The following is a 576,716-nucleotide window of genomic DNA, read 5'->3' on the forward strand; positions in this document are numbered from 1 at the left end:
ATCCTGACTTTTAATCTTATAAAAAGTTCCTAAGGGCATTCTGGGTGTTGTCAAATGCTGTTTTCTTCAATTCTTCTCCAATTGTTGGTACCTTTGACTTCAGTCTAGGATTGAAAATTTGGGGGAAGACAAATACCCCATGTATCGGCTGCAGCATAGACTGTGTTGGCCTTTCAATGGTCGGGTACAGCTTCATCCAAGAAGCAATGGTTGGGCAACCTCAATATTCTAAGGGAATCACATTTATGGGCCAGATAGTTTAGGTTTTCTGCTGCCAATAAGTCAACCTCTGGTCTTCTGGACCCCTTGTTAAGTCTCCTTTAAGATGAATGAGATTAAAAGTCATCAGAATTTACCATTTGGTCTTTTTGTGTTATGGGAAATAGATAAACTATATTAACTTACAAAAAATACATTCCTAAATTTTCTATAACATTCCTCAATCTGGGATGAAAACCAACTTCCCAGGGTTGGTCTCATTCAACTCAGTCCTTCAAGGTCTCTCAAAATAAATTGTTTCACATTACTCTGGAAATAAAGTCACAACTCCCTAAAAGAATCTATAGAAACTTCATATTTTATCATCTTCTTATTCTCCAGCCTTTTAGCCAAATGGATCTACTCTCTCACCTGAGAGCCTACTGATCTCTTGGAGAAAAACCTTTCCCCCTGTACTCTTGTTCCGCCCTTTCCCCTTCCTTGCTACCTGGGTGCCATCAGGCCATCCACTGTGGAGCAGAGAGGTTAGTGACAAAGCTAGTCTGGTTTTACATCAGGCTCTGAAACTTACTACCCATATAAAGTTTGAGCAGGCTACATCACTATGTATTCTTGTTTACTATAAACTGGAAATAGATCTCCCTTAAATAGAATAGAATCTCCCTTAAATTCCCACATCCATAACCATCAAAGATACCACAGTGGAAAGTTTAGTTTACCAAGGAGGCAAAGATGAAAGCTACGCTATGTAATGTCCTGGTTTTTAACCTGCTGGTTAAAGGAATATCTTTTTCCATGCCAACTCAATATGGTAAATCTGGGATGATGTCCCCCTGCCCCTTTAACCAAGTCTTTCTTTAATAAACTCTGCAAGGCTTTTTTTTTTTTTTCTTCCAATGACAGAATCCTATCTCTGCTGTCAATCTGTTCCTATCTCAGCCTCACACTTGGTGATAAATATTCAGATGAACAAAACACATGGCCAAACACATTTGTCTGATCCAAATCTTTCACTACTGCTTTTAATATTATTGTGCACATGTGGGAGATACGGTAGGACCCACATTAAATCTTGTTCTCTTATCAGCTGAAATCATTTGATGCTAGTAAATCACTGTTTCTCAGGTCCTGAAATTATTGGGAGGCAATAGTATGAGAAGCTAGACTATGCCTGAACCTATATAAGAAACACAGGAGAAAGATGAAGTACTCAGCTTCTCTTCAGGATTCTTTTAGATACTGGAGAGTGAGGTTTGTATACATCAAACATCTGGGGACATTGACTGAATGTTTCCTTTGTCAGCCAGAGGTTTCTTGGTACAGTTCTGATTTCTCTAATCTCACTGTCTCTTTGGTCATGAAACAGCTAATCCATCTAATAACTACTCTTCCTTTCACTAAATTTTTTATTTGTTCTTACTTCTGTATTCCTAAGCTCCTGCCTGTTCCATTTAACTGAACTTCTTAAATAGTTTGGATACTGTAGTCCACGTGGAAGTGAGTAGAATCATATTAAATGGGTATGTCAAAGCATGGTGGTTAGTTGGTAGTTTTAATCCCATTAGCCATACTTCAGGGAACTTTGATTCTGAGGTCAAAGAGGCTTCTGAGCAACTTTCATGTCATTAGGTTAATTCTTTTTTCTTTGACCTAACAAGGTAAATCGGTAAAACTTTTCTCTGTGACCATAGCTGTGACAGGCATGTCTATTCACCCATACATTTAATTAATAGTCATACAGGTGTACTGTTTGCCAGGCACTGTGCAAGGGCAAGAAATATACTATTAACAAATGCATTGGTGTGGACTTGGAGGAATCAGGTGAGCAGATAATTACCATATCCTGCAGTTACAGGCTGGATACTATCCCTGAAAAATTTGTGTATTGAATCCCAAACCACTAATACTCAGAATGTACTTTTGTTGTTTTTGTGTTTATTTGAGATAGGGCCTGTAAAGCGGTGATTAAGTTAAGACGGGATCATTAGGGTAGGATTTAACTCAATCTGTCAGCTGTCCTCATAAGATGAGGGATTTTTGACATGGCAAAGAGACTGGGGACATACACACATGGAGATAAATACTATACAAGCCAAGGAGAGGTCTCAGAAAGAAGCAAACACCTTGATCTTGGACTTCCAACCTCCAGACTGTGAGAAAATAAATTTCTGTTGTTTAAGCCACTCGGTGAATGCCATTTTGTTATGATAAATCTAGAAAATTAATACAACTGTTGATAAGGATGTGGTCCTCTGTGAGCACAAACTAGATACCTGATCTAGTCGGGTTTGGAGATAGGATTTCAAGACAGACAGGAGAAGGGAATAGCTAAATGTCCAGGGCTATTATCCTAAGCAGCCTGTGTACTTTATAAAGGGATTTCCTATCAGGCTTGCAGCACAGCAGAGCATGCTCACATATAATGTGAATTCAACGGTATTTGCACTTCCAGCATTTGCAAGGGTCTTTGCAGTTAACATGCAAAAGCAGAAATATATGGAACAATAGTTTCCAATCTTTTAAACGGAGTGTCCAATTTTGTTTTAAACTGACATTATACACAGAGCTTCAATATTTAAAACAGATTTTTACAAACTCCCATTGAAGTGGATATTGAGGCCAACCGGTCGTGCTTTGCCTCTTAAAATAGTTGATGAGGCACCTCTGGATACACCAACGTTTAAAGGAAAGGTATTTAACAGACAGCACAGGGCAGAAAACTCTCCATGACAATAATAGAACTCGGCTTAATTGTAGACAGATATTGAACCTTCTTTCCAAAGAACAGACCAGCTTTCATGTCAGAAGTGGGTTTTTCTTAGATGTCTGACACACAGTAGGACAGGAGGGGTCCAACTAGCCTGGGCTGTAGAGAGGACTTGGAACAAAGAAAAAAAAGCAGGACCAGAACCATGGACTGTCCACTCTGTCACTGCCTGATTTTGCACTAGAATGTTCTTAGAAGAGTGAGTTTTGAGTAAAGTGTGAATGGAGGAAGACCTTCCCTTTGCACAAGGAAGTGGAGTGGCCATTCTAGTGGAGCAAAATGGGTGAGATGATCAAGAGTGGTTGAAGTGTGTGCAGAAACTATGGATTGGGATATAAATTAGCCTAGAGGTCATACATATGTAGATTTTGAGAGGAGACTTTGAACTACTGAGTAAATAAATAATCAATTAGTAGAGGCCCTCAAAACATAATTCCTAGGACATGAAAAATCCTCATTATCTATTTCCCCATATTTGGGGTCTTGGACATTTTCTTAACCTATGGAAGGTAGTTTCTTACCATCCTCTGAATTTTTGGTTTTGTCCTGGCCTTTACCTTTCGTGTGCCCTAATTCCAGATGGTCTATTCATTCTGGTACTAAGTCTCCATAAACCGTTCATGTGCAGATTCTAATTTGATTACCAATTAGTTGCCTTGGTCAACAGGTTTTCTGGACATCCTGTTTCCTTTTCCACTTGACTCTCTCATATTGGTTGATTTCTTAGGATGCTCACTTTTTCTCATTTCTGATTGGTGCATCCTTGAGGATTTGGGAATAGGGATTGCTGATATTGATGGTCAAGAGCAAGGATGTTCATGGGTCTTGGTACTAGGCAGTAGAAATTTAATGGGATGCACAGAAGAGTTAAAACTCTGTGCTTCTATCTGGTGTGGTCCTTTCTTCCTTTGAGCTTTCTCACTTTACATTCACAATGTCTTGTAAATTTGGTAGTCTATCTTCCGTGTACCCATGAGAGGCATACCTCTCTGGAAAGGTCTAGGAAAAGAACCCAAAAATAGGCTGGGAATATAGCTCAGAGGCCGAGGACTTGCCTAACATGTGTAAAACCCTGGGTTTGATCCCCAGAAATTACCCTCCCCCCAAAAAAACACCCCAAATATTCCTTTGTCTGATTTTGATGAGGACCTGGGTCTTTACTCGGCCTAAGAAGAAAATATGCCAGTTCAAGATGAACCTATGTTACTGATTGGGTCAAAACAACATCTATCAATAAAAAACATGCATCTATTTTAACGTTGTGTATTTCTCCCCATAAACTGGTTGTGATTAGGTGGTAAACCATTGATTGAGGTTCTTGGTTTCTGGCTTAATATCCTATCTACATTGCTAGCAAACTTTGCTACAGGCTTCAAGGAAGATAGACGAGTCAGATGGGTGTGTCATTGCGTGCAGGTTGATGTGAAAACGGGAAGAACCAACAAAGATGGGAGCCAGCTGATGCAGCTAAGATGGTGAAGGCCAACAGGAGGGCTGAGGTGGTAGGAATGGAGAGGGAGGAGAAGCTCATCCAGAAACTACTGTGAAGACCTTCCAAATTCCCAGGCAGATCCTCTGAGAATAGAAAATTTGAGGCAGAGTCTTGGCAGAGCTTGGTGATTGGGAAACCATGTACATGTTCTCCTGCTGCTCCAGCTTGGCAGTTGGCTTTCTGACTCAGTGGAGAGGTGATTACACACTGAAAACTTGGCTTCAGCTTGTCCCCTCCACAGACCCCTGGAACACTGCATTTAATCAGCGGGCTGGCCATCGAGGGTCACTTGACATTTTGAAAATGTGTTTTAGATACCTGGGCAAGTCTGTTGATGCATTCTTTCAGTTTCCCTACAGAGTTGTTCCAGCTCATGGCCAATGGGCCACACCAGGCATTGCCTCCACACATGGAATCACTTTGTTCAGGAGCCTGGGCCAGAGTGTGATGAGCTTGTCTCCATCCTGCTGTCTGACTCAGAGGTGTAGGAAACTGGAAACATCAGGACACTGTGGACTGTAAGCCCCAAATCAGATACACTGGGAGCTGCAAATCAGTGGGACAGGAACAAAGGGATTCAGTGTACAAGGGCAGCCGCTAGCACCAGAAAAATCATACAGAAGCTCAAGACTTTCTGTTTTTCCCATTATTCCCTGCAGAATGTCTGTAAAGAAGAAAAGCAGTTATTCCACTGGGTCAAAGTACATTGCTCTCAGGAGGATCATGCTTGGGATGGCTAGGACATAGTGCTTCTCTTTAGGGTCTGAGTCAAATAACACCCCCTTCTTATATCCATCTATGAGGACATCATTACTCTGTGAAATAAATTAAAAATGAACATAAATTTTTAAGAGAAATAAGCCTCAAAAATAGAGGGAGATAAGGGAATTAGGCCACATTTTTTTTTTCACAAATAGCATATTGGTTGAATGAATATAAAGCCATGAGTGTGTTTTCTTTCTTTTTAAACATTTATTTTTTAGTTGTAATTGGACACAATACCTTTATTTTGTTTATTTTTATGCGGTGCTGAGGATGGAACCCAGGGCCTCGCACATGCTAGGCAAGTGCTCTCCCGCTGAGCCCCCACCCCAGCCCCCTCTTTTTATTTTTAAGACATCTGGTAGAGTCGGTCCTCCTTCCCTACCACATCTTGCCAATGGTATCCTCTTCCTTCTCCTCCTTCATCTATTTTGTTACCTCCTATTCACTGGGGATAATAGAAACTCAAGACCCAGGGTGATCGCACTCTTCCTCAGAGTGGAAGACTCTTCAACTTGCAACTCTTTGTGTTTTTTTTTTTTTTTTGGATGGGGGTTACCAGGGATTTAACTCAGGGTCACTGAAACACTGAGTCACATCCCTAGCCCTATTTTTTTTTTTTTGTATTTTATTTAGAGACGGGGTCTTACTGAGTTGCTTAGTGCCTCGCTTTTTGCTGAGGCTGGCTCTGAACTCGCAATCCTCCTCCTGTCTCGGCCTCCCTAGCTGCTGGGATTACAAACGTGTGCCACCATGCTGCCTAACTTGCAACTCTATATCTCTAGTGCCTACATCATTTGTGGCATAGAAGAATGAAAAATGGTAATCTGTTGTATGATAATAATAGCTAACAAAAAGTACTGGGGCTGAGTTGGAAGTACGTCTTTTGATTCTGAAGTACAAAGCAGTATTATAAATATTCCCATTTTAAAGATGAGAAGACAGGTTGAGTGCAATTTAGAGCTGCTTAAGAAATGGAGGTCATTGTGAATTCAGATTATCCAACTCCAGATAATCTACAAATTGAACGTAATCTCTGTTAAAATCCCACAGCCTTTTCTGAAGAAATACAGGGTGATCCTAAATGTATGTGGAAATTCAAAGAGATAAGTATAGTCAATAATATTGAAAACAAAAAAGGGTGGAGGGAACTTTCTTATTATATAATATACTATAAAGCTACAGCAATAAATCTATAGTTAATTCATTTTGACAAAGGTCATTAACAAATCTGTTTCATTTGTGTCACTTACGCCATTGGGTACTGACGGCATACTAGGAGGAGTCACACAAATGAATGAATTGGAGCCAGAAATATGTATGATTTTTCAATGACAGCTAGACATCTATCACTATTAAGTAATTCTTTAATTGCCTCTAATTTGTTCCATCTCCAATTTTCCACAGGAACTATAAAAAATTGATCCCCATCCTTACCTCTGAAAGCCTTAGCATATGTTCCATTTCTCTCCAGTCCTTGGAGACTTACTGATCCATCACTCATCCTTACATTCTTGCTGCCCTTTGCTCCTGTTATTTTCTTTTTTAGTCAGGGTTTTCACTGCTGTGACCAAAAGGACCTGACCAGAACAATGGTAGAGGAGGAAACATTTATTTGGTGGCTTATGGTTTCAGTGGTCTTAGTCCATAGAGGGTCGGCTCCATTCCTCAGGGTTCGAGGTGAGGCAGAACAAGATGGCAGAATAGTGTGGCAGAGGGAATCATCTCACATGACAATCAGAGAGCGCAGAGAGAGAAACTCCATTCTCCATATACACGATATATACCCCATAGCCACGTTCCCAATGAACCACTAGCTCCCATTCAGCTAATCCTATCGGGGATCAATTAACTGATTAGGTTAAGGATATAGCCCAATCATTTCTCTTCCAAACCCTCTTGCATGGTCTCACATGTGAACTTTTGGGGGACACCGCATCTAAACCATAATGTGGACTGAATTATGTTCCCTCAAATTCACATGTTGAATCTCTACTCCCAATACGATAGTACCTGAAAATAGGATTTTAAAGGAGAAATCAGATTCAAAGAGTGTTTTAAGGGTGGGGCCCTAATCCAGTGACTGGAGTTCTTACAGAAGAGGAAGAGACACCAAGAATGTGGGCACATAGATGAAAGGCCAAGAGAAGACACAGTGAGAATGTGGGCATCTATAAGCCAAAGAGGGAGGACTCGGGAGAAACTAGATCTGCCAACACCTTGCTCTTGAACTGCCAGCCTCCAGAACTATGAGAGACAAATTTCTGTCACTTAAGCCACCCAGGCTCTGAAATTTTGTTATGGCATCCCCAGAAGACTAAGATGACACTTCTTATTCATTCGTGATAGCCTCCCCTCTGTTTTAGATTAAACTCTTCCCATATTCTCCAGAACCTTGCTCTATCAATTATTTCCCTCTTTCTTTATCTTTAATCATCCAATAGATTTTGGTTCTTTTATTAAATATGAAATCAATAGACCCATAGTTTTTTTTTAATCATCAGATATGCTCCCTTTATTTCACAGCGTTTGGAGGAAGGAACTCTCACTCTGTATTCTTACTGCAAATTTGGCATCTTGTGGCAGAGATTCATAGTAGCATTCTTTTTCATAATTATAGCATGGAGTTCAACTAAGAAGTTATTATTCTTGGTATTCCCTTGTAGGTATTAAGTTATGACCTGTGAGGTATAAGTGAAAGTGTTATGTGGGAACTTGTGAGAAATTCCCTTAAAGGGAAGCATGTGTCCTCCTCCTCTTTCTCCTTCCTGTCTGAAATGTGGGCTCTAACTTGCTTTGAGTAGGACTGTTTTTTCCCACTGTACCTTGTACAAACTTTTATTATAATGATCATAATGAATTATAACCGTTTATTTTCACATGTGAATTATCACTGGGCCATAAGCGTCTTTTCAGTTTTGTATTCATCGTGTTTATCAGTGAGTTTAGTACAAAGTAAGAATGTGAATAAATATGTGGATAGTTGAATGACTTCTATGGCTAGCTTTGATCATCATAGATCTTGGTCCTTTCTTTATCTAAACTCAGTCCTTCAGTTAGTCAGCTGTCCCTGTACTGGTGTGTGGGCATGTATTAGTTACGTTCTGTGCTGAGGTCAGTCGAGGATAAGAGGTGATCCCAGTCTGCTACTACTCTCTCTAGTAGAGGAGAAGCTATATGTGCCAAACAACCATAACATAAAGTAGAAAGTAAGAAGTGTCATAGGAGAGGTACAGAGAAAGACTGAGTTCAGAGAAGGAAGAGATGTCTTTTGCTTATGAAATCATGGATGACTATGGAGGGTTGGGCATTAAACAAGGCTTGAAGGTGGCTAAGAATTCTGTATGTCAAGGTGGAAAGGAGAATATTACATAGGTAGAAATAGGGGGAAAAGTGGATAATGGTAATGCTATTGCATGGAAAACTGGGAACATATATGGGAAGTTTTGGAAAATAAGCATTGCAAAAGTAAACTGGGACTCAGTATAGGGAAATCTTGGCTCACTTCTCGTAATGAGAGGGGCCACTAGCAGTTGGCCTTTTGGGAAAGCCAGGATGTCTCAGGTTTTGAGATCCTTCTGATACATAACCAGTTTTCAGCCTGTCTCTTTGATTTCAGTTGACCTAAACATGATTTTAAAACCTTAGCCTGTAGCATAGGAGAGATGGAGTGCTAGATTTTTTTTTTAGTGACATTAAATCTTTCTTTCAGACTCTTCAGAGGAGGTTAATCCATGTTTAGAAAGCAATAGATCAGACCCCCAGATTACTCATAGCTGAATTCCAATAGATGATTTTTTCAAGGCTGAATGATATTGGCAACAACACTCATCTCCAGTTGAGGTCCCACTCCAGTAGGAGACTTGAAGGATTTTGTAAAAGTGCCAATCTGAGAAGCTATGGTTCACAGTCACACTGTAATTAGAATGCTTGGATGTAAGCAGATGTTTCTGAAGAGGTTGCAGAGGAATTTCCTTACTCAGAAAATTGTACAATGTCATGGTTTTGCAGTCAGATGGACCAGAATCCAAATCTTAGCTCTGTTATCTCCACTATGGATGCTCTGCATCTCCCCAGTGTAGACACATATGTGGTCCAGGGGTGGTAGAAGACGAAGGAGGACTCAGAGGGAAGCAGAACCGCTGTGGGTCCCCCATTGCTCCACACCAAGAGGACCCAAAGGAGAGGGAAAAGATTCACCACTTTTCAGAGCAATGTGCCTCTGAAACAAGATCAATCTCTTTGAGCTTTAACTTCCTTCTCTGTGAAATGATAGCTTATAATTTGTAGTTCATGGTGTTCAGTGCAGTGTTTATCAAAGTATCTGTGGTAAAAATTTTTTTAAAATATCCACTTTGTTGAAGATAGTCACTTCAACAAATTGAAATAAATTACTAAATGAAAAAGGCAGGTACAATACAAGCTTCATTTAAATTTTGTTATTTTTTTATTGGTTGTTCAAAACATTACAAAGCTCTTGACATATCATATTTCATACATTAGATTGAAGTGGGTTATGAACTCCCAATTTTACCCCAAATGCAGATTGCAGAATCACGTCAGTTACACATCCACAATTTTACATAATGCCCTATTAGTAATTGTTGTATTCTGCTACCTTTCCTATCCCCTACTATCCCCCCTCCCCTCCCCTCCCATCTTCTCTCTCTACCCCATCTACTGTAATTCATTTCTCTCCTTGTTTATTTTCCCATTCCCCTCACAACCTCTTATATGTAATTTTGTATAACAATGAGGGTCTCCCTCCATTTCCATGCAATTTCCCCTTTCTCTCCCTTTCCCTCCCATCTCATGTCTCTGTTTAATGTTAATCTTTTCTTCCTGCTCTTCCTCCCTGCTCTGTTCTTAGTTGCTCTCATTATATCAAAGAAGACATTTGGTATTTGTTTTTTAGGGATTGGCTAGCTTCGCTAAGCATAATCTGCTCTAGTGCCATCCATTTCCCTGCAAATTCCATGATTTTGTCATTTTTTAGTGCTGCGTAATATTCCATGGTGTATAAATGCCACATTTTTTTATCCATTCATCTATTGAAGGGCATCTGGGTTGGTTCCACATCCATTCATCTATTGAAGGGCATCTGGGTTGGTTCCACAGTCTAGCTATTGTGAATTGTGCTGCTATGAACATCGATGTGGCAGTATCCCTGTAGCATGCTCTTTTAAGGTCTTCAGGGAATAGTCAGAGAAGGGCAATAGCAGGGTCAAATGGTGGTTCCATTCCCAGCTTTCCCAGGAATCTCCATACTGCTTTCCAAATTGGCCACACCAATTTGCAGTCCCACCAGCAGTGTAGAAGAGTACCCTTTTCCCCACATCCTCGCCAGCACTTGTTGTTGTTTGACTTCATAATGGCTGCCAATCTTACTGGAGTGAGATGGTATCTTAGGGTGGTTTTGATTTGCATTTCTCTGACTGCTAGAGATGGTGAGCATTTTTTCATGTACTTGTTGATTGATTGTATGTCCTGAGAAGTGTCTGTTCAGGTCCTTGGCCCATTTGTTGATTGGGTTATTTGTTATTGTCTAATTTTTTGAGTTCTTTGTATACTCTGGGTATTAGGGCTCTATCTGAAGTGTGAGGAGTAAAAGTTTGTTCCCATGATGTAGGCTCCCTATTTACCTCTCTTATTGTTTCTCTTGCTGAGAAAAAGCTTTTCAGTTTAAGTAAGTCACATTTGTTGATTCTTGTTATTAACTCTTGTGCTATGGGTGGCCTATTAAGGAATTTGGAGCCCGACCCCACAGTATGTAGATCGTAGCCAACTTTTTCTTCTATCAGACGCAGAGTCTCTGATTCGATATCAAGCTCCTTGATCCATTTGAGTTAATTTTTGTGCATGGCGAGAGGAGGTGATTCAATTTCATTTTGTTGCATATGGATTTCCAGTTTTCCCAACTCCATTTGTTGAAGATGCTATCCTTCCTCCATTGCATGCTTTTAGCCCCTTTATCAAATATAAGATAGTTGTAACTTTGTGGATTAGTCTCTGTGTCCTCTATTCTATACCATTGGTCCACCCACCTGTTTTGGTACCAGTACCATGCTGTTTTTGTCACTATTGCTCTGTAATATAGTTTGAAATCTGGTATTGCTATACCGCCTGATTCACACTTCCTGCTTAGCATTGCTTTTGCTATTCTGGGTCTTTTATTTTTCCATATGAATTTCATGATTGCTTTATCTATTTCTACAAGAAATGCCTTTGGGATTTTGATTGGCATTGCATTAAACCTATAGAGAACTTTTGGTAATATCGCCATTTTGATAATGTTAGTTCTGCCTATCCATGAACAGGGTATATTTTTCCATCTTCTAAGATATTCTTCTACTTCTCTCTTCAGGGTTCTGTAGTTTTCATTGTATAAATCTTTCACCTCTTTTGTTACGTTGATTCCCAAGTATTTTATTTTTTTTGAGGATATTGTGAATGGAATGTTTTTCCTCATTTCCGTTTCAGAAGTTTTGTCGCTGATATACAGAAATGCCTTTGATTTATGCATGTTGATTTTATATCGTGCCACTTTGCTGAATTCATTTATTAGTTCTAGTAGTTTCTTTGTAGACCCTTTTGGGTCTTCTAGGTATAGGATCATGTCGTCCGCAAATAGTGATAATTTAAGCTCTTCTTTTCCTATTTTTATGCCTTTAATTTCTTTCGTCTAATTGCTCTGGCCAGTGTTTGGAGAACTATATTGAATAGAAGTGGTGAGAGAGGGCATCCCTGTCTTGTTCCAGATTTTAGAGGGAATGCCTTCAACTTTTCTCCATTCAGAATGATGCTAGCCTGAGGCTTAGCATAGATAGCTCTTACAATGTCAAGGTAAGTTCCTGTTATCCCTAGTTTTTCTAATGTTTTGAACATAAAGGGATGCTGTACTTTGTTGAATGCTTTCTCTGCATCTATTGAGATGATCATATGGTTCTTATCTTTAAGTCTATTGATGTGGTGAATAACATTTATTGATTTCCGTATATTGAACCATCCTTGCATCCCAGGGATGAATCCTACTTGATCATGGTGCACAATTTTTTTGATGTGTTTTTGTATTCGATTTGCCAGAATTTTATTGAGGATTTTTGCATCTAGGTTCATTAGAGATATTGGTCTGTAGTTTTTTTTCTTTGAGGTGTCTTTGTCTGGTTTCGGAATCAGGGTGATGTTGGCCTCATAGAATGAATTTGGAAGAGCTCCCTCTTTTTCTATTTCCTGAAATAACTTGAAAAGTATTGGTATTAATTCTTCTTTAAAGGTTTTGTAAAACTCTGCTGTATACCCATCCGGTCCTGGGCTTTTCTTGGTTGGCAGTCTTTTGATTGCTTCTTCAATTTCATCCATTGATATTGGTCTGTTCAAATTGTGTGTATCCTCCTGACTCAGTCTGGGCAAATCATATGACTTAAGAAATTTATCGATGTCTTCACTGTCTTCTATTTTATTGGAATATAGGTTTTCAAAATAATTTCTAATTGTCTTCTGTATTTCTGTAGCATCTGTTGTGATATTGCCTTTTTCATCCCGTATGTTAGTAATTTGAGTTCTCTCTCTTCTTCTCTTCGTTAGCATGGCTAAAGGTCTGTCGATCTTATTTATTTTTTTGAAGAACCAACTTTTAGTTTTGTTAATTTTTTCAATAGTTTCTTTTGTTTCAATTTCATTGATTTCCGCTCTGATTTTAATTATTTCTTGCCTTCTGCTACATTTGCTGTTATTTTGCTCTTTTCTAGGGCTTTGAGATGAAGTGTGAGCTCATTTATTTGTTGGTTTTTTCTTTTTTTGAGGAATGACCTCCAGGCGATGAATTTCCCTCTTAAAACTGCTTTCATTGTGTCCCATAGATTCCGATATGTTGTGTCTGTATTTTCATTTATCTCTAAGAATTTCTTTATTTCCTCCTTTATGTCTTCTGTAACCCATTGGTCATTCAGTAACATATTGTTCATTTTCCATGTGATGTAGGATTTTTCCTTCCTTTTTATCATTGTTTTCCAGTTTCATTCCATTATGATCAGATAAAATGCATGGTATTATCTCCACCCCTTTATATTTACTGAGGGTTGCCCTATGGCATAATATATGGTCTATTTTTGAGAAGGATTCATGTGCTGCTGAGAAAAAAGTATATCCATTTGATGGTTGATATATTCTATATATGTCAGTTAAGTCTAGGTTATTGATTGTGGTATTGAGTTCTATAGTTTCTTTATTCAACTTTTGTTTGGAGGATCTGTCCAATGGTGAGAGAGGTGTGTTGAAGTCACCCATAATTATTGTGTTGTGGTCTATTTGATTCTTGAACTTGAGGAGAATTTGTTTTATGAATGTCGCGGCACCATTATTTGGTGCATAAATATTGATAATTGTTATGTCTTGTTGGTGAATGGTTCCTTTTAACAGTATATAATGTCCTTCCTTATCCCTTTTGATTAACTTAGTCTTGAAGTCGATTTTATTCGATATGAGGATGGCCACCCCTGCTTGCTTATGAGGACCGTGTGCGTGGTATATTTTTCCCCATCCTTTCACCTTCAGCCTGTGTATGTCTTTTCCAATCAGATGTGTCTCCTGGAGGCAGCATATTGTTGGATTTGTTTTTTTTTTAATCCATGATACCAGCCTATGTCGCTTTATTGGAGAGTTTAAGCCATTAACATTTAGAGTTACTATTGATATATGGTTTGTACTTCCAGCCATGTTTGATTATTTATCCTTTTTTAAAACAAAATTGTTTGTTTCTCCATGATTATCTTTCCCCTCGCCCTCTGTCTTTACCGAGGCACTTCCCACTGATGGTTCTGGTTATTGTTTTTCATTTCTTCCTCGTGTAGTGTTTTGCTCAAAATGCTTTGCAATGCTGGTTTTCTGGCTGCAAATTCTTTTAACTTTTGTTTATCATGAAAGATTTTCATTTTGTTGTCATACCTGAAGCTTAATTTTGCTGGATACAGAATTCTTGGTTGGCATCCATTGTCTTTCAGTGTTTGAAATACATTGTTCCATGACCTTCTTGCTTTCAGCGTCTGTGATGAAAAATCCGTTGTTAACCTAATTGGTTTACCCCTGAATGTAATCTGCCTCCTTTCTCTTGTAGCTTTTAATATTTTCTCTTTGTTCTGTATATTGGATATCTTCATAACAATGTGTCTTGGCGTTGGTCTACTGTGATTTTGTGTGCTCTGTGTCCTGTATGCATCTTCAATTTGTATATCTGTTTCCTTTTTTATTTCTGGAAAGTTTTCTGTAATTATTTCATCCAGCAGGTTACTCATTCCCTTGGTTTGAATCTCTGTACCTTCTTCTATCCCGATGACTCCTTAGTTTGGTTTTTTTATGTTATCCCATAACTCTTGGATGTTTTTCTCGTGATTTTTTACCAGCCTTTCTGAGTTGGCTAGACTCTTTTCAAGATGATATATTTTGTCTTCATTATCTGACGTTCTGGCTTCTACTTGCTCCACTCTGTTAGTGATACTCTCAATAGAGTTTTTAATTTGGTTTATCGTTTCCTTCATTTCTAGAATTATTGTTTGATTATTTTTTATAATCTCTATGTCCTGATAAAGATGCTTAACTTCTTCTTTTATCTGTTTATGTAATTCATTCTCAATGTGTTCTTTCGCTGCTTGAATTTGCTGTCTCGTATCCTCTTTAAGGTTCCATTCCATCTGTCTAAGGTGTTCCTTGAGTTCTTTATATGACCATTTTTCTGAAGACTCTAGGTCCTCCTGAATATTTAGGCTGTCCTGAATTGTTTGTACTCCTTTTCTTCCTTGCTTTTTCAAGCTGCTCATGTTACTTCTTGAAGAAAAAAAAAAACTAATAAATGCAGTCTTAGAGTTTGATCAACTTCTCTTCCAGTAGGTGGCGCTGTGCCCACCAGGCCAAGTTTCTCCTGTCAATATGCGGGAACCAATCACTGTGCAGCAGCTCCTCCTCCCAGACTGGGCAAGTCTCCAATCCTGAGTGCCTAGGGCCTCCTCTTGTGTCTAGTCACTTCCCCACTTTTCCTCTAGCCAGGCCCCTCTCACCGGTGCCGCTCACCACAATACTGGCTACTCGCCAGGTCTGCTGCTCCCGGGAGCCCTGTTTTCATGAACGACTGGGCACACTCTCCCTGTCTGCCATTCCCTCAGACCCTAAGTTTGTAGAGCTTGGGGCTGAGAATCCTCAGCGAATTTTACTTGCCCTCTGGTAGCCACGCCCCCGGTAGCTGGTGCACGAGACCTCAGTTGTCAGCACTGGTGGGAGCAGTAGCTGGGAGTTCCACGCCGCGTGTCCCGAGCCAGGTCTGATTCCCTCGGTCTGGCTATTGCGGTCACGGGAGAGCTGGGAGGGGCCCTTAAGGTCTCCCCGATGTGTGGAGAGGGCAGGCTAGGGGATTACACACCTGTAGCCGCAGGATTCAATGAAGTTATCTCCTCCGCCGCAGTCTGGTGACGTCAGTTCTCTGCCATGGTGGTATCTCTTGCAAATGGCGACAGTTCGTTTCCCTTTGCCGGGTGACCAATGCAATGGGTGGGTCCTTACTGTCTCTCCCAAGCCCCGTTTCAAACCTGTGGCCACTACCTATGAAGGCTCGGTTGCCATTACCTCCGTAGGATCAGAAGGGCTGACCAGTTGTTTCAGCCGGATGGATTAGTGCTGAGTCACAGCTGTTTGTCTGCGGGAAGCAGGCGAACGGGAGCTTGAATTCAGCCGATCTGGGCTCGGTGTGTGTTCTGAGAGGCCCAGACTGTTGGCCCCAGATCCACGTCAGCTCAGCATTGCCTAGTGATCCTGAGCAAACAGAATTTAGATTGTTTATGACTCCCTATGCCCACACAGCTGAAGAGGTCAGAGACTTGATCTCTCCGCGCCCGCCGCCATGTTGGAATCTAAATTTTGTTATTATTGGCTTTCACCAACATGGTTGTAGGTCCAGAGGAAAGGAGGAGTGATGGGGATAGGTTCTGGGGACAGCATCAGCCTCTGACAAGAGACTTCAGAGAAGGCCACTGCAGGTTATTTAGGCAAGGAAGAACAACTTCCTCACACAGAGAAGAATGAGTGTTTCTGGATGCTTCTGTGTCAAAAATTGATTTTTGAGCTTTCCAACTTCATCAACATCTGCACCCTTTTCTCCGTCCAAAATTTTAGGACCGTACTTATTTCCCAATCAGTGCCTTAGCTTGGACTTCAAAGTCCCCATGAGTTTGTGAATTTAATTTGTATTACAATTCAGCCACTCTGGATTAAAATTTGATTGAACTTTAGAAACCATGGCTCTGCCATTGTAAGAGTAAAGAATTTCTTTTGTGTCATCACTCAATGCACATCCCTTTTGCAAATCTTTAACTGGAAATAAAGCCCTGAGATTTTTATTTTCTGTCTTCAAGTTCTCCAGTACACTTAGAAGCAAGGAGCAAACAAGCAACCTCTTCATGCTTTCCATTTTCAATAAACTGATCTGGAGGAGTAAACCTAAACCCATGAATAGGAGCTACATCCCATGCGTTGTTCTCTGTTAACCAACTTAGGCTGCCATAACAAAATATGACTTAAATAACAAATTTCTTTTCTGAAAGGGGTGGAGCCTAGCAAGTCGGGTGGAGCTCGGTTTCTGGTGAGGGCACTCTTTCTGGTTTAGAGAGGGCTGCCTTCCTGACTCTGCTTTCATATGGTAGTTGTGGTGGAATGGAGATAAAAACAGATGTCTCTTCTCCTGAGGATGCTGATCCTATCATAGTAAGGTCACACTCTTGTGACCTCATTTAACCTTATTGACCTTATCTTCCTATGTGGTCACATTTAGGGTTAGGGTAAAAGATGAGTTTTGGGAGTCACAATTCTGTCCAGAGCAGTCTTTCACCATCTTTAACCATCTTCAATGAGGTGTCATGCAAGAAAAGCTAGGGCTCTTTGTCACAGAAGTGAACATGTGTCTGGCACAGGAGTTGTAGAACGTGAAAGATTCAGTGGGAGGTAGGACAATTGTGGGCTCTCTAATGTTCCACACCAACATGACGAGCTAATAGTGAAAAGGTATGTGACTTGAAATAGTTCCTACCACTCCTGCAGTGACCTTTTCAGTGTAAAAGTGACACGGCCACAGCTTCATTTCTACTTTCCAGATCTCATGCAAATGTCTCATGTGGCCCACAATTTGAACGGTACAGAGAAACAAAATGTAGTTCTAGCTTATCTAAACTGACACAGCAGAGAGAAAACACTGCTAGACTAGAAATGACAAGTTTTTAGTGGAGTGCCATGATCTCTTAGATGTTTTTAACCATTAGTCCTATACAAAGTGGAGTGTATCGCAGAGCAGGAGAGAGAAAGGAACTAGCTAGGAGTGGACAATGGTGGCCTTGCTTAGAATGGCTGTGGGGACGATAGTCATACTTTGATGGACTTAATATGCGGAGTTTGGAGAGTGACAAATTATCACTCCCAGGGTTTCGGTGTGAGTAACTGGATGAATGGTAGGACAATTAATAGAGCTGGAAAAAACCAGGGGAGAGGGGCGGAGTTATGGCTCAGTGGTCGAGCGTTTGCCTCACATGTATGAGGCACTGGATTCGATCCTCGGTGCCACATAAAAATAGATAAAATGAAGGTATTGTGTTCATCTACAACTAAAAAATATTAAAAAAAAAAAACGGGAGGAAAGGGGTTTCTGTAGGCATGCATGTATTTAGAGGGCAATAGATAATTCAATAAACAATTGGCTTAAGTAAGTAATAGTTTATTGGTCTAAAACAACTAGAAGTCCTGGGGTAACCATCTCAGGGCTTATAAAACGGTTCAACAGGGGCTGGGGCTGTGGCTCCAGAGTGCTCGCCTAGTACATGCGAGGTCTTGTGTTTGATCCTTAGCACATAAAAATAATTAAATAGAGGTATTATGTCCAACTAACTAAAAAATATTTTTAAAAATAAAATAAATAAAATGGTTCAACATTATCATAGAAGGTTCCAGGCTCTTCCAACCTCCCCTCCCTTCCTATCTACCTTCCTTCTCTATCCTTATTATGTAGGCTTTTGTCCTCAGAGTTGTCACAGCACTATTACAAAATGGATATTGTATCCCTATGCATATTCTAATCATGGAATGATGGGTTTGGGCAAAGGACAAAACAGACATGCCATCAATACTTACCTGTTTATTTTTGGTACCAGGGATTAAACCCAGGGACACTCAACCACTTAGCCACATTCCCCAGCCCCTTTTTATATTTTATTTAGAGGCAGGGTTTAACTAAGTTGCTGAGGTTGGCTTTGGACTTGTGATCCTCCTGCCTAAGCCTCCTGAGCCACTGGGATTAAAGGCATGTGCCAATGTGCCTGGACATTAAAAGTCCTAAGTCTGAGGAGTAAAGCAGGTTTATCGATTCAAGTACAGTGCATTTCCCCAAGTTCTAAGTGAGATATCACAATATATTGGGGGGGGGAATGTTTATAATTTAAGTTGTTCAAGCCAACCTTTTCCAAGGTATTTAAACTTGTTACTGAACTCTTAAGATCCTTTAAATGTACAGTGTTCATAGTAAATCTTTTATAGGAGGACATATTATACAGTACTTCTTAAACGCCTTTGACTCAAAGTACCTTTTGTTGGACTAGCGTTCTATACACTGTTCTTTGGTAAACTTAACTGAGAGCTTCACATATGGACGAGACACATTTTTCAGGGTTCTTTGAAGGATTTTTACTTAGGATCACATTATTCAATCCTAGGCCATGATTTGGCCTTCACTAGTTTAATATCTATCACAGGTGAGAGGTAGATTCACTAGAGACAAAGTCACTGTTGAGATGGCTGAGGAAACTTGTACTGAAGACGTCATTTGACCTGAAGCCTGAGGAGATAGAGAAAGGAGGGCATTTCTCCCACTAACAAGCTGTGATGTCTAAAGAAAGGTGCTTAAGTTATTTGTGTCCCAGGGCCCTATAAAATGAATAATAATACCACCTATTTCAAGGGCTGTTGTGATGTATACATATTTATATATGATCATAAATCTGTTACAGCTGTAAGGAAACACATTTCAGGTTCGGAAAAAAGTTGTAAAAAATTTTATTTAGAGTGACTTTATTGTGACATTGTTTTTTATAAAATAATTTTATAAAAGAGCCCATCAAGATATTATATAGAAAATACATACTAAGGTAATATATATACACTTCATAAAAATAGAATACATCTTGGCAATTGCTTACAGAGTCTGGTACCACCATGTACAGTGTATTGACGTTTAACGTGTTAATTTGAACATAGAAGATTAAAAAAATAAACCTGTCTTATTGGCATTTTAAAAAATTGTTTTCCTTGACAGAAAAGTTAAAAAAAAATTGTAAAAGTTACGGTAGCTAACTGGATCAAAATGTTAGAGCAAAGATCCGTGGCATTGACAATCAGCTGGGGACAAAGTAAATTTTTCTATTACCATAAGTTGTTCAGATGATTTAACAAATCAATAAAAATGATATCTTTATTTTGGATGTTCTGTCAAGGTAAGCACCATTTGGAGTTAAACTCTCTGGTAGTGGTACTATATTTGCAAAATGTGGTATTCCCCTCTCCTGCCTTAAATGAAAATAGTTGTCCTTTTATAAAGTATCAGTACTTGAAAAAAAAATTTTCATTATTTCATAAGATTTTATCAAAACACAGAGCAACTAGTTTATTCTGAAAATAGTCAAATGCTCAAAAATTGACTTAACTTTGAATTGTTTTTGTTTCATTTTGTTTTATAAACATCACTGCTATGTCCTGTTAAATATTCAGAATCATCTTTGGGAAGTAACTGCTCCAGTGTAATAAATAAAGAAAATAATAAGGGACTCCTCTAGACCTTACTAAAATATATGACCAGGGTGGGAGCATCAAAATACCTCAGCAGTATCAAGGAAGGCACACGAAACAGGAGAGCACCATTTTCAAGTTGCCAAGTTTGCAACTGTTGAGGCGAAGTTGACTGTAAGGAATAAAATGTGGTTTAACTGTGAGGAGGTTCTGGAGAGCTGCTTAGTATGGATAGGCAGAGACGGCTATATAAACGATGAATGTGGTCTGATATTCAATGGTCCCATTGGCACTGTAGGATAAAGCCCGAACCCTCATGCGGTAGGTCTCTGGCTCTCGAAGTGGCCGGGTGGTATACACCACCCCCTTCAGGTTTTCATCCCTTAAGGCAAAGGGAGCTGTCTGTTCCTCATCCACCATGAGGAAAGTTGTCCTGGGATGCATCACTCCATCCTGCGTGTATGCAACCAGCCGGATTAAATCTTGATTGGCAGCTATTCCAAATGGGAGGGAGACAAGTTTATACTCCAAGGCATAGGGGCTCAAGGCACATTCCAAATCATTGGGTGGACAGTTCTTGAGGCAGAACCTAAGGACAACAAACATGGAATATACAAAGTTATCTGGTTTGGGGGTAAGAAAGAGCATGAGCCAGGTGACTATGACAACATTTAGGCATTAAATGCAGAAGCCAGTAACACTGCAAGAGCAGTGAGGCTCACCCCATGCTCTGTGTTACTAAGTCATGCCAGATGGATACTCGACTCTAGGCCATAATCTCTTAGCCATCTCTCTGCTCCATTAAAAGCAAGAAGCGTTGGAGCTCTTGAAGTAAGCACAAATACCGTGTGTTGCATAGGGCCGCTGCAATCTATGCCATCACTTTTGGCTGCCAAGGTTCCCCAGAACGGTCCCCAGCATAAAAACACCATGTAACCAACGTCTAGAACTCTCCCTCTGCAAAGAGCATCTGGTGGGGCTCGTTGGCGACTGAACCAAGGTCTCATGGATACTCTACTGCTGAGATCCCCAGCTCCAAGTGTACATTTCTTTGAAATGAAAAGTCAGTTTTGAAAACAAAAGCATCTGTACATATATTGGAAACAAATACTTCTTAAAAGGAGGAATACAAGCTATTGTTAAAATTATAACATCTCTCCTAACACTGTTTGAAAGCTGAAATACGATACACTGATATTTGGCTTATTTTTCTAAAAATCCTGGCCCCAGGGGAGAACTTCCTTTGTAATTATCTTTCATAGTATTTAAGATAATTAAATTAAAAACCATATTTTCTTTTTCCAGAGCCCACACTGACTGCTTTTTAAGTCATGATGACTTTCAAATTGTTGCCAGAAATCGAGAGGGGGAGGGGAAAAAAAGCAGAGGACCATTGAAGAAGATATGGATTCTTTAGTCATAGTATTTCTAGACATTTCATAAGTCCATAATTCTAATTTTCTCCTTTCCTATTCCCATAAGACCAATTACAAATAGGTTTCTTTCTTTCTTTTTTTTTTTTTTGATGGATTCTGAGCAAACCACACTTAACCACGGTCCAGTAACTTGGTAGGCATGACCAAGAGTCAAACCGAGCGTGAGCCCCAATGAGTATCTGGCTTTAAGAACCTCTTCTCCTTAGTAGGCACCATCCAGAATGAACATTATCACTGTTTTCAAGCATCCTGTTACCTTGGTACCTAGTCTGGGCATAACATTTCCAAAAGAGGAGGGAGAACATAGAAGAACAGTTTATTTAGAACCCAGCAAAGACTGTCTGAGACAGCAGGAAGTGTCAGCAAGACAACAAGCATGGGCAGACTACTGACTCACCCTCGCTCATCTCCATCCTCCCATTGCCCCTCGAGTCATCCTAACCACAGACAAGGTACTGCTTGGAGTGCTCTACATGCTGAGAGCACTTAGAACTGAGGCTTCTCAAATGGAAACTGGGACATTTCCAAGAAAGGCTGGCTCTATCACCCCTACGATGCTCTCTGCAGAGGTAGAGTGCTAGATGTTGGTTACACGGTGTTTTTGTGCTGGGGACAGTGTTCTGGGGAACCTTGGCAGCCAAAAGTGATGGCATAGGTTGTGGTGGCCGCTGAGCTCACTTCTTGCCCATTCATGTCACCCCACAACCCCCTTGAGTTGGTGGAAAGTCTGAGTTAACATGGGCACAGACAGGGTGCAGACTGGAGAGAGAGGAAGGATTTTTCAGAAGCTTGTCTGGGGTGAGAGGGCCAGACATACCCAGAAATAGGATGCCGCTGGTAGTTGGGTGGGCAGGGCGTGTCGATGCACTGGTAGCTTCCCCTCATGTTGAAGCACATGCGATTGGGCCCACACTGCACATTCTGTTCCAGACACTCATCCACATCTAGGCAGAGCAAAGGAAAACACAGCATCAGCAACTGGGGGTCAGAGGCGGCCCAATGAGCTGCCATTGTGGATATCTGCAATATGGTGGCCTAACTTCTCATGAATTCAGTGTCATAACCTAAGTTTCAACCATGAAATAGTAATCATGTTCCCTGGTGGAGATTTCTGAAAAACACTTCAAAAAATAAGAGCTATAAAAGGAGAAGGGGGCACAGTCAGGCCCTGGTACTGCTGCTTAAGTGGCAGTACCAGCTCCTGGTCTCCTATTAAGAGCTCTCTGGTGTCTTTTATATTTGGAAAATAGAGTACACTTGAGTTTTGTAAAGCAAATAATATTTTAAATGCACTACAAACAAGCTAAAACATCTGAAGCACACTTGTGGATGCTTTTGCAAAGTAAAGAACCTTTAAAATGTGAGGGAACTTTCTCATATGTTTTGTAAGCTCAAATTGTTAAGTGGGAAGTAGGATAGTAGAAATAAAAGAAGTCAAGTTGTAAATTCTGGGGAGACTGTACAGATCTTGAAGAAAGAGACACAAGAATAAAAGGTCCAGGATGAAATGAATGACCCCCAAGCTATTCCAATTTGACTGAAGGGAGCACAGTCCACCTGAGTCTATCCTCACCTGGTGGCAGAGGAGGCTCATCGTACTCTAACAGTAATATGGGGGAAATATGCAAACAAACCATCTTTGTTTTCTGCACAGGTGTTAAGGAGAACCAATTAAAACACTAGAACTAAGGACAATTAAAACAGAACTTACAGAAACAGATACCGATTGGCCAGCACCTATTTCATGATAGAAGTGCAGTCAGGACGCACCTCTTGGGAGAACTGATTCGGGTTTATTTCATTGTACTTTTTCCCTCCTGCACACAGGATATAGGTTTATTCAATCACTTAAGGAGGTGGAATGCTCCTTACAAGTGCCTACATACAGCTATCTGACTTTGACTTTGGACTTAGCCAGGCATGCTGGTGCACACCTGTAATCCCAGCAACCTGGGGAAGCTGAGGCAGGAGGATTGAAGGTTCTATGCCAGCTTCAGCTGGCTCAACTTAGTGAGACCCTGTCTCCAAATACAAAATGAAAAAGGCTGAGGAGGTGGCTCAGTAGTAAAGCACCCTGGGTTCAATCCCCAGTACCAAAAAAAGAAAAACTTCCCCTCAGTTTTTCTAATTAGCCTCATTTAGCCCCCAATCACTCTCCTCACTGTTCTTAAACAAAAACGAAACAAAACCAAAAAACACTAAAACAAGAAAGGAAGGAGGTACTGGATGACTAAGTAATGACTCCTGTTATTATATAATTATAATGCACCAATAAAACAGAAGAAAGTTAAAAAACAAATCATACTTTTAAGTGTAGTGATGTTTAGTTTTTATTAAATATTTAAAGAATATTATAGAAATTAAACTATGGGCTTATAATTATTATGGCTATCAGAAACAAATCCCAAAATGAGCTGAAAAATTTCACACTGATAGATTTGGAAGATATGAATGCATTTAACCAAGTGTTTCTGGATACTTTCAAAAAATAATTTGATGAAAATACTTAAAATGTCAGAACAGTATGAAGTAAATAACATTTTTGATAAATATTATGGATTAGTTTTTATAAAACAAGGACAGATGAGAACTCACTTCAAATGCAAGGCCAATATAATGTTTCTAAATTTTTAGAATTACATTAGTGGTGCATAAAATTAGCATAAGTGTCTTTTAGTTTCTCTTCACCACTTCTTAGGCAAATCATAATTGGTTAAGCTTTGTATTTTGCTTTCATTTTATAGTATGGTGATTTCCACTTTTGACAAGAATTAATTTCCCTTTTCTTGAGAGTTCTATCACTAGTATAAAAAGCTTTAAAAAAATCCTGTCTAAATTAAAAGCTAGCTTTTGTTCTTCCTAAATGCTTGATTTTCTAACTACCCCCCAATGTAATTCTTTAAAGGCTTCTTCAAAAGGTATTGTTGTTTTCTTTCATATTTTTTAAATCCACAAAAATATGTAACCCATTTAAATTGCAAACATTTCAACTGACACCTGTTTCTGATTTGTTCACGGTATTTTTCACTCCATAGAGCAAACAAAAGCTGAAAAACTCTTAAGTTAATGAGTGACAAGGGCAACTTAAAAAAAAAATGGCCAAATTTAGGAAAACTCTCTTGAATGTGTTATGATCGTACTCTTATCTAAGAAGTTTTGCAGTTGGTTTGGTTATTTCAAATATCCAACAGTATTTGCCCCATTTTTCCCAGCTGTCTGGTGCACATATAGGAAGTGTAGTGAATTTGTTTTAGGATCCTGAGGATCACATAATCACTCTGAGAATTAATACTATTTATCTGTACAATGGGTATAAATGATTGCCTTGATGTATCTATACTATTGACTCAAATGAAGTAACAGTTGCTCTGGAAAAACACCACCCTGCAATATCAATGTTATTCTAGTACTTCACATCTCAGTAAAATATTCTGTATGAGGTCGACTCTTAGTAATATTTAGTGACTGATGAGTGGGAGCAAAGGTTATCGTTGAATTCGGGTTCCCTGTCAATCCAACAATCTTAACTGGGGACTGTCAGAGTGTAAGAGGGTAGGCTGGGATGGGAGCTGCTCATGGTAACTAAGTGAAGCCATTTCTCACCCTGGTCATAGTTCCAGAAACATGGGTTCCATGAGCATTTCTAGAAACTTTTTTTTTGTTAATACCAAATAGTCCCAATTTGCTTGCTACTGATAAAGTACTCTTCTGAAGATTTTACCTGTTATTCTTCACAAAGGAATAGTTTGTACATGACAGAAATAAAATTCATATTAAGACCTACATAATATTCACTTTTGTTTACAAAATCCAGGAAGTTTCTTAGAGATTTTTAAGTCATTTAAGATCTGAAGCAAGATAACTCCTTTTTAATCAATTGTAATACAATATACACCAAAGTACAGTTCTTGAACATTTTTGTGTAAAAAGGGAATTGCAGAGATTGATTTTTTTTCTATTACCACTTTACTTTGTTCCCAACTCTGTTATAGAACCTGTAAGCTAGTACTTTGATTTGATTACTGTCTTAAATTACACTGTTAAGATCTTCAAGATCTATTCATTTAAATTTAAACCTTTTGCATTTGCAGTACCAGCACATAACTGTCCCACATCATTTGTACCTATCATTAAATGGGTTATTTAATCCATTGCTCACTGATTGCTCTAAAAATAAGTCTAATGAGCAAAAAAAAAAAGTCATGCCCTACAGTAAATATGAGGTACTCGTCTCATTTTCCCCTTCCATTGTAGCTAACTATGGAAAAAGGTTTTAAAAATATAAAATGTGAACTGGCTTCAGCATTCTTGCTCCTTCAAGTAAAACCATACCAAAAATAATTCACAACTATTTCCCTTAACTGCTTTCTTATTGCTTCTCCCACTTGCAGAAGCAGTGCTGAAACATAAGTCTGACGCACGGGCATGGGGAAGGAGAATTATTCACAATACTTCTCGCATTCTGCTATGCTGGTTTTATGTGAAGTTGCAGCAGTGAGCACCCCAGCATTTCCTTACCTTGGCATGTCTTTCCATTGAGCATGAGCTGGTAACCAGGTGGGCAGATACACTGATAGCTTCCAATGGTATTTTTACACACATGCTGGCAGGTGTCTCTGTTCTGACATTCATCAATATCTGTTCAGAAAGAAAGCAGAGTGCATAACAGGTCAAACGGAAGCACAAGCTGTGATAGCCCTTGATAAAAAAGTTGGTGGCATACAAGAGAAATTTCTTGGTGATTTTATACTTCTGTGTTTAAGAATGCTCAGAGCTGTTTTACATCAATATGCGTTATATAAAAACATGACATACAATATACACTGTATTTTAAAATATGAAAATCTCTATTTTGTTTACAAGCATATATAAGCTGAAGACCCAAACTGGTCAGTTTTTTATTGGTTAAATAAGTTAGACTGAAATGAGAGAGGTGACAGATTTATATATGCTCCTAAACCACTAAAGAACTAAACTCTTCACAGCATGGTAGAATTTACCTAAAAGATAATTTGTCTTGAGATTAAATGGAAAATGGAGTTACTAGGTTTTATTTTAATTTGTAGCTCTCTCTCTGTATGACCTCCAACTGACACCAATGCATAGTTTTCCCATGTACAGATATAATCAAATGGGAATGTTTTTACTTTTGTCAGCTATTCATCAAACTTTTCATAAAATTGTCAAGCACAGGTGGCAAGTAGGCATGTGTAGTCACTCTACCTTCAGGAGGCCATTTAACATCTCAAGATCTCAGCTGGATCCTTAGCCAAGACCATCTACCCTACCTCCAAATTTGCTACATGGTTCATATGAAGAAAAGCAACTCATAAGCACAATAGAAAGGAGAGTGAGAATAGATGATAATGCAAAAGTAATTGAGATTTGCTTTCAGTATAAGGGATGTCTAAGATTTCTTGTCCTGACTATATTTTGCTTTGACTATTATTTCAATTTTCTCATAGTCCTTGAATATGCACTAACCAGCAGAGGGCTGAGAAAATGTCATGAAATGGTAACAGGTGTGCTGTAGGGGAGAACTAAAGTCAAAGTGAAGAGTGGGAGATGATTCAGAGGAAAAGGATCTGTTTACCTTGCATATTTTACACATGCTGAAAACACAACCACAATTATTTAAATTCTGTAAATGATAAATATTCATCAAACATTTGTCAATGTTTTCACACCATTTTAGTTATCAAAGCATTCATTTCATAACTTGTGTGAGCTCTTATTACTTTTTCCGTTTAAAATTTGCTTTAACCTAAAATTGCAAGAAAAATTTAAAATGTTGAACTCCAAGTGATTGATATAAAAACTCTCAACACAGGAAGGTTTCCCAAGCATGATATCTGCACTTAAAAGGAAGAATAAACATTAGATTGCTTCTAAGCTTGGAATCGATTCCTTCCAAAGCTAAATTTCAGCCTAACTCTAACAAGATTCCATAGTGTTAATGTGAATCTTTGGTAACTTGTCTATCCCAGATGGTTAATTAAAGGCATTTGGTGTTTATTGTAAGTGGCTCTTGTTACACAATTACAGAGCTGTCTGAAAATTTCTTTATTAGGCCCAATGATATAAAATACTCGCCATATTTTAAGAAATTTTCCAAACTTGGTCATTGCCCCCAAATAAATTTAAATATCCAGCAATTTGACTAGTTGTGAAAGCTTACTAGATATTTTTTTTTGTACTGGGGATCAAACCCAGGGGCACTTACCACTGAGACACATCTCTAGCCCTTTTTAATATTGTATTTAGAAACAGTCTCACTAAGTTGCTTAGGGCCTTGCTAATTGCTGAGGCTGGCTTTGAACTTGTGATCCTCTTACTTCAGCCTCCCGAGCCACTGGATTATAGGAATGCACCACTATACCCAGTTTTACTTTAGATTCTTAAAGACTGATCCTCACTCTGAAACAGTAGCGGGCTGCCTAAGGGAGATAATTCTGATATGCCATCATACAGGTGGAAAACATAAGACTCAACAATGATGAAATTGCAGTTAGTTATGAAAGAAAGAACTCAGAGAAACTTTCTTAATGATGTGCACCTTCAGATATATTAGAAGAAATCAGCTAGATGGTGTAGGATGTGTGTGGTTTAGTTAATCTATCTTAGCATAAACAAAGACTCTTAGGAGAGTGTCTGTAGAACAGAAAACAAGAGTCTGTCTGAAGCTAAGGCTGAGATGGTAATATGCTATGAAAACCCTTCAGCGAGAATGACTACTAGTGTGAGTGTGGGGGTGGGTACTGGGGGTGAACTCAAGGACACTTGACCACTGAGCCATATCCCCAGCCCTACTTTTTGTATTTTATTTAGAGACAGGGTCTCACTGAGATGCTGTTTTTGATGAGGCTGGCTTTGAACTCAAGATCCTCCTGCCTCAGCCTCCCAAGCTGCTAGGATTACAGGCATGGGCCACCACACCAAGCCAGAACACAAAATGCCAGATGTTGATTCTGGCAGTAAAAGAAAAGTGAAGAAATTTAACTTATGAACAGTTGGGTTAAAACTGTAGTAAGAAAAATGGCCAATAATCAGAATGGTTTGGAGTCCACATACTTTGCATTTTGTCCAACCTGACCAAATACAAAATTGCTGAGTATTAATAAATACATTAATGTTTGAAGCATAAATGGTGCTGCCCTCAGCTCTGGGAACTTAATCACAAGTTAGAATTCCATTAGAATAAGTCTTAGAAACATCATGATATCTAGACAGAAAAGCTTTGGAAAAATGTGAACCTAAAGAACAAAAGATAAAGTTTGAGTATTCAGAGGGTCCAACTGAGTAGAGGTTATATGAGAAGCAGGTCAACCACCTAAGGTTGACCAGGGAAGCATGTCTGAAGAGATAATGATGCAAGAACAGGGATTAGAGAAGGGGAAAGAAAATAAGTAGAAAACAAACAAAAACCAAAATTTGAAATTAGGAGGAAGAGAAATCCTTAAATGTTAATATTCTGTTAAATATTTATTTTAGAGAAGAAAAGTGTAGAACACTTAAAAGAATTGTAAGAAAATGAGACTGGCATAATGAGTTTTGGATTTTAACAGAATTTTTTTCCTCCTTGCTTTCTTTTCCTATTTAACACATATTGGGGCTAATTTCCCTTTGGTGCTTATCCACATGTAAACTGTGGATACTCAAAGAAAATTAAGTTAAACGAATGACAGATGGTAATGTTTCCAACTTAACTGAAAGCAAAGCCTCAATTCTTAAGTTGGAAATAACACTTCATTTTTGCAAACAAATGAAGATTATAGACTTGTGAGTTTAAATAAAGCTATCGAATGTACATATTTTAGAGCACTGGGAACAACTTAATTTTTTCCTGGTTTACATTATCTTTTCAGTGACATACAAACATACAAAATAATCTACAGTCAATGGGATATTGGTTGCTATATAGAACAATTGACTGAGTAGCTAAAACTGTCACTTTTAACCCAGCCATAATCTCATTATGTGGCACTACGTATACCTTATTTTAAAAAAATCACGTTCTGAATACACTGACATTTATTTCCATATAGCATTAAATTTAGTAACACTTTCAGTGGTGATCAAAAAGAGAAACTACCACAATAAACTATTAGAATGTACACATGAAAATATATCATTTATTTGATGAAAGTTTGTAATAGTTTTAGGTTCCAGAGTAAATGTCTCAAATCTGAGTCATCCCAGAGTTGAGATTAGATGTAGTTCAACACCCCCAAATAGTGACAGGTGCTGTACACATTCTTAGACGTTGGTCAGGAAGTGAGCCCATGAAAAGGAAATGCAATATGGCTGACATTTACCTACACATGTGTCATGGCTTGCCTCAGAGCCTTCAGGGCAAGGTTTCCTAATAGTCCTTCTAGTCCTGGAGAGAGATGTCCTGCTGTTTCTATACTCTGAGTAGGAGCTGTAGAGATGGGAGTACTGTCTGTAATGCTGTTGAGGTTGATAGTTGTTTCTCATTGGGGAGAACCGTGCGAGGCTAGAGCTACTGTACTGACTGCCATAGTGTGGCAGCCTCTCCAATCCAGCGCAAGATTTCCCGTCCCCTAATAAATGTTGTCCTGGGGGACAGGAACACTTGAAGCTGCCGGGGGTGTTGGAGCACTGATGTGCACAAGGTTTAGGCACCTGCTCACATTCGTTAATGTCTGCTCATGTGCATGATACATAGAAAAGAGAAAAAAAATTACACAAGACACAGGAATAAAGAATGAGTCTGTGAAACAAACTGAAGACATTGTTACCCTCCAAAGCCAGGAATGCTGGCACATCTCATCTACTGTGGGCTTTTGAGAAGGCTGTAGTCACTCCTTATGAATGTAGAGAAAGACTGACTGTCCCTGAGCATTGCTTTAGTTGTACAAGTTTTATGTAAACACTCATGTTGGAGCAGATGGCTCAGAAAACCTGATGCTAGTTCTGTGAATCCATCCTCTTTCTACTTCCAGACCTATGGACTGTTTTCAGCCTTGTGTCCTGGGCTGAAAAGAACAACTCTGATGTGGCATCAGTTTGGGCCAATATGGTATACATATTTACATGCAATGGCAAGAATCACGTTGTCACTTTAAGTCTTAGAAACACTAGACTCAGCTTTCTGAGTTCAATGAGGTAGGCTCATGCTACGTTGTTGAAAATTTGTATAGCTTCCTCTGGGAACAAAGATGCAAAAGGGTGTGGAATCCCAAAATAATACAGTTTTCATGAAACAACAGTTACTAAAAGGACTCAGTAGCAAATCTTTTCATTAAAACCTTTGCCCTCTTCTGATTTGTTCTCCACAGAGCAGACAGATGATCTTTTCCAAATTTAAATTGCATCACATTACTCGCCTGCTCAAGACTGTTTCCCATTGTACCTTTGGAAGAAGTTTAAGCTCTGGATTAGGGCCTTTTTACCCTCTGCCTAACTAGTTCCAACAGCATCTGAGGGACATTGCCCTGCTGACCCCTCTGTCTGGAATAAGCATGCTCAGATAGACCTCTGTCTGCCCCTTCATTTCATTTGGTCTCTCTCACAGGCTGCTAGTATCCTGTTCACAACCTAACCCAAGTCACTCTTTCCCCGTTTTATTTATCCTTAGAGTGCTTATCACAATCTGAAGTTGCATTACATATTTACTTTGTGATTCTTCTTTCTCCCCATGGAAGGTAAACCTGGTTTACCCTGCTTAATGTTATCTCACAACCTAGAACGTCACCCAGCACGAATGAGGTGCTCAATAACGTTTTGTTGAAATAAAAAAGGAATGAGCTTGACACAATGTGTCAAATCAAAGCCACAAATGGTAGAAACAAAAAGTATCATATAAGAAAATGTGGTCTTGAATGCACAGAAATCTGAGTTTAAACGCTAATGTAGATCCTAATTCTTTTGATGAAGGGAAGAATGAAATTATTCCCCAGTTTACAGTCATAATATTGATCACTAGTACCCCCAATTTTCCATATAATTACAAGTTTCAGATTCAGGAATATTGGCACAACTATAGACATTTACACTTTCTATAATTTTTGACATTTTTTAAATTAATAATCAAGCCAAGCATACTTTATCCAAAAGATTAAAAGGAAGGAAATGAAGACAGAATAATTCTGACATAAACTGACCAAGTCCATAACTTTTTTTGGTACTAGGGATTGAACTCAGGGGCACTTAACCATTGAGCCACATCCCCAGCCCTTTTCAATTTTTATTTTGAAACAGGACCTAAGTTGCTTGAGGTTGGCCTTGAACTTGTGATTCTCCTTCCTCAGACTCCCAAGTCTCTGAAATTACAGGAGCTTGACACAGCAACCAATTTTAAAAGCATAGTACAAATGGGGAAGCTAGTGTTTAAAAGCCTACAAATATTTTTTATTGCACTTACATATCTTTGTGGAATACAATTTGATATGTTTGTAATCAAGAAATGATCTGTCTTTTAGAGTAGTGTATGGTTACCGTCTTAGAGATACTTTCTATTATCTCCTTACTTTATATTTGATAACTATAATGTGCAGTTGGGAGAATTGAACAAGATACTTTTAGCACAAGGAATGGCACCTAGTAAATACTACATGTTTGGTAGATAAAATAATAATTGCCAATTCATTTAAATTGTGCATTAAATTCAAAATTTTCCTTCATACTGCATGATGCTCAAAATGCATCCATTTATGTAATATGTATGGTGTTCAAAATTCACTTAGGGTGAATATATTATCACTGAAATGTCAACATAAATTGAACTCACTATGAAGTCTCTGAAGAAGTGTCCAAATTATCTCATGAACTACTTAGACCAACTTATATACCATCTAGGTATAACAAGAGGGGAACATGTGAGGACGGAATGATCCTAAGCAGTTGGTCACTGTATCAGTAGCTTTATTAATCAACGAGTTTCCATTAACTTACCCATACAAGGTCTTCCAACTCCTTGCAAGCGATAGCCTCTTGGACACACACATCGGTAGCTGCCTCTCGTATTCTCACATATTTGGTTATATCTGCATTGATGGGTCCCATCTTTACATTCATCAATGTCTACAAACATGGAGGCAATAAAAAGTAATAACATTTCCTCTCTCAAAATCCAGCATCATTAAATTTGTAGAACTGCTCGAAGTTGCATCTTACCATAAGGTTAAGACCATATCAACCTTTGACTCAGAAAACCTGGGTTTAAGTCCCGGCTCTGCCTGTTATTACCTGGCCCTGATCTCTGGTAGGGAAGGAGTTTTATTCTCACCTTTGTTTTTTCTTTTGCTCCTTTTCTATACTTCCTCCTTCTGACCATTTTATTTATACTAGCGATTAGCATTTGTGCAGATTTCTGGCAACAGTACTACATCACTTCTATGGTACCACACCTCCAGATGCTAGCTGGACATCTTCATTTCCATGTCTTATCAGTAAATACAGCATGCCCCCTGTGTCTTAACCTTACTTCCTTATTTATGATAGCAACACTCCTGTGTTCCTAGTCATCGGGGCTCTAGTATCAGACTGTTTTAATTATTCTTTCAGTTGCCAAGGTTGGGTAATTCCATTTCTTTCAATCAAAACCATAAATATCCAGACTTCCATTCTCCCTGAGCTAGATTTTTGCTGTAGCTTCTTAAATAGATTTAAGACTTTTCAGCTCGTCTCATTCCTCATTATCTTAGACACACTTAAAGGGTCATTATTTCTAAAAATAATCACAGCGGCATGTCACTATACATGATACTGAGTTCTCTGCTACTATCATTGTTCTGAATCAAAACTAAGACATGTTGTAACTTTACTAAAGAATATTTCAGAATGGATTCTTTCTTAGAAAAACTACCATTTTTACAATGAGAAACTTGAAATTTCTCTGATTGTAAGACTTGTGCAAGGACAGATAGCTGTCTTGAACATTTTAACATGTCTAGCATTTTAATGGTCTACCCTTATGCCCAGATATTTCCCCTTGTACAGATTTTCTTGCTTTCTTTTCCCTGTCAACTTTATCAATTATTATGTCATTGAAGTCTACATTGAAATGTATCACTTCCATGACACCTTTGATGGTTATTCCTATTAGATATTGTCACTCTTCTGGGCATTTGTATGCCCTTTATTTTTATCTTTTATGTTGTCTTAAATTGTGTATCTTTTCCCCTTTTTTGGTGGAGGGAGTAGGTCAATTTAACCCCATAGACAGTTTATTTTTATAAATCCTGTAGTTTCTACCTCTGCTAACTTGGGTAGGCTGGTATAGAATAGGAATACAAAGAGCAAACTTAGGGAAAATATAATTTTGTTGTAAATACTGAGTTACCAGATGTCAAATCAATGACAACTAAATATTCTTAAATGTCAAATCAATGACCAGACAATAAATTATATTTTGAAGTTTTAATAAATCTCTATAAATGTAATTTTTTCTTAACCTTACTAAGAAGTTCTAAATATGTCTGCTAAATTTCATATTAGAAATATGAGATAATATAAATTCATGGAGACATCAAAAAATTTGTATTAACCAAATGTGTAATTGGAGGAGCACAAAATGGTCATTAGTCTGCATTTCCTGGCGTAGCCATGACATTGGGACCTCAGAGCTCAATCAATCTAGAAGTGAGAAGTTACTGAAAAAAGACTTCTTTGTTAGCTTGAATTGACTTTCCTCATTAGTCTTTAAAAGGGATCTCTTATTTGAACTATTGTTGTTTTTACAGATTTTGGTCACCAAAATATCCAGATACTCACCAATGCAGGTTCCATTTTCTGCCTTGGTCATTCCATTTGGACAAAGGTCAATGCATTTGTAGCTCCCTCGAGTGTTCTTACAATGCTGATCTGGTCTGCATACATTCTGTCTGCACTCGTTCACATCTTGATACAAGAACAAAGGCAACACAGATTGAGAAAATTATTTCTGCCATGTTTCCAGAGAAACCATTTCTTTGGGTTCTAAGGATATTATGAACACACACAATTGTCCTTTGCATTGTGTAAGCTTAAACTGCTTAAAATCCAACAAAGTATGTAACACATTGTAAAACAGAATGACAATAATAGACAACGTATTGCTTCACAGAGCTGGTAGCCATACCAACTGCTTTCTCTTCCTCGAAAAATAAAATTTTTATATATATAATATTCACTGAAAAATGTTTATGTATGTACATGTTATACTTTTACAAAAAAACTCAGTAGGGGAAATGTTAAAAAATGGTTATGTAATTAGGAAATTAAACATGTAAAAGGGCATTTGACTTCACTTTTTTTTTTGCATGGATTGCATGCTTGGTATCTTACATGTGAATCAGTGCCTAGATATAACATATGCATTTAGATCAGAATTAAGACGTTACAGAGCTATCATTGCTTTGAATTCAAAGCCCTTTTCTTACCCAAGCATTTTCTGCCTTTGAGCTGATACCCAGAGTCACATCCACAGTGGAAACTTCCTATGACATTGTAACAGCGCTGGTGACAGGGACTGGATTCTTGACATTCATTAATATCTATTAAACAAAACAAAATCTTCATGCTGTTAGGAAACCTGAGTTAATTATCCCAAGTGTTTAACATTTTAAAGTCTTCTCTAAAATGAATCTAATACATATGCTGTGGAATGCTCTGCTAAATAACTGCTACGATTAACTGCTGGAGAGGGGATCTCTCATTGACACTCCTTAAAGGTGGATACAGAACAATGTTGATGACACAATTCTCCACTTTACGTGTTTTGCCATATGGCTTCCATTCCTGTTTCTTGGAAGCTTTAGCCTGCAATGCTGCTGACAGACTGGGGAGAAGCCAGGGAAAAACAAGCAATGAGGTCTCTTGCAGTTGACTTTGTTCCCCATTCTTGATGCTCATAGTCTAACATAGATCTTTATCACCTGTGTTGGACTGATCACAGCAACATCTTTCCTTCTCTGCCATCATTGCCAAATTCTTCCCCAAACCACCTGGCTCCTAATGAAACATGGAGTGCAGGTGTGAAATCTCCAGACTCTTGAGCATTGGCCTGTACTTTGTACGGTCTCTCCTCCCCTCAAGCCCCAAAGGAAGGGAGACTATGCCCATTCAAGAAGTGTTCATGCATATAGACCAACAATCATTCCTTTTTCATCATTCTCACAAACCCATAGACGCAATCAAATCTCTTCCATCTCTGGGATCATGTGATCTCAAACACCTGTACCTTCTCTATTGTTTGATTTGAAACCTTTCCAAAGAATAATCATTATTTAGGCTCTTCCTGTCCACGTTTCACATTCCAAAACTCGAGATTACTGAGTGGCTCTTATTTTGTATGTTTGCTAATTGGGACCCGTTAATTTAACCTCTTAAAAGGCACAGAGTTAACTTGCGTAAGTGTGGCAACATGATCAGATACTTTTAAAACATTTCTCAGTTTAGTTTTTTTTCCTTTTTTCCCCTCTTGATTGGCCTCCTTGCCTGCCAAAGGCAAGCAACATTAACAATTTATTATGAATAACACCACCTCTCTTCCACGAGCATATATCTCTACCTAAATATATAAACCCATTCCCCTTTTCTTCAGTTGCCTGTTTCCAGTTACATGATCTTTTCTAAAAAAGTTATACCCTCTTTTCTACACCTGGGGTTTCTCATGCCTATACAATGATTCATGGTGCAGATGGATCACACTTTATTCTTTCTACTATTGATAGACTTTCAGTTTGGGATTTTTTTTTTTTTTTGGCCTCTGAAAAATCCTGGTAACAGCTTTATTCATAAAGTGCCCCAAACTATGATGCAATCAAGATGTCCTTCAGGAGGTGAATGCATAAATAAACCATGGTCCATTCATAAAATGGTACATTAATCAGTGCTGAAAGAAATGTGCTTTCAAGACAAGAAAAGATGTTACTTAGTGACAGAAGCCTTTGTGAAAAGGCTACATTCTGTATACATTTGAGTAACATTCTGGAGAAAGTAAAACTATGGAGACAATAAAAATATCAGTAATTGCCAGGGGTTGGAGGGAGGCTGGGAATGGATTTTTAGGGCAGTAAAACTACTCTGTATGACACTATAATGGTAGATATGTCATTACAAATTTGTACAACACCAGGTGTGAACTCTAAACTGCAGGCTCTAGATGATATGTTCGTGTATGTTCAATTACAAGAAACGTACCATTGTTGGTGGGATGCTTATAGTGGGAGAGAGGCCAGCAGGCATATGCAAACCCTGTACTTTCTGCTTAAATTTGCTTTGAAATTAAAACTTCTATGAAAAAATAAAGTCTATATAAAACTATACTTCCATAAATATTCTGGTCTGCATTTAGTCTTACACAATGGAGTTTTGCAAACCAAGATTCTATTAGAGTGTGTTGTACATGGTAACAAGCAGATGTTATTTCAAAACCACTGAGCTACAAACATGTAAAATAGCCGTGGAACACTGCATCTAAATAAGAGCTTTTCAAGAAGCTCAACTTACAAAACATGTATAGTGTGGTGCTGGTTTAAGTTCTCCAGAGGGACTAGAGTCTCCCCTGCTTGATGACTGACTCTTCATCATCTTCCCTGGAGTTTCCTAACAGAGTTTGAAGGATGCAAACAGGGGTCTAATTCTTACTAGCACGAAGATTTAAAAAAAAGCAGCCATTTTTATACCTTGACAACTCAGCCCATCTGTGGTTCTTCGAAAGCCAGTTCCACAGTGTACCACACAGCGATAGGATCCAATGGTGTTGTCGCAGTCCTGACCAGCTTGGCAGGCGTGTCCACCCAGGGCGCACTCATCGATATCTACAATGGAGGGATTCATTCATCGGAGGTGAGTTAAAGAAAACTTGACCCAAGAACCAGCTGTGAAATGGGGATAAAGTAAGCAATGAACGCAAAGAGCACTTGAGAAACAGAAAAGGGTAAGAAGACAACATCTTTTGGCTGAGTCATTTTAGGAGGTTAAATAGCTGTCAGGCCCAAAGCACGGCTGGTGTGAAATCTAATTGATACCAGTAAGGTCACTTATAAATCAGGTGGCTTTAAAAATATTCCTTTGCCTTTCTGAGGTCCCGAGTGAGTCACTCGGGCACTCCTGCTTTTGCATGCCCTCAGGAAGGTGCCTCAGCAGAAACCCTCTTTCTCAACCCAATGAAGACCTTTCTGTTTATCCCCAAGCTATAGGCAGCGGTAGTAGGAGAGAAGAGGACTGGTCCACATGCTCTTCCTATGCCAAAGATTCCTTGCCCGCGGCTTCAGTGTGTGTCTGAATACCTTGACACGTTCTTCCATCCGCCGCGATGGTGAGGCCTTTGGGGCAAGAGCAGTAGTAGGTTCCCATGGCATTGTGGCAGGTATGGGAGCAGGGGTTCCCTGCTGTACACTCATCTTCGTCTGAAAGAAGAAGAAATACAACCCAATCGGCATGCAGACCTGATTTTTTTAGGAGCGACAGCAGTCAGTGAAAACAGCTGCTTGCAGAAGTCAATGCACTGACCTGAATTTCATAAGAGAATGCTCGGAGTGCCACAAAATGGAATTATGGAACAAAAATGAATTTGAGGTCTACAAATTGTCTCCGGTAGTGAATATTTTACTTTCAAACAACAGTGATGTTACCTAAAATGTATTTACCATTTACTACCATCTAATTTTTTTTAAACCAGTTTTCACTTAATCTTCAGAGCATTTCTAGGAGAATGCTATTCTCATTTTGCATGACAAAACTGAAGGACAAACAGGTGATAGTGTGATATTGTGGAACTGGAATGTCCCCCAAAGGCTCCTGTGTTAAAAGGCTTCATCCTCAATGCAGCAAAGTTCACAGATGGTGTTTGGGGAAGTGATTGGATCATGAGAACTCTACGCTCATCGGTGGGTTAATCCATTGATGGGGGATTCACAATTTGGTGGCATTATTGGAAGATGGTGGAAACGTCAGGAGGGGGGCCTAACCTGTCCTTGAAGGGAATATCCTGTTCCTGGTTCATCTCTGTCTCTTCCCCTCCCTTCTCTCTCTCTGCTTCCCAGTCACCAGAACTGCTATGCTCCTCCATGCCCTCCCAGCCATGATATTTTGTCCAGAAACAATAGCTGGGAACTTCTGAAATTGTGAAGAAAAATAAATCTCTACTCATTTAAATTGATTTTCTTAGGCAACTTGCCTGAGGTCATGATTGGCAGAGCTGAAATTTGGGCAGTCTGAAGACCACCCTTTCACTGTTAGACTGGATTACATTGCCCATAAGTGGAAGAAAATAACTGAGTATACAAATTTGAGCTCCTTAAGTCATTTACAGAACTATTCATTTTTCTGAGACTCTCTTGTACTGGACTTGGTAGGATGAAGTTAGTGGCTATTCAAAGGTCCACAATCCTCCTGTATAGCACCACCTAGCAGTTCTAGGGTTTGGTGATGTCGTGTTGGATCATTCCATCGTGCACCCATGGCAACCAAGCCGCTAGGCGAAGTTTAGTGCTCTTTGCTCTCTCCACTTCTGTACTTGGTCACTTACTAGCCCTGACACAGTTGATTGTCGCCAACCTGCCAAAGCGTGGGATTTATAAAAAAAAAAAAAAATTTAAATTCAGATCTAGTCTGCCACCTGATGCTAAGTGATTCTAATTCTCTACATCTCAACTTCTTCACCTGTCAAATGGGACATTTATAGAACTGTTGTGATGATCAAAAACCTAGAAAAATGGTAGATGATGTCCACTAAATGATACGTATTAGTGACAATTTTATAAAATTAAAAATGCTTTATTTATTCCTACACTTACCAGCACAAAAAGGTCCAACTGAGTCTAAGGCGAATCCAGACGGGCACTGGTTACTGCGATCTCCTATGAAAGAGGAGAGCAAAGTTAACCAGTTTATTAGAATAGTAGCATCCATTTCCTTTACAGTCTCCCCTGGGAGATATGGCACCACTCCATCACATGACACAAATGCAACAGGTGGAAACAAGCAAGAAAGGAAAACTCGCCTTGTTTCCCAACCAAGAACTAAATGAATCACTGTGCAGAGACTGGCGCGTGGCTGCCGGAAACAGATTTTCTGTTTAGGTTGTTCATATCAGTCAAAAGAAAATGAAATGAAATCACTTTATCTCAAATTCTTTTTATTTATCATAACTGTGTACGCTATGCACAGCCCAGGCAAAGTGCTGTCTTCTAGTCATCACTACTCTGCTGTGTTTAGGAAGGAGGAAAGCTTGCAGTTTTCAAGCAACTTAAAGTAATCTGCACCAAGCCGGGCGTGGTGGCACACACCTATAATCGCAGAGGCAGAAGGTTTGCAAGTTGAAAGCAAGCCTCAACAATTTAGGGAGGCTCTAAGCAACTCAGTGAGACCCTGTCTCTAATAAAATACAAAAATAGGGCTAGAGATGTGGCTCAGTGGTCGAGAGTCGAGTGCCCTTAAGTTCAATCCCTGGTAACCCCCGCCCAAAGAAAAATCTGTGTCAGTGGAAAGAAGAACCTCATGAAGCAGCCCTCTCCTTTTGTGGATCTTTCGGGTGAAAACACTCAGTATGTGATGTTGTCCTTTCCTGTGGAGTTGAAGCAAGGGGAAACGAGGATACTGTTCTAGAACAGATTTAAGTTAGACATCAAGAGGAACAAGTAATAAGGAATCTCTTTCCTAAGAGGATGCAACTCCTCCTGAGTGTTCCCAGGGAGTGGGAATAGGATGGATGGAAAAGAAATGTCTAGAGCATGTGCTAAGTGACCATTGCGTGATTCACTGCTTTCTTTTAAACCTCACAATTCCCCTAGGGCCACGGTGCCCAATTTTCAGATGAAGAATTTGAGACTGAGGTCACATAAATTGCCTAAGATCAAAGAGCTAATAATGTACTGGAGCTAGACTTAGATGAATGTGCGACTTTCCACCACTGAATCAGGTGGTGATTATAATTTATGTTCCACTCATTTGTTTATTCACACATTCTTTAATCCAACTAGTATGCTATGTAGGGGATATAATTATAGAAAATAACATATCGTATAAACCTAGTAAGTTATTACCAGATAGTAACTTTAGATTTTTGGTCTCAATTGGGACAGACAATCTTTCATTTGGGAAGTTATGAGATACTTTGGTTGTCATGACAATAAAAGGATATTAAAATTCTGTGACTAGGAAGACCCTCGGCTGGTTTTACAATACTGAAATGTGTGGGATAGTATGGCAAGATTGTTAGGAAATGAGAAGGCTGTAATTGTCTAAGCTTTGAACATGTGTACCAAACATTTTTTCATGTGATTTGAATCTTTAATGTATTTTCCAGGAATGCAATTGTCACAGAAATTGATGTCTGATTATATTTTGTTTCATTAAAAATGTTACTGAGTGGCTTAAGGCCACCTCTATAATCCCCTGAAAAAAACTCTCAATCACAGTAGGATTGTACATATATAGGCTCAGGCATATGACTACCTCTTTGTCCAAAGATTTTCATATTAAAATATATACTAACTATGGATTATTTTCCTCTTGTTTCTTTTTATATTATAAAAATGTATAATAGTAAAAACTTCAAAAGGTATAGAATAAAATTCTCTAATCTGGTTACTTTGAAACAAACTACATTTGTAGGCATTCTGTGGTTTTTCTTTTCAGTCATTTTAATAAATACATATTTAAATTACATTAGGAGCTTGGAGTGTGGCTTAGTAGCAAATCTCTTGCATGGGTCCCTGGGTTCAATCCCCAATACAACAAAATATTTTAAAAAATAGATTTATAATTGCTTAGCTTTACTAATAAAAAATAGTTCCCTTAGTTCCACTCCTTATAAAAATTGGTAAGAAAGAGATATGATAACCTGTTTTTCAGCCAGTATAAAGGTTTTCTTATAATCACTCACCTGTAGGCAGTCTAGGTCTGGATCATACTATTCCCTGATTTTCAACTAAGTCACAAATATTCTCCTTTTCACTTGTTTACTCCATGTTGCCCTCAACAAAAAGTTGCTAAACAAGTGAATTAATGTTTCTTAAAAATTTCAAATGATTATTAAGGAAGTTATCCTACATCTATGCCATAACTTGCATATTTATAGTCTACTTCCAGGATGTTTATTGATTATTTTTCTATTACAAATAATAACAGATGGAACTTCCTAAGCATTCACCTTTGACAATTTTTGTATTTTTTTCTTAGCACAGAATCCTAGAATGAGTTTTCTGATTAAGTCACCAAGAATGCAAGCTCGCCCCCTGGTGGTCACTCAAAAACAAATTGCAGGTGCACAATTCTTGAAATTCAAAGGAACATTGTCAGCAAGGAATGGCTTGCATATGGGGGTAATTCAGAGACTTATTATCCAAGCATGTAAGAGGCCTTAAAATGCCCAGACCACCCAATGAGACCCTTAAAGATGCACAAAGGCCTCCATTCAGTCACAGCTTAGATAATGCAAGATAGCATACATGACTTTCTAAAAATCATTTTAATTCCTCTGGTCCCAGCTGGCATAAATTCTTTTATAACCAACATCTTTGCCAAGTTATATTTATATGGTATACTGAAAATAGTAGAAAAAGCAGTTAAATTAGAAACTCTGGCATAATTGAAAAAATATAGCCCTCAATTTCAGTGGCTCTTCTCTTGTCCAAATGGCCTACACATGTACCCAAGAGTAAAATGAGAGATCAGCGCTGCTGTGGGGCCATAGGTGTTAGTGGCCATGCTACTCACAAATCTGATTATCTGAAAAAAAAATGTGAACTCATATTTTCCAATGATTATGATCTCAAAACTTGACGAAGCAGTTCTGATAGATGGTGAAGAAGAAAATGGTTATGGGGACAGCTGATAAAAGCAAGAGTAACTTGTAAAGATGAATTTTGCTTTTTCTGTTATTTGGTTTTTTTTTCTTGCACTGTTATTTAAAATCTACTTGGCTGTGTTTTAGGAAAGTCAGCCCAAAGCAAAGCACACACAAGGTCAATATGAATGCTTTTAAGTGTACTCACGAAGCCTTGGTGCAAAGCTAAAGTTACGCAAACATTTTGTGTCTATAACTTAACCGCACACAAGCATCTCCCGGCCTCAAGACCCTACAGGATATGGAACACTAATTGCTGTTGGGGCTTTTATGACTGAAAAGGAAATCTTGGGGAATAAATGCATCAAAAAACCACCTATCAGAGAGTATTGCTTGGAAAATGGAAAGCAGTTCAAAAATTGTCAGCTCCAGGAACAAGAAGTGACAGTTGAAATTCTGATTATTGCTATAGAGTTTCTAAAACCTGCTTTTAATATATGGAAACTTTTTTGAATGGTGTTTTGAAGAAATAAGTTTAGATGTTTTAGGAATTTTAGAAGTTCCTAGACTAATAAAAGGTTGAGAACAATAACCAATGGACTTTATTCCTACATCTTCACCATGCAGTATGAAGGAGCACATTAGTAAACTGCATGCACTAGAACTTCAGTGGATTGGCTATACCACAGGTTTTACCTCCAACAAAACACAGATAACACACATGAAAAGCCTGATATCACCATGTAAGGTCAAAGCCTTCACATCTTCATTTTTAATGGCATTGATATAATTAGAACTAGGTGACATGGAGATATGGACTTTCCTTTAATCAAATTACCTTTGGAAATTGAAGCCTGAATCTTGAAACCCAATGTCTCTTCTAAGTGATTATAGTCAGATTCCACAGAGGATGCATGAAGGGTTTCTACCAAGAAAGGCATTCTTCCCTGTGCTTGATCGTAGAAAACGGTGTGGTTCCACATATAGGGGACACTGATGCCATCGAGGGTGAAGAGCCGTGTTGAGTAGGCATAGAGCTGTCCAGGGCCTGTCTGAATGTAATCCTCTGTGTAATCCTAAGTAGAATAATTTGAAGATCAATATGGCTCACAACATATTTTTTTCTTTAATGGATGCTACACACTAATTTTTATGCAACAATTAACTATTATCTTTGCCTGAAGAAAATTAAACAAATGGCTTAAACCAACATAGGAGTGATCTTGATCCTGATAAGCAGGGTCATAAAAACTGAATTTCTAAGGCTTGTCCACGATTTTAAACAGAGACCAGATAATCATTTATAACCTCGGTGGTTTACACGTTTACTCTCCAAAGTGAATAAGAAAAAGGACACAAGTTCTCTGCTCTCCCTATAGGTATCGACCCAGACTCTAATAAACAGTGGAGAAAATTTGTCATTTACCTTCACGTTGACTTCTGCAGGTGACTGAAGTTGCAGGACATAGCCACTCACCACGATGTCCAGAAGCAAAGCACCATCGGAATCCAAGCCCCGGGCAATATGAGTCATCCGCAAGATTTCTCCTGGGAATTACAATGCATCCATTCTTACAGCACAATACATATGGCTTGTGTAAGCACAGAGCAGATTTACCTAACAGAACAGTTCAGCTGTGTTGCTGGGGTTCAAACTTGAATCAACCAATAGAATAAACCTGGCACTTGGCTTCCCAATTGAAAAGTCAGATTTCCTGAATGGAGTTTCTCCTAAAAATTTCTATGTAGCAAAAATAAAGCGTAATGATAATGGGCAATAGCAAAGCACTTGTATGAAATGGACCGCCTGTGAGATGGGCTGGCAGCTTCACCAGGCTGAAAGGCAAAGACCACAAGTCTGGTGTAGGGCTTCTTTCCAGTACTTCAGAGAGTAGGAAGATGGTATCTTAAGCAGATGGCCACGGAAAGACCCACTTGTCTTTTGGGATGATTAAATGCTTATTAAAGAGACCATCCTCCCCCCTTTCCTCTTAAAGGTCGTTGTTACTGAGGCTGACCAACCTTGGAGAGGCTATATAAAAATTATAATACTGTTTGAGAACCCCTCGCCTCTTATAGATCTCATGCTAATATTTATTCACACAAAAATACAAAATTGCATTTATATTATTTATGATGAGATTGCATCAAAAACTTAATGACTGTGGAAACATGCATTTTTCTTAACCACCATCTTTATGGCCATCATTTTTTATAGTAATGGATTACTGAGTTCAGTTGACACTAACCAGTTGCAAATTCCACTTGGGTTTCTCTTTTGAAGACTGCGTTGGTGAGGGTAAAGCCATTGACTGCTTCTCCTATTTCCTTTGCTGTTGTCCAATAAATGGGATTTAGAATAGAAACTATCTTTCTCATTGCTGGACCTAAAGAAAAAAGATAAAGCAAAATATTTACTGTTAATTATTATTATTTTCATAGTAGGTTATTCACAAGGATGAATACTAAACAAGGCTGAATAACAAAAAACATGTCCAGTTCTTCACCAATGAAATAGGGTTTTAAAAGCCCTCTATTATGCTATTGATTTAGTGGTAGCAAAATCCAGAAATTATATAAATATCTTAGAGTAGTTTTAATTTCATTTCTAATTGCTAGAGATGATGAGCATTTTTTTTGTATATTTGTTGGTTGATTGTATATCCTCTTCTGACAAGTGTCTGTTCAGGTCCTTGGCCCATTTATTGATTGGATTATTATTATTTTTTTGGTGCTTATCTTATTGAGCTCTTTATATATCCCAGAGATTAGCGCTCTATCTGATGTGTGAGGGGTAAAAATTTGTTCCCAGGATGTAGGCTCCCTATTCATCTCACAGATTGTTTCTTTTGCTGAGAAAAAAAATGTTTTAGTTTGAATTCATCCCATTTGTTGATTCTTGGTTTTAATTCTTCTGCTGTAGGCATTTTATTATACCATCTCACTCCAGTAATAATGGCAGCCATTATGAAGACAAACAACAAGTGCTGGTGAGGATGCAGGGAAAAAGGTACACTTATACACTGCTGGTGGGACTGCAAATTGGTGCAGCCAATTTGGAAAGCTGCATGGAGATTCCTTGGAAAGCTGGGAACGGAACCACCATTTGACCCAGCTATTCCTCTTCTCGGACTATAATCAAAGGACCTAAAAACAACGTACTTCAGGGTCACAGCCACATCAATGTTTAGCTATTGTGAATTCTGCTACTATAAACTGTGGAGCCAACCTAGATGTCCTTCAGTGGATGAATGGATAAAAAAAAAAAAAAGTGGCATTTATACACAATGGAATAGGACTCAGCACTAAAAAATAATAAGATCATGGCATTTGCAGGGAAATAGATGGCATTAGAGCAGATTATGCTAAGTGAAGTCAGCCAATCCCCCAAAAAACAAATGTCCTCTCTAAGGGGGGGTGACTTCAAATGGGGTAGGGAGGAAGAGGGTGGGAGAAGGGGAATTGCATGGATGGTGGAAGGAGATCCTCATTGTTGTACAAAATACATGTAGGAAGATGTGAATTTGGTGTCAACATATCTTGTATACAGAGATAATGATAAATTGTGGTATAAAAGTGTATTAAGAATTGTAATGCAAAAAATAATGAGAGCTCATAAAAATTTTTTTACAGAAACAGTTAAGAGAAAAAATGTGAATAAAGCAATGAAAAATTAAAAAAAATAAAACCGATAAAGAAGTATATGAAAGACTTACCAAGACTACGGGGCACATTGCTAATTGTGGCTTGTATTATTCTAGTATTAGATTTGGGGCTGTCAGTTATTGTGGCATTAAGGAAAGCAATTCCAAATTCAACATCATTAATATTTCCAATAACACTTCCTCTGGCGCGCTGGGGCCCACCTAATGGGGGAATTAAAAACATTCCTGGATTAAGGAAGCAATTTCACAAACATGACATGGGAGGAAAGAAAGCCAATGCTCAGAGATGCTACAAATTTTCTCAAACTTCAAAGAGGTCGTATGACATCTGAATTCAAAAGTGGAATGAATAAGCTTTAAAACATTCTACTTGGGCTGGGACTGTGGCTCAGTGGCAGAGTGCTTGCCTCACATGTGTGAGGCACTGAGTTCAATCCTCAGCACCACATAAAAATGAATGAAGTATATTAAAAAATTCTTTTTTCACGTAACACCCATTGTCCCCCATAAATCTAGGGTCTTTTCAATCTATGTACATCACAGTATTTCCGAAGCCAAAGAAAATCAACACCCAGTCCAACAAGCAAAATAAAGTGTGTGTTTGCTAATTATGACAATCAGTTTACTAAGAAGGTCGTGCACAAAAATAACATAATACACGTTAACTCTTCTCATCCTTTCTACATCCTCTAAGGTAGCTTTAAATAGCTACAGTTTGCAGATTCTAGAAAAAAAAAAGTTCAGAGACATCAAGTAACTTTCCCATTATTACAAAGCTGTACAATAAGGATTCAAACACATTATCTACTTGGCCTTAAAACCTATTGTTTTTCATGTCTTCTTTCTGTTGTTCAACAAAATTATTGATTACTGGAACAAAATAGATGATTAATGGATGCTTTGACAAGACAGGAAACAGTGGAAAAAAACTGGTAATGAAGTTCATAAATATTCATTATATGATGTCTATTACCTGAATACATTTTAAAGCCACCACTAGGTATTTTATATACTGTTATCTCAATAAAATGCTGTTCAACTCCACTTTGAGAAATACAATCAAATTAGGCATTTGATTCTTAGTGACAGAAAACATTTCTTTTTGTTGATTCAGTCTTCACATTCAGAAATTCCTTTGTTCAACAAGTATTGAAGGCAAAAATGTAAAGAAAGAAAAGGATGCTTGCTTCCATAGAGCTTATGTATGAAAAGGGGAGATGGATGTACATTGGAATTCCATAAATAAACGTGAAGTGGAAATGTACTGTGTTCATGGTATCTACGACTCTGGGAGGTCTGAGAAGGTAGATCTTAACCAGGACAGGAGAAGGACATGTGTGACCCTTTGAGAGGAGAGGGGCCAGTTGGAACCTGGTAGGCCAACTTGGATCTTGTCCTCGGTCCTATCCAACTGGAATGACAGGGAAGTAGGTGTCACATGGGCCTAGTTCTCTAGTCCCACCGAGAAACTTGAGTCCCTACACTCAACAGTTGTCTTCTAGTTCTTACCCCCTAGATGGGTCCATGAAACTTCTGCTGGACTCTGTAGCCCCGACTGTGCACCAGTCCAGATTTCCCTGTTCCCTGAGCCACAAAATACTTCACCCCAAACCAGACTGTTGTCATGTCTCAGAAGGGAGCCTCCAAATCCACCTGATATGCAGAGCAGCTGACAGGTGGACACTCGTTCTCTTAGCTTGCCCAGGTCCTACCAATCTTTTCACGTGAACCATGCTCACTCTGCCAATTGGGCTTTCTTGATTTTTCAGGGACCTTTTATTTCTAAAGCAAACTTAACAGAACTTTACTCTCCTTCACCATTTGACTTGTCAAGCTCAGGACTCTCATTTGGCCTGTGCAAACTGGAGCCTTTTATAACGAAGCCTGGAAGGCAGCAGTCAGAGGCTAAAACCCAGCCACAAGCACTTCTAGGGGGAAAGCACACTGTTTTTCTACTTACTCCTTTCAGACTTGGCTCTGTTTTGTAAACTGCGGGGCTCAGAGTGGCACCTGCTTCTGATTTTCACAAAATGTGCTGCCAATGGCCCCACCCAAATCCAACCTAGTTACTTACCTGGACATGCTTGTGTATTGCATCTGGACACCTGAGTAGCATCTCCTGGACAGGAACGGCCACCCTTAGATGGCATTGGACTGTCACACAGCCGGTTCCGAGTCTTTTCACCTCCTCCACAGGAGGCAGAACAGTGGCTCCAGCTCTGCCAGTTTCCCCAATTTCCATCCACTGGGAGCAAGAACAGAATGGTTAACAGTAACAAAGGGGTATTAAAATCTACACCTGGTTTTTCCTCCCATTTAACTTTTATTTTAATGATGGGGCTGTGACAATGAGCACTAAACAAAATGCTTCCCTCCTTCCACTGTCAGGAGTGGAGAAGCTCACCAGGACACATGTCCGTGCTGCATCTCTGGATCTGTGTGTCTGGCCCCACACACGCTCTTCCTCCATTGGAGGGACGCGGGTTATCGCAGGTGCGGAACCTCCGCGTCTGCCCTCCGTCACACGTCCGGCTGCACGTTCCCCAGCCACTCCAAGGACTCCAGTTACCATGGGCTACAACATGGAATAATGTGACAAAAACAGAGCTCTAAAAATGAGAAGCATTAAACAATGACATTCATCCACAACATGTGGAAAGATCTCTAGGAAACACAAATGCATAAATCTATGAATGGGCAACTTCCAAAGGCAGATGGGGTGGCTGTTGCTTTGTCTAGAAATGGGGTATATCCTCTAGTGATTTTGCAATTCCATTTAACATCTATTTACTGTATGTTGTACTTAAAATACCCCAGGAACTAGAAAGGCAGAAATGAGACAGGGTCTTGCTCTTGGTGTGCTCAGGCTGTAATATTCAGGGAACTGTAACCACACAACATCCCGACATCCTAAACCAAAGGCTAAAGGACCAAGTGACACGTATTGTAATTCAGAGGGATTCAGGTCATCATGAAGCTTTAAGAAAGTATAATGTTGACTCACTGTTTCCAACACTCACTTGGACAAGGGTCACTATTGCAAAAATCACTCTGGATATCACTCCCTTCACATTTGCTTCCTCCGTACTGGGGGACAGGGTCAGAGCAGTCCCTTGTTCTCTGTCTGGCACCTCCTCCACAGGACACGGTACAGGCACTCCAGCTGGACCAACTTGTCCACTTGCCATCGACTGCATCGAGAGAAAAACACAAGAGTTTGGTTCCCACCCAAACAGGATAGGGCTAAAAAGGAGATGAGGTTAAACCCTGGGCATGTTAGGTTGAGGGATGCCCTTGTGGGCACAGTCCAAATGGAATAGATTATCACTGGCACACGACCTAGAGAAGATGATGTTAGTTAACTGAAGGTATGAACAGTGTATTTCTCTTACTTGGACAGTGTCTTTCATTGCAAACTTGCATCTGTGTTTCTGCTCCATTGCAGTAGGATCCACCAAACGATGGTGGTGGGTCATTACAAAGCCTCATTCTTGTCTGGGTACCTTTTCCACAGCTTTCGCTGCATGCACTCCAAGGCTGCCAAGCACTCCACACTCCATGAACTACAAAAACCCCAAGAGACAGAGTTTCAAGTCGTGGAACCATGTTTGTTAACAACAAAACAAAAACACAAACAGGCACTGGGGTTGTGGCTCAGCAGTAGAGTGCTCGCCTAACACGTGCGAGGCACTGGGTTTGAACCTCAGTACCAAATAAAAAATAAAAATTTTTAAAATAAATATTTTAAAAATTTAGAGAAACCTAAGAAAACAAAACTATACAAATAAGTAGATTCTGGAATGAACTGATTAGCTCATAATCTAAAATATCGGAAACTGAACCAAAGGAAACATTACAGATGATATTATTTTCTCCTTCTGCTTAGATTTTCAGAGGAATTTGTATCTAAGGAAATTCAGAAGGCCTACCTCATGCCAAAATAAATGCTTAAGATTATCCAAATGTGGATATTTTATTAAAATTAAATTTAATCACAGTACCATATATTAACACAAACCGAGTGTTGAAACCCTAGCTAAGTATTTGTCTACTCTTGGTGCTCTAGGGGAAACAGAATAAAGTAGAAGCTTAGAAACAAGTGTGTGTAACAGATCTAAATGTGGTTCTAGATACTATGAGTATTTCAGCAGTGATAATCTGGACCCCCAGACTGTGACACTACATCTTTAAGCCTGATACAGCTTTGTTCCTACACATGTACTGGGAGCATTCAATGTGTAGTGTGAACTGTTGGAACTCTTTTGAAAACTTTTCTCCATTACATAATGTTCATGAATTAAAAGTTATGAATAACACACTCACCTGCTTCCTAACAACAGAAAAAAAAATCTGACCAGTAGTTTCCAAGAAGTAATATTAAGGCTTTCCTTTTGGTAACTAACATATGACAGCATCTGACCACAAGGACAGGAGCAATTGTGTTTCCTACCAGGTGCACAGGCTGAGAATCAGCACTACGGCTTCTTGTATGGAGAAGTCAGCATCAGGTCATGTTTTAGCTTAAGAAACTTTCTAGATATGGAGGTTTTAAAGTGTTTTCTTTGGTCATCCATTTAACCAAGATATGAACCAGAATAGGGTCATTAAGGTCTGCACCTAAATAACCTCTGAACACAACCTGTGAGACACCAAAATAATAAAGTGAAAATGAAGTAATGAGATCATTATTTATCTGCTTTGTTTTCTAAATATTTTAAAATGTATCTTTTATAACTGATTTTAAAAAAAAAATAAGACAAAAAAGTAGGTTTTTTATGTGGTGCTAAGGATAGAACCCAGTGTCACACATGTGCTTGGCAAGCACTCTGCCACTGAGCCACAACTCCAGCCCTAATTAACTGATTTTTTGATTAGTTGACTATTTATGCTTTGTAGAACCATGCAAACACAGACACAGAATTCTATTTTAGTCAAGATTTTGCACTAAGAAACTATTGACAAAATATAAAAGGAAAGAAGAAAAAAGTCTTTAAATAGGTGCAGATGTTATTTGAAATTACTTCTGTATTAAGTCAGATTGTAGATGCTCATAACAGTTATATGTCCACTATAATTTCAAAAATTCTACAGTTCTAATTATTGCACCATATTCTATTTTCAAGGCTGTTGGTTAACCAAAGCTCAAACCTCTGGCAATATAAAAGCATAGATGGACTTCTTTATTGGATTATAGATGAATGACATTTATCACTTAGTATCTGTTGGGTTCCTACTACACATAACTAGATGTTTTCACATGAGGACCTTCATGTCCTTTATTTTTTATTTTTATAAAGTACAGGAAGCCCTAAACAGAACTGACATTCATGACGCAAAATGTGATAGGGTTGAAATGTTTCTTTTAGAGGAATGGAATGATAAAAAAGAAATCAAAGGCATGAAAGATCATGATATCTGGATGATATTGAAAAAAGAAAAACAACGAACCAATAAGATACAACTACAGAGGAAGTACTATATGAGAAAAATGCAAAATATAATAACTGAACTTGTTGCTCCATTTGGTTGTAATTCTGATTATAGAAGATCACTTGATCCCAGAGCTGGGAGCTAGGACTGTGGGGGAGACATCCAGGGTCTGAGGATCTGCTCTGCTCTTTCTGGCTGTACAACTGCACACAAGTGACTTGGCCTCAGTGTGCCTAGTTCCATCATCTGCAATATGTGGACTATAAAAGAGCTTACCTTATTAGGGGCAGGGTGAGAAATGACGAGTTTATAGAGGAAAAGTGATTGGAAAGTATAGGATATAAAGTAAGAACTGTGTGAGTTATAAGCTATTTTGATTGTCACTCAAAGCTCTTCATACTTTTCATGAAGACACTTAAAAATGCTCATTCTTTAATAAATCTGTAACTATATGCATATATAATATCTCATCACTATAAATATATAAAATGCAATCATTTGCAAATGGTGAAGTCTGCCCACCTCAGATGATATCTTTTTTTTTTTTTTTTTTGGAGAGAGGATTGGCAACTTAAAAATATTGTACTCTTAACTGGGAGAAAAACATACAAGTTTGAAATATCTACTTGCACCCAGAATGAAAGAAGTACTCCAAGAATCATGGGGACATCCATCTCAAAAGAACACTCAACCTAGCCTGAAGAGGTTTGCCTCCACTAAGTGAACCCAGGATATTTTGAGCCACCACGAAAAACAATGGTAATAGTGATGATAAACCATTAAATGATACCTGAGTATCACTACTGAATTATACAAGTCCCTACTGATATAATCAAGAAATAAAGAAATAACAAGGACAAAGTTATTTACAATGCAGAATCAATAACAGATGCAGAAGACATGATGGAGTTAGAAAATTGTTGTTTGAAGAGATCACAGAAATGATGATTCAAATCAGAATCATCATATGAATGCTAGAACTGGTGGTGAAATCATGTATATATGATCTCAAAGTTCCCTAAAGCGTACTTTTTAGTTATAAAGGTAAAAGTTGTGACTATATAGCAGCAGGTACCACCTTGAACAAGGAGCAAAGCCAGTCAGGGTGAACTGACGACATATGCTTTCTGAAAGGAGGACACAAAACCACTTCTATGGTGTCCTTACCAAAATGTAGTCATGAGGAATTATCAGACAAATGCAAGTTAAAACTGTTCTATAAAATGATGAGCCTAACCCCTGGTATGGTGGTGCATACCTGCAATCCCAGCTACTCAAGAGGCTGAAGTAGAAGGATGGGAAATCTGACATCACTTTGAGCAACTTGGGCAATTTAAAATTTTATTTCAAAAAGGGCTAGGTATATAGCTCAGTGATAGAGCCATTGCCTAGCATGCATGAGGTCCTGAGTTCAATCCCTAGTACTGCATCATCGTCCTCCTCCTCATCATCATATGATTGGCTTGTACACTTCAAAATTACCAAGGTCATGAAACACAATGAGAGATAGGAATTGTTCCAGTTAAAAAAAAGACTAAAGAGACAAGACAAATATGTCAGTGTGATCCTGGATTGGATCTTGGAGTAGAAACAAGAAGAAAAGAGTGATGAGGAATTTGCTGGAACAATTGGCAATATTAGAATGTGTACTATTCTAATATTGGATATTGGGAAGAGATAATGATATTAAATAATATTCTTGCATCTGTGTTACATTTACCAATTTTGATAACTTTACTAAGCCTATGAAAGAGAACAGGGTTATTTTAGGAAAACACAAATAATCAGTGAATCTGGGTAAGAGTAACATAGTAGTTCTTTATGCTATTGTTTCAGCTTTCCTTTAAGTTTGACATAGTTGAAAATAAATTCACACTAAAAGCAAACCTCTTATGTGCCTAAGATTTTTACATCCATTCCCCCCCCCCTCGCCCCCGCACCCAGCAAATGAGAAGATAGTCTTAGGCTATCTGTGCATTGGTGAGAAGGGGAAGCTACTCAATCCCAAGAGAAAAAGCTGACCTGTATTTTAGCATATTTACAAATATCGTTTAGTTTTTCATTATATAGTTATGGCTGAAAAAGAGTATAAAAATTTCTCTAATCAGGTATTTCTGGCTCTTTTTACTTTATAACATAAAGCTATTATATTTCGAGTTTTCATTCTTTAAGACCAAAACAAATCCTTGGCTTTTGGTTCATTTTGTTTAAGATTTCAGGACAGTGTTTCATTTTTAAAATCTAACAGAAGTTCTCAACTGCAAACAAAAATGCCCAGGATCCCAGAAAACAGGCTTGTGAATCAAATCAACTTCTGTTCATATCCTTGATTGACTTTCTTTCCCCACATTAGAGTTGTACGTAATGGTGGGTGATTCACTTTTTACTAGCTTTGTAACCTTAACAAATTACTTAACATTACTTTTTGAGTCTTTCCTTATTGTCAAAATAGAATGCAGTACCCAACATGCTGGATACCTGTCTCCTTTGGATTAGTCCACATCCCTTTGACTGTCCTAGCTACGGCGTATTTCTCCATTGTGATCCCTCACTTCAACTCCTTGAGTTTGTTCATGATACTTTCAGTATTTGAATGATACCGTCTATCTATAGTTCTAATTCTAGCAATTAGAACAGTACCTGAACACAGAGCAGGTGCTCAGCAAATACATATTGACTAGATGAATGAAAGAAGGAATAGCCTCCCCTGTATTCCATGTGATTTCTCTGCGGCAGCCGGACAAGGTGGAGGGCCACGTCACCAAGCTGCTTATCAGAATATCCTTCTGAACTCAGTTGAGTTCATACATAAGCATGTAACAAAACCAGTCACAAACAGGCTTCTTCCTCCGAGGCTGATATGAATTCTGAGAGACTGAGGAACTCTTTCTCTGAGACTTTAGATCCAAAACTATGAGCCAGTAGCTGCCAACAGTCATTTTTTTCCCCACCCATGGAAACAGTGTTTTGGAGAATAAAGCTAAAGAGAGGAAAGCAGAGAGGAGAGATGGAAAACCCACTAATAAAACCATTAGCCAAGTCCTTGCATTCAATCATCCCTGAAAGAAGAGTTTTCTCCTGAAGTTAGTTTGATTTCTGTCACTTCAATCAGAAAGAGCCCTGAAATACCAAGTCAATAACAACCTGCACAAAAAGTACCTAGCTTGGGCCTATCATGTTCCGAGTATTAGTGAATGGGAGTTACTAGAATTTTACCCCTCACCAATGGTGTGTTTCTGAGGAAGGCTTTGACCTCTCTAGGCTCACTATTCTCACCTCAACTGGATAGTTGGAATAGATGCTACCCGAAGTCCTCATCAGCTCTAAGGTTTTATGACTTTGTAAATATTTAAGTTTTCTCTACATGGTTAAAAAGTACTCTGCAGTGAAGAGCCTTTTTCACGTTCCATTAAATCAGATATTTTACTTAACATTGATTAATGTCCTTCACAGGTTTATCCATGAACCAGAACCAAGAACAGAGAGCATAAATTTGTTCTCAAGGGTGAAGGTCATAACATCTTTGCACAAAAAGGAGACTGTAATGCTTTTATAGAAATTCAAATGTAAGAGTTTTGGATATCCTAATATTACTGATGGATTATTACCTGGGCAAGGCTTAATGTTGCACATAATTGTTTCCACAGCATTCCCCTCACATGGACGCCCACCGTGCTGAGCTGATGGGTTATTGCAAGTTCTGGTCCTCGTTCGGTTGCCTCGTCCACAGTTCTTTGTGCATTCTTCCCAGAGACTCCATTCTGACCAGTGACCATCCACTGCACAAAGGTGAACCATTAAGCCATGAGTTACATTTCAATTATTATACTGAGGTAGTCTACAGGCAAAGAATGGAAGGCGTATCTATTAAGCACATGCCTATCAACCGAAGGCAGAACTGTACCTGGACATGGCCTATTTTGACAATTTCGCATTTCTGAATCTGACCCTTGGCACGACTTCCCACCATTGGCTGGAAGGGGGTTGTTGCAGAGTCGACTCCTCTTCTGGATGCCTTTTCCACAGGTGACACTGCAGGATCTCCAGGCAGACCATGGGGAAAATCCACCATGAACTGCAAGCAAAACATTGAACTTTGTCTCAGCGTTTTTACATCCAGAATTGTAAATCAGACTTCAGTTAAGTTGTATACTGGGTGCAGATCTGAATCTATGATTGTTGAAGAATGGCTTATGGAAGCTTTACTTTAAGGTAAAGCTAATATCTAGGAGAGAAGAACTTCAGTTTATTAGCATTCTCTCTCAGGTCTGAGCTGCTGGAAGTTAGAGACCATGACGTTTATATACTGTTTACCTTTTGAGTATGTATCATTCTAAAATATATAATCAATATTGATTTCTGATAATTTATTTGACTAAATTTTGAATAAAAAATTTAGTTTGGGATTTTTTTCGAATCATTCACTTGGCATTTTGAAATAATCTGTATAGTTTTATTCTCTTCAGTCTTAAACTGTAATGTGATTTTGTTCTATGCCCATCTAGAAATGTCTTACCATTAAAGAGATTCAGACCAAGATGCATGATAATTTTTATGATTTGAGTTGCTGCAGGTACTGTTTAATATGAATATCCCCCTAGTCACACTCACCCTGGACTATGATAGGCACTCTGACAAGCACAGAACCCATTAAGTTACGAGCGACACATTCATATTCAGAAGTATCTTCTTTCTGAGCGGCTGCAATATGTAATGAGTTGTTGGGCAACACACGAATTCGGTCATCCCAGGGGATGGTGTGCCCTTGTCTGGACCATGTAACAGTTGGATGAGGTTCTCCAGTTGCCTGACAATCCAATGTGACTTTGCCACCGGCATTAATAATCGTTTCCACTGGTTCAAGAGTAATAACAGGAGGACCTGTGTAAAGTACATACCGTTAACATTTCTTCATAGACAACATGGTAACATTATTATGAAAAAAATTAGGCTGATTCATTGATAAAACACTGTTGCTTCCCAAGCCTAAGATTATAGGTTTAACTGACAATCATAAAAATTCTCAAACTCCTTTTTTTTTTTTTTTTTAAGTGTCAAGAATTTAAAATCCTCCAGGGGGTTAGCCTAGAGCATGGCCTCTTCAGTGATGCTTTCTAATTCAACTTTTGCTTCGATTCCTCACTACTCTGTCTCTGTCCTTAAAATTTGTGCCTACTTTAGAAGGTTGCTGTTAGAATCCATTAAGATGACTAAGCATAAATTTTAAACTAGTAAGCACACAGTAATCATAGTTACTATTGCTGTTGTTGTCTATGCCTTACATGAATATTCATGTCTCTCCTTCAGTTGTTTTTCAGGTAGAGTACTTATTAACTCAATCTTCATCACCAGTCATTGTTCGTTTGTTCAATAAACGTGAATAGAGAGCTTACTATTTTCTAGGCATTGTGCTAGGTGCTGAGAATACAGAGTTAACAATTATTATTTCTAGCTCAAGGAGTTTATATCCCACTAATAAGACAGATAAGTAACTAATCATTTACCAGTATTATAGTATACTATAGAATATATGCTAATATGGGAGCATAAACCACAGTAACAATATGTCAAACCAAAGCTTTCCATTGGACATGGAAAGGAAAAGGAAGAGATGTTGAAAATTAAGAATTGATGACTCTAGGGTATTGATTTGGACAACAGGGTGTCTGTTTAGACAATTCAATAGATTACAGAAATGTGTTGGGGGCAGTTAGGGGTAAATGATGACTAGATCCATCCAGGACTGTTGAGGTTGAGATGTCTGTGAGACATTCATCTAGAGATGCCAGGATGGCAGGTGGATATTCACATCTAAACCTCAGAATAGAGATGTGGGAAAGGATTATAGATTTGTGAGTCTTTCATGAGTAGTTTCAGAAGATTGTCTAGCATGATTAAAAAGAGGGCCAAACAGGGGCTGGAGATGTGGCTCAAGCGGTAGCACGCTCGCCTGGCATGCGTGCGGCCCGGGTTCGATCCTCAGCACCACATACAAATGAAGATGTTGTGTCTGCCGAAAACTGAAAAATAAATATTAAAAAAATTCTCTCTCCCTCTCTCTTAAAAAAAAAAAAAAAAAAAAAAAGAGGGCCAAACAAAGAAACCATTGCAACTCAGCGAGACCCTGTCTCTAAATAAAATACAAAATAGGGCTGGGGATATGACTCAGTGGTTAGTGCCCCCGAGTTCAATCCCTGGTGTGGGGGGAAGCCCAATTATGTGGGAGAGGAAGACACAACATGAAGATAGATTTAGACAATCAGGAGACTAGAAAGGATGATCCACCTGGAGAATAGTAGCATACAAGGTTTCAGACAGTGGTTAAGACCAAAGTCGTCTTTTAGGTTGAGAAGTGTTATCTGTAATGAACAGAACTTAACAACAAAACAGAAGTACAATGTTGTTTGATATGATGTTAATATGCTGAAAAGGGATAACTGATATGTGTTTTATAAAAATAATTCCCTCACATGAAGTTGGGACTCTCAGCCATGAGTCCTATAGTGCATTATATGTATACATGCCCCACATCATTCCAGTCATGTGCCCTTAACGGATGATTACGTTAACCTCACTCTACAAAGTTTTAGGACCAATAATTTTATTTCCCTTCTAGTATTTAGATTAGATTATGACTTTGCACAACTGCTATTGAATAATGTAAATACCTCAAATTTGTCACCCAACACTAAGTGACTACAAAATGACTAAATAAGTTCATCTGTTCATATTACTATAGCCAAAGAAAGTACCAAATAAAACTCAGCATCCTCATTTAGATACCATATTTGAGCATTTCTAATTGTTCCATAAAGCAATCAATTGACATAGAAATAAAATTCCACATGTACATCTTTCAAGGTTACAATAATTCCATCATTCACATGATTATCAATCAAATACGAGCATTTTATCCAAATGAACACATTGCTTCTGGTGGTTCAATCTTAATTTGAGCTGAATTGTATTTGTGGCTTTGTGATATGCTCCATTTGTTTTCAATCAGTACAGAGATGAGCTGATCTAACTCAGCCTTACTGGGTCAGTGGAGCACCCATCCAGCGGGAACTAATTGTGTTGTACCCTATTTACATTCACCCCACAAAGAGCCAAAGAGCCAAGGGAAGCCAGGGGAACGACATTTATATGGAAAATGTGGCCTATTATATTCTTGTTGTGGTGACTCATAATTTACATCAGCATATTAACATTGCTGGAAAGATGTACAGAAAAGAAACCTGGTATGTCTAAGCAAGGCAGGGCACACAGTAGTGTTCTTTATGTATTTAATAAATAAATAGACTTTTAAAAAGCCATTTTTTCCCCCTCAGGCTAATTTGACCATGGAATGCTCTCCAATAACACACCATGAGATTATCATTTGACATATATGTCCTTTAGTTAAACATTGCCTTAGATATCTGTTAAATACCTATGATGGACTCGAGTCTTACAGAACTAGTTTGGCCAACAGCCGTTATGAAATACCAGTCTAGAGAATCTCTCACAAGTGAATGAAGAGAATATAAATTCAATCTGTTAAATACTGAGTCTATCTACAAAATAAGTTGGTTTGCTTAAATTCCCAGTCCAATGATTTTGTCCTCAGGTCACCTCTCGGTATGGTTCTGTAGACTGTGCGGTGGGCCCCTGGAAACTTTCATGGTTTTCTAATTATGAAATCTCCATTTTTTGATTGCTTTCACTACAGGGCTCCATGAAGAGCATATGGATTCCACCCAGAGCACAGTTATTTCATGGAAGATGATGGCAACCCACCAGGAGCACTTCTGAGCTCATTTACGTTAGTCTCTAGTTTTAATATTTTTTAAAGTGCTATCTTTGTAAGCATGCTATAAGAATTGTGGTGAACCACAGGAAGGGTACTCCACTGAATCTGTTGTAAAAAGGGCTGTGCCACCAGTCAATGCATTTTATACTGTGTATGTTAGGTAAAGTAAGAACAGCATCTGGGAAAAAGTAGATCAGTTTATGTTCAATGACAATAGCAGGATTGTCAGGAGAAATCTAAGGTAGGCACACTGAGCTAGAGCAAATGGACTTGCTGTAAAATTAAAGAAAAGGAACACTCTTCATTAGGCAACCTTTCTTTGAGTATGAATTAGGGTTTAATTAAGCAGCTTACTTTGCAGAGTCAGACTCATGCTGCGCTCTACCACCCCAGCTTCATTGGTAGCTACACATGTATAGTCACCAGCATCTTCATTCTATGGAAATAAGCAGTATTTTCATAAAAAATGTGAGCCTACAGAAAAGCGCAAGTCACTTTTTCACCACAATGCTAGTTTATTTGAAATTTCATTTTTGATAAAGCATTTTAATGGAAATAGAAACATCTACATATTTTTAAACTCACAATTAGGCCTAAACAGAGAGGGATAAAAAGGGAAATGGGTGGAGGTATAGCCTAACAGCCTGTTGTCAATCTCCAAGAATTATGACTGGTAGGAAATCAAAGCAAAAGTAACATTATTTTATAACCACTATTTAAAAATGTCTTACTAACTCAAAGTGTCATTTTTATTCTTATGAATACCTTAAAAAGCATTAAAGTAATTGGTGCATAGCAACAAATAAAGAGTACTTTATAATGGAGGTTGTTAACAATATATTAAGTAAGGTCTCCGTCTAGGGAGTTTGAAATTTAGGAGACAAAGCAAAGCAAAACACACAAAACTAATCTACTTAAAGAAATAAATTATAGCATGGAAGCCACAAATTACACATATGTGGTATAGAAAATAAGTAAAATTCATATAGTGTTTATTTTCTGTACCACACATGTTTTTAATTAGAGGTTTCAATGTACTATCCAAATAGAAGTTTCTAGTAGGTAGCTGGAAACAGAACATGGAAGAGTTTCAGGATGGAAGATACATATTTAAGAATCTGAGGCTGGGGTTGTGGCTCAGTGGTAGAGCACTTGTCTTGCATGTGGGAGGGCTCAATCCTCAGCATCACAAAAAACATAAAAATGAATGAAATAAAGCTATATAAAGACGTTACCTCTCTTTAAGAATCTGAAGTTGTATGGTAATCAAATTAGTATTCATATTAACATTGGTATTAGAAGAAATATACAGAATTCAGAAATAGTAATATTTGGATAAAGGAAAAGGGGAGAAAATACAAATGAAAAAGACAGATTTCTTAGTGTGACATCAACTCCAAGTACAAATAATCTCTCATGGTGAAGTAAAAGCAAGCAAAATAAAGTCTGAGGATGAGCCACTGGAACAGGTGATTAGTTAATGTATTTTAATTATTATTTCGATCAATTAAACAAGCGAAGCATCTAAAACGGGTTCATAAAACATGAGTTAACAAATTAACCATATGTATTCTAGTTAAGGAGTTTTTCAAGGAAATACCTCACTTTAGGGTCACTTGGCCTCCAAATTAGAACAATACCGCAAATACACTCATTTCCCTAATTGCTGAAGTTTTGGGAAAGCCTGATATAGTTGTCAGTTTATTATCAACATCTACCCTATAACGTACTTGTAACTATTTGTAGCTCTTCCATTTCCTTGCTCTAAAACAGACGTGCATGTATTTACTTGAAAGGACTGAAAAATATCACAAATATTGTCTCAGTTTTTTAAAAAGAATCCAGCTGATGAATGGATAAAGTGAATGTGAGCACATAGACAATGGAATGCTATTCAGACATTAATAAAAAGGATGTCATCTTGTTATCTGTGACCACGTGGAGAGAACTACAGATATTATCTTAAGCCAGACACAGAAACAAGTGCTGGTTGATCTCACTCATACGTGGAATATAAAAAGTTGATCTTATAGAAGTTGAGAATAGACTGGTGCTGAGCAGAGGATGGGGAGATTAGGGCAGACAGAGGGCTGCAGGAAGGTTGATCACTGGGTACTAAGTTAGAGTTAGATGGGAGCAAGGACTTCCGCTGTGCTAGTGCACAGCAGTGTTTCCATATATAACATAGTGTATGTTTCCAAAAGCTAGAAAAAATGATTTTGAATGTTTTAACCATAAGAAATGTGAAGTGTTTGGAGAGGTCAAAATGTTTAATCTGATTTAAACATTACATAATGTATATATCAAAACATCTTATGGTGTCCCACTATATGTACGTTATTGTTTTTATCTACCAAAGATCAATTTCAAAAAATTAAAGGTAAAAATGCAAAAGAGAATTCAGTGGTTCAGATTTTATGAGTTACATAGGAATGAAAGAGAAACACTTCTCATCTGTGTTACTTACACAGGAGAACTGGCTGTAGAACTTTAAGTGTGCAACAGTTTCCCTGTAACTTACCACAGTGCCGTAGATGGCCAGGGAGCCGTTGCCTAGCTGTTGGATTCGGTGGCTACCTGCAATATCCACCCCCTTTCTACTCCACTGGATGGTTGGGGCAGGGTCTCCCTTCACCTCACAATTCAGGATCGCATTCCCGCCAAGAGGTTCAATCCAGTTAGAAGGGTAGTCACCTTTGAAGACTGGAGGTTCTGGAAAACATCATCGAACAGGCTCAGACTCAAAGTAGGTGCTGATAATTTCTTTGTGAGTATTGACCCATTTAGGAGGATAATTTAGTAAACTGGGGGAAAAGTCACTTAAAAACTTCTTGGGTTTTCCATGCTCAACACCAGATCATTTTGTCAATTCTAATATTCTCAGGGGGTGATTCCACTGTGCGGAATGATTTCTTTATTTCTTTCCCAAGTGATGTATGCAGATTTTTCTCATGAATTTGCACATCTGAGAAATTGAACTGAATGGGTTAATAAACTGAAGCTATATTGTATTACTACATAAGAGGGAAACAAAACAGAAACCATTCATTACAGATCAAGTGTAAATAAAAAACGGAGTGCTTTTCCCTACCTTTCACATAAACAAATCCGATCGCCTTCACAAAACCCACGCTGTTCTCTGCGGTGCACACGTAAGTGCCCGAATCCTCTTTTGACACCTTTTCAATAACAAGTTCACTGTGTCCATCGCCTCTGTCAGTGTGGGCTGAGGGGAACAAGTCAGGAAACAACACAAATGTTTCTCAGAAACCTCGGAAAAGGTTCACGACCGCTCAGTATTTTGCAGGTTAGATTTATGAGTCGGTCAGCAGCGAACCAGAGAGACCTCATCATGGCACTGGGCAAGAGAGGCCTTTCCACAGATCTCTCCCTCTGGGCTATTTACTGTGTCTATAGACACTCATTTGAAAAACAGCCAGAGGAACAGGAAAAGTGAATGAAAACAAACATTTTTTTTTTTAAAAAAATTATTTTAGATTAAAGTCAACCTTTCATCTCAGTGTGTTGCTTAAAACTGGCTCAACATCTCTCTGGGTTTCAAAACGTCTTTCATTCAGAAATATGGCGTTTTCCATCTCATTCCACTAACACTTTTCCTCCCAAACAATTTCATCAGAACATGAAAAACCTTTTCAATTACAAGTCAACTGACTTGGCAAGTCAGAGGGGAAATCATGAAAATATATGCTAGTTAGGTAATAACCACAACATGAACCGATTTGTAATAAATTTAAACGTTGTATTATTAAGTCATAATGGTGATGACATAAATATTTACAAAGGCGGTTATAATATTTGGAAGAGAATGTAAGTTAATAACACATGCTAATCTTTTTTTTTTTTTTTTCCTCAGAAGCAAATGTTATTCTTTAATAATGAAAATCAACCGTGGAGAAGCACTCTCTCACATCAGCAAATGCAAGGAAGAGTAACTAAAAAAAGACATTTTACTTCAAACCACTTATAACCAGGTACCTATGTCAGAATTACCTCTGAAGGTTACAAAAAACATTTAGGTCCAGGCCTCACTTTTGGAGAAGATTGCAGTGGAGAAGGGGGTGGGGGCGGAGGTCAGGACTCTTATTTTCATTTTCTTTCTTTATTTTTTGTGGTGCTGGGGATAGAACCAGGCCTTGTGCATGCGGATCAAGCCGTCCACTGAGATACACACTCAGCCCTGGACCTGTGTATTTTTACAAAACTCTTCAGGGAGGTACTGGGGAACAAAATTGACCAAATTATGCTACGTGAACATGAGAATATGTCACAATGTTTTCTACTTTTATGTGTAATTATAACGTACCAATTAAAAATAATTTTAAAAAATGCATTTATTTGAAGAAAAGGCTCTTCAGGTGACTCTGCTGCTTCCTTCTGGTTGAGTTACTGTATTTAGCTTAACTAGGCCTCTTGGGGTTTTTTGACCATTGCTTAGGGGTGTAGGTGCCTGTCTTGCAGATCTTGCAGATTATCCAGAAACAGTAAAGAGCTTGGCTTCTGACTTTTTTGGAGTCTGTCTCAGGTCTTTTTTTTTTTTCCCCCTCATGAAGTTACTTTCTCCTTTTTTCATTTTTGGCTTCTTTCTTGGGTCTTCACCTTGCGTCTCAGGCTCTGTAACTTCTGGGGTCTCTGCAGCTGACAAGGTCTTTCTCTTTTTGCCATAACGTGTGCCTGGGACCAGGACTCTTTTCAGAGTAGAGATTTCCAGTGGCATGTTTTTGCATCTCGACATTTTCTCATCTGGTATTTCCTCACTGGTACCAGTTATGAATTTCACCTTCAGATTTACCTGGCATTTGGAATTGGGTTTTACTGCACCAGTGTTTCTCTCGGGTCCTTGGCTGGAGAACCATCCATTTTACACACTATGTTAGGACTGCTGAAGGCTTCTTCCTCTGTTGCCTAGACTTTGGTTTTTCTTCTTCCACTTGGGCTTTTCATGATTCTTCTCCTCTTTCTTTTTTCTTCACCTCCTTTCCTTGAGACTACAGAAGGGGAAGCGACTTCTTGGCTTTCACACACAGGAGTTTTAAGCTTTCTCACTTCTCTGCCATGTTTTGTGACATTAATGATATTTTTCAACCATGTGCTGAATCTGCCTTCTGGTGTGACCCATGGGTACAGTACCACAAGAACCACTTTCAAAGACGTTTAAGACAATTCCACCAATGGTGGGTGCCGTTGATCACTTTTGGGAAAATCTTGGCTGGAATGTTTATAGGTACTGGAACTTTCTTCCTCCGATAGAAATATTTCCCTTTGTATGAAGATGAAAGCCACTTAATTCTTTCGTCAGTGAGGAAGAAAAGGAGGAAGTCAAAACTTCCCTCCAGGCAGAGCTTGGCTTTCCCGGCTTTCGAGTCCATTTTTAAAGTTCATGAAGGAATAATCCAAGAGATGGTTTTAATTTCATGCTTGTTCAAAAGCTTTCTATAGAAACATTCTGTCTGTTGAGTAGATATGAGTTCATCCTTGGTACTTACCAACAGATTTCTGAAAATCTGATCAGATACCAATACTTTCTTAGTTCTTCTGGAATTTCCCATGATACCACCATGATTTCCTTTTAAAAGCAATCATTTTTTTTTTTTTTTTTGGACTTGCAATGTGCCAAGGGAGCTCACGTTGCCTTTCTAACCCAAACTTTGTTTAGTGGCTTCTTTGTGTCTGGGTCTGCTGGAGTGGAAGTGGAGGTTGCAGGGGTAGCTGAGGCCCAGGGTGGGGAGAGGCCGAGGCCTCCATCTGGCTCTCACCTCCTGCAGATGCATGCATGGAACCTACTTGCTGGTTCCTCCAGTGCACACGTACATAAACATGTTAGTTTTAAAACAACAAGTACTAAATCAGATTCTAAAGCAGCCAATATCTAATTTATGTTGAGTATGTTTACTTTGCATGCTTTCCCCCATTTACTTTTTAAAATTTCATGATATTGAATATTAAGTGGAAAATAAACTTTAAAACTCCATGTAGCTAATTAGTAGTATGCCTTCAGAAAACAGTACTGATGATTTAGACATGGTTTTTCTTTAGCAAGAAATGCTATTGCTATTAATTAAGATAATATAGTTGATGAATTCCAGTCATTAAAGAAAATCTTAACAGCAGAGAAAACCCTCAAGCTTCTTCTTATTTTTCTAGCGAGACACTTAGCCAATGCTAACAGTGGGATAGGACAACTTGTCATTACTGATGATCTCTTAACACGGATGACAAAGCCCAATGAGTACACATCTGTCTTCCCAGGAAGGAGTGCTGCTGGGTCCCGTGCATTAGCTGAATATGTAGTGAAAATAAACAGTGACTAAGAATTTTCTACACAACCATCTACACTATAATGGAGATTGGTTCATATGAAGAGAAACAGAGTTTTCTGTGAGATGAGGTGAATCTTTAGGATTCCAACAGTAACCACCTTAATCCATTTATCAATGAGGGAGGTCCAGCAGCTGCCTTTACATAAAATATTGTCTTCTCATGGGGATGGAGATTATTTCTGAGGTGAAAAAATATACTCAGAACATGCAATATATAGTCCTGTGATCAACTGATCCTTTCGTAAGAATCAACAGTGCATACATACTGAGTCGAGGGCAAAATCCAAACAGAGGCACACATGTTACTGAATTTAAAGCGATCAGCCTTTCCTTTGGAACTTTTAGGCAATTCCCAGAACTAAAGGAAACAGAGACTGGTCTGAACTTCTCTACAGGTACATTTATTCACTTCTGAAAAAATCAAATCACCAACCTGGAATAATATTGGTATTGAAGGTCCATGTTAGTTTGGGTAATGGAATACCAGTTGCTTTACAGCTTAGTTGGAGCCGTTCCCCTTTATTTAATGACACATCTCCAGGAAGTTCCGTAAAAGTGGGAAGAACATGTACGGTCAGGCTGACAGTGTGCATATCTTCACCGGCAGCATTGTTAGCAACACAGGTATAGATGCCAGAATCTTCCGGCTAAAATTAAAAAAATTCACAGTGCTTAAGATTTTATAATCTTACATCATCTTACATAAAATCCATAAAATTACAATGCTTGTTCCTCCAGAGAGCACTCTTATATAAAGGCAATTTAAATTTCCATCTTTTAGTCTTAACCATCAGGTGAGTTTTCCCATAGCACAATTTAAACTGTATAAGGAGTTTAAACATAATCTCAACCCTTACAGAACTATAACAATCGTTTTATAGCAATAAGATTTATAGAAGATTTAAGAAGACTTTACTAAACATCAAGTATAGAAAACATCAAGTTTATTACTCACCAAGAGTATTGCTGTTCTGTCAAGTACAAATAAAGAACAGGTAATCTCAATGGTATCAACAAGATACCAAAGACTTTCCAAATTATCATAATTAAAAATGGTAAGAATGAGGGCATTATTACCTACAGTTCTGAAGTTTCCCTTGCTAAGTGGAAGGGCCAGCTCTCTTCGCTCATGCCACTGGACGGATTGGCAGCATCCCATAAAACTCTGACTCCCTTGCTTGAAACCACCTCTTTACCTGGTTTCTAGGGCACCACTCTCCCCAGGTTCCCAGCTACTCCTTCTCCATGTAGTTTTGCTGTCTTCCCCTAAATATCAACCTCTTAATGTTGGCACATGAGGAGGCTCAGTCTTTGGTCTGCTTTTCTTGTCTAACTGCTCAATTCCTTGGTGATTTCATCCAGTGTCATGGCTTTAAATACCACCCATATGCAGATGACTGCCAGCAACTCCAGCTCAGGTCTTATCTCCAAACTCCAGTTACAATGACCTCATTCCAACTCTCTGAATGTCTAGTTGATACTTGATGGCTACAGGTGACACCGGAGGGGAGGAGGGGAAATGGGGAGCTTAGTTTTGGACACAGACTCTCAAGTCCCCTTGCCTGTTCCCATGGCACCTGTAGGTGTCACCCTCTCAATTGATGACTATTTCTTCCTCCAATTGCTGATGCCTCTCAGATATTTGAGCTATTCTCTAGTTTTTCTTTCCAAACCTTATAGGTAACCCATTAGGAGATGCTAGCTACAGAGCGTATGCAGCATATCACTTTTTATTGCTTCTCTGCTGTTCTGAGTCCTGTCATTTCTCATCTGCCTCCAGACTGGCTTCTTAATAGTTCTTCCTGCTTCTATCCTGTCCTCTAGACTATCCACTGTCATTACAACAGCCACTGCAGTCTCTGGAAACACCAGTCATGTAATATTGCTCAAAACCTGCAATGGAGTCCGACTTTTACTGAGTAAAAGGCAAAATCGACCCACTGACCTACCATACTCTACATGATCTGGCCTCCATTTTCCTCCGACTTCTCTTTTCACTCTCTTTGTGTTCACTGGTCTCTTCTCTCTCAAATTTACTTGGTGTGTTCCCACTTAAGTTCTTTGCCCTAACTATTTTCCCTGTGTGGTGTGCTCCTTCTGTGGATATTTACTTGACTAAGTCACTTCCTTCAGGTTTTGCTCAAATGTCACCTTCTCAAGGGACTTACCCTGACTGTCCTACTTAAAACTGTAATCTGCTGCACCAACTCCTGCAACCTTGATCCCACTCTTATTTTCATAATCCCTTTTTTTCAGGCATTGTACACATTATTTATTATTTTCATTATGGTTTTTATCATCTATTTTCTCCTTCTAGAAATAAGCTCCATGAGGACAAGCTGCTTCAATTCTTTTGTTCTCTGATGTATCCCAGTGTCTGGATCAGTGCTGGCTGCAGAGATGGGGCTGTGTATTTTTAATGGTTGAACTAATGATTCAATGCATCTGGATGTATTAAAAAACTTATGACAGATGTTTCCCTTTTTTTTAAATCCAAAAATAAAATTTTGTTTGGAATCAAAGCACCAGAGAATTTGAAATGTAAAGTTTATAATTATTCATTTATAAATGCAAACCCAATTTGATTTTTACTTAAAGGCAAACAAGAACAAATCATATTCCCTGTAAGTCCCTCCCCACCACTCCACGCACTGTCTTAAGCTCTCAGGTTGTGACAGCTCAAGTTTAAAAATCAAGATTTTTATGGAAATGAAGTATTTAGAAATCTGGATCATACATATATTATTTTATATTATTATAGACTTTTACATATTATTTATGTATCTCACTTGGTATTTATAAGGTACCATATTGTTGGTACTCTTTAAATGGTGCATGAGTCATTGCTATATTAAACTCTAATTATTTTAGCTGTCTCATTAAATAATTAGAAATTATTTAATCATTTAATTCCTTAAGGTCTAGAAGACTGATAGAGGGGCCTCATTCATGGGCATGGGGGTAATGCCCACCAGGCAGATTTAGCCATTTAAATAAATAAGCAAAAAGATTTATGTCTATTTTATCAATTCTAAAATTTACATTTTTAACTTTGAAATCTCTGAAATTGGGATGCAATGTAAACATCAATGGTCTGCTGTGGTTTACTTATCACTGCATTATTTCTTTCTTAGTGGCGCATAAAGTATTGGTGCATCTCACAGTTGGTGGAAACAAATTTTAATAAACACAATGTCTGCTGGCAGAGCTGATGGGAGTAGTGCCTGATGACCCAGCCGGGCACTGGCACTAGGTGTGGTCACCCAGGGTATGGATAATTGGTTGAGATTATACTCTAAATTAAATAGGATCCATTTTATCATTGTAATCTTTTCAAATTTAACTCTACCCCAACTTTGTAATGAAATTTAGACATTTTTAAGGTTCAGGAGAAAAACAAGATGTGTACAAAGGCTCAGAAATTGACTTACAGTTTAAACATGTCCAGTATTTGGTGTCAAGTCTTGATTCTCTCAAACCATGTGAGATAATTTTTTAAGCAGTCATGCATGTGTACCTACATATAGATTTCTCTTCAAGTGGGCTACCACTATAAAACTGAGGTGTTCCAAATACTGACTATTTACAGATCTGAAGAAGTACCAGCTGAAGATATTTAAAAACCTCAGTGTGCATAGGTCCTTAAAATTTTAGTTATTAAAAAGGGTTATATAAAAACCTAAAATGAAAAAGCAAAACACTACTTTCCAGATTTGCTTTACAGTATCTCAGATACTCTTGTATCTTCTTTCTTCTTATCATTCCCAGACATGGTTACAAGTACAGGCTATAGCACAGAATTTTTTCTGATAAACATAGATTTCAATAAAATAATTTTAGGAGAGCACTATGAGTTCTGATTGTCTATTATATCCCATTACAGGGATTTAAATAAAACATGTGTATGATAAGTCTTACAACCTGAATTTATGAGTATTTTCTTTCATTATTAAAGAATATACTTCCAAACTAAATAACCAAAAGAAGGTGCATTTACCATCTGGCATAATGTATCTACTTACGTGTTTTAAACTTACCACAGCATTTTCCAAAATGAGTTCTCCATATGGTTCAGCCGTGTATTTTCCTAACAAGTTACCTAAAAGAACATTGTCTTTTTTCCAGTTAATTGCTGGTGTGGGGATTCCATCAGCCACACATGGAAGAATGGCTTGTGAATTCTCATTGACTGTGTAGTGCACTTCTGTACTTCGGATCCTGGGTGGTACTGTGAAGAGTCATCCAGGAAGTTGAGTTCAATGTCTTTATTCACATTGAAAATTAACACGCAAAAGACTGGTTTGAAGATAATTTTGCTAGATATATTAATATTTTCACAGGATTTAAATGGATTATTAAGATCTTCATTTACTTGCTATAAAATCAATGAATATTTTTGATGCAAGCAAGAATTCTAATGTATTCGAGTTTATTGAACATATTTACATTTCAATGTCTGAGCAAATGTGTTGGAAATCTTTATCTTTTATGCGCCATTTTCAATCTTCCATACTTTGTTTTACTTTAATCCAAAAAGCAGAAGAAACCAACAGAAAGACTTCTATGGCTATATAATTGCTGGCTTTGCTCTCAGGTATGGAGAGAATGAATCAATAACAGTCACTACAAAATACTATAATGCACTCAATATTGAATATCACAAAATGATGTGGAAAATATTTTTTGCAGTACTTCACATATTTTACAACAAATTCAAGTAAAATATGATCAGGAAATTTAATCTACTTTTTACACTGCCACAGAGGAAACTTTTATATTGATTTTATAACTCCATACATTGTAATGCCAAATACTTTCTATGATCAAATGCAAACCACCTGAAATTTAGGCAATATAAAGATGAATTGATTATTTTAGTGACAAAGAAATATGAAATACCTTAGTAGATTCAGACCTAAGATATTTACTGCTAAAAGAAAGACCTAAAAAATGAAAAGTTAAAATATATTTTGTTTTCAGATGATTAATTTTGGAATTATTCAAACATATTTGTGAGAAATGGACCATGTTAATGGATTTTTTAAAAAGTGAGAGACAACAGTTGGAAACTGCTGTATAAACTTTAATATTTCATCCTTTATTTTTCTATGATTTTCATATGAGTAAATATATGTACATATGGGAATGATTATGCCTAAACATTAAAATAATTTGGAAAACAAAAATCTGTTTACTGAATGGTGCATCATATTAACTCATTTTTTATTAATTTACCTTGGTTTTCTTGGAGTTGCTATTTATTTTTCTTTTGCAGGGGATTATAGAGATATAGTATTAGCACACATATTTCAGTTCTTTATTTTTAAAAATAAAAAAATTAAGGCTATGAGTTCATAGCTGATTTTTAGATTTGGCTACAAACTGTCCATTTTTTTAAAAAAATATTTTTTTAGTTGTAGATGGACACAACATCTTCGTTTATTTTTATGTGGTGCTGAGGATTGAACCCAGGGCCTCATGCATACGATGCAAGTGTTCCAGCACTGAGATACAATCCCAGCCCAAACTGCACATTTTAATATGCAACATTCTCATTTTTATTATTTTATAAGTAATCTGAAAAGAAAAACATGCCCTTTAAAGTACTTGTTAGCTGGAAGGAAGGTTTTTTAAGTAGCCTGGGGTTGGAGCTTTGACATTAAAAGTTCATTACAAATTTCTAGCTTTACTGCATTGTGGGTAGGAATTGTGGTCTAATATTTTCAAAACTTAATAACAATTTCTTTGTTGTGTAGTATATGGGCTATTTTGGTGCATTTTCTATAAATAGTTGAAAACAGAGTATTACTTATTTAAAGGTAAAGAAATAATGTATCTATATATTTCAGTTATGTTAACTAAAATCAAGGATGTTATTTGAAAAACTCATAAATGATGATGTTAATGCTGGCTGAATTATCTACTCAACTAAAAAGAAATCCACTCAAAACTATAACTATGAATTTGTAGTAAATTCAAATATACATAAAAATAAGTTTTACATATTTTTGGAAAAAACTAAAAACCAGAAGCTACTCATTAAAATAAGTTACCTCTGAAAAATAGTAGTTGAAAACAGGTTAATTTGCTATTGTTTCCTACTACTCTCACAATAAGGATTCTATCTTTAGTCTTAAATATACTATAGAAACTAAAATATTTCAGCTGCTGACTTTTAGATTTTAGTTAGCTATACAAAAGGGAAAAAAGGATAGTTTTTCTGTTACAAAAATAGACAAATATTTTGCTATTTTAAAATAATGAATCCAGAAAAAAAAAACAAAGTCAATGTTAGAATTATTTATAGCAAACTATTCTCAGAAAAAAAAATAATGAATCCAGTACATTCCCAGTTTCCATTGGGTTCAAACTATTTACAATGTTTGATATGTTTAATCACCATATATAGTCATATGGTGATTAGTTTTTAGCCAACATGACTGGAACCTTCAAGAAGTGAAGCAGAAGATTCATAAGAACACAAATGGCCCTCTTATAAGCCAAGGACAGATCCCAGTTATCACAATGTGAAGGGATTATTGGCAGCACATTATTTTTTCCAACAATATTAGTAATAATCTCTTTCACATGTGTATGTTCACACAAAGGTAAATATAGCCACAGAAAAAAACATTTTCAGGGCAAGTGCACCTTCCCACCCCGTGCATACACTTTGGATTTCTGATTTTACATGGGTTTGATTTCCATATTTACCCTGGTGGTCTTTTCTCTTGCCATGATAATGCAGCAGACTGAAATACCCCACGTTAAACCACCTACCATGGACGGTGAGCTTGGTGCTCATGCTGCTGGATCCTGCCACATTCGCTGCCATGCACATATATTGACCAGTGTCACCGGGCTGAGCAAATGCTATTTGCAGAGCTCCAAAGCTGAGCATGCGCTGGCGGATGGATTCCACAATTGCGTGCCCATCTTTATGCCACGTGATGTCGGGTGGTGGGAAGCCATCAGCCTCACACAGCAGCGTGATGGGCTTGTCCACAGCAATGACATATTCCTTTGGCTGAGTGTTAATGACTGGAGGAACTAGAAGACGAAAAGATTCAAACTTTGTCTTAAAAGCCTGAGTGTTCAAATTACATACTACAGTACTGATCTAGCCCAGCCAAGTAACACTGATGAATAACAAAATTCTAAGTTCACCACATCCACAAGAAAGGAGCACTACAGTTTGTTTTGTTTTGAACTTTAAATTCATCGAGTATATTTCGGAAAATTATCTGTATGAACTTAACAAAGAAAGGTAAGTGACAGCTGATTTTGGAAGAGGAGATAAACATGTATTCATGAAGGTTTGTATGTCTAGAAAATTTAGACTGTGTCAACAAAAGTATTTTCTTTAGCATATAAATTATGTAATTCACTTTAGGTATTTAAACTTTCAAAATAGAACTCTGAGTTTTGGGAAATATTGTACTACTCAAAGACCCTTTTAGTTATGCAATTTCTACTGAGCTTGGCAGGATGTCTTAAACATCACGGCAATATTTAATAAAGTGTTATTTGAATGAATGAAAAATGAGTAGATAATGGAAAATAATTATATAAGTAAAGTTATTTACACTAGAAACCAATGAAAAGGCTTATGTTAAGGATTCTCCCCTCCAAGTGTTTACAAGAGGCTGACCACCACTTGGGTATGGGCCTGTATGTTCTAACAACTGTTAAAGTATCCACCAAAAAAGACATCTGAAATAATTATGAATATCCACATTAAGTTATTTATAGCAACCAAAATGTGTAGTTAAATTTGTGCTTACCATTATATACTGTACCTGCAAGGAGAGTCTCTATTTCAGAATTTTTTCAGGCCTCTAGAGCACATGATAATCTCTGGTTGCTTTTGGAATGCTTACTTTTCATTACTTAATGTTTTTTCTCTCAATTACTCTTATATCAATAATTTTAATCATTTACTGAAGAAAAAACTCAAATCTGAAACCATTCTTTTGTATGATCTCTTCACTGATGAAATAAATGAATGCTTTTGGGTCCTCATCCTACTTGAATTCAATTGCATTTAACAAACTGTCGGCTCTCTTCTTGACATACTGTCATCTCTCAACCTCTGTCTAGTTCTCCTCTGACATCTCTGTCCTCTCCTTTTTGTGTGTGTTTACTGGCTATTTTTATATTTCATTTTAATATGGGCTCTCTACATTGTGTAGTCTGGCCATCAACTTGCAACACTCCTGTCTCAATCTCCTTAGTAGCTGGGATTAAGGTGTGTGTGTGTGTGTGTGTGTGTGTGTGTGTGCGTGCGCGCGCGCGCGCGCGCCCACACGCCCGTGCCCTCCTTTGTATTCTCTTCTCCTTTATCAGAATTCTATACAGTGCACTATTCCCTGACTTTGTCTTTAGCAATCTTTTTCTATCCACATTTACTTTTCCTAGGTGATCACAACCAGTTTCCTGGGCTTAACATGAATTCCAAATACTTACTTTACACCATACATCTCTCATGAGCCTATATATATATATATACACACACACACACACACACTCAACTGTCTCAACTGTCTACTTGACATCTCCACTAGGATTTTTAATAGTTTCCTACATTTACATGATTAGACAGAAACCACCATTTCCTTCTCCCAAAACTAGTTCTTCCCTTTGCATTCTCTTGTGGCACTATCATCTATTCATTAGCTCAAACCTGAAGCCCAAGAAACATCATTAATTTTTCTCTTTTGCTAACCTCCAATTCATCAGCAATCCTCACTATTACACCTCCAACAAGAGCTTAAATCCATCACCATAATACCTTATCTAGACAAATCTATCCATTCTTCTATCTCCAGTCTTGTCCTTTGTCTAAACTATCATCTACGTAGCAATAGAAGGTCTTTCTAAAACCAAGTCAGAATCCTGGCTGTGGCCCTATAAGACTCCCATTGTACAGACTGAAATCTCACTTCCCTTGGGACCATCGAACCTTTCATGCCCTGGCCCTGCCTGTTTGGTTGATCTCCTCCATCTTTTGCCTGCCTTCCCATTGTGTTCCCTGTCTGGCCACACTGGCATGTTTTCTCTCTCTGCCCTGCTTTGGGCTCATTACATGGACACTCTGTCAACCTGCCCAGGCTCATCCTAGCTCACTGCTCAGATGTCAGCTTAAGTGTTTCCCATGCTACACCCCAAAGAAGCCTTGTAAACACTAATCAACATCATCAGGTAGCTCCATTATTCATCATCTCTACATAGTATATATCAGAGTTTATCATTATTTCATTTTAGTAATATATTAGTTTTCTTCTCCATTAAAATAAAAACACCATAAGAGAAAGAACATGCCTGTAACGCTTAATGTGTTTCCACTTTTTGAGACTGAATAAATATTAATACAAAGAAACTGAATTTGCAATCTGCCGGAAAGTGGGCTTGACTATATTCATTAGTTACCATAAGAAAGTTGCGCTACAAGAAAATTCAGACTCTACAAATTCAAATTCAGTACCTGGAAAGCTCTTTCCAAATCACTTCATATTCACAAAAGGAGTACATGCAAGATAAATAAATTATATCAAGAAAATGTCAGTTAAATGTGCAAACATAAAAGCCCTGCTTTTTATGAATAATTTTTCCATCAAGTTAGTTTAATGGCAGTTTTTAAAAAATATATTTTACAATTCAGTGTTTCAAAGTATAACCAAATGTGTAGGGTGAAAAAAATAGTTTTAAAACCACAACATATAATCTACCATGAGACACAGTACAGTTGTCCCCTCAACTCCCAACCTGCAGGAGATACCTGAAAATCAAGAGTGGTACTGTTGTGCTCATTCTGTTTTCCCCATACACACATCCCTGTGAAAAGTTTAACTCCTAAATTAGGAATTCATAATAAAATGGGACAGTTAAAACAATATACTGTAATAAAAGTTACATAAATGTGGTTTCTCTCATAATAACTTACTGCTCTTTACCTTTTCACTTAATGGCTTCTCTTTGGCATATCTGAATAGCCATTATCATTAATGTTGTGCTTTGGGACCATTATTAAGAACTTGAACATAAGCACCGTGATATTGTGAGAGATGGCTGGTAACTGAGATGGCTACCACGTGACTACTACCTGGGTAGTGTGCATGGCATGGTTATGCTGGACAGAGGGATGATTTAAGTCCCAGGTGAGATTTTTATCATACTACTCAGAAGAAAGTGCAATAAAACTTATGGATTATTCACTTTCAGTTTTCACTTAATATTGTCAGACCATAGTTGACTGTGGATAAAACTAAAATCATGGAAAGCAAAATCACAGTTCATGAAGTGATTACTGTACCCAGTGAAGTCTGATAGAAGTTAAAATTATGATGAACACCTTTGTGTTCTTACACAAACAATGTGAAAAAAAATGCAAAACTTCAAACTTTCTTCTTCATAAAATATGAAATCCAACAGGAAAATGCAAACCAAGAATGTTGAGAGCCATAGGTGAAAGGCTATGACATTTGGTATATGTTGCTACAAACATCTCTGAAGACAGAGACGAACGAGTCAGGTACCTTGGACATTTAACTTGATTTTCCCCAAGGCCGTGCCGGCTGGGTTCTGGGCCACACACATGTAAGTGCCAGCATCCTCACGAACAGCTCTGGAGATCTGCAAGCTGCCACTAGGGAGAACTGCATGGCTTTTGCCTGTATCATAGTTAACAAAAGAAAAGTGACATGAATTTTCATTTTGAAAAAACATACTACCAAAGGCCAAATGTTCTCTCTGATAAGTGGAGAGATCAAAAATGGGGAGGGGGGAAGCATGGGGAAAATGGAGGAACTTTGGGCAAAAGGGAGGGAGGATGGAGAGAGTGCAGGAGGGAAGTAAGGTACATGGAAGACTGCACATAAGGTGTGACACTACATCACCAGAGAAATGAAAAGTTGTGCTGCATTGTGTACAATGAATCAAAATGCATTTTGTTGTCATATATATCTAATTAAAATAAATTTAAAAAAATTGGGCTGGGGATGTGGCTCAGTGGTTGAGTGCCCCTGAGTTCAATCCCCAGGATCCAAAAAAAGAAAGAAACAACAAACTATAAAGCCCATATTCTACATGAAGCATTAAACCTGGAGTTGGTAGGACAAATAAATACTATGGACCCTGTATTCATGTATTTTTAAATTAAAATGAGCATAAATACAAATATATGTAAGTACTTGTATTTGTATTTCCAATTTTTAAAGAAACAACAACTTACTGACTTCTGAATTATAGACACTGGATGTGTCCTGATTTTCCTGATAGAAACAGTGGTAGTACCTGCTGTGATCACATTGATGCCTTCCTTCTGCCAAGTAACGAAAGGAGTAGGTGTCCCTGTTGCTTCACATGGTAGCAAAATGGGGTTGTTTAGAATGACATCTAGTTCACTTGGCTGGGGCTGAATGATTGGAGGCTCTAAAAAACCAATCAGCAAAATGAACAGCACTAGTCAGTGGCAGAAATGTCACCATGGTGATGAGCTGAAGTATGCCCAAATCTATCATTCCTAAGTACTGATTTCATTGAGTAATAGAAAAGTAAAGATCGGCCACATTTTGGGGGCTAGCTATGATACAGTTTGCATTAGAAGAACTCCATTGGAAGACTAGAAGCTGAAACATATTATAAATGTCTAGTAAGAAAATAATTTGGGGTTGTTCTGTGTCATTTGTTATCTGTATGTCTTTTTAAAATCTATTGAAAAACATCTTCCAGGCTTTCGCATACCAAGATATTGCTGTGGTTTATAGTTCTACATAGTACCATCTTCCAAGAATAAACATAAATTAAAAATTGCAAAGCAAACAAATAGACAAATAGACCCTCAAACCCAGCAAGCATTTTTCTTTTTGGTGCTGAGATCAGATCTAGGGCTTTGCACATGCTATCAAGAGCTCCACCACTGAGCTACACCTCAGCCCACCCAGCATCTCTTAGTGAGTAAATAACCTTCCATACCTTGGACACGAAGGGTCACATGTCGGTGTGCAGAACCAGCTGCATTCCTAGCAACACAAGTGTATCTTCCCGCATGATTTAATTGGGTGGAAAATATTTCAATTGCTCCTAAGTAGGAAAAAGTTTTAACGTATAGTGTATCTTTGTTCTTCTAGTTCAAAAAATTGTCTCTCCCCTCCACATCTAGCATAGTGGTCTGGGCTTATATTCATACCTATCCCCTGAAGTGTCTAGAATAGTTCTTTTTTTATTATTATTAACAACTTTATTGAGGCATACTTTACATCAGAGCCACCAATTTAAATGCACAATTTGATGATTTTTATTACATTTACAGAATTTTGTTAACTATCAATATCACTTTAGAACATTTCCATCCCCCCCAAATGAATCCTGATATTTATTTATAGTCACTCTCTGCTCCAGCCCCAACCCTAGACCACTAAGAATCCATTTTATGCTTTTACAGATTGTCTTTTCTTAACACTTTATTTAAGTGGAATTCTATACCAGGTGATCTTTTATGTTTGCCTGTTTTCACTGTGAACATGAAGTTTTTGAGGTTCATAAGTTGTAGCATGTAGCGATATTTTGTTAAGTTTCATTGCTTGATATGGGCATACCACATTTTGTTTATCCATCCACTAGTTAATGAACATTGTAATTGTTTTTTTAAATTTTTTTAAACTGTCAACAGACCTTTATTTTACTTATTTATATGCAGTGCTGAGAATTGAACCCAGTGCCTCACACGTGCTAGGCAAGCATTCTACCATTGAGCTACAACCCCAGCCCTTGTAATTGTTTTTTGACTACTGTGCATGAAGCTGTATGAAGATCTGTATCCATGTTTTTGTGTAGACAAATGGTTTTATATCTCTTGGGTAGACATCTAGGAATGGAGTTTCTAGGTTTATGGTAACTATGTTTCACATTAAGAAAGTTCTAAACTGTTCTCTTAGCATAGTACTTGGTGATTATGCTGGAGGGTAATGAGCTTCTATTTTATGATTTGAATTGCTACCAATGTATATAGGTTTCTGAGACAGCTAAAAAATATTTTGCCATAAAAGTAAAGTTGCAGCCTGAGATGCGACAGCTACCACCACTATCAAAAATAGTAAATTACAGGACTTAGCATCCAACCTTTCCTGTCCTGAATTCTAAAAACCTTGAAAGCTAGAACCCTAATTTTTAGTCTCTGAAACTTATTAAAGTACATAGCCTGTGTTAGGGACTCAATGTTTAAACAAAAAATTTTTAAAAAATTTGTAGTTGTAGCTGTACTCACTACCTTTATTTTGTTTATTTAATTTTTTATGTGGTGATGGGGATCAAACCCAGTGCCTCATGCATGCAAGGCAAGCGCTCTACCACTGAGCCACAACCCCACTCCTAAAAAACATTTTTATTTACTTTACAAGTAAGGAGAAGATTGGCTAAATATTGGGTTAAGCATACATGCCCATATATACTAGTGAGCAGGCTTATTATATTCAGATTAATTGAAGTATTAATTTTTCCCTGGACCTCTTTTTCCTAGCTCCCCTTCCTATTTGAGCTGTATTTTTCTAGAAGCATCAGTTTAGCAAATGTAGGCAGATTTAATATTTTATTCTGTGGCAACAAAAGTACAGGGAAGTCCACCCAGAAATAATTAATCCAATTGACAGATGTGAAATCACTGAGCTTGGTCCTACCTGAGGACAGAATTCGATAGCCATCTCCCCTGGGAAGCAGTCTAATACCATTTTTGGTCCAGTGAATTGAGGGAAGTGGAACTCCCGAAGCTGTGCAGGTTATTACTGCTGGGGCCTGTCTGGTTACCAGGAATTCTGTAGGCTCATCAGCTATGGAAGGTGGAACTAGAACAATAACAACAGAAAGAAAGAAAACCACACAGTTCCAACCCTCACACATTTCTAAAACCTATTTATCTCCACCCTGGTCCTTCTGCTCTGAAAGTGAATTTAGATAAGTAGAGAAGGAAGCCCTTTTGTGAAGGAGTAGAACGATGACGTGAAACCATCCTAATAACTTCCTATCCATTTGCTAGGCTCGTCCTACCTTGGACAGTGAGGTCCACGGTCCTCTGGTCTGCCCCGGCATCGTTTGTCACTGTACACTCGTAGGTTGCAGTGTCATCCACAGAAGGGGAAATGATTACTAGTGAACCCGAAGAGAGCAGCCTAGAAGAGAGATTTTAAGGCATGAGATCCTGTGCATCAGTTTCTATATAGTTCTCCAATTGTTCCCCATGGTACTGTGTTGCTCATGGAAGGAAACACAACTCCTCCTTCATGTTAAAATGAGCATCATTTATTTGATTCATGCTTTGTGTATTTAAGTTTAATTATATATGGCAAGGAGTCTCAAACATGATATTGATGGGAAGCAGTTGGCTGGAAGGATTGCCTGAAGAGGGAAGCTTGGATTTTCTGAATTCATATATCATGATTGACCTTGGTCTCCAAGGAGAAATACAATATAAGGAGCACATTGATGACACTATTTATTGAGCACTGACTATATTCCTGGCCCAATCTGAAATGCACTACATAATTATTTATAAATTTCACAATAACTTTGCAGATTGGTATTATATTATTTCTACTGCAAATGTGTAACTACAGATCTGTCTCATTCTTTTCTGTACTTCACATGTCTCTTTACATATGATGGCTATCTTGGACATGAATAATACATACAAAGTGTGTAATGTGTGTGTTAATGCAAACACAAACCTCCCATACAGTGTATGTACACACACACACACAATACAGCATGCATATACATGTATGGTGCCTGTGTGTGTGTGTATATTATATATATATATATATATATATATATATATATATGCATTGTGATATATACACACACATATAACACATAGCATGTATGTCTATATATCTCAGTAGTCTTTTTCTTAACCTCAAATTAAAACTAAAACAATACAGATCACTTCAAATTTTTTAGAGGTTTAGTAAATACACATACATGTTTTAAGTCTAATTGGCTATTTTTATGTCTTTTTCTTTCTTTCTTTCTTTTTTTTTTGGTACTAGGGATCGAACCCAGGGGCATTTAACCACTGAACCAGCCTTTTTAGTTTTTATTTTGAGACAGAATCTTGCTAAGTTGTGTAGGGCCTTGCTAAGTTGCTGAAGATGGCCTTGAACTAGTGATCCTTCTGCCACAGCCTCCCAAGTCACTGGGACTACAGGCGAGTGCCACCATTTTCATATTTCAAACTGTCCACTGATAGAATATAAGTTATGTGCTTTAATGGAAACATATTTTATGTACTTAATCCATTTTCTATGAGATGGACACTTAAAGTCACTAAATGCACCTGCCTAAATAGAGACAAATAGAGATGACAGAATTTCAGTAAATTAGAAATGACTTCTGTCAAAGTAGACCTACAAGAACATTTGTTTTTGGCACTATAGTGAACCCTTTGACAGGATAACTGCCTTATTAGCTCAAGTGAGATAAAAGAAATGATGCTTACCTAAGCCACCAGAAAATCCCAGTGATTTAAAATTTAGCCTTTAAAAAAACATATTGCCATATTACAAGTTATGTCAGTAAAGCTGGAAAAATGCAAAAAAATTGGAGAAAATGCTGTTTTTTTTTTCCTCCCCACTCAAGCTGCCAAATATCTAAATTGTATTTTAAGGTATAAAATTTGATTTTTATTCTAGAGCTTGTATTTACTTTTACAGAGTATTTTTCTTTTATATTAAATGGTGCTTGTATCCTTTGTCTTTATAAAATTTCAAAAGGTGTTAAATAAGTAAATCGGGATTAAAAATCTAATCCTATAGACCTTGCTGACAGTCATCCACAGGGTTTGTATACAGAAAAGTTGCATCTTTAATTCAGAAAAAGATTCAGTTGTGAAATTAGTTCCACATTAAGGTAAAATATTTTCTACATATCAGCTTTCTTCAAACTTTATGTGTTTATTATGCCCCCATTTAAAGAGTTAAAATGTTAGTTCTTTTTAAAAAATTATGTTTCTAACTGGTAGGTATGGAACTAGAACAATAACAACAGAAGGAAAGAAAACCACACAGTTCCAACCCTCACACATTTCTAAAACCTATTTATCTCCACCCTGGTCCTTCTGCTCTGAAAGTGAATTTAGGTAAGTAGAGAAGGAAGCCCTTTTGTGAAGGAGTAGAACGATTATTTTACCACATTTGTTAAGTGAAATAAGTCAGGCACAGGAAGAAAATCCTGCATGTTCTCCTTTACATGTGGAAGATAAAAAAAAGTTGATCACATAGAAGTAGAAAATAAAATAATGGTTACCAGAGCCTGGGGAAGAGTCGGGAAGGCAGGTACAGAGAAGATGTTTAATGGATACAGAAGTGTCGTTTGAAAGGAGGAATATGGCTGACAACAATTAATTGATTATTTCAAAAAAGCTAGAAGAGAAGATTTTGAATGTCCTCAATACAAAGAAATGACATATGTCTGAAGTGATAGATAGGCCAGTTACCCTGATCTGATCATCATCCATTGTATATATGGATCGAAATGTCACATTGTACCCTATAAATGCGTACAATTACTGTGTGTCAATTAAATATAAAACATTAAAATAAGTTATCCTTACCTGTATGAATTCTGATTTTGGTCCACATTAAGAACATGCCCATTTTTCCTCCAATTGATTGATGGTTTTGGTATTCCAGTCGCCTCACAAGCCAGAGTAACTTGGACATTTACTGTTACAGTTACGTTGGTAGGACCCGGAGCAATGGATGGAGGAACTAAAACAATGTCACCAAATAAAAACAAAACATTTGCAACAAGTAGTAACCATTCAGTTCTACTGAACTTAAATTAGTCATTAGTAACTTGTCTCACAGTTACAAACAAGGCTCTGTTAATTTAAATAGTTTTGTGCTGACATTAGCCACAGTGAGGAGAAAACATGCACCTTGACTATTCATAATACAAAGTGATATGCATAAAAAGTTTTTGGTGGCAAGGTCTTCATGAGCTCAATAGAACAGGTTAGCAAAAAAGCATTTGACCCAAAGTCTGGATGTTGTATATCAACCCATATTTACCATGGACCTGTAAATCTATGCGCCTACGGTCCGTTCCAGCAGCATTGGTAGCCATACACAAATATCGCCCCGTGTCGGTGACATGTGCTGATTGAATGTGAAGGAAGCCATTTTCCAATATGGAGTATCTATAAGAAAGACCACAAGTAAGGTCTTCCAATTTAGCCTTTTTTGATTATTTACATTTTGACAGAGGACAGTTTTGACAATGGTGATGTCCATTTTCAGTCTTTGTTTTCTGTTTCTGATGACATATTTATAATAACCTTGGTGGCAGAAAAGAATACCATACAAAGACACATAGCATATGGGTTTGGGTTTGTGAATGGACTGTAGTCATAAAGCAGACATGAGTTAGGAATTTGAAAATACTAAATTTTTATTCTTATATTAGGATAAAAAGACTAATTCTGAACATAATAAGACCAAAATATGCATGAGAAGATTTAAAGATGTATATTTCAGTTCTTACAGAACTCTTCCTTTCCAGAGCTGTTACCTTGCATGATTCCCAGCTAGAACAGCTCCATCCTTTCTCCATGTTATCCTCGGGGTTGGCACACCTTCAGCGGAGCATTCCAGAACAGTTGACTTATTTAAGAGAATGACGAGATTCTGGGAGCCACCCTTGATGTTTGGAGGGACTGAACAAGAGAGACACATGAGAAGATTCAGTTGAACTGAAAACTATACTAAGAGTCTGAGATGGAATATGAGCCTTGCGTCAACGCTAATCTGGGTTAGTATAGGTAGAACCGAGGTTTAATTCCTGAAAAATAAAGAATAGATGGGGAGGAGGATTTTAAAATCCCTGATATGGAGTATAAAATCTGGCTTTCTGGGAGAGAGAACTGAACAAAAATCAGCTCTAGTCTGGTGCAAATTAAAGATGATATTTCTTATTTCTCTTTGGCCAAATAATGGTCCGAGAATGTTAACACTAGAACAACTTCATTTTAAATGAAGAACAGAAAGTGGGCTGTTTTAATGAAAAGCACATCTGTGGTTAATCTTGCAAGTCTCAGAACATGTATTTTATTAATCATTGAGTTCATGTGGGAATAGAAATCCTGAATTTTAATTTTAGCATTAGAGATATTACTTGTGTGGGTCACCAGATATGCTGTCAAGTCCGTATATTAAAAGTCCAATGGGACTGTTTTGGGGAAAAGCCTAAATTATCTAGCCGAATTTTGGCAAGTTTTGCTATTTAAGTATCACATTGAAGAAAATTACAGTAGTATGGCAGTATTTAAGAAAATTATAGTCCTTGTACATATATTGTATACTCTCAAGCCACCATCAATAACAGTGAATAAAATGATGAGCCATTTGTCATCCAGAGGTTCAGTGTATGGACACCCTCAATGATTCTGACCTGAATGATGCAAAACATCTGGATCTGCTAACAACTGGATGTCTACACATTATCTTTTAAGATGGAGTAATGTAGCTCTAATTATGTTTTTCTGAAACTAAGTTAATTTGCAATATACCCCTAATACAAGTACCACATGTTGTCTTTTTCAAAATAAATAACATAACCACAAGGATTCAGTTAGTATGCTAAAACAAACAAAAACAAAAAACAAAAAACAAACAAAAAACCCCAATCATCTCTTTGAAAGGCCTGAGGTTAAATTTTTAAATTGTGAAACAGTGAATAATGTTTCACTTACCATTCACAGTGAGAATAAATTCTCTTGTGGTCTTTCCTGCAATGTTGCTGGCCACACAGGTATAATTGGCAGTGTCACCTAGGTCTGCATTGTTAATTTGCAAGTATCTCCCTCCAGATAGGATTCGCACTCGAGGTGTTGCCTGGATTCAGCAAGAAAAATTTATCATTAAAATGTCAGGAAAAGACATTTTAGTTGAGCCTCCCAGAGCTCTCAAGCTTGTGTTTTTTTTTTTTTTTTTAAACTGGAATCACTAGTTGTGAGGATGACTTAAACCTAGTGACAGTTTTACCATGTGGGGACATCCTGCCCTGAATCTAAGATAAAGCAAGCAGAGTTGAGATTCAGAGAATGGACACACATGCTTTGATATGTACTTGAAGACTTCTATGAAGCTCTCCTTCTCCTGTTATCTTCAATCTCTCTCTTTTAGCAAGTAACTATGTACAAATCTCTATTTAAAGAAGAGTCCAGGGTTGGGGTTGTAGCTCAGTGGTAGAGCACTTGCCTAGCATGTGTGAGGCACTGGGTTAAAGTCTTGGCACCACATTAAAGTAATAATAATAATAAAAAATTATTGTACCCATCTGCAACTAAAACTATTTAAAAAATATTCTACACTCCCTTCTACTTCCTTTCCCTCCGCTGACTCCTCAAACAATGGTAACTTGCTTCCTACTTCAATCCCTCTGTTGCAGAACCACTGTCCATATCTCGAGTCACCTCTGTGTTGCCAAAGTCAATGGACACAATGTTATTTAGATATTATGTGTCTTTTCTTAACTGCTTCCTCTTTGGTTGGCTTTCATGACACAGTGTCTCCTGCTTTGGATCCCAGGCTCACTGAATCCCCTTCATTTCTCTTCTTTCTTTGCTCACCTTGTAATTGTCAGTACTGTTGAAGGCTTTGTTCTCATTTCACAGTCCAACCGCATACAAACAGAACTTCCCCAACAGGTTATACCAAGAGGACCACCACATCAAAGATATTTTATTTTAAGGAAATATGGAATATTACATCACATTTTTTGGTTGAAATATGAACACATATTTTTAATGATTTCTGAAATTTCCTTGGATTGTAGATAAGTAAATAAAGCTCAAAATGACTAAACCTGAACTCATCATTTTTTTTTTCTCACTAATGGGCTTACCCTTTCCCAGTACTGACATCACTTGGTTCTATCTGGAATCCGTGTGGACTTCTCCATCATCAATACTCATCAAGTCCTGCCCTTAACTTCCAATGGTCTGGGGTGAAATGCACACATGGGAGATGGGACTATGGAGGCTAAGTCAGACCACGAAGGACCTCGTGAGTTAAGCTTAACTAGAATCCCGAGAACCATAGGGAACCATCAGATTTTAATAAAGGTTTATTTCAGCTGTACCAACTAGCCTGCAGTCCCTGGAACAGAAACATTCATTCCTTTTGTAGTTAGGACTTTAGATGCACCATTGCCCGTGATTGGAACCTCTTCTTTCTACCCCAGTACATATCTGTTCTTTGAAAGTAAATTGCCCATTTCTAAGAGGCTGCCCTGTGCTCTTCCTTACCCTTCGGCCTGGGTTATGTGTTTCTCCTCTCTTGCTTCTAGTCCTCCAACATATAATTCATCACTAGTATCCACTCTATAATCTTTGATTTACCTCTTTGTCTTTTCAGACAGTCTGTGATCTCCTTGAAGGTCAACACTACTGTCAGTGTCAATCTTAGTGCCTAGCATTATAGTAGGCACACAATAAAGAAAGACAGTTGGGTTCAGTGACATGCAGCATGTCTCAGTGTATAAATAACTCTCAGAACGAAAGCTCTACATGTGGTTTGGTAGTGGTGAAAGTCATTATGCATTAGATTTGGGAGGACATAAAATCTTTTTATAATTAACTGCTGGCAACACAGTGTAAAACAATAGGTTATGCTAACAGGATGAGTAAGAACAATGAAAAGGAAGAAAAAAATGGTAAGTAACTCCTGGGATGCAGACAATCAGAGGATTTAGAGTCAAAGGTTTTAGCCAGTTCTAAAAGGCACTGAGGATCCTGGGCTGTGATGCTCTTGAGAGCAGACAGACATCACCTAGGTGGGAAACCTTAGAGAATGTGTAACTATGTTGTTCAAGGATTCTAGTGCAAGTCATCTGGTATCTAGGGGTGTAGATCTTGGGGATCCAGGTTGAGATCAGGAAAATCCAGTAACTGTTTCACCCTAGACACTTGGCAAGATAGATTATTTCTTTTGAGATTGATGGTTTCTTCCTTATCAGGTAAACAAATAGCAGAGTTTTTCAAATGGGCTCCAGGAGATATATGCACGGGTTAATTTTCAGAGTGCCATGAATCTTTCTTTCTTTTGATCCATAATAAACTATTAAGCAAAGACTAAGAAGGCATCTGTGCTGGCCTTAGCAATGTTGAGTACTTGGTAGTGATGTTATTTGGTTTTGACTATCTAGTAAAGACTCCACAGCTTTTGAATGAATCTGTAGAGTTTAGTGAAAGATTTACCTGTAACTTCTCTCTGTTTTTGAGCCACATAATCACAGGTGGGGGTACTGCATCTGATTTGCATTCCAGTGTTACTTGTCTGTTCGGTAACACGGTGAAATCCTGCGGCTCATCAGTTCCAGCAATATTAGGGGGTACTGGGAATAGGAACAACGCATCAAAGGCTTTCAATAAACAAGATGTAAAATGATCTATCAGTAGCCAATAAATGTTAGTTTTGCTATATGAAATAAGAGGCATAAATTTAAAACATTATTCTTTGAATTTACAGTGCAGATAATTAACAATGGGATTGTTTTAATCTTAGGTAAACCTTTTGCTTAGATTGAGCAATGAATCCTTAAAACAATTACATAAATGATAGAATAAGTAATATAATCATATTGTTGTTACCATGTGACAAAGAAACTGAAGCACCAAGGGATCCCTTTGCCAGGTTCTAGATTTTCTTTGAACATTAGATCTAATATTATCAAATCAGGAACTGCCCATCATAACAAAAATGCATAAACTTTCCTTGATATACAGAGATATGTTTATGAGACTCTTATGGACAGAATTTATATGTCAATTAATGGCAGGTCTCATTTGTGTCTGGGGATGGGAGGAGAAACTTAAATCTCAGAGTGTTCGAGCTATCATTTAGGCTATGAAATGAAACAAAGGCCTTCTGTTTAGTTTCAAACAATCTGCCTCGAGGAAAGTAAATTCAATTTTGATATAAGAGTAGTTTTGGAGAGAGGCTCATTGACACAAATATTCTAGAAAGTAATTAGGTAAATAAGTTTCAAAATCCTTAAAAGCATGTGTGTTTGTGTGTGTGTAAACAGATGCATGTGTATGTGTGTGTGTGTGTGTGTGTGTGTGTGTAACCAAGCAAGTGTATTTACAGAAATTTCTCAAAATAAAAGAAATGGGCTAAGACTGTTGTCCCTGTTGATGAAAATAGTCTGTTTAAATATTTAAAAATAGAATATAAAATAGGACACTATGCAATCACTGAAAATGATGCCATAATATATTTATTAACATAGGTGCATGTCAATCATATCATTAGTTGACATAAAAAGCAACTCAAATACTGTATTCTGAATCATCACATTTGTCTTTAAAGAGACTGGGCCTTGGTACATTGCCTAGGCTGACCTGGAATGCCTGGCCATCCTCCTGTCCCTTCCTCCACAGAGTTGTAACAGGTGCGAACCTGGTTCAGATTATACTTTGTAACAAACATTTACCAGCAAAAACATTGTATCTTTGTATGGTGAGATGATGGATGATTATTTTTCATTATAATTTATATTCTATTACTTTAAATCAATGATATGAATTATTTGTGCAGGAACAAGACAAATAAGTCAAAAGCCCCATTGAACTACCCCAAAAGAGCACGTAGTCATTCAAATAAAAAAATCAGATTTGCAAAATATGTATTCCTTCATTTATAAACATATTTTAGTATGTGCTATAGAGTTGACCCACATTGTATAGTCTGGCTTCTAGTTAGGTGTGTATATAAAACATGGACTTTTCTTTGCCAAATTTACCATGAACTCTCACTAAATATTCTTTATCATCATCTCCTGCAGGACTTGATGCTAAACACGTGTATCTTCCAGTATCTTCCACCTACAAAACCCAAATAAGCAAATTATAAAATGTTCACATGTGGCTTTGGTGATGAGAAAAATATAAACTAGAATGAATGTAGCCATCACCATACAAAGCAAAACACAATTTTTAAGAAAGCACAAGTATTAAAACAAACTATCTAACACAATTAGTGTTCTGAAACCGAGCACTGGTTGGTATTTCCATTATACGTAAACCTGTGTTTTAATGGGTTTCATTATTTGATCTAAAAATATCAGGAAAGAAAGGCATATATTAGACCTAGCACCATACAGCTGTTGAAGAAATAAATATTCACTGGCTTAAACTGCAGACTGAAAAGTTCAATTGCAGTCTTACTGAAGAAAATTAAATGTTATATTAAGTCATCAGATCAATAAAATATGAGGTTATTAAAATCAAACACATTAATGTCACATCTTAACTCTACCTTTGATATATAATGATGAAATAAAATGGTGATATTAAATTATTTGGTTGTATCTGGGGTCAGACTGACAGCACAATTTATTCTTTTTAAAATTTTTTTTAGTTGTTGATGGACCTTGATTTTATTCATTTATTAATATGCAGTGCTGAGAATTGAATTGAACCCAGTGCCTCACACATGTGAGGCAAGCGCTCTACCACTGAGCCACAATCCCAGCCCCCCAATATTCTTATCTGACTAAAACCACAATCATTTCTTTAAAAATCCCCAAGCATGGTCTCCACTACAAGTTAGTCTTGATTCATATGCTTGATAACATATGTGAAGAATATGTTAGAAAACAGATGTGCTACTACTGTAAAGAATGTATTTTGTAAAATTAGGAAAGTCCTGGAATCATTTATTTTACTGCTTGAACATTCCTAGGACACTAGGATTTTAAAAGTTCTTGTATTCAAAATGGATACCATAGGTCCCAGAAAACTTTCTGGTAGGCTATAAAAACTCTTCAGAAAAAATTTAAGACTGGGATGTTTGAAAACAAAATACTTAAAGACATTTTAGAAGAACAATTATCACACAACATTTTGATTAAGAATTAAAAACTAATGTTCTATATCCTGGAGAAGAATTTTGGAATCTCTCATCACATTTTTAAAACCTTTAAAAGTAATTCTTCCCTACTAACCATTCACCCCATTGATGTTGTCCCCATCATTGTCTTGACTTGGCCAATCCCGAGTCGTCATTAGTGGCTACTCTTCAATTTGCCTCTTCCAGAAAATACTTCCTGACCACTTTTTCCTTTCTGGATTCCCACAGTCATTATTTATAATGACAGTTCCTAAGGTGTGTTCTGCTAACAGGGAGTTTGAAAAAGGCAGATGTCTTTAGAGTAACATTTTGCAGAGTTGTTGACATGCACTACACCTCACAAGGGGGGAGAACACAGTATACAATTCTCTAAACCAACTGGGTCATAGATTGGGTCCTCCTCCCCTTGGAATAATACACCACAGACCTGCTTTTCACAGACAATATTTTAGGAAATTCTTGTCTCACACAATTTGGAATTTGCAAAGCATCCATTATGTACTAGGCATAACTATGTTGCAAAGAAACACACCAAAAGACAAAGGTCAGCTAAATAAGACAGACATTGCTCTAACAGAGGTATGTACAAAATGGTATGAAAACACAAAGGAGCAAAGGCATCAAGATCAGTCTTGGGACTTGATCATCTTTAACTTTCCCCTTCAACGCCATCTTGAATGGTTCTCTTATTGTTTCATATCTAATTCTACTGTATGCAATTTTACTTTCATTAGAGGGAGAACTTTTAAGGGTTTTGATTCAGTAAGTAGTTTGAAAGTTTAACCTGATTTTTTTTCCCTCTCTGAGTTACTGCAATGTGAATGGAGAGAAGAGCATGGAATGGAAGGCATGTGCACCACGATGCTAGGAATGCACTGTGCTGAGGTCCGCTGGTTTGGTTTTTGAAGTCTACCCAGGACTAAGACCCAGCTCCGCCACTGAGAAACAGTGAGTACTTGCGAGAGAAATACTTAACCTCTCTGTGCCTTATTCTGGATTCATAGAATGGTGATGAAGACACTGCCTCACAGAGTTGTCAGGAGTGTGAGGGCTTTGATACAGAGTCCTCGGCTGAATATAGTATTTCTCTTTAATATATTCACATTTCAGATAAATTTCCTTAAATGCAAACTAAAAGAACCAGGCAATTTGTTTGAAGCCTCACATGAATGCATGTTGGATTGCTTTCTGCTGGTTAGGTAAAGAGTGATATGGCAAATGTTAAGGGCTTTAGGAAACATATGAATGGAACCATGAAAACAAGAAAAGCTAATAAGAAGGTATGTTGTTTTCGTTAGTGTTTAATTTTAGATACCTCTTGTCTTCCTTTAAGTCATGTTTACCCAATCATGTCTATCATAGAAGCAATCCACCTTTGGTAAAATTGCAGTGTGATGTATGCAGATGTAAAGACGCAATTTATTTCAACAATTCTTGTATATTATCAAGTAAGAAGTTTAACCTAGGATAAACACAACTGTATGAACTTTGATGCTTACCTGAGCACTAGAGATCTGAAGAACTGTTCCCCCTCCAAGAGTTTGCATCTGGTCTGTCTGTAGAAGGGGCCGGCCATCTTTCATCCAGGTAATTTTAGGGGCAGGAATTCCAGAAGCATTGCAGGCAAGTTCAAGTGGATTATTAACAATTATTGATATCTCCTCAGGTTTTCCAGATCCATTAATGTGAGGTGGCTCTATTTAAAAAGAATAAAAAATAATAACAAACTCCCGAACTACTGCTGATTAGAAAAACTTGGAAATCTGACTTAAATTTATGTTTATATAATATGAATTGATTAGGACACATAAATTGAAGTGATCATTCGTAGATGTTAGTAACCAAAATGCATTCTCACTGACACTATTTCAAAAGGAATGGATCATACTCATGAGACATCATGAAGGAAACATAGCTCATTACAAGTTAGTTATATAGAACTCAGTTAATTAGGTCAGTCTTACTTCATTGTAAAGATTTGAAAGCAATAAAAACTAAACCATTAAAAAAAAACATTTAAATAGCAAAAAGATCAGTAGAATAGAAGGGAAGGTAGGAGGGAAGGAAAAGGAGGAAATACTAGGGACCAAATTAGAGCAAATTATATCCCATGATTTTATAATTAATTTCAAAATGAATACTAATGTTATGTATAACTAAAAAGAATAAAAAACCAAAAATGATAAAAACTAAATCCATTTTGTATCTCTTTTCTGGAGAAGTATTTAAACCTATTAAAGTGTTTTTGTACCTTTTAAACACTGATTGATTCTGCAAAAGCAAAAAGTGAATGTTATGCAATTTTGCTATTGTGTTTCTGATGTAGAATTTTGAGAGGAAATAATGACTTAAAGGATGAAAAATAGCTACATTTGGAGAAGATTATTTCTGCACAGAACACATTTGTTGAGTCTGGACAGGAGTAATACTCTCTTTTGTTGCTTCTACAATTACCTTCTTCAAGAGAAGGTTAAAGAATCCAAACACTGGGGGAACACATTAAGGTTCCTTAGGCCAATTACTCCTAAGTTTAGTCCCTTTAAAACAGGCTCCCCTACAGGAGAGACAGTAGAACAAATTGGGCATTATTTCCCTATGATCACATGTGAATACACAACCCATGTAATTCCACATCATGTACAACCAGAAGGATGGGAAGTTGTACTCCATATATGTATAACATGTCAAAATACATTCTACTGTCATGTATAGCTAATAAGAACAACAACACAAAAACGGGCTCCCCTCACAATGATCATTCAAGTGTTCAATGAAACTTGCACATTTCAAGGTTTTAGCTTACTATTTCACAGAGCAGCCCAAGTAGCTGTTGGACAGCTCTAAAAGCTAGCCGGGGCTTTTGTTTGTTTGTTTTTGTTATAAATCAGGCACATAGTTTAGAAGAGTGAGTCACAGCACAGGATCTGAAGTCAGATTGAGTTTGAATTCCAGCATCCACAGCAAGTGTCCAAAAGGGGGATAGCAACTTATTTACCTAACAGGACAGTTAGGATTCAGTGAGATAAACTATACATTTCTTTTATGCTTCTGTATGCATTTTATTCTGCAACTTAAGGTCTTTTTTTTTTTTTATATCACTACTACAATCTCTAGTAAAGTTTGTTGGCATTGCCCTTAAAATGTGCTTCCTTAACATTTGTTACTCTTCATTTTCTTTTCTGGAAAAAGATAATGCATTGAATCTGTTCTTTTTCATATTGTTATTAAGAAGTCAGCTTTTCTTAATCACTGTCCCGCATGACCTCTTCTATGCATGTTATCTACTGCTGTCAAAATATATTTTCTTAAATTCAGCTTATGATTGATCTAAGATCTTCTGATATCAAGATTTTAATCATTCCATGTTGCTCATGGAATAAAAAAAAAAAAAAACCTCATCATGGCTTCTAAAGTTTCTACCACAACATGGTTTTAATCTATTTTTATAACATTATCTACTTTTAATATACTTATCTGTGACCTAGACTTCAAGTTAGGGCACTTCTCTCCTTCAACAAGCCCAGACTTTCCTTTGTCCTCATAGTCCCACCTAACTTAGCATGTGGATATACCATTCAAAGTTGTATGAATGTCATAAAATTCATTTGCAGAAACCACAAGTTCTTTCTTGATTCTCTCTGCTAAATGTAAATCCCTAGCATGTTGTTTATACCACTCAAAGATCCTCATCTGATTCTCCATTTTATAACAGCCAATTTTTTGTTCTTTTTTTACTTATTGATTATTAACTGCATATCAGTCACTGTGGACACAAAGATTAATTAGGCATGGCCTTCTCCTCAAAAGTTTCTAATTTGAAACAGCAGCAACAGTAACAGCAACATGGTCCCAACTGGTTCAAACCAGTCTGCAGGTTTTGTATGTGTCAAGTGATTGTGACTATTTTAATTGATGTTTGGACTATATGTCTTATACTTGGGGCAGAGTAGAAATTGTCTGTTGTTTGCATATGAGGTGTACCCCAAGGATCCTGTGTCAATGCAGGAATATTCAAAGTTGAAATGATTAGGACAGCTATAACCTAATCAGTATATTCTAGTTTGAATGGACTAAGTGGGTGGTAACTGTAGGTAGGTGGACAGTGGCTGGAGAAGGTGGGTCACTGGGTGTGTGGCATAGAATGGTTCATCTAACCCATGGTTCCTTCTCTGCTCCCTCTCTCAGCTGCAAGGAGTGGAGCAGTGATCCTCCACCATGCCCTTACTGTGGTGTTCTGCTTCACCGTGGGCCCAGAGCAATGGATGATGAGTCCAGCTGTGGACTGAACCTCTGAAACTGAGCCAAAATAAACTTTTCCTCCTGTAAGCTGTTCTTATCAAATATCTGGGTCACAGGTATGACAGCCTGACTAATATATTGCCCACTTGTGAAAGACTCCAGAATTTCCAGCTTAGAGCTCTGGTTTGAGATCTAGATTCACAAATGAAATAATCAGATAAACATCTTCATTTGAATATTTAAATAGCACTTCAAATTTGACATGTATTCAGGTTGATGCTGTGGTCTTACTCCTCAAAACAAGTTGTTTCCCAGCGTTCCCTGCATCTCTGTGATGCATCTACCAATCATTTAGTCACATAATCCAGAACTAAGAGTCACCCTTGACACCTTCTTCTGCATCTCTCCCCATGCCCAAATCCATAACCAAGTCTTAATACTTCTATCTGCAATTATTTCCAGAACATGTCGTTTTCTTACATTTTCCTCACTTCAATCTGAGCTATGATACCATCTACTTGAACTGATGTCTCTTTCTTCCTGTTTGTAGGTGCCTGAACAATGTCATTTACCTTTTTCTTTCTTATTAACAGACTTCAAATTTGTTGGGGCTGGCAATGTACTAAAAAATCACATGCCCTAGCCTCCTTAACTAATAGAAGATGGAATGGTATATAAAGATCCTGACTAATGAGATGTAAGTCAGTGTTTCTGTAGGTCTTCTAAGACTGGAAAGGGGCAACTCTTTAGAGATAGGTCCTTCCTATTTTTCCTGCTGTTATTGTTGCATCTAAAGTGCTACTGAGTTATGTGAGGGTTGAGCAGGCATTGCATGCTTATTGACTGATCATGATGCGAAGGCCAAGAGAACTGCAAATATCTCCATTGCTGCATCAATACAAGGGCCTACTTCTGACATCTCACTCATTGAGAAAAACAAAAGTCCTCTGTTCAAGTGTTGAGGAAGCCCAACACTTGTGCCTATAGTTAGGCTTCCTCACTGAGACTTCTGGCCAGCGATGTTTTTAGTATTTAGTCAAGGTCATAAACGTCCTGATTCGGCATATGTGCTGAAGGCCATAAAAATCTGCTTGTGAACATCAGCTTATTTAAATAACCTGTTGGCACTGTACCTTTTTTGTTTGGCCTGCATATAAAAAAGGTTTATGGAAAGACTCAGGGCTGCTGCCACCTCCAGATAAAACACGTCTCTCAACTGTGACTGCATCTTCTTTCACTTGCCAGGATCTTGAATCTGTGAGCCAGGATCTTGAATGTGTGTGCCAGGGTCTGAACCCCTGCAGGACATCAAGCTACTATATTTAGACTCTCACAGCCAAACACAATTCCTAACAATACACTGGTGTCTCAGAATCCATTCTTGCTGTGCTCCAAAGAGATTTCTACTTTGCAGACAGAGTGCTCTTTTCAAGCTATAGATCTACTCATGTTTTCCATTTGGTAGAATTTCAATGATTCTCCTTGCTATAGGATAAAGACCAAACTTCTTAATGTGTTGGTCAAGACCCTATCACACCTCCCTGGCTTGGTTTTGTATAATTCCCCCTATTGTCTTCAGTGTTCTAACCACATTTCAGAACTGTTAATATACCATGACAACTCCCACCACGTGCACAGAATTGAGAACAAGAAAGAACGTTTGTACTTTGAGCAGGAGCACTGCTTCACGTGAACATCATTTTGGGGTTGAACGGAATTCATTTTCAATAGATGCTGGAAATGATGAAACTTCTCATATTTCTGCTGAGCCAATTTTCAAATCTGTTTTAAGAAAGTATTATCCTTATAAACTCTTCAACTGGAAGGCTGTTTGTTGTTTGCTACTCCAACAATATCATGGTCATTTTTCTTCTTATTTGCTTCATCCAGAGACTAGCTAATCTCTGATTCTGCTTATGGATTCCTGAACTCCTAGAGGAAAATTCTCTTTCTTCACTGTCCAGGCCTGGCATTTATAGCCCTGGATGAAGACAACAATTTCTTCAACTTGTTGTTCATTGTCACCAGAGGGAGCTTTTGGAAATGAAATCTGGCTGGAACCTATCTCTGCTTAAGATTCTTCTTGCTTTTTAATGAGGTCTGAACTCCATAAAATGTTCTCAAGGCCTTTCAGAGTTTGGCTTCTGCTAATATATATTTCCAGAATTGTCTTTCTTTCTTTCACATTCAGTTTACATGAACCCAGACTGACAACTCCCATCTGTCACCTCTAGGTGAGAAATGTAGGCAATGATCTCTAACTCTTCACTCACCTCTAAAATCCCACCTTTCAGGGCTCAGATTCACCCTTAAGATCTAATATGGAGCTTACCATCCTGCAGAATGTTATTTTAACTATATGATCCTCATCACACTCAAAAGTAACTCCTTGCTCAAGGTCTGTGTTCCTCCCAGGTACAGCAATTTGAGAGCTGAGATCTCATATTTCTTATTCTATAATGCATTCAAATACCTGCCACACAGTATGTCACATAGTAGGGATTCACAATTTTATTTGTTCAACAATGACAAGAGACATGCCTGGCACATAATGTGTATCCAATAATTCATACTTAGTATGTGAGTAATGAAGTACAAGATCATGTATGTCATCTATTATAACTCATATTCTGTGAACTGATGTACAGTACAGGGAGTTGTTTCTCACCCTTACCCCCCACCTCCCAGATGCACATTTTCTTCTATCTTTTGTTGCTAAATATTCTGGAGAACTCCTTCCATTAAGACTCTTCATTCTCTGAAAGTCCTAGCTATAACCAGTTTCTCTCACTTTGTTTATTCAGATATTGTTCTTTCTTCCTCTATAGCTAAAACTCCCATTAATTCAACTCAAAAGTATCTAGTTTAGTTCAATTCAATCCAACATATATGTATGAGGAGCCTCTGATGTGTCAGAATGTCATGCAAAGCACTGGGGACATAGTAGTAAGATGGGTGGTGCTTCATACAGCTTAACTAGGGATAAAGCACACTTTAAAGTTACATAAATCACTCAATTTTAATAGGTGCTCTGAGAAAGACTACAGAGCACACTGAAAACAAAGGCTAGCCCCTCCTAACTCAGATTTTTACCAAAATTCACTTTGCTGTTCTCCATCGGGAAAATTTTTGTGCTACGTAAGGAGCCTGGCATTTCCCCTACATCACAGTGAAAAAACAAAACTCCAAAAGTCTTGATTATTGAAATAACTCATTTTCATTTATCTTTCTTTCTCTTCTTTTTTTTTTTATTGTTGGTCGTTCAAAACATTACATAGTTCTTAATACATCATATTTCACAGTTTGATTCAAGTGGGTTATGAACTCCCAATTTTACCCCGTATACAGATTGCTGTATCACATCAGTTTCCCTTCCATTGATTGACAAATTGCCTTTCTAGTGTCTGATGTATTCTGCTGTCTGTCCTATTCTCTACTATCCCCCCTCCCCTCCCCTCCCCTTTTCTCTCTCTACCCCTTCTACTGTAAATCATTTCTTCCATTTGTATTATCTTGTCTTACCCCTCCTTTCCTCTTATATGTCATTTTGTATAACCCTGAGGATCGCCTTCCATTTCCATGCGGTTTCCCTTCTCCCTCCCTTTCCCTCCCACCCCTCATCCCTGTTTAATGTAAATCTTCTTCTCAAACTTTCGTCCCTACCCTGTCCTTGTTTACTCCCCTTATATCAAAGGGGTCATTTGGTATTTATTTTTTAAAGATTGACTAGCTTCACTTAGCATAATCTGCTCTAATGCCATCCATTTCCCTCCAAATTCTATGATTTTGTAATTTCTTAATGCAGAGTAATACTCCATTGTGTATAAATGCCACATTTTTTTTATCCATTCATCTATTGAAGGGCATCTAGGCTGATTCCACAATCTTGCTATCGTGAATTGTGCTGCTATGAACATCGATGTAGCAGTGTCCCTGTAGCATGCTCTTATTAGGTCTTTGGGGAATAGACTGAGAAGGGGAATAGCTGGGTCAAATGGTGGTTCCATTCCCAGATTTCCAAGAAATCTCCATACTGCTTTCCAAATTGGCTGCACCAATTTGCAGTCCCACCAGCAATGAACAAGAGTGCCCTTTTCCCCGCATCCTCTCCAACACTTATTGTTGTTTGACTTTCTAATGGCTGCCAATCTTACTGGGGTGAGATGGTATCTTAGGGTAGTTTTGATTTGCATTTCTCTGACTGCTAGCGATGGTGAGCATTTTTTCATGTACTTATTGATTGATTGCATGTCCTCCTCTGAGAAGTGTCTGTTCAGGTCCTTGGCCCATTTATTGATTGGGTTATTTGTTATCTTATTGTCTAATTTTTTGAGTTCTTTGTATATTCTGGTTATTAGGGCTCTATCTGAAGTGTGTGGAGTAGATATTTGTTCCCAGGATGTAGGCTCCCTGTTTATCTCTCTTATTGTTTCTTTTGCTGAGAAAAAACTTTTTAGTTTGAGTAAGTCCCATTTGTTGATTCTAGTTGTTAACTTTTGCGCTATGGGTGTCCTATTGAGGAATTTGGAGCCTGATCCCACAGTATGTAGATCATACCCTACTTTTTCTTCTATCAGATGCCGTGTCTCTGATTTAATATCAAGCTCCTTGATCCATTTTGAGTTAACTTTTGTGCATGGCGAGAGATAGGGATTCAGATTCATTTTGATGCAAATGGATTTCCAGTTTTCCCAGCACCATTTGTTGAAGATGCTATCCTTCCTCCATTGCATGCTTTTAGACCCTTTATCAAATATAAGATAGTTGTAGTTTTGTGGGTTGGTTACTGTGTCCTCTATTCTGTACCATTGGTCCACCCGCCTGTTTTGGTACCAGTACCATGCTGTTTTAGTTACTATTGCTCTGCAGTATAGTTTGAAGTCTGGTATTGCTATACCGCCCGATTCACACTTCCTGCTTAGCATTGTTTTTGCTATTCTGGGTCTTTTATTATTCCATATGAATTTCATGATTCTTTTATCTATTTCTACAAGAAATGCTGCTGGGATTTTGATTGGCATTGCATTAAACTTATAGAGAACTTTTGGTAATATCGCCATCTTGATGATGTTGGTTCTGCCTATCCATGAGCAGGGTATATTTTTCCATCTTCTAAGGTCTTCTTCTATATCTTTCTTTAGGGTTCTGTAATTTTCATTGTATAAATCTTTCACCTCTTTTGTTAGGTTGATTCCCAAGTATTTTATTTTTGGGGGGGATATTGTGAATGGAGTAGTTGTCCTCATTTCTGTTTCAGAGGATTTGTCGCTGATATACAGGAATGCCTTTGATTTATGCGTGTTGATCTTATATCCTGCCACTTTGCTGAATTCATTTATTAGCTCTAATAGCTTTTTTGTAGACCCTTTTGGGTCTGCTAGGTATAGAATCATATCATCTGCAAATAGTGATAATTTAAGTTCTTCTTTTCCTATTTTTATGCCTTTAATTTCTTTTGTCTGTCTAATTGCTCTGGCCAGTGTTTCGAGGACTATGTTGAACAGAAGTGGTGAGAGAGGGCATCCCTGTCTTGTACCAGATCTTAGAGGGAATGCCTTCAATTTTTCTCCATTCAGAATGATGCTGGCCTGTGGCTTATCATAGATTGCTTTTACAATGTTGAGGTATGATCCTGTTATCCCTAATTTTTCTAGCGTTTTGAACATAAAGGGATGCTGTACTTTGTCGAATGCTTTTTCTGCATCTATTGAGATGATCATATGGTTCTTATTTTTAAGTCTATTGATGTGGTGAATAACATTTATTGATTTCCGTATATTAAACCAGCCTTGCATCCCAGGGATGAATCCTACTTGATCATGATGTATAATTTTTTTGATATGTATTTGAATCCGATTCGCCAGAATTTTATTGAGGATTTTTGCGTCAAGGTTCATTAGAGATATTGGTCTGTAGTTTTCCTTCTTTGAAGTGTCTTTGTCTGGTTTCGGAATCAGGGTGATGTTGGCCTCGTAGAATGAATTTGGAAGTTCTCCCTCTTTTTCTATTTCCTGAAATAGCTTGAAAAGTATTGGTGTTAGTTCCTTTTTAAAGGTTTTGTAAAACTCCGCTGTATACCCATCGGGTCCTGGGCTTTTCTTAGTTGGTAGTCTTTTGATGGTTTCTTCTATTTCCTCTATTGTTATTGGTCTGTTTAGGTTGTCTATATCCTCCTGGCTCAATCTGGGCAGATCATAGGACTCAAGGAATTTATCTATGCCTTCACTATCTTCTATTTTATTGGAGTATAAGGATTCAAAGTAATTTCTGATTATCTTCTGTATTTCTGAAGTGTCTGTTGTGATATTGCCTTTTTCATCCCATATGCTAGTAATTTGGGTTCTCTCTCTTCTTCTCTTCGTTAGCATGGCTAAGGGTCTGTCAATTTTATTTATTTTTTCAAAGAACCAGCTTTTGGTTTTGTCAATTTTTTCAATTGTTTCTTTTGTTTCAATTTCATTAATTTCAGCTCTGATTTTAATTATTTCTTGCCTTCTACTTCTTTTGTTGTTGTTTTGCTCTTCTTTTTCTAGGATTTTGAGATGAAGTATGAGATCATTTATTTGTTGGTTTTTTCTTTTTTTGAGGAATGAACTCCAAGCAATGAATTTTCCTCTTAGAACTGCTTTCAATGTGTCCCATAGATTCTGATATGTTGTGTCTGTGTTTTCATTTAACTCTAGGAATTTTTTAATTTCCTCCTTGATGTCTTCTAAAACCCATTGATCACTCAGCAACCTATTGTTCATTCTCCAGGTGATGCTTGATTTTTCCTTTCTTCTTTTATCATTGATTTTCAGTTTCATTCCATTATGATCAGATAAGATGCATGGTATTATCTCTACCCCTTTGTATTGTCTAAGAGTTGCCCTGTGACATAGTATATGGTCTATTTTTGAGAAGGTTCCATGTGCTGCTGAGAAAAAAGTGAAGCTACTTGATGTTGGGTGGTATAGTCTATATATGTCAATTAAGTCTAGGTTGTTAATTGTGTTATTGAGTTCTATAGTTTCCTTATTTAACTTTTGTTTGGAAGATCTGTCCAGTGGTGAGAGAGGTGTGTTGAAGTCTCCCATGATTATTGTATGGTGGTCTATTAGACTCTTGAACTTGAGAAGAGTTTGCTTGATGAACACAGTTGCACCATTATTTGGGGCATATATATTTATGATTGTTATGTCTTGTTGGTGTATGGTTCCCTTGAGCAGTATAAAGTGTCCTTCTATATCCCTTTTGATTAGCTTTGGCTTGAAATCTATTTTATTAGATATGAGTATGGACACTCCTGCTTGTTTCCGCGGTCCATATGAGTGATATGATTTTTCCCAACCTTTCACCTTCAGTCTATGTATATCTTTTCCTATCAAATGCATCTCCTGTAGACAGCATATTGTTGGGTCTTGTTTTTTGATCCATTCTACTAGCCTGTGTCTCTTAATTGGTGAGTTTAAGCCATTAACATTTAGGGTTATTATTGAGATATGGTTTGTTCTTCTATCCATATTTGTTTATTGATGTTACTAAACCTGATTTGTTATCCTCTTTGACTACTTTCCCCCCTTTACTGTCCTACCTCCCATTGTTGGTTTTCAATGTTATTTTCCATTTCCTCTTCCTGTAATGTTTTGCCAAGGATTTTTTGAAGAGATGGTTTTCTAGCTGCGAATTCTTTTAACTTTTGTTTATCGTGGAAGGTTTTAATTTCATCTTCTAACCTGAAGCTTAATTTCGCCGGATACACGATTCTTGGTTGGAGCCCATTGTCTTTCAGTGTTTGAAATATGTTATTCCAGGATCTTCTAGCTTTCAGAGTCTGTGTTGAGAGATCAGCTGTTATCCTGATTGGTTTACCCCTAAATGTAATCTGCTTTCTTTCTCTTGCAGCTTTTAAAATTCTCTCCTTATTCTGTATGTTGGACATCGTCATTATAATGTGTCTAGGTGTGGATCTCTTATGATTTTGCACATTCGGCGTCCTGTAGGCTTCTAGGATTTGGGATTCTGTCTCATTCTTCAATTCTGGGAAGTTTTCTCGTATTATTTCACTGAATAGACTGTTTATTCCTTTGGAATGGAGCTCTGTGCCTTCCTGTATCCCAATGACTCTTAAATTTGGTCTTTTGATATTGTCCCATAATTCTTGGATGTTCTGCTCATGGTTTCTTAGCAGACTTGCTGAGCTGTCTATGTTCTTTTCCAGTTGAAATACTTTGTCTTCATTGTCTGATGTTCTCTCTTCTAAGTGATCTACTCTGCTGGTAGTATTCTCAATTGAGTTTTTAAGTTGGTTTATTGTTTCCTGCATTTCTAGAATTTCTATTTGTTTGTTTTTTATTACCTCTATCTCCCTGTGAAATTGATCTTTTACTTCCTGGATTTGTTTGTTAATGTGATCTTTCATTGTCTGATTTTGCTGTCTCATGTCTTCCTTGAGACTCCAGATCATCTGAAGCATATATATTCTGAACTCTTTATCTGATATTCCATCTGTTGCAGCTATTACCTCTTCTAAAGTTGAGTTGACCTGCATTGCTTGTGGTCCTTTCTTTCCTTGTCTTTTCATACTGCTCGCGTTTCTTTCTGCTTGGTGCAACTGTTGTGTTTTTGAAATTTACCCCCTATTTATTTATGTTGCTCTTGTATAGTTGAAAAGTCTCCCTTGCAGGTGCGGGCGGTGGCTGTGCCCCTACTCCAATTGGGGTGACGTGTCTACCACGCTGGCGTCTCTCTGGGCCTGTTCCGGGAGTGGAAGGCGGCTCTGCTCTGTCCCTATTCCAATTGGGGTGTCGTGACTACCATGCTGGCAGGTCGCTGGGCCTGTTCCGGGCGTGGGCGGTGGGCTTGGCTGGCGGGATTCCACTTATGGCAGTCCCTAACCTCCCTGCTTGCTAATTAATGGCTTCTCTGAGGCGCCACGCCTTCTGTAGCTGCGGGGCAGGCCGCGCGAATCAGTTGGCCTGGATCTCCGGGGTCCTGCTGCTGGCTGTTTTGATGTTGCAAGCTGTTGGAGAGTGGTGGTGTATCCTTCAGCTTTCCCGGATGGTGGCCGCTGACTGCCTGGATGGAGTGTCCGCTGTGGGGGATGGGACGGGACTGTACTGCTTCCTTCCCCTTCTGAAATCCCGTACTCGGCCCAAGGGTCCGTGTGGGCTTGGCTGGCGGGATTCCACCTAATGGCAGTCCCTAACCTCCCTGCTTGCTAATTAATGGCTTCACTGAGGCGCCACGTCTTCTGTAGCCGCGGGGCTGGCCGCTCGAATCAGTTGGCCTGGATCTCCCGGGTCCTGCTGCTGGCTGTTGGGATCCCTGGCACTCTATCACTTTGATTTTTTCTGCTTGCCCCTCCCCCAGCGCTGGCTAGCCAGGTTTCGTTTTGGCTGCTACTGGGAGAAGGGGTTGGAGTTCAGGTGTCTCTAGTTTCCCCCTAGTCTTTATGGAGGCTCAGCTTGATACTCCCTCTCCCGGCAAGCCTAGGAGAGATTTTATGCGAATTCCCGCTGTCTGGGGGGTGAGCTGAATGACACCAACCTGTTTTGATGTTGCACTCTGAAGGAGAGTGGCGGTGTATCCTTCAGCTTTACCGGATGGTGGCCGCTGACTGCCTCGGTGGAGTGTCCGCTGTGGGGGATGGGACTGTACCGCTTCCTTCCCCTTCTGAGATCCCGTGCTCGGCCCAAGGGTCCGTGTGGGCTTGGCTGGCGGGATTCCACCTAATGGCAGTCCCTAACCTCCCTGCTTGCTAATTAATGGCTTCACTGAGGCGCCACGCCTTCTGTAGCCACAGGGCAGGCCGCGCGAATCAGTTGGCCTGGATCTCCCGGGTCCTGCTGCAGGCTGTTGCGATCCCTGGCACTCTATCCCTTTCTTTCTCTTCTAAGGTCCAATCTTACTTAAAGGAAAAGTGGCTTTTCTGCTGTTTGTTTTCACGTGAAATGTTGGAATACATACTCTAAATGTTTACCTTAAATGCGCACAAGAGCATATTTGAAATGATTGTTCCATCAATAATCTACATATTGGATCATTTAAGACTGTTTGAATAACATGATATAAATAGTATCCTTTCTCATCAAAATTGTATTATTAAATATGCTTTTAGTTCTTGGAAAAAGTTAAAAAGTTATCTCTTTTAACTGGCTATAAGATTTTTTTTTTCATTCACTAAACTTTTATGAGTAGGAGTTTTCATCTTTTCATACAGATGACAAATAGATACAACTGAAATTTAACATGGTTTAGATGAGAGTAACTGTAGGTAAATGACATAGTAGAAATAAACATAGAATTAAGTTTTTACAAATTTTGTCCCAGAGCAAATGATTCTAAGATTCTACCTCCTGAGACTTAATGGCCACTGACCTCATAACCATCCTATATTTATCGGAACGTTTGCATACCTAGGACCTTCAGGTTGAAGTGCTTTCTGACTTCTCCAGCATCATTGGAGGCAATGCAGGTGTAGGTTCCTGAATCTCCAGTCTCTGCCTTGATAAGCTGGAGGACCATTCCTTGAGTGCTGATGCTTAGATGGGCATCAAGCCCCAGAGGCCGTCCATCTCTGAGCCAGGACACACTGGGGCTTGGGGTCCCGTCTGTAAAGCATGTCATAGAGGTAGAACTGCCTTTGACAATGGTGATTTCCTCTGTCCCCATGGCGTTGTCCATATTTGGTGGTACTAGACAGAAAATAAAATAGGTGAAATTTATGTATTTATTATAATTTGAGATAAACTAAAATAAGGACACAAACTATTCTATACTGTATCTGTGGTCCATGAAAATAAGTACTTTAAAATAGCATATAATAGGTTTGACATTACTACAAAAACATCCATTAGGTAAGCTAATTATTAATGTTCCAAATATTAGCAGTGAAACCTCAAAATTGATTTCTTGTAGAATATACAGTGTGTTTTTTTTTTTTTTTTTTTTTTTTTTTTTGTGCTGAGGATTGAACCCAGGGCCTTCTGCATGTGAGGCAAGCACTCTACCAACTGAGCTATATCCCCAGTCCATACCATCAGGGTGTTTTAAGTTTTAGTGATTTCATAACTTTTCGCTTGATTTCTTTTTTTTCCTTTGGTAGTGGGCACTGAACCTAGGGATGCTTAACCACTGCGCCACATATCCAGCCTTTTTTGTTTTTTTTGAAACAGGGTCTCACTATGTAGCTTAGGGCCTTGCTAAGTGGCTAAGGCTGGCTTTGAACTTGTGATCCTCCTGTTTCAGCCTCCTGAGGTTTCATTTCTTTAATTTGTTATAATGTTTGAAATACTTCCAATAGTACATTTCTACTCTTTATGCAAAACAATGACATCAAATTCAGATTAAGTTTTATATAAAACAACATAAGCTATAGTAATCAGTTGCTTAACTGTTCTGAGATGTTCCTGGGGAATTAAAAACATTTAGATCAGCAGTGTTTCAGAAATGGAAGGTTTTGAGCCCCTTATGGATGCAAATAGAATACATACATGCACATGAATCTATTCATTTTAAATAATCTAAATTGCTAATATTATTAGAAAATAGATTTGACTTTGTCTGAAAGACAGGTTTTGTGTCTGGATTGAAATGCTATTTTAAAAATTTTAGATTTTGTTTAATGCCAAATGCCAGGTCAGAAGAGTACTTTGACCGTCAGTATGAATACAGAGCCCTTGAGAGAAAATGATCTTCCCTAGTCAGCAGTATGCTTTTCCACCAATTATTTAATTTTTAGTTGTGGATGGACTCATACATTTATTTTTAAATTTATTTTTATGTGGTGCTGAGGATCAAACTCGGTGCCTCATGCATGCTAGGCAAGCGCTCTACCACTGAGTCACAAACCCAGCCCTCACCAATTTTTTTTCTTTTTTTGTCCTGGGGATTGAACTCAAGGGTACTCAACCACCGAACCACATCCCCAGCCCTATTTTGTATTTTATTTAGAGACAGGGTCTCACTGAGTTGCTTTGCGCCTTGCCATTGCTGAGGCTGGCTTTGAACTCGTGATCCTCCTGCCTCAGCCTTTGGAGCCGATGGAATTACAGGCATTTGCCACCGCACGCGGCTTCACCAATTATTTTTCATAGAGGAAACCCAGATCTCTAAATCTGGCAAGAGTCAATTTTTAAAGATAGCCTGTTGATGAAAACTGGACATGGAGTAAAGCAGTAGGGTCAGTTCTGTGACACACCGAACACTTGGAGGCTGTAGTGCTTGTTGTCCACCCCAGCTCTGTTGGAGGCCACACAAGTGTACATGGCAACATCAGACACCTGAGCTCTCACAATCCTGAAAAACAATTCGACCCAACATTTCATAATGTGATCTCATTGGACACATACCAGTAAAATAATTATGACTTACAAATAAATTTCAGAAGGAGATTTATATGTTGAGAAATGTTACTTATGAAGCCTATATCCCATCCATCACAAAATACAGATCCCTCAAATGCAACTGACTCTACACAGGTAATATGCAGTAACAATAAATCACTGAAAATAGAACACATTTTGAGGAGCGAATATTTTTCAAGCACATATTAATAGGAAATGATAATACATGAAAATCATGTGATTAGGCACGTTCCTACCTCTGGCCACATATTATTTTAGTTAAAGCAGTAGTTTTGGCCATTGTGTATATGATAATAAGTCATCTATGAAAGACTCATTTTATCCAAGCCATTTCAATATTATATTTTTGTCTCTCCCCTACTAAAAATAGACTGGAAGGGGAAAAAATAAGCAACACTAAAAGCTTAGGAAAAAGTGTTTCTTAAACACTGTTTAGATGAGGAAACAATCAGTTTTTTTTTTTTTTTTTTTTTAATATGCTTCGGCAGTCTCAGGCAATAAGACAGGTTTACCTGATAACGTGCCCTGCAGACAACAACCGAATATGGGAGGAGAGAGGCAGAGGAAGTCCATTCTTGAGCCAGTTTATTTGAGGCGGGGGTGTCCCTGTGGCTCTGCATTCAATATTTATTGAAGTATCCACCAAAGCCATCAGTTTCTCTGCTTCTTCTTTATTACCTCTAATTTTAGGTGGAACTATGTGATGCAGAAAGTAATTAAGAGAGGGAGCAGCATTAGTTCAAATCACTTCCACTACAGTTGCCCACAGTTTTGCTTTGTATCCCAAAAGGAAATAGTAGTGTCATTAGATTTAAAGTTAAATGCTCCAGACACCTGTGGCCTACGAATAGCCTCTTAAGGTAGCGCAATCAAGAAGGGGTGATAGTTCACACTTACCATAGACATTCAAGTTAAATATCCGGTCTTCTTCTCCAGCAGGATTAGTAGCCACACAAGTGTATTTCCCCATGTCGGATGTGAGAGCTCCATAAATGTTTAATGTGCTGCCATTTGCAGTCACCCTATAGAAAAGGTCAAATAGAGGCACTGAGATAATTAATCTGGGTTTATGATCTGGAGCAATCTTTCCAGATTACAGGTTCTTTTAAAAAATCACCATAAAATTTCTTCATTTTCGATATAATAGTTCAAATTAATTTCACTAAGTACATGGAAGCCTATTAAAGTCAAAGCTAGAGAAACTGATGGAGATTCAGGCCACCAACGAAAATCACACAGTAATAGATCTCCTATTCACCAATCTCCTTATGAGAGGAAAAAAAAAAGGAACAAAATTGGGCTATGAACTTCTATATCCAAATTACAGGCAGAGACATCTTCTTCCAAGTTAGAAAATTTTATCTTTAGTTATCAGTGTAAAGTTTGAATGAAATGAAAACCACAAAAAAATTCTGGTGTGAAAATTGAAGACAGTAGATGAGAAACTGAAGAAATCACACATCAAAAAAATCTAACTACAAAAATCTTAAGACCTTACAGAGGGTGAGGAGACTAGGATGATATAATTAAAGCAGGGCAACTCAAGATTATGTCTGAATATATTTAGCAAAAACTTTCCTACATATTAAAATTTTTCTTTTGAAGTACATCATAGTAAGTAATAGAGACAGATAATCAAAGATATCTAAATTAACATTATTGCATTATTTGTTCTCTCCACACATCATTAATTACCAAAACAAAACTCCTTTTGTTTTAGGAAGAGGTAAAATTGTTTTCTACAGTTATTTCAACAATAGTAATTTCATTAGAATATCCCAGTGTTGAAAGGAAATAATCCATTTTATTATGTTATTAAATGTCATATTTTAATATCAATATTGAGAATTATAATGTCTTTATCTGGACATGGTTGTATTTTCTTTTGTCAAAATGAAATGTTAAAATCCCATGAGTTTAGGCATGTTAGTAAACAGAAAGAGCAAGCTTCCATTATCAAAACAAAGAAATAAGTTGACTTTGAGAAAATTACTTTGTTAAATTCTTCCACTTAAAAGTTCATACATATTGTGGGGTAGTGAACAAATTGTCAACAAAGTAAATGTAAATGTAAGCAAACTTAGGATGTTAATATAAGAGATAGACACTGAATTCCTATGTATGATATTATATAAGATTTTTAGGTCCCACCAAGTATCTAGTAGTTGGCCTAGAATGTGGTCAAAATCAGCTTATCTAATAAAGATTATTAAATACTTGTAAATTATTTAGAAATGTTCACATAAGAGCAATAAAATATAAAATATTTCTCTAAAATTTAATTATTTAGCAATTTCTCCAAATGTAAGGGAAAAGTATCTTAATTTTAATATCAAATGAATACAAAGGAAATTACTCTTATCTGCCATTAAATTAAATTTATTCAATTCATTGACTAGAAAATATACTCCAAATATTTAAATTTAAAATATTGGCTCAAAACAATACGTTTTATAGTACATTTAATTAATGCCTACTCAGGCATATAATTATTCTGTATATGTGTGTAATAGGAATTTGTGATTAAGGCATCTTGCAGAGTGTGGAATTCTGCATTGTTGTTTTGAAGGAATTGTCTATTGAAAGTAGCAGGACACCCTTACCACACTATCATTCCATCTCTTTGTGGCAAGAAAACTGACAACTGTCAACCAAAGAATAAGATTTGGACAAACCATTGTAAGGAATAAACTGGATTATGATGTTGTTATATATTTACTCAAAATGAACCAAGCAATGGTATATATGAAGTTTGATGGTTTGAGGACCCCAAATACCTATGATTATTGATGAATCTTTTATGAGAGAAAATGGGCTTGACTTAACAGGAAAAAAGTAATTATCTTAGAATGTGGACTTTGGTATGGGCATTCTGAGATCAGAGAAATAAAATCAAGAATAGTTCAATAGTTAACTAACATTTTGAGGAATGAGTACCTGAGGATATTTTATAACACAGTCAATGGATAATGGCTTCCCTCCCTCCCTCCCACCCTCTTGCTACCTCCCTCCTTCCCTCCCCCTCTCTCTCTCTCTCTCTCTCTCTCTCTCTCTCATACACACACACCAATACCCACACATTTTTGAGTGTTCTCTAAAGAGAATTTGTGTCTAATACTCCAAATATTTATCTTTTCTTTTTATACATATCATGATAGCCAGATTCCAATGAGATGGTATTTGGTATTATTATAGGAAATTTGAAGCATTAGGCATTGTAGAAGACTTTATGATTTATAATGCAGAGATTCATCTTAAACATACCGGGTTCTTTCTGTTTCACTGTTAATTATGGTCTTTCCATCTCTAAGCCACTGGATAAATGGGGTGGGAACACCATTTGCATTGCAGACCAGCTCGATATTTTCCCCAAGAAGGACACTGACTTCACTTGGAATTTCAGCACCAGCAATACTTGGAGGAACTAAGAAGTATTTAGGATTTTTGTTAACAAGGCACAAGAATGCAAATTCTAATGAAAGTGGCAGAATCATAGAACATACCATTTTTAAAATATTTTATTTCATTTTTCAGTTGCCAATGGACCTTTACTTATATGCAGTGCTGAGAACTGAACACAGTGTCTCCCACATGCTAGGCATGCACTCAATCACTGAGCAACAACCCCAGCTCTGAACATGCCAGTTTTAATTAATATATTCTTCCTAGATTAAAATCAACTATTGTTATCTTCATTAACTACTTTTAAATGAGAAAGGTAATTGAATCAAAACTCTTCAATATTCCTGGTATACCTGTAAATCAATATAATTATTTAATTATGGAGGCTGGTAACAGATCTGTCTCATGGTGCCCTTCTAGGTAAACATAATCATTCATAGATTAAATCCTCAATGGATAGTTCCTCAAAGAATAGAATTAATATAACTCAGAAGAATCCGTTTTTTCAAACATTGGCACAAAGGTCTATGGGAAGTATATAACTTATTTCTTTCTCCAATATCTAGTCTAAATAATATTTATCTGGATAATGGATAGACTTATTATAGTCTTCAGAATCCAATAGCTTCAGTGCTATCCAATCATGTTTGCACTTTAATGGTTTGGTCAAGATAACGTGAAATAAAGAGAAAGAAACATCTTTAAATCCCTATCCTATACAATTATAGTTAAAGGGATGTGTGGGCAGCAGCTCACAGGCACTCCCAGGAACCAATTTTTCACGTCCTCTCTTATCTGCATTCAGTAATGTCATGTGGGAAACTGGAAGAGGGCTTGGTGGGCATATGTCCTCCAAGAAACTGGCAAATAAATGATCGTATACAAACCAGATCTTTATCCTTAAAGCATCAATTGTTACACATTTACTAATCCATCACTTCAGTCTTTCCAAATATTATCCTAGCCATGCAGATGATAAAAACAATATCAAATCTACATATCTAAACCAAGAATATTAAAGAAGTCAATAAGAATGTTAATAAGAGACTTTCTATAATTAATGTGTAATATATGCCAAGCACTAGACCTAGGCCCTGTATACAAACATTATCTCTAGTCTTAAGACATTCTAAATCATAGAAAAATTCTGGTAAAATGTTTGGTCATATCACATAACGTATGATTGGTATCTATATATTGTTAATGCATAAATGAAATTTTTTATTTATGAACTGTATCTTATTTACACAAGTAAGAACAGATTTACAGACTTGACATCCAAATAAGTTATGCCAGTTTTAAATAAATAAGTATAATTCAACATAATACATATAATAGGAAGGTAATAATTTATTAAAAGTGAAAAAATAAACTTCCTAAGTTCCACTATTCTGTTTTCTCTCATTTACTTCCATTTTCATGAAAAGAGAATTTTATTGATAAATGTGGAACTGACAACCGACAGTATTTTTGGTGATTTAAAGACACGTTGAGTCAATTGCTAATGATCCCTTTAAATGCAGATTATTTTGTTGTATAAATTGAATATAACAAATAAACTGAACATAAATCAGGTGTACATGACATACCTTGAATCAAAAGAATGTAATTCTTCTGTGCCTTCCCCTCTACATTTGATGCAATGCATGTGTAGTTTCCACTGTCTGAACGCTGAGATCGAGCAATTTGGAGTTTGCTACCTCCAGATAAAATGTGAACTTCCAGTGAGTCAGAAGTTTCTACAGGGAGAAACCAAGAAAAACAAAATTAAAGAAACTTCTATATTTGACATCTCTACAATTCACCACCAAATACCTTGATTTATGTACTAAACGTATTTCTTAAAATTTTGTTTTACTTTTGTACTTTTATTTTAAAAAGGAAAAGCAAGAAAAAAATCTCTTTACAAAACGAATGACCATTTTACAATGAGTCTATTTTATAAATTCATATGTCAATACATTAGACTTATATGATGCACAGTTCTGGCATAATGTTGAAAGTGTGCTAGCCTTTTTATCTAGCAATTAAAGTCAAAAGAAAACAACCACAAAAATGCACAAAGGTGTTACCTATGGGCTTGTGGTTCTTTAACCATACTATGGTGGGAGGTGGAATCCCAGTGGCATCACATGTCAAGGTCACCGGATTGCTGATCGTTTCCACGATCACTTCTTTTTCAGGCCCTTCTATACTGGGTGGCACTATAAAAAGACAGAAGAAAATCATGTGTCCTCATTAAGCTAATTTAGGACATTTCTTTCATTTGCATATCTGGGGGGAAAAAGAGTTGTATTAGAGGCAGATGCTCACCATATACATTGAGGTGGAAATTTTTATCATCCCGTCCTGCTACATTTATAGCTTTACATACATACTGGCCTGTGTCAGAAACCTAAAAGAAAAAGATACTATTGTATGTGCTCCATTAAGTTATAGATGACCAATCACACTGTTTGAGTGTAGATTAAATCATCAGTCATCTTTATGCTCAAATGCCCCACTTCTAATCAGCCTCTGCAATCCTGATACTTCTTTTAAAAAATGAAAATAAGATCAATGACATTGACTATGTATTTTTTAATAAATACTTTTTTTGGCTGTAGTAAAGGGAACATGTGACTTCCAATGATCTCTTCCGCAACCCCACCAGGGAGTCTTAACCCTCAAACAAGAATAAAAGATGAACCTCAGCCTTCTTGATGTGCAGCATTTGTCCATCAGTTAAAATTTGAATGTGAGTGGACTCTGTTATCATCCGCCCGCTCTTATACCAGGTGATGACTGGAGGTGGGACAGCATTTGACTCGCACTCCAAGGACACTGAAGTTCCTTCTCTTACATTAACTATGGAGACAGACTCGCTGCCGTGATCCTTAATGCTTGGGGGAACTGAGGGGAGTAAATAAGAACAGAAGAATTATTATTTTTTTCATCAAATTGCTCAGATAGAAGTAGTGAATAATAGTTTTTAAATAAAATAATATTAACAGAGTGAAAACAAACCATAAACAGTCAGGGAAACCTTTTTCTTGCTTTCACCAGCTTGACTGATAGCTATACAAGTGTATTCTCCACCATCAGATACCTTGGCCCGAATAATCTGTAGAGTTCGACCCCCTGTGGGCAGATACAATGTAAATTGAAGAACAGAGGTTGTTCTAATAATCATCAATAAGATAAATGGTAAAATACATCATTTTCCTTAATAAAATTATTTTGAATCATTTCATTTATTAAAATGAAATAATTGAATCAGTTTTCCTTGATCCTTTCTTTTTTATCAATTTTAGTTTCTTATAAAGTAAGGGACTCAAAATTTTTCTCTTTAGTAAACAGACGTGGAAAGGAAAACTATTTGATAGGTCCTAGTGAGAAAATACTAATTGTACTATAGCTAAAATACTTAAAATGGTTGAGGATTTAAATTGTCCCCAGTGCAGAAATAACTGCAATAAATAGATTATCTGTCTGTCCATCTATCTTTGTTTCTTTCTCTCTAATCTGACTGTATTATTTTCTATTATCTATCTATGTATTTATCTACCTACCTATCTACCTACCTATCTATTCATCCTCAAGAAGTGTTGGGATTGATTAAAAACAACCAGTGGTTAATAAAATGAAAGTACTATTTACCATCTACACTCAGAATTACTAAGCTGTTCTGTTCTTAAATTCCATAGTTTGTTAGAGGAGACCTTGTTTTTCTACATTTTCACTGAGTTCATGAAACTCTTTATAATCTTACCCTAATGGTCTCGAATGGGTAAGAGAGGCATTTTCTGTGAACAAATAAATGGAGCAAGATAAAAGTTTAGAAAGAGACCAAGTCAAAATGCCATTTGTATTAAAATAGAGGAAAATGAGAAAGTTTTTCCCACCTTAAAAAGAATAAAAAATTCCTTACCAGGGACAATGAGAGCATTTGTGTTTGGCTTGATAGGCTGTTCATTTTTGAGCCAACTTAGATCAGGAGGTGGAAAGCCAGAGACCTCACAGGTCAGAGCAATGAAATTGTTCACCACCACGGTGAGATTTTCAGGGTTGGGGCCAATGACACTCGGAGGAACTGTAAAAGCATATATATTAAAATGAAACCTGATGTCAGAAATGCATATTCCAATTTATTCCATGTTAGCCCAACCACTGTGCTCTGTGAAGGCACTGAGTTAATGCTTCTGTAGGTTATCCAGCTGACTTTACTAGAATTTCTCAGTGCCTTCATCAAGCTTGGGTATATCAGGTTTATTTTTTTCAAACTGAAAGAAAGAACCAGAATTTTCTAATTAAGAATATTCTATATTTATTTGTAAAACATAGATGGCAATTCCTAAGATGGTTTTGTCAAAGTACAAATAAAGACCTTATGGTATTTTTTTTAAAGTTCATTTGAGTAATCTTTTTAAAAATACTATAGCCTACTTAATGCTTTTCTCTTCTTGTGATAGCAACAATAGAGTATAAATTTAATTTTAGGGTATCTATTTATCAATAAATCACATAATATTTTTTATAGTGAAAAATCAATGTAACTTTTAAGATAAGCAAAAATTTTAAAAATGAATAATGTTTATTGTTCAAACCCCCAAATTTAAAAAAAATCAGTTCAGATAAAAGATGGAATAAAACAGAATAATATGTACATATGGAATAACTGATGCTTTATAACAGATGGAAAACACAGAATCATACATTTGAATGGTTTCCTGTGAAGAGGAGCAAGAAGGGGGTGTAAAAATGAATGAATGGATAGGTTAGCAAATAAAAATAAAAATGGATCTTAGATCAATGAAACATGAGACATGAATTAAAGTATGAAACTAATAAAACATTTGATTACATGCACAGTTATATGAAGACTGAGGTCTTTAAATAACATCAAAAACATCAAAGAGAAAAATCACTTCTTAAAATGTTATGCAAGTTTTTATTTTTTACCCAGTAATCAATTATGATTTTAATTCATTAATGTATCAAATATTTATTGAATGTTTGCTGTATTCACACTTAGTGTTAGACAGTACAATGTGGAACAGGTAGTAATTTGGTAATAATGGGGTTAATAATTTGATGGTAATGACACTAAACTAAAAGTAACATAACATTTTTTGAATAGCTGTGTTGCATTGAACACTGTTTTAAACACTTAAAACACTTCATCCCATTGAATCCTCACACACCTTGTATGTTAGATATAGTTCTTATCCTTATATTATGAATGAAAAAGTTGAGTCAGAGGTTGGCATCTTGTTAAAGATTTACAGGTGGTTACTGGAAGAGATAGGTTTGGAAGGTAAGCAGTATGGCTCTACAGCTCTCATTCTTAGCCACTGTTTTGTGCTGCCTGGTAATCATAAATACGATGAGTGTCAATCAGAAGATCAGGGCAATAACAGGGAAGTAACCTAGTTTGGCAATCAGGAGGAGAAAGGGACATTTATGAAGATACTTAAAATATCATCAGGAATAAGTAAAAGAAAATGAGCATGTTTTCCAGAATGAAGGCAGAGTACATACAATGATCCAAATGGGGGAAAGACCAAGGCACCCAGAAGTCTAGTAAGAACAGAGTTTGAAGAGCAAGGTAGGGATGGGAATGCACAACATTAAAGGCCTAAGCAAAGATCAGATCTTCCAGGGTTTCCTGCACATCATCAAGAATGCTGAAACATAGCCCAAGGAATGGGAAGCAGAAAAATGGTATAGACAAAATAATAATTTAAAGTTATCAATCTTAAAATGAACCCAGCTATTATGTAAAACCATAATGCACTAATAAAAGCATTAAAAAATAAAAACATAAAAAAACCTCACCACATCAATCTTGCAACAGTTGAGACAACTGATTAGAAGGCTGCAGGTACCCAGAAATGCCAGTTGGGATACTACCATTATAACATCTACAAAACATTATGTCAGTGAGTTGAGGATAGTGTTAGAAATATTTATGAAAGTGAGCACACCCCAGAACACTTTGCAGTAGATGATCAGAACTCATTGTGGCAAGGCTTAAAAGGAGTGAAAGTTGGCAGGGATGACATCATTATTGCCGTTTCAACTAGGGACAGATGTAGTACCTTTCTTGAGACATGGCTCTCTGGAAGAAGAAAACATTTTTGTGGAAGTTTATGAGTTTCATTTTAGGGTCACTTTTAGACATTTATGTCAATAAGAAGAAGATATTTGAACAAAAGGCTTGAGAGTTTTTGAGAGGGCTCTGGCCGAAGATAAAATCTGAAAACTGTTTTTCATATAGAAACTGAAGCCTGGGGGTGCTCAAAACCTCCTAGGAAAAAGAGCAGGCACAGAACAGTGCCCAGGAGTTGGAGAACTAAAGTGCAATGATTGGGTAGAGGGGAAGGAACTGGCCAAGGCCACTGGGAACAAGAGGTTGGAAAGGAAGATATAAACAAGGGTGTGGATGTCTCAGAAGCCCAAGGAGAATTTATGAGAAAGACAATGGCCAAAAATGTCAGAAGGTCAGAAGGGAGAAAGATGCAGCTAGGAGAGGGACTGTTGGACTTTTTAATACAAAGCCAGTGATCAGGTTCAGCGGAGTTCTGAAGGTGAAACATGGAAGGCCGGGTGGGAAGCGGCAGCAGGGGTGAGGAAATGGAGCCATTCCATATACACAGCCATTAAGGAAGCTTGAAATAGGGGAGAGAGTGAGGGATGCAGCTGGAGAGAAATAGGTCTAAGAGAGTCCTTTAGTTCTTAAGATGGAAGAGACAATTAAATTTATGTATTCTTTGGAAGGAGCTGGCAAAGAGTGAGAATTTCACTATTTAAGAGAAAGAGAAGAGATGGTGATGTTTTAGAATGCCATGGGCAGCATCTAGAGTCAGATTAATCTTTGGCACTTGGAAGGTGAGCACACAAGAGAAGCCAGCATAGGCATAGAGGGAGATGTGGTATCGTTTTTAAGTGAAAATAATTTAAATTATTTTCCCCCGATACATTTTTCAATATTTAAGTTGTAGGTTCCTGACTTCAGTCAGGAATTCAAGATGTCATTAACAGTGAAAGAATAAACACTTCTGACTCCAAACATTGACTTCCACTTAAATCTTGGCCTCCCTTTAGGTGTTTCATCTGCATATTAACAAGAGGCGGAGAATGTGAAGGGAAGAGAATAAATGAGAAGCATTTGACTACAGACACTATACCAGGTTTAGGAAAACCAAGGCGAGTAGGACATGGCCATTTGCCTAGAGTAAGTAGAAGGTGTTGGGATAGCGGCAAAGATACAGATATAGAAGTATAACACAGGGCAACCTATACAGCTGCTATCTTTGGGGTATTTACAAGATGCTTTTGATCACACAGGAAGAGAAATACAGCCTGGAAGAACTGGAAATATAATCAACATTTTTATTTTTCAATATTTATTCTACTGCACTTTACAGATTAGAAAGTGTACTTTTATAGAAATTATATTTGCTTAATTAATTCACTTGGAATTAGTAACACATGTGCTTCTGTTTTGGTCAGATTTACTCATTAAAAAAAAAAAACCCGATGTGATTCTGCAATCTGTATACAGGGTAAAAATGGGAGTTCATAACCCACTTGAATCAAATGTATGAAATATGTGAAGAACTATGTAATATTTTGAACAACCAATAATAAAAATTAAAAAAAAGCCCTCAAAGATATTTATTAAGCACCTACCCTGTGCAAAGCACTGGAAATAAAAGACAAGTGTTTCACAGACAGCAAACTTTGGTTGGTATTAATACTCCTTATATATCACAGTAAATTATTAAGTACCTATAATGTGTATTCCCTGTGCTAAACACTGGAAATACAAAGACAAATGTTTCACAAACAGCAAACTTTGGTAGGTATTAGTACTCACTATATATCACAGTTAAAAAAAGAAAATCCATCATGCTAAAGAAAAGTGTTTTGAAGAGAATTTTTTTCATGAAAATGTCAGGTATTTACAAATGAGCTAAAATTATAAATATATGCAAATACTTATATATGTCATTATATTATACATAATTATATATACTGATAATATATCATAACATATTCATAATATATAACTCATGCAAAGGGAATCTTTTATAATGATTTTATCATTTCTAATTTAATGAAAGCAGCTGCATCTCATGAACATAAAATTATTCTTTTTTGGTAGACAATGCCTTTTTTTTAGAAAAAATATATAATTTTTATATATGTATACTTATGGATTTCATATATATGTGTGTGTATATATATTTATTTATATATATGGAGTTTTTAGCATATATGAGAATTTAAGTCTTACAAATGAATTAGGTGTGGTGGTGATTTTTAAGGAATTAATTTAACGCCAAAAAGTGATTTTTCTTCTCTCCAGGAAGGATGTTAGGTATAACAATATAAATTCAATATAAATTCTGCAGTTGAGGACCAAAACTGGTTCCAATCAGGCCTAGTAGAAACGTTTTTATGATAGAAAATCTATATTTGTTTCTACCTGCACTAAAGTTGCAGTATTTCAGATTTCAAATTTTTATTTTACTTTCACCTATGAAGAGTAATTGCTTTCTCTTGAGGGACTGAAAAATATAAAAACGGCCTTCATAGAAGTTTTGTACTTTATAAATCCTACTAGCTACAGTAGGAAGAAGAAAGGAGATTGAATGAATGCCAGCTCCACATATTGATCAAGTTAACTACAGGAAATAAGTTATATAATGCAGAATGTGGCTTCCTTGCCTTTTCAAGCATCCCTAACAGATGGTTTTAGAACTGGGCTCTTACCATGAACATTGAGGTTAAAATATTTTTTGGCACTTCCAGCGGTGTTCCCAGCCACACACACATACCTGCCGATGTCTGTTATTTGAGTATTTAGAATCTAAGGAGAAAAAGAAGAAGTCACTACTAGAATTTAAATGAAGCAACTTGTAACATTTGTCATTTAAAAGAATATACGTTATATATTCTATCGAGTTAATATCAGATGTACATAAGAAAATGAATTTTTTTGTGCATACTGATGCTGATGATGGCTTTTTGGTCATTCTTTAGAGTTGTCCCACCACTGTGTGATGGAGCCATGACTGGCTTGCTGGACGCTGTGATCAAGTGTAGCAGAATCAGCCCAGTTACTGCATTTGAGGCTCTGAATATGTGTAAGAGCTCAGACAAGACGGTTACAGCCATGGCGTCAATCCACAACTCTGTGCAGACACTTGAGTAAGCCCAGACGACACCAGAAACATCACATAGGCAACGAGCAGACCATGGGCTAAATAAATGCTTATTTCAAATCATTAAGTTTTGGAGTGGTTTGTTTTACACAGCAATAGTTAGTTAATATAGCAGTATATTTTATTTATTGTAGTATGCAGAAATTTCTATGAATCCATCTATGTATCTTTTGGCTTTAGACACAAAAACATTTAAACATTTTGGCAGAGGATGTGTGATAATAAAGTAGAAATATTCATGATACTTAGATAATAATTTGAGAATGGCAGGTAGTGAGCCTTTTTGCATGAAGAACTCTGTTATATCTGACTACTGTGTGTTGGATATGCTGATAGTTATGCTTAGATTCTTGGAGGTCAGTACATTGTTGTTTATTATACTCAAACTATAACCTAAAGCATATATTTACAAAATAATTGTTATTTCTATACATGCTTAACTTTCTTTAAGGACACTTGAGTAGAAAAACATAGAAACACCCATTAATAAACAACAATCCAGTATATTCATGTGGTTTCCATTATTACTTGTTAATAAGGACACATTTTAATATATAGTGAATGTTACACCACATAGAATTTTATCACCAGGAAATATGTAACAGAAAGGATGACAGTAATGAGTTTTTTTTTTAATTGTGGCTTTTAACACAAAGACTATATCATGTACACGTAGAAACAGTTTCTAGAAAAATTCATATCAAATTGTTAACAATGGTGATTTCTGACAGTGGGAATAAAATGGGAAAGAAGAATTTTAGTTGGATATTCTTGAAGTTCTTTACACATACAGCACTTATAAACTAATAAAATTATTTTTAAAAATCCGAGGCAATTATTACAATGTACAAAATCAAAAGAGTGTTTTGAAATGAGATTTTTACTTTTACCTGTAGAATTCTGCCATTAGATAGAAATTTATGATGATCATCTTCTAGCAAGGGCTGTCCATCTTTTTGCCAGGAATTCCTGGGTGCTGGGCTGCCGCTGGATGAACACTCCAACAGGGCACTCTTGTTCACCAGCACAGTGACCTCTTCAGGGAGATCACGATTTGCTCCCTTGATAACTGGTGGCACTAACAAATGATTGCAACGAAGATATTGACAGGCAACAAGGGCTTTTCTAAATTATTTGAGTTCTCTAACAGCTTTAAACAATAATTACTGCTGAGGATGGGGCAAAAGGAACACTTAAGCCTTGCTGGTGGGACTTCAAATTAGCATAACCCTTTGGGAAGCAGTATAAATATTCCTCAAAAGACCAGGAATGGAACCACCATATGACTCAGTCCTCTCACTCCTTGGTATTTATCCAAAAGAACTAAAATCAACATACTATAGTGATGCATGCATACCAATGCTTATTGCAGCACAATCCACAATATCCAAATTATGGAACCAATCTATACACCCATCAATAGAGGAATGGATAAAGAAAATGTGGTATATATATACACAATGGAGTTCTACTTAAAACCACAAGGAAGATGAAATTATGTCATTTGAGGGTAAATGGATGGAATGGGAGAATAGCATGCTAAGTGAAATAAACCAGACTCTGAAGATGGAGGGAAGAATGTTTTCTCTTACATGTGAAAGCGCGAGAGGAAAAAAGGAATTAAAAAAAAAAAGGGAAAGGGGGATCTTGTGAAAATAGAAGGGAGATCAGCGGAGTAGAAGTGGAGGAGGAGAGGGAAAGAGGAACAACTAGAGAATGACATTGACCGAATTACACTAGAAGCATGTATGGCTATTTCACAGTGCATTCCAATTTTATATATAACTATAATACATCAATTAAGAAATAGGTAAATAGGAGGAATATTAATAGATTAGAGGAAGGGATCAGGTGAGTGAGGTGGCAAAGGAGGTGGATAGTACTTGTGATTGAAATGAGAAAACTATGTTATATGCACTTATGAAAACATCAAAATGAGCCGCAGTATAATGTGTAACTACAAAGCACTAAAAAAAAAAAAAAAGCTTGATATGATAACAGAGAAGCAAATCTTGAAGGAGAAACCACAATCCTCAAGGAATGTGGATGGTGACAATAGTATTTGGGTTTGGGTTACTCACATCCCTGTCTTAGCTATGCTGGGCTAAATCCTCTAACAGTATCATTCCCACTTAGCTCAGTTTGAGATCTTTCCCAAAACATCTTGTCTTGCTTTTCTCTTAGCTTCTCCCACTATGCCTTCTGGGATTTCAGGCATACATATAAGAAGCATCTGTATAAATCAATATTTAAGATTAATTATAGCTTTTAAAGTGTATTTGAAAAGTTCATATTTGGTCTTACTTATAAGGGATACATCTGGACTGTTCAAAGTCTGTTTTTCAGCTTCAACAAGAGTCGGATCAGCATTAGCATCACCAGCAGCTTAGTTAGAAACACAAATTCTTGGGCCCCAACCAGACTTCCTCAATAGGCATCTCTAAGAATTCATTTTTAGTAAGCTCTCCAAGGTGATCCTTAAGCACTCTAGAGTTGAGAAGTTTTGTTCTAGATTTCCGAACATATTCATTCTCATTTAAAAGAGAATACCATAGAATTACATGCCAGTATGAAAAATCATATTACTCAGAGAATTTTTCAAAAATTGAAATGTTAATTGAACTAGGAATATATGTGTCAGCTGCTTTTATAAACATAAATATTTATTTTCAAAGCGAATAATCATTCTTTTGTTTTAAAAGTTTAGTCCTTTTTTTGTTTCACTCTGATAAAATATACCATCTTGGTTAGCCATCAGTGAAGATGGCCATGTTTAATGTACATGTAGCCTTGTGGTATTTGGGTCTCCAACAATTAAACTGAAATTCTGTAAATAAAGTAATCAGTGCCACTAAGCACATAACAGAATCTTAACATTATGTTGCATGAATACGTCCACACTGATGGTTATTATTTTTACTGATGCTGGCTCTACTGTTTCCTCAGTGCCTAGCACAGTGCCTGCCACATGGAGACCAGCAGGCATTTCATGTCAAATCAATTTTGAATTTTAGTATTTTCTCTCTTCTATCCTTTTCAGGCTTTCTTTATAAACTGCTCTTTGCACTGAAAACAAAGTCAAAAAAAAAAAAAAAAAGAAAAGAAAGGTCAAATCTTGTTGACCTTTTTAAAACCACAGAAGCCAGACATGACAGCTCTGCTCTGAGATTCATGAGTGAATAATTTCTCTCTCTCCCTTTCTCTTTGTTTAAGCCATTTTGTTATTTGATATCCCAGGAGGACTGACTAATGTACTCTCAATTTGTATAGAAGACAATTCATTCCTTGGACGAGCTCTCAGTTTCTGATTATCTTATAGTCTCCAGAGTGCTTAGGGTAACATCTTGCAAACATTAGTTCCTGAAAAAATTGTTTTGAGTGAAAGAATTCATAAGAAACAAAAGAAAACAAACTCACAGAGTACACGGACGTCATACTGCAGCGAATCTTCTCCAGCTTCATTCATAGCCACGCATGTGTATCTCCCAGCATCTTCAACTTTAGCCCGGGGAATCTGCAACACTCGCCCTCCTAAAAACACCGCAGTATGTTTTACTGTTCTAAATCTCAGGGTGAACACAGCTCATAAATAGAGATATGATTAATTTTTCACACGTAATGACTTCCTTGCATTTTCTTTTAAGGTTCCTACTTCAATCATCCACTTTTAATTTCAGATACCAACCATCTTCTTAACAAATACTACATTATCAAAAGTGATACAATATTGAAATATGAATCAGATCTCCTGAGAAATAAACAGCGACCTTGTACTTTTATAAAATATGAATATTTTAAATGATGCTTATTGCTTCCTACAAGTATTCATTTGAGAAAGTAATATTTGGGGATGTGAAAGTATAAAGTGAACTATTATTACATATGAGTATGTGCAATATTATGCATACAATATTGAAAGAATAGCTAGCTGTATATTTAGACTTATCATGTTGAGAATTTACACTAGGATAAAAGTTGCAATAATTATATAAAAACTTTCATCTATGCCCACTAGTTATTTATACTCTGCTTTATTTTTTGTTGTATACATTTTATCTTTTTCTAAAGCATTTGAGAGTAAGCCGGAGGCATCATAATCTGTATTTCACAATAAGGGTAGTTCCTTACATAACACTAGCACAATAATCAAAAGTAGTAAGATTAAAATGAATACAAACTACTCTCGAATTCATATTCTATATTCAAATTTCATTAGTATTGCAACATTTGGAATAAATTTTCAGCCATTTTTTTCCGCAGACCCACTTGCAACTTAGGATCCCATATTACGTATAGTTGTCATACCTATTTAGCCTACTTTCATTTAAAAAAAATTTTCAAGATATTCTTTTACTTAACTGAGGTCAAATTCACATATATTTATTTAGTGTACTGACCTTAAGTGTATGATGTGATGAGTTCTGACATGTCCCGATATTTTGAAAAGCTTTCAAAATATTATTCCACAACACTCTTAACATCTTTTCCATCAACAAACCATGTAATGACTAAAATATTTGAAATTATCTTAACCATTTATTTATGGTAAGTGCATTTAATAAATTGAATAGTAACTATTTGCAAATATGCATCAGAATTTAGATTAGTAATATACAGAAACCAAACATTATCTCAATGTACTAATAGAGAAAAGGAGGCACGAAGAAGCCCAAGGACTTTTGTAAGTTGGTAGAATGATCCTGTAGTAGATTCAAAAATTTACAGAAGTGTTCTATGCTATTGTCAAATTCTCAAGCTAGACAGTCCCAGATTGAAGTATATGTACACCGGTGGCACTCAGGGGACTGTCAGTTAAATTACATGAACAGAGAGTCTAATTCATTTGTTTAGTAAAAGAGAAGAGACATATTTGGCATGGACTTATACCTTTACTTTGTTCATAGAAATCTTTACCTACCTGGTAAAATCAATACTCTGTCACCTGAGGTCAGAGGACGGCCATCTTTGTACCAGGTCAGTGTAGGAGGAGGAGCAGCATTTGTCTCACAGTAGAGGGAAATGGGATTATTGATGATCACATCTTTGGCTTCACCATTCCTGCCGGTATCTAGCATGTTTCCAATTTCCCAGAGTTTCTGAAAACTTGGAGGAACTATGGAGGAAATGAATTAAGTTTTGGTTATGTGTGAACTGTCACTTGTCAATTCATTAAGCAAAGATTTCGACCGTATTTTGACGAGAATGATTTGTAAATGTAATAAGTTAGGCAACATAAAAATATTTTCAAGTACTTGGGCACCTCCCAATGCACTTAGCCACACAAAGAAGTGGAGAAATTCAGAGTTGGTTCACATATGAAAGAACAAGAAATATGAGGCTCAGAAGGCTACTCTAGTGCTCTGCTCTCCCTATAAAGAGCTCTGGCACTTGTACAACAAAGGGACCCATTCTTAGGAGTAGCAGGGCTAAGGAATACGATCATAGCAGGATGTTTTCATGCTTTTCTGGAAATAAGTTTGAACTTTCTTGAAGGCAATTTGCCTGTACATAAAAAGCATTAAAAAAGTATATGACATCTAATCTAAAATTTCCACTTTTCGAAGTTTATGAAAAATCAAAAATGTGCAAAAGTTGTATGGATACTGATATTCAATCTAGTGTTATTTGTGATTAATGAAAACTTGGAAATAACCCAGATGTTCAACAATGGGAATCTGGTTAAATAAATATCTGGATGATAAACTGATGAAAACAGGCAGAGTTCTTCAAAATCATGTTCCAGGCTAAAGAGTGTAGCACGGGTAGTAGAGGGCATGTTTAGCATGCATAAGTTCCTAAGTTCCTTTCCCAGCACAGAAAACAAAACAAATCCATATAGAGTAGTAATTTCCAGAATGTCAATGTCAACCACAATCAGAGCAGGCATCATTTCTCAATCATTTTAATGACAGCTTACAAATGAGTGAATACTCATTTGGTATTCACTGCAATTCTACAAGGCATACATTTTAGAAGTGAGAAATGGGGGCCTACAATATTTAGGTAACTTGTCCACTTAGCTGTAATTACCACCTAATTCAAAGTCTAACTAGTGTGAATTTTGCTCTTTATTGCTTTTCTGTCTTTTATGTAAATGCCATTTTAAAAATGTCATGAAGAAATGTTAGAGAAATGTTAATGTAATAGAGAGGTCTGTATTATGTGATCCAAATCTATAAATGAAGTATACATTTAAACAAATAACAGAAGAAAGACATAATAACAGAAGTCATTCTGAGAGATGAAATTATGTCTTTCTCCCTTAATTTCAAAATTTCAATAATGATTTTATGTTACTATCAACAGAAATAAAACTATTTAAAATAAACCATGCCAAATCTCTATTGCATTGTTTTGACAGATAATGTAAATTAAGCTTTATACAATAAACATATTAGTGTTACCTTGAATATTCACATCAAAATCCAACTCGTCTTCACCTGCTAGGTTAGATGCTACGCAAGTGTATCTTCCAGTGTCTGATATTTGAGCTTCTTTTATTTGAAGCGTGTGTCCATTTGTAGCAATATTAATATGATCGTCTGATTTCAGCGGCTGTGATCCAATTATAATAATGTTAACATTAGGTACTCTCATAAATCCTCTAAGACACCATGCAGTTCATCACTTAATAATCTCAGTTTCAAGTTCTTACTCTTTGACTACCACCACCTAACTTTAATTCGCTTTCGGAAGTATCCCAGCTCCAATAATTTTTGACCTCCTAGGAGAACCTTGCAATCTTTCACGCTGCTCATCCTAAATCTGCACTCTCCTGTTAGCCAGAAAAGGTCTACCACGATAATCACTCTTTGTATAACCCTTCAACTCTCTTGTCCCTTCTCCCTTTATTTCGGTCCACTGGAAAAACTAACTCTGATGAAGACTAGTCTCTGTCCTTTCTGGGACTCCCCTGGTCTCCTCAAAGGTCGTTCCTCCACTATCTGTGTCCTCTCTCACTTGCATCATCATCGATTTATTCATTCCTCTGAAGAGTTTCAATATTGAAAAAAATTCTCTTTCGCTGCAACCTACTCCTACATTTTCAATGGCCCTTGATAGTCAACTAATTTTAAAATGTTTTCCTCACTTGCCGTCTCCAATTTCTTTCCTTTCACCTTTTCTTGAATCTGATCCAATCAATTTTTTGTCATCTCTACTAGACCAAAAAGACTTGCCAAGGTCACCAGTGACGTCCACATTGCTAGATTTATTGGCCAATTCAAAGTCTTTATTTAACCTGCTCAGCAGTATTTGACATGGCTTGACCCATCTTCATTTTGAAATACTTTCTCCCTCTTATCTTTTGAGACGCAACACTTCCTACTCCTCAACCTCCAAACATCGGAGTATTCCAGAGCTAAATCTCTGCATTTCTTCTCCTTCTCTCCAATCTCACTCTCCTAATGATGTCATTCAAAATCCTGGGCTCATCTCTTTCCTTCACACTCCATATCCTGCTACCACTGTGGCCCAAGCACCACCTACCTTCTGGACCACTGTAATACCTTCAGAGCTGGACTGCAACTACAGAAACCAATGCAACCTTTTTGAAACCTTAAGTCTGCCCTAGCATGTCTCATCTTATCAGTCCTTCTGTGTTCACTCTTTCCCCTTAGGCATTCTCACAGGACATGGGCACACTGGCACAGGAGGCAGGAGACCTGGCACCTCGCTGTTCTTTGGATCACATCTTCTGTGTTTGGTTACTGCACTGCAGTCCAAATGTCTCAGGGCCTTTGTTCTGGCTACACACTCTACTTTGGAATATTTCTTCTCTGAAATCTTATGTCTGCTCCCTTCATTGTCTTTGGGTATTTGCTTAAAGGCCACCTTATCACAGAGGCCACCTTATCACAGAGGCCTTATCACAGTTTTAAAGGATCACAGTTCCCACACTTGGTATCTTCTCCTTGACTGAGTTTTCTCCATGACACCTACCCTTGCTGACACATTCTGTGTTTTACTGGTTTGTTTAGTTTTTGCCTCCTCAAACTTATATAGAGATTTTTTTTAATCTATTTCTTTTAAAAGAAAATCCCCTTCACCTAAAACCATGTCTGAAAAAAATACCTGCTTAATAAACAATTTGGGATGCAATGAATCATTATTAACCTTATAACACATGAAAAGCATAGTTTAAGTTTTCTATGTTAAAATAAAAACTTCAGAACCTGCATAAATAAAAGTCAAAGATTCTTTCAGAATTTATTGTGGTTACTACTGCAAATGCAAATATTTCTCATGTTTTTTTTTTTTCCTTTCAAAAACAATGCTTCAGCTGGGCACAGTAGTGCACACCTCCAATCTAGTGGCTTGGGAGGCTGAGGAGGAGGATCTCAAGTTCAAAGCCAGCCTCAGCAAAAATCAACATGCAAAGCAACTCAGTGAGACCTTGTCTCTAAATAAAATACAGAATAGGGCTGGGGATGTGGCTCAGTAGTCAAGTGCCCCTGAATTTAATCCCTGGTACCCCAAAACAAACCACCACCACCAATAACAACAAAAACAATGCTTCACAAGCAGCATTGCTTGTCTGAAGAAAGAAATAACAAAGTAGAAACAGTACTTCTTATTCAGATTGTAGGGAACAAATCCCAAGTCATGAAAACTTTAGCAGTTTAATGCATCATACATAATTTGATCAATTCCAGAGTCAGAATTTGAAATTGTAATTTAACTATAATGAAGTTAAAAAAACCTTTATTTCTACTATAATTCTAGTCTTTATCCCATTTTTCTGTGTGTGTATATGTGTTTGTGTATGAGCGTACAGGTGTGGGAACTAAAAGGGATGAGAAAGCTTAATAAATAATTTAAAAATATTAACACCACTTTGAAGTAGAAAGGAATTGTTTCCAAGTAAACTTATATAGAATTGGTATTATACCATGGAGTATGTATGTAGTCAGAAAAGAAACTATAAACAGAACATGGTGGGGGTTCTATAGTTTTCCTTTTGCAATGGCTTCCAGATGAAACTTGCTTATATGAGATGATTTCCCCCCCCCCCCTGGCTGCCAGTATTGTAAAATTCATCTGGGATCTGAGAAAATAAAGCTTAATCTTTCCTGCATCTTAAATCATGACTATGACCTGAAGTACACGTGGAATTTAACTGACCATTTGGTTGATTATGTGTAAAACAGAATAAACAGCAGCCTAGCTATTTCACATCTGTATTAAGAATTGTTAACAGCAGCTAAATGTCTATTTTGGCCCAAGAACGCCAGCACATGTCTTTATAACATGCATGGATGAATGTAAATAGGGTGTGTGGCCTGAGAGAGAGCACAGAACTGAATGATCTGCTTTTTATATAATCCTTCTCATTGCCCCCAGGTAACTGTATTGGGTCCTTCCTCAGTTCTTTTAGCCTACTTTTTCCTTATCTTGGAATATTAAAAATGTTATCTTTCATAAAAGAGTTAAAGATGTTCAGAGAACGTTCTGAATACATTCTGTATTCCCGTTATACCCATTATTCCAACCTGACTTAGCACCACATATGCATTTTTTCCCTAGAAAGTTTACTTTGTGAAGCCACAGAACAGAAACACGTTCCTGAACTTCTCCAGTGTGGGGCTGGGGACAGGTTTTCAGTCAACTGAAATGTACACAAAACAATCCTGCAGGCTTTCTAGTGAGGGTATAATACCAACATTGTTGAGCATGAATTTTGTTCATTTGTATTTTTTTTTTTTTTTTTTTTTTTAGTTCTTGGCAGTTTTAGATTTTGGAAGAATGGGGTTTTCTAGTTTTAAGGTCACAATGATTCTCTGAGTTGCTTATGCTCCACCCCCTTTTAAATTGACTCATTTACTCTTTAAGAAATCATCAGCAAATAAAAATAGTTGTGACTGGCCTGTCCGTCCTTGTACCAGCTGAGGGAGGCGGAGGGGATTGCATATGCTTCGCATTCCAAGGTCAGGGTGTTGTTTACTTTGATCTTTACTTCCTTAGGGGAAAGACCTGGTCCCAAAAGGTCCCCTTTATTGATTATGGGAGGAACTGCATGAAATGAATATGAAAGAATTAAATGTTGGTACTTTTATAAATACACAGAATACCAAGAAATCAGGATGAGGCTCACTTACCAAGAAACCAAAAGAATGACAAAGGCATTTCCTATGCTGCCCTTTCACTCACTCAGGACCTGTGTTATCATCTTATCAAACGGTAGTAGCTTTCAGATACCAAATGCCAAGGAAAGTATCCTTCTCCCTTTGTCATAAAACTGCCAAAGAGGCTAATGTCCTTTATAGAACAGCTAGTTTCATTGGATCCAGGTCCATAGACACTGTCCAAGCACGCCCCATAAAATGCATTTTATTGTTCATTTAGGTACCAAGTCAAAGAACAAATGACCATCAGAAAAACACTTTCTTTGTAAAAACAGGAAGAAAATCCTGAAATGTGGATCCTATTAATGGCAGTATTAGCTTTCCCTTGTATTTATAGGTCAATGTACATTGCAATAGGCCCAAATCACGGATGATCTCATCTTGGGCTATGAATTAAGTCATGTGCGCTTAAATAAAAGCTCTGCACATGGAATTACTATAACTCAGCCCAGAGAGTAGGTCAGAAGGAAAAATAGAGAAATTTAAGGAAGTGTCACAGACAAGGTCTTCAACAAGAAGGTAGTGAGCTAATTGAGGGGGCTCTTCACATCTTTAAGCAATTGAGGTCATGGGCACAATGCTTAGTTCAACTTCCATCCTTAATGAAGCAAGCTGGATAAACAAGAGTCATTAGTGATCAGTATAAATAATGATGAACCCATAATGAAAAACAGGATGGAGAAAGCTAGAAAAGTTAGAAAGATATGGATCTGTTCTTTTGGAACTTACTGTAGACCTTCACTTCATAGTGCTTTATCATTTCCCCAGCCTCATTAGTGGCCACGCAAGAGTATCTTCCAGCATTTTCCTCCTGTGCATTGAGGATCTGCAGAGTTCTACCTCCTTAAAAAAAAAAAAAAAAAAAAAAAAAAAACATGAAATGTTAAAGAATCCCTGACATCACAGTGGCAAAGTATGCAGGATTTTAGTTCTTATTGTTAACACATTTCTTCCTAAACAAGCCAGTTGTCTGGTAGACATTTGAGAACAAACTGCAATGCAGATGGACACTGAATGGTGGGTAAGGACAGTCACCAAGTCCCCCAGTGGTCCTCTGTGGTGGTGACTCTCATGCCCCTTCTGACACTCCCATTCCTCTGGACATCACTCAAGCTGAATCCTTATTTCACTCTCCTCAAAAAATAGGTTTCTGCCTTGATCTTCTTTCTCTCATTTATCCGGCCTCTTCTTAGAGATGAATGGTGCTAAAGTACAATTTTTATTATGGCCCCTTCCTCCCTAAAAGTCTTCAATGGTTTTCAACTATGTAAAGGATCAAGTCAAACTTTCGATTCCAGGCATTCAGAACATGGCTCCCACCTTCCTCCCTGACCTTACTGTTGCCCTTCTCTCCCAGCACAAGTACATGCAACGTCTCCCTTCAAGTGAAGGGTGAGAAGGCTGCTTACTGCTTGCAGATGGCCAGACTGGTCTTGTTTCCAACCTTTCTCACACTAGTCATCCAGATGGATCTAAAACTCCCAACTCCCTGCCAATTAAGTAAATTCTAGAACTTTCTCTGAAGTTGGGTTCATGTTCTGACTAAGTAATAAAGTTGGCCCTCGGTAACCATTTCTGCCCATGGTAACCATTTCTTCTTTTGAATTTTTACAAAACTTCACTATCCCATTTTTCACACCCCTTACTATTCATAGCCCATAATTAATAATAGAATGATATCATTAGTTGTTTTTCACACTTATTATCTCTTTTCTACATAAAACTGTAAATTTCTTAAAGCCAGTGCTTCTACTTTTAATTATTTCTTTTTAAAAATTTTAAAAATTTGTTTTAATTATTATATATGATAATAGAATGCATTTATGCACTTTGATATACATAGATGGAATATAATTTCTCATTTTTCTGAGTGTACATGTTGCAGAATCATATTGGTCATGTAGTCACATATGTACATACAGTAATAATAATGTCTGTTTCATTCTACTATCTTTCCTATCCCTGCATCCCCTCCCTTCCTCTCCCATCACTTCCCTCTACCTAATCTAACACAACACTATTCTTCCCTAGTACCCCCTCCATCTAATTGTGAATTAGCATCCACATATTAGAGAAAACATTTGGCCTTTGGTTTTATGGGATTGGATTATTTCTCTTAGAATGCTATTCTCCAACTCCAACAATTTACTAGCAAATGCCATACTTTGAGTCTTCTTTAAAGCTGAATATATATACCACATTTTCTTTGTCCATTAATCTATTGAGGAACCCCTAGGTTGGTTCCATAGTCTAGCTATTGTGAATTGATCTGCTATAAACATTTTTTGTGGCTGCGTCACTATAGTATACTGATTTGAAGTCCTTAAGTTCTTTTTAATTATTTCTGTTTTCATGTGTGTGTGTATATGCATATTTTCAGGTATTAAATATGAATAATTAAACTCTCATAATCTAAATATAAACTCTGCTTGAAGGTTCAATTCAATATAGAAATGAATTTCTACCCTTTCTGGCGTTCCACATTACAATACAGATTAGCAATTAATTATGTTATGCCATTTATCTTTTTTTTTTGGTAGTTTTCTGATATTTCAGACAGTAATTTTCAGTACTTTAGATTATAAGATACATTACAATCTAAGAAAAAATTATAAATTAAAATATCAATACAACATAACACAACCAACAACACAGGCACTTGAATAAAAATTGACAATTCTCCTTTTCTACAGTAGTAGATGACACAAATGCACTCTGGGCATCTGAGGTTAATTAATTACCTGGAAGAATACGAATATTTCGGCTGGATTCTAAAGGAGCTCTGTCCTTAAACCAGGTGATGGTAGCTGGAGGATATGAATATGCTTCACAGACCAGGGACGTGGGGCTGTTGAGGATGACAATGACGTCTTCAGGGCTGCCGTTGCTATCTACACCAGCAATTGTAGGAGATACTGAAAAAGATTAAAAATTTGATTAGAGAAAGGTATTTGGAAACTTCTCTATTTTTGTATTTCTAAATTGCCATTGCACTTATTTATGGAATGCTGTTTTGCAACAGTTAGAAATATAATTATTGTTCTTGTTTGATGCAAAAAGCAGCAAGATGCCTCAAAAAGCTCACAGGGTAAAGAAGGAGATGACACAAAGAAAAAGACTACATTGCATAAAGCCCTCAGGATGAGGGGAATGTTGGTGCCAGGCAAGTGGGGGTCCAGGCTGAGGGGCATGGTGTGCAGTCTGTTCAGAGGAGGCTCCTGGAGGAGTTTTGGAGTGAGTCTTAAAGAGTCGTGGTAGTTAGCCGGTGACAGAAGGGACACCAGGAGCATACTGGAGCAGAGTAGCAGTAAACAATGTGGACAAGCAGGGGAGTGGTTCAATATGGAAGCCAGGATAACAGAGACAGATGCCTTTGCTTCATCAGATGAAGAGAGGCGAGAGGGTGACTTGGAGCTCTGAAAGAGGGTGTAAAGAGGAAGGACCGACTAGAGCAAGAGCAGGACATTATTTGGCAGGACTTGATGATAGAATCTGGAGACTATTAAAAATTGAAGCCAAGGACAACTTTCAATTTCTTGCTTGGGAAGCTCGTTGAAATGCAGCAAAAGAACTTACGAAGAAAAACACTGAACGATTTGCTCCCATAAGAGGGGAAGGTGATTTTTTTTTTTTTCTGATTCTGAATACCTTGAATTTTAAGTGCCTATATTCCAGGTAGAAATTCCAATAAGCAATTCTATACCAGAATCTGAAACTTGTGAGAAAGATCTAGTTTGTAGATATGGAATTTAAAAGTGACCAGTCTACAGGAGATAACAATTAAATATCAGGGAATTAATTTAATTACTTGAAGAGACTATGTAGATTAAAAATAGTTATGAAGCAAGAACAGATTTCTAGGGGTCCCAATGTTGAAGCAACAGATCAAGCAAGAGGGAGGCTAGGAGAGAACACTGCTATGGAAAAAGGGATCAATCCTGAACAAACATCAAGTTCAAGACTGAGAAGTATTTCTTGGACCCAGTAATGAGGTAGATCTTGCTGGAGCAGTGTCAGAAGTGGAGTAGTCAGAAGACTGTTTTTGGTGAGACAGCACACACAAGTGCGTGGAAATGGAAGAAAGAGTAGAAGGTAAAGCTGCACATTCAGACAGGCAGTGGGAGTGAGCGACTTACCAAAGAAGGTGGAAAGACAGAGGATCAATATCTAAGTGCACACAGTAAATGTGAACAAGGAGGATAACTCCTCTTTTGGAAAAAGAAAGGCCAAAGGCACTGGGTTTATGGCTCTGTGGGTTGCAACCATACACACTCAAGTAGTCACACTCACTAAGTGGATGGAGGAAGACTCTGATTCCCATGATTCAGGCTTCACTGAATGAGGGAGAAGGACCAGGAAATGGGTTAGAAATCAGAGAAGAGTTGGGTTTGTGGAAAGGTGGTATAAGGAGTGGGCAAGAATTTGGATACCTAGATTAAGAATTCTTCATGGAGATGGGCTCAAAGGAGCTCATGTCTCTGGAAAGAATCAAATTTCAACTTTAGTCAGCAGCTGAAAAGAGTTTTAAATCAGGTGCTTAGGGAGGACAGTGGACAAGATTTGGAGATGGGTCATGACTGGGATGTGCATCCATTGAGGGATGAATAAGGCACAGAACTTAAAAGTTCTAAGAAAGATGATGAGCTATAGGAGAGGTGGCAATACAAGGCTGGGCATTTGCCTTTTATGTACTGACTGGATACGCAGAGATTGCAGGTCTATTAGGACATAACTTGCTTAGAAATTGTGATTGATATTTATCTCTGTAGTTTAGTATATGATATTATAGAAGGTTGTGTTCTATATGAAAGGTTCCTATGTATGGAGTATATATATACTTCCAAAATAGTGTAGATATTAACTACAAAAACAAATAACTACAAAAATTTGTTTATTCATATATTAGTAGAAAGTTTTTGATGATAGTAGTCAAATATAACACATTTAGGTGGTGCATTTTAGATTTCAAAAAATGAGCAGAAAATAAGAATCTACTTATATGTCTTTTCTGAGACATAAGCAAAATATTGATGCTTCAGGAACCAAAATGTACCAATATACAGTTATTTCATCCCATATAGGCCACAAAGACCATCATGTGGAGAATTTCCAACAATGGCAGAGTCCCAACAAAGAATGGACAGAGTTCTGGAGGTTGAGACAGGTTCATTGCTTAGCTGCTTTTGTTTGACAAGCATAACTTTATTCTTTACCACTATCTATCTTGTTCATAATTACCCCTTGCACACAGTAGGCATTCTGTTCTGATGAAAGAATTTATGAATTATTAAGGAAAAACAGTAGATGTGCATGATCATTGGTGCTCTTTACACAATGGAATTCTATAATGGAAACGGTAAGTAAGCAGTGGGAGAAGAGATTTCAGCCCTTAGTTACTTCCGATTCTTCAAGATCGGAGGCAAAGATTATACTTACCAAACACATTAAGACTAAAAGTTTTGCTCTTATCACCAGCTGTATTGGAAGCCAAACATGTGTATCTTCCAGTGTGTGACACCTGGGCATTAGTAATTTGCAGAAAACGGCCACCAGACATAATGTGATGGGCCTCATCCTCTTGGAGAAGCTGTCCGTCTTTGTGCCATGTGACCTCTGGCACTGGATTTCCTGAAAGAAAGAGCCAGTTCTGAGAGCTGTCTAATCACACACCTACAAATGATGAAAGGTCTGTCCACTCACTGGCTTTCTTACATATTCCACTTCTAAAACAATGTAGGAACCATTCATTCTAAAATAAATTTGCAAACTAACCTTTTTGACTTTTTTTTTGTGATGCTGGGGACCAAACCCAGGGCCTTGTGCCTGGGAGGGAAGCACTCTACATACTGAGCTATATCCCCAGCCCTGCAAACCAACCTTTTGAATGATATAATTAAATAAAATAATTAAATATTATATAATTAAAAATGATAATGCTCTGACTACAACTATACACAGATTTGAAATCATTTTCATATGTAGGTTAGTTTTCATCTATAAGTGAACTGATTCTAAATTGATATTTGTATTTAAACTAATATGCTTTAGTTCTTATAATTATTTTCACAGAAGCTATACTTTAGAAAGAATGGATCATGCATTTTTATTAAAATATTACTCATGAATACTTTATATAAATTAAAAATATTTCATATTTTGAGCAAAAGCTGTGGAAAAGTAAAATCATATGTATTTCAACTTGTTTTGAGTTATATGAGGATTCTTAGAGATACATATTAATTCTGCCTTTAATGTTTACTGAGCATAAAGGAAATAAAAAATATTTTATTACATCAGCTCCTTGAGCCCATCTCCATGAAGAAATATTGAGTTTAAAATTGTTCAATTTTTGTTTTTGAAAATTTAAAACCATGAAAGTAAATTATGTACGAAAGACAATGAGAAAGATATATTGAAGGTGGAAACCTTCAGCAGAGAATGCTGTAAAATTTGGGCAACTATTCTCTATGCAACAGTTGTTAATTAACACAATGTTTCTAGGAAAAAATAACAGGTTGGGTAATAACAGTGTATGTCACATTCTTTATATCTGCCTTTCTTAAAATAGATAAATTTGTTACTTGAATTTATTACTCATACCAAGCATATAAACAAAGAGATAAGAAACTCATTAACACTTCCTCAAAACATTGCCTTTCCATAAAATGTTATGGGCTATTCTCTCTATTCCCTTAAAACTGCAAGGCTATCTACAATAAAAAAAAAAAAAAAAAAAAAGATGGGCTTAAAAAGTCCTCTTAGAGATTGTTTTTTTTTTTTATTATATGCAACAAGTCAACTGGATGGTAAAGATAGTCCAGTTGGTTTTCTAATTATTTTATTTTATTTTTCTAGTCTCTATTCTCCTGGTAATATGTGAACATGTTAACAAAATGTGACAGCTTTGTTCTTGGTTAATTCCCACCTTCAAATAAAGCAATCCTTCCACCAATGAAATGGAATTTAGAAAACAGGAAAAATAAAGGAAGGCAAAAATGTAGGGAAAGAAATAAAATCAGAGGAGGTAGGTAGAAAACACCTACAAATAAGTAGAAATAGAATGATGTTAATAATAAAGAATAATTTATTGAATGAAAAGAAAAGACAAGGGTCCACCTTCCCTCCTCCTTTTCTTCTTTCAAGAATTTCTACACAATTTGAGAGGTTTCCAGTTTCTTCCTTCATTTCTACTTGTTATCTTAGACTAGAATTCAATTTCAAACATCTATTACAGTATCTAGGCTTTTTCTCTGCTAATTAAGGTAAGTGGTAAGGCAGTGAGGATCGGCCAATTGGGGGAATGCTTAAGTCCGACAGCTGAACCCCTTACCTGTCACTTCACAAGTCAGTGTGACACTCTGCTTCTCTTTGACTTTCACATCTTCCAATGTATTTTCACCTACAATATGAGGTGGTTCTAAAAAATTGACAAAGAAATAGGTTACAACTCTAACAGGAGATCTGTTCTTTTATAGATATTTGTGTTTACTAAGCTGTAAACTCCAAAACTAATCTCCAATTTCTCATCCAATATTTCATTACAATTTCAAAATACTGTTTTGATCAATTTTAGTTTCAATATGTATCATTAAGTTTATGTCATGAAAGCAATTATACTGAATTTTACTGCAATGAAAATAAAATTTGGATAAAAAATTGTCAACAAATCAATGCATAAAGACATAGATTTTTCTTTCTATAATTCTAATAATCACTCACATTAAACAAGCCACTCTGTCTCAGAATGTGGTGGAACTATTGTGAATGGACAAGACATGGACATTTAGCCATTTTCATCAGACTCATGGTTTCCAAACAATCCTAACATTGGATTCTTGCCAAAAATCATAGTCCAGGGGTCAAGGGACACATAGGTTTGAGAACAAGCTGTAAATAAATTTTAACTCTGCTTCTAAAATGTAATTAAGTCAATTATTTTTTTCTAGATACTGAAAATTTCACAAGTACCTAATATTTGAAGTACAAAGATTTTTCTTTCTTCACCAGCTGCATTCCTTACAACACAAGTATACTGGCCAGCATCTTCTAGTCTGGTCTGCATCAGCCGTAGCATCCTGCCTCCTAGAGGAACAAACCACCGGATGACATAGCTGCAAATATAATGCCAGGTGACCACAAGCCAGAAAGAGCATTTAACAGAGAAAGTGATGTTTGAATATACTCTTAAAAGGTAACTGATTTTAACAGATGACTTCAGAGATGCCTTTGTAAGTGGAGCATGAATGAGGATGTAAAGAAGGTGATACTGGTATTGGAAGCAAAACAGGTGGAGAAAATGGTAACATGAGGATTAGATAGAATTTGGCCAGATTCTGTAGGCTCTTGAATGCTATTCTAAGGAATTTAGACTTTATTGTGCTCAGTAAAGGGTATGGAAGTACATACCACAAAACAAGGTCATGATTTGATTTGTGCATTCAAAAGACAGCCAGGACAGGAATATTTAGGAAAAGAGTCTCAGTTTGCTGTAGAACACATAAAATGGGAATTTCAGAAAGAGGACTAGATCAGCTACCCAGATTTGGATGACAACAATATATAGCATGTGTGAGGCACTGGGTTTGATCCTCAGCACCACATAAAAATAAATAAAGGAATTGTATCCAGCTACAACTTAAAACATTAAAAAACAATATACGAGGGTCAGGTAAAACCATGAAGATAGACTATCAGCTTTCAATTGAGTTTCATGGAAATCTGGAATTATTTATTTCCAAGTGTCACCTCACACACTGCTACAATGCTACTTCAGTTTTTATACTGTGAACTTCTATGTAGCATTTTGTTCACAGAAATATTCTTCATCCAAGAAATGCATGAAGACTGAGAGTAAGACTCTCATATGCTGAAGGGTATACTCTGGCTGGAAATCCCTCTTAAGGACAAAGGTGAAGGAGCCAATGAAACACATTGAGAGTAGAGTCCTGCAAAGCATGGGAAGAAAGTCCAAGAAAAAACAGTAAGCTGTTTCTTAGATCTTGTAATAATTTCCTAGCTAGTATATTACTTTCTGCTTAGTACCCTGAATTGGGATGAAAAAAATTATAATGGTTAAATAAAAAATGTTCATGTAAATATTCACCTGGCTCTGGTTCAGCAGTTTCCATCTGCTTTCAGTTTATAGAAACACAACTTGCTGATGTTGAGTTTTTCCAATGAGCCATTTTCCCACCCTCAACCCTAAGCAGAGTAGTAGTACTCTGTTTATAGAAAGCCGATTATCTCAATTCAGTCTTGAATTTCTTTTTCTTTCTTCTTCTTCTTCTCTCTTTTTTTGTGGTACTAGAGATTGAATCCAGGAGTGCTTAACCACTGAGTCACATCCATAGTGCTTTTCATATTTATTCTGAGACAGGGTCTCCCTAAAGTTGCTTAGGGCCTCACTAAGTTGTCTTTGAACTTGTGATCCTCCTGCCTCAGCCTCCTGAGTTGCTGGGATTACAGGTGTGTACCACTGCACCTGGCTTAAATTTCTCATAGAAATTATGTAAACATGTTTTTTTTTTTATAAAAACATATCAGTGAAGAAAGGATTCACATCCTCACTGTTACTTTAGATTAGTGAGGCCATATCTTGGCTCCAGTTGAGAGATATTGAAGCAATACAATTTTTATGAGTCATTGCTGACTCTATAAACCTCAACTTCACAAGTCTTATGACCTTTCTTTTTTCTTTGTTTTGTGGACCTCTCACTTAATCCAGTGAAAAACAAAAATAAGCCTGACAGTAAGTTGTAATTATATGAAGATGTTTCTTGCACCTATTAAATTTTTATAGAAGCTATCTGCAGATAACTTGATAACAATGATAGGGCCTTCCCCAAGGACTACTTTTAGAAAAGCTGGACTTAGAGATTTAGGACTGATTTTAATGAAATAGAAGTGTGCAGCAGACCAAGCAAGTCACATGTCACTCATCTGATTCTCATTCATCAATTGCACAAGATGCACATTCAGACTATAAAACTGAATGACTCTTTTGGCAGCATCACAAGGTGAAATACTTTTATGTGTTTGCTCAGGGCTCTCCAGCTGCTAGTCAAGCAAAACAAAACAAAATACAGCCCCAACACCACTCCTGTTAATTTATAATGAGTCAGAGGACATAACTTTATGTTGCCATTTTTATTTGTAGGAGCTCTGATGTAGTTATCCTATTTAGTATGGTTTTACTTTCTCAGCAATTAAAACTTTTTTTAAAAAACAAAAAATATGAGGATGATTTTAAGATATAGAGACAACATGTTCCGAATTTTGGTAACCCAATTTTAGTAAAATCTTTGCCATTGCTATGTGCTTTCCAAGGTCAGCAGAGACTGGGAGTCCTATGAAATGGAAGCATCATAGTAAGATTACAGGAAATTTCTCAGGACAGGGAGACTACAGACCTTTTACCAGGCTGTCCTTGGCAATAAGAATCAAAAGGCACTGGACTCAAACCACAGAAGCAAGCACTGTGTTAGCTACTTTATATATACCAACTCACTTCATCTTTATAAAAAAAAACCTAAGATATAAGTACTATTAATATTTACACTTTACAAGTGATGAAACTAAAGTTAACAAAGTTAAGTAAGTTGCCAGAGATCATAAACAGAGGAAGTATTACGGACCAAAAAAAATGTGGTTAACAACAATGAACATTCCTCACCAAGTTCCTATCATTTACAGACAGATGAGGAAGAAAGAGAGGGGCCTTACGCTATCCAGACCTAATTCCAACACTAGGAACAACGTCTTCTATGGTGAAAATTTGAACTTCATTTGAATAGTTAGGGCAGGGAGCTTACTACCACTGGGGATAGCTCATCTTGACTTTAAACCAGCTAAATATTATTTTTTAGATTTTTTATAGTCAGACTTAAATCTGTTTCTAGGATCTTCCAGACCTTGACATTACTTTTAACCTCTGGAACTAGACAGACCCACATACTCCCCTTTACATCTTGGCTTTTCAAATATTTAAGTTGGATTTTTCACTGGGGTATAAAATACACCAGATGGTTTATTTTTCTAGGATTGATACAATGAGACATAGTAATCATTTTGTAATCAATTACCATCATGGTTACCCTTCTAAAATATTATCAGTAGATCCTTCTCCTGGTCTTTCTGATAAGCTCTGCTATAAGTCTACAGAAAAATTATTCTTACATTCCTTATTAAGGAAAAAAACCAATATATTAAAGTGGCAAAATTTGCACTTGTTTTCTTGGTAACCATATTACACTGTTAATTCATACTGAATAACTAAGACAATTTGAATATTTTTTACTCTTAAGGATTCTAACGCTAAATATGCACTAACAAAAAATAATTCTAAAGCTGTATCTCACCATAATTTTCACAACTGTTTTTGAATGTCAGGGCAGGAGTTTATTTAACCTTCATCTTGCTGGGTTTAAATAAAATGTTCCAGCATGAGGTGTGTCTGAATTTGGATGCCTCCATTCAACATATTAGGAATTTTTCTATATATCTAAGCTTTTTATGAAACACAAACTTGGCAGAATTATCTTCTTTGTCTGCATCCAAGCCATTATATAAAAAGGTCAAGCATAGATTCTGGGGCTTGCCTCACGAAACCTCTCTCCAAGCTTAGATTGATCCATAGAGGATAAGCCTTGCAGGCTTTCCTGAATAATTATATGCAGAACAAGTCAAAATAATAATAAAGTCTTAACTCACAGAAAACTCTCCCATCCTAGAAATACAAACATCATTCAGATAGCCACACAGAAGTTGCAACTTGGTTCCAGGGATATATTATATAACATGAGTCACCGGAGTCACTGAATTTGACTTTGCCACTTTCTATTTTTCACTTTTCATATTTGCTGGTAATCATTGCAGCATGGATGCTTTGATATCCCTGTGGTTTGAGTACTAAGAAAAATTTTAAATGGCTCTGATACAGCCTCCTATGTCCTTTTAACTATTCTTCTTAATATGATTAGGAGATATTGTAAGCAGCAGCTAGATTAAAAAGAAAAATAATTTTAAAAGAAAAAGAAAATAATAGAAACACTGAAAAGGAAACCAAAGTAGAAACTGCAGCCAGATGAAGCCAAACAGATGATCAGACTACCGGAATTCCTACTACCTGAGAGAATCCTCACGGAACTGCCGAGGCTGACGGGCCACCCGTCTTTAAGCCACGTTATTGAAGGCAGCGGAATTCCTGAAGCCTCACACATCAGGGACACGGAGTTCTTTTCGACCACACTGACATTTTCAGGTGTCCCGTGGTTTCCTATGATGCTTGGAGGAACTGAAAGGCACAGAAAAAAAATTAACCTAACAAAAAAAGATTTATTTAAGATTCACTCATTTCTCTTTTACATTCTGATTCCTTTGGCTGCAAAGTACAAGATATTAATACTGAGCCTTGAGTATGTCTCAAGTTATAAGACTTGTGTCTATGAAATTTACCACTATTTCTATAGATTTTAAAAAAAATAAGCTTCAAATTATATGTATCCAAATGGTTGTCACTGAAACTAATGGCTCATTAATTAGTATCTTAAAATTGACATCCACACCACTCATGCCCAATTGGTTATGAATCAGTATGCTCCAAGGAACCTGTGTTTATATGCCTCATTGAGACAAGCCCATGTGGAAAGCACAATTAAGGGATCTTACTTGGGATGGCACTGAACCAAAAGCACTTGTAGAAGATAATTTTCCACTTTACTATGTGCTTTCCTAAAAGAATTACCCAATATGTGGTTACTTCAGCAGAGTAAGTAACAGGAGATCAGGCATAGAACACATGGTAAGACTGATCTCAGAAAGTGGGATGCATGTAGAAAAGGAGGGACTGTAAGACTTTCAACATACAATCCCACCCAGGAGGCTGGATCACAGCAGCCAGGGAAGAGACCTGTCGAACCACTTTCTACTTACCGTGAACACTCAAGTCATATTTTCTGTCAGTCATTCCTGCTATATTCACACCAACACACACGTAACGGCCCGTGTCAGATACATGAGCATTCTTCAGCTGAAGGATGCGACCTCCTTGCAATATTTCTACTCCCCTTCCCTTGGCCAAGGGGCGGCCATCCTTCATCCAGGCCACGGTTGGCTGAGGAACACCCTGCACCTCACACTCTAGGGAAACACTCTTCCCTCGAGTCACGATCACTTCGGTAGGGTGGCTACCACTGTCAGTTACGGTTGGTCGAACTGGAGGAAAAAAGAGAAAACAAGATAGGAAATGTTTGGCTCAGGTCTCACATAGGGAATTTTCATCAACCAAAGTTAAATACACTTTTTACATCAAGATATTAACGATCAAAAAAAGGCTCAGGATTAATAGACATGGCACTATTATATTGAGAGGCAGAATTCTTCTGTGATGTTCACAAGGTATCTAAAATAAAGTAAGAAAAGAGCGCTGTTTGGTAACTTCCTGTCATTGAGGAAATTCTACAAATATTTGAACTTATTACTGGCGCTCTACTGTGGTCTTCCTGGTACTAATTTTTAAGTTGATATGGCAGTCTAGGATTCGACCCAATGTCTGTTACCAACTCCTTTCTTCCATTCGAAAAGCTGAGACTGTCACTCTTCCAAAACTGATGTGGCTACATGAGTCAATTCAGGTCAATAATATCCAGATGGAGGTCTGCTAGGGGCCTGGGGGAGTCTTTGCTATCCTGATATAAGAAAGATACCACACTTTTCCCTTTTGCCTTCAATGTGGGCTTGATACTACAACCACAGAAACCATCTTAAAACCACAAAGGAGGGACCAGGAGGATCCCGCTGACTACCTTCAGTGACTAAAGGCCAACCTTAGACTTCTCACTAGGTGAGAAAGTAAACCTCCACTTGTCCAAACCACTGATAGCCAGTTATTCTGTTGCTTTACATCTAAATTACCCCAATTGATACTGATTCTAAGAACAAAAATTAGACCAACTCTCATACATAAGTACACGGAAAGAAAAGTGGGCCAGTGTCTGTAATCCTATGTCCTAGTGACAGTTCTTCCACACATAACCCATGTGGCCTTGGTCAGCCTCAGAAGTCTCTGGGTTTAAATGTCCACAAATACAAAGTGAAGGCAAGAGTTATGTCTTATATCACAGCTCGGGTAGAAATTAAATGAAATGATGTAAATATTTGAAAGAACTCCAAAATCACATCTCATTCTTTAAAATTCAATACTTGCATGTACTGTAAATATACCCAAGAGCATAATTCCCACTCTTGCCCCTTACTTTCCCACTATTCCATCTCCATCCAGGAAATAGTCTTTCACTGGTTGGTGAGCAGAGGCAGAGGAGACAGCTATATTTAAATTTGTGGGTCACAAGACATACATAACCATACCACTTTGAATGAATGTTAAATATATGAAGAAGTTAATGGAAAGAAAGAATGGAAAGCTTTAAAAGAAGATTGTTCCCAAAGCTTGGCTAATCAACAACTTACTGTAAACTTGCAGACTGTATTCTTTCTTTGTGGTTCCAGCAACATTGGAAGCCACACACGTATAGAGCCCTGCATCAGACTTTTCAGCAATTGAGATCTGTAACTGTCTGCCTCCAGATAAGATTCTCACTCGCCCCACAGAGTCAGCCAGCACTAGAGAGCCTGCCAAAAAAAAAAAAAAAAAAAAAGATCTGAGGCAAAAAATAAAGGCTTTTGTTTACATACTCTGATAAGTGTATATAGTTATTTATTTACTTCCTAATGCAAGTACCTAAAAGGCAGATAACCGAGTAAAAAAAAACCCTGCCCTGGTGTGCACAATGAAGGAGGAATATAAATGAACTAAAAATTGGGGGTTGGGGAAATAGCTCAGTTGGTAGAGTGCTTGCCTAGCATGTACAAAGCCCTGGGTTCGATCCCCAGCACCACCAAAAAACAAAAACCACTAAATGAACTAAAATTTTAGATGATCTGTCTGATACCTACTGGGCACAAATAAGAATTTGTTGATGACTCAGTTGAAAATCTGCCGAACTGCAGAATTCAATCTCAATACACATTGCAAAACTGTTGTAAATGCAGTAGAAATGTGTGACTTAGAAATAATTTTAAAAATCTATTTAAGAAGAAAATATAGTTCTTTGAAAAACAAATTCTGGATAATTATAGATGCCCATAAAACATTTTATTAAAAAGGAGTCAGTTAATGCATAAAACTGATTTTTTCCTCCTCTAGGGAGCAGTTTGTCTTAAAAAAATGAAGATTTTTCAGGAAGTGTGGAAATATCAAAACTTAATATAAATCAATGTTGCTATCTAATAGTATACAAATGCTAGAAAAGTTTGTTTATAAATTGACATGTTTGTTAAACAAGATATTCATTTTTTATTTATATTTAATTTTAGAAATTTCCAGGAGGAAAACCGACCTTTCTTCTTCCAAATGAGATTTGGGGGTGGAATTCCACTCGATTCACACAACAGACTAATGAGATTCCCTTCAATGACTGTAAGTTGGGAAAGTTCATCAGAACCATAGATATTTGGTGGTACTGAAAGGAAAAAAAATACTTTTTGTATACTTTTCATATTATATAGTATTTCACTAACACTTTACATGTAACAAGAAAAATTTCCATCCACATGACATAAGTAAATAATTAGCACATGAGGTTGACATAGTAAACCATATTAAAAGCCACCTGTAAGATGTAGAATAAATATATAACAGCAGACTTTCCTCTTTTTTACAGATAAAATTTAATTATCAAAATATTCAGAATGGCATAAAAAGAAGCAAATCTATTTAAAATATTTAGATACCTTGCATCAAAAAGCTAAGGCATGGATCAAGTTTAAAATTTAACCCGGTCATTGGTGCCCAGCCAACTTTGATGTCTCAGGTGCCGAACAAAATCAGAAAACATTTGGCCTCTAACACACAGTAAAGAACAGAGGTGAGGGGCTTCATTCAAGTAGTGGACATGTTACCTATTCTAGACTGCCTGGCCTGCCTCACTTACTCATCTCTGGCATCTTCTGGAACCTTCAAAGAGAATCCTGACTGCTCAGGCTTCTCTCAGAAGCTACAGTCTGCAGCTGCTGATGAGCTTTCCCTAGGATACTTCTTTGGCTGTGGAATGATCAGGAGGTTGATGCTGGTTCTTCCCAGCTCCAGGGAGGTGAGGAGTGGGAGAACACGCCTCAACCCACAGCATAGAGTCCAGTTATTATTCAACTACCCCATGTAAGAGCCTCTATTCCTTGAAGGCTCATGCCACCAATTCATTTCTCTTTATCTCACCTCTGTGAACCCATCAATCTTCTATCCAACAATTTGGTACTGTATTTTTCACTTTGTCTTCATACCAAGTCCTGCCATCAGTCTATGGACTGAACCTCAAGATAAATTCTAGCTCATGACTTCACCAATTTAAAAGTTAAAAAAAAGAGTCAAAATCCAGAGGGTTTAATAGATCATAAATGAATTTAAAGCAGTATTTAAAATAAAGGTGATGATGCTGGAAATGGGAGCTGTAATGAACAATTAGCAGACAGCCACAGCAAAGGCAAAAGTCATGATTATTCATAAGAACATCCTTAATTAGTAAAACATAGTAAAATTTGAAGTGAAAACAGCCTTTCTTTTTTCTTTTCTTTTTCTCTTTTTTTTTTTTTTTGGTACCAGGGATTGAACTCAGGGGCACTCAACCACTGAGCCACATCTCCAGCCCTATTTTTTTGTATTTTATTTAGAGACAGGGTCTCACTGAGATGCTTAGCACCTTGCTTTTTGTTGAGGCTGGCTTTGAATTTATAATCCTCCTGTCTCAGCCTCCTGAGCCGCTGGGATTACAGGTATGCACGTGTTGTCTCCCCTCTCACATGTATAGTTCCCATGCACCATTTGGCCTTTTGATTTATCTTCACTTGGCCAACCCACCACCAGTGTCTGGAGGAGGCCTACACATCACAAGGCTCTGGTTGTGGAAGATAAAGGACACACTGGGCAGGAGAGAAGAGCCCTGTTACAGCAAAGTCACGACTGATACCATGAGGCCCTGGGCATCCATCTACTGTGGCTCCCAAATTAGTTCTTTAAGCTGATACTCAAGACTGCTCAGTGTCTCTAAGTGCCCTGGTGATTACCCATCTTTGTATTATAATTGAGTTTAGTTACATGGATGAATGTGTCATTTTAAGAACTGACACAGTGAATAAAAACTTTAAATTTCCAGATGTGTCATTAGCTTCACAGGGGCTGACTGTACTTACCCCAAATATTGACATTATAGTTTTTCTCAGTTTTTCCAGCGACATTTGTTGCTTCGCAAGTGTAACGACCCGTGTCTTGAACCTGAGCATCTTCAATCTAAAAACAAAACCACTCTCTGAAGTCACAAGTGCTGTTTCATAGTTGAGGGTTTCCTATTACTGGCTCTTTGTGGTCTCTTATTTTTAATTTTTATTCTGAAGATGTTCAAGCAATAAAAAAGGTGAGAGAAACATAAAATGAACAGCTAAACTCCCCTCCCCCAGATTCAACAGATTTTATTTAGTTATAGAGTCCTAAAATTCTGACTTGTTTTATGTTGATTTATGTTGAAAGTCTAGAAAGACTTGTTAAATACAATTTAGATAAAAACACCAAAATTTTTAAAAAAAATCACAATTTCTGGTAAACTCAGGGTTTTAAAATACACAATCCTTATCTATTCAGGACAGTGTTCAGTAAGTTAATACTTTTATTATTGCCTTATTATATATGTATTTTCTCCATTGGGTTTGGGGGTGGAATATGAGTAGAACAGAGAGGAGAAGTTAAACATTTTTGAGCACCTAGTGTATACCATACTAAGTAAATGGTTGGATTCTACCTGGGTCCAGGTGTGCAAGAGTAGTACTGGGTTGTGCACAGGTAAGATGGTCTCTGCTGACCCACTATGCTTGGCTTCTGTCCAGGTTTTCCTTCTAGGCTCCTCCCCATGCCTCTCAATGGAACCTGCACACCCCAGGTGTCTGGCCCAGCTCCGTGGTGGTGGAGATCAATAGAACTTCTCTATTCACTCAGATTGGCATTCAAACAGTTGTCTCCCTGTCAATCAGCCAGAGCTAAGGCTTGAGAATTTTACTACCTGCCTTCTAGGATGCTGGGCTCTGCCTCCAGGCAGGAATAGTGCTTTTTCTTCTTCTTTCCTTGCTGCCCTGTAGCCCACTGGCTAATCCCTCTTTCATTCATCAGTGATTCTGGTCTGGGCTTTCTCATCTACTCCATTATTACAGGATCCTAATTCCCAAGGTCCCCCTTTCTTCTCCTCTAGCCTTCTCCTTTGTGCTCCTGCCCTCTTACCCATGCGGCTGTCCTTCAGGGTAAGCTGGTCACCTTACCGCCCTTCCCACACGCTGATTTTTCCAGACTGTTTACCAGTAACGATTGAGCTCCCTCCACCAAGAGGCTGTGTGTAGCTTGTAGCTGTACTCCCTGTGTTCAGATCAAAGTTCTGCCTCTTGGTAAGGACCAGATTACTTAGTTATCCTTTGAATTTCTTGGTTGGGTCATTGGAAGTCTTATTTATAAGCATTCAGTGGGGTTACGAATATTTAGACTTTTTGGCCTCTTAAATTCTAACGTGTCGGGCTGCTTTCAGCGACGGCTCTTATTTCACTCAAATGAACCTTTTCAACATCATTTCCATATATTCATCACTTGGTAAAATTCTTAGTATCATTCAATTAATGTGCTCACTTTCCTTAATTAAGAGTCTTGTTCTGTTTATCCTTAAAAAATTAGGCAGTCTTCGAAGACTCTTCCGGGCAACCTGAGTATCATCTTTTACTATCCCTCCCCACATATTCTAACTGTCTCATCCATTTGGTAATCGACTGAGACTTATTGTAGTTACTGCATTTTTGAACTGAACTTCTAGTTAACTTTTCATAGATTTATGTGAAATTATTAAGATATCGAGGACATTAAATGAGTTCTATTGTTTGCATCCATATCCAGAGCACCCAGAATGGGTGTTGGGCGAGTGGTTGAATGACTGAATATGGGACAGTCCTTACAATATTCCCAGATGTTTTCCTAGAAGCATGTTTTGAGATGGCTTCTGTCTACAAGTATGGAAAGATAATTAAGTATTTAAATCTCATTAAGCATAAAATTTGAAAACATTGCCAACCTCACCGAGAAGCGTTTCTAGAATTTTATAAGATGAAATCAGAACACGTGTAAAAGATAGGCAAGCTTAACAGGGGTAACACCCGCACCATGAGCTGAGGAGTAATGTATGATGGAAGGAATTTACAGCCTTACCTTTAACACACTCCCATTTTCAGAGATACCGAGGCCTGGTTTCTTCAGCAAAGGGCGGCCATCTTTTAACCATGTCAGAGTCGGTGGGGGGACAGCATCACTTTGACAAAACAACTCTAAGGCTTGGCTAATGAGGACAGAGACATTCTGTTCTTCTCCCATAATATTGGGTGGAACTAAGTGGAAGATGAGATTTCCCTCAGCATAACACAGGCCAGCCCACTGTTTATTTATCATCAAGACATACACTGAATAACTTTCCTGGTTCTTTTAAGATGGAGATTCTAAAATCGCCTCTTTGCATCGTTTGGTTCAGAATCAAGTGTTAATAAGTCACTGATTAATATACTCCTGTCCAACAGAAATCATCCCGACCATCTTTTCACTTGAAATTTTTTTTAGAACTAAAAGTTCTCAACAAGAGCACATTTAAGAAACTTCTAGAACGAGATGTGACTGCCTAAGGTTTTCAAAGTGATAACTCACTCATGAAACATTTTGGAAATAACAAATTAAAGCAAATATACTTTCAGTATGTAGTCACATGTTTTTGCAGAAGAAATGAATTTCATAGTCACAGAAGCTCAAAAATTAAAAATTGGAAGAGAACAGAGGTTACCTAGTCTCACCCCAGAGCATACAAAACATTAAAGGAGTGACAGATAATAGCTTAGGCAAAATAAAATGACTAATTGATGGCAAAGAATCTTCTGATATGAAGTTCTTTTTTGTTTTCCATGATGCCTTGCCATCTTTCTATGGAACAAAGACCATGGGGGATAAGTGACACAATAAAGAACAAACTAAATCAGTGACAGCTGTAAAATATGCAGTTACATAAAAGGAGAAGATGAGTTAAAATTTTAATGAGATTAAAATTAGAATTCTCTGGCTATATGGCTTGTCAGAAGCTGAAATATATTCTTGGAGAAATTTAAAGAATCTCCTTCCTTTGAGTATACTAAAATGTAAACAATCATTTGTCTCAGATGGTGTATTTTATCTTTCTTTTTTGGTACTGGGGATTGAACCCAGGAGTGTTTAACCACTGAGCAACATCCCCAGCTTATTTTTGTATTTTATTTTATTTTATTAGAAAGAGGGTCTCACCGAGTTGCTTAGAGCCTCACTAAGTTGTTGAGGCTGGCTTTTAACTTGCAATCCTCCTGCCCCAGCCTTCTAAATTGCTGGGATTACAGGAGTGTGCCACCGCACCCAGCCTCAGATGGTTTTATATAGCTCTGTCAAGAAAGGGAAAGTGGGCTCCATAATCTATAAAGGACCCTTTCAAACCTGTATGTAAAATCAACTGGAAAAGAGAAATGAATGATGAAATCAGAACTGTCATAAAGGGACACATCCCAAAAAATCACAGAGGGGAATTTCCTTGACCATTTCTCATTATATCCCATAACCACCTAGGGTTGTAGAAAACTTATTATATTTGTAGTAGTTGTTGAATTTGTTTTGTTTTTGTTTTTTGTTTTCATAAGAAAAGCTAAGTTGCATTCAAATGAATACTGAGGGTCTTTCCAAATGTTTTGGTAGAAATGAGATTTTTGTGGACTATTTTTTATAGTCCATTAGCCACAGTTCCATGCTTAATACTCCACCATGTGGCCAGATGACAAGGAATCCAATCAAATGTGACTAGCAGCATTTGCGTTTCCGCAACCACGAGGCTTCTCTGCTACCCTGTCTGCTTCAGTGGGAAAGGTCTGTGGAACAAAGGGTGTGTTTGTGTCCAGTTTCTGGGCGCAGGCTTGTGTTAAACCCAAAGCAATGGACATTAAAGGAAGAAACACCCTGCACGGTGGCTGAAACAGGCCACAGAGCATTTGTGTGATGCTCCTACTGCTAAAGTTCATAGTGCACAACAGAGGTCCAGCTCTCAAAGTTATCCATGGGACAACAGTGGGATTGTTTTGATATGCAACACACTAGCTAGAAGGTATGTGACTAGTCTGTTCAAGATAAAGATCCCTGCCTGGCACCTGCCTGTGATCTCAGTGGCTCAGGAGGCTGAGACAGGAGGATCGCAAATTCAAAGCCAGCCTTAGCAATTTAGCAAGGGCTTAAGAAATCTAGTGAGATTGAGACCCCGTCTCCAAATAAAATACAAAAAAGGGTTGGGGATGTGGCTCAGTGGTTTTGTGCCCCTGAGTTCAATTCCCAATAGTCCTCACACCACCCCCCAAAAGATTAAGACTGTTATTAAAATTGTATGATAAGTATAATTAATGTCACTTTCAAAGATATCATGAAAATGGTTATATTCACAAGCTTCAGCACTGGAAAGCCTGAGTAGAACAGCCTAGAAATAATTTTGGGTCAAGTTTGGTTTTATTGGATAAAAAAAAAGTATCATGAGCTGTATAAAATAGTTTATCTTTCATTATTTGTAGAATTTATAGAAGAGCATGATTTCCTCATGACCACAGAAGTGAAACACAGAAACAATCCAAGACGACAAAATTCTGATTTATTTCTAAATATTGTTCCTTCAATTACTCTTCTTTACAGCTAAGTAAGTTGATTCAAATATAAAAAGGAACCAGATTTTTAAAACTGCAAAAAAATGCAAAAATAATGGAGCATTCATTTAAGAAACTTAAAGCAAATCTAATTACAGTTGAGCACATATATATTACTGAAACACACCTATTTTTTTCCTGTCCTGGTTTTCATTTCCAACTTTTTATTTAGTCTGAGATGAAAACAAGTCTTCTGCTTCCTTAGCTGTTTTCTCTCTTTTGTGCTGGGGTTATGCTGCTTAGGAAAGAGCATGCTCTGAACTTGTAACTCTTTCTACACATTATACCTACCAAATATAACTACCAAAGTCAGAATTGCCACCAGGCTACACTTCCTGAGATGCTGAGCGCTGTGAGCACCATAAGAAGGTTTTCTGAGCTTAGGTTTAAAGAAGAGGTGCTTCAAGAATACACATATTAAAAAAAAATCAATTCTCTTATTTCACTATCTTATCATTTATAGCCAGGAAGAAATTCTTTAAATAAGTATTCTTGCATTTATAGGAAACTATTTTATACACTGTGTATTTCTCCTACCATGCCCATACTCTACAACATAAATCTAAGGGGAATTACCAGTGGAGATTAACATTCACTAGGATCCAAGTAGACTCAAGATTGCTGAGAATGCTAATATAAGAATAAAATGTATAGAAAGAATGCTAATGGAACATAGGTTGGAAACTATCAAAATCTATCTTAATTTTATAGTTCTTTTAATTATTTTATTTTTATACCAGAGAAAAGATCCTTGTTTTTAGTCCAAGGAGATGGGATACAAGTACCTTAGAAACTGATAAAGAATAGTGATGAATGTTTCTATTAATTCTTGGGAAATAACAGTTCTTCACCATCTCCCAGGCCCACCCTTGACATTAGCCAGGGCAGAAATGGAAGAAGTTGAACCTAGATTTTCACTGTTGACTAAGACCCAATGAAAACTGCTGTGAAGCCGCCTAATGACTGAAGGAGCTGTTATGTCACATACTTAGCCTGATGATCTTTCTCGTCAGGCTAAGTATGTGACAGACTGCCTTTCTAAAATCTCTCTCTCTCAAGATATTTTAGAAAGGCAGTCTCCTAGTTTTAAGAAAGCATAACAGTGACCCTATTCAGTGAATGAATTAGAATCGCTGGGATTGGATATTACAAACCTGTTACCTAAAATACACCAGCAAATCCAGGGGCTGGAGGCAGACCCATGTCAACTATAGTAGCAATAGGAAAAAAGACAATGCAGAGTCCTTTGGTAGTATACCCATGCCTCCTAGGATTTTTTGTATTAAACAAATATATGGTATCAATGTTGAAAGAATAGACTTTTTTTTTTTACCAAAAATATATGTGATTAATTATTTTTGATACATTTGTTTTTGTCAAATTTACAAAGAAAACTCCATATGATCCTCATGATCTGGATATATATGTATTCTGGATGTGTGTGTGTGTGTGTGTGTGTGTGTGTGTGTGTGTGTGTTTCCAATAAAAATGAGTTATTTGGAAGGAAGCAGGAGTTTAGACCTGTATCAAGCAGATACTCCACAATGGGCCACAGAAACAATTTCATTATTCCATGAACCAAGGAATACAATGCATATAAGACACTGAATGAAGTCTGCAACAGATGTGGAATGACAGGCATCATCAATGAATGGAGGTCCTTCTGGGGGACTTCTGTTGTGACGAAACCAGGTATTACCTTCTCTACCACATGACAACATTGTGGGTACGAAAACCACTTGAATTTTGTCTACATGTAAATCTGGTTTAACTTTGGCTTCCCAAATAGCTTTGAATTTATGGACATAGTATTGGTCACAAAATACAGTGACTGCAAATATCATTTAAAATAATAAAATAATGACTGTGTAGAATAGATGATGAGAACTACTGGAGCAGGTATTTGCTTTAGTGAGAAGATTATGTCTTCCCAATTGCAGAACTGATATCCACAGTCCTGTTCCTCAAAGCACTCTATAAAACCACACCCTCCAGGATGAATGTGCATATTGCAATATCCCAGAACTTTAAAAGGGATAAATAAAAGTGTAAAGCAGAAAGAGTCCATCAGGTAGTATAGTTCCTCTGTTCATCGTTTTTTATATTTATATTTAACAACTTCCCTGACAAACTCAAGACCCAAACACATCTACACAGAGCAGAAATAATTAGTAGCAGGTCTCACCATGTACTCTGAGGTCAATGTCTCTTTGCTTCTCCCCAGCAGCATTCACTGCCACACAGGTGTATCTCCCTGTATCACTTATTTGTGCTCTGGTCAATGCTAAGATTCGACCCCCAGAGAGAACCTGCCAATGAAAAGAAAGCTAAATCATCAACATGCCCCATGAGAATGGTAGGTGTACTTTCCCTCTTGTTTTCTAAGGCTGATGAATGGGCATTTGCCACTAGGAGAATTTTCACTTGGACATTTTAAAGTGGGCAATAGAATCCCCTGCTCATCTTCTCAGTGGAAGACTGTGAGAGACGAGAACCAAACTGGGTAATCATCATTGAAAGCAGGTCAATGTACAGCATAAAGAACAAGTCAAAGTCCATTCATAATTGAGAGAGAGAGACAGACACACACACACACACACACACACACACACACACACAGGGAACAAAGAGAAGTGGAAATAAGAGGAGCTAAGTCTCCTTATTTTTCTTTTAGAAATAAGCAAAAAGTTATGGTCAAGAACAAAGTCATAGCCCAAACTCTCTTCTTTGTCCTTTTATCCCATGGATCAATGGTTCCCTTAAATAGTGACATTAACTCATGATCTTCTAATGATTCCAAATTCTAAAAGGTTAGATATTTTTAAATATCAGAAGAAATGAGGGTTAGGAGAACTAAGTTCTCTGCTAGGCAAAATAAAATTAGACACAGGCATACCTCAGAGATGTTTTGGGTTTGGTTCTATTGCAATAAAGCAAATATTGTAATAAAGCAAGTCATACAAATTTTTTGGTTCCCCCGTGTATATAAAAGTTATGTTCACACTGTCCTGTGGTCTATTATGTGAAATAGCAGTAAGCCCAAAACACAGTGTGTGTGTGTGTGTGTGTGTGTGTGTCTTACTTAAAAATACTTCATTGGTTAAGAAAAAATGCAATGATCATCTGCACTGTTGGAAGAAATGGTGCTGATTGGCTCAATGCATGGTTGACAAAAAAATCTTAATCTGTACAAATTGCAATATCTGTAAAGGAAAACAGAGTGAAGCACAAATGAAGAAATGCTTGTGTGTGTTTCTGCGTTTTTAACATTGAGTTAATAAAATAATGCACTTAATTTTTTTTCTGAGACTCAAAGTGTTTCTCATGTTTCCATTCTAAGTTTTCTACTTCTATTCTTTGATGTTTTTATACAAGTATACATATTCTATTTGGTTCTCAGATTCATTATTATTTCTAGATATTTAGGTACAAACTCTACTAGAAAATTCCTGTTTTTATTGTTGATGAACAATCACTGTGGTAGGAGTAAGAATTGGGGACAGATAGAAAAGAATAGGTATATTAAAAAATGGGTAAAATATAATACTTATATGTGAGGCAGGGGAACTCTTGGAAATACTAAGCTTTCAACAGATTGCTTAGATATCCCAATTGTGTGTCCATGGTATTTATGGGTGCTTATGTGTAATTTCTTAAAATAACATTTGTTAATTCTTTTTCCCTAAATCTCTTCAACAGCTTCACATGTTTGTATTTCCTGTATTGAATACATGGGTGGTAGATTTATCTAAGTAAATGAAAGAGGCTACCTGGATTCCATCAGCAAAACTGGAGACAGGGCTCCCATCTTTCAACCAGGTCAGACTTGGGGCAGGTATCCCTCTGGATTCACATTCCAGCCTCACCAGATTGTTAACCACCACCGCCACCATATTATTACTACCAGAAATTGATGGGGGAACTGAAAAAATAAAAGTCAAGTACGTTAACAAACCCAGGGTATGTCATGAGAAAAGAATGAAAACCATACACAATACCCATACTAATGTCTTCTTATGGGTTGATTTTTTTAAAATTTTGCTTTGTTTGAATGTTTGTTTTTGGTAAGTTCTTCCTCATCTGTTATTTGAAAGAGAATCACAGTCATCCTGTGAGATAAATAGGGCAAGTATCAATAACTCCATTTTACAGATGAAGAAAAGGAAGTTTCATTCGTTTGTTTGGCAACTCAGTTTTTAATGATAGAGTGGCTTTCTATTTCTATCTCCAGATGTGTGTGTGTGTGTGTGTGTGCGCGTGCGTGCATCCACTATCCTGTGTTAACTGCCAACTCCTCTTGAAAAGCCTTATTAGAGACGATAACTTGGAAACATTTAATACTAACGATTCTGTTAGAACATCAGTGACTAGTTCAATAATTCATTTAAAACAAGTTGAGCAGCATGTGAAAATTGAGCATTTTAATAGGCACCAGGATTAAGAATGTTTATTGGTTTTAGAACACTGGGTCCTTAAATAGAAAAGAAAATAACACACTTCATGAAATATTTTCTCTAGAATTTTACAGAATGCTTCCTTTGCCTTGGATGAATCCAGGAGAGGCAGTACTTACCATGAACTTGTAGACTGTAAAATAATTCTGTAGCTCCAGCAGAGTTGATGGCCACACATTTATATATGCCAGCATCTGAGATCTGGGCACTTTCAATATTGATGATTTGCCCTCTATTCAAGAAAGTGATACTGGGAGAGCCTGAGAGTAGGTGGTTATCTTTGTACCAGGTAATAACTGAAAGGGGAAGGGCAGAAAAGGTCTATGTCAATTAAAAAAAAATTCAATATACTAAGTTGGAACTTAATTGAAGTAGCTACACTTGCTTGACTTTAATCTTATTGTTTGAGCTTCATCTATTTAAATAAACATTTTTTAGGGTTGATTTTTAAGAGAATGTTAGGAAAAACATCAAATTTCAAGATGGGTTCTGAAATGTTAACAAGAAGATATTCTTTATATTGCCTCTAATATATCAATATTGTTTCAAAGTTTAAACCTGTTGTATTTCTTTTTATTGTGTATTTCCTATAAAGTTTTGTCTAAACATCTAATCAAAATCACAAGTCATACACACTATTGGCTTCAAAATTTTATAGTACTATTGATCCAAATGAAGAACCTATCCATGATGGGAATGTATACAAAACAAAACCAGAGTCTCATGAGAATGACTGTGATTAAGAATCAATTTGGTCAAGCTTTGTTAATATAGTTTTAAAAATTAAAAATATACTTTTCAACGTGAATGTACATAAAACTCAATTGTGGTTTTTGTGGCCACAATATGGACAAGACAATTTACAAATTTCTACATTAAGTGGATCAATTATTTGATGCAACTAAAAGCAATGAAATTCAAAAATATCATTCATATGACATTCTTACTAGTGTTTTACTCTTGAAACATATTCTATAGCCTTTTTATTAGTAATCAGAAATTAGTCCATTACATTCATAAACAATTTCAGTCAATCCCAGAAATCTTAAAATGTTAATAAATTACAGTGTTCAAAAGTCAACCTACCAGGCGAGGGATTCCCAGAAGCCTCACACTCCAGCTGTATGGGGTTGTCCACCACCACTGTCTCATTGAGCATCTTCCCTGCGTCTTCCAGGCTGGGTGGTTCTACAAGAGGTCCAATCGGGTAATTGGTATCAGTGGGCTGTTTACACTGAATTGCTTACTCTGCAAATTATAATTTTATTTCTTCCTTTCTTTCTCTCATATATACACTGACATTGAAAATAAAATAAAATATACTATTAAGTAGAACTGAAGAACAGGATAGAAAAAAAATCTTCATAGATTTTCTGGATCATTATTTTCCAATAAGAAAATCCTTAGGATTGTAGATTAGGAGTGTAGTCAAAGAACATTAAATGAATACTTTCAAAATTCCGATTAATCTGTCTGGTCTGATGGTGAATTATCTTTAGCTATACTCAATCTACTTCATTTGAACTCTTCCAATAGAGAAGAAATAAATAGGTCTCAAAATATCTGACTTTATCTTGGCTAATACTATCTTAGATCATTTCAGAAAAAAAATGTTGGAATGATATTTTGGGTTTATTTTTTTAGCAGGCTTTTCTCTGACAAAATTAAAACAGGAAAAAAATGCTTCCAATTTTAAACAATTGCTAATAATGGTGCTCTGTTATTTAGTGTAGTTGGAAAACAGGAAAGTGGAAAGTCTATCAGACAAAGGTACAAGGAGTAACAACCTGGACCATCATTGGGGGGTATTTTCAACAGTGTCTCAAGGAGTGTGGGAAGGATACCAGAATGAGAAACTTACAAGAACCTAAAGGTTTTGTCTGCTTGGAAATGATCTCATAGATAAAAATTAGCATTTGAAGTTTGCAGAAAAAATACATTTTAAAGATTTGCTAAATTTAAGTCATTTGATGCACTAGAGATTACCCATCCATGTATAATCAATCAATTAATCCATTAATCTACAAAAAAAAACAGAAAAGAAAGGAAACAAACACATCAGAAAATGATTAGAATTAAATAAGGTGTTGGGAAAAAATGAAATACATAAATCAATAGTATAGATGTGAATGAATTCATCTCCTTATTTAATATACCTTTGAAAATCTTTTTAAAATTAAGATTTTTAAAACTCTGATGTGTTAACAATTTTTTAATTAAAAAATCCAAGTGGGTAAAAAGCACAAAAAGAATTTTGATGAAAAATCCAACAAAGATACATCCAGACGACAATTTGACATCAATTTCTGACAAATTGGTAGACAAAAGAAAAATTTTAAAAATGATAAAGCAATATGCTTTACATTGGTTCAAATGTTGCAATTCATGAATAATCCTTTTTAATGGCAATGTTTTATGCATTGAATAACAAAGTAAAAATTGTTAAAAAGCAAGGAAAATTAGTTCAATATGCCTGTCTCAGAAATTGAATAATGAAACAACTAAAGTCACAAAGGATTTGAAAAATAAAACTTACCATTCAGATTGTGTATGCATGTTTGTGTGTATCTGTTATTACCAAAGAGATTATATATTCTTTTCAAATGCCAATGGAATATTCAAAATAGACTATTATACCACAAAAATATCAGCATTTTACAATCACATAAAGATATAATGAAGGAATAGAAATCAATAACAAAAGTATAAAGCTATATACATAGGACACATCCTCACTAAAGATAAAATGAAAATAAAAATAAAGGTATAAGTTTAAAAAAACAAACTGGAGTGAAATTGATTGATATTATAGGATTTCACCAAAGCAGTACAGTATGTACAGAAAATCCTAAACCCTAATTAACATTTTAAAAATGACTAAATTTTTAAAATAAGTGTTTAAGTATTCAACCCAGAATCTAGAAAAAGACTAATAAACCAAAAGAGGCTATCAATAAAGAAATAATAAAAATATAAGCAAAACACAAGACCAAAGAAAACAAACAAAAGCACAATAAGATTCAAAGTTGTTTTTTTGACAAGATTAAAATGAAGTCTGTCCTCAGAGGTAGATATTTGTGCAGGTCAGATCTCTTATCTGACAGTTGTTCCTGAAGACACAGCCCACAAATCCACCCTCCTTCACGCCTGCATATTCCTCTTGTATACATTTAATTCCGTATATTAACCCTTCCTGTTTAAGTGCCTAAAATGTTTCTGTTTTATACACTGAATTTTGATCACCAAAACAGTATCTAAGGACAAATAAATCTTTAAATATGGCTGGCTGACTTTTCCACCTGCAAAGGGAGAAATAACCAGCCTGTGGCACATTCTTTCAAAACAGTTATTTAAAAACTCACTTGAAGCCTCTGGGGTGAAGTGCTCGGTTGGCGGCTTTCACAGACACAGCTGTGAAATGAGACATTATGGTGGGAAAAAGAAATACAAGATCTACAGAGGGGGTTCGCTATTTCTCACGTGAGAACTTAAAGAATAAAAGACTGAATTTCAGAAAGAATGGCAGAGTAAGGTCTTGAAACATCCGCTCTTCTATTAAGGAAGCAAGATCACTTGAAAAAAAAATTGTTAAAATTATCTTTTTCACCAATCCAAGAAGTTGCTTATTCAAGGAAAAAGAAAACAGCTAAACCCCACTAAGAATAGTATGCCTCTGTATAGTTTAACTCACCCCATGCCCATCCAAAGTTGCCCTAGCCCAGCCAAAGTTGAAAACAAATGGTTTCATAATCACAGTGTGTGTGTGTGTGTGTGTGTGTGTGTGTGTGTGTGTGTGTGTAAGCAGTCTACCTGATACTGGATAGAACAGAATAGGATTGGGGCTACTTAAAAGCACCATTCTAAGTGAACTGTTATAATTTGAGCTATTTAGTCCTCTCTTTAAAAATCTTCATTTGCAGGATTTGCCTTTATTTAATCAGATTCAAGAGTTCTCTCAGCACAAACAACCTCTTACTGGAGGATATTTTAAAGTCCATAAAAACGAACTTTATGGAATTTTGGGGAAGCCACCAATAATTAGTTTCTATTGCTGCTATTATAAATTACCCCAAACTTGGAAGCTTAAACAATAAAACTTAAAAGTTTTGTAGGTCCATAGTCCAATAAAACCTCATTGGGTTAAAATCAAGGTGTCAGCTGAGTTTCTTTTTGGAGTTTCTAGAAGAGAACCAGTTTCCTTGCCTTTTCCAACTTCCACAGGCCATTTGCGTTCCTTGACTTGTGGTCACTTTCTTCATCTTCAAATCTAGTCTGTGGTGGGGAGTCTTAAGGGACATATCACTCTGATATTCTGCCTCCCTCTTCCACATTTAAGGATGCTTATGATTATTACATTGGGTTCATCAAGATATTTAGGGGTAATCTCTCTACTTTAAGGCCAGCTGACTAACAATCTTAATTTCACTGGCTACTTTAAATTCTTTGAAGATGCAGCCTAACGTATATTATCAGGTTCCAGGTTTAGGATGCTTATATTCTCCCCAATCACTAAATAAACAAGAAGCAACAACAAAGACCAGCAGCAACAATAACAGTAAAAAGCATGGCAAAACGGGAAGTTGTGACTGGGAATTGACACCTTATGTATGTTACTTACAATTTCTGCTTTTCAATAAAAACAAAAATAACACACATAAAGGAAGAAGTGAACATGACATACACAGAAAAAGAAGAATAGAAACTGTCCATCAGGAAGCTTAGGTATTAGGGTATTAGACTATTAGACTAAGACTTTAAATCAGCTATTTTAAATATGTTTCACCAAATTACATAAACCATGACTAAAGAACTCAATGAAATTATGAGAATAATGTCTCACTAGAGTACAAATCAAAAGACGGAATTATTAAAAAATCATTTAAAAAAAGAAGCCAAATAGAAATCTTGGACTCAATACCATATCTGATCAGGAAGAAAGCAGAATCAATGACTTAATTTATTTTCTTGTTACTGGAGATTTAACCCAGGGGCACTTTACCACCATGCCATATCCTCAGCCCTTTTTCTCTTTTTTATTTTAAGACAGTGTCTTCCTAAGTTGCTTAGTGCCTCGTAAGTTACTGAGGCTGGTCTTGAACTTGTGATCCTTCTGTTTCAGCCTTCTGAGTTGCTGGGATTATAGTCATGCCCTACCATGTTCAGCAGAATTGGTGAATTTAAAGATAGTTCAGTTGAGAATATCTAATTTCAGAAGCAGCCAGGAAAAAGAATCAAGAAAAGTGACAGTTTCTTTGAGACTTGGGACACCATCAAGTGTAATGGGGATTCTGAAGAAGAGAAGACACAGAAAGGTGCAGAAACAAAAGATAAATAATAGTTGAAATTTTCCTAAACTTGAAAAAAGATATTAACCCACATATTAATAAGTTAAATTCCCAGTTGGAAAAACTTAAAAAAAAATAAAATCCACACTAAGATATTAGAATCAAACTGTTCAAAACCAAAGATGAAGAAAATCTTAAAAGTAGCAAGAGAGAAGTGACTTATAATGTACAAGGACACTCAATAAGGACCTCACCAAAAAACATGAAAGAAAATGACCATCAAATAAGAATTCTATACCCAGCAAATCTATCCTTTAAAAATCAATAAAGAATAAGTTAACACTTTCCTAGAAAGACAAAATGTTGAAAGTATTCATTGGTAGCTCATGTCCTATAAGAAATACCAAAGGGTGTTTGTCAGGCTGAACGAAGCAATAAGTAACATATGAAGAGATAAGGAACACTGAAAGGTGGAACTACACCAACAAGTATAAAAGGCAGTAAAAATTTTTTGCTTTTTTCTCTTATTGATTTAAATGACAATGTCATAAATCAATAATTATAAATTTACTTTTTTCTCTTATTGATTTAAATGACAATGTCATAAATCAATAATTATAAATTTGTGGTGATGAACAGATGATGAAAAAAGAATTTGCATAACAATAAGAGGACAAAAGGAGGAAAAGGAGCCAAATTTTTATATATTACTAAAACTTTATATTAATTGAAACCTACATTATTATTTACAAAGATGTTAATTCTGTTCCTTAGAATAACCACTAAAAATATATTAAAAAATAGTAAAGAAAAGAGGCAAATTAAATGGTACACACCAATATGCCTATTTACCATAAAAAGATAGCAATGATGGAACAGAAAAACAAGTAAATGGCATAAGACATAAAAATACCCAACAAATTACAGACCCAATCCTATCATATCAACAACTATACTGAGTATAAATGGATTAAATACTCCAATCAAAGGGCAGAAACTGGAATAATGGATTAAAAAAAAAACATGATCCAATTTTATGTTGTGTACAAGAGAAACATTTCAGATTCAGACACAAATGCTTGAAAGCAAAAGGATGGAAAAGATACATAATATAAATAGTAACCAAAAAGGAAATAAAGAGACTATACTAAACAAAAATATGCTTCAAGAGAAGTAGGACGTTTTTTAATGTCACAAAGAGTCTATTCATCAAGGAAGCATTATAAACGTAACTGTATGTAACAACAGAGTCCCAGCATAAATAGAATGAAAAATAACAGACTCAAAGAGAAAAACAGACAAGTTGACAATAAAAGTTGGAGACTTCAATATTCAACTTTCAGTAAAAACTTGTCTATGGCATGAGAAATTATCAACAGAATGAAGAGATGGCAGACAGGAAAAGTACTTAGGAACAATTGATCCAATATGGCATTGATTTCCAAAATATATAAAGAACTCAAACCACTCAACAGTAAAAAGTAAATAAATAAAACCAATCCGATTTTAATAACAGGCAAAACAAACAAACAAATGGCCCAATCAATAAATGGGCTAAGGAATTAAACAGACACTTCACAGAAAAAGAAATACAACTGATCAACAAACACATTAAAAAATGTTCATCATCTCTAGCAATTAGAGAAATGCAAATTAAAGCTACCAAGATTTCATCTCTATTTAGAATGGCAATTGTTAAAAATATAAGCAATAGTAAGTGTGGGTGATGATGTGGGGGAAAAGGTGAACTCATATATGGCTGGTGGGACTTCAAATTGGGACAACCATTATGGAAAGCAGTATGGAGATTCCTCAGAAAACTTGGAATGGGACAACCATTTGATGCACCTGTCCCACTCCTTGGTTCATACCCAAAGGACTTAAAATCAGCATACTACAGTAATGCAGCCACATCAATGTTTATAGCAGCTCAATTCACAATAGCAAAACTATGGAACCAATGTAGATGCCCTTCGACAGGTGAATGGATAAAGAAAATGTGGTACCTATACCCAATGGAATATTACTCAGCCTTAAAGAACAATGAAATTATGGCTTTTGCAGGTAAATGGATGGAATTAGAGAATATCATGCTAAGTAAAATAAGCCAATCCCAATAAACCAAAGCCAGAATGTTTTCTCTGATAAGCAGATGCTAATCCTTACTGGGGCAGGGGATAAGGAAGAATGAAGGAACTCTGGATTATGTAGAGGGGAGTGAAGGAAGGGGATGGGAAGGTTGGTAGAATGAGACAGACATTACTGCCCTATATACATGTATGGTTACACTACTGGTGTGACTCTGCACCATGTAAAGCCAGAGGAATGAGAAGTTGTGCTCCATTTGTGTACCTTGTGTCAAAATGCATTCTACTGTCATGTATAACTAATTAGAACAAATTTTAACAAAGCAAAAAAAGAAGGCAAATGTCCTGAATATACATTGCTCAGAAGAGGCTATAAAACTGGTCAACAATTATATGAAAAATGCCTAACATCAGAAAAATGCAAATCAAAATGACAATAAAATATAGTTTTACTCCAGTTAGAATGGCTATTATCAGAAAAACATATGCTGGAGAGCATGCAGAGAAAGCAGAACTCTCAAACACTGTTGGTGGGAATGTAAATTCATACAGACATTTTGGATACAGTATGGAGATTTCTCAAAAACTAGAACTAGAGCTACACTATGATACAGCAATCCCACTACTTGGTATGTATCCAAAGGAAATAAAATCAATATGTTGAAGAATCACCTGCACTTGCAATGTTTATTGTAGTAGCTCACAATAAGAATGATGAGGCATCAGTGTTGGTTTCCATTGATGGATTAATGGATAAAGAAAATGTGGTATATATACACAATAGAATATTATTCAACATTAAGTAGAATGAAATTCTGTCATTTGCAGCAACACAGATTGAACTGGGAGACATTATATTAAGTAAAACAAGTCAGGCACAGAAAGACAAATCCTGAATGTCCTATGTTGCTAGTGGGACTGCAAATTGGTACAACCACTCTGGAAAGCAGGGAGATTCCCTAGAAAACTTGAAGTAGAACTGCCATTTGACCCAGTTATCCCACTCCTCAGTATATACCCAGAAGACTTAAAATCAGCATGGTATACTAACACAGTCACATCAATGTTTGTAGCAGCTCAATTCACAATAGCAAAATTATGGAACCAACCTAGATGCCCTTCAATAGATGAATGGATAAAGAAAATGCGGTACATGTACACAATGGAATATTACTCAGCATTTAAATATGACTTTATGATTTTGCTGGTAAATGGATGGATCTGGAAACTATCATGCTAACTGAAATAAGCCAGTCCCCCAAAATTAAAGGTTGAATGTTCTCTCTGATATGTGGATGCTAAAACACAATAAGGAGGGTAGGGAGGGAAGAATCGAATTTGATTGGATTAGACAAAGGGAAATGAAGGGAAGGGAGTGGGGATAGGAAAAAGATAGTAGAGTGAATCAGACACAACTTTCCTATGTTCATATATGAATACACCACCAGTGAAACTCCACATCATATACAACCCCAAGAATGGGATCCTAATTAGAATAAGTTGTACTCCATGTATGTATAATATGTCAAGTTACACTCTACTGTCATGTATATCTAAAAAGAACAAAATATAAATTAAAAAATTTTTAAAAATACTGCATGTCCTCACTTACATATAGAAGCTAAAAAGTGGATCTCAAAGAAGCAGGGAACAGATGAGTGGATATCAGAGCCTGAGAATGTAAGGAGGGATGGATGGAGAGAGAATAGGCAGTGGGTACAGAGTTGCAGCTGGATAGAAAGAGAAACTTCTAATGGTCTATGGCACAGCAGGATAACCGTGGTTGGCAACAATTAAATATTTCAAAATAGTTAATAGGGAGGATTTCAAATGATCCCAGCTCAACGAAATAATATGCATGAAGTGAAAGACACACCAGTTGCCTTGATTTGATCACAAAATATTGTATACATGTATTGAAATGTCACACTGTACTCCACGAATGTTAAATTGCCATGTGTCAATTAAAAATTAATTTAAAAACTCAAAATTTTTGCTTCAAAAAGAAATAAAAAATGTGGCATCTATACACAATGGAATATTACTCAGCACTAAAAAAGAATAAGATAGTGGCATTTGCAGGGATATGGATGGCATTAGAGCAGATTATGCTAAGTGAGGTTAGCCAATCCAAAAAAAAAATGCCAAATGTCTTCTCTGATATAAGGGGGTTGATTCAAAATGGGGAAGAGAGGAAGAGCATGGGAAGAAAATTACACCTACATAGGGAAGAGGGGTGGGAGGGAAAAGGAGGGAGAAAGGGAATTGCATGGATGGTGGAAGGAGACCCTTATTGTTATACAAAATACATGTATGAAGATGTGAGGAAAAAAAGAATAGTGTTACAAAAGCCTGTGATGTTTCATTGCTTCAAGTGCCAGCCAGAGAATTTCAGTGCAAGTTCATACACTAAATACGAGAAAAACCTGATTTTCAGACAATAAGTAAATACCATATAAATTCCATCATTCCCTTCTAGCCTTTAAAGTGGATAGTTTTGAATATGGAAGAAATTAGAAATGATTCTAGACAAATCATTAGTTAGGTAACAACATCTTATATTAACAATAAGATGTCTGTGTTCTCCAGGCATAAGAGCAAATTCCATTCAATTTACTGTTTTGGTTTGGTTTTTCCTTCTTCTAAAACCTGCATGAGCATATCATGCCAAAACCACAATACCTTTTTCTTGGTGCATTATGTGCTAGATTCTGCCTATTCCTTTAATCAGTCAGAACTGACTTTCAAATTGAATGGAATTAATATATAATTGACCTGAGTGGTTTTAGTTGAGTTAGTCCTCCCTACTCACCAAAACTATGAAACAGTGAGGAATAAATTCATCCATACCAATATATGTAATAGTATAATACAGTAGAGTCCTGAACTGAACTTATTCATTGAAAAATAAAAACAAAGTTCCCCAAGTCTCCTTTAGGCCACAAGTGAGCTATTAAACAAAACAGAAATGACAGAAAAACGTTTTTTGAGTGGGTGTTAGCAGATGTTAGCCAAGCAAATACTTTAAAAAAAAAAAATAAAAATAAGGGGTGCTTTACTAACGTTTTTACCAGACAACTAATACAGACCCAGGAGGGTTCTTGGCCAACAGTAAAGGCAGCATCGCTTTAGATATATTTGTTAAAATTGTGCAGTGAGAAGGGCTAGGAGCCAAACATATGTTTTGCCAAAGTAGTCCTTATGCTACCATTTACAGATGTTAACTGGGGGCCAGGCACCAGCTAAGATTTTCAGGCATAGTCTTCCATTTGATCTTCAAACAACCCCCATGACTATGAGGTATTATCATTATCCTTCCCGACATACAGATCTGAGGACTCCAAGTTTTTAGCAAGCTAATATCTGCGCTTAACAGCTTGCAGGCATTAATCGACAATGTAGGAATCAAATTTGAAGTGCCTCTTCGTAACAACGTTCTACTTCTTCTGGATATTTCACCTTGGTTGATTTTTTTCCCCTAGGAAATAATTATGTGCAGATGAAATGAATGCTTGAGTTATTAGATCCCCAAATAATCATTTGTTTGTGGAAACATCTGTTTCATTTGGCAAATATTTGAGGTTTCAGATATAATTTCATAGTTTGGTTTAGAGAATAAAAACTTCCAGAATTATGAAACTTTGATGATCAAAAAAAAAAAAAGACCACCTACTGAGGGCTCCTGCCTTTTATAATAGACGGAGCTCCTCCTTGGAAATTCCGTGAGAATGTTCCTCTCCTCATGATCGGAACTTGGTCTTTTAGTCCTGGAGACAATAAGTCCTCTTACTTTGGCTGTTGGAAACATTTTTGCTATGATTGAGAAGAATGGCAGCATCTAAGATCTTTTGGGAAGAAAGGAAAATATTAAAGAATTGGAATGCTGAGTATTTTAGGATTGAAAAATTTTGGAGGACAACTGTAATAAATGGCTATTTGTTGAATGCGTTACTCACCAATAAAGATTGAGATTAAAACAAACCCTAACTTCAAAAGTAACTATAGGGGTGGTTAAATAAGCCAATAACTGAAGTACATTAAGTGATGATTGCTTGCCAATAGATTTGCCAATGCCTTTTTAAATATATATAGTACCAGAACGGTATATAATACTTCTGAAGTGTTCAGAAATAAAGAGTATTAGAGGGCTAGTTTCTCTCCTATTCCTCATATTGTATCTTTTGTTACTGACTTCTATGATTGATTAGCCCTTTTAGGACACTGAATTATCATATCTACAGTAATTGCCAAAATCCAAATAATGCTCAAATATTTCAATGTATGCTGTCTTTAATTCAAGCTTTTACAGCTTTGTTTTATGTAGTTTTTTATATTGTATTAACATGGCCTTTAAGTCTCCAAAGTCTTTTCAAAGTCTTTCATTAACCACTTTCTTATGACATCTCCAATTATCACTGAAGTTATTAATATAAGTTTGAAGAGAATATAGAGTCAGGTTTGGAGCTGCATACATCCAATGTGACAAGGCTGTCATTAATGCCATAAGAGATTCGAGCTGTTGGTACCAATTCCAGCCACATGCAAAGAGTCAGCTGCTTCCTCCAGGTCCATTATGATTAATAGTAGAAGCTCACTTTATCACTTATTCTCCTTAAGGGAGATAAACTGTTATCCAGATGGATTAGATCATATTAGATGAAATGCTTTAAACTACTACTCTATTTTACCCCTATTCCATGATTGACGGGTATCAAAAATTGTTCTATATCTGCCATCCGATTTGGCAAATTTTAATAAACCTTTTCAATGACTAACCTTCTGTTTCTCTTTCTTTTCACATTAATCCAGATGTTTTCCAGTCTTCTCCCCATCTCTTTGATGATTTTCCATGTAGACATGTACCCTAAGTACAACTCCTGCCAACTGACATTTTGTTAGGTTTACAAACTTGTGTTTCTTAGGTTATCCATCCTGCTTTTTCTTTTCTGTTGTTGCCCTTTATTTGATTTCTTTCATGGAACTCTGGTTTTCAGTCATCCTTAACTACACCAGCAAACCCCTAGACCAGTCTTTAGTGTCTGACCCAAAAGCTCTTTAAATATTAGTGTGGAGACCATCTGCATCAGAGATGTTCAGGATATCTGGACTTAGGCTCCAGAGACTTTTTAAAAAAATTTTTTTGTAGTTGTAGATGGACAGAATGCCTTTATTTTATTTAATTCTTTTTATGTGGTGCTAGGATCGAACCCAGTTCCTCACACATGCCAGGCAAACACTCTGCCACTGAGCTACAGCCTCAGCTCCAAGAAACTATGTTTTGAATATGCAAAGAGAACAGAGGAGCCTTGGTGTACAGAACTGGGATACAGAACAGAAAGCCCACCTCCCAGCACACTCTTAGAAGAGGAAGTCTGAGTAGATGGTGGAGGGAGCTGTCAAAGAGCACTAGGAAGACAGAGGTGGCCTTATGAGAAACAAGGTCAATTCAAGGAAACAAGAGACAGCAGCATCAGCCTGTCCTCAACCCCCAAGCATGGTGAGCCAGTTCCAAAATGATTACATTCAGCTATTATCCTTCAAATTAATAACTCATGAAAGAATAAAGGTCCTCTCCAGGAACATGCTTTATGCATGCGTTAGCCAGCTTTTCCCCACTGTGACCAAAATAACTGACAAACAAGTTAGAGGAGGAAAGACTTATGTTGATTGATGGTTTTAGAGGTCTCATTTTGTGGTCCTCCAACTTGAAGAAAGATCCCAGTTGATGGGCATGGTGGAGGAAAGCGGCTTAGCCCATGGCAGTCAGGAAGCAGAGTGATAGGAACCAGGGAACAGAGAAGCCCTTCCAGGGCACACCCCAGTGACCTGCTTCCTCCAATTAGATCTCAACTCCCAGCAGTCCATTCAGTTATCAGTGGATTAATCCATCAATGGATTAATTCCCTGATTAGCTCAAATCCCTCATCATCCAATTCTTGCCTAAAAGCCCCACCTCTCTACCTTTCTGCATGGGGGACATGCCTATGAAACATAAGCTTTTGGGGGAACATTCCAGATTCAAACCAAAACAGTTTGTAAATATTCTTAAACTAGGTGTTACTATTTAGGAACATGGGGAAAGAGTAAATTGATTTACTGGAAACATTTACAGAGCTGATGATTTGAATCTTTTAACTGGCTGATTAAAAAATATGTAAAGAAGCAAACTATTCAATATCTAGATAAATTTTTTCATTTACTTACTATTCTTCATTCAAATGTACTCTTTAATTTGGTACTTTTTTAAAACTACCTACATGTACCTGGAATTTAGTTAGGCACTGGAACACTATACTAGGTTAAACTCCTCAGTAAATGTGGAATGAATGTATGAATGAGTGGATGAATGACCAAAGGAATAGATAGAATGTAGAATATGTCATTACATGACTGAGGGAAAACTAATGCTATGTACATGGAGATCTTGAATAGGTTTCTGCAAGTACCCTTATTGAACTGGTTAAGCCCAAGCCTTCGATTCTCGACCTTCTCTGATAAACCTCTAGAGAAATAAATCTCATATTCAAGGTCATGTAGCCTTTCAAGTTTGCTATGAAGTTGCAATATTAATGTGTGTTCCATGGCCACCCAGACTTCTTATTAAAGTACACAGGAGAATCTGAGCCAAGGTCAGCTTTCCTTTACAAAATACCTCTTCTAAACAGGCAAGAAAATTGCAGAGAAGACTGAATGTACAACTTAGCAACTTTTTGTCTTTTGCAACAATTTTTTTTTTGCAGAAAATTATCAGCTAAAGGAATACAGATCATTTAAAATACAGGATTTGTATTTGTGTGCTCCTGTGCATTCTATTTGATGACCTGAAAACTGAAGATTTTAATATGAGCAATTATAATTACAATAAACTATCTAGCTTTTTCATGCAGGCTAAAATAAACACTTGTTTCTTTTATATTGTAATTCAATAAAAATGAGCCCACCATGTTTCTAAAAGCCGTAAAAAGATTCTTTTATTGAGACGTGGAAATTACATTACCATGCACATGCAATTGAGTGTGCTGTTGTGTTTCTCCAGCTGCATTGGTAGCCACACATGTGTATCTGCCAGCATCTTCCAACAGGGCTTTGGCAATCTGCAGAACTCGGCCAGAAGACTGTATCTAATTGGAAGCAAAAAGCATGGCAGCATTTTATACTTTGTGCTTAGACTGGAGAACATTCACCAAGATAGAAAAATTCATTAAAGTTACAGTATCTAATTATATTCTCATGTCACTATCCTAATTATTTCTTGAGATATTAGAACCAGATCACTTCATTATGCATAAGAAAATAGGGTGATTTGATTGCAAGCTTGTTGTTATTCATTGGAAATCACAAAATAAAATAACCTAAGGCTAGCTTGCTGGTATAGTCATAAAACTCCACTAAATAAAGGCCTTTCACACTGAATTATGATAAAAATTTAAGCCATTTAGAATACATGGCCACATCCATATAACACTTCATAAATATTTTTAAAACAACAAACTTTTTTGATTAAATTGTCATGGGGGGGCCAAGAGAAACAATAAAAATCATAAAATACGAATAACAGAAATGCAGATAAATTCTTTGAATTTTCTTCTTTCCTTCTTAGACCCATTGAAACTGGCCTCCACCATTTTGAAACTGGTGATTCAGAGGTTATTCCATGGAACTGATTATGCTGAGGCAATCAGTAATTTCCAATCACATTATCCATTACTCTATGTCCTAGGTGTATACTCTCCCACCATCAGCCTACTCCTTGAAACTCTATACTCTAGGTTTTAAAGATATAGTATTCCCTGTTGTTATTATCTGACTTTTTAGGAGACTACTTTATAGAATAGACTTCCTCTTGATGTCTCATTAGCCAGACACTTTAGTTGTCTGGTAGTTTTCACCCAATCCCATGGCATCAGTAAAAATCCCTATGTGGACTTCCTAAATTTATAGCTTTAGCTTCAACTTCTCTCTTGAGCTCCAATTGGTTTCAGTTATCTACTGAACAGGTTAATATCAAATTAAACTTATCTAGAATTAAAGTCATAAATCCTTTCCTTTTATTTCTGAAATCTACTTCTCATTGCATTTTCCCCATCTTGCTTAGTGGCACCCACTATTTTTCCAGTCATCTGTTTTTTTGGAGCTCACTTTAACTCCTATTAATTATACCACTGCATGCTTTTCAGATCCTGTTTTCCATTTCCACAGCCACTGTGGGATTATAATGGCTTCCTAACTGATGTTGCAGTGTCTCCAGCCTCCCCAATTTTTAATCTATCCTGCACACTTGCCAGAATAATTTGTTTAAGATGGAAATTTGATCCTTTTACCAGTCTCCCTTCAAACCTCATTCATGGCTCCCCACCTTTCCCAGAATGAAATATGAACTCCTCATAAGCCCTCCAGGCTCACCACATTCTGATCCCAAATGATCTCTCCAAACTGCCATATAAACTCCCACTTAACCTGTTTTCCAGCCATACTGTACTAAACTTGTTAAGCAACATTTGTAAATTTATATTCTGGAATATTGCACATGGACTTTACATGCAATAAGTTTTTAAGATTGTGATTTAAGTTGATCCTCTCTCCCTTTGCTTCCTACTTTTAGTCTTTCCTTGAATTAACTCATCTGTCTCATAGTTCAAATATCATCAATGTACCAATATTCCAATCAGAGCCCTCTGTTGAGCTTCAATATCTTAATATATTGATCCACTGACATTTCCACTAGTTTATCTCAAAATCACTAACCCCAAAAGTCTAAAACTCAAATCACAATTTTTTTCCCCTTAGACTTATCCTTCTCCAGAGTATCTAATCTCATTAGATGGCGACATTATCCTTACAATTAAGTAGGTCAGATTCCGAGGACACTTCCTTGACACATACTCCTTCACCTTTCATAAACAACCCCAGTCATTTAACCTATAAATATGTCTCAGATCTATCCAAGTATCTTCATCTCCATGGCTAGCATATCAGCTCAAATTTCTCCAATTGGTTATACATATGTACTCTTGGCTCTTCTAATTTATTCTTTGGCAGGAATCCAGATAACTATAGTCATGCTCTGCAAAACAGTGTGTTGGTGAGTAACTGACCACAGACATGATGGTAGACACCATCTAGCCTAGTTGCGTATTATGCTATATACATCTAATGTTTGTGTAAGGACTGACTATGATGTTTGTACAATGATGAAATTACCTATGGATGTATTTCTCAGAATGTATCTCTGTTTATAAGCAACATTTAACTCTATTTAAAATATGCACCTGATCACATCCCTTCTCTCTTAAAACTCTTTGAAGGCCCTCCACTGCCTTAAGGTAAAAATAGAATATTTACCCTATATATATGCTGTCTGCCAGCTGTCAGTCTCATGCAATAACACTCTCCCTTGCCTCTCTTCAGCCCACTGGCTTACTTTCCAGCCCTCAAGAGGTGTCACACTCTCCTTTATTTGTGCATATTTTCTCTTTAATAAACAGTTCTTTCCCATTAATTCATCCATTTAACTCCAAAATATTCTTCAGACCTCTGCTTGGTTTCCTTGTTATATGTTCTTACATCTCTCTATACTGTCTTCAAATAGCTCATTATGATATGTGATTCACTTTTGCATATGATTACGTGATAAATGTCCATCTCCAGATAAACAGTTACATACTTACACTATGTTCTAAAACTACATGCTAGCACAAAGGTGTGAGATTAGTTCCATTGGATTTTGAATAGAAATAATAACTGAACATGTACCTATTACTTTTACAAGGAAAATAAACTCAAGATATCTCATATTGAAAACTTACAAGCAAATCTCAAACCCCACAGTCAATTAACAGGATCCTAATAGCGAAGTCTGTTAATTCTGATTTTTAAATGCATCATTTATTCATATTTGATATCTATCATAATTTTTTAATTACCTACTAATTCAATGTACTGAGACACAGTTATATGTCAGACTATAATCAATATCAAGGACACAAAAATAAATTTATATATCACAAAGACTAATGGAGTCTCTGCCCTCTTGTAGCTCATAAGCTATTTTTTAAAGATTTTTTCCCACTATTTTATTTGTTTATTTTTATGTGATGCTGAGGATCGAACCCAGTGCATCACACCTGCTAAGCAAGTGTTCTACCACTGAGCTATACAGCCCCAGCCCACATAAACTAGTTTTTAAAAATGTTTTTCAAGACATCTGTTTCTTACGGTTATATATGTTTGACTTTACCTTAACCTTAGTCTATGGTGAACATATTGGAGTATATGGGCTTATTATTAATGAACGTTATTTATCCAGGAGATGCCATATTTTGTTTTTATTTATTATTATTATTATTATTATTTTGGTTTTGGGGATTGAACCTGGTGACACTTAACCACTGAGCCACATTCCCAGCCCTTTTTAAATTTTTTTTATTTTGAGACAAGGTCTCACTAATTGCTTAGGGCCTCACTAATTTGCTAAAGCTAGCTTTGAACTCTCAATCCTCCTGCCTCAGCCTCCTGAGCTGCTGGGATTATAGGCGTGCACCACTACACCAGGCAAGATACCAGTTTTTTACAGCTAACTCAGGCACAAATCAAAATAAAAAAAAATACCAAGCCAATCTGTGTTAAAATCTGTATCATTATTATTTGTTATCAAGGTTATTAAATCCTTTATTTAATTCCATTCAAAAAATTATAAGGAAGGGCTGGAATTGTAGGTCAGTGGTAGAGTCCTTGCCTAGCTTGTATGAGGCACTGGGTTTAATCCTCAACACCACAAATAAAGAAATAAAAATATTTTTAAAAAATTATAAGGAAATATATAGTTTTAATATATTGTCTGCAAAGTCCATAAAATCTATAATTAATAAAGAATACTGTGATTGCCCTGAGATGATCGATACAGCTTTCTCAATTTGGGTCCTGTAACATTTATACTTACTTTGAGATTTCCTTGGGCAGTGTTCACAGGCTGGTCATCTTTTAACCAAGTAATGGATGGATGTGGGATGCCATTGGCTATGCACTGCAAGGTGACAGGTTTGCTTTTCACCACGGCTCTCTCAGGAGGGCCTGAGGACTTGATTGTTGGAGGAACTAGATGGAAGAAAGGAAGGGCAGAAAGAATGAAAAACCACCACCAGGAGATGGTCAAACACTTAAGATGAACAAACCTGAAACTTTAACACTAAGAAAAAAATTCTAATTTCAACAAACAATGAAGTCATTTCATGATGCATTTTATTGATAATTTTAGCAATATTAGATATTACTTTTTCCTAACTATGGATTTCAGATTTTTCAAAGAACAAATAAAACATATATGTGTTACTGCAGTAATGTACATTTGGCTTATAAGTTTTGGTGTCTTTTCCCAATCAATAATGACCTTCCTTTTCTCTAGAACTGTCTTATTAAATCAAAGTGGGATCTGAGCATTATTTACACATGACTCTGCCCAGGCAAGACTGATTGAACCTGGGTTGGTAACTTGCTCTAAGCTGGATCTGCCACATTTTCTCTCAAAAAATTGGAAGTGAGACTGACAAACAAGATTATCTACACTTCAGCATGGGACATTGGGCTAAAAACAAAGAAAGAAAAAAAACAAGAAGTCTGCAGAGAGAGGGAAGGATGAAGTTGACATTCAAAGACACTTCTTCCTGTAGCTTCCAAATGTCTCTGTAGTTTCTGGTTCTAGATCCTTCTCAAGTTCTTCTGTCAAGTAAGACACATGATACCGTGGCAGAGAGTTGTTTCTATCATTAAATTAATGGTTATAATATCAACATGACAGTTCTGTGAATGCATTTATGTGCCCTAGATCCTGCAGTTATACCCTTAGCCTCCACTCCGGAAAGTCTTCCCAATCACTCCTGCTTAGGCTAAACCCTTAAATGCTGACATGACACCTTTAGTTGCAAGTTGCTATCTGCCTCTTGTAACTTCTTCAGTCTCACTTCTGGGACCCCGACATGCTATGTAGACTATACCTCCTAATATTTAAATTCTGCTGAAACTTGTTCACATGATACCTATTGTTCAGTAAACTGATTCAAAATCTTCCATGAATTCAAATTGACATCTTTCATCATACTTCTGTTACGGTTTAGATGTGAAATGTCCTACAAAAGCTCACATGTGAGACAATGCAAAAAGGTTTGGAGGAGAAATGATTGGATCGTATCCTTAACCTAATCAGTGAATTACTTTCCTGACTGGGATTAACAGTGGTAACTGAAGTGGTAGGGTGCGGCTTTGGTGTACATATTTGTATCTGGCAAGTGCATATTAGTATCTGAGCTCTCTCTTCTCTGCTTCCTGATCACCATGTGAGCTGCTTCCCTCTGCCACACTCTTCTGCCATGATGTCCTGCCTCACCTTGATCCTGGAGGAATGGAGTCAGCTTATTATGTACTGAGACCTCTGAAACCAGAAGCCCTCAAATAAGCTTTTATTCCCTAAAATTGTTCTGGTCAGATCCTTTTAGTCACAGCAGCAACAAAGCTGATTTAAACAACTTTCCACAACTCAGGATTTAATCCAGATTTCCAAGCCACAATCTGAATTAGATAATGACATAATGCTGGTTAGTTTAAAATGGAATACTTCTGTCCCTTCTTCAACATACCATGAACAGTGACTTCAAATTCCTTCCTGTGGTTTCCAGCAGTGTTTGTCGCCACACACTGATAGAGGCCGGTGTCCGACACTTGAGCCTGAGCAATGATCAGTTTGCGTCCATTTAGTAAAATCTTGAATCCATCCCTTTCATCAATTAGCTGACCATCCTTCAGCCACCTAGAAAAAATAGCAAAAAGAAGTCTGAATTTATTAGAGAGTTTCCAGAAAGTGTGTGTGTGCGCGCACACACACGTGTATGTGCTTAGTATTTTGTTTATTCTCTATCATGAATTTGCCTAATTTCCTAATCATTCACTCTTTTTTAAAAATATTTTTTTAGTAGTAGATGGACACAATATATATTTTTTACTTATTTTTATGTGGTGCTGAGGATTGAACCCAGTGCCTCATACATGCAAGGCAGGTACTCTACCCTTGAGCTACAACCCCAGCCCCTAATCATGCCCTCTTAAAAATAAAAAGTGTACCGTACATAGAAGAATAAAAGAAACCTGGTTTAAACAAAGTTGAAGTTTATAGGAACCCAGTAAATATGTGTTGAGTTCTTTGTTTTTCTCCTAATTTTAAGTTACAGAAAGATGAAATGTCCCTAAATAATACTCATTTTAATACTTAAATAACACTAACCAGAAATATTTAAACTATCTTAAAACATCTGTAGATAAAACACTGAAATAATATCTTTTTATTTTACATTTTTTATGAGTCCTAACTTTCCATTTAGTTTTGTAATCATGTGTGAACCATCTCATTCCCTTAGTTGACTGACTGTTCCAATGCATGTCCTATCACACTTTGGAAACAAAAGTTAGGTGTTTAGTAAGTGCTTTGTGAAAGAAGAAATGAGAAAAAAATGATAAATATATGCCTGTTAACATCCTCTGGTTTTTTTTAATGTTTCTGGTATTCTTTTTATTTATCAAACATTTCAGTGTCTTAGGGAGGTCAGACATTAATACTACTTAATAGTTGTCTCTCTCCACCGAAACTATAATTTCTAAGATCCTATAAAGGAATTTCCCCAGGCTGAAGTGCCCTTTGAATATCAAGTAAAAGTTACCTTGTATATGGAGTACATCTTAAGAGGGATATAAAGAATGTAATTTTATACTTCCTCTTTTTAATGACACAGTCTTTCAGGACAGCTGTAAAACACATCAAAAAGTGGGAGGTATTTAGAAGACATACCAAACCCCTTACATGATAGTTGGTGGGGGAGAGCCTGTCACTTGACAATCCAGTTCCAACAAGTTATTAACCATCACAATGAAGTAAGACGTTTCATCTCCACCTTCTACAGCTGGTGGCACTAGAAAACAACAGAGACAAGCAAGGATGTAATGTGAAGACATATGCCCAAGAAAAAAACCACTGTCACATCCACAACACTATGTAGAAGTTTAGAAGGTTGATAACTATCATAGCAATTTGATACATGAGGGGTATTTGAGATGTATTGTAAGTACATTTTATAGCAAACACTTGCCAAGATCACTGAATGTACTTACAACACAATATGGATTTTTCTCTAACTGGTATCTTGGTGCTACTGATGCCATGTGAATATAAAGTCAATTCTTATTTTAAACTGCTTATTTTCATAAAAACAAGAGAAGAGAATTTCCCCATATTGGGCCAACTATTTAAAAAAAAAAAAACCCTTCAATCTGTAATTAAAGACAGACTCTAGGTTGCAAGATGACTTCCCAAGGTCCAGAGACTTTTTCCTGTTGTCTAGCACAGTGCTCACAAGAAAACAGTGTCTTGGCTCACCATGATCAGATATTGTCATAGATGTAAGAATGAAAAGTATACCAATCAAAGTTAGTGGAAGACTTATACGAGTTTCTTGATCATGGGACTCTGGTGACAGATCTACCTCTGGGTAGTGTGCAGCCTAGCCTTGAACAAACATCTAGACCTTATCTTAGACTATTTTACTACTGCACAAAAAAAAGGTCTTTAATAAACTAATCAGGTTTATGCTGTGAACCTGAGGATCCAGGCAGAGGCATCCTTATTTACCTAAGACGTCAACTTCGTATTTGATTTCCTTTTCTCCTGCCACACTGGTAGCCACACATACATACTGTCCCCGATCAACTTCTAGGGCACTTGTGATTTCGAGTTTCTTCCCACCAGCTTCTATGCGGACGTTGTCACTGGCTTTCACAGGCACACCGTCTTTTAACCAAGTGAGAACTGGAGCAGGGTTGCCGGCAGCTTTACACTCCAATGTCAATGAATGAGCAATAACAACTTGCTTCGTCAATGGTGTGGCTGAGTCACCTTCAATCACTGGAGGAACTAGGTAGAAAAATAGAAATCCTTCAGGTAAGTCTTTGTGTAATCATAAAATACATTCTAATGAAATAAAGGGGAGATTTTTTTCTCACATAGTGGGACCACAGTAACTACCTCCCTCTAAACTGTTGAAGGAAGAACTTCTTGGCTCAGCTCATCTGCAACTACTTTAATTCTTCTGGAATACTCTGTACAGTCAAGGTTTATAAAGGACAAATAGTGAAGAATGATCTTAGTCCTAACAACTATTCCATAAAAACAAATGATCTAGATGCTCCAAGTCCCATGGACCTAGGTTGTTTGAATGAATGTACCACTTCTTGCTCATCTTAGCACTGATAAATATTTTTTTTCAAAATAACACATTCTTCCAAAGTCTATCCATACACATTGAAAAAAACCAAACCCACCAAGACTTTATTAGTGTCCAAATTTGATGTCAGCATATTAAAAGCATAGGTAGAAAGGTAACAAATTAAAGGATGTATTTTTCCTTACCATAGACATCTACACGGAATGATTTCTCAGCAGTTCCAGCAACATTAGTTGCACGGCATGTATATATTGATGAATCAGAGACTTGTGCTCGAGGAATATGAAGAAATTGTCCTTTGTCGATATAAAGTGCTTGGGAGCTGGACATGACTAGCTGTCCATCCTTGTACCAAGTAACAGTGGGCAGTGGAAGTCCCCGTGGTTCACACTCCAATTTAATTATGCTGTTGACCAATGCTGATACTTCTGTGGTAACATTCCCTCCTTTGATAGTAGGTGGAACTACAAAAGATTTTAGGATAAAAATAAATCTTCTAAGATCAGCATCTGCAATGACATCCTAAATGCTAACTATGCTCAAATAGCCAGTTTAAAGTAAATACAAATTTAAGACGGGAAGTGTGAATTATTTACTGGTAACCAGTTGACAGTCTTGTCACAACAGTCTCTATTTCTCTCATTTTGGGTGTTAGATTTCAGTAAAACAGTAAGTCACAGATTCAATTTCAGGAGCTTATTTAAGTCCAATAGATCATATTAGAGTAACTAAGCAAGCTTATATTTAACAAACAGCAAAACAAAATAATGTAGATACAATATGAAATTGATCATGGGAGCAAACAATGTCAGATGTGGCACAACTGCATGACCTCTCCCATGACATAAGGTCTAAGTGGTTTGTTTTGAGCTACAATCCATTCATTCAACTGCACTCATCCAATTGGCTACACGTGTGTTTCCCATAACCCAGCAACCTCATTCCTAGCCTGACACCAAATGAAGACTGTGCTTTTAGAAAAATACCTCAAATAGTTGCTTTATCTCTACTACATGTTCTTAATATGGTAGTTCCAGGATTGTGCTATAATTGCAGCAATTTTAAAGAAATCAAATGGCATGCGCCTAACTATGAGTATCTTAGCATAATTTTAATAAAGTTTTAAATATTAGTAGGATAGTTTTCTTATGGTGAGACAAGGGTTGTGGGCATTGAGAGACCAGAGGAACAGCTCCATGCTCATCATGCCACATCAACAGCACAGCTATCAACATGGCTTATCACTGATGATGTTAACCTTGGTATCCCAGTGAAGGCAGTATGGTCAGATTTATCCATCATAAACTTAATCCTTTTCCCCAGTGTTCTGAAGGGGGTCAATAGTTCCAGCCCTTACAAACCAGGTGGAGACTTCAGTTCTCATGTCTTATTAAGGGAATATTTACAGAAATTATTTGGAATTCTGTATAGGAGACATGTTTACTGAATTGTTTATTTATATCAATATGAACTCAAAGAAGGTTATTCTCTACTATGGGATATAATCCAATACTACATTTATTTATCCAGCTTTGGCCATTAAAAGTTTGTTTAGTTGGTTGCTATGCCCCATTGACATACACATATCATTGTTTTTAACATTTTTGAAAACTTATGATCCTACTATATGCTTCAGGCTCATTGTGTGTACTCCCTTCCCCAGCCCTAGAATGATCCATTTCTCCTTCAGTGGAGAAGGATGTTAGAAAGTAAGATCTGAATGCTGATTGGTACACCTTAATATTTTCTGGCAATCAGCAAGCTCACACACATTTTTTCCTCACACAATTTAAGTCATGATATATTACACTTTGACAATGAGATCATTTTCTTTTTTATTTATTTGTTTATTTATTTTTGCAGTTGTAGATGGACAGCATTCCTTTACTTTTTTTGGTTATTTTTATGTGGTGCTGAGGATGGAACCCAGTGTCTCACATGTGGAAGGCAAGCGCTCTGCCACTGAGCTACAGCCCTAGCCTGTGAGATTATTTTCTATAATGTGGTTTACTATAAAGTTCATGGGCCAGTCAACTATGACCCCCGTAGGTAAGGAGATGCCAAGTTAAGAATAATTTTCACATTTTTAATGGTTTGTGAAAAAAAATCAAAAGACTAACAATACCTTTGACAGGTAAAACTAATAAGAAATTCAAATTTCAATGTCCAAAAATAAAGTGTTATTGAAATACAGTCACACTCATACTCTCCATGGCTACTTTGCTCAACAATTGCAACAAAAACCCATGTGGTGTTCTCATTGCTTCTGCTGCTACTCAGCTTATGAAAAATGTCAGTGACACAGTTATAACCTCACAGCATTCCAAGTGCAATGCATATCACTATGCTGTGCTATTTTATTACCAATGCATATCCTCATGTCAAAACAAGAATGGAATAGAATAGTGGGCTTCAACTACTGCATTGAGGCACACCACACAGTGTGGACTATTTTGTTATCAACTTAAATGGCACAGCATTGTATTTGTTTTGAAATAGCATTATGGCTGTTCTAAAAGAATAAATATGAGTAGACTAAGCAGTCATCAGAGTATTCACAATTCAAAGGAAAGCAACCACTTATCAGAAAATGCAAAGTGGAATGTCTCATCATAGCAGAATTTCTTCACAAAAATAAAGTCAAATATAACGGTATAGCCAGAGTAAGTTTCTAAGTGGCTTATCTGTTAGCGAAGCAGAGAAAGCCGTCTACCAATGCCAACTTAACTAAATCAAATATGACTGTGGCAGTTAAAGAAACATATCGAGAGAAAATCAATTTATTAAAGATTATCAGCCTTTCAGTGAGAAGAACTGAAGAGCTGAGAATGCTGGGAACAATAGTCTTTTTTTTTTTTCTGAAGAGAATTCTTGACTTTTGATGAGCAAACAGATATTACTGATAGTACTATGTTGTTCCTGTTTGAGAGGTCACTGCCAAGTTACAAGAAAGTGAAAAATGAGCCTTTCAGAATGGTCTGTGTGGAAAAACTATTGACAAAAATATTTTTAGAGAAGTTGGGGAAATGTTAATTCATTACATAATCTGGAGTGGACTCTGCTAAAGTTTTTCACAACTAATGGTGGTAAAAATATGAGTGTATGAAAAATGGCTTCGGGAAATCTAAGAAGCCTATTAAAATGCAGGGTGTCAAAAGTCTGTTTATTCATTGTGTCATTTATCAGAAAGCACTTCGTGCAAATAATAATGTGTTCATTAACCAGGAGTGTTGATGGTGTAGTTTAATTGCTCTCATCAAGTACAACATCACGAGTTCCCTGACCTTCATCGGAAGGAAAACTGAATGTCCCAGCTTACCTGACCATCGCACTGCTACGCTTTGGTAGTAGTAATATTTTACTGTGATTTTGAGCTCAGGGCTGAGGCTGAATTATTTCTAAATAAGAAGAATTCTTAAACATTATTATTGAACACCAAATTGTTTCAGAAATTGGTTTTGCTGTGAACTTTATATTTCTAAATGAATTCAACCTAAAATCACAAACATAGTACTTAATGTCCTACGACAGCAGTCATAAAGTTGTTTTAATCACAAGTCATATCAAACAAAGAATGACATCTTGATGTCCCTACAGATTTACAGTCATTGTATTTTCTGAGCTCAAACCACTGTTTTCGAAAGGTTTGATGCAAATGCAAAAAAAAAAAAGTTTCCATGTTCAAAATTCATCAATTTTTGAATCCAATCTTCAAATGGAATGGACCAACTGGTTGTATAATGACACATGGAAAGACAAACATCGAGAGATGAATATAATAGAATTCTATAATGTCTTCCAAGCAATGAATATGCTCAATTAAAATCATATGCTTGTGAATTGATATCAGTATTAGGCAGTACCTATCTGTGTGAAAAGACATTTTCAAAGATGAAATAGATAAAATTTCATTACAGATCCCATTAAAAGATGAATTCCAACTAAGTGAAATGTTAACCCCTCACACACAAAAATAATTCCATTCCTCTCTTGGGTAGAGCTGTATTAAAAAGCATAATTTTAAAAAATATCAATAAGATGGAATTTTTTCAATAAACAATTTTGTAGAAATTTGTTTGTCTTATTATACAAGTTATCTGTAATCCTTGATTTTGTCTCATGGTCTGTTGAACCTAAAATATTTACTATCTTGCTCTTTTAAAAAAGATTTGCCAAATTCTGCTACAAAAAATTAATAACATTTGGAAATGCTAAGAAAGTGCATTTTATTCAGGCTTTAAACTGTTTGATTTGAGACTATTTATGTCCTATGCTAATCTATAAATCCATGTTAAATTTTTGGTGGAAATTGCCTAAAGCAGCTGCATAGCCTAATTAGTTGGATGATACAGTAAGGAAATCAACATAGGTTCAGCCAGGTGCAACAGTGCATGACTGTAATACCAGAATCTCTCAGGGACTGAAGCAGGAGGATCTTAAGTTCAAGGTCAGCCTCAGCACCTTAGTGAAACTCTCAGCAACTTTTTAAAACCCTGTCACAAAATAGAAAGAACTGGGGATGTATCTCAGTCACAAAGCACCCCTGGATTCAATTTGCAGAACCAAAAAAAGAAGGAAAAGAACACAGATTCAGACAAATCCCTATATTTCCTGAATGTTTTTAAAATGAAATTCATTTATACCAAGTAGTATCTATTTTAATAGTTTATGTTTATGAAATTGAGAAAAATTACTCAGAGAACCTTTGCAATGAATACTAGAACAACATACCACCCACTTCTTAAATTGCCAAATAAATATTTCACTTCCTGTTTCATTATAACTTATATTTGCCAGAGAACTGTACTTTTATTTGAGGGAGTATGGTACAGATAAAGGTTATGAATACACTGCATAATAATGGGCCCATGTATACACTCAAAGACTTTTAAACAATTTAGGGAAGCTCTCAAATCTCTGAAACCTATTCATGGACCTCAGGTTAAGAAGCCTTGCCTTGAACTACAAGTTGTTAATTTGCACAGCCTCCTCATTAACTATTAAAAGCTTTTTAAGTTCTTCCGTTTTCTACAACTTTATCCCCTTTTTATGTTTTCTCCTTCATCTCTTATTTTTCCTCTTATTTTCTTTCCTTCTTCAAACATAATGTTTATTTCTACCTGGAAGGTGCACTAACCCATCTGCTTATCTTCATACCAGAGCATAAATAAGGAAAATAAATGAATAATTTTAGTGTGAAGCATACACACAATCTGAAATCTACATACATATTCCTCAGTTAGCCAAAACATGGCCTCTGTTTCATTTTTCCCCCTCATTTCTAGAATAAAGGTATTTACACAGACGAAATGAACTTAAGATTACCCACTTGGAGGTGCAAGAGAGCTTGCTAGAAAAGAAATGGCATTATTTCCTGAAATTAAAACTCCAAACTTCACAAGAAAACAATGCCTTTCATCTCAGACAATCCAAGAAGCCCTTTCTGGGCGCCTGAGGGCATCACACAGACTGAACCAGAGCATCTGAAATAAAGAACCCAAGCCCCATAGAAACAGGAGTCTTACTGAATCACTAGAGTGCATTCAGCACAGACGATGGGGACATCACAACTGTGTAGAGAAGACTACTCAATGGCTCGGAAAAGACTGGACCTGTTCTTTAGACGTCTCGGTCTTCCGCAGCAATAACTTGGACGTTTGTATAGATATGCTTTCAAGTGACCCTTTGTTTTTGTTTTTGTTTTTTTTTTTTTTTTTTAAGAGATAGACGTCTTTTCATGACTGATTTCTTCCATAAGTTTCTATTTATAGACATAAATTATTTAAAAACCTGAACTTAAAATAGTTTATTTCAAGAGAGCTATTCAAACTTTACATAAAGACACTAGCATTTAAAAAGGGAGATTAGGAATGCAGTTAAAACATATAGAAACCAAGCTAGACAATACATGTTTTAAGACGATGCAATCACTAAATTAACAAAATAATTGAATAATATATATTGAGCTCTTACCATGAGCCCAGTAATCCATGTATAAGGTATCTAGTATTTTATCCTCACAATAACATTACTATGTATGCACTATTATTATCCCCATTATATGGCCAAAGAAACTGAAGGGCTGAGGAAATTTATCTCAAGCAACAAAACTAGTAAATGGCAGACACTGGATCTAACCACAAGTCAGTCTGTCTCAGAGGCCCAAGTCCTTATTAACTATTCAGCAAGTGCAAGCCAACAGAAATACAATGCACACCAAATGTATGATTTCAAGTTTTCTAGTAGCCACATTAAAAGTAGAAAAGGAAACTAAGGAAATTAATTTAAATAATTTTAACTTTAATAAAATATTTTACTTTGTTCAATGTATCTAAAATATGATTTCAGTACATAATCAATGCAGAATGATTAAGGAGATATCTTTTTTTTCCATATGAGGTCTCTGACATCTGGCGCAAATCATATACTTACAGCACATTTCAATTTGGACTAGTCACTGAATAGCCACCTATGGCTAACGACTACCACATTGGACACTGGGCTACTAGACCATTCATGCATTTAGCCAATATTGCTTGAGATAATTTGTATACTAGAAATGAAAATAAGGAGCATGCAAAACAAAGGCATGTTTTGATAACATTTGGCTTCCTTGGAGCTAATAAGTAAACAAATTCATTTTTAAGCAACTTCCCAACAGTAAGTTCAGTTAAGAGAATGAAAGAATATAATATAATAGAGAGCTATTAGGTGACTGCTCTGGATTGGGAAGATCCGGTGAGGAGGTGACATCCTGAAAAAAATCTAAACCACGCCTACGTGTCATACACTATGGAAAGGGAGAAGACAGAACAGTGAGGTGAGCTCCGAAAAGCACTATTGGTCTTCATAAGAACCGAAATGACATTGACAGTCACCTTTCTCAAAAGATGTTGAAAATTTTAGTGAAAATGAGAGCTATTTCTGGTGGAGACACGGCTGGGAGAAAACAGTAGCACAAACATATGGCTTTTAAAATATTACCAGGTGGTCAGGATGAAGGCCAAATAAAACTGAAAATAAAACAATTTAATTATTTGCATACTGCCAGCTTCACTGCATTTCATATAGCCCTACAACTTTTGAAGTTTTTCTACCCCTTCAAGGAAACAGGCCTCTGATCTACGTATATCCCAGCCAGAGAGGAAATTCTCAACCTCATGAGTGACAGCACATAAAAAAATCACTGAACCACTTGAATAAACCCACACTTAATGATAAAATGCATTAAAAATGGATGTGACATTCCAGCCTGAGATACATGAAGACAGGCTCTTTCTTCTCTAAAAGGAGGGAGCATGCCCAAGTATCCCATATGGGAAAGAGGAGCAGTGAACGGTAGCGTAAACCTGTTCACCAGTTTACAATGAAGGTTGATGATCACAAAATCATGAGAAAAGCCACACTTACTATAGATATTCAGCTTTATATCCTTGGCTTGCTTGCCAGCTGCATTAGACACAACACACTGGTAGCGTCCCTTGTCACTTCTTCGTGCATTCTTCACCCGTAAAATTTGTCCTCTGTCTAAAAGTTCAACATTGGGATCTCCCAAAAACAATGGCCTAGAAAAAATATAACTTTATTCCATGGGTCTATTTTATTTTCCCAGACTTCTTTCCCTTATTAATGACAATGAAAATCATTAAAATAGTTCAAGGTTAAAAATGTAAATCAAAGTTGACTGTAAAAATACAATAATGTGATTAGTATTCCTACACAGAAGAATGAAATGATTAAACCACTTTACTAAAGCAAGTTAGATAATTATCACTTTGAGATAAAAAGCTTTCCCATTTCAAATTTAGATTTTTTTTGGATAATATTATTAGAATTCAAATAGAGTTTTTATTTATTTCATTCATTCACACATTCTTATTTGTTCTTTATGTTTATTATTATTTTTTAGTTTGCCTTGCCAATAGTTCTGCCATCATCTTGATAGTATATTACTTAAATTTATGACAGTTTTATTGCTAATTATATAAAATTTAAACAAAATAATGTAAGCATCATGAGAAAAATTTTTGCACTATCACCCCAATGTGAGTCTTCTTTCTAATGTCTTACCACTTATTTTTCTTCCACATGTTTTTTGAAACATTTTCATACCTAAATATATTTCCAAAGAAATCTGAAGTTTAAATGCATACATGGTATTATGCTTTTGTTCTTTTGTTCTTTTTCACTCTATCACATTCGTTATGGAGATACTGAAAAGTCCAGTGTTTCATAACATTGACTCTGCCATGAGTTATCAACCTGTTCCCCGAATGTTGGGCTTTAGTCAGTTTTCACTTTCTGCCATCACAGTGTTGAATGAATATTATTCAAAGAGCTTTCCTGTGGACATGAATGACTGTTTTCCTCTCCTGGGTACTGAAGGTATAATTACTCCCTCACAGCACATTACCATTGCAATTTTAATAGATATCAACAAACTACCTTTCAAGGTACTAATCAACATTCTGTCATCAGAATACTTTATGCTAATCGCCCTCTCTAGCTAATGCTAGAGAGAGCGATTAGCATAAAGCCTTTTTTGTGTCAATAATGACTTTTGGAAAACAAAATTATATTTCATTTATATTCATCAGATTATTGAGGGTGAGAATCTTTCAACAGGATTAGTGCCTAACTACATATTTAATTGCCTGTTCATACCCCCATAGGTTTCTCTATGTTGCTGTTTGTCTTTCTTGCCGATTTATAGAAAATATGAATACAATCCTTTATTTCAGGTAGTGTAAATCTTAACTTTTTGATACTGAGCTTTAGTACAATAATGCTCTCAGTGTAATAATCCATAAACTACAACCACATTGTGCGAAATAACCTTCCAGACCAACATGGATCATTTCAGTCCAGGCAAAGCCCTGGAGACATGCAGTCTGGGAAATGTGATTGGTTTTCTTTGGTTCCTTTTGACTCAGATATAGAACAAGCTTAGGTATCAGTCTTGCTCTCATAAGAACTTTTTCCTATTTAATAACTCAATCCCACGCAAAGGAAAAAAACTATCTCTGCATTTGAATCTTGCATTTTTCACTGTTAGTCTTCAGACAGAGGATGTTTAGTGTACAATAAATTTAAGTTCCTCGATGTTTCTAAAAGAAAGTCCCAACATTTATAAAGAGCTATATAAGAATAAAAGACATTACAAGACTTTAAGACTGTTTTTTTGAGCAACACTGGTTTTTCTTCATACTCATTTAATAATATTCCATATGAGAAAGTAATTAAGAGGGAAAAAATCCACACACATTTACACGTGTTTTCTATCCATTGGACCCTTGCAACAAAACCCTTGCAACAAGTAGAGAAAAAGATACTCACTTGCCATCTTTGAACCAGTGGATAACAGGAAAGGGAGTACCTCTGACCTGGCATTCAATGGTGGTGTTGTGGTTGAGGACAACTGAGACTTCATTTGGGGAACTGGCATCTATTATGGTGGGTGGAACTTGAACAAAAACATTTTATCATGAAAATCTATTATTTAGCACAAAGAACTGGGGAAATGAAGCAGATAATCAATGATTTCTACAGTATTTCAACAAGACCTCAATCCCTTTTCTCATTACACCTGTGTACCCAACTGTTAAATTCAAATATAGGAGTATATTCATGAAATATCTGCTAAAGGACAATTATAAGAATCATAATGGTATAGGGTTTATTTAAGGGAATATTAAATTTATGTGAAGGAGGAGCTCAGAATGTGAACCATGACACTCATAATATGCTATTGCTAAGTATTTTAGATAATGAATGGCATAATCAATATATCAATCTAATTTTTAAATTCTACATGTCATATGGTCATGTCTACCTTTGTCTCTTTTAAAGGACTCTAGGTATGAGATATAGCATGAAAAAAATGCTATGCTAGTTTTTATTCTTGGAATGATGAAACCTATTAAAGAGCTCCTGTACATTTCTCTCACTACCCAATCCTCCCCTGTGCACTATGCTAAGGTGGTGTTCATATACAGAAAGTGACCAGCCACTAAAAGGGTTTCAGTAGGGAAAGAGTGTGATGTGATCAGATGTGTGTTTTCAAACCACACTGGCTGCTGAGTGAAGAATGGATTAGGGTGGTAAAGAGTGGATGCAGGGAAGCAGTTAGGGGGCTATTTATTATATTAATTAACCTTATAAATGAATTATGTTGTCACAGTGGAATGGTAAGCCAACAGATAACATAGAATTAGGAAGCAGACATGACAAGACATAGGAAGATTTCATGAGTTGGGGAGAGGATAGTATGAAGGATGAGTCCATGGTTCTGGAAGAGGTAAGTAGATGGATGGATGGATGGGATGTGCAGGTCACCATGAGGGGACTCTGAAGACAACCAGAACAGAGGTTCACCGGGAACTTTCTGTTTGATAAACCACTAACACGTTCAATGATATATAACTAAGAAGTTCAGGTCAAGATACCATGGAGAAGTCTGGGCATCTATCCTTAAATGGAGAGAAACCTGAGCTGAAAGTAAAAGTTTGGGAGTCAGCACCCAGATGAAACTCAAAGTCAAGGGTGGAAATGAACACGGAGAGAAATAATGCCAGTGTGAACAGTGATAAGAGTTACTTAATCTGTTTATATAGCCTATCCTTACATATAAGGATGGTAACTTGGAGGGAAAATGCAATGTGCTTCAGGCTTTGAAGCAACTAAGGAGAGGAATCATTTTCATGTGCAGTTTATGAATACTAACGTTTTTATGAGTGCTTTTAAAGCAGTATCATTTCTAGGTCTCACTTCTACTAGAGACTCAGAAATTCTATGTCCATTTTGATGAGCAAAACATGGGAAAAGGAGAAAATAATTTTACCACCAAGTGAATTTTAAATATGAAATATAATTTTAGAAACTATAATTATAAAATTTATGATTGCCATTAAAATATTTTATATCCTAATTTATAACAGTGGCTACCCACTCTCAAAATTCTTTTTCCAATCTCAGCATTCTTTCCCTGCTCTCAGATTTCTCTTCCCTGAATTACAGGCAGGAATGATTGAGTTGCAAGAACAGTTAGAATGCAGAGAAAATGGATTTGCCACCTTCTTCAGTTCAAGGGCCGCCTAGCAGCTTCTACAGACATTCTCAGAATGAGAACATATGTCACACTCTGTGTCACATAGCTACTTACACAAATCACTACTTCTCTATAATTAGTTCCCAGGCAAGCATTTCCTGCTCATCTACCTGCAGAAATTGGTAAAAGTAATAATTTCCTATTTTGGACAAGCTAGTACCCTTTGGGTGTATGTGATACTTTGGGGTATATGACTCGAAGGTATCTCTGTATTCTAAGTAATACAACTTTCTGTATCATATAGTATCAGTTAAAATTAAAGACAAAAATAATGATCAAATGAAACAAATGGGATTTCTTCTATCAATTCATTTTTTTTTCTCTTTACTTTGTTATATAGTTAGCTCCGCACAATGTCAAAAGTGCATCTGGATCATAATATTTCAAGAAATGTTTTCCTTACCTAGTACATCAATATTGAAGTACTTCTGAGAAGTGCCTGCAATATTAATCGCTTTGCAGGAATATTGTCCTGCATCTTCTGCAGTGGCTTTGAAGAGCTTTAGCATCTTCCCATTGTTCACGATCTGAACAGTGCTGCTTTCCGTCACCTTTAAGGGCCAAAATGGTCAGTGCTATTTCCAATTCTAATAGAAATGCATAATTAGCAACTGAAGTAAAATGTTAATATTACTATTAGTAAATCCACATCTGAATCATTTATTTCAGGCAGAGAGACAAGAAATTACACACATTTGGATGCCTCTATTTACCTGGACATCATCTTTATACCACGTAATGATGGGTGATGGAGTACCTTCCACTTCACAAAGGAGACTGGTCAGCTGGTTTACCAACACTGACACGTTTATTAAGTGTTCTCTGTCTTTAATTAATGGAGGAACTGCAAGAAGAGAGGAGTCATAGCAGATTTTTATAATAAGTGTCATTTTATTATATTATACCTATATTATAAAGTTCTTTAGAAAGCAAATTTTGAGATGGTTGATGGCTAGAAAAGCTAGTCAGAATTAAGCATTTGTTTCTTATAAAATGAAAGTTTTGATTAATATAGTTATAAATGTAAACTTTAATTGAAAAATTTGATTTATTATTTCAGGTTTTTGAATTCAGGATGAAATTCAGGATAAATTTAAGGAAGAACCTGTATATTTCAAATAACACTGAAAATGCAAGGGTTTTAACTTAGGTTACATGAACCTTACTACTGATGGAAGTGAATATTGCTCAGTATCTATGAAAGCCAATATTCATCAAATTTGAAAATATACAAACCTTTTTACTCATGCAATGTGGCATCTATATAAAATTTTTACTGGAAGGGTTACTACTAATAGGAAGCAACTGGTGACAACTTCAATACTCATCTTTACAGAGAAAGGTTAAACAAATCATTGTGTATCCACACTGTGGGGTGCCATACCTAAGAGTTATGAATATTTCATAATTGCAAAGATAGATTGTTTACATATACTAGGTACAGAATAACAGGTATAATGTTCTACTCTGTGTGTACTTTTTAAAATTATTAGTTTTTTAGTTGTAGTTGGACACAACACCTTTATTTCGCTTATTTTTTTATGTGGTCCTGAGGATCTAACCCAGGGTCTCGCACGTGCGAGGCAAGTGCTCTACCACTGAGCCATAACCCCAGCCCCTGTGTGTACTTTTTATAAGTAAAAAGATAAAATATTATACATTCATATTTCCTTATGTAATGATTAAAATGTCTCCAAGAAGTTAAACACACACACAAAACTGGTAACTTTTCTTTACCTCTGGAGAGGCTAAGTGGATGGATCAGCTCAGGGCCCAAAGAATTTTACTATATGTGTCTTTTTCTTCCATTTGAATTTCAAATGATGAAAAGTCACAATAAAGAATTATGTGAAATTTTAAATCAAAGACTGCAATCAGATCACCAGTTTTTTGTTTGATGACACATCTGTTCACATCAATGCTAAATAATACTACATTGAAGAAATAATTCAAACATACAACAAATGAAAATGGCCACAGACTTATTTATATGATCTTAAATTAATATTGTTATCCATATTTACCATGAACTTTGAGGGTGTATTTTCTTTCTGTGGTTCCGGCTTCATTGACTGCCACACAGATGTATTCTCCATTGTCATATGGTGTAACTGAAGCGATAACCAACAATGTGCCATCCTCCAAGATGGAAACACCAGGCTCTTTGCCAGTCAGCTCTCTACCATTACGTAACCATTTGATGGTCGGTTTAGGAGTCCCTTCAAAAGAATTTTTTTTTTTTTTTACAAAAGTTAGAAATAATTATTAAATATATCAAGAATGACACCTTTTGTTATGACTATAACTTGTGCCATTAGGTCCTATGTTACTTTCAAGGTATTTCTCCTGGCATGGATACTCGAAGAGGTTATGGTGGTTCATGTAGCTGATCAGCCTTGAGGTCTGTGGTTCCTAGTGTAAAATTTGATGGAAGCTATTTTTATCAAAACACTCAGATGATAGTAAGCAAAGCATTTTCTTGGTGAGTTCACAGTGACCAGTGTTGGGGGTACTGTAGTGATCATATTGACTAGCTATGGGGAGAATTTCAGAGTGAAATGAGACACAGCAAAAATATGTGACATGAAGATTGCCAAAGCAAACAGACAGCATAAAGGATACACAGAAATGGTATCCTTTAGGTCTAATATTGTAGGTGGGAGGAAGTTCTACTATCCATATGAATCTTCTGGAGATATCATCTGTTAAACAAAGAGAGTAGCTCAATTCTTAAAAAGAAGGCTGAGAAAGCAGTGAGCAAAATTGCTTTTCCTAGAATTATTTATGACCAACAGAGTGAATGGAAGTGATGTGCTTGTGGGTAAAAATGACAAAACTATGTTAGAATGTGTACTAGAGCAAAAAGGAATATTGGAAACCAATGTGATTCTGTATTAAGAACGTATTTATTTAACAAGGTGCAGGCACTCTTCTGAACACTTCAAAATTTATTTAATTCTCATAAAATTAAAAGAAAACACATCCAATAAAATCAATATGATTCAATATAATATTGTTAACAATCTTATATTAAAGGTAATAAACCCTTAAAAGATGAACTCAATCCTGTATAAATGTACACATACACAAAATGGGAGAAATACACAGAAAGTGTCACTGAGGCTAGACTCAAATTGAGTTAAAGTCTTATAACTCTATGAAAGTTGAATTTATGAAAAAAAATAAAGCAAAAGATTGACCTCTTTAATTGTGCTTATCATAAAATGTTGACTGATGAGAAAAGGAAGATAAAACAGATGGACTCCAGGCATCTGTCCTGGTTTTTGAGGAAAAAAGGACCTATAATCATTTCCTTTCCTCCCACTCATCCCTTTACGGACCTCAATCAGACTTCTTAGGTAATATTTGTTAAATTAACAAACAAGAAGGGAGAAGCATTATCAAGATGAAATGTGCACTCTATCTCCGAGTATTAGGTACCTTTTGCAGGACACGGGAATGCAATGCGTTGACTGGCCAGTCTTTCTTGGAATGGAATGTTAAAGGGAGGCTCTAGATCTTCCATTGTCGGTGGTTCTGGTGGAAAAAGGAATGAATGGGTTACCACAGGCTTTCCTTGGGCAATTTCAAACTCTCAAGGCATCATCGACCACCTGTATTGATGGCTGCTTTATTTCTTGATTCTTCTTTTAAATACGATTCATCTTTCCAGCTGACAGGTCTTTCTACCTAGATGTGATCCGGGGATCTAAAACTTTGGAGTTTCCCAAAGAAAATGCACTATTTCATGCTTCTCATGATCCTGGGATGATTCTCTTATTCCCTCAGTGAAGGCATTACAGTCATTTTTCTGTCTTTCTCCCTTACTCCTGACCTCCACATCGATTCAATCACAGGGTACCACATATGTTCACGTATCTGTATATTCTTTTGTATGCTCGAGATCCTGCTTACTTCAAGCCCTTCAAACCCGAGTCCATATATCATGTATAGACTCCGAATTCTACATGGCCCCCAGAATACTCTCCTAATAACACAAATTTCATTGTTGGCTTTTCTAATGATAATCATTACTAGTACTCATTTTTAAAAAATTTCTTATTTTATTTATTCTAATTAGTTATATATATGACAGCAGAATGCAATTCAACTCATATTACAAATAGAGCACAATGTTTCATGTCTCTGGTTGAACACAAAGTAGAATCACACCATTCATGTTTTCATACATGTGCTTAGAATAATGATGTCTGTCTCATTCCACCATCTTTACTACCCTCATCTATCCTCTATCCCTCTCCCTCCCCTTTGCCCTATCTAAAGTTCATCTATTCTCCCCATGGCCCCCATTATGAATCAGCATCCTTATATCAGAGAAGTCATTCAGCATTTGGTTTTATGGGATTGGCTAAATTCACTTATTGTATACCCAAAGGACTTAAAAACAGCATACTGCAAGGACACAGCACAATTCATAATAGCTAAACTGTGGAAGCAACCTAGATGGTAGATGAATTAATAAAGAAACTGTGGTATATATACACAATGGAATATTACTCAGCATTAAAAGAGAATAAAATCATGACATTTGCAGGTAAATGGACGGAGTTGGAGAATACAATAATAAGTGAATTGAGCCAATCCCATAAAACTAGTACTCATTTTGTCTATAGGATATTTCAGACCTGCTCTTTCTCCAATGTGCCAACCAGTACATCCTCTCTTCTCTTTCTAAACAGTCTCCACATCTTCTCATTGATTTCATGAAGAAATTCTGCAGTTACTCTTGAGACACCCATCTTTTTCACTCCCCACAGCCCATGTCTCATTGTGCCTGAGGAGTTCCTTTCCTCTTTAATTTTTTAGACCACTACCTTTTTTACCCCAGTCCAAATACCACCATCTTTTGCCTGAACTACTGCAAGAGTCTGTTATAGCCATTTTCCCTTACATTTACTATCCAAACCGTTTTCCTACAAAATAATGATCTTTTAAAATTCCAAGTCAGGTACACAACTTTCCCAGTTACAACCCCTCCAAGTCTTTTCTCAGCATCTAGAATTAAGCTTATGCTCACCCATCTGGGTTCCTAGGTAAAAGATGAGCTGACACATGACTTTGCCCCCAGCTTCCTCTCAAGCTACTTAGTACTCAGTCTGGAATGCAGCCCTCTGGCCTTAATCGAGACTTGATCCCAGTCTCTCTAAAATTTCACACATTCTCCTCCTTACATCTATGTTCACATGGAAGGTTCTTTTTACCTTCTTCCAGAAGGCTGCCTCCTCATTTCTACCCACTCCCCAGGGAAGCCTTCTCTGATTTGTCTTTCCATTAATAGCTCATAGAGCTTCTTCTAGCATTTCATGATGGCACTGGCCAGCCTGCAATTAAATACTTAGGAGATATGTGAAAAGATTATATAAACATCTACCTTTTTTCATTAGACTATAAGCATTAGCATTCAATACCATTTGTTGAATGAATGAATGATTGAATGAATGAATTGGACATGTTCTCCATTAGTAGTCCTAGTCACCCATTCAAAAATAATTGCAGTGTGCCATGTACTAAGTATTATGTAACTGTGCTAAGTACTATCCTGGCTTATCTTTTCCTTTTGTCTTTACCCTGGAATACAATGTGATAGGAATGCTCTTCCCCTAATTCCCACATGGCTGGTTCCATCTAGTTAATAAAATCTCACTGTAAATATCACTTGGTAAGAGAAGCACCTCCTGACAATTCACAATACCATCCTAATTCTGCGTGCTGCATTTTTCTTGATTTGTAGTTCTTGTTTCTTCATTTACTTGCTTCCTGTCTATTCACACTAGAATGGCTCATGAAAGCAAGGATTTTGCCTTTATCTCTACTGTTTCACCACTGCCTAGAACATGACAAACTCCTGGCAGAAGTTCAATAAATATTTATTGCTTGAAAGAATAAATGTGAATATTTAGAACCTCAAAATAAGACCAACATTAATAGGAGAGCAGTATACCTCAATTTTCTGGGGCCTGGTTTCAAATTTATCCCGTCAAGGGGAGGTGCAATCCTATTTTAACTCTGCCTACAATTTCTTCCAAACTAAGGAGTGGGTAGGACATTATCTAGAAATATTTTCATTACATATGTCATCCACAGCAACTTCATTTTCAAAAGTAACATTTGATGCAGGTTTAGTAAGTATGTTACATTTCCTTCTGGAACGGTTCTCCTTTCAAAGAGTCACCAAAGTTATATGGAAATCAATCTAAAGTGATCAAAGACTATTCAAGAATATTACATTCTGTGTAGACTCAGAATTTTCCTTTACTCCCCAATCCCACCACACATATATTGTCCCATGTCCCCAAATTACCTTGGACATGTAGGATTATCTCTGCTTCATCACTGCCTGCAATGTTGGTAGCAACACATGTATACGTGCCAGCATCTGAGGGTACAGCTTGGTTGATGCTTAACATTCCATCGGGATTGTTAATGTGCCGCACACCATCAGCCAGCATGGTACTACCACCTTTAAACCAGGTGATCACAGGAAGAGGTGACCCTTGAGCATTACATGGAATATCCACCCTTTGACCAACTTGGACCTTCATGTGTTTAGGGCCATTCTGTATCTTTGGAGAAACTGGAAACAATAATTGAGAGTTAATAATCCAACTCTTTAAAAATCCTTTCCTTTTCTAACCCTCAATGAGAGCCTCTTAGCAAGATGTAGCATGAAAAAGAGGAGTCATTCAAGATTTGGATGACTTACTAGGTGTGTGATCTAGGGTAAGTCAACAAACTAATCAAGGCCTGTTTTTTTTTTTTTAATAATCCAGGCAAAATGACAGTACATTATAAGAATTGTAGGAAATAATAAACACAAAATTCTTAATGCCAGACTTGAGGAATGGTAAGCATTTAAAGTGTTAAGTTTCCTTTAATGTATAAATAATTTGAGGTTTTAAATCCTCCATGGCAAAGTAGAGAATTTCTATTTAAAAAAGTAAAGTAAAACAATAAAAAAAGAAAGTAAAACAGAAAGCATTTCTGTCTATGTGCTCAGTTTTTGTTCTCTTTGTTGAAGAACAGAAAGAAGAACTCTCAAATAGCACTTTCTTAATTTTGAAGAAGAAAAATCACACAGAACCTTTACCATTTCCCTTTATCCACCTACCTTTAGAAATTTAAATGGGGTAGTCTATCAAAACTCTGGGGTAAAATTCTTGGTTTCCACATACATGCATTATGTGGAATCAGCTGAGTCTCAATGATCTAATTACAATTCATGTACCATTCATCCCTAGAAAGTCCTATTCTTCTGTCCTTTTAAATATTTAACGAACACTTTCTAAAACTGCCACTCAAAACAACCTTTTAAGTTTGATAGTATTACTATCATCATTTTATGAGAGAAGAACTAAAGAGAGGTTACATAATATGCCTCATGCCCTACAGCTAGTAAATGACAGCTTGTCATCTGATGTTAAATGCCAAGGTCAACAGGGCACTACTATAGCACACTGATCTGAGAGCAAAATCAGGTTAATGCTGCCTGAGACAATTTCTTCTGACATCTGAACACCTGGAGTCTATACTGTGCCTGGCATAGTATGTGCATGCAGTGTGCTGAATCATCAAATGACTGGTCTGTGATACTGTGCAGAAGAGAGTTGGGAAGTAGACAGTAACAGGAAGCAGAACATTTTCAGTTGCAGGGCTCTTTAAATATTGAAATGACCACTTAAAAACTATTAAATTCTTCCTTGAGAATCCAGCTAGCTTCTCCCAGTTTAATCATGTTTTCTGCTTTATATCAACAAAGTCTTAAATGACCATGGACATCTAGAAAAATGGAGAACCAAATATTTAATGCAACTCATTTGCAAAAAGGAAAAAGAGGGAGGTCATTTATGGATAGTAGATAAACTTTCTGGAGTAAATGAAAGAAAATGATAAGTCTCGTATTTTAGAAAATGTTTCTTAATCACTCTCCATACAACCTGCAGGTTAATGATCAAACGAACTGGGATATGGGTTTTCCTGTGTTCCGTCCACAAGTTATCTTAGGACTTTAAGACTCACCATGGACACTTAGTTTAACAGCCTGCGTCACATTTCCAGCAATATTTGTTGCAACACAAAGATACATGCCACTATCAGAAATGCGTGTCTCAGTGATCTTCATAGAACCAGAAGGGAGGAACGTGTGTCTGAAAAGATAAACCACATGTGAGACGCTGGCACATGTGAATTCCAATAACCCCAGGCAGCCACACTTCACTGTGGAATACTCTGCAAGCAATTCCATTCTTCCAAGCACTATAGAATGCTATCTAGATGCTACAAAAGATGCAAATCTCATAATTACCTAGTGTGATGTTTTTGCAAACCAAAACCATTTTTGTTTTCTTGTATCTAACCTAATTGTCTAAAGTTATCAAATAATTGTACATCTTTCCGCTTTCGTAAATTGCAGCTAAACAAAATGATTTTTGTATATTTTCATAGATTTTGAATTTATCTTGAACATTATTTTTTACGATACTTCACAAAATAGTGTGTTAAAATAAAAGTTTAAAAAGTACATATATTTTCATGTGTACTTTGAATAGATTCTTCCTATCAAATAATGACATAGTGGCTAAACAAGGTCTACATCTAAAAATGTTAATATGATAACATTAATGTAATGTTAAAGTAATTGCACATAATTATATATACATTGTACATACATGAAAACACTTTGGGGAGAGTAAAGAGGTTAGATAGACTTAGGTAATATCAAAATTCCTTATAAAGCTCAAATGAAGCATGCTACTGATCCAGGAATGCAGAATTGGATAAATAGTTAAGGACAGAGACCTCTAAACAGACTTAGGCATCATGAGGACAGAGAACTTAATATACAGTGTCAGAGGTAATATTTTAAAAGGTAAAGAAAAGTCTGATTATTCAAAATGTCATGGGGCAATTGCCTTTCTACATGGAAAAAAACAAATAAAATTAAAACACTACCTAATACCAAAACCAAAAAATTCATATAAAGTCCAAAATGTGAAAACTGAAACAAAAAAATGGGAATAAAGCGTAAGAGATTATGATTACAATCTTTCTGAAGACACAAAAAGTACAAATCTAAATAAAAAATACATTAATACATTGTTTCTTAAATATTTAAAACTTCTGTATAATTAAAGACACCATACCTAAATAAACATAAAACCTTAGCAATAAACTGAGAGAAGATATTCGCAACCCATAACAATACACAAAAGATTATAACTAAGAATACCAAATTTCTACATTCAATAAGAAAAACACAAGTCATAAGAAAACTGTGCAGCCAATTTAAAGAAGGAATTCACAGATAACACAAACGGCCAACAAGCAGGTACTAGTGTTCATAGCTCACTTGAAGCCATCTCATGAAAATTAAAACTGTAAGATGCATTTCACACCCATCTGCTGGCAAAAATATTGAAGTCAGTCAATGCCAAGCATTCATTAGAAAGTGAAAACGGACCTCTCTGTTCTGCTCAAGGAAAGGAAAATCAAGACTGCCCCTTTGGAGAGCAATTTAGCAGAGTCTGCGAAGCTGGAAATAGGGATGGTTTTGACCAAAAATGTAGTTGTAAGTATAGGTCCTAAAAAACTCATGCATGTGTATACAAAGAGACAGATAAAAAGGTATGTTTGTAAAAAGAAAAAAAGAATAAACAATCCATAACCTCTATGAGTGGGGGAATGGATAAATAAATGTAGAATATGCATATACAGTTAAAACCAATAAACCAGCTCTAAATGAATAATAGTGGATAAATGTTGACATAACCGAGCAAGTCATAAAATAATAATATATTCTATGCAACAGTGGTAAATTGAAAACAGGCACACACAAAAAAATTTAACAACACAGAAACAGTTTTCTGTACTGCTTAAGGATATGAGGTATGTCTGCCCCAGGTAGAAAGAAAAGAAATTCTTATTGGGGAAGAGAACAGAACTTCAACTTTAATATTGCATTTTTTAAGTTAAAAAATATTTACTAAAGATTATTTTTCAGAGTGAAAAGTGTAGCTCTATGGTAGAATGCTTGCATGTACAAGGCCTGTGTGCAATCCTCAGCATCACAAAAGTTTATTGTTTTCAAAGAAACAGTAAAATTAAAAAGTATATAAACTATTCATTTTTTTTCTTACCAGTGGTCTACATCCAAAAATGTTATATGATAAAGTGGTAAAGGAAACTAACATGAATTCATACCTTGATAATTCTATGTCATGTGTCTGACAAATGATAGAGACTAATTCTTATTCCACCAGTGACTTACGTCATGATATTGAATTTAAAAGGAAATTGAGACCCAGAGACAGAGGATGTGAAATGTACATGATTTTACATAATCCCCTCAATCCCCATTGTGTAGACAGGATATAAGAGGCTCAGAAAGACCCCTTAAAAAATTGCCAAAAATTTCGAGCAAGCTTTAAGTGGTAGAGGTAAGTTTAAAGTCACTCCCGGATGGCAACGAAGGTGCTATTCTTAAAGCTCTGACATGCTTTCTGTCATGTCACTCTAGCCTATCAAATAAGGGTTTAGTCAAGAAGATTTACAAAACCATCTAATCAAAGTCAAATCCTAGAGTCATGGTGCCTGATACTTTCTCACTCCTGTGGAACTGGCAAAATTCTGTGCTCTACACACTTTGGGCTGACAGGGATCTACAACAAATCTTAATAACTACCTTGTAAAATGTACCAGCAGGAAATTATGGCAAAGCCGAGTCTTAGCATTTTCTTCCATTAAAGAGCAATTTAGAGGGCTGACACAAGTGTAGATCTTAAGTTACATTTAAAAACAAAAAAAACTATTATTTTTCCTTTTAACTGTCCATACAGGATTGTGCTCAGGCTATATCCTTTTGCCAGGTGTTTAAGACCAAGTTGGTCAAAACTGACCTTGTTCCTATCTACTCTTAAGAGTCAGCTGAGATCCCTCAGAGATCACTCTTGGGGACTGGGGTGAAGCTTCTTGGCTCCTTTAGCTTTCCTCTACATGGTTGCTATCTACAAGGTTGGGTCAGGGTCCTGCTGACCATAGGTGGCTTCTCTTGGAAGCGTCAGGGACATTTCCCTCTCCAATGACCCTCCTCTTTGCTGAATGTGCGCTGTTTGCCTTCCTGTTCTCTAGGGTTGTGGTTGCAAGCTGGGTCCTTGTCCCCAGTGCCAGTCCAATACTGAGGACCCAGTTTTGAGAAAAAGGAAAAGAAGGTTTATTGCTTTGCTACCAAAGGAGAAACACAGAGGACTCCTTTCCCAGAGGCTGAGATTCTGTTAATCAGCAGGAACAGGTACCTATGTTTTCTATAGTCTCAGATGTAGATGTGAATTAAATGTAAATTTTTTTTTTTTTTTTTTTTTTTTTTTTAGACATTTGACAACTTCAACAGGCATAGCTATCTTCCCCAAACCTTTGTTTCTACGTGTTGTGATTTCCCACATCTCTTACCTTGGGGAGAATGGTGAGATGAGCTGGGCCTCCTTGGCCCAGGTAATTGTGGGTGGGGGCAAACTCTTCACCTCGCATGGAAGAGTCACCTCCTCCCCTGCAAGGACTGAGATCTCAACAGGCTTATCCTGGGACAGTCCTCGTTGGTCTCCAAACACTCTGGGCCTTACTAAAATAAACACACGTTAGGGAAGGGACACCTTACATTGCAAAGAAAGAATATTTTAATTGACATTAAAACATGAACTACTAATGTTCTTAAGTAATTTATTTTTTAAAAAATGTCATTTATTCCCAAGTTTCAGGGCATATCTAAAACTTTCCATTAATACTTCCATGGTGAGAGCTGAAAGGAAAATGAGGAGCAAGCCGAAATGTCCGTTTAGAGGCTTCCCTCTGTAAAAGTGACCTGTCCTAGCAGAGCATCACCCAAGACACAGCTGGGCTTTGCCAGAAGTTTTAACTAAGTGCTGTTACTGAAGAGGGTTGTGTGTAATATGCATGCTTCTTGGGAGAACACCATGACATTTCCCCCCAAAGACTATATAATTACATTCCTTAAAATCAGAACCTAAGTAGAGGTGATTCTGGATGGCAGAAGCAATGCTTTTGTTGTAAAAAATAATAATAATAATAATAATAATAATAATAAAAAAGAACTGCGGGAAGCGGTTTGCTCTGGGGTATGGCCGCCTGGTATTGGTGCTCAGGAAAGAACCCAGAGGGTTGGCCCAGGTGGAGTGTCAAGGGACGTCTGGGCCAGACCTCTCACCATAGACAGTCAGCTGCACCTTCCTCTTGGCATAACCAGCTGCATTGGTGGCCGTGCAGATGTACTCTCCGCTCTCCTCGCCACTCGGTGACACCACATACAGACTTCCATCAGCCCCTGCAGAAAACTTAGCGCTGCCGGCTGAAATCAGCTCTCCTTTCTATAAACACAACAAAGAGCCAGAGTTTTAAAAAGATACTGAAGGAGTGACTTCATGTCTGGAAGACAAAGAGAGAAAGAAAAACATCTCCAAGGGCGGGTGGGGGGGAACTAGAATTGAAAAATGCTAACTAAAAGAGTTATTTTTATGAAAAAGAAGACCAAAGAACTAAAGGTGGTATTTCTCCATACCAAACCATGGCCTTTTATTCCAGAGCTACTTAAAAAGGGACAGAATAACAGTAGTCAGAAGGGATCGTAGCAGAGCTCTGCCAGGCTCCGTTCTGAATATTTATATAATTTAACTATTCCAAAACTCACAACCACCTTACCAGAAGGAACTAGCTCAACCCCCATTTTTACAGTTCAACATAATAAAGCACAAGGAGAGGGGAGTGGAAAAACTTGCCCAAGATCACAAATCAAGTCAGTGGTAGAGCTGGGATTGGAATCCCAGGAGCCAGTCTTTGGAGCCCAAATTCTTAACATTGGTGTTTGGCCCCAGCACAAAGGCCATCTGGGAAGATTTCATTTTTGCATTTTCCTTAAAATGCGTCAAATTTCTGCTTGGTGCCAGACACTGTGCCAGTTGGGAATCAGCGTTGCCATTGTATATTTGTGCACAGGATACGAAAATGTTAACCTTCTAGTTTACGTATAAATGTTAACAAAAACTTCTCCATATTTTGGATTTCTACATGGATACAACTGGATGGTAGGCAAAGCACCTGGGTTGTCATTCTAACTGTGCAAATGTCACATTTCATTATGATATCATTATTTGATGCCTTTTTGTATCTGCCAGATTCAAATTATATCTGCCAGATCCTTCTGAGATGCATCTACATTGTTACATGGAGGGTCCTTAGCACATTGAAGCATATCAGCCCAGCCACAGAGAAAACCAGCTTAGCGAAGCCCTGTATCAGCTTCTTTCCTCAGTCTCATTCCCTCACTCCCCTCCAGGGATCAGTTTCCAACAGAACTTCACATTCTGCTCTTAAGGAAATACCAACAGATGTACTGTTTACCTTGGACCAGACGATAGTGGGTTTGGGAATTCCACTTGCTTTGCATGGTAAGGTTACAGGAATGCCTTCGATTGTACTGAGGATCTGCTGCCCATGCTGAATGGTTGGCAGAACTGAAAAGGAAAGGGAGATTCGGAATCTGAGCACCTGTTCTTCCTTTTGATGTCACATCTTTAAAACTGAACATTATCAGTTTATATTTAACATTTAGAAACTGAGCAATGATTTAATATTTCCTGATAAGGAGAGTGCTCAACAAAGAAAATACAAGAATTATGATCTCAGCAAGTTTAATACAAACTTAAAATCAAGTATTAAGTGATGTCTAATACTCTGACCTTCCTAACAAAAATAAAAGAGAACTGGAGAAAGATCATTTTTTCTTGGAAGCCCAAGATAAAATTACACCCAAAGAGTTATACATTCAACAAATATCTTTGATCACTGCCCATTATCCATTAAGCTGAAGTGAGCTGATAAAATCACCTCCAGAGAAATTGGCTGTTTCTCTACCATATTAATTATCTGTCTATCCACAAGAGTCACCTAGTGGGTTACTAAATTTAACCTCAGTGGAAAAGAATTCATTTCCTTAAAAGGTTCAACAGGAAAACTTGAGAGACCTTAGAAGTTTACATTTAAAACTCTAAAATACAGGATGATAAAGTCAGTATTTTTCAGTAAAAAGAACAGCACACCTTTGTCTTTAGAAAGCAACTGAAGAATTAGCATTACGAGAGTAGAAGGAAAAGGAAAAGGAAGAATGTTAATCACTCCCTCTTGGGTGAATGAACAATTCATCAGAACCAACTTGTTCATACAGAAGTGATCCATACCCAGTGTTCTGAAAACAATGATTTTTCTTAAAGAAGCTTCTATGCTAGCTATATCCCAGATACTTCCTTTGCATCTTCTGGGAAGATGTGAGTGGCACTGCTCCCTGGAGCTCAGTCACTCAGTGTCTTTTGCTTCAAATCAAAATTTTCCAGATCTGTCACGCTACCCTAGAATAGAGCTTTGCTAGAACAGGAGGTACCAGAGACTCAGAGACTTCAGTGTAAAAAGTCCTTGGAAGGATTAAGTTAGCTATACTATTATTCATATTTTCCTATGGCTGGGATTATTCTTTAGATAATTTCTTCTTCAAGAACTGGCAATAAAACTTCAGCCCTGAAAAAGAATGCCAGGCGACTCACTAAAGCAAGAAACTTAATTTCCAGAATCATGATGGAATATTCAACTTTCAAACATACTGTCAATTTGGGGCAATGTGGAGTAAGCCATTATTTTAACTCCATAATCAATTTGACAATAAAAATGAAAAGTAGCAAATTTAGGCCAGTCTTGAAATCTGATGACATATGGGTATGGAAGAAGCTTCTTTCCAGATTGTCAATCTACATAAAACAATATGACAATTAAGCTGTTTTGTCATTTTACTTTGCATTTATGTTTGCATCCACCCATTCATTCTTTTAAGAATTAGTCTAGAACCATGAACATTCTTCAGAGTGGAGAGGTGGAATGATGGAAGAAAGCACTGCTAATGAACATAAACGTGGTATGAAGAAGCTGCTGCGGTGTACCACATCCATTGGCTAAATGATTACAAGGTTTAGTGGATGCCAAGGAGATGGGTTGATTTTTCAACCTCGTGGACTAAATTAGTAGCCCATTTGGACCACAATAGATGAACAACTGCTATGAAATGAATTCTAAACTTTAAATTATTAAAATTTCTTGCATCATGATAAACCACATGGTTGATCTGTACATCTTCTCACCTCTCTGATCTAGCAGAACTCATACTATCACTCTTTCACTCAAGTGACATTTGGCTTCTGAATCCTTCTCAACACAATATTCTTGGCAATCACTAAGAAGCTAAAGGGAGATGATATGAGGGCGTTCTTACACTAAATTCTTATACTAACCCATAAGCACCCTCCAGGAAATCTATGGTCTGTTCTTTAAAAATGGTTACAAAACATCTCATCTGCCATTATACGTTTACCCTTTTAAGTCACTTTAATATTTCTTCAAATAATATTTCTTCAAGAACATCTCAGGTGAGGTTAGTGGATAGTTGTATAAAACTGAGAGAGAAGGAGAGAAACAGTCATAAAAAAGAAGATGTTCTGCATGCACTGAAAATTTCAGACCAAACAAAACTTGGAAACTACTGGATTCGAGAATTTGTTTTAAATAAAGACTGAGTCAACTACTGAAATTAAGTATCTGTGCAACTTTCTTCCCCATGATATTCAGCCTTGTTTACAAATCTATTTTAATACTACCTTTTTAATTTTTTTCAAGAAAAGCACTGTGGTAAAGTTTTCAAAGAAAATATGCAAAAAAAGTCATAGTAATTTCTTACACGATTAAGTAGTCCTTTATTTACTGGGATTTAAAACAACTGGCAATTGCTAGTCATGGATGGGAAAAGGCTGCCTCTGGATATTCTTATTTGTGACCTTTGTTCTTTAACATGCAAGAAGATTGTTTGGTGTATATGAGGTGACCTTTAGAAAAGCTTAGGTCATCTCTAGCTCAAACACAAAGGGGTCATTAGGAAGGACATGCTTGTTGCACAACTGCCCCCACCCCAAATAGGCAATCTGCATGTAAAACACATTCAGTTTGCCTGAAATTAAGATGCATTTTTAAGCACAATTCTTTAAGAGCTCAGCTCACTTTTATCAATTAAGCAAACCACTTACAAAAGCCCTTGGCCAGAGTCAGCTGATGACTCCCAAGAATGTCATTTTGTGTACACAAGAGAGGAAAATCTGGAAATAGCATTAACAATGTAGATATTGTTTAAGAAATATAAAATAACAACTAAGAGAGATATCTACTTCTTGTAATTAAAGGCACAGAATTATTTGAGTTATTTGATTAAAACATATGAGCCCAGCTTTGCACAAAGTATGAAAATGATTACATGGGGTCTGTCTCTCTTACCATGCACAACCACAGAGGTGGTCTTATTATTGGCTCCGGCAATGTTACTGGCCACACAAGTATATTCGCCTCCGTCTTGAAGTCGGACTCTTTCAATATGGAGGCTCCCATCGCTGCGCACACTGATGTAAGGATTTTGGACCAGCTTAAAGGGATACAAAAAATCATGTTTAATTTACAAAGGAAGGATTTGTCTGAGCCCAAACCATATCTGCTCTTTTTTTTCCCAATTGGGTTATTAAATATTTTATAAAACACAATATTTCAGTACCATTAATTTAAAAATAAGGAACATAAAAATGTTCCTGAGAGTGTATCAATTGCATTTAATCTTCATTTGCCTCCAAAACCTTGTCAGCTGAGGCATGAAAATATTATTGGAGAGTGGGTAACATAGGAATATTATTGGAGAATGGATAACACAGTAATTATGCCAGAGAAGGCCATGTTTTCAGTTAAGAATTATTACCTCTGTATCTGTACATTTAGCAAATTGCACACAGGATATATTAGTACTCAACTAGAATCATCCTATGAGGGCATTTATGTATAAGTGAAATATACTAACTTTTCTCAAGTTTTCAAGCAAATATGAACAGTTTTACAACTATTTCCATGAAATGAATTCATTTCTAATAAGTACTGGAAGGAGAAAGTGGGTCTCAATACCCTAGAAATGTGAGGGAAAATGCTGTAAACTTGATTAACATGTATTGCCAAAGTTAGCATGTTCACAGAAGAAAAGTTGTGGATTTGTATGAAATGTCTACATCCTATCAGATTCAAAAATTATACACAAAAAATGATACACTGCAGGTCTACATTCTTAACTAGTTCATGATAATGTTTGAAGTTAATCATAAGAAAGATTACTATGTAAAATGAAAGAATTTTATGGGAATTTTACATTTTAAAACATATTCCAAAGAAGGGTGTAAAATATTTAAGTGCTATGAAAATGATATGAACTTCCATTTTTACATATTCTAAAAGGAATTTATTAGTGACACTGAACTTAATGTAAAATTATAAAATCACACCATTGATTATTTCTTCAATTTCTTAATCCCCAAATAATGAATGATAGAAACATGTTAACTATAATGAAATGTTTTGGTACACTTATAAAACATTTTTGCATATTTAGTCGATATTTCAGTAGTTGGAATACATTACTCCTTATTCAAGAAAATTACAACTATAATTGCACACATTTAAAATGCTCTTACCATGGCCGAATTCTTAATCCACCGACGCTCTGGAATGGGATTTCCGGCCAGCAGGGTACAAGGCAAAGTAAGCTGCTGTCCTTCAATAACATTGGCCACAGAGGGGCTGATTCCGATAAGAGGAGCAACTATGTCAGAGAGAGTACAGGCGTTTTCAACTTCATTGCACTCAAAGAAGGGCAAACTACTTTATGGGCCCAAATGACCTCTAGTTAAGCTATAAAAATTTGAGTTTTCAGGAACAACATTCTTAAATGAAAATAAGCATTGATTTCAATAAGAAAATTGAGATCAATTCCTTCTAAGCGAGGGAATGGCAAATGGATAGGTAATTTTACAGAAGTAAAGAAAATCAAATGTGCATGTCTGCTGCCAGAAATGTCATGGCAAGAGACCTGCAGTGTGTCTAGCAGACAGACGGAGAGTGACAAAAGCAGTTGTGAAGGGAAAAGTGGAATCATCAGAATGATTTTTGATAAATATTTATCCCAAAATTGAGACTAGACTGGAAGGAGGGGGAACAATCAGGAGGCTGTTACAATCCCTCGAGTATATACAACAGTGGACTCTCCAAGATGGAATAGAAAAGAGATCCTGGAAATGTGTCCTTTCTTAGAAACCAACGAATAAGTTTAATGTAAATCAGAACAAAATCCCTAAGTGATTTTAATTGGAAAATTCAGGTATATGCAGACAAATGAAGAAGGACATGGATAAAAATTTATAAAAGGTTATTCATGAGAGCTGGGGTCCTGGTACAGAGGAAGAGTGTTTGCCTGGCACGTGTGAGGCACTGGGTTCAATTCTCAGCACTGCATATAGATAAATAAAATAAAGGTCCATTGGCAACTAAAAAGAAATATTTTTAAAAAGGTTATTAATGAGAAAATACAATGCAATATTGAGGAACAAAATAATTATACAGATAAAGGAATACAAACTCAGTGTATAATCAAATAGGTATTATTTTAAATCAATAAATGATATTGAGTCAAATGTCTGACCACTGGAAATAAACTACATTCTATTCTTACTTCACATCATACACACACATAATTCTTCATGGACTAGAATGATAAAACAGATAACCAGAAAAGGTGTGTGTGTCTGTGTGTGTGTGTGTGCGCGCGCGCGCGCTTTCTCACAATTAGCCTTAAATCAATTTATTTAAATTGACCTTCATTTCTTGAAATGGAAAATGAGGAGTTTGGAACAATAAGGTTACTTGCCAGTCTCACATTCTATGAAATGGAGTACAGGATAAAATTTTAGTCTAGTAATCAGGTCTTTCTCTAGTTAAAAATAAATAAATAAATAAAAGTGGCATAGGTGAAAGATGATGCAGTGAAGGAAGTCAATTAATTTATCTTACCAAGCCCTGTCACTGTTATCGTTGCCCGCGACTGGATCTTTCCAAACTGGTTTTCAGCCTCACAAATATAGGTTCCTTTATCACTTGCCCATAAGTCTGAAAAGAAGAACTCATTTATTCACTCAATACCATCTCGGAAGCCTTAATTGTGTGACAGGCACAGTGCTGAGACCTATGGCTGAGAAGTATGGTACTGTAATCCATAGTTCCCATTGTGAGGGAGGATAGAGAGTGGAATCAGCAATCATCCCTCAGTGTGAAAATGCTTAAAGAGGTTGAAACAATGAGCCATGGAAACACAGAGACAGGAGTGACTGCATGTGGGAGATGTAGAGAAAGATTCACATCAACGGTCATATCTGAGCTACACCCCAAAGAGTGGATGGAACAGAGAAAGGACAGTCCAAACCACATGCAAAAGCATGGTTTGAAAAATCAAGGTCTGCTCAAAGAATGGAATGCTGCACCACCAACTGGACCCTACAGCAACACCAACTGGGGGCCAATTGGAAAGGTTGCAGGGGAGATTGTTTTAGTTGGACCAGTTATTAGCAGAGTCTACTTGCATTTGGTAGAGTAAAACTAGAAAGGCAAAACATGGGGCATATTCACAAAAAGAACAATTACCCCAATCCCACAGGAATTTTAAAGGTCCAACCAGAAATTCATGGATTTTGTCTTATAATTACATGAACCGGACTCTGTTTAAGCAGAAGAAAAAACTTCAGTGAAAATTGTTCACCATTGAAGAAATTCACTTTTCCATCTTGAAGTCTGGGAGTCACTCATCCCCTGTAAGGGTCTGCATTTGGGCTGTTGAATTTGTGGTGATGGTATGTAAGCATGTACATCACTCGGACATTGTCAGGGTATATGTAACTGACATACATATTACTTTAATATGGGTTACTTTTACTTACTTTTCTTTTGTATTAAATGTTGAATATTAAAATAATTTTCATTATGTAGGTAGAATACATAATTTTTTTTCAAGATAATAAAATTTGTTACAAAACACTTGGAATTAATGACAATATTGGGGACAATCAGGGTGGGGACTACTTAGCTTCAGGTTGCTGGGTGGTTCAGAGACTGAAGCTGAAACCTTATAGAGTATGGTTCTTATTTTGTGAGCAATAGGGAAGACTTTAAACAGGTTATGATTATAATCTTGTAAATATTCTAATCAAAACAAGTAGAGCTTAATTAATTGATGAGATAGAAACATACTTATTTTTAGAAAATATATTTCCTTTAACCTACTTAAGATAAAGAGAGCTCCTGTTCTTAGTTGGCTGATGGAGCTAACGGAAAAAGGTCTTGAAAAAATTGGCATGTTGTCCAGTCTTCGCCATTTGATCCTTGGTTCGGGATAACCCTGAACATAACAGGGTAATGTCACATTTGAGCCAATTTCCGTAGACACATCGCCAGGTTCTTGTATGAAAACTGGAGGTGCTGGAAGTTATTAAAAACAAACAAAAAAGTCATTATTACAGTATGTATGAACAGTAAATAGAAACTTTATTCAGTTGTCAATACACTGAATTTCAATCAAATCATCATTTATAAAATATTGTAAATTTACCCTTTAATCAATCCTTTCTAATATAAAAATAGCCTTGATATTTGATATAAAAATTTGCTTTATAACTGAATGGAGATAACCAGAAGTTCAACGATTTCCTTAAAGCAATTGATGATATAGAGAATTGAAACCCAGATCACTTTAAATAAAGAGAATCTTTCATTTTAGGACTTTGTTTTCAATTTTATGTTGCCTAAACTTGAAGACTTTCTTGTAAATAAATGGGCCATGTAATATTTTTAATACTTTCCAAAATTTACTCCTTCTTACTGAATTAATGAATTTGATTTATATCAGAGGTTTTCTTTATGAATCACTATCTGACAAGCTAATGGTATTTACTCCTAAATTACATTCTTATCCCATATCATATTCTTGCTCCTCATATCTCATATGCTCGAGTTAGAGAAATCTGAGAATCAGTAATACAAATCAAGGTCACAGAACAGATAAAGGCAAAATAGAGAATGCTAAACATCTTAAAGTTGAGAAATAATTCAGAAATTATAAAATTATTGATAAAAGGCTGCAGTTATCTGCATAATCCAGCTAACTGCAGAAGCTGAGAGGAAGAGACAGAAATACATCGGAGGCACACCTTGTAAAACAGAGAATGCAAAACACACCCCACCACTGGCAAGAACAAAGAGATGAGGCTTTCAACTTGTGAATAATGTCTAGAGGCATCAGGCAAAGAGAAATACAAGGAGCCCGACTGCAAGCAATAGAAGAAACCTGTTCAGGAGGATTCTAAGAAGTCCTCTAGGGATGGCTCCTGAAAAAGTCAAGGTGAAATCCTGGATAGAAATTATGGTAACCATCACTTTCAGAGCCAGGAGTTTTGTTAAGTGATTGAATGGATTATTTCATTCAATCTTCAAGATATCTCTGTTGGGTTTTCCTATTACTAATAGTAAAAGGTTTTCCACTAATTTTAGAGATGAAGGAATTGAACTGAGTTAATTGACCAAGTGTCACATGGAGTTGAATGATGGAGACAGGATTAAAAACCAATTCCAACTTCTGAACCACAATCCTTTGTCATTTCATCAGCCTCCCCTCCACTAGGGGTTCTAGTAACTGCTCAGAGTCATTCTGTTTCATGAAAATGACTGTAGTGATCCCTCCTTTCCTTCTTACGGGACTTCTGGGTCATGGATGTACATCTGTCTCCCAAGCAACACTAGTGCTTTTTCAGCCTATGTAAAAGGACCTCCTCTAACTCCACAACCAAATCCTACCTCCTGGGCAATCAGCACTTCTTATTCTCCTCCAAACAGACTGACCTTTCTGGTACTGGTACCTATTTAATTATCACCCCCCCCCCAAATGCTGTTGATCTCCAACTACTGAAATATCAACCACCTTTAATCCAGTCCAGAAGGACTCTCCTCTGTGATGCCATCTCTTACCATGGACATGATTTCTTCCTCAAGTTCCAGACAACTTGCTCTCTACTCTTCTCATAGCATCTGCCATATTTAGCCTATTAGACTGTATGTTTGTCTTTTCCCTAGAAAGTTGATATTTGCCACCATATTCTATCTTTATCAACAACTATCATAGTACTGTGGACATTATACCTGGCTACTAGATATTTGTGAATGAATTACTGAATCAGTATGAAAAAAAACTTAAGTAATAATCCAGTCTCTGTGTGTGTATGCATGTGAACATTTTATCTATCTATCTATCTATCTATATATATATATATATATATATGAAACAAACTTGACCCAGTACATATGAACTCTCATTTTTTGAAGGAAACACGACAATTTCAGAAGGCTTCTTGCTTATTTATCTATTGAATTTAAACAAATTTCAATTAAATACGACAACTAAGATATTTTATAAAAAGTGGTATATCTGACTTTAGATTTTTCTTAATCTACATATTTAGGAATTTGACTTATATAAATAGGCAAAATTCAAACATGGTTTATGAAGTAGCTCTTTGCTTGCTCATTCCAACTTTCTAATACTTAGTCAATTTATTGTTGAGTAGGGACTTTTCTCTAAAATATGAATGCTAAAGTCTAAAGGTCTCAAGATGTGTTAGGGTTGGAGATCAAGCAGGTAAATATAGTGAGGGACATAAAATAAGTTCCAAAATAGCAAAAAATAAAATATGCAGAAGCCTGGGATCAACCATGTACTTGGGGGAAAGCCCAGTTTACTGACACATTAGAACATTGGCATTGGAGAAAAGGGAGGTAAGCTAGAATGTTCCAAAATAAGGGGAAAAAACCTGGAGTAAAAAAGGATCTGCAAGGATCGAGTTGTGCCACAAAACTCAGTCAATATGGAGAAATCTTCCATTTTGAAGCAGCTTTGGGAACAGCATCAGGTACAAGATAAGCCCAAGCACGAGGTGAGGGAATTCGCGCACTGGTGTCAGAAAACAAGTCAAAGGAGAAGACCAGGCACTGGGTAAGCCCCAGAGATAGCATCAATGATGAGCAAGCCTCAAAAATGAAGCAACCCCTGACTCGGCCAAGAAGCCTCTTCATTACTTCCCACTCCTGGGGGTGGCCAACATGGCCTCCAGCGAGTTATGTTGGAGGAATGGCAGACAGATTAATGAACAGCAGGAAGAAGAGAAGAACTGAGAGCCCTATGGTAGGTGGGGATTATCCAGAGGAGGCCATGTTGCTCATGGGGTTCAGAACCCACTCAGGGGTTTCCAATGCCAGTTCCACTATTGCTCAGTCTGTCAGCTTAGAAAAATCATTTTACCTTCCCCAATTTAAGTTTCCCCAAAAGGGGGAATAATAACATTTCCTATCTCATGTTGTTAAGGAGAGAATCTTTATTAACCATTTAGCACATAATAATCATCTAAGTATAAACTATCATTAATTATAATATTGAGTAATTAATTTATTAAATCTTAGTTCTGAAGTTTACTGTATCTGTTGTTTCCATTTATTGTCTTCAGATAGTCTGCTAGGATAATGTGCAATCCTCTGTGGTCCCCAAAATATGTATATGCCTGCTCCTTTAGATCTGCACAGGGGTAATGCCACAGAAGAGCTCATGGTCACTCAGAGACGGCTGTGTTCACACAGTACATTGAAAATATAAAAATCCAAAATGGATTGGTCATCTTGCTCTAAAAGTTATTCCTTAAAATGATTCTAGTTCCCTTAGAGACAATTAAATAGATATTCCCTCTACAGTGACTCTGGAATTATATCAGTCTGAGATTTTCTTTCCTAAAATGACTAGAGACATTGTTTTTCTTCTACCATACCACAAAACACGAAACCACAGTCTAAGCCTCAAACCCTGTGTGGTGTGGAATGCTAGAAATCAAACCGCTGACAGGCCAACTTCTCATCTGATGTAGTCAATCCTCCATCCTTCCAAATGACTTCACAAGGCACAGCCTCATCTCACAAAGGCCAAAAAGCAGTGCTAACCTCCCCTATCGACCTGCTGTGTCCATAACTTAAAGCCATGATACTAAGAAATAAGAAAGGGTTGACTTCTCATAAGAAGCTAGAACTTAATAATATTAAACAGTTTTTATTATTTTTTTTATCTAATATTGTTGATGTGAGGTAACAGGCCTACAAAAACAATCCAAAAGCCCAAATAGCTACATGATATGGATAAAAACATGTTTTTCTTCTTAAGTCACACACTACTTAAATTTATGCCCAATAGTTTTGGAATTCTATTGAATAATTTTATGCACCACTAAGCTTCACACTAGCTTTCCTCAAGCCCTTTCTAAAAAGAAGTCAAGTTGAAACAGTGACTTTCATATTAAAAGCCCAATGCTTAATCTGAATTACTATGCCACCATCACCTAGGCATTTCTATACTCTGACTCAAAGAATCCAAATGACCACTTCTTTACTGATGAAGTTAATATTCATGCATATATGCTGCCCAGGCAGCTTCAGCAGCAATGACTGCTATGAGACACAACATGGATGAGGATACTTCATCTCATCTTTATAATTCACCTATGAGGTAGGTACTATTTATCTCCTTATTTTATACATAAGGAAAGACAAGCAGATGACCCATTCTCTTTTCAGAGTTTTTGTTTTGTTTTGTTTTTTGTTTTTTTTAAATAATAGGGATCGAACCCCAGGATTAACCATTGAGCAACATTCCTGCCCCCTCTCAGTCTTTTTTTTTTTTTTTTCTTTTGAGACAGGGTCATTCTAAATTGCTTAGGGGCTCACTAAGTTGCCGAGGCTGGCTTTGAACTTGCATTCTCCTGCCTCAGCCTTCTGAGTAGCTGAATTACAAGCATGCTCCATTCTCTTAACCACTATATGAACTGTGAGAGAAGTTTTGTAGGTAGTGTGTTTGCCTTTTGAAACCACAGTGGTTGCTACTGTTAGAGTTTATGTGGTTCTTGGCAAGTATATCCTCAATTTCCTGAATATGTAACAATGCCCCTTAGGAGCAGACAAGATATAATCAACCTCTGTAAGATATAATGAGAAGGACTTAATGGTGAGTAAGGAAAGAGTTAAGGCAAAAAGAGAAACATGAATGTTTCTCTTTAGTACTAAGTTATTGGGCAATTGCTAGCAACGGTCAAGGTTACAGTAAGCAAATAACTAAGTTTATGCTAGTGGTTCTATCAGGGTAATTACTGGGATAAAATTTGAGAAGTCTATTGTTTTAGAAAGGATCAAGGACACTGAGGATCTTGTATATGAGTAAAGATAAAACACAGTTCAGTTCAGTTTACAGAATGAAGCATAAATATGAAATATCGGTCGGGACATTTCCTAACTCAATACAAGCTGCCCAGCACAGGCAGCCCAGTCCCTGACATGGTGGATCACTACACAATGGAGAGAACTTGGGAAATCTAGAAGGTGAAAAATGACCAAGAAGGCAGTAAGTAAGAGGCAAGTGTAAGATTCCCAGACCCTCTGTAAACTTTGAAGAGAATAAGGATGCTATCATCTTTTTATTGGGAATAATAACTGAGGCTGTTTGTCCATTCTTCTAGAAAACTATAAAAATAAAATGTTTGGTATATATGAAATATTTTACAGGAAGGAGGGATAAGTGGAACTAGACAATGTTGAAATGCTGCAATCAGTGTATTTCTTGGAATTCCAATCTTGTTTCTAAGGTATTTCTCTCATTAATCCCAGAGGTTAGTCATATTAAAACATACGTTGCAGTGCCCTGGACAGATCCTACGGTGGCCTTTGTAGTCATTTCCAACTTTGTCAATTCTTCCCCAAGAGCATAATCACCAAGAATGAAGAGTGTTCATTCACCAGACAGCCAAGGGATCAGGGTATCATAAAAATTCCCAGGAGGACAAACTTTAGTTTGCATGAGGTAAAATATCAAGCATCGGGGGCCTTAATTTTCATTTAAAAACTTAAGATATTAGAACTAAATGTTTTTTAATGCACTTTCTTATGTTTAAAAAACAGTTTTGGCATGAAAATCATTATATATTGAATAATTGAACATATAATTTTAAGAAATGTTATATTTTATAAGTTTTAAGAGATACAAATGCTTTATTATCTGTGAAAATTAAGCTGCCAGGTTCTTTTCTATGTAAAACAAGTTCTGTTTTATTTCAAATTTTACCATACTGTGTAGAATTTTTTTTTAAAAAAATGTGCAACAGACAAAGGAGGAGGAAGAAACAAACTTCTTGAGTAACTCAAAGATAGTTGTCATGCACCACATTATAATGATTGACAATTATTTGTAGTCAGTACTTTTTTTAATACACTGGGGGCTAATTGCCAGCGAATTAAAAAATAATAAGGTAAAGGACCATCTGCTACCTTTCTGTCATCAACATTTCCAAATTATGGTCCAGGGCCAAAGCCTAATTTCTGGCCTCCAGATGTTAATACTTAGGAATCTGATGGCAGAATGGATGACTTCTGATAGGAAAATGATATACTAGAATCTGGAATCTCTGAAGTCAGGTAACTTGAGTTCAAATATCCAGGCTCAGCTTCTCCCTAGCTCTGTTAGCCTGATCAAGATGCTTACTCTCCCAAGTTTCAGTGTCCTTAATCTATATAATATACAAAGACATAATTATGGCGTCTTCCTCTTAGGGTTTTTGTGAGAGTTCAACAGAATGAAGCATAAAATGTTCTCGCTACAATGAATACAACATAGAAAGACCAAGTGGATGCCAACTACCATTGCTCCATCAATAATCTGAAAGGCTTGCTCCAATTTAGCCATTCTGACAAATGTTTCTACCAAATTGTTTAAAACTTATTGAATATAACTTCAAAACAGGGCTGGGGATGTGGCTCAAGCGGTAGCGCGCTCGCCTGGCATGCGTGCGGCCCGGGTTCGATCCTCAGCACCACATACCAACAAAGATGTTGTGTCCGCCAATAACTAATAAATAAATAAATATTAAAAAAAAAAAATAAATAACTTCAAAACAAATTTGTCTATCAGATCCAGATGCTTACAGCCAACATCCAGGGTTATTTTGCCAGTTGCTCTTCCAGCATCATTGATGGCTACACATGTATAATCACCAGCATCCAGATCTTGTGTTTCTTGAATCTTCAAAAGTCCCAAGAGAGGATCAATCATGAGGAATGTTGAGGGCCTCAACTCAAGATCTCCTAAGTCAAAACAAAGGGGAGAACATTAAACACTGGAGTACTTACCTAGTTTACTCAGCTATTGGTTTGACTTCAAAACTTCTGAATAAAGTTGATTGCAGAATTTCTAAATGCAAAATGCAAGTTGGTTTGCACACCATAGACACTTCCTAGAGTCTAAAATCAGGCCCTGAAATGAACGGTGTACAAATATTTTTTACTACTTATATCTGTATATGTATCTAAATAAGAATGAACTGTTGGACATGCTGGGGAACTGCCAAGTGCTGGCACCTGTGACAGTAAGAAGGGAACAAGACAATGAAGGTTGGAAGAGGTTTCCACCATCTTTGTGGCAGGATGCAATTCAGCTACCCAGGAAACACCTTGAGAGACTACAGGTATCTTAGTTCAGCTAAGGCACAGGTTTTTGTTTTGCTGAGTGCTATCAGTTAGATTTTGTCTTTGAGAAGCATGAGCCGCTGAGAAAATTCTAAGGACGGCTGGGGAGGAAGGAACCACAGCTGGATGGAGAGGTTAGGGAAAAGCTTCTGGGAGAAAAGAAAGAATGGATGAAAAAGATCAGTCAGAAAGTATTCACTTTGATATTTTCAAAATATCTCTTTGGATTTTTGGTAACTTTTCTTGATGTGAAATAGTTGAAAAAAATAGCATAAAAAGAATAAAAATTTAATTTTTCTTTGGAAAAAAAAGAGAAAAAGATCAGTGGGGTTTTGTTATCTTAATCTCCCCAAGATACCTCAACTAAAATCTGTAGTATTCATTAAAAATCTTGATGTGGGAGATATAGGGGTTGGAGAGTAAAGGCAGGGATCTAATGTGTGGGAGGCAGAACTACATATTGAATTAGAGCTCAGTATCAAAAGAAGATGGACCAAGAAACCAGTTATTTCTGGGTTATGCCATGCACCATATGCCATTTGCCCCTGTAGTCCCTTAAAATCCCCAGGAACCTCTCCTCTTTGAAGTCAAACAATGATTCAACTAAATTATAATTTAGGCTAAACTTCTTATGATTCCCTTCTTCCAGGAGGTCTCCTCTCCAAAGAATGAAATTAATCAGAACAACTAGCATCATAAAAGAGTACATGGTACTAGATATTTATGGCCAGCCCAATGTCTACATCTTCTTTGTTTTGTAAAGAATGACATAAAACATGTGAGGACCCTAAAAACATCCAGAAGGTTTGAGGGCCCTTGATCTTAGGGTTTCATGGCATTCCCAGATGTCATGTCTGAAAAGGTACCATTCAAAATGTCACAAACCAGCCATGGGCCCTGGGTCCAAAAACCATAGAAATAACTCTTCTGTGCAGAAAAGAACAAAGAGGTTCATAGGAATAACTGTTTGCAAAGAGTACCCAGGAGCTAGTAATTCTCTAGCACACTGCAAAACAGCACCAATCAACAGACTCAGGACAAGAAACAGCCAATTCTCTCCTTGTTTATAAAATTGTCGGAGGAGGGGAGGTCAAAGGAGCTCTAAATTAAAAAAAAAAAAATTGCATTAGCAACCAACCATCAGTGCCAAAAACGAAGTATTTTCCAGCATTCCAGTATTTAAAACCCCCAATCATCCTTTTAAGTTTGCTACTACATACCACTAGAGAATGATAGAAGAAACTAAAGCTGTGTCTGTGTGCCTCTGGGAAATTTTCATAAATAAAAGCAGATGATGTTGACATAAACTTTCCTCCCACCAAAGAAGGATGCAACGTGACCCTGCTATTCATTAAGTATTAAAATGTTTGGACTAAACACATTTAGGCTTTTGGAATTTACTTTTCCCCTATATTTCTGAGGACATAACTTTTATTAGGGGATGAAAATAAAGACCTATTGTTAGTGGCCCTTTTTCAAAATAAAAATGTTTAAAGAATACTAGTCATGAATCATGCTAAGTGAAGTAAGTCAATCCCCCAAAAGCCAAAGGCCGAATATTCTGATATGTGGATGCAATGCTGACCCACAATTGGTGGGGGCGTGGGGGCAGGGGGTTCAACAGATGGACAGGGTGGAATGGAGGGGGGATGGGAATGGGAAAGATAGAATGAATCAGACATAACTTTCATACATGTTCATACATGAATACATGACCAGTGTAGCTCCACATCATGTACAACCACAAGAATGGGAAGTTATACTCCATGTATGTATGATATGTCAAAATACACTCTACTGTTATGTATAACTAAAAAGAACAAATAAAATTTTTTTAAAAGTAAATAAAATTTAAAAATACTAGTCATGAAACAAAAAATATAAATTGGAAAACACTAATTAAGTTTGAATTTGATACTCTCCTTTCTTGATCTCCACTGAAAAAATAGTTACTGAAAAAATAATTATAGAATTATTAAGATGCCATAAATATAAAACATTTCAAATGGAAATTAAATAGGAATTATTAAGTTTAAACATTAAATAAGACTGAAGAATGTTAGATACATCTAAAATTGTATAAATGTTCCTGATAATCTGTTGTAAAATTTAACAGTCCTTACTACTGAGAAAGATTCTCTTTCAGCTAGATTTAAATTCACCCCTGGCCTCTGTGAGTATAACGACTAACAGAGAGGTCATTTTCCCCAGCACAAGAGCCATTCAAATAGTATATGATTAAGTAGTTTTCAAATATGTGTATCTCAAGACCCCTAAGTCACTCTTAAAAATTATTGGGAATGCCAATCAACTGTTGCTAATATGGATTATACTTATTTACATTTTAATATTTTAGAAATTGAACTTAGACATTTAAAAACATATGTATTAACTTATTTTATAATAAATCCATGATATTTTAATATTGCAAATGTATTTATGAAAAAATAATATTTTCCAAAACAAGAGAAAATTAGTAAGCACAATGGCACTGTTTCACTTTTTTGCAAAAGTTTCCATAAAGTCTAAGGTCTAGTGAAATAGAAGACAGCTGAGTGCTCATATTTGCTTCTGCATTCCCTTTATTGGATATCACACCACTCGGCCTCCAGAACCTCCACCATGCACTCTAAAGACAATGGGTTGAAAAAGACAAATAACATCCTAACATTATCATAAAAATAGTTCTGATCTTGAGGATCCCTTGAAAACATTATGAGGAACCCCTACAGATTTCTAACTACATTTTAAGGATTACCAATTTGGATAAATAAATCTAATTTTAAAGATATTTTTACCACAAATGACGTTTTATTTGATTTTAATTGTATCCCTGATTCTCATTTGTGCAGTGAATTGCCTGCCTGAATCAGGGAGGATACACTGGCTTGATCCCGAAGCTCAGGGAAGCTCTGTTGATGGTTAATAAGCATTGGGAACTTGTCTTCCAATACGATCCATCAGTATTCTAAGGCCCATATGCTAACTCTGTTGGCTCATAACTTGGGCAGGGAAATGGATTTATTTACTGGACTAATGTATCTAAGGCTGAGAGAAAAAACTAATCGGTGAATTCCAGAACTTTCCATGTGGTAGCTGCCTGGCTCCCTACCTCCTCCTTTAGTTTCCAAGCTATTTGTGGGAACATAACAGACATGAAAACAAGTTTTCCAGGACAGTAGCCCTATTTGGGGAGAATAAAAGACTTTCTGTGTGATTCTACTCTATACAGGCAGAGAAATCGGCACATCCTATTAACTGTGTTGCATTCTTATTTTCATCATAAAACTACTGAATCACATTTAAAATTCTGTCTCCCTAACAAATTTTCTAGTTCTGCTTAATTATAATAGGAACTTGAAATTGATATTTATTTCACTTGATAATTCAAAGATTTAAGTATTTTAAATAAATAAAATTAGTTTATGTTAATTTAAATAAGCCTGATTAAGGAGCCAATTCAGAAATGTCTTCTTATCAGGTACAACATAAAGACGACTAATCTTTTAACATAGAAAATAATGAAAATGGCATTATTTCCTGATTTCCCCACTCACTTTGTTTTATATTATTTTAAAAATATTTGTTTTCCACATAAAGCCTTTCTTTTTCACCTCATGTTCCCCAAGAGTTTGAACCCGAGGTGAATTCATAATTTTGTGATTATGACATCAACCTGTTGCTATGGGAATGTCTATGATTTAACAAACAGAATCACAACAATAGTGCTTTGTACTATTTAGCATTTTTCATTTGAAGATTAAAAAATATTTTGCAAACAGCATCTCAATAATCCTAGCAACCTTCCTGTTAGGGTGTTTGCAGGATTTTTTTTTTCTTCCTTTTCTCATGAATTGGAGAACTGAGACAGAAGCAGAAGCAAAGGTTTTTACACAGTTATCTACTGTCAGCATCTGAACCTGGACCAGGATCCAAGTGTCTTCTCACTAAGGCCAAGCGTCACATTATTGCTCTGTCATTATACAACCACAGAGATATAAGCTTTAAGTTACAAATGCAAACAGATAGTTTCTTTACTTGATATAAGCATCTATGATGCACGATGATGCTGAACAATGCATTCTTTTGTCTTTGAATTCTCTATAAACCTCAACTTGTGTCTTTAGGTGAGCACTTTATACAAACCATCCTTGATAATCCAGAAAAACTCATTAGTAGTAGGAGCTAGCATCTCTAAGAAAAATGAACTAAAATCAGAGAAGCTATTTTAAATATTAACTGAATATTCTTGGACGGTTTTCTACAGGAAACAATCCTAAACTAACAAAGAGAATGTTCAGCTGGATTAGCAAAGGCAGACTTTTCCTGCTTTGATTTTCACAGTCCTGTAATCCATACCAGATGTCAAATCCTGAAATTCAGAGTTCAAAATTGTGAACTATTGTCTCTAGTGAGATCATAAACACATTTTATGGGGCTGCTATGTCACACACCAAAACAAATTTTTAACAAATCATTTTTTTAAAAAAAGAAAACAAAACTAAGTGAACCAGACATGAACATGCTTAAGAAATGTACCTTTGAACCACTTAACTTGAGGTGGAGGCACACCGGAGGTTTTGCATTCCATAACTGTTGTATCCCCAAGGGCAACCAAGAGCTCACTCTGAACTACAATCAACTTTGGGGCTTCTGGAAAAAAGAAAAAACAAGCATTCAAATAGTCAACATTTAGCCCAATACCACATGGACCTTGCTTACGTTTGCTACATGAAATCAATTAATAAATGAACAGTGTTTAAGTGCATGTGGTAATTTCAATGTTAACAAGCAGAAAGAAATTTTTCTAAGGCATGAACATACAGATGTGCATTTTGAAAAGATTGTTTATTAAGGTAAAAAAGGATATTAGATAAAATAATACTTAAAACATAAAATAATTATTATAAAATTCAGTCCAAAAATTCAGGAAATTATTTGAAAGTTCTTTATGGAAAAAAAATAGTATATAAAAAAAGAAAAGGCTTGGAAAGCCAAATACATATTACAGCAATAATACTAAAGGGACAGAGGAATAGTTGCAATAAAAATAAGGTCAAAAGAGGAACGATGATAAGACTGATGTGGTTCAAGTAAGACCTGAAGATAATACAGTTGCAGATGAATTTATTAATAACGTTTTCTATGCAATTGTCAGGATAGTTATGTCTGATTACAGATATAGGAGGACTCGCATCCAAGACTAAAGTTTGCATCTGTAAATACAGTCTCTCAGTTTAGACTCTACTTTTTCCTGTGATGCTTATATATAGATGTTGTGTAATATTCTTTACATTTCTGTCCTTAGGTTTGTTTGTTTCACTCTGTTGACAAAAGTGCTAGATCACGCACACATTTTCTCTTAACCAGACAGGTTAGGATTTCCATACTTCAACTGACAAGAGTTTTAAATACAAGTAAGAATTCACACTCAAATAACATGTCACTCCTCTGCTAGAAAACTTTCAGCGATTCCCACTGTCTCCATAATTCCATAGTTTGGCTTTCAAAAATCATACACTGGTGCTCAGCTTTCATTGTAACCTTAGCATCCATCACCCTTCCTCTCAGATCTACACTGGCAATCCAAACAGAACCTACTATCTGTCTTCCTGCTTTTGCTGTTTTCCCTTTCTGAAATGCCCTTTGCCACAGTTCTTCAAATCCCACTGATTCTTCCAGACTGGGCTTAAATCCTGTCTCCTTTGAGAAATCTTTGCAAATTCCCCAGTCGGAATTACTCTCCCCCCTGCCAACCTCCCACAGTGGCACTTGTCTAATTTGTTATATTTCTTTCTGTATCCACTCCTATCATGCACGCTCTTGAAAGGCAAGATACTGTGGCATTCCTTTATTTTACACTCCAGGCATCAGCACAGCATTTTTGCATACTCTAGATGCTTAATCTGTTAAAAACAAAATGTGTTGAATATTTTGATTTCTAGGCGAATGAATTAAAATCTGTTTCTGCAATATAGAATTTCATGTCAGTCACTTATTCTATATTCCTATGTGTTTATTCCTTTTCCACCCAGATGTTTTGTGACCATTTCTAAACCTGAGCCCACCGTCCTTTACAAACTTAACATGTACCTTCCTCATTTCTATATATAAACGAGATCACCTCTTTCCAGGCCCTCAGGTTCAAGACTTAGGACACTTTTGACACTTATAACATCCCTTTGCTCTGCCAGTTTTACTATCTTACTATGAATGAAGTGGAGGGAGAGAGGGAATCGGTGGATATGTGGTTGTTCATTATTCAAGTTTATAGCCTGATACTGAGCATATGATGCTTGTATCTTTTATTTAATTATAATGACCTAATAGAAATATTCTAACAAATAATTGTCACAAGTATATCTTTAATAAATGTGTCAGTTTGGAGGGAAGAAATTATAGAATAAAAGTGAAAATAATATGATACACTTTCTTTTGGGGGAGGTACGCCAGGGAATGAACCCAGGGGTGTTTAACCACTGAGCCACATCCCCAACACTTTGTATTTTTTTTATTTTTGAGACAGGGTCTCACTAAGTTGGCTTAGTGACTCACTAAATTGCTGAGGCTGGCTTTGAACTTATGATTTCTCCTGCCTCAGCCTCCCAAATCGTTGAGATTATAAGTGTGCACCATCACACCTGGCTCACAGTTTTGAATATAAGTAGAATATTAAAAAATGGAAGTTGAGATAAGCTAGAAAGGATATGGAATTTACTATTTGAAAGTGACACAGTGCCAAGAATAAGTGAATTGTGGAAGAACAGAATTCTGTAGACAATCTGGAACTCTCATAATCTGGAAGCTCCTTTAATTTTTGTTGATTAATAAAGTTATTCGTCTCTTGAACTTTTAACCTGAACTAATTATCATATTTTCTTTAATCAGTATGTGACATGAATAATAAATTATAATGCTAGATATAACTTATTCCTAATATTAATTTTCAGGAATGTACTTTTACATTGTTTGAAAAGATATTCATCTTATTTTAATTGCCTTTTAAACCGATTATACTTGCCAATGTATCTGAGAGTGGAAGTTTGTTTATCTGTTCCCGCTGAATTACTTGCCAGGCAACCATAAATCCCTGCATCTTTAGAAACTGCATTTTTAATAAATAAGGTACCTTCTGAGGTCATCCTATATCTGTGAATAAAAAGCAAAGAGAAAATAAAATTGAAAATACCATAATAGTAGAATCAAAATACTACAGCACCTCCCTGTCAAATATTTTAAAATATTTTAGAGTTATATTTTGGTGCTATTTACAAAAATGATTAACATCATCATTTCACAAGCAGAGAAATCGTACTATCATTACTACTAGTACTACTACTACTACTACTAATAATAATAATAAATATTTTAGAGTTATGTTTTGGTGCTATTTGTAGAAATGATTAACATTGTCATTTCACAAGCAGCGATGTTGTACTATAACTACTACTACTACTACTACTACTACTATTACTACTAATAGCACATAATATACTGGCCATGTGCCAAGGATTGCTCCAGGAGCGTTACAATTATTAACATCATTTTCAATTATTCTCACAACCCAGTGGGTTAGGCAATTTTAGTGTCTCCATTTTACAAATGAGCAAAGAAGTTACATAACTTGGCCAAAGTCAAGATGTGTCATTCAACAAAGGTACTGGAATTTGTACCCAGGCAATTTTGCTTGTTGTGATGAATTACCATGCTCAATGGTTCCTGAAAAGGAAAACCTGAGAGATTCAATACATCCTGTCACTCAGGCAGTGTGCATGATGAGTCTAGGAATGGAATACGGCTCAGCTTGCTGGATCATACCTACTCCACCTCAAGCCAAACCCAGATTAATGAAAGCCCACAGCTGGAAACTGTTGCTTATGTTCCACACACTTATTACCTTACGAGCATGAAAGGATCCAATGTCTTTAAGAAGTGCCTAGGAGAATAAAATGGCTCTCAATGCAGTATGGCAAAAGTGGCAGTAGTTACCAAGAAAGCCTGCACACACTGTAATAGAGCTTCTTTTGTGTTCTGTGCACCACTCCCCACTAAAACCCAGAATAACTCCTTAAATAGATCTGTTAAAACTATGATACATTCCCCCACAGAAATTTTATTATCCCCTTTCAATGGCTCGTGTTAAACCAAGTGCTATGTGTACAATTTAAAGTATTGGAAAGCACTTGTTCTAGCTATTGAATTAAAGGCTTAATAATCTCAAACTCTATAAAATTATTGTTTGTATTGTATTTTGACGTTTCCAAGTCTGTTCAGAAAATGTAAAAGCTGTGGATTTTCATTAAACCTCCTTTAATATTAGGGATTTGGTTAGATTCTCTCAGTTCAGAAATTTCATCAACTTTTCTCATTCAATAAAAACAAGGAACATGATACAAACCCAGTACCTGTGTGAACCCACAATAAACATATCGTTAACGGTCCAGGCGATGTTTGGTTTTGGATAACCTGTTGCAGAACACATGATGGAGACCTCAGACCCTCCTGTGAAAGACTGGTTCTTGGGCATCACAGTAACTCTGGGAGGCTCTGCAAGTAAAACAGAAACTTATGTAGTGAAATGCCCATCTATCTTGATGTTAGGAGCTTTCACCATCAGCAGATTCTGAAGGCTTCTCAACCACCTGTCTACTCCATTACCTGTTTTATATTTACATGGCTTGGCTGTAAGAACTAATCTTCAAAGAAAGTAGTACTAAATTCTCTGAATGTGCATACTTTTCACTTGATAAAATAAATGACAATAAACTTGTTTTCATATTGCCTGAAACAGATTCCATGGGTATTAACATACATAATGAATTTATTCAATACTATCTGGTTTTCCTGCACAATTATTATGCACCACACATGGATACACTGATGAACCAGAGAGACATACTGTGTGCTTTTTACTGAATTGGACTGTTAACTATAAATGAAATTGAGAAATTCAGTTAGCTGCTTAGATCTGGATATATTTATGATACCTCTTTAGTAGAAGTCAGTCTGCAAATTGTGGCTCACTTTCACTAAGAACCCTCAGTCTAAGGACTCCCTATACATTTGAAAGAGATGGAAGTGGCATTCCTATGGTGCAGCAGCTACTCAACTCAAGAACCTAATTAGTGCCTAATTGCTAGCAGCTCACAATCACCCCTTCTCTTTTTTTCCCTGTTTACATAGCATTTTTCAAATTATGATCTTGTCTTTGAAGTGAATGTTTGATGGATTTTTTCCTTCCTGTGGATTTGGTTGATAGCCTCATTATTCTACAGATTCTTCTGGGTGAACATGGGGCTAGAAAAATGCATGAGGTCAAGGGCAGACTGGCTATGGCCAGCAAGTTCACATTGTGATTCCATCTGGAGTCCATCAGTTCTGAGATGTTCAAGGACTGACTGCATGCAGTAGGGGTGGTACAGACGGTCTGCATGGGATAAGAGAAAATGGACAATTCTTTTATCTTTCAAATTTACTGAATACCCACATTTTGAATAAGTCCCACCTTCCTAAAATAAAATGTTTCTCATGTCGAGTTCAAGTTGACATGAGATTGCTGCAGAGATTCAGGCAGCTTTCAGGATTTTTTTTTTTTTTTAATCTCAACTTGGTGCCTTCTAATGGAGTCTGCCAGAAGTGGCCTGGCATCTCTCCCAGCAAGAATCCCACTGGTAGGCTCTGTAGTTCAGATATCAAAGTGAAAATAAATGTCAGTTACCCAAACCAGGATGCAGAGAGCTAAGAGGTTATTGAAGAAATAAAGCCTGGATATAGGGCGCTGCTCAGGGTCATGAAATAAATCTGTGAGCAACACACAGATGGGATGACTTCATCCTACAGAAGGTGAGAACTTTACCCTTGCCCTGGAAGGACCTCCTGCTGATGATAAGAAAACCAGAAAGGACAAGAACAAACACAGAAAGGCAAAACTGGATTCCCACCAAATAAGAGTTGAATAAAGATGGTCAAAATGAATCATCCTTTACTTAATAATGTTCCTACAGAAGTAGTAGATCTTACTATTTTAACTGTTAACTTTTTAATCCATAGGGAAAAAATTAATTTCTCATTTAAATAAAGTAAACTTAATTGGGCACGAACGTGAAACTGAGGAATCCATAGTTTAATTTCATCAATGAAATGACATCATTTGCCCTCAAACAAACCAAATCACATTTCCTGATTGTTAAATGATAAACTTTTTTTTAATGGGGGAAAAGTAGTATTAAAGCCATAGCTAGAAGTCCAAAGTCCAAGTTGAAGCTTTGGGAAAAATAATCAAAATTTTACTTGAGGTTTTCTATCTCATTTCACAATCACCACCATCATCACCATTATCACCACCACCACCACTGTCCACCATTGACACCATGGTCCTCACAACAGCTGGCTTTTTATGAGCAAGCTGGAACATAGGAACATGGCCTTCTGGGGTAAGGAGGCATTTTTTAATTTTTATTTTTAAATTCTAACAGAAACAAAATGCATAAGTTTTTATGACTTCTCACTAGAGATTTAAAATAGTTATACATAAATATGTAAGACATTAACAATAAAAAGAAACACTTTTAAGACTTGTTTTCCTGTACTACTAGTGGTAGGGTTGACAAAATAAATTATAACTGGTCATGAAAACAGGCATCACTCTCTCTACCTACCAAGATTAGGAAAGGAGAAAAACCTCATCTCTCTTGGAAACTGCTAACATGATCTTCACATTTGCAGACACATCTCCTGTCAGCCCAGAGTGACCTGCTGCTTTTAAGCTTCTGGTAGGAAATTCTTCAAGAAGAGACCTAATGACTTTCTCTTTAAGGTGATTTAACTGTTGCTGACAGATTCACCAGATAATGCTAATACTTTTAACCTAAGCCAATAACTTACAATATTTTTCATCACTGAAGTATTTAGAGTACATAGGCAAATTTTTGTATTTTCATTTTTCCACTCAACAAATATTTACGAAGTTCCTACTATTTTCAGTCCTCAGGGATTTCATAGGATACTAAGTCAAAAGTACATTGTATAAAACTGAGGACTGGATCTCTTCCTCATAGTTATAACTTACTTAAAGAAGGGGGACTCAATTTCTTAAGTGCCTATCATATGCCAGGGGGCTAACCCGAGAACCATCATTTATTTTCCACAATAATCCTATGAAGTAAAGTATTGTTACCATTTTACAGATTAAAAAACACAACTAAGAATGGAAAAATGATTTTCCAATGTCATGCAAAAGTAGAGCTACGAGTCAAACTCGGGCCTTGCTGGCTCGCTTATGTCAATAATAATAATAATAATAATCCTGTTCACAATGGGTTAGCTACATTAATATACATAAAACACCTAGAACAATTCCTGACATTTATTAGGCACTGTGTAACTCTTGCTTTTATTATCAATATTACATTATTTGGTGAAGAATGACAAATAAACAATACAGTATTCCAAATCCATCTATGCCTATATGTTACCTCAATGTTTACAAAGGAAAATTGATCACCACTATCCTTATATTTGCATATTCTATTTAGAATACACACGTATTTATAAATAATACTTACTATATCTTACTTAATTCTCCAGAAATTTTAGGATACTCAGGATTTATTAGAAAATTCGATAAAATAGATAAAATTTCATGTTTTACTGACAGGGAAAAAATATGCTGATGCCTCTATCATTTGGCACATGTTTTTAAAAGTTATGATGATACAAACAGCATGTGGTTGTGATAATACAAATTTCATACTTAGTGAAGTAATTCTGGTCATTAGAGACTGATTTCATCAATCATCTTGAGAAATATTTCCTTTTTTTACTGCAGTATTCTCTCTGGTGGCAGACTAATTAATCACAGACATCCACCCTTTCCTGATACCATAGAAAACAAATTAATAATCTAGTGTTCATACAGAAATAACATTCAGGAGAAAAGAAGGCTCTGTCTAATCTGGCCCTTTGATTTCCATGTGGCAGCATGTGATTAGGAAGGGGACATCAGCTGCGTGCTGACACGTTCAGACTGAACCAGGACTCCTCCGGAAAACAGGACCTTCAGAGGGTGCACCTCATAAGGGAACTGCTTTCCATTGTCACAAAGGGGAAACTGTCTGTTTTAAACAAAAATTGAAACTCACACCACACTATGGGGTTGGGGTTGGGGCTCAATGGTAGAGCGCTTGCCTAGCATGTGTGAGGCCCCGGGTTCGATCCTCAGCACCCCGTAAAAATAAATAAAGGTATTGTGTCCAACTACAACTAAAAAATAAATATTAAAAAAAATTCATTGCCACCTTAAAAGAGACCAACTGCTTTAGTCTATTTTGTAAAATATTGCCACACTCACATGATATAATTTCTAAATTGGGGTGAGCCCATTTAAGCAATACTTTCACATAATAACTCTACAAATGTTTCTTGAGATTCACCAGATTCTGTCATATAAAGAATGGTTTGAAATGGAAGCAGTAATAATGATGGCATGTGTTACAACAAAAAAATGAAAGGATTTACATAATGAAATCTAAAACTGCTGTTGTGACTCCAGTAACCCACTGAAGTTAGCATGGAAACGTGAAAGATAAAATCGGTGATCCACATGACCATCGTTAAATCCTACGTTCAACCAAACCTCCAATTTATTCCCATTTCTGAAAACATGATTGATTTGTGATGTTCCCCAGTAGATTTTTCTCTGTGGGCAACACATGCCCTGAAAATGCTAAATGATCTAACATCAAGCAATGCTACCCAAGAAAATGGAAGATGACTAGAATATAATTACTGAAACCAATTTCTATTAAATTGCAGTCAGTAAAATGTGTTTTATAGAATTTCTGACCTTTCTTCTAAATAGTTTTATTTTCCTTCAAAAGGTTACATAATGACTATTGTTGAGCTTGCCGAGAATCATAATTAGTAGCTACATCCCATTCTATTTAGATGTTTAGCCACTGATTCAGGTCAATTTGTTTATTTAAAACACACTGGCACTTTTTTTTTCCAATGCATTACTTCCATTTCTGATTGGGGAGGTGACTCTCCCTAGTTCTGATGCCGACTTTCACACAGGAAACCTGCACAATGAAAATGACAAAATCTCTCCAAGAACAATTTACAGTGCACAGATGTGCTTGTTCACTTAACTTTGCCTTAATTTTCAGTGAAAATAAATGGCAATGGGATATATTTTAACATTTTAAAGTTTTCCTCTGTCTACTAGACAGTAGGTCAGGGATTTCTTCCCAAGAGGAAAGAATGACACTAAAAACAATCAACCAAACACACCAAACAAAAACAGAAATCAGTTGCCTGAGGAAGGAGATATGGGACCAAATGCAATATTTCCAAATGATATCCCATCAATGGAAATATGAAGACCTGGTTACAATCTCTCCAAAATGGTAGTGACTCCTGAATGACAACAATCCAAGTGAATTAATCAATGTGACAGATGCAGTGAGTTTCACAAAACTTCTCTTACTATTCTACCTTAACTATTTTTACCTTTCTTCTTTCTCCAAAAAAGACTGGACCTGTACTGTGCAATACAGCAACCACAAATATAGCCACCTAAGTCTATTTAAATTCAAATTCAAACTATCTAAAACTAGATCATATGTCAAAGTGAAATCCTTAGGTCACTAGTTATATTTTAAGTGCTCAATTGCCATGTGTAGCTAGTGTCTACCCTTGAGCACAGTGCAGATAGAAAATATTTCCATCATTGTAGAAAGTCTGATTGGACAGCCCTGGGCTAGAGAGACAAGTACCAATTCTGAGGGAAAATTGCTAATTCCTTAATTTACCAGTAGGTGGTGCATTGACAACAAAACACACAGGAAAAGAGCTAGACCAAAAAATCCATCTTGACAGTTATAAGCTCAATTTGCTGCAAAATTCCACATCCAATGTGGTTATGAAACTCAGCTGGTAAAAGAAGGGCAATACTTTGAGAGATATACAGTGGTAAATTATATATTCCATTTTAATCTTAGAATCTTGATACAAGATTTTTTTCAAAATCTATGATTTATAATTTCCAATTAAGTTGTGAAGCTGTCAATGTAGGAGATGCTTGCTACCTTATATATAATTTAAGTAATTATTAATAATTGTTTATAGGTTAACATTTATTCCACTTAATATTATTTTTTATTTCCTTAACAAAACAAACTAAGTGAATTCAAGGATTTTTTAATTAGTAAAAAAAAAAAAAAAAAAAAATGGGTTAAGACCAAAAAAAGATGGATAAGAAGGACAAAATTTAAGAAGTTTTACTCTCACTTAGAAAATCTTCAACTAAATGATAACTAGCATTGATTATCACAAAGTCTTTTCTTTAACTCGCTCCGCTTTATAACAATTTCCTAAAATCATAGCATTTCCAAATAGGAGAGAAAGGTCAAAGCTTAGATTAATTCCCATTTGGCTGAGAGAGAGAGTTGCGAATCATAATTAACTTTATCACTTCATGGCCTATTAGAAGACTACACTGACTTTTGACATATCTCCTGACCCAGACTCAATTGTGGCAACATCTTTTGACTGAGACTGTTGGTTTGACCCCTGGCACTGCAAAAACAACAACAAAAAAATTGGTTACAGTATTTTAAAAAGGGTTTGAGCACAATATGCAAGAATCACAGAACCAAAAATTTATGACAGTAGGGCCATATAGAACTTCTTGAAGGAAATTTTTAAAAATCTGAGTTAACTGATGTTGCTGGACAAATTCATTTGCTACCCTAGATTCTGGTCAGGGAAGCAAGCACAGGGTGGCTGGGAGAACACCCGTCTTGGGAGTCCAGTCTGAGACTCACAACTGCCATCCTCTGTCATCCAGCTGTCACTCTCATGCTTCCCCATTCCGACCTCATCTGCGACTTTCACCCTTCCTCTTTATTCCTGCTGTCACACCACTCTGTCACCTTCTCTCCCTTCTTTGTCCAGCCTCAAGCCCACAGAGCACTGCTGCATTATTTTGTCATTTTGCTGAATCAATCCTGCAAAACCCACAAACAAATATTTTCCTCCAATTGTAATGAAAAGGCTACCAGAGAGAGCAGGGAACAGAAAATCCAACAGCATGGGGATGGTCTCCCTACTCCGCTGGGTCCTCCACGCTCAGTAAGCCCACACCTCATTCCTCCCTGGCTTTGCACGTGTAGTTTTCTCCACCTGGAAAAGCATTCCTCACCTCAGCCTGGCACAGGCTGAGTCACCCTCTGTGGATACTTCAGTCACCCTCTCCTCCATGAAGTCTCTTCCAATCTCATCACTCTGAGACAGAATTAAAGGCTCTGGAACGTGGTGATATAGCTCTCACCACACTGTGCTGCATAAATTCACTTTATCTCTGTATTTCTTTTATTAAGTTATGGGCTTTTTGAAGACAATGATACTATTCCCTTCTCATTTGCCTCAGTAAGGACCACAATGCCTGAGCTTTAATTTTGGGGTAAATTAATGAATGAGGAATAACTGTATAAACAAATAACACACCAGCTCTAACCCTTTCCAGCAAAGATTTTTAATCAAGGCACTTCAGCTGTTATAGATTGGTTTCATTATTATGAAAAAAAAAAAGTGTACCTTCTAAACAGAATGATGGAGGTAGTGCCTTGGAGCACGGCATAAAGGGAGAAACTGTCATGATAACTAGCTACCAGATTCGCATGTTCATGAACCACATGTTCCTAACCTCATCTCTCTCTTCAGATACAAATAAATATTCCTGTTTTGTATCATTTAACTCTAATTGAGTTCTTATTTGTAACAAATATCACACCCCTTCCTCACGTGTAAAATTGCAAGTTATCTGTTATTTCTTATTTTATGTATATAATCTATAGAAAGAAAACTTATTTTTCAGTTGGAAAATTAATGTATAAAAATAATAATCCAAAAAAATAATATTTTGGGGGAAATCTGAATAGAGTACTACTTATTGTATAACATAAATATATATTTAGTACATGACATAAATCTTGTTCGTAGTTGCAAAAGTTCCTACATCCACACACCATACTTCTCACTTGTCTTCCCACAGACACAGGCTGCATGCAGGCACTAAAGACAAAACAGAACAAAATTCGGGGCCCTGTCTTGATAGAGCTTACAGGCTCTTATTTTTTTCTCTGTGTGCTTGTTCCAGTAGCATGTTTACAGCTCTCTCCCCCCTTGGGAGCTCCCCTTAAGAGCGGCTCTACCATAACTTAAGTCAAAGGATTCACCAAATTGTCACAAGACACCTGGTTCATTATGAGGCATCAGAGGAGTAAGAGGGACAGAGAATTATAACCTGGCAGTCATTTCTCCAAGCAGTCATTACACACAATGCTGCAATTTCAGAGTTTTTAAAAAGATCTCCATGACATAGGAGATAGATGTGCCTTTTCTATATATATATATATATATATATATATATATATATATATATATATATATATATATTTTGTGCTCTCATCCTTCCATCCATACTTGTGAACACTTTGTTTTTCTCCACCCCCTTCCCCACACTTCTTCACTTTCCTCTGACTGCCTGTGCTTTATACCTACCTATGAATGGCATATATAGGCGTTTCTGAATAGAATGCAGAAAAATGAAGCCACGTCCCATGGTGGAGTCCTTAGATAGGATGTGGGTTTGGCCACTTGCTGGTTTTGCAACCTGGGGCAAGTCACTAATCCCTAACTAACGATTAACCACTAACTCTACTTCCTTAGGAAAAAATATAGATGCCAATATATTCGATCTTTTTCCCATTTCCTGGTGGAGTTCCTAAAATTCCTGGAATCTCCCAAGTGATAATTGTCATTTTTCATATGCTAAGGAATGACTGGAAGCTGGGGACTCCTAGAGAGCCACAGGATGTGGGCTGGTCACAAGAAAGACCAAGGCATGATGACAGGAGTGGAACTTTCAGCACCAACCCCTGACCCCCAGGGTGGAGAGGAGGGCTAGAAATAGGTAGTGGTCAATGGTTTGATCAATCGTGCCTACATAATGGAACCTCTATAAAAACCTATCCTGTCAGGGTTCAGACAGCTTCTCGGTTTATGAACCCAAGGAGGTGCTGGGAAAGCAGAATACCTGGAGAGGCACAGAAGCTCCAGTTTGGCCCACCTCCTCTATGCTTGGCCTAGCATCCCTTCCTCTTACCTATTTCTGAGTTGTACTTGTAAGAGGAACAAAGCACACCGTCTCCCCTCCACTCACATCCCACTCAGCACCACTCAACAGGGGTGCATTTCCACACACATGGGGCAATTCTCCTGTGGACATTAGCTGGGTGTCCTTTCATTCAGTCCAACTGCCACACTATAAAGGCTCAGTCCCCCAAGACTGACCCCCACTTCAGATGCCAGCTGGTTGTCAACCATACTTCAGACAGACCAGCTATAGATGGAGGGATAACACCACCCCTCCTCCTCTTAGATGAATCCACCAGTACCGCTCAGAGCGCTCAGGGAAGCACTTGACCTACATACAGCTGGCACCCCAAAATCCACAGGGACAGGAGCTTGTGCTGTGCACCTCTTCATCTGGTTGTTTCAGGACTCTTCAATAATAAAATGGTTAATGAAGAGTATTATTTTATCCTTTATAATAAACTGGTCATTGTAAGTAAAGCACATTCTTGAGTTCTGTGAGCCATTCTAGCAAATTATTAAACCCTGAAGAGGTAGTCCTGGGATCCTCCGATTTTACTTATCCTCTGGTTGGTCAGAAGTACAGCAGGGGTAGAACTTGTGCTTGGCATCTGAAGTGAGCCCTTGACCTGTGGGATCTAATGCTAACTTGAGGCGGTGTCAGAACTGAGTTGATACACACCTAACTGGTGTTCAGAGAGTAGGAAATTCCATTGTTGGTATGGGGGAAAAAATCTACACATTTGGCATCAGAAGTGCTGTGAGTGGAAATAGATTTTAGCAGAGAATAACACAATTTGTGAGGTTTAGATGACATAATATATGCCATGGACACCCATTTTTCAAATGTTAGTAGCTTTCTCTGAAAAACTTAGTGATTGAAACGTTTGCTGACTCCTCATCTGCTCTCTCTCCCCCTGCGGACACTGTCTTGTGAAAGGACATATCTATGCCCCAGCTACTACATTCCAGCATTGAACCTCCCCAACATCTGGATGTCCTTCCTGGTATTTCTCTTAAAATCATCAAGTTTGGCTAATACACATTTTCACATGGTCCATTTTTTTTGACGAAAATTAAAATGTTCATGGTTTATAGCTTCTTTATAATGATTTTCTTATATGCTTGAAATATTAAGTCATCCACATCCCTTTCTTTTTATAATCTAAATAAGTCTAATTTAACTTCTCCTTGTAAGTTCTATTTTAAGACATTTTAATGTCTTCTAAGTTTTAGGAAGATATAATTCCTTCCATCTACAATTAAAGTGTTTTAACATCTTTATAGAACTTGAATGCTTTGGATGAAAGGCAAAAGAAAATGAAACAGATGATAGTCATTTGTACATTTTACTGCACAGAATTGGAATGTATTGTAAGAGAAACTTGCCCTTAACCATGGAGACTGCATGTGGTGGATAAATTGAGTGAGTGCTAAACTCTTCTTACAAGAAAACCTAATTTATTTATCAATTGAAATTATGCAAATGTACAATTCCTTTTGTTAGACTTCACTCTGGTTCAGAAAAGATTTAAAGCATCATGCTCTGTAATTCATTGCTACAATATTTCAGATGCTTAAGCTTTCAATTAGGAATTTTTGTACTGTCAAATGTTCTAACTTGACACTTTACATCATAACACATTTTAGTTTACAAACAACTCTCAATGGTTTTAAGTACCAAAGAGATTTTTTAAATACATAAAATAACTTCTGACATTGTATAGATATGAGATGAACTTCTCAAATAAGTTGTCCAGTTACAAATAATCTTATCTGAAAACCAAATGAAGTCATCGTCTCAACTCTAAGCGATGTCAGGTAAATTCCATGAATCTCATACTCTTAAAAAAAAAAAAAAAGTGTTCAGAGAAGAAAAATACATGGGCTTTCAAAGCACGTTTCTAGAAGACTAGTTATTTGAGGATAATAAAATTAATATGAGCCAAGCTTCTCAAAAGTGAAGCTTTATTAGAGTAAGTTCTTCCCACATCATGAGTGGTCCACAAGTGTGATACAATATTCTTTGGGGGAAGGGGCTGTGTTTAAACAAACATGAAAGAAAAAGGTCAACAAGAATGTGTTTTTTTTTCCCTGCATATTTGAGAACAGCAATGCAGAGGGCTCATTAGCACTCAGAAATAAAAGTGACAACCTGTACAAATAAGTTAAACGAGGTCTATTTCCCAAAGCGAATCAGAAGAAGAAACTCAGCCAAGGGAGTGTTTTTCTTTTTCTTAGAGTGAACTGCATCATAAAAAATTTAAAATCAAGGTATCAAAAGCTAGCATACAATATGAAATTGCCAGCATACTGGTATACCTACGTGGACGACTGTGCCTACAAATAAATCTTAGAAAGAATTACCTTTTCTAAGATCAATTTTTTTTAGAACTAAACATTTCTATATTTAAGGAATAGCATAGTAGATCCTTATTTTGTATTCTTTATTCCCATACAACAGATAAGAGATATTTCTTCTGATAGATTGATATTGACCTAACCCAAGTTTTTAAATCTTACTGCTTTTCTTTTGAGAGGCATTATTATATTCTTAGTTATTTATTTTAAGTTATCTTTTATCCTCTTAATTATTTTAAATAAAAAAGGAATAAAACATCCCAATATGGATAGAAAACACATAAAGCCATTCAAAATTCAATTTCCCAATAAAATTAATATGAACATTAAAAACATTTATTTACGCCAAGTTTTAAAATAATCCGTTCCTATGAAATAATTTCTTTCAAGTACAGGAAAGCATGAATAAAAATGTCACTTAAAATTTCACAACCCCCAAAGAATGATATTCACATTTTACAGACATGAATCCTTTTTCCCCCTAAGCACAGCAGTGGTCAGCTGGCTTCTATTTGGTTGTTTGTATAGCTGAACTTCTGAGTTAGTGATAAATCCTGCTTGAGGGAAATCCCTTTCCTGAGGAATTTCCTTTGTCTAATTATGTTATTATCTTCATAGTGAGGAATTCGAATAATGAAATGAACATGTCACTCATTCGCATTCTCCTGTACTCATTAAGATGGCTGATTTGAACAGCCGGGTTCTGAGGTCAGTTACCATTCAAGTCTTCTCCATGAATTGGTAATGAGCCTGACACTACTTACTGAGGGAAAATCACCAGCATTTTATACCCTCACCTTCCCAATTTTGATTTCTTTCCTTAAAAAAAAAAAATCTATTTCAGGCATTTAACTGTCTTCTTCAATAAGTCATTTTAAGAAATGATGTGTTTGATATTTTCCATAAACTCTTAAATATTTGAAAATGTTCTTTGATTGTTTTTGGTAAAAAGACAATTTAATTAGATCATAAATGCTTGGATCTTCCAAAACTACATGTATCTTTCCCATTATTGAGCAAGTTAGGGTTATCAATTGCAAACACCATAAAACAGTGCCAACTAACTTAAGCAGGAAAAAAAATCATCGGAAGTATATATTTTTGAAGTACAAAATCAAGAGGAAACTGGGTAGCACACTAAAACCAAGAGATGCTAGGCAGCTGAGGACACAGCCAATGTCAGTCTGTGACTGATGGTCAAGGGCCACTTGGCCACAAGCTTCTGCTGCTGCTACTGGACTCTGCATTCCATGATACTGCCAAATGCAAGACATCCGAGTAGCTAAGTGTTATGGGACCTACTAGGGGATGGGGAAAGGAATCATCTGATCTCACGTGTTTTCTCCTTCCCACCAAGACAAACAATATTTCCTCCTAAAATCAGGGCAAATACTTTGTCCCTAAAGAACAAAATATGACAAATAAACTGCAATTATCTTCTAGCTTTTAATATATTTGAGAGGACTGACATCAGTATGATTTTCTCCCTTTGTTTACAATATATTGATTTAATTTGTATATTTGTGGAGGTTTTTCTTCATACTAGCGATATAAAATTTCAGTCAGGCTATATCTAGATGAAGTTCTGTCTTCCTTGGACTTGATTTATGTATCCTGCCTAATTTTTTTCCCCAGGACAATTTTCTTCAATTATATCTTTGATTATTTCTTTTGCTTAAGTTCTCTTTAGTTTTGAAACACCCATTAATATTAAAGTCATATATATATAAAGAGTTCTCTATATATATTCTGGATATTGTTTTAGGTCCTTGTTTCCCCCTTTGGTAACAGGGATTAAACTCAGGAGTACTTAACTCTGAGCCATATTCCCCATCCTTTTTATAAATTTTTTGATACAGGGTGTTGCTAAGTTGCTTAGGGACTTGCTAAATTGCTGAGGCTGGTAGTCCTCCTGCCTCAGCTTCCTGAGTCACTGGGATTATAGGTGTGCACCATGAGCAAAGTCCATTTTTATTTATTATTATTTTTATTCTTTCTTTCCTTCTACTAACTTGAGGTTTGGTTTGTTCTTGCTTTGCTATTTTTTTTTGAGGTAGATTATTAAGTTGTTTATTTGAGATCACTACCTTTTGATGTATGCATTTGTGGCATCCGTTAGTTCTGCTTTTGCTGTCCCACAGATTTTGATGTATTATGTTATTATCATGTTCATTTATTTCTAGAAATTTTCTTATTTGCCTTTTAATTTCTTCAATTACCCATTGATCACAGGAGAATGTTATTCAATTTCCAGGTATTTGTGTACTTTCCATTCTTCTTAATTTATAGCTTTATTCATTTTTGTTTTAAATTTGAGGTTTTATTTGTGACTTAACATATGATCTAACCTGGAGAATATCCATGTGCTGATGAGAAGAATGTGTACTCCACTGCCATTGGGTGAAAAGTTCCATAATGCCTATTAGGTCCCTTTGCTTTAGAGTATGATTCAACTCAGATGTTCCTTTGTTGAGTTTCTGTCTGGATAATTGGCTGACTGGGGAAAGTAGGAATTTAAGTCTTCAACTATTATTATATTAGAGTTTTCCTTTACATGCAATATTTGTTTTAAATATTTGGATGGTCCCATGTTGGTTGCATATATATTTACAATTCAAAAGTCCATCCTCAAGTTTCCTTGTTGTCTATTGGAGCAGCTTTTTATTGTATTTTCTATTTCCTTGATCAAAGTTTTTTTTTTTTTTTAACTCCAAGATATCTAATTGTTTTGTTTTGTTTTGTTTTTGCGGGGAAGGATACTGGGGATTGACTCAGTGGCACTGAGCCACATCCCCACCCCTATTTTATTTTTTGTTTAGAGACAGTGTCTCACTGAGTTGCTTAGTGCCTCACTTTTGCTGAGGTTGGCTTTGAACTCACAATCCTCCTGCCCCAGCTTCCCAAGCCTCTGGGATTACAGGCATTCATCACTGCGCCTGGCATCTAATTGGTTCTCTTTTTATGATTTCTAACTCTTTGGTAAATTTCTAATTCATATCCTGAATTGTTTTTCTCATTCTTTTTTGTAGTTTATATTCTCTTTCATCTCATTGAGTTTTCTTAGGTTCAATATTTAAATTCTTTTGTAGGCATTTCATAATTTTTTTAAATTTTTTTTATTTGTAGGTAGAAACAATATGTTTATTTATTTATTTTTATGTGGTGCTGAGGATCTAACCCAGTGCTTCACACATGCGAGGCAAGTGTTCTACCACTGAGCTACAACCCCAGCCCGTTTTTTAATCACAATTATTTATGGAGAATTATTGTTTTTCTTTGGGGCTGTTATATTTATGTTTATGTTTCTTGTGTCCTTATGGTGATGTCTTCACATCTGGTGTAACATTTTGCTCTTATAATTTTATAAAGTGATTTCACGAGAAAATATATTTTCATTATTTAGATAAGAGATAGTATGTCAATTGGAAGGTTCTTTGGGTTTTGTTAGAGGGGATTCAAAAGCAGACCCATGTGACTTGTCTATCTTTGACTGGTGTCAGCAGTGCCTGCGAGTCCCCCAATAGGCTCAACTACAACAGTTCATGAAGTCACTTCTATGACTTTGCAGTAGATGCAAGCTTCCAAAAGCCTTCCTCAGGCTCTTGGTTTGTGGTGGCAGGTGCCACACCTCAGTCATGTGGGATGAGGAGAAAACTGTTGTGGGGTACCTCAGAGCAAGTATAGGTGACATCAAGGATTAGGGCACCAGGAGTCACAGCCTCAAGCCACAGGATTAAAGGAAACTTTCCCCAGGACTCTCAGGATAAATATGGGAGATACCTAGACCTGTGGCAAAAGCAGCTACACTTTTGTTAGGGACCTTTCCCAGGTGCTGCAGGGTAAGCACAAGTGACACGAGGACCCGTGGCACTGGTAATGTGGAACACAAACAGGACTTTTCTTTTTTTTTTTTTTATATATAAAGGGCTGGAATATAGCTCAGTGGTAGAGTGCATGAGCCCCTGGGTGCTGAACACATTGTGTAACTGACTCCCAGGTTAAGAACTAGAATATTACCTTCAGTCCTCCTATCCCTTTCCAACTGCTATCTCTTCACTTTCAATAGCAATAGATTATTCATGCCTAAATATTTTTATCTGCTCTTACTGGCATTTTGTTTTTAATTAGGTCTACTATAAATGGGGCTGCTATGGAAATTCTTGCTCATGCCTTTTAGTGAATACATTTCTGTTGAATAAAAACTATACACTGTTAAGTAAAAACTGCACACTTGATCTACAGGTAAATTTATGAAGAATCCATGAAATGAATAGCTGTATTAATGGTTATATTTTATCTGTGGTATAGTAGTTCAAAGTTTCAAAATGTGTATATTATTTTCATTAAAACATATCTATACATTAAAACAAATCTATACTTTAAAAAAACACATGTTGAACTTAAATTTAGAAAACTGGATAGTTTTAAAAACCTCCAAAATGTTAGCATCTGGTTGAATCATCATCAGTCTATTCAAATAATAATCAAGGTAAAAGAAAAGCAAATACAGAAATATTCAGATAGACGTACAAAGTATGTTAATAATTTACTAGTTTAAAAATGTAGAATCATGTTTAAAAATGTAGAAGCCATGTATATCTCTCTTGGACTGAAAAAAATTCAGAAGCAAACAGTAAATACTGTCCTATACACTGAAAATAAAAGGTAGTAAAGAAGTAGGGGCTGGTGGTATAGCTTACTGGTACAGCACAAGCTTAATACATGCAAGCCCTGGATTTGGTCCCCAGCACACGCACACACGCACACTCACACACATAGGTGATGATTATGATTATGGGCTGTTTTGTTTATTCCACTTCTAATTTGCAATATTAAATAACATATATTTTAAAAATTGATTCTAGGGCTGGGATTATGGCTCAGTGGCAGAGCACTTGCCTCATACATATGAGGTACTGGGTTCAATCCTCAGCACCACATAAAATTAAATAAATAAAATGTATAACTAAAAAAATTTAAAGGAATTGATTCTACATTTTTAAACTAGGACTTTTCTTAAGTCCCATGGGTGGCTGCAATTGGTGCTTGCAGCACTGTTAGCTCCCTTTGTGAAGCTGTCAAACCAAGTTGATGATTTCTCCAGGTCACAAGGGACAAGCACAGATGCTATCAGGGCTTTGGGCACTAGAAGCTGTGGTCCAAAATCTATAGGATGTGGAGGAGAACATTTCTAAACCTTCCAGGGCATGTGCAGGTAATATCTGGGCTTGTGGTGATGGCATCCAAGCTCCTGGATGTGTGTGATATATGATACCTATCCCTAAGTCCCATGATTTGAGCTTGGGTAGTGCTGGGGCTTGTAGCTTGCTATCTGCAGTCCAAAAGCTGCAGGAAGTAGATGAGAATGTTTGGATCACACTAGGCAAACTCTGGTGGACACAGGGCCTTTGGCTTTGGTCTTAAGTCTTGAAGCTTCAGGACCCAGATGGAAACTTTCCTTGGTCCTTATGGATAAGCTTGGGTTATGTTGAGACTTTTTGCATGAGAAGTTGCAAAATAAACATTTTCTTTTTAAAGCAAACTATGAAACAGGGACCAAGCTACTTCCTCCCAACTTTTCATGTGGACAGAAAAAAAAAATGGACTGATGTTGATTTTCATCCTACTGATCTTAAAATATAAATAAATACTATATATATACTTATATATTCATATGTACATAAATTTAAAAATATAGTATATATAAAATTCCTCCTAGAATTTTTGCTGCTTTTAATTTCCTCTTGTTTTTAGTATTCTTTCATTTTGTATTTTGGAATTTTTATAGATGTTTTACTATTAGGTGAGGAGAGGATTTAATGCTAGACAAACGTTATTTTAAACCAGAAAATTCTTGCTTATTATATCTCGTGAAACTACTATAAAATTTGTAGAAGTCTGGATTTTTTTAACCCTTCAAGTATTCCCAACAGAAATAATTCTCAAAGGGGAACCCAAATGGAGCTATGAACTATGTTTTCCTAATTTTCCTGCAAGCAAGGAAATTATTCCTAAAGTGATACTCCATTTATATAATATTTGTATCTTTTGAGTTTTTTAGAACTTATTTTTATTTCTGCTTTTAAAACATTTAACTCTAAGATTAAAATAATTTGTAATTTAAGACCATATGTCAACAGATTTAAATCATCTCAACTTACCATAAATTATACCTCTAGCTATAGTTTAACTCATCAAATATTCACAACTGTGCACCAGCACATTCACTGGGTTTCCAAAAGTGCATAAAATAATGTGTTCAGATAGTTATAATTTGTTACAGACTTTTATTTCTTCTAATTATTGTGATCAGTTCAAGAGTATTTTTTGTTAGATTCTTAAACCATCTTTTTCACTAAATTTCTCAATCTCAAAGCCAACTGGGCAAACCATGATAGAATGCCTATAAACCACTGGTTCGTATAGACTAGCGGTCATGTAAATTCACATTTTATATTTATATCTTGGGTATTACACAACATTACTGAATCTTAAATATGATTTGTTCATTCTAAAACTCACGTTGAAATTCAATTCACTGTATTCATGTGGGGAAATGGGGCCATTAAGAGGTGATTAGGTCATTAAGATATATTAATGGCTTTCTCATGGGAGTGAGTTATTGCTTTCAGCTACTGATTTTAACTGCTAAAGTGGCTTGCTATAAACAGAGGCTATGCCACTCACCATCTGGTGCTCTCTCTTCTGCACATACCCACTTCCCCTTTTTACTGTGCTAGGCATAGTACAAGGCCCTCACTAGAAGTCAAGCAGATGCCAGCATCATGCTCTCAGACTTCCCAGCTTCCAGAACCATGACTCAAAATAAATCTCTTTTCTTTATAAATTAACCATTCTTAGGTATTCTGTTACAGTGACAAAAAATGAACTAAGACAAACATCTTATCTGAGCACTTATTTAAAGCATTGAACAACAATGACTTTTAGCAGAAAGAAGAGTCAAAGGCTTCCCCTCAAGATACAATTTCTAGATCATAGAGTGCATTCTGGGGAATAGATGCTATGTAGTTTTCAGAATATGTTCACAGTACCACCTGAGAAGTCTGTTAAAAATGCCCAGGCTGCACAATAGATCTATGGAAACAGAATCTCTGGATGTGCAGTTAGCAATCTATTTCCTTTTCTTAGAAACAAATTCCTTGCATCATTTTTTACCCATGAAAGTTTGCTCTAATGCTCTAAATAGAGTGATCTAAAATAATATCTTGGGAAAACAATGAAGTCTAGTTTTGTGTTTATAATTCCATTCTCAGGGACATCAAGTGAAGAACCAATATCAAACTGCAAATCCATTAGCACATATTTCATCTGAAGCAATCCGTTTGGTAAAATGGTTCCAGAGTTCTAGTAAGCAACATTGCTGCTTGCATTGATACACATGATCTAGGCATTTACTATGTAGAAATGTAGTGAACTATTTACAAAGGCAACGTCTTCCTAGAAGTTCCACCAGATCAATTAACAAGACACATTCAAATCGCAGAATGTCTCAACTACCAAGGAGAACACTATAATCAGATGTCAACCATTGTGCTAATTCTCAAAGTAGTTTCATTTTTCTGTCACTAATAACATTCTAAGAGGTAGCCTTGAAACCCAATGGTCACCCTCTTAAACTTACTTATGAACTACCTAAGAGTATTACTTCAAGGATATTATAACATTGCTCTGTGTGAAAACCAAATAGGCCCAACTCTGAAACAATCAAGGTCCCACATCAAGGATCAGAAATTACATAATCAGCTGAGGCAGTAACCAAATCTTTTAGCTTAACAGTGAAAAACTGCTGGCTGTAATTTACTCATTACATTAAGACTTTCAGTTGGTCTACAGACATTCAGAAACCAAATGACACCACTGAAAGGAAACTTTGGAGCATTTCCTGATCTTCCTTTGATGGAATAATGTATATCTATATTTAGTAGCCATTAATTCACATTGCTAACACACTTTGTTTGTAGCTATAGGGAGATCTGATCTATGGAAACATAATTCAAGATTGACTCAATATTAGTTTACTTTCAATGAACACGTGTGTGCACACACATCTGTACACAAAAGAAATGAAGTCAAAAAGAAAAACTCTGGTTAACTTTTGATAAAATGAGAAACATCTGAAACTCTGAATTAAAACATTAGTAAAATTATCAAATATAATTTAAAAATAGAAAGTAAATCAGTTATGTATGCAATCAGACAGTATTTAAATTGGGGAAGAATTTTGAACCGATTATTGAAACAATAAGAATTATTATAATTGAGAGAATTTCAAACTATGAAATCATCCAGAGACAGTTTTTATATTCTCTTCAAATAGACATCTTCAACTGGTGGGATTAGTCAAGATGGTGGCCAAGTTACCCATTTGTTAGTGTTGTTTTAGTTTCTAGCTTAATCACCTTAAGACAATGGAGGATCCCTAAGCATTCTTTCATTCAAAACTAATGGCTTGGGTAGGTGTCGTCCCTCTGAGATAGCCAGTGTGGGAGGGCAGAGATTGAAGGAGCAAGACACAAGGACACCATGATTCAGAAGTTACCATCAACACAGTACCTTGCACTCTCAGGAATACGGAGGCTGCTGCCGCTCCACCTTCGTTGGACACCACACAGTGGTACTCTCCCTCATCGCTGACTTTCACACTCCTTAGCTCCAGTGAGAGGTTGGCCAAGGTCCTCATTCTTGTGGGCTCTGCCAGTCTGACATCTCTGTCGTTTCTCTGCCAGGTTAGATTGTAATCCACCGCACTGATGACAAGGCAGGTCAAAATTGCTCTCTCTCCAGGAGTGACTGTAACATTATTAGGCACTTGGATGACTGGAGGGGGCTCTGTGTGAAATCAAAAGTTTCCAATCAGGTCATTTTGCTCACTTTAGCTGTGGCTTAAAAATGGGATGTGTATGTATTGCATTTCTTGTAGGGAAGGTCCAGTATGACAGAATTTATTGGTTAATATGTACGCCAGTGAGCCCTCACTCCCTGCCCCAAATTACCATCTAGTTTAAAGGCACTTAAAAAAGGAGTCTACATTTACATATCAAAAATATGCTCAAGTTCAAACGTACACATTATAAACATGAATGTCAAAGAGGCATGGTAAAAGGTTATGACTGGACAGATTGAGGAAGGCAGAACGAGGCAAAATTTTTATTTCAGTTTTGATGAAAATAGCATTTTGGATTTTTAAAATTTAAAATATATATTTACTGTCTTAAAGAAAACAGGACATAAAGGATGGTAAACGTGGCAAGATATGACAGTTTCAGCTGTAAGAGGGGATACAATATGACAGTAGAATAAAACAAATGTCCTCTTCCTAGGAATGGAGAATGATTTGAACTAACAAGATACAAAGAGTAATGACCGACACTTAATAAAATTATATACATAGAATCATGAACATAAAAGGCTTTGAGTAGCACAGGCATATGTCAGATTGTTAAAAATCTAATTGCTAATTAAGTATGCAACCAATATTATTAAAGAGTCACGTATTGCTCTAGTTTTGAGGCTGAATCTAAATTCCCCGTCTACAGCTCACTCGGCCAAATGCTTTCAAATGTTCTCCTGTGGCAATCCATTATAAATTATATAGCAATAAAAAACCGAGGTGATCATTGCTAGTTGGAAATCCATGTGTCTCAGTTAATATATGAAAATAAGTCAGATACTCAAGAAACTACTCCTCATGCTATTTAAAACTCGACAAAAAAATGCAGATACTATCTCTGGCCCTGGAATGGACCCTGGAAGCAGATATGCCAAAGCCACAGTGATTATCGCCGAGTGACAGAAATCTGTGCATATTTTCTATAGTCCCTTATACTCATTCTTGATTTCCAAACATTTTCTAAAAGATATGTAACATTTTACATTGTTTTTTAAAAAACCTGCATAAATTGTATCATTCTACGTTTTTAAATTCTCTTATGAAAAGAGCTGGTGAAACCAATGGAAAGAGAACATGATAACATTAGAAATTTTTAACTGGAGTCTGAGGGTAGATAGAGAAAATACAGGGCACTTAAGTTTGAATTTCAGGTAAACATTAAATAATATTTTAGTATAAGTATACATTAGGATACTTATATGAAGCTCAAATTTAAATGGGCCTCCTGTGTTTGTTGGATGTCACAATCAGAGGCTACCTACTTCTACACCTATCTGTGTGACTTTAGATAAGTCAATTTACTGATGGTCTTGTCCCCTTGTCTGAATAATAAAATGACTAAATTAGGTAATTTTAAAGATCCTTTCTAGCTCTAAGGTCCCATGAAGCCATTATGTTGAAATTAGTCCTCCTTCTCAGTGCCACCACATTCAATGGCCACATGTGATGGAACAGAGGCCAGATCTCTTGCCTCAATTCAGGGCTGTCCCTGTAGGGTGCAATGAGGACCCTGTTACAACTGCATCACAGTCATGTCCTTCCTCTTCCCTCACTCTCTTACAGGTGCTTTTCCCTACAGCATTCCTCAATAACATTCTTACATGCAAACTAAGCTTCTGAGTCTATTTCCTGTTCAAATATAAATTGAAATAAGCAAAACAACCACTTTATAATAATACCCTGAAACTATAAGATTTGAAAATGACATACAATTTGACTATTGCATGAATACCCGGAGAGCATCTAGAGCATGCACACACATTTACATATATCATGAATGAATCTGCTAGGGGTAGGGGAAAGATGAGGGAGAGTTAGAGTGGTTTGTGAAGGATGCTCAGATTAGAGATCACCAGAAATAACTCGGGAGTACAAGAAAACAAGATTCCTAAGTGAAAGCATGACTGGTTAGGACATGGGGACCAGAGGAGAGCCGAGTACTAGGGCAGGAAGCTGGCAAGGACCACTGGACTGATCATAAGTGGGTTACTTTGCTCCCTCTGGACTTCTGCTTCTTTAGCTATAAAATTATCAAGTGTTACAAGATTCTCTCCAGGTCTTATCCTGTTCTAAAACAATATCCTGCAATTATAATTAAACATCTCTTGTCCCTAGTATGCCTTTAGTAAGTTTCCTCTATTCAGAATTTTTGCTTAAGCCCAGAATGCTAGTACTCGTGTGTGTGTATGTTATTGTGTTAATTTAAAAAAAAAACCAGTACAGAAAACTAATGTTTGTAATAGTATTAAACTGAATTAACAATATCCTTTGAAAAAAAGTAACTGTATGCTTTTACCATTTTATTCACTGGTTCCTATGTATTTGTATTCAGTGAAAGAGAAATATAGTGCTTTCTACACCATTTTGCATGTAAAACAATCAGTAACCAACATTTCAAATGAATCTCATGCCCTGAAACATGTTGACTATAGCAGAATCCTGAAAAAAATAATAAGGTAACATATCAGCAGAACTTTAGCTTTTCTTTAAATAGTTCTTGGACTCTATCTGACTTTGTACATTATAAATGTCCACAGTGACACCAGATTATCACTATCCCATGATGCCTTCTTTCCTAACACCCTTTATGAAATATGAGAGCTGATTGTCCTGTGAGTCAGTTCCTGATTCCAATATGCTGATAAGTGACTTCAGCAAAGCGGCGGAGCTAGAGCCTCCTCTGAGTCTCAGGGGGATTCAGAAGCAGATTGGTGTAGTAGGCACCAGCCAGCCCTGAGAGAAATGTCCACTCTTCCAACTCCAAAGGGGCCCTTGTTTCTTACTTCTGTGCTGAGAGTCACTGCCATGACCATCAATGCTTCCCCACTACCCACCCACGCCTCCGCCTCGTGCTTTAAAACAACTGAGTGGGAAACAATTCCTGAAAATCAGCTTGGGCACAGTACAATTTCCTAGTTATGCCATCGCCTAGCTGGCACAGGTTAATACACACACAGAAGTCACTGGCGCCACACAGCCAAATTCCTAACAGTTCACCAGTGCTTGCTGGTACTTCCTGGTTATTTATGCAAGATGTCTAAGTCAACTCGAACTCTTTCCTTGTTGTCCTTCTCTTAATTAATGTCGCTGGGAAAAATACTCAAGTGTTTGAGTATGTGCTTTCCCAGAAGCTGAGGAATGTTGACGCAATTCCAATGCTTTTCATAATTTCTGGAGATGAAAAAATGAATAGCTTGTGATGTATGTCAACTTGCTAACTCGTTTCAGAAGACAAATCTTTATTTTTCTAAGAATAAGAGAATATAAACAACTTTACTGCAAGAAGAACTGCTTGCCTAACTTACATGCCTATGTTTCCAAAAGTTCAGCTTCAACTTACTAATAACAAGCACCATAAATCCCAGGTCCCTAATGGTCCCTCCTATCAGTGAAAAGCTTTCTTTGTCCTACATTGTCTCAAGAAAATGCACACCAACACTAAAAGCAATATAGACTTTGCTACAAATTCAACAGCAGCAATACTTCAGTTATGACTAAACACACAGCAATACTAGTCCATAAGGCAGGTAAAAGATAAGTCCATCAAAACAAAGTTTCCTACAAATTGTAAATACATGCCATGTTAGCGGCTTAATCTTGTTTATTGATTATATAGGGTAGTCTTTTTTTATTTCCTAAGAATCCTGGAGATTAGAAGACAAAATGTTTTATTTAAAATATATTTCCTTACAATATGAAGCTTTTCTAGCATCTATTCATATGAAATATGCTCTCTGAATATAAAATATAAGCATTATTTCTGCCCTTAATGACAATAATGTACCAACTGAGACCCCGGTGTTGCTAGAATGAGATCATGTTCATTGTTTTTTAATTTAGAGATCAAAATCCATTCATAAAAGCACTCTGCTCATTATGAAAAAGGGGGCAGGGGCAGTTTACCCTTGTAACTAGAATAGATCCTTTACTTCAACTTTATTTTCTCAAGGGAAATTCCATAGGGTGATTGTGAAAGATATTCATTAAACTCCCACAATAATAATGGTGACAACCACAACAACAATACCGATAGTAACAATAACGTTCTACTAGGTGTCAGACTGTTTTCTGAGTGCTTTACATATACAGCATACAGCACTCAGTCCTCACAGTTTTTCCATAGGATAGAAATGCATATTGTTATTATCCTCGTTTATGGTTAGGGAAACCCAGGCCTTGAGTCCTCAATAATGAAACAAAGTCACACAACTGGTACATAGTGTAGCCAAGATTTGAGTTCACAATCGGTGAACAGATAGATGATTATTAAATCATAAAGGCAACTGTATACATGTAAAGTGGGTGTTGACATCCCATTTCCATAGGTGCACTAATTAATATGCAGGTGATCACAAAGAACTTAGTGACAACTACCTGATACATCAAAATATGTTTGTGCCCGTCCTGTCCCTGCACTGCTGACAGCAATGCACTCATAGGAGCCTTCGTCAGACAGAGTGACCTTTTCAATATCCCAGTTGACACTGGCAGATTCTCTGGGGGTAAGAAAATGGAAAAAAAAAAAAACAAACACAAAACATTAGTTTCTATAGAACACAAGACCAAGTTGAAAACAATGATCTGACTATTTCTTTTCGAAGAGTTCATTCGAAAGAACAATGCAAAGAAAGTTAATGGATAAAACCAGAGAGTCATTTTTAACTTATAATTACATACCTTTTTATAGCTCAACTAGAAAGTTAAGCTTTTCTACATTGAACACAAAGACACAGCAAAGTCAGTAATCTATGAAGACTGCAGATTTCTTTAGGGGAACATTTTCTAACTATGTCAAAGCATAAGAGAATAATGCTACCAAACACTTGCTAAATCTCTTTTCTTCCCCATGTCTTTCCCAGTTTTTGTTCAGGGATCTTAGAGAAAGCACTTAAATCAGGTTAATTTATAAGCATGAAGGCAGGAATCAACTTTTTGATTCCAAGAAAATAAATTAATTTTCTTATGTATAAACTCCACATGGGGCTATGTACCAAATCTGGTTCAATCTACACGTACAAAGAAAGGAGGAAAAAATTATCAGTTTTATAATCAAACTATCATTTAGATTTTAGAAAAATCTCTACTTTGTATATTCATTCATTTCGTAACTATGCATTCTTTGTCCTTTGACACTGTTTAAATGATTTGGGGAAAATGTCTTAGTAATAGATATTTAATTCTTGTTTTAAAAAAGTCCAATAATCTACATAAATAAGCATTATCCTATGTTAAAAAATACAGTTGAAATATAATATTTTCATAATTCTTCTCCTTTATCATCTGTGGTTATTCATAGCCTTTATAGAAATTCAAGGAAAAAAAAGTCCATCTTGGAGACTGATACCTTCCACTAAGTATGAAAGTGGCATAAGAAATCATACCTCAGAAAGGTATCTCCAAATTGCTCCCTGCCCAAACCTACCATGCTCATCATCAAACCACCACCAAGAACTCAGTGAGCTCTTTATTCCTGTCAGCACAGACCTAGAGCTTGTAAGAGAAAGTTAAGGAATAGATTCCTATTAACAGTAACTCGAAAAGCCAAGCATGGTCATTGTTTCATACATTATAGTAGCTGAGAATATCCATTTCTGTTAATGCTTCCTTTCAAAGCTCTATGCACTATGTGCCAGGGGGCCTTATTATTACTTTCAGAAGAAAATGGAATAGTACTTAACTCCATACTTCACTGATAACTTAAGCTGTAACTGGAATGCTTGGCATCAGTATGCTAGGCACAAGTTTGTAAATGTCATTATCTAGGAAGTACTGTAAGTTCCAGAAAGGTAGAAATTTGGAATTCATATGCCTTTGGTGTTCTATACAGTGCCTGCTTTAGAGCTGAGCATATGCTAGAATTCATCCAAAACTTAGACTCATGGAAATATTGGAAACAGAAAGTGACAATTTTTCTAGCACTAAATCCCTCGTTTTAAAAATAGAAAATTTGAATGACAAATCATTTGTTCAAAGTCTCATAACCTAGTTGGCTAATTGCTTGAAGACAGTCACAGCTGCACTTGGCATGGTCCCCTTGTTTATGAAATAGTACATGAAAATAACTGTTTTTTATGTAGCTTTCTCAGCTGATATAATCAATATATAACCATATTTTTTTTTTACAAGGGTTTGAAGGGATGAACTTTGGAATAGGGAAAATAACTTGCCCAATAGAAATATATCCTGCTACTAATGCAAACTGATTCTCTCTTAAGTCCCCTGAAGACCAAAGTGACTGACATAAACAAAGATTAAGTTGCATATTTCATACAATTAGGAAATCTGGGGCAGAGGCATGTGAGGGAATCAGGATTAGAGTATCATTCTATCATCACTCATGCCTAATTTTGTCTCTGGCCCTCACTTCCAAAGAGCTTAATACATGTCAGCAAGGCATGTCATATTTCTGGGCCATGGAACTGGAAAAATGAGAAAAAGAATTCTTGTGGCTTACCTCCCAAGAATTGTGTAGAATTAATGAATTAATGTTTATAAAGAATCTCAAGTGTCTTTGAAAAATGTTGCTATTTAAACAGGAAGCAGAATTATTTTATTTCATCGCCCAGATATGTAGCTTCACCATTTGATACCCTGGTCAGTTATGTTGCTGTTTATAAAATATTCAGCTAAGTAAACCATCAAGATATACTATGTACAGAGCAGGAGATCAATCTTCAATGGATGGAAAACTTTCTAGTTACAATGAACATTCCTGCTGTACATTTTTGCTTAAAAATGAATCCCAATAAAGAGACTGCAGAAGCTAAGACTATCAAATATGTAACCGTGTATGGAAGTTGCTAATATTGAATTTACATTGTAAAAGGTTGGTAAAAGAATTCCTAGAGTTTTCCCCCAAAATGTAGTTTATTTCATGGTTGAGTTAAAAGGCAAAGCTTTCCAGAAATCATTTCCCTCCACTTTTCAAGGTCTATTTATCATTAGAGTACTTTTATTTGTTTTTAAAAGTCACTCAGTTTCACAAGGAAAAGTTGGTGTCTTCTGAAGCCACTCCTGTCGATTGTTCTATGCAGCAGTCACATGTGCTTCTGGTCCACCATGTCATCCCACCTCCATCACACATCAAACCTCCCTGACATTATCTTCTCCCCTTCTCCTGGCCCACAGGGCTCTAGCTACACTGGGCTCATTGCTTTCTTTCCTACAGGTTTCGTCCACTTGGCCTTTATATGTATGTACCTGCTCTTCCTGGGGCATGCCCTCTCTTCTGTGGTTAATGAATGAGCTTCTTGCTCACATCTTCAGGTCTTTGCTCAAATGCCCCTTACCCTCAGTCTTAAAATTTCAACCTGGCCCAAACCACATGGCTCCCAGCCTCCTGCATATGACCCTTCCTAATTACCCTGTTCTACTTTCTTGTCATAACACCCATCAGATCCCCTTATTGTGACACTTCAAATCAGAATCAGAGACATTTTTACCCCAAAGCCAATAAAGGAAAAGCTTCAGGGCCTCTCTTCATAAGGTCCCCTTCCAAGGTCTGATAAGTGCCATTGTGTTCATCATTCTCTGTTCTTTGTCTTAACATGGAACTTAAATTACATAAAATTCAAATTCTATAAAACCTGAATAAACCCTTGGATGTGCTCTAGCATTGACTGTGTTCTCATATTACCTTTATCATCTGCTTACTGTCTCCCTCCATTACCATAAGCTCCACCAAGGCACACCCAAGTCTGTTTTTTTTTTTTTTTCACTGTGATATTCCAACACCATGAAGCAAGTAAGTGAAAATTGCTAGGGAAAGAGTACCTTAATATGAGAATCTATTTGCATTTACATGTTTAACGCTAATATTGATTAGTGATCGAAACATTACACACTTTAAATACTGGTCTACTCCGAGCGTAATTCCATTTCTGACAAAGCTCAAGGTAAAAGGCAGAAAACTTTCAACAGAGCAGGGAATTTGGCCCGGCTGCAGGTAGTATCCTGGGGTTTTCTTGGGCATTGTAACTTTAGGAGCATCTAGAAAACAAAACAAAAAAAAAAAAGGAAAAGAAAATCACAACAATACTAAGTACTCCCTGCGAAACTATTCACAAACTTCACAAATCATTCCAGTGAATCATCTGCATTCCAATTAATCCAAACCACTCAAAATAACTTTTATTATGTTTATTTGTTCAAAGTTGACTTGTTTCTAGATATTGCCATGGCCACCTTACTAATGGTATCCATGGAATCATGTTACCTGCTGCTTCCACATAATCCCAAATCTGTGATCTCATCTCCTCTTCATAGAAAGAGATAATTAACTAGGAATTAACTAACCAAGTAAAGGCAGAATGGTCACCAGTTGCTCACAGTGCATTTTTTGTGCACAGAGCAAAATGTTTCTGATAATTGAATATAAACATTCAGCCACTGTAGAAACTTTTATCAAGCTTTTTTTTAGAGAGTACTAGAACTTCCCATTTCTGGCTCTTAAATTGATTAATCAAATTTTCAGTTCTGCATTCAGTGAGACTTAACATGAAACACTGAAAGTGTTACTTAGCGGTTAAGAAAAACCAAGTTATTTAAGTATAAATGCCCACCAGTTAAATGCCATCGTAGTAATATGAGATATTCTTTTTTTATTTTCTAATCTATTCTTTACCACATCACCCCCCTTCAGCTGTCTATATCCCAAGGTTGGACTCACCTGGGACAATACTAGAAAAGGAAACACTGGACACTCTCTGGAAGAGATAATTGTCCTTATCATAGCCCGTTACTTTGAGAAAGAAAGCTTCATTTGGTGGTATGAAGTCAGAAATATTCCATATGCCATAAGGTTTTCGATCTGGGTAATATTTCACAGGAATAACCTTCAGGGACCCTCCTGAGATACTCAGAAGTTCCAGATGATCTACTCTAGCTGGACTTGAAATGCCCGAGGTATTCAGCAGCACATAGGTAGGAATCCCTAGAAAAGGAAGACTCTGTCAGCATCTACAAGTTGCACACAACTTAGGCTATTATAGTAAATAAATATTTGCATTAAAATAACTTGTAAGTACCATAAGGAGGAGTATACAGTTTTCCCTACAAAGTGCAGAGCAGCATAGAAACTTTTCTACATAGAAGTTAACCACAGAAACTTAGAAAATACAATGTGGTCATCTTTACAGTATTTTAAACATAGGCAGCAAAAAAATGAATATTTTGTTACATGATGTTTGATTATATAAATATTTTTAAAGATTTATGATTTTATATCCTTATGGAAACTGCAGCAATAAAAATAAATGAACAGTGACTGGAAAAAAATACTGTAAGAATTATGGTATGTTGGAGCTACATAATTATAAATCTTACTGTATGAATTAAAATAGGAGCAAAAATAAGCTTTGGTAATCAGCGATGCTTTCATCTTGGAACACACACTGATACATGGGGTCTTTAATTTTTCAGCTATATTCAGGCATTTCATCTTGACAATGAGATCATTTGTAGATTTTTAGTAAGAAAAAAGTTTCAAGGTCAAGATCAGTAGTTCTCTAAACTTAATAAGTAATTGCTCACTAAAATGCAGACTCCTAGGCTCTGCTTTCTGTGGCTCTAACTCAGGAGTCTGGAGTATGGCCCAGGAATCTTCATTTTTAACAAGCTCTCAGGTGATTCTGATATCACTAATCTTGGGCCTTGAAAAACAGAAACTAAACCAAAAGAGCAATTATGTTTTAAGTAAAGATGCTATGCCTCTTAATTTTGTTAAATACTAAAAAAAAAATTATAAACACACAGACAATTGAGAGATCTTTTCACTTATACCAGTTTAAGTAGTATGCACATACAAACCTTGCACAGGTCTGCTGACTGTTTTCTTGAAGTCCAGGGTGGGCTTTCGAGAAAAGCCAGCTCGGAAATCAATAGTACTGAGCCCAGTGATTCGAACAGAGTGTCTTCCACTGCTAGAGGTCTGAAAATGTTTAATGACAAATCTAGTAAGCCGTTGATCCAGGATGCCGATCACAATAAGTACTAACCCATATGACAAACTGTAGTGTTTAATTAACATTCATGTTTAATAAGTGAGTCTCTGCACTTAGCTGTAAGTCTACTTTGAAATGCAAGTTTTACAGCACACTCTCTAAGAGATCTGCTGTAAAATACAATTCAGTCATATATTGCACGTCTAAGGGTAGAAGATATAAGATTTCAGTCACTAATAAATTTGAAGTAAATCTGTAAAAGCTCCATAAAGGGATGGACCTTCATTTTTGTTCTCTGTTCTTCACATGGTAGATGCTCAGAAAATATTGAAAGGGAAAAAAATGAGTCAATTCCCTCTTACAAATACCATCCAGGTTCAATTCTGGAAAATAGCTCCTTTTTCTTTGCCACTGGAACATTAGCATCAGGACAAGAACAGGAGCTGAGCGTTTTCCAGATTTCACACAATGGCATCCTCAGCGTAGCAGCATTCTAGCAAAGATACTTGGGGTTTGAAATGAAAATGTGAGTTGAACACAATCCTCACCCCACAGAGCTTGTGACTCCTGAGGGAAATGGCTGGAGAGGTCGGAATACGATAATACAGCAAATTCAGTGATGAACATACACAGAAGAAATATAGACTAGCCTGTTATGCTAAACTGTCATAAAGGGGATAAGAGCTGTACTAAATAAGGAATCATAACTATACACTCAAGTGGCTCCTATATACATAAATAATAAACAATTATGGAATAAGCGCAAAGGATAAAATGATACCAGTGTTTATTAGGCACTTCTGCAATGCCTTGGCTCTTAAATACATTGGCTTATTTTATGCTCATTACAACTTCATAAAGAAGACATCATTAGTTTCCTCAGTGTTCAGATAAGAAAATTGAGATGCTACATTGTTAAAACAGTTTCTCCAAGTTTGCAGGTTTGGAAATGGCAGAGAGGAGGTTTTAATCCAAAGGTCAGGTTCCAAACTCTTCACCACATTGTCTACTGTAATAAATCAGCATTAGCTGCTATTTCAGTTTCTCTCAAAGAAGGATCTAAAGCTCTCCTGCAGCTATACCTACACCAAATCACTTGAGTTGTTTGTTAAAAAAAAAAATGCAGACTTCTGTGCTCCAGCCTAGATTTACTAAATCAGAATCACTGTTTCAGTAGAGTCTAAGAATCTGTATTTCAAAAACCATCTCTAACTTAGCAATGGAAGTTTGCCGTTATTTTATTACATTCACTGCCAATGTTTTGTCTCACAATGGAATGACTGTATGATACCAGCATTTAAGTAGAGGTGAGTGTGGGAGGATGGGATACACAAGATAACACCAGGGCCCCAAATGTGGATCCCAATCTCAACTCGGAGAAGACACATAGTCAGGTATCCAGCGATAAGAGAATGCAATACGAACAGCCAGAAGAAACCACATCAACATTAAAGAGGACCGCTGCCAAGGCTTGCAAACTACACAGTGTGGCTCCTTTTACTTAATAATGAGAAGAAAGATGAGGGATATCTGTCCCTGTTGCGACCATATTTCTTCCTTATTGAGCACAATCTACAAAAACTCAAAGGTAAAGAAAAATAACACAACATTATGAAAACATTGTTCAATATTCTTAGCATACGTGTTGCTATATTTTTAGTACAAATAATGTTGCTAGATACTATGATTCATTTTCATAAAGATTACAAAAGATCGCATGTGTCAATATAGGGGTCTCTATCTCATCATTTATTTCATTATTTCTAAAGGACAATGTTCCATGAATTTCACATAATAAATGAAAAAAGAAGTTATAGACCATGACCAAATTTGAAATAACAGACTGTGAATATAGTTGTATAAAACCTTGCAAAGTCAAATTTCACTTCTTCCAATAAAACAGTTTTACTAAAGACACTACAAGTACTGATTTCTTGTAAGTCATTCAAAATGCTATTACAGTAAAGTGATGGAGATTGATTCACCGACATCATAGATCACTGTCAACTGCCCTGCTGCTCAGAAAGCCCCTTAGGATAAAACAGCCATTGAGGTTACCAAGGAGAAATATGACACACTATTTGCCAAATGACTGCCACCAAGTACTCATCATCTGCCAAGTGCTCTGTGCATAAATCAACTGACAAAGGCCGATTTAAACAGTGGTGCTCGATACCTCAGTGAGAAAATTACAGATTATGCAAGTGTTTGAAAGTATGTTATCTTCTGTTGCTAAATCTGACATTAAGATAAAGCAAATTTGATGAATAGGGAGGCCCTTACAATTACCCAAAATTATCACAAAGTAAAATAACTTTGATCCCTAAAATATTACACTAATTAATGAAGTACGTAGAAATAAGAAGGTAAGTTTATTATTCTCTGAGCAATGTTAATATATAAAAGTTAATAAATTAACAAGACATCTTACTTTCATATTTCTTTATTATACTGTAAAGATAATGCCTTATAGAATTTAAAATGGCTTGTGAGTAAAGAAACCTCCAAGTTAGTCCACTTTTATACACAAGTATAGGCAACTCAAGACTAACCAGGATGATGGGAATAAAAAAAAATATTGTTTAAAAATAGAAAAAATTTAAAACAATTTAGATAAAAATGGCTCTAATATAAACTATGCATCTGTCATTCTTAAAACAATTCTCTTAAAAGAATTAAAATAATACGTGGACAATATTTTAGGAATATTAAACATCCCATTAAATTTCTTTGTGAGAAAGTACCAAAAGTTTGCTGCTAAAGCTTTTATTTTAAGAGTATTTCTTATCTGAGCTCCCTTTTAAATATATTAATGAAATGGGACAATAAAGCTTAATGTAAAATGATGGCAAAATGATAGGTGAAGGAGAAAGAAATTAACATTGATAAAATGTACTTGGAGACTAAGCCCTTTACATAAACTACCACTCTAATTTCTTATAAAAGCTCCTCTGAGAGTACCATTAGTATTCTCATTTCACAAATCAAAGAGGTTAAATAATTTGTTAAAAATAGCAGTGGAGCAGGTACTAGATGATATGGAGGTGTTCTGGGGCAAAGAAAATCCAACTAGTTCTGTAACTGAGTTAAGCAGAGGCAACCAAGCTGTATTTCTTCTCCTTCCCTTGTCTTCCAAATTATTTGAGCCTTCCTAATATTATTTTCCGTATATGTGATAAAACTAGAAAGCCAAAATTACTTTTAATATTTTCTACCTGATACTTTTATATCAGGTAGCATCAATCTGTTACATTAAAATTAGAGTATTATTCCAGAAAGCTGGTCAACAGATTATCTTTGAGCAGCACTCTTGTGTTGCAGCCACCCTAACCTCGTTTCTCCGTAGCTCACAAGGAAATTTGGGAGCAGCATGCTGGCTCAGAGTGTAAGAGAAAATTTCCTACATACCAGATCCTGGACAGTGTTTCCATGGGCTAGAAACTCCTAGAGGTGTTTTAAATAGTCAACTTAATCATACAACTTAAAGATGTTTATAGTGGGGTACGTTCCTGCCCTGAGTGAGGAGTCTCATGTTCATGAAGCTGGGGAGGGATCTGAGTCAGGAATTCACAGGCTGCTGTAGCATAAACCAGAGGTGAAGCAAAGTTGGATTTGACAGAGGTGAGTTGATGCTAGACGCCACTGGCATCTTGAAATCATAAATAGATGGTCATCTTGACCTACAAAATAGTCAAAGAAGGAAGAGAACGGGCCAGAGGCTAGTTTTCTGATTGGAGTGAGATGACCAGGAATGAAGACGCACGACAGGCTCAAGCACCATGGAGCAAGCACCATGGAGAGCTCCAGGAGAACCGGGTGGCTCCTCTGAGGTCTTGGCTCAGGTCTCCTGGCCAGCTCTACTGCAGATGGAACTCCCAGGTTTAAGGAGGAGGGCTTATCAATTATCTGCCTATATTCAAAGCCCCTTCAGGGCAGTAACAATGTCCTTCCTCACCTAGAGAATATGATTCAACAGGCACATAATAATTGAGGGTCTTATAAATGATGAAAACAGCCTGGTGTTAATGCTCTTCCTTAGATTCCCCCGAGACTAGCTAATGTCAGAGTCACCAAGAACTCACTAAATTATTCTAGATGCATTATGCTAAGCATGTTCCATCTTATATAACCTTGCTAAATCTGACATCCAGAGATGATTTTATATATAGCACCATAAAAAAACAGTCTCAAAGTAAATGTAATTATACTTACCTTAGTTTAGACAGCAAGTTAAATGGCAATAATTCCAAGCTCAATGTTCTTTCTATAGTCCCTAAGTCTATGCAGAGTGTTTTAGGATAACATAATCTCATGGCAGACTTGAAATCCTAGGCATGAAAGACAATAAAAAATACTCTGCAACTGCGTGACTGTTATTCTATATTCTTCTTTTCCGTACTGGGAATTGAGCCCAGGATCTCATGCACACTAGGCACACACTATCACCGAGATACATTCCCAGCCCTCTTTAAAATTTTGTATTGAGACAGGGTATCACTAAGTTGCTCAGGCTGGACTTGAACTTGTGATCCTCTGTTTCTTAGTCTTTCTAGTAGCTGGGATCACAGATATTTGCCACTGCCCCTGGCTGCTATTCTGCATTTCAGTTAGGAAAGTTCAGTTAGTGGGTTATTGGTAAACTCCTCTCTAAAAATTAGTAGACCTCAATTTTTTAAATGTTCTAATTTGTATGGAGTAAATACTTCCATCATGGCTGATTCTTAGCTCCCAATATGATGCCCCTGGATACAGATGGGAAGAAAAGGGCATTCCAACTCCCCACAAGCTTCTGTGAGACAGCCCTAGCATGCCAGGCTGCAATGAGAGTTCTGGTCCATTGGTGATGTAGCAGGTAAAGTGTGTCACTTCTGGGATGAGCTAGAAGTGACTGAAATCTCTTCTAATTTATTTAGTGTATGCTCTTGTCCTTTTCCCTTTTAAAGGAACTGAAGAAGCTGCATGCTTTGAATTATAATGGAGCCTCCCCATCAATTTGAGTTCTGAGTGACTGTGAAGCAGAACATCCTGTCAACCTTCCATGACATGGAACAATAATGAGGTCTGAACCTTCCTGTGCTAATCCATTGAGAATTCCTCCCTTCGCTAAATAGGAAATCTGCCCTGTTGTAAACTGAATTAGAAATTGGTTGGTAGTTTTTATTTCTCTTTCCTAAAGTGTTGTAATGTTTTCTAAAATAGCAAATGTTCCTGAAGGTAAAAATAAAAACAAGTGCCACCCATTTCATGTATATCTACATTACAATAAAAAATAAATGTATAATTTACCTATATTTGAGAGAATAACTAATTTTACTAATTAATCTGCCAATGTGTTAGAAACTGTTACAACACTTTTAACTAATATCTCATGGAGGTCGACAACATGAAGTAGCTATGATTTTCCTCAGACTTCGGGTGGTCAAGTACTATTTCTAGGCCAAAAAGATATTAAATAATGGATCTTGAACATCAAATAGACATCCAGCCATATTTGAAGCATTTGCTCTCAAGTGATATTATTTTTTAATTAAAAAACTTGATGGTTTCAATCAATTATTTGAAAACTTATTGTGAGTCAGGCACTGTGCCAGTCACAAAGATAGAATAATGCTAGCTAGATTTATATATCATCATTTTACTGGACATAGAAGGAAAATATTATCAAAAAAAGAAATATACCCAAATTTCAGGATAATTTCTATTAAATATATGTATATGCACATTCATATATACACATCCATATGTTCATATATACTCAAGGGTATCTATCGCTAAGTGTGCAAATATATTTTAAAATGGAAGACATATTTAGTTAACAGTCTGACACTGGCAGGTCAAAATAACTGGGACATTTTCTTGGAAAAATCCACTATACAGTATTTAAATAGCACATCTGATATAGTCTACATTATTCTCACCAGGTGAGAATAACTGGAGGACAGTCTTAGAACCTTTCTGTGTGGTCCTTTGTAAACTGGAGGCTGATTTAATAATGATTCCTAGACAAGCTCTGCCAATTGAGTCCGATTTCTAAAATATTCTCACCCTGCCAAAAATTCATTAGTATGCTCTGACAACCAACATAAACATCTAAACCAAAATATTTCTACTAGTCTCAGAATCTCAATATAATCACAAGGTTGGTACACTCCTTTTCTATCTGGGAGATTATCTAAGCACAATTTGTCCAAATTTACTTAATGGAAACATACCCCAGGGGATGTGTTAAACTACATGATCACACTGATAATCCCAGATGAATAGAAACATTTCATATTATCTAAACCCATTATTTAATATCTTTGCAGGGAGTTTCCCTTAAGGAGCAGAGGACAAAATTGGGCTCAAGGGTTTCTGTGGCTATATTTGAACACTCTATATATAGATAGAGCTGCCTGAATGGAAAATTCATATTGCTTCTCAGAAATAAGATCCAGGACTTGCAGCTTCTCTACAAATGGAAACCTAGTGGCATAAACAACTTCTCTTCTGTTTTTAATAAAACTTTATATTCTGTTCAGTTACTCTTTTACAGCATGCTTTACCTACATCAAAGGCAAGTGAGAACATTTGAGTTATTTATATGATTATAGAAATGAGTGGACTCATCGTGTCTGTTTAGTAAAAGTGCCCTCATGTGTCAAGGACTTGCTATGAAGGCCACAAATGAAAAGCAATGGCCACTTGTAGCATCTTAAATCACAGACCACATCCAGGTGCTCTATGCCAGTACCTAAGCTGTGGGCTAATGAGGCCACTCTCCTGCCTGCTTCCCTAGACACCCTCAGGACCCACGGGCTGATGTTTTATTCACAATGTTTTTCTCAGACACTGTAATTTACTAGTGGCAGAAAATACTCTATTGTCAACGATGGAGAGAAAATCTGTACAGAAATAAAAATAAAACATGGGATCAATTAATTCAAAAGGGACACACCAGAAAAATTGCACTGAATGCTACAGGAGAAAAGAGTATTTTAGAGGGAAAAAAAATCTGAAAAGACTCAGTAAAAGTGTTGCCATCTGATCCGAACCTTGGGAGTCAGTTACAAGTCAGACTGAAAGGAAGGGCATTCTAGGGATAAGGAATAGATTGGGGCGGGGGCAGGAAACATGGGGAAGAAAAAGTAGAGAATGGGGGCTAGGACATAACTGTATTTGGCTGGTGTATAAAGTCAAGTGATGGAAGAAGACCAGAAAGACTGGCTGAAGCTCAGCGGAGTGGCATTTCAGTATCCTGCAAACATTAAATAATATATAGACTGCTCTCTGTACTTGGGATATAAACTGTTATTTGAAACATTCAAAAAGTCATTAATAATTCTTCTGACAGAGCAGACATTTCCCAGATAGCAGGGTGCACGGGAGATAGCTCCAAGGATACATTATCTAATCTCACACATTTCTCTTCTCGAGAAAGAGCGAAGGTAAAACATTTATCATTCATTAGTCATCCCAAAGGGAGGTCCCATGTCAGCAGCAATATTTATGTCAGTACATTCAGCTCACTTTTCTTTGCATCATCCTGATACATTCTTCGGGTCTTTCACATGACAGCAATGTAAGTTTATTTTTAAGTTGCAACATATCCTTTGGTTGGTTGTTGGCAACTATACACTAGAAATAGTGAAAACAAGAAGTGGAGGTTCTTTGGTGGGGACTATATATAAATGTAAGATGAGATGATAATAGATATTGTGTCTTTTTATTATTCTCTTAATTATAGGAGACTGAGCTTAGAAACTTGTTTGAACAGTTTTCATCACTTCACCATCTTATCATCCCTCTCCTCCTCACTCACAGGCTAATCCCAGTACCTCTACACTCTAATTATCAATTAAATGTGCTTACTGCCCATTAATTCAGTCACATGGAACACAGCCAAAGGCAGACACTCAGGAAGTATTTATTAAATGGATGGCCGAATGAATGGGCGTTTTAGGCACAAGGTTAGAGCCATACAACACCCCTGTTCCAGGCACGGATTTTACTAGAGGAAACACTGCTGGTAGCAATCCACATCACCAGAATACAGGTTCAAATATCTCACAACAAATTACCAGTAACGTGGAAGAATGGCATCACTTGCATGTATTTCACAGTCAGTAATGGATAACTTCATGTTGCTATTCAGAGAGCAGGAACAGACTAACTCAGTGAACTGCTAGCTCAGGACAGGACTGGCTTAGGTCATGCTGAAAGAATTTGGGGGATAAAGAGACTCAACACTTATATTCCTTCCTACTGTGGTCACAGAAAATCAGACTCAACACTAGTCATATTTCAGGCAATTAGATCCAAATAATTGCAACATCAAATTTAGCCCTATTTATTTAAAATATTACAGCAACATAACTCTTCACCATTGCCAATCACATACCTCCAATAAACACTGGGCACCTACTACGCAAGGAACTGGGTGATTCAAACAGGCATATAGGACCTTTTCTGGTCCATTCATTAAGAAATTTCAAGATTTGCTTTCACATTGACTTTCATATATCTTCTTATTCTATATAATCCACCTTCAATAACCCATACTCCATTTTCCCTACAGGGTTTGATTTCTGATAGTAAGTAAATTACCTCCTAGGCCTTGAATGGTATTCCTATGTACACGGTCCTTCTTTAAACTGGGGAAATCAATGTAGATATTCTCTTCAAAGACCAAAAACTGACTGGCATGCCAAATCAGCTCCCTGAATTTCTAAGACTTATCACAGTCACACACTTTTGCAGCAGTTCTATCATCTGAATCACAGTCCCAGAAATCCCGTTTCTTGTGTAGGAAAGCTGAGCCAATGAAGGAGGAAATCATGCTCAGGTATCTTCCTTCAGGTTCTCCCAGAAGGATTCTAGAGCAAGTTGTTGACTTGGGACATGCAAAGCCTGCTGATAGGAAGAAGGGGAAAAGCAGAGGCCAGTCAAGGGTGTGCTTTTACGGCTGCTCTCAGGATGAACACCTGGACCTCATTCCTTCTGGGGGTGAAGGCTGCTCCTGAGAAGTGTTAATTCCTCAGCAGAACAGCCTTCTGTTCTGGGGAGGAAGGAAAAAAAAGCCTCCCAGATACAGAAATGAAAATGCTGGAGTTGGAAGGAGGCCAGGGCACATTAGGCAGTCTGAGAAATACAGCAAGTCCCTCAGCATCGACCACTGTGGGTCACCCAGGAACCTGCAGCCAAGTTAGATTTCTGATTTACTGAAGCCTAAATTTCAAGTGCATGTTCTTTCCATCTTTCCTCTATGTGCCAAAATTGGGTGCTTTACTAAAATGGTGATAAAACTCTTAAGATGAAATTCCAGTTTTCAATTATCATTGCTGTGTTAAAGAAAACAACGCATGTAGATTCAACCAACCAAACAAGGGTTCTTTGAGAGCTTGAGAGCTTGCACTGTAACAGAAGCTACATGGAGTATTTAACCGTCTCCTCTTACCTTAATTTTCAGACCAAATTTAAGAAGTCAAGGACTGCCACCCTTAAAGACAAAGGAGGAAAGCAAGGCACAGAGTTCTGTTCTTGAACAGTACAGTTGTTAAGATTGAGATTCACACCCAGGTACCTCCGCACCAGAGCCAATTACTCTATTGGCTCTATGTCTGATGATTTTGGAGCAAGGGATGACAATAAAAATCAACCCACAGGCTTGACAATAGGAAAACGATTCAAAAATGTTAAGCATTATCCTGAAGCATCAATGATGTTCACGGTCATCAACACGTAACATTACCAAATTCATGATCAAGACACTCTGAGGCATGCACTGGGTGGACTGGTTTTTATTAGCAGCACGCTCCATGATGGCAAGATTAGACATAAGTAAACTGTTGTACATACTTTCTACAACAGGCCAACATAAAGTAAAATAATAAACAGCCTTTGTGAAGTAACAGTACCTTCACTGTCCACATCCCAGCCTCTGGCTCCTTCACATTCACCACTTTGGCAGAGTTATGGATATTTAATAGCTCATTCAGGCCAAATCCCTTTTTGATCAGCTTCCCTGAAAAACAAACAGAAAGGTAACAAGCATAATCTTTCTCCCAGTTAAGAATATTAGCTAATTTAACATTACATAAACTAAGAGTATGATCCGATTTCAAATAACGCAAAGACAGTTTTTTAACTAATGTGTTGCAAACTAACCCAAAGGGCTTTTCTTTTCTACGTTGGGGCAGGCATTCGTGCTCACAGCTTAAAATATTATTTTATTTTTGTCTAAAATATACTTGGATACTGGGACTGAAGTAATAGGTTCCCATCTGTAATGTTAATTTGATGGCAAAGTAAGAATAACAACTGACAAAAGTGATCACTTCCAAAGCCAGCCTAGATAAACAACAATTAGCAAGTTATGTGCAGTCACTGGAGACATTGAGATTAAGTACATGGCAAACTCAGCGAACCAGAATAAATGTCTTTTCAGAGATCAACCAAGGTATTGGTGACATGAGAGCTCTGGGCATATCTTTGCACTATGTTCAAAACTTCAACTAGTTTTCCTTGAAGCACGGGAGAAGGCTTTATGTGTCATAAAAATAATTAAAAGAAGCAGTATCATAAGCAGTGGAATGAGACCATCCTGCCAACCTGAGATTTAGCTAAAAGTATCTAATAGTTGGAACTTAAGGAAGAAAAAAAAAAAAAGCAAATATGGAAACAAGCCGTAGTTTAGCTTTTCCCTCCCCGCCTTCCTACCAACTACTTTTAAAATACATAAACAAATAGATTGCAAACACCCTATGTTTGAATTGAAAGTTTTGCAATCATTGTATGCCTAATGACTTTTAAAAGTAGTTGAAACAAAATGCAATGGTTTCAGGTACTTTTAAGTATCCATGTCATGAAAAACACATGTCGTTCCTGGGCAGTATGGTTACCATTACAGTGGAATGTGACCCCAAGAGACAAACCCACTAATAAGGCCAAACCTATAGAAGTTTTGAAAAAGAGGTTTTGCTTGTTTTATAAATTTCAGTGCTTGCTGATGTGGATGTGGCCTCTAAGGACAATTTCATACGTTGTTTTCTTTTAGGAAATTATTTTCTTCTCAGATTCAAACAAAGAAAGCTAGTTAGCTCTTTTCCTTTCAGTTAATATTCATAAAGAGAAAAAATATGCAACATATAACAAAGGCACTGTGTAAATACAACTATTCTGCAGATATCAATAGGTAACAAAAATATTTCTAAATGCAAATGTTAAAAATTTAGATTTTTTTATTATTAGATTATTTTTCAATGTCAGAAATAATTTATCCACTAGCAAAGGATTCAGGAAAATCATGTAATTTTAAAATATAATTGAGGAAGCAGTACATTATAACATTCCTCATTGAGAACATAATTTTGATTTTATAGAAGATAGTTGTTAATATCAAATGTCACCACAAAAATGATAGTGAAAAATCAGATAATTGTTTTAGAAATGTTTTAGTGCGATTCATTTTAAAATTACAAAAAATGTTCAATTTTACAGAATAAGTTTCTGTGAAACATGTTACGTATAGACTAAAAAAATATATCAGGTTCAATTTAAATGTTTCTTTTTAATAATTTAACTACGATCAATTTACTGAATTTTATCTGTTTAAACATGGGAAGTTTTAGTTCTTTGAATCTCATGTTAATTCAACCATGCTTAAGACCAAAAAAATGTTTTGGTTTTTAAAAGCATTTTCTATAGTCACTTCTGAATTTATTGAATATATTCCTGAAGCTGGCTTTAGCGTGACATGAATAACTGTGCAAAAGTATTTTACCCCAGCCCCATGAGTTTTGTACTTTATTACATCGTGTTGGATTTATCTTACCTAAAGGATTGCGAATCTCAATCATGGGAGAAGGACCACTCAGAGACACAGTGACCTCTTTGAGGCTGGGATCAAAGGGAATTTTCCAAGTATTTACAGACTGTTCCAAATGATCTGTGGATAAGAGGTGCACTTTGGAGGCCTGCACTGCTTCTTCTACCCATTTCAACACCTATAAGAGAAAAAAGCATGAGTGATTTCAGAAAGCATTTATAGCCCAGACCACCACTATTTCAGGTGCTGTAGTAAGTCACATGACCCAGGCAGGCACTTCAGGTACTAATGTTTTATTTTAGTCACAGTGAAGATAGAACTTGTTCTACCTCTGGTTACTATAGATTCAGAATGAAAAGCTGGTTTAGCCCATGTTCAAATATGAAGTCTTTCCTCCAAACACCAGCAAAGTGTAAAATGCAGAGATACTGCAATTCTTACTATCCCAAGAGAAATGAATCCACGAAAAGCATAGTAGTGCTGATATTGTGAGGTTCGTTTTTTTTCTCCATTCTTTTTTTCTGAATCATTTCTTTCTAGATGCAATTTCAAAAGATACCCTCTTGGTAAGTTACCAGATCCAATTTTGGTATATTAATCATCACATTACAACATATTGTAATGACATAGTGTTTTAAAATATTGTAGTATCTATTGAAAAATAGTTGCAATATCGAGAAAATCACTTCTCTGATAAAATGAATAAGTACCAAGAATAACAGGGCAAGTAACTATTTAAATAAAATAAAAAAATGTTTTAGATTACAACCAATTTATTTATTTATTGAAAAGTAGTCTTTAATATTAAGAAACTGAGCTTAAAACAGCTGTGGACAAGGAAAATTTTCACTTCTCAGAGTGTTTTGCAAATTCAAAAAAAATTCCATTAGTTAATTGGTGCATGCTGGATTAGTACTGATATACCGATCTTACAACAATTCACTGTAAATCATGGTAATCTTTAGTCTAACTCATTCATGTTTCATATGTCCTTTAAGATTTTATGTCATTGTAAATAACTTGTAGTTAGACATAAGACTAAATAAGCTAAATATAAGCTATAATCAAGCTATTAAAAATAAATAAAAATGTCTAATTTCAGTAGGAGTAGTTACAAATTAAGTATCAAATACTTTATTTTCTATAAAAAGATCCTTTTCCTATTTTTTTCCTCCTACCTCAAGGGCAAAGGAAAGCAGCTAAGACATATTGTCATATAATAACAATATGAGGCAATTATGTTCATCATGAAACAAATGTTCACTGTGTGAAGTTCTCTTCCAGGTACTAGATATTACTGAGTATATTTTAGCTGCTCTTCTTCTCTGTACTAGTATTTACTAAATGTTTTTACTGTTATTATATGTTATTTATTTTCATACATGTTCCTGCCTTTATCAAGCATCAAAAATCACTTTATTTCTTCAAGTATCTAAAACTACTAATGTCAGTGAAGTTGGACATGATGATAATAATGATGTTTTTCCTAAATAAGAGAATGCAATATGAATTCTTAAGTCAAAGAATGCATGTTCAAATAATCTATGTAAAATGGCATCACAATGCTCCCACACAGTGGATATTGAACTACTAGTTGTGTCTCTCCCCAAATAAATTCCTTTCTCTCCTCTAGTGATGTGTACCAGCAATGGCTTCATAGGCAAAAAAAAAAAAAAAAAAAAAAAAAAAATCTAGCAATGAAAGATAGAAAACATTTCTGCAAATGAGTAAAAAAGCAATTTCACACTAGGTAGCAGAGAGGATCCAAGTAAGCACACAGAGACAGAAGGACTACAAATAGGCTGTAAATATGGTGACTCCATCCGGCTGCAGTGACATGCTCAGGTAAAAGGAAAAAGTAAGATGAGGCTGGGCAATTGGAAGGCACCAGACTATGGATGGCCTCAACATCAGGGTATCACATTATAGTTTTTCATGAAGATACCAAGGAAAATTACTGAAGAGTTTTGGGCAGAGGAGTGAGACAGTGATGTATCACAAAGAAAAACCTGCAGTATTACCATAAATGGGTTGAACAGAAAACCAGTATCAACTACACATAATGACCCTGTAAGTCAAATGATATATTTCTTCAACATTTCTCCTTATAAAGCACCTGGATTTTACATATGAAATAAAGCATGTATCACTGTCTAAAGCAGCAGATGCCATTATTTGAAAATGAGTTTTTAGTGAGGTCTGGTGCTTGAAAAGAGGGTATGAATCATTCCACTCATTGAATCTGTTCATATGGTAACAGAAACAGGATTGGCCATAACCAGTATTTGACCACATATAGAACACATACCTTATTAATCAGAGTATTGATATTTTTATGTCAACATAGAACATGGCTGAAAGGGTCTACCCAACTCAAGAAAATTCAAAGGACTGACTCAGGGTCTAGGAAAGCAATTGACAAATTTAACTGATAAAAAAATTACCTGGAGTATAATAGCTGATTCATAGACTGAAAGGAGTAAATGACAGAGATATTGGACAAATGGACAGAACATTTATCTTAAGGGCAAGACATATAACATGGTCGTAAATGATTCTCAATTGAAGAAGTGGAAAATGGATTACATAACAAGTCACACCAAGAACTACATGGCATCTCAAGTTTAATAATGAAATGCAATATCTTCAAGTAGAAATGGAAGCGAGGTCAGTTTTTATATACATCCTCCTGTAAATTGACAACATATCTATGAGTGGTTCCTCAAATATATCTTTCCTTCAAATACAATGTAGAGAAGTTTCAGTTACTGGGAGTCCATCTGCTGTCTGTTAGCCACACATGAAAACATCCAAGCCTGTAGCACCGTCAGAAAAATGGAAGCCTTCCTAATTTAGTTGGGTATTCATAAGGCAAGTATGTTCAAATGCTACAGAACATAAAGCAAGCATTGGTTAACTTTTAATACTGCTTCCAATTCATCACCATTTATGAGGCTTTCACAAAGAGATTATCATGCATCATAATATTACTTGTTGAGAAAGACATAATGCAGGCTTCTGTCAGGAGTCTCAAATCACTTTTTTATCTACTCAGAAGAAAAAAATCAAATCAAAAACAGATGCAACTCATTTATTAGAAAACACAGATTCTACTAACAAATGAGTAAAAGAACAGGCTATTCTGCAAGCTATAGAATACATCATAAGGGAGGGTTCAGGTTCTCTGATCAAGGAAAAATCTCTAACTCTCTAACTCTGGGAAATGGTCTCATGAGATTGCAAATGGATCTTCTCTTATAAAAAGACAAAAGGAATAAAACCAGACTAATCTGAAGTCTTTGGATTGTGCATTTTTATCAACACAAAAAAAATTTTTCAATCCACTAGGGAACTGCTTATAGTACACTGAAAGTTTTTATGTAGAAATGTCTCTCAAGTGATTTGTAGCAGTTTATGTGTACAAAGAGCCTTTGAGACCATCTAATCCAGCTCCTTAATTTGATAGATGATGAAACTGATATCTGAAGTAGATTCCTGTATATTTTAAAAGCCTGACCAGACTGGTTCTGGCTCAATAGTTACATTACTTATATAAGCTCCTTGTATTACTATGGATGATCTTACAGTTTAACGATTTCTAGACCTATGTAATAATCAATACTTAAAAATAAGTTCATAAATCCAATCAACTCTGTAATGAGATGCAACTAGGTTTGAAAGCACAAAACTGGAATACATTATTCTGCAAGAGGAGACAGAGTGGTGTTACATAGGAAGGAAGTGCAGTGAATTTTTATATACATCTTCAAGAATAGAACCAGAAAAACAGTTTTTGCTTGAAGGGTCTTAATATAATGAGTTATATCCACATGAATTTCCCCATGACATTTTTTTTGTAACAAAGGGTAAGGTGGGTGATATAATTTGCAATTATGTGTTTATTTGTGGTGTTGTTATTATTGTTCTTGTTTATTATCTTCCTTACTGAACTGTGGATTCTATGAAGGTGGAGACCATGGCTGATTTATTCACAATGTATGGGACATGGCAGATGCCTAATTACGGTTCTATGTTTGTGACAAAGTCCTTGCTCAGCACTGAATTTTCAGCATTGAAATGGAACAGGATTCAAACTCACATGTGTGCTCTTAAATATGAGCACCAGGCTGAATTTAATTTTCATTTCTTTATTTGGTTTGTTAGCCTGGTATTTAAAAATGCCGAGGTGAAATCTCTGGAATTAAGCCAGTTTTATTTTAATGCAAAATTTACATGCTTCTCATGTTATTCTTACAGAATTTTTTCCAGCACAGTGATGGTGGAACATTGGTTAGGTATAAATGGTCCCATCTAAATAGAGGAGACTACCCTAGGAAAATGTGGTGTAATAGCCTAATACCAGTAGGAGCTTTACAGTGCTTACATGGGAGTTAAAGAGAAATAGCTAATCTAATCATGATGTTTTGCATGCCATATGTTTTTATCACTATTTTGGCAATAAATTCAAGAATTGAACAATGTAAAAACATTAAAGCCTTTAAATCTACATTGCTTTTGATGTGAAAAAGACCTGCTATGTTTTCCAGATGATCTTTTTGTGGTAAAGCCTATATGATAGATAGCACTGGCAGGCTTTCCTCACTTCTGACCTGGCTGAGATACACCTTTGGATACTCAGGACAGACTGAGTTCAAGTTCATTTCTACCCCTCAGTATAGCCCAGAGCCCATAATACAGGACTTGCTTAGAAGTCACTAAGCATCAATTGAGGGTCCAAGTAGAAGCATGAAGGAGGCACTCAGATACATGGATATGGAGTTCAGGTGAGAGGATGAAGTCAGATACAATGGAATTTATGGAATTTAGGGGAAACGGGGAGAGGGGATCATCCTGTGCAAATAAACTTAGGTATTAATACATAATGGCTCAGAATAGAGCCTTGGAGCAAGTCTCCCCTTGTTCTGACTCCAGGGAGCTGTCAAATGATGACCTGCAGGCCCTTTACATAAGCATGCAGACAGCCAACACACTACTTGTGTCAACACAGGTGTTCTAGACTTGTGGCAGACAGGTTTCTCACTATAGATGAATGAGTTGGTGTTCTGATTTTACACAACACTGCTGTGTTTGGTTAATTTCGGTATATTCCTAAAAATAGATCGATTTACTATGCTGACAAATCCAATGTTATCATTTGCAGATCTTAGCAAATTCATTAAAGAAATGTTACCAACTGAGCTCTCTTGAGAGGGTCTTCTCCAAATGACATCCATTTGTCTTACTCTTTGAATACTGGAGGAGTTTTGTTTTTGTTTTTGTTTTTTGGAAAATTCTACAGTGAGCCTTGCCAACAGCATCAAGTGCTCATGAACTAAACAAGTGTGGTTAATCATTCATTCTACAGCTTATAAAGGTTCATGGTGAAGCTATGCAAAAGCAAAATAAGAAATAAATTATGGGTCCCAAGTACTTCTGGATAATAAGGCTTTTCTGTTAGAACTAAAATTTTACCTAGTTCATATACAGAATATGGGTTTAAGGGAGTTAGGAAACAAGGTATTAAAAAAATTGTGGTGACGGTTATAAACTCTGTGATCATACTAAGAACTGGAGGGCATACTTTAAAGGGGTGAGTTTTATGACATGAATTATACCTTAATAAAGGTTTTGTGAAAAAAAAAAAGAAAATTGGGGCTCACTGGAGACTCTAGACATGACTGATGAAAGGAGTGATCCTCGACTTCAACTCAGCGAGCACCTAAAACACGTACAAAACTACCACACCTTCTACATGATGAAAGTTTCTGATGCACAACAGCTGAAAAAATAAAATCAGACTTCAGACATTTTTTAAAGGGTGAAATCATTCCTATTAGCTATTTTAAAGTGTCAAAGTATATTTCATTAATTTATCTTCAGCAAATTCTTGTGTGTCACAACTTCAGTGTGCTACAAAGAGGAAATTTAGCTTGCCAGAAAATATGCCTTATTTAAAATAATGAAGGTACAAAAGAGGGATTATTTTTTAATCACTCAATCATTCCTGTCTCACATTAAATTCTGCTTCATTGGCTTGACTTTGTTTCAATGTTGTTTTATTCTTTCTTTTTCTTCTTTTTCTAACAAATATCTACCTGTGTTAGAGTAGATAGATTTCAGGGAGTTCCATTGTCCCATTCAATTCTTCCTAGATTAAAAGGAATTTGTAAAAATACGTAACATTCTCACACACACACACAGTCAGGCATGTGTTACATACATATAGATTTGTTAGCTCTCTATACTGTGACCAAAATGCCTGACAAACAACTTGGAGGAAGAAACTTTTATTTCAACCCACGGTTTCAGAGGTTTCAGTCAATGGTTGGCTGATTCCATTGCTTTGGGCCTCAGCTGAGGCAGAAGATCTGGTGGAAGCTGTGGTGGAGGAAAGCTGCTCTGCTCATGACAGCCAGGAACCAGAAAGAGATGGAGAGAGGAAGGGGCCAGGACAAGATACAGCCCAGTCCCCCAAAGCAACCTACTTCCTCCAACTGTACCCCACCTGTCTACACTTCTCGCTTTCTCCCTGTTGCCCATTCAAACTATTAATCCATCAAATGGATTAATCCACTGATGAGGTTAGAGACCTCATGATTTAAACACTTTCCAAAAGCCCCACTCTGGACACCACTGCATGGGAGACCAAGTCTTCAACATGTGCTTTGGGGGGGAGGGGACATTCCAGATTTAAGCCATGACAATACGTATGTATCTACATGTATAAACCAGTTAGGATCTCACTCCTGGCTACCCTAAAAGCAGAAATATATCCAAACTATACTCTGGCTCTATATCAGTAACCAAATCAAGTCCTAGTTAGGGAGGTACCTGAGTATTACTGAAGTTACTAGGTCCTTACCCTGGCTCGCTCTCTATTCATACCTTTTTTACCTGTCTTTCCATACCCATATGGACACATTTAATATGGCATGTAGGTACATGAACTACCATATAATTGAAATCACTAGTCTGATAACTGGGGCCCCTCACTCGTAGGATCTCCCCTCTTAGGGCACTTCAAACACTTCCCTTGAAGACTTCACTGTGCCCGTGCCTCCATGTTGATCTACATTCACTCTGATTGACATCTTCAGTCAAGTCACAGGCAACTCTCACTGAACCCTGGGCCCTTCAGTGTCTAACAGGAGGCTTTTGTATCTCTCTGCTCTGATTATCTGTGGACTTTGAAGTTTCTAAAAATCTCATCATAATCTCCAAATATCCAAATTGAGATGCTGCCTAAAAACTGATAACATCTTCAAAACCAAGAGATTTTCTGTGTTCAGATGGCACCCAGAACTTCAAGAAAATTTGCTATGTAAAGGACTTAGAGGATTTTAAACGTCCAGTCATTTCAGTAGTTCCATGAGGAAAAAGTGACAATAACAATGTGTGCTTCAGGGAGTGAAGAAGAGGAACCATCAAAGTGGACTAAAATTATTGGCAAATACTTTATAGAGGTGGTAAAAATACAACGGTATACAACTTTTAAACTCTGGCACTGTACACACACATACACACACTAAAAGAAACTCACTAAGTTTTCCCAGATCTAAAATTAAAAAGACCCTTCAATTTATATAACAACTTGGATTTTTTTGGTAATAATAATAATAATATAGGTGAATATTCAGCAGTTGCCAAACATACTTAATAAATTACAGCAAAAACTTTATTAGCTCCCACAACTAAATTAATCATTTCAAAGAGCACCATTGGAAATGAACCTCCATAACCTTCATGGGAAAAGGGAAAAGTAAAAACAAGAATCCAAATTGGGATGTAAATGAAAGCAATGGATTAAATCAGAGAAAAAGATTCATCAACATACCAAAAGGTAAACCAGTCATTAGAGAGAGAGAGAGAGAGAGAGAGAGAGAGAGAGAGAGAGAGAGAGAAGGGATTGAAAAGCAAAGGTAAAACAAGCAGGAGGACATTTTCAAAAGGCTGAGAAGATGAAGAGGAAATAAAGAAATGGAAACATAGCTTATGAGGGTCTATGGAAAAAATACTGCTTCTGTGCATTTTAAACAATAGTACGTTAGCAATTAAAGACAGAATGAGACTGATTTATAACCTAAGGAGAAATTTTACATTAAGTGGAGTTGTTTTACCAAGTATTGCCAGATATCCAAAGGTGACAAAAATACATTCCCCGTGTATGCCAGTTGACAAAGCTACAGTTAAACAATTACAGCACACACCCATTGAGCATTTGCTACCAGGAACAAGGATTCTCTCCTGCTCACACCTAGGAAATGGTGCTAATGAGCAGTGGGGAAGTTTTGGATTTCTAACTGCAAAGCCATGGAAAGAGACCTCAGCAAAAGAACAGAACCTCAATGATTCACCAAATACCTCCTATTCAGAGGCAGACCTGGATCGTGTAGGCCTAAAGCTTACCCAATTGGGAATCTCTTTTTAAGAAAACTAGAAAATTCAGTATAAAAATAGCTACCTTGAATGAGAAAACATTTTGCATATAGTTCAAATTTCAAAAGGTGAAACATACTTAAAATCTTATAAAAATCTAGAAATTAATAATAGTTTTATTAATATCTGACAAGATTCTCAGATAGTTATTTTTTCGTTATTTGCTTTAATATCTATTCCCATGGGGGAAATACAATATTTTCTAGAGAAAAAAAATAAAATTAAAATTATTTATCAAAATGTTTTTAAGTCTTTACTGGGATGCACTGAGACTTTCAACTTTCAAACACAGCTATGTTTGGTATTTTTTTACATCAATAGAAGTTGGAATCCAAAAAATTAACCAAGGTTCCTACAATGTCACTGGACTTAAGGGAACCTGTGTCAGAAGGAAAGTCAGAGCTGAAAAAAGACAGTGGTTTTAATCAGACTCTAAATACTTAACTTTTGCAATATTGCTTAATCTTTGTGAACACATTTTAAGTAACCATTTCTAAGTTCTAGAACGAGTCCAAGCAAAAGATGGACCATGGGGCTTAAGATCCCTTACCTTCAGAGTAAACTGGTTACCATGCCCCATTCTTTGGATGACAATTACAACTTCCTCACCCACTTAAAACACCAATAAAATGGCAGCCATCACTGTCAGATTGTATGAGCTCCTCAAAGGACGGTTAATAGTACCTATGTCTGGATAGGATGGAATTGGTTAAATGGGAATGGGTTATATACAAGAATGAGACTTCATCTCTTAAAAGCCAAACAGTATTTAGGAGAAAGACTCCATGCTACAGAACACTGCCAGGGGGCAGGAGTACGTATTCTATTTTAAGGGTTTATTGTCTAGTGAGAAAGAAAGAACAAGATTCTAATAGATGCCACAACAAACATACATACCCATTGGTTATACTACCACAGAAGATAGTTAACTCTGGATAGCTTATCTGGAAAGATAACCTTGCATAATAGTAACTGAGGATGAAGGATGAGCAGGAGTCAAATAGACAAGCAGAAGAAGAGCCTTTGGGACAGAAGGAGTAACAAGTTCAAAGGCCCTGGAGATACAATATGGCACATCGGAAAGACACTCGTGTGTGTCACAGTTGTCAAGCTTGTGAAGTGGTAGAGGACGAAGGTGGAAAGAAGTTGGGGGGCCACAGAAGTTCTGGCATGGCATGCCAGCACAAGACCTTCATCTGAAGATCTGTAGAAGTCACTAAAGGAGCCTGGAAACAGGAGTTGCCACCAAGTTTCGGTTGTAAAGTATCCTACTAACAGAATATGGAGGATGGATTTTTGGAGGGTCAGGATAAGATTAGAAGCAGAGGGATTAACCATGTGGTATTGAACACAGACTCAGCAAAAAATAATGAAATAATGAAGAACCAAAGATGCCGGAAGTAAAGAAGAGGAAACAGGATCCAAAGATACCTTGTATGTAATGCTGCCTAGGTAGCCATTTGAGAGATGAAAAAGTCTAGACTGACTCGGGTTTCTAGCTTGAGAAATCAAATCACTCGTGATGCCATTTAATTATGACTAGAAATACCAGAGGTCAGTCAGTTCAGGAGGTGTCGTCTTGAAAGATGAATACTTCAGCAATTAAAAGGGAAAAGGGAAGTTAAAAGGACATGAATGCATATTTGAAATGTATGACAATGACAAAATATTATACTGATCATAAATGACAATACCTGTTAGAAATAATGAGAAAAACTCTAAGTTATAGCCACAAATTCAAATTGTACAGAAGCTCAATAGTTTTGGATTCTTAGACAGCACAGGTTTGCAGAACTCTTCTGTTTGTCACTGTATATTGGAACCATTAAGAGAATCCCAGTTTCGGGCTGGGGATGTGGCTCAAGCGGTAGTGCGCTCGCCTAGCATGCGTGCGGCCTGGGTTCGATCCTCAGCACCACATACAAAGATGTTGTGTCCGCCGAAAACTAAAAAATATTTTTAAAAATTCTTTCTCTCTCTCAAAAAAACAAGAAAGAAAAAGAGAATCCCAGTTTCTCTGTAAACTAAGATTCATTTTGGCAAAATTTTGAGGGATAAATTTCCAGGATCTGTTTCTGCAGCTCATAAAAATTAAATGTTATTTTATATTAAATATTTTATTTAAAAATTTTGTATTTAAATGTATCAGGACAGTAAAGTATGTTATATAAAAAAATTGGAAAACAGAATCATATAAGAAAATAAATCACACCCACTACTGTATAGATACTATAGATGTTCCATAAATTAGTTTGGTTTTCCTGTGTGTGTTTTTGGGTACATGTATGTTTATGAGTGTGCTTATACACAGACTTATATGACACATAGTTACATACCTTTCTTATTTCAACACATATTAATTAGTACTATGTACTCACCCATCTCAGAGACATTAGGCTGACAAAAGGGATTAGACAGAGTTCTCGTCCTGAAGCATATTAAATGAGTTTATAACAATGTGCTTAAGGTTGGAGTTAGAGAACAAACTAAAGGCAGTAATTTATATGTTATGAACTAATCAGAGTGTACCCTACCAAGGAAAAAGTCAAATCCTAATGCCAGACGATATTCTTTAGCCAATGACAATGTAAGAAAGATCTTTCAGGTGCTCATTCTGTACGAGACTCTTAACATGCAATTCATCATTGACTGGCTAAGCTCAGCATTTTAAGTGTCCAGACCACAAAGAAATAGAGCATTCCAAGAGACCTATTGCACTGATCTCTTGGTGTCTAAAGGCATTGTTCTGTAAATGGATCGTTGTGATAGAAGGGAGTAAACCTTTCTTATTTCTTAGTCATAATTAATTTTTATTACAATTAACCACACAGCCAGTACAACCCTCTGAAATTAAATTCCCTGAAGTCAGTATCTTTGCTTTTAGAGCAATTAAAAAATATAGCTTCAGGATTCAATAAGAAACCGAATGTCTTGGCTTAAACATGGGTATGAAAGAGTATTGGCAGGAAAGAAAAAAAAGACCACAATGTTTCCCTCAGCCATCATAGGATAGAGAAATGAAATTATAGACTGATTATCTAATACTTCAAACACACAAAATATCTTAGAACTTGTGAAAAATCAAAAAGAACTGTTCATGAGAGATTTAGTACACAGATTTCAGACCAGGGCTTGGACGTGCAACACGTATTCACCATAGATAGTGGTAGCACAAGTGGGACTCAAATGTTTGATTTCTAACTTAGTAAAGTGTGCTGGTATTAATTTTGAAACATGTAAAAATAATAAATGATATTAAATCCAAAGCAGTTATCAACAAAATGTTCATTAAGTTATCCCAACTCCAGGAATTAGCATACCCAATTCTCTTACTCAAAGGTTGGCAGAGCCAAATGAGTAACTGAAAATTAAAGGAAATGGTCAGGAGAGTGCCACAAAACTAAAATGATTACAATGAACATCAACAGAAGATGTCACCAGAAACAGCCCAAACCACAATATCAGGAAAACACTCAAAATGAGTAATGGTAATGCTTTAGTCACTCTCTTCATGTAAATCCTATAGCTCAATCTAAAGTGCTTATCTTCCATACCTGTCACCACATTTCCAAAATTGTTGCTGTATTTTTATCTACACAGAAATAAATTGAGTTAATGAGAGGATGTGGGAGGAAAGGTTCGCTCAGATATTCCTGGTGAGACTGCAAGTTGGTGCAACCACTCTGGAAAGCAGTATGGAGATTTCTCAGAAGACTTGGAATGGAACCACCATTTGACCCAATTATTCCTCTCCTTTTTATACCCCCAAAACTTAATAACTCCAGTACTACAGTACCACAGTCACATCCATGTTTATATCAGCTCAATTCACAATGGTTAAGCTGGAAAAGCAACCTATGTTCAACAGATGAATGCATAAAGAAAATGTGGTATATTACACAAGGAAATATTACTCAGCCTTAAAGAAGAATGAAATTATGGCACTTGCAGGTAAATGGATAAAGCTGGAGACCATCATGCTAAGTGAAACAAACCAATCCCCAAAAACCAAAGGCTAATGTTCTGATATGTGAATACTAACACACAATAAAGAGGAGGGAGGGAAGAATAGAAGTTAATTGGATTAGACAAAGATGAATGAAGAGAAGGAAAGGGGATGGGAACAGAAAAGAAAGTAGAATGAATCAGACAACTTTCCAATGTTCATATATGAATATACAACCAGTGTAACTCCACATCATGCACAAACACAAGAATGGGATCCTAATTAGAATAAGTTACACTCCATGTATGTTTAGTATGTCAAAATATACTCTATCACATATACCTAAAAAGAACAGATAAAAATAAGTAAAAAGCTATGAAATTTAACTCCAAAGTGTTATTAAAGACATTTTTATTTAGAGGTATGTGTAGATATTTCACCTCATTTTATGAGTCCTGCATCAGTTCAATGAATTGCTTTTTAATGAAAATTTATGCAATATAAAATGTATAGGATAATAAATTTTAAAAAATCAATTAAGTCATTTTTTAAAAAAAACTCTCATTAAGTTAAATTAGAAATAATAATGCACCAGGACGATTTAAATGAAACAGACAGAAAACACCAAATGTTGGCATAAATGTGATATACCAGCATTTTTATTTATTTTATTTTTTTAGTTATAAATGGACACTATACCTTTATTTTATTTATTTATATTTATGTGATGCTGAGCATCAAACCCAGTGCCTCACATGTGCTAGGCAAACGCTCTACCACTGAGCTACAACCCCATTCCCTAGCCAGCATACTTATAACTGTTGAAATAGCTTTGGAAAACAGGTGGCATCAGGTAGAGTGAACATATTACACCTCATTTTCCAGCATTCCCACTCCTATGTATATAACCAAGAGAATACCGGTACATATCCACAAAAATGTTCAGAGCAGCAATATTTGCATCAGATCAAAATTTGAAATCACCCAAATATACATCAAGAGTGGAATGGAGAAATGTTCACAAAATGAATACTACACACCAACAAGAACGAGCAATCTACAAGTACATGCAATGACGTGGGTGAAATTCACAAACAATGTGGAACAAAAGAAACTAGACACTCAAATGCATGGACTGAATGATTTCATTTGCACAAACGACAAAAAATCCTTGTCACCAGAAGGTGGCATGAAGGTTTCTGAGGTCTTGATGAATGTTCTCAGTCCGAGTGCTGGTGACCCAGGGAGTGTTAGGTCTGTAAGTGTTCTAAGCTGCATGCATATGTGTACTTCGCTATATGTATATAATACTTCAAGGAAATTTTTGAAATAGAAGAAAAAATATAATTCATAAAAGTACTTACCTAAGAAATAGACTGACTGTGATTGCTTAAATGTAATTCAACTATAAATATATTCAAGAAGTTCAGAGATATGTTTAGCCTAGGGTATTCAAAAGGAGTAAGATGAAAAAATTTTTCCATGGTAGTAAAATCCACAACACTGGGCCAGCACACCAGACACACAGGAAGTCATTAGAAATAATAAATTTTATATATATGGTTTTGACATATATCATTATTTTATGTGTCAGAAAGGAAACACTTTGAATTGATCTATGACGTGCTAATGATTGTAAAATAAATATCACTTATTAGATATTAATTTTGTTTAACCAAAGGCATTACTTGGAATGGATCAGAAAAATGTTCCATAATATATATCAAGTACTGCAGATGCACTAGGATGGGCTCTACATGGGGGTCTTGGAAGGATTTATACATTAGGTGGTAGGAAGGATGGTCCATGAAGGCTGGAAGGAAGAAGTTAAAAGCTGAAAGATGAGTTTACCCACGGTTGAGGATGTTTTAGAAGCAGAAGTGCAGAGGCAGCAATGTACCCAACACTGCGGAGGCTGATAGTAGATAGCCTAATTAGTAGGGAACCCAGGATTAGGAAATACTTGGAGGTATATTTGGATGGCAAGGGAAGGCCAGATTTTGTAAGGGCTGGAAATCCATCCAAGAAATACAATTTGGACTGCATTCAATTGGCAGTAAGGGTCCGTTTTTAACACAGAGGCACAGCATGATGAAAGTGATATTTGAGGAAGTTTATCTTGCTGGATGGGAAAGTAGTAGAGAAAGAAGAAATTATTGCAGAAATACAGGTGTGATGTGATGAAGACCGGAGCTAGAGGGCTGACATCCAAAGGGTACATTACATATATTTTTCCACAATAGTTCTTCATGATGTATTCCATATACAGAATTAAGTTTGATGTAATCAGCACAATTTCCTAACTACAGTTTTTTACTTAAGACTGGAAATTGAATAAATATATTTTGTGCAAGCAAGAGATGAATAAATATATCCAGCCTTATCAAAGGAAATTCACTCTAGCTTTATCTTCAAGTTTCTTAAGATATAAAGTTTACACATATCTAACTAAAAAGCTTCTCTAGAGTATTTATTTATTGAAGTATGCATATTGAATGTGACCTTTACTTAGATCCTGCATGAGTCATTGAGCATGCACATAATTGGATTTGTTTCTCTTGCATGTTCTCTATCTTGCTTTCTCTCTCAGAGTTTTAAACACTTAATCTTTATACAAATATTAAGGATTTAAATGTTTGGTAAAATGCATTGCCCAATGAAGTGGAGCAAAATCTGTGTTGTCTTAGTCCTTGAATTATGAAAAAGATGATTATCTAGCTTTAGGCAAAATCTCGGGGACACAATAAGCATTTAGGCATAACTTAAATTTCAAAAGATAAATTTCCAATTGGTGAATCCTTAAAGAATGACTAGGAAGCTCTTAAAAGACTATTAATAAATTTGGTATCACATGCACAGCATGAAATCATTTCTCTGAGCATAATATCATGAAAAGATGTGCTACTGGCACAAGAAAAGACAACTGCAACCTATACTTCTTTGGAAATTTTATGGATTGTAGGGTAGGAGACTGGCTATTGTCTCTAGTCAGAGTAGACAAAATTAAAGGGGATAATGCATCTGGCATTGAGAAATAGAATTAACTACACATTCGAAATCTTCTAATCCATGTAGTTACAGACATATACTTGTGTTTATAAGTCTTAGTAACAGAGCAATCAGCACTAAGCCTATGCCTTAAGAGGTGTAATTTAGAAGACTGAATATAGGAACATGGTCCTTTACTAAAGTGACATGTAGTGCAATCATGTTAGTGGTTTAGGGATAAGTAAAGAAAGAGATACTTTGGGCAACTCATCACAACTTAAAAGTAGTAAGGTGATTTTAACATAGCTAACAATAAAAGACCTACTATGTACATATATGATAATTTCAGAGAAATGAGATCTTATTATACAGTTCTTTGCTTTAATTGTGGCTGTAATTCTCAACAGACACAATAGTAAATGTTCTTAGTAATTTTCCAAAACTGTAATCATGCTCTTTATGTCCGTTGGTTTTATATGATCAAACTATATTTATTCTTATTCTTTCTTGTAAGCTTTTGGAGATACTACCTATTGTCATTTCAAAAATTTTCTGCATACATATGAGGCAACAAATGCTTGTGTATTTTTTAAGAATAAATACTTTTCTAATATAATTAATTCTTAATTACTTTAATAACTTTTGCTTCTTTCAAATTTCTCAAACTTTTCCCCAGTTCTTGTGAGAAACAAGAACGTCTACCAGACAAAACGCAATAGAGAGGTTTATCCAGAATTCCCATTTTTCTATTGATTATTACAGACCATTTCTAAAGAAATATTAGTATGACATTATTACTTCTTAATCATTAATGTTCAACTTTATAACATTTCAAGATTATTCTTTATCTGTTACTAGCCTGTTTTACCACTTTAAACATAATAATTTGTATTTTTGTCTTCAAAGTCACTAAAATTCAATACTTTAAAATAACCAATGTCATTCTCTAAGATATTTTTCACTGAATGACCAATTCATGCTCAGACTGACTCGAAGATATCATTTCTTTTGCATTTGCCTCTTTTGCATTTGTCCCCCCTGGGTTCTCTACAGTATATTCTCAGCAAAATGCTGTTTTCCAAGATACATAACAGTGCTTGATTTGTTGACTTAGTAAACCAATTTTGTTTCATGAGGATACACCAAGTAAGGAATTATCCCCTTAAAAATAATTCAAACCACTAAACAAATGATAGAAACAACTATTTTTAGACATAATTCAATAGGCCGCATGGATAGGTTATCCTTGATATGACAAACAAATGAGACAGACCCCAAATTTCAAGCTGGAAGCAATTTTCACTGGAGAAATGGGTAAACAGACTTCTGTATAGCCATAAAACCAAATGTACTAAATAAAAATAAAGTAACTATTGGTACACATGACAATATGGATGATCTCAGAAACAATAAACAGTGAAAAATGCAGACTCAAAATTTCTCATTTATATGAAACATTAGAAATGACTAAACCAATCAAAAATGATGTAAAGAAAATCAGGGGTTGACAGACTGAAGGGCAGGGGGCAGAACTGACTGGGGTGGGACATAAAGGAAATTTTAAGGTAATGGAAATGTTCTATATCACGATTGTGGTGCACTTTACACAGGTGAATAAATTTGTAAAATTTTATTGGGATGTATGTACATTTGGTATAGAGATATTTTTAGTTCAATACAAACTCCACCTCAATAATACTGATCTAAAATATTTTCTGAGCATATAGCATGTTTAGAAATACAATAAAGTACCAACAACACAGAGATAAAGGCTGTCTTCATATTCATAATGGATAAAGTGAAAGAATTACTCACATACACCCATACATACACAACCCCCCACACACACACATAATAGTCCCTCACTTATTCTTTTATTGTTCAAAAAGCATAGTAATGTAACATCACAGTAGGATAAAGGGCTAAACATATTTAAGACAAATCCCCTGAATTCTGGCTCTTAGGAAGCTCACAATCTGGCACTAGAGCAGAGACCAGAGAAATAGAAGCAGATGAAAAATGGTAAATATCAAGTGGAAACAGGGATTCCAGAGGTAGCTATGCAGGACCACCTTTTCTCATCTTTGTAAATGGTTTCCCTTACCAACCATAAATAAGATATATATTTTAGCCCTTAATTCTGCCAAATATAAGCAAAGTATTATTATCATCTTTGAAGTGTTGAACACATTATAAAATATCACCTCTTATGACTGAAGATCCAAGCCAATGCTAGTATTTGCATCAAAGAAAAAAAGAACATTCACAAAATGTATTGCAGTTGATATTTCATTCCCAAAAACTAAATGTTATTTTTATCATTCTTTATATTCTAATCTTTGAAGTGGGTAAATGATGATTCACAACTTATGGTTTTATAGAAGTTAACTCCAAACAATTTTATTTTTCAGTGGCAATTAACCAGTATCAATGATTTTCAAGTTTCTTTAAAAAAAAAAAAAATAGGACATTTTGGGCTGGGGTTGTGACTCAGCGGTAGAGTGCTCATCTAACACATGCAAGACCCTGGGTTCGATCCTCAGCACCACATAAAAATAAGTAAATAAAAAGGTATTGTGTCCAACTACAAAAAATAAAAATATTAAAAAAAAAAACAGGACATTTTAATCTGATCATTTTAATCAGAAGTGACCATAGTAGACTTGCACATAGATAAACACAGAAAACGGGTAAAAGCAGAACTGATTCAATAGAAATAGGAGAAAAGCCTACCTTCAGTGACCCAAGACCCACCCCAAAGAAGCCCCAGGAGCACAGGTTAAACCACTTAGCTGCATAATGAAAGAAGAATAGTGTAACTTTAAAAGGAGCTGGTTCATTTCCTTGATAATGGCACAAGGACAATACATTCATTTCCTAATTATTCTATCAGGTAGGGAACCATAAACTGTGACTGTTTCTTTATAGTGTCATTAGCATCACTCAGTCCACAGATGAAGAAATCAATGAATACCTGGAAAGTCTATTATGGTCAATTCAGCCAGCCAAATAAGTTTCTGTACCCTTTAAAATAACACTTAAATACCAATCTTCTAAAACAAAACAAACGTAAACTTCTCAAGAAAAGTTAGTGAGTCTGGAAAACCTTCAAATAGGAAAGGAATGGTTTTCCATTGGGATGCTAGGTTTTTGTACATCTGTTCAGGCTAGAAATTTCCAAAAGAATAAGTTCTCTTATGGAATTCTGAACTTCAACTTCCAGGCCCCATCTAAAACAAGAGGGATAAAACCTGAGTGAAATAAGAACACAATAGAAGAGTTTTCTAAATATTTTTGAAGCCGCAATAATATTCAGGGTAAGTTTCAGTAAGAGTAAAAATTGGTTATTTTATAAAAACTAGGCATTTCTATATAGTTGACTTTGGAAGCGTCCTCTGAAAGTGAACCACTTGTTTTAATTTTGCAGACTGAATTTGTAAATGATATTTGTCTACATTCATGTATTTGGTACTATGTCTCACTCAACATTTCTGGTAAAAATGGGAAAAACTTTAAAAACAAAACAAAATTCTAAGAAGCCAGGATCAGAATATTCTTGTGACATTCCTCTTACTGTAAAATATTTTAAATTCAAGACAGGTTATTTCTTTCTTACAGAAAGGTTTAAAAAGCAAATTAAACTTATTAGCAAATCAAATTGATTCTTTGGCCTGATCTTTCCCTCTTCATAATTTTTCTCATAACCATACTCAGCAAGATAGTATTATTTCATGTAAAAAAGAATAAAGTATTAGACATTGTTAGTTGATCCACTTTCTCCACTACAACAGATAGTTAATATAACTATCACTGCCAAAAAAAAAAAAAAATCCTTTTTTGTCATATATCCATTGCCTCACATACAGTAAATCTGTGTAGCTGTGTAGCTAACATCTAATAGCTTTGTGATATCTGTACCTAATTACCTTTTTTTTCATTCCTAGACCTATTTATTTTTTTAAATATTTTTTTTTTTTTTTAGCTTTAGGTGGACATAATATCTTTATTTTCATGTGGTTCTGAGGATCAAACCCAGTGCCTCATACATGCTATGAGAGCACTCTACCACTGATCCACAACACCAGCCCCCTAGCCCTCTTTATTATTTATTTTTATTTTGTGACAAGATCTCGCTAAGTTGCTCAGGTCCTTGCTAAATTGCCAAGGCTGGTCTCTAATTTACGATCCTCCTGTTTCAGTCTCTGAGTCACTGGGATTACAGGCCTGAGCCACCACACCAGGGTATGTGGCTAATTACATTCCTAAACTACAGTCTTTAGTGTTGTTTATCATGTTAGAAAAATAAAGAATCCCTGAGCAGAGAAAAAACTAACCTCAAAGGCACAGTCTTAACAACTGAATGTGTGTCCAAAGAAAACAATGTCATCTTATGGACAGGCAGATTCAAAGAAAAAGGGTCCAGAAAGGCCTCCATGATTCCATCAAAGAAAGTTCCAGATCATTAGCAGAAACGAATCATGGAGAGCTCTGGACCTGAATTCTCAGTCATCTGTGGCCTAGACTCATCATCCCAGCTTACATTGGATAAACTATTCTTGGGTACAGACCTTCCTGTGCACAATAAGCTATGAGCAAGACAATTCTTTCTTCCTCCATTTGTCATAATAACTAATACATAAATTTTATTCCAGATTCTGCTGATCCAAATCTCAACTTCATTGCTATATTTCTTCAATCATCATTCAACAGATATTAAATATCTATAAATTTACTATATGCCTGGCACTCCGATACTCAGTAGAAATATATCAAATTAAAGAGGTTTTTTTTTTTTTTTTTTTTTTTTTTTTAGCTATTGTAGAGTTTATAGAAACAGTACAGAAACAATTGTACTATAATATCAAGAGAAAGTATTTATAAGAGGCTAGCCAAGGCTGGGAAATATGCATTTAGGAAAAGCAGTAAAGGAGGAGAACATCATCTAATGGATGCTCAGGGCAAGAGGGTTTCAAGCAAACACTAAGGGTCCAGGGTGTCACACTTTGCAGAGGAAAATAAAGGCTGAGGCAACGATCATGGAAATACATAACATAGTTCTACTGCTGACAAGTTTTACTTCTGAGACAACAACTTCTCTTCTAAGAGAGTCAAAGATCACAGAATATATAAATATGGCAGGACAAAGGAAGTAATCACTACTCAAGTCTGGTGAAGAAGAGAAGGCCTATGCCCAAGGACGAGGCAAAACAGTGGAGTTTGGTTCACGGTTTTGCTCTTGGACAGGGGAGACTTGATCTCCTCCTATATTCCAAAACCCAGGTCCTGAGACACCATATCTACGCCTGGGTTGCAGTGCAGAGCCTATTCATGACCCTCTTCTATTAGCCTGTAGGATGCTGTACAGCCTCATTTTTAGTGGAAATGCCTTCACTAATTTTTTTTCAGCTTAACCATAATATATATTTGTAGTATATATTCGTTATCCTAAGTATTATAAAAACTACAAGTAGTAGTATTAAGATTATCTATAATCACACTACTGTCATTGTCAACATATTTGGGTATAATCTATCCATTTCTTCCCATGAAATATGCATATATAAGGGGGCAGGGATGTAGCTCCACGGTACAGCACTTGCTTAGAATGTATGAAGTCCTCTTTTGTTCCCTAGCATCATGGGGGGAAAAAGGAAAAAAAATATGCATACAAACATGTAAATACCTGTATTTTTAAAACTGCAATATTACCAAACAATTTTAATAAAAATTGCTTGAATTAAATAGAAATTTACTTATTTACATTATTAATTATTTATTAATCATTAATTATTAAATGTTTTAGTCATTATCATGTTATTGAGTTAATTTAACACATTAAAATTATTTAAATGAATGTGGTCAAATTATCACAAATGTATTCACTAAGATTCCTAAAGACTTTCTTTCTCACAGAAGATACTGATATATGAACTGTAATAGTTTCACCATCCCATATTTCTGAATTCATTAAAAAAAACAAAAGGTTGATTAAATAACCCAACAATATTTTAAGGAAAATCAAATATTCATGTCTACTTAAAATCACAACTAAGAATTACTGAAAGACTTTTTTTTTCCTTCCTCATTCAGTCACTCACACCAAAGCTATTTAAATTATATAGTATATGACTTTAAAGTGCGTTTTTCTTCAGGGGCCTTTCACAAGGAAGAGAAAAAAGTTGTAAATTTTGTCAGGAAGCCAAATCATATCCAAAATGTTACAAGAGAGCTCCGAAAACTAGCTCACACCCTCTCTCAAGAGATTTTGCATTTATAACACTATTGCAGTCAGTTCATGTTAGGAATGCATAAGGAACCTGGAAGGTATATGAAGCAGGACTTGTTTTCCTGTATTTATCCTGGTTCATAAAAAAATTTCTCAAAAAAATTCCCTTACTTTGACTCCGTAACCCTTTCTTTACTCTTTGTTATTGAAAAATGAGAAGGAAAAAATCGGATTTTCCCAGATTAATATTTTTATTTACATTTAACCAAATGCAAACAATGCTAAATCATTCCATATGCTGGGTAATTACTTGGCATTTGCAATTTAATATCTTCATGGAATTACTTAACTTCATTACTCAAGCCTACTGTTTTAAGTGGTCTGTTCTTCATATTATACTGAAAAATAAGATCCTGAGCTTTCATCATTCTTTGTATATAAAATTCTTTATCTCTTTCTTAAACAATATGCATGTTTTTTTCCAAAGGCTTTAAGCTATGTTTAATTGACAGAATTATTTCCATCAAAGATACTAACCAAGAATTTTCCTTCTACCTCATAATAATATTTATCTACTATGTTCAGTAAAAAAGCTATCACTTTTTTTTAGATAAGTAATAACTATGTAATGGAGTTCCTGGAAAAGTAGTTAAGAAAATTTTAAAATTATATAAGATCTACATGGAGAAATTAAGAAGAGCCAAGTTATCCAATTATCATCATGAAACAAAAAATACTAACATATTCCCCCCTCCGTTACATAAATATAAAAGCATCAGGCACTTCTCATTCTGGAGAATTTTATTTTTTCTCTTCTGTGACAGACAAAACTGTCCTTTAACATCCAAGGTACTCAAATCTCTTGGTGAGATGGCCCTATTGGTCGAGATTTTCAGAGCCTTTTGGTAAACAAGAGACTGAGACTCTAAAATTCTTCTTCCAAAATTTCAAATCTATGTTTTTCAAGATATTTTGGACATGATCTCACTCATTTTTCATACACAATAAATCTTGCTGTGTCTTTGTAACTCCTAGTTTAGAGGATTGAAATATAATTGTTTTTTCCCCTCAAGACAATGTCTTTATTCCCCCATAATATCACATCAAAATGACCATCAATTATACTGCTTAGCATTTCAAAAAAAAATTACAGAATATTTTAGTATTAACAAGCATAAAGTTCTACTAGATTGCAATTTCAGTATGCTTAGTGCTAGCTAAACTAGTAGTTTAGCCGGACACTTGAAAATGGTGTAAGACTTTCCTATATATCACAGACATTCAGCATCTCTGACTCCTTTGAGAGTGGTACTTTCCCCTTAAAAACCACTTATAAATAGATAGTAAAAGAGGGATTATATAAACCTCTTGTCAATAAACAGAAATCAAGAACCAAAAAAAAAAAAAACATTACACTGGAGGTTGAAGGTATGTCAGCTCTACCAAAGATAGATTCTTCATCCCTTAATTTGCATGTTTTAAAATTATATTTCACATCCTTCTCTTTGTGAACCCAACCAGCTCAGACCTTTCCTGCCACCCCATCAAGGTTCTTGTACTCATTGAGGACTCTGGAAAGTTAGTGGACTCCTTGGGTTATAGCTCAAATGGACAGGCCTCTCACAAAAGGCAGGGCTTTGGCCCGTCAGTTCTGGGTGACAGCTTTTTGTAGCCAGGGTCATTCTCCATGTGACCCTCCTCTCTGCCAGTTATCTTTGTAGCTCTAGCCCAGATCCCTCCATTTTTAGGTCTTTTCCTAGGAATATCTGGCCTAGACCTAAAAGGTTCCCTCTTAACACTCTTTTTTTTTATTAGTGCATTATGTACATATAAATTATGTAATATATAATATGTAAAATATAATATATAATGCTTTCTTGTTTGAAATCTTCATTAAATACAATGTTTTTCAAACATCCAATATGCAAACTCTTAAATGTGATAGTGTTTTCAATTTTTTTTTTAATCAATTCCTAAAAAATCATTGGTACTCTGATGTAAAAATATAGATACTGTGGGGGGCACTTATTATTCTATCACAGACATGTGTTTTCTCAAAACAAAAGTTTGAAAAGAAATCTTTTAAAATTCAATGTGCAAAACATGCAAGGAACTATCCAAACTGTTAAAGGCTGTGTAAAATTGGTTCCTTGGAATTTTATTCGTCTCAGCATTGCCGATTTTCTTCATGTATCCTTGTTTTCCTCTGCAACTTTTTAAGAGATGATGGCCAGTGATTTCAGTGGCTAGCTAGTTGTTTTGGTTTTAAATAGCAAGCATTTGGGACATTGTTCTGTCAATTCAAATATTTAGTTTCCTCCACATTCTACACGGTAGAATGGTTAATTTCTTTCAAACCAGTGGATTTTGAATGAGGTTGACACAGTAACTTTTTGGTCATTTAGGACTCTTGCAAACTGAGAATTAGCCATGCCTGCAATTGATTCAGTTAGCTTGACATCTCATAGTAAACTGATATTTTATTTTATCTTCTAATCAAAACAGTCAGCTAAATAAGCAGATTTATCTTTTTTTCCTGTTTTTTTTTTGTCCTGTTGAAACCATGCAACTTATTGAACAGTGTCTACCCTTAAATAACATTTCTTTTCTGTCTATGAAATATTCCTCCAGGCATTTATATAAATTTCTCTCCCCTTAGTGACAGCTCTTATATCTGATTTTTTTATTGTACTTTAGAAAGAAGCTTTAATGAGTGGTATTCATTATATTTTCTTTTGATATTAAGGTTCAAATATCCTAACTATCTTATGAAGGATCATCAGGATAACACCTTGATATTGAAATTTACATTTCGTAGACCAAGAGTTCCACTGTGCAGCAGAGATAACCCCACTACACATTATAGAATGTTTTGCTGCAGCTTATAGCTAGAGCTTCAACAGCCTCCAAAGCCAATACACAAAACCATGAAACAGAAGATACATACTTATTTTGCAAGATTTACCCCTTTAAATCGTATTCCCCGTCTCCCATCCCCTTTTGTCCCACCTGCTGCTGTTGCACATTGACAGGGCTCTGCTTGAATTTGGGTATATTTTGCCTACATGGGGTCCTATTGAGAACAGTCATCATCTTCCACCCCACTGTACCCCCACATTTATGAGGAACATTTTGTACTATATACCCTTTAAATATCATGAAAAAAAATTGTTCACATGCTCAGAAGTCTATGGCCAACAGATAATACTTTAAACAATCATGACTTTTTTTTTTTAACCTGAACAAAGGGAAACAGAAAGTACACATGGCTTCATTTAACTGAGAGTGACCAATAAAGCACTCCCAGGTGCCCGGGAGTGAAAGGGCAATTATGTGACTGGAACATTAGCATTCCTAGCCACACACTTGGAGGTTAACATGCCCATCTTAGCCCAACAATAGAGAAAGAAAAGCATTCCACTATAACTAAGGTGAAAATATATATATACATATATATAATATACATTTGGGGATGACTGAGCTCTGAGCTTTCCACTTTATTTTCAACAGGCAAATTCAAAGAAGGGATACATGGAAATATTTACACACTGTTTCCCATACATTTCCTGTGGCTTTCAGAATATTAGAGTTGTCTCTGATACATTTTCAAGTTTCAGAGGAAACACCCGTTTCTACTTATGTTCAAGGTCAGCAGCAAGGTTATGTTTTTGAAATTATGTCTGCAGTGAAACTTGGAATGGGGGAAAGCAGCAGATACCTCATTTCACATCACTAATTGTTCAAACCCCTGAATGATTCTCATCATTAAGCCCATAGGCAGGGAGCTCTTGGTCTGAATTCTAGTCAAACGTGGCTGTTGGCCAAAGTATCTGCAGGAAGGGGCTGTGCCAAATTCATACTCCAACAAAGTTTATAGTTTTTCTAATATCAGTACTTAACTCAGGAAAAATGAGTGCAAAACTAGCAAGAGAAATAAGTCCATCATCTCTAATCTGTGAGGCTTCCTGTTGCCAGGTCACTGAATTTTTCACAGATTGTCACTTTGTCTTCCTGGTTCTTTGTTACTTCCTCCAGTAGCAGTTAGTATTTATTGATATGTCTTCAAACCAACAACCTTACCACTCTCCTATTCTAGAGATAAAGAAACAGAGTCGCAGAAAATTATGTAACTTGTCTAAGGTCATACAACTAGGATATGAGCCATGGTCTCAGAGCCTGAAGTCAACTCCTACACAGTACTGTTTGTACTGGTTTGTTGTTGTTTGTTGTTGTTTTTCCCCCGTAGATTTGTTGTCTACCCTTTTCCATCTGGCTTTGGGCCTTGGGATGCTAACTTCTGTGGACTGCCTCGATAGGGCCCCAGGCTTCTGGCTTCTAGTTAGATTTGGGGAAATGGAAGGTACCAGAAAAATTGGACCTGTTGGGTGTGCATACCCTTGAATCCATCCTGACAAGGCTTCAGTTTGCCTACAAGGCCACAGTTCTTAGCCCTCAGCCTGGGTCTCACTGAGTGCCCTAGGAGCTGTCTCCTCCTCCCCTCCAGACTTAGGGGACATATGGGTGGATCCATTGTTGCTGGATTTGGAGCTTCCTCAGTTCTGCCTAGATGGTGGCACGTTATCATTTATTAAATGTTCTTTTGTCCCTTTGAGTGAGCCATTTGTTTTCGGTGGGGCAATTCCTGGGACCCTGCCCCTGAAATGGACACATCTACTGAGATGTTAACATTTAACAGACCAGAACAGCTCCACCAGGCTGGGATGTCAAGGAAGACCTTTCCTGGGGTCTGAAGGGACTGTTGGAGGACATGAGTTCTGGAGGTGGGGTGAGAGGATGAGGAAACTCGGGACAAATTAACAATGGATCTTTCGTGTTAGTTTCTTTGACACAAAGATAGAGGATCTCTAACTTTTGAGATTTCAAATTTGGACTCTTTCTTATAATAAAAGAAGAATTAATTGGATCAACTAATAATTACTCCATTTTCAAACAAAGAGGAAAGTAGTACTGTCATGATTTAGTTCTAGTTCTGTCTTCAAAGGTGAAGTAAGTTACCTCCTTGGGATGAGTTTCTACTTGTGTTTCCAAAATGTAATATCATACAGTGATTTATAGACCACTGATGCCGAGCCAAGTAATTTCTTCACTTTGATTTTCCTTTTATGTTAAATGAAGATGAAAGATACCTAGGATCTTCTACTTAATCATTGTTTAAAGAACAATAACTTCAAGTTAGCTCAAGAGAGAGCCGATACAAAATATACCCAACTAGGTGAGGAAATTGATGAACTAGATTAAGAGGGTAAATCATAACACTCCATAGTTTCCTTTTAGAAAGAGCACATGAAAAAATCTCTCGAGTCAAATGTAAGGACTCGGTGCATGTGTGGCGTCCCTGCAGTTCTTGGAGCTATTAAATGTAGATATCCTTAGAGCATTTATTTTCCTTAGAATTTGTAATGTTTACATAATAAAAGAATCCAGAACATTGAGAAAAAAGAAATGACTAACAATGCCAAATTCTCCCTCTTAACAAAATCTTGCACACTGGTGGCTTTCTTTAAAGAACATTTCTTCTCTACAGTTCCAGTAAGCCTTCATAATACCTTTTCTCATCAACAGGCAAAGAGAAAATTGCCCAGCTCTTTCTGGATTATCCCACTCAGATGTATTTCCCAGCTACCACTAGACTTCTGTTTTCTAACAAACATGTAACATTTTACAGATTATTCACATGTTTGTAAAATGGTAAAACATTGTAACACTCTAACAAAGTTTCCCCCACTTTAAAAGCAAACTAGCAATACCCCCAGGATTATAAAGCAATTTAACATTTATTGGGTACTTAACCCTGTATCAGATCTCCTATGGAACATTTTACATGCATTATCTCATTTAATGTTATCATTTTCTAAAATGGAAATTCTACCATCTCCATTTTACAAGCAAGAAAACTGGGGCTCACAGAGCAGATGTCACATAAAAATGCAGAGATTTATCATTTAGGATTCGTTTACCTTTAGGTAACTTGAATACTCAATTCTAATTGGCCTGTGCAATATTGTTCCCTTAACTAGAGGCTTACCATTAGGATAGGAGTGAGTGATGACTTAATCCAGAGACTGGATTTTTTCTTAACTCCTCACTCTTCCTTGTATTTGTTCTATTCTCAAAATTGTCTCAAGTTGCTTGCATCAGATTGGGGATTCACACCCATGGGGGACAACATCTAAAAAAGGAGAATTTCTCCAGGACACCCTAGCTAAATTCCCATCGAGTCTCATCAGCCCAAAGTAAATGAGACATCCTTTCTTCAATCATTTAGCAAGCGTTTGGAATTGCTATGGTTGGCAAATAGATCAAGACCCATCCGCACTGGTATTAAACTCGGTTTTATAAAAATAGACTATTTTAGCAATGATCTTCTCTAACCCTATTTTTCCAAAATTAAACTGACAGATCAGAACATCATTTGATGATGCACGAGAGAAACACTTACCAGTGGGTTAACTACACCTATAAAATTTTCTGTACCAAAACTTTATAAATTATTATTCTTATGAATTATATGGCAATTGTCAGAATTGTGAACATTTACTAGATCTATAAAATTATTCATGAGACCATTTATCTAATAAATAAGGTGTGTGCCTCTATAAGGCTTAGCATTTTCTCAGTTGAAGACAATATTTTTAATTTTTAGTGACACAATTTTTCCTGGGTGTGTATAAATAAGTGGAATCACAGTTACAGGACACATGGGGTTTTTTTCCTCTTTCTTTGGGACCCATCTACTAATAAAGTCCTATAGTTCTCCTCACAATTTCACCTAACTTCTTCCAATCTCAATGTTGTGTCTGACCGCTCATCAACTGGTCCAAGCAACTGTTCTTTCAGAAGCCCTAGGTGTTGGCCATGAGTCTTATAACCTCTTCTCCAGTACTGTCTGCTAAGAACCATCATGTCCACTGGGCATGACATCTGCTGGTTCCAACACCCCATCTGTCTCCAGTGAACATTATTGTCACTTTCAATCCAGAACCTCACCAAACCCTAAGGGTTGTAATTCACAATTTCTTATGTCCCACTTCCTGCTGGTGATCCCGACTATACCCCAGGGTCTTACAGAATTTAAAGCTAAAAACTCTGACCAGCAACCTTTCCTTCATTTGTTTAAGATATAGGTGATGACACATGAAACCCAATCCCCGAGAGTCCCAAAATCTTTTCTGATATCTTCCCAGGTTTCCAAATCCTCATTCAAAAATGTATGCATACTAACTACTAAAGGGACCCCTTGTAGTCATTAGGCCTGCCCAGGCATTTCTGAGTCACTAAAGGGGACATAACATGGACTCAAACCATAAATCACTCAAAAGCCGTTTCTTCCAAGAAAACTCTTTTTAGATTAAAGTAACTCTCTAGGCTTATATACTTCAATATTTGGGGGAAAAATGTTTTTGTTAAACTGTTGGCTCTAGGAATTTGTAAGTCCTTAACATTGAATAGAATCTAAGTGTTTGATAATAAAATTTATAGTGTCCTTGCAATAAAACCTATAATGTCTTTCCAATGTTTTATTGCAAGGACACTATAAATTTTATTATCAAACACTTAGATTCTATTAGTTCCACTATGATGTAATAAGAACTCTTCAACTATAAGAGAACTCCATTTCATTCAAGACACAAGGGAATCTGTCATGAAATTAATAAACCTTGTAAAGATAGAGTCACTGCATCAATTAAATGTGAATTGTGTCCATTTAAAACTTTATCTTTGTACTGGTGTGTTCCTGAAAACTTCAATGGGAGCCAAATAAATAAATTAACAGGCAAATAAAATATTATCATGAGCGAGGCCAAGGCAACATAATGAAGAAGGAAATCTTGACAATTAGACCTACCTCAAAGACGTTTAAGAAAATACTAGCGTTTTCTTAATATGAGTTACAAATTTTATTACCAAACATTTTGTTGTTGTTACACAATAGCTTTATTTATTGTTATGTGGTGCTAAGGATCAAACCCAGTTCCTCACACGTGCAAGGCAGGCACTCTACAGCTGAGTTATAGCCCCAGCCCACCAAACATTTTTGATCACTATTTACTCACTTATAGTTCTGACTTTTAATGTTAGATGCCAAACCTTATTAGAATTTTGTTCAATAATTAACTTTTTCACATCCTAATTCAATAACTAGTCAAGCCTCACTTTACTGGTTATCCAAAGTTCATTCATTAGAAACACAAATTGACCTTATTAAGCAATAAAAACTACAAACATCTCTGATTAAAACTAAATTAATATTAAATACATGTATGCTTAAATCTAAAAATGTGTTGCTATCGCATAATGCAATCTAGAAATTAATATTAGATAAATCTGTTCCTCCACATTAGTTCAAGGATATTATTGACTGGTGTATGGTTTAGGAGTAAATCCTATTAGTTAAAACAGGTTTTGGAATCAATGAGGCCAAACAAACCGAGTTGGGTAAAGTAGCTGGCAATAAGTAGACCTACATTATTGAACTGACCTCATTAACTTGTTTTTTGTCCAGATGGAACACTTGACCAGAACTTGTAGAGGCGATTTCTTCATACACTTTATATCCAATATGGCTCCTGTCATCACAATCTCCAGTGAGCACAAACACCACCTGTGGTTTTAAAAAAAAAAAAAAAGTTTAATGGGCTTTATACTTATTGAGCACTTATTATGTGTTAATATATTGCTAGGCAAGTGGTATTCTTAATCACTCTGTTTAGCAGTGAACCTATATGGGAGCAGAATTATTTACATTTCAGAAATACAGGCTAAAAGCAATGGAAATCAATGTGAGACCATGACTGTGCAAGATTGCATAACAGCCTCAGTTCCTCACCCCTCCCTGTACCCACTCACCCTGCCAAAGGATTCTGAAGTTCCTTTCACTAAAGAGGTAGAGTTTATTTTGTCATCTCTGGGTCTAAGCTTAGTCACTTGTCTCGCTTGGGCCAAAAGCAAGAAACAAAAGGGATATTCTGCAGGTTCTGAACTTCAACTCGAAACGCCTTATGCATTTCCACTTGATCTCTATAGTGTTTCTGCCATGCCTATGAGAAGGGCATGACTAAACTAACCTACTGTCCTCAGAAAGAGGCTAGGAAACCTGTGAGGCAAAGCCAATTCACCCCCTAGTCCCACTTAGACAGGCCAAACCCAAACACGTCCAGACTCACAGTGGGCGAGTCTAGCCTAGATGAACAGAGCTCTGCTCACATCTGAGAAATAAATGCTTATTGTTTTAAACCACAAGTATTAAAACAGTTGGTAATTATGGCAAGAACTGATACAATGAATAACTAACATGGGCCAGATTACACATAGGAGGCGACATTACAAGATCCAGACCTTTTTTATGTCAAGGCTGCATTTGTGTCAGTTTTAAGATAACAATCACCTTCCTTCCTTCCTCCCCAGTCACTTCTTCTCTGTATTCAGAAACAAGACATTCAAATGCTCTCTACACATCTCACATTCACATTAAGGTTTAAATGCAAAGAGTTCATTTATGGGGAGAGATAGTTGTAATTGGTGCTATTTGGCACACAGGGGAGAACAGGATGGATACATGCCCCTTCCGTGGTGTGTTCGGAAGGGTCTGGAGGGGATCCCTACTCACCTGGGACTGCTTCTGTTGGATAAGCTGTAGCACCTCATGGGTGAGCCGGTAATCTTTGGACCGCGCATCAGTGAAAACATAGATGAAGGAGCCAGGAAGAGAAATTTCCAAGGCAATTTTTATGGCTCCAATACTCATCTCTGGACAATCACCACCACCCTGTTGAGCAGAAAGAAAAGTCTAATTAGTTCATCGGCTGAGGAAGAAAAAAGACACAGGTGTTGTATGTAAAGAATAAAAGAGTAATAAAAACTAAACACATCTATGAGGTAAATATCATTTTTAGCACAGTTCACCAACAGAACACTAAATCACGAAAGTTCTTCCCAAGATCCCAGAACGAGTAAATGAAGGAGCAGAGATGGAACTCAACTCTGCCTGACCCAAGGGTTCACACTCCAGTGATCCCCAGCATCAATTTCTATTCCACAAGCAAGTGGCTTAAGACATTCTAAAATTCCCATTCTTCTGGACACCCACAGAATACTGTTCCTCCTTGTGCTGCAGCATTTGATGAACTGTGTTGTCATCCATGCTTCCTCCCACTGGACTCCCGTTCCTTGAAGAACTTAATAGGCGTTCCATTGTTGTTAATGAATGAACAGATACATAAAGGAACAGGGAGTAAAAGGTGAATGTCACTGTGCAAAGTAATCTTGGCACAATCTAGGCACACCTACTGTATTCAGCCTGTTATTCATGCCCAGCCCCTCCCATTTCAAGCCATACCATCTCCTAAAGCCATAAAAATATGCACATGCACACAAACGAAAGGTATGGCGAAGACAAACTGCATAATGCACGGAATTAGACAGTATCCTAAGTGTATTACGAAAGGTCTGACATGATGAACCTTGTGTTTTTCTTTGAACCCTGAATACAACTAATCAATATCAGTAGGCACATTCTTGGCCAGTCTTCTGATATGCATTTTATCTTTATAATTCTACCGAGAGCTACAAGGTGCTAGGTTGCCAACGCTACTTCAGATATAAAGAAAAAAAAAAGTACTGGAAAACTAAACAAATCAAATCAGAAGTTTGTGAACTTCTATAGTATATGTTGCTCCTGGAATTTGAAAAAAAAAAAAAGTGATCTCAGTTACAGTGATAATAGTAGTCAAAAAATGAATTCCTGGAAAGCAAGATTAAATAAATAAAAATGAATAAAAATCCTATCGATCCAAGGAGTAATAAAACACAGATTGCCACGCTGTCTCTTTAAAATATAAGACAGGGTGGGAGAGGAACTGCAATAAACTGAACCTTTAAGCTCTGGGACGTTAAGAGAAAAACAAGTCCCTGTTCAAACCTTAAGTGAAGATGCTCATCAAATGAAGGATTTGGGAGCCAGGAATGCTCTTCACAGGGGATGCTGTCCTGTGCCTCTTCTAATCTGCCCACTGCAATTCTATGCTCATCTTAACTTTCATGGAACTGTTCTTTTTTAAAAAAAATGCATATATATTTTTTTTCAGTTGTAGACTGACACAATACCTTTATTTTATTCATTAATTTGGAACTGTTTTTTATTCCATTTGTTTTCCAGATAAACCTAACACTATGAAATCAAATATGAAACTTCTTTGGTGGGCTCACGTCCAACTGCAGAACTTTCATTGGCATGCCAACATTCTTATTCTAACGTAAGCGACTCCTACTGAATTTTGAACCTAGTTTCTAAGTTAGATCACCATTCTTTCATGTGGAATACCCATGCTGGAAATGTCTTGTTTGTGTCCTCTGTTTTGTTACCTATAAAACTGAGGTGTGAAACTCAGTTGCAGGCTGAACAAAATTTTACAACCCTCGGTTCTCTTTCTTAAAATACAGTTGGCAACTCCTATGATCAAGAAAACATCATGTACATGTGGAAACCATTAAGTTACATTGAATCTGATTTAAAGTTGTGTCCAAAGCAAGTATGAAATAAATCAGAACAATTGTAGCTCGTCAGCGACATGTGCTGGCCTTCATCACTTGTAGAAAATATGGTAGGGGTGTCCTGAGAGACAATGAGAATTCCACAGAGCCCAGGCTTCAAATCCCTCCCAGGCAACATACCATGCTGCCCTTTGCTACACAGTGATCACCAAATAAGCTTGAAGAAGGTGGACTCAAAATTCAAGCCTCAAACTGCTGACCTCGATTCCAGTTGCATTATAGGTAACAATCAAAACAATTTCCAAGTTTTTCAGTTATCACTTGCCAGTGAGAAGAGTTTAACTCTTCAGCAACTGATCTTTCAACTCCCTGGAATTTCTCTGGTAGAGCTTTGCTGGGTCCACATAAGAAATTCAGTTTACTTCAATTTGAATATCCACAAAGAATATCTTATGTATGAGGCACTCAATATCTGCAGTAGATCAGAAAATGATGTGCCTTAATACTTTAAAAATTTCAAAAGCTTCATGGTTCACATGAATTATAATGACGTTAATAGTCCTTAACAAAAATTTATGAAATAAAATCTAGATCATCCAGAAAAAGGAGACTATTTATACAACAGAGTAATGAAGATTATTAAAAATCAACATGTATGTAGAAAGATAGACTTGGTTTAAAAGGATATATGTGGAAGTTGGGTGCAGCGGCACATGCCTGTAATCCCAGCGGCTGGGGGGCTGAGGCAGGAGGATCACAAGTTCAAAGGCAGCCTCAGCAAAAGCAAGGTGCTAAGCAACTCAGCAAGACCCTGTCTCTAAATAAAATACAAAATAGGGCTGGGGTGTGACTTAGTGGCCAATTCAATCCCTGGTACCCCCCCCCAAAAAAAAAGTTTATATGAGGGAAGCTGGGGGACTTAGCTGACAACTAGACCACTATTCAATACTGTGATCTGCCTGCCAAAGAAAGAAATAAAGCCTCCAGTATCCCCCACATTGCTCCAGGGAAACCTCAGGTCTCTTCTGGTGACAGGCTAGAATTCAGATCTCTAGCTAGTGTTATTTAGGTCTGGGGTATTTACAGCTCTCTGGAAGGGATTCAGACATCTGACAGGGTAATCAGATGAATGATATTCAAAGTCAATTCTAATACTAAATCTCCACATGATTCTTGAAATTTTTTTCAAGACACAAGAATAAAAAAAGGTAACTTATAGCAATATGGCCATTTTAAGGAACAACCAGGGACTGAAACATAGCACATTATATTCCATGCATGTCTGATTATGTAAAAATGAATCCCACTATTGTATGTAATAATAATGCACTAATAAAAATATTAAAAATAAAATAGAAAAAAATTTTGGAGAACTGGGCTGGGGATGTGGCGCAGTGGTAAAGTGCTTGCCTAGCATGTATCAGGCCCTGAGTTCCATCCCTTACACTGCCCACCCCCAAAAAAAAGAAAATTTTGGAGAACTGCTTCTGACAATTTGGACTTTAAAGAAACTCTTTAATTTTCCTTTGTATCTGTTTTGTTGAAAACAACATTTATAGTTTTTTTCCAGGATTTTAGATCATGAAACAGTATCCCAAGGAAACATTTTGAACTCCTCCCACATCATCACCTAAAGTCAGACAGATCAGATACAGTATTGTGGGGAACACAGCAATCCTGTGGTTGGGTAAGTAGGATGGGTGGAGTGAATTCAGGCTTCATAAGCCTGTGGATGTTATTTTGTCACAGGAACCTGCAATATTTACTCTTCAGTGAGTCACATATTTACCCTTAAGGAAATTCTCTTGTTTATAGGCACACTTTGAAAAGAAAATCCCGGACTTTCCCATTATAGTCCACATCCACCTCATTCTACCCACCTGTACATTTTGCTTTGAAAAAGCAATGTAACAGAACACCCTTTTAAACTTTTTATTCTTTTGAGATTTACACAAAAGATGCTTAAGAAATCAGGAAATGATTTGCTTCTGGGTAGGACACCAGGATGGCTAGGTGGGAAGAGTCAAACTTTCCCACTTCTGTCCTTCACTCCTGTAACTCAGGCTCCTTGAGGACAAAGGGTTATTTGTCCTTCAGGGAACTCAGTCTAGCAAAAGCTCCGACAGAAAACTTCAGCAACAAACTAGTTACAATAGGCCCAAAGAAGTTGCCATTATATAATAAAAATAATAAAGACACTACCTACCAATTCACCTATAGTATGCACACTGTCTTCAGTCTCTTAAAATGCATCTTGTTCTTGTATCTCCCAAAAGTAGATATGAGATCACTCTTTCAATAAGTTCGCCATACTAGTTAGTAAGAACATGTGCTAAGCAAAGGGAGTGATTTTCTATTTGCAATTACTTTTGACATTTGCTGCTCAATTGCAGGTATACCAATTACTCAAAGTGATTGGGACATGGAAGTAAAAATAAAAATAGTTAACTGATTAAGATAAATTTGCTGGGTGCGGTGGCACATGCCTATCTATAATCCCACCAGGAGGATTGTGAGTTCAAATCCAGGTTCAACAAAAGTGAGGCTCTTGCTCTTCGTCCCTACCCTGTCCTTGTTTACACCCCTTATATCAAAGGAGTCATTTGGTATTTGTTTTTTAAAGATTGACTAGCTTCACTTAGCATAATCTGCTCTAATGCCATCCATTTCCCTCCAAATTCTATAATTTTGTCATTTTTTAATGCAGAGTAATACTCCATAGTGAAGAATATTTACAGTAAACAGGGATGAGAGGTGGGAGGGAAAGGGAGTGAGAAGGGAAATTGCATGGAAATGGAAGGCGATCCTCAGGGTTATACAAAATGTCATATAAGAGGTAAGGAGGGGTAAGTCAAGAGAATACAAATGGAAGACATGATTTACAGTAGAAGGGGTAGAGAGAGAAAAGGGGAGGGGAGGGGAGGGGAGGGGAGGGGGGATAGTAGACAATAGGACAGACAGCAGAATACATCAGACACTAGAAAGGCAATATGTCAATCAATGGAAGGGTAACTGATGTGATACAGCAATTTGTATACGGGGTAAAAGCGGGAGTTCATAATCCACTTGAATCAAACCGTGTAATATGATGTATTAAGAACTATGTAATGTTATGAACGACCAATAAAAAAAAAAAATAAAATGTATTTTAAAATCCAAAAAAAAAAAAAAAAAAAAAAAAGAATAGTAAATTGACATACTCTGTTTCTATATATTGTTACTATGATATGACAGATTTCTGAACAATTTTCTGTACCAATTACTCTCAAGCTCAAGTGAACTGAGGAAATCCTTTTTTCATATGCTAAGACACTTCTTCAATGTGAAGGTAAAAGGAATTACTTTATTATAAACTGACAGAGGAGATGCATTAAAGTAACTTGTTACCAGTTTGAAAAAAAAAAAAAAAAAAGTGAGGCTCTTAAGCAACTCATTGAGACTCTGACTCTAAATAAAATTGAGAATAGGGCTAGTGATGTGGCTCAGGAGTTGAGTGCCCCTAAATTCAATCCCCTGTATCCCCCCCAAAAAAAAGAAACAAATTCATTGTATTGAGGATAAATCCAGCCCTAGAACCACATCTGTCTTTAATTATTTACTTTTCTGCTTTGAAGTAAAATACAAAGAGAAATCATAAAAATAAATAATCTTAATTTGATTAGATTAATAAGGTTACATAAAATAATATTTAGAAGGAAAGTAGAAGAGCAATAAAGACGGTGGCTTTGGCAGTAAATGCCCCAAGGTGGTTGTGTGTGTGTGTGTGTGTGTGTGTGTGTGTGTGTGTGTGTGTGTATGTGTGTGAGAAAGAGAGAGACCTGCTTTGCCATTTGACAATTTTATGACCCAAGTAAGATATGTTATCTAACACCTTAGCACTTGAGTTTCCTCATTTGTAGAAAGGAAAAGTCCTGCGTGTGTGTGAACTGAAAGAAATACTTTCAAACATTTGCAAAACCTTTCACAAAGCACTTGCTCATAACTATTGTTCATTTATGGCATAAATACTTGGAGATTACTTCTCTTTAAATATCTTTATAATACTAGAGTTAGTAGTAGTAGTAGTAGTAAAAAAGTACATTTATAAAGCCCACACTTAGGACCAGACACCCTTCTATTATTCTTAAAGTTCTTACATGTATTATTAGTAAGACTCCTTATCATACTTCCTGCCCTAAATTAAATAAATACAGACCATTCCTCTTTACAGTATAAACATGCTCAGATATGTCTATAAACATACATATTTTATAACATTTATATGTACTTCAAAATATAAATTTATGTCAAATGCACATTCTAAAAACTTAAATGTAATAAAAACTGTTTTTAAAGTTGAATCATGTTCACTAACAAACAGTACAAACAGCTATACTGTATATCTACATCTATGCTGACATAGATGCCTACTCTTTTTATTCTTTATTTCTTCTTTTATTTCTTTATTTGGTAACTTTTTTCCAATGATTTAAAAAAAAAGCATACTTTTACATAGAAGCATAATTTAGAATACTAGAGGGCTGGGGATGCAGCATAGAGGTAGACCACATGCCTAGCATGCATGAGGCCCTGGGGTCAAGCCTTAGAACAGTAAAGAAAACAAAAATCAGGGGCTTGGACTGCAGCTAAGTGATAGGGTGCTTGCCTGGCACTCAAGAGGACTGGGTTCAATCCTCAGCACCACATGGAAGGAAATCAAATAAAGGTATTGTGTTCATCTACAACTAAAAAAAAACAAAAACTTTTAAAAAATCAGTCTTAGGATACTAGAAATTAGGTAAAGTGTATCCAAATTGGCATAGTAAATTATTCTTCTAACATCAGCATTATCTTGTTCTCATCTTGCTAACCATCTTCACCTATCCAGCCAATATATTTATGTATTTATTTATTAATTCATTCATTCTATTCAGTTATATGTGACGGCAGAATGCTCTTCAATTCTTGGTACACAAATGGAACACGATTTTCTACTTCTCGGTTGTACAGGAAGTAGAGTCACACCATTCATGCAATCATACATGTACCTAGGGTAATGATGTCTGTCGATTTCCATCATCTTTCCTATCCCCATGCACTCCATGGACTCCATGTACCCAAAGGACTTAAAAACAGCATACTACAAGGACACAGCCACATCAACGTTTATAGCAGCACAATTCACAATAGCCAAACTGTAGAACCAACCTAGATGCCCTTCAATAGATGAATGGATAAAGAAAATGGTATATATACAGCCATCACATTTCATATTCTCCTTGCACAGTGAACTCTAGTACAAGCTGCTCTCTCACAGAGAAACCCACCTCCCCAACCTAAGTTGGCTGCCCCTACGTCTGTGTATTATTTTCTGTTAAACAAAAACTGGACCCTATCCTTACCTTATTGACTCTTATCTTCTTGCTATCTGTCTGTTCCACATACATTTAGTCTTATTCCTGGTCTTTTTTTTTTTAAAAAAAAAAGTCTATTTCATTAAAATCTTTTTACGAAAGAATTAAATTGTGTGTAAATATTTTCAGTTTGGGGGATCAACCAATTGTATAAAACTTATCACCGTAATCACATTATTGTAGAAAAATCCTGGGTTTTATTATTGATTTGATTATTTACTTATTTTCCCTTTTCAAGTGTTTGACTAATATGCTTTTTTGTTCTTTAGAACATCTGGATTAAATGCTTGAAGGCTTATCAGTGCCAATACCATTTTCTGAAAATCAACAGGCATTATAGTTTCTTGTGAAGAATGTGACCAAGGCGAGACTTCACACTACATGTTTATGAGCATACTAATTCCCAAAGCTCTGTGTGATTTGAACACCATTTGTTGTCATTTGTCTTTCATTCTTGTCCCCAGAGAGAAAGTTCATTTGCTTTTCAAGTTACTTCTCTGTATTCCAGATGAAAGCCGATGAAGGAAAATGAAGTCAATGTAATACAATTAATGATTTAAGTATAGTGGTTTTTGCTAAATTTTTTTTGAAAGTTTTTAATGGCTTTTTTTTTCAATTCCTTATCTCTATAAGCAAAAAACACCTGAGCCCTCTGTAATGTTAATAGTCAAGTGTTTCATTTACATCAAGCCAAGTTCACTTTTTTTCCCAAAGCTAGTACAAATGAGTGTTTTAAAATGTTTTTTAAATCAAATTCATTTCAATGGCATAACAACCCTTGCTGCTCTTAATATCAGCGACTTTGAGAGTGTTACTAAAAATAGTGGAAGGGAAACCGAGGAAGGGTCAGAAATTACACACAACAGAACATTAAAATTTTATGAAAAGTGTAAAGTTTAGTTTTTGATATTTATAAAAATTAATTGCTTTTCAAGTTACTTCTCTGAATTCTCTGTATTAAAATATTATCTAATAAGCAAGCAATAAAAAAAATCAGTACACTAGGTTATTGTAGCTTACAGGTTTTTTATAGCTGACTCTTTAAATTGTTATTTGTTCTTTTTAGTTATACATGACAGTAGAATGTATTTTGACATATACGTCCATGGAGCATAACTTTCCATTCTTGTGGTTGTACACGGTGTGGAATTACACTGATCATGTATTCAGATATGAACATGGGAAGGTTATTCCTGATTCATCCTACTGTCTTTCCCTTTCCCATCCCCTCTTCCTTCCTCCTATTATCCCCTGTCCAATCCAGTGAACCTCCACTCCCCACCATCACCAACCATTTTGAGCCAGCATGCACATATCAGAGAAGTCTTTTTTTTTTTGATTAGCTTATTTCACTTAGCATGATAATCTCTAGTTCTATCCATTCACTGCCAAATCCCATAATTTCTTCTCTAAGGCTAAATAATATTCCATCGAGTATATGTACCACATTTTCTTTACCCATTCATCTGTTGAAGGGCACTTGGGTTGGTTCCATAGCTTAGCTATTGTGAATTGAACCGCTATCAACGCTGATGTGTCCGAGTCACTATAGTATTCTGATTTTAAGTCCTTTGGGTGTAAGTCAAGGAGTGAGATAACTGGATCAAATGGTAGTTCCATTCCAAGTTTTCTAAGGAATCTCCATACTGCTTTTCAGAATAGTCGCACCAATTTGCAGTCCTCCAGCAATGTATGAGTGTACCTTTCCCCCACTTCTTCACCAGCATTTATTGTTACTTGTATTATCTGATTCTTTCTTAATGAATTTTTGTCACTGATTTTTAAAAAGAATAACTTACTAGAAATTTTGAAAGTAAAAACACGTCTATGGTAGCCCCAAATGCTAATAACATGGCCCAATATTGATTGAAGAGGAAAATCAAATATTTGATTTATTGTCCATATTGTCGTTCTAATTAAGCTTCCTCTTCAATCTCATGAAGAGGAGGAGGAGGAGAAGAGGAGGAGGAGGAGGAGAAAAAGGAGGAGGAGGAAAAAGAAGAGGAAGAGGAAGGAGAAGGAGAAAGCAAAGGAAACCCAACTCATTAGACACAGCTAATGCAGAGGAAACTTCCAGAGATATGGGCACAAGCTTTCATTCCAGGGGAGAACAAAGAAAAATTATGGTTTTGAACAGAGATGAAATTACACAGCCCTCTAGATTGGCTGTATCAGATTCAATCCCAGAGGTGTTGGGAGAGCTCCGAGAAGGGAGTCCATGGTGAGTCAGAAATCAAGATCCTTCTCCCTGAGACAAACAGAGCACTGCAAATCCTGCAGCAGAAGACAGGAAATCAGGGAGTGCCAGTGCCAGGTCTCACTGGGAATGTAGGTATTTTCATTCTGGCCAGATTTTCAAGAATAGTCTCATAGAGGGGGAAAAAAATGAATGAATACAGTAAATCCCTCTCTGAGATTCTACCGACTAGAAATTTCCACTACTTGGCTCTTCTCAATCTCTATAAGGCAATGAAAACATTAGGTTTTTAAAGTATAGTTGAACCATCAAGTAGAATGCATTTTGAGATATACATACATGGAGCATAACTTTCCGAGTCTCAATTATATTTGACATTAGCTTTGATGTTAAGGTGTACTTTTAAAAGAAGCTCCCTCAAATGGCATTTCTTTATTCAACGGTTGTTTAAAGTATACCGATTCATTCCCAGGTGGAGCAGAGACGAATGAGAGCTACAGAGCTCTTGCCACCGGGAACTCACAGCAGAATACAGGAACATAAACAGACACTTCAGAAAATGCAGTTTTAATTTCCTTGATCCATGTACAAGATAAAAAAAATTTATAGAAATTTCTGGGTTTTGTTTTATTTTTTAAGAATCTGGATGTGCAAAGTGGCAAGGAATTTGCTGTATCAAGGAAGAAAAAAGTGAATAAAAAATGAGTGGCAAGTAATTGACAAGAGAATGACATGGCAGAAGAGAAAGGAAACGGAGCATTGATGGAGAAAACATTTTCTGAAGAAATTCAGAAAAAGAAGAAAAAAGTCAAGGGATCATTGCATAAATCAACATACAGATTTATTAACTGTAACTCAATTCACGATATGATTTATAAATAGACACATGCACAAAACAGAGTCACCACTGAATACATACTGGGAATACCAAATTTTGGGTTTCACACTTCATTCCCCAACTAAGTTCCTACTGTGCACAGTTCCTCATCAAGTCATCCACCTCACAGTGAAACCAATCAAAGTTTTATACCTTCAACTCTGATATGAACTCTGTCAATTTGTACATTCTGGTATATTCACTCAATAATTTATCACAAAGTGTGAGTCCAATTCTACTTATCAGGCATTTTAACTCAGGATTTAATGATGAGCTGGGTCAGACACAATCTTTCAATGTGAAACCCCAACTGCTCTTTGATAGAGGTAGTGAGATACGGCCAAGCCTGAAGGGTAAGGCAGGGTTCTCTGAGGAATGATATTCAAGACAAGATTACACGTGTAAGATTTTTAAACTCAGTTTAGGGGATCAAGGACAGGAACTTCCTATGAAAGTAGACAGCATGAGCCAAACTCTCAGGAAAAGACGGGTGGGGATGTAGACATTGGGAGATTCTATGCAAGTCCCTGGAGGAGGATGGCAGAGCCCAGTGGACAGAGTGGCACTAGATGGGCTGAGAGGGAGGCATGTCTCAGGTCACTCAGAACCATGGGAAGAAATTTGATGAGGTACAGGAAAGGGTTGACAAGTGGATGACAGAAGTAGGCGAAATGATCAGAGATGCCTATTGAGATTCTTTAGTTTACAGCTTAGAGAAAGTTCTGGAAAAACAACAAGAGGAAATGCAAGAACATCACTTAGATGCTTTTCTCTGTTAAGACTAATGACAGTTACTGGGATTAGGATGGTGCCAACAGAAATGAAGAGAAGTTAATAGACTTAAGACATTCAGAAAGTTAAAAAAAAAAAGACAATGATGATTTGGATGGGAGAGGTAAGTGAGGGATATCTAAATTCTATTTTTAGAATAGTATTGGAACAATGTTATTCTTATTCTCTAACAACCAAATTACATTAACAGCCAAAAATCTCAATGGTCAACTGACAGCATAGAATATCAAAATTTCCTTAGTTAAGCCATTTATATTTTGGGGGGATTATTAACTGTTCCTTATCTCATCTAGAGCAGGGGTCAGCTAGTATTTTCTATAAGGGGGCCAAACAGCTACTCAACTCTGTCTTAGATAATACATAAGTGAAGGTGATATTTTGATACCATTCTCTTTATTCCAAAATCTTATTGTTCAATTCATTCTGGACATTGGCAGAAAAATGAAGTGGTATTTCATCCCTTAAAAACCAACAATTTACTTCTTTCAGATTTAAAAAATATGGAAAGTCAGCCAAACATGCATGGTTTTCCATTCCCCCAAGAAGAAATTGAAGGCAAGCACTCACCTGAACATAGAGTTCTCTGAGCTCATATTGAAATTTCTTGGGATCTGTGGTAATTGTCACTGGGCCAATTTCTGTAAAAATAAAATGAAAGATCAATAAATATTAATTGACAGCATTAATTAAGACTTTACTGTGTTTGCCAATATCTTTTCACTGTGTACCACATATTACTAATTAACAGCGCATAGTTAGCAAAATATCAAAGACTCTTTCTCAATTTATACCTACCAAAGAATAACTTATCATTCACTCTATGGTATGCATACCTAACAGAGTGGACTTTTTAACCTGTGGAGTCAAAACTGTCACAGGGCAAAGAACCACAGGCTCCCAGTGGGGGTTCCTTCTTACTATCCCCAGTCATTATTTACTGAGCACATACTTTGTCATTAGAATCTAAATGAAACACTTATTCACCCTCTAATTTAGTTTTCTCAACTATAAATTGTAGGTTTGTCTACAGTTTTTTGTAAGTCTGAATTAGTTCATAAAAAACATTTTAATGCTACCCAAAGGGAAAAAAGTGAACACTCACTGCCTATCCCATAGTGTTCTTCAGAATTTGAAGAGACATTAAATGCATGAGGACATTAAAAGTACGAGAGATGGTCCTATAACTCCTTTTCCAAATGCCAGGATGGCTGGGTGTCACTATCACCATTCTAAACTGGTTTAGATCATGATTGCCTTTAGGGTTGGGCCACTTTCATGACTGTCCTGATATACTATATACACCACTGCTTTAGAGAACAGATCAGGCTCCAGCCTTCCTTGGAGAGTCAGGACTTAAATCATTAGTCAGTTCCAGAGAAAGAACCAGATTCCATTTGGGTTAAGATAGAGATAGATAAATAGACATATATTAATATACACATATATTATTCATATTATTTGGGGGCTGAATACAGCATATCTGGAGTAAAGATTTTAATCCCCCAAACTTATTTTTTTATTAAAAAAAATAAGGCTTTTAAAATATATAATTTGGAAGTGGCCTTTTATGAGTATCAATTATTTTCCCCAGAAAGCATCCATATACTGAAGTGATGGTATTAAAATTCATCTGGGTATCATGTGTACCGACATATTTAAATTCCCAGGATAGATGAGAAGTTTTCTATTTTATGTCATGGAGATAGAGCTGGCATCCAAAATTATAATGTGCAACTACAACACCAACATACACAAGATACTTCACATTTAATTTTTACAAACTCTTTCTAGCTTCAAAGACATACTGCTAGAAAAGGATTTTATAACTTCAAAGAACAATAATTAATTAGCCAGGCCTTCTATAACATGCTACATATGGTACAAAAACAGACCGTAGGATTTTAAAAATAAATGAGGTAAACTGGAAAGAAGGCACAATTTGTCTGCCATTACTCATGTGATTTTTCTTAGAAATTACATGATAAAAATGCCTCAGTCCTTCACCAGAGATTAGACACCTTGCAGTTTGCAAAAAGAATGGAGAGGTGATTGGATAAACCATGTGCAAATGCAAACATCTGCATTCCATACCAAGCAGAACCGTCATTAGCCATGGCCTGAGTGTATGGAAAATGAGAGAAGCCTACTCCCTCAAGACTAAACAAAGGCATACTTTGCAAAGGAATGCGAAACAGTGATGAACACGCCAGACAGTTACACCCTGACATATAAGTTGTCAGCAGCACTGTCAAGCCAATCTTCTATGTTCCTCCATGGCTTAATACTGAAATAATCCTAGAATTTAAGACTCAAGAAGTAGGAAGGAATACAAAGAATGCCAGGAAACAAAAAACAATTGTATAAGAATAGAGTTTAGACATGCAACAATAATCCCTGTAATGATAAACAAAATGGCTCTGGATACACACTTTTTCTTCAAGAGTGGGATGGATCAAAGGATGCTAATAAAATAAGAGGACTGAATAGTCTTCATTTTACTCAACCAGAGACTTTCCACTAGACACTTCTTTTCAGCACAGATAGGAAATCTCTCAAAGCTCATTTCTAAACTTTTTTTTTTTTTTTTGCAAACCACATGGAACAGCGGAGATAGATCTCTTATCAGTTAAGATAAATACTCAGGTGAGGTAACAGCCTGCCAAAGCTGCTAACACTCTAGTTGTAAGCATTCTTTCCACCTTTTTTTAAAAAAAAATGATAGGACTATCGGGCAAAAATCAGTCGCCCTCCTTATCAGGTCTTGCTTCCATTCCAGTCTTTCTCTTCATTCAATGAGCCCTGTGCCAATTATGTCATTAGCAATTTCCTCTTCCCTTCCTTTCTGCTCACGTTAGTTTCATCCATTGCCAAGCCTTTGATGACATTCAGCAGGTACAACTTTGTCCTTACTTCTTGCCTGAACACAGGCCTCTATGGCTTGTAAAACTAAAAGAAAACTCTCAAAGGCAATCCAAGCTCCCTCTTTATCCAAACTCCAAAATTGGTTAACACCCCTTACTATGAAGCTACTGCACCCCCTCACCATACCCATTGCTATCTCTATTGTATTTCATCTTCTCATGCACCGCTCAGTCTAAAAAGCCCGATTTAAATCCTACCTCTTTTAGGGTCTTGCCGTTTCTCTACCTCACTTTAATGTAAAATTCATTGATAACAACGGTGCCCATAATAAAAGAATGGGAAGAATAAACATGCATGATAATAATGCTCTCTGCACACATTATTCAGCATATTTTGTACAGTGGTTTACTAAGAAAATCCACCTAACCAAAAAATAAACAAAACAAAACATCAATTTCCAAATAGAATCAGAGCTAGAAGAGGCATTAAAAAATCATTTGGTTTAATCCCCATATTCTACAGACAAGAAAATCTGAGGTCCAGAGAAAATGAAATTGAAAAACTTTGGTGGTAAAGATAACACTGAGCAACCTAGGCATCTTACAAATATTCCCACTTTTCCAAGATCTCCATTCTATGAATGAATATATCACTAACTTCACCTCCTTTCCTTTGGACCATAGGCAGGTTGGGCCATATGCAGAGTTCCTAATTTAAGGCAAACAATGCTCATAGTTCTCTATTATTGTATGCTTAGATATTTTCTTTAATAGACTAAAGAAAATTATCCCTCTTGCCTAATGCTTACTATAATCAAACATGCAATGAAAACTTTTGGAAAATTCCTTCTCAAATGTATTCAGTCAACATACATGGAACACCTATTAGATGTGGTTGCCACCGGTATCCTAAAGATAACAAACAGACCCTGCCCTCAAAGTCTCCACAGTCTGAAGGAGAAAATAAAAATGCATATATGTAATGACACTACCACGTAATGAGGGCAGAAACAGAGCATGGAAAAGGTTGTGTGGGACCACTAATGAATACTTTTCTTTTCCAGAAATAAAGGGATATTTCAAAAAAGAAGTAAAGTTCAGGGTTTCAAATTAGAGAACCAAACTCTTTATTCTTGCTACTTTCTTAAAAAAAAAAAAAAAACACTATACCTCAACTAAGTTCTGTAACAAGTTACAACCTATAGCTATCTATGTATACAGGTATTTTATTTATTTTTAATCAGTGCTTTATAGATATACATAAAGGTAGAATTTCTGTGGTATATTTATACATGCACACAATGTAATTTTGTCAAATTCATTTCACATTTCTTCCCCTGTATCATTCTACGCTTCCCCCTCAAACTCCTTCTTCCACTTCATTGATTTTTTTCCTCTCTTCTTATGATCATGTCCACCCCCGCCCTTTTCCCTTACCTTGCTCTAGCTTCTGCGTATCAGAGAAAACATTCAACCCCTTCCGAGTCTGGCTTATTTCATCTAGCATAATCTCCAGTTTCACTCATTTACCAGCAAATGCCAAAAGTTCATTCTTCTTTGTGCCCGAGTGAAACTCCATTGTGTGTGTGTGTGTGTGTGTGTGTGTGCGCGCGCGCGCATGTGTATATATGTATACATCATAATGTGGGGTATATGTGTGTGTAAATATATATATACATTATATATAGCACATTTTCCCAATCTGTTCATCTATTGACAGGCACCTGGGCTGGTTCTACAACTGGACTATTGTGAATTGTGCTGCTATAAACATTGATGTAGCAATATAAAGATTCCTCAAAAATTAGGAATGGAACCACCATAGGACCCAGCTATCCCACTCCTTGATATGTAGTTTTAAAAGTCACCAGTGTACTCTGTAACATACAATGGATCCCTTGAATTTTACAACAGCCTCACGAAGTAGACGGATAGCAGCAGCTTAGGTGATGGCAGCTGTCCAGCTTAAGGCTACACACCATGTGCCTGCAACAGGACACAGCATCCACCACATGATTCTACCATCGCCCCACTGCACTGATGTCCACTGTCAGTGCTTTCAGGGGACAAACTCAGTGTACATCTAGTGGGCCCAAGAAGAGGAGGAAGGGGGAGAGGGAAAAGAGTCAAGATTATACCCAGGCCTTCATATCCTCAATTTCTTACACTGTCACCACATCTTGGAGCCTCCAGGATAGACCTGAAGGCCATGCTACCAGATCAGGGAGGATACCAATTAATCCAATAAAAACTTCTCAGTTTTCTAAGTGACCAGAGTGTCTTCTCTTCTACTTTAAGGTAGAAAAGTTATTGGTTTAGCAGTAAGTTATTGATATAGGTCAATAATATTTCAACTTTCCACATAAAACTTATTTTTAAAAACAACAAAAAAATGCCAAGGTAACATACATTATTAAAAACATAAGAAATATGTCACACTTCAGATGACTTTTGGTTTTAAAAAAATAACAGTGTCTGAAAATAAAAAGGTCTTTCCCCTTTTCAATAATTTTGTTATTCCCCGTTTCCTAGGGATTTATCAGATGGGTTGGATTTATTTCCAGCACCTCAGCCATTGTTCTCTTAATCTGAGTTGCTGGATTGTACTTGAGAAAATAATGGAAAGAAATTCACAATGTAATATTTCCTTTCACTGCTTCATTTGGCAAGATCAATATCCAACTCCTTACTTCCTTTTCCTTTCCACGAACAGATTTCTGCTCCTTATAGCTTTTCCACTTTACTAAAAGTGATTTCTTGATAAAGAATTTTATTCCACTATTCAAAGAGATTACCATTCAAACAACTATTCACTGCTTTTTTCTGGGGCTCTGCATGGTTTGATAACAGCTTTCACAATTTTTGTTCCTTCTTTAAAAACACTGTTCTTGTCTTCATGTTGATAGATACACATAGATAAGTATGTGAAACTAATGACTATTTGAAAGGCATTATAGGAGAATCAAAAATACATATATCAGAAGGCCTGCTATAATAGAAGTTGAAGAATAGCTGGAAACTTAAAACAAGTTAAATGAAGCTTGACCTTCTATCTGCTTCAGATCAAGTGATACACATACAGAAGGAGGACGAATTTTATAGAAGACTTCTGAGCTCTAAGGAATATACAGGGAAGCTAACCAGGAAAGGTCCAGATAGGAACCAGGAAGAAAGCACCAGATGAATAGAAGCTAACAAAAAAGCAAAAAATTCCAGGCATTGAAACATGATCTTCTCAAAATCCCTTTCATGAGCTGAAACTCAGCATGTTCCACTTACTAAAAATTCTACTCTTGACTAATTTAATACAAATCAACTCTAACCTCTTTGTGTACAAAGATGTTAGTATAAGTATACAACTATATTCAAAGCATTAGGGCTGTTTTCTGTATGAAAAAGTAAGTTATGTTTCCTGCTTTGGGATGCTACAGAAAATCAGATTAATAATTTATATTTACGTGTACTGTTTTCAATTTAAACTACAATATGCTCCTTCTGGATTTCTCCCTTCATTTTCATTTACAGTGTTGCTGTCCAGCACCATTTTCAAATGATCTGCATCCAGTGGACAAAAGCACAACTGATTCACGATGCTGAGCTGAGCTAACACCAAGAATATTTCAGGAACCATTTAATTGATTACATTCCTCTCCACATTAGAACAGGTAATTTTAAGGACCACTGAAAGGCCCTTAATGATTGTTTTGGCAATAAGTTATACATTTGATGCATTTTATATAATCAGACTGAAGGATAAATTCACGCACAGCAGCTTATATAACATACATTGAATAAGTAGAACAAAATTCTGTTTAAAGAGATTACCATTTAAACAACGAGCTGTATGTTAACCTTAAACATATAAATTCAATAAAACTGCAGATAGTATAGGTATAATGTAAAGATTATTCACTTCATGGACTGCTGAATGGTACATAAAAAGTTGTTAACATGAATCAAGCAATGTTACACAGCTCTTTAGAACAGGAAGCAAGGAAGCGGGCCTTAATGATAGACACAGGGCTATGAGGTATACAGAGTAGGATGTTATTGCTTAGACTGGACCTTAGCCAGGAAACAGCAAGCACTTTTACAAAAACAGCCATGGGATTTTTACTGGATAACAAAATTCAGATTCTCAGTTTTGCGGGTAATCCTAAACATGAAATGGCATTTTTTAGCTTCCATATATATCCATGCATTGATACGGTATGGTTAAAAAGACAGAACACATAATATTTTTTATTCTATTTAATAGGATTCAATTAACAAGCTTTCTAATGTGATCAAGATATTCTAAAAGCAAACAAAAAGAAAATAAATACCATGTTCAAGTACATTTAAAAATGTTTAAATTTAAAAATTTTTAGAGAGAAATGTATTTTAAATTTAAGTTTGAAATTCCTTTCAAAGTTTGCTCTTAGTCAATTCTTTCATTTTTTTTAAATTGAAGACTGCTTTCTTAGTGGCAATTAGTACAAGTCAATAAATATTGATCCCCAAAGAGGAGCCCAGCTATTTATCTGGTTACTGATTCATAGAGAGCTGAAAGAAACTGAACCAGATGATTGCTGAGAGGTCTCTGGTCAATCCTGCCATTTGGGAGATGAAGCCATAGCCAACTCCTATATGACATATGCTGTTCCACCAACTGTAAGAATCATGGTGTCGCTATATAGAAGGGCATCAGCCGCTCAGCTCTTTAGATGCACTGGAATTCCATTATCCTCCTGAAACTGCTTTTGTTTCTCTGGAACTTTATTTTCAAAATGCCTATTGAATCAGTGCTGATGGTCCTTTGGGCAAGCTGACAAAAACCCAGCAGATTCTGTAGCATCTTGGCTCAGTTACTTCCCACCAACCATGACAATTGAACACCAGGCAACAATTCGTAGTCATTAATATTTTTTTAAATAAACCTCATCATCAGTTAGGGATAAAGAAGTGAAAAATCATGAAGGAAGAAGTAAAATGTTGATAAAGAAAAATATCCATTTGCAGGTTCTTATAAAAGAATCTTTAATACTGTTGAAATTTCTCCCTGTTGGGCAAACAGGCTTAACCTCAGGCCTAATTGTTTCCACAACAACCAAATGTATGTAGTCTTTTGATCGTGTCTTCAAGGAAAACAGAGTAAGTGATCCAAAGCCATATTTATGAAGTAAACATTTTATTTGCAAAAATATGGCAGAGACATGCTAAAAATATAATGGACATATGTATATAAATAGTATGTTTTTTTCTTTAAACACTTGCTTTAATTCATTCAAAAACAGGTTCTACATCCTTAAGGTTGGTTCAGATTGTTAGCAGAAAGCACAAAGACTTTTAGGAGAGAAGTCTTCATTATAAGAGTCAGAAATATCTGGGTGTGTCTGGGCAGGCCACATGTATTTATGACCAGTGCAGCTGTACATGGCCCTGCTCTCAAAAGAGCCCCGCCTTAGAGTTTAATACTTTCCAGTCATAATATTGAAATATTTTTTCCTTTGGATTTGTGTTTTGTAGGAGAGGTTCGATGAGACAATGGATGGAAGCCTTCCCACCACCTTCAAGGACGGGTCCTCTGCCACCTGTTCTCCCACTTCCAGATGCCCCAGGTCCCACCCATTAGCTCCATGCCTACTCCTGTCATCTGTCACCTTCAGAAACAACAGGAACCTAGATGTGGGTTGGGAAAGGCTGGGATCAGGGCACACAAGCACTCAGCACCATCTTCAAGCAGGGCATGGAGACAGCACACCCTGCTCCTGGCTAACAATACTTTCACCCTGGCTGAGCCCAGAGGCCAAGCATCAGGGGAAGGCAAGGCCACGTTCCCAATCCAAGCATGCCTCAGCACCAAGGTTGAAATATCCCTGGGGGTACCCTGTACATCAAGGATTAGGAAGGCTGGTCTATAGGAAGAGGAGACAGCTGGCTTAACTTTACTGGACCCCATTCCTAGATGAGAGCACAGTGCTTGGATCCTAGGGCTTGTACCAGGGAGAACCTCTCAAGGCAATATTGCCAAAGCAGAGGCAGCCTAACCACAAAGAACTTTCTAGTGCTTGCACGGACCTGTCTTTGCTGCAGAAGTATACTGGTGCCTGGGAGCTCTCTTAAACTGTAAGAACCTCTGTGGCTCAAGGTTCATTCCCTTCTTGCTTCCAATCCCCTGCCATCTGGTGTAAATTATTAGCATGAATTTTACCATCCATCTTTATTTGGTGCAAGGCCCATTTTAAATGCAAATAATACAGCATTTAACTGGTATGTAGATTCACCCAAATTACCCAATTCATATTTTTGGCTGATCCCAGAGGTTGTCTACAGCTGTCCAGAAGAGACAAACATAAGCCAGATTAAGGAATGTTGAAGAATCCTAGCAACCATCTGAGCAGCACAAGCAGTCCAGGTTTATCATGACACTGGGTTGAGCACTACTCCTTATTTCAAAACATCAAATACTTTTTAATTTTTAAGTTCACATAAAAAAAAGCTAAAAATCAAGTTTGTGTATTCTCCTGGCAAGTTATTTCATTGGCTTAATATATTTAAATCAAAATCTCATAGGATTTTTTTCTATGTGTATTTTGGAACATTTGCCTTATACTTCAATTTATTTGGGAAAGCCTAAGGTCATTTATATCAATAAAAACTGACAAAGAAGACAATAAAGGACCTTATAAGCATCATTAATTGAGAGGAGAAGAGTGCTGGTATATAATAGATATGAAATAACTGGAAAAGATGAAATTATCCATATATAAACAGGTGTCTCAGGACAGGATGCACAGGAGTATTTTATATATTTGGTAATTTAATGTATGGGTGCTTAACCACTGAGTCACATCCCCAGCTCTTTTTCATATATTATTTAGAGGCAGGGTCTTGCTAAGTTCCTTAGGACCTCACTAAATTGCTGAGACTGACTTTGAACTTGTGATCCTCCTGCCTCAGCCTCCCAAGTTGATAGGATTACAGGCGTTCTCCACTGCACCTGCTTTTTATGTAGATTTGATTCATAATTCATAGTATACACTAAAATAAACTCCAAATGGATAAAATTGGTAAATGTAACCATTTTAATTATTTTTAACTAAATCTAAATTACAATATATAATTAGAATCCATATCTACCTCCTGTAGATATATATTCCAAATAAGACTACTATTCTCTCACAATGTATTAGAAATCACAAGATCCTGACATATTCATATTAATAAACAAATTCAATTAAAATCTGAAACATAAAATAAAAATTGGAAATATTTTCCCTGTAATAGATCCTTCAAATTTATAAGAAAAAAAAATAAAGAACCAATCACCATGCAAAAGAAAAATTCATGAAAAAACAATAACAGGAACAAAACTTTTAACTTAGTCATATTGAAAGAGACGTAAGCTACAGCACCACTGAAATATACCTTGTAAGAAAGAAAACTTTTTTCCAAGATTATTACTCAAACCAGTGTCATAATGAATCTGTAATAGTCAAACTATTGGTAAGATTATATACAGTCATCACTTTTGTAAAATTTATTAGCATTGTGGGTATGATAGGTATTGTAAGTCTCAGAAGTAACTTGTGATAAAGCCCTTTCCCTCTGTTATAATTCACTGGAAATAAAAAACACATTGACATTATTAAGGTATGAATAAACGATGTCAAAATAGAAAAATGATTGAAAATGTATGGTCCCCTAAAAAATATTAGGCAGCAATGAAACTATTGTTCCATGTGGACAAGCAAATCAATATTTATCATCTAATACTAAATTAAACAAAATATAACATTGTACTCATTGATGGCAATTATCTCCAAAGGCCCATATACACAAATTCTGAAAGGCAATCTGGAAGTCAATCTGATGTTTAAAATAGATGAAATGATGAGTACTTTTAATTGTGTTCAATTTTATATTATTTTCTAATTTAGAAAGAAAAGAACAAATTTCACTTGATCATATACAAGCTTTAAATTTTGGCTCTTATTTGCTTACAATGGCCACTGAAAAAAGAAAAGCACAAAAATATGTTTCTGCATTAGGCAAGATAACAAGCAAGTTGCTAATCTGAGGCATTATCTGTTAGAGTTGTAAGGTGAAATATTTAAAGTATTTTGAGTCTAATCAGAACCATCATTGTCTGGATATAATGTTCTCTTTCAAACTTCTCCGCTTGAAGCTTTTCTCTCTTTTAAGTGCATAACTCTTTGGAATGTCATCTTCCTCCTGTCAGTCCTTACTGAATATACTAATAATTCCTTTTGATTGAATGAAATGAAACACTGCCCAGACTTTTAACCCTGAAATCTAACCACAGCCCAATTCTGGCTCTTTTTCTACCTACTATTGATTTTTGTTTTCTCCACACTCTCTGGCAATACATGTCTATTCAGATACACATTTGCATTTGTCTTGCTTTTTTCCTCTTCAGAGAATATTTTAACTATGAAATATCTAGGATAGATGTAAACACTGAACATGAAACTGAATCATCAATGGGACCATCCATTTTAAATTTCAATATTTCTCCTACTACGACGAAGTTCAGAGTGTTTACCGTAGTTGGTAACTTAAAGCTTCCCAGATTCCAAAATTGCCCTCATTTATTTAAGGTCAGTGAAGTTAATTACTTTGTTCTGGTTTGAATCCTCTCCATAGGCATTTCAACGTACTGCACCTGCTAATATTTGATCACGGGAAAGCATCCTCCCCAGAGGAGCTACCCACTCCCTCCATTGACAGATCATTAACACAGCACTACTATTGCAAAGACGCCAGTGTGTCCCTACAAATACCAGTGGGCTGCAGTGGATAGCCAGGCCTTTCCTACTACTGTATAGGAGAAACCAGAGACTTCTGTGGCACTCTCCATCACAGTGATCAGGCCGCTTACCAGCTGATAAACACAAGGGTGTCCTCCTCTGCTACAAACTCTCTGGTTCTCGGAAGAATACCCCTGCTCACTGATTGTATCAAGACATCTCTTTAAAACCTTTCCTCTAAAAGGCAGAGTTTTTTTTTTTTCTTTATTATACATTCTGTGCTCAAACCAAAGTGCAATGATTAGCATGAGCTTTTTACAGGCATCTATCAACAATTAGCCGAGTGTTAGAAAGGGAGATTTGGTCAAGTAAAGTTCCCAACCAAACTGAATGATACTGTTTAAGATTGCAGCCAATTCCAAATCCCATTAGAAATGGACAGAACCCAGAGGGAAAGTGGCATATGATTTGGGATTATGCACTCACGTGGCTCCCATTTACTATGTTTGATCTAAGAGCTCAGGCACTAGAGTTGAAACCTCTTGGGTTGGAAACAAGGCTCTGTTACATAATAGTTTGGTTTATTTAAAATTTTTGTCAAGTTCCTTAATTTCTATGACTTTCACTTTCTACATCTATCAAATGGGGATAATAGTCATAGCTACACCACAGAAGTGTCATGAGAATTTAACGAGGATAATGCCCACAGTGCAGAGCTCCGGACAGATTCAGTACGCAGTAAATGCTAACTGTACTGTAGCCACTGCCTGAAGTTTTCATAAGACATGATTCTAGGAATTATGATCGATTAAATAACCACTATAATATGTGGAAAAACCTTAATCTGGAAGTTCATATTAGAAGCCTATCACTACTTAAGATAACTTAATGAATTTGAATTTTCATCTCATTGAAAAGTAGAAAGTAGGCAAATTATATTCTTATAAAGATACATCTTTTTTAAAAAAAAAAGTCTACATTTTTACCAATAAGATGAAAATAAATCAAACTTGAATCATTCTTATGTGTTTTTGTAGATAACTAAAAGTCTACTTTCTTGCCTTTGAAGATAATAAAACATCATTTCAACATGCCATTGAATCAGATTTGCAAATTTGAAGTTAGATGATTAAGTATTTCTGAACTATGCTTAATCTTTCATTTCAACTTTTATGATACATATTAATACTTAAAAAAAGGCTAAAGGAAAAACATTTGCCAAAAATAAGTTTCTGGTTTCAAATTACTCATTAATATTTTACATTAAAATGCTACTGCCAAGTTATATTATCTGTCACCGTCTTCAAAGTCATCTGAAAAAATGCCCACCTCCTCTTTTGTTTATATTTTTTTCTATCAGGCTGCTTTCCCCATTTACTTGTCAAACCTGTCCTCAAGACTCACTCAGGTCCTAAGTTTTTGACAAGGTTCTGAAATATCTCACTCCTCTGAATTATGACTCAGCTGTTTGCTGGGGACTTTGCCTATGTGGCAGGCATACTCTAAAATAGCTTCCAACAATCTCTACCGCCTAGAATCCAGACCCTCATGTAATCCCCTGCCCTTGAGTATACGCTAGACCTAATGTCTCGCTTCTAATGAAAGAAGAGGACAAAATGACAGGGCATCACTACTAACACGAGGTTACTAAGCAACCGTGGCTTCTGCTAGGGTGTTCTCTCTCTCCTTATGATGGAATCCAGGCGTGTGCAACAGGCATGTGAGCGGCCTTCTCACCCCAGTGACTGGCAAGGATTGAAGGGCAGCATCTAGCCAAAAACAGCAAGTACCTGAGGCCCAAGTCCAACAGCTCAGGAAGAACTCAATCTTGATGACCACATGGGAGTAACTTGGAAGTGGACTTTTCTTCGGCCAAGTTCTGTGATGACCACACGTCAAATCAATGCCCTTCTAACGGACTTGTGAGAGACCCTGTCAGGACCCAGTGGTCTTGCTGAGGTTTCTGACTCAAAAACTACTTGTGCTTAACAACACAAAGTTTGGAAATCACTTTACAAAATTTAAATTAATAAAATGTAAAACGAGATGCTGCAGCAGTGGATAGCGACAATCATCTAACTGCACGTTCAGTCTCCCAAACTGGATTATTACTGCTCTGGATTATTACAGCAACTCTAACATTTTGAATCTTCAGCTCCCAGACAGTGACCCTCACTGTCTCATGTTGTTGAAGTTATAGAAATCGTCAGATAACAATTTTGAACAATATATACAAATCACTATTTTTAAACAGTCACCACACAAATCTGTATATGAATCTGTAATTTAACTTGCGGAAGAGAAAATACATGTACTCATCTTATATGTGTGTATGTAATGAGTAAATGCCTACACTAAAAATACACAGAAAAAATAACTTTAGAAGAGGTGAACATTTAGGTATTAAGGAAATGATAGCTAGAGAAAATGGAAAACATTAATATAGCCGTCTGAAAAATAGTGAAGGAAAAGAATATATTGAATTTTACAGGATATCTTAAAATACAATTATTTACTTAATCCTAAAAATATTAGAGAGATAGCAAATATTAATGGAACTTTTGAAGTCATTCAGATCATCTCTAATGAAGCCTATGAATTGCATCATGGTAATTTAAAAAGTCAAAGAGGCAGATGAAAGAAATGAAGAAAATTCAAAGCAATTGAAACTGAGTTCAAAACTCTTAAGTTATTAATGAAGCAGTGTACTCTGCCAAAGAATGAACTCAAAAAAAAAAAAAACTGAGTTCTCTTCTGACAAATATTCTTCTTCTGATATTTTAATTCAATAAATCATTTGTAAGTTCCTATTAGGTAATCATGCCCTGTGCCTAAAGCTGACTATTAAGAGTCTAATGAGACAGTTCACATTGTATGTTGCCCAGTTTCTTGGCGAATTTATGTGATTTTTTTTTAATCACAATCCATCTATTGTTTAGTTTTTTAAAAATGAAAAGAGTATATATTTGACACAGGAGATCAGAAAAGCTATTTAAAAGGTACTTTTCTTTGATGAAGGAAAATACAGATTGGAAGAGAATAGAATATCACTATATGCCTCATGATTGACAGCACTGTGCTTGTTGGAAGGGAACTAACTGTGCAGAAGACCAAATCTCTTTCCCCATGAAATTCAGTCTTAGAAATGAACAGAGACTAGAAACGGAACAAAGAAAAAAACAAAGTTGTAATAAATGCTAGAAGAAAGCAAGCTATTGAGGACAAAATAATGGAAAGGGGCTGTTTAATGATAGTAACAAGATGTTTTATTTCCTTTGTATAAAGTGAATGTCCATAGTCTAATCATTTTTATATGGGGTTCTTGGTTTTTTGTTTAAATTCTTTTTTAAATTTTTTAGTTGTGGATGGACACAATGTTTTATTTGCTTTTTTTTTTTTTTTTAATGTGGAGCTAAGGATGGAACCCAGTGCCTCAGGCATGCTAGGCAAGTGCTCTACCACTGAGCCACAACCCCAGCCCCAGGGGTTCTTGGTTTAGTCATGTCAATTTGTAGAAGTTTTTTATATATTGACTAAATTAATTTTGGTCTGATATGTGTTGTAAAAATTTCCTCTGGTTTGATGTTCCTTTGGGCCATGCAGAAATAGTTTTTTATGTAGTAAGTACAATTTATTAATCTTTTGCTAACAATCCCTGGTTTTTAATCATGGTTGGGAAAACTTTCCTTATGATAACAAAGAATTCTCCATGATGACTTCTAAGATTTTTATAATTCATACTTAACATTTACATTCATGATCCATTTGGGAATTATAGTAGTGTAAGGATTCACCTTTTTTTTTTTTTTTTTCAGACAGCTAACCAGTTGGCACTTCATTGTTTAGGAGAAAAATGAAATTTTTTCAGTAAACTACTATGATTGACATATGTCAAATGCAACCAAATTAGTCAATACGATCAAATATGATCAAATTGTCTAAGTAAGGCTTAATACTATGTTTTAATATCTGGGGAGGCTAGTCCCACATCTTTACTCTTTTTGGTAAATTTTCCTAGCCATTCATGCTTGTATATTTTTTCACACCAATTATAAATTATAATCCTATCTAAATCCAGAATTATTTTGAAGGTATTTTTGTGAACACCACATAAATTTATGAAGTGATTTTTTAAAAAACTGACAAGATGCTGAAATTTTCTATGGTGTATTATTCCAGTGATTCCAGTTTTAGAGGTCTTTTCAAAGTTTTATTTTTTTACCATCTAGAAATTTTATTACCTTTATTTTCTACATTTTAAAACTTAGGTTGGATTTCCTCTTTCACATGAGAGTTTAAGAGAGATCTTTTAATTTGATGACTTTTTAAATTTTATTCTTTTGTTATTAATTTCTAGTTTTATTTCATCACAATTTTCCTTGGTACTGAATATGATTGATCTATTAACATTCCATACCCAGTTTAAAAGGAGGTCTACGCTTCATTTTCAGAACACATTTTATGTCTCATTTAGATCCACATTCATTATGTAAAATGCTTTCTATCGAGTCACGTATTTTTGTCCTCTTGCTTTGTTATGAACTATGAAAGAAAATTAAAGTTTCTACTCTAATGTGTTTTTACTTTGGTTGTCATTGTTTTGTTCTATGAATAATGATGTTATCTTATTGGTGCATAGATATATTTCATTTTTATTTTCACTGTAAATGACTCAATCCTTTATAAATTTTCTGTTGAAGTTCATTTATCTATTTGTTTCTTAGGAATCTCTAACTGACCACGATGTCTCAAAGGAACAATATTTCCAATCATTCATTACGGCCTTCATACTTGACAACTGTTCCTAGTTGTAAAGTTCTTGAGTCACATTTCTCTCTGAAGATTTTATAGGTGTTGTCCAGCATCCCATGGGTTACAGAGTAGTTTCAGGTCACATTAATCTTTTTCTTCTACAAGTGACTCCTCTCTTGGCCCCTGTTAAATTCACTACCTCTGAATTTAACTTGGATGCGTTCTTAAACTGAGAGCTCTAGGACAATTTCCATTGGACTTTGTCTGCCTTTTCAACATGCAAATTCTCAAGTTTAATTTGTGGAAGTTCTCTTCATGTCTACCTTCAAATACTTATTTTGTCACTTAACTTCCAGTTTCTTTACTAGCAACTCCAGTAATCTATGTGTTTGATTTCTTCTGTCTGTCCTCCATAGCTACCTACCATTCTCTAAATCTTTTAAACTTGTTCCGTATGCTCATTTTTCTCACATTCATCCTGTCTCCATTTTTGCTATGTTTTCAGCAGGGTTTATTTTCTCATGTTCTCCTCTAACTTTATCTTGATTTCTGTGTTTTCATTTGTCTCTTCTGTTTCTTGAAATCTCTCCACTATTCACCTACTATCTCTTTTCTGAGCTCTTGTATTTGTAATTTACACTAATTCTTCAGGGGCACACTTATTTCTTTAAGGTGTTGTTGTGCTCTACTTGTAAATTTATGGCATAATATTCAGTAACAATTTTTGTCTTTTGGATGATCATGATTTTATCATGAACTTTTAGGTTCTCATTTCGTAACTTTTTTCCCTCATGATATTTTAAAAATATCTTGGGCTGGTCCCTGTTGTATCATACAGTATTGAAAGTGGCGAGCTTTTTGCTGTACCAGCTGTTTACTGAGGATTCATATGAGGAAGCATCCAGAAACATGTTCCAGGATAATAACAATTTTTCTCAAGATGTAGGGCTCTGTTTGTATTTTCATTTGCATGTTACATTTCCTCAGTGGACACAGCAGATGTGTTGGTTTTCTTAATGCAAACACTCTTCTCCACTGCAGCTGAGACTGGCTGTCTTCTGAAACCATGGCCTGTATTTTCATGATTATCCCATCTCCATCACTGCTGAGACCCAAAGTGGGTCTGAGAAAGTTCCTCTCTGGGTCACCTCCCTTTGTCCTGTTACAGTGAAGGAGTTCAGACGTGGCCTCTTGTTCAAAAATGACTCTCGTAGCCGGACAGCTCTGCCTTCAGTCTCCACACTTGTCCATCTCCACGTCTCATGTCTGCTTTGGGCACACATCCTTCCTTCTGGGCAAGCTGGTATTTAGCAGTCTTCCTCGTCTCGCCAAACAGAGGTTCACATCTTTATTTTCATTCACCTTGGAGATATGGACGATTTCTTGATGAAGGAGGGGATAAGGTGACTTCAATCTCCCACATTAATGACTTACTCATATTTGACGTTAGGTATCGAGTTAGAAGTACTAGGAGGTGAGGGGAGCCATCCCATCTGGGTCTGGCACTACATATATACATGCAAATATTCAATCTGTCCTCCTCACAACAGCCCAGCACACTGGGTATTAGTGCCTTCATCTCCCAGATGAACAGCACAACCCACATTTCAATCTGGATCCGACTCTGAAGCTTGTGATCTTTGCTCTGAACCACACTCAAATAAATTCCTATTCTCCAACGATGATTTTTAAATGTTTAGTTGTTGTGGAAACAAAATAATTCCTGATTGATTAGACAGTGGCATTATTTCTTTGTTTTGGAATTTAAATGTCGTTGGTCTCCTCCAAATATTTTTTTCAACCACTGGTGGTTACATATAGGAGGAAAACTTTTGAGAACAGAAATGGCTGCATGTTATTAAACAAGGACTGGACTTCCTAAACTGTAAAACCACAAAGCCCAACATAACACAACCAATATGCTGTTTGGTTTTGTCCCCTAAGCAACTGACCAAACAGTACTATAAATCTGTCTGCCAATGGATTTGACAAAGATTAAGAATGTTGATAGATCCCCTACCTAAAAAAATAAACTTCAAATCAACATAACATAAATAACAAACACGTGAATTCAAGGGACAATTTCAGAGTACAATTACAGATGATTTGGGGCAGAATTAATTATAATTATGTCATGTATGATTTGAGCTTGCTACATGTAAGAAAGCTCCAGACACATTGATTTCCAACAGTTAAAGATAGAAATAAGCCATTGCTACCATGCTTTTCTTGGCTTTTCAAACAAAGAAAACACTGCACGGATTTTTTTTAAATGAAATTTTATTAAAAGTCTTAGCAAATATACTCTAAAGATAGCACTAAAACAAGACAACAGAAAGAGCATTGTATTTCAAGTCAATAACCGTTTTTCTGCCAGATCTACATTACTGGTGTGAATTTGGACAAGTTACTTAACTCTCTATACTTCAATGCATGCTCTGGGTATAAAACAGAATAGCACAGTTCCTAACACTTAGTAGATCCTCACTAAGTAAGTACTGAATCTAAATAATGTGATGAACAGTCTGCTTTCCTCCTTTCTGTTGCATTAAGATCTAACATAACGATAATAATAAAACTAAGTTTCTCTCAAGGGTGCACTGGCAATTGTAGTTAGCCTTAGACAACAGTGCTCACTTATTTCTTTATTTATGGTCACAAGAGTTAACTTTAGGGCTGTTAGAATGTTTTCTATTCTATTTTAGTGTTTTAACAAAATAGCTTAAATGGAATAAAAAAGCTTAAAAGAAAGCCATAGGTGATTAAATAAAACATCCATCAACACCGATTCTGGCTTTTCTGTTTACTAGCTGTAGCAGCTTGTTTAGTATCTCTGAGCTTCAGTGTCCTTCTCTGAGAATCGGACGGATCTGGACAGCACACGTAAAACAATGTATGTAACAAGCCTTCGAGAAAAGGCGGACCCTTCATCCAAAAAATTTCATCAGGCTTTGCAGGACCACGTGTGCTTGCAATGTATGCGACCAGTGTGTGTGTCCTCTCACCCCAGGGGTCTTGCCAAAGCATAGCCAATGATTGGCTTTAATACACAAGTAGTTATCTGTTTCCTATTAGGAAACACTGCATAGCTCATGGTAGTAGCAGGGTGTTTTGTTGGATTGCACAATTTGAAAATTCTCAGTTTTTACCACCTCTGATACAACTAAATTGTAGGTTTGGGGGGGTAAGTTAAACATGAATCATGTAAGAACACATAAGACTGTGTGTGATCAGTACTGTGAAAGAAAGCCACAGGGTTTGGAGAAAAGATGTGTTAGTGCAAGATGCTAAAGCCCAAGAGTGGTCCCACACATGGTATTTGAAGAAGATGGGGCGTCGATCTTGCTCGGCTACCTACCAGCCACACAGACCACTGGGTGAGGCACTTAAACACTATATGCTGTGATAGTTGATATTTTCATGAGCTTCAGATTTCTCATCTTTAGAACAGATCTTCCCAGGATTGTGGAGAAGATAAAGCAAGCCGAGTATAAAGCCAGCTCCCAGAACATGGGCATTGATGTGGCATCATGAGTCACCCTCTAAGTCTCACAGAGAACACAGAACATACATAGATGGACCCTCATTTATATGAGAGATAAGCTGTTTCAGTTTCCCATAGAAAGTTGATAAAAAATAATAAAACAAACAACAAAACTCCTCTTGCTATCAGTTCCAAGCTTCTCAGATGTGCATGGAAGGAAGAAGTAGTAGACTTAGTAGCACAGAAAACCGATAAAGACGTCACAACACACTTGACTGCACTAGGAACCTAGGTAATTTCATTACTCGTTTCTAGAAGTCTGGATTGTTTCAGTTTTGAATTCAAACTGCCGCCTCTTGTTTAAACTTCAGCTCCTAAATTAGAAATCAGAAGAAATAAGGAAGGACGTACAAGTCCTCTGGGTGGTTTGTTTTTCCAGAGCAGGATATTTGATTTCACTCTATCGTCTGGCATTCTGTCATGTGAACAGCTCAATGGAGCAGACTTGACTCTCACTAAAACCACAAAGCCAAGAAACGGCCCCCGGGGAGGCTCATGACCAACTGGTCATAAAAATAAGTGCCGTTGCCAGAAATCTGTAGGCAACTTCAAATCTGAGGCAACAAATTCTGAACCAATATCAAAATTGCAGTCAGTTGAGACAACCAAAACCAAAACAGCAAAAATACCTATTTGCATTTATTGTTCTGAAGTTAACGTTGAACTCTCTGCCTCCAGTTACTGAGGACAATTATTTCATAGGTTGCCCACATTTTTACACGTATTTTCCATGTTTGCTTTGGATACAACAGGAAGCTCATGAAAATATCAGTGCACACAGGTTTAAAATTTTGCTGATGATTGTGGGGGGGGGAGCCATCTTTTTCCATAAAATAATCTCTCAAGAATTCATTGTTCCAAAGAAATTATCATATCGAAATGAAGATTTTCTACTTCAGGGTAAAAAAAATCTTTTAATGTCTAGCAGAAGATAATAAAGTAAATAATGGGGCCCATGTATCATTTTCAATAATGTTTTAGAATGATATTAATTTCTTAACTAAATATTTATGATATAATGTGGAAAAAAAGTGAAAGACACTGTCCCATATATGCTTCATTTGAAACAAAGAAAAGTGAAATCAATAAAAGGAGGGGAAAGAGAAAGGAGATAAATTAAATATATTAAATATTAACAGTGATACAGTTAGAATTTTGCCAATTTTATTTTGCTCTTTAGAAATGCTTTCATAAATACCAACAAAAAAGCCCAAATCTGCAGTATTCTGTCAAATAAAATAATTGCTGACTATTACATGGATGATTTAAAAAAAAATCTAACAATTTTCAAAATACAATCTCATAAATGAGAAGTCCTATATTTTTATCTACAATCTTATTTACTATGGATTCATTAACTCTTGCCAGCAAGATTCAGTGTATCACTGAATTTCATGAAACTGACATTGATCAACAGATTAAATATGATGGCTTTTTTGAATTTTAAATTTAAAAATCTTTTTTGACCTTTTAGTTCAAAATACTTATTGGCAATAAGAATTTACTCTTAGGTAATGGATTCAATCAAGTACATTAATGTGGCCTGTGTGAAGAGAGGTTTGATTTAATTTACATTGAACATTACATAATCCTTCAAGTGAGTAGGAACACTGGCCAGGCAGGCAGGAACTAGAACACCCATGTTAGAGTTGGATCTGGCACCTCCCCCAAGTTCAGTGTCTTCACTTCTTGGTCCCTAGTGAGCTACTATTGGAAGGGGGTGGAAACTTTAGAAGGAACAGCCTAGTGGAAGGTCTTTAGGTCATTGGGTATGTGCCCTTAAAGGGGATAGTGGGACCCCAGTTCCCTCCTCTCTCTTTCACTTACTGGTCCCAAGGTGGGAAGTTCTGCTCTTTAACAAAGTTCCACTATGACATGCTGCCTCACCACAGGCTCAAAGCAACAAAGCCAACTCATGAGGTTTCAGCCTCCTGTGCCGAAACTCTAAAACTGCCAAAACAAACCTCCTCTCTTGGTAAGTTGATTATCTCAGGTATTTGTTATAGTCACGGAAAGCTGACTAACAAGCCAGTTTTGTTTGGGCTTCCTAGTTTCCTGGTCGGATGAAAAACATTAACACTTATTTTTCAAGACTACTCTTTTGAGCAGTTTTAGGGTCACAGCAAAATTGAGAGGAAGGTACTTGGATTTTCCACATATGCACCCACACTTGCACAGCCCCCCCCCATAAACATCCCCACCAAAGTGGGACATTTATCACAAATAATGAACTCATAATTACACAAAGTCATTTTTTTCTTGGTATACATTCGATGAGTTTGGATGATGTAAATTGACAGGTGTCCACCATTATAGTATCAAGAGAGCCTGAGATTTCCCTGAGATGACCTAGCACCAGGTGACCATAGGCAGGCCTTGCTGCTAAAGCATTTTCTGCAGCTTAAAAAATAAGATACAGGGGGAGGGGTTGTGGCTCAACCCTAGAACGCTTGCCTAGCACTGGAGAGGCACTGGGTTTGATCCTCAGCACCATAGGAAAAAACAGCAATTAAAGTACAGGTTAAATTCTTTAAAAAAAAAAAGTAAGATACAACAAGATTGGTCCAATAGCTCTCAGCAAGCCAGGAAATGCTGAGCTGGACCAGTGTTGAAACAGTACACACACAGAAAACAACTAGCACCAGGCTTTCATGCATTTTATAAAGAAATTGCTTTGTGGAAAGTTAATTTGGTTGCAAGAGTTTTATGTATCGATTCTAGGGGAAAAAACTCATCCACTACTGTTGGAAATTCAGGAGGGATCATAGTATCCCACCGCTAAGCTTAATTAATTTTACTAATACATGACAGAATGTTTCCTAAACTTTTCAACTCATAAAATTTCATTTTCTTGAGAACATATGTCAAACACCTAATTACATACAGTTACTATAAATTTAAATGAGAGAAAACAAAACTTGGAGCTAACTTCTTTGGAATTCCCTTCAATGTATGTATATTAATTAAGTTATGCCAAAAAATGCAATCCTTTATATCCAAGGTCTCTCCAGTGAAACGCACATGACCCAAAAGGGTGCACAAGAACATTTGCTTAAGGAAACTTCTCCTGTCGATTTATTTTCAACTACTTATAACATTTTTATTTTAAAACTGACATAATTTATTAGAACAATAGCATGTATGTGATTTATAAGTTCATATACATATATTACAGATACTAAATATTTTTATCAGTAGTGTTTAATTTTAAAAATTTGAAATTAGGTGATAATAAGTAAAAGAAATTTTCTGTATAAAAAGTTTATTTGCCAAAATAAGTGTGCTATTCTTTACCTGGGTGAATGTATTTATTCAGCTGAAGGCAGTAACTGGTCCATTTCACTTGTACTTTATGGAAAGCACTTTGCAGTCAGAAAATATTGCTATACAGCATTACTATATCATGTACTCCATTGACATTGTTTCCCATAAAGGATTCTCTAATGAGTCCAATGCTTTTGGCTAATGGCCTGAAGCTTGATTTTAATTGTACCCAACCCATAAATCCTAACTGCAAAGAATAGCATGCATAATTATAAAACTTACTAAAATAAACTATTTCACCATTTTGAAATTTACTCAAAGAAAATAGCTTTAATTGCAGAGAGAGATTACTTTGAAACTGAAATCACTGTGGACCGAGTCTTTTACTTCTAAGGAGTTTGATCTAGACTGGTTGATAAACTGTTCTACCAAGACGGATCAATTGTTTGCGGCTGCCTCCGCTTCATACCTGTAAATCTCAGTATAAAGAACATGAAGGAGGAATGCCCCAGGTAACAAAATAGGTAAATAGAATTCAGTTCTAAATACTACATGCCCCCCCCATATAATAAAAATGGATTTAGTGTCCTTCAGAGAGGTTGCCCAGGTAAAATTAAAAAGCAGGCTAATCGAATTTGGGATCCAGGTCACCAAACCTATTCTGTTTCTAGGAGAATAAGAACAAAGCAACCTGGGAGATCACATCCACACTTGCCCTTGCTGACAGTTTCCAATCAAAAGCAAACAGCACACACACATGCATCAGGAATGTTGGCAGCAATTCCTGAAAACCTTCACCTCTTATCACACTTCATTGTGCTTTTTCCTTCCCACTGACTCCTTTATCTACTTCCTGCCCCCCCTTTTTTTCCTTCTATGCCTTGCTGCACTTTAAGAGGTCATTAAGATGCTTTATGACACGGTATATTGTTAGTATAAAAGGAACATAAAGCTACATTCCAAAACATTGGTTGGTGCTCATCATACCAAGCTTTCCTATCGACTTGGTCACTGTAGAAAGACCCCAGGGGGTTCAAATAAATCCCCTCATTTGTTTTGGATGTATTGTTTTTAAATATCTGGGGTGATTCCTTATAGGATTGGAAAGAATCAGAGAAAGTAGCAAACAATAAAAATATGATTATGTTTAGAAGTAAAACATTGAAGATTGTCAGGAGTTATGAGAAAATCATTGTAACCAGAGAAGGAGGTGTATAATCATTGAAAAGCCGGTGGGGATTACAGTATGAAACCAGCCCAGCGGAAGAAGACATTATTCTCCAATGTCGGACTTAACTGTGTTTTAGTTTCTGAATAAACATATAGAAAAGGCAGATTTTTTTAATATCAGAGAACTTATAGAAAGTGACAAATGTAATAGAAAATGATAAAAGGAAAAATTGTGATTTACTTTCCAAAAAGGGAAGGGGAAGTCTAGCTAATTCTCGAGAGCATATGTGAATAGACTAATTTTAAATTTAATAAAATGTCTGAAAGGTCTTGAATATATAGAAAGAGACATAGTTGCATATAACTTAAAAATATATATAATAAAATAGGAGCAGCTTCTTTATCAAACCTGGCTTCCATAGAGATCGATCAAGGGACCACATAATATAGCTCACCTTTAGCAAAAGAAAAAAAGTAGAGTTGCTAAAATTATTCATGCTCAATGAGATGGAAATTTCAACCCAATGAAAGGTTTTAAAAATGGAATTTAGGATAAGTTTTACATTTTCCATTTAAGTTTTCAAAAGTACAGAATAGTGTTAGATGAGTAATGAATGATACCAGCCTAACTAATTCCTGGGCACATTTTAATTCCATGAAGAACACATTCAGACTTTAGCCAGTTGAAAGCTTTCTGTCAGTTAACAATGTGAGACCACTAACAAAAATGGGTTAAACATCTGAGAGCTAATAAAAATATTATATCAAGGAGAATAAGAACTCATGCTATTCCACTCTATTCAATTCACATCTGGAAAATTTCATACAAATCGCACATTTCGAGGGAGACAGAATTCAATTAGAGTGTATCTATAAAAGGCCTATCAGGGTTTCGATGTTTTAATTCAGACACCAGTATTCATATGAATAGTGACAACAAGATAATCATAGCCAAACACAGCCATGTCATTCAGGAGGAAAAGAACTCCAGCCAAGGTGCAAAAGAAATGAACAGATTTCAATTCAACATAATGAAGAATTTTCTAATAATCAGAATCCCAATAGGAGGAGCCCATACTCTGTAACTTCAGGTACTTAAGGGCAACTTAGGAAACCAACTTCAAGGATGCTATAGTGGGACACGGAATGACTGAATGGTTGATTAATTCATTCTTGAAATTTTAAAAAAAAAATCACTGTGCCGGGAAGGAGGTATGAAAGTGCAGGTGCAGACAGAGGTTCACCTGCTGCAAAGACGTGGGAAGCTGAGGAAAGGTTTCTGGAGAAGTCTTGAGGAAATAACAAATGGTCCGAGTTTTGAAGGAAGCATTGGGCTTAGCCAAACGCATGAGATGGATAGTTGGTGGAGGGAGGAGAGAAGAATGATGGGTAACAGCAGCTATCTGTCTGAGAGGGATTATAAGTATTTCCTCTGCTTACTGCTATGCAGCCATGCCCTAAAGTTTCCACACATTGTTGCTCCACCTGTCCCCTTGGCCAAGATGCACCCCTTTCATGGCTGTCTTTAGCTACCCACACCTCTTTAAGGGCAGAGCTGAATGTCCCTTCAATCCCTAGGGACATTCTACTTTGTGCACACACACAACAGGTCTTCCTTCTGGATTCTGTCAGATAAGGAAGGAAAAGTTTCTCATTCATCTTTGTTTCTCCATGACATTTACTAAAACATCTTGCACAGAACAGTCTTTCTGCAAACCGATTTGACTTCTTCACAAATATGTCTGAGTTTCTACTATGTACCAAGAACCGTTCTAGACACTGAAGAGGCAGTGATGGTGGGGGAAATTGCAACAGGAGTCCTGCGCTCATGAAGCTCCCACTGAGGGTGCAGAAAAGCCTCAGCAATAGACCAGAAGGATCCAGAAGCTTCAAGAATACCCTGCAGTCAGAAAACAGAGCCCAAAATCTGGAAGGAAATAAGTCAGCCCCAGAGAGAAAAGTACCATATGTTTTCTCTCATGTGTGGAAGTTAGAGGAAAAAAAAACAAACAACATGAAATAAGAAGAGAGACCAGTGGGGAAGAGGAAAGAGATGGGGGAGGGAGGAGGGGGAAATACTAGGGAGTGAAATTGATTAAATTATGCTTTTATTATATGTACAAATATAGCACCATAAAACCTACCATTCTGTAGGTTTATTAATTATTTATTAATAATTAAGTAATCAATTAATATTTGCCAATTAAAATTGAAAAATAAACAAGTAAATAAAATGGCAGTGAAATTTTTTTTTTAAATGCACTGCTGTCAACCATCATGCCATGTAGCCGTCAACGCTGAGGTCCTTGCCTCTTTCCACTTCTGTCTGTCTCCCAGTTTCCCCCCAACCAGACCCAAGGATGTGTCCGATTCCAGGCGCTCACCCTAACGGAGTTTCCAAATGCATAAAATCCTCAGACAACATGTACTTAAACGACTCATTCCCCAAGATGGGGCATTTGTACTGAGTCACTCTTTCTGCTAGGATGTTACCCAATACTGACCACTGGATTTTCCATGTTATGCTCCAGGCTGCCTTTACTGCTAATCAGATACAGCTGATGTTAGCATATGAAAGTCAACCTCATTATCAGAAACTTGTCCTGTGATGGCAGAACAGAGATGAAGAAATTGTTTTCATCTCTTTCCCCCTATATAATAGACTGACATATATTGGGAGGTCTCAATGGGAAGAGCACTCTATAAAGAGACTTGAAAGCTGTAATCCAACTGTGGTTATAGAATTCTGACTTTTACCCTTTCAAATTAAAATATTACAGACATCCCTAAAAGTACCAAAAGTAGTCACCTGAGTACTTTGAGATATAATGACTCCTTTTCAAACATAAAAGTGGCAGAAGGAGATAACTCTATAAAGTCAGCTTAGCACATGGATTGACGGGTCTGTTAGTGACTACTTGTAATTTTCTCTTCTTTTGAGTCTCTCAACCTTCCGTTCTGACCACATCCTATGATGATACTAACATGCCTATTCTTGGAAAAAAAAATCAATTTTTCATTTTTTCTAACTTAAGGTAAAGGAATTTTTCACTTTACTGGTTCCAATTTTTTGCTTATGTAAAACAGGCCATGACTTCTTGCCTGGATCCTGGCCCTGGGAACATTCATTACATAGTCTCATGGATACAATGTCACTTTAAAAAAAAAAAGGCATTATCACAAGCTGTAGAGTACACAGTAGCATTTTAAATCATAGTAACAAACAGATCAAACTAATGTTCAGCAATATAAAATAGTAAATATTTTAACAAGGAATTCTAGCCATTTACAAGTCTTTAGGTGGTCAAGTAGGGAGCAGAGACAATGTGTGAAAATAGCAATAACTTAAAAACTAAAAGGCTGTTCTTATGGATAAACAGGTTGGTAAAGCCTAATGGTACTGTCCTCAGTTATACTTACTGCGTGAGTCAGTTTTGCAACACTGTAACAAATAACTGATATAATCAACTTACAGAGTGAAAAGGTTTATTTGGCTCAGTTTTGGAGGTTCCAGTCCATGATTCATGACCCTGTGGCTAGGCACCTCATCATGATGGGCAGGAATGCATGATAGTTAAAAAATTGCTCATGTTGTGGCCAGGAAGCCAAAAGGAGGAAAAGGAAGGGACTGAGGTCTAACTACGTCTTTCAAGGGCATGTTCCCATTCACCCAACTCCCTTCTAGTAAGCCCATCTTTCTTCTTAAAGATTCCACCACCTCCCAATAGTGCCAACCTGGGGACCAAGCCTTTAATACATAAAACTTAAGGGAGCACTTACAATCCAAACTGTAACATTTATGTTCATGAATTAGTATCCATGATTTTCAAAAAGAGAACTTAAATATTTCATTATAACAGCTAATTTTTGTTGCTGAACACACTAAAACAGGTCACTTTTTCTCTAGTTAGCAGAGCCAACCAATAGTGCTGACATTGATATTAAAACCTAGATCTTTTGGTTTGATGTTTTTAACACTAAACAACAAAATTACCTCTGTAGCAAATATTACACATAACAGAAGAAGAGATTTTGAAATTTCTATTCAATGTAAATACATTCTTTCATTCAACAAATTTTCTGGCAGTACATTTCTAGGCAGCATGAATGATAAAATCTGGTGTGTACTTATAAGAGTCCTACACAACCGAGATACTTACAATCCTACTAAAATAAACAAAGAATAAGACTAACTTGTACAGTTTTTAAGTAGTCGACACACCAATTTTTACATTAAAAAAATTAAATTTTAGGACTTGAGAAATCTCTCCTAACAGTTATGGCCAAACACAAAAGTGATCTATGTCCTCTCGCCTCATGAATATGTCAGGTGATATGACTTAAAGATTAATTAGATCATTCTTAGACCACAGATCTTCAAACTTTTGTAGTTAGTATATTGATTCAATGATCATTATATACATACATTCATACATATATAAAGCTCTTAGTTACCATCGGCATCAAGCATACTTTTCTTGTTTAACCAATAAGATGATTAACTTTTTAAGCAAGTAATATTGACTTAGTTTTACCTCCACAACCCTGAAACTATGCTAGCTGTCCAATGATAGACAATGAGCATTAAGTGCAACAATATAACTAAAAGATAACCTCCTGAGAAATAACAGGTCAGAAAAAACAAAATAGATGGCTTTATTGCCAAGTGGCTTTTCAGTGGATAACTCACCAATCACCACCAAACTCCAAGCTTCTCTTCTACTGACTAGGCTAAGTTATTGTTTAAGAAAAGCTTGAAAGCAGATATTCATCTTCAATTATATGCAAATAGGTCAGGGAGTAATTCCTCGAAAGAGTTCACTTTTGTCTACTATTAAATGTTTATGATTATGAAAATCGGCATACCCTGAGAAGTATTTCCCTGCCCCTGTCCCTAGCACTAATTTTCAGTTTAATGATACACTGATGTTCCAGGAAAATAACTTATTTAAAAGGCAAGGGAGCAGGGCTGAAGGTGTACATCTATAATCCCAGCAGCTCAGGAGGCTGAAGCAGGAGGATCTCAAGTTCAAAGCCAGCCTCAGCAACAACAAGGTGCTAAGCAACTCAATGAGACCCTGTCTCTCAATGAAATATAAAAAATAGGGATGTGGCTCAGTGGTTAAGCCCCTCTGGGTTCAAAAAGAATAAAAAAGGCATTCAATTTGAGACGGTGACTATGGTCATCACATGGTTATCAGCAACTGCTTCAAGAGCAGCTCATGCACGTACCATTTTAGTGGAAGAAGATGACTCACATCTAAAGTTCTCTCCCATTTTCATGTTCTGTCTCTCCCTTTGGATTAGAGAATAAACTTGACTACTCATCACTAAAACTTATTTTTTTTTTTAACATTTTAGAATTCCTTTTTATCACTCAGGAAAAAAAATAATACTAGGCTTTTAGAAGTAAATAACATGCCACAAAATAGAAGTGACAAGTAAATCAAACATGCTTACATGAACAAACACCATAAAAAAATCCCACTCAAGTTTTCCTGATGCCCTTGAGTGAACTCCACATCCTATACGTTCACTATTTCTTCAATCTTTCTCCAAGATGAGTCTAAACTTAGTTTTACAGTGACTTTTATTTCAGCTCCTGTTGCATTTTGTTAATATAAATTCAAGGAAAATCAAATGTAACCTAGGACAATTATAACTGCATGACAGGGCTCAACTCCAAAAATAAATGCAAAATAGTAAAAAAGGAAAATCCACTAAACACCAAATGATGGCTCTATTACATACAAAATTTCATGTATATGCTTCATACCATGACAAAAAGTTCTTCACAAAATCATTGACAGGATTCTGATTCTACCACCTTGAGTCACCCCTCTGGAAGACTCCATTTGTTATTCAGCATTGGAACACAGTGCCACCTGCTGGTACTTCTAGATCATCCAATGCCTTTTGTAGGCTATTACCAAGTTTGCTCTTATTCAAAACTGACCTAAAGGCTCTTGTGGCAGTATTTAAAAAAAAAAAAAAAAAAAAAACAAGAGTAATTAGAATTTGATTTTGTTTAAAATTTGTTCTTGGGAAAAATTAAATGGAAATTCCTCTGCTATTATACTAAGCTTCTCTTCAAGAAAATACAATTCACTACTATCTTATTTTGTCTTTGATGACTAGAAAAATTCAAGGAGTGGCAGTATAACTGGCTTATATTTTTACATTTTAACTAGGTCATCAAGTAAAATGTCAGTAATTTACCCTGTTCCCATGAACCCATTTTATTTTAATAAATGAAACAAAGTTATGTAATTAACTATTTACCCACCTATTCATTCATTCATTCAATCACAAAAATCAATTGAGAACCTATTTTGGGTCAAGTCCCATGTGAGCCTATGAAAGTTACCCTGAGCAAAGCTGACGTGGAGTTTATGGTATAGTGATGGAAAAAAACATTGTACAAGTTGTCAGGTTGTCATTATCGCTTCAATCAGATACACTGAGGAAATGATCAGGAAATGCTCTCATGAGGAAAGCATTTGAACACTGTACTCATTACACTAGTGGAGAAGACTTGTAATAGCTCTGTGAAATCACAAATATTATAAACTGGGAAATTTCATACTATATATTTTCTCGCATTAAAAGGGAGTTAGGTCTCATTTCTACCTTATTGATTATGATGCACACTAATGAAGAATATGGGAGGATTGTGTATATATGTATGCATATTCCAAGAAAATGTCAATAGTGGGATAATTAAGAACAAAGAAGCAATTTAGTGGATGACTAAGTTGCCAAAATCACATTCAATAATTCAGTAAATTGTTCAATTATTCTTACTTTATGTAAAATATAGCAACTGATATAAAAACTAATATCTGTGCTAAATATTTACCTTGCAAAGTTTACAAAGTCAGCCTAATAAATGTGAAGCAGATCATACACACATTTTTTTACTTCTCAGATAAAGTTTTGTGTGTCATATAACCAAAGGAAAACCAGAGAACTTGACAAACTAAAAGGCATGTCAAATAAGAAATCATTTCAATTCTTCTTGGCAACTCACTTTTTTTGTTAAAGAAACTGTTCCAGTAAGCCAAAATGTATTCATTTCTCCAAGTCTGCTCGTTTTCAGGAGACTTTGTGTTCTCCATTGATTTAAGTATGTGTGTGTGTATGTGTGTGTGTATGAGTGTGTGTGTATGTGTGTGTGTATGTTTATGTGTGTGTGTATGTGTGTGTGTGTGTATGTGTGTATGTATGTGTGTATGTGTGTGTGTATGTGTGTGTGTGGGGGGGTGCGTGCATACTCCCGCTTCTGTTAACTTTTTCAAAACACGTCAAATAAAACATTAAAATTAATGTTTCAGTAAAAAAAAAATTCAGTGAGGGGAAATCAGTCAAATAATCTAGACATAGCACAGCAGCAATCTGTTTCCTTTTTATCATCACAATCTTGCCCTAAAAAAAAAAATTTTTTTTTTTTTTTTAACTATTAAGCAGAGGTAAATTTTTTAAATCGACCTCCTGCAACAACTATGTGCTACCTCAAGATGCACCAACTTGTTTACTAAAAGCTGAGTATTCTGGGGCTCTACTTCATAGGGTCTGTCTTAAACTGAAAAGGGGTGACTTCTGTAAACATCACCAACATCTGTCTCCAGTTTTTTATAACTGCACCATTCTTAAAGAAATTCCCTAGAAAGCAGTTTGTCTCATTAACTGAGGCAATTTCAAACTACCTAACCAGCATTACAAAGAAAAACATGCAAAGGTCATATCAAGAGGGAAGGTGCCAAATCAGGTAAGCTCAGTATGTTAAACATTTTCTTTCCCTTTTTTTCTTAAAATCATCCACTGAAGGCACATGCATGTGTGTCTGTGCATTATTTATTTTAGAGCAGGCAAGAGAGAACATTGTTTTTTCTAGTCTGTCCCCTCACTATAAAACCAGATCAATGAGAAAAACAGGTAGTACAAGCACACTCTCACACACTATCAAAAGCATGTTTCTCCACTTAAGCCTGCCTGAGGCGTGCAGAGTAACATGTATCATACCCTAAATAAACGTATTAAGTTCAGATGTTGGAGCACCCTCAGGAAGGCTGGGCACATGTACTTCCTTATGTAGGCTGAATAAGAGAATTTGTCCTGTTCCTCTAATAATTGCCTTTCAGATTAAAATTTAAAATGACTTTTTCTTTAAGTGGTTTTTTTTTTCCCCAAAATTCTTTAAGACCGCTCCCACCTGAAGTCCTAAATGTAAGGACATGTGGAAATGAAATAAATCGTCTAAAAGCTCACAGATACACAAAAATGTGAGATTGAATTTCACGGCAATTGAAAAACATTCCGTGACATACTTGTTTGAGAGATTGGGGGTGTGGGGTGGGTTTGTTTTTTAATAAGCAAATGCAGATGTTGAGAGAAAAACGTTTAGATTTTTGACACTGTTCTTTGCTAACAGAATTGCCAAATGTTTTCCATAAGCAAACAATGTTGAAATGTCTGAATGTTTGTTTCATAAAACCACCACCCAGATGAACTTTGAAAAATGGAATTCACCAACTTACTGTTAATGAACTTACATATTTGATTTTTCTGATCAACATTTCTTTGTGCAACTTTTAATTTTTCTTCCATACACTCTAAATTTTAGTAATTATGGGAAGAATTCATGGTGTTCCCTGTTGTGTACATGTAGATATATACACACAGTTGGTATTTATCCAATTATCACTCTTTAGGAGCACATTTAAAGTTTTGGATAACTGATTATGGGATGAAATAATCTATGTTTCTATGTATGGCAGTTTGGATCCATCTTATGGAATAGGAAGAACTACCTGTATTTAAGTACTCACTGTCAAATCAGAAAAAAAGCATTCAACAAATAAAACACTGAAGCAGGTCTTCTCATTTTTGAGTTCCACTTTAAGGCATTACTGGTGGTTGTGGATTGCTCTCCCTAGTGAAATTTTTTTTTAAATTAAAATATTATATTACTGTTTCATTTCCCACACTGTCTATAAAAAATACAAAATTGCCCCAATCATTGAGGAAAACTCTAAATTTACTTATAATACAACCACCCCATTTAAATACTAAGATGCTATTGATTATCAGTGGAAAGATTGACAGCTGTAAAGGGATCAGGTTTAAGACCTCAATCACAGAATGTCTCCCCCTTATTCTATTTAATAGTGTGAAGAAGGCTCACATAAATTAGAGCCTTCCTCCTTTTCTAGTGTTGTATCCAAGGTGTCAAAGAGATCCCTTGTAACTGGCAATGATACCTGGAAGGAGTGTCTCATTGAATTTCTATTTCCTCACCTAAATCTTCTAAAGAAGACCAACAACAAGTAGAGCCAAAGGAATCACAGAATATAAAATAAATATGCATATCAAGGAGGCAAAAAATGCTATAAAGATGACCTAAACTCTAACAGTTAAGTTTCTGGTGGATAATGGAGTTTGAATTAATTCACAAAGTATCTTAAGCCTTTCAGAATGGTAAGTACTGACAAAGTAACTCACTAAATCAAGTGAGTGTAGAGAGGATCTAAATACTTTTGTAGTACCTCACCCCTGGCTGATCAACCATATATCAAAAAGTATCTTATGATCCTACTCACTATAATTTCCAGAAATGTCAACTAAAGAAGGCAAGTATCACCTTTTAATCAATATTATCTTCCTATCTTGTCACTCAACTGAATACACGATACATAGTAAAAATTTTAGATATGTATGTATATGTATGTGTGTGTATATATAATGTGTGTGTATATATATATCTCACCAGAAATTCCTAGGCATAATATGTTATATATAATCATGGGTATATGTATGTATACATTCATTTCTAATGAAATAGAGAAGACAGCATATTTTATTAATCATGAGTATCTCAAAGATTCTTATTTAGAGCATATTAAAATAGTATTTCAAAATTAAAATTATTAGGGGAAAATGCCACAATCTGATTTCCAGAGAATAGCCTTAGTCACCAGCCCTGTCTGTAAAATGGGGTTTTTACTATGGTGAAGGAAAATATTTGGCTTCTAGCTCACTTATAGACATATGTTAAGAATGAAAGAGAGGTTAATAAAGTGCTTATAATATGTCCTCTGGGAGAAAATGATATACTGAGCACTATCATAAGGTAAGTCCAAACTTAATTTGACCAAAGGTAATTACCCATTGGAGTCCTCTGGCCCTGGATCACAGCGGAGGGTGGGTAAAGTAACCTTGAACAAGTGGTCTGGTATAAATTAATAGCTCTCCATTCCAAAGGGCTGATCCATTACGTACTGCCTATTGCTATTTCCCTTCTGAATACTTGTGACTCTGTGAGTTGCCCAGAGATCCATGCTGGATGCCATCACATCATTAACAGTCAAAGGAAGAAATATTGATCTGCCAAGAAAATGGAACAGTGACTTCTCATATTGTTCAGATGGCTGAGGAGCAGAGAAAGTAAGATACAGTATGAAAGACTCCCTTATTTCACAGTTTATCAGGTTGCAAAGATCAAAATATAACATAAAACACAGATGTAGGTTGATTCCCACAGGGAAAAAAATCTGACGCACCACAACCACTCTGAAATTTAATCAATAGTCTACACACAGGGCAATGATGAAGAAAAATCAGAGATGGTATCTTGCGTTTTAAGTGATTTTTCAATTAATTATTTTTATAATTATTGGGAAATTTCAGAACAAAGCAGAACTCTCTGCATCCAAAAATTATATCAGAAAATTCCATTCCTTGAATGTTCTTAAAGAATATTTCTGTCCCCTGTTTGTCTAAACATAATGTTTCCAAAATATTTACTCTTTGAGGAAATTAGAGATAACAAAGTGAGTGGTATAGATTTGCTAATCCATCAGACTGCAAGGAAAACAAAATAATAATTCTCATCCATAGAAGAACTTCTGCAGAAAGGATCCAATGTAAATATATATATTTAAAAACAAAGTGATACCAAAAACAGGATACAAGGCTCCTCTTTGTAAATTATAAATAATGCTGAAAGGCTCAATTAAAGGAGTATAATGTCAAAACAAAATCACTGAAGTCTCTTGGCCAGAACTTGTCTGCCTTTCAACGTATGTAGATGTGAACACATAAGCACACGTGTGTATTGTGTATGTAGTAATGTGCAGATACATGTGTATTTGCAAGTGTGCATATGTATGGATAAGCACACCTGCACATATGTGAATGTGTTTGTGAACTTGAGTAAGGACATGAGTAGATGTGCTAGTTCTCCCTTAATCAAATCTATCCTTCATGTTCTGAGAAACTATTTATCAATGAAGAATGTATAACAGCTAAGTACAGCCAAAATATTACACCCAGTTATTGGGAACAGGAATTACAGCATAGAAAAACTCAGAATATTGACACTTTAAACCCAAAATGTAACTATTTTGCAAGGATTAGGTTATCTTCCTATCATTCAGGGTGTTTGAATGTTCTTAGCTAGAATAAGGGCTTTTTTGGTAAACAGAAAACCGGTTTTATTTATTTCACAATCTTCAACATTCAAAAAACACAAACCTTAAACATTTGTCCTTTTACTAATTACTATAGTAATCATAAATTCTTATAAGCTAAAGTTCTTTCAAAGTCAAAGGCATCATTTTAAGTATTTTCAATCACTAAGGAAAACCTCCAACTGGTTAACTGATGAAATGCTAAGAAAAAAAAAAATGTAGGAAAGGAAATAAGATGCTCCTCATAGCAAGATCAGTTCAACTTCCTCAACCTATGGCCTGAATGTAGTCACATTAAATAGATTAAACATCATCAAAACACAGCAGGCACTCTCCATTTGCCTTCATAATCAATGTCAATCTTTGTAGTGGTTTACATTTAATTTTCAAACTCAAAATTAAAAGGCTTTTCCTGAGGAGTAAACCAATTTGTAAAGATGAAGCAAGCAAGAAGCAATGAACTTGGGGAAGGATGCTGGATGCCACTTTCCCTGTAGACCCCATCAACACAAGATACAGATCTGAGAAAGGTGCTCCCGGTCCAGGAAGGGCAGGAGAGCCCATTGCTTAGGAATTTGGCTCTAGAGTCTGCTTTCAAATCCCATTTCTGACTTTTTTTTTTTTAACTTGTTCAGACATTTAACCTCTCAGTGACAGTCTCCTTCTTTATAAGAATGAGAGAAAATGATAGAATTATTTTATAGGGTTATTGTGCACTTAAATTAGTTAATAAAAGCACACAGAACTGTGATAATTGGTAGGTGAAAAAAAACCTCTAAATAAAACTTCCTTATTATTATTATCACTGTGCCAAGTTTGTAAGTGCTTGGATTCACTCCACAGTTCTTAATTTCTTCAGCTAGAATGACTTCTACAATGGAAATATTTTTCCCCCCAGAAATAAAGACTGGATCCTCTTCTGTTATCCCACTTCTTTTTAATGGAAGATGAGCCATGCTACAACTATGAATGTAGCCACCAGTGGTAATGACGAAAGTGCACATTCTGCCAGCACCAGGATCAACTCAAGCATTATCTCCACAATACAGGAGCACTTCCAGAAGAACACAGGGTCGGCATGTGTGCTGCCCATACCACCTTCAAGAAGTAGCTTTTGTGCTGAAGGATCAGGATTAGACCTGTGGTAGAGACAGCAATGGTGACAGGGAGAGAGAATAGGGATACCCACACTACATCCAAATTTTGCCCTCCCAAATATGTAACAATGAATCCCACCATTATGCATGATTATCATGTACCCACACAAAAATACAGAAAATAGTCTTTCTTTTTCAGAATAAATTTACAAAAAGATAATCTGGTTAAAATATTTGTTTCACAAAACTAAGTTTGCTTAAAGACTATGTCAGGAAAGACAGAATAATACACAATCCTCTTTGTCCTTTATTAATAATGAAGTATGACAAAAACAATAATTCCTGTAAGACTCAGAAGTAATCAAATTTCACTTGACAATTACTTTCATTTCATTACACACACAAAAAAAATATTGTCTCTTCTACATAAATGTTATCATTTAACAACAAATTTTATGCTGTTTCCAAAGGAAAAATATTTAAACATTTTAGCCTCCCCATTTGATAATTAAGGGGTCAGGGAAGGAAACTCTTGCTTCTCCACTTCCAAATAAGCATATTTGGGAGCTGGACTGCCAATAAGAAGGAATTGTATTAATTTAATACAAAATGTTAAAACTTTTACTATAAATTTGAAAAGTATTTTAATTTTTTTAGAAAAATAAAAATGCAACTATATTTCACATGCTTTTCTCCCAGTCTAAGGTTAGGTACATGAACCTACCATAAAAGACTACCATGAATTTAAGGGAAATCTACCCTGAAAAATATTTTCCCCCACTGAAAAACTAACAGGAATGATTCAAGATACATTTTCCATTAGAATCTGTCAGAATCTGTCAGATAGGTAGGTATTCTCTTCCAAATGCTCATCTCATCCTTTTTCTAACCAATCACGAGTCAATAAGGAAACAGCAGTTTGGTTTTGTTTTGTTTTTCAACACTAAGCCAACAGACAGGGCTCCAGCACAGGGCACATTACTCTTCAGCAGCAGGAATCTGTAGTATCCATAACAAAGCCCCTTCTGAAGTTTAAAGAGCAAGGTCTTAGGAAGACCATCAAAGAGGAAAGCAGTCAGAGCAGGAAGCAATTAAGACATAAATAAGCATTTCCACAGAATAGGGGCAAAGAAAGGACTTCTTTCTAAAGGTGAGGAAAACAGACATATCATAAAGTAGTAACAGGTAGGAGTAAGGGTAGGGGGTCTATTTGGTGCTAAATGAACCCCTCTCAGAACCTCATAAAAGCTTTGAGTTAAAAGTCCTAAAACTGTTTTTAAAAATCCACAGGAATCGCAAAATGTCACAGAGCCTTTGAGTCACTGGATTCAATGGTCAGTCACTCCTAAGATCTTGCAGGAGGTCTAGCTGTACTATATCTCTGAAGTAAACCAGGCTTTCTTTTCCTCAATTAGTCAATGAAGCATTCTCAAGATAGACAGGAGAAAAACGTCTAGATAACCTAGTTTAGGTAACAAGTGTTCCAGAAGACAGTGAAACACACCACACCTCAGCCATCCCCAGAATCCTGATGACTGAAGCTCAAACTGTGCAAGGTGGTCAGGAAGCAGACATCCCAACTATAAGGGTTTTTAGCACTACTTTTGTGATACTCCTTGGTTCATGATTAGTGTTACTGACACTGGGATGACGGCATTCATATATTGATTTCTAAAAACTTAAAAGTACAGCATACATGGAAAGCACTCTTGAGCCATTTCATTAATTTTCACTTAAACAAATACACTCTCATGCAAACTCTGGAAGACACAGGGAGATGAATCAAAATTCTCTTTTATGTACCAGCTTACACATCTGGGGCTTGGGGGGTGGGGGCAGTGTTATTTATGTTTCAGAAATAACAATTTATTTTTGTTGACAGATAACCAAAGACTCCAAGAAGACTCATTCTGAAGACAACAACTGAGTGACTGCCTACAAGAAATGAGGAAACTCTGCTGAATCCTGGACTCTTGAATCAAGAAGGAAACCTTGATGTGCTCTTTTCCAATCCCTTTGTTTTATAAATGACAAAATTGAAGGGCTGACTTACATAAACTGTCGGTTAGGAGAAGATAAAAAGATTTTAATAGAAATCAAAAAGAAAAATTTAGCATTAAAAAGCAGTATCCGGTTGGGGTTGGGGCTCAGTGGAAGAGTGCTTGCCTAGCATGTGGGAGGCACTGGGTTCAATCCTCAGTACCACAAGTAAATAAAATAAAGATCCATTGACAACTTAAAAACTATTTTTTTAAAAAAAAGCAGAATCTGAAGGCAAAGGATTCCGATGAATTTCACTTTCCTTCTCTTAAACAGGCACCAAGTGTTCAAAAGTGCCTTTTCTGCCCCATCCTTTTTCTGCCCCATGTTTTAAATTTGGAAGAACATTGTTCGCCATAGATTTACTTTTCAATTCCTTTTCTTTTCCTCACGACAAATCCTTTTGGAAGCTGAATCTGACTCTGGGTGGAAAAATTGCTATTGAAGATCAAATAATGAATCTTTCAGCTTCAATGACCAGATTTGCCTGAATCTCACAGATAAATATTTATCATTGCTGCTGCAGACTTAAATCACTATGGTGAGTGTTTGTAATGAAACAAAGTTAGAAAAATGTCAAAATATCTACATTTAGGGTGTTTATGAAGGCTGAAGTAAGTTACAGTTTTTTTTAATCTCCCTATATTTCACCCCCAAAGTCATTTCCTCCTTATATTCTTGGTTCTGCTATAATTTGGAAGGACAGGATACTGGGGATTGAATTTGGGGAAACTCTTAGCACTGAGCTACACCTCCCGACCCTTTTATTTGTTAATTTGAGACAGGCTGCCCTGGAACTTTGAACCCTCCTGCCTCAGCCTTCCTAAATTCTCCCTCTTTCCTGTTAAAACCTTTCAAGTTTCTTCAACTGAAAAAACAATGAGAACAAAACACCTCCCAGTTTCCCTTATCCTTCCCTACTTTCTCCCCACTCTTTGTAGACATACTTATCCAAATGCTTGCCCATGATCACCACTTCTTCATCCCCATAGAAGCCTCGATTTTAGTCAAATCTGGTTCCTGACCCTGACACTTCATCAAAATAGCTCAAGTCACCAGTGACCTTCATGACATGAAATCAAATAAGCACTTAGGGAGATCCATCTCACGTGGTCTGTCCACACCAGTTGGCCCTACTCTTCATTCTCAAAATACTCTCTTCTCTTGGTGACCTTGATACATCATCATCCTGGGTTTCTCCCTCCTCTGTTATCATGGAGTCTAGGTCTCTCAGTTGCATGCCCTTTATTCCTTACTGGGTCAGTAAGGATTTTCTAGTTCCCAAAGGATCTTTCCCAGGCCCTCTTACCTGCACTTGCCCTGGATGTTTTCATCCATGCCAAGAGCCTCAGTTATAACCTAGCAACTGGGACACAATTGCACATCTCTAGTTTAAGGCAGTTTCTCCGCGATCTCCTATATGGAGGTGTCTAGTCATTTTTACCGACATTCCCTAAATCATCTCTAGCTCAACCTCTCAAAAGAAAAATTTCTGATTTTACCTCTCCCCTCCAACCTGGATCTCCTCCACTGCTTCCTGTCTCTATCAAAAGTACCCAGGTTCCTTCAATTAGCACAATCCGAAAACTTAGGTATTACCATGACTCATCCTACCCTCAGCCTCACTCCTCCCGCACTAACCCATCACCAAACCCTATCCATCTTACCTACTAAATAGTTCTTGGATGTTTCCACTTTCTCAACTACACCATGTCCTGGCTCATCAAGAGACCCCGGCTATAGAGAGGGCCCCTGACGGTCCTTCCGTCATTCATTCCTCTCCATTCATTTTCCACAGGGAACCAAAGTGTTTTTCTCTGGGACATCAACACATTAGATCACCAACCCATTAACCCCTCCAAGACTTTCTGCAGCTCTTAGGTGCAGCTGAAATCCCCAAACATGGACCTCGTAGTTCTGCATGCTCTGGTTTCTACCTTCAGAAACCCCCGACTCCCTCCGTGCCTGTGGGAGTCTTTTGCCTGCCTTGCACACTCTCACTCCACATTTCCTTGTGGCCTTTTCTAGAGGACTGTTCCCTCTTTCCTCTAATTCCCCTGGTATTTCGCTCAGCTTCCCTCCCTTTGGGGAAAGGCTTGCCTGTATCCCTCCACTAATTCTTACTCTTCAAGTTGCATTTCACATTTTCAACTGTTTAATTCGACTATTTAATCAGTTTCTGTCTCTCCTCAAGACTGTTAGCCAGACGGAGAGGGGACCACAGCTGTTTTTGGTTTTCAACGATCCCAGTGCCAAGTGACAGTGAGCACCTAGCACATCGCAGAAGCTCAGTAATTTCTGAATAAAGGAGCAAGGGAACAACCTCGAAACTCAGAACATGAGCCACTAGAACAACGTGCAGTTGTGGGAGATTAAGAAAGAAATAGAAGAGGAATGTGTCCAGTCCTTTGCCCTGTTATTTTTCTAGAACATTTATTTTTCTAAGCATGCAAGTGATATTATCTTAGCCAACTGACTTTTTTTCTTCTGTTTTAGCACTCATCACTCCATGAATCATGGTGAATTATTGACCAAACCCTAACTATGCAGACCTCTCCTGGTAGCAGGATATGATTTCCTTTAAGGAAAAGGTTTTGTTTCAATAGTCAATTTAAACTAGGAAAAAAAAAAAAAAAGGAAGATACATCTCCTACATATCAGGCACTATACCAGGCGTTGTATCATTGTGTTTATTTGTTTTGATGTTATGGTTTTATTTTATTTTTGAAATATACACAAAGCAGTTCAACTTTTGTTTGTGCAATTTTTGAAAAGCTGCAAAGATCATAGTAGTAACTCAAGAATAATAGAAACACTTTTCTTGATAAAATTATTAGAAACAGTGGTTTATTTTCTTAGTTGCCACAAAAAAAATACATATTTTTAAAAGGCTTTACTTTCTACTAAAACAAAGCTGAAAAGATGCCGTTAGCCCTGTCTCATAAAACCCAAGATATTTTCTATAGCAGGCATTTATTTTTCTTTAACATAAAAATCTGTACACAGTAAAATAATTTATAAATTTAGTATGGTTGATTCAAATACTTGAAACACATGGGGATTTTTACTTAAAAAAAAACCTTCATTTGCAAGACAATTTAAACATGAAATTTAAATTAACTGTTCCATTTTAAATTATTTATAATACTTCCTACCATTTAATAAGTATCTCCCATGGGCCAGATGTTTACCACTAATCTTCAAAACAACCCTATAAAATGCAGTGATAATATAACTTATAATTAATCATATTTACAAAGTTGGAAATTGAAGCTTGGAAATGTGAAAGACTAAACCAGATGATTGGATGGTTTCCAACATGTAGTTTAAATAAGATTTGAGAAGTCTCCTGTGATGATCTCTTTTAGTAAGCCACATCTACAACCAATTGACTTTCAACAAAGGAGCTGAGAACACACATTGGAGGAAAAAATCTTTTAAATAATGCTGGGAAAATTGAATAGCCACATGCACAAGAATGAACGTAGACCCTTAACCTCTCACTAGTTACGAAACTCAACTGAAGATGGAGTAAAGATTTAAATGGAAGATCTGAGACTAGGAAAATAATAAGAAAACACAGGAGAAATGCTTTAGAACATTGAGATGGACAAGGAATTTTTGGATAAGATCCCAAAATGCAGGAAACAAAAGCAAATGTCATGATGACATCAAACTAAAAAGCTTCTTCTCAGTAAAGGAAACCATCAAATAAGTGAAGAAACAATCCACAGAATGGGAGAAACTCTTTTCAAATTAAACTTCAGACAAGGGATTCATGTCTAGAATATTCAAGAACTTCAGTAGCAAAAAAGCAATAGCCCAATTGCAAGTGGGCAAATAGACCTAGGCAGACATTTCTCGAAAGAGAAGACATCTGAGGGACTAAGATTATGAAAAAATGCTCAACCTTGGTAATCGACAGGGAAATGCAAATCAAAACCACAATGAGATATCACTTCAGTCCAGCAAGAATGGCAAGCCTCAAACACACAGAAGATAAGCGCTGGAAATGATGTGGAGAAAAGGGAATACTTTCACTCTGTTGATAGAAATGTAAATGAGTACAGTCATTATAGAAATCAGTATGGAGTTTCCTCAATCAATTAAAAGTAGAGCTACCGCATGACCTGGGAATCCCACTTTTGGATAGATATCTGTTTAAATATGTAGTATATATCTGTTTGGATACGTAGTGTTCCCCAAAAGCTCATGTGTGACACAGTGCAAGAACATTCAGAAGTGAAATGACTGGATTTATGAGAACTGCAACCTAACAGTGGATTAATCCACTGAAATGGATTAACTGTAGGCAGGGAGGGTGTGGCTGAGGAGATAGATCATGGGCAGCATGCATTTGGCATATGTATTTTGTCCCTGGTGAGTACAGCTCTCTTTTTCCTGGCTCTCATGTCCTGTGTTGCTTTCTTCTGCCACACTTCTCTGCCATGATGTTCTGCCTCCCCTTGGGCCCAGAGATATGGAGCCAGCTGACCATGGATTGAACCTCCGATACTGAGCCAGAATAAACGTTTCCTTCTCTATATTGTTTTTGTCAGGTCTTTTGGTCACTCTGACCAAAAAAAAAAATTAACTAAAAGAATACCCAAAGAAAACTAAGTAAGTAGGTCCAAGAACTTTTGCACTTCTGTGATCATTGCAGCACTATTCCTAATAGTCTTAAAGCGGAAACAACCTAAGTGCTCATCAATAGATGAGCAGAATAAGAAAATGTGCACATATACACCATGGAATACTTGTTATTCATAACATCATGGATTTAACTGGAGATGATTACCTTAAGTGAAATAAGACAGGAACAGAATTACAAGTACTACATGATCTCACTCATATGTGGGATATAAAACAATCTCACAGAAGTTCAACAGAGAATGGTGGTTACTAGAGACTGGGGAGAGTGGGAGAGAGGAAGGGATGGGAGAGATTTATTAATAGTTACTAAGTTATAGTTAAGAGTAAGAAGTTCTTTGGGCTATTAAAAAATAGAATGACTATGTACTGCATATTTTGAAAAGCTAGAGGAAGGAGTTTGCTTTCACCATAAAAAAATGATAAATAAGAAGGTGGGTATGTTTAATCTGACTTAATTGTTAACAAAATGTATACATGTATCAAAATATTACAAGGTAGCCCATAAAGTATGTATATTTTTATGGGTTTTTGCATCTGTTAAAATAAATTTATATTATAAAAGGTTAAAAGGTGACATAGCTATGCCAGGACCACTCACATTATTCATTTAATCAGTCAACAAATATTTAATGAGTCCCTACCATATACTATACCTTTTGATGCAACAGTAAACAAGCTAGACACAGTCCTTGACCTTCATTGAAGTTACTGAGCACATCTTTTAAACCCATAAAATGAAGACATCAGTATTGTCATTTAAAAATGGAAATCCTTAGTTCTTCAAGCATCTGTGTTCTAGGATTAAAGAGGTGATAAGATTTGTATTTTTCCTATGCTGGACATGGTCCTCTTCGTGACCTATCAATGTAAACAGAGATCACGTCTTTTTCTGAGAACTCTAAGCTGTCAAGAGAGGTCCTCACACTCAGGACATTCCTATGAGGAGTTGTAAAGTAGAATTTGGCACCAAAATGCTCATCGTGATTTCTTGAGTTGCGTCCTTGGCATGAGGGGCACCAAATTCAGTGTTACAACAAGGTCATTTCAACAGTCAAAAATTGGTGATTTGTAGTTCAACCAACTCAACATACAACTCCTTGGGAAAAAGGGCTTCTCTTGGGAAGAAATTTTGAAATGACTATTTTTTTAGGATTCAGTGATTACATGAAATAACAATATAAAAATGTACATTTCTTGGACAGCTAAGAAACTTAAATATTTGGGTTGGCAACCAAAAGTTTTAAGTAAATCAAAGGCATTATAACTTCCATCAACTAATGGCCAATTACGATGGGAAAGAAATCTCACAAACTCAGCTATGACTACTCTACCTTCAAAACGCTTCCATCTGACAGTTGTAACACCTTTTTGTGAGGTCCAGGTATAAGGCACTCATTAAAATACTCTTCCTTCCTCCTGCTCCAACATTCACAAGACTTCCTTCAGTGCAAAACCAAGACTTCTCATTGTTCCCAGAAATAGGCAGCGGGTCTTCGTGGGGAATGGAAGCCACTCAGACCCGATATAAATGTTCCAAAAGTTAAGGCTCTAATCTTAAGAATGTCTACTCTAAATTTAATGGCACTACTTTCATTTCCTTATGAAAGTTATATTTTGGCAACATGTTCATGACACTTTAAAAATTCATATCTTGCATACATTCTATAAATGTTAGCTAAATCTACCATGAAGGCCTGAGAATATGTCTGCATTTAGATTTGTTAGAATGCCTCTGCTCATTTCAACAAGATCATTAAAAAGCTTTTCCCTTTTAGAGGAGGAAAAAAATGTGGCAAGATAACCTATCAAGTAAAGATTAAAAGCCCTGGATAATTAAAGCAAGTCTGTCTACTTATCAAGAAGTTTTACAGAAATTAAGTACCAGCACTAGCAGTGCTAAGTGAAAGTCAAAATTTATACCATTTGAATGTATGGGCTTACGTTATCTTCATACACTTAATGGCTGAATCTCCCGACAGCTCTGAGCAAAAATGTAACTGGTGCAGAGTCATTTTTTAGATTTTCATTTATATCATCTGCAGCAGACATTAGCCATTGCCCTCATCACATGTAGTAATGCAGGATTCTCAGCCAAGAAGAAGAGGAGAGTGCCATCTTTATCCCCCCAAAAAAAGTATATCAGAATCTTTTAAGAGGCACCTGTTATTCCAAGAATTGCCCCTCCAAGTCCTGAAATAGTCTTAAAATACTCGATCTCTTTTGACATTAATCAGCAGTTAAAATGCAAATGACAATAACTCGGTGGTGCAGACACTTTAATATATTAAAGTATCTGTGAGATACAGAATAATACCCCTCCTGCAAAGGAGTGCACATCCTAATCCCAGAACCCGGAATATGTGAGCCTGTGGCAAAAGGGCCCTCCCAGAGGTGATTAAATGGGTTTTGAAATGGGGACATTGTCCAAGATTCGTCACGTGGTAGATTAATCATGAGAGATCCTACAAAAGCAAGGCCAGAAAAAATTAGAGAAGATGGGACATGGAAGCAGAAATTGGAATGAAGCAAAGAAGGACCATGACCCAAGGCACTCGAGTGGCCTCTGAAAGCTAGAAAAGGCAAGGGAATGGATCTCCCCGGGGCCTCCAGAAGGAATGCAGCACTGCTGATACCTTGATGTTTGGACTTGAGGCCTTTAGAACCATTCGACTGCGTTGTTCTAATCCATTATATTTGTGCTAATCTGTTAAAGCAATCGTGAGAAACTAATACAGAACCACTATGCCAAGAACTGTAAAGTCTACTGGAGCCCTGCTAGAACTGACATAAATTACGATACCCGAGCTGCACATAATGATGGGATTGTTGGTACATAGTCATACATACACACAATATAATAATGAAATTTGGCCAATCTCTTCCCCCAGTACTTCTCTCCTCCCACCCTTGGTCCCTTTCCTCTATGGATCTCCCTTTAATTTCCACAAGATCTGCCCCAACCTTTCTTTCCCTTCTTCCTTTCTGGCTTTTAAATATGACAGAAAATATATTTCCCTTGACCTTCTGACTTATTTCACTTAACATAATGTTCTCTAGTTCCATCTATTTTCCTGCAAATGACGTCATTTCACTTTTTAAGGGTGAATAAAACTATGCACTCATCCATTAATGGACACACTCTGGTTCCATAGTTTGGCTATTGTAAGTTGCACTGCTATAAACATGGGGATGCACTGTAGTATGACGACTTCATTTCCTTAGGATAACTACTCAGGAGTGGTATACTTGGGTCATATGATGGTTCCACGCCTAGTCTTTTGAGAAGCCTCCATACTGCTTTCCATGGTAGTTGTACTAATTTACAGTCCCACCAACAGTATAAAAGTGTTCCTTTTTCTCTACATCCTCTCCAGCATTTATTTATTATTATTTGTATTCATGATGACTAGCATTCTGACTGGTATGAAATAAAATCTGTAGTTTTGATTTGCATTTCCCTAATTGCTAATGATGTTGAACATTTTTTTTCATATATTTGTTGGTCATTTGTATTTCTTTTGAGAAGTGTCTGTTTAATTCATTTTCCCATTTATTAATTGGGTTATTTGACTTTTCTTGTAGAAAATTTGGAGTCCTTTATATACTAGACATTAATCCTATCAGAAGAGTAGCTAGAAGAGATTTTCTCCCATTTTACAGGTTCTCTCTTCACATTCCTAATTGTTTTCTTTGTTGGGTAGAAGCATTTTAATTTGATGCCATCCCATTATTAACTCTTGACATCATTTCCTGAGAAAGGGCCCTTATTTAAATATTAAGATGTAGCTCATTGTACTGTGAAGGGGTGATCATGAACAGATTAGTGATTGGCAACTGATAGCACAGTAGCCCTGACCATGGATAAATATCACAAATATGTGGTACAGTCACAAGGAGGGTCACAAAGTGATAGTTAACAACCAGAAAACTCCCAGTGCCAACAGTTCTGTCATTTCTGTATCTTAGCAGGTAAAAATAATAAGCACCTTTAGAGATTCAGTCATAAAAAAAATCATAAATGCCACTTCTTATTCTATATAGTGTATTTTAATTTTAATTTTATTTCTAACAAAAAGAAAATGTACACAGAATATTCTGGGGCTGCATGGATCAAGAGGTTTATTTTGTCTGTTTTGTTTATTTAACACTGTCTCCTTTGAAGCTAAGACATTTAATCAAACACATTCCTTCAAAATTCATTCATTAGCTCTTGTCCTAGACATTCTGAGAAAACCATGTTCTTCTCAAAAAGCATAAACCACAAACAATAATTCATAGGATGCTTTGAACAATTTCCCTTACAGTTCTGAAGGATCTATCCCAGTCTGTTAGAATTTCACCTCTATATCTGACCTACCGAGAGGCTGTGGCTGGGAGCACCACTTGTAGCTATGGAACAACAGAGCTATGTGGTCGGTGCAAATACAGATAATTTCCCTATTAGCAATGGTGATGACTCCTTATAAAGCCAACCAATCTTATCATAGCACCTGCAGGGTTGTCCTTCTAAAAGGAGCCCAGCATTCTTTGATGTATATTCCAGCTATTTGTTCATATGTCCATTTCCTCCTACAGATGGCAAGTTCCTTGAGGGCCAGAAATACTGTCCAGTCATCTCCATACCCTCACTGCTTAGAAGATAGCAGGAATGGACAAATGCCAATTCAACTAGTCTCTCCACCTGCCAGTCCCCTTCCAGCTCATCTTGGCCTGCCCCTGGGAGAGGCATATCAAGACATCAAGTCACCTCTTACAAACTCATAATTTACATGTGCTGGCCTAGTGTTGGGGAATGACCTGCATATTTATGTTGCGTTAAAAATTACATCCCTTGATTTGAATCCATGAGTCAATTGTGGCTATCTTAATCCTGTAAGTATACCAGGATTTTTGTTTTGTTTTTGTCTTTGTGATTTTAGTATACCAAAGCCAGAAAAAGATCTTAGGCAGCTAATGGTTCAAATATCACTGAATAAAATCAACACATAAAGCATTAAGGAAAAAAATGAAGTCTTCCAGTTTTAAGTATCAACTAAATTTTTATTCCCAAACAAGAGATTGTATTAGCTGTAATGCCCCAAAGCAAAGATCTCTTTTCGAGCTTTCTTGACTACAGAATAAGGAAACTACAAGAGCCCTTTGGGCAATGATGGGCTTTATTAGCTACAGAACAATGTTGTTATTGACAAAATTAGAACACTTCTAGAAAAGCAAATAAATCAGTATCCTATCTATAAAATCTCCAATAGTGAAGATGAAAGGTCAGAAAAATTTCTGCAAATGTGCTTATACTCACTGAACAGCACCAAATATTTGCCTATGGACTGTAGAGGGGAAAGTGTTCTGCATATACAGGCTGTTCCAACTATTAATAACTAGAATAAAGTAAACAGATCAAGAATTGGAGACATGTTCATCAGCTTAAAAGAGACCATGTAGAAAATACAATCAGGAAGTAGGAAAAGTTAAGCTTTAAAATAAGAGTTTATTTTACAAATATCTTCAGTGACAAGACTAAACGAAACTCAAAATCCACTGAAATCTCTGTAGTAAGGAGATACAGCTTACTGCTTACTTGTTTTAAACTTGCTTTTTTTTTTAAGGACCCCAACTCCTCTTCCTTTAGCTACTCTGATCTTCTGAAGTCTTTTAGAATAATCACAATTTCTCATGTTTCTGATTTCAATTTTGTATTTTTTTTCAGTCTTGCTCTAGGGTTTTTGATGAAAATTTCTTGTGTAAAATGTTACATTTACTATTAAAATATTCCTTGTGACCTCAGAGGGGACCTTGTGCCACATCATAGTTCACTTCTTCTGCTGACTCAATCAGATTAAGAGCTCAGTGAAATTCTCCCCATGCTTCAAGATGGTTAATGTCACCCACAGCACTGCAATGTTTGTGACCAGTTAACATAAGCCTCTTCTACTTCCTCTCTACCTAAACATGTTCCTGAATCGAATCATACCCCCCTTCATTTTATTTACATAACAGTGACATCAAATCTTTATTGAAGGCCTACTATCTGCCAAACACTATAATGTGCACAATCAAAATCATTTCTGCTCTTGAGCAGAGAGAGAGAGACCTGAAAATGGGCTGTGCTTTTCAAAGGTATAAATGCTGTGCAGGTTGTAAGGGAGCTCAGAGGAGGTGGCCTATACCTAGGGGTCAGGGAGTGTAGGTCTAAGCTGAACCCAAAGTCTGACTAGGTGCTTCTCAGGTCCTACAGTTCCACATCAATAAAGATGGAGCACTGGAGCATGCTATAGTAATGCAGCTGTGTCAATGTTCATAGCAGATTGATTCACGATAGCTAAAATGTGGAAGCAACCTAGATGCCCTTCAGTAGATGAATTCGTAAAGAAACTATGGTATATACACACAATGGACTATTATGCAGCATCAAAAGAGAATAAAATCATGGCATTTGCAGGTGAAAGGGTGGAGTTGGAGAATATCAAAATACATTCTGCTGTCCTATATACTTAACTAAAATAAATAAATTCTTTTTAAATGTGGAGTATTGGAAGCAAAGGGAAGAAAACTATGGAAACACAAATGGCATGATATGAGAGATGCACATTTGTGACGAGGCAACAGAAATAAATTATGTTGGACCTGATATACCACACTAGTCTTCCAAATAAATAAATGAATAAGTTTAGAAAAGCAAATAAACAAGGAAAGGCGTACATGTCAAACTAAGGGCTCTCAGAAAAATAAGTAAACCATAATCTTCAGTTACCTCTAAACCCAGGGCAGCTCCACCCATGCAGAGAGCATTTGGGAACACGTAAGCCATTTTTTGGTTGGCACAATGGGAGATGCAACCAGCAATGGATGCCCAGAGGCCAGGGATGCCAAACATCCTGCAATGCTGGGAAGAAGTGTCCCACCCAAGATGCCAACAAGGCCCCTTTGAAAAGCATGGCTCCAGGCCATGCAACAACAAACCAGCCTTCCTGTCCATTCGTCTTTCAGTGCCTCATGAACTGGAGGCCTGGTGCTTAAACAAGATGCCCACTTGCAGACAGAATGGTCACAACTGAGATTCAAAACAGGTCTGATCATAAAGACCTGCTTCTTCCACTGGACAGGATAAGGCAGTCATAGGAAAACCAAGCATAAAAGATAGTATTCTATAAATGATTCAGCCAGTAACACCATCGACTACAGAATAGAAAAGGAGACTGACCAAATCAGTATTTGTTTTGACAACAAGCATGTCATTGCTGTCTATTGGAGAAGAGTAGCTTTGTTAGAAGGAATACAGGAAGTGAAAATTTCAAATATATTTAATGTGTACTTTGGGTTAATTTGACAATGAAGGAATTAGTTTCAATGGGGTGATTAGGTTGTAGCAGCAAGATTTTGTTCTGATTGTTTTGGGGGACATAACATATTTGGGGTATGTGGATTGTGTGTGTGTGTGTGTGTGCAAGTGCTAACCAAGACTGATCAAAGAAAAATGTCTCAGAGAAATGGAACCAAATCCAATAAATACCTAGAAAGAAAGGATTTGACAAATATTCAAGCAGTGTAGGACTTTCAAACAAAGACTCAGGCAGCTTCTCCAGTTCTCAGCATGAGCTCAAAGATGAAAAAATAAGATATAACATCTGAACCAATGAGAGGTAAACTTAGGAATTATCCTTGACCCTGGCACAAAGGTTCTTCACCTGATCCCACAAGAGCTAAGAGGAAACAAATAAAATTGCTTCTGACAACAGCCAGGGAAGAGGCGGTAGAATTACTGAAAGATCATCACGTGGTACATTTAGTGCCAGTATGTGAATCACAATCACAGAAATGGAGTCCACCCAGAAAGATGATAGATAAAATAGCCACCTCCTGCCTCTTCTTCAGATTGCTACAGGAATCTGTGGCATAATTCAGGTAAAATTGACAACAGTGTTTATGTTGTACAAAATCACAAGTGACCCATGTACATGCCATGCTTCCTTATTAACAAAGTCAAGCATTCTTGTATGTATGTCTGACCTTCATAGTGATAATATGGTAATTTTGAAACATTACCTGAATTGTACTGAGGTGCGACTACCTTGTCATGTTAAACCCTCTCTGGAGCTAGTCATCATGGTCTTGGTGATTTCTAGTGAGAAGTCCACAAACCATCTCACACAGAACATCAGCCGAACTGTGTTCTCATAACCCTTCCCTTCCACTCTTGATCCTTTTTTTAGCAGAAGATCCATTCACCCAAATGCGAAGACAGAAACATAAAATGCCTGTCAATCACATCTACATTCATGAGGTATACTGTTTATGACTGCTTTATAGATTATCAGTGGTAGAAAAAACTTTGACAAATACGATATGTGAATTCTAATTTTACAAAAATAACATACTTGTCTTTGGACATTTTAATAACAAATGTAGTGAAATGTTTTTAATTCTATATCTCAAAAGGCCCAGGACACTTTGTCATGTTTCTCAGAAAACCTTGAGTTAGTAAATTTTTTGGCTTTATTACGTAGGTATTAAAAGGCAAAGAAAATAATCAAATACCCATGATTCTTCAAACTAAACATGGAACATTTGAATAAATTATTTGAGCTATTTTTTTCTGAATATATTTTTAAAAAATCTGTCATTAAAAAGAAAAAATTCATTTGGGGACAACATCACAAAATGAAATAAAAGTTCTGTTCTTCCAAGAGCAGACTTGGACATACCAATGTACAGCTCACTCGAGCTGAGGAAATATTTTAGTGATATTGCATTGTCCCCTGAGACCCTTCAGCTCATGAAAATGCCAGTGTCCAAGGGATGAAAATTACAGTGGTCTCCTGTAAAAGCCCCTTCTAGGCTCAGGCTAATTTAAACAATATGGCAGAACTGCAACCAAACTTCATGCATAGGTTAAGATGCCTATTATCTAAAAGCTGATCTGTGCATTTAACAGTACGTCTTTCTTATTTCAGGTTCCACATGTTTTACATGTTCAACAAAAATAAGAAGAAACTACAATGTATCTTAATGTTAATAAATGTTATATTAATTTTTATCATCTCTTGGTTTTGTTTTGTGACAGGAGAGGAAGGCTGGGCACAGCACCTTGCATACATGTATACAGATAAACATGTGACCTGGATATTGAATAGTGCCACTTAAATGCACTGATGAAGCTATGCTTTTTTTTTTTTTTTTGGTCTGTTGTGTTAATATTAGAGAAATGCCAAAACTTTGCAGTAATCCCTAACGTTTTTCAAAACAAAAGTCAAAATAGAAGACAGTATCATATGTTTCAAACTCAAACTGTTAAGTCTAAAATTAATTTAATTTACTGGGTTATGGAATGTAGAAGAAAGCACCGTAAACAGATTGTTAGTTTAGACAGACCTGCTACTTTGGGTATCAGTCTTTGGGATGAGTGGGTGGGATAGAAAGTTTTAATGTATATTAATTCAAGCATACGTGCTAAATTCAAACACTTGGACCATTTATCTGTATTTTGACCTTCAATTATTAAATTATTATCTACAATATGGTAAAAAAAACTATGTATATATACATATATGTCACACATATAATATGGTCAAAGTAAACAATTAAAACTACCTCACAGGTCTAAAAGAAAATGCATGTAAAGCCCAATGGATATTAGTTTCCTCCCTTCTCTCTTCTCTAGCAATTGCTCCTTTTACCCTAGTAAAATATATTCCCACAAGTTTTTAATTGAGGATTTTAGTGACAGAGAGTGAAGACTTGCCAAGGAAAGCTAGAAAATGACAATGGAAGTATTTGGGATTTTTATGGGTGTTTGTCTTCGTTGTTGCCGTACCCAGGACTCCTTGCCAACACACTTTCCTATGAACTCTCGGATGAGACGGCAACGGATTTCTGCAATGTTTGCATGCCTCGTGTTGCAGACAACTGGCATCATGGGCTCCGAGTGTGTTTCTGCCAATCTCTCCAGACTCTAATTCAGTGTGGCGTGAGCCTGCTGATTCTCATTCTCCAGCCCACACTAGAAGACCAAGCCAAGGTGGAGTTCAAAGAAGCTTGCTAAAGCTCTGCCACCACCAAACCCAATCTTAGCCTAAGTCCCCTTCCTTCCTGAGAGAGGAGGTACCCCAACAGGTATATATTTTCTATTTGTCTTTCAGGCCAATTTTTCACCAAGAAAACTCAAATATAACAAAGTGCTTCCCACCCTTTTCTGTCACCCATTCTGCCACACAAACATGCACACAAACACATTCAACTCACAGCTTCAAATTTAAAGGAACATAACTTGTTAAATTACCTAAAATAGAAGATAAAGAGAAATTATTGAAAAGGAAAGTTATCTGATGTAACCAAAGGCGACTCAAAACAGCATGTCCCTCTACGGCACATTTGGTTTTAAACAATCCTGAAGGGTAGAGAGCCTTCCTATGCATTGTTGGCAAATGCAGCATTGGGGTGACACATAGTACAGGAAACAATGACACTAACCACAAATGGGAACTTAAGCCATTACCATGGCCCAAACCTAGAAAACGGGGAAAACTCAATAGTTTTAATTTGGTTGTGCCATATTTGATTTATGTAAAAGCTTCATGTTGGCTTTGTATCTGGAAATGTGTCCTTCTTCAAATAGTTTCAACATTAATAATTTGCAGATTGAAATCTGCGGTTAAGTAAATTTTTAAGAGGGTATTTGCAGCTAGCAAAGGTTTGCACAATGATACATTGCAACTGCTGGAACCAGACTGAGCCATAGAACAGATTTCCAAGGAAGTCAAAGAAAGCAAAGAGGCAAGAGAACCCCAGATGAGGCAAAGAGAGCCAAGACGCCATTTTTAATACAAAACCCAGCCTCCCTTTTCCTATATGCATTTCCATCCTAACACAAAATTAGAATGTTTCTTATTGGCCAAATAGGAAGTCCCCTATGAAGAAATAAGACAGAAGAAAAGGATAATCAACATTAGTTGGAGAAAAACAAAGTAATGGGCACACAGAGAGAACATGGAAGAACACATATTGCGTAAATGTAAGTTCCAAATACTGTTTTCTGCATTTCCGTGGAAAACCTCATGTTAGGGAAAATTATTTCTGGGCCTTCAATTTGGAAACTAAAAGAGGCCTCCTTGGAGCCTGATAAATAACAACATCATCGTGATGTTATAAAATCACACCGCAAAGTATCTCAAAATGTCTTACAGACATCTTTTTGCTAATCTGCATGGTCTACTCTGAATTACACAGCAATCTTTTACTGATTGAGGATTTCACTTCCAAAGAGTCATGACTTGTCAACTGTGGCTGATACATGGAGACAGGAGTAGGCACTGGGTCACCAAATTTATATAACACTCCTCTATTCAGTGGGCAATGTTCGAGAAAAGGTCGTGAGACAATCAATCACTCAAAATTCCCTAAAGAGAAGAAACATGTGTTTTTAAAACATACCACTAAAGAAGATTTATCAGAACTGTGCCAGGATTTTTTCATGTTAGTGAAATGTTTTATTTTTAAGGAAAGAGAATCTCCTATCAGTGACAAACATGATCACGTTACCTTTGTCACCTTGCCAGAAAATTTTTCGTATTTACCCTTGAAAAGAGAATTATTGGAATGTTCAGGCAAGATGGCAAAATAAAGCCAAACTTGGTTTTAAAAAAATATATTTTCTTTGAGAAATATATATACAGACACAGGAGGGGAGAGGGATTATGCATTAGCCAAGTAATTTTCAAAATTTTCTGTTATAAATTGGACTTTTAGGGAAAATTAGCAGTTTGCAGTCAGAACGTAGACTCAACTTTCTCACAGACCTAACAAATAAAAATAAGTTAAAATTGACCCCTTTGCAAAAAAAAAAAAAAAAAAAAAAAAACCACATAGCAAACAAGTAAAGAAGGGCAATATTAATGCCACTTTCTTTTTTAAGAAATTGTCATCAGGCTAGGCATGGTGGCAGACACCTGGATTCTCAGCAGCTCGGGAGGCAGAGGCATGAGAATAGTGAATTCAAAGCCAGCCTCAGCAATTCAGTGAGGCCCTGAGCAACTCAATGAGACTGTCTCTAAACAAAATAGAAAAAGGGCTGGGTATGTGGCTCAATGGTTAAGTGCCTCTGGGTTCAATCCCTGGTACAAAAAAAAAAAAAAAAGAAATGATCATCAGAAGAGAGAAAGTGAAGATTCAAAAACAAGTTGCAGTCACTCCACATCTTACATACACCAGCACATTAAGGAAGACAGGTAAGTGGACAAATGCAAAATTTTCCATTTATACTCCCCATTATTTTTTTAAAGAAACAGCCTGAGTAAAATACACAACCGACTTCCAAGAAATTATATTCCCAGATATTCGTTCAAGAGAAATGAAAACCTATGCCCTAAAGAGGACATAACAAAAATGTCCATAACAGCCCCAAATAGAAGAAATCCAAGCATCTATCGAGGGGAATGGATAAACAGATTGTAGTATACCGATATAATTGAAAATTACTTGTAATGAAACAGGAGTTGGTATAGGCAAAACACTGAACTGAAAGAAAGAAATCAGACACAAATGAATACCTACTGTATGGTTCTACTTACATGCAAAACAAATCCAGGTGATGGTAACAGAACAAAGGTCGCCAACATGGTGGGAGGATTAGTAGAGCAGGTGTATCCGGGAACATGCTGGAGAAATGGAAATGTTCACTATCCTGATTGCTCTATGGGCTCCATGGATATATAACTATCCAACTCATCCAACAGTATACTAAGATGGGTGTATTTCACTGTATGTAAGTTATACCAAGATGAACTTTTTAAGACCCACAATATATTAATAAAAGCAATCTGCAAGGATAAGCAGAGAGCCCAGGCAAAAGACGTGTAAACCCCAGAGGAGTAGGGCCTCCCTACCAACATGGTGTATCACAGGTTCAGAAATTTCCACCAAGTCTGCCAACTCATTTTTTTCCTGCCTAGAAAATGAAAGCTGGGTTGAAAAAGCAGAGCTATCAAAACTGACCCACTGAGTCTCCAGCAATAAAGAGGAACGATTTGAGAAGTGGAGAAAGTAAGATAAGATTTTCAGAGAGAATGGATGACCTTCAGAGAAATACACAACAGGTCCCTATGGAAGCCCCACGTCTCTGCGCACTGATAGGCTGTGGTCAAAGCCCACTTTCTCCCTCACAGACTAAAAGAAATAGGAGCTGCCAGGATAAATCAGGACAAGTGAACACCAGGGCCCAATTATCTTTGAAAACAGTAAAGTTTCTAGAGGTTCACCTTCACTCCAGGAGAATATTTGAAACCCATAGGAATAAGAAAGATCTCCAAATGGTTGGAAAAATTCCTAGCCCATGTGTTTTCAATGGCTTTTGGAAAAACAGATTGGTCCACTGTAGCCAGCCACAACCCTTTTTTTTAAGTCCTGCTCTTCTCCATGCATGCATATGATGTCATGTCAAATAAAAGCATATTGAACACCCAATATATTCAGTCCTGGAAGAGCAGTTAAGGGCATCACAGATAGGCCTCAAACAGGTCAGGGCAAGAATTCGGCAAGAACTCATCAAGAACACAGTACAACCAGTTGGAGGTGATGAAGCTGCCTACATCTAACATGAATAAGATGCAAAGAAATAGCACAGTGCCCCAAAATTGTGCATACCAGGATACTAATAATCCCACTTTAACATGATGTGCAACATCTGAAACAGCAGATCCTCTTAACATGACGGTAACAACGTGGAGAGTGAGTTATTGACAGTAACTAGTAAAATCCTGAGAGATCCCAGAAGACAAAGTGCTCTGCAGTGAAGTCGTTGAACAAGAACAGATGGAAAGGAGACAGCAGAAATCCTACATCTATTCCTTTCATCCCCCACCTTTCTGTCTCCTTATCTCTCTCACAACTAGCCAATGGGGAAAAGCAGAAATGAAGGATGGGAAGAGACTAGAAACTGTGGCAGCTCCCGAGTACTGAGAATTATGCAGAACAATAACCGACATTTTTCTATACTGATCTATTGCTTCACTTTCACACCTGAATAGTCAAAAAAGAGTAGGACAAGCTATAGGACCACACTCTCTTTCATACTGATTGCATAATCAGACAGGAGTAAACAATATTTTCAATGGCAATGCAGACTCTGCTCTTGACAATAATAAAATAAAATGGAGTCCACCAAATAAAAGAAGCAATTACTTAAAAAATCTATAGTCTTATAAAAAACTGAGTATTCCACCTGGAATGACATAAAGGAAACATTCACATTGCCACTCACACTACACATTTTTTAAATATTTTTTTTAGATGTTGATGAACTTTATTTTATTCACTTATTAAATGCAGTGCTGAGGATCAAAAACCCAGTGCCTCACACATGCTAGGCAAGCGCTCTATCACTGAGCCACAGCCCCAGCCCAACACTACACGTTTTTTTATGTTGTTATGCTTTCTGTTATCCTAAAATAAATGAAGTGCCTGTGGGTGCTAAAAGCTCATATATTTTCCCTTCACTCTCACAATGGCTTTATTTATTGAATTAAATTTTCAAAACAATTTACCACCAGCAGAAACCTCATGAAGCAAGCTTTAGCCTTAGGGAGGCTTTTTTAATTACAGAAAAAGTCATAAGAATATAATTACTAAAAACAGATTTGTACCTACTTGTATTTACTCCACATTATAGTAGGGTTATTTTCATTGAGTAAAGACTATACACATACACACAGAAAAAAAATATCCTATGGAATTATTGTTGATACCACATTAATCACTACCTGAAGGGCACATCCCTCACTTGCCCACATGTGAGAAAATTCATTGACAAGCAACTGACATTCCAGAGAAGAAGGCATATGGTCCTTGAAAACAAACTGTTTAATTAAAACACAGAAAGATATCTGCAATCTTGAACCCTTAAATGCTCATAAGAGAGAATACAAAGATTTATAGAAATCTCTAAGAAAAGCAGAGTGAACTTACAAAGAATTTAAATATAAAAAATAAATACAAACAGCAAATGTTAATAGCTTATCATCTACTAAACCATACACTTCCAGCCCTGATTTGGGTCACACATAGAAACAAACCCAGACTTCACAGTTGTGCATTTCAACATGTAGAATAGTCAACTTTCCCGTGTGCGTCTCTCCCGTTAGTGGCACTGTCAATTACAGAGCACAACAGAGGCTGAGAAACAAGACCGACCTCTTTCAACAATGTTAAAGCTTTCACCAGCCCAGCCTAATAAACACATGTTCCCAATAAGTTCCCCAATGAATAAGCCCCTTTCAAAAGAGAAGCAGGGCTCACATGAACACTAACTTCTTGATTAAAAATCACATACTTAGTCAGTAGACTGTGAAGGTCTCCCCCAATTCGCATGCTTCAGGCTGCATTCACAATCAATTAGTTACATCAAATCCCCTTTTGTTCCCCTCCAGTGACTTTTTATCACCCTGTTACTTGACTCCTAAACAACTGCCTAATCTGGCTGTCAGCCAGATTTCCTGCAAAGTGTGCCTCCCAGACCACAGGAGCCAGCCTGCAGAGATGGGACCAACCTTCTGGAGCTTCCATAATACTATAGACAAGGAAATGTCCTCAACATGCTTCCCTAGGTCAACTATGACAGCTGTAATATTTGTTTAAATCAAGAGGTTCCTTTGCTTCTTTTCTTGCTCCTTTCTTGAACTTTTTTTTTTGTCAAGCCTCTTTCTTTTGTATATTCCAGAACTACTCAAGGAAGAGTATATTCAGCTGAGGACATAGATATCCTGGTTATAGTCTCACTTTAATCACTTAAAAATGACCTTGAGCATCTGCCTTTACCATTTTTGAATCTCACATTCCTCACATTCTTTAGTTATAAAGCACATGTTAGTCAGTTTTCCATCACTGACAAATACCTAAGACATGCAACAAGGGAGAAACCTCTGTTTTGAATCAAAGTTTTGGAGATTTCAGTTCATGGTCACTGGGCCCTGTTGCTTCAGGCCTGTGATGGCACAGGACATCATGGCAGGAGCAGGTGATGGATTAGAACAGCTCACCTTTCAGTGGCTAGGAAGCAGAGAGATGGGGCCAGGGTCCCAATATCCCCTTCAAGGACACACCCCCAATGACCTAACTTCCTTCCACTAGGCCCCACCCCTTAAAGGGTCCATCACTTTCCCAGCTGACAAACTTTTAGCACATTGGCCTTTGGGGAACATTTAAGATCCAAACCATGACAGCAGAGTTTTAGTAATTCCATGTCTATTTCAAAATATTATTAGTTTGTGAAACATGACATCCAAGAATTGATCTGCTTCCTTGGATCACACTTTATACCAAGTCATTCTCATTTTAAATGAGTGTTTGAGCCCCACCCACCTCTAAGTTTCATCCCTGAAAGAAGAGAAATTGATAGCTAATGATCCATCCTAACCATTCATAATTCCTAATGTTTTCTCCACTGTCCTAATTTGGATGTATTTCTGCTGACAAGGCAATACTCAATAATTTCGACAACATTCCTACAGCATTTTCATTTATTACTTTGCCAGTTTACCTTCTACGCCATTCCTCCTTCCAAAACCACAAGCTAGAATTAACAAGACTGTCTGTTTCCTTTCAAGGGTCACTGAGCATTGCCAGGGGGAAATCACATAAATATGCTAATTGGATCCATCACAAAATTATGAGATTCAACTCCAGCTGCTCATCAATCCATTTATTTATCTTTCCTGTGGGACGCCATTCTCACACGTGATCGGGTGCCTCCCGTTGAGGGTCTGAGGCACTTTGGCAAATGTCGAAGTTTTTCCCGTCCCTCTCCTGATGAGAGAGCCCATCCGTGTGGGGGTGTGCCTGACCACTGACCCCGGGGACCCAATCGCTGACCCTGACCTTGGAGTGCAGCCCCCCCTCAACCTTCATTGGATGGAATTCTCCCCTGAATCTCTGGTTCCCTAATAAAAGGCTACTCCCCGGCGTGCTCGCTCTCTCTCTCCTGCTAGCCCTGAGTAATCCTTGCTGCCCTGCTGGGCGGCTAGAGGAGCGAACCAGAGAGGGGAGCCGTCTCGGACCTAGCAATAGAATTAAGGTAATTGAGTCTTGTGTTTTTATTTCGATCTCGTCTAACTAACTTTATGCCTAGAACCTCATTAATGAAACCACTGCGCAGGCCGCGTGGTAGATTTGGCGCCCAACGTGGGGCATTCTAGATTAGTTAGATTGAGTGGGAGCGCGCTATAAAGATAAGGAAAAAAGATATAAGGATAAGGAAAAAGGAAATAAAGAAATAAAGGAAAAAGATAAAGATAAAGGAAGAAGTGACATTGGGTCACAAAAGTACCTGGAGTTATTGAAGGAAAGAGACATTAAATTAATTAAAATGGGAAATTCAACTTCTTCTGATAAGGAAATGTACCTAACTATTTTAGACAGTATAATTAATCAAAAAGGGAAACAGATTAAGAAAACTCAGTTATTACAATTTTTAAAGATTGTAGGTGAATATTGTCCTTGGTTTTGTGAACAGGAATCTCCAAATTTACTTACTTGGGAGAAATTAGGAAGGAAGTTACAGAGAGTTTGTATTTCTAATGAATTACCTGGAGGCATTGAAAATATACAGAAAACATGGACAGCTCTAGAAGTTTGTCTTTTTGAATATATGGGCCAAAGTTCGTGGCCCCCTGAGGACCTTTTAAAAGGCATTCAAGGAGCTGTTAGGTCTATTCAAATGGAGAATCAGCCTGAGGCTAAGTTAATTCCCTTTCCCTTAAGCCATTTAAAAACAAAGGCACTAAGGGCCAAGCCAAAGGTTAGAAATGTGAACTTAAACTCGCAGCGCCATGTGGAGGATTCAGATGGCGCGGATGAGCCCGCCTTCTCGCCGCCATCATTTACTCCTGGCGGGGGCGGAGCAACAATATGGGGAATTCCTGGGAAGGTCGCACAGTGTGACGTCACTGGCGCCAACCAGAACAGTCCGAGATTTTTACCGGGACAGGGACAGAAATCACAGACAGTTTTCTTAGGACCTTCAAGGACAGTTGAATTAAATCCTGAAACGGGGCCAGAACAAATTCCTACTGGGATTTTCGGGCCGCTTCCTGATAATACTGTAGGTTTAATTTTGGGACGGAATAATTTGAAGGGAGCCATTAAGGTAATACCTGGTGTGATAGATTCAGGGTTTAAAGAACAGCTATATGTTACTGTAAAAGCCAATTATCCCCTAAGACTCACCCCAAAGGATACTTTTGCCCAATTAATATTATTGCCTTGTGTCTCTGAAAGGCACCTGCCGGCAGATTCAGTTTCTAAGCAGCCGGACAGAGTATATTGGTCACAGTTAGTAAGACAAGAACGCCCTTTATTAAAACTTAGAATTAATAATAAAAATTTTCTAGGAATAATCGACACAGGAGCCGATATTTCGGTATTGTCTAGTCGGTTTTGGCCTAGAAACTGGCCTTTGCATGTAGCACCAGCTAACCTAGAGGGAATAGGACAGGTTTCACAGCCTGCTCAAAGTGCCAACTATCTCCATTGGGAAGATTCTGATGGGAACAGTGGAGTATTTAAGCCTTATGTGTTAGAGTCTTTACCAGCTAACCTATGGGGGAGAGATATTTTAACCAAAATGGGATTATTATTAGTTACTCCAAATTCTATAAGGTCAGTTGAGGAAGTCAATCAGAGGTATTTTCCTAGAGATGATAGGGAGACCTTTCAGGAAGAGTATCTGTTTACAAGCCAGTCTCCACGACAAAGATTAGTAATTGCTCCAAACCAAAATTTTTACTAGGGGCCCTAAGCACTTCCCCGATCCCTAAGACAGCTGAAAAAATCACGTGGCTCACAGAGGAGCCTATATGGATTTCTCAGTGGCCCATCTCAGGGGAAAAGCTTAAAATAATTCATAGATTAGTTGAGGAACAATTTCAGGCTGGTCATATTGAACCAACGCTTAGTCCTTGGAACACACCTATTTTTGTTATTAGGAAAAAGTCAAGAAATTGGAGATTACTACAGGATTTAAGGGCAATAAATCATGCAATTCAGCCTATGGGATCATTACAGCCAGGACTTCCCTCCCCCACAGCCATTCCCTTAGATTATAGCTTGATGGTAATAGATTTAAAAGACTGCTTTTTCTCTATAAGGTTGCATCCTGAAGATTGTGAAAGGTTTGCTTTCACTGTCCCAGCAATTAATTTTAAGGAACCTGTTAAGAGATATTGCTGGAAGGTTCTTCCTCAGGGAATGCGTAATAGTCCTACACTGTGTCAAAAGTACGTTGATCAGGCAATAGATCCCATAAGAAATAGTTTTCCTGATGCATATATTATTCATTTTATGGATGATATATTATTGGCTCATGCTAATCCAGAGACACTTTCAGAAATTTTTACTCAGTTAGAGGCTTCACTTACAGCAATGGATTTATGTATAGCTCCTCAAAAAATTCAAAAGGTGTCTCCTTTTCAATATTTAGGCCAGATAATTCAAGGACGTACAATCCGTCCTCAAAATCTCCAGATAAGAGTTAAGGAGTTACGTACCCTTAATGATTTTCAAAAATTATTGGGAGATATTAATTGGCTAAGGCCATCCTTAAAACTAACTACTTCTGAGTTAAGTCCTTTATTTCAGATATTGCAAGAGAATCCTTCTCCAACCTCTCCACGTCAGCTAACTTTGGAAGCTAAGGCAGCCTTGAAAAAGGTTGAAGTTGCAATTAAAAATGCACAGCTTACTAGAATAGATCCTAAAGAAATAGTGTATTTATTAATATTTCCAACTGAGCATACCCCAACAGGAGCCATATGGCAAAGATTAGGAGTTATTGAGTGGATTTATTTATCCCACTCTCCTCAAAAAACATTAATTCCTTTTCATGATTCTATAGCTCAATTAGTAATTAAAGGTAGAACTAGGATTTTACAATTAATTGGATCTAAACCTGATATTATAATTATTCCATTTTCTGCTCAACAAACTAACTGGCTTTTTCAAACTTCTAACTATTGGCAGATAGCTTTTGCTGATTTCCCTGGACAGATAGATAGCCATTATCCTCGTGATAAGATTGTACAATTTGCATCATTAACATCACTCATTTTTCCAAAAATTGTAAGAGCTCACCCAATAGAGGGAGCTTTATCCGTGTTCACAGATGGTTCTAACTCCGGTAAGGCAGGTTTTCTCAGTCGTGTTCACACAGAGGTGATACAAACTTCTTATACTTCTGCCCAAAGAGCAGAGCTTCAAGCTCTGATCTGTGCCTTAGATTACTTTTCAAATGAGCCTATTAATATTTATTCTGACAGCTTATATGCAGTCGGAGTTACCAAAAATATTGAAACTTCAATGATTGGGTTTACTTCATCACAGGAGTTATTTAAATTATTTCATAATTTACAAAAGACAGTGCTAATGCGAAAGTACCCATGTTTCATAGGACACATTCGAGCCCATACTAATCTTCCTGGACCTCTAGTTTCAGGTAATGACAAAATTGATAAGTTAGTAGCTTTTTGTCAACAGATGTCTTCATATGACTGTGCACTAGCTTCCCATTCCTTGCACCATCAAAATGCTTCTAGCTTACGTAAAAAATTTAGTATTACCAGAGAACAAGCTCGTCAGATTGTAAGCCAATGCCCAAAGTGTGTTATTCACACTCCATCTCTGCCATCAGGGGTAAATCCCCGTGGATTAAAACCAAATCAGATATGGCAGATGGATGTAACTCATATTCCTCAATTTGGTAAGCAATGTTATGTGCATGTCATAGTGGACACTTATTCTAGATTTATTTTTGCCACAGCACGTACTAAGAAAAATGCTCAACATGTAATTTCTCATTGCTTAGCAGCTTTTTCCGTTTTAGGGTGCCCTATGCAGATTAAAACAGATAATGCTCCAGCTTACGTAAGCTCTTCTTTTCAACAATTCTGTCAAGAGTTTAAAATTAATCATAAAATAGGAATTCCTTATAACCCCCAAGGTCAAGCCATTGTGGAACGAGCTCATTTATCTATTAAGCTTCAATTACAAAAATTAAAAGGGGGGAATAGGATTGTCACTCCCCAAAATAGCCTTAATCATGCCTTATTTGTTTTAAATTTTTTAAACTGTGATGCAGAAGGTCACACTGCTGCTGAGAGACAAATGTCTCCTTCAGTAACAGGCCCTTTAGGCAGAGTTCTGTGGAAAGACTTACAGACTGGTCAATGGAAGGGTCCAGATCCGGTAATAATGTGGGGAAAAGGCCATGCTTGTATCTTCCCAGAAGGCTCTTTCCGTCCTATTTGGGTGCCTGAACGTGCTATCAGACAAGGAGGAGATTTCAGAAAAGGATGAAGAAAGACCAGATTGAACCAGTCGAAAAGCTGATTTCGTGGAAAGACGTAAAGAAGCTAACAACCCAGGCTTCCCAAATACTTCGACGCCTAGGAAAGAACAGGACCCCAGTCTTGATGGTAGCGACAGTAATTGCCCTACTGAGCTGTCAGGTAAAAAGGAATCAAGTAGACACTTATTGGACATATTTCCTAGATCCACCCCTGGTACACCCAGCTGTGTGGACTGGAGAATCTATTCCAGTATTTACTAATGACTCATTCATGATGGGAGGATTTACAGATACTCATATTACTCCCAATCATGTAACTAGATTTAATTATTCTGGCTACAATGCCCAATTACCTTTGTGTTGGTCACATGATAAACATGCTGGCTGTCTGAAAGTATCATTCGAAGAAAAGACAGCAATTGGTAAACCTAGACTGACAAATAATTCTATTTATGGGGACTTAAAACCTAATATTAGATCAGTAATTAACATGGGACTTTCCCATAACAAGCCAGTCATTTCTGCAAAACCTCCACAGATACCCCACTGTCCAAATAGTTCTATAATTGAGATCGGCACCTTTCCTAAATGGATGGATTATGTAAATGCCTTTCCTGTACAACATAAGGTGTCTAAAGATAGTGGGTATATTTTAGACTGGTCTCCAAAGATTGATAAAAGACAATTACGAAGAAATTCTGCTATGACACCTGCAGGATTTGTCAGTAATATTTTGACTTATAGTGAAGGAGGTATTAAAAAAGATATTTGGCGCTTAATTGCTGCCTCAGAGTATTTACATTTTACAGATAAGCCTTTACCAAAATTTGTCGGCAAGAACTGTAAAGAGGGATCTTGCTATGGCTTAAGAGCTTGTGTCCAATCTCCTTATGTTTTAATTATTGGAAATATAAAAGTTAAATGGATAGATGACAGATATATTATTACTTGTAATAAGTGCAACCTAACCAACTGTATTACTAGGTATAATGGAGGAAAAGGAGTGCTAATACTTCATCAGCCCTCTTTTGTTTTATTACCTGCTAATATTTCAGAGCCATGGTATGCTGATGCTGGTTTACAAGTCTTGCAGCAAATTCATGCTCAGCTAACAAGACTAAACGTGCTATTGGAGTCATAATTGTTGGTGTCTTAGCACTGGTCTCATTTATTGCCTCAACAGTCTCTGCGTCTCTGACGTTGTCTCAAAATATTCAACATGCAAAATTTCTTAATAATTTAGCTCAAAATACTTCCAAGGCTCTGCGTAATCAAGTAAATATTGATGAAAGAATTGAGACTAAATTAAACGCCTTAGAGGCGACTGTTATAGACATAGGTAATGAACTTTCAGCCTTAAAATTTAAGGAGAGGCTTAAATGCCATGCTAATTATAAGTATGTATGTGTTACAGCTGCCAAGTACAATGCTTCTCTCTGGGATTGGGAGAAGGTTAAAAACCATTTATTAGGTATTTGGCAAAATATTAATAATAGCTTGGATATTCTGGAACTTCATCACCATATCCAAGACATTCAAAATAATAAAGCTAATTTTTCAGATCCTTCTTCTTTGGCTAATCAAATATTAAAGGAGTTAAATGGATTCAACCTTGGAAATATTCTTAAACACTCCGCTTGGTACATTATTGGATTATTCTCTTTGCTGTTAATTCTCTTTTGTATTGTAACTATAGGATGGAGAGTCTTCCAATCAAGAATCCAGGAACTCCAGAGAATGAACCGCCGCCTCATTTTTAAGACAAAAAAGGGGGAATATGTGGGACGCCATTCTCACACGTGATCGGGTGCCTCCCGTTGAGGGTCTGAGGCACTTTGGCAAATGTCGAAGTTTTTCCCGTCCCTCTCCTGATGAGAGAGCCCATCCGTGTGGGGGTGTGCCTGACCACTGACCCCGGGGACCCAATCGCTGACCCTGACCTTGGAGTGCAGCCCCCCCTCAACCTTCATTGGATGGAATTCTCCCCTGAATCTCTGGTTCCCTAATAAAAGGCTACTCCCCGGCGTGCTCGCTCTCTCTCTCCTGCTAGCCCTGAGTAATCCTTGCTGCCCTGCTGGGCGGCTAGAGGAGCGAACCAGAGAGGGGAGCCGTCTCGGACCTAGCAATAGAATTAAGGTAATTGAGTCTTATGTTTTTATTTCGATCTCGTCTAACTAACTTTATGCCTAGAACCTCATTAATGAAACCACTGCGCAGGCCGCGTGGTAGACTTTCCTTTGCTTCCTTTCCATTGCCTAAACGTAGTTATTTAGAACCTGTATCACTGACCCCAAGCACTAGGCTCCCCACTTCTGCACTCATTCTCAGCAGATAATTGTCAAGAAAAGAAGACTTTAGCTATGAACTCCCTCAACTGTCCCCTTCTTTCCACCTTCCCTCCCAGAGTGAAAAACTCACATTGGCATTGCTTTTCATTCCCAATGCTATGCCTCCCTTCAGTGATTGTCCTTCCCATCTCTTCCAAAACCATCCATAAATTTCATCTTCTACTTTTATTATCATGTTCTACTACTCAGCCTTGTTCCCCCTTCTGTTTAAGATACACTCAAATTTCCCAAAACTTTCAATAACAAATTATTTTCTGTGGAGAGCATGTTGTCTATCCCACAGTATTAGCTTAGCTTCTCTGATTCCCTTCAGCAAATCTTCACCATGCCATCTTCTTACCCTCCTAATTTTTAAAAGCTTTATTCTAAGACTCTGCTTGTATTGTATTTTCTTCTTACTCTCCGAGTTCTATTTGAATTAGATCATGGTTGTACCCATCACCTCAATATGAAATCTTTCACAGCTCCAGCCCCAATCTTAACTTTCTTGCTAAACTCCAATAACACATATTAAATACTTCACTTAACACTACCACTTGAATCCTCCACAAGCAATCCATCATTACAATATTGGTTAGGATGCTTTTGGATCAATAGGAAAGATCTACTCATTCTGTCTTAGGCCATAAATGAATTTACCAGCCTCATGGAAAAAGAGGTAGAACTGCCTATAGAGAGTGTTCAGATGTACATCAAAGCTCTGAACCCTTTTCTGTGCATTTTTCTAAGTTCTACCCTCCTCCATGTTGACTTCATCCTCAGGCTTGTGGCAAGATGGATACAACAATTCTATGTGTCACCTTCAGACATTACATTATCCATAAAAAGAAGTGTATCACTTCCTTTAAGAGAAAAACTTTATAGAAGTTCCATTGAATTGGATCCATGTCCATCCCTATACTAATTACTAGCAAATAAAATGAGATTGCCACAGTTAGCTTAAGCCAGGGTTTCTAAGCTTGGAACCATGGAAATCTAGAACTACATAATTCTTTGTGGTAGAGGGTTCTCCTATGCATTGTAGGTGTGTAGTGGCCATTATACATTATATGCCCGTAGCATGCAATTGTCTTATGACAATCAGAAATGTCTCTAGCCATTACCAAATATCTCCTAGTGGGCAAAATCACTCCTGGCTAGGAATCACTGATTGATCGTGATCTATCTTTACAATATGGATGAGGGTCACTGCTATGGACTGAATGTGTCCCTTAAAATTCATGTGTCAGAATTGTAATACCCAATGCTACAATATTGGGAGGTGGAGCTTGTTGAGATAAACAATGCTAGTGTCTAGGAAAGCTTACTGTTCTGGGTAGTGAGATAAGAAAGACTCTGAAGAATGTGATAGCAAAGGAAACAAAGAGGGGAAACTGGCTGCTTCCTTTGTCTCCAAGCTTTAGGTGAGGATCAAAGCAGCCTGACCTTGGCTGTAAAGTAGGACATCTGAAGAAATCCACCTGCAACCCATCCTACATATTTCCCTGCTTGTAGGTATGGGATAGCCCTCCATTTTGTCCCAGCCTGCTACCACGAAGGAGTATGTGAGTAAGAAAATGCCCAAACCCTCTCTTGAGTTCCCCAAGTTCTTTCTTTGGGATCCAAAATCGGTATGCTAGGGCCTTGGAAGCCCTGGGTGTTTGCACAAGCCTTTTGGGAAGTGTTTAGGTCCTAAGGGCTCCACTCTCGTGATTAGATTATTCCCAGAGGAAGGGCTGGCACACTTGTCATGTAAAGACACACTGTTTGTCCCTGCTGGTCCTTCAGCCTTCTAACACCTAAGGGTGGGCTTGCTGTGACCTTATTAGATGTCAGCACCTTGATCTTGGACTCACCAGTCCCCAGGACTCAGAAAATTTCTATTCTTGACATTCAGTCTGTGGTATTTTCTTCTGATAACAAATGGACTAAGTAACCTCTTAATAAAATAAATGAATGTTGGCGAGGTAAGCCACAGTGACCACCACAATGTCAAAAGCAACATTGTTTTCTATTCTACACCTCTAAAAATATATTATTTCTTCTAGATTTCCAATATTGATTGACATTTAAGTTATCTAAATACTCTGTGGCCTAAACTAAGAACTCTGAAGTCACCTTGATATCTCCCTCCTTCTCCATGTCCGGTCATTAAAGTTCCAACCCACATCAGGTATGAAGCGCACTGTGAATCTGCTCCTTCCTCTCCATCTTCATTGCCACCTAAATATCTCAGGTCTCTACATGATCCAGGATGTGCATATGTGTACATTCCTAGACACTATCCAAACTCTCCTCACCTCATCCCCAGGGATAAATAGGGTTTGGATGGAATGTCTAAAAATAGGGGATAGAGTAAGAGTATCCCCTAACCCCAAAAGATAGCAACTAGGTCAGAGAAATTAAGAAAAGGTCACATAAGTGGAAGAAAAAAGGAGAGTTTAAAAAAAATTAATGTCAAGCCCAAGCAGAAACAGAGTAGCCATGCATAGAGGTTGAAGGAAACGGAGGGTGGCTGGGGACAGTCACTAACAGAGGCACAACGGTTTTTATCCTATTGTATATTCCTTGGTCAACAAGACACCCGAGTGGAGGACAAATATCAAGAACAAAATCAACAATGGTCCACAGATTGGAAAAGCAAAGTGCAGATTGTAAGTAGTTAATGTGTTGAGTCATAAACACGTGTGTTCTCTTTGTCACAGAGATTCTACTTTGGAAATCTTTGCTCGGCAAATACTTCAAACCCAAAAGGAAATCTGTAAGCACAAGGATGTTTCTACAGCCTTCTTCATCAACAGTAAAAAACAGAAGCACGACTTTCAAAACAGGGTCTCGTGGCCTGCTGCAGGCACTGGCCCAGTTTGATCTCACATCTTGTTGGGTGCTATGAGTTCAGAATTTAGCTCAGAATTACAGTGGTAAATTATGCCAAGAGCATTGTCCCAAAGAAAATGGATAAGCTTACAGCAGCTTATGAGATGTGACTCTAAAAAAGAAAAAAAAAAAACTAACTAAAATTAGCTGCTTCTCACATCCTGAAGGAAGTCCTGGTGCCTCAGCATTTACCCTATTTGAACAGGGTCAAAAGCACCTGTGATCATCTGCCAAACCTTACTGATCCCTCCTGTCCTCTGTAGAGGAGCTTACCACCCTACCCTGTCTGTCATGATGCAGGGGAGCCAGGATTCTAGAAAGCTGTAGTCCCAGGGACATTGAAGCATAGAGTAAACCAATCTCTTATTTTAACACTGGACAGACATAAGGAGATCCACATTAACACATTGCTGAATCTTACATGCAAATGAGATTTGCATAAGAATGTTCCGGTATAGCTCTGTCCTCTCTGTCCCTTAGGTTTCTATTTGGCCTCATTTGTCAGGAACAGCCCAGGCTCCAGCTCTCACCTACGATTTAAAAAAAAAAAAAAATTCTACAGGCACCAAAAAAGAAGAAAGAGCTGGTCAGAGGCCTGAGATGGCCTGAGTGTGGCACAATCATAGGTGACCAATTCTGGTGACCACAAGCATCCTTTTAATGAGGCCCTACACTTAAATGTCCTTTTAGTTTTGTTTCCTGCTCAATCCGGCAGAACAGAATGATAGCTTTTGCTAAATGACTGCCCCACAGTGGAATCAAGTGCATATTGGTGATGAGAACAAAGGGTATAAACTCGGTGTAAGGCACACTCCCACACTGCCACGGAAGTAGTTTGTAGGGCTAAAGAGACCCGACTTCTTCAATCTTCTACCCTACGCTGTTCACAAATAACAAAAGACCACGTTTCTCAGAAATTCCTGTTTACATCTAAGTAGTCTAAACTGGAGCTACCCCCTTACAAAACAAATGCACCACATTTCTTCAGGACAAAAGGAAATCAGTCTGTGTCATATTTATAGAATGTGGACTTCTTGTCCTTTATGTGCTCACTTTCTCTTATATCCACTGGATAGTCTCTATATTTCAATGAGCTAATAGCTGTTTTCCATATTTTATCAAATTTAAAGTTTAAAGTTAAATTCTTTATTTTGCTCAGAATAATTCTGATAGTTTCTCAAAAAAAAAAAAAAAAACACAAATTAAATCTCTATTTATTCTTTCCTTTAGTATTCTTTCCAAACAGCTCCTGTAAAGCTTTATTCTGCCCCCTGGGGCCTTTCTAACCACCCCTGGGGAAAGAAATAGCTGTGTTTTTGATAACTTGGTGGAGTCAGTCTCATTCCTTCTCAAGTCTCCTCTCTATACAGTCTACCAGAATCCACTTCCCTGCTGCAGAACACTGCAAAAATGGCCACATCATTTCCACATAGGCCCTTTGAAATGCCACTTTGCCTCTCATCCAGTGGCAGAGTCTATTTACCCTCCCTTTGACTCTGGACGGGCCTCGTTTCTTGCTTTGGCCAAAAGAATGCGATGGAAGTGACAGATTGTCACTTCTAGCAACCAACCTTAAGAGGTTGTACACTTCCTCCTCTCGCTCTCTTGAAACTCCGCCAGCCAGTACGTAAAAAGCCTAAGCTGGCATCCAGGATGCTGGGAGCCCATGAGGAACAGGGTTAGCCATCCCAGCTGAGGTCATCCTGACGCTAGGCCCTCTCCTGACTCAGCAGCTTAACACAGAGGCATTGGTGAGACCAGATAAAAACAGAAGACCTACCCAGCAGAGCTCGGCCAAAACCGTTGACCCACAGAACCACCAGCTATATATGACGGTGGTTGTTTGAAGCCACTAAGATTTGGGATGACTGCTACACAGCACAAGATAACTAATGGAGCTTTCCATCTACGTGTTTAACAACCCCGACTCCTCCTCTACATAAGGTCAACATTTTTCATCAGTTAAGCTATCCTTCCACCCAAGCACATAATTAATGCTTAGAGTTCAACACAAAAATTTTACCTATTCCCCAAAGTAACCGGAAGGGTGTTCTTAAACAAGATGAGAACTGTAATGGCTAATCTCGATTTTTGACTTGACCAGATAGAGATGCCTAGGAGATTGGCAATTTCTGGGTGTGTCTGTGAGGGTGTTTCCAGAGACCAGTGGCATGTGGGTGGGTGAAGAGAGTGAGGAATACCCACCCTGAATGCAGGTGGCACAGTCCAATAGGCCGGGGTCCTAGATAGAACCAAAAAGTAGAAAGAGGGCTTTTGTGTGCTCACACATGCAACTCTTCTTGAGCAGGTGCTTTTGTTGCTGCTGTCTCTGCCTGCAGACGTCAGATCCCAGATTCTTTGGCTTTCCAACATGGACTTCTACCAGCGACTGTCCAAGGGGCTTCAAGACTTTCCACACTGGACTGGTGCTGCATGACTGGTCCTTCTTGTTCTGAGATTTCCAGCTTCTTTGAGCAACTACTGGTTTCCCACCTCTCCAGCCTGGAGAAGGCCCTTGGGGGACTATCCTGCTTCATCATGTAAACCAACCTAGTAAATCCCCTGTGCAATACACATTCTCTTGGCTCTGCTCCTCAGGAGAACCCTGGCTAATACCATATCAAAGGACGTATTATGAAAATTTTCTCTCAAAAACTAAGATATTTAAAATTATATTAATTGTCATACTATAGAAACAAATTCCTTTCTAATCTTTTTAAGATTATAATGTTCTATGTTCCAGATCTTTTCAAAGTTATATTTTCAACTTTTCTACTAGGTAGGGAATGGCTTAATGAGGTTAAAAATTTTGTTCAAGGTCCAAAGGTGAATTTATGTCTTTCTGATTACAAAGCCTATGTTTTCTGCATAGACCTTCACCGTCATTTTGAGAGTGACTAGCTTGCCTTCATTTCCCAAAGCCTTAGATTTACTAGGTTTGGCATTAACCTGTAGAGTAAACTCCTTAAGTGTTTCACTTGTTGATTTATTCAGTGACGTGGCAGATGCAGCCCAAGAATGTACAATCTGTTGATTCCACCATTCTCTAGAGCACTGAATCTCAAGAACTGATATGTATTTCAAGATTTACCCACCCACTTTCCAGCTTTTTCTTGTTCCACAGGTCATGATATGGAGTTAAGCCACTTTCTCCCACTCATTTACATGTGTTTTCCGGTCCGATATATCATCCATCTCTCCTAAAAGTTCCTCCTTTTTCCAGCCTGAAAAAGTGACTTAAGTAGATTGAGGAGGAGAAAGAATACAAATCCAAACATGAAAATATTAATCAAATATAAGAAGCCAAATTACTTCCACCTATGAGATTCATTCCTGGCTTTCGGTTATGCCAAATGTAAATTTTCTGGACAAGTTCTACTTCTTTATATTTTGACGTGATGGGTGTTCATTCAGTAAATGAACATTGAGGAATAATAATGCAAAAAGTGTCAACTGTATTTACCCCCTCTGGATTCATGTTGCATTCCAAGGAATTATCCTTTATGGCATTTAACCTGAACTTTGGTGTTTTTTCCTTGCTAAAGGCTATTAACATTAATATTGCACCACAGAGGGGATTTTTTGTTTTTCTTCCGATAGTGATCTTTCAACAAGTCTGGCTGCAAGTAAATGAGATCAGCATTTCAAGAGCCAGCTATTGTGTGGCTTATTGCCTGAGCTTGCTAAACTTGACTATCCCCACAGTTTGCCTCTATTTCTATCACTGACTTTATCTTGTCATGAAAATTAATGCCCTGATGTAAATGAGTGATATGAAATATGATCTATTACGCCTGCTGGCACACAGCAGGTTTCACCTCATTACCACATTCTTAAAGAATAATTAGCATCTCTTAGGGATGAATTGGATATTACCTACCCAGCATTTGCAGATAGCTTTACTTGAAGTTAGAACACCTTTCCACTCACTAATCCTCAGTTGCACATTTTACCAGTCCCTAAAACTGAAATTGCTCTCTGGGGAACACTGATTGTGTTCCTGTGGAATCACTGGCAGGTTAGTGGAGCCCACAGATTTTCCACTTGCATACTTATAAAATTGTCTGTTGTCTTACCTTTGAATTTCTTCCAAAGTTATTTATATCCTTTAGACACGCTATAATTTATGATATTAAATAATTGATAGTTAAATATGAATTGAAGCATGCCATTTAGTCATTAATTTCAAAAAAATTTAAATCTGAAATTAATTGCATAAAATATATCTCATAAAATCTCTTACCAAGAGAGGAAGGGGGTTAAGGGGGAGGTAGGAGGGATGGAAAGGAATGGAACAATGGAATTAAGTCAACCAAATTATGCTATGTGCATGTATGTCACAATGAATCCCACCTTTATGTATACTTATAATGCACCAATTGTTTAAAAGTAAATAAATAGAAGGAAGGCTAGTTAAAGCAGAAGAATGGGGGAGGGAGGAGGAAAGGGGAAGTACTGGGGAATGAAATGGAACAAATTATGTTACGTGCATTGCTGACTATGTCACAATGAACTCCACTATTATAACTATAATGCACTCATAAAAACATAAAAATAAAAATTTTAAAACCAAGTTATTCTAAGTAGAAAATACTGCCTCCAGCATACACTTTTTTAATCACTAGTATCTTTATTTAATTTTTTTTTAATTTTATCACTTCTCTGAATTCTATTTTCTCTCAAATCTGCTAGGGTTTTAGTTTCCTGTTACCTATAACTATTCCCAAGCTTGTCTTATTTCTTTAAAGACAGAATTTTGTTTTATAACCTGACAATTATAAAATCTTGAATTTTTGTGGGTCTGTTCCAGTGGTTGGTTGTATATGCCAGTTCTTGTCCTTGATTCCTTGAGTGCTTGTGAAATTTGACTATGATTTGCCCATATGAAGCATGGAACTATCTGTGGGAATTCTTGGAGTATTTGCTTCTACCAGAAACACTCAGGACACCACCAGTTCAGAACCACCCTGAACTCAAACACTTCCCAGGTAAAGTGTATTAAGTAGCCTATTCTAAAACACACCAGTGTTTGGTATAGCTTCATTTCTTTTGTCTTGGTTTTCTTCCACTCAGCACTAGTGATCTGTCCTGCAGCCCTTTAAGGATGGGAGGGAAGGGAAGTTTACTTGTGGTTCACCCTAATCCTGAAGGGAAAGCCATTGTGATTTTAGCTTCATGCTGGAAGATGGTCTCCTCTTAGGCTCCCTACCATGGATGGGCCCTGGGCCAAACTGGCCAAGTTCTGCAACCTAGACTAACATCTGGCCAATGTCCTCAAGTGAAAGTGGCTTAAGGGTTCCAAAGAATTCTCCAAGTTCTCATTCTCTGAGATTTTAGCCTGTTTTTTGACTTTTTGATGTTTTTAAGATTACATATGTGTTCATCCCAGATATTTCAGTTGTTTTAGTAAAAAGATTGGTCTTAGCATCCTAGCCTTCCATGTGTTTAATAAGTTAGTTAAAGGGAACATATTCCAAGTGTCTAAAGTATTTAATTATACCTTTTAATTGCAAATAAGAACATAGCTCAAGTCACCTCCAATAATGGGGTGTAGTTATCAAGATGTGGGTGCAAAGAAACCCTGGAATAAATAATCGAGGCCGCCAGAAGAAGAGGATCTTTTCCCAATGGACCATATAGAGATCAGAAGAGTGGGAATAGTAGGAGACTGTACCTTAGAGGTTCTCAAACTTTAGAGAGAATCAGAATTACCTGGAGTGTTAAAACAGATTGCTGGGCACCATCCACAGATTTAAGCAGACCCTGATAATTTGCCTATCTACTAAATGCTCAAATGATATAAATGCTGTTGGTCTGGGGACCACCTTCTGAGAACCACTGCTCCACCACATCATTGTTCAAGAATGAAGGCTCTGTTCTTGGTACCCCACCCCCAAATAAAATGAATGAGGGCTCTGAAGTCACAGTACTCAGATGCTAGTGGTTATCACCCAACCGCTAGACGTGTAAACTTAAACACATCAACAGCCACTCTATGGCTTAGTTTCCTCATTCTGACAATTCATATTCCTCATCTATCCAACAAGAAAACTGGTAGTACTTGCCTTAAGGAGTTTGTTCACAAGATTAAATGAAATAAAACATGTAACATCTTACAACAGGATCTGATATTTAGCAAGCACTTGGCAATATATCAGCTATTATTATCACACACCTATTTTAGGTAAATCATATTTCAGTATTTAAATTCCTTTGTTGTAAGTGTACAACATTGCTCCTTATTACTAACTTGCTTTTTAAATTCTTTCCCTCTCCCTCTTGCTCATGCTTTTAAGACATTCTAGCACAAGTTCCTTGTAACTGTAGTTCACTTTTAGACTCTCTCCCCCAAGACTGTCCTTACTCTAGGGCTTATCTCTTTCCAAATTTTTGAGTTGATTAATAACTATTATGTACTTAATTCTATCCATTTTTCAGTTTAAATTCCCACAAGAGAATCTGACTAGACCAGATTGCCATTTAGCATCCTGCCAAGTCCCAGATCACTAAGCAGTCCCTGAATTTGCTGCCCTTGGACCAGGTCACTGTCACTGGTCCAATCAACTGTGGTGTTGCAGAATGGAGACTGAGTAGAATAAAATGACGCTGCAGAGGGCAGATCTTCACACAATGCTGAATGGGGAGGGTTCACCTGGAAAGGTCTGAGCAGATGGTAGACAGCAAGATTGACACATCTGAGAAACATCATTCTAAGCTTAACATAAATGTTACTGCTCATCTGTTCTCATTAAAAGTAAATACCATAATCAAACTCCCTCATATCAAATTACTATTTTATACAGACTTTGTTCAAATATATTTGAGCTTTCATTCATGCATTTCACACTTGTTAAGATCATTGAGGGTTGTGAGCACAAAGTATAGAGCACAAAGTATAGAATTAACCAGAGGAAAACTTCTCCCATCTAAGGGTGAAGTTGCACTAAGTGCTTTTATGTTATATTAGCTCTGTTGATCAGAAAGCAGAATAAAAGACAATTTATGGACACAGCCTACAAGTGGTATTAAAAAAGAATCCATGTTATCAAAATGAAAAGTACAGTATATATTAATATGGGTTAAAATGACACAACTATTTCTAAAAATGGCATCAGGTAATAATTCTATATAAATGCAGTAGTTGTTTTAAAAATCGTCATGAAATATTAATCACTATAACCCTAACTTCTTCCAAGAAATACTGATAACCGGCCTATGCATTTATCAAAATCTTTACTGAACCTGTTTGTAATTGCTGAGAGCCATAGCCCAGTCAGAATGACACATGGCATTTTTGCCAGAACGGAGTGGTTGAGAGGTGACGCCAGCAAGCCACTGAGATGATAATAGTTATGTTAAGCTGTATATTCAATTGTAATATAAGACACCTGCTGACTCGGCCTGCTACTTTGGAGTTCTCATGGGGATTCCCCAAGAGTTCCCATTGGTTGGGGAAGTGCCGGAGGAGGGATTTCCGGTTGATGGTTCCTGGAGGAGCCTCGTGGCATTCGGGGGAGTTCCTGGAGAGTGTGTGGAGTGTGCTGGTGGAGTTCAGAAATAAAGTTTGTTCCTGCTTCAGTGGCTCGTGATTTGTGCCCAGACTGCAGCAGTAATGATGAAATACATCATCTATATGTGCATTTTTTTTTTTTTGTCCCTCACCATCCACTTCACCATGCAAGGAGAAAAAGAATACAGGTTTCTCTTCTTAAAACATCCATTAACACCATGTGGGTACAGACTTATCTTTCCTGAATTTATTTAATGGAATTCTATTGACTCATTTGAGAAGTTGGTTAAAAGAGTTGCAAATATTTTTTTAAGTGTAGACATCTGTTCTCCACTCAAGACATTGACCTCCTTCCCATGAAGGATCCGAATCCTCATGGACCATCAGAGGATGTTCCCATCAGATTTTCCACTGCTATGACTAAAGGACCCACCAGAACAACTGTAGCAGAGGAAAATTTTATTTGGGGGCTCATGGTTTCAGAGATCTCAATCCATACACAATAGACTCCATTTCTCCGGGCTCAAGGTTAGGCTGAACATCATGGCAGAAGAGTGTGGCAGAGGGAAGCAGCTCCCATGATGATCAGGAAACAGAAGCTTCACTCTCCAGATACAAAATATATACCCCATAGAGAAAGACATTATTATCCTATATACATGTATGATTACACTATTAGAGCGACTCTGCACCATGTTCAGCCAGAGGAATGAGAAGTTGTGCTCCATTTGTGTACAATGTGTCAAAATGCTTTCTACTGTAAAATAAATACATATAGGTGTGTATATAAATATATCATAGCCACGCCCCCAATGAACCACTTTTTACAGCCACAACCCACCTGCCTCTAGTTACCCCAAATTAATCCCATCAGAAATTCATTCACTAATTAGGTTAAAGCTATAACCCAATCATTCCTCCTCCAAATCTTCTTTCATCATCTCACATCTGAGCATTTAGGAAACATCTCACATCCAAACTATAACAGAAGATTAACATCTGGTTCCCGGGTTCTAGAACATATTTTTTATTTCCTATCTGAACAAATGATTTGCACAACTACATACAGGCATTCCACACAATGTGACGGTCTTATATAATTTCAACTTTAATTATAAAGAATGTTATCATTTTTATAGTATATAAAATAGAGCATGAATAATTGGACAAAGAAAACCCAGTATGAGTGACTTTAGGTGATTTACATAATCTCACAGAACCTTACCTTTCTCATCTGTAAAATGGGGATACCTGCACCTAGCCAAAACCATGAGACTCAAATAAGATAACACACATGAGCCCTTGGCACAGTATTTGTTTCTAAGAAATGTGTTTCTTTCCTTTGCTTCTACAATACATAATAGATGATGGAGCCCGTTTTAAAACATAATGCTGCTCTTTATTTGTACTAGGCATTTTAGGAAAAGTGACTGACATTTCTGGAATAAGAAAGGGGAAAGAATACCAGTAAAGGATATCATTTTAGATAACATCTTTGTTATGTCTCTACCTTCAGCTTGATTATTTTGATCCTCTCTCAAGTAGATCCTTTCAGCAACCAAATCCTTACTTTTGGAGTCGGCCTTTGTTTCTCTCCAATTCCTGCCAGCCCTTGACCCCCAACCTCACCCCGGTTATTCTCCTGAGGCCTAAGCTTATGCTTGTGGTTGGCAGCCCGTTTCTGGCTGCCAGTGCTGTTCTGTGGCGTCTGCTTCACACTCACCGTGTGCCTCTGTGCCTTTGCCCCCACATCGGAGATGAGTTCCCTCACATTTTGCTGCAGAAAATGAAGTCTCTCCAGGAAGGATCAATTTGCCAGTGTCTCTAAGTTTGGGGGTCTAAGCACTCCTGGGATCAGTGGTGTCCTTCTCCAGAACACCTCACCCCGAGGACAGATCTCCTCTGCTCCCTTCACACCCCTGACCCCATTCTTTAACCTTTGGGCTCTGACAACTGAGTATAAATAAAAGCACCATTAGCCCAGGGAGAAAGCTCTGTGATTGGAGGAAGACAAGAAGGATGGACAATAACATCAGACACAAGAACAAAAATTGCTTTATAAGCCTAAAACTTTTGCAGAAACATCTTCAGTATTAAAATACCTGAATCAACCATGTGATCTTACTCAACATCTAAATCTGTAAACCAAAAGCCTTCAATTTAGTCTCCTAAGCGGTTTTCTTCTTTTAAGATCCAAGACCAGTGCTGAAACGAGTTCATTCACTAATTACACATCTATGGTCATATTGCTGAAATCCATCTGTCCCGTCTCACTGGCCTCTCAGTCCGACTTCGCCACTAAGAGGAGTAAATTTCCTTCTCTTCTGATTGGTCCATTGATAGACTGAAAGCCTATCTACTTCTGGATTCCCCACTTTTCTTCTTTATTAGGAACCATGATTATGGAAGCTAAAGTTTCAAGATTAGCCACCAGTAACACAAGCGCCAATTACAGTCACTTTAGGTATAGCAGTCTCCAAGCAAAAGCACGCTACAGGTATCCAGAAGAGTGCACTCAAATACACTCCATCTATAAAGTCCCACATGATCTCTGCAAACCTTTTTCCTGCTGAAGCTAGAACTTCATTGAAACAAATGATTATAGTTCATAACTACAACAACAACAGAAAAAGTACAGGGAGATCTTAAAACTTAGCAAGGTAGCCCCTTTTGAAAAGTTATGTCAAAGTTACCCCTTTCCACACAGGAGTGAAATATAGGGTAGAGTTTAAGCCACAAAGGAAATCATTGTTCTACAATACTCTTTGCCTCTTTTTTCTCTAGTGTGCAAATCACCCAAACTATTCTACATGGAAATTCTTCTGGCCCCCCTGCAAGTGGTAAAGCTGAATGCCAACTGAAAGCCTGTAAAATACAGTCACAGGCCAGGAAATTATTCCCTGGATGTGGTCAATTTTAAAGGGAGATAACCACAATGTAAGACAGGGCTTCATATTTAGCACTGTTCTTCCTCTCAGGATAAAACACTTCCATGTATCATTTTTTTTTAGCAATTAATTATACTGACATTAATTGACATTAATTTTTAAATCTTAAGCAATTAGTGTTAATTTAGAAATTACAGTCAGAGATCATGGTTAAATTATTCCAAAATTCTCTTCTGCACCAAAAGCATCCACCTTCCATACCACCAAAATGGTTTACTGTCCAGACAAGGCACAGTGGTCATTTAGCCATGTTTTTTATTCCCTTCTGTATGATAAATTTACTTTTATATAGTATCTACTTCCTAAGCCCTAAAATGGTTTACCAGTCTAGATAAAGTGTCATTTCACCCATGTTTCACGTGCTTTATTTATCCAAACCTTTGATGGAGAAATTAATAGGCAATGAAGGTACCAGTAAATAGGCACCAATAAAAACAGGCAGTGAAGGAGTTGGCCAGGATTCCACTGTCACATCACATGAAGTTAGTAGGCCCTTGCGGGAGAGGGTATTGATTCTAAATACAGGAAAACTAAAGAAGAATGTGACCAGGAAAATGAGAAAGATAGGTAAGGTCTCAGGAGAGAGGTGCCTGACAATAAGATCACATGTCTGAACATCTTCAGCAAACCCACTTTGGGCCCAGAAGAAGTTCATACATCATCCAACGAAAACAGCTCCACCAGGCCCCCTTGAGCTGTAACATGGCTCTCCACCTTCACCACCTCCTGCTTGCCTTTGAGTCTCAAATACACCAATTCCACCACTCAGTGCTGCGGTGAAAATGTAAGGGAGAAGACGGCATTCTCAAGTGTTTATAATCACAGCCACAACAGGCTTACGTCAAGTTACATAGACATGTGTACATTTCTCTCCTTGTGTAGCTACAGCCTTTAGAAATGTGTAATTCACGTTATTAAGCCCCCAACCATGGCCTCCAGTAGCATTTCTGTTCCACCTGCTAATACAACTCCAAGGAGCACTGTGGAGAAGCCCGAAGCTATGCCTTTGGGAGCAGGAACACCCATGTTTGAACCCCATCTCCACCCTTTCCAGAGGTCTTAGACCAGCTACTTCTCTAATCTTCATCTATAAAATGACAGAAATGACAGTGACTTCTTAAATTTAAGCTGATTTGTTAAAAAAAAAACTACACAAAAATGTCTAGCATATTTGGGTTCTCTATTGAGTCAAAAATTTTTAAAGAAAAAACAAAAAGGAGGAAGAAGGGGAAGAGTAGGCAGAAGAAAAAGATTGAGGTGGAATAAAAAAATGAGGAAGAGAAGGATCAAGTAATGGAAGGGTTTTTGAATCATAAATATCAAGTATGGAAAAACGTAACCCTCTGGCTTCAAAAGTCCATTGGCCATAAAATTAAATTTTTTTTGAAAACAAGTCATAATTTGGTGGCTTTCTTGAGGTGCTCTGTATAAATAAAGAATGAATACATTTTACAAATTTAACAGAGCCAAGAAAACAACATAGGCACATTGAGAATAGAGATCTTCAAAGGCAACAAAACAATTGTAGGCACAGTCCCGGAGAAGAGAGATCTTCCAACAAGCCCAGTTATAGTCTAAATACCATAATTGTCGCTGGGGTTCAGAAGTGGCAATGAGCCGTGGAATCCTTTTCAGTTATGGCCTCTTCATCTGTACTTTAAACCAGGGTGATTTTTATAGTGTGTAACTTGATCTAATCAATTCAACCAATTTTTATTGAATACTTGCCCTCCAATCCTTCGGCCAGCACCCAATAGTCTAGCAGAAGACACTTAAGAATACACATCAACAACTCAAATGCAAGGAACATAATATAGTTAAGCAATGCAAACTGAATGTAACAGGGACTCCAAGAAAGGAGAAATTACCTAAAGTTCAAGTGCTCTAAAAAACTTCATACGGAAAATAATTTTCGCTCATTTATTCATCCAGGCATTGATTTTGGCATTTACCCATTTACCAGACACTATTTAAAGAGTTAGAAATATGAAATTTATACTCTAGGGGGAGGAAAATAAGAAGCATAGACGTTTATTCCCCTGTGATACTCATCTTAGATATTTTCAATTATTTTTGAATAAATCAAAATAGGGTAATCTGATGGAGAGCAATTTCTGGCAGGAGGAGGCGAGTTCAGATAAAGTGGTCAAGAAAGATCTCTTTGAAGTTTGAGCATTGGAACCAAGACCTGAAAAGATTCTTGGCAGGAAGAATAAGGCCAAGTGCAAGGTCTTGAAGTGAGAATGAACTGCACCTAACAGCTTTGAAAACAAGACTGGAAGATAACGAAGAGGGGAGGGTGGAAAGAAGGGGCAGGGAGAGGCACTCAGGTGACAGAACACGGAGGCCCTTGTTGGCCACAGGAAGGCACTTACACCGATTTAAAACACATGGGAATCTGTTGAAAGGCTTCCAATTCATAGGTGATGTGATTTTAAGAGCTAGGGGAAGGAAGACCAGCAGGGAAAGACTACTGCAGAAGTTAGAAATTATAATGAGTGGGTGACGGCAGTAGAGACTAAGGGACAGGGGCAGATTCAGAGCTTATCTTAGAATTAGAGCAAAATTTATTGACCGTGTGTGCGCACATGCACGTTTAAGCACTACAGTTTGACTTGACTGTTTATAGAGCATGGGTAGAAAAAGAAGGCAATCTAAGATGAGAAAACTGGAAAGGAATTCATTTTTGGTTACCTGCTGTGGCTAAGGACGTCTTCTACAGAAGACACTATTCTCACTCACTCCCGTCTTTCTAGGTTAAGTAAACTGCCTGAGGTCTCACTGAAAAAAAAACAATTTCAGGATCGGTTTTCTCCGACTCAAAGCCAGATCCTTTTTAACCTAGTACCTTTCTGGGAGCTATGAGAAAGGTGGGGGTAAGACATGACAGAAAGGAACGGACAGGAGCCTTTGGAGTTAGCAGACCAGATGTATAAAGGAGAACTGTAGAAAACCGAAATGGTTACAGCCTTAACATCCTCCTGTTCTTCCAGAGCTTCCCCCTTGGATGTCCTATAAAAACTTGGTCCACAGACTCTTTCCAGGACCCACCTCCTGAACCCATTCACACACTCTTACTGCCTTGCCCACTCTTCATCTGCGAGTGCTTTCTGTCCATCTTGGATCTGACACTCTAGAAGGGTCTAGGCTTTCTGAAGCTGCCACATTACCAACAGAATGGGCTCCTCCTTTGCTCCACTCATGTGTCTTCGCTTCACTCCCATTTCCTGCTCCCTGAAGCCTCAACCAGTCCCAGAAAATGGTGAGGCTTCCCAATCCCTCTGATCCCTTCAGATATAGACAGATGCTCCCGTCTGCCACAGACCTCAGTTCAGCCTGAGCTCCAGATGTGGTTTGGAGGACAGTTGGATCTCCTCAGCCAGCTAATGAGGTGATACTTGAGGCTTTTTGCTCTAAATTTCCCTGTCTCCTACAGGAATATTCCAGTAGCTCATGATGGTCTCACAGTGGCTAAGGAGTTCAGGAACCTCACCCCAGCGCTGTCCCCTGAAGCTTAGCAGCACCCTCCAGTGGAAAACCAGTGACAGACAGCCTTCCACACTCCGCCAATTGCCATGCCAGATGGGCTAGACATCTCTGAGCCATAACAAACAACTTTCTGGGAAGGCCTTAGGCCAAGCTGCCTACCCCACAAGTGTGACCTGTATCCATCCACAAGGGCACCTAGATTAAGAGGAGGCCTTGAATGAAGAAGGATATGACCATGTGGTAACAAAAATGCATAAATACACCAAGTAGATACTGCAGTTTTCTATGGACACATCATAGCTTTCCACATTGAAAAGACAGAACAAAGTACAAGGACAAAAACACAGCTTTTAATGGGTTTCCCTTAGTAGGAAAATAAACAAGAATGATTAGAAATAGACTGAACCACAGTAATTTAGAAATAACAGACAGCACTCAATATGGTCCGACCCTATGATAAACATTTTATATATTAATTTAAATCTGAAAAGCCCCTATAAGAAGTTACTATCAATATTCATATTTTAGAGATGAAGAAATAAAAGAGGTTGTGACAATTTGACAGGGTCAGTAAATAGTCAAGCCACAATTAAAACCCAGGCAGTGCACTCCAGAATCTATTTCTTAACAATTGTTATATCAACTCTCTGTATAATATAATTTGCAACTGGATCTCAAATATAAAGTTTTTTTAAAAAATCCACCAAATAGAGAATATTCATTCTTTTTGAACAGACTCAAAATATTTAGAAAATACCAATTAACCAATTTGGTTTGCCAAAGAAGTCTCAGTAATTTTTTAAAGATTATAAACTTATAAATATTTGAAAAAACATTTTTTTCTATATAATGTTCATTGAAATAGTGACTCAGTTAAAGTTAAAAGCCTTTAAATATTTGTATTATAAATAAGGAAGGAATGATGCTGTGTCCGTGGAAAACTAAAAAATATTAAAATTCTCTCTAAAAAAATAAAAATATAAATAAGGAAAGTAAAAATAAATAATTAAATTTAGAAGTTAGAAGAGGAACAACAAAACTAAAGATAGTAAAAGCTAAAAATAATAGAGCCATAAATCTAAAATATAGAAAACAAAAAAAAATAGGAATAAACAAAATCACATGCAGTTCCCTTGAAATAGAAAAGCTAACCTAAACTGATCATGAGACAAAAAGGTACAAGTAAATAATATTGTAAATGAAAACTGAACCACTGATGTAAACATACTAGGGTTAAACTTTCCTCATGCTATTTTTATCATCATTGCAATTTCAAAGGGAAAAATATTAATTTAACCATCACATATATGATGATTAATTTGAGTTATTCAAAGTTCGTTTTTTTCAGATTAAAGATATTATATACACCTAGCTTGCTAAGAGTTCTTTGTTCTCTTATATAAAATTACATCAAATACTGCATATGCAACTACTGAGATGATCATATGATCTCTCTCCTTTATCCATATTTTTATTTTCCAGTTTTAAACTAATCTTTTTATTCTCTAGATAAAAACAACCTGGTCATTACACATGCTCCTTTTTACTTATCATGGATTGGTTTATTAATACTCACTTGGGAATTTTTGCATCTAGGTTTATAAAGGAAAATGATCTAGTCTATTCATTTTTTATAGTATGCTTTGGCACCAGGATTATGCTAGCTTCATGAATAGTATTGGGGGTTTTTTTTCTATTGTCAAGAAGGAGTTGTGTAAAATTATGATTATGTTTCCCTGAATACTTGGTAATGCATTCCTGAGAAATCATCTGGTCCTGGAGCTTTCTTTGTAGGCAGATATTTTACTTTGTAGAAGTTATTTTTTTTTAAATGGAAGAAATTTAAATATGGCAAAAGACCAGAGGTGAGGACAGGAGTGAGATGTGAGGAGTGACTTTCAGTTACGTGACAGATGAGATTGACATGGAAGGCTCTCCTCCCACAAAATGGAAATACTGGATAAAACATGAAATTTTCTTTGTAATAAATAGCTAAGCTTTATGGTAAGAATAAAGGAAAATCTCCCAGATGCCAGAAATAAAAAGGAACTCAAGCCAGAAATAAACTTAAATTGTCACCATGGCAGCACAAAACTCCCTATATAAGATTTGGCTATTAAGATTTTAATATCCATGTGGGTAAAATTTTATGGCATCAGAAGTTTTTTTTTTTTTTTTTTTTTTTTTTTGGATCAGAGAGCTACTATATAGTACCCTTTTTAAAACAGAGCCATATCAGTAAAATAGGGATAAGGAAAAATTCCCCCCACTAAACCAGAAAATTGGCAAGAAAGCTTGTTATCTGTCCAGGTCTATAAATAAGGGGGAAAGTCTCCTGAGAAAAACCGAAATCCTATACTAGCTGTATAGTGCAAGAATCCAAAACCCAAAAAAATTAACTCACAAACTATTTTTAGAATTCCACAAGAGCTAGTACAAACTCCTGATAAAACACTCCTCTGTACAGACAGGTAGTCCAGTACACAATCTAAGATACACTGGACTCCCTGCAAAAAATAAATTCACAGTCAACAATTATCAACCACACAAGGAAACAAACCACCATGAGGGAGAGTCAGCAGATCAAATCATTGGAAGAATTTGCACCTCAATAAGTAGCAGAAATAACAGAACATGATAGAATCTAATATTGAAGAGCATATAATAAAATATAAAGCAGTGAAATTGGAGAAGGAACCAAATGAAACTTCTGAAAATAAAAATTACTGTCATTGAGATTAAAAATTCAATGGATGTTTTAAAGAGCAGATTGGACAGAACTAAAGACAAGGATATAAAAAAATCGAGGAAATGAGTCAGAATGTAGCAAAGAGGAAAAAGAAAAAATAAGGAAATAACAATATGAAAGAAAGGTAAAGGTTTGGAGTATAAAGTGAAAAGATAAAAACAGAATTTTATGAAAGGGAAATTACAGAGAATGGGGAAAGAAAATTTAAAATATAAGAATTATCTAGATTTAATAAAAACTGAAGTCCTGAAGTTGGTGAAGCAAATCAGGCTCCAACCAAGAAAAACAAAATCAAGTCCATGTTTAGTTACTAAATAAAAAACTTCCAGAGCAGGAGGAGGAAGAGACAATCTTAAAATCATCGCAGAGAAAACACAGGCTATCTAAAAGGGAACAACAGTTGTTGACGAGAAGTCTTCTCATAACCTAACAAAAGAAGTCAGAAAACAACAAAATTAATATCTTCAATGGGTTAATTTAGATACAGAATTCTATACTTAACTATTAATCAAGAATTAAGAAAATCATTATACACACACTAGAATGGTCAAAATTTAAAAGACTGAGAACACATTATCATGTATAATAATAAAATAGTTTTTAAAAAATAAAATACATTTTTTTAAAAAAAGACACAATACCAAGTCTTGGTGAGTATTTGGAGCAACTAGATAAATATAGTTGTAATTATAATGCACCAATAAATAGTTTTTTAAAAAGATACCAAGTCTTGGTAAATATTTGGAGCAACTAGAACCCTTTGGGACATTGCTGATCAGACTGCTAAGCCATTTTGGAAAACGATTTGACACTTTCCTATAAACATTCATTTATAATGTACTCAGAAATGAAAAGATGTGTCCAAGGAAGACTTATACATGAATGTTCATAGTAACTTCATTCATAATAGCTGAAAACTGGAAACAATACAAACATTGCTACAGCAAGTAAGTACATAAATAAGTTGTGACTACTGAATACCATCCAGTGGTAAAAAGGAACTACCGGTATGTGTAACAAGAGGGATGAATCTGAAAGAAATGATGCCAAATGAAAGAAGCCAGATGCAAAAGCTAGGCAAGGTGAGGGGTGAGGCAGTAGGGTGAAGGACTGACTATCAAGGGGCTGGAGAAAACTTAACTTTACAAAATTGATTTTTTTTTTTTGGTACCAGGAATTGAACCCAGGGGCACTTAAGCACTGAGCCACATCCCCAGCCCTTTTAGCTTTTTATTTGGGGACAGGTGTCACTAAGTTGCTCAGGGCCTCCCTTGCTAAGTTGCTGAGGACTGAACTTGGGATCTTCCATATCAACCTCCCAAGTCATTGGAATTACAGGTGGATACCACCATGCCTGGCTAAAAATGTTGTGTATCTTGATTGTGGTGTTGGTTACACAATTATACACATTTGTCAAAAGTCATCAAATTATCCACTTACAATTTGAGAGCTTTGTTTTTCTTGCATGTAAATTATCATAAAAAGATGATCTGTGAGATATCTAATTAATATTTATGTTCATTAAAGTACTTACATGCTAAGTGACACCACTTTTTTAAAAAAGAATTAAAGTACAATACATAGATTCTCAAAGACCAAATGAAGTTCCTACTTACACACTATGCCTAAAAAAAACTATTTAAAAATATAAAGAAAAGTCCAACACGGAGGAGTGGGAAACTAGAAGCAAATGAGTAAGGATCAGTAAACAAGTCCAATCTAAACAAACACTTATTATTTAACAAAATGTCTAACCTGGGTGCGTCTAAAAACAAGTGGGGACTGGAGTTGTGGCTCAGTGGTACAGCGTTTGCCTGGCATGCATGAGATCCTGGGTTCGATCCTCAGCACCGCATATAAATAAATAAATACAATAAAAAATCCATTGACAACTAAAAAAAAAATTTTTAAAAAGTGGATCTAACATATCAGTTAACTATGCTATAGAGAGCAGAAGGAAGATGATCCATCATATACCCCAAGACTCATATTACGCAGACACATGGAAACTGCAGTTAACTTTAAGTCAACCAAATTAAAGGTAATCACACAAGGGGCTGGGGAGAGAATGTAAAGAGAAGTCAAGAGGAAGAAAAAGAGGGGGAAAGGATCAATAAAAATCAGTTAATGGAAAACACAAAATAAGATCATAGAAATAAGCCCAAATATATAAATAATCACAATAAAGGAATGGGATTAAACTAACAATAAAAAAATAGTTGGAAAATATTATGAGAAAAGCAAACAAATTTGGAATAGCATTTTTAATACCAAGTAAAACAGTTTTAAAGGCAAAAAATAGTATTAGCGATAAAGATGGCCACATATTTAACAATAAAATAATGCACTAGGAAGATAAAACAGTCCTGAGCCAGTATATACCTACCAACTTGGCCTTGCACATAAAATAGACTTGAGTTACAAGGAAAAATTAGCAAAACCAAACCTACAATGGGAAATTTTTAATACAACTTATTTAAAAACTGATGGGTCAATCAAACAATAATGAAGAGAAATATGCTTGTGCTACATAAGAAATTTGAGCTCATGGACATATATAAAACTCAACATGCAAAAATTAGAGTTTTTTCCCAAGTAAATATGGCATTTAGAAAAATTCATTTTCCTTTAAAAAATATGTATTGAGCACCCTCTGCATGCCAGGGAACCTTCTATATGAGGTTCTGGGGAAATACAGTCATGAAAACTAAGCCTCTGCCCTCATGGAGTCTGTTTAGTGGAGAAGGTAGAACTTGGATTGATAGATTCAAGCATCTCTAACGTCAAGCAGTAGGGAATTATACAAAGAAAAATAAAGCAGGGTAATAGGACGGTCATGTGGGGAACTAGGCTAGACTGGCTGTGAGAGAAGGACGGAACTTGGGCCCTGCTCTCTGAGGAGGTGACTGAGCCAAGAGCCTTATGAAGTGAAGGCAGAAGCCATGCAAGGATCTGGGGTCAGAGGGGCCAGCAAGGGTAGTGGCTCTGTAGAGGGAGTCTGCCTGGCAAGTAAGAAACTACAGAAGCCAATAAACTAAAGGTGGAATGAGTGAGATGTCAGAAAGGGGCACTGATAACCTGCCTTTCACTTTTTTTTTTTTTTTTTTTTTGGTGGTGGTGGGGCAGGGGAGGTACCAGGCATTGAACTCAGTGGCACTCAACCACTGAGCCACATCCCCAGGCCTATTATGTATTTTATTTAGAGACAGAATCTCATCGAGTTGCTTAGCACCTCACTTTTTGCTGAGGCTGGCTTTGAACTCATGATCCTCCTGCCTCAGCCTCCAGAGCCACTGGAATTACAGGCATGGGCCATGCGCCCAGCTCTGCCTTTCACTTTTAAAGGATGCTTCAGACAGCTCTGAAGAGAGTATCAGGGAGACCAGTTAGTGACTTGAGCTGGTGCAGTAGGGTTAGAAGGGGATGAGTTTGAGCCAAATTAAAAATTATCTTGAAAGTAAAACCAAAAGATTTTGTGGAGGGATTGGATGGACTTTGGGGGGTATGAAAGAAAGAAGTCCAGGATGACTCCAAGCATTTTAACCAAACAACAGAGAAAATGATGGCCCTGTACAGAGATGAAGAACGCTGGAGGAGACACTGAGAGAAAGAAGGAGGTGATAAATGTGAGCATCAGATGCCCCGCAGAGACTCAAGCCAGGAGAAGGTTGGTGCTGCCCACTGCTGTGTGGGTATTGCCTCTCTGGGCTCTCTGGGTATTTCCCAATGAAATTTCCCAAAACTGTCATGGAAAAAAAAACAGTCCAACTGCTTCATCACAGATCTAACTGCCCTCAAGAATTCTACCCACCTAACAGACCTTTCCAAGCAAAAGTAAGTGAATGTTTAGTGAATGCCAGTTACACCAAGTCCTTTCGCAAACACAGTCTCATTTAAACAGGAGTATCTCCCTTCATGGAAAGAGTTTTAAGTGGTGGGTTAGATGATTGGGCACGTCCATTCTCAACTCCACTTCCAGTGGCATCAAACTGGTCATTTGAAATGGCGATGAGGGAGCAGGGACACAATGGAAATTGGCAAATGCTACCAACAGAACGTGGTGTCCCCCTCTTCCCATCCCCAGGCCCACAGCCAGTGACGGAACAGTTAATTTGGCACACACCACTGATTCTATCCTGTTTTAGTCCACTTTATTTTTTCTCCCTGCTGTGACTAAAAGACCCAACCAGAACAACTTTAGAGGAGGGAAAGTTTATTTGGGGGCTCACGGTTTTAGAAGTCTCATTCTAGAGACAGCAGACTCCATTCCCTGGAACTCAAGGTGAGGCTGAACATGATGGCAGAAGAGTGTGGCAGAGGGAAGCAGCTCACATGATGACCAGAAAGCAGAGAGAAAAACTACAGAAGCCAATAAACTAAAGATAAAATGAGTGAGATGTCAGAAAGATCTCTCTCCAGATACAAAGTATATATCCCATAGCCACACCCGCAATCAGCCACTTCCTCCAGCCACATCCGACCTGCCTCCAGGTGCCACCAGATTAATCCCATCAGGGATTAAATAACTGATTAGGTTAAGTCTGTAACCCAATCATTTCTCCTCCAAACCTTCGTGCACTGTCTCTCATGTGAGCTTTTGGGAGACACCATATAAACTATAACATATCCTTATTTTATGCTGAGGTTTTAAGAGTCAAGGGACCTGCCATTTACAGAGCCAGGACACAGGTGTCTTGACCCTATATCAACAATTTCCCCTGTGGTGCATTCTTCATATTCTTCACTAAATGTTTTACACACATTTTCTCTTCGAATCCTACAACAACTCTATGAAGGAAATATAATCATTATTCTCTTTATGAAGTTTTAAGAAGTTAGTAACTTACTAATAATCAAATGTGGATCTATGTGATATTAGAATTCAGTCACTCAACACCTGTAACATCCCAACTCCACCAAATTTCATTCTGCCAAAATAAATCAAATTCAGTATTAATTTTCATCCTAATGCAGAAGTAATAAAGGGAGTGAAGTTATCAAAGGAACAGCAGGTACAATATTTTTTTAAAAGAATGTCCATATTAAAAAGAATGACATTTTTCCAATATTCCAGGAGAATTTCTTGGGAGAGGTGAAGTTGTGGGAGCTGTTTTCATTATAGATGAGGACGTGTCCTGAACAGAAGGGACATTCCAATTCAGGGTGTGGCTGGAAGAAAACTTCAAGGCGTAAGTGTGATGATCTGAGCAAGAAGGTGGAGCAAATGTGCACCTACGAAGAACAGGGAAGACCCTCTTGGGAACATGAAAACAATAGAAATGAGGTTTTCTGTGTGCTCTGGCAAAAGGCTTTGAAGTGAAAATAACAAACCAAACAAAAAGCAAAACAGATTTCACTTTGAATCTCCAAAATTGATATTCTAGATAGTACAACATCTTTTTAGAGTTTTATCCTCTCTTGCTTAATAATATATTTTCTTGACCTTTTATATATATATTATATATATTTTATACACACACACGTGTACACACACTGCATACATATATATAATAAGTAGCATCCCACATATTTATCTCCCATCACCCATGGGTCTCATTTAACTTCCCTGTCAGATCTTGGCAGGAGCAGCCAAGGTTGCCCAAAAGCACTCTGGGGCAGTGTGCCTTCCAGCCTGGGAACTTCAAGGAATCCCTCCCACCTGCTGGAAAACAGTGCTTAAACGAAAGTTCTCAGAGATGTGGTGCTAATGGAAAAATTCCTCCAATTAGTGTGTTTGAAGTTTCCAAGAAAGAAACCCCAGGTTACAAAAAGTCAAAATATTTTGAACTCACCCCGCAGAATTCCTAGCTCCTATATAATTTTCCCCATTTCATAATTAAATATCTCAACATACCCCCCAAAAAAAAGATCAAATAGAGCTTTAATAAATGTCATGATTTAAAAGTAAAAACCATAGGTTTTTTTAATGAAAATTATTTAACAGGCTTAAATAGCACTGCACACGTACTTAGTGTCTCACCCTATAATGACCACAGAGAACTCTCTACAATGGAATCACAGCTTGAAGTACATGAAACTCCTGGATGCAAACTTTTTTTTTTTTTTTAATCAGAATCAGAAAAACAGTCTCTCTTGTAAAAGAGTTTTGGTTCTTTAATGTTAATTGCCAAATTATCTGCTATGGGTTCAACTGTGTCCTCCAAAAATTCCTATGGTGAAAACTATCCCCTTGCACCTCAGAATGTGACTTATTTGGAAATAGGATCATTACAGATGTAATTAGTTAAAAAGAGGTGACACTAAAGTATGGTGGCCCACTAATCCAGTATAACTAGTGTCCTCACTGAAAAGGGAAATTTTGAGTAGACTACTGGGAGCCAGTGGAAACCACTGACAGATGGGATACAGTTGGAAAAAGTAGGTTACCCTTGGGAATCTCTCTTCCCTGGCCCCTCCACACCCCCCACACTTCCCAGATGCCATGAGAAGATCAGTTTTCTCCATCACACCTTTCTGCCATGATGTTCTCCTCACCTCATACCCAGAGCAATGGAACCAGTCAACCATGGACCGAAACCTCTGAAACCACGTATCAAAATAAACCTTACCTCCTCCAAGTTGTTTGTATCAGGTATTTTGGTTACAGCGACAAAAAGCTGATTAACACATTGGCTCAACAAAAATCCCAATCCTGGATTGAACCTGTGGTCAACTTCAGCAGTCACTCCCAGTGGTCAGGGCTTCTGGAGAAAACCACCCAGGTGGGCAGCACCCAGGCGTACAAATCCAGCAAGTGATTGGTAGCGTCAGACTCCCCACCCAGCATCACGTTCAGGAGCCTGTTTTTACCTACTGTGTTACATCTCATGAAAAAACATACTGTACTCATAAGCCCCATTTTCTTATCCATTTTTCAGCTTCTGCCACAGCCGCAATGAAACGGGGGATCTTTTTAGCTTACTACTGTTTAGCCTTTCTTTTCAGTAATCTTATAAATGGACAGATTGACAACTTACTTAAAACTAACAATTTTTTAAGATTTCTAAACACTGTTCATTCCTGTTCCCACTTTTATTTTCCTGGACTCTCCTTTCTAGAATCCTTTATGCACTTCCCTTCTTCCGTCTTAACTGTTTATATCCGCCATAGCTCTATCCTGTCTCTTTTCTCAGTCTACACACGCTCCTTGGATGATCTCATTTCTTCCAGTGGTTTTGACTGTCATCTATACAAGTTCCAAGTGGACAGAACAGCCACTTGGCGCTACTCTACTCACAGCTGGAAATGCCGAGGAGTGACACCTGGAGACAGGCCACCCAAACAGATCCACACAGGGAAACACTTTGATAAATTCACCATCATCCACCAGAATCTGGCTCCCAGACTTACAAACTAAGAAACTTGAACATGACATTGTTACAGTATTTTAAACAGCAGAGACTGACGTATACAACTGGTTTGCCAAAACATGAGTTACCAATAAGGAATATAACTGTCTGGTGAACCTGAGGTGTCATTCTGACCACAGCCTTCTCTCCCTATAAGGAAAGTCCATGAAGTTAAATTGTCAGAAGGCTGTTTAGTGAGGGTACAACCAGAAGGAGGACAGTTTATTGTAGGATGCTCATACATAATGAAATCATTGCATATTTATAAGGATAAACAGTCCATTGCCACAGTAGAATCCTGCTGATGGGTGGACAGGTTATTCAAGAGCAGAATAAATTAACACTTTAAACCCTTGTTATAACTTGGATGCATACTGCTCAAGTATGTCTGTAATTCTCCATTGCTGACCCACTTTTTTGGGGGGGGCGGGGTGATGTTTATTTTGGACAATATATAACTTACTTGCAAGAATCACTAGCCTAGGAGTAACATTGTATTAAATTTTGTATATTTCTTCTCTTTGATTATACGCTAATTTCTTATTTTAACCTCCAAAACATAATCATCTTTCTCTTTTTTCCATGTTCTTAAGACCAAATCCAGTCCACTGGACTTTCTCAATGACTCTAATCTATTCTCTTTTCCCTATGTCTGGATCTCCTAATATCTCCTCTCCGAGTTGTTGAGGTGGCCTCAGGTTTCATCTCCCAGAAAGACTTTCTTGCTCCAATTGAACCAAGAGAGATCTAAAATGAAAACCCAGTCACTTCATTCCTTGCTGATAATCCTTCCAAGTTCCTGATAGTTTGCAGGGGGAATCCAACTCCTTAAGTTTTGATTGAACTGCTTCCATTCATGCACACCCATCAAGTGTCAATCTAGACCATGCATTTTCCAGAAAACCTCTGCTGACTATCCCCACCTGGAATCAGGCGCTCTGGGCTCCCCCAGCACCCAGTGCTTCTTTCCACGATAAATGTATTGTGGTATATTACATTATCACTTCTCCTCTCCTTTTCACAGACTGTCAACTTCTTGAAGCTTTTAGTTGTCTTAGAATCAAGGGCTCCTCACATAGTCCTTGAGTGAATGAATCAATACCGGCTTCTCTTTGGGTTCTTATATCTTGCTGGTTTGCCACTTGTAAGGCAGTGGTCTGGGACTCAAGGGAATGGTGTAGCAAATACATTTCTCAAACATTCAGTGTATCACAATGGTGACATAGTTGAACTGGTTTGAATTGTCCTTTCCCTGTATGCTGATTAATGGCCAACTCATTAAGTAGATTTTTTTTTCTTCATCTTATTATGTAAATACTGTGCTACTTTCCTTGACAATGGGCTTCTCTCTTTCAATCTTTATACACAAATGTGAGTTATTAAATAAATTTGAGCAAAACCATTAAGTAGTACTTTTAAAGAACTTTCACATATATTGTTTTATTTAACCATGGTAGGGAGAGTCGATATTATTGCACCTTATACTTGACATGAAATCATTTTAAATTTCCTCCTATTCTCCATAGAGATTGTGATTATCAGAAAAAACAAAATCAAGGTTGAGAATTCCTGCAGACTTTCGAGAACCACCTATGGTGTGGGCATCAAAATCCTTGGAAATTATTATGCATCCCTTCCATTATTCAAGTTAAAATTGAAAAGAGGCAGTCTGCCTTACAGCATGCAGCTGACACATTCCAGATGAATATAAATCTCCCCTAAAATCACTATCCAAAAATCGGGCATTATCAGGATCACAATGATCTCCCATTGCATATTCAAGCCTGGTTGGGAGCTATATTATCACCAAAAAAGGCCCAACTAGAAAATTGTTATGTTTTCAGTTTTATTCTTCTGATTGTTGTGATTTAAATAGGAAATTGGACATGCCCAGCTGGGTGGCGCAGGCCTAATAATCCCAGCAACTCACAAGGCTGAGGCAGGAGGATCCCAAGTTCAAGGCCAGCCTGGGCAACTTTGAGACCCTATCTCAAAAATAAAAAGAGCTAGGGTTGTGGTTCAGTGGTAGACTGAGTACCTGGCATGCATGACATTCTGGTGATTCAATCCACAGTAACAAAAAAAAAAAAAAAAAAAAAAACGTAAACTAGGCTGGGGGATTAACACAGCAGTAGAGAACTTGCATAGCCTGCAGGAAGCCCTGGATTCAATCCCCAGCACGGCAAAAACAAACAATAAACAAAATCATTTGAAAAAAATAAACAAAGCCAAAATAAAATTAAAAGTCTGTTCCTCAATTTATAAATATACATATACAAACAGAAAATAAACTATCTTTATTCTGTGGGAGCTACAGAAGATGCTGTCAAAGAGGAAATATCCCTAACAAATTTTAAAAATATCCGATTTACCAAAATTGAGTCCGAGTCTTTATACTTTGGGAGAAAGTTTTTTGATTATGCATAGCAAAGTCTCTCTGTGTATCCACAGAAGACATCAAGTGACAGGATCCATTTTCTCAGGTCAAAATATTTTATCATCCTGAGAAACAGAAGTTATCATTGTCCAACCAAATCTCTTAAACTCTAATGCAGTTTTCCAGTTTGATTTCTCTTAGACCTAACAGACCAACCCTTTCTCATGAAAGCCCTTCTTCTAGGATGTGCTAGTGGCAAAGGGAGACTAACAGCTTCTTGGCCGTTTCCTATACATACTAAAACAGAAATCATTTCAATTCGAAGTTCAACTCATAAATGTGTATAAGTTTAAGATCTGCACGTGCAATATTTTCCTTAATAAAAAAATCTTTATATTCACTATGGTTTCAAGGGATTTTGCTGTTGCTCAGGAGAATACTCTTTAAAAAAAAAAAAAAAAAACTTATTAAAAAAGTCCTGGAGTGTTTTCTTAACACTATGTAGGTCCTGGCAAACCATACAAAGTCATTGAGGGTTCTTGGGTTTTATTAAAAATAAAACTCAAACACAGACACATGCAATGCTGACATTTATCTCAATGAATTTCCTTGCTAATTTTGATGTGTTTTTTTTCCCCAATCAATTTCTTTTTAGAATATTATTACAAAATCATGGACTTTGATAATAGCCTAGCAATGTACTAATTTTATCAGTGGAAAAACAGTGGTCTGGCAAGGTTAAATGATTTGCTTAAATGACAAGAATAAGGAGAAGTACACAAGTTTTCCATTCCAAATTGGATGTTCTTTCTACTACATTCCATTTGCATTTTGAAAAATACTGGTTGAATAATTTATCAAAACTAGGTTCAATTTTAGCCTCATGAATAAAGCAACCATTCCAGTAGTTAGACACAGTAATATGGTTACAAATATTTTCAATTTCTCTTCTCCCATTTTCTTGAATTCCCTCCACTAGGGCTTTCATTACCAGCCCTCCGCTGGGGCTGCTCTTGTTAAGACATCAATGACTTCCATATTGCTAAATTGACTAACCAATTCCCAGTCCTCCTCCTAACTTCCCAATTAGTCCTTCCTTGAAACACTTTCTTCTCGTCTTCTGGGATAATGCATTCTTTTCCTGCCTCCCTAACTGTAATTTCCCTGGCTGCTCTGCCCGTTCATCCTCACCTCTCCTACCGCTAAGCTTGAGAGTGTCTAAGGGCTGGCTCCTCAAACCCTCTCTCTTTTCCACCAATAGTTGATTCATGGTCTCCTCTGGTCTGAAGGCCCTAAATGCCATCTACATGTATGCCTTGGGGTCCTAAATTTCTCTCTCACCCACACCTCTCCCCTTAAATTATAATCTCATATATCCAACTGACTTCTCCCATCTCCAATGGATATTAAAAGGCATCTCAAACTAAAACATTTTTAAAAATTAAACTCTCATTCCCCCCCCCCAACCATTCTGAAACCTACTTCTCCTTCTCCTTCTCCATCTCAGGATATGGTCATGTTGTGCTTCTATTCCCTCAAGACAAATTCTCAGGACCGGTCTTGACTTCCGTCTTTTCTTCACACCCCTCAATCAGTTCACATCAGACCCTTCTGGTTTCCCCCTTAAGATATGAACAAACTTCAACTATTTCTCAAAACGCCCACAGCTACCAACTTCCCGCACAGTCTACCATCCTCTTCTGCCTGAACTTAACAGAGAAGTCAACAGCCATCTGCTTATTCTCCATGTTTCTGCCCTGGCTTTGCTTTAGGCTAGTCTCCAACAACAGGATGATTATGTGGGTGCCCAAGTCAGATCATGTCGCTGCTCTGTTCAAAACCCTGGAGTGGCTCCCAACTCCCGCAGGATGCCGGTCAAGGCTACAGTGGCCCCATCATACGCCTGACCTCACCTCCTAACTCCTTGCTCTCACTCACTGCCTTGTGACATTCTGGGATTATGGTTGTTCTTTGAACATGTCATGATCCTCTTGCCAGGAGAGCTTTTCATCTGCCTATAACTGCCTTTTCTCAGATATCTTCATTGCTCCCTCTTGCACCTCCTTCAAGTCTTTGTTCCAATGTGATCTCATTTGGGAGTTTCCCCAACCACCATGTTTAAAATTCCAACACTCTCTCGATCCACCTCAAACTCCCCATAATGCTTTTTCTTTGTTTTCTCCATAGTGATTACCACCATCAAAACAAATCAGATGTATTGTAATTATTTTCTTTATTGCCTGTGTCCCTCTGTCTCCAACAAAATGCAAACTCCATGAGCACTTCAGCTATTGTCTGTTTTATTCCCTTTGGCATCCCCAGTGCCTAAAGCAATAAGTGGGTGAAAAACGAATGAATGAATGAATGAACAAATGAATGAAGGAATGCAAGCCAGGTAAGAAACCCCGAGAAGAAAGTAGAGACTTAACTTTACAGAAAGAAAAGTTCTTCTTTCTCAGTTAACTCCTCAAAACTCTCTCCCTCTGTCTGGTACCTACCTTAGAGAGAGGGTAAGTAAGAGACTGAGTGATAAAGGGAACTACAGTCAAGAAACACCATCAGCCCTCCCCAAATTGTGTTCTGAGGAAGACAAGACATTTGGAATGCTGAAAAAAATTAACCCAAAAGAATCCAAAAGTCTGATAACATGTTGGTGAGGATGTGAAGAAATTGAAACTCTCATACACTGTTGGTAAGAGTATTGCAGCCACTTTAGACAACAGTTTGGCAGCTCCTCAAACAAATAAACAGTTACCATGGCCTAGCAGTTCTACTTCCAGATACACACCCAAAAGAAATGGAAACACGTCCACACAGAAATTTGTACATGAATATTTATAGCAGCATTATTCATAATAAGTGGGAACAACTCAAATATCTATCTTGGACTAATAGATAAACAAAATATGATCTACTATACAATGGAATATCATTTGGCCATAAAAAGGAATCAAGTACTGACACAGGCTACAACATGAACAAACCTTGGAAGCCTTATGCTAAAGTAAAGAAGCCAGTCACGAAAAGACCACAGGTTACATGATTCTACTCATCAAAGTCCAAACAGGAAAATCTAGAGAGACAGAAAAGCAGATTAGTGGTTGCTTAGGGCTGGGCAGGGTTGATGGGAGGCTAGCAGGCTGATCACTAAAGGTATGAAAGGTATGAATTTCTTTCCGAGGTGATGAAAATGTTCTAAAAGTTGCACCAATCCATGAATGAGCAGAAATCACAGAATTGTAGGTGGTAAGTGGATGAATTGTATGGTAAGGGGATTACATCCACAAAAAAAAGTTACGAATTAATACATTAAATGTTAATAACTAATAAATAAATAAATAAATAAAAATACATTAAATGTGATTATGAGAACCTCATTACATTGAAATGTTGACTTCCTTTTCCTTGGCCCCTGGTCATCTCAGTCTCTCTCTCTGCTCCTCACAGGCTGATGGTGTTCCTGGTTCTCCACCAGGCCTCCCTGCACGCGCGTGCGTGTGTGCGTGTACACACACACACACACACACACACACACACACACCCTCCCTCCCTGGCTTTATCCCCTTGCTATTTAAGGTCAGACATTCTTCCTCCTCTGTGTTGCTCGTGTATTTTAAGTGTACCCCACCTACAAACACCCCACACTATAATGCAGAACTCCAAGGCCATCATCTGTGAAAGCCTAAAGTCTTGTCAAAAGCCTTAGACTACTTCCCAGAACTTCATTATTTTATCTAGCCAAATGTCACAGTATGTGCCAACAGCCTATAAGCACTGAAGCTCGTTACCATACCCATAATATTAAATTCTATACATTAATTAATTTCCATGTCAGTTGTATCACCCAACCATACAAATATGTTAGGAACAATGAAAAACTATATACAAAACAAAATATCACAAAACATCACAATGAGAAGGGAACTTGGTTCAAATCCAATTCTCCCACTTTAGCATTGAAGAAACAGATTCAAAATGTACATTGAGTTTTCTAATATCACTCAGTAAAACAGACAATCCCCGTCTATAGTCAAGGCCTTCCTGTCATTCCAACCTGATCACCAATGATAAGAGAATCAAAACTGAACAGCTACACACACACACACACACACACACACACACACAAAGAAAAAAATCATGCAAAGATAATCCAATTTACTAAAGTGAATACTAACTTAATGGTGAATAATGTTTTAACTTTATCTTCAAAAACATTTTAAATAGTGTTAGATAAGATAAACTCTTGATCACTCCCCTCTACTTTGAATCACAGTGGAAACAGAATCCATCATTTTGTTGAATTATCTATACAATCAATTTCATGAAGCCAATTTAAATAAATGATTTTCTCATATAACTTAATTCAAAAAGTTCTAGTTTATTAGTCATCGGTTATTAGCATGCCAAGTCTCCAACTTTGAACTGTGATTGCTAAACTATAGATCAACTATAGTGATGTGCAAACTTTCCCATTTGATGACAATAGGAGAAGAGCCCACAGCAATAGAATGTGTTATAAGAATTTTGCATAGCACTTTGAGAGCTCATGATAGTCCACTTTCTATTTATGACTTGAAGCAAATTTTGGATTTTGTTTCCTACAACATAATTTCGTAAGAGTTTTTTTTTTTTTTTTGAGAAAAGCAAATGATGATGTTATTTAGAGAAAACAGTTATTAGCCAACTTCAGATTCATCCCTGTTGAAGAAATGTATTTAAGTTATTCCAAAATAACAAAAGCCTAGAACTACATCATAATTGGTATCTTGACATTTCATAAATGGAAGAATCATAACAGTAAACACAGCAAATGACTATCAAATTCTTTATTCAAATATAAAAATCTTTAATATAGAAATTACTAAGATATGTGTATATCCCAGGAGAGTAGATGTTACTGTTTTCATCATTTAAATAACATGAAAATCCAAGAAAATTCTTTTGCTCTCTAAATATCTGCCAGTGCTTTTTAAATAGTTGAAATCTACCACATTCAATACCTAAAAATAATCTGAACTCATAAATGTTTGCCATATGCACAAAGAAAAGAATTTAAGATTGTCAACATCATGCTCTCACTGTGAAGAGGCTGTATCAAAGTCTTTCAGTGAAGTGACTTTCAAAAGCAGGAAAAATGTGGGAGAGCAGTGGGGGAGGACATTTAAGAAATTGGCTGTTCTGTTTCTTTAACTGGGCAGCTAATGAAACTCAGGTGGACACTAGAAAGCAAGCCCCAGGACTCCCCCTGTAATGTTACCCTCAGCAATGACAATGAGGGCTCCTATAAGCCTCACAGAGAGGTGCTACTTTAAAGAGAAACTGAAAAAAGTAAACAGGATCATATTGCAGTGGAGCAGCTGAAACTCATAGCTTTAGGGCACAAAATAAAGTTATTTTGCTTCAACTACCTTTAAAGAGCACAGGCATACCAAATTACATTTCTACTGCATGAGACATGGACATAATGTTTACACACATCCATGAATCTAACTAAATGACTTGGTGCAAAGATGAATAGGTGGAGTTAGAAAATGAATGGCTTCTCTTTTATTCTCATGTCTCCAGTTCCTCTAGAAGTTCTGACTTACAGGCTTCCTCATGTGGCACACATCAGGGTTTTTTTCCCTCCCTTATGCGAGAGTTGTTCAACCTGAATGTGCGCTCTTCACATTTAGTGAGCACTGCTGCTTGGTATCCACGGCCAAGGCTTCCTTGACAATTACACCTTCTGTAGCTTTAAAGTACAAACTCTGATTTGGATGTTGTAGCAGACTCTTGGTACTGGTTTTCCCAAGTCCACATTTCCAGGTTCAAGCTCCTTAAACTGGTCATGTACTCAATGGCTGAGACCTAAGGAGGAATTAGAGCGCAAACCCAGATGCAAGATGCAATTCTTTGTTACAAGTGTACTCAGACATATTTAAAAAAAAAAAAAAAAAAAGTGTTGAAACTTTCTAACAAAAAAACAATTTCATAGCAGAAGGAAAAATAAAATCATGAGACATACAAATATAAAAAATAAATATGTCCCTTACCTGGATCATGGAAAGGCACCAAAGCAAAGTTGAAGAGAGGTCTCTTAGGTCTTTTCAAAGACGTCTCCAAAATTTTGGAAGCCCCTTCAATGACCTGAACTAAGTCATCATACATGGAACCAGTCACATCAAATACAAAAGCCAAGGTGGAAGCCCCCTCGGGAATTTCCTCCTCCCTGACCTCCGACTGGGGGCTGGCATCCTGAGCTAGGGAAGAATACAGAAGAGCAAGCAGGAAAACTGTGTGGACAACTTCCCGGGAAATCATTTTTTTTTTTTTTCCTTTCCTGAGTGCCTAAGCCCTGGGCTTAGTCCTCCTCAACAACAGCAAAGATTTTCCTCCCAGAGAAACTCAGTCTCTTGCGATCGCTCAAGGAGCAAAAAAAAAAAAAAAAGTTTGGAGCCGAGAATCAGAAGGGGGCAGGCTCCAAACCCGACTCCCTCCGCCAGGGATGCAGCCGCTTTTGTCCCGACTTGGTGTCCTCCTGGGCGGCTATCTGCCGGCGGAGCCCCGGCGGCGTGCAACACGGTGCGGGCAGCGCACGGGGTCCATGCCCCGGGGGCAGCTCTGAGCCTGCGGCGCCCTCCAAGTCCCGCCGCCGCCGCTCCCTCGGCTGGGCCGGAGACGAGCTCCCCGCTCTGCACTGCTCCCGGCTCTCGGCGAGGAGGGGCAGCCCGGCGCGGCCTCGCCTCCTGATTGGCCAGTTGCCGCCCCCCGGCCGCCGCTCGGGAGCCCCCACCCTGGAGGGCGACTTTTCCCCCCACTGATTCTGGGGTCAATTCAGTACCCGGGGAGCGCTGGCAGCACCCACGCTGCTGCTAACCTACCAGAACCCCAGGGTGAACAATGGCTTTCGAGACCGTGTGGCAAAGACCCAGACTGAGGACACGGCACCAAGTAGCACAAAGGGAATTGTGTTTTTCTAATGTGGACAACGCTGCTTCAGACACTGCTTTCCCAATTCCCCCCGCAGAAGCCAAGACGTCCCAGCCCAGCCTCCTGTCCCTTAGCCCACAGCGCGGCCCAGCCAGGAGGGGGAGCTGGAAAGCTCGCTCTGCTGGGCTGCACCCCACCAAGGCTGTCCCACCTCCCTGGGGACCGAGAAACTACCAGGAAGGGCCCGAGGAGAGCTGGAGGGGCAAGAAGTAGGAGGGACAGGAAAAGGACTGTTAGGGGTTCTGAAGGAGACAGCAAGGACGGCGGGGCAGGGGGTCACTGTACTTAGGAGCAACTAGAGGACACGAAAGTGGATTATCAACAGAGGATGAAGCTGAGTAGAAAAGATAAAGGGGACTGAGGGGTGTGGAAAAAAGAATGAGACGCATCGAGTCCATATTACAGAGAAATCCGATTTTTTTTTTTTTTACATTATCAAGATTCACGTTTGCTGAGCGGTTTGAATCCTCTTCATAGCATGGTGAGGCAGAATAATATTCCCATTTCTCATTTCCTTCCATAGAACCACCATATTTCAGGTCTCAGCCAAAGATCCACTGAAAAAATGTTCCCCTCTATGGTTCTCCCCCCCCCCAATAAATAAGGAAACCTGACCCTGGAAAACATTAGGATTTTTTTCTGTATTGTAATTATTATATACATTATAATTCTAATGACAGATTTAACAGGGTAAGCAAAGAAAGTCAACCATGGGTAAGGATTCTTTGCTTCATTTTAATAAAAGTGTATTTCGTCAAAAAGGAGTTGTCTGGATCTGGGCACACAAAGACCGACAATCGGGCATCTTGATCTATGTTTGAATGTCTATTAGACCACCCATCCTTCACGCATGCAGCCTGAGGAAGAGTCGCTTTTTATAGTCTACGACTGTCTTCCCTTTCAGACCCAGGGGCCATGGGACCTAAGTTTATGATACCTATAAGTCATGTCACTTAAAGGAAGCAGACAGGCCATTTGGGTTGAGTGGGAATTTGAGAGGAGAGAGGGAATGTACTTCCTTTCCAAGTAGTATTTAGAGAATGCTATTTGAGTAGTCCATTCCTTTGTTTATTTAAAAAGGATTTCATTCTAAGTCATAGATTACTGAGCTATTCCAGGTGCTCAAGGGAGGTGGTAAAGCCCAGTGATTCAGAGTTCTGGATCAGATAGCCTGAGTTCAAGCCCAGCTGTGACTTAGTAACTGTGACCTTCAGAAAGTTATTCTGAAGGTTAACTTCTTCGTACCTTCTTTTATTTGCTTGTAACTGGAAATAGTGATTAAATGATGTATAAATGTTCCATATGCACTTGAAAAGAATATTATTGAGTGGTCTGTCCTATAAATGTCAATTAGGTCAAGAAGTTTAATAGTGTTGCTCAACTCTACTAAATCCTTACTAATTTCTGCCTGCTTGTGATCAATTATTGAGAGTGGCTACAATTGTGGATTTGTCTTTTTACAATTCTACGAGTTTTTGCTTTCATGTATTTTGAATCTATGTAATTAGAGGTAAATATAGTTAGGATTATGTCCTCTTGACAAATCAACATCTTTATCACTATGAAGTTACCTTCATTATCCCTGATAGTATTATTTATTCTGAAAATATACTGTATTAATATAGCCACTCTTATTTCCCTTTGTATAGTGTTAATATAGTATATGGTTTTCTATCCTTTTACTGTAAACCCACTTGTATCTTTATATGTAAAATTTATCTCCTGTAGTCAAATAATTGAGTCTTGCTTTTTTATCCAGTCTTACAATCTCTGCCTTTTCATAAATGTGTTTAGCCCCTTTAGACGCAATGTAGTAATATGGTTGGATTTAAATCAATCATCTTGCAGTTTGTTTTCTATTTGTCCAAATGTTCTTTATTTCTTCTATTTTTCTGCCTTCTTTTAAATTGTTTTTCTTTTTTTTTTCCATTTTATCTTCATTGCTAGCTTACCACTACTGTGTTAATGATTGCTTTAGGGTTTATGGCATATATCTTTAATTTATTACAGGTTTCCTTCAAATAATATACCACTTCATATGTAAGAACTTTAGGCCTGGGGATGTAGCTCATTGGTACAACACTTGCCTAGCATATACAAGGGACTGGATTCTATTCTGAGTACCACAAAGCAAAAACAAAACCAGTTTACACTACTAGACTTACTTCCATTTTCTCCTCACCTGTTTTTTTGCCATTATTACCAGCTATTTTACATTACTGCCTTTTAAGCCCTGCACTCCATAGTTCTTTTTTTGTTTGTTTGCTTAAGTAGTCATTTTAAAAGATACCTAAATCAAGTAATAATAAAATAATGTATGTACCCTTGTAGCTACCATCACTGGTGCTGTTCATTCCTTGTATAGATCATATCTCCATGGGATACTGTCTCCTTCTCCCTTAAGGACTCACATTACTAGCTTCTGCAGTTCAGTTCTACTGGGGATGAATTCTTCCAGTGTTAAATATTTGAGAAAGTCTTTATTTCGCCTTTGTTTTTGAAAGGTTTGGTTGGGTGGACTAGATAGAGAAATCTAAATTGACAGGTTGGATTATTCTTTCAGCACTTTATTTCATTGTCTTCTTGCCTGCCTTGTTTCTAATGAGAAATCTCTGTCATAGTAGTGTTTGTTCCTCTAAGTGCACCGTTTTAGTCAGCTTTTTCGCTCTTCTGACTAAAATACCCAACCAGCACAATGATACAGAAGGAAAAGTTTATTTGAGGACTCACGGTTTCAGAGGTCTTAGTCCATAGAAGGCCGGCTCTAGTCCTTGGGGGTCAAGGTGAGGCCAAAGAACATCACAGCTGAAGAGTGTGGCAGAGGGAAGCAGCTCACACCATGTTCAGAAAACAGAGAGAGAGAAACTCCACGCTCCAGATACAAAATATATACCCATAGCCACGTCCCCAATTAACTACTTTCTCCAGCCACATCCCACCTGCCTCCAGTTACCACTGGATTAATCACACCAGGGATTAATTCACTGATTAGGTTAAGGCTATAACCCAATCATTTGTCCTCCAACCTTCTTGCATCATCTCATAGGTGAGCTTTTGGGGGACACCTCATATCTAAACCATAATATTCACCCTATCTTTTTTTTTTCTCTTTTGTGTTTTTCTCTTAACTGATGCTCTCAAGGGTTTCCTTCAGATCTTCTCTTGAACCATTTGACTATAATATGCCTGGTGTGATCCCCTCATTTTCTTCCACGGGAGAGCTTTGAGTTCTTCCATCTCTTTTGAATATTTTTTTTTCTTCAAAATTTTTTTTTTCTATCCCCAACTGCCTTTCCTTTGGGAGCCTCATTTACACGTGTGTGGAGGACACTTGCAGTTGTTTTACAGTGTATTGGTGCTTTGTCCACTCTTTAAAACTAGTATCTTCTTTCCTCACCATGTTTTATTTTTGATAGTTTCCACAGCTATCTCTTCAAATTCTCCAGCCTTTCCTTCTATTTTACCTAATCAGCCAATTGTCCCCTCCAGTATAGTTTTTTCGTCTCAGACATTATAGTTCTCACCTCTAGAAGTTCAATTTGGATCCTTGTTGTATCTTCAATGTCTCATTTTAAGTATATACATAGACAGAATAAACTTACAATCTTTTTAATGTTCTTATTGCGTAATTCTAACAATTGTGTCGATTCAAGGTCAGTTTGGAAATTTCCCTCCAACTTATAGATTGTGTTTTCTTTCTTCTTCCCAAGCCTTATAACCTTTGGATATCAGACATTCTTAAACTTTGTTCTGAAACAGAATCAAGTTATTTGAAAACAGCTTGATCCTTTTAGGACTTGCTTTGAAAATGTTTCAGATGAGACCAAAACAGTGATCAATCAAGGGCTAATTAGTCCCTATTACCAAGAAAAGATCCACCTGTGTGCTCGACTCAGCACCCTGTGAATCATGAGTTTCCCAGTCTGGCTGGTGGAAGCAGCCAGTATATTTCCCATCTGTGGGTACTGTCACCTTCAATTGGGTCTTTCCTGGACATTTGGTAGCTTCCTAACACGCATATGCTGATCAGTACTCACCTGGACAGTTGTGGGAGGGGACCTTCTTCAGAGCTCTGAAATTCTCTATCTATATAGCTCTTTCTGGAACTCTGTCCTATGAACTCTTGCTGAGTCTCCCAGGTCTTTCAGCTCTTTCTCCTCAACCCAGGAAGTCTGCTAGGCTCCACCAGGTTTCACCTCCATTCACCTCTAAAGACCAGGGAATGAAACCTCCAAAGAGTGAGCAACAATAAATTTTCCCCCTTATAAGTTGATGATCTCAGGTATTTTGTTAAAGTGACAGAAAGATGACCCAGTAGCTTCACTACCATCCCAAGATAAAATGGGTGGCAACACATAAGTATGTGTTTAGGATCCACAGGGCATAGTGCTTAGGAAAGAGTGTGACAAAAAAAAAAAAAAAAGACAATTCAATGACTAAAAGGCATTTTTACTCACATATGTATTTATGTAGAAATATACCTACATTTTCCATGACTCCAAATATATTTCTCCACTTTAGTCTCAAATAATTGAAGGTATATGACTTGGGACATTGTCAAGACCTATATGAGCTCACAGTCCTTTCAATAGTTTATTCTCAGTTGAAATGAAGATCTCTGGAAACAAGGTAACCCCCTGGACAGAAATCTTATTCACACTTTAGAGTAAATGAATCCCTGAAAGTATATTTTGGCAGCAGTCAACTGAGAAAACCAAGAGCGTTAAGTGGGAGAAAGTGATTGAGTTGGGAAAAGGGCACAGCCCAAGATGAGGATAGGAAGGGTGGCGGGGGAAAACAGTGGTGTTTAAGTCAGAGTATTTCCAGAAATAATATATATCCTAGCCCTTTTCCTGCTTTTGTTATTAAAAGTCTCTATGAGGTTGGAAGGAGCACTGGTCTGTGAATCTAATCTTGCTTCGGCCATTAATTATTTCAGTTCTGCAATTCACGAGCAGCTCACATTCAACAATTTCTAAAATTATTTCAGCTGTGGTATTCTCCAACAGCCTTACCCAAAGTTTGCCAGAAAGCAAACAAGAAGGTTTGCTCTGATTCCAGGGAGCAGGTATGAGAGGTAGGGGGATGAAGCAGAGAAGAAGAGAGAGCCAATACGTGGGTGCATTCTCAAATTAGCCACGACTATAGACTACTGGTTACCCAATGTCATGAATTGGTTTGAAAACCCTGTTAGGCACTTAAAGACTTTTCTTAAAAAAGAAAGGCAAATGGATAAGGCCAAAAGGGGAAGTACCTACCCATTGGCTCCCATCTTCATTGGTCAAGGCTTTTCCCCATGGGACATCACACATTGTCAAGATACTATCAAGTTATATCTGCATAAAGTTTTTTGAACCTTTAGTCAAACTCTTGGCTATTATCCAATATTAACCTTATTTGATAGAGAAATTAAAGTCCATTAAAATGGCATAGTTGATAACCTAAAACCTAGTTCTGCTTTTTCTGAACCCCAAACTCTGTTTAGTCCTTACTGACTCATTCCTCAACAAATATATTAAACAGTTACTAGTTTCACACAAATTACGGTGATTGCCTGAGAAAGAAAACTGATTCCCTGCCCTCAAGGCACTTACAGTCTAGTGGAGTCAACAGTGTAAGAATGCTCTGAAAGATGAAATCCAGCATTCTCAGGAAGCAATGAGACAGGCATCTGTCTCAGGAAAGGCACATGCGAAAGTATGGCACCCCAGGAGGATGACATCTTACTTAAGGATAAAATATGGAGAAATTTACCAGATTTCAGTTGGGGTGGGTGCTGAGGAGGAGGAACATGGTCCATTCCTAGAACTGAAAGTTAGGTTGGAATGAGAAGAAAGAACAATGGGGAGTCAACCAGGCATCCTGAGTAGCCCTGGGTTCCAGTGGAAGGGCTTGGATTGCATCTGGAAGGCACATAAAGGCGCTGGAGGACTTCAAGGGGAGAGCAGAAAGGTCAGTTATAATCTAGCAAAATCACTCAGGGCAAGGTGTAAGAGAGGGAATAAGAGACATAAATTGGGGAAAAGAACAAAAATAAAAGTAGGCTGCAATAATAATAGTAACACCAGCCTTCATCCTCAGAAACTGAGACGTGGAGAGTTTCAGCAACTTGCCCAAGGTCAGTGCCAGTGAAAGGAGAGGCAGCATCTGAACTCAAGCTACCTGGTCCAGAGCCTGTGTCTTTACTGCTATTTAGTGCTATCCTGTGGCTGCAGGTTATGAAGCCATGAACTAAAATAACCATCATGGATAATACAAGAAGAGACTATGACTACACTATCAAAATCATTTGGTAGTTTTCTGTTGCTTTTTTATAAAAAGAGCTGTGTATATAGCTCCAAACAAGCATAAACCACCAACACTCTTGAAAGGCTCTAGGGACAGAGATAAGGACAAAAGAGAAAAAGTAAAAGAGCTTCTTAGTTCACCAGGAACTGATATCTGACCTTCATCTATCTGAGACTCCCTGACAGTTCCCAGGGTCAGGAAATGGAAGTAGAGATGGAGTTGCTTCTCCGAAGTTACATACCTAATGATATGCAGTGACATGTAGCAGACACTGGGACTTTGCCAGTTTTTTTGCTAAACATCACCAAATTAGCCGGAAAAGTCTCTTCACACAGATTCACACCATTGGTGTTGCATTTGCTGGATGGTGGGGATAGGAGGCATATAAGAAGGTAACGTCTTTTAAAAGCAGTCCAGCACATTACAGCAAAATCAATACTAAAAACCCTCTCTCCAATTCAGTTTTCTCCCTTGAAATTCTTCTAATTGCCCTGAAGAAGATAAGACTGCTGACTGGTTAATATTTTAAGTGATCACCTCATTAGAAGCATTACCCCCCTGGGCCTGAGAAACCCTACCTCAGAAACGCATTGACATAATAAGGGCTGAGAAGTGACTGCTCAGAAGCAATGTGTACAAACTGCCTTTTGCAGATCACTAAATGGCTCCGATGTTATCCTCAATGATCCTTCCCCAAATGTCTGGTTGTCGATGTCAGGAGGCCCAGGATTGCTTTATGCTTACGTTAGCACATTTTTACAGGGTAAGTAACTTGCTATTACCATTGAATTAAAAGTAGAATACTCTTGCATAGTGATTATACTTGGCACTGCTATTATGCTGAAAAAAAGGGAGAAATTAAAGTTAGATTCGTTCTTCTCTTGTCTCCCTGAAGAATGCAATAAAAGGACAGAAAACCATCTCGTTATAACTGGAAAATTAATCACATCAAATATTCTCTTAAACTAATCAGGTTATAAGTCTGGAATCAGCTTATGCAAAACAGATGTTTACATTCTTATTCTCCTTTGGTACTAATGTCGAGAGAAGAAATCACAGAATAACTAGGCTGTGGCCTACTTTAGGGAATGCAACTCTCTGCTTTTACTTTTTTTTAGGGAAGCCACAAAGCCTGGGGGAAGCTGGGGGGTACAGCCTGAAAGGGGAAAAGCACCAGGGGTCCTGGCTTCTATTCCTTATATAGGCAAAATTCCTTTCTTCTGTAATGGCACAGGAAATGTGCTGCCTAAGAATGGTGAACTGGCTCCCAGGAAGAGGAAGAGGACATGGGAGACATGCGACTGGCAGCCTGTCCCCTTTGGCTCAGCTGGTGCCCTAGTTCTCTAGGGCTTGTGGTTCTGGCTTATGTTGCAGTTGCCCTCTTGTCTACAAGGACCTTGGTCTTCAGCACATGGGCCTGTGCCTGGTACTAGCCTGTGTGCTATTGGCAGGTGGTGGAATGTTTAGGAGGTGGGGCCCAGCGGACAAAAGTTAGGTGATTGGGCACAGGCCTTCAAAGGGGATATTGGTATCCTGGCCCCTTCCTGCTTCTCTCTTTGCTTTCTGGCCTCCATGAAGTGGAGAGGCCTACTCTTCCATATACTCTCACCACAAGACAATGTGGACCAGAGCAACGGGGTCAAGCAAGCATCCGCCAAAATAATCCTTTCCTTTTTTTAAGTTGATTATTTCAGGTGTTTTATCACAGTAACAGAAAGCTTACTACAACAAGGTCTGGATGGTGACTTGGCCAACATCTAACAAAAAAATTTGAGATAGTGCTGGAAGTATATTTTGGGCTTGTAATTATCCTTTTTTCCACCTCATCAGATATACTAGCCAATATTGAGTGTTTACTAGGTCCCAGGCACTATTTCAAGAACCTAGTATGTATTAACACATTGAATCATCTTTAATCCTCATTCTAAAGCTACAGGGTAATCAATAATAATCCTCATTTCATAAAAGAAATTGAAGATGAAATTAACCAAAAGGTTGGGTCAACTGTCCAAGTTTTCACAGCTCACCCTTCCCTTGTTCACTATTATTCTCCTTTTGCCTCTAATCTGGATTTCCCATATCATTTTACAGTAAAATTGAAAATTCCAATAGAGTCTCTTTGAAATAGACATGACTTTATAATCACCAAGATTCATCATTAATCTGATATTTACACTACGGTGACCTTTTCAAAGAAAATGACACTGTAGTTTTCATTTCACTTCCTTTGAGAATCATCCTTGAGGCATTCTTTGGACTTAAATGGGCCTCTCCTTCCAGGAGCATTTTTCTGTGCTTTCTTTCTCATTAATTATGAATTCAAGCTAAGTTTATATTTTTGCCACAGTACCATGAAATAATTGAGAATACGGTTTGTGTTTTGCTCATTTTTATAAACATGTAGGGTTTTTTTCATTTTTATACAGTAGTAACTCAATGATGCTTCTTTTTAAATTTTTATTTATTTTTTATTTTTTCCATGTTTTATGGTTCATTATAGTTGTACATACTGGTGAGATTTCTTATTATCTATTCATACATGCGCACAATATAACAATATAATTTGGCCAATATCATTCTCCATTATTCAATAATGCTTCTTTAATGAATTCATTATGATTAGCAATAATGATGATAATAATAATTGCCATCTGAATACTTTATAACACACTCTTAGCACTTATGTATAATATGTCCACAGACCCATTTGATATGTACACCAACCATAAATATTTAAATAAATAAATATACAAGATAAATATTTCTATAACCATTTCAAAGATGAGCAAATGAGACTCAAAATGACAAGCAATTTGCCCAAGATTTTATCAGTGGTATGTGGACGGTCAGTAGTAAAACCGGATCTTTCCAATACAATCCATTGCCATCGTGCAAAATAATTTTGTTATTGGCCTACACATGACATTTGTAGAAAAAATGTATTTTGTAGAGCATATCATTATAAGTCCCAAATAATTTTTAAAATCATCTTGTTTAGGTAAAACAACATTACTTAGCTCCAGGTACATAATCAAAATGCCACAGAAGTGAGGGCAATTTAGAATACTGTAGTTAAAAATGAAATAAAATAAATGCTCTTTAAAAAAAACAAAAACAAAAAATAACCAAAGGAACACTATTACACTGTAAATATCTAAGCATTTATCTGTTTGTTGGGAGGCAATATATATTATTGCCTATGATCAGTTTCTGTTAACCATTAGGAGCTATTAAAGGGGCAAATCAATATTGTAATATTTGCACTTGATGCTGATTAAGAAATATGAAAAGATGGTAAATACAATCCATTTTCTGTTTTCACTTTTATTCTAAACATGGAGTTTTTAAAAAGGATAAAACCTTTTCCCCCCATTTTTATTCTTGTTTTTTTTTTTCCCCTATTTTTCTTATCACCTTCTTGTGTCTTCAACATAGGAATTTCCCTGCGCTAAGGATCTAAATATGTGTGCAGAAAATCCCAGAAATCAGGGAAGAAAAAGAGCTTTAAAAATCAGAAAAACACCTACTCTCCTAGACAGCTAGGAATCTGGCCTAATTTTAAAAAACAGAAGAAGAAATTCTAACTTCTTATCTTACATTCCAACATTCAGTAACTCTTTATCAGAATAGTTTCCCTATTTCTTCTAATATAATTTAAGACTGTTCTTGTTCTCTTTTCAGAAGAACTACAGCTGTTCACAAGTTTCCTCGTACTTTTTTTTTTCATACCAATTAATGAAAGGAGAAAGGTGTTTGCTCTGATAATAACAAACTGGATTCATGCCCATTGTCTTTACCTTTCTTTTTTTTTAAGAACCCAGTCCTATTTGAATTACATTAATCAAAAGTTGGTGGATAACTCCTCTGAATAAATAAAGGAATATATTATGAAAACCAATCTTCTTCCTTTCCTTCCTTTTTATTTTCAATTTATACAAGAAAAATCTAGATTTCTTTCTCATTCTTTCTTTCTTTCTTTCTTTTCTTCTCTTTCTTTCATGCATTAAAAGGTAGTCTCCTGAAGGCTGAGGTGATCCTGTGGATTAGAATTTGAATGACAGTATGAGCTCATGTTTGACTTCCTATGGGTAACTACAGACATGGGTACATATACAGGTTGATACTCTTGTGTATCTCCTTGCTCTGTCAGCTGAGATGGCCTAGAAGTAATGCCACTCTAATAGTAATGAACACACTTGCTGTCCAAATTATGGTTTCTATTGCCAAGATTTTATTTCCAATAAAAGGAATCAGGCTCCTTGCAGAAGTGGTTGATTCTAAGGAGGGACAGGAAATAAACAACATGAGCCTGGAGTATCTTACAGATAAGAAATGAAGAAAATGCAAGAAATTAAAAACAAAAGACAACTCCCCACAGAAATAATATTGGGATATGTCAAAGGGACAGTTAATAGAACTCCTAGTGATCAAACCTGGAACAATTTGAGCAAAAAATAAATAAATGAGTATATAAGTAAGAGCATTAAATTAGAACTCAAAATTATAAATATATATATATATATATTTACATGAGGATGTAAATATATAAATGAATAAATAAGTAAATGAAGAAGAAAAGACAAATCTCCCGTATGAAAAAACTCCAAACAATACATGCAGAAACTTCCTGCTCAGAGAGATGGAGGATAAACCCTTACCTCTTAAATGTGGACTGCACAGAGGGACTTGCTCCCAAAAAATACTAATAGGGCATTATGTAAAATTGTAGATGTGTAACCGACGTGATTCTGCAATCTGCATTTGGGGTAAAATTGGGAGTTCATAACCCACTTCAATCTAATAATATGATATGTCAAGAGCTTTTGTAATGTTGTGAACAACCAATAAATAAATAAATAAATAAAGTAAAGAAGTGGGGAGAATAATCTTTCAGAAAAATCTGGCCGACACTACCTTTGTCAAATGATCAAGGTCAATACTAACTATGACAAGTCATGTTGATAGCATGTGTTGCTGATGTGATGTGATGAGAACAGCATCTCAGGTCTTCCTTGCAAGAGTACTCCCAAGACTTCTTGTCATAGCCTAGAGGAGCCTAGTATGTCCTGTGGTATTCTAGAATGGAATAGTGGGATGGAAAAGAGAAAAACTGTAGAAATAGAAATCAAGTACGGAATGTAGTCAATTATGTATCACTAGGTGTAACAAATACACTACATCAGTAAGATGTTAGTCATATGGGATACTGGGCATAGAGTATATGTGGACTTTTTATCCTTACAACTTTTCTATAAATATAGAACTATTGTAAAATTTAAAGTTTGTGCATAAAATATACCACAAAACAGCCCTAAAACATTTAAATGAGGCACAAATATTATAATATCAAGAAATGCAAAAGATTTTAATTAGTCAATTGTCATCCTTACAGTTACGTGATCCATGTGCTAATGACTGGTCTTATTACCAGTCATTAGCACATGGATCAGTTTATTTGACTATATTTGTTGACAAACTCCAGCCCCAATTCGGGCTTCCTGCCTTGTAGCTGTAAATCAAAGTGGGGTAAGAGTGTGCTCAGATCAGCATAAACCCAAACCTTCCCTGGAAAAATTGCTTAAACAGAACATCATATCAGCAGAAGATCAGGTGCATTATTTTCTTATGGAACTTGACTTGTGTTAGCCAAGGGACAAGGAACCTAAGTGGAGGCAAAACAAGTTCTACTATGAATGACCCTAGGAGAAAGCTTTATTGAGAGTTGATGGTAAATTTCAGCCAAATCCTTCCATCTGCAATGAAGCTAATCCCTCAAACTTCAGTAGATGCGCTGTTCTATATTTAAAGCATCTCCACAAATTTATTTTGCTGCAACTTATAAGCAGACCCAAACCAAACAAAAACAAAACAACTGGGGCTGGGGATGTGGCTCAAGCGGTAGCGCGCTCGCCTGGCATGCATGCGGCCCGGGTTCGACTCTCAGCACCACATACAAAGATGTTGTGTCCGCTGAAAAATAAATAAATATTTTTAAAAATCTGCTGCTTTAAAAAAAAAAACAACTAAATATTGAGAGTGCATAGAAAAAGTTGTCTTCTTATTGCTCCTGTGGTTTATGCTTAAGGCCAGTTTTCTAAAACCAAATGTACAATGAACTGTTAGAAGCATCAAGACTCATTCAGTCCTCACCAAAGGGCATTCCTTAATGCTAAATATTTAGCTACATGCTGAAACTGAGAGTATAAAATTAGAAACATATTTAACAGATGTTAAAAAATAGACATTATGCCAACTAATTCAAACTATCAATATTGCTATCATTTTATATAACAAAATAATAATATAATTATACACCAAAATTGACAAAACAAGATACCCAGAAGATGCATATTGATTCATGATTTGTACATTATAGTTCTTTAATTTTGCCTTAAAAAACTATATTTTTTTCTGACTTTAGTTCTATAAAGTGACTAATTTAATTCAAGCAATAATTGATAAATAATATTTTAATTTCCCTAGCCTTACTTTTAACAAATCCCGTCCAGCCAAACATCTTTACCAATGTCAAGTAAACCTTGGGATTCAATGTCACAACTAGGTAATAGCACTTGTTTTCTATTCATGCAAAACTACAGAAATTAAACTTCCTGATTTAAGGTTGCTCTAAATTGGTGGAAAGACCAGAAATTACTTTCCCAAATACCATGAGAAGCATTCAGAGAAACATGCTCAGAAATAACTGCATTCTATAAGAAAGAGAAACGTAAGAAGGTCTCATTCTACTCTGGGCCTCCACCTCAATCCTACATATGCCTATATTTGATCAGCATTTATTTACTCATAAGTTATTCAATGAATAATCATTGAAAAATGCCTATGTCAGACAATAGGGAAATGCCATAAAGATATGATAATCCTATAGCTGCACTATAATCAGTTAATATCTAGAGTTTTCTGGTATTAAAAATGAATAAGCTTAATTAATTTTTATCAGAGGTGCTAGAATTTTATTAATCAACACTGTGCCTTATCACTTTGCTACTCTTATTTGCCTGTGATAGAAAAATTTTATAGCCTAAGATCTCTACTGAATAGCCTAAGGTTTCTACCCATCTTTTTTTACTCAATGATTTCAGCTGAGTAGAGGTACAGGGCAAGTGTGAAAACTAACATTGCCCTCTGCTGGCAGATTTCTCCAGTGAGAGGCCCTGGGCTTGCTTTGTCATTGTACCTTATTCTTCAGTCTTTGAGGATACATTTTGACCTTAAGAGTTTGTTTCTTCTCACAAATATTTGGATTCTTTCCGAAACAAAGTCCAAAATGTGTAGGCAATGGTGATTGGTGTCTAGTCAGCACCACCCAAAATAAGTATTTTTAAAAAATACAGCTCTACCCACATGACAGAGGGACATGGTCACAACACAGCCCTTCAAAATTCAAGGATATGTGAATCTCATCTTATTGAACCTGAATGTCATTATCCAAGACTCTCCAGGCTCCTGTGAACCCAATAACTCTGAAATTTCAGTAGTCCTTACCAGCCCATCTAATACAATTATGCCTCTCTTTTCTTTTTTTTTTCTTTTTTTTTTTTAACCATTGGGGTGTATGAACTCCCCCCAGTGAAAATCTAGATGTGACTTGAGATTTGGTGGTGTGATTATCTCAGGGTATTTGCTAATCAGGGGCTTGAATAATCCTATGTTAACATATTGAAAAAAAAATAAAAAAAAATTTAAAAAAAAAACATATTGACAGGATTTATGAAATAAGAGATTCTTGTTAATTGAAAAATTGTAAATCACACTTGGAAGTTGCTGCTATCATTCTTTATTGAGCCCTTCTGGTAAACACAGACAGATGTAAGAAGCTTTGGTCTTGTGCTCTTTGAAAGCAAGTGCTGTATACCATTGCTATTTAAGGAAGTTGAATGGATAACTAAATTGGTCCATTCTATTTACTGTTTTTATCACTTTAGGCCTATTTCCCAACAAATGCTTAGAGTAAAACAAAATATGGTTTGGTAGGAAGTGCTTGTGCTTTTGAGTTGGACAGACTTGGACTTCGATCCTGGCTTCGATAACCCAGCTGTGTAGTAGGAAGCCACCTAATCTCTCTTCCTATCCATAAAATGTAAAACATAATATTTTCTTCTTCTTGTTTTATGGATTATATAATATGAAATATAATAAAATACTTGGGAAAATACCTGGCACATAGTGGGTATTTGACAATTTGATTCTCTTCCCTTTCCTTTCAGATAAATTGCTAGTTTCTTTCTTTTTTGTCAGCACAATAGACCAAAATTAACTCAGGTCCATTTTGAGAAGTGAAAAGATTTTGTGGTAGTTACCTTATTTTTAGAGTTTCTGCTGAGGTCAAAAGAGGTAACTGGAAAAGGCAGTAGGGGAATTTATTTTACTTATCATCATTTTCCAATTAAGTGGAAAATTACAACACCTTCCATTAATGATTTACAGATTTTTGAAATGCTATAAAGTCTCTCACTTCACTCTCACATTAACTCCATTTTAAAGCTAAGGAAACTGAGGAGGGGGGAAAGGAGCTACCAAAACTGGGGAAAGGAACTAGCAGCCTTGTGTTGTGACTTACCTAGGGATCCCTCGGGACCCCATCCTGGGATGCACTGCAACTGTTCTCCTGGGGAGCTGCCATTACTGGCTCGCCAGTGCCCCCTGCCCTTCCCTCTGGGCACTGCACCCTGGAATCAAGTCCTCTCCTGCTGCCCGTGGGACTGTGGTTTACCAGTTGAAAGAGACAAACAAGTCATGAGTCCTGAACTCATTTTTTTTTTTTGGGGGGGGGGGTGTTGTTTTTTTTGTTTTCTCAGTAACTCACAACAAGACATGTGGCGAGTTGTTTGGAATTAACTACTTTTCTAAGGTTTTATAAAGCCCGAATGCCCTTGGTGGTATTTTTAACAATTCTAGGGAAGTTCTCAGTTTATTTTCAACATTAAAGATGCTACAGAGAGTGTGAGTGAAATGGAAAAGATGAAGCTCTTGTCTGTAGGGCTACAGACTCCGAGTCTCCATTAGAAACAGCTGCGCCTGGAAGTTTTGGTCTGTGATTGCATTTATTGACATTCTTGTTGTGTTGCCAGTTCTAGCTGGTGGCCAGCTGTTCTCATCGTATTTTAATTAAAGAAACTCCCACACCATCAAGAAATGTTCTGTGCAAAGATGTGCAACACCTGTCTGCTGCTGTTTCTGTATCAGATCTAGCTCCATGTCTGCAGCTGAATAATATCATTAATTCTTACCCTTGCAGTCCCTCATCACCACCCCCCCTCACAAAGCATTACTAATCTAGGATTCCTGTACCTTTAAGGAAAGTCTATACCCCTAAAAGTGTATGTAAGGTTGGGTTGTATACTTACCCAAGTATGAAAAGAGGACTCATAATTTCAACAGATTCTCAAATGGATTCATTATTCAGAAAAGAGATAAAGAAGGTTGGCTGTAGACAGGTATTCCTTTATGTTAATTTCCAGTAGAAATAAAATAGTTTTTTCTCAGTCAACAATGGGGTAGGCTTCAAGGGGTAGTTGAAAGACTAAATTAAGAACAGACAAAACACAGGAAAGAAAAGCTAAGTACAAATTGTGTATCTATTAGCAATAAACAGTAAATCACTAGGAAAGTGTAGGTTATAAAACACAAAGCTTACCAGGATAGTTTTTCCTATCTTATTCCACACACCAACAATAAGTATATGGATAAAATTCTGGAAGAGGCTCGTAGAGGGGTAAAGATAGTCTTTCAAGGTCATAAGTTCATGCTGTGTTCAAAAGGAAAATGCATACCTAATTTTAATAAAAAACTTACAAATCAGCTGATTATAATTTGCCGACATGTTCTGATTTTCTCTGCTCACCTTCCCAAAAGCCAAGTGAAGCAGCTGGATTATAGCTATTGTCTACCACCCTTCCCTCTCATAATGTAGAAAGGGTTACAGAAATCCTGAATTTGCTGTAATATGACCTACACCCAAATTGACACACTACTGTCCAAATCACCAAGGCTATTCCCCCAAATTACCTTCAAGCTCAGAATTTAATAGGAAATATCATTTAAATGTCTACCCAAAGGCCCTCTAACTGTATGAGACTTCCTCTATGGTTTGATGTGAGTCCCAAATTTCATGTGTTGCATATTTAATCAGGAAAGTCAGGTGTTGATGGTGTTTGGACTGGAGTTCTTTGGGAGGTAAGTAGGATTAGATGAGGTCATGAGGGTGGGATGCCTATGATGGCATTTAGTGGCTTTGTAAGAAAAGGAAGACAAACCTGAGCTGACATATAGTCGCTCTGTCTTGCTCTGTGATACCTTCTGCCATGTTATCATGTAGGTAGAAGACCACCAGATGCTAAGCAGATGTTAATGTCATGCTCTCAGACTTTCCAGGTTCTGGAACTGTAGCTGAACAAACTTATATTCTTTATAAGTTACCTGGTCTTGGGTATTTTGTAATAGCAACAGAAAATGGACTAAGAACCTTGTCCCCACCTTCATCCTTCCCCTCTCTTCAACCCTCTCCTTGCTCTGCTGTGCTCCCCATTCCTTCTTACACTCGTCTCCCACAAAAACAGAGAACAATAAAAACATTAAGAGTGGACCTTCTCTGGGGGCAAAGAGCTCATTCAAGAATGACTTATATAGTAATTGAAGAAATATCCTTGAGTGTGTGGCCACAGTTTCTGTGTATCATTTTGGTTGCCTTACTCTTATGAATCTCTCAACAATTTATTATTTTTAAGAAAGACCTCATCACTAAAGCCATCTCAAATCCAATGCATGTCAATTTGGCCAGAACAGAGCCTCCTAGAAGAAAAACAATAGACCTAGGGGAGGGGAACTGAAAAACTCTTTTTTTTACCCTCCTTCCACTGTGAAGGAAGAAAAAAAGGCAAGTAAGAAAGCAGCAACAGAGGACACACACACACACACACACACACACACACACACACACACACACACCAGAGATGGTGACATTTTGGTTGAAAAGACTAACTGGTAAAATGTATACATAAGTCATGAAAGACCACTTTTAGCAACTTAGTTTTAGAAAAAACAAAAAAGTTACATTTGGCTCATTTCTAGTAAAATCCCAATTTCTTATCCCTATAGATTTATTAGTGCAATAATGGAGCACAACCAGGCAGTAAAAAGTTACTGCCTTGAAGAAAAAAGTTGGTTCTACAATAAAATTTGAAAACATGGTTTCTTTAATGCCTGAGGCACTGTTTCCAGAAGCTTATTTAGCCCAGTACTCTGTACCCATACAGGATATCAAAATTAAACTTCAAGTGAAAATTTTAATAAGGTTGATTTTGTAAAGAAAAGTAGTTTAAGTGTGCGTTGCTTGCTAGTCTCCCCATGCTAAGACTGATTCCAACAGCAATAAAAGTTTTCAATTTACTATGTGGTTCAAGACAAGTTAATAATTTGCTCTGAGTACTACTATATTTCTGTATTACTTCAAATCTAACAAAATTCAGTCAAGATTCAAACAAGATTCAGCAAGTGCTTGAAGAGTTCCTGAAATTCTCTCTCCTCCACAAAGATTCACCTGAGTAAAGTAAAGATTTCCTGTCCCCTAATCCTTTCTTTATTTCCTCAGTATGATACTCAGAAGCATGACCTTGCTGTCAGTATTTTTAGGGAAATAATGGAGCTGATTCAGAGGGCCAAAGTGAGGCAAAGCCCTTATTTTCAAAAGAGTGGGGAATAGGAGAAGCAAAAATTCAAAATCTTTAAAGTTAACAACTACATCTTACTCTTTTTTTTTTTTTTTGGCAGTACCTGGTATAGGGTTCATAACCTGCATGAATAAATAGATGAATTAATGGATGGATGGATGGATGAATAAATGGAGGATTTTATCAATTTAAATAGTCCCTGAAAACCATATGTTAGGAAAAGATGACATTTCCTTTTTTGGTTTTTTTGAAATGAGAAATAAGTAGACAAATTATGGTCCCTTAAAAACAAAAGAGAGACTGGATTCACCAAAAACAAATCATGTCTGGCTAACCTCACCAGGATTCTGTTCTAGGCTCTGTCCTGATCAAGTTAGATCAAAGTTTAGCCAGCATGCTCATCAAATTTGGGGATGTCACAGAATTGGCAAGGGCAGCTAATACACTAGATAGCTCAAAGGAATAAAAAATGAACTGAAAACCACCCACTTAAAATTTTATAAGAGCAAATGTAAATGACATATGTAAATTCATAAAAATGATTTTAAAAATTTAAATGAGATAATCTGGAATTGATGCTATGAAAATTATGGTATGGCATTAAAAAATAATGTACAGTCTTCAATTAACCATAAATCAGAACGAGGCAATAATGTGAAGTGGCTACTAAAAAGTTAATGTAATTTTTAGTATTAAGAGAAATATCTATGCAGATCATAAGAGGAAATGGTTCACTGTATTCTGCACTAGACAGAATCCATCTTCCCTCTGGTGTGATATTGTAAGAGATGCTGACTGACTAGAGAGCTTAGAGAGGCATAGGACCAAGATGACTAGAGGCTTTGCAAGCATATTGTATGAAGAATATGTAAGAAGTTTGGGGAATGCTAGCCTTCAGGTTTATTTTTATTTGTTTATTGGACCTCCAGGGAATCAAGTATAATAATCTTAATTTTTGATTTGTGGCACATCACTGATCCATGAAAGTTTTATTTATTTTTATATTTGATTTGTTTCTTCTCTATTTTCGATAATATAGTAAGAGCCCATGAACCTACTATCTAATAAGAAAACCAAAAACTTTGACAATAACTTCCTTCTATCACTGGCAGAGGACATGTATTAGTCAGATTTCTGTTATTGTAATTAAATACCTGAAATAATCAACTTATAAAGAGATAAGGTTTATTTGGGCTCACAGTTTTAGAGGTTTCAGTTCATGGTCAGTTGGCCCTGCTGCTTTTGGGCCTGGGGCAAGGTAGCACATCATTGCAGGGACCCTGTGGAGAACAAAGTTCCTCCCCTTGTGGCTGATATGCAAAAAAGAGAAAGAGGAGAGGAGATTGGGGTCCCACATCTCCCTTCAAGGACATACCCCCAATAACCTAAACTCTCCCACTAGGTCCCAGTCATGCCTTAGGGATGATGTGAAATGCGTAGCTTCATTGAAAGAGAATTTGGATGTGATCATCTCTTAAGAGCTCTCCTGACTGTGAGGTTCTCCACGTTCTTATTCAGTGAAATTCCCACACCAATACATACGTAACATAGTTACACAGATTGCAGTTAGTAGTCTAGATAGATCAGACAAAATATCTAACACATACCTTCATTTAAACTCCACCAACTATAGTTATTTAAGATTGTTCCCCCATTCATTCTGAAAATCAGGGTCCCGCTGTTCCCCTAGTGTTGAAGATTGAACACAGGAGAAATGCCAAAGAAGAGCAAAACATTTTATTTAAAGGATAGAACTGAGACACAGAGAGAGAGGCTCCTCCAGAGAGGAGGGGGACCCGAGCTGGTGCCCCAGGGAGTGGGGGTGTCTTGCCCCTTCTATAGATTTTAGGTTTCCTTTCTTCTCATGCCCCCTCTTCCTCCTATCTTGCCGACCAAAAGGCAGGAAGGGAGACACCCAGGGGGTACTCCTTAAGAACTCCATATTGGGAGGAACAGTTCCCTGGAGGCAGGTGACCTTGGCGACAGGTGAGGAGGAGGGGGAGGTGGTCTGGAGGTATTAGCATTTTATTTCTTTTTGAATCAGCCTCCATCTTCCCTACCCAATCAATCATTCATCATCTTCACTGACCATCCTTCTGCCCCTTCTCAATTCCAACATTCCCTCGAACAAAATATAGTAGGTATACAGTAATAAAATAGCTTCACCATAGCCACGCTGGGTTTATCAGAGTAAAAGTAGAGAATAAAATGTAAATATTATGAGAAATGGGTGGATCTCAGATCTTGTATCTTGTCAAGAGATTCACTGCCTAGAACAATTCTTTAGAAAGAAAAGGAAAAAAAAAGAAGAATTTCAGGGTGTATAATTTCACTTTCTGAATTAAGGGCTAAAAGTCAGAAAGTCCAAATTTTTGAACCAGTCTTTGTACCATCTAAATAAAGAAAGCTTTTAATTTTCCAAAAGTTAAAAGCTACCAATGACATTTTTCTATACTTTAAAAAATCTGCTAATGGTTTATGATTTACATCTCCATTTAATCTGTTTCTGCTCGAAATTTCCATACTTTTATATATGTCAATATGTTCTTACTTTGACATGGTCTCTTGTAGCATAAACTCAGAGAGAGAAAGAGATTTCTATTTCATAGGATAAGGTCATGCCACAAGATATTTGGGGAGTCTTAATTTATAGCAAATGGTGCTTTGGTTCAGTGTTATTGTGTTCTGTCTTAAACTGCAACTAAGAGAGCTTTTTGATCTCATTCACAGAGTTATTGGGATGATAAAGACAACTAGGACAAGACATTGGCACAGTGTCTAGCAATCAGTAACTTTCCCTTAAATGTCAGTTCTAGGACTAATTTTAAAACCAGTATTAAGCATCATTACTTACACTTAAAATTAAATCTGCAAAGTTCTAAGATCGTTACCCCTACATCTATGTGGTGAGAGCTGGCAGAGCACAGAAGTTAAAGCACAAGGATTAGAGGCCAACTGTTGAATGAAGAGTTTGCTCCTTGGCTCTTCTTAGTAGCTGTGTGATGTCTGATAAGTTGTCTAACTCCCTGATCTTCACTTATCATACGAGTTATCTGCAGGGCCATTAGAGATAGCACCTAATGTGATACCTGGCGCATAGGAAGCATTTGATAATTAGTAGTAATAAATCTTTTTATTGTGTGTGTGTGTGTTGCTGGGGATTGAACCCAGGGCCTTGTGCATGAGTGGCAAGCACTCTGCCAACTGAGCTCTATCCCCAGCCTCATCAGTAATAGTAAATCTAAGGAGAGCTTCAGTTCCATGTTGCCTCATCTCTAAGGATTCTTTTTAAGAACTTGCCATTCTATACATAACTCTCATTTTTATCTAATAATTTGCATTTATTTCCTATATACTTACATATATATTTATGTAATGCCTCTATTTCTAAATATTCACACAAAATTTAAATGTCCTGTTGAGAAAAGTACCCAAATTTGAAAAAAAAAAAAAAAGGCAAATTCTTTCACTCTCATATGGTTGAAGATATACTCAAAAGATGACCTAGGGGGATGTCATTTTCGAATTTACTACTTAATATTAATTAAAGATCCCAGCCTTAGTAGCATTGCCTAAACCATGTAGATTTTTGTCCAGTAAAAATGCAAATAATGCCTCTGTTGTGGAATGGATACTCCCAAAGTTCATGGTTGCTACGGTTTGGATTTGTCCTCCACATTGCATGTATTAGAAATTGTAAGAAATAAATTTAAAAAAAAAAAAAGAAATGTAATTCCCAAAGTCATATGTAGATGGAGTTTGGAAGTGGGACCAGGGAGAGGTCATTGGGACCAGATGAGGTCATGAAAGTAGGATCCCTATGATGGTATTAGAGGCATTATGAGGACAGGAAGAGAGACCCAAGCTTGCAAGCTTACTCAGTCTGGCACATGATGTCTTCAGCCACATCACAACCCAGCAAGAAGGCTTTTGCCAGATGCCAAGCAGATGCTGATGCATGCTCTTGGATTTCCAGAACCACAAGCTTAATTCATCTCTTTTCTTTGCAGACTGCCCAGTCCATGGTGTCCAGTTATAGCAACAGAAAATAGATTAGGACAATTGCCCTGAAGGGTATGAACTAGATGTTTTTGTATCTCATCCTACCATTTCGGTATTAAATTGCTTATAAACACTTAAGTCCTCAAATGCCTTTTAAATCATTTCAAATTTACTGATTCCCTCTTCAGTAAATCAATTGAATAAATTTTGACATGTTCATTTTGCATTTGCATGCAAGTCATGGTTTTAATTTTCTGAAAATTATGTTAGCAGCCCTCAGAAAGCTTACTAGGAAAAATAATTACCATTTTACAAAATGCAAGACCTTTCGGCAATGTGAATTATTGCTCTCTAATCATCAGTTGCCACAATGTTTTTCTGTTTTCTTGTACCTGGGCCTTCTGGTGTTCAGGCCACTGGCACAAGTAAGGACATCTACCACTTGCTGTAGCAAGAAAACCTGGCAGAAGTTTCTAAAGTCTCTTTTACTATTGCATTAGCAATGAATTCAGAATCACTGTAATTCAGAATCGGCTTCCCTTTCTTTGCTCATTCCAAATTTTGTTAATGGTCTGGGAGATAAAGCTCATGCTGTCACACGCAGAGAATATCTGGCTAGTTTCACACTTATGAGTTGCAGTTTCACTCCTATTTTCCTGCCAGTAGGAGAGCATAAACAACAAAGCTGGTCTCCAAAGCAGCAGACTCGTTGGTTTAAACTGTCTTGCACCTTGTTAATACAGAATACTCATCAACCCAGAGATCATTTGGCAATATGAAGTCAAATTTCTGCTTAATTCATGAATACTATAAGCCATGCAAATTATCATGGGTTTGCATACTCAAGCTTAGAAATAAAGTGTAGGCAATTCTGATTTGAATTTTAAATTGTTTGGCTAATTCACAATCTAATGAATCCCACATTCTCAAGGACAAAACAGTTAAGGTATATGATGAATTCAGTAAGTTCAAATAGAAAAAAAAACAGAAAAGATATCAAAGGGGGGAGTTATTGTCTTGATAGCAGGATTCTGTACTGTACAAAGAAAGACTTTTTAAGGATCAAAACTCCTGTGCACTACAAACTTACCCATTTCCCCTTTATTTTTTCTCCTCTTTTTTCCAATGCAGTTTTCATCCCTGTGGCCAAATGAGCAAAACTCTGTTGATACTGGTGTGTGCCTTCAGAGCAAACCTACTCATCTTGGATGGGGTTTCCAAGAAACAATGGACTGTCCTAATGGAACTCTAAGACTCTATCAGGTTTTATTCTATTCTATAATTTCTGGATGACTTTTTGAGAGGATAAATTGTATAAAGTAATACATTCTTAAAGTACTGCAAGGAAAATAAATACCAGAGTATGTCCATGGAGAACTCGTTTGATTTAAGGAGAAAGGACTATCCTCACGATAGATCTTCTCATGCTGGTCATTTGTTTTGTCTAAGGAAACAAAATGGGTGGAAAAAAAGAAGCAAGTTTTAGTGGTCCCTATAAAAGTTTTACGAATAACTGGTTGTTTTCATGTAGGCCTGTCACGTTTCCTCTAAAAATGAAGACTCAGACCAGTTCTCCCTGTCAGCATTAATTTTCATTGTCTATTGGTTAAAAAAAAAAAGATGTTTAGTTAGTTGTATGTTCCATTTATTGGCACTGAAAACAGGCATTATGATCAAATTTATCTCTGATGCTTACAAGCTGTGTGATTTATATAAGTTACATAAACTTGTAGAGTCTCGGCTTCCTTATCTATAAAATGAGAACAAAGATGCTACTTAGAATATATATTTTCAAGGTTAAATAATCAAGTATACTTAAAATGTCTGATATGTCAAATAGTAGTATGCACTCTTCACTCAATAAGTAACAGTTGTTTTTATTTTTCAGGCATTGTGTGATAACATTCCCGAATGGAATGTTATATTTTTGCATAGTTTGAAGACTCTATCTTCAAACCTATGTGTGCTCCTTTTGATTCTGTGCTATCTTTCACCTGTCTAGAATTCAAATGAGATTTTGGATTTCACAATAATTCTGTCTCATGATTATATAAAGATTAACTATAATATTTGTCATCTTTTACTACTTTGGAAATGGAAAAGACTACATACCTGTCTGAACCTTTTCTTTTCTTCCAGAACTGGAGGTGAAATCCAGAGCATTGTACTTACTAGGTAAATATTTTACCACTGAGCTGTATTCCAACCTGAGTTTTTATCATATATTTAAAAAGCCCAGTGAGCTAATTATTTGTATTGATTATTAGGATGACAATTACAGAGGATTAGGGTTGAATTATTTGAAGAATGAAGTTTCCTTAGCAAACTGTGAAGTCTCTTCAATTGTAAAACATTTTTAAATGTTTTTATAATGTCAACATTAATGTTAATTCAGTGATATAATATTATTTATAGACTAAAAATATAGGTATTGTGGACTTTCAGAAGTCCATTTGAATTTCATTTTTTAAAATTTAAGAATCAAGCCTCAGATTAAAAATACAATATTTAATATAAGAACTGCCAAATTTTATAGATTATTTTTAAATACTTTATTGTGACATATATGAATCCCACTATTGTATGTAATTATAATACACCAAAAAATGTTTATGGTGACTATTATCCAACTAGTAAACAACTCTAAGCTTATTATCAGAAATATTAGTTATTTATATACTTATTTCCATTTAATAGTGTATAAGCAATTTAGTACTGTACGATGCCTAAGTCTAATCATCATAGAATTTATTACCATTGTGGGAAAACAACAACAACAACCTCTCTTTAATGTAGGTGTCCAAAGGACACTTAGATATGAAAGAAAATAAATCTCCAAAGTTATAAAAGCAGAAGTAAAAATAAAGATATTATAATTTGTTACACATCTACCTCTTACTGAACACTAATATGGGTCAGATATTAAGTATACAAACATTTACTTTAATATTTCCAAAATTGATTTGAAAACCACAAAAGGTAGAATTAGTTTCTACATTTAGCGGACAAGGTAACAGGACCAGAAATTTCAGCGACTTGCCTGCAGCTGCAGAGTTTTCAGATAACAAAGCTGAAATATATGCTCCTGCCAGGATGTCGCAGTCCTCATGCACAGATTACAGTCAAGTTCTAGAAACCTCTCGTCTTCATTTCCACTCACTCTGCTTATCACAAGCTGTGTCTACCAGCTCCTTCCAGGAGAAGGAGGGGGGAGGAGAGACAGCTAGATGGCTCCAGCTCATTTACCCAGCTGTAGCAGGATATGGATGTGATTTCCCCACCATCCCAAATAGTGTCGTGGTCTTATTCCAGAGATACGAGTACAAAGCTCTTCATGTGTTCCACATTCCAGGTTCCTGGAACCATCAACATTTGCAGTTAGCACTGCCATCAAAGAAACCTCAGAGAGGAAAAGCAAATCAGCAGAGTTATTTTTTTTGGAGGGGTAGGAAGGTGCTGGGTTTGAATCCAGGACCTTGCACATGCTAAATGGGTGCTCTACTGCTAAATACACCCTGACGGCATCATCACAATTTTAAAATGTCTATCCACTTATTCAATTTTCTGTGTACAGCAGCACCTTCCTTTAATGGAGTGTCATGGAGGCCCGGACGGGAGAGAGGAAAGATTGGGATGGAACAAGCATCACCCTAGAGAGCAGGTTAAAGTTAGGCTTTGGTTTTGATTTGATAAGGGAGCTACTGAGGATTTCAGGACAGGACATAATTAGCCTCAGCCTGTGCTTAATCTTGGGGGTGAGACTACAGCTGGGGAGTCAGGCTGGAGGAGACACAGAAGCGATGAATATGAGGTGACTCCCGGGAGTAGGGATAGGGTTCTGCATTTGAGTGGATGTAGATTCCAAGCCACGGAAAGTGGTGGCACTTTGTCAGTTGGACTAGAGGAAAAAGGGCAGAGCTCCAATCTCTAGTATGGGGAGAAATGCAAATTAAAACCACTATGAGATTTCCATCTTGTACCCATTAGGATAGTGATTATCAAAAATCAAGGGATAATAAAAGTTGGTGAGGGTGTGGATAATACGGAGTCCTAATACAATCTTGGTGGGAATGTAGATCGCAACATTATGGAAAACAGGATGGCTTCAGTGGTATGGAGATTCCTAAAGAAATTAAAAACAAAACTACCATAGGACCCAGCAATCTCTCTTCTGGGTGTAGACCCACAGGAGATGAAAGTACCACCTCATAAAGATTAGACTCTCATGGCAGCATTGTTCATAATAGCTATGATGTGGAAACAATCTAGGTGGCTATTGCTGGACAAATGGACAAAGAAACTGTGAGATAAGTACACACACACACACACACACACACACACATCGTAGAATATTGCTCAGCCCTGTAAAGGAGATCCTAATTCTGCACCACAACATGAATGGGCCTGGAGGACATTACATAAGCCAGGCAGAAAAAAGAAATTGCACAATCTCACCTTTATGTTGAATCTTTTAAAAAAAAATCAAATATTCAGAGAGAGAGAGAGAGAGAGAGAGAGAGAGAGAGAGAGCGCAAGCAAGAGAGCAAGCACAAAGTAGTGGTTACCTGGGGGTGGTAAAGGGGGAGGAAATAGGGAGAGATAGTTGGAGCAGATTTGTAGAATGAATGAGTCTAGAGATGTAATGTAAACATGCAGACTAGAGTTCATGAAATTATATGGTAATTGGGATTTTTGTTAAATAATTGGGTTTTAGCTATTCTTGTCATTTAAAAAGTAATCATGTGAGATGATAGATATTTAATTTGCTTCACTATAGTAATCATTTTACTGTCTATAAGCCTATCATGTTGGAAACCTCAAATATATACAAAAACTTTTTTTTAATCCCATATACACTCAATTTTTAAGTCACCAAGTAGTTGATATCTGGAAAAGTCTCAGATGATGTTTAAGAATAAAGTTTTCAAAAGAGCAATCTTCAATACTCAAATATGCCGCAGTCTGGCTGGGCACAAGATCACGAGCCACTCACAGCTTTGTAGATTCAAACAGCAATTCTTTATTCCTGAACTCACACTGGCCCTCTACAAACACGTTCTGGGGAAATCCAAGTTCTGTCGAAAAATTCACGTACTCCACCAGGCTTTAAATCCCAAAAACTTTCTGAATTCCAGGAGAACTCAACGGGAACTCAGGCAGCAGGAACTCAGGCAGCAGGATGCACCCTATTCCCAGCAGGAATAATCTTAAACCCCTGGAACCGCCCTAAACCCAGATTGTCCTAAACCGGGAACGCCCTAAACCCAAGGAGCAGGATACTCCCTAAAACCTGCAGGATACACCCTAAACCTGGATCAGCCCTAATCCAGTAGGATCCTCCCTAAACCCGGATCCACCCTGGTCCTTGAGCAGGGTCACCTTTCTCAAGCATACATGCAATGTCACAGCGAATGTCCAAGGCAAGTCCATTTCCATGAGTCCTTCCTCTAAGCAACATTGGGTACGCTGGCAAGGTAATTTCGATGCGTCATTTCTACTTGGCAATGGCCCTCAGCACAAATAAAACTGTCCCAATACTCAAGTCAACAGGAATACGTGAAATGTAGCTGAAATTTTCTTAAGCACAGCTCAACAGAGCACATTTGAAATCGGTGATGAGATTTCACTCATTATCCCATGTTTACATGCTTAATAATTTGAGAGTCCATGGGAAGGCACGTCAGCATTCATTTTATCCACCAAACATTTAATAAAAACCTATGAGCCAGGCACAATGCTTGGGTACCAGGAATGCAAACAAACAAGATGTGGCCTCAAGGGACTTAAAGGTATAGTGGACTAGACAGTCATTGGTCCAGTAAGTATTTACTGTTACTCACCTTCGTTTTGAGTGCCAGTAATACAAGTGTGGAAAAAAAAAAAAAAAAAGCAAAATCTCTCTTTGGAGAGCTCACATTTCACATTACAGGGGAAAAGACAGTCAATATATGAAATAAATATATAAAACACACAGTACATGGGCTGGGGCTAAGAAAATAAAACAAAGCAGTGAAGCAGGATTGAGGTGCTGCAATTTTAAATGGAGTTGGCCAGGAAAGCAGCATGAATTTTGAATAAGGGAGCACACCCCATGGCTGTCGGGAAGGAGGGTGTTTCAAGAAGCCTGAACAGTAATTTAAAGGCTTTTCTGAACCAAGACCATCATAAAGGCCAAGTGGCTACAGCAATGGAGGCGGGTGATAGAGGAGAGGAGATTGAAGAGCTAACACGGGCCACTCAGATTGGGTCCCCATGGCCACCATAAGGACTTCTTACAGAGCATTGATGGTCACCTGACTTGTGTCCTCAAAGAATCAGCCTAGTTGCCATGAATAATGGAAATGACAAGAAGTTGTCAGTTCTCCTGTGTTTTTAAGGTAGAATCAGTCACCTGTACTTGCTGTTAAACATGGGGGGCGGGGGGAAGAGGTCAAGGATAATATGTAAATAATGAAAAGAATCGAATACTACTGGCTTCACTAACTAAATTCTGTAAACTGAGCCTCACGCACGGAGATCACTTAGATCTCCAGCACATCAGAACCACCCTTGTAGGACTTCCTGCTGGAGCTACATGATGTATAATTTGCACAGAACACTGCTGTATACCCAGTGGCTGTCACACAGTGTTTCCATGTTGCACTGAGGAAACTCAGGAAATGAATAATGGGACTTTATGGTTGTTACCTGTCTGCTTTTCTTGGGTCACGTTAAACCACATTTCTTAAAGCTCTCCCCAGTGTTCTGAAGTTGCAAGTTCTGGACCTTTTTACATCCACCCATTTGAGTGTACAGAAGGAAAGGCAAGATTCGCTCGCAAGGTTCCTCTTTGGCTCCTTCTATTCTAGCATTAACCCAAAAGCTTTCTCCCAGAGTCTCTTTAGTCCTTAAGAAATCCAACACTAACTTCTCAAGGTAGTTGAACAAAAAGCAGCACAGGCAGAGAGAAAAGACTCATTCTGAAGTATATCAATTCTGAATTATAAATGCCTAAAGACACAGTCATAAATCTCAAATGAGTTATTTTCAGATCAGGTCTCTCCTGATTTTCTTTTTGAACGGATCTATAATCCAGGATCCTAATGCCAACAAGAATTTATATTTTAAACATCTAACCACAAGGTGGAGATCTAAAGCAAAGATTAGCTGTCACACACAGCAGGGCTCAACTTGGAATCCAGAACTTCTTAACTAACATGAGAGTTGTGCAGGCTCTCAGGATGTGCCAGAAATTGACTTAATATTTTAAACTACAAGATAACACTGCTTGTGCATGAGTATTCTTTTAGATTAGAAAGAAACATAAGTGGTATGCCTATATTTAAGGAAGCCGTAAGGAGCATAATATCAGGTGTTCAAGGGGAGACGATGATCATATTCGAAATTTCAAGCTTCAAGTCCCAAGTGCTTATAACAAATAAGCACTATGGTTACAACACTGATTGTGAGTACCTTAAGCAAAGCCTAATGTGATCATCTTAGTCCTTATATTTTATGGTTGCTACTAAACAACTGATTTCCTTTAACCTGACAGCACTATCAGACTTGTGTTCTAAAATTCTAAACTATGTGGCCATAAAACTCCTTTAGTTTTATTTCATAGTGGACTGATTTACCAAATGAGGTCTGTTATCAGTTAAAAACTCTCACTTCCCTTTTAGATGAGTGGGCTTTATCAATTTCCCTAATTATACACCAAATGATTTGCTTGATTCCCAAATTACTCATTTAGAAGCTTGATTATTTTAAAAGTAATCTACATTTTCTTAGTTGTTTTTTAGTGTGAATATTCTTCCCTAAAGAAACAAATTAACAATTGAAAAGAAAATCTAAGCTAAAAAAATAAACAAATACATGGTATGAACTTTCTCTCTGTTCTACTTATACGTGCCTTTGCTTATTGTAGATATCATATAACAGAAGGGAATTAGCCTCAATCTCAGCTGAAATTCTTGGCAGCAAAATTCCTTAAAACTCTTCAGCTATTTTTTATTGTAATGAAAGAGCTTATTTGATGAGATTGTTTTTCCTCTTGGTTCTCTCAGTTCAATCTTCAATATATTGAAGATTTTGATTTCCCCAACCTTAGAAAATTAAAAGGAAAGGCAGCCAATATTATTGCTCTCAGCTATTTGGTGGGACTTCCCTTCATTCCTCAGAGCTGACTTATCTCCTTATCTCCCTCACCTGCCTGGCTCAACTAGTTGAGGAAAGTTCAAGCTGTTTGTTTAGGTAAGCATCAAAGCTTGGGATGCTGATCTGTACCTAACAGACTTTTGATCCTGTGCACCTGGATTCTGGAACCTAACAAGAAAGATTTGTCTCTTCCGCTACTTTCTGGTCTCAGGGAGCCCGGAAATACCAAAAGCAGCTTCAGGGTAGTTTAGAACTTCCACTTCCTATTTTGGACGAAAGCAGAAGTGGAGAAACATGAAAATGTTAACCAAAAAGCACGATGACCTTCTGCAGTCCACCACAACACGGAGGTTAAATTTAGTTCAAATGTTGTCTGTTTACTTAACCAGTAAAAGTTTATACGACACCTTTTCAAACCAAAACAAAACCTACAGGAAACTTTGAGATCACCAAACATTTGCTGGTTCTCTGAGGAATCTGAGAGAGTGAGGAATTTTCTCCAGGAGTGACCTCTAGGATGGAGTGGGCTGGCCGGATGATCAGTTAGTAGCTTGGACAGCAATAAGGAGTGTTCAGCTTTCAGCTCCTCCAGGAAGCCGATCTCAGACTTTCTGTGCGTCAGAATCACACAGAGGGCTTGTTAAATGTAAACTGATGGACCCTGTCCTCCCCTGCACTCAGTATCTGATTGATTAAATCTAGTGCTGGGTCAGAGAATTGGCACGTGCTAACAAGTTGCTAGGAGATGGCTGTTCCCTTCATCTGGGACCATCTGAGAACTTTGCTCTACGTCATTGGGCCTCTGAAAACAGGGAAACACTTCAAACTTTAGCAAATGTTGGAATCTCATTTTAAGAGGAAGAAAGACTAAAAAAAAAAAAAAAAAAAAAAAGATGAGGAGCATAGAGTTTAGAATTAGCTTTACTTGGGATTTGAATCTGGATCTGTCCAAAGCTGTGAGTCCAGGCAAAATGTTTAACCTCCCAAACCTTACTTTCCTTATCTGCAAAATGGAGTATAACAATTTCTGTTGCTGAGACTCAAATAAAATATTTTATGATTTTATGTCAGGTGTCTGGCACATGATATTCCATAGTAGTTGCAACTACATTTTAAATAACACAATTAGCTTATAATACACACACATACACATACACACACACACACACATAAACACATATTTATATACACATAAACCGATAGGTATGCAATACCCTTTGAGATCTAAGCATAGGAGAAATTTAGGATACAATCTGGATTTGTTTTGGATTGAGATTAAATAATAAGGGTCTGATACAATTTAAAGAAGTATCTTTCTGTATTCAAATAAATACTTTTCATAAGATCCCTGATTCTTTCTTGAAATCTATCCCAATTTTCCATTTCTTTACTGCCATCTTAAAATTGAACCTAACATCTAACTTCTCTATTCTATTTCTTACTGCTTTATTTCTGATATTTACACCAACAAACCAAACTTTTTCTAACAAGAAAAAATGCTACTGTCCCTGGATGTCTGTTAACAAATCCACTGGCTGGCTGCCTAAAGTTTGCCAGCCCTGTGAATAAGAGGCCATGGAGTAGAGTTGGTTATAGGAAGTGGGCTGCCATTTTAAATTGGTTTGACCCAGTGCCTTTCCTCAATAGAGTATCAGCCAAAAATAAGAATGAATATCAGCCATACATATTCTCATCAGGCCCTGTATTATTGGAAGTTATCCCAGGATAGACGGACGAATCTATCCAGAACACAGACTGCCTCCACCACAGCTGTTTATTTCCTCTCCCTTCTCACAGGTCTGAGCCCTAACCCATTGTCAAAGAACTAAGACAAGACCACCACTCTCCTTCCTCTAATACTGCCCTCAACTTACAGTGAGAACTTTCCCATCCCCCACAGGCCATTATTAAAGGGACTTTTTATTGCCAGTGGGTTTGAAAGAGTTTTCCTCTAGTTAAAATCTTCTAAGGCAGTGTGTGACGCAAAAGGTGGACAGGTGACAACTTGAATCGCATTTCTCTAGAGTGGTTCTGTATCCTCACCCTGGACCAAACCCACCAGATCAAAATCTGCACTGTAACCAATACTCCAAGTAATTCCCAGCCCACTACTGTTTAGGAACCACTGCTTACGGCAGTTTTGCCCTGTTTGGATACACCACTGTATCTTAAGTTAGTGGGGAGGAACTATTAGTGAAAAGAGAGAAAGAAAGAAAGAAAATGAAGGTAGGAAGGAAGGTAAAGAGGGAGGGAGGGGGAGAAGAAAGGAGAGTCAGAAAAATTACTTGAAGTTAAGGATATAATTGGCAATCATTTCAAAGTGTATAGAGCATCAAGTTGATAATCTTAACATAAATGTCTTTTTAAAATCAGTTATACATATATGAAGCTAGGAAAAACATTATCCAGTGAATTAGACAAAATTTTACTGAAAGTTGGAATGATAAAGGGCTTGCCATTGAAATACTGTGCATTCCTATTTGGTCTTGGCTTTCACTGTTGTTAATGGTAGTTTCTAAGATAAAATGAGTTTTCTATAAAAGTAAATCCCAGTGTTAAGAATCATAATTTGTACCAGACTGGGGAGCGGGGAGGATCCTTGCTCCAAGAATGCAGCTGAAGTGCTGTTCTTGCCAGAAGCTATATACCATTCTGCAATTTATTTCCCTTGTAATAGAAAGGACTTCAAAGATATAAGTACACACATATGCTCCAAGTATGTCTAAAATCTAAATGCAAGGACCTTTAAACCAACTTCCGCACGGTATCATTGACAATTCTATGATCTACGTTATGAAATATTATAAAAATGAGGCCAGGTAGGGATTCAGAGAGGACATAAATTACAGGAGCTAAGAATAGTGACGTGTGAAAAATGAACTTTCTAAATTACAAACGTGATCAGCAACTCCCGGTCACCTTCAGGATAACACCCAAGTTCCTTGCCATGTCCCGCAAGCCCTTTCACCTTCTCCCCCTCCAAAAGCTAACATACCTACACACCGAGTACTCATTTTAAAAGCAAAGAAAATCATGTGGAAGCTGAGTTTTGCCAAGAAACAGAAGGCACAGTTCTGAGAGGGAAGTGGTGACACCCAGTGTCCACTTTGCCACTGCTCTTGGACAAGTCACTTTTGTTATCTGTGAAGTTCTGAGACCAGCTAGAGGGTGGCTGAAATCCACAGAGGTTGTGACATCTTATTAGTTCGATGAAGTTTCTGCTTCACTGACAGAATTGCTAAGTCTGTCCACGAGGCTTATGATTGGTCTGTTTTTTACATCTTCTTCCTTTCTGAATTGGGTCATGGACCAACACAAATTTAAGAAGTAACCACTAATAATTTGAACACTGATATCTTCCTAAGTGGAAAAGAAATTTGGAGTAGTGGAAAACCAGCAGTGAAACTCATGTTCTCTTTTGCTTTATTGGGATGTAAGTTTTTCAGAAGTAGATGTTCAGTCCTTTACCCACCCGCTGCTTTGAACATTCATTTGAGAAAAATCTTAAATTTCAATTGAGCTGCAAAAAAGGTCAGTTTTCATATGCCACATGGAAGTAATTCAAGTTTGAGCTAATTCTGAATATCAGAAAACCCTCTTTGTCGCCCTTTATCAGAGGGCATTTTTGTGTTTATCAGTAATAGTAAGAATATCTTTAGTACATGAGTCCTCCCAAAGCCTTTTTTCAAAAGACATGTGTTTCTAAATAGACTTTTAAAAGAAATCCAATAAAACAGAGATAATATAGCAGTAGCTGCTTAGTAAAGGAAAAAAGAGCTTGATGATTGTTCTATCAAGAGCACTTAAAGAAATCTTTCCTAAATAAATCCTAAAGGAAGCCCATGCTACTTAAATAAAATTCTAAAACAAGTACTAAGGTCTCAATACTATCATACCAATTAGTAGACTACAAAATACACAATCATAAAGCCCCAGTACGGAATATGTCAGTAGTTACTCTAAATTTTATTCAGAACAATCCAGTCCCCCAAAATCCAGTTTAATCCCAAGGAGTGGACTTTCTAAAACCTGAATTCTGCAGGAAGCCAGCTTCTTAGAGTCTTCTCATGACTTTCTGCCCTGTGCCTCCTTATCTTTTCTCCTACAGCAGCTTCCCTCACTGAGGACCTGCATTCACAAAAAAAGAAAAACAAAATAAAAAACAAACAAACAAAAACAGAACAAAACACTGCTCACTGCATGTGAGGAGCATCCAGGCAAAATCCTGAGACTCAAAGAGTGACATTCCAATGAATCATATACACTCTAAGGTGCTGATGATGGCATTTTGAACTATTCAGAATTTTGAACTGATAGAGCTCTGTTCTGCTGGGGGAAAAAGAGACCCATTTAAAGTGCAGTCACTGGGATTTGCACTCTTTGGGAAAGAGAAGATGAAGCAGAGTCTCACCACTATCGAAATAAGGCACTACAGGACTATGGAAGTTTGCATCATATGAGAGCAAGAGAGAAAAGACATTCGTGTATGACTGCCTGGATGCTCTCACAAATCAGAGGATCCCTCCTTCTTGCCTGATGGGCTGAGAGGAAACTGGAGAAGCCTGAAGCTTATTGGATTTATATTAAGAGGACAACCAGCTGGAGACAGGAAAATAAAATTGTTAAGCAAAAGATGAAAGATGGAAGGATTCAAGAAAGCCTGTGTGAACTGAGTTCATGATGGTGATCTATAAGAGCAGATTGAAGAGGTCCACAATGCTTAGGGTGACACCTCCCCTTGAAATTATCTTAGGAAATTGCAATGAACACTTGAATTCCATTGAAATAATTTCCATTACCTGGCTGGTATTATTTTGACTGTGACATCATCTACAAGGGATCCTTTGTTCTCTCAGGCACAACTGGAAACCATGATCTTATTTTGACTCCCCTATTATGGGAGAGACATTTTCTAGGGACCATATACTCCCTATTAACACCTGGCTTCCTTCTCTGAAGTCTCCATTAAAAACTAGGAAAAGATGCAAGGGTGCCTATGCACATGAATACACACACAAAAAAAATTATTTTCTTATTGTTGGTTCCTTTGGGATCTAGATGAAACAAATAACAAAAAAACGTTGCATTTCTTGTATCAATCTAATATTTGTTTATTCACTTTATATACCATATTGGTAAACAATATAAGATTAATTATTATTCAAAGTGGTTTTATTAGTGTGTAATAATTGCACATATTTATGAGTCACAGTATGATCTTTTAATACACGTATACAATGTGTTTTGATCAAACCAGGATAATTAATGTTTCTATCTCCTTATCCTCCTATCCTTATTTTGTGCTTGAATACTTCATGCTCCTTTCCTGTAGCTGTTCATAAAATATTTAATAGGATATTATGAACTGTAATTACCCTACTGTGCTGCAAAACAATGGAAAATGCGTAAGGAGCTAGAAATGCTAACTACCATGATTTGATCATTATACATTGTAGATACATAATAAATTATCACACCATATCTCATAAGTATATATAATTAATAACAAAAAGTTTTAAAATAATTTTTAAATAAAATAAAGAGTTAAAAGACAAAATATGTGTACAAATTATTTATTCTCTTAATAATATGGAACTTGTAACTCCCAACTTGTTTCAGTAAGCAGTGGGTGATATGAGCCTCTAGTCAACGTCTCCCAATCTCAAATTAAGTACAGATAATTAACTGTTTGATAAGCTAAGATGGATAAAAATCCTCCAGTTTTGAGGTATCTATCTGACTCTTCAAGGTAGTTTTCTTGCATCAAAAGAAAAATTACATTATCTGCCTAGAATAATTCATGTCAAATGAAGAGTACTTTTAAAGAATATGCACTTTGCTATTTTATTATGACTTTGAACTTCACTGGTTGCAGCAATGACAATACTTCAGAACCTATGAAAATCTTGCTCACTGATGGGACAATCCAATAGCTGGAGATATGCATGAACACATTTAATGCCATCAGTTCCAAGGTATAATATGCCTTCAGGAGCTAGTAATAATCCACACAGTACAAAGAAGCAGAGGGCAAGGTCACTGTTGCAAATCCTACAGGATAGCTGTACTCAGCAGAGCCAATATTCCATGATCTTCACCATTACAGGATACAGAGGATGTGTACTCAAAGAAACCGAACACCTTACATGGAATGACCAAGTAGGATCTTGTAAGTTTGAATTAATGAAGACATATTAAATAAAAAAGCCTATATTATAGAATAATATACGTATATTTGTAGTTTTATTATTCTAAGAATATACAAAAGCAAAAAATCTTATAAAAAGTTTAGAAAAATTATTTAATGATAGCCTAAGTAATAATTTGATTATCTGAATATAAGTAATATTTCCAGGCATTCAAGGATATGTTCAAAATGTTTAAGTGTGGTAATTTATAGTAGTGATTTATTTGATCTCTGAAGAACTATATTACACTGGGGGACTACTTAGCAATTGCTGACTTTCAGAGTTCTCTAATATGGGAGACAGCACCAGTCACTGAAGCCAAAAAGCTAGCTTGAGCTTTACTCTGGACTCCCATTCCCCTAGCTCTGTTCACTTACTTACCAAAGTGTTCCGTGTTTAGCTCTATCTTTTCCCCTTGTCTGCCTGGAAAGTCCCACTTTTCCTTCCCATTCACAATTCTGTGTGATCCAGCCTGACTCTTCAAGACACACTTAGGCTTTCCTAATAGCCAATGTGCTTTAGCCATAGTACAATACTTTACTAGATCATAACATCGTTAAGTATTATCTCCTCCCTTAGAAATGGGGTGAATACCTTGAAGGGGCAAATGCAAGCTGACGTCCACAAGAGGGAGCCATAAATCAGCGATCAGACCAGAAACAAACTCTAGATCCAAGGGATCTGGTTAAAATGGCACCTAAAAGGTCAAACTATAACCTGGGGAGTCGGGGTTGGGGGTGAGAGATAGAATTAGGAGAAGATTTGTTAAAGGAAGACAGTGCAGAATAATTGCCACAAACACAGATGTAGGTCTGTGGCCCATTTTCTTAAGAGGATTCTGATACAGGGGGTGTGTTAAGCTGTGTAACAGAGTCAAGGCAAGGCAACCAGGCAGGGTTTTTCATTGATGTGCCCAATGGGTGGTCAGCTATTTGGGAAGTAGAATTCTGACCCTCTCTCCTGGATAAGGGGTCTCCTCGCCTACTCCTTCTCTCTCTTCTTGAACATCACAGAGCTTTCTTTCTTTATTTTAATTAGGTATATATGACCGCAGAATGCATTTTGATTCATTGCACACAATTGCAGCACAGTTTTTCATTTCCCTGGTTATACACGATGTAGCGTTGCACCATAAGTGCAGTCATACATGTATCTAGGGTAATGACGTCCATCTCATTCCACCATCTTTCCTGCCAAATGGAAGAACTGTGATTGGGCAAAGGGGAGGGAGAGGGTGGGGTCTGGGGGCAGAACTTTTTGAATATTGTGACCCAGAGAAGAGAAAGGGACTAGAGCTGAGAGACCAGGGTGAATACTCTTGGGCATGTCATAGCAAAAGACTGGATGTGGAAACCGCTAGTCGTTTCTGATTTTCCTCTGCCTATGTCAACCTCCTATCTGCATCACAGATGTGGTAAAAATGCACCAACTATCACTGTGTGCTGCCAGTGCAGAGAGTATCCAAGCGGTGGATAGTTCGTGGCTAAATAAAGTGCTATTTGTGCTCTTGTTGAAGCGTTGTTAGGACGTTATGTAAGAGAGGAAGAAGCGTAGAGGGACAGCAAGGCCACTGTGGGATGCTCTGGAGCACGTATCATCTTCCCGCTCTTCACCTTGCCAGCATGGGTGTGTACCCTGGGTCCTCCCACCAAGCCCTAGAGCTGCCTCCTCCGTCCTTGGCTCTGTTACTGGGAACCAGCCCGTGGGTTCTGCTGAGCTCCTGGGAGCATCGCACGAGGAAGTTCAATCGGGGTCAGGAGGCTTGTTTTCTCTTCCTCCTGCCTGGATTTACTCTAAAACCGATTTGTCCTGCCAAACGGAAGGAACTCCTCATTGTCTTTCACACTTGAGCTTCCCTAACGCAAGCACTATCTTAGGAGTTGGCATTAAGCCCCAGACTTATTGCACATTCCGCGTAGGTTATTTGTTTTTTCCTGGAATGGTGATGGATTAAGGCCTGATTCTGTGAAGTAGTCTGTGAGAATTTCTGGGAGAATATGGTGTTTATCAGCATGAATGGTGGTGGTTTGAAGTTGGTGTTGCTCCTTTTCCGTTCTGTTATTCTCTGATAATTTTAACCCTATTGCTGAAACTTTATCTCAAAAAATGATTTAAAGATGAAACTTTCCAGAAGAGCGAGACGTTAGTTAGCCCTAAATCTGACCTGTGTCTAGCAACATGCAACGCTTCAGATTTCAGGGATACTAAAAATAAGGCTCCTGCTAGAGTTGCAAGAAAATGTTAGCTGTTTCTTCTGACAATTGAGATGATACCATATGTAATTTTAAATGCAAAAAAATATTAGATCTCAAGGGAGTTATATTCAGAAAAACTCCATGTCCAATCACAGAATATAAAAAAATAGAGTGAAATGGTCTTGAATAAATAAATCTGGGGATATGGCTGCTTAGCGGTTAAGTACTCCTGGGTTCAATCCTTGGTAACAAACACAAACAATCAAAAAAGCAGCAGCAGCAGCAAGACTTTGGTTTCACAGAAAGTGTCCTTCCCCTGCCCCCCCCACCCCAAAAAATTAAAAGAAGGAAAAACCCAAAACCAAACAAGTTGTTGGATGGAAAAGTCATTATTGTACCAGTATTCATCTGGCTACAAACAGTATTGTTATATTTTATGTGCAAAGTGGTATCATTGGAATTGCTATAATGAATAATTATTTTGTGACACATCTATGTATTTTACTAATATATCTCCCTTATATAACACAAAAGTGAGCAAGTTTAAAAACAGTGATTCATAATCACCTGCTACTTTAAAAAATCCAGTGACATGCATACCTCCTATTCAAAGGGTAGGAATGTCCCCTAGATCTCTCGTTTTGTCCTCAGTCTTTGCCAACCAACCCACACTATGGCCGTTAAATCCATAAAGCTTCTAAATCTGTTACAGCTCATCTCACCACAAAAGCTAACCACATGACCTGCAGGGCTGCTTGTGTGAAAACACCACAGTCCCTCCCCAAGATCAGGATAACCTGAGTCAACAGCGAACGCATTAGTGAAGTACAATTGCTGGTTTATGGAGTAATTCCAGTGAGCCACTGAGCATGAGGTATCTTCTAATTCTTCCATTGTGTGAAGATTTGGTTTGTGAGCCAGTAAGCCGAGTGGACATAAAGATGAGGCAATGGAATCATGGGTTGATCTTTCCATCCAAAATAACTCCCATTATTTTGAAAAGAAAAATATCTATTTGGTTTTTGCTTCAATAAAATAGAACTAGATCAAGATCTTGAATTAAAAAAAACTAACATTCTTCAAACTGCAAAAAAAAAAAATCTAAACTCTTGATGTCAAAAGTCTTTATCGACCTATCCTAGAGTCTTTGAAGGGGGGGGACTCTAAAGTTTAAAATAATAAACTTACGCCACTATCACCTATGCCAAAGTAAAAAATAGTATGCACTTTTCAAAACAAAATAATTAAGACAAGGATGATCTAGATGAGACCCTAGAAATTCCTTGCCTCCTCCTACCCTATTTGACCCAGGGAAAAACTGGGGACCACACAGGCTATCTGGTTAAAGGTAAGCACAGGTCAATGGCTGGTATGTGGATAAGCCAGAGGCAGACCACTGGTCACATGACTTTTCTTCTTCGCCCTTTTGAGGTAGGAAAAACCAAACTGCCGTCCTCCTGTCTCCCATTTCAGTATCCACTCTCTGATTCCCTTGTTACAAATGTCTAATCTATGTCCTATTCCTAAAGAATCTTTCTCAGTTAACTATTAAGTTCAGAAAATAATTCTTCCCACTAGTGTGTAGTCTTAAGCTGAAATGTAGCCATGGCACATGAATAGATGCTGCTAACGAAAATGGGCTCCGATCAAATTGGGAAATTCTAAAGTTAGACAACAGTTTCTTTTCTGTAGGATAGTTCCAGGCCTTTTAGCTGCTGATGTACACCGTGAGTCTTCAATCTTATTTGTTTATGGTGTCTCTATTTTTAAAACAACAAAGCATATGATGTTGCTTACAATGATGAATGAAATAGATATTTTGAAAATTTGCAAAATATATATTAAAAAAAATGAACTGGCTCTGTTCAGACCAGCCGAAATGATAAGAAGATATCTAGAGTATTTGCATTTACAAATTCATTTTTGGAAGATTAAAAAGACTTTGAGATATGTGAGTGAATTAAAATTTAAAATGGTATACACTACTATACCAATAAAACATTGAGGGGAGAAGACAGGAGCAGCTAATAATCAGATTAATTCTTATCTGCTTTCGTGTAAAGCTGACTTACAGAGGTACCCTTTATTGAGCGCGGGCTGCATGATAAGATGTATAGCACTTTAGTCACATCAACACTCTTACGATAGAGCCTATCACAAGCTGGTCCATTTCAAGGCTTGGCTTATCCTATGAACCTCCCTGTGACACACCTTTCCCCAACCTACCCCAATTAACAAAACTCCAACTATTCAAACGTGGACTTCACTTTTTCCTTCAGACCATGACTCCACATGTGCCAGGACTCTGCCTATATTTCAGAACTATTTCCCTCTCCTGTTGAAGGAGAGGAAACAGCTGCTACTTGCTTGAAATTTTGCTTACATTTCATGTTTTCCTTTCAGGACACCCCTTGCAACCTTGCAATGTATTCTCTGAGTTTGTCACCATCCTTCCCAACCGTTGTGCACTGTGAAAGCAGCATCACCAATACATTGCTCATTTTTAGCCACGTATGTTTAAAGGAAAGTGCAGCAGGAAGATCAGAGAGTAAATCTGATCATTTTCTTTCAATGAATGTCCAATATTTAAAGGTTTGTGAAATGCAATCTAACTCCGAACTCAGCTACTCAGCACTATGAGGATAGATAAATACAAGTAAAAGCAGACCTTTTTAAAAGTGCTTACCATTTTTACACCATTCTCACCTAACAGAGCTCCAGAAATACTTTTTTTTTTTTAATCCATAGAGATGAGATGCAATGAGTTCAGTTTTGCCTAGTAAACCTTTTGGCCTAACATCCCGCACAGCGAGCGTGAAGAGTTCACGGTCCTAGCCAGATCTTCTCACTCATTAAAAGAAAAAAGAAACTCCTTTCATGCACTCTCTATTCCTTTGATTTGTGATTTCTCTACAAAGATTTTAAACTCCCCTGCTGGCCACATTATTCCTGAAAGGTACAGAGAGAGAACTGAGCAAGCATCCGGCCACATCAGACCTTACTGACTTTAGTTTCCATTTTCCAAAATTTTGAGAAAAACATATCTGTTCCAAGTTACCTGCTCAGTTGCCTAAGTTTCTCCCATGAACTCTCTATATAGTCCCATAATCTTTAAAATGGGATCCCTTGGGAAGAACTGTGATAAGGGAAACATGAAACATTTATCTAGCATTTGATCCAATAGACAAGCACATATCAAAGTTGTTAGAAGGTACTAACTCACAACTATGACCTTAGGATTAGAAATGTGAGAAAATAACTTGTCAAAAGCTTATGGCCCTGTTTTCTTCGGGCTGGAGGGCATAAACAGGATGTATTGCTCTTCATTTATCTTGAGTAAATGTTTGCTTTGGTCTATTTTTGCTTCCTCCCCCACTTCCTCCTAAACATGTTACACTCGAGTCCCTCATGTCAATATTTAAGGGACTCATTTAGCAGCTGCATTGTGTTCATTTCCTGTAATCATTGACTACTGATGGGCCGCTTTTTTTTTTTTAACTTTCAAAATAAGTTTTAATTAAGCACAACAGGTAATAAACTATGTCAGTTCCCATCCTTACTCCCACCACCAACCTCCACATTTTCAAATCAAACTACAGCTAATATTAATTCCTCATGTTACATCTGTGTTCCATATTCAGTGTATCAAAGGAACTAGAAGAAAGATGCCAATGAATGTGTTAATTCAAACCACTAATCTTTTGAAGAAGATCTGTCCAGTGGCAACCCAAGCACCTGCATTTTCTTATATTTTTGACAATTTTCTTCAATAATTTGGAATCCTTAATCAGATATTGGGTATCCTGGATTGACTAATTCTGTTTCTTTCTTGTTGTACTTTTCTGTTTATTTGTCCTTTTTTTTGTTTTGCTTTCTAGAAAATGTCTCAATTTTAGCTCCCCAAAATTTTACAGCATTTCTCATTTTGCCAATTTTTAATTTCCAATATCTCTTTTATGTTCCTTTTTTCTCATAATTTCAAATAATTTCCTTTTTATAGATGTAGAATTCTTTTCTCTCCAAGGATACTAAAATTATATAGTTCCTTGGAAGTTTTCTCCTCCTTGAATTATCTGTAATGAATACACATGGAGATTTTAATGGAGAGTTTTTATTTGCTCTGAGGGCTATTTGAATAGTGGATACTTTCTTCAAATATACAACAGAGGGTACAGGGAAGGCTCCAGTTCTCCCCACTCCCTGTTTTTGCCACATGACTTTGCAGTTCCCATCATTAAAGAAGCACAATTTATTTCCTGAACCCTTGTATCTTGGCCAGTCTTACAACTCACTCTGATCAATTTAATTGAGCAGATAGAGCAGAGTGCCAATTCTGAACAGGCCTCAAGAAATCTTATGTTTTTTCTCGTACTCGCTCTTGTATCTAGGTCATCCCCAGGTTAGCCGGCTGGAGGACAAGGAACTCATGAAACGAAGCCACGTTGTCTCAGTTATTCCAACTTAGTCCTCCCCAGACAGTGAAGACCAGACAACCGCCAGACACAAGATCAACTCCAATCAGGATCACGCACAGCCATCCAGCAGAACACCCTAGGCAGTGGCTTAATTGTGTCCCTGAGATTTTGTGGCTGTTTGTTACATTACTGGCACAATAGATAACTAATACTGATGGGTAGGTAGATGTGGAGGACCTCACAGAGGCACCAGGGAATTTAAATACATGCTTATGAAATGCAACCCCCTGAAGGGTATTCTTATAAAGAGAGGAACATGATTTAGTTTTCATTTTGGAAAAGTAAGTAACACTGACTACAATGTGTAGGTTGCATTCAAAGAGGAAACTTTTACAATAGTCTAGGTAAGAGATGATGAATACTTGAATGAAGGCAATATCAGTAGGATGGTTAGGAGAAGACATGCTAGAAATGCCAAAGAGGTCAATATTGCTGCATATGGTAACTATCTGGATGTGGGAGGAGGAGAGGAAAGATCCTAGTATGTTTCCTAGGCATGGGGTTTTGATGCTAGAAAATCAACCAGAACTAGGTTCAGGAAGGAAGTATAATAGATTCAGTTTCTCTGCATTGAACTTGAATCCTTATGTGGGATACTTAGTTAGACGTTGGGTAGTCAATTATATGTACAGGTCTGGAGGTCAGGGCACAGCTCAGGAGATCTATCTATCTATCTATCTATCTATCTATCTAGATAGATAGATAGATAGATATATTAATAATAATATAGGAAACCACAGTATGGGGATTACACATAGAGCCATGAGCTAGGATTGGATCAGCCGAGGAAAAGGTGTGTATTGAGATGAGAGCCAAACACAGAACACTGGGACTAAACACGTTCAAGATGCTTGCTGAGGATGAGAGCCAGCCAAGCAGGGAAAGGAGGGAGGGTGCAGAGCACACGGAGAATCAGCTGATTTCAAAGCCAGAGGAACATTCAAGAAGAGAAGGATTGACAATATCTATAGTATGAGCTGTATCTCTTTCATTAAGAATACATGTCTATCAAAATCTTAGAGCCAAAAAAGGTATTTAAAGATCAAGAACTCAACATTGCAGTGACATCTACAAAGTTATTTTTCAAACTAAATAAATAATTTCGTATGAGGTGGCCCCTGTGGGTCTGACAGCCGAGTGATGAAAAAAAAAAAATATTTCTGAACATACTTAAAAGGATCATTTCAAAAATTGTAGAGTCACTTTGAAGTCTCACAAAACTTAAGAGAAAAGCAAGAGAATGATTCTTAACAACCACAATAAGCTCTTTTCTTTCTAATTTCAGGTGGCTTTCCCTAGAGAGCACGGGAACAGATGTTCAGTGAACATAAAGGTCATCTCTGCAGCACAGGACACTCTGCTTGCCTGATTATTAATAAACTGTCATTCTAATCAGCTGATTGGAAAACAAGCTAGCAAGCATTTAGGCCAAATGTGCAGGGACTTCAAGGAGCCTGCACTTTTTGATCATCTGATACAGTGTCTGTTTTAATCTTATTCTTTGACAGGACAGAGATTAAAAACAGTTCAATTAGTCTGCTGTGTTGAGGTTCCTTTATCCTTTGAATGTATACCACTGAAACGAATTTTTCATGAGTTCCTTTTTATAAAGAAGTGTGAGGTTAGCACTTTCAAATCATAAGAAAATTCATCCTGCTATTCAGAAATCCTTCGAATTGTAGACTTCTTGAATGATGCTATCTAAGCCTTATAGTTGTTACCAAGTGAACCCCACAAGCAATCAACTAAGGTTCATTTTAGGTCTCTGCCTTAAAGAAATGTCTTGAAGAAGGAGAAGAGAGCAGCTTATCTAACCAAGGTAGAGAGTCATTTCATCAATTTGAGACATAACTCTGAGCAAAACTGGTTTTCTGTATCAGCAGTCTTTGCATTCCATGGTAAAATATACTTGCTTACCAGTTTCAAATGAGAACCAGGACCCTTCCTTGGTTGGGGTTGGGGTTGAGAGAGTCCTTCAGACCCTTGTTCACCCCTGCCAGGCAGGAGTGCAAGGAACCCATGAACAGCACATCAACACCCTAGCAGTTGCTCATATCCTATTATGGACCTTGTTTACAAGGAAATAAGCACATCTCACTCATCCATGGACAAACTAACACGTTACTAAGCTGCAACACTAAGCACATTCTCTCTATAAAATGTCTCTAAAAGAAGCTCTCAAACTTGGGGGTAGGTGGAAAGGTATTCTATTTTAAATTCACTCACATTGTTTCAGCAGAACATATTCTTAAAGATATTGATAGTTAAGGACATCTCCTGTTTAATCACGTAGTATCTGTCCCTATTCTAGTAGCCAAGAGCAAAAGCCCAACTCAAACTAGCTTAGTAAGGATCAACAGAAATTTCTTGGGTTGCATAACTGAAAGACCCTATAGGATACTCCCTCGGGAATATTTGGCTTCAGAATTTCAGATTTTGAGTGTTTTAGTCAGCTTTCCAATACTGTAACAAATACCTAAGACAAATCAACTTAATAAGAGGAAGAGTTTATTTTGGCTCACAGTTTCAGTCCAAGGTCCCTTGGCCCCACTACTTTGGACCTGTGGCCAGGCAATACATCTCAATGAGAGCATGTGCCAGAAGAAGTACTTACCTCCTAGAGGCCAGGAAGCAAAGAGAGACAGAAAGGGGTTGAGGCTCCATTATCCTTTGCATGGGCACACCCCAATAACCTAACCTCCTCCCATGAGGCTCCACCTCCTAAAAGTTCCACCACCTCCCAACAGGACCACAGGCCAGGGACCAGGCCTTTAACACATGGGCCTTCAGGGGACATTCCAGATAAAACTAATACCCCAAGGATCCTGTTGCTCCCTCTCCATCCATGGCTCTGCTTTCCTGTGTGTTGACCTCAAGTCAGTTAGGTCCTCATCTCATAGTAACAGGTCCTCATCTCAGTCCCAGCCTCCTGGAGGATGCTGTACCCAAGGACCCCAGAAAAAGGTAGGTCCTGATTTGGCTCAGTCCATCTTGGGGTGCATGCCCACATATAACCAGTCACTACAGGCCTGGCCTGAGTCCTTTCCCCTCCAATGACCACCACCACTGAAAGCCTGCAGAAAGAAGGGCCAGTGGTGTGTATGCATGCAGTGGGCTGAATGCAGTCAGAATGAGGAAGGGCTAGTCTCCACAAAGAAGAATGAAAAACTGCAGCCAAGTGTCATGGCACATGCCTGTAATCCCAGCCACCAAGGAGGCTGAGGCAGGAGGGTCACAAGTTTGAGGCCGGCTTCTGCAACTCACTGAGGCCCTGAGCAACTTTTCTAGATGCTGTCTCAAAATAAAAAAATAGAAAGGGCTGGGAATGTGACTCAGTGGTTAACTGCCCCTGGGTTCAATCCCTGGTACCAAAAATATTAATTAATTAATTAATTAATGTACATATTTCTGGAAGAAGAGGGAAGAGATGCTAGACATAGAAAAGCTTTATATCTCTTATAGTTTGAAAACACCACAGTGTTTGAAATATAAAAAAGACCTTAACAAGAGCAGTTAATGAGCATTTATAATGATCAGGCATATTTCTGAGACCCAAACAGATGATGTGTTGTGAAGATAAGATCATTGGTAATTCTGTCAGTATAAGTCTCCCAGTTCATTGTACAACTCATCTGGTCTGTTTAACTACAAATTTGAACAAAGTGATGTCAGTGCTGTATAATTATTAATAAAAAATAACAAAAAAAGCAAAGAAAATGCATTTAGCAACCGAAGAAAAATTGACATTTGAGCATAAGAAATAATTTTAGGTCTGACACACGGTTGGCTGAATTGGCATCCAAGAAGCCTAGTTTGTGTTCCTGCTTCCGCCATCACAGTGTGTCATTGGGTAAATCTGTATGTTGTTTGCCTTTAAGTGAGTTCCCTGCATACAGACAGGTCCATCCAGCATGACTTCCAAGCTCTGAGCACTTGTTCAGCGGCCTCCCCAGGCTGAAAGACATTTCCCCTCCCTTGGGCAATCTCCATCAGCCCATGGTTTAAAGCCATCTGCATGAAGAAGCTCCTGCCCTCATTAGCCTCCTCTCTCTCTGATTGCACTTTGTCAGCCATGAAAAGTTGCTGGCCAAACTAGAAAACTACATAGAATGTTGTCCATAACCCAATTTGACACCTAGTCATATTATTTCATACCATCTCATGAATATTTTTTATGATATACCTCATTTTTTTTTACTTCTACCCCTCTTGACCCTTAGGTTTGGTGATTCTAAAACACTTATACACCTCTTTGGAAATGTGTCACTCTCTCTCTCTTTGCAAATGCTCCTTCTTATGGACAGAAACCAGCCCCCACACTCGGCCATCTCCTTTCCTCCTTCCACTCTTCACCTGGTACCTTGCACTCATCCTCCTTAGGTTAAATGTCCTGCCTTCAAGACCTCCAGGATCCTAAGTTAGCACAATTTTCCCCCTACTTTTCCAAAGCCTCTTCAGCAGTCCAGGTATGCATTTTCTTTATAAATTTTCAATGCAAAATCTTCAGCAAGCCTTTGATCAACTTAGCAAGTCAAAAATAGCTTAAGGGGGAAAAAATGAGGGAACAATTTAATCCTAAATGGCACTGCAGTCACTAAAAGTACATGAGGAGTTTGGCATTAAAGAAAGTTAAGAAATATTTCAGGGAATTGTATGTTTAATTCATCACAGTATTCTCAGCCTGATACTCATTACCTAAAACAGACAGAATACTAAATGTCAGTACCTAGACAAGCAAATAGAATAATCTGGACGTGAACAAATGCCTGCAGGTTGGGGGGAGGAAGCCCGGTCTAGCAGAGTGTTAAAAGTGAACCGGATTTGAACACACAGAATGGAGTTGACTATTATTCTATCGGGCTTAAATTGTTTTATCAATTATGTGAATTAGTCAATTCTTGCTCTAAGGCAAAAGTGGTTTTTTTAACACTTTAATAAAAGATGATAATGGGGGGGGGAACATGAAGAAAAATAGAAGTTGGGGGCAGTGAGTCTTAAGGAAGTACAAATGGAGTACCCCTATCATTGGGGGCCCTGTTTTCTAGTCCTACTCCTAGAATGTCTGAGAACAAAGGCATCACACCAAAGTCTGAAACTGTCTGCAGTGGGTTCTGTTTTAAAGAAGTATTGTTTTTAATTAAGTCTATTGCCTTACACTCAGACAAGGGACTGAGAAATGATGCTGCTCTTAACCTAAATAGCATCTCTCAGACAAATCTGGGATGTATTTCCTATGAAACAGAAAACAGCACATTAGTGGCGTGAGCCTTAATAGTTTGGGGGGGATCTCGTGTTTATCAAGCCGCTGGGCTGTGTACCTCTGTCGTAATGAAATAACCATTCTGCAGGAACTTAATACACTCTGGGAACGATGCTTGAATGTTGTACCCAGGGAACCTAATAATGTAATTTGAAGCAACTATGTAAGAGGAACAGGAAAACAACCCAAGCTGTTATCTCTTATTGAGTCTATTTTCTTGCAAAGAATCCTGAGAAAACAAAAGATATTTTGTTTGAAGTTTTTTTTGCCTTCTTCAAGTCTAAGAATAAAAAAAAAAGCCCTTTGAAGTGCTTACAAATTAAACATTGCTGAAGACTATTTCTTCCTTTATACCCAAAATATTTAGTAATTCTGTTATTGGACAATTTTACCTTTCAAAAAATTATTTCACTCGTGTTCTCTTGTTCCTAAAGGTAAGCAATGCAGAGGCACAAGGAAATCATATCCCACCAGCATTGCCTGGGAACTTAGAAACCGGGTTCTTGGGCCCCACCCTAGACCAAATGACTCAGAATGTGCATCTTAGGAAGAGCCCAGGAGACTGTATGTGCTTGAAAGTTTGAGAAGCAATTTTGTGGTATCGTGTTGGGATTACATGGGCCTTGTTTTGTTGTTTTTTTTTTTTTGGGGGGGGGTACCAGGGATTGAACTCAGGGGCACTCCACCACTGAGCCACATCCCCGGCCCTATTTTTTGTATTTTATTTAGAGACAGGGTCTCACTGAGTTGTTTAACACCTCACTTTTTGCTGAGGCTGTCTTTGAACTTGAGATCTTCCTGCCTCAGCCTCCTGACCCACTAGGATTACAGGCATGCACCATTGCACCCAGCCATGGACCTTGTGTTGTTCCTGGCTTTGTCATATAATGCTCAAGAATCTGTAAAATGAAAACACTAGTGATGAAACTTTTCCATAAATGTTATTAAGGGCTTGGCAGACTGTCAGAAAGACTCAGTAATTGTTAGAAACCAAAGGAAAGAGTATCGAGCATGAATTACTTCAAGAAACTCCCCCTTTAGCCTCCTCTGATTCATTATAAAAATTAATAACTTTATCAGTTCAAGTAAAGGCCACCTTGAACCCAGCCCAGGACAAAAAGTACAAAAGTAGTTGAATAAAAACTGCATCAATGACAGGAACAAATGCTGTACAGGAGAGGGATCTGGAGCTACCGGCCAGGGCCAGGACACAGGACTTTTTCATTGCATAATACATTTTTGTCGAACTACAATAAAAGTCTGAAGCAGACCTTAATACTTTCTGTCAAACTGCAAGAGAAGAAACTTGATGTGGTAGGCATTTGTCAAATTTTTGATTTCCAAGATGTTCAAAGAAAGTCTTCTTACCTACAGCTGGATACTCAATCCCCTAAGGCCTTGTACCTCTCTCCCCGGGGCAACCTTTCAAATAGGGACTTCCTGACGCTGACAAGCAGAAGCCTTGAGAAATCCATCAGGTTGGTGGCAGAAAACGAAAAGAAAGGCGGCCTTTGCTAAAACATCCATTTTCCATTGGGAGCAATGTGACCAGCATCAGAGGCCAGAGGGCAGCTACCCCAACAGCCTCGCCAGACTGGTCTTGAAACATGGTACTGTCTCCTGCCCAGTAGCCCCTGCTTCCTACCCCTTTCTGATCCTGGTTCTCTAGCCTTCCTGGAGATGTGGTGAGTGGATCGATGTCTTTTAGATAAACTCCCTTCCCACGTAATGCACCTGAGCTTCACTTCAGTACCCATAACTGAGAATCCTGCTGGTGCTAATTGCACTTCATCAGTAGTGATAGGCTCACACAAAAACCATGAGATTAATTCGATGGTCCACTTATAAACATGACCATTTATTACCATAAGTCTAAAGTCCCTTCCAGACCAGAAACTCTTGGACTCCGTCAGGCTGTTTCAGCCAGGGATGTCAACACTGTGTCAACCTGTGCCTCTTGTTCATTCGTCCACACACGTAGATGTGCACCTTCTAGATTCCTAGACGACATCACACTGTGGATCACACTGCAGTGTCTTCAGAGAACATAATTCGGAAGAGGAGTTCCAGACTTCTGCAGGAAGAACTTCTATCAGGGCCAGCACTGAAAACTGCCAAAGCTCCATGGACCCCCAGCAGCTCACCTGGCATCTACCTCTGGATGCTACAGAGGAGAGGAAGGAGCAGAGTTCTTTGGACCCGACTTCATCTTGAGCTGCAGAGCAGTTCAGAAAAGTGGCCTCAAGGGAGTGGAGGGTGCGTCATGTGTTCCCTTATCATTCTCGTCTGTCACCTGAGTGCTGAGAAGTCATTCTCCTCCAAGAAAGAAAGGCACCGGCAACTCAGTCCTATAGTTGTAAGGGTGCTTTTTTTTTTTTTTTTTTTTTTTATTGTTGGTCGTTCAAAGCATTACATAGTTCCTCATACATCATATTTCACAGTTTGATTCAAATGAGTTATGAACTCCCAATTTTATCCCGTATACAGATTGCTGTATCACATCAGTTACCCTTCCATTGATTGACATATTGCCTTTCTAGTGTCTGATGTATTCTGCTGTAGAGAATAATACAGACAGCAGAATACATCAGACACTAGAAAGGGTGCTTTTAAAAGGCCATTATGTAAAAGGGCAAGTCAAGAAAGCCAAGTGGCACATGGTAACCTGCCATCAAGCCGGCTGGGGTCCTCCCGGGTCTCTATGCTGACAGAGACCTGCACTTTGGCACCTGTTGGAGAAAGCCTCTCATTTTCTTTTCACTTACACATAACCCACTTCATCCAGATGAGATTTATGTGGGAGATTAGCATGAAATTCTTGGCCTTTCTTCTATTTTTATAATCTAGAAGCCATTTGGTAGATCTAGTAAGAGCAGTTTTTCTTTGCAATTTGACATTGAGAAGATAGCTTTGGAGGGCTATTATGAGGCCCAAGCTCTTCTCCAAGTTTCATAGGGAGCAAATTATATTCTGTGATCTGTTAAAAAAAAAATCGAAGAAGCTCCAAGAAGACAACACCCACACATTCAGAACACCTAATTTCCCCAACTTTTTGGTGTGTAGGGAAGAATATAATTCATTTAAAGAATGCAACCCTCCCCACTTTTGTTTTTCACTTTTACTCTAAAAAGAGGGGTAAGAGAAATTATGTGAAATAGGAAATGCTAATCTGTGAAGATCCTCGTCCCCAGAGCCCAGAGAACAGCAAAACACACAGACTTGGGTGACATCAGTGACCCTATCAGTCAGCTCGATTCGTTGGTATTGAGCAATGCCATGCCCACTTGCCTTCAATTGCTCCTTGTCACCAGGCCTGCATTAACCTGGTATTAACCTACAGCTGTGGACCAGCTGTATTGATATGGAGAATAACCTTGAGGGTTAGGAATCAAAGCCCTTGAATGGCTCATGTTCAAACAGTAAATACTTCCAGGCAGAAGATCCTGGCAGCTGCTGCAAATGACCCTCCAACCCCAAATGAGTGCAGAGGCAGAGTGACAAGTCAGGTCAGAATTCAGAGACAGAGGAGGGGTGGTGATCAGGCCCTGCCATTCCCTGTTCCTTCTGGTGGTTTGATATTTGAGTATTCGAGTTGCTGATTCTGACTAAATGCACCATTCCTCTGCATGGAGGCTGTCCCAAAGCCACACCAGTCTTCCTAGGCTTCTGCAGAGTTACTGGGCATGCCCTTCATTGGTGCCACAGCTCACCATCTCAGGATGCACCCTCTGTGCTCATGTTGCCCTCCTATACCCATGATCTAAGCAAGCTCCTCTTCCAAGCAAACTTAGAACACTGTTCAACAAGTGGCCGAGATTAGCAGTTTATGAAAACAAAAGGTATCTGGTTTATTTTCTGGCACTGATTTGTGGTGTCAGAATCACCTTCAGCGATAATCACTTGTTGGACATCATAAGTTCCAAAACACAACAGGAAAAATGTGGGCTCTGGATGAGATGGAGGTGGCTTTGAATCTCAGCCTCCACCTCGGTCCATTCATCTGAGCGGCTTTTCATTTTCTGTACAAGGATGTAGTAGGCAGTCTCTGAGATAGCCCCCAGGGATGACCTCCTGGCATCCACACCCTTGTGTGATGCCACTGGACCTAGTGTATTGTTTCCCATAAATAGAACATGGCAAGAGTGACTGGCTATCCCCTGCAAGGTGAAGGTTAAGTTAGGTAAGGACTGTCACTCCCATCCTGGGTCCTCTCTTACTCTCTCTCCCATTGATGTCTCTGACAAGAGCCACGAGACAGAAGCACCCTTTACTTCAGCATGGATGTGGATCGTGCCCTGGTCAAACCTCAAGATGACTGCGGCATCAGGCAATATGGAGACCACCTGTGAGGGAGCTTGAAGCAGTAGACCCAGCTAAGTGGGGCCTGCATTTCTGACCCACGGAGGCTGTGAGTTAAGCCAGAGTGTGTTGTTCTAAACTGCTGAGTTTGGGGGGCTTTTGGTGCACAGCAATAACAGATAAGTGACACAAATGAAATCACCACACCTCCATTCCAAGGTGGCTGTGGAGGTTAGAGAGGGCATGTGCCTCCCGTTCGTTACAGAGCATCTCCTCAGGACCTGGTAGCTCTGCCTATGACCAACAGCATCTTCCAGGCAGAGAGCTGCTCTCTGCAGCACCTCGCTTTTTTGATACCATGGGATAGAGGACAAATGGTTTCCCTCAACCGTTACGTGTAATTTGAATAGAAGAGAGGCGAGCTGTGCAGATGCTGGTGAAAAGGCAGGCAGGTCTCTCAAGAGCCTAGATTTCCCTGAGGTGACACAAAGAAAACGGGCTATCCTCATGGGATAATTTAGAGAATGGAAATGTCCAAGATGGGTGAGGATTAAATGGCTTCAGAATAAGAGCCCCAGACTCCCTCCAACTGATTCAACAATTCCTCAAGGCACGTTTGTTTTCAAACGTTTAATGTAGCACTTTTAAATGTTGTGATAAGAGGGTTAACTATACTTTGAGTCACAAACAATTAAGTTTACAAGAGGGAAAACTGAAAAATAATAGTAAAACTGAAAAGACCTCCCAAGAGGCAGTACACCCTCAGAGAAAGGTTCCAGGATTGGAATGAGAGGCTCTGGGATTTGCTTGGCTTTCAAGCTTTCCAAAAACTTGCATTGAGCACCTACTATAGGCCATGTAACTTTTGCTGGGATACAGTTGTGGATAAAAAAGACATAATCCTTGCTTTCATGGAGCTGGTGGGACATGAAAAAAATCATATTTAATTACAATGATTAAAAAATACCACAAGGGAAAGAACAGGGTGTAGTTAGAAAATAACAGGAAAGACTGACATGGAATTAGAGGATTTAAAGAAATCTTAAGCAACTGACATTTAAACTAGAGGAGTTAAACAGGAGTGAACCAGGCAACTGGAGGATGAAGAGCAGCAGAAATATTTGACTAGAGAAAACAAAATGGCAAAGGCTTTGAAGTAAAAGCTACTGAGGCTTGATTGAGGGACAGAGAGGTCCCTGAGGTTAGAACACGGTAGGCAGAAGGCAAGTGGGACTGGGGAGGCAAATGAGGGCCAGATCACACTTTTGAGCTTGTTAGGAAGTAAGTTACTGTGGCATTGAAGGATTTTAAGTACCATGGTGACATTTTAATGAGTGATCATACTGGCTACAACATGGAAATGGATTAAAGGTGAAAGATAAGAAAGCTACAGGAAAACCTGGTGTCTTGAGCTAGAATGGACACAGTAGAGATGGAAAGAAGAATATGGCTAGAAATAAACCAGAAAGATAGAACCTACTATAGTCTGAATCTTAAGTATTTCCCAAAAGATGTATATTGAAGACTTGGTCCCCAACCCGTGTTACTATTAGAAGGTGGTGAGATCTTTAAAAGGCGGAGCCTAGTGGGAGGAAGTTAGGCCATTGGGGATGAGCCCCTGAAAGGGATGTTGGGATGTTCCTCTTCTACTCTTTCACTTTCTCATCATGAGATGAACATGTTCCCACCATGATCCCTTTCCATGAGACCACAATAAATGGGACCAGCCCATCATGGACTGAAAATTCTAAAATTTTGGGCCCAAAGAAACCTTTTTTCTTTATAAATTGATTATCTCAGGTATTTATTACAATAACAGCAAGCTAACCCAGAATCCAAATGACTTGAAGACAGATTGAATATGGGAAGGGAGAGAAAAGGGAGCAATAGTCAGAAAAAGCCCCAGGCTCCAAACTTGAATGATCAAAACTGCAGACAGAAGAAATTGAGGAAGGGAGAGAGAAAGAGGAAAGCTGTAGTTTTGTACATGAAGTTTGTGATGTCAGCAGGACTTTCAAGGAGAAACACCAGGGCGTTGTAGGATATGTGAGTCTAGACCTTCAAGAAGAAATCTGTCCACTTGCCAGTTGTAACGTTTTAGACAGGTTACCTCATAACTCTGAGCTTTGGTTTCATTCTCTGCAAAATGAAACCCCCAAATCTGTCTGCTTCAACAGAATAGAGGGACAGAGAGGCTGGGCAGCCTCCATGAATGCCCTGTCTAAACAACAGTTCATGATAGACACGAAGAGCTCTTAATTCAGCACTGGGAAAGATAACTTTTCACAATGGTAAGGTAAATATGAAATAAGGGCATATTCTAAGCTTTAATGTTCCCCTATGTCCCTATTGGCAAACATACACACAGTTTTGGAGAGGTAGAGAAGGGAACAGAGAGAGAAGAAATCAGTAAGAAAAGCATTAGTGATTTTTATGTTCATGTGTTTGTTAGAGGTTAGCTTTTCTTTAAAAATTAAAATCATAGCTCACATGAACACCAATATGTTCAGATATGTCATTTAGTCTCTTAACAAGATGAAAACAACAGCAGCAACACCTATTTCTATGGAGATTCAAAGAACAGGCCTATCTGTGTGCGTAGATATTCAGGAAAGGGCTAACTCAGCAGTCTTGAGTTACCCAAACTCTGCACATTGCGGAGTTCTAATCTAATGAGATGATCTCCCAGCCTTTGAAATAGTTTGCCTGCTAAAACTGTGGCATCGGGCCACATGGTGCTCTTTTGACCTCTAGGGGCTGGAGAATGAGTAGCTAAAGGCAAGCAGGTGCTATGTCACTGATCTCCAACAAAAAGCCTGGATACCAAGGCTCAGGTGAGCTTCCCAGGTTGGCAAAATTCGTATGTGTGCTGCATATCATTGCTGGTAAATCAAGCTGGGCATGCAAATCCTTTGGGAGAGGACAATTGCAAGCTTCTCCCTGGTTTTTCCTGGACTCTGCCTTACCTCTTTTTCCTCTTGCTGATTCTAATAGAAGTCTTTTACTGTAATAAAAAAATAACCATTACTGTAATGCCCTTTATGAGACCTGTGAGTCCTTCTAAGCAACCATCAAGCCTGAGGTTTTGGCCTTGGACAACACATGCTAAAAAGAACAAATGTCTACGAAAGATGCAAAAGAGGTGCTTGTAGGGTGAATGGAAATGATCTGCTCATTTGCCTGCAGGCCTGCCCAGCTTCCTAACTTCCTTCCTTCCTCTTTATAAAATCGAACTCAAGACCTCCTGGATGCTAGGCAAGTGTCCTACGATGGAGCTACATTCACAGCCCATCATTTGCACTTTTACTGGACAAAATAATTCGTATCACTATTTTCTTCAATTTACAAAATTACAAAATAAGTCAAACACAATGAAAGACAAAAACCCCTATACAATCAGATAAACCTATAGGGTGTCCAAGGTAAGGCATACTAGTCTTTTGGACACCATTCAATATTTCTGCTCATCCCAAAGTTCTTTATAATCATGTCTGACCTTCATCAAACAAGTCCTCTTTAAAGAAGTCCTCATCCAGGCAATGAAGAATCTCTAGAAGCTTAAATTAAGTGGAAAGTAGTTATTTTTTAAAAGATGATTCTCATTTTAATGTATTTCACCAAGCTAATGTCATATGATTCTCCAATTCAGTTTAGAAACCACAAATTTCCTAATAGTAAAATGAAAACCTGTTATCATTAACAGGTTTATATAGTTTCATATATAAACTGAAGAAATTTAGAGTCTAAAGAGACCTAAGCCTTTACACTTTTTACTAACCAATTGATGGTGTTGAGGAAACGATTTTAAAGATATAACCTAGAGAAAGTCTCTGATAGCACAAAATTATCTTTGATAAAGGCACCATATGAGGCAGACTCACAAGACTGAGTTTAAAAGACAAAAGAGGGGAGACAGAATCAAAATTTGAACAGAACTTGCAGCCAAGAGAGCAAGCCGGCAATACCAAGGATCATGGAATATGCGAACAGCAATTGAAGTCCACGGCCCAGTGCTGCCAAGGCCAATCCACTTCAGAAGCTAGCAAAATTTGGTGGCCCCTCTTCATCTAAAATACTCCAAGGTCTGCCCCATTATCTGTAAGATAAACATAGATTTCTTAACTTAATACATGAAGTTCCTCCCAGATCTCATTTTCTGTCATTCCTAAACAAACATCCTCCATTCTGGCCTTCAAAGGTGCCCACTTTGCAATCACTTGTGGAGCTTATGAAATGCACCGTCCAGGACTTCCCTTAGACTCATTTAACAGAGTCTGTGGGGACTGCAGCCTGGACTTCAATCCTCTTTCACAGCTCTGCAAGCAATTCCAATGTGCAGCAAAGGTTGAGAACCTCTGGTCTAATGGTTACAAAATCTTCCTTTTGGGACTTCAGGAAAATATAGCTATAGCAATTATTTACTCTTTTAAAAGAAATGGTAAGGTGTGGCTTATCTTAGGTTAGTTTTCTCCTTTTGTCATATTTAGCATTTCCAAATTATTTTACTGGCTTTTTTTTCATAGTAGTAAAAGTTAACAGAACATAGATCAACTTCTCACTCAGGAACAAATTGCTTGTCAATCAAGCTACATTCTTTCTGTCTCAATTTCCCACGTGGACTTAGGAGGGTAAAAATGGCAATGGTGCCCTGAGCAACTCTTGTTTACTTGGGTTCCTATCAGCAAGTACAGAGTTATCAGGTGTCTGTTAAATTTAGGTTTAGGGAAACGACTGCTATTCCCTTGCCAAAGACTGGCTAGGCAATTAACGTGGGAAACAGATACCAAGACATGCTTTCTAAAGTAAAGGTCATAGACTATTTCTTCCCCCAGGAGGCAGAGAGATGTGGTACCTTCCCCCCCTCTTATATACTTTTATATACAACTTTTCAAAGGGATTATACCTAATATTCCTAGGACAAATGTTAACAAGAAAAAAGCAAAAACAAATTCATTTATTCCAAGACTTACGTGACAAGGGGGTTTTCAGAAATGAAAGATCTAATGACCCATTTTAATACTTAGATTCAGTGAAAAGGGGACAGCTGTGTAGAAATAGGATTGGACAAAAAGGGTAGGAGACTAAAGGCAGAAGCTCAGCCAGGTCTGTCTGGATTCTTCCCTCCGAGTATAGACAGGATCCCTTCTGAAGTGAGGGTCTTATGATCCACTATCAGAGAGCAGATCAGAGAAATTCAGCTCTTACACAGAAAGGCAGGGGAAAGCGAGAGTCATATTTTTGGCTTTATGGCTTATTTTGGAGAAGAAGGGTTCTATGACCTGCCTGGGGAAGAGGAATTCTATTGTTTGTGATTGGCTTCGGGGAAGAACGTAGGGCACAGGAGGGCAGGAGAGAGTCAGGAAACCTTGGTTCTGATGCTATTCTGAACCCTCCAGGTTTTCAATTCAAAGTCCTCCGCATGCTGAAGCCCCATACATTGGGTATTGTTGTCTGAGTCTCAACATTTGCCACAAACTTTATCCACTTTTTCCCCTTTCTTAGGAAGGAAGGAGAGGAGCAGAGGAATAATTCAGGTGTTAATTTTAAAATTCTTGTCAACAGATCTTGGTCAGTTTCAAGCTTCTATGGTTTTATCTCAACCTGATACCTGTGCCTTATGCTTTTCTCTTTCAAATACCTCCCCGACATGAGGATGTCCAGAAAATGTTTCATCAGTAGATAAATCACAAAGCTCACATTGTCTGCTGGTGTGGAGAAATACACAGTACATAGTAAGCCAATGAACTCTTTTAGTTTGATTCATGATCAAGCTTTATGTAGTCTATGTCTAACCCTAAACCAATTTAAGTTTTTCTTTTAGCTCTATTAATTGCTAAGTAGTAGGTATCTGGTTAGATTCTCTCTCTCTAGAATGTAGTCTGAATTTGAAACCCAGTGATACTTCTTATCATCTCAAGAAGTCCTCATGGGGGTATTCCCTTCTTCTGGTTCTTGCCAGTTGATAACAACTAGGTAACAATTCCCAGGTTTTTTTCTAAGTCACTGTGTTATGATTTGGATCAGGGATGTCTCCTAGGAACTCATGTGTTGAAGTTCCCAATGCACCAAAGTTCAGAGGCAGGGCAGTGATTAGATCATGAGGACTCTGATCTCATAAGTGGATTAATCCATTTGGTAGATTACCATTAATGGCTGAATGGGCTACTAGAAGGTGGAAGTAGTTAGAGAAAGTAGGTCATTAGGACTATGGCCTGAAAGAGTTTATCTTCTCTCTTGCCTTTTGCGTTTCTTCCTCTGTCTCTGTCCCATCCCATGTCTGTGTCCTGTGACCCTCTCCCCCTGTTTCCTAGCTGCTATGAACTGACCAGCTTTCCTCTTCTTTTCCCTTCCACCATGTTTTTTGCCAAGGAGCCAGCCAACCATGGACTGAATCCTCTGAAACCATGAGCCAAAAATAAAACTTTGCTCCTTCGAGTTGTTCTTGTCAGATTTGGGTCACAGTGATGAAGAGCTGAGTAACACACACTCCAATGGAAGACTTTCTGAAAATGTATGTTCTGTGCTTTCCAACATTTTCAAAGAAGGGGTGGAGTCAATTGGCTTCTGGCTTTTTCCATAGTGTTCTCACCTTTGAACAAAATATTCTATTTTCAGATTTCTACTTTCACAAACTTTCTTCTTCCTCCATTGACTCTTATATTTTGTCCTGAAAGTTTCTCCCTAGCTTCAAGCTTTATGAACCTTTAAAAACTAATTATCTCAAAAACCACATTTATATCAAGAGGATCCTACTTCCTTTCACAGGAATTTTTACTATAGTCAGAAGGCTGTAGAGTTAGTTGTCTGAAAATTTTGAAGGACATGAAAAAACAATCTAATATTGATTTTCAGATTTTTTTTCTAAAAGGAAGGGAAGAGGATTATAGAAGGTTTTAAAGAAATTGGAGAAGAGGAAATAGACAAAAAATTCCAAAAACAAAGGGTGGTGTCCTTTTGAGATCAAATTGCCCTGAAGGAGAAGTGGACATGGAGTAAAATAACTATAAGCTTTTTTTTTTTTTTTTTTTGAGAAAGCACTATACAACATGCGATGTACGAGATGCAAACAGAGTAAAATAGATATATTGAATTACTTTTGACAAACAAATAAAGGTATTTTAAGTAGATGCTTTAGAGTACTGCAACTTCACTAGCAAAGTCTGGTGAGAAGAAAGGCAACCACAGAAGCCAAGCTCAATTCTGCCATCTGCTGCTTTGCAGTAGGAACCATGCTTGGGGAAGACCCGAGTCTGATCCAGTACCCAGGTCATGGCCAGGGCAGACACCCTTTTAGACAAAGATGGGATAGAAGCCACCGAGATTATATCCAGGAGACGCAAAGAATCACATCAACAAATAACAGATATGGGGTTGGATTTATCCCAGTGAATAATTAAACGAAGTCAGGGTTCAAACAATAAATACTAACTAATAATTAAACCAAGTCATGTACAAATGTAACTAATTGCAGTACTGCCCTAAAAGCTTCACCACCATTGGAACATTCATAAAATCCCTTGGAATGCTCAGAACATTGTAGAAAGACAGCTGCACCGGTTCTAGTTTCTTCAGCATCTCATGGACCTACAAGTGACAAATTGTTCTCTCATCTTCAACAGAGGACAGGTGTTGGGGTTGGAAGCAAGGCATGAGAATCACAAGTTTTCTGTGTTCTATTCTTTCGCAATGTCCTTATAGAACAATTACACAGACCGTAATCTGAAAGACTATAGGGTTTTGTCTCATTGAAAAAAGAATGACCTCTATGTAAAATTCTTCCCTGAGTCATATTTTGACAACAAAAACTCATAGCATATTGTATTTGCAGTCAACAATAATGGTTGTGGTTCTACATGGAAGAGCAAGCAGGGAGTACATTTTCTGTTTTCATCTCTGGGTTCCTATTTCTGACAGTGACAAGGAACACTGATGAACTGTAGCCTGATAGTTCTCTAATTGTCACGAGTTGATGATCTCTCATCAGTTGCTTGGCTTTTAAAGTAAAATTGAGAAGTAGTGGTCAAGAACCCAGGCTTGCCAATTCTCCCTCTGGAGATGGCCTGTGTCCTCTCTTGTAGGCATAATCTTTGCTTTACCTCAATAGCTTCTCACTCTAAAGATAGAGCACATTCTCCCTTGAATGTTCTTCTGCTTTCCTAAATAAAATTCCATCTATGGCTTTGGGAAAAAAAAAGAGAGAGACAGACAGACACGCATACCCAATCTTATAGGCAGTAGAGCATGGGTCTGATTTCTGGTTCCATTGTTTATGAACTGCTTAATCTTGACCAGCCTCAGTTTCCTTCTCTGTAAAAATGTCTCCTCTGGGATTACTATGATAATTAAATGAGATCACATGGAAAGAATTTAAAACAGTACTGGCATAAAAGAAATATTCAATAAGTAAGAATTACATTATTAGTATTTTTATTAACTGACCTTCTGCTTTTAATAATATAACCACAACTTTATATTTTTTTATGCTACTTTAAGGTTTCCAAACGTTTTTAGCTCATTTAACCTCATTTAATCTTCAGATTAAATGACTCATGGGTGTAATAATTGTATAGATAAAGCAACCAATAGTCTAAAAAGTCAAGTGGCCTGACAAAGAGCGCCCATCTGGGTAAGTAGCCACAATAAGACCCTGGAACTCTTACCTGGTCTTCTGATGCTACAGATGTAACAAAGAAAAATGGTGTGACTATTGAAATATCCACTCTTATTGGAGCTGGTTTTAGTAAGAAATTTTCTAAGCATGATTAGTTTTATCCCACCCTTTATATATTCTCAGGGAGTGTTTCAGTTACTAAGAAATTTCTCACTCTCTAGAGAATAATTGCCTTGTAATAATCCATGATCCAAATGAGTACATCATATATGGATCGATTTCTATATTTTGGCAGGTTTATAAGCATTTGACAGATGCTTGGTTTCCCCCCATGTGAAATCCCAAATGGCACCTCAATCTGATGACACTACTCTCTCTGAAGACTCTTCAGACTTTCCAGAAGGAATAGCTCTACGCAGCAGCCTTTTGTTAGTTCTCACCTCCTTTTCCAGCCATGCCCCCTGGTCACTACCCGGAAGGGCCGTGTTCCTTCACACCCTCCCGTCTTCCTCCACCAAGCTCTACCTCCTCCAACACTGGACTCCAGGGCCTGCTCAGACACCCCTGTTCTGTATTGCTCACCTGTGCCAATCTCCCTTTCAAGATGAACTGGTTTCTCATCCACGTTTCCACAGCAGCTGGTCTCATTCCTCTTTCCAACATTTTTTTTTTTAATCATCAGTGTTGATTTGTGTATCTGGATTCTCCACTAGACTGAGGGATCCTGAGGGTAAAAATCATACATCATTCAACTTCAGAGCTCCTAGGCTGGGAATCCACCTGAATGAGCTCTGAAACATACTGGGTTTAAAACCTGCAGGTGCATGCTCACATGAACTAATATTACTATTCAGACCTCTTAGGGGGGAAAAAAAGACTTCTGCAAATCTTTATCTGTCTATTCAAAAGGTTCCACATCATAGGCAAAATTTTAAAAGATCGAATTCATAAATTAAATTAAATTCCCAAAAAGCAATAGCTTTCCATTCAAGTTTTCAGCAAATAATAATAAATAATAAATTTTTGTAAACCAGGATACACAATATATTCATCATTTTGTCTTTTGACCATTCAGTGTACATTTTTGGGTAAATTGAAGGAATTACATTTTTCTTGTTGCTAAGCCTTGAACAATTGTTACTATATCTGCTAAATATATTGTAGGGGAAAATAATATCAGTTATGGAGTCCTGTGTGCGGTGTCGTTCATAGCAGAATTGAGAAGCCACAGTAGCCAATGTTAAAGTACAAACTTCTTCAAGAGAATTGTAAAGGAGCAGTCTTTTAGGTAACCCTATCTCCAGTAGCCTAGAATTCTTACTCTTACTTTTTTCCAACCACAATGAATAGTTAATTCTTTTTGCCTTTTTTGAATTTAGTTAAGCCTCTTAATTTTTGGTAAAATTTAAGTCTAGTATAAACTAACTCAAATTTGAAGCCCTCCTACTCTTGAAACCTCAAGTCTTTTTTTCCATTGTTTTCTTAATGCTTATTTTGAATTATCCTTGACTTAGATAGCCACAGTTATATTCCCATGAAAACTGAATTTTGGAAGTTTTATAAGTGCATTCTATGTCACAGAGAACAATACACCCATGTCTACTCTAGGTCAGTTGTATTTCTGATTGGAACATACTCTTCCAAGGGCATCTTTGGTACATTTCAGTAATCATCATGAAAGTGAGGTAGCAAAGACGTAAGAGAGGGCTAGAAGCCATTTGGGAAAAAAGAAGAATCTCAGGTTATCCCACACTTGAAAGGAATAATCCTCAAGATTCAAAGCCATCTCAATTCTTTTTTGTCCTTGTGTTTCCCTAGTGAAAACAAGTCCACATCAAGCAGAAGCAAAGGTCCAAAGCTCCTGGATAACTGGCATTCTTCTGCTGGAGAGCAGCCAGTTACCCTGGGACCAAATTCCTGTTTACTCTGTAGTGAATGTGGGAGAAGAGCTCTCTGCCAGGAGCTGTGAAGGCAGTAAAAACACAGCCAGAGGCTATCACAGGGAGGAAATCACAGAGCACATTAATTGGTGAACTTCAAGGACAGAGATTAAACGCTGTGCAGTGAAGCTCAAACGGTAGCTTTGTCTGAAAGCATCTGGGCTGAGGAGAACCCTTAAGGGTTCAGTCAAATATTTCCATGATGAGTGTACATCAGACGAGCTCAGGCGCATTCAGGGTGGTATGCCCGCAAACGAGGAGTGTACAGGGCAATACCTTTCCCTTTTTTCTTTCTAAAAACTTATTGATTCTCTATATGGTAATAACATTTGTTTGATTCTGATTTTTCCATTCTGATATCTGATTCAAAGAGAATTAAAACTTAAAGAACAGTTTGGGGGGTAAAATTCTGAGAATCCCAGGTACAATTTGGAAATCAAGACAGCTCATCATGCCCTATTGGATATGAGGGTGCCATCTGTAGCATTTCAGGGGCTAAGGAATGCTCCAAGCCCTCTTATTTGCATTTAGAGTTTGAGCAATTTTTTTTTTTTACTAAGAGGAAAAACAAGAACTGCCAAATCCATTTGCTTGCCCATATTCCAAACAGTGTACTTCACTATCACACTCCGTAGAGGGAAAACCTTACCCTTTAAGTGCTAGGATTTACACAGTGACTCACCAGAGCCTCATTCTAATATCCTTAGGTGTCATGTCATGAGTTTTACAGATGTTTGAATATAGAGTTTATAAAGAAGTCGGTATTGAAACGATTTCTCATGTCATGGCTAATCATTTCATATCAAGATGGTAATACATTGGAAAGTCAAAATGCATCTTTCACATGTCCCATCTTAGAAGACCTTGGAGATATTTTTCAGCGTTTTATAACAGAAAATGAGAAATAGCCCACCAGGTACAGGACCCAGAAGCTTTATCCATGGTCATTTTAAATCAAGTCAATTGGAATATACACACTGGTGCTGGGAAGGCCGAAAGTCTGGGAGGAATGAGTATAGCAATACTCTAACAAAGCACCAATATTCAACCGACTCTAAAGCTGAAAGCCTAGGAAGAAGCAGTCTGTTAAGGGTTTATTGTTGTCATTATTTTGCACTTAGATTTATCAATTAAAACACCCACCCACCATTTTTGATTCTTTAGTTCAGATATTATTTCCCTTCTTTGAGACAAACACAACTCTAATACAGAGATAATTCCAATCTATGTCTAGTTTAGATAGTAAATAAGCCATGTTCCATTTTTGTCAGAAGTATTCAATATTTTTGCAGAATTTTCTCCCCCAAAAAGGACATATTACTTTCAACGTGTCCTCAGAGCGTTACTAGGAGAAAAAAAAATACAATGAGGTTTCCAAATATGGAAACACAATGTGGTGAACTATAGTCTTCATTTCTTTCTTTCTCTTGTTCCTCTCCATTTTCTTGTGACAGTGATTCAGAAGGAACATAGAAGGGAATGGCTGTCCTTGTTATAACTTTCAGAAGCAAATAGGTGTCCCAGCTTTCACTTGGAGCCAGATATGAATGTCACCCATGAACTTAACACTTTTGTTTTTGTTAAGCTGTTTGTTTATATTTTTAGCATGTGACAGCTCTTGAGATAATGAGTTCCACATCTCATATGAGAGAAAAAAAAATGTTTATCTTTTACTGATAGAGTCAATAGGCAAGACAAGGAAAGGTCCAGGGTATAGCTTTCTGTTCTGGGGAGCCAGACTTGGACCTTGCCTTGAAACAAGGGATTCAGGAGCTAAGAAATACTCTGTAATTTTTCTTCCACTGCCTTCCCACTTCAGGGCAGAATATATGTCTTTATATTTTCAGAACCCAAACAGCACCCAGATATACTAGCACACGATAAATATGTTCTTAGGAATAAAATGGATGGATGGGTGGATGGATGGGTGGATGCCTGGCGTGAGGGACCACAGGGAACACAAGTGAGATAACTTCGTACTGCATAATTTTGATAAGAATAGAGCATATTTTTCCATTAACTTCCCAACTCTAGAATTTCCCATAAAGCTTATATTTGATAAATATTGATTATATTTTAGAAGTCAGTTCTTCATATTTTACTTTTAAAATATGCTTATTGTTTTGAATGTATTCTTTTTCTTAAGTCAAAATTGAAGAAGAAATATTTTAGCTGAGAATACAAGATTAGAGTGAAATTACAAAATAAAAATTGATCATAATAAATATATTATTTTACTTACTGAGCCTAATTGTAGATAAAAATGATCAAGGAACCAGCACAGAGGAGCCGAGTGGGTTGGAACAGCAGTGGGGTAGCCTCAAGTAGGGGAAAAACTTCCATCACCAGCCATATAGCTGCCTAACCTGGGAAGTCAGTTAACTTATGATTTCTAAATTCCTCATTTAAGGGCTGGGGATGTGGCTCAAGCGGTAGCTCGCTCGCCTGGCATGCGTGCGGCCCGGGTTCGATCCTCAGCACCACATACCAACAAAGATGTTGTGTCCACCGAGAACTAAAAAAAATAAACATTAAAAATTCTCTCTCTCTCTCTCTCTCTCTCTCCTCTTTCACTCTCTCTTTAAAAAATAAATAAATAAATAAATTCCTCATTTAAAAGATGAGCATAATAATATCTATCTTTTCAGACACACAAGATTGTCTGACAAGACAATGATGGTCAGGGTTTAGAGTCTTCGCTTTCTTGTTGCATGTTTCTCAAGAGCAAGAATTCTGTTTGATGTAGTTTTGTGACTATAGTTCCCAATGCAATGTCCAGTATGGAAATGAATGAACTTATCTTAGTCCTTAGGTCACTGACTGTCAAATGAAGATGAGAGAAGAAACACATTAAAAAAGAACAAAAGGCAAGGTTTGCAAGGTCCGCCTAGGGGTGTGTGTGCACACTTGTGTACACATTTAACGAGTTGTGCAGAAGAGAAAGAAAAGAGAAAATTAGGACAGTCTGAGTAGGACGGTCAAAGTGTGATCAAAAAGGAGCACAGTCACCTGTTTCATTATGACACTGGCATTTAAAATACTCTAAAACAGAAGGGACTCCAGGTGAAAAGGAGGAAGTTCAGATAGGCAAGGAAAAGGTATCCCTTCCTCTGCCTCTCACCCTTTTTCTCCATTTATCCAGTGTATGTTCTGCTGTCCCATTATATCCCCTCTCCTCAGCAACCCATACAGAACCTTCATTCCATACTGACTTCAACCTTTTCTCAAATCCTAAGTTCCACCTCCAACCTTGTCCTGAGGCATGCACTCCTCTTTTCTCATTGCTTTGCCTCTCTCACAGTCAGAAGCTGCCAATTGTCCATCAAAATCCATTCTCCCCTTCCTTCGTGGTTTCTATAGTCCCTTGAAGTAAGGGAGAATGTTCTTTCCGATGGAAAAAAGGTGGAAGTGATGTATCCAACTGCTAGGCTGGGGCCCAAAACACCTGCATGTTGGTCTTCTTTCCTGAAGACTGAATGGTATCAATGATGAGCAAGGCAACAGGTTGAAGACCTTCCATCATCTTGGGTTCCTGAATGACTGCATGGAGCAGAAACTTTCCACCATCCTGGAATAAACAATAATCACCTAAAAAATAAGTGGAGGGGGATTTTTTTTTCTTAAGCCATAACACTTTGGTTCTATTTGTCATAGTCCACCTACAAATACAAATAGGCATATCTCTTCTTTCCAGTCAACCTCCATGTCTTAACCACACAATCTATCCCAGGACTAAGTGCATATTAGGTAAGTAATTAACACTAAAATTATAGATATTTTTTAAATTAATATTAAAACTTGCCAAATTAAAATTCAGTGGAACTGCTGGTGATATAGCTCTGGAGTAGAGCACTTACTTAGTATGCATAAGGCCTTGGGCTCAATCCCCAGTACTGCAAAAGAAAAACAAACAAAATTGAATGGAAAAGAAGGAAAATGATATCACATTTATAAATCTGGATCAGAATAAAGTGGATGACAAAGTGTAAAAAATAGAGAAAAAGCATATTTCTTTGGAAGAAATTTAGGGAATATTAAAAATATTATAATTACTATCCTTTAAATAGTATTCTTGTGCTACTTAGAACTGCTGACAGATTTTGGTTTTTGTGAAACATGAAAGTCTTTCAAGAGAAAAATTATATTCCTTCTGTTATTTGTTATCAGGATCATTGAAAATGAAATATTAGACATGTTGAAAACATCATAAAACTCCACTGTGAATCTGATGGAAACTACTAAGCGGCGTTGGTTTTTCAGTATCATTGTATAAGTCAGGGGCACTTGTGTCTCTTGATTTTTTCTATTATCTTGTGTGTGTGTGTGTGTGTGTGTGTGGTGCTGAGGATCGAACCCAGGGCCTTGTGCATTTGAGGCAAGCACTCTACCAACTCAGCTGTATCCCCAGCCGCTACTATTATCTTGAAAATCTTAATTGCTATTATTGTATACATTAGTGATTTAAATTGAACTTTTATTCATGTGTTATTTAATTTTAAAATATTACTGAATATCTTTTCATTTTCAAATCCTTGGCAGATAATGATGAGATTTCTATAGACAGAATGTAGTAATTGCCAGCAGCCGTAACTAAAGAGCCACTAAAATAATTGAAACAACTTCTCCTAAAATGGGAACAGATTTTGTATTTAAATAGACCCCTCAATCTATTTTGCTAGGTACTGAGATGCTGCCCAATATCACCCAGCCTGCTCCTTAGCATTTATGTGTTGAGAGGTCTGTCTTTCATCTAAAACTAAGCAAAATGGAGATTCTGAGTAGGGGCTCTAATGTGCTTGGCAGTTTAGTGGCTCAAACATAGGTCCTCCTGACTTTCTCACTGACATTGCACAACCAGCTCTGGTGAAACGGATTGGAGTGGATGCCAAGAAAGAAGAAAGGGGAAACTAAAAATTAAAATAAATAAATATTTAAAGCTGAGTTACATAGTGGTTTCTTTCCTGTTCCTATGTGGGCAGAAAGAGGTCTTCAAGACAATGACACTGAAGTTTGATGTAAGGCTCATGGTATTTGGAATAAATATGTATTTATTCTGATGCTGGGGATCGAACCTAGGGCTTTGTGCATGCGAGGCAAGCACTCTACCAACTGAACTATATCCCCAGCCCAGAAAAAGTGATATTTGTTAACTATCGCAGAAGAATCCATTTATCAATATAGCATGTTTAAAGAACTGTAGTGGTCTCTATATTGATTCTACCAAATCCAGCAAATTGGATGAACTTGTGAGAGGACTGAAGATGAGTTCCTCACAGCACCACTTCACAAATGTCAACAGCACGGAGAAAACATTATTACTTATGTTTCATAATTACCTTCTTCACCCTAGCAATCTAATTTTGGAAATTTCTCTGATTCCAATTCAGACTGGAATCCTTGCACGTCTTTACTAATTCATATTTGTTCTTTTAATAGATAAGAAGATATTCCATCCATCGATAAAATAAAATCCCATCACCTGAAACTGTATCAGACTTAAGAAAACGGTTTCACTGTAAATACTGGGCAAAGTACACACTGAAAGTATGTGTCGGTAGACTCTAAAGAGCATTCTACTTTTCCTATATATTTTTTCCCTCTAGTCTTTCTTTTATTCCAGCAAGTTTATTGATAACCACAAAATATGCCAAGAACTGTTGGGTTTGAATCCCAGTTCTGCTTTGTGTTAGCTCTGAATGTCAGACAATTTATTTAACTTTTCTCTGTCTTGGTTTCATTATTTGTAAAATGAATTGCTATACATGCAATACTGCTCTACATAAAATAGCTCAGTGAACCACTGAGAAATGACTCCCAAAGCAGAAATTCTATCCCATACTTCTATCCCATTGAGCCAATTGCTTTAGCATAACCACAGCTACATTTAGACATTCAAGAGTTATCTTAAACTCAGCATGCCCCAGATCATATTCATCAGGTTCTCACTGAAAACTGATTCTCCTATTGTCTCTATTCTCTTTTCTGAATTTGCCATGCCCCAAATCCAAGCTAACTGAAAGCTCAGGTTGTCTCCCCAATTTTGGTACCATACAACATAGTTCCCCAACATCATGTTTAGGATAATTGGATAAGAGTTAAGACCATAAATCCAAAATCCTGGTATAGAATCCTCAGTGCATCTCCCCGCCCCCGCCTCAAAAAAAAAAAAATAACCAAACAAAAAACCCTGCAAACAAAACTTATAATCAGATATTTAAAGAAAAAAAATGGATTGACCTGAATGTGCTCCAGAAGTTTTGTTTATTTGTTTGTATTCATTTATTTTGGTACTATTTCTCAGCAGATAATGTTTACATTGATTTATATGCCCCTAAACACAAACGAGTGTGGCTGTTAAATGATATTATGCCATTAAGCTTCTTATTTAATGCTTCCTCATTATTCTCATTGTTAGAAATTTTGAAAAGTTTATGCTGAGTCTCATAGTATTGCCGCAGTCTGTCTGGGCACAATTCAGGAGCCACTTGTCAAAAGAAACTAACTTTATTTTTAGAACTAAAAAAACGCCAAACAAAACAGCTCCTCAGGAAAAACCCTCAGAGCCCAACTGCCACCACCGGCTTCCACAGGCCTCTCTCCCACACAAACCTCACCACCTCCCACAATCCTCCTGCTCTTGAGGCCGATTGGCTGGGTTGCGTGGGCGGAGCCAAAGAAGTCCCCCAATGAGCAGCTCTGTAGTCTGAAAGGGCAGGGAAACAGCCCAATGAGCAGCTCCGTGGAGGAGCCAATCAGCTAGATGTTGCTGGGGCCGCTGTGAGCCAATCATCAGCTGGCAGTCTGAAGGGCAGGGAAACAGCCCAATGAACATCACCACAGAGGAGCCAATCAGCTTGATGTTGCTGGGGCCACTGTGAGCCAATCATCAGCCGGCAGCTGGAAGTTTGCTGGGGCCCCTTTGGCTGTGGCTCTCAACATAGTATAATTGAGGAACACACAAAAACAAAACAAAATAAAAAACCCAAACACTAAATAAATCTCCCTTGAGTTACAGAAAGGAATTGGTAGGTCTCAGTGTCAAGAATAAGAAATAAAGATGCAATTCCCTTCTCAGATCAACCAAAGCTGAGATTTTCAAGTTGCAAGGGTATCACGGAACCTCCAAATAGGGCGAGCTTAGACTTGAAGACGGAAAAGGCCTGAGCATTAATAAAAGATTAGAACCTTACATTTGAAAGAAGTATGAAGTGTGTGTTATTGTGCTGGGAGCTTTTTTACACATAATTTCATCCTGCCCACAGAAGCACATATATTCTTGTTTGGTGGGAAGTTCACATGCTGTAAAAGCCAGATTATAATTCAATGAAGATGGAGATTTATTCTGAAAATAGAGTACAGGATTCACCTTGCCTTCTGATATTCTGGAGGCAACCACAATGACTAAGGACTTATAGGCAGGACCAAGGCTTCTTGGAAAACCCCTCTGGTCATGGCTCAAGCCTCATTGAAATACTTGGGGATGTTGAAAGACTCAGGACTATCAGACAGGAGTGAAAATGGAGCCATGATCTGCTTCCCACAAGACTTTATTTAGGGTAAAACTGGACCACAAGGAATCGGTAACTACATAGAAACCCCACTGTCCCTTGCTTATCCAACTTTTCCACTTTCTGCCAGTAATCAAATGAGTTCAATTGAAATAGAACCTTCAACCTGAAATGGTGGGGGGATTCATTAGCATTTATATATTTTTTCTCAAGTAAGTTTTCTTTTGAGACAAGGTCTCACTAAATTTCTTAGGGCCTCACTAAGTTGTTGGGGCTGTCCTTGAGCTTGTAATCCTCCTGCCTCAGCCTCCTGAATGGCTAGGATTACAGATGTGGGCCCCCATGCTCAGCCAAGTTTACTTATTTCTTGGAAGGTCAAAAATCCAGCCAAGGCATTAATATCATAGCTGCTGTTTTTCCACTTACCCTAGCGGAGGATCACACATGGAGAATGTTTATAAACTTTAACCAATTGTTTTGGTAAAAGATTGGAAAGAAGAAGGCTAGACTCATTTCTCCAGATGGCCACAGTTGAGTTAACCCTACTTCTCCGCCTTTGTACCTGACAACCACAGGTTGGTGCAAGTCTCATCCTTGTTCAATATCTTTTCCTCTTCATCTCCTAGCCACGTTCTCATTTTCTTCCTTCCTATAGAAACATCTACTCTATTTTGTTTCATATGTCAGATAAATATCTATTTCTAAGAAATCCAGATAGTCTTTTATTTCATGAATTTTAATTTATATGAAGGGCATGGTGCCTTTGTTTAAATTCTATTTCTTTTTTCTTTTCTTCCTTTCCAGGAGAGAGTTCTATTGTATGTTCCCAGCATACCCTTTAACCATTTCTACTAATAGATACTCAGTTGCCGGCTACCACAGCAAGGCTGGGTTCAATTTGCTAATACAGGACCTCTAGTAGGTTGCTATGGAGTGAACACACAGGACTATATGTGGCTCAACTAGTGTATGCAGATCAACTTGCCCTCTGTGGATACATTGCTTTTCCTAATAGTTGTGCTGGTCTGCACTAACTTAAGGAGCATTAACAGTTCCTTTTTTTTTTTTTTTAATTTTTGGTACCAGGGATTGAACCCAGGGGTGCTTAACCACTGCCACATTCCCAACCCTATTTTGTATTTTATTTAGAGACGGGGTCTCACTGAGTTGCTGAGTGCCTTGCTTTTGCTGAGGCTGGCTTTGAACTTTGGATCCTCCTGCCTCAGCCTCCTGAGCCACTGGGATTACAGGTGTGAGCCAATGCGCCCAGCTAACAGTTCCTATTCTTTTGTTTGTTTGTTTGTTTTTGTAGGTGAAAACATTTATTTTCCATTAAAAATGACTTAGAGTAATGTAAACATAATCTTTTGTTAGGACATAAATTGTTAGAGCCCTTTTGGTATGGTAGTTTATATCATGTACTAAAATTGATATACATAATCTATTACCCGGCAATTCCATACCAAGTTATTAAGGTTATGTGCCCAGCAAAATTTCAGGAACTGGTATACCAAAATGCATGCAAAAAAAGTTCATGACTTAATACCACCAAAGAATACCATGGTATGGGAAACAACCTAGATATCCATCAAGAACAGAATACATACATGCATTGTAGAAAATTCATAGAGTTGGACACTCTGTGCCACATAAATTGAGCCAGTTACATCAGCCACAGCAACAGGAGTTTATCTACATGATGCTGAGCCAAAGAAGTCAGACTCCAAGTAGTACATGCTGTGAGGATTTCATTTCTACAAAGTTCAAAATAAGCAAAACTATTCTTTGGTTTTAGAAGTCTGGAGTGTTACTTTTACAAAGAAGGAAGAAATAGGGGGCTGCAGTTGAGAGCTGCTGAGGTGCAGATGAATTTTTATGTATTAATTAGGTTCATTTACATAGCTTTCTGTGTTTGTGGCCACACACTTAGCTATATTCTAATTTTAAGGTTTTATTGTGTTTTAATTGATGCATCATATTTATATGTATTTATAGGATTCATCACATTTTGAGATACGTATTCTTTTTGTGATGATCAAATCAGTGCATTTAGCCTATCACCTCAGACATTAACAGCTCCTGTTCTGACAGCATTTGGCCTCATATAATCTCTACCTTTCTGTCAATCTGACGTGTGTAAATCAGCAACTGCTTCATTGTAATTCTCATTTATCCAACTTCTAACGAAATTGACGTCTCTTTTTATACCTGTTAGCTATTGGGTCTTGCCCATTTTCACTGTTTCCCAGTTTTTCTTCTTCTTTTTTTTTGGGGGGGGAGGGGAATTTTTTAAAAATTTGTTCTTTTTAGATATACATGACAGTAGAATGTATATTTTGACATATTGTACCTACACAGAGTATAACTTATTCTAAGTAGAATTGTTTCACCATTTTTTTCGATTGTGTTTTTTCTTTCTCACTAACAGATACTCCTTCTATATCCTAGGCAGCAATTCCTTGACATTCTTAGATACTGGAGTCCACCCCACACCAAGTCTGTCACCTATCTCAATTTTGTCATGTCATCTGTTGAACAAAAGTCTAATTGTGTCAAATCAGTTTTTCCTCTTTTACAGTGAGTTTAGAACTTGTTGAAATAAGGTATTTCAACCCTAAGTTGAAGATCTCATTCCGTATTTTCTTTACAAACTTTACCTCTCACTTTTAGGTCTTCAGTCCATTTAAACTTTATTTTCATATATGCCATGAGTAGGCATCCAGACGTACTTGACTCTCTGAGTGAAACTGCTTTTCTCAATGCCATTTTCTAATAACCCATCCTTTCCCTGGGCTGTCAGATGCCACCTCAGCCACATGCCAATTTCCCATTCTTCCGTGATGAGTTCCGAGTTCCCTTTCACTTTGATTGACAGTCTCTCTTCCAGCAGTAGAAGCTCACTTTTATTACTGACTGCTCATATCTGGTAAAGAAAATTTCCTCCCCTTTCTTTCTCTTCTTTTGTACATACCCTTATTTTTTCCATATAATGTTACAATCAATTTGTCAAAAGCTCCAAAAAAAGAAACTTGTCAGAAAATTTATTAAAAATACCCTGAATACGTACCTTGATTTGAAGGCAGCTGTCATCTTTAAAATTTTACATTTCTCTGTAAATGAACATGATATATTTTACTACTTAGTAATATCTTCTTAAATCTTTCAGTAGAATATTAAAATACTCTCCACAAAGATCAGGTACATTCTTTATCTTATTATCTTCTAGGTACCGTATGAATTTTTTGCTACTATGAAAAGATCTCTTATTTGCCATTTTATATTGTGTAGTAATTTTTTATTATAGAGGAACACTTTAAATTTAAAATTTGATCCTGTCTCAAGGAAACTTTCAGAAGTCTGTGTTAACAGTTTGACTATTGATTCTGTCAGTTTTTCTCTCTTGGTGAATTTATCATCTGCAATCAGTGGCAGTTTCAATTCTTCCATTTAATTCTTACACCTTCACTTTTTAAATTTTTGTCTTATTGTACTATCCAGAACCATAATGGATAGGTGCATGGTTAGATGTAGCGATTTGTTTGAGATATTTCATCATGTTGATCAGATCTTATACATTTTACCTATTTTTGTGCTTTATTTTCAATTCATGAGTTAAGTTTAATAAAACAATGATGGTTGCTGACTTATCTACTTTTCCCTACAGCTCTTCCTGATACTGCTGCTACTGTTTTCTATATTTTAAGTCTTTGGTATATTCTTCTTGGCTCATATCTTCTTGGTCCAATGTTCCTTTTGCCAGTATATACATTTTTGTTCTTTATGAGGTCTTTTCTTTTTTACATATCTTCTAAAACTTACTGTGAAATTCTTTGAATGTTAGAAAAATTCGTTTTTAAAATGATCTGAACCGATCGTTTAGGTGTTCTACTCATTCTCAAATTAGTTTTGGAAAGTTTTAATAAACTTTATTTTTAGAGCAGTTTTAGGTTCACAGCAAAATCTAGCAGAAATTGCAGAGATTTCCCATAACCCCCTGCCCCCACATATGCATAGCTTCCTCCACTACCAACATTCCCCACCAAAGTGGTACAGGATTACAATCAATGAATCTGCATCATTATCACTCAGTCTATAGTTTGCACTAGGCTTCACACTAGATGCTGTGCATCTATGAGTCTGGACAAATGCATGATGGTATGTATCTACCACTTTAGTATCATACAGAGTAGTTTCACTGCACTGAAAATCTTCTCTGCTCCTTTTACTCTCTACAGTTTTGTCTTTCTCAGAATGCCATATAGTTGGAATCATACCATATTTAAACTATTCATATTGACTTCTTTCATTTAGTAATGTTTAACTTTCCACCATGTCTTCATGGCTTGATAGTTCATTTTTCTCAGAGTTGAATGATATTTCATTGTCTAGAATGATATATTATTTCATTCAGCTTATTTATCCATTCACTTATTGAAGACCATCTTTATTCCTTTGAAGTTTAAGCAATTATGAATAAAATTTCCATAAACATCCATGTGCAGGTTTTTATGCGAACCTGAGTTTTCAACTTCTTTGGGTAAATACCGAAGAGCACAATTGCTGGATCATATGATGAAAACTATACTAAATTATGTTTAGTTTTAGAAGAAACCAACAAATTGTCTTCAAACATGGCTATACCAATAACAAGAATAATAGTTCCTATGGTTACACATTCTCCCCAGCATTTGGTGTTTCCAGTGTCCTAGAGCTTAGTCTTTCAAGTAGGTATGTAATAATATCTCACTGTTGATCTAATTTGCATTTCCATAATGACATTCGATGTGGAACATCTTCTCGTGTGTTTATTTGCCATCTGTATAACTTCTTCGGTGAAGTGTTTGTTGAGGTCTTTGGTCCACTTTTTGGTTGCACTGTTTTCTTAATCTTCAGAGTTCTTCCTGGATTTCAGGTAACAGTTTGTTATCAGATATGTCTTTTGCAAACAAAGATGTCCTCTCAGTTTGGGGATTGTCATCTCTTTCTCTTGACAGTGGTTTTTTTTTTTTTTTTTTTTGGTTGTAGTTGGACATAACAACATCTTTATTTTATTTGTTTATTTTTATGTGGTGCTGAGAATCAAACCTACAGCCTCACACGTGCTAGGCAAGTGCTTTAATGCTGAGCCACAACCCCAGTGCTTGACAGTGTTTTTGCAGCACAGAATTTTTTACTTTTAATGAATTCTAGCTTATCAGTTCCTGATTTCATAGATTGTGCCTTTGGTCTTACATCCAAAAAGCCATCTCCAAATGCAAGGTTATTTAGATGTTTCTCCAATGTTATCTTCTAGTTTTATGGTTTTTCATTTTGTGATCCATTTTGGGTGAATTCTTATGAGGGTTACAAGTCTCTGTCTAGATAAATTTTTTGCAAGTGGATTTCCATTGTTTCAGCACCATTTGTCAAAAAGACCATCTTTGCCTTATCGTATTGCTTTTGTTCCTTTGTCAATGATCTGTTGACTACATAGTTGTCTTCCCTGCTTATCCATGGAACATATGTTCCAAGACCCCTGGTGGATGGATGCCTCAAGTCATACAAATATAAGATATAATATAATATACACTGGGTTTTTTTTCTATGTATATATATAATATACATAGAAATATATATATATATATGTATATATATATGTATATATATAATATATGTATATATATCTATGTATATATATAATATTTAATTTATAAATTAGGCCTAATAAGAAACTAGCAATAAAAATTCACCAAGTCTAGAAAGTTAAAGAGAATTAAAATTATACAAAGTATTTTCCTTGAACAGAGTTAGAAATCAGTAATGGATAGCTAGAAATGCCAAATATTAGGAAGTCAAGCAATAATTTCCCAGCAAATCAATGACAAGAAAAAAGTCACAAAGGAGGGACTGGGGTTGTGGCTCAGTAGTAGAGCGCATTCCTAGTGAGTGGGAGGCACTGGGTTCAATCCTCAGCAGCACATATGAATAAATAAAAAATAAAGGTAAAAAAAAGTCACAGAGGAAATTATAAAATGGAGTGAACTGAAAAAAAATGAAGTTATAATGTGTCAAAACATGTTGGATACAGCTGATGTGTTAAAAGGAAACTTATAGCCTTAAAATTCTTGCTAATAAGTCAGATCTTCCCAAACTGATCTACAGATTCAGTGAAAAATCTCAACAAACTTATTTTAGGTAGAAATTGACAAGCTTACTCTAAAATGTATGTTTAATGTAAAAGACCTAAGGGCAAAAAAGCGGGGGGGATATTCACTACCTGACTTCAAGACTTATTTTAACACTTCAGTAATAAAAATAGAACGATACAGTTGCAAGAACAGACATATATATAGATTTTAGGATCAGGTGTCCTGAAGTGGACTATACACACTCAGTTGGAGCCTAAGTATCAACTGTCTCTCTTGAAGGTCATGACAGGATTCTCACTGCAGAAGGCCAGAGGATCAAGAGAGACTTCTTTTCAGATGGGAAAGAAGCAAATACTCTGAATTGCTACAGGAGAAAATTCAATAGAGAGCCGATAAACATGAAGAAGGGCAATGAAAAAATCAATGAATAATACCTGAGTGAAAGAGGCAAGATTGGAGGATCAAAGGTGGAGAAATTTTACTTTTGACTGAAAAGAAACCTATGAAAGTGGCAGTAGAGACAGGTTAATTTGTGATTGTGAATGAAAACTGCAGAGCTTCATCCAAGAGCCTTGTGGGTTTTTTTTTTTGTTTGTTTGTTTGTTTGTTTGTTTTTAACAAGGAGCAGATCCTACTGATGAGAGAAGAGGGATGTATGGGAGGCAGAGTCATGACCATCCCCTCCTCTTCTCAGATATCTGTGTCTTTATCCTTGAGACCTATGAACAAGTTATCTTATGTGGCAAGGAGGGATTAACACAGCATGAATTAAAGCTGCTCACTGCTGACTTTGAGATGAGGAGATTACCTGGATTATCCAGGTGGGCTCAGTGTAATCTGAAAGGTCTTTATAAATCAAAGAGGGAGAGAGGAGGGTCAGAGGGACAAAGAGATTTGAGGATGCGTGCTGCTGGCTTTGTAGATAAAGAAAGGAGCATGAGCCAAGGATAGTGGGAACCTTTAGAAGCTGTAAAAGGCAAGGAAGTACATTCTCCCCACCTGCCTTAACCCTCAGCCTCCAGAAGCAACTTGGCCCTAACACCAACTGATTATAACCAATTAAGACCCATTTTGAACTCCCAACCTCCAAGATTGCAACATTGTCAATCTATATTGCTTTAAGCACTACATTTTTGGTAAATTTGTTAGAGCAGCTATAGGAAAGCATCACAGAGTAGAGAGCCGTGAAAGTTTGAAATATTGATTATGGAGTTTGGGGAGGTGACTGGTCAATGCTGGAGGTAACTTTCAGAGGTAAAGAGTTCACAAGTTGGAGAAAAGGAATGTTCCAAATAAAGATGCAATCTTGAACAAAATCAGGAAAGAAGAAAGCTTAGCACACCACAAGAGTGGCAACTTGACACCTAAAATATTAAGGTGGAAACCTGGAGGCAATGTAGTAGGTATGAGTCTACACCATACAAGTAATTTATTCCATAGTCAATGGGAAGACTGAAAACAGAACCCAGGACATATTCCAATGAGAAGCTTCAATTTGTAACTCTACGTTAGAACTATGATTAATTTGAATGCATGCGTCAAAACTAAGCAGTAGTTTTCTTTCTTTCTTTCCTTCTTTTTTTAAAGAGTTTAAACAATTCTTTCTGGAAGATAAAGTCCTTAAAAACTAAGGGTTACCAGGGCAGAATGCTCTATTTTCTCATTTCAATTCCACCAGTTATTAAATATGTGCACATAGCAAATTATTTCTCAGACCTTCAAAATCCTCATCCATAAAATAAAGATAATAATTATACTTGCTGCATAGAGTTTTTGTGAGACTTAAATGAGATGATGCATGAAAAGAAAATGTGTTAGTTTCTCTATTGCTATTTTGATTCTTGTGACAAGTTTCTCCTAGAATGTCATTAACTCAGGCAGTCAACTTGTTTGAGAAGTTTCCACAGCATTTTTTTTTGTGCCTCTTGCTTTGAACAGTAATTGACAATAAGTAAAATTGTTTTCATTATACTTTGACTAAATAACATGTCTAGCACCGAAATCCTGTCAATTGCAGACATGAACACAGAGTGGTGTTGGAACAGGCTGATTAGCTGTGAGAAATGTGTAATGTAATTTTGAAATATTTCTTCTGTGACACAAAAGACTCATTAATCTCAGTGATTGTGCAAAACAAGAGTTACTATTTAGAATTTCTACAATAACAATGGGGTTTACGGATAAGTCAATCTGTAGTGCACTAAAGAAATCAATGTTAAGAGAGCATGCAAAAGTATTATAATTACACTTTGTATTGTATAAGTGAAGTTAGCAAAGTAACATTCTTTAGTAATTCCTACAACCTAGACTATATGCTGAATTCTCATGCCTTATGTAACTGAGTGATAAGAATCAGTCCTAATTTCTACTGTTATTAGGGGCTGACAAGTCTGAGTTAGATTTAGCCCTTGAGACATCTCTGGTGTCAATGTAGATGCATATGAGGCAAAATATTGCAACTAACCTGGAAGTCACAGACACCTAGAGAAGCAGCAGACTTGTGTCTTTTTTTAGATGTTGATGGACCTTTATTTTATCCACTGATTTATGTGCGGTGTTGAGAATCGAATCTAGTACCTCACACATGCTAGGCAAGTGCTCTACCACTGAGCTGCAACTATTAAAAATGTTTAACACAATTACAGCAGGCCCCCCACACTCAGAGGTTCTACATTCACTCCTGGTTGAATCCAACCAACAAATATCTTCAAAAATATTGTCCCCCCACCAAAGTGCATCTGTACTGAACATAAGCAGGCTTTTTCTTATCTAAACAATATAGTATAACAACTATTTACATAGCATTTACATTGTATTAGTGTCACACATCATATTGTGATGGTTTCAAGTATTTGGGAGGATTGTGTAGGTTATATGCAAATATTGTGCCATTTTACATAAGATACTTGAGTGTCTGCTGTTTTCAGTATCTGGGTGGGGGTGAACCTGAAACCAACAGCTCATGAATACCAAGGAATGACTTTATTGGTGAGATAACGTTCTGACATCATTCCAATACCGCATGTTTGTGCGTTGATGTCTACAAATGGACGTGTTTCATGCATGTCTCTAATTTGAATATGGGTTGACTGTGTCCCCCAGAGGTTCATGTGCTGCAAGGTTAATGTGGAAGTGGTGGAAGTTTAAGTGATGGAGTCTACTGGGAGGTGGTGAGGTCACTGGAGTGCCACCCTTAGAATCTGAGATTAATGTTGTTCTTGTAGGACTCCAGTTAGTTCTCACAACAGCAAGTTGCTATATAAAGAGCAAGTCTAGGTCAGGTGTGGTGGCTTACACCTGTAATCCCAGCAGCTCAGGAGGCTGAGACAGGAGGATTGTGAGTTCAAAGTCAGCCTCAGCAATGGGGAGGAGCTAAGCAACTCAGACCCTGTGTCTAAATAAAATACAAAATAGGGCTGGGGATGTGGAATTCAGGGGTTGAATGCCCTTAAATTCAATCCCCAGTACAAAAAAAAAAAAAAAAGAGCAATTCTGGCCCCTGAATCTCTTTAGCTTCCTTCCCCACTATGTGATCTCTTCTGCATACACTTGTACCATTGTGATGAGATCTGCCACAAGGTCCTCACTAGAGGTTGAACAGATGGAGCCACCAAGTCCTGGATGTTCAGCCTGCAAAACAATGAGCTAAAAAGCCTCTCATCTTCATAAAGCACCCAGCCTTAGGTATTTTGTTACAACAGAAAATGTACTAGGAGAGTAAAAATATGCATATGTGTATTCCTTTATACTTAAGATAGAAGAAAAAATGTATAATTTAAATTTCTTTTCTTGAGTTGCTTAGTCTTTAAGAATTCTTTTACTCATTTATTTTTACCTATAGACACCATTAAAGCCTTACCTAAATAGGTTATTAAAAAATTTAACAAGTGTCACAAATTAGACATTCAGTAGAACAAAGAAGTTTTACATGAAAATTTGTCATTGTCTTTTCACCAACACTTAAGTCAGTAACAGTATGCACCTTGACTTCAGGGAAGGTGCCTATTCATGTTTGTATCTTCTGCACCTAGATCAGCGATTGGCATTCATCCGATGAATGAATGGGTGGCTGAATAAATGAGTGAATGGTTTTCTGAATGAAGCAGAAGGCAGCAGTGATTAAACAGGATGTTAGCTGTATGATCTCAAAGCACTTAATGAAAACGGGGCTTGTGGTGTATTTAATAAAGAATGTGTCTGAGAGGTGGAGCTAAGCAGCTCCTCTGTTATGGGGAGGAGATCTGCACAAGGCAGTAGCTGCTGAGTTGGTCATCCAACAGGTTGTTTCTGTACATTCAGATTCTGATGGGACATACATCTCTAGGCATGCTTGAAATCAAAGGGAATGTAGAGTAATATTTGGGCAAGCTGATTCTTCTAGTATCCTCCTTTGATATGTTATTTCTTTCCATGTTTCCTGCTTGACCAGAAAAGAGAGTTCTTCTCCTGTCAGAACTATGAACCCTCCTGCATCATGACAAGTTGAACAAGTTGTTTGAAGAACACGAAAACAAAGAGGAGGAACGAAGTAGTCATGGATCACTTAAGCTACCTGGTCCTTAGTTTCTGAATGTGTAACAGGGAAATGTGAAATCAGATAAGTCAGAAAATCCCCTTCAAAATTCATAGTCAATGATTCCTATTAAAGATGCTATTTGAGGGTAAATATAAAGAACATGGTAGTTAAGTTCAACCTCTACTTCCTCTGTCATTATTTTAGCAGTAGGTCTGTAAAAAAAAAATTTATTTTCCCCCTAAATTTGCTAATTTAATAATGTTACCTTTGCATCTAATGGGACCAAGGATGACTGACATGTCCACAGCTCACTGTAGCTCTCTACCAGAACCTGAACCAAGATGAACATAGGTGCAAAGGACAAGAGCCTGGGACCTCATTTCCTCCCAGAACATAGTCACAGAGGAAACACTAAATTCCACTGGCTATGCCTGGGGGAACACCTCGTATCAAAGAAGATGGGAGTTAGAGAAGGGGCATAAAACAGAAAGTGACCAGAGAGACAGAGAAAAATGAAGGAGCAGTGTGGATTTAGGAGAGAGAACCCACCAGCACATTTCAGAGACCTAGAGAATTAAAGAAGAAAGCAAAGGGGATTGTTATCAGTATTACTATGGACTGTATGCTTAGATTCCTTGTTCCAGAAAGAGCAAAGGATTTGGGTTACTATAAATTTCGTTTTTAATCAAACAAACTTTTATGTTAGAGTGGCTTTATGTTTATAGAACATTTGCAAAAATAATACCGAGAATATCTCTCACACCCAGCTTCCTCTATTAACATCGTGAATGACTGTGATACATCAACCACAATTAATGAACGGATAGATATACATTCTCCATGCTTTATTAATCTTTCATTAGTTTTTCCTTATTGTCCTCTCCAGGATACACTACCCTTAGTAGATATGACTAAATTGTCTGACATTCTCTGACTTTTCTTGGTTCTGAAGACCTTCAAAGTTTTGAGAAAGTTTTAATCCATTATGCTGCTATAACAAAACACCTTCAATTGGATAATTTATAAACAACAGAAACTGATGTGTTATAGTTCTGGAGGTGGGAAGTCCAATGACAAGGTGCTGGCACAGTCTGTGTCTAGTGGATGATTTTTAATTTTTTTCCTTCAAATATGGTGCTCATTGCTATGACCTCACATGACAGAAGGAGAAAATGGGTCCAATTCATTCCCTCAAACCCTTTTAAAAGGGTGTGAAACTTATCCATGAGGATACATTCTTCAGAGCCTAATCTTTTACTACTGTTGAAAAGGCCCCACATCTTAATAGCTGTTGCATTGGTGATTAACTTTCAACGTTAATTTTAACAAACTATATATTCAAACCACATCAAGAAGCATTGGTCAAGTGTTTTAGAGAATATCTCTCATTTCTGTTTTGTCTGAAGTTTTTTTCCCCCTCATTATATGACTGGTTTATAGGCTTGGGGAAGAAGAATGAAGAGGTGAAATGCAGATCTTTTTTTTTTTTGTAACTTTATTTTATTTCTTTATTTTTGTATGTGGTGCTGAGGATCAAACCCAGTGCCTCACACATAGTAGGCTAAAACGCTCTACTACAGAGCCACCGCCAGCTGCTCCAAAGTGCCAGCCAGTCTTTGATGGAAATATATCATATGAAGGGCACATGATTTGTCACAGATGCTATTAACTTCGATCCCCTCTGTCTGAGGCAGTGTTCGACAGGTTTCTCCACACAAATCTGTTTTCCCTCTGTCTTTTCTGCCCTATTTGGAAGCATGTCACTCAGAGTAGTTCCCACGCAAGGGGTGGGGAGTTCTGTCCCACCTCCTTGAGGGGACAGTATCTAAGTTATTTAGAATTCTTTTGTCTCAGAGCTTCATCTCCTGTACCTTATTTATCTAATCATTTAAATATCAATATGAACCAGTTTTACATATTGGATTATAATCCAAATTTTTTAAAAAAGTTTTTGCCTAACTTCCTTTTTGTGGTTGAGTTTATTTTCTTCAAAATGATGCCCTGAGAAGCCCATAATTGCTCATTCTGCCTCTGGAGCTCCACGTGCCTCCTTGCTGGTTCACAGTCCTTGGACCAGGAAGCTTCGGTTGTGATGCTAAGTCACTGCTTAGACATTCTATCCAAAGAAATCCTGTACAAATGTCCCGATCCCTTGGCACTGGGGATTTTTGTTGTAACCCTGCTCTGTAGAGTTTGGACGGCAGCAAGCAGGGCGGCTGAGCAAGGCACACTGGTCTCCCTACAGGCTGCGGCATTATTGGGAGAACAGCACTGAGTGGGCATGAAGTGACCTTTTGTTCTTCCAGCTATTATTGGTGTGTTCTAAACATCAATTGATGATTTCAGGGCCATTTCCAATGACCCTGAAACTTACATCCTTGTTTGAGAAGACAGCAAATACAGTATGTTGAAAGACACATATGGTTAGGATGGCTGTTTTTAAAGCATGTCAGCACTACCAAAAATAGAACTTAAAATGACAAATCCCCACTTGAAACTATTTTTTTAAAACTGTTGCATCAATCAAAGTGTGTTTACTTCTAGAACAAGTATTCTCATGGGCCCAGCAGATCACATGATAAGGGTCCATTTCTCACTCAGGCAAAGTCTGATGCACATGTGTCATGAGAAAGCTGTCCTGCATGGCTCTCCACCCAGGCAGATGGATGGGAGGTGAGAGCATGCACACAGAGCACCTGCAATGATTTAGAGGCTTGGCTTGGAAGTAGACACTATTACTTCCACCTTCCCTTCTTCCCATAGGCCAGTGCTCAGTCCCATGGTTCTACCCTGATGCAAAGAGGGTCTGGACAATGTAGTCTTCCTAGTTCCTGGTGTGGAGTAGGACGAGAAGCAGGATATGGAATATAGTCTTGTGTTTGCCACAGCTATTTAAACTATTTTCTGAAATAAAAAAATAGATTCTAGCACAGTTGTCACTTTTCCATTGCTGTGACAAAATACCTGAGATAAACAAAGAGAAAAGGTTCATTTTGGCTCATGCTTTCCAGAGGTTTCAAACCAAATCAGTTGACTCTGTTGTTCTTGGGTGAGAAAGAACTTCATGGGGTACAGCATGCGGTACAGCAGAGCTACTCACCTCGCGGCAGCTGAAAGCAAAGAGAGAGAAATGGCTAGGGTCCTTCTATCCATTTCCAAGACATATGCCCAATGACCTCACTCTCTTCCACTAGGCCCTACTTCCTGAAGATTCCAGAATCTCCCAGTAGTGCCACAGGCTGGTGTGGGGTGGAGGGCGAAGCAGGTTATGGAATACACAGTCTTGTAACTAGAGACAGACACTGGAGGCTGGAGACTACTCAGCATTCCAGATCCAAATTACAGCAACAGCATTCCCTTTTTCCTTCACAACTTGGCTATCTTGTCTTACCACTGTTCTCATTTTTCATTTTTCAGGATTCCCTTCCTCTGTCTCATGGTTTGGTATTTCTGTGATTCTACCTTTGATCAGAAACCCATCTCTTCTCAGCCAAGGTGGTCTCCTTCGGTGATCTCATTCACCTCCCTGACTTCAACTACCCGCTGTTGGTTGGTGTTTTCCCCTTCCACCTTCATCCAGAGTGCTCACCTGACTTGCTGATTTGCATTTTCAAGTGCTCAGGGGCTCTCACCCTGAGTACATCCTGAGCTGAATTTCCTATCTTCCTCCTAAATTCTACTCCAGTTTCTCTCTCTTGCTACCTCAGGGGACAGATGATCTCACAGTGGTCTCTCAGACCATGAACTAGAGGGCAGGCTAGAATCTTTGCCTTTCTTTTCACAATGCATTTAGTCTCTGTGTCATTTTGTGTACGCCCTCTAGAGAGTCCTTTAAATTTCTCTCCTCTCCATCATCACTGCTAAGTGCCTTAATTGAGGCTTTTATCATCTCTCATGCAGACGTTTATAATCACCACCTAACCTTTATTACTCTCTTAAAGACCTCCTCCTTAATTTCATCCTTCATACGACAGTCATATTTTTAGACAAATCTGATCACCTTACTTCCCTTCCTCATGTACTTCACTGTCCCTTATCTGTTGACAACTATGAATCCTCTCCCAAAGGAAAGAGTCAGACGTGTGACTAGATGGCCAGTCCTCCCCATACTTTTAACTCCTACTCACCCCTCTCAGGATGGCTATTCCTGCCTCATCCATAACCAGCTCTGTCTTAGTCGGTTTTCTGTTACTATAATGGAATACCACAAACTAGGTGACTCAAAAGGTAAGGAGCTGTATTCAGCTTCCAATTCTGAAGACTAAGACGTTCAAGATTGTATAGCTGTATCTGGTGAGGTTCTTCTTGCTTGTGGGGACTCTTGAAGAGACCTGAGGCAGCACAGGACATCAACTGGAAAGAGGGACTGAGCATCCTGGCTCAGGTCTCTCCCCCCTCTTATAAAAGTCACAGGCCTTTTGGATTTAGAACCCACTGTTAGACCTCATTAAATTTTACTTCCCAAGGTCTTGCCTCCAAATACCATAGTCAGATTAAGTTTTCATCCTTCTAATATCTCACAATAGAGCTTCCATTTCATCAAAACCCGAGTTTTGATGTGAACATTCAAATCAAATCAGAGGATACTTGGAGGGAAAATTTTAAATCCTATTTAGAATATGAGTGGTAGAAAGTTACCACAATCAAAAGCCAGTTAAGGTAAACCAATAGTAAGATGTCATGAAAACCAATTATGATTATACAACCCAAAGAGCCAGTGATAGTCCAAGAGTTGAAGTGTAGATGGAAAGACAACACTTGAAACCTGTTAGCCAAAGCATGTCTCAGACAACTAAAGTTTAAAGCAATTGGCTCAAGCCACTTTGGAACAGCCACGGCTGTCCTTTATTGGCCAGTTACCAGGATCATTGCTATTTGGAGAAGAGATGGGTGACAGCTCCTGACAACACTTTGGATAGAAGAATTTATACTGAATTCTGAGGAAATCCAAGTAAAGCCAATGTCATCTCTCTCTAAGGCAGAGAAAATGCTAAAATCTACATTAGTCTTAGAACTTCTACAATCTGGAATCCGGTGGAGTTGGGGGTATATACAACTTGAAAAGAAACCCACTTTTGTTTAGAAATGGGGAGTCAAATAATTATGATCATTTTCATCTTTTTTTTTCTTACAATGTGAACAAAGACACTTATATAACAGCATTTGACATTTACCTAATATTATCAGTGTCTTTCCCTTCAACATTCCATCTGCTACAACACTGTATCCCAGTCTAGAAGTTGGGATCTTCAACAGGAAATCTCAAATTATAGATAAAAGTATAATATCATTTTAAGGGCTGGGGTTTTAGCTCAGTCAGTGGTGGAGCACTTGCCTAGCATGCATGAGGCACTGGGTTTGATTCTCAGAACCACATAAAAATAAATATATAAAATAAAGGTATTGTGTTCATTCACAACTTAAAAAAATTTTTTAAATATCATTTTAAGAACAAAATAAGGGCATCAATCACCAAATTCATTACAAGTATACATCAATTGGGATTACATTCTGTTGCAAGAAATACAATAGCTAGTATAATAGTGACTGAAACAAGTCAATAGTTTATTTCTTCTTCATGTGAAAACCTAGAGGTAGATTGTCTAGGACTGGTTTGGAGCTCCATAGTGCAAATCCCTAAGTTTCCATTCACAAATTCACCTTGTTGTCCAAGATGACTCTAACTATTGTTAGGGAAAGAGAGGAAGAAGGACATGAACCCTGCCCCAGCATTTAATGTACACTTGCTAGCAACTGCATTTTCATTTAAACTCCACTGACCAGAGCTTGGGCTTATGGTCACACATAATTGCAAATTAGGATGTCAAATGTATTATTCTTAGCAGATATGTGATCATCTAAAAACCAGGAGTTCTATTCTAAGAAGGGGAGAATAAATATTAGAGGACAATTAATGGCAACATTATATATATTCAAATGCCTCAATCTCATCCCCACCCCATCACTGAATTTATTCTCCTTTTCTCTGTACTTCCTCAAAATTAAAGAGAATAGAAAATAATTCATTTCTATAATGGGACAACATGAAAATTCTGCAATATGGCTTGTTTGTTTATTTCATTAATATGGACTTTTAAGACAGCACAGTGTAAAGTTGCTAAAACTAACTACTGAGAATAAATCCATCGGGGTGCGTTTTAATATAACAAAATATATAAAGACAAAAAAGTTGGCAAAGAAATCAAAGAATTAAGATCAAAACACTTCCAAAAAGATACAACAAGCTTAAAATATCAATCTGAATTTCCATATACACAGCAGAAATCTTTTTACTTAAGCCTGTTTCCTTAAACTGTTTCTTTGTACATCTTATCACTAGAGCCATTATTTCAAGATTAGTTGCAAAAGAAATTTTCTCCTTGAATCAAATAAATATTATTCATGGAAAGCATATGAAATTTTCAGTATTTGAAATACTCTGGTGTTCCAAATTTATTCTTACATTCCATCACATAAGACTGATTTACTTAATTTCATACCTAATTTGCAAGAGGCATTCTGCCGAGCTCCATTGGGAGACATAGCAAGGGCTGAGATAAAGTTAAGTCATGGCCTTCAATAAACAAAATTTGGAGAGATAAGACCCTTGCAAAAATATTTTTAAATACAACAAAAATTATAAATGCCATAACTGTGGAAATTCAGAGGAAATTATGACTATGTTAACATTTTCAATCATGCATTACTGATATGACCTTCTTTATCAGCTTGAAATAAAAAGGTGATTATGTCCCCTTCATAATACCAGCTATTTATTTTAGTAGAATTTCCCTTTAGAACCACTGCTTGCCCAGAACTGTATGTTTCTTAAGGCTTCCTCAGCACCAGATTTTCAGTTCTACTTCCAAACTACCAAGTAGAGAATTAGAAAGTCTAATGATACCACTAACATGATTGCTCAGTGATCATCTCGTAGCTATGGACCTCAGATGCCTAATAGATGCTTGCCGCACACAGTGATTTCCTTGCTGGCCCTTGCTGTAGTTGTTTTAGGTTACAATCCCATATTCACTCATCACAACTAACATAAGTCCAAGCGTATTTACAGCTTATCCAAGGATAGCTTCCACCACATCCATATATTGTAGATGTGCACCGCCAATGATCAAACCCTGGTGTTAAGGTTGGGTCACCAGTTCTACACGTTTTGTAGCAGAGTTTGGAGGCCTTCCTGCCATTGAACTTCAGATAACATCAATTCTATTAGAGATGTTCTAACAACATTGAAATTTGAAAAGGATGAGGTCAAGTTCTTGATTCTTCTGTCCCAGGAATCTCCTTGGCACCTCTACAAAGTTTCCTACCTTCTCCCCCTAAATTGGTTCTGCCAACCAAGAGCTATTACAAAAATACCATTATGCATGGTTATTATTTCCCAGAATATATGAGTTTGGTTTAAAACTATTTTGTATCTTTTTTGGCTTTCTGGGATAGTTTTAATGTGGTTTGAAAAGTCACATTTTTATATTACTTAGATTTTTAACTTGGAATATTTGGTCTGGGTAAGAATAGAAGAAAACATATTAGATCTTGCACGTGACAGTTGCTGTAGAATTGACTTGATGTACATTTTATTTTACAGGCACCCAGGTGAACAATTTGCCATGAAAGAAGAAAAGAAGTGCAAACTAATTTTCCTAAAGATGGGCAAACAAAGCAGCTGGTAGGTTTTCGTATCACTGGAGTCTCAGGGAGTGTGATTGCTAAGATGGTGTGCTATTGCTGTGAGGAGGTAGATTCCACAGGTAGTGTTGCAGAAAGAGAATTCAGTCCTTCTAAGCAAGGAAGCTAAAGACCTTCAAAAGACTGTCATCATACTACTGTACTACCTAGTGAAGTCATTAAAGATCTCAATAGTGTGGAAAAGCTCCAGAAGGTCTTTGGGCAAGTTAACAATGGCTGCTTCTTTCCAGACTAGAAATAGATTATCAATAAAGTTTGATTAACAACATTTAAGAATCATCATCAAAACTCTATCTGTATTTCTATGAATATCTTTTAATTTTGTTTTAAATTTGTCACTTGCCTTAAAAATAATAAATATTTTAAATTTTGAAGGAAAAGCATACAGAATTAGTTAACTTTGGCGAAACAGTTTTTCAAACCCATAATCAACCCTATGAAAAGGCAGCAAATGTTTTATAGATTCAAAGCAGAAAGAATTCTAAGTCTCACCAAAAACTTATTTTATGTTTGCATGGTGGACTTTACGTGTTTTGTTTCTGATTTCTCGTATAATATTGTTACTGGTAAAGAAATAAACACACACACAATGCATAGTTCATTTTAAAACATTAATATCTGGGCAATTTTTAAGAAATCTATAATAAATCGGTATTTTTAAGAAGTGAGCATATTTTTCTGTTTATCATAAAATTATTTCCATCTTTCTTTGCAGTCCTAATAAAAAATGCTTTTTGATTTACAGGTGAACACAGCACTGTGGATCTTTGTGAATGCAGCAGTTCTGGCTTGTATTGATTTAAGCTGCAGAATAAAAGCATATGCCATTACTGAGAAATTAATAATCAACTAGGACTGCCCAGATCATAATGATTCACAGGAATTATCTTTCAGCAAGGTTATTATTGCTTTCTATGCTGAAAATCAAGACCAGGGAAACAGGTAAAATAAAACAATAATTATTACCGATAATAACAAGGAATTATTTCCAGGCAATGAATGAAACTGATGAATCCAACTGAGTGATAAATAACATATTAATGCTTTCTTTTATATGAAAAGTTTGTAGTAACAGGTTCTTTCATAACAAAATACTAATTGCATTAATTCTCTGGAGAAATAAAGGAGTTGAAATAAAGAAACTACTTAAGTACTGTCATTGGCAATGAGGAACTGGGCAAAAGTCATACTTCTGCACTAAATAGACCTTTCATGTAAACACATTTTTAATATAATACATGAAAAAAATTTAATTACACCTGTTTGTGTCTTCTGAAGGTACTCAAAAGTAGTGCTTTTAATGTTCCAAAACTAAATTGCATTCTTATTTTTGTGAAAATTGCTTGAGATGACCAAAACATCAATTGGCTTGTGGTTGAAATGTAGAAAACTTGGTGTTGACGTAGTGGTTAACTTTTAAGAATATTGTTATTTCTAAACATTGAGAAATAGTTTGTAACTTATTGTTTGTGGTTTAGGTAACAAAATCTTTCACACTCTGGGGCGGGAAATAATGAAAGAGTTTCTGGGTTTTGTTTTGTTCCCAATAATTAAAAAATACATACTTAAATGAGTATTCTAATATTATAGAAGTATTATATAAAATATATATCATATAAAATTATAATAGAGTGCTATTTACCTTTATATTAAATGTTACATATAACATTTAATATAAATAAATAAATGTGTACAAGTATGTATACATACTTTCCAACTCAGAGGCTGAAGTGGCATAAAACTAACCAAGAGGTATTCTGTTTCTGCACTAGATGCAGAATCCATCTTCATTACTCCCCAAAGAAAGAGTTACGGAATGTTTTTCCTTGAAATAAAGGAGTTGAAATAAAGGAACTGTCTGTATGTTGGAAGGCAGAAATCAGAGAGTTGGGCGCTATCCAAAGCAAGACCCTCATGTCTAGTTATGGACGCCCCATCTCCCTTGTTTTTGTCTTCCCACCCCATGTATCTTTTGTCCTGATGTGGGGCTGGGACCCTGCACATTGTATTCCTGAGCCGGCTGACTCCTGGTCAGCTTTCACCATGAGTGGCCGCTAGAGGGAGACTGAATGGTAGGCTCCTTCCTGCTTTCTTTTGCCATCATCACTCAGCAATGGCCCTTCATCCTGGAAGGGTTAGTTGGCTTCAGCCTCCTGCTTTATTTCAGTATTCTTGAAACTAAAAGTGCCCTGTTAGAGGTTTAGGTAAGCATTGGCTGGGAAGTCCCAGCTCTTCTGAGCTCCTGAAGCACCCCACCACTACCACCACCACACACACATGAGGTTCTGAGTTCTAGCTCCCCTGGGCTTCAGAGAGAGGATTGTGGGAGACAGAGACGATGAAGAGAAAGCTTGAGATACTGGTCTGGAGATGTAGCAGGTTTTTACAGTTACTTCTCTTTGTTACCTCAGTATCCTCTCTTTGGTTTTCCATTTCTCCAGGCTCCATTCAACCAACTCCTCCTATTACACCTTCACTGTTGAAATGCCCAATGTAGTTTCTTTCTCCCTGACTGGACCCTTATGATATGTCACCTACCCAGGAAATCACTTTCTTTTGGTGCATGAAAGAATCAGATGAATCCTCTTTGCCTGTGTTCATTAACTTACTAACAGATGTGAACTGAGCTCTGGGACATACAGGCACCAGATGTTAGGATCCAGGCCTGGCTCCAAGACTCTCTTCTTGTCAGCCACTATGCTCCAGCCATACCAGCCATCTCTCGGGTCCTAGAGCTCTGTGCTTCCTTCCAGTTCAGAGTCCATGTAGATGCTGCTGTCTTTGCCTAGAACACTCTTCCTAATATTCAACTGGTTCACACCTAGATCCTTTTTCAGATCTAAATTCAGTTTTCAGGGCTGGGGTTATAGCTCAGTGGTAGAGCACTTGTCTAGCATGTGTGAGGTACTGGGTTCAATTCTCAGCACCACATATAAATAAATAAATAAGTTCATTTTTTTCCTTTTCCTTAGGACAACCTTCCCAAAAGTTCCACAGGACATTCTCATAGTACCCAACACCTCTAAAACAAATAATTCACTACTTAGTTGCTGAATGCTAGAATGTTAACTATTGGGGCAAGAACTATTTCTAGAGAATATCACCTGTTTCTTAACTATCTTACCAGTTCTGTTAACTACAGGGTCTCACTAAATTGTAAATTAACAAAAGCATAAAAGATAATTCAAAAGATGGTTTTAAGTTACTATGTGTCAAACATGGTACTAAACACCGTATGGGTGTTATTTAATTTGACCCTCCTCAATAACCTTAAAGTATAGCTTGGTTATCACATTCAACAGTGAAGGAGCCTGAGGCATCATGATGGCAAGTAGCTTGAACAAAGTCATACAGCTGACTGGTGATGGAGCCAAGGTCCAGGCACTATCTCCAAAGCCAGAACACTTGGAATACAGGAGTGAGTGAAGGAATGAAGCTGATAGTCTAACTAGGAAGACAAAACTTAGACAGCCCAGCCTAAGTTTGAAAACACTAGTGCAGACATTATGTGTTATCAAGCACAGAGAAAGGGCAAATTCCCAAGGACAGGGCCATGAAGAATGCTAGGACTGCAGCTGGACCTTGAAGGTAAATCTGTACCAGATAAGGAGGAAGGAGAAGGAAGGGCCATTGATGCAGAGTAAACAGCCCAAGAAAATGTTCTGCAATCACATCACCTTCAGGTGACCTTCAAAAGCAAAGAGAAACTGCTGTGAAAATTCTACAATGTGATTAAAAAAAAATAAAAAGGTTGAGACTTTTAAGATTTTCTTTCTTTCTTCTTTTTTTTTTTTTTTTTTTTTTTGCAGCCAAAATAAGCCTATGTACCCATTTCCTACAAAGTGCTTCTAATCCAAAAAGAACAATCACAAATACTGCCAGGACATAGCGACACACCAAGTGGCAGGTGGAGCAAGTGACAGGCTACAGCAGGGGGCACCAGGACAGAGTGCCTACCAGTGGCCACTGCAGATAACAACGGAACAAAGTCTCAAAACCTGGCAGAGCATTGGTCCTACAGAACCAGGCAGAAAACTGACACTGAGCTGGGTGGACTCAGCATTCTAGAGGCAAAGACCAGAATGAAAGGAAGGAGTCAGGATTTGACTGGCAAAATTATTCAAAGGCAGAGCCAAGAGAAGACACTTATAGAAATGGGCCAGGAAATCGAGCCATTAGTAGTAGTAGTAAAGCAGAGATGGAGAAAGACTCTGTTGGAGGATGCAGTTTATAGTCTAGACTGAAATCTTATAGAAATCATTTAATTTTCAAAACAATTCAGTGAATTGACTAAATTGGCTATTTCTAATATGTCTATGCTAGGCAAGTGCTCTGTCACTGGGTTATACCTCTAACCCCTTTTAAAAAAAAATTATTTTGAGACAGGGTCTCACTAAATTGCCAGCCTGGCCTCAAATTTCTGATACCCCTGCCTCACCCTCCCAAGTGGCTTGGATTGCAGGTATACACCACCTTGTCCAGCTATATTTTTAATTTTTATTTGATACATAGTAATTGTATATATTTGTGGGGTCCTATGTGATATATATATATATGACCAGATCAGAGTACCTGGCATAACATCACCTCAAACACTTATTATTTCTTTGTGTTAGAAACATCTTCTCCACTACCTGTTTTGAAATCTAGAACTCATTGTTGTCAGCTGTCCCAAGGGACCTGTTAACATTCTCTCTCCAGCCTCCTTCCCCACACCCTTCACAGGCTCCCACTGTTCTCTCTTCTTCCATGAGACCAGCCACATGGATGGAATTAGAAGTTATGTTAAGCGAGGTGAGTCAGGAACAGAGAGTCACGTGTTCTCATTTATATATGGAATCTAAATCAGCTATTTTTGATTAATGATTAATGTCGGTAAGTATCTCCTCTACTGTAGCATTCTCATTTACATTAAAAAAATCCCCATCCTTATTCTGTTCCTCATTCAAAACAAATCTCATTAAATAATTATTCAGAATATGCTGTCTCTACATCTTCAAATACTGGTCTTTCAATCTCTTCCAATCTGGATTCTAACCTTGTTACTCTTCTGACCTTCACTTTGCAGTCTGTACCCTCATCCTTCTGAGCCTTCCAGCAGAATTTCAGGCATGCTACCACCTCCTTCCTCTAAGAACTTTCTTTTCTCTTGGCTTCTGTGACTCTACATTCTCCTTGTTTTCCTTCAGAATTACTAGCTGCTCTTTCTTAGTTTCTTTTGCCAAATTCTTCCCAAGCTCTTAATGTTAAGGGCCCAGGGAGAAAACCATCTGCTTTTCTCTATCTGCACTTTTTCTCACTTATCTCATGTGGGCCAATGGCTTTAAAGGACACCCATATGCTGATGTTTACCCAAGCTGTATATCCAGCTCCAAGGAACCCATCCCCAGCTTCAGACCTATAGTCCTGACAGCCTCCTGAACAACTCCATTTGAATATCTTATGGAATCTCAAACATGACAAGCCTGAAATACTGCTCTTACAAAAGCAGCACAGTCTTCTAAATTTTCTTCAGTTTTATTACACCAGTAAACTTTATCACTGTGTATCCCAATGCTCAAACTAAAAACCTATAACATATGTAGATGATTTCCTTTCCATCACTCCTGCATACCAAATATCTTCCACTCTTGAAGAGATTGGAATTTCTTAATAGTTTTCAGCATGTCCACCTTTTTTCTGTGTCCACCGCTAGCACCCCCTTTCAAGAAGTACTTGAAAGTCTGACTTTGGAGCTTCTCTATTGACTAGTTGTGATCCTGGCTTGTTGTGTAATTTCTCTGTGCCTCAGTATTCTCATCAATGCCATAGTCCAATTCATGGTGTTGATATCATTGTGAGAATTCATTAAGCACTAACGTGTCAACAGTTTAGAACAGAAGTTGAAGGTTTTAGATTGTTCTTTGGAGACCAACATTCCTTCAGATAATGATGCTAAATTCTGGACTAACTATTTTAAAAACTGCTTTCTGAAGTCGCTGTGAAGTAATCAGAAAGCAGATAGATGCCAGAGAGAAGTGGTAGCAGGGAGCACTTCCCTTTGGTTAGTCTTTAGTTGTGGGACAGTTCCACAAGTCTGTGCCACATTCAAGGTTAAAACTCAGATAGAAAGCTTAGACTTACTGAGTGAAAGAACCAAGAGTCAGAACTCAGAGCATCTGTCTCACTGGACAGTAAAGAGGAAAACCCTAGAGAGCGGGGGAGTCACAGAAGCGCAGCCCAAATCTCTGCCCAAATCTCCTCTGACTCAGAGATCAGACATGTGTGGGACAAATTCCAAGCAGCCAAGATAAGAATACATTAAAACTGAGATTTCAACTGCTGACCACTGCAGGGGGAAAAAAAATCATTTAGTATAAATTAATTATGTTGTCTTCCTATTTAGAAAAAAGTTAAAAATTATTTTCAAGTTAAGCTGAAAAAAAAATCCAACACTCCTTTGAAGAATTTAACAGAATCCAAAATCTATACCAAATATCACCCACATGTCAGGGATACAATCCAAAATTACTTTAGAGACAAAGAAACAGAAAAATATGAACCATATTCAAAATAGAAGGCAGTATGTGGAGGCTACTGATCCATACATTGAAATTGGCAGATAAGGATTTTAAAGCAGCTATTATAATTATGCTCAGTATTTCCAGAAAAAAATGTCTTCATCATTAATAATGATGCAGGAAATTTTGGCAGAAAAGATAAATTATAACAAAGAACCAAAAGAAATTCTAGAGCTGAAAGGTACAAAACTAAAGTTTTGAAAAAAAAAATCACTGATGGAGATGGAGAGCAGATTATAGTTAATAGAAGAAAGTAAATTTGAACATAGATCAAAAGATATCTAACCCGAAGAACAGAGAGAAAACAACAACATAAACAAGGAGATAATACCTAAGTCTCATAAAGCATGGTTGGAGTCCCAAAAGGAGAGGAAAGAGAATCTTCCGTGTTCCCAAGTGCATGCATTTCTCAAGCTCGTCAAATGGTGTATTTTAATTTGTATATTTCAAATAAGTATCATAAAAGGAAAAAAGTAGGCATAAAAAATGTAATTCCTAACTTAGCAAGACCCTGTCTCAAAATAAAAAATAAAAAGGGCTGGGATGTGGCTCATTAGTTAGGCACCCCTGAGTTCAATGCCTGGTACCAAAAAACAAAACAAAACAAAAAAAAAAACCCACAATTCCTAGCTAACTGTACTAATGCTGAAGCCTTTAGAAATGAATCATAGTAATACCTGCACTTACTCTGAAATGGGTAAAAAAATAAGGTGGACCAATTATTACAGGGATGCATTTGTGATAGAGCAAGAAGAGTAAAATCTGATTGTAGGTACATAGCATAACATTCTGTAATTTTCCCCATATTTATAATTCTTTCTGAATAATTTGTTTCCATATTTTGAAAAATTAAAAATCAAATTATAGAAAACCATAACTTTGTTAATATATTTTCAGTGAGTTTTGTCCAAAACTTTCCTCATAAATAATCCACAAAAACCTGCTCATGAGCATATAAATTCAGGAGATGCATTAACTGTTATTTAATTTTAGCTTTCCTGGACAGCTGTGATATCAGTCTTCTAGATCTCTCTCTCTTCTCTTTCTAACCTCTCCAATTCATTCTCCATTCAGTGGCCAGGATGATGTTGTAAGAATGTAAAAAATGCATGTTGATTCCCTTGCTTAAAAAGCACTCACAGGTTCTTGGCTCTCCTCACAGTCTGGGGGGTCAGGATCCCCAGGGCTCCTTACATTTGGCCACAAACCCTCTCCTGTTCATGGGCTTTGCTCTTGCTGAAACCTCTGCCTGTAACATTCCTCCCCCTCTCTTTGTTGTAATTTGGCTTCATCGTGCTTTTCACAGTTTATACTGATCTAGTTTTTAATTTATTTGCTTATTTTCTTGCTTCCCAGCTGAAAATTTTTTTAAAAAAATGTTTGGTTTTTTTTTGTTGTTGTTGTTCTTACCCTCTACTGTTTTTCTAGGAACCTGCAGTGGGTCCCAGATCTCTGACAGATCTCTGATCTAGCTCATCTAACATCTCCAAGTTAATAAACTGAAGAACCAGCACTAAAACCCAGGTGTTCTGTGGATTCTCTCACGATGTCAAATGGGTAGGGAGAGAGGATACTGTATGATTTCTATCCTCCTGGAGTTTCCAGTCTAGAAAAGTTAGAATGTGGAATCAGAGTTCTGAGCTCCAGGAGATCCTCGCCTCCCTTTTGCCCACCCCGTGTCCCTTGAAGATCCCCACTCACAGTAAATACTAACCCTAACCCTAACCCTAATCTCCCAGGTGGAGCCTGTCACTAAACGTGTGCTCTTTTGCTTCCAACAGAGCTCTATTCTCCTCCAGCCCGGGCCTCCTCAATCTCAAGACAACCAAGCAAGGGGTGGCCTTTCTTCCACTCGGCCGCTGCTCTCCACACCAGAGCCAGAGTAACCCTGTGTCAGAGAAATCTTATCCTGTCATTTCCTGACCCCAACATGGAGCTTCCATTGGATGAAGTTCGTTCTCATTAGTGGCTCTCCCAAGGCTCCTGAAGAGAGCTGGGTAGACCTCCCAGGCCCGCAAGCCCACTGCTGAGACTCTTCTTCCCAAGCTCCAACCTTTCAGATCCCCAAACACCCACTGCTCCCTCTCCCTCTTCCTCTCTGGGATGCTTCCTCTGCCCAGAAAACGACTCCGCTGCTCCTTGGCGGACTTCCTTCCACGCAGGCCTGGGTTTCAGGCACCACTTCCCCTCTGGCAGGGTCTCTGGCACCCTTGCCCACCTCCCACCACCAGTTACGTGGTTTTGTGGTGGATTTTTATGGCATTGTATTCTTCCTCTATTCCATAACAGTTCGTGTGTGTGTGTTTACATTTGCTTTTTTTTTTTAAGAGAGAGAGAATTTTTTTAATATTTATTTTTTAGTTCTCGGCAGACACAACATCTTTGTTTGTATGTGGTGCTGAGGATCGAACCCGGGCCGCACGCATGCCAGGCGAGCGCACTACCGCTTGAGCCACATCCCCAGCCCCAAACATTGCTTTTTTAATTGTCTCCCTTTGCTGCTCTAGTATAAGCTCCCTGAAGTCCAGTATCCACGCACCTGTCTGCCCGTTGTCTTCACCATTTCGTGTCCAGTGGCTTTCATGCACTAAATGCTCAGGAGATACTTATTGGGAGGATGGATGACGGCATGTGGAATACCACACTTCCCCAAGATAATCACATAAAACCTCAGAAATCAAATCCTCTACTTACAGACAGGAAGCCACAGCCAAGAGGCAGAGGCCCCTCGGTGGCAGGTATTGTGGCCCAGTGCTCTATCCATGCCTGAGTTACCTATCTTCTTTCAGTTAATAGAATTTGATTGTTTTGGAGAATGGACCTCCATAGAGAGCCGACATAGAAATTCTAGTAAGATTTTAAGTGACACTAATAATTCAGTAGGATAAAGATCTAGAGACCAGAACATTTAAAAAAATCTATATCTTTTTCAAATGCTCCTGTAAGATAGCTGTGACAACTCAGTATCAGGTACAGTTTCATGGCACGAAGAATTGATTTTATTTAGGATGTCTTGAGTTACACAGCTTTTGCTAGACTTTTCACAGTCCCCAGTCAGAACTCTGAGCCAGTGTGCCCTTTACCTTTTCTTTACCAAGGAAGGTAGTTTCCAGTCTGGATGGCAGCTTTGAGCATACAGGCAGAGAGCATCATCATGATCAATAATACAAGCAGAACTTTAAAAAAACACACACACACACACACACAATAAAACCACTCATTCTTGGAAGAGATATTTCTGATTCTATTTTTCCTACTACCAATGAAAAATCTAATATGATGCTTCTGAATCCAAGGACCTGGGCTTCAAGAACACTCATTAGCTTCCTTTCACAATTGTATACTCACATGACAAAAGAATTCTCTAGAAATAAAAACGACAGCAAACCCCAGACTTTCTTTGAATGTGCCCTCAGCTTCCTGACACTCTCCACAAGGTCCAGGTTAATGAAAACAAGGTCCCTCATGGAAAACATGGTTTCAACATTTCCTTTCCAGGGAATTGTAAAGGTGCCAGAATTATAATCCCCTCCAGTGATTGAGTAACTATCAGGCGGCAGAAATTATTAAACCTGTTCATTTAGAAAATTTCACAGATGTGGCACCATCAAAAGACAAATATTACAACAAACTTAGAGGTCTCCATTGGCTTTTCTTCATGATTCTAGAACCCAGCAGCCCTCAGAACTTGAACAGGCTCAAAAAACATACAACATGGTCAGGCAGTATTTATGGACAGAAAACAGAAGTGAGGTATAGAGACAGAAGTGAGATACAGAGCTTAATTGGTTTGCCTTATTTGAATTACTTGTCAGCCACCACTGACCAAAACTCTGTTGTAACAGAAACTCAGCCATTTGTTACCTGAGTAAATTCCTAATTAATTGTACTTCACACAAACGACTCCATATTGGTTTGGTCTGTTGGGTGCAAATCGTCTAAATCAATGGTGTTCTATGAATTTTAATAGCGCCAAATTCTGCTTAATGGCTAAAGTTTATTTAATGAGTATAAATCCTACTCTAGTTGTTTAAGAAATGCAGCTACTATTTTGAAGTATTTTTAAAGTTCAGGTACATGGGAAAAAAGAATAAAAATCATATTAATAATTCAAGTACTTTTCAGCCACTTAAAAAAATCTATAGCTGAGCATACAGAGTATTGAAGGAATATTTGTCAGAATATTTTTCTGACTGCATCATGTGAAGTGGAACAACTCAGGGTACAATTTGCTGCCGGTAAGAAGCAAGAAGCATAGAACAATGCCAAGCCAAGGAGAAACGGTTCACATGCTTCCTGGAAGGTGCATGAACCTTGCTTGCTTGAGCATATCAGAGGGAAGGGCTGGGGCAGGAAATAACTCTGCCCTGTCTGGCTCATTTTACCTAATTCCAGCAGTCGAGAATGTCTGGTTCCCAGATTGGATCCAACTCCCAGGGTGTTTAATCTGCCAGTAGAACCTTAGCCAGCTCTGCCCAGAGAATGATTTCCCCCACTGGGCTTGTGAAACTATGCTACTTAGAAAATTGACTTTGAATCAGCAATGAGTATGCAGATAACTGATCAAAATTTCAAGGAATGTATAACTCAGCCCTTGGTGGATAGGGTATCGCAAAGAACTAGACACTCGTGAAGCCCTCTTCTCATTCCTTTTGACACCTTCTGTTCCCATGTTTTATGACCAAGGTCACACTGTCTCCTGTGCCTTTCCCTCCACTCTCTACCCGCCACCTTCCATTTCCAACTCTCCCCGTACATGAGTGCATATGTAAATTTAGCCAAATTTATCAACATATTTCTTACCTATGAAGTGGAGGTAATAATGCCTCTTACATTCAATTTCTGTCCTGCAGGGTACTTGCCACAGAACTTAACTAAAGGGCACATATCTTGAGTTTTTCCCTGTCACAGTTCTTTCTTTAAGACTTGTCCCTTGCCCTGGCATATAGTTGGGATTGCAGCTGGATGCATAAAGACATGATTCCTTGAGCCACACATTTGCACTGGAAGGCAGAGGGAAGCAATCCAAAAATAAAGAGCAAACAAAGACATTCTAAATGCAGTACTGCAAATGATGAGGTTGATTTAGCCTCTGAGACATTTCGTTTTACAGTCTGAGATCACAATAACAAGAGTGCACCAAGTTCCAAGCTAAACCTTATCCAGGAACTCACCATTGTGCCACAATGATGGAAGGCCAGAACTGTTCCAAATCAAGGAATGAGTTATGGCCAACTTTTGATTTATGAAGGACAGCTGACCTCATCTGGAACTCTTTCTGAGGTCCTGCAAGGCCACATTTTTGTCACATGCACCATTTTAATGTCAGCTTCTGGACTCTGGGGCTGAGACTGGAAAGAAGCCATAAATTATTTTCTATCATGCATATGCCATAAGCTGGCTAGAAGAGATAGGATGTCCATCTGTCTCTTTTGGAGGAGCAGGGGGAGACCAGATATAACTCAAGACATCCCAAGATGCAATTTGAAGTGGTCATCTTCTGTTTCCTTTATTGCTTCTCCTGACTTCTACTTTATCCTGCAAATTACGGCTAAAGAGCTGGTAGTGCTGATAAAGAGGGTCAGGCTTGGATGTACTAGGGACAGCAGGACTGTAATGATAACTGAGGACTCGGCATCTACCTAGTCCTTGATTCATTCATTCATTCATTCATTCATGCAATCAAGCAGATTTTAAGTAAGCAACCACTGTCTCTCCACTTGTCCAGAAAGTTCGAAGGTTAGGACTGTTCTAGGAAACTTTCTTTTGTTGTAATAATTTCAGCCATGGTTATGTCTCTAAATTTCCTGTAGGGTTTGGAGAGGGGAGATTCCTCACCCTGGGCTCAACTCTCTGAAGATCCCGATTCAGTATTTCTGCTGGGGTTCTCAGCACCTGTGGTCAGTTGGGCAGCATAATTCTTTCAATCTCATTACTGTTTGTCTAGCATAAATGTCTTCTTCAAGTCACATGCTCTCTTGTTGGGATGTCTATTCACATTGACTAATTAGATACACTAAATCAACACCCTCTTCTCCCCCAAGAAGTATTCACCCACTCAACAAACATGCAAGCCCTGAACCAGCCTTGCCTTGACTGTTTCAACAAGGGTCTTCTGGAGACGATGGTTTTCATGTTGAATCTCCTAGAAGGGATTTTTCAGGCCAAAGGAAAGTGATACTTTCAGAAAGATTTTCAGTCTCAGGCAGTTTAGTTACCACTGAATCTGATCCAAAGAAGAATTGCCTTATATCAAGGATTCAGGATTCAGGATTTCTTTCCTACCCGACTTTTGGAAGCAGAATTTGGAATCAGGCTTTGCATTTAAGTATAGATATCTGAATACAAGGACAGAACACAACCTTAGGAGACCTCCAGAGAATCTGAAAAACAGATCAGCAACTCCCACATAATCAAGAGTTGGCAGAGTATGTTGGATAAGTTTAGAAAGATGATTAGTTCATGCTTGACTTAAATGTTCTATCTAATTTTCATTTTACAGTTTGAGAGATTATCCATGTAAAAAAATTTTTTCTTAATAAATCTGGAGTTGGTCCTATTGCATACAACTCCTTATTATCCAACTCTGGAATGAAATACTGAGGGAAAATCTGTGTGATCTTGATCCCAAGAGCTCTGAGTGTTTTGGACCTCTGCCTTCCATGAACACAAGGATTCAGTGAGATATTTTCTCAAGGGTTCTTTGTTCTTATGAATATAGGAAGCCTCCAGAGATGCTGAATTTGGTATACAGAAGGTGAACAATAAATGATAGTATAATCTGATTCTTTAATTTCAACTGAAAAGGAAGATATTAAGGAGACACACCAAATAGAATAGAGTCACTTGCATGGAAAATTTCAAGAGTTAGAAATTAAGAACCAATTCAACAAACATGCAATCCATGAACCAGGGACTCAGTATATACTACAAATGCCTATGAGACTAATTGGAGATTAGATTAATGAATTGGAGAGTTTTAAAACATATTTTTGTCAGTTTGTTTTCTCATACCACACCATCTCACTCCAGATCATTACAAGGCAGCAATGGAAAAATCTGATAAGGTAAATCAGCTTTGCAGCACTGGCAAATAACACGTTTTTGGTGAATGAGTAACTAGCTAGATTATAAAATCAGAATAGGGATTAAAAAAAAAAAAAGAAGTCCAGTGCTTTTGGAAAATAACCTGAGGGTACATTTTATGATTTACCCACAGATTTTAGACTTTGCCTGTTTCTCACTTACCTGTAATGTGATATGACAACATCACATGGCCTGGGTATATCCCAGGTGCTAGTGTATACATGGGATTGAATCCATCATGTAGATCTCAGAGCTGGCCGTCAGGGATCATGAGACAAAGCTCATTTCGATGTCTGGCATTCTAAATGTCAGAACAATTAAAGTAAATGAAAGAAAACCTAAGTTAAAAATGAATGAAAAATAAAACCTAGGGTTATGAATAGAGAAGAAGAGCTTTATTGCTGAACTCATTCCTTTAACCCTTCTTCTGATCATCTCCCCTGACTCTTCTGCATGTATACTGTCTCTCATGTATCTTTGCATTGAATCAATTTTCTAATTTTCTTTATCAATAATGCATAGGAGGAGATTGAGAAAGTTAGAATAACAAAATCACATTTTGTTTCAGGGGGTCTATAACTCAGGGACATTTAGTAGTTGGAAACAGAAAATAACCAGAAAAAGAAGGGCATCATAGTAAGGGGGGTAAGTCTTCCTGGTCACACTCAGCCAAGAACATATTTTACTTCTCTCTTCTTAAGTTCTGTGTGGTCTGTAAACCAGTTCTTATTGAAGCTGTTGAGTAAACACTGACTAGAACATTTGGTGAAGGAAGAAATAGGCATTTATAAGCATTTCCAATAAACTGGTTAACAGAGTGTATAACGTCCTCATCTCTAACATTTCACACATCTGCTTGGATTCATAAAATTGGAACTAGGAAAACAAATAATGAAAATAATCATAAAATAGCTAACTGTGTTTGTAAAGCCGAGCAGGAAGTCTGTGCTTTAAACAATTGCAGACTGAAAAATCAAAAGCTCTGCAACTATAATCATGCTTCACATAATAATGGAGCTGTGTTCTGAGAAATGTGTCGTTAGGGGATTTCATTATTGTGTGAGCATCCTAGAGTGCATTTGCACAGATCACGATGGCTACAGCCACTCTAATCTCATGGGACCACGGTCCTGGGTGTTGATCCTTGACTGAGACTCCATTATGCTGCATGTGACTATGTATGTGCACCCTGATTCTAAGAAGTAACTAGCTTGACTGTGAACCAGTGTGAATGGTTTGATGTGGAAAGACACGAGAAACCAAAAAAGGCAAAATGCCAACATAAGAATCCAACAAGGACTGGTAGTCAAAACCAAAACTATAGATTTCATTCTGACCTAGCTTGGCTAACCTGGTCAGATATGGGCATCCTCTGTACCTTCAGCCACACTGTTAGCCCTAGAACATCTGGCTGAGCTCTTCTCTGGGTCTTGGTAGGAACCACCAGAGGTAGGAATCTGGAACTCTAAGTTCATCAGGCATCTCTCTCATAACGTTGCCTGAACAAAGTTCATTTGTGTATTTTCTTCCCACCTATACTGTGAGATTTGGGGGGAAATTACTATGTCTCATTCATCGATATAGCCATAGTGCTCTAAATGTAGATCTAAAAAAAAAAAATGTTTATTAACTAAGTAGACCAGTTCCCCACTCAAGGCAAAAATGGCTTCTCAAAATTATTGACAGTCATATATTTGTTGGTATGCATTTACTGAGTACCCATATATTTTGTTGGCTCACTGGGTTGATTTTTTTAAATGACAGTTTATGCCCTCATGTAGCTCACATCTCAAGGGAACGACGGGGGAATGGCAGTGGGAAAGAAAGAGGATGGGCTCAAGAGGCAGTGTGGCACCACACTCGGTGCCTGTTTCTCACTTAGATGAGAAAAGGTGAGGAGGAGGAGAGCCTGGGTTAAAGAAAGACACAGAATGGAGGAAACGCCAGTGGAGAGAGAGGAGATGACTAATGCAGTGAAAATCCTAAAGGTCCCAAAGAAAAATGGAACACAGAATATAAGACAGGACGGGTAACAAGCCAAGTATATTCTAAGTATATTCCCATCAACGGCGAGTGCTCTACACCTTAAAGCAGCCTGGTCCACTTTTAGCAACTCTGAGGACTTGAATATCTGTGATGATATTCTGCCACTGTGTTCCAGTTCTGTCTATGGAAAGTCACAGAAAATAGGTTAAATTCCTCTCCTATGTGACAGTCTTTCAAATGCATATCCCCCCTTTCCTTTTAACTGATGTTCATATAATTTCCAAACTTTTCATCATTTGGGTTATTTTCTTGCTTTGGGGATTGACTAGTGGGAAAATGAAAGTCCGGAGAGAAAAGAGAAGATAAGAAATCCGAAAATTATGGCTGCCAGGGCTGAAGGGCAACCAGAGAGGAAGCACTAATCCTCTCCCTGTGAAGCTCTGGGGAAGGCCCCAGGATCCACCATATTCCACCCTGCCTGGTTCTCCAGTCCAATTCATTATCTGCTTCCCTTTTTACAGCTTTCTCTCTCCTGAGGTCAGTCATCCTGCCCTTAAAATATTTGAATTCTGTTTTGCTTTTCCTATTCTATTAAAATATTGACAGAATAATTTGTGCAAGAGATATTAGGAAGAGATACATATTTAAGTCTTTTAGAAATAAAATATACTTAAATGTGAAGCTGCAGGTAGTAGTAAACTGGCTCTATCCTAGATCATCATAAACCAACCGAACATTATTTCCTTTGAGGCAACTGCTCAAGAAAAACAAATGGGAACATTTTACTATGTCGGATGCTATGACCCAGTTACGTATCCACATCAAAAATAAAGGAGGAGAAAGGCATCAATACAATTTTTGGTTTATATAAATTATTAGTCTAATAATTTATAAAGTGAGGAAAGAAATTGCTCAATCAAGGAAGAAACAATTTTCTTCCAGATGTCAGAATCTATCTAAAAACTATCTCTTCCAATTGGACTTTCTTAGAATTATCAATATTTAAAATCATACATCTCTCAAATCATATATTCCTTTTTCATAGCTTGATGACTTTGGATAGGATCAACTTACTCCTTTTCTCTGTAGAACGACTCACCTTATAGTTCAGCTTCATCCACATCTTTCATATCTTACCACTTTATGTTTCATATTTAGTGAACGGAACCCAAAATCTTAGAATCAAAAGCTACAGAATCAAACCAACGTCATCTGTCCCCTGTAGGGATCTTTTCTAAATGCATATACTTTAAGAAGGTGCTGGGGGAAAAAAGACTATCCATTATCAATAACATTTTAGGTTATTTTCTCCCTAAGGAGGTTTAACATCATCATGAACCACAACTTACCCCTTTTGTTTAAAGTAAAACCTACCATATATCAAACCCAGAAAATAAGCTTTCCATTTCCATAGCCCTACAACTTCCAGCAGTTATCACATCTAAGATTCCATCCCTTGAACTTGTACATGGCAGAGACCAGGCTGTCTATGTCTAATTAAACAATTCCCTAAAAATGCACACAGTACATTTTAAGAACATCCTGGGACCTTGGATTTGCTTCAACAAGGACATTCTCCCCTGTCCCTGTTCTGCACATTTTTCAACATCTTATCCTTCTTGAGTTTTACTTCCAAATTATAAAATATCATATCAATTGATATATAGAATTTTGCATCTAAGGTAGTCTTATAACTTCCCATTGGCTTCTGACTCATTTCATTGTAGCATTCTTCTTCATGGTTCTAAAACAACTTTGTTTTTATAGCATTAAACAACAACAAAAACAACAGAAAAATGGCTATTGTCAAACACCATATAAGGAAATGGTTTCCTTGACAACCATAACCACGAGCAAATCATTGAAACCTCTTCCTCATTACCCGATCTGTTTGGTTGCTAAAACACTTCAAAACATTCTTATGCACAGTCAGGTACTAAATACCTATGTTTATAGAACAAGCTTGAAGCAGTGCAGGTGATAAATTTTCACATGGTAGAGCTCAACCCCGTGACATAGTCTCTGAAGGACAAATGCTAAAAACTTGATATTTAAGATCCAAAATAAATGACTACCCCCAAGACACAATTTTTTAAAAAAAAGATAAATTAGAAATGTCAGAGAACTGAAAAAAATATTGCTTAAATGTAAAGTGACATTTCAGCTTTATTAATTCAGAAGTAGATGCCAAATACTAATTCTCTAATATGGAAAAGAGCAGCTTCAGGGGTATCCACAGAACACCAGAAATTTGATCCCAACCCCTCCTAAAAATATGTCTAAAATCTAGATACAATATATACAAAGTATCAATTTAAAATAGTTACTGAAAAAATCTATGGTAAAGAAATGTCTTAGAGTCCATCAGAGTCAAAGGATTGCTATTTCTGGGAATCTTTCAAGATAAAAATATATTCCAAATATCAAGGGTTTTTTTGTTTTTGTTTTATCTTCCCACAGCAATAAGAAGATATGAGTTTTCACAGATTACAGAAACTTTGGAAGAGTCAATGGGAGATTGTGTACAATGCCATAACCATATCAAGAAAAAAAAATCACTAACGAGAGCATGTAACTTCCATGCTGTCTCAGTCTCCTGAAATCTGTCAACCTGTCAAGGACAGGACACAATGACAGAACATCCCCCATCCTGCTCAATACCACTATTAATTTGGGGATTTCTTCAGACTGGTTGGAATCAGAATAATTTGACTGACATATATTAAATAAGCAATCATATTTGTGATTGTGTGTTTATTTTTTAAAAATGTGCAAAAATAGAGGTTTGACAATGTAATCAAGGTAGTGGAAACTGTTGCAAGAGAGTAGAACTTCAAGTCACCAGGCAGGTTGAGAAGGAGCAAAATGATTATATGGAGAGAGTTTCATTTGCAGAATTTTATTTAAAAACTCCTAGAAAGCTACCGGGCACTGTGGCATATGCCTGTAATCCCAGCGACTCAGGAGCCTGAAGCACAGGGATTCCAAGTTCAAGGCCAGCTTCAGCAACTTAGGAAGGCCCTGAGCAACTCTGTGAGACCCTGTCTCAAAATTAAAAAAAAAAAATAAAAAGGGTTGGGAATGTGGCTCAGTAAAGCACCCCTGGGTACAATCCCTAGTACAAAACAAAACAAAATTCCTGGAAAACCTGTGAATTTAGGTATGAATGGTGGAAAGGTAGGCAGAGAGGGAGAGAAGAAAGAAAGGGGGAGAAAAGATGATACAAAATAAAGAGATAAGAGAACACATAGGCCAAGCTGCTCAGTGTTGCTAACATTTACTTAGCAGCCCAAGTAAAATTCAGGGAGTTAGGGCTGGGGATATGGCTCAAGCGGTAGCGTGCTCGCCTGGCATGCATGCGGCCCGGGTTCGATCCTCAGCACCACATACCAACAAAGATGTTGTGTCCGCCAAAAACTAAAAAATAAATAGTAAAAAATTAAAAAAAAAAAAATTCAGGGAGTTAGTTAACAGAGATCCCAGGCCCCATTCTGAGGTGATTTTTGAGATCAGTATCAAAATGAAGCCAAAAGATACATCTGAGCCCTGATATAAAAGAGAGAGAGAGAGAGAGAATGAATTAACTTTTTTTTTTAAACACACTTGGATTCTTGCCACCTTGTTCTACAGATTAAGAATGCTGGGGCCCTTCCATCCATCCAGGTATTAGCAGAATCAGAATGGTAAGGAAAAGTGTGGGCACTGCCACAGCCATTTCTTGGCCAAGCCCCAAGGACAGGCAGGATGGCCCCTCTCAGGTGGCATCCATGTTTGGATTTCCAACATTAACAAGAGGAATTTCATCTGGTGGATTCTGGACATAATCAACCACTTAGCAGAGTGGCTCCCAGGAGTTATGTCAGGCAGAATCCCATCAGACTAATTCTTTGAGAACTTCAAAAACTTGTGTGGGCAATAGCATTATGAAGAATTGTCTGAAAAAAAAAATGGAAAAATCTAGACATTCTGCTGCATGTACTAAATCTGTCTTTAGTTTGTTCCAGGCCAATACAGCTCTTCCTACCTAGACCACCTCATTTAGTTCTTTCCACCTCTTGATGACTTTCATTCATTTTTGTTTTAAAATATATGTATTCATATCTTATTTTGTTCTGTAAAGAATTCAAGAGAGGGGCTGGGGATGTGGCTCAGGCGGTAGCGCGCTCGCCTGGCATGCGTGTGGCCCGGGTTCGATCCTCAGCACCACATACCAACAAAGATGTTGTGTCCGCCGAGAACTAAAAAATAATAAATATTAAAAATTCTCTCTCTCTCTAAAAAAAAAAAAAGAATTCAAGAGAGAAATTTTTGTTGAGTGGAGCTGTGGAATTAGGTCATCAGCCTGTAATTGATGAAGAGTATGCGAAGCACATCTACGAAATCCCTATCCAGGTATCTCTGAGAACACTGCTCACTACGTTGCAAGGCCTTCTCCTTATAGAGATCCACTAGAAACGCTGCCTTCCTGCCTCTGTACCAAGAAGCACGGCTCTCTTCTTCCATCACTGGCTGGTTCTTATCTTGTGAACACAGACTCAGTAAAAGACTGTATTTCTCTCTGGGCACAGAGCTAACTTGGGACCCTTGCTCCTCCATCATATAGAATGTCTCAGCAGGCAGCTCGTGGATTCAGTCCTGGGTGTATAATTTTTTTTCCTTTGTTGATTTTCTCTGTATTCAAATATACTTACTTTACAAATTTTGAATCAGTTCATATACATAGGACATTACGTGGAAAGGCCAAGAGTTCAGAGCAGCATCTCTCCTCCCCACAGATAAAGAAAGGCAAGCCTACCCCATTGGGGCTGGACAAGAACCCAAGCCATTTAGATCCAGAAAGGACTTTGGACCTGTCTTGACCTGGAGAAAGAATAAGCAAACTCACAGACCACTACCACCTCTCAGACCACCCTCAGTCATGGGAAGGTAACCTTTAGAGAAGCGTTTCAGAGTGTTATGTGATACCATACAATCCTCCTACAGACTCATGAGATAAAGTACTCAGGGCTTTTTTAAAAACAAAAATAAGAAACTAAAATTTATTATTACAATGCAATGTTTACTTTTTCTCTTGTATAGGATGGAAACAACCCAATCCTCTGAAGGAAAGTACAATTTCCTCTGCTGCCTCTGTAAGTGCCTGGGAAATGGCCCTGACTTCAGAAATCCTGGAGAACCACTCCCACTACTACCCAGAATGGGTCTGGCTGGTTCTGATTTCATTTGGCTCAATGCAAGGCACCCATCCCTGTCTAAAATTCTGAGTTGGCTGTGAACTTCGATCTCTCTCCTTGACTCTGCTCTGACCCTTTCCTTGGCCCAATATTTTACTTAGTATTCTTCTACAATATCTACTGGCCCAGGTCACCAGGAAAAGTCATCTGGCCCCTGTTCACAGCTACTCCCCTGAGCTCAAGTGAAAAACTCATCTTGGTCTTACAACACCCACATGCCTGGGAACCCCTCAGTCCCAAGTAAACAGGAATAGTTAGGGGTCACCCTGCTCCCAGCCCACACTGGTCATACAGCAAATTGATGGCAGAAGCAGGACCCTAGGTATTTTATTACTTTATGTTATTATTTAACTTACTCATATTAATGTACTCATATAGAATTATGTGATATATTAATATAATAATTATGTATTATGTGTTATATTACTGTATATATTATATATTTAGAATAAATATATGTACATTAATATACATATATAGAATATGTATTATATAGAATACAACTCTTTTTAAAAAAATATTTATTTATTTATTTTTCGGGGGACACAACATCTTTGTTTGTATGTGGTGCTGAGGATCGAACCCGGGCCACACGCATGCCAGGCAAGCGCGCTACCGCTTGAGCCACATCCCCAGCCCCTATAGATTACAACTTTCAGAAGATAAAATTGTGAGCAAATATCACAGAACTCACTTGTCTACATGGATAAAACGATTATAGCAATATTCACAGTGAAATTTCTCATTTTCATCTCCTGTGATCCTGCAGGCTTCAAAAATACCTGTGTTGCTTTATGCCAGTGTGTGCCCAAGTAATATAAATTCATTTCTAATACTGCTCTAAAGTAATGAGGTTAAGAAAGTATATGTGCTCTTTAAAACCAAACAATGAATTCTAGACATGCAAGAAATGATTCTAGGATTAGCTGATTTTATCAAATCTACAGCTCTCCCTTCCCTATTTAGCATGTGCAACAAGAGTTTCCTATGAATCTGTCTCAAAAGACAAAGGGAAAAAATAAAACTCTGTGCTCAGGGAGACCTGATTTTTTACAAATCAGCTAAACAAATTTCTAAAACATCATTGTCACAACCCCTGAACAACAGGAGGGAGGTTCTGGAAGCACGAAGAGTCAGTGCACACGATCAATAGGACTCACACATCAACGTTCGTCATTGATCCTTTATGCATTGCTCAAATCACTCAGTCTCGGAAAATGCGTGTGCAAACAGGCTCTTGTTTGAGGTTGAGGCAGGAGGACTGCAAGTTCAAGGGTAGCTTTAGCAATTTAGCAAGACCCTCAGTAACTTAGTGAGCCCCTGTCTTAAAATAAAAAATAAAAAGGGTCAGGGATATAGCTCAGTGATAAAGTGCCCCTGACTTCAATCACTGGTACAAAAAAAATTGCTTTTATTTGTAATCTGGTGAATATCTCATTTCTGAGCAACCATCAGGGTAACCTATCCATCTATGTCCATTATGATCTTTTTGATAAAGAATGGTTTCTTATTTAAAAAAAAAAAAAAAGGAAAAAAGAAAGAAATCAAATCATAGGAATGTCAACATCCTGAGCTTTATGTTTCTGTACTTGCTGACATATTGAATTGTGTGCATTGGAATAGAGAGTGGGATTAACTCCATAGACACTGTGCACCTAATTCTGGAGGCAGTATAATCATTCTGTCATGTTTGATGAATGCCTGGATACATCGTAGGATTTTGAGAGTCTCAAGTTAAGCTTCTAGTTTATTCCCATAAATCTCCAGGGCTTTAAATAAAAGTGATCTCGTATATCTTCACCACAAGACTCAGGTGTAAAATCCTTCAGCAAGAAAACATCCTCTGAACTAGATATGTTTTGAATTGATCATATGCCCACTTATCTAAGTATATGAGACTGATGTGGAGGCTCCTTTAAAATAATGATAGGAAAAATGGTTTCCAATGAGAAAGCCCCAGAGACAGGAATGTCAATTTATTGCAGGCATTTGTGAGGAAAAAAAAGAAAAACTGGTCATTTTTCTTAAACAAAAACGAGAGTCAGACACAGCAAATCTGTTGGCACTGAAAATTAATAGTATACCAATTTAAAAGGAATCACACATTTTTTTAAAAACTGCTTAATTTTTTTTTAGAGAATTTTAAGGTTCACAGAAAAATTGAACAGAAAATACACAGATTTCCATATACTCCCTGCTTGCACACAGGCACAGTCTCCCCAATTATCAACACCAGCCCCCGCCCGCACTGGGGTGCTATGTTTGTTATGATTGACACATAATGATCACCCTAAGTTGGTGTCGTTCACTCCATGAGTATTACTAACTTATAACAGTGTGGATTCTCTATTGTAATATCACACAGAGAAGTTTCACTACCCTAAAAATCCCACCTATCCATCCCTTCTCCCTCCCCTCACCCCTGACAACTACTGAAAATTTTACTCTCTCCACAGTTCTGCCTATTCCAAAATATCATATGGTCGGAATTATTCAGTCTACAAACTTTTCATATTAGCTTTTTTCATTTAGTAATATGCATTTAAGTCTCCTCCATGTCTTTTCATAGCTTGACAGCTTATTTCAATTTTTTCTTTTGACTGACATTCTCCTTTGACTTAGAACAGTGGTTTCCATGGCAGAGATAGAGTTTGAGTTTTGCATGTTGGCAAATGTTAGAGCAAATATGGTCTGGATTTAGAGACAGTAGTCATAGGGTTCAAGTTTCAGCTCTGTGGTTGATGTAGATGGGAACTTGGAGAAGTCACTTAACCACTGAGGGAGTGAAGCCTGAATACAAAGGGGCTTAATTGTCCATGAGGCAACTCAGCTTGAGACTGGGCCCAACAGGGGTGCCCCAGACTAGGTGGTGACACACTGACCCAGTCAATTCTTCTGTCTTACAAAATTGAATTGTCAAATTTTAGAAATTTGGAGTTCATGTGAGGAATAGGAAGCAACTAAGTTTGAAGGGACGAAAAGAAGATAGATTCCAAAGCTAACCTTGCATCCTAAAAGAAATCTAAGTTCTAATCATATGGTGAAACAAATTATAGTCAATAAATATTATAATGTGGGATACAGGTGATTGTAATAATAAGAGCTCATTCTCACAAGTAATCATAGTAGGAAAAGAAGATACAAAAATGTATACCTAGGTATAGGTTACATCTGTCATCCAATGCATAGGACTGTAAATAAAGGTACTAGAGTTAAGGAAATACTGAAATCCTTATCAGTGCTTATCTCTGGGTAGTAATTATAATTGCACTACCCAGAGTTTTTAGCAGAAAACAAATGGAATTCTTAAACTGAGTAACTTGAGAAGTGTGTATTAAGGGGTCTTCAACTTCCCAGGGTGGATCCCATAAGCAGCCAGGCCAGTAGGGACTGGGGCAGCAAGTGGTCTCTGAGTCTGCAGAGGGAACAACTGTGGGAAGGGCTGTTAAACAGGAGCTGCAGTCACACCAGGAGGAAACCGGGGGACAAACTGCCCAAGCTCACTCACTCACATTGGCAAAACTCAATGAAGTCAGAAGGCAAGGGCCTTGGATGTAGGTTGCCCTCCCCAGGCACTCTGCAGGGTAAAGGAGGACCTACAGGGATGAATGGGGTGATTTCCTCTTCCTCTTCATTCTGATCTAAGTTTTTGACATTTTCTCCAAGGAACCTGCAGATCAAACGTGTACTTTGAGTTATTTTCTCCTGTGTCATTCCATTTTTGTCTTTTTTTTTTTTTTTTTTTTTGCTTAGGATAGGATGGGATGAAAAATATAACAGAAGTGTGGGTCAACAAAAAGACTGAGGGGATGAGAAAATGCAAAATTATGGGGGAAATAACACAAGGAGTGATTCTGGGGATATAAAAAGTAACATTTGGTGGCTAAAGCAAGTAATCCCCTGAGTCTCACTGTCCCGGTCTACACTGTTCTGCATATCAAAGACTAATAGTAATAGAAATGATGGTAGTTTCTAAGGGGATCTGAACAGGCGTCAGATGTCCGCTTTGACAAACACAATCACCATTTGAGAGTCACCAGTCTTTTTCAGCATTCTGAAAACATTTTGTCTTCTCATGTCTCTGATCTAAATATATCTGTTTTCAAACCCCAATAGTATTTTTTCTTTCTTCCTTTTTTTTTTTTTTGCTAGTGTGCAAAAACCAAGTAGAACCCACATCTGACAGATCTCAAAGATGTGACTAGCTTTAGTACAAGCAGATGTCAAACCAAGCAAACCATACTTGCTGATTAATTGCATACTCGTGAAATGAAGAATAAATAAGGTTTGTGTTCGCCACTTCCTCAGAGACAGGTTTCTGTAAGGCTAACACTCAGTTCATCAAAAGTCCCCCTAGGCACCCAGGCCATCTCTGCTGATCCAGTAGAGGGCAGTGACAGATCCAGGAGCATGGCCCAAGGCAAGGATTCCCCAGGGAAGGTGCAGTGCAGCTTTATCCAAGTGAGGCACACGAGGTCACCTGAGCTCATTCTCCCTTTACACTTTGGTCTGCAGCTGCTCCCTTAGTAGCCCTGTGTCCACTGACAGCAGTCAGGAAAACAGGAATTATGACCTTCACCTCAAGCTGCAACCCTGAAAACCAAAGCCACAGCACCTCCCACCTCAACAAGATCAGATATATAGCTGGGTTGCTTAGCCGTATACTTCAGGCCCAAGGTAGGCCCTGCAAAAAGAAGGTAGGAAACAGCGCCATTAAGGGAGCAGCAAAGGAGCCCCACCCTCCCCCAGGTCCCCATGCAAACCTTCAAACCTAATCAACAGGGAATCTCAAGCAGGAGATGATCAATGCTGGTCCTTGACAGGCCTGTGACTCTTTAATTAAACAGACCTCTGACTTGACATTATAGTTAATGCAAGAGAGATGAGCTTCATTATGAGCAAGCAAAAGATGTTCCACTTGCAAACATCAAATAAGCTGTGGAAGTTATTAGCATGGATTGTCAGCCGGCAGACACCTCAGGAGATTTCAAGCCCTAAGAATTTCTAGAGTAATTAATTGAACACAAGTTGGGGAAGCACGTTGTGCAAGAGTTTCCCTAGCGCAACTTAACTTTTCTACTAAAGAAAACAACTTAAGTAATTTGCATTGCATCATTTATATGCAATCAGGAGTTAGTCTTTCTTTTGCTGGTGTATAAAAATAGAAAGCATTATAAATGTTAGATATGAAAGAGACTTTAAACGCTACTATTTTAAATTTGTTAAGCAATGGAACCCTTTTTAAGATGAATCTCATAAGGAACTTCAATGTATCTAGAGCAGATGAAAAATATCTTATTAATATGCATTTATTTGATAAGATCATCTTTCCAAGAGTGCTATAAAGATAGTTACTAAGAACAAGGAAGTTTGTTAAGTGAATAAGATGAGGGTTTATAGATAACTTAACAGATTTTTATCAGAATTTATTTTATTTGAATATGTTCTTTGGAACTATTTTTGTTCATGACAGTGATTCCCATAGATGATGTTTTTGTAACAGCTTTTTTTTTTTTTACAACCTTAGGATACTCATGAATTACACAGGCCAAAAAACATCAATTCTGAAGCCTATACTAAAATGTTATTAATATCGAAGACATATTAATGAGTTGTCATCTCCAGTGAGTTAAACATTTTTTTTTAATGATTGCAGTAGACACAGATAGTTGTGTTCTTAACAAAAAAAAATCAGCTCCTTTTCTTCCTGGGAACATCTGCCAACCTTCTTTGTAGCCATTTATTTCTAGCCAATGACACATACTGCTTCCGCACCTAGCATCTGCAAATTGCCACAGGCACCCCCCCCCACACCCATCCCTTTCCTCAACAGCAAGTGGTATGCAAAGGACTCTGAGGTCCTTTCTGAGGACCATGCAGAAGGCCACCTGCAGACCACATCCTTAATAGATTTAAAAGAACAAGCAATAAATTTACCCTGTATTACAAAATTGAAGTTTGGGACTTTGTTATGGAAGCAAATATTATTTACTCTTTCTAATTAATATAATGGGTAAGGTAACTATGGAAATAATTGAACCAAATGTTTACTGAATGCCTGAACCTATCCAGAAGCCAGAGCTTAAAAACTAGAGCTTTGTCCAACTTCATCATAGTCATGATTTTCTTGCTACAGAAAAATCTCCATCAAAGCCACCAAAAGATTAGAAGGACTTATTAGAACACCAACTTAAATCAAGATAAGTTTCATTTTTATGCAGAAAAGATGTAAAGCACTATCTTCCCACTTACACCATGGTCATCCTGGTACTCATCCTCTATAAGCCTCAGGGAACTCAGAGGTTGCACCTGTAATTCCTGAGGGTATATGGTAAAGCAGGGCCTCTCCTTTCTTCCAGTAAATCCCCACAACAAAGGGAAGCCTCTTTACTAGTTCATTCTTAGTGAATTAACCAAGAGTAAGAGGAGAAGCTGTGAACTGGCAAAAAGACCAGAAAGCTCAGAATCAGAAGATCCCAATTCAATCCTCACATGACTTCTTAGCATCTATATGAACTCGGACAAATCACTAAATCTCATCATCAAAATTAGGGAATGAGAACATTGTGAGTAGTAAGATCAAACATATGAAACTTCCTTAGAAAATATAAAAAAAGTATACAAAATGCAAAATAGAATAGTTACCTTTGGTTCTGAAGAACTTAGCATATATATAATCTTACCAAGGAGGTATTGTAACAAAATGATGAAAACATGTTGTTTAATATAAAAGACATAGATTAACCTCTCTTTCTGCTTTGGATTTATTAAAATAAGTTTAGATGCAAGTGACAGAAAACTATGATTGTAGTTTAGTTTCTTCACATATAAAAGTCCTGGAAGACTTCCTGGGGTAGTATAGCTTTCCTGGTGGGATACCAGATAGAGCTGTCAGATAAAATACAGAATCCCCAGTAAAACTTGTATTTCAGATAAACATCAAATAATATTTCATAATAATTGTGTCCTATGTGATATATATTAGGCAGACTGTATTCTTATTTGATAAATCTGGCAACTCTAGACCAGACTTCTTCTTTAAACTGTTTCCTCATTTTCCAAGATGGTGGCATTTATATTCCAGAAAGCAATCATTCTGGGAAGAAAAGATGAAGAAAGCAAAGCAAAGTATGCATAAATACTATTTCTTAATAAAGACCCCCAAAGACATCACACTACAATTGCACCTGTTTCTCAAAGTCCAGAACTTAGGCGCTGGCCAAGCCTAGGTGCAAGGGAGCATGAACAAAAGCATTTTTCTATTCTAGGCAGTGGTATGTATGCTCACCTAAAAGTTCTCCAACTGTGAAAGCAGGAAGGACTTCATATTGCAAAACAACTATGGACTCCAATAACTGTTGTAGTCTGTTTGGTGCTGCATCCTCAGAATTGTGGACTGAAACCTCTAAAATTGTGAGCCAAAACAAACCTTTTCTCTTGATAACTTGACTATCTTAGGTATCTGAAACAGTGATGGAAAGCTGACTGATGGACCCTTTGGCCCACTAATCGCATGAGGAGTCAGTTTTGTCCTGTGATTGGATGACCCTGTTGCTTTTGGGGAAGCATCTCAACATGGCAGGAGCACATGATATAGCAAAACCCTCACTTCACAACTGGGAAGCAAAAGAGGAAGAGAAAGAAACTGGGGTCCAACAATCTCTTTCAAAGGTACACCTTCCAATACCTAAGGACTTCCCACCAAGCCCCAACTTTTAAAAGTCTCTACCACCTCCCAGTAGGGCCAAGCTGGGTATCACACCTTTAACACACAGGCCTTTGGGGACCTTCCAGATCCCAACTACAGCAGAGACCCAGAGCATTCCCTTCCACCTTGTTTACAAGTACACTAAGCCTGTTCAAGAAGCCAGAATCATCATGCAATCCCTTTCCACCTCTCAGGACTCTCACAGTTGATTTCCGGTTCTAACAGGAGTTTTAGAAGGAAATGCACATTCAAGCCATAGCATACAGTGCTTTAAAAAGTTTCACATTTTGAAATAATCAGTGTACTTTCTCCCAGAACACTTTTTTTCCAGATTAAAATAATAATAATAAACCTGGTCTTACCTTCTTATCAGATAAACATCTAATTCTGCTTTTATTCTTTCACAGGGCAATATCAAGAAAGTCCATGAGCTGTCAGGGTGAGGCTTAGCATATCAGGACAGAAGAGAGCTTTATTTCTTTGTTGAAGGCTAATACTAATCTGGTTTTTAAAAAGCTAATGAGAGATTTCTTTTAGTTCTAAAATTTAGATGAAAGATTTCAATAAATATTTATTGATTATCTGATGAGCTAAGCACTGGGAATACATAAATCACACGTTTGATCGAGAGAAATGTATGGACAGGATGATGTGGAAGGGTTGTAATTGGGATATATGTAAATTGTAGCTGAAACTTTGGGTAGTGAGTATTTAACTTTCCTCTTGAGACCTGAACAAGTCTTCACAGAGCAAGTTACTTTTTGTGTGTAGTCATGAAAAAAAAAAATTGGAAAGAGAGTCAGGAAAAATGATAGGATGAATCCTCCTAGTATAAATAAGCACAATTCAGATGCACAGAACCTTTGCAAAGCAAAGTGTGTTGTGGGTGGGGTGACAGATGAACGTCAAGGAATGTCAGGGACATGTAGGGAAAAGACTGACTTGGAATTTTGAAGACTTTGAATGACAAGCTAAGCTCTGGACTTCAGAGCATGGAAGACCTGGACTCAATTTTAGTCTCTGCTAATTCTAAAGCTATGTGATCTTGGGCATACCATTTAATCTCTTTTGGACCTTAGTTTCCTACCAGTAAAACTGAAGTGATGCAAATATTGATTTTGACTATTACCACTCTTATTTTGTGCAATAGAACACCAACTGGAATTTTAATCAAGGAGTAGATGTTAGAAAAACGTACCTAGAAGCAATGCAGAGTATGAATTAAAAATGGAAAAAAAAAAAAACTGTAGAATGTAGTCCTCCAGTCCTGATGAGCCCTTGAATTGAAGAGCTGACAGCAGGCACAGGGACAAGAACTCTGTAGAGCAGAATCAGCAGGCTTGCCAGCCAAGAGCTTGACAGGTGTGGAGAGTACAGGCAGAGATAACTGAGGTTCCATGCATGAAGTACTACAGATGAGGCAATTACAGGAGAAGACCCCAAGCTATCACTTCCTGAGTGTCTCACATAGATCAGGAACTGTTCTAAGCCATCCATATAGGGTTGACTGTGGCCCCATAAAATGTGTCCAAATCCTAACCTCCAGACCTGGTGACTGGGACCTTATTTGTTTAAATAGCTTTGCAGATGTAAATTAAGGATTCCAAGCCAAGATCAACCTAATGGATGCAAATGGGTTCTAAATCCAATGACAGGAGAATCCTTCGGAGAGAAAGGCAAGGAGCCCTGGCACAGGGAAGAGGGCAGAGATGTGCCATGAGTCAAGGCACATCTGGAGCCACCAGCAGCTGGGTAAGGTCAGGCCCCTCCTAGTCTTTGAAGGGATTGCTGACACCTTGATTTAGAGCTTCTGACACCCAAGACTGTGAGAAAACAAATTTCTCTCATTTTAAGCAGTTTGTGGTAATTTGTTATAACAGTCACACATCGTGGAGTTTTAGGGTCCTGTTCTTACCTCCACTGTATAAGTTAGTGAGACACCAAGAACTTCAGAAACTTCACTCAGCTGCTTGTTGAGAGAGCTGAGATTTGAGCTTCAACCTTACTGCTCCAGAGTCTGTCCCTCTCTTCCTGAGGCGTGGAGGTGAAGGCACTTGAGGGGCACCCACTTAGAGGGTTTATTAGGCATTGGATGGATAGAAAGGCAGCTTTAGGTTTCAGACTTTTTTGTGCCTCTCTTAGGGAGGAAGCTTTAGACAAGCTAAAATCTGTAAATTATTTAGCATAATGCCTAGTGTATTAAAAGAGCCCCATAAATGTTAATTATCAATATTATTATTGCATGTGGTATTTAAAACCACAAGAGTGGCATTACTGTAGCCTGGTAAGAAGACTTGATTTATTAAATGGGAAAGTTAAATCGAAATCAAATCCTAAAATCACAGGAGCATAGAAAAAAAACTATATAAGTTTAACACTGGTATTGTGGACATAGTTTAAGACCCAGATAACAGATGGTCAAGGTAATAAAAAAAACAAAACTGAAGTTTTCTTACCTAAGCAATGGTGGGTGGGGACTGAGGTGGCATTGATCAAACAACATGGAAATAAAACAATTACATAACAACTATCTACTAAAGGGAAAGTCTTAGCTTGAGTGCTCTGAACATTAAATAATGCAGGCAAAGGCTTTGAAAAAACAACAATTAGCACCCTCTTCTCAGAAACTTGAAATAGTTGAGCAATCTTCCATCTAAATAGGCATTGCTAAGACCTGGGGAAATTTTCTTTTAAATTCTTAAGCCAAGGGTAGAGTACATTAGAATGCTCTTGATAACAGACCTTTTTCTGGGGGAATGTTCTGAAGTCAAAAGATGCAACTAATCTGTTGGTTATTACCGTTTGTATATTCTTGCTCTGTCTTATTCATGTATTCAGCGCACATTAAGTGCCCTTGAAGTACTAAGCCGAGGGAATGTACAGATGACTTGCGCACACAGCCCTCCCCCCAAGGAGATGTATGAGTGGGACAGAGGCATAAAAGATAACAAGAAAACATAACAACACAGTTACAGAGATATGCTCTGATATCAACAGAAGTAGGGAGGAGGAAATCTGGACATACTGAATGATCTCCATCATTCAAAGAAGATGCCGGCTTCTGTAACAAGATACCAGAAACTGGTTTATAAACACTAGAAATTTTTTTGTACCTTCTGGAGGTTGAGAAGTAGAAGATCAAGATATCAGCAGATTTGGGGTCTGGTGAGGGCTTTCTGGTTCACAGATGGCGCCTTTGGGTTGTGTTCTTACATAGTGGAAAGGGAGGAGACTCTCTCAGACCTTTTTTATTTATTTATTTTTTTATAAAGGCCCCGAATCTCATTTATGAGGGCTTAGACATCATGGCCTTATCACCTCCCTGCATCCTTATCACGTAATGTTACCATGTTGGGGGTTAGTATTTCAGTGCATGAATTGGATGGAGACAGAGACAAATCACAGCCTCCCTGGAGAAAATGCCCTGGAACTGTTAGGGCAAAGGTGCAGAAGTAAAAAGAGAGCTTGATGCTTCAGGACCAAGATAAGCAGAGTTCAAATCAAAGACCTTTTGTATCTTAACTCTTTTATGTTTTATCAATTTATTCCCATCCATAAAGCAGAGTTCCTCCATCCTCAGGCTGGTAGATTTAAACTAAGAAGCATTAAATTTATCCCTCAGACCAGTTACTGGGGGCTAGAGACTCAGATGACTCCTATCATGAACACCTGCCTCCAGAATACGAGGCTCTGTTCCTGAGGCAATGAGCAGGAGGCACAGGGAATTTGGGCTCTGTGGCAGAGTGGGGTGAGGAGCCATCATTCAGAGGAGGCTGTGGACAGGCCAGGAACTCCTGTGGGCCCGTCCACAGCCCTCAGGTAGAGAGTAGGGAAGACAGAGTGGTACTGTAATCTTCACTGCTAAGGTCACCCCAGCTTGAAAAGAAATTGAAACGAATTCCACATTTTCCATGTCTCAGAACTCTGTGAGAGAGGGTCAGGATTCTAGATGTTTAATTTTGGCCCAGCACTCTATCTTTCCTATAAAATCAGAACAACCCTTTATTAAGACAAACTGTATTACATTAAACTCGTGCAGTTTTCTGATACAATTATCTTATGCCTAAATAAACTGATAAGAAGAAGTTGTACAGATATGCCAAGAGTTTTCTGAGCAAGAAAACACCCAACGGAATCCTCTCCGGTAGTCACTTCTTACATTCAGCATGTTTTCCCATCACATGTTCTACTTTGAAAACTTTTTTTATTGTTGCAACCAAATTGACATTCTGAATATATCACTTTGCTCTAGTTTCTATCTTTATTTAGGGTTTATTTTCAAAAGGTGTTTGGGGGGGGGGAGGCAGAACAACCCAACTACACACATCAACACCACACTCCTTGCTATCCCCAGTTCAAAAATAAAGCTCAATTGAATGAATTCACTTGGGAACATGCAAATATTTGCTGAAAAGAAATGATTCTGCATATCAAGAGGTGGAAGAAATCCCCAGAAGAGATTCAGATGAGATTTGCTGCTGTGTGCCCTGGCAAAGGTAACTTAACCAGACAAACACCAGCCTATAAATAATGGTAGTTACCCCAGCACAGTGGTGCTTCTGTCAGAAGAGTGGGTTGTTTTTCAAAGAGCTTCAGTATTATTCGAAGTAGAAGAGGAAGAGGAGAAGGAGGAGGAGGAAGAAGAGAGGAGGAGGAGGAGGAGGAGGAGGAGGAAAGAAATTACAAGGTAGACTTGATCAGGGACTATTATGGAAACAACTGCTCTGACCTCAGCCTTGAAGACAGGTCTGTAGAACAGATCAGTTCCCATTTAAAAAAAAAAAAAGTGTGTGCAATTTTATGCCATATATATATATATATATATATATATATATGTTTGTTGTGACAGGAAATGCTGATTAAATGTCTTGGGGGGGTAATGTTCCTTGTGAATTCATGGATGAATATTAACTACTCAATGTGTGAATAATACTATAAATACAGAAAAAGGCAAGAAGGTGAAATGAACACTAGATGCCATCAGAAAAATAATTTGTAAATATTTGGACTGTGATAAAGCTCGTGCTTCTTTAAAAATTGTTCCATAACTGGAACACAAAATAAAGACCTCCTCAGAGAACAGATGTTTTAAATGCTAATCAAGAGAGCCATTTTCATGGAATGCGAAAACGAACATTGAAATGAAAGCGAAAGGGCAAAGTAAAGATGAAAAGTTTTATTTGAAATACTGAAGAGAAAGTCTTTGAATGTGGTTTTTATAAAATACAAATTGCGCTTCAACATTTTTATGATTAATTAAATTGTATGGCTATTTAAGAAATGTATTTACATTTTGATAGCAGATCCACTTTTTTAGAAGGTCTGACTGGGAGGATCACAGATACTCAAGGCCTCATAACCTGTTTTGTGGGGATTTGTTGGTTTCCATTTTAACCTTGAATGTTCATTTCCTTTCAGTTTTATAGACTGAAATCAGACTCCATGACTCAAGAGCCGGGGTATCCAAGATCCCCACCATCAAGGAAGGCCTAAGGAAACTGGAGTGTGATCAGCAGCTTTTTATTATTTCTAGCTTCCTGTTCACCAGTCAGTCTTATCTTTGTAAATGGCACTTCATTCATGCAACAAATATTTACTGAAATCTGCATGTAAACGGCTCTTCCAGACACTGGGTAGGGAGGCCAATAGAGTCTGCGCACTTTCTCTCTCAGACTTCCCAGTCTGTACTAGAGGCAGAACCAGAGAGAGGGAGAAGAGGAACTAGTGCCCGGTTGGAAGCACTATTGACATTTCAGACAGGACGGACGATTATTTATGGTGGGGAACCATCCAGTGCATTAGCATTAAAAGCCAAGAATAACTCCCAATCCACTGCCATGAACAAAACATCCCTCCACATTCCCAAACCTCTTTAGGGGTAGGAATGTCTTGGAAAAGGCTTGAATGAAGGAAAAAAGCTTTTTGTGCAAGAAATGCACTTCCCCATCTGGGAAGGCTTTCTAAATTCAAGGCCACCCAAGGATTCAGATGCAGTCTTAATAGAGGTGGGCCCTGGAAGAGAGGAAGGGTTGTTCACACCAAGGTTTTTGTACATCTTTTGTCACCACTAATTCATTGTGCCTTCTTGCTCCATCTCAGAAATCAAGATGAAGGGCAAAAAGACCAACCTCCAGGCTCAGGCTCGGAACAACTGAAAGTTGTAGAATGACCGATTAGTGTGTATTCTGTCACAGTATTTGCTTTTACACTACCTCTGTTTATTTTTTCACTCTGTTGAAAATCACCATATCAGAATGATACATTAGAATTGAAGAAAGAATTTTAAGTGTCAACTTTTAAGATATTATATTGTAAATCACTTGGATTCATTTGTTTCTTAAGAGCTAATTATTTATTATAAACATAGTCAAATGAAGCCTGTGGAGGTGGTTAGGGTTAGGGCTAGGGTTAGTGTTAGAATTAGGGTTAGCAAACACCTGTAATCCCAGGGGCTCAGGGGGCTGAATCAAAAGGATCTCAAATTCCAAGGCGGCCTCAGCAATTTAGCAAAACTTTGTCTCAAAAAAATAAAAAGTCAAATTAGAAGTGCTACATCTCAGGAGTCTTTTCTTCATTGTTTCCAGAGATTTGGTAAACTAACATTTGCTATTGTGGTATTTGACCTAAAATGTAATATCCTGAAACTCAAACTCTTAGGCATGTAATTATTTTTGAATATTGCTCATTGGAAGAAAGAAAAATAGATAAATCTGCTCTTAGTGCATTCCTCTAGTTAATAATAAAGATTTTTGTATATTTAGGAAGTTGATATGTTTTTGCTTCCAAATTCCAGAAAATTTGAGATAATAAATGTCTTTTGTTTAAGATGTTAAATTTGGGGGTAATATTTTATACATGAATAGATAAGTAATGTACTATGATGAAGTGCAGTATAAAACATAAATGATAAAATACATGACAGTCAAATGTTTCTAAAGTATGCTAAACACTGTTAACACAAAATACAAAACAATATTTAGGAACATCAAGGCCTAGATTATGGGATGCAAGTTTACCCCAACATGTTTTGTTTTTTTTTTCCCATAAAAAATTCTCCCAGTTTCATCTTTGTTGTCTTCATAATTCATAAGAAATGTGCATGGGAATATAAACACATTTATAGCCTTAAAATGTTTAAAAATTTAAACATGTGGCTTCTGTTCTCATTTCCTATGTTTTATGCATTAAGTACCTACCACATGTAAGCTTTCCTTACACTTAAACATATATATAAAGGTAAATTTTGGAGGCATTTGTGGGCACAATTTGTTTTATTTTTTTTAAGAGAGAGAGAGAATTTTTTAAAATTTATTTTTTAGTTTTCGGTGGACACAACATCTTTGTTTTACTTTTATGTGGTGCTGAGGATCAAACCCAGTGCCCCGAGCATGCCAGGCTAGCGCGCTACCGCTTGAGTCACATCCCCAGCCCCACAATTTGTTTTAAATAACTGAATGGTAAAAAGAGAAAATTAGCTGAGTTTAAGGTTTTCTTTAAATCAGTATTTCTCTGGATACAATCCACAAAAGACTAAATATACTGCTATTTAGAGTGGTATACTTTAAAAGGGATTCACTGTCAAGCAAGTTTGAAAAAAAGCTAGATAAACTTAAATTAAAATACTTTTTTTTATATGCCTTTGCTGTATAAATAAATAAGTACTGTGAATCTCCAAGAAGAGAAAAAAAAATGTGGTATGCAGTGTTTTTGAGCTAATTTGGTTGAAAGACTGATGATTCTCCATGACCATCCCCTGGAATCACAGTTTGTCAAAACTGTTGAAAACTGGCAGCTTCCTTGATGCCTAAATGTTGTTCGAAGCTCTCACCCATTAGAAGATGTCAGCCCTCAAGTGTCAAATCCTTCTCTCCAATCTTCCCTTATGCATTGCAACACTTTGTAGGTAGGAAATGGAAGTTACAAATTTAAACAGGTTTGGTATTTCTCACCAGTGGTGGTTTTATCTTAAGTCACAGTTGTTATAGGCAACTTTAATGGTTTTTACCTGTTCTTAAAATATAGTTCATAAGCTGGGTACAGTGGTGTACGCCTGTATTCCATCGGCTTAGGAGGCTGAGGCAGGAGCCTCAGCAAAAGTAAGGCACTAAGCAACCAACTCAGCGAGACCCTGACTCTAAATAAAAAATTTAAAATGTGGCTGGGCATGTGGCATAGTGGTCGAGTGTTCCTGACTGAGTTCAATCCCTGGTACAAAAAAAAAAAATATATATATATATATAAGTTCATAAATTGTAATAGCAAGCCCAAATAAATGTAAGCTTTGTGCCAGACACTATTTTGATGCAATATAATTTGTACCTACAGAGTAAAGAGTTAATAGCCAGGGAGGTGAACGGAACCATCATCAATAATCTGAGCACCACGTACTCATGACATGAGAAACCATTAGAAGACACTCATGACCTGTCTTGGTTCACTCAGCAATCAATGCAAATTCCATTATGAAAGAATGAACACAAATTAATCTCATGATCTATTGAAATTCATCTCAATTTAATGCTAAAGTTTACCCTATTGATTATTATGTCATAACAACTAGCATATGGTAGAATATTCTCATGACAAATTAATATTAATGCCGCAAGGGTGATATAATCAATATAAGATACAAAAATAATCAACAATCCATTACTTTACTTTCATCATCTTTTGAAATAAGTTGGTTTTAAAATTCATAATGCCATTTTAAAGAAAGATTTTTTTTCTGAGAGCCTGTACAATTCTGATAAATATACATTGAACTTGTGTATAATACCAACCAGAAAGAACACCTAAAATTGCCTTTTGCTCTTATTAGTGCCTGTAAATCCACATGCTTTGCATAATGAATTTTTATGTATATAAATTTGTGTTTTTATAATTAAGCATTAGCCAATTTTTTTTTGGGGGGGGGTGCTAAGAATTAAACTCAGGACCTGTGCATGTGAGGCAAGCACTCTACCAACTGAGCTATATCCCCAACCCCTAGTCAATTTTTTAAGAGGAAAAAGTCTTAACTTCAAAAATTAAGCCATCCAGGGAATTTTTCTGGTTACCATATTTTTAATTGACTGTAACAATAGTGTTTTTGTAATTGAGGCCAAAAACAAGTCAGATATTCATTATTTGGTTTAGATGGTGTCCAACTGTATCTCAAAGTTGGTAGTTCAACTTTACACAGATGCTTTACCTTATGATTTGGTTTTTAAAAACTGGGAAGTAGAATTGCTTTGGAGAGGAGTAAAAGGATGGTGTAGTACTTGTCCTTCATCTTTAAAGCAGGGAGATAGAGAAAATAGTTTGGACTTTGGAGTCAGACAGATTTATATTAAATTCCACCTCTAGCTATTTTACTTTGGACGAATCACCTAACCATCCTGAGTTATTTCATCTATGAATTGATGATGGACAGAGTGATAATACAAGGATTAAAAGTAACAGGGTGTACTTGATGACATCCTGAAAATTCTGTCAATATTTACTAGAGAGAAAAGTGCTGGCACTTATTTTTTATTATAATCCATTGCAATAAAGAGAGAAGGAAGCCCTAACTGGTGAGTGATCATATATCTGGAATTTGTTTGATATGACACAGTATACCTGAAGACACCTCCCTCCTGCCAGTTTAGGGAAAATCAATAGGCATTTAGGTGTCTAATGCTTGCAGCGAGCATTAGAGGGGAGGAGGAGAGAATATCAACAAATTTGGGGATTGGGCTGCCCAGAGGAGGCAGAGTGAAGAAAAGAAACCTGGGACAGGTTTGTCTTGCAATCTGATTGACCACATTGTGTCACTTCTCTCTCTTTCCTGCTAGCTGAGAAGCAACTCAGGAAGCTGGGTCTGTGTCTCATTTATTTTCTGTTGGCCACAGTACCCCAAAAGAGACTTTTAAGCCTGATGCTCAGTAAAGTGTCAGGGGAGTGGGAGGAAAGAAGAAAATGGCAAGGAAGGGAAACTGGGGAGAAAGGCAAAAAATAAAATAAAATAAAGATGATGGTGATGATGGAAGATAAAAAAGAAGGGATAAGACAGTGCTTACTTTCTCAAAAAAAAAAAAAAAAACAAAACAGAAATATACCCTCTGTGCAGTTTACACAGCGTTGTGTTTTTATGATTTCTTTTTTTAAAACATTTCTCCTAATTAGCATTAGTTCTTTGGTTCTGCAGAACTAAGACTCAGAAGAAACCTTTGTGTAGTTGGGATACGTTTGTTGGTGATGGTGACAGCAGCTACACCAGCATCAGAGAGCAGGCTGGACAGGGAGATGGAGGAGCCCAGCAACCAAGCCATTAAGCACGTCCAGGCTCTGGCCAAGCCTTTCTACTAACACATACCAGCCAATCTAGTGACCTCCAGCTCCCCTGTAGGGCTGGGCAAACCTTCCCCACTTCTCTGCATACTCCATCTGAAAGTCATTTCCGGGCTGAGCCTCTTTTGCTCTGCTCACTGGGCCCTGAGATTCTGAATTCTTTCCTTTCAACTCCATTTAATACATAGTAAACCCTTCCGCAGCCCTGCTCCCTCTTCATACCTTCCTAAGTCCTTTGTCCTGGCTTCCCTACCTGTCACATACAATTTAAGTCGGGTAGATTAGTTTTGATTACAGTCCTACAGAAGCCGAGGCCAAAGGTTAAATACCAGAATAAGCTTAGAAATTCCAGGACTCACAGAGCATGAAAAGAACCTTAACAATGACTTCATGCTATCCTCTTATTTTACAGATGAGATCATTAAAGTCCGGAAAGATCAAGTTTGCAGAGAAAAAAAAAAAAATCTATAGATGGCCACAGAATGATCTTCAGTCTGAAGCAATCATCTCAAGAATTTTTTTTTTTTTAATTTCCAGAAATCAGGCAAGAATGTGGATTAAGTTACATAACCATCACCCTCTGGGGCACACAGGGAAACCTCAAAGCCTTTTAAGTCTCTTCCTCTAATTGCCAGGACCTTTATCGCTGTCAATTGGATGTTGAGGAGAAAATCCCCAGGAGGATATCAGCAGGTAGACATTGTGGTGAGGTGGGAGTTTCGTGCAGACAGGTGGGGTTCAAGTCCTGGTTCTGAGATGCCTTTTCACCCCTCAGTTTGGGCAGGATTGTTAACCTAAGCCTAAATTTAAAACTGAGATAGCAGGAGAGCTCACAGCGTAGAGCTTCTGTGGGAGTGAGATGAACAATCTGGAAGCAGCCTTCCCCTGGGACCATTTGGCCCTTGTTGTGACACGGCTCAGCCAAGACCCTCCCTGGTCTCACAGCAAGTTTCTTCCTGGGTAGAAGAAATCCGTTCTTCTTCCTTGACTAGGGACCTCATCTCGGACCAGCTCAGTATCTCAGAGGTGTGCATAAAAGAAGAGATAGGATCTCAATCACTTTTGTTCCTATAGGTTTTCACTATCCCATTCAACCAGCAATCACAAATACCAGGGGTGCAGACAAGGGCTGTCATCAGCCAAGTAAAATTCTGTTCTACTGTAATTTATCGGCATTTCAAATATATTCTTCATCATTGTGCCATATCTTCTATAACTATTCACTTCAATTGTATATTCAATTGTGTGTTCTTTTTGTTTATTAAATTCTTGTTTATATAAGCATTTATATTGCAACACAAACAGGCATAGGTTTCTATGCCTTCACAGTAACTCAAATTATTGGTACTTCCCAGAAAAAAAGAAAATCTGGTCCAACCTGATATTCCAACACCAGAACCACACTTTCAAATAGCAGCTAATTTAAAAACTTAAAAATGAATAAGTAATACATATGTATTTGTAGGTAGATGAATATGTATTTATATAGATATAAATTACACATTGTCATACCTACAAATGAGATATTTTAATGTTCAATTTATGTTAAAATATATGTGTAACATGCATATTACAACAATACTACATATAATGTGTGTTTATGCACATATATTCCCCAAATTAAAAATCACCTGTGAAGATGAGAGAATCTTCCCAGATAGCTTTGAAATGACAAATATTTCACCAATTATATATAGCATTAGAAACATTTGAACTCTGTACCACTCTGCTGGGCAGTTTCAACAGAGATCCTGTGACATCTGTAAGCCATGGGTCCTGGGAGAAGGGCTTCCCAGCAGTTGGGACTTAGTCCAGGTGACAGACACTGGACCAGTGGCAGAAAGATGTTGGTTGAGCTGTCTTCTCCAGGAATTCCTCTGCCCCTTGATCAGAAGCTACTAAGTTCCTTTGGAGCACTCTGGGCACTGAATCTTCTGCACATGGAGAATTTGAGCACAAATAATGGACAGCGAGGGCTGAAAGAGCATTTCCCAGAATCCACTGCTCTTCTCTTGCTCCTGTTTGTTCGGCCAGACTTTCCGTGGGCTCCAGCCCAGCTTCAGTCTCTGGCTCCTTTCTTGCCTTTGCTTTTGTTGATGAGCCTCAAGTCCTAGGCTTGATGGTCCAAGCTTTGGTTCCACGAGCACTGACTCTTACTTTCAGCCAGCACCACCCCTGGATCTGGGCTGCACTCTGACCTGCCTTTGCTGCCAGCTCTACACTATCCCCTCCTAGCATCAGCTCCCCACCTCGCCTGCCCACCACCAATCCCATATCCCACCTCCTCCTCCCCCAGGCCTTGGGCTCATGCTGCCCGCATCTGCTGTGAGCCTCTAGCTCCCATCCAGCTGTGGCTCTCTCAGCACACCACCAAGCTAAGTGACAGCGAAAGGGCTCCCAAGTCTCAAGCTGAGGCCCCAGTAGAGGTCAGGAAGCATTCCTCATTCAAAATACGTCCTTCAAAAAGTGCATAAGGAAGAACCAACAGCCTTGCCAGAGTCAAAGAGAATTCACATCTCAACAACAGCCTCCAAGTCCCTGTTATCCACCCCACATGGCAGACACACTCGGAGCAAGGAAGAGCTTCACTTGGGAGATGGACCCTGTGCATGCCCAATCTCCATCACTGTCCTCGGAGCCACGCTACCTTCACATCTTCAGTTGTACAGGCTACAGTGAACAGGGAGCTGGACGATTGCCACTCAATGCCAAACCAAAGTGTTGCCGTTCCCTGAGAACTGTCAGTGATTGAATTAGATAAATGTGATTAAAATTTATCCCAGAAAAAAAACTAAGTTTCTGAAAATTTAGCTCTACTGGAACTAAAGTAAAATAAGAAAAAAAAAGCAATGAGGAAGGGGAAGGAAATAAAAGAAGAAAAGGAAAGGAGAGGGGAGGAAAAGAAAGGTCTGAGCCTCAGTTTTCTCTAATGGGAAAGAGGATAATCAGTTCCCCCTGGTGAGGACTCATGCTAAATACCTGCATATTCTAGGAACCTCATAAATATTCTCTATGCACACATTATATATGAAGAGTTCTATGCCTTTTGTTAAATAAGCACACACCCTTTCTCATTTGATGATTGGATTCTTAGTCCTACTTATTTGAGTATATTTTATAATATTCAATGAATATTTTTTTACTTTCTATTATTTTTGGAACTATGGTTACTTTGACCCTCAAGAATTTGGGTCTATTTTATGTAGTCAAATGTGTTTGTGATTTTTAATCTATTAGGGGAGAGAAATTTGATGCAATAAACATGTGAAGCAAAGTCATCATAAGAAGAAATTGCACATATTATGTGTTAATTTTGTTAGTTGATACAAAGCATTCTGTTAACTGAAATTCTTGGTTGTTTTCTCTCCCTGTTTTTATCTTTCTTATAGATGCTGGTGCTATCTCATATGTCCTCTATTCTGTACCTGTAGGGACAGTTCCTTGGGTGGAAATGTGTAATTATTTCTTCTGTCATTTACTCATATGCCATTATTCTATGTCCACTGATTGGTGTTCCCAAGGACATAGCCATTACTATTGCCAGAAAGATTTTAGAAGCTCCTTTATTGGAATTGCTGCTAAAACATTATGAGAGCAAATCTTTAAATTTTGATTATACATGTGTAATCAAAAAATATATTAGACATATGTAACCAGAATGATTATACATCTTTCAGAGATTGTACAATTTCAATTTAAGGTCTACAATGGGGACTAATTCCAATGTAGATCAAGGAGTCACCACTAGGATTAAATAAGAGAGTTTCTCTTGCATGATTCATAAAGAAGCTTCTGAAAGCAATTTTACAGAAGAAACCAGAAAACTATGTTGACAGATTATACATTGATTGAAAATATAATAATCCAGTGGGACTTTTTTTTTATTGTTGGTCGTTCAAAACATTACATAGTTCTTAATACATCATATTTCACAGTTTGATTCAAGTGGGTTATGAACTCCCAATTTTACCCCGTATACAGATTGCTGTATCACATCAGTTACCCTTCCATTGATTGACAAATTGCCTTTCTAGTGTCTGATGTATTCTGCTGTCTGTCCTATTCTCTACTATCCCCCCTCCCCTCCCCTCCCCTCCCCTTTTCTCTCTCTACCCCTTCTACTGTAAATCATTTCTTCGATTTGTATTATCTTGTCTTACCCCTCCTTTCCTCTTATATGTCATTTTGTGTAACCCTGAGGATCGCCTTCCATTTCCATGCGGTTTCCCTTCTCACTCCCTTTCCCTCCCACCTCTCATCCCTGTTTAATGTAAATCTTCTTCTCAAGCTCTTCGTCCCTACCCTGTCCTTGTTTACTCCCCTTATATCAAAGGGGTCATTTGGTATTTATTTTTTAAAGATTGACTAGCTTCACTTAGCATAATCTGCTCTAATGCCATCCATTTCCCTCCAAATTCTATGATTTTGTCATTTCTTAATGCAGAGTAATACTCCATTGTGTATAAATGCCACATTTTTTTTATCCATTCATCTATTGAAGGGCATCTAGGCTGATTCCACAATCTTGCTATCGTGAATTGTGCTGCTATGAACATCGATGTAGCAGTGTCCCTGTAGCATGCTCTTATTAGGTCTTTGGGGAATAGACCGAGAAGGGGAATAGCTGGGTCAAATGGTGGTTTCATTCCCAGCTTTCCAAGAAATCTCCATACTGCTAAGAAGACCTTAGAAGATGGAAAAATATACCCTGCTCATGGATAGGCAGAACCAACATCATCAAGATGGCGATATTACCAAAAGTTCTCTATAAGTTTAATGCAATGCCAATCAAAATCCCAGCAGCATTTCTTGTAGAAATAGATAAAAGAATCATGAAATTCATATGGAATAATAAAAGACCCAGAATAGCAAAAACAATGCTAAGCAGGAAGTGTGAATCAGGCGGTATAGCGATACCAGACTTCAAACTATACTACAGAGCAATAGTAACTAAAACAGCATGGTACTGGTACCAAAACAGGCGGGTGGACCAATGGTACAGAATAGAGGACACAGTAACCAACCCACAAAACTACAACTATCTTATATTTGATAAAGGGTCTAAAAGCATGCAATGGAGGAAGGATAGCATCTTCAACAAATGGTGCTGGGAAAACTGGAAATCCATTTGCATCAGAATGAATCTGAATCCCTATCTCTCGCCATGCACAAAAGTTAACTCAAAATGGATCAAGGAGCTTGATATTAAATCAGAGACACGGCATCTGATAGAAGAAAAAGTAGGGTATGATCTACATACTGTGGGATCGGGCTCCAAATTCCTCAATAGGACACCCATAGCGCAAAAGTTAACAACTAGAATCAACAAATGGGACTTACTCAAACTAAAAAGTTTTTTCTCAGCAAAAGAAACAATAAGAGAGATAAACAGGGAGCCTACATCCTGGGAACAAATCTTTACTCCACACACTTCTGATAGAGCCCTAATAACCAGAATATACAAAGAACTCAAAAAATTAGACAATAAGATAACAAATAACCCAATCAATAAATGGGCCAAGGACCTGAACAGACACTTCTCAGAGGAGGACATACAATCAATCAATAAGTACATGAAAAAATGCTCACCATCGCTAGCAGTCAGAGAAATGCAAATCAAAACTACCCTAAGATACCATCTCACCCCAGTAAGATTGGCAGCCATTAGAAAGTCAAACAACAATAAGTGCTGGAGAGGATGCGGGGAAAAGGGCACTCTTGTTCATTGCTGGTGGGACTGCAAATTGGTGCAATCCAGTGGGACTTTAAAAAGCAATATTTCATACTGGATATTTGCTACTAAAAGCAAACGGTGTTTTTACTTTCACAACTTGTAAGTTTAGAAGTAATGAATCTAGTGACAAGGGACATCTTTTATAGAACACAAAACAGAAGCCCTTCCTCTTTTATATTGAATACATATCACTATATCAATAAATTTTTTCTAAGTATTTATTGAGTATTCACTGCTTCCAAGGCACAGGAGATATGTATTCCCTGCCAAAAGTGAATTCTGTCAGTTAAACATCAGATAGTCAAGGCAGAGATAATCAGTAGATATAAAATCTTGACGTACCAGTAAATGACAAAAGACATAATTACACATTTGCACCCAAGGAAGTGTCTCTACGGGTTTAGAATAGTGAATAGCACTGGTGTCTGTAAGAAAGATCAAGATGAAGGAAGAAAACAAGAAACAATTTCAGTTGACAAAATGCCTTGTGTGAGTTAACCATGTGACTACCCAAAAGTAACCCACCAAGACCCTGCTAGCCTGCATTATGGGAGTTATGCTACCCAGAAGCAAGGACATGGTACCCACTGTAGTCTGGCTTGAATTATAGCATTGTCCAGTGCAGAGCTCTTTACAGAGAAATAAGAAATAAATGAGATTTTGCTCAGTGGTATACAGGCGAGACAGTGAAAGGACTCAGAAGTCATGCCCTCTCTAGCCTAGATAAGAGTAGGGCCAAGAAAATGGGCATAATATTGAAATACTTTAAAGATTGTCATGTAGCAGGGAGATTTGACTCCTTCCCTCTGATATTGGTCAAACTGTATTGTTATAATGTGTGCATATATAAGTATGTAACAAAAATCCCATCAATATGTACAACTATAATGTACCAATAAAAATGTGGGGGGAGGGGCTGGGGTGGTGGCTCAGAGGTAGAGCCACTTGCCTAGCATATGTGAGGCACTGGGTTTGATCCTCAGCACCACAATAAAATAAAGATATTGTATCCACCTATAATTAAAAAATAAATATTTTTTAGATGTGGGGAGGAAAAGATAGGGGAAAAAAAGGAAAGTTTTGAATGTATTCACCATTAAGAAAGATAAACATTTGAGGAACCAAATTTAAGCACTACATAATGTATATATGTATCAAAATATTACATAGTCCCCATTAATATGTACAATTTTATGTTTCTATTCCTCAGTTAAAAGGTGGATTGTTAAAAGACAAGTGTTTAAACTCAAAAACAAAAAAATCAACTTGATTTAAAAATGAACGTAGGCGGATTAGGCTCTCACTTCCTTAGTAAGACTCCTATAGTGCAAGAATTAAAATTAAGAATCAATAAATAGGATAGATTGAACTCAAAAGCTTCTCAGAAAAAAAAAACAGTGAAGTGAATAGAGAGCCCACAAAAGGGGAACAAATTTTTACCACACACACATCAGATAAAGCAATAATCTCTAGGATATATAAAGAACTCAAAAATCTTAACACCAAAAAACAAATAACCCAATCAATAAATGGGCCAAGGAACTGAACAGACACTTCTCAGAAGAGGATAAACAATCAATTAATAAATATATGAAAAAAATGTTCAACATCTCTAGCAATTAGAGAAATGCAAATCAAAAATACTCTAAGATTTCATCTCACTGTCAGAATGGCAGTTATTAAGAATACAAACAACAGTAAGTGTTGGCAAGGATGTGGGGGAAAAGGGTACACTCATACGTTGCTGGCTGGACTGCAAATTGGTGCAACCAATCTGGAAAGCAGAACAGAGATTCCTTGGAAAACTGGGAATAGAACCACCATTTGACCCAGCTATCCCTCTCCTCGGTCTATACCCAAAGGACTTAAAAACAGCGTACTACGAGGACACAGCCACATCGATGTTATAGCAGCACAATTCACAATAGCTAAATTGTGGATCCAACCTAGATATCCTTCAGTAGATTAATGGATAAAGAAAATGTGGCATATATATACAATGGAATATTTATTACTCAGCAGTAAAAGAGAATAAAATCTTGGCCTTTGCAGGTAAATGGATGGAGCTGGAGAATATAATGCTAAGAAAAGTAAGCCAATCCCCAAAAAAACCAATACCAAATATCTTCTCTGATATAAGGATGCTGATTCATAATGGGGATGGGTGAGAGAGAATGGGAGGAATGGACAAACTTTAAATAGGGCAAAAGGGAGGGAGGGGATGGGAAGGGGAATGGGGGTAGGAAAGGTGGTGGGATGAGACAGACATCTTAACCCTGAGTACAGGTGTGAAAACACCAAAGGTATGACTCTACTTTGTGTACAACCAGAGATGTGAAAAATTGTCTTCTATTAGTGTAATATGAATTGAATTTTATTCTGTTATTGTATTAACAAATAAGAATAAATAAAATTTTTAAAAAATTAAATGGACAAAGGATTCAGACATTTCTCCAAGGAGATATGAATGACCAATAAGGGTGCAGAAAGAAATTCAACATCATTAGTGATTAGGGAAATGTAAATTAAATCCACAATGTGATAATGCTTTATGTCCATTAGGATTAAATCACAACAAGGATTAGGGAGGATGTGGAGAAATTGGAAGTTTGTGTATTGTTATAGGGACTGTGAAGCAAGGCAGCCACTATGGAAAATGGTATGACAACACCTTAAAAAGTTGAAAATGGAATGACCTCATGACCTGGCCATTCTATTTCTGAGAATCCACCTAAAAGAACTGAAAGCAGGAGCTGACCAAGAATTTGCACACCCATGTTCAAAGGAAAAAGTAATTCAAGTATCTATCAGCAGATTTGTTACCATTGGTACAAATACAGAATGGAATGTTATTTGGCCTTTAAAACAAAGCGAATTCATAATACTAATACGTTACAACATGTATGAATCTGAAGGACATCATGCTAATAATAAGCCAGTCAGTCACAAAAGGCAACACTAGATATTCCATTTACAAGAAATATCTAGTGTGGCCAGATCTGTGAACATAAGGTACTATATGGTTGCCAGAAGCTGGGGGAGGAGGATGCAAAGGTTCCAGAGATGGATGGTGGTGGTGATGGTTGCACAGCAACATAAAGGTACTGAATGCCAATGAACCCTGCACCTAAAAATGGTTGAGATGTTACAAAGATACATTTTAACTGGCAGTTGTTTGATTGTTACTGAGGTAGAATATGCCTGTAATATGCATTTTGACCATCCTTAGGGTTAGTGCCTCTACTCACTTTTTTAAGTTGGAATTGCCATTTTGTTATTAATCTGCAAGATAAAGCCCATGATCATATTTTTTAAAACATGGGTGTGTAATTTAGATGCCATTTTAGGAAGAGAGTTTGCTTTAGGAATGGCAGGTCCCCTTACCGAGAGATTTCTTCCCTCAATGTTAAAGGTTTAGAATGTTGTTCAGTTTAAAAATCACAAATCTATCCTCTTTCTTGCCTCTGTGTTCAATTCAGAAGGATTTTTTAAAGTACTGGTTAATTTTGAAAGTGTCACATTTTACATATTTTTTTGTAACAGAATGAGAAAATATATGAATATGCTGGAGACACCACCACTATTGATTTATAGCAAGGAGTTGTCTCATAGAATATTGGGAGGTGATTTTCACCTCCTCACTCTGGTCCTGTAATTAACGTCCGCTTTGAAATTCTTACCTTCTACCTTTCCCTCCATGCATGCAACATTTGTGGATTTGTTTCCTGAAGAGAAGTATAAACAATTATTATGAGACTCGGCCCTTATTGCCCCAGTCCTTCACCTGCTGTTATAAAAGAACAAGAACTCATGTGGCTCACGCGGTAGCGCGCTCACCTGGCATGCATGTGACCTGGGTTCCATCCTCAGCACCACATACAAACAAAGATGTTGTGTCCGCAAAAAAAAATAATAAATAAATATTAAAAATTCACTCTCTCGTGCTCTGTCTCTCTCTCTCTCTAAAAAAAAAAAAAGAACAAGAACTCAGAGTGAGAGACAGGAACAGAAGGAGGAAAGAAGGCTTCACTAAGAGCTAAACACACTTCTCAGGACAGGTGAAAGCTGAGACAACTCATTTCCAAACTGGCTTAAATTTTAAACTTCATAACTAGAAGACATTTATATCAAGACCTTGATGTTATTGGCAGTGCACTAAGACAATAAAGATAATGCAGGAGGAGTTGGCAAAGGAAACAGAAGGCCCAGGCAAACAGTAGTGATTCTATGTTCCTGAAATAAATTGTAAGCCAAACCAGAATCTTGACAAGGCCATCTGAGCCAAGTCAAGTATCAAAGTGTACTGAATGTCCTCAACCTCGTGTGTACCTCTGATGGGGCCAGGGCTCAGCTCTTTTCCCAAAACGATCTTTAGATTCACAGTGGCAACACACCCAACCTCTGTCAACAAATAGAGCCATGAAAATAGCACTGGCCTTTATGTCCACTGGCCCACGTCCTTGAAAAGTCAATGTGGAATTAAAAGCAAACAAACACTGTGCCAAAAAATTAAGTAAGAGGATTTTGACACACTTTATGACTTTTCACATTTTGCATGTTTTTAAGAGAGGAATTTATGCTTGTTATTAAAAATGTTATTTGTTGTTTTCCAACAATATAAGATACATTTTTTTAAAAATGTGGTATGTTCACTTAATAGAATATTTACAATTCTTAAAATATGTAATGACTGGAAAGACTTTTACTATAGTCAATGAAAAAAAAAAACATACTGTTCCAAGCCATTGGAAATTGTTAAATTATATTTTTAAAAGCATGAAACCATGGGTCTCACTTAGCTATAAAATAGACATGTGTCAAAGATTTTTATTTAACCAGTTGCCAGTTATTAAATGAAGGAAATAGGCAGATATTATGACAAATTTGTTGTTGAAAATAAAGAACCTCAAATTAATATGGAGCAAATAAATAGTGAAATAAATTTAGGATTGGACACAACTGGCTTTTTTTCTGGGGCTGGAGAGAGAAAGTCTCCCCAAAGGACAGAAGTAATTCACAAGTCTGGAGATAAGAACTGTCTCTGTAATAATGTGTCAGTTACTTACAAAAGTACAGAGTTTAAAAAAATAGTCAAATAAAAGTGAAAGGGTTGGTGCAGGAGGGGCACCATTGTGCAGTTGTGTACTGGGTCCTGGGGGCTTCTTGGCAAGATCAAGGGCAGTGCTGACCATTGCAGGCAACAGAGGTGCAGCCAAGGGCTATAGCAGCCCTGTGAAGATGAGGAAATAGAGGTCCAGAGATCATCTGAATTAACTAATGCCTTAAAGGGTAGAACCAGGATGCAACCTGGACAGTCTGACTCCAGGATCTACACTGGTAACCATGGCTTCATACGGGCTCTTCAGTATGTTTCAAAAGATGAGTCACGGATATTCAGAAAACAACAATTTCCTGAACAATAAGAATCCAATGGCATTGAGCATGACCCCTGAATCCCTCTGGACCCATCAAAGGGAAAGCCATGGCAAGATCTGTGCCTGGATTAACACCCAGAGAATGTGCCAGAAAAAGAAATTTGAGGAACTAAAGGGTAGTGGACATTTACCTTCCCATGATGGCTGCTGTAGACAGCCTTTGAAACTTCAGCCAGATGTTTCAAATCCTCACTTCTTGCCATACAAAGAGATTTTCAAGAGCCTCCAGTTGGTCATGATGCAGTTTCCAAACAGGAAGACATAGTGTAGCTTCCACAGTGAATTGTTATTCAGAAAGTGAAAATTGTACTCATAATCGTAGTGGAGAAAAGACAAGAATCCTAAGGTCAAACATGGCAACCCATGCATGTGATGAAGGAAAAGGGTGAGAGATTTTATATGCTCATGAGATCTCTGATAATCAGAAATGAAGCACTCTGCTTCATTTATCTATGGATGCCCAGTGTTAGGAAGAGATGGACACTTCAGTTCATTGTGATAGAATATGTTAAAAAGAACATGAAGGAGAACAAAGATTGTGCGATGCCCTCTTTAGAGCCAGAAAATGTCTTTTCAATTCTCAGTTCTTCAAAGTTTTTGAAAATGGATTGATTAGCTAAAGAATGTACTGCCACAAAAATATGAATGTCATTGTAGCTACCCCATTCAGCAGGAACACAAAATCTTTTTATACATATAGCTGATCTGTACACACTCAATGAAGCTGATGATTCAAAAGACAAAAAAGGACAAGTTTAGGAGTCAACATTTTGTAAGATTGAGAGACTACTTGATCCTGAATACTTGAATCCAGATTCATGAAGTATTGCAGCCATATTATAAAGATGCTGTTTGTGTAAGAAACATTTAATGAAAGAAACAGATAGCAGGATTCCTTTCATTCCAGGAAAAATCGAAGTGGGTCTGCATGGAAATGTTATCTATATTCACATAATAACACTTAGGGTGTTCTTGAGTATGTGAAGAGTCTTTTTGAAGAATTAAGTCTTGGACAGATGTATATGGCACTTATGGGGAACAGTCACCCGGCTGGCTTGTTCAAGATGTTATTAGGTTTTTCTTTGTATTGAGCTTCCACGTTGTCAATGCCACTCAGAAATGGTGGTTTATACTCTACAGCAAGTTCACTGGCACTGTTGGTCCCTTGTTTTAAGCAAGCTTTAAGCATGGCTGCTCTTCATGATCCAGATGAAGGTAGGGATCTGCTGTCTTGAGTGACTAGGAGCAGACTGGATGATCTTTCTGCCAAAGCACCAAGATGTCACTGTTGTGCCTTCTTCTAAAGATGTGCTAGTGATCCTAGGTTTGGATCCTGTGATCAAAAGGATTCAGGTGTGATATTTTACTGGAGCCAAATACACCCTGGGGAAAACTGGGGAGCTCAATGTTTTTTGGTCACTCAAAAATGACTCTGCAATTGTAACGGCAGATATTTTATTTTCAGAAGAACATACCACTGGATTGGAGGTCACTAAAGATGAAGTTAGTGATGATGAAGTTTCTAAGAAACAAAGTACTGGGTGCTAAGGTTAAATCTCATTTTTCATGCAAGGGTACCATTCTGAAGCTTCTAATCAGGAGATGGGAATCAGCTTTCTACATCTACCAGGTAGGCTGCAATATGAAAGGAAAAGGAAAGGAGGAGGTTCCACGAAGATTCCCTGGCACTAGTGCAGGACACTCCAAAATGATCAAGAAAGTGCAGTGGACTGAGAAATAATCCTGAGTTCTTACCCCAGGTGTGAGCTAATGTGTGATTTATATTAGATGAAATGTGATCAGAGATGATTTGAAGTGGCACTCTAATGAGCCGTTAAATAACATTCATCAGATTTTTTAAAATTTAAAACAGGATTGTTATACAACTCTAAAAATGTCCGAAAAAAAAAAAGTCCCTATAGCAGTGTTTCTGGTTTCTTTTCATTATTACCTTCCTAAAGAACATTTTTTAGACATTAAAATACATGAAAAAGATTCAATTAGGTAGAGTTGAATTTTGGAGGGTCTCATACCAGTATAACAGTTAAAGATATTTTTCTACCCCTCAAAATCCAAGCTTCATCCCCTTTGGGACAATTAAGAACTCAGGGGTTGGGGTTGTGGCTCAATGACAGAGTGTTTGCCTAGCATGCATGAGGTACTGGGTTCAATCCTCAGCACCACATAAAACTGAATAAATAAAATAAAGTTATTGTGTCCGTGTACAACTAAAAAATATTTTTTAAAAAAAGAACTCGGGTCTTATAAGACAGATAATCCCCAGAGGCCCCAATATTTGATCGAAAGAATATCTAGTAATTGCTGTAGCCTATTTCAAAGTCTTTAATTATCAATTACAATATAATACACGGATGTTATTTTTAAAAAAGTGTGTGTGTGTGTGTGTGTGTGTGTGTGTGTCTCTTAAAGTTTATGCCACGGGTCAGTAAACTGTAGTTCCACTAGTAGGTGGAATCTGCCTACTTTTGTAAATATGGTGTACTTGGGACATAGGCATAGACATTGTTTATGGATTGTCTCATTTCCTACAGCTGCTTTTACACCTCACAGCAGAGCTGAGTGCATGCAATAGAGACCTCAGGACCCACAAAGTCTCAAATGTTTACTGTTTGTCTGTTTACAGAAAGTTTTTCAACCTCTAAATTGTACTAAACTGCTAATAGAATTATTTCTGGGTAATCAGGTAATGAATTCTTTTTCTTTAGAAAAATATATTTCCTATAAGCATTTTACTTATTGATGAGACAAAAGCTTTTTCCAAATTATTTATTACACATCAATTATGTATAAAGCACTTGAGAGACAGAAGCAAGCAACATGGCTCCTGACTTTAAAAGTTTCCAATCTAATGCTGCTGAGATGAAGTGGTGTGTTTGCTATAGCAGAGCCATTGCATGCTTTTACTGAAGTAAGCTAAAAATAAGAGGTCTAGATAAACTACAGGGTAGGGGTGGGGAGAAGGTAGATTTAGTACATATGATTTGGGTCAATATGAATTTCTGGGGGTAATTTGGCTTTCTGATTTATAAGTATTAAAGAAAAATCCAATTTAAAAGTCCATTATGACCAAAGAATTTGCTTTGAATTATTACCAAAATTACAATGGGGAAACATTCTTCTAATATCTCTTCATTCAGATTTTATACTGAGAGACGAAATTCAAAGTTGCCTTAAAAGCATGAGAAGATGTCATCCAGATATCTCATTTTTCAGGACTTAAGCCACGCTGATTTATATATGTTTTCCTAAGTTTCAAGATATTGTAAGTTACAGCAACTTAAGGAAATTGTATCATTCTCTTCAGTTCACTCTCTCCAGCTCCAGGGACATTCCTGAATAATACCTTTGCTCCCTTAGAAACTGTTCTTTATAATATGGGACTCTTGCATATTTGAAACCATCAAGACCCAAACAAAAGACAGTTTTCTCAATGCTTAATTAAAAGAATTTGATGTATGTAATGTTTTGAACGACCAACAATAAAAAAAAAAAAAGAATTTGAGAACAAGGGCCCTGTAATCCAGGATGTTTACAGTATAAGAATTTTACCTATTGGTAAGATAAAACAAAGAATGAGTCTTGCGAGAGATCAAAAGATGAATGGTTTTGATTCAAAATTCTCCAGGAAGTAACTGTAAGACCAACATTAAATCCAAAGCAGCTCAACAATCACTCAAGCACCTAATATTGTGGCTTTTGTTGTCATAATTCACTAATGTGTTAATCAATTGTGAGGTGTGACTTCAGTCACTTGTCACCCAAAACAGTTAAATACTGAAGTTTTCAAGTCATTTACTTTTTTTTTCCCCTCAGAAGTGAAAACTGATTCAAAGAGATCGCTATACAAACTGTTGTCATTCACTTGCCTTCTAAGATGCATTGCAGGATGAGCAAGAAGTCCCTGAAGGCTGATGATGTGGACATTCCCTTAGGAGGTGTCTGCACGTAACCAGTAGGTGTCATTTGCACCACAGTGTGGAAATGGAGTTCCAACTTGTAGCCAAACGGAAAGAATTGAAGAGCGGAGAGAAGAGGAAGACAAAGTGGGAGGAATAAAGGTGGAGAAGAAGAAGAAAAAGAACAATTTGTGGAATGAGAAGAAAGGAAACAACAACAGAAAAAAAAAACAAGGGAGAAGAGTCTCAAAAGGAGAGTGTGATGGGCAGAGTCAATCACAGCTGAAACGTTAAGTTAACATGGCTGACGGGAAGCAGTCAGATACTCTTGGTCATCAAAACTGAAAATGAAAAAAGAGTTCAAGAACAGGAAATAGAGCATCTGCAGACTTCCTTGCTGAAACCTGGCCTTGGCGATGAGAGATGGATACCTTGGAGGATGGAGAGGACACTGCAGAGACAACAAGGTTCTCTTCCTACATAGGGCAGAAGGATATAGGATCATTAGCAAGGATTAGCCTTGAACAGGAAAAGGCACACCTCTTCCTCATAAACCAAAGGACGGGCGATAGGAGGGTATACATCTGGAAGTCAATTGATTGTGGACAGAAAACCAGGTAATCACAGTCTGTAGCCCAGCAGGAAGGCATAGGCAAAAACTAGAAGAGAGGGGGGCAAGGGTGGGACATGGGTGGCTATTGTAGACAGTGGGTAAGGAGGATAAACAGAAACACATAAAAATGAGGAGGAAAACTCAGAATAAAGGAGAAAAAGATGCCAGGCACACTCCTTAGGAATGTGTCCATTTTCCAGAAGAGAAGGAAGAACCAGTAAAGATAGAAGTCGTAGGAGTGGGAGAAGAATTGCACTGTCCTAGAAGGCCTGGCAAAGAACACTTCAAGGGAAGACCAAACGCGGGAAATGTGGGGTAACCAACAGAATCAAATGGCACAAAGAGCTCTGGCTGGTAAATAGGGAAAAAAATCCACTCAATTTGGCAGCAAGAAAATCACTAATAATTCAAAGTTTTTCCATAATGGTAGATTAAGCCAGGTTTCATGTGATATTATAGCAAGGAATTGATTGTTATGGGAATACTCACCTTTTCAAGAATTTTAGAAGTGAACAAAGTGTGAGATAGGGGTAAATAAACTGAAGAGATGTTAGGTTGGGGTCTTTTTATACATGGGAAAATTGAACGTGTGTTTGTGTATGTATATTTTTGTGCATATGTATGTTTGTGTCGTGTTGGTGTCACCATGACTCAACTCAGCTGCCTTACAGGATGACTGTGTAGATTTTTAAAATGCACTTTATGAACTTAAAAATATCATACTAAGTTTTACTATTTTCATTAAATGAAAACTCTCATTTATTGAATGTATAAAAGCATTGTTATGTCTCCTGCCAGTCAAAATTCCATTTAGTATTTTATGTGAACACAAACACAAATCAATAAACTTTATCTTCAGGATTCTCTCCTCATAGCCACTAAAATTCTTGACAGTTTTGAAAAATGAAATCCCCAGACAGTTGCCATCTTAAAACTTGAGAAAAATGGAAAAATTATCTTAAGCTGATGTTTGTGGTCCTTACACATCTGCAGGTTATGGGACAACTACTGACTTGGAGGATTAGCTTGCTTTTTTCTTTCGGGCTTGGGGATATGTTGTTAATTTCATGAAACATTTCAGCTGGGTAATGGCCAGGTAAGTCTTCAGTCAAATTTAAATTTAAGCCTTTTATCACACTCTGACAGCAGGGAAACAACTTCTAGAAAATGCCGTTATCAAGAAAAAAAGCACTGTCTTTTGCTTTAGGATTTATGTCTTGAGAATTTTTTTTTTCACATTTTTAAAAGAACTGAGGAACTAAAAAAAACTTGTAACTAATAGCCACTAAAGAAATTAAATTGTGCATTGGCCAAGACAAATAAAATTCATTATTTAGTAGCATTGCCTTATGCTCTAAGATTCTGTCCCAATTTTTTTGTAAGAATCGATTTTCAAACCATCAACTCTTGACATGAAATCAGTGGCCTTTAGGATAGAACAGTTTTGGTTTGCTGCTGTTTTATGAACTGGGGAACAGGAAGTTTAGCCTGTCTCTACATAAATTTCTTCATATTAAAACATAGATAGTAAGAATCACCTTGTAAAAACAAGTATTCACACCTTTGGGGGCACAGTAAGCCTTGGGCATTCCCTGGGTTTCATGGTGCTTTGGCCATTCAAATGGAACTATTACTAAAATATATTAATAAATATATTGTTAAATATTGAACAATGGCACTCAGAGATTAACTAAGGGTTTGAAACAGAGAACTTATGGATATTTTGGCTTCCAGACCACATAAAGGTGAGATGAGAGATGCAACAGATTCTTAATTCAGGTCATTTTGGGGAAAAGGGGAAAGCAAGATGGAAGCTGAAATATTTTGAACATTATTTTCACCCTGAAAATGCATAGTATTCTGAAAAAATTTGAAAGAATTGGATAGATATTTTTAAATATATTGAACTAATCCTCATCTCTATGTTCCTTTTGTACAAATTAATAAGTCATTTGCTAAAGCTGAATTTTAGGAACCAGAAATAAAGATAAGCTAATACAGGTTTAAATAAGGTTAAGTAAGGGAGCTTCAAATTGGAAGCCTTATATAAAGCTATCAAATGTAGTATCTGGCTATCATTAATTTCCCCCACAGCTAGTGAATTTCCTGGACTGTTGCCAAATAAAATAAAATAATTAAAAATCTAGTTTGAGTGAAAAGATGCTTAGTAAGGAATAAGGACAATCCTTCATGCCAGGTTTGTGTAACAATCACACTGTCAGTGAGTCTTCCAAGCCTTGCTTGGCATATGCCTCTGTCTGCTGAAGCCATGAACAGCTTAGCAAATGCTAGAAGAATGAGTCACGGCCAATACCTGCCACATGCATTATCCTCAAGGTAAATGCATGTCATGAGGCAAGGCCACAGAGTCCCAAAATAGTCTGAGCCTGTCACTTAGTACCCAAAATAATTATTCAAAGAATAGTTCTTTCTAAAGGGACAAATTACCCCATCAACATAATGACATTGTCATGAGATTGTTGGGTAATTTTTTTTAAACAATTTCCTGGTAATCACCCTGACATGAAAATTATAAATTAAAATTACATCAGTTAAAGGGAGTCAAGAATTGTTTTCTAAAATCTTTTCTCAGTTCCAGTCTAAGTTAGAAATAATTCCCACAAAGAGCCACAATAGGAGCTGGTCAGGAGAATTCATGGCAAATGGAAAAGTGCCTTAGAAAAACTAGAAAGACTTTGGGCTTCCCCTATGGAAAAGCCAGAAATTCCACAGTGTAGATTTATTTCCACATTTGCCCTCTTTCTATTACAGAGTACCTGAAAGGGACAACTGAACACAAAACTTTAAATGTAACTCAATTACATTAGTTTCTAATAGCTGAAGTTTTCCAGGCATATTATTTTCCTTGAGTTGCCTTAACAAATTCCCACAAACTGGTGTTAAATTTATTGTCTTCAAGTTCTGGAAGCTAGAAGTCCAATATCAAAGTGTTAGCATGGTTGGTTCCTTCCAAGGATACTGAGAATCTGATGTATGCCTTTCTTACCACTCTGGCAGTTACTGGCAACTCCTGGTGCTCTTTGGCTTGTAAGGTATATCACTTTAATCTCTATTATCACTGTCACATGCTGTTCTCTCCGTGTTTAGGTCCATGTCCAAATTTTTCTCTTCTTATATGGATATTGAATTGAGGTCCACTGTAATCCAGTAAGATCTCATCTTACCTTGATTATATTTGAAAAACACAATTTTTCAGTAATGTTATATTCACATTTACCAGGAGTTAGAATTTGAACATATATGGGGTGGGGGGCACAAGTCAGCCCACCACTCTAGATCTCTCGGATGCAACATGGGCATTCATCACCAGTATGATCTGGAACCTTGTGGCCCGATGTGGATGAAACACAGAATATTAAAGCAGAAAGCTTTAATTTATAGAAATCACCAACTTAACCACCTTAATTTATAGATGATTGGCAAATTTTTCAATCAACCACAGAATTGAGACCCAGGGTGCAACTGGTTGTGAGGAATGAGATAAATGAATTGTTTTTTGTTTCTAAGTACAAACTAGTAAGGATGATTTGCTTTCCTTATATACAGGATTGATGTAAGGCTATACCCATAATCACCTGGCTCAAACTCACTTTCATTTCATGTGAAGGAGAAAGAGAGATATAGTTGGAGGTGCTAAGAGTTGTCAATGACCCACGATTTTCCTCTAGGGAAAGGTGCTAAGCATGAGAATGTCATCCAGCTGTGTAAGCCGGTACAGAGCACCTTCATCCTAAAGAACTGCTTTAACAGGCAAGCAAAGCTTGTGTGATATACCTATGGTCTTTCCAGTTCTAGATGCATGCAGAATGGTAGTAGATGGACAGTCTTAACTCCCACCTCTTTAGCTGTCATTATTTTTTATTCTGCATTTTGTAAATTTAGAGATCTTTGATCTAAATAGCAGAGAAATGGGGAAGTCAAGAAAAAGAATTTGAGGGAAATATGCAAAATTGCCCAATAGAGGACAACTTCAAGCAAGGTGGCTTATCAAGGGTTGCATGGAGATTGAAGAAGATATGTCAGAGGAAGAACCAGAGAAAAATCTTCCCCATGCCCCACTGAAGACCCAACCTAGACCCCAAATGATGATCCTTGCTCTATCTTATCCTGTACAAGTTATAAAGAGAAGGAGAGAGGATAAGAAAGACACAAAAGTATCAGATGCCTACTAGTTACCCTAGTTACAGGCATGGAAGAGATATCTCATTGCATCTTCACAATCTGAAGCATTAGGGTCCCCATTTCACAGATGAGGAAACTGAGGATCAGAGTACCTGAGAATTTTTTCCATCATTCCACTGCCAGTCCCTGATAGAGCTACAGTAAAATTCAAGACTGTCTAACCCAAAACATCTCTTACCAAAAATAAAAGTGAAGAGAAAAAAAGTAAAACCCTTGTTTTAGGTTGTTACTTAGAGACAGACAAACCTCAAATGCTTTGGGGATAAAAGCATTTTTTTTTCCTTAAGAATTTTTTAAAAATAGGATAGATGGAAAAGTATAACTAGATACTGGCTTTCATTAATGTCTCAAAGCCCTGTATAAAAGAGGACAGTATAAGAAAAATGAAGAAAACTATCTGTGGATTAGTTTAATGGAAAGTGGGGGCTGAAAAATATGTGGGACTTCACTGAAATTCGAGTCTAAAAAACTTTAAAGCCACAGAAGATAACCAGACACTTCTTTTTTTCTACATTTCATTTTATTCCTTTTAAGATAAAGGCTACAGAGCTCTTGATCCCCGCTGGGGGTAAGGCCTGAACTTCCAGCAAGCCAAGACTGGGATGCTGCCATTTCTGTAAGGTACTAGCATTTAGGGGTGCTTGTTCAGATTCAAACTAGAGGATCCACAGTGTTATCCCCAGATGAGAGAAGGTGTCTTGGAGGCTCATTCAGGGCTCAGTGTGCACTAGGCAGCTGTGGTGTATGGACAACTATAAATAGAATAGAAAAACAATCCATTCTGTTATATCGTCCTAGTGTGTGTCAGCTGAATGGAGACAGGTAGCTTTATAGGTTGTAGTCTATGTTTATTGGGTATAATGAAATCTTTCTAAACAGGGCCATTTCTTCAGTTGTTATAGTTGTCATAAAACCCTTATTAGACAGAAATAAAGTCTTTCCAAAATTGGCTTTCCTTGGTGGAATGGCGTTAAGCACCTTCTGAGTGCTATTTCTTTGTGCCATATACTTTAAGTGATGACTGAAGCCGATGATCTGCCTTAAGCTTGTTTTTAAAAGGCCTAAGTCTATAAATCTCACAGTCCATCCTCATGACTCCATGAGACTGCAATAAACTTTGTAACAGAAGACTAGCTAACCCCTTCCTGAGCCTGGACACCAGTGTCCCAGCAGTTCTTTCCTTCCCTGCCATGAGCCATATCTCACATGTAAATTCAGCCAAGTGGGCTAATTGTCTTTGTCTTCTTTTCAGCTTGTCTCCAACTCCAGGGCTCCTTCCACGCAACAGTTGTCTATGTATTCATCTCTAAACCTGAATTTCGGACTTAGAGTTTATGCCTTCTGGTGCACATCTCCACAGGTGATAGAGAGAAGGTGACTTGCAGGCAAACTAGCAGATGACTAGGGACACACTCCTTAGTGCCAAGTAGATCATGGTTCAAGTCTCAGCACTGCCTCTGCTTGTTATGATACTTGGCTGCTGACTCCTTCCAAAGCTTGGGTTTCCACATCTACTGAATGAGAATAAGATGGCACCCACTTCATGAGATTGTTGGAATATAATCACAGAGCACCTAGCGCATGGTAAGTGCTTCATGCGTAATAAGCAATATTAAGCACACAACTAAACTCATTACCTCCACCTGCAAGCCTGTGCTTCTTGTCCTGCCCCATCCTCCTAAATTCATTCCTTTCCATCCACATTAAATCCATAACATTTGTGTTCATCTCCACCCTTCTATTTGCTTGCCTTTTTATCATATAGAAAAATTATATGAAATTATAAATTCATATTTTTCCCAATGTAGATTCTATTAAGTTGAATGGGATAACAGAGGAAAGACCTATTTGCAATAGAAATTGCTGAAGTAGAAAGTATACAGAAAGTAAGATCACTTACTTTAGTGATCCAAAAAATGATCACTAAAGATTTTACTTCATTTTAGTTAAAAGAAAATTTATCTTGATTTTATCTAATACCTTGAAACAGTTCTCCATGATGCCTTAGGCCAGTGATGAGTTGTAAAATGTATCACATGGCCTTGCAAAGCATACTTGGGTAAAGAGGTCTATGTAAACAATAGCACTGGAAAAAAAAAAAAAAGAGCCAATTCGTGATTGAAACATAAAGAACAACCTATACCTTTGTCCTGCCCACCTGCATAGGGGCAGTGGCTAAAGTCATGAACTCTAAGGCCAATACCAGCTCTGCCTCCTGAGGCTGTCTGACCTTGAGCAAATTAACTCTGTGCCTTGGTTTCTTCATCTATAAAATGAGAATTATAATTACAGTTGTGTTAGATCTAAAGCACTTGATAAATGTTGGCTGTTGTTTTTATATGCTATTTGTGATGATGATCAAATGAAACATTTGTAATCCATAAAATTTAAAAAAAAAAATTAAGATCAATGTGTTCGTCAGCTTTTCTCCACTGTGACCAAAATAAATGACAACAACTTAGAGGAGAAAAACTTTATTTTGGCTCATGATTTCAGAGTCCAAGATTGGTTGACCCCATTGCTCTGGGCCCAAAGTGAGGCAGAACATCATGGTGGAAGTACTTGGTGCAGGAAATCTGCTCAGCTCATAGTGGCTGAGAAACCAGAGAGAGAGAGAGGAGGGAGGAAAGGAGGGGACTAAAGGGAAGGTGAACCCTTGCAGGACATTCCCCAGTTAACCGCCTCCTCCAGCCATGCCCCACCTGCCCACAGTTACTACCCAGTTAGTTCTTTCAAACTAGGATGGAGTGATGAGGTTATAGCTCTCATAAGCTAACTGTTTCACTGATGAGCATTCCTTAAATAACACAGAGGCTTTTGCAGGACACCGTGTATCCAAGCCATAACAATCGATAACAAAGGGGACAAATGATCTATAATAAGATATGTGATATGTGATATCTTCCTTAAATCAGATTATTTTGTACTTGACAAAGATCTGTAAGGCTTTTTGACATATTTGCTTGACTATAAACTCAGCTATGAAAGATAAGAACTGCTCTTTGAAATTCATGTGTTTTTTAAAAATGTTCTGAATCATTTAGTAGATATAAGGACTCATTATTTTGGAAACTTGGAGTCTTTCTAAATTCACCACATTTGAGTAAAAATCACACTGGACTGGTAAAGTCCAGGGCTTGATGTCCATCAGCAAGTCATTCAGCCCCTCAAAGCCACATAAAGGCAGGGCCAGATAACCTGTGGGGACACATCCAGTTGTAAAATGCCATGATCTGTAACTGAAGATGAATGCCGCAGTCTGGCTGGGCACAAAATCACGAGCCACTCACAGCCTTGTAGATTCAAACAGCAATTCTTTATTCCCGAACTCACACCGGCATTCTACAAGCACGTTCTGGGCAAAATCCACACTCTACACCGGGCTCTGAATCCCAAATACTCTCTGAATCCCACTAGAACTCAAGGGGAACTCAAGGAGCAGGCGCACCTGAGGCAGCAGGATACGCCCTATCCCCAGCAGGATACACCTTAAACCTGGAACCGACTTAAACCCAAGGAGCGCCCTAAACCCTGATCTGCCCTAAACCCGGATCCGCCCTGGTCCTTGAGCAAGGTCACCTTACATGCAATGTCACTGCAAATGACCTGGGTCATGCCATGCGTCATTCCTACTTGGCAGTGGCTCTCAGCAGATGAATATTATTATCTTTGTTTTAAAAGTTTGTTTTAAGTCATACAGTTGGAACTTCAAACAAACAGAAAGTAGCTCTCTCCTGACTCCCAGACTAGAACTTTCAGCTCAGTGAATTTCCAACTTTTCAAATCAAGATGCTGTAGAACTCCTCTCTGTGTAAAAACAATGAAAATAAAGACAACTGAGGAGAAATAAACCCCACAATTCTTAGCAAGCTGACACCATCTGAAAACACTGAATTTCACCATCTGGAAATTCCATAGGGAGAATTTCCAGATGGTGAAAATTCTTCCTGCTCACATAACCTGAAATGGGCAAATGACTCTCACTGCTACTCTGCATTGGTCTCAGTCCTGCCTGGTTTTATAAAAACTGATGACTAACAGCAAATGAAGCCACCTGTGCCCACCAACACAAATGATATTGCTTGGAAAAGCAAGAAGACGGGGAGATGCAGATAAGAGAAATAGACAGAAAGCATTTTATAGCCAATCATTTTCTTATTAGTTACATTAACATCAGACAAAATAATCATTTAATCATTAGGGCAAGGAAAGTGACCAGAGATAATATGTAACTCATCATGACAGTACCTTGTTAAAAACATAAAGAACATGGCAAACCCAAATCCGTTAATTTGGAAAACCAGGAAAAGAATGGGAGCAACCTTAATATGATAAAGTGCATCTGTAAAACCAACAGAAACCAAAGCCACTAATATTCTGCTTACAGTGAAAAATTAACACAGTTCTTCCAAGATCAGGAACAAGGTAAAAATGGCTCTCTTATTTAACTTTAAAGTGGAAGTTGTCATTAATGAAATAAGCAAGAAAAAGAATAAAAGGTATAGATATTAGAAAATTTTAAATTATTTGTAGATGACATGGGCTTTTACATAGAAAATCCTCAAGAATCTACAAAGAGATAAATATAACTACTAGATATAACTTTGCCAGGTTTTTGGCTACAAAGTCCACATGGCAAAAGCAGTTATATTTCTATATACTAGCAGAAAAATTTGAAAAATGAAAAATTCTAAATACCTTTTACAATGTCTTAAGAATTGTAAAAAATTTTAAGAATTAATTAAACAAAAAAAATGGGAAAGACTTCTATAGTGACAACCATAAAATATTGCCGACACAAAGATCTAAATAAATGAGAGAGATAATGCTACTATACTGTACGACTTCATTTTCAATCTATTTTAATCACCAACTTTAATATGGCCATTTTCTCCCAAATCTATTAATTTAATCACATTCAAAACCCTACTAGGTTTTTTAGAATAAAAACTAGGGCTGGAGATGTAGCTCAGTGGTTGAGGACTTCCCTGCCATGTTGTGGGTCCCTGAGTTCATGCTGGAGGGGATGAACAGGGGTTGAATAAACTGGTTCTAAAAGTGCATATGAAAATAAAAAGAATTGAAAATATCCAAAACAATTTTTTAAAGCACAATTAAAGTACTTATACTACCAATTTCAAGGTTTACTATAAGCTATAATAAATTAAGATGATCTAATATTAGTATACACAGGGACAAATCAATCAGTAGACAAGAATAGAGTCCAAAACTAGACCCATGTTTCATAGAAAACTGCTTGTTGACAAAGGTGTCAACTGAATGAAGGAAAATATCTTTTCAACAAATGTTGCTAGAAAAACTGCATATCCATTTGGAAAAAAAAAATAGCCTGTACTTTTGTTTCACATCATACAAAAAATTAAAGATTCATCATAAAAAACTACAAAGCCTGTGGAAGAAATCATAGGATAGGTCAGAGGATCATAGAATCGACAAAAATTTTTATATAAAGAAGTTAAAATGTTTCTAACCATAAGTGAAAAACTATCACCTGGACTTCATTAAAATTAAAAATTACTGTACATCAAAAGCACATTGAGAAAATGAATAAATAATTAGCAAAGTGAGGAAAATAACTGTAACACATATCTGATAAAGGACTTTTACCCAGAATACAGTGGTCCTCCTTATCCATGAAGGATACTTTCCATACTCCACACAACCCCCCATGGAGGCCTGAAACAGTGGGTAGTGCAAACCCTGTCCAACATGCACTATATTTTTTCCTATGTTTACATATTTATTACAAAAATTTCATTTATAAATTAGGCACAGTAAGAGATTAACAACTAAAAATAAGGTAGAACAATCATAGCAATATACTGTTATAATCACTATTCTCATGTTTTGTAAGAATTATTAAGGAAAATAAGGGTTATTGAATGCAGCGCTATAATACCATCAGAGCTGGTCTGATAACCAAGATGGCAGGCAGCATGGGTAAGCCAGGCAAAGGGGTGAACTTCCAAGACAGGAAGGAGTGGGAAAGCACAAAATTTAATCAGACTACTCAGAACATGACACAATTTAAAACTTACAAATCATTTCTTTAATTTTTTTTTTTTTGGTTGTAGATGGACACATACATTTACTTTATTTATTTTATGTGGTGCCTCGCACATGCTGGTACTCTACCACTGAGCCACAACTCCAGCCCCAAATCATTTCTTTCTGGAGTTTTCCATGTAATATTTTGAATGTGAAGTTGACCATGGATAACTGAAACTATGGAAAGGGAAACTACAGATAAGGGGTGACTACTATATATAAAAAGCCATCACAAAATGATAATAAAAAGATAACTCAGTTTTTTAATGGGCAACACTTGAAAATGCACTATGTAGATTTAGTGTGTGCCTGGTCTATCTTAGGTCACATCTGATTTGAAATACTAAAGAAGAATGCTTTTTAGAAAATTTCACTGTTAAAAGCCACATTACTTATTTGACATACCAGACATACAAATGAACAAGAACCATATGAAAAGGTGCTCAACACCATTAGTCATTAGAAAAATGCAAATTAGAACCACATTAAGTTACTACAATATACCCTCCTCCTAAATGGCTAAAACTAACAATATAAATATAAAAGTAACAATATAAATATTAGCAAGGATTTAAAACAAGTGGAACTTCTTTGTCACTAGCCTCCTTTAAGACACCAAAAGCTTCTTTATAAATTACACACACACCTACACCATGATCAAATAATTCTGCTGCTAGGAATTTGCCCAGGACAAAAGAAACCAGAAAAATATTTTACTTTATAAGGATATTATGAGTAGCTTTATTCATTATAGACAAAAACTGGAAACAATCAAAATGTCCATCAATAGCAGAATGTCCAAATAGATTGTGACAGAATCATACAATGAGATGCTTTCAGCAATTAGGAAGAAAGAACTAATGTGCCCATACATGATGAACCAAAAAAATCTCAAAAATACTTTGTAAAGCAAAAAAATTCAGGCATAAGACACATATAAAATTCAAGAATAGGATAAATTAAACTATAGTAATAGAAATCAGAACAGTGGTTCGGAGGTGAAGAGACTGACTGCAAAAATGCATTTGAAAAACTTTATAAGTTGATGGAAAGTTTCTAGTTTTTTTTGGGGGGGGCTGTTGATCACATAACATGCATATGTTTGTCAAAACCCATCAAACTGTGCAGTTAGAATGTGGACACTGTATACCTTAATAAATAGAAATCTAGCATTTTCAAATATTTTATGGGAAATATAAAACATGTATGTCCAATTTTTAAGGAAGAAAACTTAAAAATGGCTACATTAGGTTGTGATCAGAAAGATAATTTTTGCTCAGGATACCTGCTTGGGACTTCCTCTAAATAATAAGATCCCTTGGTATGCAGAAAATATGATTACAGATACAAAATTTCAAAGAGTTCCTTAAGAACATATCTTCTGCATGAAGAATTGGCCCCAAAACTGGAAAATATCTTAGTCATCTTGGTTCTATAGAATCTCTCAGGCATTTGACTTATTCCCAGAAGCAGATAAACTGAAATTATTTTCCAGGAAACAGGCCTCATGGTGGATAATGCAATAAATAACATCACAACTGGTGAACTACCTCAGTGATTTTTCTTAGCAATCAGGAAAATGTTTTTCAATAGGTTCAAAAGAGCTATAAGAAGAAACTTTTGCATTTACAAACCAATCTGGTTTTATGTGACATTTTCCTGCACGGGCAAGCATCTTCAGTTTTATCTTGACATGTCTGCTGCTATCCTTCTAAAAGTTTCTTTTGCACATTAAAAGAATTGCCATTTCACACAGCAAAAAACACTAAAAATCTCCCTCACAAACCAAAAAAAGTCATATGATCTCTGGAAAATTGGTTATTTTTTTTTTCATTACTGAGAACTGGTAAAATTAAGTCATATATTATATAAGTTGATATGTACCTTACATGTCATCTTATTAAAAGCCATGGTATATGATCTACACAGATACATACTTTATAACCAAGGTGTTTCTACTTACCTGTTTTCTCAATTTTTTTTGCCTTCCAGGTTATTTTAATCTTCCAATTCTCCAAATGTTTCTAATTATCTGCTTTCTTAATGCCTTATCATTGACAATTTATAGTCTAATCACACCATGATTTACACAAAACACAGAAAACAACAGTTCAAAAACACATTTTCAGGACTCTGCAATTCTGAGCAGTACATTTTCTCCCCAGTGAGAGACAGATACCGATCCTGCCTACCCATGGCCTTCCTTTTTAAAAATCCGTCAGCCAAATGGCATGTCCCATTGGTTCAATGTAATATGTTGAGTCTGCTACCATGGCCAATGTCAGAGCTTATGGCCAGGTTGAGTGACATGGAGAAGGAAGCCAACAGGAAACCTGTGGACCTGCCAAGCGTGCAGGCTTGGGCCTAGTCAAGGAAAAACATATGCGGTGTTATACCCATTCACTCTGCTCCTAGATAATAGTGGGTGGGTTCAGAGGAAGTAGTTCAACCTCACTGGACTGGGACATTGTGTGAAAAACCTACTGTGAACAGGTAGATTTCTTGTGTACCTGGTCCATCTTGGTTGACTCCCAACTTAAAATACTAAAGAACCTGGGATGCTTGTAGAATATTTCACTGTTAAGAGCCATGTCACTTATTTGGTCTAAACTTTAACAAAGGAGTTGTGCAACACTAGAATAATTCCTAGGATATAGTATATTTGTTGAGCAAATAAATGACGTAGAGCTCTAGTACATTGCTAATCAACTCTAATACGTATGCATAAAGTTAAGCATAATTTGTTGGTTTTATTTGAACAAGCATATTTACATAAGGTAACCATACTAACTATCATTTATTTATTAACTGATATATAGCTGGTAGAGTGGAGATAATAGCTGAAATATATTTAACTATATTTTGGTACTCCCTACCCAGTAAAATCAATACCATTTAATACTTGGGGATGAATAAAAGGACAAAGCTCAGTTTTCACTTCCATATGATACTTGTAGTTCCATTTTCATTTTTGATAACCAGGTTTTGTTGAGAGGACACAGAAATTTCCAAAGATTCCCTTGAAATACTCAGAACAGGAGTCAGAAAGATTAATCATGGAAATAAAGTCAGAGAGAGCACAGTATCTGATATAACTCCCAACTCGAGAGAAATAAATAACTTCAGTCACTAAGAAAGCTGAAGTCAAGAAGAGATAATGAGAAAAAAATAAGTTTAGGCTGGGGTATCCTGCCTGTTCTCTTAGGATCAAAACCCAGGGTTGGGATAGAAGCAGGAATAAAAACACCCAAAGAGCTATAAGAATCCATACACAGAAGGACTTATTCCTCAACATAATAGTCAAAAATATTGCAAACTTCTTAAATAAGACTAGTATTTGGCATGCCATTTTCAACAAGGTGCAGGATTAATAGTGTAGAAATGGCTGCAGATGGTGCCTCACACCATAAGATGGACTTCCTGGGCATCCAGGGAGATTGAGGCAAAGCAGCCTGAATTCAGGTGACAGGCCATGATGAACAGGGCCTTTGTGTCTAGAAGCTGTGCAGAATCCAGTCTTCAGGGAAGATACCAGTTTGATGCCAAAATCAAGGCAGATCTAGCCATTTCTCCATGGCTACCACAAGATGCCCAGGGACAAGAGTGACCAGCCATCCCAATATGAGACCTCAGAAGACAGAAGACAGCACAGAGCCCAAGTCCCACCTATGAGCATGATGATCTACAGTTTCTCCCTGCACCCAGTTTATATTAGGAAGGAAATGAGGCAAAGAGACCTCATGAAATAAAGAAAACAGCTTCATAAGAAGTCTGAATTTTAAACGGACTGAATTTATGTCTTTAAAAGACTACTTAATTTTTTTTTAATTTTTAAATTTTTTGGTTCTAGATAGACACAATACCTTTATTTTATATATTTATTTTTATGTGGTGCTGAAGATGGAACCCAGTGTCTCATACATGCTAGGAAAGCACTCTGCCACTCAACTCCAACCCCAGCCCTATTTAAATTGTTTTTTACTAACATTTTTGGTCCCCCTCTCACAACCCACACCTGCACCACTATTAGAAAAAGCAAGATTTTGAAAACTACATTAGATTGCTTACATGAAAGTAAGTTCAAATTCTTTGTAATAATTAATAATGGCTATTATTTTGTACCAGACACTATTCTAAGTTCATCACAGTTACTGCTACATATGATTCTATGCCAGTTTACAAATGAGGAATAAAAGCAAAATCACATGGTAAGTAAATGACAGAATCTGCACCAGAAGGAACCTGGCACCAGAACCAGTATTTTTGACTTGCAGTAAATTTGACTTTGAAAACTAGCATGCAATATAGCTGAGGTTTTTTGTTGTTGTTGTTGTTGTTGTTTTGCTTTTATTAGTGCATTATTATTACTAGTGCATAGTTGTACATAATAGTTTGGTTCATTTTGTAAACAATCACACATGCATGGACTTTTATTTACTCCATTCCAGGTTCCAGCAACCACCCACTCCTTGCCCCCACTTTTCCTCTCCTTTCCTTCCCCTTCCCCCTTCCTCTACTAATCTTTCTTACATTTATTTATGTATGTATTTATTTTAATTGGTGCTTTACAGATATACATAAAGGTGGAATTCACTGTGGCATACGTATATGAGCACATGGCACAACTCTGTTAAATTCATTCTGCATTTGCTTGCCTTCCCCATCCTCAATCTTCTTCTCCTCCACTGATCTTCCCTTCATCCTTATGCTATCTGACCCTGGCTTTACTCCCCTTTACTTTCATAGCTGAGATTTAACTAAATTAATATATCCAGCTCTAATTAGAGGTTCTTTTCACTGTACAGTAGGGTTTGGCTTGCTCTTCCTTCTTTTTCTTTTCTTCTACCTCTGGTATCAGAAAAACCTTTCCTTTTGATAAGGAATCTTATCCTAAAGTCCTGAATGGAAAGATATGAAAGATATATGTGTATATTTCCATAAAGGACTGTCAGTAGATTCCTACTCACCTTAAACAGTAATTGGTTCCAGGGTCTAGCAAAAGGATCCAAGCAAGGCCAATCTGAGTCACTTTCAGAGACTGAAACACATTCTGAGGGTCTCTTTGTCTTTGGGGGTTATAGGCATCATGGTTGACATTACTCATTCTTTTCAGTAACCTGGTAGCTGAACTAACTTCTTATGTGAGAGGAATCCATGACTTTAGAGGAAGAGCATGAGTCCCATAGAGAAGCTAAATGTGCCAGATATTCAGTTTTTCAACCTGCCTTGCAGGTATGGTACAAATATAAAACTCCAGCCAAGACAATCAGACATACTTCCAGGTCTGGATTAGAAGTTAATGGACCATAATTTTTCCAGGTTCTTCTATGTTGTCTCAAATGACAGAATCCTTGTTTATTAAGACCGAATAGTTCCCCATTGGAGAAATAAAGACCACACTTTCTTTATCCATTCATCAGCTGATGGACACTTTCATTGCTTCTGTATTTTAGCTATTGTGAATAGCGCTATAATGAACATGGGACTGCAGACATCTCTTTGACATACTAATTTCATTTCCTTTGGATATATCCCAAGTGGTAGAATTGCTGGATCACATGGTAGTTCTACTTTTAGTGTTTTTTTTAAGACCCTTTAATTGCTAGGTGCTGTAGTGGTGCACACCTATAATCCCAGTGGCTCAAGAGGCTGAGATAGGAGGATCACAGGTTCAAAGCCAGCCTCAGCAACTTGACAAGGACCAACTTGGCAAGATAGAACTGCACAAGCAAAATCTCTTGGACTCACTGCTAACACAAACACTAGCTCCACTATCAAAGACTTGGAAGATGCAGAGGTGGTGTGACTTTCATTCCCCTTTAGCTGACCTCTTTGATCAGTGTAGCAGGCAGACAGGCCTGACAGATTAGCAGTAGATTATCATAAGTTTGTTGAAGCACCTCTCCAACTGTACCTACTGTTCTGGATAAAGATTCTTTGCTTGAGTAAACTAAACATGGTCCCTACTAGTTGATATATAGCTATTAATCAGGAAAATTCTCTTTTCTCTTCACATCAGTTGGCAGATACCAAAATCCCTGTTTCTCCCCATCAGGGATAGAAATATATCTGCCTCAATTATACAGACTTCCTATCTCTTCACTAAAATTTAGTCCATGGATTCCTTGATAATACTCTATGTGATGTGATCTCATCTGTCATATCTCACTGATCCTTTATATGATAAAAAGAGGAATGTTATTCTAGATGCCAGGGAAATACAATGTGTATAAGAAGGAGAAAAATTCAAGATAATACCAGGATACACAATCTCAGTTTCTGGGGGTGCAATGACTTGGGATAAGTTGAGATGGCACTTCTAAAATGGTGTTAAAGTTATGAACCTTCCACCTCCTCTCATTGAAAAAGAAACCAAAAATTCTGTGGGCCTCTTTGGATTGGGGAGGCTACATTGTTATGTATGTTCTTGTGACTCTGGCCATTTTGGATGACCTGAAAAGCTGCCAACTCGGAGTAGAGCCCTCGAAGCGCTTTCTATCTGGTCTGAACCATAGCTCAAGCAGCTCTGTGACTCGGCCCTTTATGACTCATCAGTTCAAATAGAGCTTAGTATATCCCACAAAGCCAATAGAGATGTCAAACGGAGCCCGTGCCAAGTCACAGTATGAGAATCATGTGGGGGCCCCCAGGCCTTTGGAGAGAAGCCATGCCCTTTCCAGCAAGTAATGTTCTCCTTGTGAGAAACACCTGGCTCCTGGACTTGGACAGAGACTAATGGTCAGATCATGGGACACCAGCTGACCATGGTAAGTAGGATATCTCATCTGCCTTACCAATAATCGAGTACACCCTGTTACCGATCATCATCAAAGAGACAAAGCACAAATATTTTAAAAGCATAAATTTCATAGGCAAGTGGATCACACTTGCAGCTTGCCCACTCTGACCTAGTGCTGCCCCTCCTCCGGCCACACAGAGGATTTCAAGAGGGCGGGCCTCTGAATAACTGACTACAAAGTGAAAGATCCTGAACCAGCTTAGCTGAAATGTTTCCTACCCTGAGGGACAACAGAGGAGGAAAACTTCCTTGTGAGTGGAAACAAGACCTTTTTGTCTACTTCACTTGTAAATAGCAATGGTTTGAGGTTAGATCTGTGAGATTCACTGGAATGTGCTAAAGGTTTTGTCAGATGTTTGACTATTTGGAAGGAATGAGATTCGAGGTGAGGTTTGGAGACAGGACACAACCCTACGAATGGACCCCGAATCTCAGATTATCTACAGAATATGTGAATGCTTACCCAAAGATCCCACTAAGGAAGCGGAATAGACCAACTTCTCCCACTGTCTCTCCAGCGTTACTGAGTAAGCCCTTGAGCAAATACCAGTGATGGCAAAAGTGAAAACTACACATGGACTCAACATGATCTCCTACTAACAAAGATCTAGAAGCTGCCCAAACCAGTACCCAGGTCCTGAAGCAAAAAATGAGTCTCAGTACCAAAAGGACCAGGAAGATACGTGTAGTAGTTTAACTCCATTGGTTATCTCCCCTCATAAAGGAGACAGTGATGTACCCATTGGACTCTATTCCAGATCTTCATTCTCTTATACTACCTACTGTGCTTCTACAAATTTGTTTTCTAACTAATGTTTTGGTCACTACCTCTATATCCTTCATGACATGGTGTCTAATAAGTAACTCACTTTACAGATAAAACAAAAACAAAAACCAAATAGAAGTTTGATATACCTGAAACTCACCATCTTGCCATTTATCCCATCCCCAGAAATATCTGACCTTATTCTAAATACTCAATTATGGTTTCAGCAACACTTTGAAAATTTAGAATTCACTCCAAAAGCATTTTTTCCCCCAGTGCTGAGGATCAAACCCAGGGCATTGTGCATGCAAGGCAAGCACTCTGCCAACTGAGCTATATCCCCAGCCCTTCAAAAACCTTTCTACATATGTTGAAAAGTGATTAAATATTTGAAATTATTTCTTCTGTGGATAGAATACATGAGCTCAGGGCCTACATAGAGAAATGAAAGTGGCACTTCTTGAGATTGCACTTAATGATCCTTTGCAAAGAATTTTTTTTTGGGGGGGGGAGGGTGATACCTGGGCAATGAACCTGGAGGGCCCTCTTAACTACCAAGTAACATCCCCAGCCCTTTTTATTTTTTATTTGAGACAGTCTAGCTAAGTTGCTGAGGCTGGCTTTGAACTTGCAATCCTCCCACCTCAGCCTCCAAAGCTGTTGGGATAAGAGGCATGCACCACTGCAAGTCCCACAGCCATAGGGCTCTTCTGGTTTAGGGATATTAATGGTAATATCCAAGGGTTGACTGCTTCCATCAGTGCATTCACCAGCCTTACCACTGAGTTGGAAGCTGAAACTGAAATTTTGAAATTTCAGGCTGCTCAAGTGACAGATCAAGAGCACCAACAAAAAAAGACAGCAATTACGCTATGATTAATTCTGACTAAGTAGAACTGCTGCCACAGAGGGAATCCCAGGGGATCACCTCATGTGGTCTAACATTGCTCTGGCCAGCAATCTCAGACTTGGAATCAGATGTCAACCTCTGAGATGGTAGGATAACTGCCTGTGGGGAGGAAAGAGAATATTTTAAGAAGTATAAGGAATCATCACATTACGTAGGTAGAAATAGCCATTTTCAGATAATGCAGAGAAATAAAAATAATAGTTATGATAAGATAGTAATGCATAGAAATAATATTTTATTATTTCTATAATATTGTTATATGCATTTAAGCAATATGCATAAAATATAATATTTATAATATTATAGAAATAATAATATTTCTGCTAGAAAAGATATTTGCTATTCTTTTTGGCCACCCCAGATCTGAAATCCCTTACCCTAGAAAATGGTCACCTCCCAATCCAGTTCACTCTCCATTTTGCTTGATCTGAGTACTATGAAATTCTGGTGCTCCAAGAAACCTAATTTTCTGAAGTGGAAAATGGCAGATACTTGCTTTTTCTGCCTCCTTTGCTGTCACATGACCCTGACTCTGCCAATCAGACAGGTCTACTATAGACTTTGTTTTTGGTTTCATTTTGGTCTGCTTTGTGTTTAGGAGAGGAGGCCCATACAATTTTCTTATATTTTTATTTTGGTAAAATATATGTAACATGAAGTTTGTCATTCTAACCATTTTTTTAAAATTAAAAGAAAGTTTATTGCTAATAAGTTTGGTAAAATGAATTGTTTTGTTACTTTGTTTTGAGATGGGGAGCTCACGGTACTGCCCAGGCTGCCTTGAACTCCTGAGCCCAAATGATGACCCTGCTTCAGTCTCTGGATTAGCCGGGACTGAAGGCAAGCACTGCCGCGCCTGGATAAATGAGCTCTTCCTTCTTTGGTCTCTCCTTCCTTCCATTCTTCCTTCTTTCTCTCTTTTTTTAATTGAAGACTGTGAACCTTGATTGGAAGCAAGCGATGCAAAGAAGCAGGACCACAGAATCCATCTATCAAAAGTGCTGTCATGATACTAGCATGACAACTGTTTCCAGAGGCACGGGTGGCTACGTTCCCAATGGCAGCTCACAGTGCCCAGTGCAGTGGCCTTGGGAACTGCAGCATTTGGGCTCAGAGATTTGGATGTCATTTCTGCCTTGGCTCTACAGCAATTTTAGAAATTACGGGCTGCCCTCTAATCTTTTAATACTTTCCTGTTCTGCTTAATTTAATGAGAGTAAGCTTTCGTTAATTATAACGATGAATCTTCACTGGTGCTGGGCGCCGTGTTTGTTGTTACTTGGGGAGGACTCCCCTGTTTAGTAGATGTGCTGCTGAGGTCAACGTGAGGACGTGCCTGTGAACAAAGTCATGACGGAGGATGACAGCTGGAAGTTGTAGAGAAAAAGCCATGGCTCTGGAATCTCTGGACCCAACTGTGCCTCAAGTCCAGGTTTTTCAGTAAAGACTCTTTTCAGATTTCACTGGCTAAACTGGTTTCTGAAACATATTTCAAAAGGCACCTTTTATCCAACCATGGTACAGGATTTTCATACTTGGATAATTCATGGAGCAGAGATGTGATGAAGATGCTGTCATGTTTTATGTGTCTAGAAGATACCTCATTGGTGTCTTCCTCTCTCCAGGAAACATAAACATTATCATTAGCAGATCCTACCATAGTAATTATGTCTTCAAGATACATTTTATTTCTTTAAAAATCATACTGGCTCATGGGGCTGGAGTAGAGCACTCGCCTAGCATGTGCGAAGGATCCTGGGTTTGATCCTTGGTACCACATAAAAATAAATAAAATAAAGGTATTGTGTCCAACTATAACTAAAAATAAATAAATAAATAAATGTTTAAAAAATCATACTGGCTCAAAGACAAGGCAGGTTTAAAGGCATTGATATTTATTTCCAAATTGACCAACAGAATCATTTCACTGGTCATAAACATTTCATGAATGAGAACTTATTTCTCTATATCATCCACAAAAATTGGATGTCCCATTGAACAGATACTTGCTAATTCTATAACCTTGTAAAAGGCTAGATTATTTTAGTTATTATTTAATTTCTTTGATTATTATTTAAGTTGATCATTTTTATGTTTTTCTTTTCATTTGGAATCCTTCATCAATTCTTTGTTACTCA

The 576,716-nt window shown here is 37.3% G+C and overlaps 1 protein-coding gene and 2 pseudogenes across 1 annotated transcript; 1 reads left to right on the plus strand and 2 right to left on the minus strand.

The window, feature by feature from the left end:
• Nucleotides 1-19,546: 19,546 nt before the first annotated feature.
• Hmcn1 (hemicentin 1) lies at nucleotides 19,547-411,641 on the minus strand. The gene is made up of 107 exons (XM_026392850.2): nucleotides 411,374-411,641; nucleotides 309,356-309,426; nucleotides 297,647-297,805; nucleotides 296,519-296,641; nucleotides 266,429-266,600; nucleotides 264,513-264,619; nucleotides 254,483-254,603; nucleotides 253,344-253,607; nucleotides 252,520-252,664; nucleotides 249,050-249,171; nucleotides 244,339-244,614; nucleotides 224,652-224,793; nucleotides 223,268-223,395; nucleotides 220,786-220,899; nucleotides 215,707-215,865; nucleotides 208,936-209,130; nucleotides 207,673-207,768; nucleotides 206,301-206,428; nucleotides 205,072-205,216; nucleotides 202,108-202,220; nucleotides 200,918-201,077; nucleotides 200,146-200,314; nucleotides 196,720-196,847; nucleotides 195,005-195,277; nucleotides 192,124-192,219; nucleotides 190,707-190,901; nucleotides 189,396-189,526; nucleotides 189,086-189,233; nucleotides 186,912-187,038; nucleotides 184,986-185,140; nucleotides 177,761-178,039; nucleotides 176,984-177,265; nucleotides 176,159-176,267; nucleotides 174,945-175,114; nucleotides 173,255-173,409; nucleotides 169,313-169,436; nucleotides 156,030-156,131; nucleotides 155,063-155,239; nucleotides 154,260-154,411; nucleotides 152,675-152,798; nucleotides 147,956-148,131; nucleotides 145,915-146,011; nucleotides 144,069-144,191; nucleotides 143,140-143,301; nucleotides 141,604-141,885; nucleotides 140,798-140,965; nucleotides 136,642-136,755; nucleotides 136,004-136,090; nucleotides 134,110-134,301; nucleotides 131,415-131,588; nucleotides 129,403-129,516; nucleotides 128,415-128,560; nucleotides 124,954-125,104; nucleotides 123,468-123,662; nucleotides 121,967-122,080; nucleotides 119,440-119,627; nucleotides 118,098-118,194; nucleotides 113,248-113,409; nucleotides 112,344-112,457; nucleotides 112,027-112,229; nucleotides 111,651-111,732; nucleotides 111,410-111,541; nucleotides 110,927-111,076; nucleotides 109,200-109,359; nucleotides 106,833-106,957; nucleotides 106,448-106,631; nucleotides 105,770-105,867; nucleotides 103,986-104,264; nucleotides 90,849-91,045; nucleotides 88,241-88,322; nucleotides 86,694-86,830; nucleotides 84,186-84,327; nucleotides 83,006-83,150; nucleotides 82,507-82,634; nucleotides 82,047-82,203; nucleotides 79,487-79,608; nucleotides 79,120-79,284; nucleotides 77,420-77,527; nucleotides 76,739-76,876; nucleotides 75,982-76,116; nucleotides 72,227-72,496; nucleotides 69,484-69,674; nucleotides 65,880-66,093; nucleotides 62,200-62,334; nucleotides 61,630-61,820; nucleotides 59,463-59,544; nucleotides 55,928-56,197; nucleotides 55,221-55,391; nucleotides 54,925-55,095; nucleotides 49,279-49,449; nucleotides 48,907-49,077; nucleotides 48,291-48,461; nucleotides 47,961-48,131; nucleotides 45,938-46,087; nucleotides 44,471-44,608; nucleotides 43,648-43,769; nucleotides 43,060-43,297; nucleotides 39,229-39,291; nucleotides 37,720-37,839; nucleotides 37,114-37,248; nucleotides 34,867-34,980; nucleotides 34,220-34,345; nucleotides 32,399-32,527; nucleotides 29,797-30,147; nucleotides 26,000-26,119; nucleotides 22,299-22,425; nucleotides 19,547-20,634 (listed from the first exon to the last, which is right to left on the minus strand). The coding sequence occupies exons 1-107, from the start codon at nucleotides 411,639-411,641 to the stop codon at nucleotides 20,268-20,270; spliced, it is 16,908 nt and encodes a 5,635-aa protein (XP_026248635.2). The 3' UTR covers nucleotides 19,547-20,267.
• On the minus strand, nucleotides 316,236-316,486 carry LOC113185636 (cytochrome c oxidase subunit 7A2, mitochondrial pseudogene; annotated as a pseudogene).
• Nucleotides 411,642-542,728: 131,087 nt separating the features above from the next.
• LOC113185650 (SANT and BTB domain regulator of class switch recombination pseudogene) lies at nucleotides 542,729-552,536 on the plus strand (annotated as a pseudogene).
• Nucleotides 552,537-576,716: the final 24,180 nt, after the last annotated feature.

Source organism: Urocitellus parryii, chromosome 9, assembly GCF_045843805.1.
Source record: "Urocitellus parryii isolate mUroPar1 chromosome 9, mUroPar1.hap1, whole genome shotgun sequence".
Taxonomy (NCBI): Eukaryota; Metazoa; Chordata; class Mammalia; order Rodentia; family Sciuridae; genus Urocitellus; species Urocitellus parryii.

What these genes read in the sequence shown, in the direction of transcription:
- Hmcn1 (XM_026392850.2), bottom strand. Translation starts at nt 411,641, where the DNA reads ATGATTTCCCGGGAAGTTGTCCACACAGTTTTCCTGCTTGCTCTTCTG. An exon ending in TCAAGTTAAGTGGTTCAAAG is followed by an intron (nt 215,866 to 220,785) that starts GTACATTTCTTA and finishes GTTTTGACTTAG; the next exon opens with GAGATCTTGAGTTGAGGCCC. An exon ending in TCAAAATAGGCCATGTCCAG is followed by an intron (nt 55,096 to 55,220) that starts GTACAGTTCTGC and finishes ACCTTTGTGCAG; the next exon opens with TGGATGGTCACTGGTCAGAA.